The sequence below is a fragment of the Salmo salar genome, chromosome ssa13 (genome assembly GCF_905237065.1).
Source record: "Salmo salar chromosome ssa13, Ssal_v3.1, whole genome shotgun sequence".
In the NCBI taxonomy this organism is placed as follows: Eukaryota; Metazoa; Chordata; class Actinopteri; order Salmoniformes; family Salmonidae; genus Salmo; species Salmo salar.
The window spans coordinates 105516640-106093355 of NC_059454.1; the positions used below are offsets into that span (position 1 = coordinate 105516640).

Genomic DNA, 576716 nt, shown 5'->3' on the forward strand with positions numbered 1-576716 from the left:
TCACCCCTGAAGGGCCCCCGTGTTGAGGATCAGCGTAGCGGATGTGTTGTTTCTTACACTTAAACCCTGGGGGCGGCCTGTCAAAAGGTGTATTGTTGCCACCAACTGGACGGGGTTAAAAAAATTCACACAAAAAAGTACATTCTACTAGAGGGAATGATCTTCATCAGATGACACACCTAGGACATTATGTTATACAATACATGCATGTTTTGTTCAATCAAGTTCATATTTATATCAAAAACCAGCTTTTTACATTAGCATGTGAAGTTAATTAACATTAATCCGCACAAACTATGGCTCCGCCGTGTCTTAATATTCAAAGGAAGCCTGTCCGACCCTAGTGCAGCTGTAAGAAAGTGTCAGATCTGCTGGCTACATGTGCACCTACCTGTGCAGCATGTGTAATATCAACTGTTCTATTATTATTATTATTTCAATTGTATTTTTTATTGTATTCTACACTTTTGGGAAGGGCCTGTAAGAAAGCATTTCGCTGTTAGTCTACACCTGTTGTTTACAAAGCGTGTGACTATTAACATTTGATTTGATTTGAACTCTAACAAGAGATCAAGACCTTTAAGCCTCCGGCACAGGTGATATAACCTACATGCCCCATAACAAAGGGGTCACTGGTCCAAGTCCTGCACTGACTGGTGCACCTAAATTGCTACACTGGTGGCAGCAGTGGGATAATCACTGCAGTCTATTACCTGTCTCTCTTTCTCTGTCTCTGTCTCTCTCTAACAGTATAATAATGATGCTCTTACAGAGAGACAGAGAGACAGGTAATAGACTGCAGTTATTATCCCACTGCTGCCACCAGTCTATTACGTATAGTCTTTGCCGCTATATGATACTGCCATCTACTGTTAAGGATCGGTGACCGCTTATGAGACAAAGAGTGTCTGTGTAAGAGAGTGAGGCAGAGAAACAGACAAGTGGACGGACAGACAGACAGACAGACAGACAGACAGACAGACAGACAGACAGACAGACAGACAGACAGACAGACAGACAGACAGACAGACAGACAGGCGGTGGACAGACAGACATACAGACAGGCGGTGGACAGACAGACAGGCGGTGGACAGACAGACAGACAGACAGACAGACAGACAGACAGACAGACAGACAGACAGACAGACAGACAGACAGACAGACAGTGTGTGTGTGTGTGTGTGTGTGTGTGTGTGTGTGTGTGTGTGTGTGTGTGTGTGTGTTAGATTGACTGTCTGTCTCCTTAGGGTCAAGTAAGGAACCAGGAACTTCAGGGGGTCAGAGGGGCATCTTAAGTGTCTCCTCTACACAAACAAACTATGACATCAGTTTGTACAGACTTCAATTCCTGGATGACAGTTGAGTGTAATTCCCACTTCCATGCCGGATTTCTAAAACAGGGGGGCAGGCTGGCAACTAGACTAGATGACAACACCGGATTGAGGAAATTGACGAGGGCAAACCATGTGGGGAAAAAACAAACTTGTTTTTAAGCCGATATAACCATTCAACCTCGTGTATTAAGTCACTCCATCCAAGCAGCGACGTCGTGAGCCCAGAACAGCTCTTCTGAACATTCAAGTCGCCACTTGCTAAATCTTACCCAAAGATGTATTTTCTCCTTTTCACAGTATTCTCCATATTCATAGTGCGTAATGTTGACGCTTGGGGAGCAAGTGTCAAGTACGCGGTGAACTGCCCTGAGCGGTGCAATGTGGACCTGTGCGGCTTGACGCAGCGCTGCAGACGGACAGTGCTGGATGACTGCGGTTGTTGCCAGGTCTGTGCGGCAGACAGAGGGGAACATTGCTATCGCACTGTGTCTGGGATGCACGGAGTCAAGTGCGGACCGGGATTATTCTGCGAGTTCTACAAAGATGAGGACGACTATGGAGATGAATATGGCATTTGCAAAGGTAGGCTAATATTCACCATGACGCATCAAATGCGCAATTGCGCATCATAAATTGTGTGATTAATCTGTAAATAGTCAATACATATGCCATAACAGGCTAACTACATGTGGTATCTATTTATATTGTGTTACATATTGACTATTACGTCTGTTAATTTCTTCCCAAAACGATTCCAAGGAACCCAGGAAGCTTCATTTCGCTCACGCTTAGCCTGACTGTTTCATTGCTGTTATTCCAAAGTGATCTATAGTTTCTGTGTTCATAGCATTCCTAAAAGTTACCATAATGAAAACGATGCCTACTATGACATGTTTTATTTAGATATGAGTATTTAGTCAAGCTATGCTTAGCTATGACTGTGGCCTTGATGGATGCAAAGTTTTTCGAATTGGAATGTTTACTATTTCTGCTCCTGTTGATAGTGGTGAAGAGAACTGTATCTGTAGGCTTACATCACTATAATGCAGATCTGATAAATTACCAAGAGCAAAGCATCATGGACCTATAGAACAGAACAGAATAGAATAGAAAATACATCTCTGTGGCTCGCTGACATCCCCACTCTGTACTTTTTTTTGTCTAATGGATGATAATTTAATTGCCTACTGTAAGTACATATCAATGCCCATCTCCTGCTACTGCAATAACATTGAATGGTATTCCCTTCCTTACAGATTGCATGTATGGAACCTATGGGGTAGGGTGTGGTAAAACATGCCATTGCAAAGCTGGAGGTATCTGTGACAGAGAGACAGGAGCCTGCCTCACCTTCAAATTCTTCACCAAAATCGCCAGCAAGCTGAAGACACAGCATCCCAATGCAGGTAAGAGATTGAGAAAATATTTCAATGTGAGAGGCACCCTATGGGACACAGATTCTGGACTATGAAGCACTTCCAAAGGAGATTATCCAGTGCTTTTTAATCCAGGTTGAAAGGTCTTGTCTTTGTCTGAGAAACTGTATGCTAGAGTTTAAAAAAAGCAAATACATTTGAGAATGTTTTGGATACACAACATGGAGTAGCACAATTAAAAGTAATCCAGTTTAAAGAAACGCAGCGTGTGTATCTTTGTGAAGTATTTGCAGTGGTCATATCACGTTGAATAGATACTGACCAGGTGATATTTCTCGTTTTCAGGAGGTGAGATTGGTTCAGGAGATGACAGCACCAGTCTGAATGGGGAAAGATCCACTGCTCCAAAGTGGTTAACACCTCGCTGACACTCATTATCAAGACTTAGTTTATTCTGTGTAAATGTAGAAAGCATAGTAGTAAATTAAATGATTGAAGGATATATTTTATTATGTATTATTAAGAAAACACATTTTCTACAAGATGATTGAATGTTTTGAACATCTCTATTGTGCTGTTTCTATTTTATATCAGTGCACCATCATGTCATAAGAGTTGTGTTGTACCAAACAAAGGGAGGTCAAATGTACCAAAGTTAAAATATATGTTTATTCTACTTTTATACAAAGTATGAATACATCTAGAATGTCTTTGATGACCTCTATGGTGAGTTAACGTTTTAGCAATGCTGCATTCACTGCTCCATAATTGAGATTATTTGGTTCAATCAAATTATGTGAAATTGTTGTGCTGATATGATATGACCCCCCCCCCCAGGGATATAAAATAATAAATAATATATTGTCTCATCCTTTTCTTCTACAAGTGTCTACTGTGATCGGCGCTTTTAATTGTTTGTTTGTTTGATTGAGAATCTCTTATTTTTCTTTCACCTGTGACCACATGGAACAATATATATGTCATATGTCATGTCATATCACCTGCTCATGTACAGTATGGTCTTACAAATAAACCAAAGTTGACCTGGAAAAAAATCTGTTTGAAGCCCTCAGTTTATTTACCTCCTATGTTATTAAAGATGTCAGTCTACATAAAGAGAAAGATACATTTAGACAATGCTCTTATCCAGAGCGTCTTACAAGAGCAATTAGGGTTAAGTACCTTGCTCAAGGGCACATAGTCGGCTTGGAGGTTCGATTCGGCGACCTTTCGGTTACTGGCCCGACGCTCTTAACCGCTAGGCTACCTTTTCAAGAAAAACCACAAGGACATTAAATGAATCTGCAAAGCTATGTTTTATCCGACTGCAACATTATTATATTGATATCACGAGGCATTCAATGCCTGACAATGGAAGATGCAAAACTGCAGTTGTCACACTAATTCTTAACAACTGCTAATGATTTCGCTCAAATGGATTACATAAAGTGTATGTTCATAATTTATAGAAACGTTTGTGATCATACGCACATCCATAAAAAAAAATGTAGATTCTGGGGCTAATGAAGTTTACTTGAAAAAACCCCAGAAAGGGTTGAATAGTCTCCTAATTACCACCTTCATTGACATCGTTTCTTCATAACTTATAGCCAAGTCAAAAGCCTATTATTGTCCCTCAATTGAATCACTTTGGAACCTATGGAACTCCTGGACCTCCACTGAGTGGCCTATGTCCACCCTGACTCTGAAAATACCCCGGTCAGGGTTAAAAATAGCCTGTTATTAGCCTAGCCCTCACCTCTGAGAATCAGCACGGTACACAACACAACTGTTTTCCAGCATCAGGCTTGTTTGTTTCCTATTCCTGGGCTTCCTGACACCTGTGCAAATGGTCCCTCTTCCTGTTGTTGTTGTGCCTACCCAGGAATTTAAAAGGCTTGGAATTTGTCAAGTGACACACGTCACTGGTGTGACTGTCGGACCGTCATCCCGGCAGAGCAGGAGACACCGTGCTTCCTCCCTGGCTGCTTGGGTTTATCTGAATTCTTTCCTGAAACAACTTCAAGTCAACACCTAAACACAAACAAGTTCTCACACTCACAGGGAGCAAAGACATGTTGCACGGCGGTGTCTGCAATAACAGTAATGGAATGTTGTGAGAAGGCACATCATAGGATAGAATAGAATAGAATAGAATAGGATAGGATAGGATAGGATAGGATAGGATAGGATAGGATAGGATAGGATAGGGTAGGATAGGATAGGATAGGATAGAATAGGATAGAATAGAATAGAATAGAATAGAATAGAATAGGATAGGATAGGATAGAATAGGATAGGATAGGATAGGATAGCGTAGGATAGGATAGGATAGGATAGGGTAGAAAAGGATAGGATAGGATAGGATAGGATAGGATAGGATAGGATAGAATAGGATAGGGTAGGATAGGATAGAATAGGATAGTATAGGATAGGATAGGGTAGGATAGAATAGAATAGAATAGAATAGGGTAGAATAGGATAGGATAGGATAGGATAGGATAGAGTATGATAGAATAGAATAGAATAGAATAGAATAGGATAGGATATGATAGAATAGAATAGAATAGAATAGAATAGAATAGGATAGGATAGGATATGATAGAATAGAATAGAATAGGATAGGATATGATAGAATAGAATAGAATAGAATAGGATAGAATAGGATAGGATAGGATAGGGTAGAATAGGATAGGATAAGATAGAATAGGATAGGATAGGATAGAATAGGGTAGAATAGGATAGGATAGGATAGAATAGGATAGAGTATGATAGAATAGAATAGAATAGGATAGGATAGGATAGGAGAGGATAGGATAGAATAGGGTAGAATAGAATAGAATAGGATAGGATATGATAGAATGGAATAGAATAGGATAGGATAGGATAGGAGAGGATAGAATAGAATAGGGTAGAATAGAATAGAATATGATAGGATATGATAGAATAGAATCGAATAGGATAGGATAGGATAGGATAGAATAGAATAGGATAGAATAGGATAGAATAAGGTAGGATAGGATAGAATAGAATAGGGTAGGATATAATAGGGTAGGATATAATAGGATAGAATAGAATAGGATAGAATAGGATAGAATAGGATAGGATAGAATAGGATAGAATAGGGTAGGATAGGATAGAATAGAATAGGGTAGGATAGAATAGGATAGAATAGGATAGAATAGAATAGGATAGAATAGGATAGGATAGAATAGGATAGAATAGAATAAGATAGAATAGGGTAGAATAGAATAGAATAGGATAGGATAGAATAGGATAGGATATGATATGATAGAATAGAATAGAATAGAATAGGATCGAATAGAATAGGATAGAATAGAGTAGAATAGGATAGGATAGAATAGAATAGGATAGAATAGAGTAGAATAGGATAGGATAGGGTAGGATAGGATAGGACAGGATAGGATATGATATGATAGGGTAGGATAGGATAGGGTAGGATAGAATAAGATAGAATAGAATAGAATAGAATAGAATAGAATAGGATATGATAGACTAGAATAGGATAGGATAGGATATTATAGAATAAGATAGAATAGAATAGAATAGAATAGAATAGAATAGAATAGGGTAGGATAGGATAGGATAGAATAAGATAGAATATAATAAGATAGAATAGGGTAGAATAGAATAGAATAGGATAGGATATGATAGAATATAATAGAATAGGATAGGATAGGATAGGATAGGATAGGATAGGATATGATATGATAGAATAGAATAGGATAGGATATGATAGAATAGGATCGAATAGAATAGGTTAGAATAGAGTAGAATAGGATAGGATAGAATAGAATAGAATAGGATAGAATAGAATAGGATAGAATATAGTAGAATAGGGTAGAATAGAATAGGATAGGATAGAACAGGATAGAATAGAATAGAATATAGTAGAATAGGGTAGAATAGAATAGGATAGGATAAAACAGGATAGAATAGAATAGGATAGGATAGAACATGATAGAATAGAATAGGATAGGATAGAATATAATAGTAGGGTAGAATAGAATAGGATAGGATAGAACATGATAGAATAGAATAGGATAGAATGTAATAGAATAGAATAGGGTAGAATAGAATAGGATAGGATAGAACAGGATAGAATAGAATAGGATAGAATAGAATATGATAGAATAGGGTAGAATAGAATAGGATAGAATAGGGTAGAATAGAATGAAACAGTATGAAGCACATCAAGATGGCAGAGTATGTAGGCTATCCAAAGTTTTCCAGCTTTTCATGTAGACCTACAAAGCTTTAGAGCTTCTTATGGTCTAAACTCAGCCACCCATGACAAAGATAGCATAGACTTCATTGAATGCTAAGGAGTGGATAGCCTTGACCTGGTCAAGGGCCATGTCAAGGTAAGAGCCAATGAAACAGGACGTGTTGCATGTCAGGATGCAATACCAGAACAACAAGCCTCAAACTGTGACAGCCAGACAGGTCAGGGTTGGAACAGAAAACATTTTAAAAAACATAATTAATCAGAAACGGAAAAACGAGTATTTCTTATTGTACCAGGTAGTCAACTTATTCCCTCCCTGTTTCAGTCAGTTTTTTTTCTCCATTTGGTGCCTAATGAACACAACGCAGGTCTGATAAGAGGCTGATCTGTGAGGGCTATGAGGGGTGTTGATAGTGTTCTGCCTTGCATGTTCCTGTCATTCCCCTGAGAACCAACACACTGAGACTTCACAACCAAACAAAGGGCCATGCAAAATAACAGGAAAGTGTTGGTGAGAAATACCCTTTATCTGACTCCCTGAGCACGTCAGCGCCGCCTCACAGAAACAAAGGTGTGTGAACGCAGCAGTAAAGATCTCTGATTTATGGCCAATGCCCTCCTTTCTATTATTTACAGTGGACTTACTTCAGAAATGGACTGGCAGTAGGGCAATTCAGCCAACTGCCCGGTGGGCTAGTCCATCATTTGGGCTGGTCTCACGGGCTGGTCTCACGGGAGAAAAAAATATTGTTAAAAAGAAAGAGAGAGAGAGAGAGAGAGAGAGAGAGAGAGAGAAAAGATGCGAGCACGAATTAAGCTAAATGGCTGCTGTGCCATTTCACAGACACAGGCCCAGAAAAAAATGATGCATCAGAAATGCCTGGGCTGGTTCCTGGTCCCAGTCCGCCCCTGCCGTTTACTTCAACAGGTTGTTTATTAGCACAGTCAAGTGGATAATAAAAGGCAACATGTCGTGACCTTCTAGGAAATTAACTGATGTCTGGGTCTCCCACTAAATACAACAATGAATCGGACGGATATCTAATTCAGGAATCAAAAGAAAATGTAAACTGATTAGGTGGTTTTGAATTCCAGGGTAGTTGGCTTACACACAACATGCCATTGAACAATTTCCAGTCTAGCTTTGAAGTGACAAGTGGCATTTTTGCACGCAGGCCTAGCCTGACGTGATAATACTCCTATGTTGGATGGCTATGCCTCAACTGTTCTATTAGATTAATGTGTCTGTCCATTGGCTGGTTCCCTCAAGTTTGGTCTCTCTGAGGTCCTCACAGACTCATGGGACACATTCAGCAGGGCACACCATGGAAAATGTTTAAAAACCGTTTGCAACGGAAAACAAAAATGTGCTTTTCTTATTGAAAAGTAGATCCTACTCTGTTTCAGTCAGTTTTCTTCAGTTTGGTGTCTAATGAACACAATCCTGGAGCTCTTCAACAGTTCACTGCTTACTGTCCGAGTTTAATCGGCTGAGGCTGTGACCCATATGACCCACAGATGAACTTTTGACCTTAAAGTCTGAGCACCAATTGGAGCATAGGTACTTTCTAAAATTTCTGACTCGCTAACTACTTGAACGTAGCACATGTAGCCTATAACTACAACCAGTTAGCAAGTCGGAAATTTCAGAGGTCCGACTAGCACGTGAAAGTGGCATTTGTGCGCATCCTGGTTGGAGGTTTTCATATGATAGTGCTCACAGGTTTGATTGTGATTGGTTTGAAATGTAACATTTTCTTACATTTTAAACCAATCGCAATCAATCATGGTCAATAAAGACATACGTTCGTGAGTGCACAGTGCACGCCGGTTGACTGTCAAACCATGAAGCTGCCAGATAGGCTCTTCAAAACGGGGCAATAAGAGCTGCTAAATAGCCTACTTTAGGCTTACATTTGATGGTAGCAAGTTAATTATTAAACATATGCACGGATCAGAAGCCTAATAACTTGTAATTATTAATGCATGATTAGAAAGAGGTTTTGGCACGTTTTACCATAAGCTCTAGGCTATGTTTCTTGTTCGAGGTGATCGTAAAATGCAAATTCCAGAAAATATCGGACATTATACAATCATACATCTCTTTCTCATACAGGTCTATAAACAGTTTATTATTATGTTTTCCTTTGTATAAATTGATCCTTTTTGTGTCAGGGCAGGAACTGAAAAGAATCTATGCCTACGTTTTGGTAAATCTAGCCTAGAGTATATGTCTGCTGTATAGCCATCTCAAGCCATAGCGAGCACAAACAGATCAGGGACCTATAGGGACCAGATCAGGGACCTATACCTTTTTCTTGATTTATTGGAACATATACAGTATATGTCTACATGCCCCGTATATACAAGTAAAACAAGCAAAGGGTCTTGCCCCACCTTGAGGTTCTTGAGAGAGCAGCCAAGGAAGTGCGAGAAAGGAATTTGTCCATTTGAGCAGCAGCAAAGGGATGATAATGTAGACTGAATGATACTGAAGAGGTACATTGACAAACAAGAAAACAAATGTGTACCTGTGTGAAAGTGAGGCTAAAATATAGAGTAGCAGAGGCACACAAGGTCTTATCTGATGACCCTGGGGCCATACTTGCAAACATTATTTAAAAAAAAGTTCAAGTTCAAGCATCCGCCAATTAAAAATCGGCGCTGTAGTGTCACGTGATAGAATGCTACATTGTAGCTGGTCCCATCAGATAACATGGCAGATGTTAGCCCTATGCTAACCTCAGCAGGTGGCAGGGATTATTTCCTGTAACAAATTCCTCATCAGCCTATCACAGATCTTAAACTTTTTCTCCACAAACCAATGCTATTTCTTAAAAATAGGTCAACTTAGCCACCAGAGCATACATGTAAACCTCCACATTAAAGGTTTACATTTATCCCTCTATTTTAAGAAATGTTTATGATAGGTTGATGAGGAATTTGTTACGCTAAACGTGTGCCAGGTGTTGCAGTGATTTCACTTGCTGTGGAAGCTGACGTGTATAGTGTTGAGTCATCAGCATACATAGACGCACAAGATTTACTCAGTGCCAGTGGCAGGTCATTAGTAAAGATTGAAAACAAAAGTAAAGGGCCTAGACAGCTGCCCTGGGGGAATGGCTGACTACCTGGATTATGTTGGAGAGGCTTCCATTAAACAACACCCTCTGTATTCTGTTAGACAGGTAACTCTCCATACACAATATAGCAGGGAGTGTAAAGTCATACTACATCTGTTTTTCCAGCAGCAGATTATGGTCGATAATGTCAAAAGCTGCACTGAAGTCTAACAGAACAGCTCCCACAAGGTTCTTATTATACATTTCTTTCAGCCAATCATCAGTCATTTGTGTAAGAACCGTACAGCCCCACCTATAAACATGCAGAATGTTAGTCCTGAGGCAACACACTTTCCTGTTGGCTTGAAGATTGAAGAGACGGCAAATAGGAGTGGCAATATAATCCACAGTCATTTTTCATCCAAGTTGTCAGACCCAGGTGGCTTGTCATTGTTGCTAGACAACAACAACAAAAAAATGTAACCTATTCCACACTCACTTTACGAAATTCAAAATTACAATGCTTGTCTTTTATAATTTACATTTACATTTTTTACATTTAGCAGACGCTCTTATCCAGAGCGACTTACAGTAGTGAATGCATACATTTCATTTCATACATTTTTTGTTCCCGTACTCGTCCCCCGTGGGAATCGAACCCACAACCCTGGCGTTGCAAACACCATGCTCTACCAACTGAGCCACACACTTATGAATGGATGTGTAGGATCAGGTTCAGAATTTGTTGTTGGAATGTCATGCCTGAATGTCATGCCTGAATTTGCTTATCTTGCCAACGAACAAAATCATTAATAAAGTAGTTGGCAATATCAATGGGTTTTGTGATGAATGAGCCATCTGATTCAATGAAGGATGGAGCTGAGTTTGCCTTTTTTCTTTAAATGTAATTTAATGTAATTTAAGGTGCTCCACAGCTTTTTACTATCATATCATTTATAGTACAGTTTCTTCTTCTTTTTGTTTAGTTTAGTCACATGATTTCTAAATATACAGTACATTTGACGATTAGCTCTGCAGCCAGACTTATTTGCCATTCCTTTTGCCTCATCCTTCTCAACCATAAAATGTTTCAATCGCTCAGCAATCCACAAAAATGTTACTGTTTTTACAGAAATGTTCTTATTGGTTGCACGCTTATTAGTAACCGGAATAAGCATGCGTTAAGAGGAGCGTCTGGTTGCTTCTCAGTACAAACAACAGACTAGAAAATATGAATCACCACAGAACGTCTTGTATTATCTCTATGGTAGACCCAGCCTTTGGAACTTTGGTTTTCCTAGATATGGCTACTAAATTATGATCGCAACATCTGATAGATGCGGATACTGCTTTAGAGCAGATTTCTGCAGCGTTATTAAAGCTGTGATCAATACATGTGGATGATTTCATTTCTGAACCAGGTTGCAGGCACTGAACCAGGTTGCAGGCACTGGTTACAGTTTGAAGCTTTTTCTTGAGTGGACAGCTTGATGAAAGAATACATTTAAGATGTACAGTATACCACACCTCCATTCCGTGAATTACACTTTAACCCACCAGCACCATCACCCTCTGTCACAGGACACCGTCACCCACAGTCACAGGACACCGTCACCCACAGTCACAGGACACCGTCACCCGCTGTCACAGGACACCGTCACCCTCTGTCACAGGACACCGTCACCCTCTGTCACAGGACACCGTCACCCTCTGTCACAGGACACCGTCACCCTCTGTCACAGGACACCGTCACCCTCTGTCACAGGACACCGTCACCCGCTGTCACAGGACACCGTCACCCTCTGTCACAGGACACCGTCACCCTCTGTCACAGGACACCGTCACCCACTGTCACAGGACACCGTCACCCTCTGTCACAGGACACCGTCACCCACTGTCACAGGACACCGTCCCCCACTGTCACAGGACACCGTCCCCCGCTGTCACAGGACACCGTCACCCTCTGTCACAGGACACCGTCACCCACTGTCACAGGACACCGTCACCCTCTGTCACAGGACACCGTCACCCACTTACCCCAAGGCGGCTCAACTTACCCTGTCCCTACGTTCAAATTACCCCATACCCGGGGGAAATTGTGCCAAACCTTTTTTTCAGCACGCTATGTTGTCAAAACTGTAATGTTTACATGAATTCTGATTATTTCCAGGGATACACATCCTGAAAAATACGTAGATATCTTTGTTAGAAACAATATCCCTTGACGTGTGTGTGTGTGTGTGTGTGTGTGTGTGTGTGTGTGTGTGTGTGTGTGTGTGTGTGTGTGTGTGTGTGTGTGTGTGTGGTTAATGCTGCTTACAGTAGTGTCCTTTAGGCCCCTGGCTTTATATTTCGGTCTAATGGGACCACCTAGTGGGGACATGCTGTACATGGGGCGGAATAGAGTAGACCAGAACAGACCTGATCTGGGATCACAGGGTCCACTCCAGGAGAGCCTAATGGATGTCTGCCTGTGAATCAGTGAGGGGAGTGAATAACTACTGCATGTCTGTATCATGATACAGCCTGAGGAGGATGGGCCTCTACTCTGTCTAGTAGTTCCTCCCAAGAATTCTTCATTCTATAGAGATTGTCATTGCCATGAAAGCAAAGAGAGGCCAGTTTTGATAATGAATAGAAGTTCAGTGAGTCACCACCAGGGGGTAGTAGAGAGTACCAGAAAACAGGAGCTGTCCAACAACATCAACTGCAGCTGTAGTTCTGCAGTTACTTCTCCTCATTCCAGATTTGAATAAATTGAACACACCCATAGAAAAGGACATGCCGCTTCACATTTTCCAGTTTATTATTATTTTTCAGATGTAAAATTAATTACTAAACTTAATTTTTGAGCCCAAGTTTTATCATTTTTTATTTGTTTTATTTTATTTAACCTTTATTAAACTAGGTAAGTCAGTTAAGAACAAGTTCGTATTTACAATGACGGCCTACCAAAAGGTAAAAAGTCTCCTGCGGGGACGGGGGCTGGGATTAAAATAAAAATATAGGACAAAACACACATCACAACAAGAGAGACAACACAACACTACATAAAGAGAGACTTAAGACAACAACATAGCATGGCAGCAACACATGACAACACGGCATGGTAGCAACACAACATGAAAATAACATGGTAGCAACACAACACGGTAGCAGCACAACATGGTAGCGGCACAAAACATGGTACAAACATTATTGGGCCCAGACAACAGCACAAAGACATGAAGTGCCATGATGAGCCATCTGAGACAGCAATACATCACGCGAAGCAGCCACAACTGTCAGTAAGAGTGTTCATGATTGAGTCTTTGAATGAAGAGATTGAGATAAAACTGTCCAGTTTGAGTGTTTTTTTACAGCTCGTTCCAGTTGCTAGCTGCAGCGAACTGAAAAGAGGAGCAACACAGGGATGTGTGTGCTTTGGGGACCTTTAACAGAATGTGACTGGCAGAACGGGTGTTGTATGTGGAGGATGAGGGCTGCAGTAGGTGTCTGAGATAGTGGGGGGTGAGGCCTTCGAGTGTTTTATAAATAAGCATCACCCAGTGGGCCTTGCGACGGGTATACAGAGATGACAAGTTCATAGAGGAGTATAGAGTGCAGTGATGTGGTGGCAAATCTGATGGCCAAATGGTAAAGAACATCTAGCTGCTCGAGAGCACCCTTACCTGCCGATCTATAAATTACGTCTCCATAATCTAGCATGGGTAGGATGGTCATCTGAATCGGGGTTAGTTTGGCAGGTGGTGTGAAATAGGAGTGATTATGATAGAGGAAACCAAGTCTAGATTTAACCCTAAGCCTGCAACTTTGATATGTGCTGAGAGAAGGACAGTGTACCATCTAGCCATACTCCATCCTGTGGCGTTCTGCATTAGCATCAAACAGCCCCCGTGATATGCAACTTTTCAGGGAAGTTAGAAACCAATATACACAGGCAGTTAGAAAAGCCAAGGCTAGCTTTTTCAAGCAGAAATTTCCTTCCTGCAACACAAACTCAAAAAAGTTCTGAGACACTGTAAAGTCCATGGAGAATAAGAACACCTCCTCTCAGCTGCCCACTGCACTGAGGATAGGAACCTCTGTCACCTCTGATAAATCCACTATAATTGAGAATTTCAATAAGCATTTTTCTACGGCTGGCCATGCTTTCCACCTGGCTACCCCTAGCGCGGACAACAGCACTGCACCCCCCACAGCTACTCGCCAAAGCCTTCCCCATTTTTCCTTCTCCCAAATCCAGTCAGCTGATGTTCTGAAAGAGCTGCAAAATCTGGACCCCTACAAATCAGCCGGGCTAGACAATCTGGACCCTTTCTTTCAAAAATTATCTGCCAAAATTGTTGCAACCCCTATTACTAGCCTGTTCAACCTCTCTTTCGTGTCGTCTGAGATTCCAAAAGATTGGAAAGCAGCTGCTGTCATCCCCCTCTTCAAAGGAGGGGAGATTCATTTTTTTTTTTTTACATTTTTTAGTCATTTAGCAGACGCTCTTATCCAGAGCGACTTACAGTAGTGAATGCATACATTTCATACATTTTTTTAAATTTATTTTTTCTGTGCTGGCCCCCCGTGGGAATCGAACCCACAACCCTGGTGTTGCAAACACCATGCTCTACCAACTGAGCTACAGGGAAGACCCAAACTGCTACAAACCTATATCTATCTTACCCTGCCTTTCTAAGGTCTTCGAAAGCCAAGTCAACAAACATATTACCGACCATTTCAAATCCCACCGCACCTTCTCCGCTATGCAATCTGGTTTCAGAGCTGGTCATGGGTGCACCTCAGCCACGCTCAAGGTCCTAAACGATATCGTAACCGCCATCGATAAGAAACAGTACTGTGATGCCGTATTCATTGACCTGGCCAAGGCTTTCGACTCTGTCAATCACCACATCCTCATCGGCAGACTCAATAGCCTTGGTTTCTCAAATGATTGCCTCACCTGGTTCACCAACTACTTCTCTGATAGAGTTCAATGTGTCAAATCGGATGGCCTGTTGTCTGGACCTCTGGTAGTCTCTATGGGGGTGCCACAGGGTTCAATTCTTGGGCCAATTATTTTCTCTGTATACATCAATGATGTTGCTCTTGCTGCTGGTGAGTCTCTGATCCACCTCTACGCAGACGACACCATTCTGTATACTTCTGGCCCTTCTTTGGACAATGTGTTAACTATCCTCCAGACGAGCTTCAATGCCATACAACTCTCCTTCCGTGGCCTCCAACTGCTCTTAAATACAAGTAAAACTAAATTCATGCTCTTCAACCGATCGCTGCCTGCACCTGCCCGCCCGTCCAGCATCACTACTCTGGACGGTTCTGACTTAGAATATGTGGACAACTACAAATACCTAGGTGTCTGGTTAGACTGTAAGCTCTCCTTCCAGACTCACATCAAACATCTCCAATCCAAAGTTAAATCTAGAATTGGCTTCCTATTTCACAACAAAGCATCCTTCACTCATGCTGCCAAACATACCCTTGTAAACTGGCGATGTCATTTACAAAATAGCCTCCAATACCCTACTCTATAAACTGGATGCAGTCTATCACAGTGCCATCCGTTTTGTCACCAAAGCCCCATATACTACCCACCACTGCGACCTGTACGCTCTCGTCGCAAAACCCACTGGCTCCAGGTCATCTACAAGACCCTGCTAGGTAAAGTCCCCCCTTATCTCACTGGCCACCATAGCAGCACCCACCTGTAGCACGCGCTCCAGCAGGTATATCTCTCTGGTCACCCCCAAAGCCAATTCCTCCTTTGGCCTTCTCTCCTTCCAGTTCTCTGCTACCAATGACTGGAACGAACTACAAAAATCTCTGAAACTGGAAACACTTATCTCCCTCACTAGCTTTAAGGACCAGCTGTCAGAACAGCTCACAGATCACTGCACCTGTACATAGCCCATCTATAATTTAGCCCAAACAACTACCTCATCCCCTACTGTATTTATTTATTTGATTTATTTTGCTCCTTTGCACCCCATTATTTCTATTTCTACTTTGCACTTTCTTCCACTGCAAATCTACCATTCCAGTGTTTTACTTGCTATATTGTATTTACTTTGCCACCATGGCCTATTTATTGCCTTTACCTCCCTTATTTCACCTCATTTGCTCACATTGTATATAGACTTATTTTTCTACTGTATTATTGACTGTATGTTTGTTTTACTCCAGTGTTTTACTTGCTATATTGTATTTACTTTGCCACCATGGCCTTTTTTGCCTTTACCTCCCTTATCTCACCTCATTTTCTCACATTGTATATAGACTTATTTTTCTACTGTATTATTGACTGTATGTTTGTTTTACTCCATGTGTAACTCTGTGTTGTTGTATGTGTCGAACTGCTTTGCTTTATCTTGGTCAGGTCGCAATTGTAAATGAGAACTTGTTCTCAACTTGCCTACCTGGTTAAATAAAGGTGAAATAAAAAATAAATAAATACTCCCAAGTACTTGTATGAGGTGACTACCTCAAGCTCTAAACCCTCAGAGGTAGTAAATCACACCTGTGGGGAGAGGGGCATTCTTCTTACCAAACCACATTACCTTTGTTTTGGAGGTGTTCAGAACAAGGTTAAGAGCAGAGAATGCTTGTTGGACACTAAAAAGCTTTGTTATAGAGCGTTTAACACAAAATCATAGATATTTCAAAAAAAATATCTGTCAGTGTAAGGGGTGCGTAAATCGATCGACAGGTGCGACCATGGCCGTTTTGGAACGGGTAAGGGTTGTAGTTTACCTCTGGGTAGGTGCCTAGGAGCCTTACACTGGGCGCACACCGAGCAGGAGGAAACATAAACCCTCACGTCCTTAGCCAAAGTGGGCCACAAGGACTTCCCACTCAGACAGCGCACCGTCCGACCGATGCCTGGATGACCAGAGGAGGGTGATGTGTGGGCCCAATAGATCAGCCGGTCACGGACAGCAGACGGAACGTACAGGCGCCCAGCGGGACACTGGAGGGGAGCGGGCTCTGCACGCAACGCCTGCTCAATGTCCGCGTCCAGCTCCCACACTACCTGCGCCACCAGGCAGGAGGCCGGGAGTATGGGAGTGGGATCCATGGGCCGTTCCCCTGTGTCATACAGCCGGGACAGTGAGTCTGCCTTCACGTTCTGGTAACCTGGTCTGTAAGAGAGGGTGAAAACAAAACAGGTGAAAAACATGGCCCACCTTGCCTGGCGAGGGTTCAGTCTCCTCACCGTCCAGATGTACTCCAGATTGTGGTGGTCAGTCCAGATGAGAAAAGGGTGTTTAGCCCCCTCAAGCCAATGTCTCCACGCCTTCAAAGCCTTGACGACAGCCAACAGCTCCCGGTCCCCCACGTCATAGTTTCGCTCCGCCGAGATGAGCTTCCTCGAGAAGAAAGCACAGGGGCGGAGCTTCGGTGGCGTACCCGAGCGCTGAGAGAGTACGGCTCCTATCCCAGCCTCGGACGCATCCACCTCCACTATGAATGCCAAATAGGGATCCGGATGGGCCAGCACGGGAGCCGAGGTAAACAGAGCCCTCAGGTGACCAAAAGCCCCGTTCGCCTCAGCTGACCACTGCAAACATACCGGTCCCCCCTTCAGCAGTGAGGTAATGGGAGCCGCTACCTGACCAAAACCCCAGATAAACCTCCGGTAGTAATTGGCAAACCCTAGAAACCGCTGCACCTCCTCTACCGTGGTGGGAGTCGGCCAATTACGCACGGCTGAAATGCGGTCACTCTCCATCTCCACACCTGAGGTGGAAATGCGGTACCCTAGGAAGGAGACGGACTGTTGGAAGAACAGGCATTTCTCAGCCTTGACGTACAGGTCATGCTCCAACAGTTGACACATGCTCGGCGCGTGTAGCGGAGTATATCAAAATGTCATCGATATACACCACTAGACCCTGCCCGTGCAGGTCCCTGAAAATCTTGTCTACAAAGGCTTGGAAGACTGATGGAGCATTCATCAACCCGTACGGCATGACGAGGTACTCAGAATGGCCTGAGGTAGTACTGAAAGCCGTCTTACACTCGTCTCCCTCTCGGATACGCACCAGGTTGTAAGCACTCCTGAGATCTAGTTTGGTGAAGAAGCGCGCCCCGTGCATTGACTCAATCGCTGTGGCGATTAGAGGTAGTGGGTAACTGTACCTCACAGTGATCTGATTAAGACCTCGATAGTCAATACACGGGCGCAGACCTCCCTCCTTCTTCACGAAAAATAAACTCGAGGAGGCGGGTGAAGTGGAGGACCGAATGTACCCCTGACGCAGAGATTCGGAGACATATGTCCCATAGCCGCCGTCTCCGCCTGTGAAAGGGAATACACGTGACTCCTGGGAAGTGCGGCGTCTACCTGAAGGTTTATCGTACAATCCCCCTGATGATGGGGTGGTAATTGAGTCACCTTATACTTAGAGAAGGCGAGAGCCAAATCGGAATATTCAGGGGGAATACGCACGGTGGAGACCTGGTCTGGACTTTCCACCGTAGTAGCACCAATGGAAACCCCCAAACACCTCCCCAAGCACTCTCGCGACCACCCCGTGAGAGCCCTCCGTTGCCATGAAACAGTGGGGTTATAATAAGCTAACCAGGGTAGGCCTAGCACCATGGGAAACGCAGGAGAGTCAATAAGGAAGAGACTGATTCTCTCCTTGTGACCCCCCTGCGTCACCATGCCCAGAGGAGCGGTGGCCTCCCTAATCAACCCCGACCCTAATGGTCGACTGTCTAAGGCGTGAACTGGGAAGGGCATAGCCACTGGAATGATGGGGATCCCTAAACTATGGGCAAATGATCTGTCTATAAAATTCCTGACGCAGGAGAGCAGAACTGGGTAATAACCGGAGCAGTTTAATGATCAAAACCAACGGCATCCAGAAATACAAAATATGGGTACAAAACCCGTCGCGTACCAATCAAAATGTGCACAAGCACTTACAACAAACAATTTCACACAAAGACATGGGGGGAACAGAGGGTTAAATACAGTAATGAGGGAAATGTAAACCAGGTGTATGGTAATGAGGGAAATGTAAACCAGGTGTATGGGAAAATAAGACAAAACAAACGGAAAATGGAAGGTGGATCGGCGATGGCTAGAAGACCGGTGACGTCGACCGCCGAACGCCGCCCGAACAAGGAGAGGAACCGACTTCAGCGGAAGTCATGACAGTCAGACGTATTTTGTGGAGGGGTGTAACCGATGTGAAATGGCTAGTTAGTTAGCGGTGGTGCGCGCTAATAGCATTTCAATCAGTGACGTCACTCGCTCTGAGACTTGAAGTAGGGTTTCCCCTTGCGTTGCAAGGGCCGCTGCTTTTGTGGCGCAATGGGTAACGATGCTTCGTGGGGTGTCAGTTGTTGATGTGTGCAAGGGTCCCTGGTTCGAGCCCAGGTTGGGGCGAAGAGAGCGACGGAACCTACACTATTACAGGGGCACAGCTCTTTTTACAGTCTATCGGACACATTGACTGGATTAGGCAAGAGTACCCCCCCCCTTTATTCTCCCTAGTTGATGCTTCCTTCCAAAGGTGCGCTACGGAGCAAAGATATGCCAAAGATGGTGGATAAATGAAGACAGCTTACTCAAGTCGTTTACCATTGAAAAATAATTGTCAGTTCTGGTTTACTTAACTGGATGTGTCTCCCATAGACATCAATTTAGTAGCTGCTGGGTCTGCTCTACTTAGTTTATTCACTTTCAATGAACCAGAAACAAACAGCGAATGGGGTGTCGCATCAGTGGAGGAGGAGGAGGAGGAGAGAGTGTCGAGCAGTCGCGTTCTCCTGCTCAGACGTTGCATGCTTCAGCCAATGGTTGTGTGCCACATCATCGACTGCGCCCACATAAAAGAAAATACCGTTTACTATAGAATACTATAGTACTTACTATAGGATTTCATAGTATTCTGTACTACACTGTTAGTAAACTGTAGTATACTGTAGAATATTATACTACACACTGTACTATCCCTTCATCATATGTAGTACTTTCTTAAGAATTGTGTAGTATTCTGTAGAATTCTATACTACACACTGTAGTATCCCCCTCGATCATAGTGTACTTAGTATAATATTTTGTAGTATACTATAGAATTCTATACTACACAATGTAGTATCCCCCTCGATCATAGTGTACTTAGTATAATATTTTGTAGTATACTATAGAATTCTATACTACACAATGTAGTATCCCCCTCGATCATAGTGTACTTAGTATAATATTTTGTGGTATACTATAGAATTCTATACTACACAATGTAGTATCCCCATTGATCATGCACTGCTTACTATAATATTTTATAGTTCTGTAGAATACTATACTAGACACTGCCGTATCCCCCTTGATCGTGTAGTGCTTACTATCGAATTTTGTAGTACACTGTCGAATACTATACTACACACTGTGGTATACCTTGATCACATAGTGCTTACTTTAGAATGTTTAGATCGATTGGACTGCTAGCTAGCTTTACTGCTAGCTTCTAGCTTTGTCAATGCTGTTTTGATTTGAACCTGCTCTCCTTGGGGAGCTCATCCCAGGGATTTCCTTTGAGGTTCCCCCTCGATTTTTATAGTACTATACAATTTAGTACTATAATGCAGAATACTATACTCCACACTGTAGTATCCCAAACATCCAAAATGTTACAGCTAACCCACATGAAAAGATACTATAGTATGCTATAGTCTAAATACTGTAGTATTACTATATTTATATACTAGTATTCACTGTAATGTTTTGCATACTTTACTGTAGTATTCACTGTAGTGTTTTTGTGGACATGACTGTAGTATAGTGTAGTACTTACTGCAGTGTTTTCACGTACATGACTGTAGTATACTGTAGTATATACTGTAGTGTTTTTGCACACATGACTGTAATATACAGTCCATTAGACATTGAAGTACTCCTTGACGAAGGCAATGCAGCCGAAACACGTCAGAGTTTTTAAACGTTGTTTCCATTGAACATGCCATACAAATAAAGGCATTTTAATTAATTAAATGAAGAGTGCCTTGGTCCTCCTTTCTTTTTGATGACCAATTTACCCCTTTTACCAAAGAGCACCTTCTGTCCACCAAAATCTACTTAGCAGCGATTCCCTCCCTCCCTTCTTTTCTACTAGTCATTGAAGTTGTTAGGTTTATGTCCCAACGCACATCCTGATATTACCAGGTTCTGACAACTAGATAGTGCTGGTCCTGCTACTAGGTCATTTTTAAAAGAGATATTTCGTCCAAATTACAAAATGACATGTTGTTTTCCGTTCCCCGTAAGTAGTCTATGGACAGGGTATGACAGCAACCTATGTTAGCATTTTCACACTTCATGTCCAAATCATCCTAAAGTATCTTAAAATGTGTTGTGTAACTCAATGACGTTACTTATAAAATGGAAAGGAAGCACAAAAATGCTAATTGACTTGCGTTGGATTTGTCTTGGATTATCTTGGCAAAGAAGAAATGCTCTGTTTACAGCGAAATTTGTTCACAATATTTGAGAGAATTCATATTTTTGTGCGTATGGAACATTTCTGGGATATTTTATTTCAGCTCATGAAACATGGGGGCAACACTTTACATGTTGTGTTCATTATTTTGCTCAGTTGATTTGACATTTGTATCTTAAAGCATAATTGAGAAAGAATTAATGGAAGTTGGAATATTTGTGACACTTTGGCATATCCCAGGCCTCTTTTAACACAGCATAATGTTTACTTTGTAGGTGCTACAAAGCAGGAAATGTTTTTTTCTTGCATTGTAATATGAGCAGTATTTTTTTTTTTTATGCATTCAAAATGGTCGCCCTTTTCTGGTGATTTGCAAGATGTGCATTGATACAAGTAAAAGGAGGGATGTGATTGGTTATTTTGCCTACTATACCAATATCTTTACAACTAGCAGAGATCCCACTCTGGAATTATGATATGTCCGTAGAGTATATTATGTCCAACAATATATAGAAACATTTGCCAATTTTTTTTTTTGTGTACTTTGAATATTCATGTTTATATATTTTAAATATTCATAAATTAATGTAGGTAATGTTTTATTTAAATACAAACGCTACGAATATTACATAGCAAGCAGTAAAGCATATAACATTCATTCTTCAATTTGTAGCACATCGGCCTGGGTAAGGCCAAATTGTTACTAAACTTCTATTAATTACTTCTAAATTATGCTTTTAAGATACAAATGTCAAAATGTATGTCCTTCAATCCTTCCTCCAAAGGACCCTTCTATGGTCTTGTTTTGATGTAGTTTTATGAGGAATCACCCAATAGGGTGAGAGATATAAATCAGTCCATAGCCTGATAGCCTGATAGGCTGTGTGTGTGTGTGTGTGTGTGTGTGTGTGTGTGTGTGTGTGTGTGTGTGTGTGTGTAAAAAGAAAACAGTAAAATGACAGTGAAAATAACAGTAGCGAGGCGATATACAGGGGGTACCGGTACAGAGTCAATGTGCGGGGGCACCGGTTAGTCGGGCTAATTGAGGTAATATGTACATGAATGTATAGTTAAAGTGACTATACATAGATGATAAACAGAAAGTAGCAGCACCATAAAAGAGGGGGTTGGCGGGACACAATGCAAATAGTCCGGGTAGTTTTACATGTCTGTCTGTCTGTCTGTCTGTCTGTCTGTCTGTCTGTCTGTCTGTCTGTCTGTCTGTCTGTCTGTCTGTGTGAATCTGTCTGTGTGAATCTGTCTGTGTGAATCTGTCTGTCTGTGTGAATCTGTCTGTCTGTGTGAATCTGTCTATCTGTGTGAATCTGTCTGTCTGTCTGTCTGTGTGAATCTGTCTGTCTGTCTGTCTGTGTGAATCTGTCTGTCTGTCTGTCTGTCTGTCTGTCTGTCTGTCTGTCTGTCTGTCTGTCTGTCTGTCTGTCTGTCTGTCTGTCTGTCTGTCTGTCTGTCTGTCTGTCTGTCTGTCTGTCTGTCTGTCTGTCTGTCTGTCTGTCTGTCTGTCTGTGTGAATCTGTCTCCTGTTGTTTGTCTTGAGTGAGAACAAGCAGGCTGTAGTACTCAGAAAGAGTACTGAGCTGGGGACTGGGGTGACACCCAATATGAACATTAGAAGTATACTTTGTGCCACTGCCAACAACAGGAAATGTGTTCATTACTGTCCTTACTGTCCCTAGAATTTCTAAGCAAACAGCTGGAGGCAGAGTTTTCTCCTACAGAGCTCCATTTGTATGGAATTGTCTGCCTATCCATGTGAGAGATGCAGACACGGTCTCAACCTTTAAGTCTTTATTGAAGACTCATCTCTTCAGTAGGTCCTATGATTGAGTGTAGTCTGGCCCAGGGGTGTGAAGGTGAACGGAAAGGCACTGGAGCGACGAATCGCCCTTGCTGTCTCTGCCTGGCCAGTTCCCCTCTCTCCACTGGGATTCTCTGCCTCAAACCCTATTACAGGGGCTGAGTCACTGGCTTACTGGTGCTCTTCCATGCCGTCCCTAGGAGGGGTGCGTCACTTCAGTGGGTTGAGTCACTGACGTGAACTTCCTGTCCGGGTTGGCGCCCCCCTCGGGTTCATGCCGTGGGGGAGGTCTTCGTGGGCTATACTCGGCCTTGTCTCAGGATGGTAAGTTGGTGGTTGAAGGCATCCCTCTAGAGGTGTGGGGGCTGTGCTTTGGCAAAGTGGGTGGGGTTATATCCTGCCTGTTTGGCCCTGTCTGGGGGTATCGTCGGACGGGGCCACAGTGTCTCCCGACCCCTCCTGTCTCAGCCGCCAGTATTTATGCTGCAATAGTTTATGTGTCGGGGGTCAGTCTGATATATCTGGAGTATTTCTCATGTCTTATCTGGTGTCCTGTGTGAATTTAAGTATGCTCCCTCTAATTTTCTCTTTCTCTCTCTCTTCTCTCGGAGGACCTGAGCACTAGGACCATTCCTCAAGACTACCTGGCCTGATGACTCCTTGCTGTCCCCAGTCCACCTGGTTGTGCTGCTGCTCCAGTTAACAGTTCTGCCTGCGGCTATGGAACCCTGGCCTGTTCACCGTACGTGCTACCTTGTCCCGGACATGCTGTTTTGGACTCTCTCTCTCTACCGCACCTGCTGTCTCTAACTCTGAATGATCGGCTATGAAAAGCCAACTGACATTTACTCCTGAGGTGCTGACCTGTTGTACCCTCTACAACCACTGTGATTATTATTATCTGACCCTGCTGGTCATCTATGAACATTTGAACATCTTGGCCATGTTCTGTTATAATCTCCACCCGGCACAGCCAGAAGATGACTGGCCACCCCTCATAGCCTGGTTCCTCTCTAGGTTTCTTCCTAGGTTCTGGCCTTTCTAGGGAGTTTTTCCTAGCCTCCGTGCTTCTACATCTGCATTGCTTGCTGTTTTAGGTTTTAGGCTGGGTTTCTGTACAGCACTTTGTGACATCGGCTGATGTAAGAAGGGCTTCATAAATACATTTGATTGATATAGTTCATACAGTATGTCTCTCCCTCTCTCCCTCTCTCATTCTCTCCCCCTATCTCTTAAGAACATATAGCCAGTATTGCCCTTGAGAAACTGCAATGTTGTGCGTTTTTGTGAGCTGACTTCTCTGTTTAGCAACATATTTCCTGAATGAAAATGTATCAGATTCACTTGCTTTACAGTCACTCTTTCTTCATGTTTCTTTCTCTCTCTCTCTCTCTCTCTCTCTCTCTCTCACTCTCTCTGTCCCCCGTTCCCCCCTCTCTCTCTCTCTCTCTCTCTCTCTCTCTCTCTCTCACTCTCTCTGTCCCCCGTTCCCCCCTCTCTCTCTCTCCCTCCCTCTCTCTCTCTCTCCCTCCCCCTCTCTCTCTCTCTCTCTCTCTCTCTCTCTCTCCCCTTCTCTCCATCCCTGTCTCTCTCTCTCTCCCTCCCTCCCCCTCTCTCTCTCTCTCTCTCTCTCCCCTTCTCTCCATCCCTGTCTCTCTCTCTCTCCCTCCCTCCCCCTCTCTCTCTCTCTCTCTCTCTCCCCTTCTCTCCATCCCTGTCTCTCTCTCTCTCCCTCCCTCCCCCCTCTCGCTGGCTCTGTAGGACAGTAGAGGCCAGTTGAGGTCATGTTGAAATATGTTTGTTTGTGCTTGTTTCCTCCCTCCACTCTTTCAAGGTGCTGGCCTGTCATAGTTTAACTTATCGTTCTCTCTTCATTTCCTTCAGGGAATGTGCCTCAATGTGCCTCCAAGTCAGCAGTGCAAATAGCCTGTAGTCATAATGTTACGCAAGCTCTTCCATACCCTACTGTCTCTTCAACCATTACTGAAATGACTGCAAAACAACATAGCTGTAGATGTGCATGAGTCAGGAAGAAGGTTATTAGACTGTAATCTCCTAGTCGTCCAGTTGGTAAGAGCGTGAAGCTAGCAACACCAAGGTTACGGGTTTAATCCCTGCAAGGATCATAAATATTGTTGTGTCCTCCTGCAGCAGGAAATACTGTATGTCATTAACAATATAAGCTACTATATGATCCCTGTAAACCGACTTCAGGATCAGAATCTGAGTAGGTTTAAGCGAGTTGTAACAGCTGTACAGGTAGTAGCATTCTTCAAGCATGAACCTGTCAGAGTTTAACTCTGATGTAAACATATGAAATATGATCATGTGACTAGATGGGTGGCTGTAACTGTCTGTCAGTGAAATGTGTTCTGTTGCCATGCCCCCCTCCCCCTCTCCCCCCGTTATGTTGCCATGGGCCCCTCCTGTGTTCTGTTGCCATGAGACCTGGACTGAGTCTGAGGAGAAAGTGAGCAAAATGATCGCTGTAAACCTGCAGACGGAGGAAGAGGAAGATTAAGGTGGATCACGCCCACAGGACTGGAAAACCAGTAACCAGCCCAGGTGACAGACCCAGGCTGATAGTGGTCAAGTTCCTAAAGTTGAAGGACAAGATGGCTGTTCTGGAAAGAGCCAAGAACTTGACAGGAACCAACATCTTCCTCAACGAGGACTTCTCTGAAGCTGTGCTCCAGAGGCGGAAATAGTTTATCGCAGCTATGAACGCTGCCAGAGAGTGTTGGGACATCGATTACATCCTCTACGACAAGTCCACCCTCCTTCGCAAAAGCCTGGGAGGAGTGAGAGAGCCAAGCTTTCTGGACACACACACACACACACACACACACACACACACACACACACACACACACACACACACACACACACACACACACACACACACACACACACACACACACACACACACGTACACGTCAGCTGACTCTCACAAGTTCCTGACTCACTCTTTTAGCCAAATAATGTTTTTATTTGACATTTTCCCCTCCATATTACTGTATGTCTATCTCCAATAAGTTGCCTAGGAACGGTCTAAGAATAGCCCATATTAATATATGTAGCCTTAGAAGTAAAATTCATGAAATCAATAACTTGCTGACATCAGATGACATTCATATACTGGTTATCTCTGAAACTCACTTAGATCATTCCTTTGATGATACAGCAGTAGCAATACAAGGATATAACATCTACAGAAGAGACAGGAATGCCTATGAGGGATGTGTTGCTGTATATATTCAGAGCCATATTCCTGGAAAGAGGATCTCATGTCAAATGTTGTTGAAATGTTGTGGTTGCAAGTTCAGCTGCCTCCTCTAATGTCTATTATGTTGGGGTGTTGCTTATAGGCCATCAAGTGCTAGCAGTCAGTGTTTGAATAATTTGTGTGCCAATGCATGATAGTGTGTGTGATGTTAACAGAGAGGTCTATTTTCTGGGTGACCTGAACATTGACTGGTTAGCAACTAGCTGTCTTCTCAAGAGGAAGCTTCTAACTGTGACTAATGCCTGCAATATGACCCATCGCTCAACCAATTAGAGTGCATACCGATAGTGTTGCATCTGTGACATCCACTGTGTATTGATCATATCTTCACTAATGCTGCAGAGATTTCCTCCAAAGCAATATCAGTTCCCATTGGCTGTAGTGACCATAACATTGTGGCAATAACAAGGAAAGCCAAAGTGCCAAAGGTTTGGCCCTAAACTAATTCATAAGAGATCATACAAAATGTTTTCTCAGGACTCTTTTGTTGAAAATGTAAAACATCTATGTTGGTCTGATGTGTATGATGAAGTGAATCAGCACCGGAAGTATTTGTACAATTATTCTTGCCAATTGTTGACAAACATGCACCTGTTAAGAAACTAACTGTTAGGACTGTTAGAGCTCTCTGGATTGATGATGAAGTCAACAATGGTATGATGAAAAAGAGCTGGCAAACAAGTCAGGATGCTCCGCTGATTGGTTGACATACAGTGAATTGAGACATTTTGTGACTATATACTGGTGACTATATACTGGTAATAATATTGCCACCACCACAATTATTTTTTTTATTTTTACTAAAGCCTAATGGAATGTGTGTGTCCAAAGGCATGGAAGGAAGCTAAAGTAATTCCACTGTGTAAAAATATTAAAGTACCCTTTGCTGGCTCTAACAGCCGCCCAATCACTTTGCTGCCTTTTCTTAGTAAACTGATGGAGAGAATTGTGTTTCACCATAAACAATGTTATTTTTCAGAGAACAAGTTAACTGTCTGTCAGCATGCATATACAGTAAAGAAGGGCACTTAACTTGTACTGCACTGACCCAGATGACTGATGATTGGTTAAAATAAAAGGATATCGAAATGATAGTTGGAGCTTCAATTTTATTGAAGAAACTAACTGTCACATCCTGATCTGTTTCACCTGTCTTTGTGCTTGTCTCCACCCCTCTCCAGGTGTGCCCATCTTCTCCATCATCCCCAGTGTATTTATACCTGTGTTTTCTGTTTGTCTCTTGCTAGTTCCTTTTGTTCGTCAAGCCTACCAGCGTTTTCCCCCTTGCTCCTGTCTGTTTCTAGCTCCTGTTTTCTAGTTCTCCCGGTTTTGACCATACTGCCTGCCCTGAGCCTGCTTGCCGTTCTGTACCTTGTCACACCACACTGGATTATTGACCTCTGCCTGCCCTGACCCCGAGACTGCTTGCCATTCTATACCTTTTGGACTCTGATTTGGATTACCGACCTCTGCCTGCCCTTTGACCTGTCGTTTTACCTGCCCCCTGTTCTTGTAAAACACCTTTATTACTTCAATACTGACTGCATGTGTGTCTTCCCTAAAACGTGATACTAACTTGCTATGGCTTTACATCACCTGCCATCACATGGTTGGAGAGTTATTTATCCAATATAATCCAGAGAGTGTTCTTCAATGGAAGCTTCTCTAACATCAGATACTGTATGTACAGTGCGGTGTCCCTCAGGGCACCTGCTTTGGGCCGATACACTTATCTTTTTTCACAAATGATTTTCCACAGGTCTTACACAAAGCTAGAATGACTATGTATGCGGATGATTCCAAACTCTACATGCCAGCACCCAAAGCCAGTGACCTCACAGAGTTACAGTCAGTATCAGAATGGGTGATTAATAATAAACTGGTCTCTACAGTTTTTCTCAGTCGCTTTGGTGCATTTCTTAGATCAAAAGTGCCATTCTTGATAATACTTGTACAAATTCCAAATCAACTAGTCACTTGTGCACATCATTAAAGCAATTTCTTATTCCTTTGAACAAATTGCAATTGCTTTTGTACATATTGCAATTGATAATGTACAAGTGTCAGCTTTTTTCCAAATTTTCAATTGCTCATGTCATGTTGATCAAAATATAGTAGATGGTTCTCTGTTGAATAGTCTTACCCCTCAAAACATCTAGGCATTAGTTCCTTGCATAAGCCATTACATGCGAAATTGTTGAACTATTTGTCATAAACTGTCAAGCATAGTTTTACACATTTCTATTAGACCTTTTGTACAAAAACGTGAATTGATGAATGGTGCAGGTGAAATTGACCCTCACTCATGAAGGAATGTAAAGTGTTAGTTCAACCAACAATCAACCAGTTGTCTAAATTGCTCAAAGGTGCATCTCATGAAGAATCAATTGGCAAGCATATATAGACAGACCACAACACAGAGTTGCAATTTTCCAATAATGGATGGACCAGGAAACGAACAGGGTCAACAGCCAAGAGGAGGAAGAAGAGGAGCAAGGATGCGTGGTGGAAGGCAAAACAGAGGAAGAGGCAGAAGAGGACATAGGCGCATATCTGATGACATAAGGGCCACTATTGTAGACCATGTTGTCAATCATGGCCTTACAATGGCTGAGGCGGGTCGAAGGGTGCAGCCGAATATTGGGAGATCAACCGTGTCCTCAATAGTTCAAACGTTTCGAAGAGAGAACAGGTATGTCTACCAATGTACAGTGCACAGTTACTGTATATAAGCAGTATACTGTATACTTCCTACAATGCTTCATATTACAGTAGTCCACTTGTATTTCACAGCATACAGAAATATACTCTATACAGATACACACTGCACCTTACATGCACCCACCTGTATGTTTTACCGTAAAATGTGTGTTTGCATAGTTTTTGTCTATGTGAAAGTGTGCGATGCATCACTGCATTTTTCCCCACATAGGACTGCAAGATTACCTCAAACCGGTGGCAGAGGACGCCTTTTCACACCTCAACAGGAGGAGGCTATTTGCACCATGGTCCGAGCAAGCAATGTCATGAGACTCAGGGAAATACAAAGGACCATTATAGAAGACAACGATGTCTTTGAAAACATCCATACGGTTAGCATCTCAACCATCGACAGGGTGCTGCATAGAAACCAGATGAGTATGAAACAGCTGTACCGTGTACCATTCCAAAGGAATGAGGACAGAGTTAAGGAGCTACGGTACCAGTATGTACAGGTAAAACATATATCTATGTAACTACTTTACAGCAACATTTTATAGTGATACATAGTACAGTAAGCATAAACTGCACACATTTCCATTGCTGTGGAAGGAACATGCAATATATGTACATTTTATGTCACTCTTCCTTACCAAAACAAATTCAACTGTGTGTTCTGGGATATAGCGTATAATGGAGTTGGAATCAAGTGAACCCTCTCACAACTTTGTATACGTGGATGAGGCTGGCTTCAACCTGACCAGATGCAGAAAGCGGGGTCGGAATATCATCGGTCACAGAGCTACTGTGGATTTGCCAGGCCAACGGGGAGGAAATATCACCATGTGTGCTGCTATTTCAGAGCATGGTGTCCTAACCCATATCCCCCTTATAGGGCCATACAACACCCAGCATCTACTCAACTTGTTAGAGACTCTCTACAGGGCTCTCATCCCTGATGATGAGAGGGGTCTGTTTAGAGAGGATTTGCCAAAGTATGTGGTCATTTGTGATAATGTGATTTTCTATCGATCAAACATCATAAGGCAATGGTTTGTGACCCACCCGAGGATGCTCATAGAATTCCTCCCACCTTATTCACCATTCCTTAACCCAATTGAGGAGTTATTTTCAGCATGGAGGTGGAAGGTGTACGATCGTCAGCCACACACACAGATGACCCTGCTGGCTGCAATGGATGCAGCATGTGAGGACATCACAGTAGACGCCTGCAGAGGATGGATAAGGCATTCCAAAAGATTCTTTCCACGTTGCATTGGAAGGGAAAATATCCGGTGTGATGTGGATGAGAATATGTGGGCCGACAGACAGGAAGGTCTGGATGTGTAGAGACGGCACTAGAACAGCGCTGCGGGCAAAGTTGTGCCTTAGGGGAGGTTTCCTGTGTTTCTTTCTAATTTAGTTTTTTTTTTCTCCCTTTGTGCCCCTTGGGTTGTCCAGTCTCTTTCAATCAATAACCCACATACAGTAATATGTAAATAGTACTGTTGAAATTGATATATGCCATAGAAGTGCAGCCTTGTGCATTTTCAATACAGTAACTGTCATCCAAACTGTAGCCTAAGTTTACATCAGGTAATACTGTCAAAGTACACCGTTCCATTGACAACATGCCTAAACATTTTGACGACCTTGTTCGTGAACAATGACTCAATGACTTATCATTCTGATGACACTGACATGATCATTGGCATGAATATTTACTTTTGAGAGATGCACTAAGGATTTTTAGTGACTGACTAGCTTTAGAAACACATCTATTGTATATTGCAGTTTGTACAAATTGTTCTGAGAAATGCACTTATTATTTTGCACATGTTAGGGATGATGTGAAAAATGCACCAAAGCGACTGAGAAAAACTGTAATACATCTAAAACTAAAAGCATTGTATGTGGTTCAAAACATTCTCGAAGACCTCAACCTCAACTGGAGTTGTGCATAAAGGGTGGGAATATTGAGGAAGTTGAGGAAGCAAAACTCCTAAATATAACATTGGACGGTCAATTATCATGGTCAAGTCATATTGCCAAAGTTGTTGTGAAGATGGGGAGGGGTTAAATGATCTTTGGTGTTTTTGACACAAAAATCTACTTTACTAAGTGTTCAGACTCTGGTCTTGTCCCATCATGATTACTGTCTGGTAACAGGGTCACGTGCAGCAAAGAAAGACCTAGCAAAGCTGCAGCTGGCTCAGAACAGAGCAGCACACCTTGGATTTAATTCTTCAGGATCGGTGTCCCGTCCGTGGGACGGTTAAGCTAACATAGGCTAATGTGATTAGCATGAGGTTGTTAGAAACAAATACAATTCCCTGGACATAGATATGTCTGATATTGGCAGAAAGCTTAAATTCTTGTTAATCTAACTGCACTGTCCAATTTACAGTAGCTATTACAGTGAAATAATACCATGCTATTGTTTGAGGAGAGTGCACAGTTATGAACTTGAACATGTATGAATAAACCAATTAGGCACATTTGGGCAGTCTTGATACAACATTTTTAATAGATATGCAAGATTTCACTGGATCACTCTAAAACTTTGCACATACAGTGCTGCCATCTAGTGGCCAAAGTCTAAATTGCGCCTGGGCTGGAATAATACATTATGCCCTTTCTCATGCAATTCAAAGATGATGGTACATCATCATATTATCTTTTATCAGATCTAATGTGTTACATTCTCCTACATTTCCTTCACATTTCCACAAACTTCAAAGTGTTTCCTTTGAAATGGGATCAAGAATATGCATATCCTTGCTTCAGGGCCTGAGCTACAGGCAGTTAGATTTGGGCATGTCATTTTAGGCGAAATTAAAAAAAAAAATTAAAAAAAGGGGACGGCTCCTTAAGATTTTTAATGTTTACAAGTGCATTTTTGTTATTTCCAATACAGGAAAGTAGCAAGTGACACCACAGAGCAGTACAGTATGCCAAAACACGAGTAAGATCTTTGGTATGTGTCAATGGAGAGCTACAGTCGATATAGATAGGTAGATATATATATATATATATAGGTAGATATAGTCAATAGTAGAACAGCTACAGTCGGGGGAAAAAACGTATTTGATCCCCTGCTGATTTTGTATGTTTGCCCACTGACAAAGAAATGATCAGTCTATCATTTTAATGGTAGGTTTATTTGAACAGTGAGAGACAGAATAACAGAAAAACGCATGTCAAAAATGTTATAAATTGATTTGCATTTTAATGAGGGAAATAAGTATTTGACCCCCTCTCAATAAGAAAGATTTCTGGCTCCCAGGTATCTTTTATACAGGTGACAAGCTGACATTAGGAGCACACACAAAGGGAGTGCTCCTAATCTCAGCTTGTTACCTGTATAAAATACTTTTTTTTTGTTGTTATTCTGTCTCTCACTGTTCAAATAAACCTACCATTAAAATTATAGACTGATCATTTCTTTGTCAGTGGGCAAACGTACAAAATCAGCAGGGGATCAAATACTTTTTTCCCTCACTGTATTACCAAACAAGTAGTGTCTTCTGCTGTCAATGACATTTTTAAACATGTAGGTTTGTGGGGCCTGCAAGAACATCAGACATCTCTTAGACATGATCTCAGGACAAATGTTTCTCAGGCAGCTGTAGTCCACATAACTGTATGAAGTGTATCTCTGATGTCATGTCACTTTGTTTTGCTGTCAGACAGAACAGGACCTCTGGGTTTGGGTCTGTGTGTGGGGTTCATCCTCTTCTTCCTATGACTTAGAGGTTCGCAATATTATGAAAACTGTATGCACTCGCTACTGTAAGTTTCTCTGGATCAGAGTGTCTGCTAAATGACAAATGTGACCCACCACCTGGATTCAATCCTATGTAGCATGCTGTTTAACCTATGGGCTCACTTATGCAATTATTGTTTTCCTCGGGATGTATTTATATGTCAACTTACCCATGTTCTCTCATGTGCTGTTTTTCAGCAATAGTTTTCAACTGGCAGTCTCTGCTTTCCGTGTTGTTCAAGTCATGCCAGACACCGAAATATCCTCTGAGGGAGAGGCCGAGAAGGGTCTAGCACCAGCGGTCCAGCTCCTCACAACTGGCTACAAATGTACTTGGCTTCTCTATACTCTCAGAGAAGAGGTTGCTTCTCCCAGAGGGAAGAAATGGCTCCAGAAATGGCTTCACCAGCGACGGTTTTACTGCAAAACCTACAAAGCATTACATGGACTTGCTCCTTTTCCGATTTGGTCCTGCCGTACATACCTACACGCTACAATTTCTAAGCAGCTGGAGGCAGGGCTTTCTCTTATAGAGCTCCATTTTTATGGAATGGTCTGACTATCCATGTGAGACGCAGTCTCAGTGTCAACCTTTAAGTCTTTACTGAAGACTCATCTCTTCAGTAGGTCCTATGATTGAGTGTAGTCTGGCCCAGGGGTGTGAAGGTGAATGGCAAAGCACTGGAGTGACAACCCCCCCTTGCTGTCTCTGCTTGGCCGGCTCCCCTCTCTCCACTGGGATTCTCTGCCTCCGACCCTATTACAGGGGCTGAGTCACTGGCTTGCTTATGCTCTTACATCCTTCCTGTCCTCGGGGGAGATTTTCCTGGGCTATACTCGGCCTTGTCTCAGGGTAGAAAGTTAGTCGTCTGTTCATATGCCTTTGGTGGTGTGGGGGCTGTGCTTTGGAAAAGTGGGTGGGGTTATTTCTTGCCTGGTTATATCCTGCCTAGTTGGCCCTGGCTTAACTTTGGATGGGGCCACAGTGTGTCGTCCCCCCCCCCCCATCTCAGTCTCTAGCTGCAATAGTCTGTGCCGGGGTCTAGGGTCAGTCTGTCATATCTGGTGTAATTCTCCTGTCTTATCTGGTGTCCTGTGTGATCTTAGGGATGCTTCCTCTAATGTTCCCATCTCTCTCTCTCCTGTCCCGGAGCCATAGGACCATGCCTCAGAACTACCTGGCCTGAAAACTCCTGGCTGTCCCAAGTCCACCTTGTCGTTCTGCTGATCCAGTTTCTGCTGTTGTGAATGCAGCTATGGAACCCTGACCAGCTACCTTGTCCCACACCTGCTGTCTCAACCTCTGAATGCTCAGCTATGAAAAGCCAACTGATACAGTGGCTTGCAAAAGTATTCACGCCCTGGCATTTTTACTATTTTGTTGCCTTACAACCTGGAATTAAAATAGATTTTTTGGGGGTTTGTATCATTTGATTAACACAACATGCCTACCACTTTGAACATGCAAAATATTTTTTCTTGTGAAACAAACAAGAAATAAGACAAAAAAACAGAAAACTTGAGCGTGCATAATTATTCACCCCCCCAAAGTCAATACTTTGTAGAGCCACCTTTTGCAGCAATTACAGCTGCAAGTCTCTTGGGGTATGTCTCTATAAGCTTGGCACATCTAGCCACTGGTATTTCTGCCCATTCTTCAAGGCAAAACAGCTCCAGCTACTTCAAGTTGGATGGGTTCCGCTGGTGTACAGCAATCTTTAAGTCATACCACATTCTCAATTGGATTGAGGTATGGGCTTTGACTAGGCCATTCCAAGACATGGAAATGTTTCCCCTTTAACCACTCGAGTGTTGCTTTAGCAGTTTGCTTAGGGTCATTGTCCTGCTGGAAGGTGAACCTCCGTCTCAGTCTCAAATCTCTGGAAGACTGAAAAAGGTTTCCCTCAAGAATTTCCCTGTATTTAGCGCCATCCATCATTCCTTCAATTCTGACCAGTTTCCCAGTCCCTGCCGATGAAAAACATTCAGTGTGGGGATGGTGTTCTCGGGGTGATGTGAGGTGTTGGGTTTGCACCAGACATAACGTTTTCCTCGATGGCCAAAAAGTTCAATTTTAGTCTCATCTGACCAGAGTACCTTCTTCCATATGTTTGGGGAATCTCCCACATGCCTTTTGGCAAACACCAAACATGTTTGCTTATTTTTTTCTGGCCACTCTTCCGTAAAGCCCAGCTCTGTGGAGCGTACAGCTTAAAGTGGTCCTATGGACAGATACTCCAATCTCCGCTGTGGAGCTTTGCAGCTCCTTCTGGGTTATCTTTGGTCTCTTGTTGCCTCTCTGATTAATGCCCTCCTTGCCTGGTCCATGAGTTTTGGTGGGCAGCCATCTCTTGGCAGGTTTGTTGTGGTGCCATATTCTTTCAATTTTTTATAATGGATTTAATGGTGCTCCGTGGGATGTTCAAAGTTTCTGATATTTTTTTATAACCCAACCCTGATCTGTACTCCTCCAAAAATCTGTCCCTGACCTGTTTGGAGAACTCCTTGGTGGTTTCCCTTGCATAGTGGTGTTGCAGACTGGGGCCTTTCAGAACAGGTATATATATACATATATACTCAGATCATGTGACAGATCATGTGACACTTAGATTGCACATGGGTGGACTTTATTTAACTAATTATGTGACTTCTGAAGGTAATTGGTTGCACCAGATCTTATTTAGGGGCTTCATAGCAAAGAAGGTGAATTCATATGCACGCACCACTTTTCTGTTTTTAATTTTTTATAATTTTTTTAAACAAGTTATTTTTTTTATTTCACTTCACCAATTTGGACTATATTGTGTATGTCCATTACATGAAATCCAAATAAAAATAAATTTAAATTACAGGTTGTAATGCAACAAAATAGGAAAAACGCCAAGGGGGGTGAATACTTTTGCAAGGCGCTGTACCTTTTACATCAGCTGAAATAGAGCTTTTGTTCGAGGCTAACTTCCTTAACTCCATATGCTGGAGGAGGAGGAGGAGAAGGAGGAGGAGGAGGAGGAGATGGAGGAGGAGGAGAAGGAGGAGGAGATGGAGGAGGAGGAGAAGGAGGAGGAGATGGAGGAGAAGGAGGAGGAGGAGGAGAAGTAGGAGGAGGAGGAGGAGGAGGAGGAAGAGGAGGAGGAGGAGAAGAAGAAGGAGGAGGAGGAGGAGGAGGAGGAGGAGGAAGAGGAGGAGGAGAAGAAGAAGAAGGAGGAGGAGGGGGGGAAGAAAATCAGAGGGACATATTTCATATGTTCCAGTGGAGGGTACAGAATCACTGGTGGTGAGGGTGGAGGCTGTGTCGTGGGTTCTAAAGGAGAGGTCTATTTTTCTCATGGTCATTTCTTTGTAGACTTGGTTTAATTCTTGATGGAGACTCTGACTGACATGGCAAGGATTTTCGTCGTCAGAGACAGTTTTAAAAGCATAGAAAATGTGGCAGAAGTCTTTGTCTGAAACTTTATTTCCAAGACCTTTTAGATGGTAATACAGTGCTTAAACCTAAATGCACTTGTGCATTGATAAATAATTTCAAGTTTCAAGTTTTAATGTCATGTGCACAAGAATAGTGAAATCTCTTTCTTGCATGCTCCAAACACAACAATGCAGTAATCAATACCAATGTAGTACTAAAAATAACACAAGGTAGAACAAAAACACAAAATAAGAAATAAGAAGAACAGGAGAAAGTAAGAAGCTGTACACAGGGTCAGTTCCAGTAGCATATTTCCAATGTGCAGAGATACTGGAGTGATAGAGGTAGATAAGTATAGGGGTTAGGTGACTATGCATCAGTATATATGCCTAGACACCTAAACAGAGTAGCAGCAGCATAAAGGCTGATTTTATGTGTGTGTGTGCAGTGGGGTATCTGTACTTTACTTTACTATTTATATTTTTGACTACTTTGACTTTTACTTCACTACATTCCTAAAGAAAATACAGTACTTTTTACTCCATACATTTTCTCTGACACCCAAAAGTTCTCATTACATTTTGAATGCTTAGCAGGACAGGAAGATGGTCCAATTCACACACTTATCAAGAGAACATCTCTGGCATCTCTACTGCCTCTGATCTGATGGACTCACTAAACACAAATGCTTTGTTTGTAAATTATGTCTGAGTGTTGGAGAATGCCCCTGGCTACCCGTAAAAATTTTTTTTTTAAAGAATGGCGCCGTCTGGTTTGCTTATTAATATAAGGAATTTGAAATGATTATACTTTAACTTTAACTTATGATACTTAAGTATATTTTAGCAATTACATTTACCTTTGATACTTAAGTGTATTTAAAATCAAATACATTTAGACTTCTACTCAAGTAGTATTTTACTGGGTGGCTTTCACGTTTACTCGAGCCAGTTTCTATTAAGGTATCTTTACTTTTACTCAAGTATGACAATTGGGTACCTTTTCCACCCCTGTGTGTGTGTAGACTTACTATAGATGTGTGTGTATGTTGTGTGTGTGTTGGAGTGTCAGTGTGTGTGAGTGTGTGGAATCTTGTAGTGTGCATAGAGGCAGTGCAAAAATAAAATACAAGGGTGAGCTCAGATAGTCCGTGTAGCCATTCTGTTAGCTATTTAGCAGTTTTATGGCTTGGAGATAGAAGCTGTTCAGGAGCCTGTTGGTGTGAGACTTGATGCTCCGGTAATGCTGTTTGTGTAACATGGTGCATGAATAAAGCCCTGGGGAGCTTTCCTTTTTTTAGCATATTGAATTGACTATACAGAACCAAACCATTACCCATAGATAGACGATGGAGAGAGGATGGAGTGAGGAAGGAGAGTGTTGGAGAGAGGTTGGAGAGAGGATGGAGAGAGGAAGGGGAGATGTTGGAGAGAGGATGGAGAGAGGAAGGGGAGATGTTGGAGAGAGGAAGGGGAGATGTTGGAGAGAGGTTGGAGAGAGGATGGAGAGAGGAAGGGGAGATGTTGGAGAGAGGTTGGAGAGAGGATGGAGAGAGGAAGGGGAGATGTTGGAGAGAGGATGGAGAGAGGTTGGAGAGAGGTTGGAGGGAGGATGGAGTGAGGAAGGAGAGATGTTGGAGAGCGGTTGGAGAGAGGATGGAGAGGGAAAGGGGAGATGTTGGAGAGAGGATGGAGAGAGGTTGGAGAGAGGTTGGAGAGAGGATGGAGAGAGGATGGAGTGAGGAAGGAGAGATGTTGGAGAGAGGTTGGAGAGAGGATGGAGAGGGAAAGGGGAGATGTTGGAGAGAGGATGGAGTGAGGAAGGAGAGATGTTGGAGAGAGGTTGGAGAGAGGATGGAGAGGGAAAGGGGAGATGTTGGAGAGAGGATGGAGAGAGGTTGGAGAGAGGTTGGAGAGAGGATGGAGAGAGGAAGGGCAGATGTTGGAGAGAGGATGGAGAGAGGAAGGGGAGATGTTGGAGAGAGGTTGGAAAGAGGATGGAGAGATGTTGGAGAGAGGTTGGAGAGAGGATGGAGAGAGGAAGGGGAGATGTTGGAGAGAGGATGGAGAGAGGAAGGGGAGATGTTGGAGAGAGGTTGGAGAGAGGATGGAGAGAGGTTGGAGAGAGGATGGAGAGAGGAAGGGGAGATGTTGGAGAGATGTTGGAGAGAGGTTGGAGAGAGGATGGAGAGAGGATGGAGAGAGGATGGAGAGAGGTTGTGGAAAGAGGAAGGAGAGAGGATGGAGAGGGGATGGAGAGAGGAAGGGGAGATGTTGGAGAGAGGTTGGGGAGAGGATGGAAAGAGGATGGAGAGAGGAAGGAGAGAGGATGGAGAGAGGATGGAGAGGGGATGGAGAGAGGAAGGAAAGATTATGGAGAGAGGTTGTGGAGAGGATGGAGAGAGGAAGGAGAGAGGTTGGAGAGAGGTTAAGAGAGGAAGGAGAGAGGATGGAGAGAGGATGGAGAGAGGAAGGCGAGAGGATGGAGAGAGGAAGGAGAGGTTGGAGAGAGGAAGGAGAGAGGAAGGAGAGAGGTTGGAGAGAGGATGGAGAGAGGATTTTTTGTATTTATTTTTTCAATTCACCTTTATTTAACCAGGTAGGCAAGTTGAGAACAAGTTCTCATTTACAATTGTGACCTGGCGGTTGGAGAGAGGATGGAGAGAGGAAGGAGAGAGGATAGAGAGAGGAAGGAGAGGTTTGAGAGAGGAAGGAGAGAGGATGGAGAGAGGAAGGAGAGAAGATGGAGAGAGGAAGGAGAGTGGTTGGAGAGAGGAAGGAGCGTGGTTGGAGAGAGGATGGAGAGAGGAAGGAGAGAGGATGGAGAGAGGATGGAGAGAGGATGAGAGAGGATGGAGAGAGGTTGGAGAGAGGAAGGAGAGAGGATGGAGAGAGGTTGGAGAGAGGAAGGAGAGAAGATGGAGAGAAGATGGAGAGAGGATGGAGAGAGGTTGAAGGAGAGGTTGGAGAGAGGAAGGAGAGAAGATGGAGAGAGGATGGAGAGAGGATGGAGAGAGGATGGAGAGAGGTTGGAGAGAGGAAGGAAAGAGGATGAAGAGAGGTTGGAGAGAGGAAGGAGAGAATATGGAGAGAGGAAGGAGAGTGGTTGGAGAGAGGAAGGAGAGTGGTTGGAGAGAGGATGGAGAGAGGAAGGAGAGAGGATGGAGAGAGGATGGAGAGAGGATGAGAGCGGATGGAGAGAGGTTGGAGAGAGGATGGAGAGAGGAAGGAGAGAGGAAGGAGAGAGGATGGAGAGAGGATGAGAGCGGATGGAGAGAGGTTGGAGAGAGGATGGAGAGAGGAAGGAGAGAGGAAGGAGAGAGGAAGGAGAGAGGAAGGAGAGTGGTTGGAGAGAGGATGGAGAGAGGAAGGAGAGAGGATGGAGAGAGGATGGAGAGAGGATGAGAGCGGATGGAGAGAGGTTGGAGAGAGGATGGAGAGAGGAAGGAGAGAGGAAGGAGAGAGGAAGGAGAGAGGATGGAGAGAGGAAGGAGAGAAGATGAAGAGAGGAAGGAGAGAGGATGGAGAGAGGAAGGAGAGAGGAAGAAGAGAGGATGAGAGAGGATGGAGAGAGGTTGGAGAGAGGATGGAGAGAGGAAGGAGAGAGGATGGAGAGATGTTGGAGAGAGGAAGGAGAGGTTGGAGAGAGGAAGGAGAGAAGATGGAGAGAGGATGGAGAGAGGATGGAGAGAGGATGGAGAGAGGATGGAGAGAGGTTGGAAAGAGGATGGAGAGAGGATGGAGAGAGGTTGGAGAGAGGAAGGAGAGAGGTTGGAGAGAGCACGGAGAGAAGATGGAGAGAGGATGGAGAGAGGAAGGAGAGAGGTTGGAGACAGGATGGAGAGAGGTTGGAGAGAGGAAGGAGAGGTTGGAGAGAGGAAGGAGAGAGGATGGAGAGAGGTTGGAGAGAGGATGGAGAGAGGTTGGAGAGAGGATGGAGAGAGGAAGGAGAGAGGATGGAGAGAGGATGGAGAGAGGAAGGAGAGAGGTTGGAGACAGGATGGAGAGAGGTTGGAGAGAGGAAGGAGAGGTTGGAGAGAGGATGGAGTGAGGATGGAGAGAGGATGGAGAGAGGAAGGATAGAGGAAGGAGAAAGGTTGGAGAAAGGAAGGAGAGGATGAGAGAGGATGGAGATAGGAAGGAGAGAGGTTGGAGAGAGGATGAGAGAGTGGAGAGAGGATGGAGAGAGGATGGAAAGAGGATGGAGAGAGGTTGGCGAGAGGAAGGAGAGAGGTTGGAGAGAGGAAGGAGAGAAGATGGAGAGAGGATAGAGAGAGGTTGGAGAGAGGATGGAGAGAGGAAGGAGAGAGGATGGAGAGAGGATGGAGAGAGGATGAGAGAGGATGGAGAGAGGTTGGAGAGAGGTTGGAGAGAGGAAGGAGAGAGGATGGAGAGAGGTTGGAGAGAGGAAGGAGAGAAGATGGAGAGAGGATGGAGAGAGGTTGGAGAGAGGATGGAGAGAGGAAGGGGAGATGTTGGAGAGAGGATGGAGAGAGGAAGGGGAGCTGTTGGAGAGAGGTTGGAGAGAGGATGGAGAGAGGAAGGGGAGATGTTGGAGAGATGTTGGAGAGAGGTTGGAGAGAGGATGGAGAGAGGATGGAGAGAGGAAGGAGAGATGTTGGAGAGAGGAAGGAGAGAAGATGGAGAGAGGATGGAGAGAGGTTGGAGAGAGGAAGGAGAGGTTGGAGAGAGGAAGGAGAGAAGATGGAGAGAGGATGGAGAGAGGATGGAGAGAGGTTGGAGAGAGGATGGAAAGAGGATGGAGAGAGGTTGGAGAGAGGAAGGAGAGAATATGGAGAGAGGAAGGAGAGTGGTTGGAGAGAGGAAGGAGAGTGGTTGGAGAGAGGATGGAGAGAGGATGGAGAGAGGATGGAGAGAGGATGGAGAGAGGTTGGAGAGAGGATGGAGAGAGTGGAGAGAGAGGAAGGAGAGAGGATGAGAGAAGGAGAGAAGGAAGGAGAGAGGATGGAGAGGGAGGAGAGAGGATGAGAGAGGATGGAGAGAGGTTGGAGAGAGGATGAAGAGAGGAAGGAGAGAGGATGGAGAGAGGTTGGAGAGAGGAAGGAGAGAGTTGGAGAGAGGAAGGAGAGAGGATGGAGAGAGGTTGGAGAGAGGATGGAGAGAGGAAGGAGAGAGGATGGAGAGAGGATGGAGAGAAGATGGAGAGAGGAAGGAGAGAGGATGGAGAGAGGAAGGAGAGAGGAAGGAGAGAGGATGGAGAGAGGATGGAGAGAGGAAGGAGAGAAGACGGAGAGAGGTTGGAGAGAGGATGGAGAGAGGAGGGAGAGAGGAAGGAGAGAGGATGGAGAGAGGAAGGAGAGAGGATGGAGAGAGGATGGAGAGAGGATGGAGAGAGGAAGGAGAGAGGATGGAGAGAGGATGGAGAGAGGAAGGAGAGAGGTTGAAGAGAGGTTGGAGAGAGGAAGGAGAGATGTTGGAGAGAGGTTGGAGAGAGGAAGGAGAGAGGATGGAGAGAGGTTGGAGAGAGGAAGGAGAGGTTGGAGAGAGGAAGGAGAGAGGTTGGAGAGATGATGAGAGAGGATGGAGAGAGGTTGGAGAGAGGATTGAGAGAGGATGGAGAGAGGTTGGAGAGAGGTTGGAGAGAGGATGGAGAGAGGTTCGAGAGATGATGAGAGAGAATGGAGAGAGGTTGACATGAGTTGCCATGTTCACTAGTAGCAGTGCACTAATGGGAGGTTCATGAAAATAGCCATGTGAACTGTGGAGGTAGTTTCCGCCTTCATCAATATTTTTGTCAGTGCACTTTTCGTTAGGACATGGTTGTAAACTTCACTAATATTACTCATACAACACTGAAGGGTTTATGTAGGCTAAGTAAATCATTTGTGAATGGCAAAGTACTGCGTATAATGTACAACAGAGGGCTCTGGGTCCTGGGCGTAATAATCACCTGTTCAGTGTATTTACACTGTAGGCCAGGTTCATTTTTTTATGTATTTCAACTCCAGAATAAAGACAACTGATGGAATTTACTTACTCTGTAGAATTATATAATAAACCTTATCTTTCCAATGTTGTACTGTACACAGGCATGGTGTTTCTTATATAATACACCTTATCTTTCCAATGTTGTACTGTACACAGGCATGGTGTTATCTTATATAATACACCTTATCTTTCCAATGTTGTACTGTACACAGGCATGGTGTTATCTTATATAATAAACCTTATCTTTCCAATGTTGTACTGTACACAGGCATGGTGTTATCTTATATAATACACCTTATCTTTCCAATGTTGTACTGTACACAGGCATGGTGTTATCTTATATAATACACCTTATCTTTCCAATGTTGTACTGTACACAGGCATGGTGTTGTATTATATAATAACCCTCATCTTTCCCATCTAGTACTAAGGATTGGGGAGTAATGAATTACATGTAATCCATTAGATGTAAAGGATTACAAAAACAGGTAACTGTAATCTGATATGTTACCAGCAAAAATATTGTAATCAGATTACAGATCCCTTTGAAAATCCAGATGATTACTTTAAGGATTACTTTTAAATTCAGAAAGGATGTTTGTGAAAAACTATTTTTGACTCTTCTCTGATTTCTCAATGACAATCAAATCAGCATTGAAGAAAGGAGCAAGCATAAATTTGTTCCACCTGAGCGAGTCCGACCACCAGTCAGAGACCACCATGACGTCAGAGACCACTATGATGTCAGAGACCACTATGATGACAGAGACCACTATGATGACAGAGACCACTATGATGTCAGAGACCACTATGATGTCAGAGACCACTATGATGACAGAGACCACTATGATGACAGAGACCACTATGATGTCAGAGACCACTATGATGTCAGAGACCACTATGATGACAGAGACCACTATGATGTCAGAGACCACTATGATGACACACCAAATGTGTTTAATGGATCGTGGGAAAAGAGCAGGAATAGGCTTTTGTAGGCTAAAAGCCCAAGCTATGTCTTCCAAAGATTATCCAACTTGAATAAACGCTTGGAGGTAAGGATGACAGCAGTGGTGTAGTCTACGGCGATACGGATATCACTTATTATTGATATCTACATAGCACATTGATGTGAATCACACTGCTGCTCTCTCATTTAGCTATTTGTGCTTTACGGATTGTGGTTGTTGTGGATGGCTGTTCATAAATCTAATGTGTATTTGAACCCAATAATGGTTGAATGCAAGAAGTTTAAGCTGCCTATCAATCACTGTTTTTTGAAACCAGTGGACAGCCAGTGAAAAATGCGCTCTTGCAACAGCTGCATAGTGCGGATCCCACCCTATGGAATAAAAGTGGAGCTTTTATTGGTCAAATCTAAATTAATGCTGATTGAATTAGAAACAGACATTTTCTAATGAAACTCATCAGTCTATTCTTGTTCTGAGAAATGAAGGCTATTCCATGCGAGAAATTGCCAAGAAACTGAAGGTCTCGTACAACGCTGTGTACTACTCCCTTCACAGAACAGCGCAAACTGGCTCCAACCAGAATAGAAAGAGGAGTGGGACGCCCCGGTGCACAACTGAGCAAGAGGACAAGTACATTAGAGTGTCTAGTTTGAGAAACAGACGCCTCACAAGTCCTAAACTGGCAGCTTCAATAAATAATACCCGCAAAACACCAATCTCAATGTCAACAATGAAGAGGCGACTCCAGGATGCTGGCCTTCTAGGCAGAGTTCCTCTGTCCAGTGTCTGTGTTCTTTTGCCATCTTAATCTTTTCTTTTTACTGGCCAGTCTCTGATATGGCTTTTTCTTTGCAACTCTGCCAAGAAGACCAGCATCCTGGAGTCGCCTCTTCACTGTTGATGTTGAGACTGTTGTTTCCACCAATCAGCACTCCATCAATCAGGCCTTTTTGGTAGAGTGGCCAGATGGAAGCCACTCCTCAGTAAAAAGGCATATGACAGTTTGCCAAAAAGCACTTAAAGACTATCAGACCATGAGATACAAGATTCTCTGGTCTGATGAAACCAAAAAAATTTTTCGCGTCTGGAGGAATCCTGGCATCATCCCTACGGTGAAGCATGGTGGAGGCAGCCTCATGCTGTAGCGATGTTTTTCAGCGGCAGGGACTGTGAGACTAGTCAAGGTCGAGGGACAGATGAACAGAGTGAAGTATAGAGAGATCCTTGATGGACACCTGCTCCAGAGCACTCAGGACCTCAGACTGGGTGAAGGTTCACCTTCCTACAGGACAACAACCCTAAGCACACAGCCAAGAAAATGCAGGAGTGGCTTCAGGACAAGTCTCTGAATGTCCTTGAATTGCCCAGCCAGAGCCCAGATTTGAACCCACTCAAACATCTCTGGAGAGACCTGAAAATAGCTTTGCAGCAACACTCCACATCCAACCTGACAGAGCTTGAGAGGATCTGCAGAGAAGAATGGGAGAAACTCCCCAAATACAGGTGTATCAAGCTTGTAGTGTCATACCCAAGCAGATTCGATGCTGTAATCACTGCTAAGGGTGCTTCAAGAAAGTATTGAGTAAATGGTCTGAATACTTATGTAAATGTTATATTTCAGTTTTACATTTTTAATAAATTAGCAAAAATTTCAAAAAAACCGTTTTTGCTTCGTCATTATGGGTTATTGTGTGTAGATTGATGAGAAAATAAAATAATTGTATCTATTTTAAAATAAGCCTTTAACGTGACAAAATTTGGAAAAGTCAAAGAGTCTGAATACTTTCCGAACACACTGTATATCAATTGATTGTTGAAGAATTTAACTTATAAATGCCTTATGAGCTCAGTTCAACTGTCACACTCCATCAGAACCCAGAATATAAACTTGTTTTACTCCAATGTTTGTAAACAATGTAAATGTAAAAAAACACTATATAGCCTCATAACATAGTTAAAACTATCATTTTGTTATCATGGATGGTCAGTCCCTGCATCCATAGCTCTGTCTATTAATCTGAGAGTGGTGACATTTCTCCAGGCCCATCAGTCAGCTTTATACCAAAACTGAGGCGGGGCGTCTGTTTTGTTATTGTTTCTGTGGATTTGCCCTTTAATAAACAGCTGCATAATATCAAGATATCAAAGTGTCACCAACAAAAAGGTAAACAATAGACAAGGGTCCCGTGTGGCTCAGTTGGTAGAGCATGGTGTTTGCAATGCCAGGGTTGTGGGTTTGATTCTGACGGTGGGCCAGTACGAAGAAAAAAAAAATTATGAAATGTATGCATTCACTACTGTAAGTTGCTCTGGATAAGAGCATCTGCTAAATGACTCAAATGTAAATGTAATAGGCCTATAGCAAATGCAGCATATGGCATTAACTTTTCACAAGTAAATATCACTTTTCAGTAGTGCTCAATAGTTCAGTAGTTCCCTGTTGTACTGTACACAGGCATGGTGTTACCTTATATAATAACCCTTATCTTTCCAGTGTTGTACTGTACACAGGCATGGTGTTGTCATTATGGCTCACTTTGAGGGCTGCTGTGGAATCTGGCTGGCTACGGTGGTAGCATAGCAGGTATTCATGGCCCCTATTATCTGGCCCTAGGCCTGTGTGTGTGTGTGTGTGTGTGTGTGTGTGTGTGTGTGTGTGTGTGTGTGTGTGTGTGTGTGTGTGTGTGTGTGTGTGTGTGTGTGTGTGTGATGCCTGTTATCTAGCCCTAGGCCCAACGAGGCTAGCTGTTGTTATTAATGTCTCAGATCTAATAGAGGGGGAGAATGTCCAGAGAGTTGACTGTCTGTTTCATCAGTGTGGTTTAACCCGAGAGTTGACTGTCTGTTTCATCAGTGTGGTTTAACCCGAGAGTTGACTGTCTGTTTCATTAGTGTGGTTTGTCTGTCTGTTTGTTGTTTGACTGTCTATTTAATTAAGATAGGGAACACATTTACACAGAAAACTCCACGTCCTCATTACTACTGCTGTACATTGGCCAGATGTATCAAGGGTCATGTTGAACTTCAAATTTAACATTTGGTTTATACTTCAGAGTTATTTTTATGGAAGCTATCTCTGGTTGAGTGTAAGGCTCAAGGGGAAATAATTATGAATTTCTCACCAAATAAATGAGACTAAATGTAGAAGATATTTTTAGAGGTGTTACATCTTACTTTGCCATTAGAGAGACACTGGCTGTCGAGAGACTTCACAGAGGTTCTGTAGCTAAGATCTACAGTAGACTGCGGAAGCGAGACATCGATAATGGCTCCTTGGTGTGAGAGACTTAGTGAACTGTAACAAAAGATGACACATTCATTTTTTCCCCATTTTTTTGTGTATATATATATATATATATATATATATATATATATATATATATATATTTTGTATGTCTGTGTAAGTTTATCGGCTAGAGAGCCATAGAGATGAAAGATAGAGGAGTGTGTGCGGAAATATCAGTGGTGTCACACCCTGACCTGAGAGAGACGTTTCATTTCCTCTATTTTGGTTAGGTCAGGGTGTGATGTGGGGTGGGCATTCTATGTCATGTATTTCTTTGTGTTTGGCCAAGTATGTTTCCTAATCTGAGGCAGCTGTCTATCGTTGTCTCTGATTGGGAATCATACTTAGGCAGCCTTTTCCCCACCTGTATTTGTGGGTAATTATTATTTTCTGTGTGTGTTTTGTGTGCGCGCCTCAGTAGCGTCACGGTCGATTCTGTTTACCTGGTTTTTGTTTTGTTCAGTTTCACTTCAATAAAAGGAATGTGGAATTACCGGCATGCTGCGCCTTGGTTAATTTACGACAGGGAATTTGAAGATAGCGACCGTGACAAGTGGGCCGGATTTGAACCCATGCTGCAGTGATACACATGGTCCTCTGCAGCTCAGTTGGTAGAGAATGGCACCTTTTTTTTAAAACTCAAGATAGGCTGTCAACCATGTCCAATCATCATCTCCATGTCCATGTTTCAAAAGCCAATCATGTATAGCTTCTTCGGGAAAAAGGACACAGCCTATAGGGTCTCACCCTTGCATCTTTTGAAAGATGGATGGGTGTGACACTATTGATAAACTCAGCCAACCACCTGAAAAACAAGAGCGCTGTCCAGACAGTGCACGATCGAGACAGAACTGTAGCTAGCTAGCTAGGCAACCTTCTCCAACTTTTTCCTGAACTATCAGCTTTTCATACCAAATGGTAAGATTAAAAACATGAATGCCACTGCAATGGTAATATTGACCAGAGCCAACTTGCTTTCCAACAGTAGAATATAAATAGCAACCGCTAACTTGTGGCTATCAATAGTTGCTGCTTAGCTGAGCCACAGACAGAAGGGGTAACCTAGACACGTCACAAGGGCTATAAAGCTGAAGCATCTGTTCAGAACGTTTTAGAAAAGTCCAGTCGTGAGTAGTGGGAGAGGATGGAACTAGGTGAAACCGGATCGACTTATTTTCTCATCGATTAAACATCTGACCTCAATACATTTTTCTGTTCCCAAAATTAAATCTGTTATGAGCACAGTGCACTAAGTTTTATAGGCTTGATGCTTTGCCAAAATGTTTTAAAATGAAGTTATTTAGAAGGAGTGTAAGGTCGAATTGAGTTTGTGCACACGGGCCCTTCACAGAGGAGGTGTTCCCTAATGGAATATGCCAATACATGCTACAACGTGCCAATTGGATCTCACTAGCTCATGCTTGGCTTTGCCCACCTCCTTGCTTGTTCTGCCCACTATGCTTCATTTGCTCCCACTGTAAATGACAGAGATTAACTATCTTGGGGTAGTTATACATATATTTGGCTGAGCTGCCTGGCAAGCTAGCTAGCTAGCTAGCTAGCATGGTAACACTACAGTAAAGTTACAATAGCTCTAGCATTCATATTCATAGGTAAGAGAACTGTCAAAATTGGTGAGATCTAAAATATAATGCAATTTTCTAATGTTAACAAGGTTTAGTTATTGCCCATTTTAGTAAATGCTATTCAGCTGGCTAAATTCTATGTAAGTACGGTCACGCATATAATTTGGTAATGTTACAGTAGCATCTGAACACGGATTCAGATAATCCTTTTGACAGGTGACTTGCTTTCCTCCTATGTTCAATGGGACTATTAGGTTTTTCTCTCTCTTTTGCAGTTCAATAAGCAAAGATTTTTGGGGGCACTCATGTGTCTGCAGCAAGACCAAACCTTACCTTTAGCAGGATTCCTTGCCAAGTTAAGTAAAATACAAGCTAACCTGTAGGTGCTGGCTCAGCAGGTCCACTGGTCTACTGGTCTACTGGTCCACTGGTCCACTGGTCTACTGGTCCACTGGTCTACTGGTCCACTGGTCTACTGGTCCACTGGTCTACTGGTCCACTGGTCTACTGGTCTACTGGTCCACTGGTCTACTGGTCTACTGGCAGAGACCTTCTTAAAATATAGGGGGGAAAATACAGACAACGATAGAGTATGGTACACTATATATCCATTTGTACTGCTTTTATAACAGTATACATTTAAATAATCTTAATGAAACTACATATTTTTTTTTACAGACACAACATGCCCGTGACGTTTCACATGTGTCATCAATAAACATGTTTCTATATTTTGTTCAATTATTTTGAATTTTGATTATAGGTCAATCATTCTTCACTTTTAATGACTATAATGTGTGGCTCTCAGAGTAAATTGTCGAACAGTACATCCCACTGGGCACACGCTGGTTTAATCAACGTTGTTTCCATGTCATTTCAATGAAATTACGTTTGAACCTATGTGGAATAGATGTTGAATTGACGTCTGTGGCCAGTGGGATGTATTTTATAATTTACATAAAGTAACAGACAAGAGATAATTAAGTGATAATGCCCGAGGAACTGGTGTTTGGAGGACATATTGGCAGGTTTTTGTTGTTGTTGGCATTTTGGTATTTTATTAGGATCCCCATTAGCTGTTGCAAAAGCAGAAGCTACTCTTCCTGTGGTCCGCAACAAAACATGAAATATGACAGAGTACAGAACCTAAATAGACAAGAACAGCTCAAGAATAGAACTACATCAATTTTTAAAAAGGTTCACAAAAGGCCTACATGTCAATACATACACACAAACTATCTAGGTCAATAAGGGAGAGGCATTGTACCGTGATGTGTTGATTTATCTGTTTTTTTAAACCTGGTTTGCTGTTCATTTCAGTGCCATGCAATAATGGCTCTATGTAATACTGTGCGCTTTCTTGAATTTGTTCTGGATTTGGGGACTGTGAAAAGACCCACGGTGGCATGTCTGTTGGGGTACATTTTTTACATTTTAGTAGACGTTCTTATCCAGAGCAACTTACAGTAGTGAATGCATACATTATTATTATTTTTTATATATATTTTTTTCCCGTACTGGCCCCCCATGGGAATCGAACCCACAACCCTGGCATTGCAAACACCATGCTCTACCAACTGAGCTACAGGGAACATACTGTATTTTTGCAACCTGATGTCAGAGCATTTCCTATTATTCTGTGTGTAAATCCGAAACACTCCATTTAGTATGATATGTTACGTTTGGTATGGTATGTATTAATTTATGAATGTCCATCATCCATTTTGTGCGGATATGTTCCGAATTTGCAAAACATACAATATGTTGCGAATATGCAAAATGTATGATATGTTACAAATTCCAATTTGTTGTGGCTAACGTTAGCTAGGTGGTTAACACTAATTTTAACTAGCTGGCTAATGTTAGCTAGGGTAGGGGGTTAGGGTTAAGGTTAGAGTTAAGGTTAGGAGTTAGGCAAAAAGGTTTATGGTTAGGGGACAGGTTAGCTAAAAGCATTAAGGATAGAGTTAGGTGAAGGGTTAGCTAACATGCTAAGTTGTTGCAAAGTAGCTAAAAAGTAGTAAGTAGCATAAAAGTAGCTAATTAGCTAAAATACTCTGTGATGAGATTGGAACACGCTACCTTTGGGTTGCTAGACATTCACATTATATCCCCACGCATCCACCACTTCTGTAACCAGACCAAACATTACATATCATACTCATTTGAGTGTCCCAGATTTAAATGTACTATGTTACGTCTAGTCTAAGAGACCTTATCCTATATAACTACTGCTGTACAGTCCTTTTCTATTAATATACTGTCTATACTGTCTTCACACACCACTATATGTATATATACACAGTTGAAGTTAGAAGTTTACATACACTTAAGTTGGAGTCATTAAAACTCGTTTTTCAACCACTCCACAAATTTCTTGTTAACAAACTATAGTTTTGGTAAGTCGGTTAGGACATCTACTTTGTGCATCACACAAGTACTTTTTCCAACAATTGTTTACAGACAGATTATTTCACTTATAACTCACTGTATCACAATTCCAGTGGGTCAGAAGTTTACATGCACTAAGTTGACTGTGCCTTTAAAAAATTCCAGAAAATGATGTCATGGCTTTAGAAGCTTCTGATAGGCTAATTGACATAATTTGAGTCAAATGGAGGTGTACCTGTGGATGTATTTCAAGGCATACCTTCAAACTCAGTGCCTGTTTGCTTGACAACATGGGAAAATCTAAAGAAATCAGCCAAGACCTCAGAAAAAAAATTGTAGACCTCCACAATTCTGGTTCATCCTTGGGAGCAATTTCCAAACCCCTGAAGGTACCACTTTCATCTGTACAAACAACTGTATGCAATAGTATGCAAGTATAAACACCATGGGACCACACAGCCGTCATTCTGCCCCTGAACGAGGCTGTTAACCCACTGTTCCTAGGCCGTCATTGAAAATAAGAATTTGTTCTTAACTGACTTACCTAGTAAAATAAAATAATTATAATAAAGCTCAGGAAGGAGACGCGTTCTGTCTCCTAGAGATGAACATACTTTGGTGCGAAAAGTGCAAATCAATCCCAGAACAACAGCAAAGGACCTTGTGAAGATGCTGGAAGAAACAGGTACAAAAGTATCTATATCCACAGTAAAACGAGTCCTATATCAACATAAGCTGAAATGCCGCTCAGCAAGGAAGAAGCCACTGCTCTAAAACCACCATAAAAAAAACTGACTACGGTTTGCAACTGCACACAGGGACAAAGATCGTACTTTTTGAGAAATGTCCTCTGGTCTGATGAAACAAAAATAGAACTGTTCGGCCATAATGACAATCGTTATGATTGGAGGAAAAAGGGGGAGGCTTGCAAGTCGAAGAACACCATCCCAACCGTGAAGCACGGGGGTGGCAGCATCATGTTGTGGGCATGCTTTGCTGCAGGAGGGACTGGTGCACTTCACAAAATAGATGGCATCATGAGGCAGGAAAATTATGTGGATATATTGAAGCAACATCTCAAAACATTAGTCAGGAAGTTAAAGCTTGGTCGCAAATGGGTCTTCCAAATGGACAATGACCCCAAGCATACTTCCAAAGTTGTGGCAAAATGGCTTAAGGACAAGTCAAGGTATTGGAGTGGCCATCACAAGGCCCTGACCTCAATCCTATTGTAACGGCTGTCAGGAGAGAGAGTAGACCAAGGCGCAGCGGAGTTAGTGTTCATCATGATTGTATTTAATGAATGTAAGAACACTATACAAAAACAAGATAACCGACAGCAAAACAGTTCTGTTCGGAAATAATCTAAACAGAAACAATTACCCACAAAACCCCAACGGAAAACAGGCACTTATGTGTGACTCCCAATCAGCAACAACCAACAACAGCTGTGCCTGATTGGAAGCCACACGGCCAAAATCAATGAAACAGACAACATAGAAAATGAACATAGAACAATGTAACATCCTGGCCTAACCAAAATAAAGAACAAAACCCCCTCTCTGTGGCCAAGGCGTTACACCTATAGAACATTTGTGAGCAGAACTGAAAAAGCGTGTGTGATCAAGGAGACCTACAAACCTGACTCAGTAACACCATCTCTGTCAGGAGGAATGGGCCAAAATTCAGCCAACTTATTGTGGGAAGCTTGTGGAAGGCTACCCAAAACGTTTGACCCAAGTTAAACAATTTAAAGGCAATGCTACCCAAATACTAATTGAGTGAATGTAAACTTCTGACCCACTGGGAATGTGATGAAAGAAATAAAAGCTGAAATAAATCATTCTCTCTACTATTATTCTGACATTTCACATTCTTAAAATAAAGTGGTGATCTTAACTGACCTAAAACAGGTAATTTTTACTAGGATTAAATGTCAGGAATTGAGTTTAAATGTATTTGGCTAAGGTGTATGTAAACTTCCAACTTCAACTGTACGTATACTGAACAAAAATATAATCATAACATGCAACATTTTAAAAGATTTTACTGAGTTACTGTTCAAATATGGGAATCATTCAATTTAAATAAAATTCATTAGGCCCTGATCTATGACTTCACATGACTGGGAATACAGATATGCATCTGTTAGTCACAGACACCTTAAGCATAATGGGTCTCATGATCTCCTCACATTATCTCTGTGCATTCACATCGCCACTGATAAAATGCAATTGTGTCCGTTGTCTGTAGCTTATGCCTGCCCATACTATAACCCCACAACGTTGACATCAGCAAACCGCTCGCCCACACGATGTCATACACGGGGTCTGTGGTTGTGAGGCCGGTTGGATGTACTGCCAAATTCTCTAAAACAACGATGGAGGCGGCTTACGGTAGAGAAATTAACGTTCAAATATCTGGCTTCAGCTCTGGTGGATATTCCTGCAGTCAGCATGCCAATTGCACACACACACACAAAACTTGAGACATCTGTGGCATTGTGTTGTGTGACAAAACTGCACATTTTTGAGTGGCCTTTTATTGTCCCAGCACAAGGTGCACCTGTGTAATGATCATGCTGTTTAATCAGCTTTTTGATATGCCCCACCAGTCACGTGGATGGATTATCTTGGCAAAGAAGAAATGCTCACGAACAAGAATGTAAACAAATTTGTGCTCAAAATATTAGAGAAATAAGCTTTTTGTGCGTATCGAACATTTCTGGGATCTTTTATTTCAGTTCATGAAACATGGGACCAACACTTTGTTGCATTTATATTTTTGTTTAGTTTATATATATTAATATTCTGGTCTCAGACGTTGCTCGTTCTCATATTTCTTAATTTATTTATTTTTCTTGATTACATGTGTATTGTTATTGTTGTTGTGTTGCTAGGTATTACTGCTCTGTTGGAGCTAGAAACACAAGCATTTTTGCTGCACCTGTGATAATATTTGTAGATCCGTGTGTGCGACCAATAAACTTTGATTTGATTTTACTAGGGGCAACGGGGAACGTTATTACCATCAAGTAGCTCTGGCTCTGAGGGTCATCTGTTCAATCCCAGTGCTAACCCTTACCTTAACCATTGGAAATGAATACCTAAACTTAACCCTTACCTTAACCATTGGAAATGAATACCTAAAGTTAACCCTTACCTTAACCATTGGAAATGAATACCTAAACTTAACCCTTACCTTAACCATTGGAAATGAATACCTAAACTTAACCCTTACCTTAACCATTGGAAATGAATACCTAAACTTAACCCTTACCTTAACCATTGGAAATGAATACCTAAACTTAACCCTTACCTTAACCATTGGAAATGAATACCTAAACTTAACCCTTACCTTAACCATTGGAAATGAATACCTAAACTTAACCCTTACCTTAACCATTGGAAATGAATACCTAAACTTAACCCTTACCTTAACCATTGGAAATGAATACCTAAACTTAACCCTTACCTTAACCATTGGAAATGAATACCTAAACTTAACCCTTACCTTAACCATTGGAAATGAATACCTAAACTTAACCCTTACCTTAACCATTGGAAATGAATACCTAAACTTAACCCTTACCTTAACCATTGGAAATGAATACCTAAACTTAACCCTTACCTTAACCATTGGAAATGAATACCTAAACTTAACCCTTACCTTAACCATTGGAAATTAATACCTAAACTTAACCCTCAAGTTGTTTCTGTTGTAACCCTATCCCAAACCTTAACCCTTACCTTAACCATTCTTAACCCTATCCCAAACCTTAACCCTATCCCAAACCTTAACCCTTACCTTAACCATTCATAACCTTATCCCAAACCTTAACCCTTACCTTAACCATTCATAACCCTATCCCAAACCTTAACCCTTACCTTAACCATTCATAACCCTATCCCAAACCTTAACCCTAACCTTAACCATTCATTACCCTATCCCAAACCTTAACCCTTACCTTAACCATTCATAACCTTATCCCAAACCTTAACCCTTATCTTAACCATTCATAACCTTATCCCAAACCTTAACCCTTACCTTAACCATCCTGAATGAATGTTTAGACTTAACTGTCAAAATGATGATTTTTATCCACCCTGGACAAACGTTGAATACTGAAGTCAAGCTGTGATAAATTGTTGGGAATACCACCCAGTGTTGTGAATTAACAAACCACACACACACACACACACACACACACACACACACACACACACACACACACACACACACACACACACACACACACACACACACACACACACACACACACACACACACACACACACACACACACACACACACACACACACACACACACACACACACACACACACACACACACACATACATACATACAGCCATGCTTGGTCTTTAGAAAAGCGCTGTGAGATGGACAGAGGCAATCAAAGCAGTAACAGACAAACAAGATGCACTTTCCTTTCTATTGTTGTGTGTACAGCTGGGCTTAAAGAGGTGTGAAGGAGAGAGAGCTCCTGCTGTTTGAACCAGTAGCTGTATATACAGTCATTTGTCTTGTAAAAAACAGATTGTTATCTGGGGCAGCTAGGGGGGGGGGAAACAGCTTTATCCTAAAACTATATATTGTGTACTGTATGAAAACAGAAAGTAAAGTGATATAATGTAACAGAGATACAGACTAATGGTAGTAGTTTCACCCTGTCAGTCAGAGGTGTTTAAAGTGGGAGTCTTGCTGTGTGTGTGTGTGTGTGTGTGTGTGTGTGTGTGTGTGTGTGTGTGTGTGTGTGTGTGTGTGTGTGTGTGTGTGTGTGTGTGTGTGTGTGTGTGTGTGTGTGTGTGTGTGTGTGCGCACGCACCAGGGGGGGAACAGCTGCCAGTTGCTTGTGTGGAATCTGAAACCAAACCCAAGACAAAGTCTGCCTGCCTGCGAGAAAGAGAGAGAGAGAGAGAGAGAGAGAGAGACAGAGAGACAGAGAGAGAGAGAGAGAGAGAGAGAGAGACAGAGAGAGAGAGAGAGAGAGAGAGAGAGAGAGAGAGAGAGAGAGGGGGGGGGGCGGCTCACTGTTCACAGCTTAGTCATACCACTCACCCTTCATCTGCAGACTTCCTCAAACACACTCACACAAACACCCGCACCTCCTGTTCCTCCTCCTTCTCCTCCTCCTTCTCTCTCTCCTTCTGCAGCTCTTCAAGCTGTAGCCTGGAAGGCAGGGTCACTCTGCTGGACTGTGTGCTGCTCTGCTCACAGACAGCTTAGCTCAGTCGGAGACTTAAGTTGAGTTGTGGACAGTGTGTTGACTGGGGAAGACCGTGTTGTGACTCTGATGTACTGCGTGGACTGCACTCCCTGCCTCTGGAGCCCCCATGTGGCTTTAGGCTGCTGCTCTGCTGATCTCGGTTGTGGCTGCCGTTCGTCCGTGCTGTCTTGTCCCCACGGAAACCTACCAAGCAGGCAGATGGTCTGAGCAGTCAAGGGAAAAGTTTATAACAGCAGCTCGTTGGTAAAAGACACGATCACAGAGAACCAGTTTGAGTTCCTCTCTCTTTCTCCAGTCTCCTGTGAGGCAGCTGACCATCTTTATGGAAGTGGCAACAGCAACAGGAGCGCTCTGGCTGAAGAGGTCGAGATTCTCCCCTTCTTTCTCGGGTCTCTCTTTCTGAGTAACTGGACTAACTGTGGATTAGGATCTTTTTTTGGGTCGATTGGAAACTTCACACGTCACAACCTGGATATTACTTTAAAGGCTGATTTCTAGAGTAAAGTAAGTGTTTTGTGTTCTGTTATTGTGTCTCCTGGTGTGCTGTAGGTTCAGTGTTGTGGACGGCTGTGCCCAGCTACACCTGTCTACTGTACAGTGGGCTATGTTGCTTATGTTTTGACAGTCTTTAGAGGTCATATCCTTTTCACATTGATACGAGCTGAGTTCACACAACCATCCAGTCTTTGTCATACCGGCAGACTGACTGTAAGCAGAGTTTATCAATAGCACTGTTTGAGGAGCTGTGAGACTGACTGACTGACTGTCACTCTCTGAGGAGCTGTGGGACTGACTGACTGTCTGTCACTCTCTGAGGAGCTGTGGGACTGACTGACTGTCTGTCACTCTCTGAGGAGCTGTGGGACTGACTGACTGTCTGTCACTCTCTGAGGAGCTGTGGGACTGACTCGTCTGTCACTCTCTGAGGAGCTGTGGGACTGACTGTCGTCTGTCACTCTCTGAGGAGCTGTGGGACTGACTGACTGACTGTCTATCACTCTCTGAGGAGCTGTGGGACTGACTGTCTGTCGTCTGTCACTCTCTGAGGAGCTGTGGGACTGACTGACTGTCGTCTGTCACTCTCTGAGGAGCTGCGGGACTGACTGTCTGTCTGTCACTCTCTGAGGAGCTGCGGGACTGACATCTGTCACTCTGTGAGGAGCTGTGGGACTGACTGACTGACTGTCTGTCACTCTCTGAGGAGCTGTGGGACTGACTGACTGTCATCTGTCACTCTCTGAGGAGCTGTGGGAGTGACTGACTGTCTGTCACTCTCTGAGGAGCTGTGGGACTGACTGTCTGTCACTCTCTGAGGAGCTGTGGGACTGACTGACTGACTGTCTGGCCCTCTCTGCAGCACTGCCTGCAGGTATAATGTAATGCATTGTAACTTGTTATTAGGCATATCAGGCTTATAGTGTTTTTTTGTCTCTATGTTTGAAGATACTATCAATATGACTGCCTGAGGAGTAGCTGTGTAATGTGGTAATATCTGATATATAAATATGTTTTATATATATATAACATTTACATTTTAGTCATTTAGCAGACGCTCTTATCCAGAGCGACTTACAGTAATGAATGCATACATTTCATTTCATTTCATGCATTTTCTTTTTTGTACTGGCCCCCCCATGGGAATCGAACCCACAACCCTGGCGTTGCACACACCATGCTGGCTTTGCAAAACCATGCTCTACCAACTGAGCCACCTGCGACCTGTAATAAGACTATGCAATGAATGGACAAAGTCTATTAACAAGTATATCTGAGGATGAACAGGAATATGCAACCAACACTCTTAATAGAGCTATAGGAAGACACTATCAAGAAAGGTCTGAGAATTGTCTAACAAATTCTGATATTACACGGTACAATGAATGAAATCACATTCAAGACAGAAAGCTCACGTTACAAGGAATTAACAAGCATTACAAGGCATTATTCTAGGCATGATCAGAGAGGGAGAGTGAGAAGACATAGCCTGAAAGGTCTGCCCCAAGAGTACCTGGGGAGGAGAGAGATAAAGGGAGAGAGTGAGATCCTGGGGAGGGGAGAGATAAAGGGAGAGAGTGAGATCCTGGGGAGGGGAGAGATAAAGAGAGAGAGAGAGAGAGTGAGATCCTGGGGAGGGGAGAGATAAAGAGAGAGAGAGAGTGAGATCCTGGGGAGGGGAGAGATAAAGAGAGAGAGTGAGATCCTGGGGAGGGGAGAGATAAAGAGAGAGAAAGAGTGAGATCCTGGGGAGGGGAGAGATAAAGAGAGAGAGAGAGTGAGATCCTGGGGAGGGGAGAGATAAAGAGAGAGAGAGAGTGAGATCCTGGGGAGGGGAGAGATAAAGAGAGAGAGAGAGTGAGATCCTGAGGAGGGGAGCGATAGAGAGAGAGAGTGAGATCCTGGGGAGGGGAGAGATAAAGAGAGAGAGAGAGTGAGATCCTGGGGAGGGGAGAGATTTACATTTACATTACATTTAAGTCATTTAGCAGACGCTCTTATCCAGAGCGACTTACAAAATGGTGCATTCACCTTATGATATCCAGTGGAACAACCACTTTACAATAGTGCATCTAAATCTTTTAGGGGGGGGGGTTAGAAGGATTACTTTATCCTATCCTAGGTATTCCTTAAAGAGGTGGGGTTTCAGGTGTCTCCGGAAGGTGGTGATTGACTCCGCTGTCCTGGCGTCGTGAGGGAGCTTGTTCCACCATTGGGGTGCCAGAGCAGCGAACAGTTTTGACTGGGCTGAGCGGGAACTGTGCTTCCTCAGAGGTAGGGGGCCAGCAGGCCAGTGGTGGATGAACGCAGTGCCCTTGTTTGGGTGTAGGGCCTGATCAGAGCCTGAAGGTATGGAGGTGCCGTTCCCTTCACAGCTCCGTAGGCAATCACCATGGTCTTGTAGCGGATGCGAGCTTCAACTGGAAGCCAGTGGAGGGAGCGGAGGAGCGGGGTGACGTGAGAGAACTTGGGAAGGTTGAACACCAGACGGGCTGCGGCGTTCTGGATGAGTTGTAGGGGTTTAATGGCACAGGCAGGGAGCCCAGCCAACAGCGAGTTGCAGTAATCCAGACGGGAGATGACAAGTGCCTGGATTAGGACCTGCGCCGCTTCCTGTGTGAGGCAGGGTCGTACTCTGCGAATGTTGTAGAGCATGAACCTACAGGATCGGGTCACCGCCTTGATGTTAGTGGAGAACGACAGGGTGTTGTCCAGGATCACGCCAAGGTTCTTAGCACTCTGGGAGGAGGACACAAGGGAGTTGTCAACCGTGATGGCGAGATCATGGAAGGGGCAGTCCTTCCCCGGGAGGAAGAGCAGCTCCGTCTTGCCGAGGTTCAGCTTGAGGTGGTGATCCGTCATCCACACTGATATGTCTGCCAGACATGCAGAGATGCGATTCGCCGCCTGGTTATCAGAAGGGGGAAAGGAGAAAAAGAGATAAAGAGAGAGAGAGAGTGAGATCCTGGGGAGGGGAGAGATAAAGAGAGAGAGAGAGTGAGATCCTGGGGAGGGGAGAGATAAAGAGAGAGAGAGAGTGAGATCCTGGGGAGGGGAGAGATAAAGAGAGAGAGAGAGTGAGATCCTGGGGAGGGGAGAGATAAAGAGAGAGAGAGAGTGAGATCCTGGGGAGGGGAGAGATAAAGAGAGAGAGTGAGATCCTGAGGAGGGGAGAGATAAAGAGAGAGAGAGTGAGATCCTGGGGAGGGGAGAGATAAAGAGAGAGTGCATCTCACCATAGCAGGTCAGGAAAAAAGATATAGAAAGAGAATTAATCTAAGACCCTTTTTTTTTAGCATCTGACTGTTTGGATTCAAAATCTGAGTTGACCAATGGTATAACTGTAAAGTTAACTTCCAATCAGATATCAGACCTACAGGATGTAATAACAACAGAACCTCTGCTACCCAGAGGTGTGACCGAATGGGGGTTGAAGAGATAATGCAGCATTCCTAAGACAATACAGAGAAATTCTTGCATACAGTTGAGAGTTACATCGGAGTTACTTGGGAGGCTGGGCCGCCCTACAGCTGGACTGACTGTCTGGCATCAGAATCCCTATAGAGAATATACATGCTTTGTAACTTGTTATACACACGTATGAACCTTTATAATGCCTTGTTATAAGGCTCATAATATGTTTTGTCTGTATATGTAGGAAGATGTTTTCAGTAAGACTGTCTGAAGGGAGAGTGCTGGACTATCTGTCTGTCACTCACTTTGTCAGTGTACTGCTGAGATACTCTGATTCATGCGTTTCATCGTCGTTCCCATATCATAGGCCAATCGGCATGATGTACTTTATATTTTATACACATGACATGTATTTCCATTGCTCAGGATTTGTTTTTTCTGATGTGACTCTTTGAGTCAGTCAGTTGGTGGTTCTGTCTGTCATATCCTCTATTGATACACTGCACTAGCTAAATATAAACAGATACTCTACCACAGCACAAATGTTCTCAGAATAGTACCTCTCTGTGTCATTCATCTGATGAAACCGTTTCTAAGCTTCTTCTTTCAGATGACACATTTGTTTTACACCTTCAATGAGTAACTTGGATATCTAGAAAAACCTTTGTTTTCTTGAAATGAATTATCAGCGAGAGAGAGCGTGAGAGAGAGCGTGAGAGAGAGAGAGAGAGACAGACAGAGAGAGACGGAGAGAGAGAGAGAGAGAGAGAGAGACGGAGAGAGAGAGAGAGAGAGAAAGAGAGAGAGAGAGAGAGATTGAAAGAAACATGATTTGTTTTCGTCCATAATTGTATCATCACTTGAACACAAACAATGTCTGTTGTACCTCATAATAAATTCCTGATACACTGCTACCCATCAGTTACACTGCTACCCATCAGTTAGTGGCTCATCTCAGCCTGAGTCATCAAGCAGATACATGACAGGGGAGGAGACACCTTGGTGGGTGGGTCTATAGAAATATGAGTTTACCTGTCAAATTACCATAATCAGAGGGGATGTACCCATTTAGAGATTCTAATTCTATGCGCGGGCCTCTGACACTAGAAGAACACTTGGTACTGATGTGGCTACTGCTGGACAGAGCGCATGAAGTGAAGACAAAAAATGGACTGAGTGTTTTTTAGTTTTTATTTTATTTCACCTTTATTTAACCAGGTAGGCCAGTTGAGAACAAGTTCTCATTTACAACTGCGACCTGGCCGAGTGTGAGAGGACACTCCTTCAAATTAGTGGATTCGGCTATTTCAGCCACACCGTTGCTGACAGGTGTATGAAATCGAGCACACAGCCATGCAATCTCCATAGACAAACAGAGCTCAGTGACTTTCAAAGTGGCACAGTCATACGATGCCACCTTTCCAACAAGTCAGTTTCATAAAATTTCTGCCCTGCTAGAGCTGCCCCGGTCAACTGTAAGTGCTGTTATTGTGGAAACGTCTAGGAGCAACAATGGCTCAGCCACGAAGTGGTAGGCCACACCCGCTTACGGAACGGGACTGCGTAGCGCGTAGCACATAAAAATCATCTGTCCTCAATTGCAACACTCACTACCGAGTTCCAAACTGCCTCTGGAAGCAACATAGGCACAAGAACAGTTTGTCGGGAGTTTCATGAAATGGGTTTGAGCAGCCATACACAATGCAAAATGTCAGCTGGAGTGATGTAAAGCTCACCGCCATTGGATTCATTGGAACATTGGAAACGCGTTCACTGGAGTGATGAATTACACTTTACCTTCTGCCAGTCCGACGGACGAATCTGGGATTGGCAGATGCCAGGAAAACGCTGCCTGCCCAAATGCATACTACCAACTGTAAAGTTTGGTGGAGGAGGAATAATGGTCTGAGGCTGTTTTTCATGGTTCGGGATAGCCCCTTTGTTCCAGTGAAGGGAAATCTTCACTACAGCATGCAATTACATTCTAGACGATTTTGTGGTTCCAACTTATTGGCAACAGTTTGGGGAAGGCCCTCTCCTGTTTCAGCATGACAACTCCCTCGTGCACAAAGCGAGGTCCATACAGAAATGGTTTGTCGTGATCGGTGTGGAAGAACTTGACTGGCCTGCACAGAGCCCTGACCTCAACCTCATCGAACAACTTTGGTATAAATTGGACTGCGAGCCAGGCCTAATCGCCTAACATCTGTGCCCTACCTCTCTAATGCTCTTGTGGCCGAATGGAAGTCCCCGCAGCAATGTTCCACCATCTAGTCGAAAGCCTTCCCAGAACAGTTGAAGCTGTTATAGCAGCAAAGAGGGGACCAACTCCATATTAATGCCAATGATTTTGGAATGAGACGTTCGACGAGCAGGTGTCCACATACTTTTGATCATGTGGTGTGTATATACACACACACAGGCATGGACAGACACACACAGAGCAGCAGCAGTAACCACAAACTCAAGCCTGACTGAAGCCTGACATTCCAGTCAGTCCCTGCAGCATGGCGGGCATAGCATTGCACAGGGAGCCACACACACACACACACACACACACACACACACACACACTACACAGCCCCATGGATTTTCACTCACTGATCGAACCAAAATGAGAAATTCCATCATATCTGCAGATGAATGTGTCCTTAAGTAGGGCAGTAGTCTGTGAGATGAACACAACATGACCCCTTACACAGACCCCAGGAGAGGAGAGGAGAGGAGAGGAGAGGAGAGGAGAGGAGAGGAGAGGAGAGGAGAGGAGAGGAGAGGAGAGGAGAGGAGAGGAGAGGAGAGGAGAGGAGAGGAGAGGAGAGGAGAGGAGAGGAGAGGAGATTAAGGTTTGGCTTTGCCATATCTGTTTATCAGGGGAACAGGAGGAAGAGGGTGAGGCATGAGGGGAGGAGGGGAAGAAGAGGAGGAGGAAGAACCGAAAGGAGAAGGTGGAGTGGAGGAAAGCTAAGGAGGTGGGTGCGAGGGAGAAAGAAGGGTTAAAGAAGGAGAGCAGGGAGATCAGCATCTCCTCATCCTCTGTGAATAGGAGAGGGTCAACACATTATTGAGCTCAGGGGAATGAGGTTCAGAGTTCAAAGCCCTGACAGGAAATACAATCGTGAGAATAATGTCTGTGCTTAACTAGTCTTCATTGAGGTCCTTATGGCGTTGTACAGTATAGTTACTGTACACTGTGGTGAATGTTGACACTGGGGAAGGGGTGGATTGGTATGAGTGTGGATATCAGGAAGTTGTTATTGTTGTTGTTGAGTCCACTCATTCTGTTTGTGGGTCCATAGCCAGACTGGCCCCAGATTGATGCCAGTGGTCACTCTGTCATAAGTCAGTGTGTGAGTCCAGTAATCCTAAAATATGAAAATGTTTCATGTCACAGTATGTCAGAGTACAGAGGGGGTATACAGTCTATATATTAAGACATGGTGTGGAGGGGTATACAGTCTATATATTAAGACATGGTGTGGAGGGGGTATACAGTCTATATATTAAGACATGGTGTGGAGGGGTATACAGTCTATAGACATGGTGTGGAGGGGGTATACAGTCGAAATATTAAGACATGGTGTGGAGGGGGGATACAGTCTATATATTAAGACATGGTGTGGAGGGGGATACAGTCTATATATTAAGACATGGTGTGGAGGGGGATACAGTCTATATATTAAGACATGGTGTGGAGGGGTATACAGTCTATATATTAAGACATGGTGTGGAGGGGGATACAGTCTATATATTAAGACATGGTGTGGAGGGGTATACAGTCTATAAATTAAGACAAGGTGTGGAGGGGTATACAGTCTATATATTAAGACATGGTGTGGAGGGGTATACAGTCTATATATTAAGACATGGTGTGGAGGGGTATACAGTCTATATATTAAGACATGGTGTGGAGGGGGTATACAGTCTATAGACATGGTGTGGAGGGGGTATACAGTCTATATATTAAGACATGGTGTGGAGGGGTATACAGTCTATATATTAAGACATGGTGTGGAGGGGGTATACAGTCTATAGACATGGTGTGGAGGGGGTATACAGTCTATATATTAAGACATGGTGTGGAGGGGGTATACAGACATCATAGACATGGTGTGGAGGGGTATACAGTCTATATATTAAGACATGGTGTGGAGGGGGTATACAGACTATAGACATGGTGTGGAGGGGGTACAGTCTATATATTAAGACATGGTGTGGAGGGGGTATACAGTCTATAGACATGGTGTGGAGGGGGTATACAGTCTATATATTAAGACATGGTGTGGAGGGGTATACAGTCTATATATTAAGACATGGTGTGGAGGGGTATACAGTATATATATTAAGACATGGTGTGGAGGGGGGTATACAGTCTATAGACATGGTGTGGAGGGGGTATACAGTCTATATATTAAGACATGGTGTGGAGGGGTATACAGTCTATATATTAAGACATGGTGTGGAGGGGGTATACAGTCTATAGACATGGTGTGGAGGGGGTATACAGTCTATATATTAAGACATGGTGTGGAGGGGGTATACAGACATCATAGACATGGTGTGGAGGGGGTATACAGTCTATATATTAAGACATGGTGTGGAGGGGGTATACAGTCTATAGACATGGTGTGGAGGGGGTATACAGTCTATATATTAAGACATGGTGTGGAGGGGTATACAGTCTATATATTAAGACATGGTGTGGAGGGGTATACAGTCTATATATTAAGACATGGTGTGGAGGTGGTATACAGTCTATATATTAAGACATGGTGTGGAGGGGTATACAGTCTATAGACATGGTGTGGAGGGGGTATACAGTCTATATATTAAGACATGGTGTGGAGGGGTATACAGTCTATAGACATGGTGTGGAGGGGGGATACAGTCTATATATTAAGACATGGTGTGGAGGGGGTACAGTCTATATATTAAGACATGGTGTGGAGGGGGTATACAGTCTATATATTAAGACATGGTGTGGAGGGGGTATACAGTCTATAGACATGGTGTGGAGGGGTATACAGTCTATATATTAAGACATGGTGTGGAGGGGGTATACAGTCTATATATTAAGACATGGTGTGGAGGGGGTATACAGTCTATAGACATGGTGTGGAGGGGGTATACAGTCTATATATTAAGACATGGTGTGGAGGGGGTATATAGTCTGTATAGAACAACAGCAGAATCACATCATATCTGTAAAATTATTCCTTATATCCGCTTCATGTTTTGTTTCCTGTGATGATGATGATGATGATGGTGATGGTGATACTGGTATTGTCCCAGCCCTAGTAATGAATACATTGGAATCCGCTAATTAAGTTCCTCATAGTGAAAAGCGTTATGTGAAACAATAACACAATTGATTGATTTGATTCATTGACAAGGGACAGGTGAAACAGTCTCTCAATTTAAACATGACTGAAACTTGGTACTGAGACGTGAAGCCTCAAGCTGCCAACCCTATCCAGAGCCTCTGGGTGGTGACGTCACAGACAGGAGCTTCCAAAGACAGCTACAGAGGCCACGTTCATGTCGCTGGGACGGACCGGTGCTGGCCTGTGTGTGCGTGTGTGACCATCATCCTCAGTGGTGCCCTCTCCCTGACCCCTAACAAGGGTTATGTCCCAAACGGCATCCTATTCCCTACATAGTGCAGTAGTTTTGACCATAGTCCAATGGACCCTGGTCAAAAGAAGTGCACTAGCATAGCCAAGCACACATTTCCTCAGGAAGACCTTGCTCCTCCTCACACCCAACTGTGGTTTCAGCAGGGGCTCTCCAGAACACATATAGACCTCTATCCTTCAGCAGGGGCTCTCCAGAACACATATAGACCTCTATCCTTCAGCAGGGGCTCACCAGAACACATATAGACATCTATCCTTCAGCAGGGGCTCTCCAGAACACATATAGACCTCTATCCTTCAGCAGGGGCTCTCCAGAACACATATAGACCTCTATCCTTCAGCAGGGGCTCACCAGAACACATATAGACCTCTATCCTTCAGCAGGGGCTCTCCAGAACACATATAGACCTCTATCCCCCAGCAGGGGCTCTCCAGAACACATATAGACCTCTATCCCTCAGCAGGGGCTCTCCAGAACACATATAGACATCTATCCTTCAGCAGGGGCTCTGTCTGTCTGTCTGTCTGTCTGTCTGTCTGTCTGTCTGTCTGTCTGTCTGTCTGTCTGTCTGTCTGTCTGTCTGTCTGTCTGTCTAATGCAGCCGGTGGTAACGGCTGGTTATATTTGTCTTTAGCACTGAGCCTACTGTGAAGGGGGAAGTGTGTGTGTGTGTGTGTGTGTGTGTGTGTGTGTGTGTGTGTGTGTGTGTGTGTGTGTGTGTGTGTGTGTGTGTGTGTGTGTGTGTGTGTGTGTGTGTGTGTGTGTGCGCATGTGTGTGTGTGTGTGTGTGTGTGTGCGTGTGCACGCCTGTGTGCGGACAGATGGCACAGAGGATATTTACAGGCAGTCTGGCACAGATTATATTGTGTAGCATTGCACGCATCTGCTTACTCTACGGGATTCCTGCAATGCCATCTATATATACTGTATATCTATATATTACAGCACAGTTCACTTCAGTCTCAACTAAGCTGGCTGCAATATGAGCACTATCAGATGTTTACACGGCTGCATCCTAAACGGCACCCTATTCCCCGACACAGTGCACTACATTTAACAAAAAAACCTATAGGCCCCGGTCAAAAGTGTTGCACTATAAAGGGGAATAGGGTGCCATTTATGATGCACTCGTTCTCATATCAACATGTGTTTTTTTTGTTTTTTTTGCATTGAAATATTTCCTCTCGTCCATCCCCTGTCGAGTGGATTCATCTGAGCTACCTCTGTAGTGGTTTACCAGATGAGGCTGCTTGCGTCCCAAATGGAACCCTATTCCCTTTATAGTGCACTACATTTGACTAGGACCCAAAAGGGGAATCCCATAAGGGCTCTGGTCAAAAGTAGTGCACTATATAGGGATTAGGGTGCCGTTTGGGACGTAGACCCTGTTCAAAGGTTATGATTGTGGCGACTGCTAGTTGCAAAGCGCTGCCACTATAATGCTGTTTACAATGTGCTTTACAGTGCAGGTTATATTATTCTCTGTAATGCGGCTCATCTATTGTTTATAAGGTTGTATTATAGCTGTAGTCAGTTATGATCCTCAGTGGTACCTTATAGCTGTATTCAGTTAAGATCCTCGGTGGTACCATATAGCTGTGGTCAGTTATGATCTTCAGTGGTACCATGTAGCTGTATTCAGTTATGATCCTCAGTGGTACCATATAGCTGTAGTCAGTTATGATCCTCGGTGGTACCTTATAGTTGTAGTCAGTTATGATCCTCAGTGGTACCATATAGCTGTAGTGAGTTATGATCCTCGGTGGTACCATATAGCTGTAGTCAGTTATGATCCTCGGTGGTACCATATAGCTGTAGTCAGTTATGATCCTCGGTGGTACCATATAGCTGTAGTCAGTTATGATCATCGGTGGTACCATATAGCTGTAGTCAGTTATGATCCTCAGTGGTACCATATAGCTGTAGTCAGTTATGATCCTCAGTGGTACCATATAGCTGTAGTCAGTTATGATCCTCAGTGGTACCTTATAGCTGTAGTCAGTTATGATCCTCAGTGGTACCATATAGCTGTAGTCAGTTATGATCCTCGGTGGTACCATATAGCTGTAGTCAGTTATGATCCTCGGTGGTACCATATAGCTGTAGTCAGTTATGATCCTCGGTGGTACCATATAGCTGTAGTCAGTTATGATCCTCAGTGGTACCATATAGCTGTAGTCAGTTATGATGCTCAGTGGTACCATATAGCTGTAGTCAGTTATGATCCTCAGTGGTACCTTATAGCTGTAGTCAGTTATGATCCTCGGTGGTACCATATAGCTGTAGTCAGTTATGATCCTCAGTGGTACCATATAGCTGTATTCAGTTATGATCCTCAGTGGTACCATATAGCTGTAGTCAGTTATGATCCTCAGTGGTACCTTATAGCTGTAGTCAGTTATGATCCTCAGTGGTACCTTATAGCTGTAGTCAGTTATGATCCTCAGTGGTACCATATAGCTGTATTCAGTTATGATCCTCAGTGGTACCATATAGCTGTAGTCAGTTATGATCCTCGGTGGTACCATATAGCTGTAGTCAGTTATGATCCTCGGTGGTACCATATAGCTGTAGTCAGTTATGATCCTCAGTGGTACCATATAGCTGTAGTCAGTTCACTTTCAACATAATGGAATATATGGAATTCACTGAGCTTTAGTTATGTTAATTAGTTATCACTCACTGAATAGATCCATCATTTCATTGATTTGAGAGATCAAGATAGTGAATATGACGCTCAGGTTCTTAGTTGATCTGTCATGAACTGTCTGAGGCATTATTGATCCAGACTTCTGTAAGAAGGGAAAGGAATGGAAAGTTATTTCAGTTAGAGCTAAAGTCTATCTAATTTTGTCTCACATAATTGAAGGCTCTGTGCAAACTTGTAAAACAGTTGTTAACTTTATTATTTTTAGTTAAAGAAGTGAATTAACGTAAAAAGGCCATCTTGTAGGCATGCAATTAGCAATATGTAATATGCGGGTACCGTTACTTTGGTATTCATTAGGTTTGGAGCAAGTGGATGATTGAATAGGATCAAGGTCTTGTTGCAAAGTTAACCTTTGGAATTTTCATTTGGAGTTGGAACCAAATTATAGTTAAAATTCTAAAGTTAAAGTTCCATGGACATAAAAACAGTACCTGATTAGAATGCAGATCCATTCTCGTGTTCCAGAAGAGAGGATGTTGTCAATAGAAGGGTAATGTCTGTGTGCATCCCAAATTGCACCCTATTCCCTATACTGTATAATGCACTACTTTGATCAGAGCCCTATGGGTCTTGGTCAGAAGTAGTGCACTATATAGGGAATAGGGTGCCATTTGGGATGCACATCAGTCTTTGTTCAGGTGCATTAGCATTGCTCTTGCATGCTTCTGCTGTCAATGTGATTATCATCAGACCTACTCAGGCATTAGCCAGTGATGCTCTCTAGTGTCTCCAGCCAGCTGTTTTAGTGCCTAGTATTTGTCATGGTCATTTGGGCCCTGCATCACCCGAGAGAGACTGGTGGACCTGCATTAGCACTCTGAGTCTAGCGCTGGCCTGGAGCCTTAGAGATGGATAGAGGGAGAACTTTCCAAGAGAGCTTGTTCATGGAAAGTGAATAGTGCATTTTAAAGGCTTCTACTAAAGCGATTAATGACAAAGATAGACTGATGAAGACTTTTCATGACTTGAGAAGTTGTGTTGTTGGGTGTTGCACTAAAGAACAACTATATTTTGTGTGCAGTCTCCTATTTCCTTATCTGTATTGTTTTGTCCATTACTAGTATTCTCACGTTTAGGATGTGCATATCACCCCTCCTGTTCTTCAAAGATGGGAGGTATGCCATCTTTCCATCTCTTTGACTGGAGTACAGTCTGCCTGATGGGTGTAGCAGCTGTGAGGCTGGCTGACTGGCTGACTGGCTGGCTGGCTGACTGACTGGCTGACTGACTGGCTGGTTGGCTGGCTGACTGACTGGCTGACTGGCAGGCTGACTGGCTGACTGGCTGACTGGCTGACTGGCTGGCGGGCTGGCTGGCTGACTGGCTGACTGTTTGACTGGCTGACTGACTGGTTGGCTGGCTGGCTGGCTGGCTGGCTGACTGCTGCTCAGGCCCAGAGACAGACAGATTGTCATGGTAGTGGCTCTGTCTGCTTAGTAAAAAAATCCCTGCGATTCACCAGGGAATCAGAACAGGTTTTCAGTGCAGTTTCAGACCGTAGATTAAGGAGATAATTTTCACTTTGTTTTGATCTTAGATAGAGCTCAGAAACTGTCAATGAGACTCGATACATCTCTGTTTTAAACAGCATTCTTTTGGAAAACAACCTGACTGGGTCTTGTTTCAAATGCTATCACTGCTGGAGTAGAAAAATAGTTTTTTCTCACCATCTGAAAAAAAAGCATTTGTTTTGTGTAATTATTGTATTTTTCCACTGCTGCTTCTGACTAGCTTCCCAAACGGCTAGCTGGTTTAGTAAGACCAGCCCACCCTCTCTCCTCTTCCCTGCAAATGACAGAGTCAAGTCCGTCAGTCCCAACAAAGAAATGTCAAACATTGAGCCTGCCTGGCTTTTTGTGTGCTTTGAGGTCCATCACATTCCAATAGGGAGAGCAAACACTGTGTGTAAGCAATGAAACCAATAGTGTCCTGTCCTGTAGCTGGCTAGCTACTCTATGTCTGTGAGACCAACCCAACAATGTCAATACTATGGGCAATATTATCTTCCCACTCTTCTCAGCTGCCGGAGAGGGTTGTGTGAAAGGGTGCTCAAATTCAAGGAATGAGACAGAGGTCATAGACAGAAACAGTGGCTCTCAGGTCCCAGTGTGAAGTCAAATATGTGTATTTCATGACAAGGTGTCATCTCATTGTAAAATCAGTCTGCTGTAGCACAAGGTTCATAAGGTCATAAGATAATAGGGTCATAAGGTGACCATTTTGTCACTCAGCACTCTCCGTTCGGTGCAACGACAGAGTAACACAGACGACAGACAGTCACAGGAAAGTCTGTCTGGAAGTCTCCTTAATGTTATTATTCCTAATGTTTATTCAGGGACATATTCTGACTTAGATAACTTGGAAATTGGACGGTAGTTATCTTTCGTTTCCAAAGTTTTAGAATCCCTAATCATCTCTCAGCTAAGAACTTTTAAACGTGTCATTCCATTCTTAATGTGCACCAGTCTGGTTTTAGACCTGGACATAAGACTGTTTCAGGTGGTACGTTGGTTCAAGATGATGTGGTACCAGGACAGGACAGAGCATCTCTTCAACACTGATGGACAGTGTCAGGCCAGAACATCTCTTCAACACTGATGGACAGTGACAGGCCAGAACATCTCTTCAACACTGATGGACAGTGTCAGGCCAGAACATCTCTTCAACACTGATGGACAGTGTCAGGCCAGAACATCTCTTCAACACTGATGGACAGTGTCAGGCCATAACATCTCTTCAACACTGATGGACAGTGTCAGGCCAGAACATCTCTTCAACACTGATGGACAGTGTCAGGCCAGAACATCTCTTCAACACTGATGGAGAGTGTCAGGCCAGAACATCTCTTCAACACTGATGGACAGTGACAGGCCAGAACATCTCTTCAACACTGATGGACGGTGTCAGGCCAGAACATCTCTTCAACACTGATGGACAGTGACAGGCCAGAACATCTCTTCAACACTGATGGACAGTGACAGACACAAAGAGAATGGTAATGTCCCACTTTGAGCCAACAGATGGACAGATGGGGAAACGGACAGATGGGCAGACGGACAGATGGACAGACGGGGAGAATCACCAGTTTGATCTCACAGTGTTGATTATAGGGGAGATGAGCACTGGATTTTAACAGTAAAGCTAGCATTATTTTAGATTCACAAGGACACAGAACGCTGTCCAAGACACAGAATAGTGTGGTATCACACTGACAAGACAAGGTGATATGCTTTTAGAAGGCAGACTTACCCTACAGTGCATCTATCTGATAACGGAAATGAGGCAGAACTAAATTGGATCTTAATCAAAGTCATTTCTCTACTAGATTACCATTGAGTTTGTTCCTTTTCAACAAGAGAGAGCTCTAAGGAACCTGTCACTCACATTCTGTTCAGCAAAACAGATGGTTGATGCCAGAAGAGAATGGCTCAGTGGTCAGATCACTGTCTGTCTCTCTAAACGTCAGCCTCTTCTCAGCGCTCACAGACAATACCATAGAAATAGATTCTCAAAACACAAGTTCCTTAGCTGCAGCGTTGCCGTATGTTGTGTAATTAGTACCTTTGAATTAGGATCATGGTTGACAGTAGGGAAGAATATATTTGGATTAAGTTAATACATTTCATGAATTATTTGAAATTCATAACATTCAATATGAGCCCCCATAAAGTCTAGTATTATTCTAATTTGTTTGTTGTTGATTTTCTGCTCTTTCTCTCTGTTTATGATGAGAAACGTCATAAATAATACATAGTGGACCCAATGCTGCTGTGGGTCTTTTATTCATGATCAATAGAGGCTTTTAACAGGCTGGACGTGTGTGTGTGTGTGTGTGTGTGTGTGTGTGTGTGTGTGTGTGTGTGTGTGTGTGTGTGTGTGTGTGTGTGTGTGTGTGTGTGTGTGTGTGTGTGTGTGTGTGTGTGTGTGTGTGTGTGTGTGTGTGTGTGTGTGTGTGTGTGTGTGTGTGTGTGTGTGTGTGTGTGTGTGTGTGTGTGTGTGTGTGTGTGTGTGTGTGTGTGTGTGTGACAGAAGGAACATGCGTGCCACATTAGTCCACACCAGGGCAACACACACAACTTGTTTGTCTCTCCAGTAGAGCCAGTTAAAGTTCATTTTTATTTACATAATATTACATTTCAAACTACTCCCACACTGCTAATCTTTTTCATTTCCTTCTGACATCAGAAACCATGGGATTTCTTTATAATTGTTGGTTAATTTGCAGGTCACCACTGAACAAGGAACATGGTTAATAATTAAAGACTTCTCAAATTGTGCCTCTTGTCACACTTCAAAGATAAAGCCCTGGAGGTTTAGCTAGAGAACTCTGTATCTATAGTATCTCTGGAGATGTACAGTTATCATACCGCATTATGAAGGCTAGCTTTAGCCAGCAGCAGCTAGATAGAACAACTGCCGCGCAACAGATAGGACTGATAAATCACTGTGCTGGAGGTCTGGCACGAGACTGGCAGCACGGTCGCACACACACGCACACACACACACACACACACACACACATACACACACACTCTGGAGGTCTGGCACGGTGACAGGACTATGTCACGAGACTGGCAGCACACACACCAGGGGGTTCCGTCAACAGAAGGAAGGGTGTGTCACCCCTGAGGGCTGGTGTGTGTCTGTGTGTCTGTGTGTGTGTGTCTGTGTGTGTGTGTGTGTGTGTGTGTGTGTGTGTGTGTGTGTGTGTGTGTGTGTGCTCTGAGATAACAGAGTGGTTTCACTCCAAGTTTATCTTTGGGCCCTCAACTTATAGAACAAGTATTCCACTCAGGAGGGACAAGGACACACATAGTCCATCCTCGTCTCTCTCCCTTTGATGACTTGCTTGGCTATGGCTTAAAGTAGTTAAAGCCAGAATCCTTAGTTACTACATACATTTTTGGACTTGTAAATTAATTATATGTTCCCATTGATTGTTGAAGAATTTAACTTATAAATGCCTCATGAGCTCAGTTCAACTGTCACACTCCATCAGAACCCAGAATATAAACTTGTTTTACTCCAATGTTTGTAAACAATGTAAATGTAAAAAAACACTATATAGCCTCATAACATGGTTAAAACTATCATTTTGTTATCATGGATGGTCAGTCCCTGCATCCATAGCTCTGTCTATTAATCTGAGAGTGGTGACATTTCTCCAGGCCCATCAGTCAGCTTTATACCAAAACAGACAAGGTGACTTGCCTAGTTAAATAAAGGTTAAATAAAAATATATTTCTTATAGTTTTGATTAAGGATTGTAGTTTGAATAAATATCGGTCCTATAAACAAGTGAAGTGCACCACTGTGGTAATAAAGCTGTGTAAACACACATAAACATGATAAAGAGAGAAGTAATCTCAACTGAAACCTTAATGGGGACAGACATGCAGGCAGACAGACAGACAGACAGACAGACAGACAGACAGACAGACAGACAGACAGGATATTTGAGGGACCGGTCGTCAAGCTGGTTCTGCTTCATGTACTAATAGGGGGTTAGTGATTGCCTGGGCCCAGATCTGTTTGGTGCTGTCTTGCCAACGCCTATGGTCATTGCCATGCCAGACAGCACAAACGGATCTGGGAACCAGGCTAGGAGTAATGTGGCTGTTTATTAATGTGGAAGTAGTGTGTTGGTAGTGTGGCTGTGACAGGGGATCTTTGTCACCACAGACAGCCCGGGCTGCTGCACTTCCACACATGACTGAACAACATCTGGACGTCATCTGGGCCCAAAGGGAACAAAAACACACTAGGCTCTCTGCTGATGACAACGTGGCAGAGCAATAAGGAGCTGACGGCAGCATCTTTAACAGAGTCAATACAATGACGTTGTCTAGTCAGTGTCTCGCACTTCGAGCCGACCCACACAGTTTCATTAAAATCAGCTTGATAGTTTCAAGTTTCAAGTTTTAATGCCAGAGTGGCCTACCATTCAAAAACAATGGAAAAAAATGCATCCCATAATATTTTAACATGGAAATAGCTGTTCTATCATTCAGCCTACAATGTGTGGTGTTCAATGTAGGCCGACTGTACATTCAATGAGACTTTTGAAAAATAAACATACAGGGTTTGACATGAACCTGTTTATCCACTTGTCCTTCAGACAAGCAGGTGACCACATTTTTGTTGTGTTGTTTGATGCAAGAAACAACTTTACAAAATAAAATGCATTATTATTCCAATACCATTATTACAGAGAATCAGACAAATTATGTTACTGCACCGGGACCGCTTGTCGTGCGGAAGCATTGAGAATAGTCTATAGCTTGGGTGGTTGGAGTCTTTAACGATTTTCCGGGCCTTTCTACCAAACCGCCTGACATAGATGTCCTGGATGGCAGGGAGCTCGGCCCCAGAGATGTACTGAGCTGTCCGCACCACCCTCTGTAGCGCCATGCAATCAAGGGCGGTGATATTGCCATACCAGGCAGTGACGCAGCCAGTCAAGATGCTCTCAATGGTAGAGCTGTTTAACTTTTTAAAGATTTGAGGGCCCGTTCAAAACTTTTTCAACCTCATGAGGGGGATGAGACAATGTGGCGCCCTCTTCAAGACAGTGTGTGTGTGTTTGGACCATTTTAAGTCTTTAGTGATTTGGACACCGAGGAACTTGAAGCTCTCGAAAACAATGTACTGAGCAAATGTCAAATTGGCTTTTTACCAAATTACCTTACGACAGACCACATATTTACCCTGCACACCCTAATTGACAAACAAACAAACCAAAACAAAGGCAAAGTCTTGCTTTGTTGATGCTTTATTGATTTCAAAAAAGCTTTTGACTCAATTTGGAAAGGGGTGTTGGGGGAAAAACATACGACATTATAAAATCCATGTACACATGCAACAAGTATGCGGTTAAAATTGGCAAAAATACACACATTTCTTTCCACAGGGCCGTGGGGTGAGACAGGGATGCAGCTTAAGACCCACCCTCTTCAACATATATATCAATGAATTTTCGAGGGCACTAGAACAGTCTGCAGCACCCGGCCTCACCCTACTAGAATCTGAAGTCAAATGTCTACTGTTAACTCTCTAACTACACCTCCTTCCTCCCACATGGACATTACCTCCCTTCATTCACAACACAGACAAACAGACCTTGTGTCTCTGTGTGTCACACCACAGCAATTATTTGCTTATCTGGAGAAAAAAATCTAAATACTGTACAGGCTGCAGGCTGCAGGCTTACAGGCTTACAGGCTTACAGGCTTACAGGCTGCAGGCTGCAGGCTACAGACTACAGGTTTATAGGATTACAGGCTTACAGGTTTACAGGTTTATAGGCTTCAGGCTGCAGGCTACAGACTACAGGTTTACAGAATTACAGGATTACAGGCTTACAGGCTTACAGGATTACAGGCTACAGACTACAGGCTTACAGGTTTACAGGCTTACAGGCTTACAGGATTACAGGCTGCAGGCTACAGGTTTACAGGCTTGCAGGTTTACAGGCTACAGACTACAGGTTTACAGGCTACAGGCTACAGGCTACAGGCTGCAGGTTGCAGGCTGCAGGCTACAGGCTACAGGCTACAGGATACAGGCTGGGACACTGCATGGAAAGTGAATAGAACAAAACAATAACACGGTAATGTGGTTAGATTTATCAGATCTGACCCTGGATGACCTTCCTGCTTTTCAGGGATGTGGTCACACCATTGATATTTACATATAGGTTAGTCTGTAGTTTGCAGTAATATCTGATATGTGTATATACAGTATATTATATATACATCGCAAGCAACCCATAATGAGACAAAGCAATTAGCCTGTTAAAACGTTTATCTGACTCCATAAAGATAATTAGCAAAATGCAAGAGACTATGGTTGAGTTACAGTAATAGAACACTATAGTTGAGTTACAGTAATAGAACACTATAGTTGAGTTACAGTAATAGAACACTATAGTTGAGTTACAGTAATAGAACACTATAGTTGAGTTACAGTAACAGAACACTATAGTTGAGTTACAGTAATAGAACACTATAGTTGAGTTACAGTAATAGAACACTATAGTTGAGTTACAGTAATAGAACACTATAGTTGAGTTACAGTAACAGAACACTATAGTTGAGTTACAGTAATAGAACACTATAGTTACAGTAACATAACACTATAGTTGAGTTACAGTAATAGAACACTATAGTTGAGTTACAGTAATAGAACACTATAGTTGAGTTACAGTAATAGAACACTATAGTTGAGTTACAGTAACAGAACACTATAGTTGAGTTACAGCAATAGACAATTAATAAATGTCTGAAAATGGAATTCTAAATACAAGTGTATTTAATAACTTTGTAAAATGAATGGACTCACATACAAGGCATAAAGCTTAAGTTACAAGGAAAGAAAGAAAGAAAGAGAGAAAGAGAGAGAGAGAAAAAGAGAGAAAGCAGTTCAGGAACAAGAAAGAGAAAGAACAATGAATCTAAGACCCTTTTATAAGCATCTGAGTTGTTTTGATTAAAAATCTATAAAGTTAACCTCCAATGAGATATCAGACCTACATGACGTGAGACAATGGGGGTTGGCGAGATCAACACAGAGAATGCTGAATTCCTAAGACAACACAGAGGACATTATTGTACACAGTTGATAGGAAAAGTCACTTCGGGAGGTTAGCCCTACATAATCCACCCTTGAACACATCTGATTCTGCATCAGACAGAAGAGGTTAAAATTGGACGGCCAGCACTGTAGTCACTGTAGACAATCTTGTGACCAATAGTTCATGGTGCTAGCTGAAGGTACATTACATCACAGATTAATCCACATTTCAATGAACATAAAATAGTCTGTTTATCTGATTGATAATAGCAACTTCAGATATAGTCTTATCAAAACAGTCAGATGAATACTAAAGATATAAAAGATGACTATCATAAAAAGTATATTTTAAATTAAAATTCTCTAACTCTCCTACCTTTGAGAGAAAATGATATGAGAAAATAAACAAAGAACCAGAATTTGGAAATAATCAAGGACAATTGTTGAAGTTAAATCAAAAGAACTTTCACATATTAAATGTATTAGCATCTCAGTTTACAGCACCCAACATTAGCATACCAATGGTGAAAGTTCTATGGCCATTTTGTGACAAACAAAGCAATGACTTTTCATAGCACTCCCACATCTACACTATACACTCAGCTGGCCATATGCACCACGCGTAGGATAACAAACTATTCTTTGTATCTTACCATGCGCCATTACATTTTATCTAGCACTCTGTATACATCACAGAAAGCCCATTCACAAAAGTAACCCTACTGTACTATATTCATTACAAATGGACATGGAAATGAATGAGTTGCAAAGGAAGAAATGATTAACACATCCTCGTCAAATAATCAACATCCAAAGGTTTAGGAGAACGCTCAAAATCTAGTAGAATTGAGACCAAACCTCAAATCTCAACATTTCTTCATTTTATGACCACTTCTGGGACAAGAGTTACAAAACCTAATTGAATAGTTGTTTCTAGAGAGAAAGAGAGAGAGAGTGAGAGAGAGAGAGAGAGAGAGAGAGAGAGAGAGAGAGGAATCTAAGACCCTTTTATAAGCATCTGAGTTGTTTTGATTAAAAATCTATAAAGTTAACCTCCAATGAGTTATCAGACCTACATGATGTGAGACAATGGGGGTCGGCGAGATCAACACAGAGAATGCTGAATTCCTAAGACAACACAGAGGACATTATTGTACACAGTTGATAGGAAGAGTCACGTTGGGGGCTGCCTTACAAGTCAATTCCTATATCTGCATGATCAGCTGTTCTGTCTACAGCTTCTCTTGACTCGAGGTCATGCCGAAGTAACATTCATTTAGGAGCGTTCTCTGGTAGTAATGCCGTTCAGCTTCACAGATCAATAGATTCTGGCATTATCGGATAACAGAGCAACTTTTAGGGACATTCAGCTCTCCTGTCCTCTATATTAAAGTTGGCTTCAATAACCTTCTGCTCTCTTCTCTGCTGCTAACAGGGCGATCTTCTAGAGCTCTAGTGGGGATCTTCTTGCCTGACCACCACCATGGAAGAGCAGGCGGTGTCCAACAGTAGTCCCCAGCATGGCCTGGGCAGGCGGAACGTCATCAGGTGTGGCTGGCTGAGGAAGCAGGGAGGCTTTGTGAAGACTTGGCACACACGCTGGTTCGTACTTCGAGGGGAACAGCTATACTATTACAAAGACGAGGAGGAGACTAAAGCCCTGGTGAGTTACCGCTGAACCTCGTGCTGTAATGCTCTGTGTCTCTCAGTGTAGTGCTACATGTTTTTTGAAATATTTTTTATAATTATTTTTATTTAACTAGGCAAGTCAGTTAAGAACAAATTCTTAATTACAATGACGGCCTACACCGGCCAACGCTGGGCCAATTGGTGATACATGTGATACATGTGATACAGCCTGTATTCAAACCAGGGTGTCTGTAGTGACGCCTCCTAGCACTGAGATGCAGTGCCTCAGACCACTGCGTCACTCTGGATGACAATATACAGTACAAGTACAGATGTAGAGATATACAATACAAGTTTAAAGTACAATGACGATGCAGATAGCCTGTGAAGTGTGACCTGCCATTCAATATTCACTAACACTTACAATGATTTACAAAGGGGTTTATAAGTAGTTTATCAATTGTTGATTATTATGGGGTATTGTGTGTAGATTGATGAGGAGTTTTTTTTATTTAATCAATTTTGGAATAAGGTTATAACGTAACGAAATGTGGAAAAAGGGCAGGAGTCTGAATACTTTTTGAATGCACTGTATATGTCTAGAATTATGCTTTCTTGGTGTCAGTATTGCTTTGTAACTTAAGCTTTATGCCTTGTTTGTGATTTCATTCATTTTACAAAGTTATTAAATACACTTGTATTTAGAATTCCATTCTCTTGGAAACACAGAATCCACTAGAATGTCAGATGATGAAGCGTGATTCATCACTCCAGAGAACGAGTTTTCACTGCTCCAGAGTCCAATGGCGGTAAGCTTTACACCACTCCAGCCAACGCTTGGCATTGCGTGAGGCTTGTGTACGGCTGCTCAACCATGGAAACCTATTTCATGAAGCTCGCGACAAACAGTTCATGTGCTGACGTTGCTTCCAGTGGGCAGTTTGAAACTCGGTAGTGAGTGTTGCAACCGAGGACAGACCATTTTTACGCGCTTCAGCACTCGGTGAATAACAGCACTTACAGTTGACCGCGGCAGCTCTAGCAGGGCAGAAATTTGACGAACTGACTTGTTGGAAGGTGGCCTCCTATGACGGTGCCACGTTGAAAGTCATTGGGCTCTTCAGTAAGGCCATTCAATTGCTAATGTTTGTCTATGGAGATTGCATGGCTGTGTGCTCGATTTTATACACCTGTCAGCAACGGAAGTGACTCAAATAGCTGAATCCACTACTTTGAAGGGGTGTCCACATACTTTTGTATATTTAGTGTATTTATACTCTTGCAGTATTCGCTACACTTCATTATCATTGATAACGTTGATAAGGAGCTTGCCTACATAATTATGCCATCCCCTTCCTCTGGTTGAAGTGTGTTCTTTGTGTAACGGATTATGTGTGGGAGACATGTGTACTGGCAGGAACATGCAGACAGAAGGATGGCGTGCTGATGGCAAGGCCACACGTCCTAACCCCCCCCCCCCATACTCGATGCCATGACCTCTAACCCCCCCCAGCTCTCATTCCTGACATTCCAGCGGGGCAGATCCCAGACTACATTCCCATAGTACTCCCACTCTATTCTATACCATATCCCCAATGGCCTGCCTCTTCTCTGTCGTAAACATTTGGATGCCTAAGGAGATAATGTGATGAGTGAGCTGTGTGCGTGTGTATACGTGTGCATGCATCTATGACTGTGTAGGAACTTGAATCATGTCTGATGTCACAAACTGGCTCGAAGTTCGTAACAAAAAGGAGACAACGTGGAGATAAAGAATAACAAAATATATTTATTAACTGAAGTAATGTAAATACAATAAACAATGGTGTGTGTGTAGTCAGTAGTGTGTATACATGTGATAATGAGGGGTGTTGAAAGGTGCCAACGCAAACAAACAAAACAGCCACAAAAACGTCACAACCAAAATCTGTCAGTGTGTCTGCATTGAGAGAGTCTCCTCAATGAATGGGGAAGAGGTGCAGTTATCCTGGGACACACCCGAGCCCAGGTATGTCCCATTTCACTGACGACCCTCCCGGCTCCGCCCACCGACATCCTATTAAGGAAAACAAGAGCAAAGAGAGACAGAGTGGGAGGGTCGTCACACTGAGGCAACCAGCATCATGTCCGAGGCAACCAGCATCATGGGGCGGCAGCGTAGCCTAGTGGTTAGAGCGTTGGACTAGTAACCAAAAGGTTGCAAGATTGAATCCCTGACAAATCTGTCGTTCTGCCCCTGAACAAGGCATTTAACCCACTGTTCCTAGGCCGTCATTGAAAATATGAATTTGTTCTTAACTTACTTGCCTAGTAAAAAAAAGTGTTTTTAATTAAGTTGTCTGAGGCAACCAGCCCTTCCTATTATCTTGTTTTCTGTTTTCCTGGGCAACAGAGTCAGGCAGATGCTTGTGGTGCTCCTGTGTCAGACAGCCATTAGGGCTAACGAGGCTAACGAGACATTAGGGCTAACGAGGCTAATGAGACATCACATTCCATGACTGGGATAATTAATACCCATGTTAATGCAGCCTCTTCATCACCCTGTTGTGGCTGACTGGGATAATTAATACCCATGTTAATGCAGCCTCTTCATCACCCTGTTGTGGCTGACTGTTGACCAGAGTCCTATTGGTCCTGGTATATAGCACACTACTGTTGACCAGAGTCCTATTGGTCCTGGTATATAGAACACTACTGTTGACCAGAGTCCTATTGGTCCTGGTATATAGTACACTACTGTTGACCAGAGTCCTATTGGTCCTGGTATATAGTACACTACTGTTGACCAGAGTCCTATTGGCCCTGGTATATTGTACACTACTGTTGACCAGAGTCCTATTGGTCCTGGTATATAGTACACTACTGTTGACCAGAGTCCTATTGGTCCTGGTATATACACTACTGTTGACCAGAGTCCTATTAGTCCTGGTATATAGTACTCTACTGTTGACCAGAGTCCTATTGGCCCTGGTATATAGTACACTACTGTTGACCAGAGTCCTATTGGTCCTGGTATATAGTACACTACTGTTGACCAGAGTCCTATTGGTCCTGGTATATAGTACACTACTGTTGACCAGAGTCCTATTGGTCCTGGTATATACACTACTGTTGACCAGAGTCCTATTAGTCCTGGTATATAGAACACTACTGTTGACCAGAGTCCTATTGGTCCTGGTATATAGTACACTACTGTTGACCAGAGTCCTATTAGTCCTGGTATATACACTACTGTTGACCAGAGTCCTATTGGTCCTGGTATATAGTACACTACTGTTGACCAGAGTCCTATTGGTCCTGGTATATACATTACTGTTGACCAGAGTGCTATTAGTCCTGGTATATAGAACACTACTGTTGACCAGAGCCTATTGGTCCTGGTATATAGTACACTACTGTTGACCAGAGTCCTATTGGTCCTGGTATATAGTACACTACTGTTGACCAGAGTCCTATTGGTCCTGGTATATAGTACACTACTGTTGACCAGAGTCCTATTGGTCCTGGTATATAGTACACTACTGTTGACCAGAGTGCTATTAGTCCTGGTATATAGAACACTACTGTTGACCAGAGCCTATTGGTCCTGGTATATAGTACACTACTGTTGACCAGAGTCCTATTGGTCCAGGTATATAGTACACTACTGTTGACCAGAGTCCTATTGGTCCTGGTATATAGCACACTACTGTTAACCAGAGTCCTATTGGTCCTGGTATATAGTACACTACTGTTGACCAGAGTCCTATTGGTCCTGGTATATACACTACTGTTGACCAGAGCCTATTGGTCCTGGCATATAGAACACTACTGTTGACCAGAGTCCTATTGGTCCTGGTATATACACTACTGTTGACCAGAGTCCTATTAGTCCTGGTATATAGTACACTACTGTTGACCAGAGTCCTATTAGTCCTGGTATATAGTACACTACTGTTGACCAGAGTCCTATTAGTCCTGGTATATAGTACACTACTGTTGACCAGAGTCCTATTGGTCCTGGTATATAGTACACTACTGTTGACCAGAGTCCTATTGGTCCTGGTATATAGTACACTACTGTTGACCAGAGTCCTATTGGCCCTGGTATATAGTGCACTACTGTTGACCAGAGTCCTATTGGTCCTGGTATATAGAACACTACTGTTGACCAGAGTCCTATTGGTCCTGGTATATAGTACACTACTGTTGACCAGAGTCCTATTGGTCCTGGTATATAGAACACTACTGTTGACCAGAGCCTATTGGTCCTGGTATACAGTACACTACTGTTGACCAGAGTCCTTTTGGTCCTGGTGTATAGTACACTACTGTTGACCAGAGTCCTATTGGTCCTGGTATATACACTACTGTTGACCAGAGTCCTATTAGTCCTGGTATATAGTACACTACTGTTGACCAGAGTCCTATTGGTCCTGGTATATAGTACACTACTGTTGACCAGAGTCCTATTGGTCCTGGTATATACAGTACTGTTGACCAGAGTCCTATTAGTCCTGGTATATAGAACACTACTGTTGACCAGAGTCCTATTGGTCCTGGTATATAGTACACTACTGTTGACCAGAGTCCTATTAGTCCTGGTATATACACTACTGTTGACCAGAGTCCTATTGGTCCTGGTATATAGTACACTACTGTTGACCAGAGTCCTATTGGTCCTGGTATATACATTACTGTTGACCAGAGTGCTATTAGTCCTGGTATATAGAACACTACTGTTGACCAGAGTCTATTGGTCCTGGTATATAGTACACTACTGTTGACCAGAGTCCTATTGGTCCTGGTATATAGTACACTACTGTTGACCAGAGTCCTATTGGTCCTGGTATATACACTACTGTTGACCAGAGTCCTATTAGTCCAGGTATATAGTACACTACTGTTGACCAGAGTCCTATTGGTCCTGGTATATACACTACTGTTGACCAGAGTCCTATTGGTCCTGGTATATAGTACACTACTCTTGACCAGAGTCCTATTGGTCCTGGTATATAGTACACTACTGTTGACCAGAGTCCTATTGGTCCTGGTATTTAGTACACTACTGGTAACCAGAGTCCTATTGGTCCTGGTATATAGTACACTACTGTTGACCAGAGTCCTATTGGTCCTGGTATATACATTACTGTTGACCAGAGTCCTATTGGTCCTGGTATATAGTACACTACTATGGACCAGAGTCCTATTGGTCCTGGTATATAGTACACTACTGTTGACCAGAGTCCTATTGGTCCTGGTATATACACTACTGTTGACCAGAGTCCTATTTGTCTGGGTATATAGTACACTACTGTTGACCAGAGTCCTATTGGTCCTGGTATATAGAACACTACTGTTGACCAGAGTCCTATTGGTCCTGGTATATAGTACACTACTGTTGACCAGAGTCCTATTGGTCCTGGTATATAGTACACTACTGTTGACCAGAGTCCTATTGGCCCTGGTATATTGTACACTACTGTTGACCAGAGTCCTATTGGTCCTGGTATATAGTACACTACTGTTGACCAGAGTCCTATTGGTCCTGGTATATACACTACTGTTGACCAGAGTCCTATTAGTCCTGGTATATAGTACTCTACTGTTGACCAGAGTCCTATTGGCCCTGGTATATAGTACACTACTGTTGACCAGAGTCCTATTGGTCCTGGTATATAGTACACTACTGTTGACCAGAGTCCTATTGGTCCTGGTATATAGTACACTACTGTTGACCAGAGTCCTATTGGTCCTGGTATATACACTACTGTTGACCAGAGTCCTATTAGTCCTGGTATATAGAACACTACTGTTGACCAGAGTCCTATTGGTCCTGGTATATAGTACACTACTGTTGACCAGAGTCCTATTAGTCCTGGTATATACACTACTGTTGACCAGAGTCCTATTGGTCCTGGTATATAGTACACTACTGTTGACCAGAGTCCTATTGGTCCTGGTATATACATTACTGTTGACCAGAGTGCTATTAGTCCTGGTATATAGAACACTACTGTTGACCAGAGCCTATTGGTCCTGGTATATAGTACACTACTGTTGACCAGAGTCCTATTGGTCCTGGTATATAGTACACTACTGTTGACCAGAGTCCTATTGGTCCTGGTATATAGTACACTACTGTTGACCAGAGTCCTATTGGTCCTGGTATATAGTACACTACTGTTGACCAGAGTGCTATTAGTCCTGGTATATAGAACACTACTGTTGACCAGAGCCTATTGGTCCTGGTATATAGTACACTACTGTTGACCAGAGTCCTATTGGTCCAGGTATATAGTACACTACTGTTGACCAGAGTCCTATTAGTCCTGGTATATAGTACACTACTGTTGACCAGAGTCCTATTGGTCCTGGTATATACACTACTGTTGACCAGAGTCCTATTGGTCCTGGTATATAGTACACTACTCTTGACCAGAGTCCTATTGGTCCTGGTATATAGTACACTACTGTTGACCAGAGTCCTATTGGTCCTGGTATATAGTACACTACTGTTAACCAGAGTCCTATTGGTCCTGGTATATAGTACACTACTGTTGACCAGAGTCCTATTGGTCCTGGTATATACACTACTGTTGACCAGAGTCCTATTGGTCCTGGTATATAGTACAGTACTATGGACCAGAGTCCTATTGGTCCTGGTATATAGTACACCTCTCTTGACCAGAGTCCTATTAGTCCTGGTATATAGTACACTACTGTTGACCAGAGTCCTATTGATCCTGGTATATAGTACACTACTGTTGACCAGAGTCCTATTGGTCCTGGTATATACACTACTGTTGACCAGAGTCCTATTGGTCCTGGTATATAGTACACTACTCTTGACCAGAGTCCTATTGGTCCTGGTATATAGTACACTACTGTTGACCAGAGTCCTATTGGTCCGGGTATTTAGTACACTACTGGTAACCAGAGTCCTATTGGTCCTGGTATATAGTACACTACTGTTGACCAGAGTCCTATTGGTCCTGGTATATACATTACTGTTGACCAGAGTCCTATTGGTCCTGGTATATAGTACACTACTATGGACCAGAGTCCTATTGGTCCTGGTATATAGTACACTACTGTTGACCAGAGTCCTATTGGTCCTGGTATATACACTACTGTTGACCAGAGTCCTATTTGTCTGGGTATATAGTACACTACTGTTGACCAGAGTCCTATTGGTCCTGGTATATACACTACTGTTGACCAGAGCCTATTGGTCCTGGTATATAGAACACTACTGTTGACCAGAGTCCTATTGGTCCTGGTATATACACTACTGTTGACCAGAGTCCTATTAGTCCTGGTATATAGTACACTACTGTTGACCAGAGTCCTATTAGTCCTGGTATATAGTACACTACTGTTGACCAGAGTCCTATTGGTCCTGGTATATAGTACACTACTGTTGACCAGAGTCCTATTGGTCCTTGTATATAGAACACTACTGTTGACCAGAGTCCTATTGGTCCTGGTATATAGTACACTACTGTTGACCAGAGTCCTATTGGTCCTGGTATATACACTACTGTTGACCAGAGTCCTATTGGTCCTGGTATATAGTACACTACTATGGACCAGAGTCCTATTGGTCCTGGTATATAGTACACTACTGTTGACCAGAGTCTTATTGGTCCTGGTATATACACTACTGTTGACCAGAGTCCTATTTGTCTGGGTATATAGTACACTACTGTTGACCAGAGTCCTATTAGTCCTGGTATATAGTACACTACTGTTGACCAGAGTCCTATTGGTCCTGGTATATAGTACACTACTGTTGACCAGAGTCCTATTGGTCCTGGTATATTGTACACTACTGTTGACCAGAGTCCTATTGGTCCTGGTATATAGAACACTACTGTTGACCAGAGTCCTATTGGTCCTGGTATATACACTACTGTTGACCAGAGTCCTATTAGTCCTGGTATATAGTACACTACTCTTGACCAGAGTCCTATTGGTCCTGGTATATAGTACACTACTGTTGACCAGAGTCCTATTAGTCCTTGTATATAGTACACTACTGTTGACCAGAGTCCTATTGGTCCTGGTATATAGTACACTACTGTTGACCAGAGTCCTATTGGTCCTGGTATATAGTACACTACTGTTGACCAGAGTCCTATTGGTCCTGGTATATAGTACACTACTGTTGACCAGAGTCCTATTAGTCCTGGTATATAGTACACTACTATTCAAATCAAATCAAAGTTTTTTGTCACATGCGACGAATACAACACTTACAGGCTTACTTAAAGGCTCTAACCAATAGTGCAAAAAAAGGTGTTAGGTGAACAATAGGTAGGTAAAGAAATAAAACAACAGTAAAAAGACAGGCTATATACAGTAGCGAGGCTATACTGTTGACCAGAGTCCTAGGTAAAGTTGTGCACTACATAGGGAATAGGGTGCCTTTTGTAACGCAGCCATAGACTCATAGGTCAGAGGACAATAACAGCTCAGTACCCCCTGAGTGAAAGGCGTGAAGTGATGCATTATGGGAGTCTGACCTGCCTGGTCCGTGTCCACATTAAGGGAGAGCTTTAGGCGCCCACTTGGTGTTTTGTCTTCTTTGATTAGAGAAGGTGTGTGTGTGTGTGTGTGTTTGGGTGTGTTGGTGTGTGTGTGGGTGTGCGTGTGTGTGTGAGTTTGTGTGTACTGCTATCTCTGTCGACCAGGGAGATAAACTGCTGGAACAAACTGCTTGGTGTATTAGCCTGGCTGCCCTAGTTACAGTCACGTTTCCCTTCACTGACAAAAAAACAAAGTTGGTTTTGGTGAAAAAGTGTAGAAAATGTATGTTGAGACCATTTGGGTTTTCAAGAAAAGCACTTTTTTGGTCCATTAAAATAACATCAAATTGATCATAAATACAGTGTAGACATTGTTCATGTTGTAAATGACTATTGTAGCTGGAAACGGCTGATTTTTTATGGAATATCTACATAGGTGTACAGAGGCCCATTATCAGCAACCATCACTCCTGTGTTCCAATGGCACGTTGTGTTAGCTAATCCAAGTTTATCATTTTAAAAGGCTAATTGATCATTAGAAAACTATTTTGCAATTATGTTAGCACAGCTGAAAACTGATGTCCTGATTAAAGAAGCAATAAAACTGGCCTTCTTTAGACTAGTTGAGTATCTGGAGCATCAGCATTTGTGGTTTCGAGTACAGGCTCAAAATGTCCAGAAACAAAGGCCTTTCTTATGAAACTCGTCAGTCTATTCTTGTTCTGCGAAATGAAGGCTATTCCATGTGAGAAATTGTCAAGATACTGAAGATCTCGTACAACACTGTGTACTACGCCCTTCACAGAACAGCGCAAACTGGCTCTAACCAGAATAGAAAGAGGAGTGGGAGACCACGGTGCACAACTGAGCAAGAGGACAAGCACATTAGAGTGTCTAGTTTGAGAAACAGATGCCTCACAAGTCCTCAACTGGCAGCTTCATTAAATAGTACCCGCAAAACACTAGTCTCAACAGTGGAGAGGCGACTTCGGGATGCTGGCCTTCTAGGCTGAGTTCCTCTGTCCAGTGTCTGTGTTCTTTTGCCGATCTTAATATTTTCTTTTTATTGGCCAGTCTGAGAAATGTCTTTTTCTTTGCAACTCTGCCTAGAAGGCCAGCATCCCGGAGTCGCCTCTTCACTGTGTCACAACTTCCGCCGAAGTCAGTCCCTCACCTTGTTCGGGCGGCGTTCGGCGGTCGACGTCACCGGCCTTCTAGTCATCACTGATCCATTTTTCATTTTCCATTGGTTTTGTCTTGTCTTCCTTCACACCTGGTTCCAATACCATCAATTACATGTTGTGTATTTAACCCTCTGTTTCCCCTCATGTCCTTGTCGGTGATTGTTTATTGTAAGTGTGTGACGTAGAAGTCCGTCACTGGCCGCGGGCAGCATTTGGTACTTTAACGCACGTACACATTCATCACTCCTCCCTGCTCCATTATCAGATAAGTTAACAATGTGGGTCGACACACAAGTTAGCTTCTCTATCTTAGTACATACATTTCACACTTACTTCAGTAACCAGTTAGGGTATAAAGAAATAAAGACAGGTGTTCATATTTAATATAAGCAATATTTAGTATACTTATCGATGTTATGGATGAGCGCGGTTGTTTGTTCTGTTCCTCTCTCTCTCCATCTCTATAGCTTACGGGTATGCTGGATAAGGACCCGAGCTAAGGGAATTGGGCTTACTTTGTAGTGCCTGTCCGGAATGGCTCATTAATGTAAATGGGCATAATGGAAGACACTGTCAGTAGTGATGTCATTTTGTAAATGTTATATTGTGATGTTGTTCCATAAACGTGTTGCAATGTATATATTTTGGTATGTTTAGATAAATGGAAACTGTAGGTTGAATAGGTAATTGCTTAATTAATTAGTGTTAATTGTTCTGAGGGGAGGGGCTACCCCTACAAAAGGAGCCTCTCTTTCAGTTCATAGAGAGGCATTTTGGATTGAGCTGTGGGTGGGGCAGCTTTGTTTTTAAGCTGTCCCATAAGGTATACGTTTGATGGCAGTACTGTTGTTTTTGTTCCGGAATCACTATGTAAATAAACACCTTTGCACAGAAGAACTTTTGCGGCTCCGCCATCTTTTTATTTTTTATAGAGGTTAGGTTTTCCAGTTTAGCCTTCTGGCCTACTCTACGTGACAAAGTGTATGTGTACGTCTGTACTGGTGTGCGTCGGGTTATGTTACCCATTGATTTTTATTATTATGTTTTCCAGTGGGTTTTTGTAATAGACTGCGCCGTTGGAAACAGTTATTTTTCTCCTGCGTCTGACTTCTCTGCCGCCAGTTAAACACCGTTACACACTGTTGATGTTGAGACTGGTGTTTGCGGGTACTATTTAATGAAGCTGCCAGTTGAGGACTTGTGCAGCGTCTGTTTCTCAAACTAGACACTCTAATGTACTTGTCCTCTTGCTCAGTTCTGCACCGGGGCCTCCCACTCTTCTTTCTATTCTGGTTAGAGCCAGTTTGCGCTGTTCTATTTTCGAGATCTTCAGTTTCTTGGCATAGAATAGCATTAATTTCTCAGAACAAGAATATACTGACGAGTTTCAGAAGAAAGGCCTTTGTTTCTGGCCATTTTGAGCCTGTAATCAAACCCACAAATGCTGATGCTCCAGAAACTCAACTAGTCTAAAAAAAGGCCAGTTTTATTGCTTCTTTCATCAGGACAACAGTTTTCAGCTGTGCTAAAAAAGGGTTTTCTAAGGATCAATTAACCTTTTAAAATTATAAACTTGGATTAGCTAACACAACGTGCCATTGGAATACAGGAGTGATGGTTGCCGATGATGGGCCTCTGTACACCGATGTAGATATTCCATTAAAAATCAGCCGTTTCCAGCTACCATAGTCATTTACAACATTAACGATGTCTACACTGTATTTCTGATCAATTTGATGTTATTTTAATGCACAACATTTTTTATTTTCTTTCAAAAACAAAGACATTTCTAAGTGACCCCAAATTTTTGAACGGTTGTGTGGATTCAAGTTTCAAGTTAAGTTAGTCGTATGTATGGGATACAAATGGTATACCGCCCAAGTTGCATGGCATGAATTCATTACTGAGGAAAAATGATAAATAGACACAACAAAACATAATTGACGGTAGAACAAACGACAGCGAGACATTACAAAGAAATCCTGACTCAACTATGACCATTGCCTCAATTGATTCCAGCTTGGATTTTCACTCCTGGAATTCCATTCAAAGCCAGAGCAAAGAGCAAAGAGCAAAGCAATTTTCTCAAGGGAAGGCAGAGAGCAGCAAAGAACAGTGATCCTATAGATTCCGATCCTTAGGGAACTCTAGCTTTGTCCTGGCATGGCTGGAACAGAGTACTGCTCAATGTTTCAGCTCAGATGGTAAGAGAGTCAGAGAGAGAGAGAGAGAGAGACAGACAGAGAGAGAGAGCTCGTATTCAGCTCAGCAGTGAACTGATTAAAGAGAACAACAGCTTTACTATGGGGTAGTGTTCTCATTGTTCTGTTCTGTTCTCTTCCTCCTGCCTGCCGCCCACCTCGGTGTTTAGACCTGTTTGACCCTACTGTTTGGCCCAGGAGAGGTGTTCTGGGCTGGGCTGGGCTGGCTTCCAGGAAACCAACTCCGCTATGGGTCGTGGGTGGATGAGATTTTTAAGGTTACGTTCGAGGATAAAACATCTACTTCTATGAGTTGGTGGCAATGTTTTCTTCTCTGTTGAAAAGCATCAGAAAGAATATTGACGGATCACCCCAAACCCTGCTGTTTGGCTGTGGGGAGACTTCCACCTTTCCATAACGGAGGTGGCCTGGCTTGTATTCTAAAACGGTCTTGGAGTACTGATCTAGGATCAGATTCCCCTGATTCGTAGAAGGCAATTTGTTATAATTTAAAAGGTGGCTCCTAGTTAAAGACAGGGTGATGAAGGGTACAGAGGGTATCGTCAACTTTCTATTAAACCTGTATGTCATCGACTCTTAACAGCGTATCATTACAGAACTTACATTGTACGTTAAATAGTCTCACGTGGCCAAACCTTCCTAATTAGTTTGTGACAAACCTAGGCTTCCGAGTCGATACTGTAAATAACCTTTATATTTAACCCATATCAAGTGGACAACCTGGTGACATTCATCAACCCCAACCAGATATCATGAGTAGAAAAAAGAGGAATCAAGACAGAATCACTCAAAACCAGAATACGTTTCCTGTGTGGTCCTCTCTGTTGAACTACTGTGGTCACTGGGGGGTGACATGCAACTTCCTGTTGCCAGCGATGTTATGTAAAGACTCTCATTTCTATGCAGAGATATTATTGTGTTTAGAAGATCAACCCCGCTAATCTCAGCCTGCCTGGGTTTCATAAGAAGAAGCTCATATTGTTAACTGGCTTTGAAGCTGATGCTTAAGAGGGGGAAAAATAAAGTTGAAACATTGTGCTGATAGCAAAGCTTGCGGTGATCAAATGTAGAGATATCTACTGCAAAGATGCTTGTGGTGATCAAATGTAGAGATATCTACTGCAAAGATGCTTGTGCAAAACTGAAAGCGCGAACCACTGCTTTTAATCAGGGCAAGGCGACCGGAAACATGACCGAATGCAAACAGCGTAGCTATTCCCTCCGCAAGGCAATCAAACAAGCTAAGCGTCAGTACAGAGACAAAGTGGAGTCGCAATTCAACGGCTCAGACACGAGAGGTATGTGGCAGGGTCCACAGTCAATCACGGACCACAAAAAAAAACAGCCCCGTAGCGGACCACAATGTCTTGCTCCCAGACAAACTAAACAACTTCTTTGCTCACTTTGAGGACAATACAGTGCCAATGACACGGCCCGCTACCAAAACCTGAGGGCTCTTCTTCACTGCAGCCAACGTGAGCCCAGACGGCATCCCTAGCCACGTCCTCAGAGCATGCGCAGACCAGCAGGCTGGTGTGTTTACGAACATATTCAATCAATCCTTATCCCAGTCTGCTGTTCCCACATGCTTCAAAAGGGCCACCATTGTTCCTGTTCCCAAGAAAGCTAAGGTAACTGAGCTAAATGACTATCGCCCCATATAACTCACTTCCGTCGTCATGAAGTGCTTTGACAGACTAGTCAAGGACCATATCACCTCCACCCTACCTGACACCCTAGACCCAGTCCAATTTTCTTACCCCAATAGGTCCACAGACGACGCAATCGGAATCACACTGCGCACTGCCTAACCCATCTGGACAAGAGGAATAGCTATGTAAGAATGCTGTTCATCGACTACAGCTCAGCATTCAACACCATAGTACCCTCCAAACTCATCATTAAGCTCGAGACCCTGGGTCTTGACCCCGCCCTGTGCAACTGGGTCCTGGACTTCCTGACGGGCCGCCCCTAGGTGGTGAGGGTAGGAAACAACATCTCCACCCCGCTGATCCTCAACACTGGGGCCCCACAAGGGTGCGTTCTCAGCCCTCTCCTGTACTCCCTGTTCACCCATGACTGCGTGGCCATGCACGCCTCCAACTCAATCATCAAGTTTGCAGACGACACTACAGTGGTAGGCTTGATTACCAACAACAACGAGACAGCCTACAGGGAGGAGCTGAGGGCCCTCAGAGTGTGGTGTCAGGAAAATAACCTCACACTCAATGTCAACAAAACAAAGGAGATGATCGTGGACTTCAGGAAACAGCAGAGGAAATATCGACAGGACAGTAGTGGAGAAGGTGGAAAGTTTTATGTTCCTCTGCGTACACATCACGGACAAACTGAAATGGTCCACCCACACAGACAGCGTGGTGAAGAAGGCGCAGCAGCGCCTCTTCAACCTCAGGAGGCTGAAGAAATTCGACTTGTCACCAAAAACACTCACAAACTTTTACAGATGCACAATCGAGAGCATCCTGTCGGGCTGTATCACCGCCTGGTATGGCAACTGCAAAGATGCTTGTGGTGATCAAACGTAGAGATATCTACTGCAAAGATGCTTGTGCTGTATTAAGAGTAATGCTAATTTCTGATTATTAGTTTCTAGCCTCACTGAAAGGACCCTGATCAAGCTATTTATTTTTCGTCAACAGTATATGATTACAGCCAAATAAATATATGATTTTCAACATTACAGTGAAGAGTGAATGCATTGAGGCACCTTGATGATGTTACTGTACTGCTGGATGTAACATTTATGAGCAAATGTATGGTCATGGACCTAACGTTAGAGCTATGTAGGGTGCATCACATATCTTAAAATCTCATGGTGGATTAAGGAGACGTGACTCAGGACAGTCCTGTAGTTCTGTAGTTACATTACTGGTTCCCTGAGTGTCTGTAATGACCACATGCATTACCCTCCTTTCTCTCTCTCTCTCTCTCTCTCTCTCGCTCTCTCTCTCGCTCTCGCTCTCGCTCTCTCTCTCTCGTTTGTCTCTCACTTGCTCTCACTTGCTCTCGTTTCTCTCTCTCTCGCTCTCATTTGTCTCTTGTTTGCTCTCGTTTGTCTCTCTCTCTCTCGCTCTCGCTCGCTCATTTGTCTCTCGCTTGCTCTCATTTCTCTCTCTCTCGTTTGTCTCTCATTTGTCTCTCGCTTGCTCTCATTTCTCTCTCTCTCGTTTGTCTCTCATTTGTCTCTTGCTCTCTCTCTCTCTCTTGTTTATCTCTCGTTTGTCTCCCGCTTGCTCTCGTTTCTCTCTCTCGCTCTCTCTCTCTTGCTTGCTCTCGCTTGCTCTCTCTCTCTCTCTCTCTCTCTCTCGCACTCTCGCTCTCTCGCTCTCTCTCTCGTTTGTCTCTCTCTCTCACTCTCTCTCTCTCTCTCTCTCGTTTGTCTCTCTCTCTCGCTCTCTCTCTCTCTCGTTTGTCTCTCTCTCTCTCTCTCTCTCTCTCGTTTGTCTCTCACTTGCTCTCATTTCTCTCGCTCTCGTTTGTCTCTCGTTTGCTCTCGTTTGTCTCTCTCTCTCTCGCTCTCGCTCGCTCATTTGTCTCTCGCTTGCTCTCATTTCTCTCTCTCTCGTTTGTCTCTCATTTGTCTCTCGCTTGCTCTCTCTCTCTCTCTTGTTTATCTCTCGTTTGTCTCCCGCTTGCTCTCGTTTCTCTCTCTCGCTCTCTCTCTCTCTTGCTTGCTCTCGTTTCTCTCTCTCTCTCTCTCTCTCTCTCTCTCTCTCTCTTTCCACAGTATCTGCAGTCACAGGACAAACTGTGCTGCACACAGAAGTGTAACATGGGGAACAGTGAACTACTACTTGTAGAACTACTACTGCAGCAGCAGTAGATTATTGCTTAGCAGTGTGAGAACTATAATCAAGTGTGGAGCTGCAGTGGCTATAGAACCATGTGGAGTTAATGAGTTAGCTACTAAACGTGTCCTCCTATTAAAAACACTTAATAATGCACCAACGCCTTGGCTTCACAATCTGTATTTCATCATGCTTAGTTCTCTCCAGTGAGTCCGATGCCACAACCAATTTACTCAAAGCTGAACGAGTTAAAATTACAGGTGGTTGATTTTGTTGTCCTTTATATCGTTGTTGCATTCTATTTCCCCAGGACTGTTTCCCCAATCTTTATTATATTATGGCCACCCTCCTGGGATTCTGCAGAGACGCATGCAGGGAGTTGATTATTTATTAGGATCTCTGTTAGCCCACAATGGGCTAGTCTTCCAAGGAACTTGTGTTTTCTATTCATCTATTCCCTTTAGTCATCTTGTTAATAAAACGATGGTGTGACACTAAGATTAGAATCAATTAGTCAGCTCATTAGCTCCCAACTCCCACTAATGTAATTTTCCCTCTCTCACATAAATTATCTTGAGTCACTTGCATCTTATCTAGAAATAAAGTCACTGATTGCTTATTTTAATTGGGTCTCATCCTCTCATTTCAATTAGAAATGTTCTCATCATCGTAGATGAGATCAGTGATCTGTCTGTTTATCAATAGTAATGAGTTTATCAGAATTACCAGAGATTATTGATGAATTGGTAGGTGGGGATATGTACCAAATGTATTCAGATCATTTATTTAACTGGGACAGAATAATCAACAATAATACTGAGTTGCATTCAGTGCCAAATTTAGCCAGACAGACATTTTTCATTTGTAATCTTTGAAGATTTCTTATCATTTCAAACATGTTATTTGTGGTGGTTGTTGAAAGACGGTTTGTGGTATTTCACTATGTGTGTTGCGTGCTAGCCCAGATGGGGAAATGAATACTGCTCTGATTGGAGTACTGTGGGCAGCTGTACTGCGGCCTAGATTACTGAAGCCTCTACGGACTCTCTGTAATTCAGGCTGTTGCTAGGGTACTGAAGCCTCTACGGACTATCTGTAAATCAGGCTGTTGCTAGGGTACTGAAGCCTCTACGGACTCTCTGTAAATCAGGCTGTTGCTAGGGTACTGAAGCATCTACGGACTCTCTGTAAATCAGCCTGTTGCTAGGGTACTGAAGCCTCTACGGACTCTCTGTAAATCAGCCTGTTGCTAGGGTACTGAAGCCTCTACGGACTCTCTGTAAATCAGGCTGTTGCTAGGGTACTGAAGCCTCTACGGACTCTCTGTAAATCAGGCTGTTGCTAGGGTACTGAAGCCTCTACGGACTCTCTGTAAATCAGGCTGTTGCTAGGGTACTGAAGCCTCTACGGACTCTCTGTAAATCAGCCTGTTGCTAGGGTACTGAAGCCTCTACGAACTCTCTGTAAATCAGCCTGTTGCTAGGGTACTGAAGCCTCTACGGACTCTCTGTAAATCAGGCTGTTGCTAGGGTACTGAAGCCTCTACGGACTCTCTGTAAATCAGGCTGTTGCTAGGGTACTGAAGCCTCTACGGACTCTCTGTAAATCAGGCTGTTGCTAGGGTACTGAAGCCTCTACGGACTCTCTGTAAATCAGGCTGTTGCTAGGGTACTGAAGCCTCTACGAACTCTCTGTAAATCAGGCTGTTGCTAGGGTACTGAAGCCTCTACGGACTCTCTGTAAATCAGGCTGTTGCTAGGGTACGGAAGCCTCTACGGACTCTCTGTAAATCAGGCTGTTGCTAGGGTACTGAAGCCTCTACGGACTCTCTGTAAATCAGGCTGTTGCTAGGGTACTGAAGCCTCTACGGCCTCTCTGTAAATCAGGCTGTTGCTAGGGTCCTGAGTCAACTGGGCAGATATTTAAAATAATGTCTCTCCATTTTCTGTATACTGTATGGTCACAGCAGTTTCTGTTAAATATAGTAAGGGGTCTATTTTAGTCTGAGCGAAAGCAATTCATTCATTCATTCATTCATTCATTCATTCATTCATTCATTCATTCAATAACAAATAACTAAACGAAGGGTCACCCATACTCCCTCTCCGGCCTCTGGGTCACCAGGCTGCTGTTTTTTACGCACACCAGTCACCATCGTCACGCGCACCAGAGCTTCATGACATGATCCATATCAGGGACTCCATCACCTCCTTGATTACCTTCCCTATATCTGTCTCTCCCCTTGGTTCTTTCCTCTGGTTTTTATTCACTCTGTTCTCTGTCAGTGTGGTGTTTGTGTTTTTCTTGTTTAATGTTCTGTTTATTTATTTAAACACTCACTCCCTGTACTTGCTTCCCGACTCTCAGCGCATTCGTTACATAAAGTCTTTTTAAAAAATATATATTTCAAATGGTAGTTGAACCCATGTCTGTAGGTTATTCTGTTTTCATACTGTAACTCTTATTAAACCAGACAGCAGCACACCGGGATGAGAATACAGAACAAGCAGAATACCTTCTGCTAACTCATATATTATTACTGAGTGGTCATTTGTATGCTTGGGGGGGGAGGAGGGGGAGGGGGAGGGGGAGGGGGGTACAGCCTTATGCGCTTACGGTAACTTTCTCTGCCGCATATGCATATATTTGGAGATCTGAGCGAAGCTGTTCAGTAGATACAGCCGTTCTAGGCTGGTTTCATTAGAAGTGCTGTATGATTAACCTACACACTCACATTGTACTGCATAGCATAGAAACTGAGTGTTTGCAATTGGAAATCTATTAGCTGGTCCTCAACAATAGAATACATGGTGTTTATTTCATTGATCTACTCTTCGCTCAATTAATTCTGTCATTCAGTCAGTCAGTCAATTCAGTCATTCGTTCAGTCACTCAAAGATACTCTTCAATAAACAAGTATATCAGGGAATCTGTTATCTTCAGGGGGAGTCCAATATAATGCAGCCACTCAGACTCAAATTATAGAGGAAATGCCATACAACATAACTAACTAGTCCTCTATTCTTATCTTATAAACAATTTATACTCCTCTATTCTTATCTTATACCCATTTTATACTCCTCTATTCTTATCTATTACCCAATTTATACTCCTCTATTCTTATCTATTACCCATTTTATACTCCTCTATTCTTATCTATTACCCAATTTATCCTCCTCTATTCTTATCTTATACCCATTTTATCCTCCTCTATTCTTATCTTATACCCATTTTATCCTCCTATATTCTTATCTATTACCCAATTTATACTCCTCTATTCTTATCTTATACCCAATTTATACTGCTCTATTCTTATCTTATACCCAATTTATACTCCTCTATTCTTATCTTATACCCATTTTATACTCCTCTATTCTTATCTTATACCCAATTTATACTAGTCTATTCTTATTTTATTAGAAGTACTGTTTGATTAACTCATACACTCACATTGTACTGTAGCATAGAAACTCTTTGTAGGGTGAATCCTAACTTCGACTTAAGTCAAATGTTCACATATTCATGCATTGATGTCATTGGGAGGCCTAAGTAAACATTTGACATTTGACAGGAAGTTAGGATAAGCCCTCCTATGACGGACTCACCTGTAGCATACTACTTGTAATCATAGGCATTCTCAGCAGTTTCCATTCTTAACGCATCGTCAGTCCCATTAGCAGTCAACCAAATACACAGCAGCATCTAAGAAGGAGTCGTCCAATGTTCCATTGTCAGTGTCACGGCAACAGTTCCCGACAGTGAGGAGGACCTTGGTTTTCCATTACCTATTAGTAGTCAACCATACACACAGCAGTGTCTAAGAAATCATCTCTTTCCTGTCAGTGACAGACATGGCAAACTTTCATTTGAAGTTGTGAAAGTGAGGAGGTTAAGGAGGACTAAAGAGTGACTAAACTATCAGTATGCACAAAGAAGATAGCCACCCCATGCTGTGTTCATATTTAGTCTCATTGATCTTAACAGCCGTGTCTGGGGCCAGATGTTGTTGGAAGACGCAGCACAGAAGGATTCCTCAGCCTCTGTCTCAGAAGCCAGATAGTGCATGGCAGTGAATCATTGCTAGGAGTTTTGCTCAGAGTGTCTCTTGTACCAGTTGTTGAAGGTGGACCACATGAGGGTAAAGCACAGGAAGGAGACTGCCTCTCAGGCTCATATCCCAGGTAGGGGAGCCAGTGAATTACAGCCCTTGTAACTATTTTGCATTTTTCCCCACATAGAGATCACATTCAATGTCAAACATCAAAGCTACCTGTATTTCTTTGGAAAGCTTCTTCCTCTTTACCTCTGAGAAGATATTGACCTTCGATGAATATTCGGACGGGAATTGCCAGGGTATTTGCATGTCTTGCTAGCGTGCATTTCCATACAGAATTCATAGTAATTTGTGTGACCCACAGTATCCAAAGGAATAATTCTGCAGAAATTCAGTAGCCCATAACAATTTGACCAGATCCCTGAAGCAAGCTAGTGGTGAAGGGCACCTCACAGTGTTCAGCAGCGGTGAAAGTATTGGACTTCTGCCTGAGATGGACCTTTTATCTGGAAATGTAAGTGGTGGACTTGGGGAGGAATCGAATGAAACAGTCCAGATATATGTAATGGAAAAGTTGAGGTTAATAACATTTATGAACTGCAGCAATCTGGTTCTTGATACAGTATTACTGTTTTACCTGCACATGCCAAAATAATGATAGCATTCCCCAAAACGGTTTCCTTCCAGTTCCAGCATTTACGAGATTACTGAGTAATTGGACTGGGCTTTCTGTAGGACTGACAGAATTGGAGGGGTTTGAGAAATGCAGTGTCTCAATGGTAGTATAACTCTTAATAATAAGATTTAGTTTTGAATAAAAACTTTAGTCTTGTGTTTGGAATGAGTTTCCACAGAAAATGTTCACGTTTTAGTTTTTTTGCTTATTGAAATACATTATCCTTCATGATGTATGTTCCAATGCAGCTTTTCAAATACTTTTACATGAATTAGAATGTCATATGACTTCAGACTGCAGTGGGGGGCCTGGCCTGCAGTGTTGGCTGGGTCAGTGGTGCAGTGGGAGACCTGGCCTGCAGTGTTGGCTGGGTCAGTGGTGCAGTGGGAGACCTGGCCTGCAGTGTTGGCTGGGTCAGTGGTGCAGTGGGAGACCGGGCCTGCAGTGTTGGCTGGGTCAGTGGTGCAGTGGGAGACCTGGCCTGCAGTGTTGGCTGGGTCAGTGGTGCAGTGGGAGACCGGGCCTGCAGTGTTGGCTGGGTCAGTGGTGCAGTGGGAGACCTGGCCTGCAGTGTTGGCTGGGTCAGTGGTGCAGTGGGAGACCTGGCCTGCAGTGTTGGCTGGGTCAGTGGTGCAGTGGGGTCTTTAAGCCAGATATAATCAGAACAACCTTCCTCTCCTCCCAACTGCTGAACACCTTAAAAAAACACACATAGTATTCAAGTAGCCTGGAAAGGTTTATGTAAGTTTACTTTCCTTCACTCCAGATGTAACAGTCGTAGCCTACTTCCTGTTGAGTCCAGGTGTAGTCTACTTTCTGTACAGAAATCAAGATAAGGGCCCAGATTCACAAAACACTTCTTACGCAAAAACTTAAGAAGCTTCTTAAGGAGTTCATAAGATAGCTCGTAAGTGCAATTCCTCAACAATCTCTTAAGATTTAATGATTTTCCTACGAACTTTTCAAATATCTTCTTACGAATCTTCTGAAGATGTTTGTTGCTAGGCAACTGATTTAGCTATCTAGCAATGGCAATCACGTTAGCATATTTCCTACTGAGATTACTGTTCTACAACGTGTTCTTGGGTTTAAAATAATATATTCTGAAACTTTCAGATGAAGTTTGTGAGAGAATTAAACCTGTTCAATTGCTTTCATGAGCTTTTTCTCTCACTGCTCTTAGTTTAAGACAAAGGTTTAGCTATCTTGGAATTAAGAACATTTCCAAAAACTTTATTTTAAAGAGTCTAATTTCTTCTTAACTTTTTGCTTAAGGAGAAACATAAGAAATTGCATAAGAAAATTCCCAATAATTTTTTTGAGGAAAAGCAACTTTTCTTAACTTACTTCTTAAGTCTAAGGTAGGGAAAAATGGCAGTTAAGAATATATTTCTTCTTAAGAATGTTTTGTAAATCTGGGCCGAGGAAAGTAGGACAGAAGCACAGTAATGATTAGATAGTGACCAAACCTTGGTCCAGGTTAATGCACTCTTCATGGGCCTGTTCAGCGAAAGCTCAGCGGTGGCTAAGGCCTAATTGACTCTATCAGGGAAGTGGGCCTAACTAAATCCACCGGGCAGTGGGCCTAATTGACCCCACCGGGGCAGTGGGCCTAATTGACTCCACCAGGACAGTGGGCCTAATTGACTCCACCAGGACAGTGGGCCTAATTGACTCCACCAGAACAGTGGGCCTAATTGACTCCACCAGGGCAGTGGGCCTAATTGACTCCACCAGGGCAGTGGGCCTAATTGACTCCACCAGGACAGTGGGCCTAATTGACTCCACCAGAACAGTGGGCCTAATTGACTCCACCAGGGCAGTGGGCCTAATTGACTCCACCAGGGCAGTGGGCCTAATTGACTCCACCAGGACAGTGGGCCTAATTGACTCCACCAGGGCAGTGGGCCTAATTGACTCCACCAGGACAGTGGGCCTAATTGACTCCACCAGGACAGTGGGCCTAATTGACTCCACCAGGACAGTGGGCCTAATTGACTCCACCAGGACAGTGGGCCTAATTGACTCCACCAGGGCAGTGGGCCTAATTGACTCCACCAGGGCAGTGGGCCTAATTGACTCCACCAGAACAGTGGGCCTAATTGACTCCACCAGGGCAGTGGGCCTAATTGACTCCACCAGGGCAGTGGGCCTAATTGTTATAGAAGAAATGCCATACGACATAACTAACTATACTCCTCTATTCTTATCGTTTACCCAATTTATCCTCCTCTATTCTTATCTATTACCCAATTTATACTCCTCTATTCTTATCTATTACCCAATTTATACTCCTCTATTCTTATCTATTACCCAATTTATCCTCCTCTATTCTTATCTATTACCCAATTTATCCTCCTCTATTCTTATCCTCCTCTATTCTTATCTATTACCCAATTTATCCTCCTCTATTCTTATCTATTACCCAATTTATCCTCCTCTATTCTTATCTATTACCCAATTTATACTCCTCTATTCTTATCTATTACCCAATTTATCCTCCTCTATTCTTATCTATTACCCAATTTATCCTCCTCTATTCTTATCTATTACCCAATTTATCCTCCTCTATTCTTATCTATTATCCAATTTATACTCCTCTATTCTTATCTATTACCCAATTTATACTCCTCTATTCTTATCTATTACCCAATTTATACTCCTCTATTCTTATCTATTACCCAATTTATACTCCTCTATTCTTATCTATTACCCAATTTATACTCCTCTATTCTTATATATTACCCATTTTATACTCCTCTATTCTTATCTATTACCCAATTTATACTCCTCTATTCTTATATATTACCCATTTTATACTCCTCTATTCTTATCTATTACCCAATTTATCCTCCTCTATTCTTTGTTTCTTCTTTTTGGGGGGGGATATCAGCTTTAGTATTGAAGATGGATTGTTGCTTCAGTCGATGTAATTTACAATCCCCAATAAAAACAATGTACACTACCGTTCAAAAGTTTGGGGTCACTTAGAAATGTCCTTGTTTTTGAAAGAAAAGCACATTTTTTGTCCATTAAAATAACATCAAATTGATCAGAAATACAGTGCAGATATTGTTAATGTTGTAAATGACTATTGCACCTGGAAACGGCAGATCTTTATGGAATATCTAAATAGGCGTACAGAGGCCCATTATCAGCAACCATCACTCCTGTGTTCCAATGGCACAATTCCAATTGTGTTAGCTAATCCAAGTTCATCATTTTAAAAGGCTAATTGATCATTAGAAAACCCTTTTGCAATTATGTTAGCACAGCTGAAAACTGTTGTCCTGCTTAAAGAAGCAATAAAACTGGCCATCTTTAGACTAGTTGAGTATCTGGAGCATCAGCATTTGTGGGTTCGATTCCGTGCTCAAAACGGCCAGAAACAAAGGCCTTTCTTCTGTAACTTGTCAGTCTATTCTTGTTCTGAGAAATGAAGGCTATTCCATGCGAGAAATTGCCAAGAAACTGAAGATCTCGTACAACGCTGTGTCCTACTCCCTTCACAGAACAGCGCAAACTGGCTCTAACCAGAATAGAAAGAGGAGTGGGAGGCCCCAATGCACAGGTTACAGATCATGTAGCTAGGTCTAACACCCCTACACTTAGCAAGTGCAACAATATTAGCAGGTTAGAAATTGGTTTCGTAACACTGGCCTTGTTGGTCAGTGGGCCGCTAGCCGGACTGTCGTAGTACGCCTGTATAATGAGAATAAGAATAGAACCTAGGCTGCAGGGGGCAGAGAGGAGCAACGTCATACTGAGATCTGAACTGTAGCTGGGTTATAACTGTATTATTACTGAGTTATTACTGTATTATAACAGTACTATTACTGTATTATTTCTGTTCTAACTTTGTTACTTTACTATTACTGTGTTATAACTGTATTATTACTGTATCTTTACTTTATTATTACTGTATTATTACAGTGTTATAACTGTTATATTACTGTACTATTATTGTGTCATTATTGTGTCTTTACTCTATTATTACTGTATTATAACCGTATTTTAACTGTGATATTACTGTGTTTTTTTGCTCCTTTGCACCCCAGTATCTCTACTTGCACATTCATCTTCTGCACATCTATCACTCCAGTGTTTAAAATTGCTAAATTGCAATTATTTCACCACTATTGGCCTATTTATTGCCTTACCTCCCTAATCTTACTACATTTGTACACACTGTATATAGATTTTTCTATTGTGTTATTGACTGTACGTCTGTTTATCCGATGTCTAACTCTGTGTTGTTTGTGTCGCACTGCTTTGCTTTATCTTGGCCAGGTCGCAGTTGTAAACGAGAACTTGTTCTCAACTGGCCTACCTGGTTAAATAAAGGTGAAATAAAAATACTAATAAATTATAACTGTGCTATTACTGTGTCTTTACTGTATTATTACTGTGTTATTACTGTGTTATTACTGTCTTTACTGTATTATTGTGTTATAACTGTGATATTACCGTATTATAACTGTATTGTTACTGTATTATAACTGTCTTTACTGTATTATTAATATGTTATAACTTACACTATTACTGTGTCTTTACTGTATTATTTCTGTGTTATAACTGTGCTATTACTGTGTTTTACTGTATTATTACTGTGTTTTACTGTATTATTACTGTGTCTTTACTGTGTATTTACTGTATTATTACTGTGTTATTACTGTATTAGTCAGGCGTTGCTACTGTGCTTAACCCATCTGAGCTTTATTAATTTAAAGTTATTTAACCAGGATAGGTAATTACCACTGTATTCCAGGGAGTCCTGGAGCTGGGCTGGATTTGTCTGCGGTGTATATTGTTGCATAGGGCCGGTATACTGTGGTATGTTGTTGCAGCAAACAGCATAGAAGTGGTCATGGTGTCATTATGGAAAGTGTGTCTGAGAGGTGTAGGGGGAATAACAACAGCAGTGATGTGTGGTTTTAGAGTAGCATAGGGCCTACCCTATGGTACAGTCTCAGAGCAACACACACACACACGTCTCTGAGCAGTTCTAGTACCTCAGCAGCCAGTCACTAGGGTGTGTGTTAAGCCCCAGCTTTTTATAGGTTGAAGTCATCCTCTGGGTTTTGTTGTTGTGCTCTGTTAGCCGTATATAATCTCACATACAGGCAAAGCTTGTTGTGATGGAAAAAGGTGGTAACTAATGACCAGGGAGGGAAAGGTTTATACATGTAACCGTTTGATGCCATGTCATTCCACGTTTTTCCTAAGTGCCAGGGGGTTGGGGGGAGGGAGAGAGGGAGAGGGAGAGAGAGAGAGAGAGAGAGAGAGAGAGAGAGAGAGAGAGAGAGGAGAGAGAGAGAGAGAGAGAGAGAGAGAGAGAGAGAGAGAGAGAGAGAGAGAGAGGTCTGTAAATGAAAGACTCTGTTATTTGAGAAGTGGTCGGTTGGTTTGTGTTTCCGTCTGTTTCTCTCTAGATCAGGGGCTGAGTCCTACATGGCACCCTATTACCCTATTCCTCTATATTAGGACACTACTTTTGATGGGCTGTGAATAGGGTGCCATTTTGGGATGAAGCTTAGATGTTGATGCATGGCAGATCCTGGTGAATGACCTCATCAAACACAACGTTCTCCCTCATTCATTACCGGGGCAAGCCCATGCCATCTTTACGAGTGCCATTAATGCTGTTCATATGGGCCTTCAGGTAAAGAGGTAGAGACTGTGTTTCCTGGATGTCACAGTCATGCCTCATTAAAGGGCCTTATCTCAGCAGGAAAGTGGTGTATTACGCACACACACACACACATAAACACGAACGAGCACATACACACACACACACACACACACACACACACACACACACACACACACACACACACACACACACACACACAGGAACCTCTCAGCTTTCAGATCTTGTAAATGTTTATAGGGCTTTAACACAGACACATGCCACCGATACATTAAAACATTTAAACATCCAAGATAGAGGTCGCACTAATGGTGGGCACTCCAGATGGTATTATTACATCCGTTAATAGAGTTAAATAGATTTAAATAGATTTAAATAGAGTTAAATAGAGTTAAATAGAGTTTAATAGAGTTTAATAGTTTAATAGAGCTAAATATAGTTAATTGAGAGAAATACAGTTAAATAGAGTTTAATAGAGTTAATTGAGAGAAATACAGTTAAATAGAGTTAAATATAGTTTAATAGAGTTTAATAGAGTTAATTGAGAGAAATACTGTTAAATAGATTTAAATAGAGTTTAATAGAGATTAATAGAGATTAATAGAGATTAATAGAGATTAATAGAGATTAATAGAGTGTAATAGAGTGTAATAGAGTGTAATAGAGTGTAATAGAGTGTAATAGAGTTTAACAGAGTTTAACAGAGTTTAACAGAGTTAAATACAGTTAATTACAGTTAAATAGAGTTAAATAGAGTGGCACTTGCTTTTCATTAGAAACACTCAGGTACTGGCAGGTTCATCTAGCAGTTTATTTACAATGTTGGTTTTGTAAGGTTCACTCATATAATGTACTGTATGTAATAACACAAGGCAGTTCACCACATTAACAATCTGGTAATGTTTATGTTGGTCAGAGTGACTGAGTGAAAGTCTCCCTCCCACCATCCCTCCCTCCCTCCCACCATCCCCATCCCTCCCTCCCTCCCTCCCTCCCTCCCACTCCCTCCCTCCCTCCCTCCCTCCCTCCCTCCCTCCCTCCCTCCCTCCCACCATCCCTCCCTCCCTCCCCTCCCTCCATCCCACCATCCCACCATCCCTCCCACCCTCCCTCCCTCCCTCCCTCCCTCCCTCCCTCCCTCCCTCCCTCCCACCATCCCACCATCCCTCCCTCCCTCCCTCCCTCCCTCCCTCCCTCCCTCCCTCCCTCCCTCCCTCCCACCATCCCACCATCCCTCCCTCCCTCCCACCATCCCATCCCACCATCCCTCCCTCCCACCCTCCCTCCCTCCCTCCCTCCCTCCCTCCCTCCCTCCCTCCCTCCCTCCCTCCCTCCCTCCCTCCCTCCCTCCCTCCCTCCATCCCACCATCCCTCCCTCCCTCCATCCCACCATCCCTCCCTCCCTCCCACCATCCCTCCCACCCTCCCTCCTCCCTCCCTCCCACCCCTCCATCCCTCCCACCCTCCCACCATCCATCCCTCCCTCCCTCCCACCATCCCTCCCACCATCCCACCATCCCTCCCACCATCCCTCCCTCCCTCCCTCCCACCCTCCCTCCCTCCCTCCCTCCCTCCCTCCCTCCCTCCCTCCCTCCCTCCCTCCCACCATCCCACCATCCATCCCACCATCCCACCATCCCTCCCTCCCTCCCTCCATCCCACCATCCCTCCCTCCCTCCCACCCTCCCTCCCTCCCTCCCTCCCTCCCTCCCTCCATCCCACCATCCCACCATCCCTCCCTCCCTCCCTCCCTCCCTCCCTCCCTCCCTCCCTCCCTCCCTCCCTCCCTCCCACCCTCCCTCCCTCCCACCCTCCCTCCCTCCCTCCCTCCCTCCCTCCCACCTCCCACCATCCCTCCCCTCCCTCCCTCCCTCCCTCCTCCCTCATCCCTCCCTCCCTCATCCCTCCCACCCTCCCTCCCTCCCACCCTCCCTCCCTCCCACCATCTCTCCCTCCCTCCCTCCTCTCCCTCCATCCTTCCACACTGCTTTTTTAAATGTATTTATCTACTATTAGAATTCATTTATTTGACGTCTTACCAACATAAATTATCTCAGTGTACTGGCAGATCATTTTGCTTACTTTAACCTAAAGAAAGGCTTGAAACAAGTCAGAATATCGTAAAACAAGACACGTTATCTTGATGCATTTTCTGGGTTAACTAAATCAACACAAAACAAGTAAATAACATCTTTAACTTCATTGTCTCAATACGATACCAAAAATCTAGGTAACATTTACATTCGTTGCAGTGCAATCCCTCCATCCATCCCAGCTATCTACATTGATAATGTCTCATGTGTTAGACAGCGATATGGGGAAGCTAATTATATCTATCATGCATTATGATGGGTAATCTAATATGCTGGGCATTCTATTAATATATGGGCTCTTTTCAAAGGAGTGACCCAGCAAACCAGGAACATTCCCAGAACATTCCCAATAAGTTCTCTTTGGTGTTTTATCTAACATTAGGATGATAACATCCCAAAAACATTTGAAGAACCAAATGTTTTATAAATTTATTTTAGATTTTTTTATTAAATGAAATATCATTGGAATGTTATCCTAAAGTGAATTAAAATGTTGTGCAAAATATCTGTAACAATCACCACAAAAAATTCCCCAAACATTCTCATTAGGGTTCCAGGTGATTTAATGCTTGTTTAATATGATGTTTTAAATTGCCTGGATCATAAAAAACATTAAACTGCTTTATTTATAGACCTTTCCAAGATAATCCACATCGTTGACCTTTCTCTACTCATTCAAGTCCCCAGCACAAGGTGCGCCTATGTAATGATCATCTTATTGATATGCCACACCTGTCAGGTTGATGGATTATATTGGCAAAGGAGAAATGTTCGAAATGCATGCGATAAGTTGCACATTGTAAATGTGTCTCCTTTTCAGGTGCCACTATCTGTCATTTTAGATGCTAAGAAATGTGTCAAGCTGGCCCATGTGGGGCTCACCAACTACTTACACTTATTCATATACACACAGTACATCACACACTATCAATAGCAGTTACAGTGCAGTCGGAAAGTATTCAGACTCCTTGACTTTTTCCAAATGTTGTTACGTTACAGCCTTATTCTAAAATGTATTAAATAATTTGTTTCCCTCATCAATCTACACACAGTACCCCATAATGACATCACAATACCCCATAATGACATCACAATACCCCATAATGACAAAGCGAAACGTGTTTTTTGATTTTTTTTGAAAACGTATTTAAAATAAACAACTGAAATGTCCCATTTACATAAGTATTCAGACCCTTACTCAAATCAAATCAAATTTGGTGTAGACCTTACAGTGAAATGCTTACTTACGAGCCCCTAACCAGCAGTGCAGTTAATTAAAGAAAATACTGAAAAGAATAAGAGAAAAGTAACAAGTAATTAAAGAGCAGCAGTAAAAAATAACAATATATACAGGGGGGTGCCGGTACAGAGTCAATGTGTGGGGGCACCGGTTAGTTGAGGTAGTATGTACATGTAGGTAGAGTTAATTAAAGTGACTATTCACAGATGACAACAGAGAATGGCAGTGGTGCAGAGAGGGGAGGGGAGGGGAGGGGGGGGGGCAATGTGAATAGTCTGGGTATCCATTTGACTAGATGTTCAGGAGTCTTATGGCTTGGGGGTAGAAGCTGTTTAGAAGCCTCTTGGACCTAGACTTGGCACTCCGGTACCGCTTGCCGTGTGGTAGCAGAGAGAACAGTCTATGACTAGTGAGAATGAATAGCATTCTCACACGTGTTCCTTTTGTCCAGGTGGGAAAGGGCAGTGTGGAGTGCGATAGAGAATGCATCATCTGTGGATCCATTGTGAGAGTATGCAAATTGAAGTGGGTCCAGGGTTTCTGGGATGATGGTGTTGATGTGAGCCATGACCAACCTTTCAAAGCACTGCATGGCTACAGATGTAAGTGCTACGGGTTGGTAGTCATTTAGGCAGGTTACCTTGGTGTTCTTGGGCACAGGGACTATGGTGGTCTGTTTAAAACATGTTGGTATTACAGACTCGTACAGGGAGAAGTTGAAAATGTTAGTGAAGACACTTACTAGTTGGTCAGCGCATGCTCGCAGTACACATCTTGGTAATCCGTCTGGCCCTGCGACCTTGTGAATGTTGACCTGTCTAAAGGTCTTACATCGGCTGCAGAGAGCGTGATCACACAGTCTTCTGGTACAGCAGGTGCTCTCATGCATGTTTCAGTGTTATTTGCCTTGATGCGAGCATAGAATTAGTTTAGCTCATCAGGTAGGCTCGTGTCACTGGGCAGCTCTCGGCTGTGCTTCCCTTTGTAGTCTGTAATGGTTTGCAGGCCCTGCCACATCCGACGAGCGTCAGAGCCGGTGTAGTACGATTCGATCTTAGTCCTGTATTGAAGCTTTGCCTGTTTTATGGTTCGTCAGAGGGTTTAGCGGGATTTCTTATAAGCTTCCAGGTTAGAGTCCCGCTCCTTGAAAGCAGCATCTCAAGCCATTAGCTCAGTGCGGATGCTGCCTGTAATCCATGGCTTCTGGTTGGGGTATGTACATATTTATTGTGGGGACGACGTCATCGATGCACTTATTGATGAAGCCAATGACTCTGTTGAATGTGGAATAAGTCAAGGGGTCGGAATACTTTCCGAAGGCACTGTATATATGTTCTGTTCCAGATCTGCGAGTACTCCCATCTGTTTTCATATTTATACTGCCATTTATAAATGTGGGGATGTGTGCTCTTTGACAGGAGTTGGACAGCTGTGTACACCATTACTAAGAACATTTAGAGCACCTATCCAATGTCAGATCTATAAATATGTTTTCTTAAAGGTTTTTTGTACTAGTCTAATGAGTTTGTATTTTAGAGGTGTTCTTTAAGCAGTCTGTCATTTGTCACAGTGTTTGTATCAGGAGTTACCAACATTGCTATTGACGAGTGACACAATCAGGTGTGGTGGAGCTGAGTTTGAACAAGAAAGCCTTCATATTCCTGTAGCTCTTCAAGAGCAATTGTGGCCATCCTTCAATTGTATGTACAAAGTTTACTACATTTTACATTTACATTTTAGTCATTTAGCAGACGCTCTTATCCAGAGCGACTTACAGTAGTGAATGCATACATTTCATACATTTTTTTTCTGTGCTGGCCCCCCGTGGGAATCGAACCCACAACCCTGGCGTTGCAAACACCATGCTCTACCAACTGAGCTACAGGGAAGGCTAATGCTGATGAATGTACATTTGATTGTAAATTGTATATTTTGTGAAAACTCACTTTTGTTTACAGGTAATGTTGTACTAGGCCTTTCTTCAGTAAACTTTAGAGTACATTTTCATGTAAATATTTAATGGGTACATTATTTTTGTATTTTCCAGGAGCTTTCTCGATTGTCTTGTTAAAGAGATCGGCTTAAATGGGTTTCTGTTGTTTTTCTTCCCTCTGGAAAATCAGCTGTTAATATTAATTAAGTGCTAATAACGGCATTATTTCTGTTACCATTTGTCGTTACTGTGTACTTTTACTTTACTTCTATTCCTTTGTTTTGCTTTATTATAAAGTTGTATTATAAAGTTGTATCATAATAGTTGTATCATAAAGTTGTATTATAAAGTTGTATCATAAAGTTGTATCATAAAGTTGTATTATAAAGTTGTATCATAAAGTTGTATTATAAAGTTGTATCATAAAGTTGTATCATAAAGTTGTATTATAAAGTTGTATCATAAAGTTGTATCATAAAGTTGTATCATAAAGTTGTATAATAATGTTGTATCATAATGTTGTATTATAAAGTTGTATCATAAAGTTGTATCATAAAGTTGTATCATAAAGTTGTATCATAAAGTTGTATCATAAAGTTGTATCATAATGTTGTATCATAATGTTGTATAATAAAGTTGTATCATAAAGTTGTATCATAAAGTTGTATCATAAAGTTGTATCATAAAGTTGTATCATAATGTTGTATCATAATGTTGTATTATAAAGTTGTATCATAAAGTTGTATCATAAAGTTGTATCATAAAGTTGTATCATAAAGTTGTATTATAAAGTTGTATCATAAAGTTGTATCATAAAGTTGTATAATAAAGTTGTATAATAAAGTTGTATAATAAAGTTGTATCATAATGTTGTATCATAAAGTTGTATCATAAAGTTGTATTATAAAGTTGTATCATAAAGTTGTATCATAAAGTTGTATCATAAAGTTGTATCATAAAGTTGTATCATAAAGTTGTATCATAAAGTTGTATTATAAAGTTGTATCATAAAGTTGTATTATAAAGTTGTATCATAAAGTTGTATAATAATGTTGTATAATAATGTTGTATCATAATGTTGTATTATAAAGTTGTATCATAAAGTTGTATCATAAAGTTGTATCATAAAGTTGTATCATAATGTTGTATTATAAAGTTGTATCATAAAGTTGTATCATAAAGTTGTATCATAAAGTTGTATCATAAAGTTGTATCATAAAGTTGTATCATAATGTTGTATCATAATGTTGTATCATAAAGTTGTATCATAAAGTTGTATCATAATGTTGTATCATAAAGTTGTATCATAAAGTTGTATCATAAAGTTGTATCATAATGTTGTATCATAAAGTTGTATCATAAAGTTGTATCATAAAGTTGTATCATAAAGTTGTATCATAAAGTTGTATCATAAAGTTGTATCATAAAGTTGTATCATAAAGTTGTATCATAATGTTGTATCATAATGTTGTATCATAATGTTGTATCATAAAGTTGTATCATAAAGTTGTATCATAATGTTGTATCATAATGTTGTATAATAAAGTTGTATAATAAAGTTGTATAATAAAGTTGTATCATAATGTTGTATCATAAAGTTGTATAATAAAGTTGTATCATAATGTTGTATCATAATGTTGTATAATAAAGTTGTATCATAATGTTGTATAATAGTGTTGTATGATAAAGTTGCATAATGATGTTGTATATTATACAACACACAGCTTTGACCTACTACAGTAGCTATGTTGGTCTATTGTACTGCAAACAATGTGTAGGCAGGTTACTTAGGATTCAGACATGCTCAAACAGCCTAATTCATACTCTTCAGTGGGATAATGAACTTTACAGTGTCCTGCTATTACAGTATCTTGAAATATTCAAACATGTACTGTAAATATCATGGCTTGGAGAAGGTGTATTTTTTGTGTTTTTATAAAAATCTTGTCTATTTGTGTTTTTTGTCATGTGATGAACGGTCAAATGTATTTTTTTAAATTATTTGTTGGAGATGATTCAGAAAGTATTCACACCCCTTGACATTTTTGTTGTGTTACACAGTGGGATTAAAATGTATTTAATTGTCTTTTTTTTTTTACCAATAACATGATGCAGCCACCGCTAGGCTTGAAAATAGGAAGAGTGGTACTCAGTGATGTGTTTTGTTAGATTTGCCTCAAACATAACACTTTGTATCCAGAACTTTGTATCTTTTGCAATATTACTTTAGTTCCTTGTTGCAAACAGGATGCATGTTTTGGAATATTTTTATTCTGTACAGGCTACATTCTTTTCCCTCCACAATACTAACTAGGTTAGTATAGAGTAACTACAATGTTGTTGATCCATCCTCAGTTTTCTCCTATGACAGCCATTAAACTCTTTAAAGTCACCATTGGCCTCATGTTGAAATCCCTGAGAGGTTTTCTTTCTTTCCGACAACTGTTAGGAAGGATGGCTGTATCTTTGTAGTGACTGGGTGTATTGATACACCAAAGTGTAATTAATAACTTCACCATGCTCAAAGGGATATTCAATGTCTGCTTTTTTTTTATTTTTACCCATCTGCCAATAGGTGTCCTTCTTTGCGAGGCATTGGAAAACCTCCCTGGTCTTTGTGGTTGAATCTGTGTTTGAAATTCACTGCTCTACTGAGGGACCTTACAGATAATTATATGTGTGGGGTACAGAGATGAAGTAGACATTCAAAAATCATGTTAAACACTATTATTGCACACAGAGTGAGTCCATGCAACTTATTATGTGGCTTGTTAAGCACATTTTTACTCCTGAACCTTAGGCTTGCCATAACAAAGTGGTTGAATACTTATGGACTCAAGACATTTCAGCTTTTCATTTTTTTTATTAACTTGTTAAAATGTCTAAAAACACAATTCCACTTTGACATTATGGGGTATTGTGTGTAGTAGGCCAGTGACACAAAATGCAGGCTGTGTCACGTCATGACCATAGTAAGTTGTTATTTTCTATGGTAGAGTAAGTCAGGGCGTGACAGGGGGTGTTTGTCTATGTTTTGTATTTCTATGTTCAGTTTCTAGTTTTGTATTTCTATGTTGGTGTTGTTTGGTATGATCTCCAATTAGAGGCAGCTGGTCGTCGTTGTCTCTAATTGGAGGTCATATTTAAGCTGATGTTTGTCCCACCTGTTTTTGTGGGTGATTATCTTTTGAGTCGTGTTTATTTCTCTCTGCGTCACGGTTTGTTGTTTTCTGTTATTCAAGTTATTTGTGTATTGCAACGTTTCACGGAATAAATCAATATGTGGAACTAGAACAATGCTGCACTTTGGTCCGATCCTTTAAACAGCCGTGACAGGCTGTAACACAACAAAATGTGGAAAGAAATCAAGGGGTGTGAAAACTTTCTGATACATTAGGTTGTATATGAACTTTTAGTTACAAGCCTATTGTAAATGTGTATTATTGTAGAGTCATCATCTTTATCTTTATTGTAAAAGGAAATACAACAAATATATAAATAACAAAAATAAATAAATAAGTATGGACAGTGCATGAATAGAAAAGGTGTTTACAGCAGTAGTTATATAGGATGGTGTGTATAGACAGTATAGACAGTAGTTATATAGGATGGTGTGTATAGACAGTAGTTATATAGGATGGTGTGTATAGACAGTAGTTATATAGGATGGTGTGTATAGACAGTAGTTATATAGGATGGTGTGTATCGACAGTAGTTATATAGGATGGTGTGTATAGACAGTATAGACAGTAGTTATATAGGATGGTGTGTATAGACAGTAGTTATATAGGATGGTGTGTATAGACAGTAGTTATATAGGATGGTGTGTATAGACAGTAGTTATATAGGATGGTGTGTATCGACAGTAGTTATATAGGATGGTGTGTATAGACAGTATAGACAGTAGTTATATAGGATGGTGTGTATAGACAGTAGGAGTGTTATATAGGATGGTGTGTATAGTAGGACAGTAGTTATATAGGATGGTGTGTATAGACAGTAGTTATATAGGATGGTGTGTATAGACAGTAGTTATATAGGATGGTGTGTATAGACAGTACGTTATATAGGATGGTGTGTATAGACAGTAGTTATATAGGATGGTGTGTATAGACAGTATAGACAGTAGTTATATAGGATGGTGTGTATAGACAGTAGTTATATAGGATGGTGTGTATAGACAGTATGGACAGTAGTTATATAGGATGGTGTGTATAGACAGTATGGACAGTAGTTATATAGGATGGTGTGTATAGACAGTAGTTATATAGGATGGTGTGTATAGACAGTATGGACAGTAGTTATATAGGATGGTGTGTATAGACAGTATGGACAGTAGTTATATAGGATGGTGTGTATAGACAGTAGTTATATAGGATGGTGTGTATCGACAGTAGTTATATAGGATGGTGTGTATAGACAGTATAGACAGTAGTTATATAGGATGGTGTGTATAGACAGTAGTTATATAGGATGGTGTGTATAGACAGTAGTTATATAGGATGGTGTGTATAGACAGTAGTTATATAGGATGGTGTGTATCGACAGTAGTTATATAGGATGGTGTGTATAGACAGTATAGACAGTAGTTATATAGGATGGTGTGTATAGACAGTATGGACAGTAGTTATATAGGATGGTGTGTATAGTCAGTATGGACAGTAGTTATATAGGATGGTGTGTATAGACAGTAGTTATTAGGATGTGTGTATGACAGTAGTTATATAGGATGGTGTGTATAGACAGTAGTTATATAGGATGGTGTGTATAGACAGTAGTTATATAGGATGGTGTGTATAGACAGTATAGACAGTAGTTATATAGGATGGTGTGTATAGACAGTAGTTATATAGGATGGTGTGTATAGACAGTATACAGTAGTTATATAGGATGGTGTGTATAGACAGTATGTTATATAGGATGGTGTGTATAGACAGTAGTTATATAGGATGGTGTGTATAGACAGTATTTTTGTTTAGACAGTAGTTATATAGGATGGTATGTATAGACAGTATGGACAGTAGTTATATAGGATGGTGTGTATAGACAGTATAGACAGTAGTTATATAGGATGGTGTGTATAGACAGTAGTTATATAGGATGGTGTGTATAGACAGTATTTATATAGGATGGTGTGTATAGACAGTATAACGTTATATAGGATGGTGTGTATAGACAGTAGTTATATAGGATGGTGTGTATAGACAGTAGTTATATAGGATGGTGTGTATAGACAGTATAGACAGTAGTTATATAGGATGGTGTGTATAGACAGTAGTTATATAGGATGGTGTGTATAGACAGTATGGACAGTAGTTATATAGGATGGTGTGTATAGACAGTATGGACAGTAGTTATATAGGATGGTGTGTATAGACAGTAGTTATATAGGATGGTGTGTATAGACAGTAGTTATATAGGATGGTGTGTATAGACAGTAGTTATATAGGATGGTGTGTATAGACAGTAGTTATTATAGGATGGTGTGTATAGACAGTATGGACAGTAGTTATATAGGATGGTGTGTATAGACAGTATAGACAGTAGTTATATAGGATGGTGTGTATAGACAGTAGTTATATAGGATGGTGTGTATAGACAGTATAGACAGTAGTTATATAGGATGGTGTGTATAGACAGTAGTTATATAGGATGGTGTGTATAGACAGTAGTTATATAGGATGGTGTGTATAGACAGTAGTTATATAGGATGGTGTGTATAGACAGTAGTTATATAGGATGGTGTGTATAGTCAGTATGGACAGTAGTTATATAGGATGGTGTGTATAGACAGTAGGACGTTATATAGGATGGTGTGTATAGACAGTAGTTATATAGGATGGTGTGTATAGACAGTAGTTATATAGGATGGTGTGTATAGACAGTATGACAGTAGTTATATAGGATGGTGTGTATAGACAGTAGTTATATAGGATGGTGTGTATAGACAGTAGTTATATAGGATGGTGTGTATAGACAGTAGTTATATAGGATGGTGTGTATAGTCAGTATGGACAGTAGTTATATAGGATGGTGTGTATAGACAGTAGTTATATAGGATGGTGTGTATAGACAGTAGTTATATAGGATGGTGTGTATAGACAGTAGTTATATAGGATGGTGTGTATAGACAGTATGGACAGTAGTTATATAGGATGGTGTGTATAGACAGTAGTTATATAGGATGGTGTGTATAGACAGTAGTTATATAGGATGGTGTGTATAGACAGTAGTTATATAGGATGGTGTGTATAGACAGTAGTTATATAGGATGGTGTGTATAGACAGTATGGACAGTAGTTATATAGGATGGTGTGTATAGACAGTGTAGACAGTAGTTATATAGGATGGTGTGTATAGACAGTAGTTATATAGGATGGTGTGTATAGACAGTAGTTATATAGGATGGTGTGTATAGACAGTATGGCCAGTAGTTATATAGCATGGTGTGTATAGACAGTATAGACAGTATGAATAGAAAATGTGTGTACGGCAGTAGTTATATAGGATGAGTCAGTATATACATCTTAAGTGGGTAAAATAGTATGTAAACATTATTAAAGTGACCAGTGTTGCATGACTATGTACATAGGGCAGCAGTCTCTAAGGTGCAGGGTAGAGTACCGGGTGGTAGCTGGCTAGTAACAGTGACTGAAGTTCAGGGCAGGGTACTGGGTAGTAGCTGGCTAGTAACAGTGACTGAAGTTCAGGGCAGGGTACTGGGTAGTAGCTGGCTAGTAACAGTGACTGAAGTTCAGGGCAGGGTACTGGGTAGTAGCTGGCTAGTAACAGTGACTGAAGTTCAGGGCAGGGTACTGGGTAGTAGCTGGCTAGTAACAGTGACTGAAGTTCAGGGCAGGGTACTGGGTGAAGGCCTGCTAATGGTGACAGTTTAGCAGTCTGATGGTCTGGAGATAGAAGCTGTTAATCAGTCTCTTGGTCCCAGCTTTGATGCACCTATATTGTCTCCCCTTTCTAGATGGTAGCAGGGTGAACAGGCCTTGGCTCGGCGGGGTGAACAGGTCCTTGATGATTTTCTTGGCCTTCCTGTGACACCGGGTGCCTATTGGTAGTCGGGGCCAAAAGTTTTGAGAATGACACAAATATTAATTTCCACAAAGTTTGCTGCTTCAGGGTCTTTAGATATTTTTGTCAGATGTTACTATGGAATACTGAAGTATAATTACAAGCATTTCATAAGTGTCAAAGGCTTTTATTGACAATTACATGAAGTTGATGCAAAGAGTCAATATTTGCAGTGTTGACCCTTCTTTTTCAAGACCTCTGCAATCCGCCCTGGCATGCTGTCAATTAATTTCTGGGCCACATCCTGACTGATGGCAGCCCATTCTTGCATAATCAATGCTTGGAGTTTGTCAGAATTTGTGGGTTTTTGTTTGTGCACCCGCCTCTTGAGGATTGACCACAAGTTCTCAATGGGATTAAGGCCTGGGGAGTTTCCTGGCCATGGACCCAAAATATCGATGTTTTGTTCCCCGAGCCACTTAGTTATCACTTTTGCCTTATGGCAAGGTGCTCCATCATGCTGGAAAAGGCATTGTTCGTCATCAAACTGTTCCTGGATGGTTGGGAGAAGTTGCTCTCTGAGGATGTGTTGGTACCATTCTTTATTCATGGCTATGTTCTTAGGCAAAATTGTGAGTGAGCCCACTCCCTTGGATGCGAAGCAACCCCATACATGAATGGTCTCAGGATGCTTTTTGCTGTTGGCATGACACAGGACTGATGGTAGCGCTCACCTTGTCTTCTCCGGACAAGCTTTTTTCCGGATGCCCCAAACAATCGGAAAGGGGATTCATCAGAGAAAATAACTTTACCCCAGTCCTCAGCAGTCCAATCCCTGTACCTTTTGCAGAATATCAGTCTTTCCCAGATATTTTTCCTGAAGAGAAGTGGCTTCTTTGCTGCCCTTCTTGACACCAGGCCATCCTCCAAAAGTCTTTGCCTGACTGTGCGTGCAGATGCACTCACACCTGCCTGCTGCCATTTCTGAGCAAGCTCTGTACTGGTGGTGCCACGATCCTGTAGCTGAATCAACTTTAGGAGACGGTCTTGGCGTTTGCTGGACTTTCTTGGGTGCCCTGAAGCCTTCTTCACAACAATTGAACCGCTCTCCTTGAAGTTCTTGATGATCCGATAAATGGTTGCTTTAGGTGCAATCTTACTGGCAGCAATATCCTTGCCTGTGAAGCCCTTTTTGTGCAAAGCAATGACGACGACACATGTTTCCTTGCAGGTAACCATGCTTGACAGAGGAAGAACAATGATTCCAAGCACCACCCTCCTTTTGAAGCTTCCAGTCTGTTATTCGAACTCGATCAGCATGACAGAGTGATCTCCAGCCTTGTCCTCGTCAACACTCACACCTGTGTTAATGGTCGAATCACTGACATAATGTCAGCTGGTCCTTTTGTGGCAGGGCTGAAATGCAGTGGAAATGTTTTGGGGGATTCAGTTCATTTGCATGGCAAAGAGGGACTTTGAAATTAATTGCAATTAATCTGATCACTCTTCATAACATTCTGGAGTATATGCAAATTGCCATCATACAAACTGAGGCAGCTGACTTTGTGAAAATTAATATTTGTGTCGTTCTCAAAACTTTTGGCCACGACTGTAGATGTCCTGGAGGGCTAGCATTGTGCATACACACCATACACAGGCCATACATTCACACAAACACATGATCTCTCTCACACAAACACACACACACACACACAAACTCCGTAATACACCAACCACTGCCACTTTCTCAGGTTTAATACCTGTTCAGCTCTTTCATGCAGACCCCCCAGGGAGACACAGAACATTCTCCAGATCGCCAGAGTCGCTGACGACACCGCCTTGACCATAATCCAGGGTAACGACCCAAAAAGCACCCTATTCCCTACATAGTATGAGATCCCTATGGGTTCTGGTCAAAATAGTGCACTACTAGGGTACGATTTGAGACACACACTTTAAGAAATGCTTCAGTGATATAAGATTATTTCTTTATTAATTTAAGCATCCCTGAATAATATTTTTTTACAGTCTTTTGATATAAGCATATTTCTTTATGATAATTATTCTGAAGTCATGCTGAGTCCAGAACTAATGCTCTCACACCAGGGCAGATCATTTGTAAAGTTGCCAGGTTTGCAGTTTGCACAAACATCACTCAACTACTGTATATTGCAGTGCCGACATATATATAGTATCTTTATGGATCACAACAGTACTGATATTTCTATGGATCATTACAGTAGTGATATCTCTATGGATCACTACAGTAGTGATATCGCTATGGATCACTACAGTAGTGATATCGCTATGGATCACTACAGTAGTGATATCTCTATGGATCACTACAGTAGTGATATCTCTATGGATCACTACAGTAGTGATATCTCTATGGATCACTACAGTAGTGATATCTCTACGGATCTGTAACGGTCGTCGTATGTAATGGACCAAGGCACAGCGGGTTGAGTGCTCATTTTAAAGTTTATTAGAACACTAAAAAAACAAAACAAGAAAACGAACGAACGAACGAACACACAGCCATGCAAAAACAACTTCCCACAAAGGACAGGTGAAAACAGGGCTACCTAAGTATGACTCCCAATCAGCAACAACGATGTACAGCTGTTCCTGATTGAGAGCCATACCAGGGCAACACAAAGAAATACACAACATAGACAGAGCATAGCCTCTATTGGCTAGGTGGGACGCTTGCGTCCCACCTACGTAACAGCCACTTGCAGCCTGTGGCGCGATTTTCAAAACCTTAAAAATCCTATTACTTCAATTTCTCAAACATATGACTATTTTACAGCCATTTAAAGACAAGACTCTCGTTAATCTAACCACACTGTCCGATTTCAAAAAGGCTTTACAACGAAAGCAAAACATTAGATTATGTCAGCAGAGTACCAAGCCAGAAATAATCAGACACCCATTTTTCAAGCCAGCATATAATGTCACCAAAACCCAGAAGACAGCTAAATGCAGCACTCACCTTTGATGATCTTCATCAGATGACAACCCTAGGACATTATGTTATACAATACATGCACGTTTTGTTCAATCAAGTTCATATTTATATCAAAAACCAGCTTTTTACATTAGCATGTGACGTTCAGAACTAGCATACCCCCGCAAACTTCCGGGGAATTCGCTAACATTTTACTAAATTACTCACGATAAACGTTCACAAAAAGCACAACAATTATTTTAAGAATTATAGATACAGACCTCCTCTATGCACTCGATATGTCCGATTTTAAAATAGCTTTTTGGTGAAAGCACATTTTGCAATATTCTAAGTACATAGCCCAGGCATCACGGGCTCGCTATTTAGACACCTGGCAAGTTTAGCACTCACCATAATCATATTTACTATTATAAAAGTTTGATTACCTTTTGTTGTCTTCGTCAGAATGCACTGCCAGGACTGCTACTTCAATAACAAATGTTGGTTTGGTCCAAAATAATCCATCGTTATATCCGAATAGCGGCGTTTTGTTCGTGCGTTCCAGACACTATCCGAAATGGTAAAGAAGTGTCGCGCATGGCGCAATTCGTGACAATAAAATTCTAAATATTCCATTACCGTACTTCGAAGCATGTCAACCGCTGTTTAAAATCAATTTTTACGCCATTTTTCTCGTAGAAAAGCGATAATATTCCGACAGGGAATCTCCTTTTCGGCAAACAGAGGAAAAAATCACAAAGGCGGGGGCGGTCAGGTCACGCGCATGAGCCCAGAGTCCCTTGATCGGCCACTTGAGAAAGGCGATAATGTGTTTCAGCCTGGGGCTGGAATGACGACATTCTGTTTTTTCCCGGGCTCTGAGAGCCTATGGAAGACGTGGGAAGTGTCACGTTAGAGCAGAGATCCTTAGTAAAAGATAGAGATGGAAAAGAAGTTCAAGAAATGGTCAGACAGGCCACTTCCTGTAAAGGAATCTCTCAGTTTTTGACCTGCCATTTGAGTTCTGTTATACTCACAGACACCATTCAAACAGTTTTAGAAACTTTAGGGTGTTTTCTATCCATATGTAATAAGTATATGCATATTCTAGTTACTGGGTAGGAGTGGTAACCAGATTAAATCGGGTATGTTTTTTATCCAGCCGTGTCAATACTGCCCCCTAGCCCTAACAGGATAGAAATACAAAACATAGAACATAACCAAAAACCCCGGAATACTCTAAACAAACACCCCTCTACATAAACACATATCCCAACAAACCCCGAACCACATAAAACAAACACCCCCCTGCCACGTCCTGACCAAACTACAATAACAAATAACCCCTTTACTGGTCAGGACGTGACAGTACCCCCCCCCCAAAGGTGCAGACCCGGATGCACCTCACACAAAAATAAACACAAAAATAAACCCCCCAAACTAAAGGGAGGGAAGGGAGGGTGGCTACCGTCACCGACGGTTCCCGTGCTACACCCTCCCTCCCCAATCCTCCTACTGTGGAGGTGGCTCAGGCTCTGGCCTAAGTCCCCCACCTAACCTGTCCACCCCCGCTGTAGACCTCGGGCTGAAGCGCGTCGCTGTAGACTTCGGGCTGAAGCGCTTCGCTGTAGACCTCGGGCTGTAGGGCGACTCTGGGAGCTCCGGACTGTAGGGCGACTCTGGGAGCTCCGGACTGTAGGGCGACTCTGGGAGCTCCGGACTGTAGGGCGACTCTGGGAGCTCCGGACTGTAGGGCGACTCTCTCGGCTCCGGACTGTGGGCCGTCTCTCTCGGTTCCGGACTGTGGGCCGTCTCTCTCAGTTCCGGACTGTGGGCAGTCTCTCTCGGTTCCGGACTGTGGGCCGTCTCTCTCGGTTCCGGTATGTGGGCGGTCTCTCTACGGGGCACTGTCGCCGGAAGCTCTAGACGGGGCACTGTCGCCGGACACTCTGGACGAGGCACTGTTGCCGGACACTCTGGACGAGGCACTGTTGCCGGACACTCTGGACGAGGACTGCGCACTGAAAGCCTGGTGCGTGGTGCTGGCTTTGGAGGTGCCAGTCTGGAAACACGCACCTCAGGGCTAGTGCGAGGAGCAGGAACAGGACAAGTTGGACTGGGCTGATGCACTGGAGGCCTGGTGCGTGGTGCTGGTAGTGGAGGTACCAGACTGGGGACACGCACCCCAAGGCTAGTGCGAGGAGCGGGAACAGGACATCCTGGACTGGGCTGACGCACTGAAGGCCTGGTGCATGGTGCTGGCTTTGGAGACGCCAGACTGGATACACGCACCTCAGGGCTAGTGCGAGCAGCGGGAACAGGATACACTGGGCCGTGAAGGCGCACTGGCGGTCTCGAGCGCAGTACTGGCACCACCCTTACTGGCTGGATGCCCGCTTCCCCCTGGCAAATGCGGGACGCTGGCACCGCGCACACCGGCCTGTGAATGCTCGGCCTCGATGCCGTGCGCATCACCCCATAGCACGGGGCCTGACCAGTAACATGCTGCCTCTGATAAGCACGGGGAGTTGGCTTGGGGCTTAACCCTGGCCCAGCCAAACTACCCGTGTGCCCCCCCCCAAAAAAAAATCTTGGGGCTGCTTTTCAGGCTTCCATGCCAGTCGTGTTCCAATATAACAGTCCCGTTCCTCTCCAGCCTTCCTCCATGGTCCCTCTCCGGCTAAAATCTCCTCCCAAGTCCACGACTCAAAATAATTCCTTTCTAGCTCCTTACCCCGCTGCTTGGTCCATTGGTGGTGGCAAGTTCTGTAACGGTTGACATAATCTAATGTTTTGCTTTCGTTGTAAAGCCTTTTCGAAATCGGACAGTGTGGTTAGATTAACGAGAGTCTTGTCTTTAAAATGGTGTAAAATAGTCATATGTTTGAAAAATTGAAGTTTTTGCATTTTTGAGGAATTTGAATAACGCGCCACGGGATTACACTGGCTGTTGAGGTTAATCTAACCACACTGTCCGATTTCAAAAAGGCTTTACAACGAAAGCAAAACATTAGATTATGTCAGCAGAGTACCCAGCCAAAAATAATCAGACACCCATTTTTCAAGCTAGCATATAATGTCACATAAACCCAAACCACAGCTAAATGTAGCACTAACCTTTGATGATCTTCATCAGATGACAACCCTAGGACAATATGTTATACAATACATGCATGTTTTGTTCAATCAAGTTCATATTTATATCAAAAACCAGCTTTTTACATTAGCATGTGACTAGCATGTGACTAGCATTCCCACCGAACACTGCCGGTGAATTTACTAAATTACTCACGATAAACGTTCACAAAAAGCATAACAATTATTTTAAGAATTATAGATACAGAACTCCTCTATGCACTCGATATGTCCGATTTTAAAATAGCTTTTCGGTGAAAGCACATTTTGCAATATTCTCAGTAGATAGCCCGGCATCACAGGGCTAGCTATTTAGACACCCAGCAAGTTTAGCACTCACCAAAGTCAGATTTACTATAAGAAAAATGTTATTACCTTTGCTGTCTTCGTCAGAATGCACTCCCAGGACTTCTACTTCAATAACAAATGTTGGTTTGGTACCAAATAATCCATCGTTATGTCCAAATAGCGGCGTTTTGTTCGTGCGTTCAAGACACTATCCGAAAGGGTAAATAAGGGTGACGAGCATGGCGCAATTCGTGACAAAAAAATTCTAAATATTCCATTACCGTACTTCGAAGCATGTCAACCGCTGTTTAAAATAAATTTTTATGCCATTTTTCTCATAAAAAAGCGATAATATTCCGACCGGGAATCTGCGTTTAGGTAAACAGACGAAAGAAAATAAAGCATGGGGTCGACTCGGGCACGCGCCTAAGCCCATAGTACTCTGATCGGCCACTTGCCAAAAGCGATAATGTGTTTCAGCCAGAGGCTGCCTCGATATCGTTCAGCTTTTTCCCGGGCTCTGAGAGCCTATGGGAGCCGTAGGAAGTGTCACGTTATAGCAAAGATCCTCAGTCTTCAATAAAAAGAGCCAAGATGAAACACAACTTGTCAGACAGGCCACTTCCTGCATGGAATCTTCTCAGGTTTTGGCCTGCCATATGAGTTCTGTTATACTCACAGACACCATTCAAACAGTTTTAGAAACTTTAGGGGTGTTTTCTATCCAAAGCCAATAATGATATGCATATTCTAGTTACTGGGCAGGAGTCGTAACCAGATTAAATCGGGTACGTTTTTTATCCGGCCGTGTCAATACTGCCCCCTAGCCCTAACAGGTTAACAAGAAGTTTATCTTTAAAATGATGTATAATACTTGTATGTTTGAGAAATTTGAATTATGAGATTTTTGTTGTTTTGAATTTGGCGCCCTGCTATTTCACTGGCTGTTGGAAAGCGTCCCACATACACCAGAGAGGTTTTAAACAACTGTGTGTATTGGGTTAAGTCTGAAGCAACTGTGTGGTGTATTGTGTTAAGTCTTAAACAACTGTGCGTATTGGGTTTAGTCTTAAACAACTGTGTGTATTGGGTTAAGTCTGAAACAACTGTGTGTATTGGGTTTAGTCTTAAACAACTGTGTGTATTGGGTTAAGTCTGAAGCAACTGTGTGGTGTATTGTGTTAAGTCTTAAACAACTGTGTGTATTGGGTTAAGTCTTAAACAACTGTGTGTATTGGGTTAAGTCTTAAACAACTGTGTGTATTGGGTTAAGTCTTAAACAACAGTAGGTATTGGTTGCGTGTTGAAACTCTACCTCTGACTTTCCTCTGTCTTCCTTTTTCTCTCTAGGGGACCATTCTGTTACCTGGAAACAGAGTCACTGAGCATCCCAGCAATGGCGACGAGGGGGGAAAATTCCTGTTTGAGGTCTCTGCAGGTAAGACAAAGAAATAGAGCTGCTTTTTATCTTACGCAAGCCAGAGCAAATCCAGAGGTATTATTCACCGGAAAGACCTTAATTCAAGGGCACCTCGTGATGAAAATGACAATAGGGTGACATTGTGACAGAACCCATTATAATCACACCTCCCAAAAATGTAAGGTGTTTGGGAACACTTGCTGTCACTTGCAGTCACAGCTCAGTAAACACATCTAACACAGGGAACTGTTGTTAGTTTTCTGAGATGGATCTACAGTGTTAGCAACATTCACTCTCGTCATTGTTTTTGTGGGTCTCTGTGGATTATAAACACACTACAAATTCAATCAAATCTGCCCTGCTGGAAAAGTCCAATCTTCCAATTTTATTTTGATCAAATTATTGTTTTGTTAGACATAATACATATTGTGTCAGTAGTCTCTTAATTATTCTGACCTCTAATGTCAGGATCCATTTTCCTCTCCTTGCTAGCAGTATATCTTTCTACCTCTAATGTCAGGATCCATTTTCCTCTCCTTGCTAGCAGTATATCTTTCTACCTCTAATGTCAGGATCCATTTTCCTCTCCTTGCTAGCAGTATATCTTTCTACCTCTAATGTCAGGATCCATTTTCCTCTCCTTGCTAGCAGTATATCTTTCTACCTCTAATGTCAGGATCCATTTTTCTCTCCTTGCTAGCAGTATATCTTTCTACCACATCATAACAACAGCCCTTTGTAGTTTGAAGTGGCACTCAGTGGGAAATGTTTTGATGTTGCACAGCTGGTGAGTCATTGAGTTATGCAGTGACTGGGTTCGTCCCAATTGGGGTTTCGCACCCTATTCCCTACATAGCAGTGGTTGGAACCAGTTCAGGGAACAGAACATTTTTTGAAGAATAGATTTTTTTTAAATGTGGGGGTGTTTTAACATTTTTTTGTCATTTAGCAGACGCTCTTATCCAGAGTGACTTACAGTAGTGAATGCATACATTTCATTATTTTATTTTTTCTTCCGTACTGGTCCACCGTGGGAATACGAACCCACAACCCTGGCGTTGCAAACACCATGCTCTACCAACTGAGCCACCCGGGAAACAGAACTGGGAATGAAACTGATCTATAGTGTTTTCCGGGAAACAGATTTGTTTATTTTCTAATCTTGAGAACTGGTAAAAAAATAAATACTTCTAGATCCAAAAATGTTCCTAAAGTCTAGTATATATTTCTTCAGACCGCTCCATGTCCACCCCTCTCTCTCACTCTCTACACAGCTGTGACATTTCAGATGTATCTTGCCCATGAACTTATCTGACCAATCAAACACTGCTCCAAAGAAAGCTTTTCTATCCGTGCTAATTGGTGGAGTAAATTAATGAGATAAATATAAAAATGCATTGATTTCACAGGTAAAAAAATATATGCGTAAAGGAACTATATGAACTGTTACTTGTTGTTGTTGTTTGAACCGGTTCGGAACATCGGAACGGAACAAAAGAAACAGGGGTTCTCTTCGGGACGGAACGATTGGAAAATCATTTTGGTTCCAACCCCACTACATAGTGCACTAATTTTGAGCAGATCCCTATGAGCCCTGATCAAAGGTAGTGCACTACGTGGGGTATAGTGTTCCATTTGGGAGTCTTTGTTTGAGTACTAGTAGTTTCTTTGATGACCCTTGACATTCTTCCCAGAGCTCAGTGGCTCTTTGAGTGAGAGACACACACACACACACACTGTGGACTTTGACCTTGCAGATCCTGAACCTGCAGTCAGGATGGCCTTGACTAGAGACTAGAGAGTACACAAAGGAAAAGGGAGTCAAGGGAGTCCTGGGAAAAAATGATTTCTAACCACGGTCTGTGTCCCAAATGGCCCCCATTTCCCTACATCATTACACTACTTTTGAACAGGGCCAATATGGCTCTGGTCAACAGTAGTGTACTATATACCAGGACCAATAGGACTCTGGTCAACAGTAGTGTACTATATACCAGGACCAATAGGACTCTGGTCAACAGTAGTGTACTATATACCAGGACCAATAGGACTCTGGTCAACAGTAGTGTACAATATACCAGGACCAATAGGACTCTGGTCAACAGTAGTGTACTATATACCAGGGCCAATTGGACTCTGGTCCACAGTAGTGCACCATCCAGGGAATAGGGTGGTATTTGGGATGAGCCCTCAGCTGGTCTGTGGGGGAATGCGTGACCAACTCCAATCGATCCACCAGAGAGGAATGTGTAGAGGATGTTGTGTACTCACTCATCTTTTCCCTTTCTGGTGTACCCCTCCTTTCTCTCCCTCGCTTCTTTCATTCTGGTGTACCCCTTCTTTCTCTCCCTCGCTTCTTTCATTCTGGTGTACCCCTTCTTTCTCTCCCTCGCTTCTTTCATTCTGGTGTACCCCTCCTTTCTCTCCCTCGCTTCTTTCATTCTGGTGTACCCCTCCTTTCTCTCCCTCGCTTCTTTCATTCTGGTGTACCCCTCCTTTCTCTCCCTCGCTTCTTTCATTCTGGTGTACCCCTCCTTTCTCTCCCTCGCTTCTTTCATTCTGGTGCATCATCCCCCATTGCTTTTATGAAGAAAACAGAATTGTGATCCAAGAGGTTATTGTTCTGTATTCTATTGACTGATCCATGACTGATCTGTATTCCATTCTGTATTCTATTGACTGATCTGTGACTGATCTGTATTCCATTCTGTATTTTATTGACTGATCCGTTACTGATCTGTATACCATTCTGTATTGTATTGACTGATCCGTGACTGATCTGTATTCCATTCTGTATTGTATTGACTGATCTGTGACTGATCTGTATTCCATTCTGTATTGTATTGACTGATCTGTGACTGATCTGTATTCCATTCTATATTGTATTGACTGATCCGTGACTGATCCGTATTCCATTCTGTATTCTATTGACTGATCCGTTACTGATCTGTATTCCTTTGAATACAATCAAGAACCAAGGCTTGTTCTCTCATGGGTTTATGTGACGCTTCTTTATTTCAGTCAATACAACGTGCCCTTGGGTTCTTCTATTTGGGTTATTAAAATGAATAAGTAAAGCTTGTCTGAACAGTGCCTGTACTGCTTTGATTGTGAGTCTGTGTGTCTCAGCCTTTGTTTTTGGGAGAGTTGTGTCCTTGCAGGCTATCTATCTAATGATTTGCACTAGCCGAGGGGTAGACGTATCAGTTCCAGGGTAACTTTGTGAATTTCTTTTTTTGCCTTTGTTACAGTTTTGTAACTTTTTGAATTAGTCCATTCATTGACATTTCCTGTAAGGCATGCATCACCCCTTCCACTCAATGTGGTGGTTCTATTACAGTACATAGTGTGTGTGGCCCACTGGACTAAATATTCCTGGCATCTGGGTTTTCCTCTAATTCATACAGCCAGCCTGTTAACTCGAAAACATTTCATCCTCAAATTGTGAATGCTGCTTCATTCACTAGAAGATGTTGTGCATGTGATTCTCATGCTAGGAACATGGAGAAAGAGATGATTTTCAGTGATTTTGAACCAGTGTATTTTCCTGTCAATCACTTTTTTGTACGTCCCAAATGGTATCCTATTCCCTGTATAGTACACTACTTTAGACCAGTGCACTATGGGCCCTTGTCAAAAGTAGTGCACTACATAGGGAATAGGGTGCCAACACGTTGTGAATAATTGCTTATATTGTTCATGTGGACTCTGTTACATGAGAGAACAAAACATAAGGGTTTAGTTTGGGGATGAGTGATGGCCGAACACATGTCCATACGTCTTTGTGTTTGGCACACACAATAAAGGATATACTGTACGTATTTCAACAGAGAATAGAGCAAATTGTAGGTTTCTAGGTAAAGCACAGACCTACATACTCCTTCCTGAGAGCATCCCTGATAATGACGGTAGATTATATGCAAGGCAAGCTATGTTTTGTCCTACAGCTATAAATCTCTACTTGGTCATGTGGAATAAATGGGCATATTCCATTGAACCTTTTAATTAGATGTATATATCAAAAAAACATCTGACCTGAATGATACATGAACTGATGGCTGAGATATAAACACTAGAGGGGGCATAAATCATGTTTTTAATCAGCAACTATCTTTTCTGTTTTGAAGTGGACTTGCTATTCACAATAAATCATTCCGTCTGTTGCCGTAGACCAGGGATGGGCAACTTTGATGTGGGTGTGGGGCCACAAAATATGAGGGGCCCCAGTGGCTCGCTGGTCTGCGTACCCACACATGCAGTCAATTGATTTGTGCAATCAATCCACTTGTGCAGTTAAATTACTTAACTCTCTTAACTAAATCCATTATACCAGTAGCCAGGGCCAGTTTTCGTCTTTTGGTGGGCCTAAGCACCTTGCGGACAAAACATTTTACTGGCCCCCGTCGTGACGGCGGAGGGAAGAAAGTACGTTTTAAAGTTCATTTCCTGCAATTCTACACATTTTGCCATGGGGCCTAGAGAAAATGTTGTAATTTTAAAAACAAATGTTATGAATTCTGCACATTTTGCCATGGGGCCTAGAGAAAATGTTCTAATTTTATTACAAATGTTATGAATTCTACACATTTTGCCACAGGGCTAGAGAAAATGTTGTAATTTTATAACAAATGTCATGAATTCTGCACATTTTGCCATGGGGCCTAGAGAAAATGTTGTAATTTTATAACAAATGTTATGAATTCTACACATTTTGCCATGGTGCAGAAAGAAGAAGAAAAAAATCTGTTTTACTGCAAATTTCCTGCAGTTCTATCAATTCTATTCAGTTTGCCATGACATATTCCATGTTAATGGTGATATCTGAGTGAAAGTGACTAACAAAATAAATGTGGGGCCTGGGTACGTGATTACTACACATTTAGGTAGCTGAGTAGACTCATTTAATTTTGCTGACATGGCTAATTAAGTGACTGTCAGTGACAGAGATAACAGGAGAAAAACTGCTGAAACACAACCACATTTAGAAATTGCACCTTGTGTATTGCTCCATGGGCCTACAAAATGGAATGTGGTTGCCCATCCCTGCTGTAGATTGTCACAGCCTGTCATAGCCCGAAGTAGACTGATAAAGCATCTATAGTTTGATAAACAAATCAGCTGTCCGAAAGGAGAAATTATTACCCATGTGGCCGGCTGTAGCTGTCCAATATATCACCCATGTTTTATAAACCTTGTGACAGGGTTTTGACAAGGTTAATGCATGACACTTTAATCAATTATATCATTGGTGTTTAACCCTAACCCTTTTGACGAAGGTTTCAATACAGATGGTATGCAATTGTGGTTTATACATGACACGTTAGTCAGTCATATCATTGCAGTTTTTTTGTCATCTGAATGACAATCGATCAAGTTTTGTTGCGTCACATATTCAAAATGGAATAAGGAATGAAGTCGACTTTATTATTAGAACAGGCAAAGCAGCAACCACCAGGGAATTTGAAATGCAAATATTGCTTCCAAGAATAGCTTTACGTCTCTTTTCTTTGTCATAAAAACCTGTAGCGTTGTCCTTGCCTTAGAAAAGAGAGAAGGTTGAGCTGAAAGTGGCATTTCTGGGGAAGCTGTGGGTGAGGGAGAGATGGTTCCTCTTTTAGGGAAACAGTAGGTGAGAGAGATTGTTCCTCTTTAAGGGAAACAGTAGGCTGGGACAGTCATGTGGAAAGAAGAACACCTGCTGTCTGTGTTCCGGTAAACCATAACCATAGAATTGGAGTGTTAGACTGGACCAGTGAAATATATCTGTGATGTGAGTGGCTTTGACCCTTCTTGTAATTCTACGTCTAGGAATCCATCACCCCTCAGACAGACATGGCATGGGTCTGCCTAGCTGGCATTGAGCCCTAAACTCTGGATCCTGGATCATTCCAACGTCCGTAGTGTACTACTTATATCAGAATGCATGTTTAATACAATCCTTCATTCTGAGTGGTACGTAAGTGTGAATATTGGAACGGGAGCCTGGGTCTGCCTAGCAGCAGCCCTAAACTCTGGATCCTGGATCATTCCAACGTCCGTAGTGTACTACTTATATCAGAATGCATGTTTAGTGGTAATATTGGAACGGGAGCCTGGGTCTGCCTAGCAGCAGCCCTGAACTCTGGGTCCTGCTCCTGTCACAGCACCCTGGTAATCGGGGTCTATAATGATAGTTTAATGGGGGTCCTCAGTCTCTGGGGTTGCATCATATTATTCTCACTTTCAATGGGCTCAGTCTATCTCTTTATAGCTGCCTGACACACACACACACACACACACACACACACACACACACACACACACACACACACACACACACACACACACACACACACACACACACACACAGTGTTGAATCATATTATCATCACCTTTGGTTATGGCTTAATTACAGTGAGGCAGGAGGGGGTAGAGGAGGGCTATTCATTATCTCTGTCTCCCCACATACAGAGAGCAGTGTGTGTGTGTGTGTGTGTGTGTGTGTGTGTGTGTGTGTGTGTGTGTGTGTGTGTGTGGGTGTGCGTGTGTGTGTGTGCGTGTGTGTGCGCGTGTGTGTGCACGTGTGCACATGTGTGTGTGTGCGTGTGTGTGTGTGCGTGTGCACGTGTGTGTGGCAGACAGACAGGAGCAGACATGGAGGTCATGTGCTTGAGCGATTTACAGTCTTGCTAATTTTATTTAGGGGGTTAATGTTTGACAAGAAGCTGACAGGGGGGAGGAGGGAGGTAGAGAGGGAGGTGGGGAAGCAGCCAATGTCAACATCAGGGTCATAGCTGTAGTATAGCTGCTCAGCTTCTTAAAGCCACAGGATTTCATGGCAACGATGGCACTGTTTCAGTAGTGTGTCGCCGCTCATACCACACAGGATCCCTATGGATTTAGGAGGGATTTCAGTATGCAGTTTGAGAGCATAGATTATTATTTGTAAAGTAACTGCTTTTTCTTTCAAATAAATGTTGGTTTGTATGCAGCGGGTAATGTTTGTATGCAGCGGGTAATGTTTGTATGCAGCGGGTAATGTTTGTATGCAGCGGGTAATGTTTGTATGCAGCGGGTAATGTTTGTATGCAGCGGGTAATGTTTGTATGCAGCGGGTAATGTTTGTATGCAGCGGGTAATGTAAGTATGCAGCGGGTAATGTTTGTATGCAGCAGGTAATGTTTGTATGTAGCAGGTAATGTTTGGATGCAGCTCTGTAATGTATATCATGTAGTCAATGGCAACAGCATCCTGTAGACCTCCCCCTACATTCCACTTAGTAATGTAATAATGTATTCTGCCAGGCTAGGGCTTTATGTACCAGAACGGTGGGCAATGTGCCTTTTCCTGGCATTGGGCTGGTCATTTATTACTGTGGCTTTGTTCTCTTTCTGTGCCAGGTTGAGGCCATGCATGTGGCATGTGGATGGCCTGCCCATATCCACTCGTGCCTGGGCATCTGGTGTAAGCCCTCAGAGCAGCGTGAAGCACAGGATTCGTTCAGGAGTGTGCACGCACACACAACCTACGCCTCGTAGCCTCATAACTCTTTTGGGGAGGGTGTGCTGATGTTTTTTGTTAAAGAACCGACAGTTTGGTTACTTAGTCTGCAATACCAGCATAGCGTATTGTGAGAGAGTTACAGAATAATAATGAAATGACTGACACTATCAAGCTATGTTCCACAACAGTAGGCAGAAAGCCAGCAATACAGTGGGTCCATATTTCTGCCTGTAAGAGAGGTACTGTTTTGTCCACCTTTCCAGTAGAAAGTTATACAATCCTTATCGGCAGTACTCCTGTGGGAGTTGACTGTATTACCCGAGAGAGAGCAGCAGTAGTCCTGTGGGAGTTGACTGTATTACCTGAGAGAGAGCAGCAGTAGTCCTGTGGGAGTTGACTGTATTACCCGAGAGAGAGCAGCAGTAGTCCTGTGGGGGTTGACTGTATTACCTGAGAGAGAGAGCAGCAGTAGTCCTGTGGGAGTTGACTGTATTACCCGAGAGAGAGCAGCAGTAGTCCTGTGGGAGTTGACTGTATTACCCGAGAGAGAGCAGCAGTAGTCCTGTGGGGGTTGACTGTATTACCTGAGAGAGAGAGCAGCAGTAGTCCTGTGGGATGACGTTGACTCTGTATTACCCGAGAGAGAGCAGCAGTAGTCCTGTGGGAGTTGACTGTATTACCCGAGAGAGAGCAGCAGTAGTCCTGTGGGAGTTGACTGTATTACCTGAGAGAGAGAGAGCAGCAGTAGTCCTGTGGGAGTTGACTGTATTACCTGAGAGAGAGAGCAGCAGTAGTCCTGTGGGGGTTGACTGTATTACCCAAGAGAGAGAGAGCAGCAGTAGTCCTGTGGGAGTTGACTGTATTACCTGAGAGAGAGAGAGCAGCAGTAGTCCTGTGGTAGTTGACTGTATTACCCGAGAGAGAGCAGCAGTAGTCCTGTGGGAGTTGACTGTATTACCTGAGAGAGAGAGAGCAGCAGTAGTCCTGTGGGAGTTGACTGTATTACCTGAGAGAGAGAGAGCAGCAGTAGTCCTGTGGGGGTTGACTGTATTACCCAAGAGAGAGAGAGCAGCAGTAGTCCTGTGGGAGTTGACTGTATTACCCGAGAGAGAGCAGCAGTAGTCCTGTGGGGGTTGACTGTATTACCCGAGAGAGAGAGCAGCAGTGGTCCTGTGGGGGTTGACTGTATTACCCAAGAGAGAGAGAGCAGCAGTAGTCCTGTGGGGGTTGACTGTATTACCCAAGAGAGAGAGAGCAGCAGTAGTCCTGTGGGAGTTGACTGTATTACCCAAGAGAGAGAGAGCAGCAGTAGTCCTGTGGGGGTTGACTGTATTACCCAAGAGAGAGAGCAGCAGTAGTCCTGTGGGAGTTGACTGTATTACCCGAGAGAGAGAGCAGCAGTGGTCCTGTGGGGGTTGACTGTATTACCCAAGAGAGAGAGCAGCAGTAGTCCTGTGGGAGTTGACTGTATTACCTGAGAGAGAGAGAGCAGCAGTAGTCCTGTGGGAGTTGACTGTATTACCCAAGAGAGAGATTGGACCAGAGTGACTCTGAACATATTGGATTCTCTCCACCTGTAATTGTCTGGTGCCATGGAAACTTTATTATCGTACAATATATGAAGCCAAGTCATTTTCCCCCAGAAGTCATATATTTCTCTAAGCTCAATTCACTTTTAATGTTGAGGGATTTTATAGTGACTTCACCATGTCTTCAGTCCGAGGAATATCATATCTATCTATTGGTTATTACCTGAGTATTCTGAAACGACACTGTGAAAATGTATGGAAAACTCAGAAAACGACACTGTGAAAATGTATGGAAAACTCAGAAAACGACACTGTGAAAACATATGGAAAACTCAGAAAACGACACTGTGAAAACGTATGGCAACATCAGAAAACGACACTGTGAAAATGTATGGCAACATCAGAAAACGACACTGTGAAAATGTATGGCAACATCAAAAAACGACACTGTGAAAACGTATGGCAACATCAGAAAACGACACTGAAAACGGATGGCAACATCAGAAAACGACACTGTGAAAATGTATGGCAACATCAGAAAAGGGTATTGCTGATAAACATGCTCTGTAACCATTGAGTGAATTCTAAATCTGTATTCTGAGAGACAAATATCATGACATTGATAAAGAATGTTGTTTGTTGCTTCCCATCCATCTGTAAAGGAAAGTCCAGTAGCACACTGCAGAGAGCTAATCATAAGCTGTTGTTGTTGTTGTTGTGGCTGTGGCTGTGGCTGTGGCTGTGGCTGTGCAGTGCTGACTTGTCCATTGATTTTGTGCTGGCCAGCATACTGCCAGACCCAGGACAGGTACACTGTCATTTTCCAGTCAGTCAGTCACAGAAGCTTGAGCTAGTGGTAACTGCGTGTGTGTGTGTGTGTGTGTGTGTTTGTTTGTTTGTTTGTTTGTTTGTTTGTTTGTTTGTGTTTGTTTGTTTGTGTTTGTTTGTTGCTCCCTGTACACTGCCCTAACTGACTGGAATGTGTGAGCCACAGTGGCCACTAATTATTAGCAAAACACTGACTGACCACCAGGCTACAAGACCTGTCATCCCCACAAATAGGGCCAACTGTCATCAGCGGCAAGCTGAGGAGAGGTCACACACACACACACACACACACACACACACACACACACACACACACACACACACACACACACACACCGGGGAGAAAGTAACACCTGGAAAAGTCAAGCCTGTTAATAAGTGCTTCTGCTCAGGCTTTCAAAAGAAACACTGTAGTAGTGTACAGTCTATAAACACTGTAGTAGTATACAGTCTATAAACACTGTAGTAGTATAGAGTCTATAAACACTGTAGTAGTATACAGTCTATAAACACTGTAGTAGTATACAGTCTATAACCACTGTAGTAGTGTACAGTCTATAAACACTGTAGTAGTGTACAGTCTATAAACACTGTAGTAGTATAGAGTCTATAAACACTGTAGTAGTATACAGTCTATAAACACTGTAGTAGTATACAGTCTATAAACACTGTAGTAGTGTACAGTCTATAAACACTGTAGTAGTATACAGTCTATAAACACTGTAGTAGTGTACAGTCTATAAACACTGTAGTAGTGTACAGTCTATAAACACTGTAGTAGTATACAGTCTATAAACACTGTAGTAGTGTACAGTCTATAAACACTGTAGTAGTGTACAGTCTATAAACACTGTAGCAGTATACAGTCTATAAACACTGTAGCAGTATACAGTCTATAAACACTGTAGTAGTGTAGAGTCTATAAACACTGTAGTAGTGTACAGTCTACAGACACTGTAGTAGTGTACAGTCTATAAACACTGTAGTAGTATACAGTCTATAAACACTGTAGTAGTGTACAGTCTATAAACACTGTAGTACTATACAGTCTATAAACACTGTAGTAGTGTACAGTCTATAAACACTGTAGTAGTATACAGTCTATAAACACTGTAGTAGTATACAGTCTATAAACACTGTAGTAGTGTACAGTCTATAAACACTGTAGTAGTGTACAGTCTACAGACACTGTAGTAGTGTACAGTCTATAAACACTGTAGTAGTATACAGTCTATAAACACTGTAGTAGTGTACAGTCTATAACACTGTATATATACAGTCTATAAACACTGTAGTAGTGTACAGTCTACAGACACTGTAGTAGTGTACAGTCTACAGACACTGTAGTAGTGTACAGTCTACAGACACTGTAGTAGTGTACAGTCTATAAACACTGTAGTAGTGTACAGTCTATAAACACTGTAGTAGTGTACAGTCTATAAACACTGTAGTAGTATACAGTCTATAAACACTGTAGTAGTATACAGTCTATAAACACTGTAGTAGTGTACAGTCTACAAACACTGTAGTAGTATACAGTCTACAGACACTGTAGTAGTGTACAGTCTACAGACACTGTAGTAGTGTACAGTCTACAGACACTGTAGTAGTGTACAGTCTACAGACACTGTAGTAGTGTACAGTCTACAGACACTTTATAGTACTACACTACAGTCTACAGACACTATAGTAGTACACTACAGTTAATAGACACTATAGTAGTACACTACAGTATATATATACTATTTAGTAGTACACTACAGGCCATATATACTATAGAAGTACACTGAAGTCCATATATACCATATAGTAGTACACTGAAGTCCATATATACCATATAGTAGTACACTACAGTATAGAGATGCTATATAGTAGTACACTACAGTCAACAGACACTATAGTGGTACACTACAGTACATAGACACTATAGTAGTACACTCCATTCTATAGATACTATATAGTGGTACACTACAGTCTATAGATACTATAGTAGTACACTACAGTCTATAGATACTACATAGTAGTTCACTACAGTCTATAGACACTATAGTAGTACACTACAGTCTATATATGCTATATAGTTGTACACTACAGTCTATAGATACTATAATAGTACACTACAGTCTATAGATACTATATAGAAGTACACTACAGTATATAGAGACAATAGAAGTACATTACAGTCCATAGATACTATAGTAGTACACTACTGTCTATAGATACTATAGTAGTACACTATAGTATATAGATACTATAGAAGTACACTACAGTCTATAGATACTATAGTAGTACACTACAGTCTATAGATACTATATAGAAGTACACTACAGTATATAGAGACAATAGAAGTACATTACAGTCCATAGATACTATAGTAGTACACTACTGTCTATAGATACTATAGTAGTACACTATAGTATATAGATACTATAGAAGTACACTACAGTCTATAGATACTATAGTAGTACACTACAGTCTATAGATACTCTATAGGGAAAACATTGTAAGGAGTTTTTTTGTCACTCCATTAAACACTGTGGTCACGCTCTCAGTAGCCGATGTGAGCAAGACCTTTAAACAAGTCAACATTCACAAGGCCGCAGGGCCAGACGGATTACCAGGACGTGTACGCAGAGCATTCGCAAACCAACTGGCAAATGTCTTCAATGACATTTTCAAACTCTCCCTGACGGAGTCTTTAAAAAATGTTGTTTACTACATGATTCCATATGTGTTATTTCATAGTTTTGATGTCTTCACTATTATTCTACAATGTAGAAAATAGTAAAAAAAATTAAGAAAAACCCTTGAATGAGTCGGTGTGTCCAAACTTTTGACTGGTACTGTATATGCAATAAAAATGTTATGCTATCAAAAACAAAAGAGCTGATTAAAAAACAACAATTAAAAAACACCTACAAAAATTAGTAATGATGTATACATTTACAGGAGCTCTGTGCTTAGGCTGCTATTAGGACACTATGGCAACTATAGAACTAATGGAACTATAGAACTAATGGCAACTTTAGAACTAATGGCAACTATAGAACTAATGGTACTATAGAACTAATGGCAACTATAGAACTAATGGTACTATAGAACTAATGGTACTATAGAACTAATGGCAACTATAGAACTAATGGAACTATAGAACTAATGGTACTATAGAACTAATGGCAACTATAGAACTAATGGTACTATAGAACTAATGGCACTATAGAACTAATGGTACTATAGAACTAATGGTACTATAGAACTAATGGCACTATAGAACTAATGGCGCTATAGAACTAATGGTACTATAGAACTAATGGCAACTATAGAACTAATGGCACTATAGAACTAATGGTACTATAGAACTAATGGTACTATAGAACTAATGGCACAATAGAACTAATGGTACTATAGAACTAATGGTACTATAGAACTAATGGTACTATAGAACTAATGGCACTATAGAACTAATGGTACTATAGAACTAATGGTACTATAGAACTAATGGTACAATAGAACTAATGGTACTATAGAACTAATGGTACTATAGAACTAATGGTACTATAGAACTAATGGTACTATAGAACTAATGGTACAATAGAACTAATGGCAACTATAGAACTAATGGCACTATAGAACTAATGGTACTATAGAACTAATGGCACTATAGAACTAATGGTACTATAGAACTAATGGCAACTATAGAACTAATGGCACTATAGAACTAATGGTACTATAGAACTAATGGTACTATAGAACTAATGGTACTATAGAACTAATGGCAACTATAGAACTAATGGCACTATAGAACTAATGGCACTATAGAACTAATGGTACTATAGAACTAATGGCACTATAGAACTAATGGCACTATAGAACTAATGGCACTATAGAACTAATGGTACTATAGAACTAATGGCACTATAGAACTAATGGCACTATAGAACTAATGGCACTATAGAACTAATGGCACTATAGAACTAATGGCACTATAGAACTAATGGCACTATAGAACTAATGGCAACTATAGAACTAATGGTACTATAGAACTAATGGTACTATAGAACTAATGGTACCATAGAACTAATGGTACTATAGAACTAATGGTACTATAGAACTAATGGTACCATAGAACTAATGGCACTATAGAACTAATGGTACTATAGAACTAATGGTGCTATAGAACTAATGGTACTATAGAACTAATGGTACTATAGAACTAATGGCAACTATAGAACTAATGGCAACTATAGAACTAATGGTACTATAGAACTAATGGTACCATAGAACTAATGGTACTATAGAACTAATGGTACTATAGAACTAATGGCACTATAGAACTAATGGAACTATAGAACTAATGGTACTATAGAACTAATGGTACTATAGAACTAATGGTACTATAGAACTAATGGCAACTATAGAACTAATGGAACTATAGAACTAATGGAACTATAGAACTAATGGTACTATAGAACTAATGGCAACTATAGAACTAATGGTACTATAGAACTAATGGTACTATAGAACTAATGGTACTATAGAACTAATGGCACTATAGAACTAATGGTACTATAGAACTAATGGTACTATAGAACTAATGGTACTATAGAACTAATGGCACTATAGAACTAATGGTACTATAGAACTAATGGTACTATAGAACTAATGGTGCTATAGAACTAATGGCAACTATAGAACTAATGGTACTATAGAACTAATGGCACTATAGAACTAATGGTGCTATAGAACTAATGGTACTATAGAACTAATGGAACTATAGAACTAATGGTGCTATAGAACTAATGGTACTATAGAACTAATGGCAACTATAGAACTAATGGTACTATAGAACTAATGGGACTATAGAACTAATGGTACTATAGAACTAATGGTACTATAGAACTAATGGTGCTATAGAACTAATGGCAACTATAGAACTAATGGTACTATAGAACTAATGGCACTATAGAACTAATGGTGCTATAGAACTAATGGTACTATAGAACTAATGGTGCTATAGAACTAATGGCACTATAGAACTAATGGTACTATAGAACTAATGGCAACTATAGAACTAATGGTACTATAGAACTAATGGCAACTATAGAACTAATGGTACTATAGAACTAATGGTACTATAGAACTAATGGCAACTATAGAACTAATGGTACTATAGAACTAATGGGACTATAGAACTAATGGTACTATAGAACTAATGGTACTATAGAACTAATGGTGCTATAGAACTAATGGCAACTATAGAACTAATGGTACTATAGAACTAATGGCACTATAGAACTAATGGTGCTATAGAACTAATGGTACTATAGAACTAATGGCACTATAGAACTAATGGTACTATAGAACTAATGGTACTATAGAACTAATGGAACTATAGAACTAATGGTACTATAGAACTAATGGGACTATAGAACTAATGGCACTATAGAACTAATGGTACTATAGAACTAATGGTACTATAGAACTAATGGTACTATAGAACTAATGGTACCATAGAACTAATGGTACTATAGAACTAATGGTACTATAGAACTAATGGTACTATAGAACTAATGGTACTATAGAACTAATGGAACTATAGAACTAATGGTACTATAGAACTAATGGCACTATAGAACTAATGGTACTATAGAACTAATGGCACTATAGAACTAATGGAACTATAGAACTAATGGCACTATAGAACTAATGGTACTGTAGAACTAATGGGACTATAGAACTAATGGGACTATAGAACTAGTGTTACTATAGAACTAATGGCACTATAGAACTAATGGTACTATAGAACTAATGGCAACTGTAGAACTAATGGGACTATAGAACTAATGGTACTATAGAACTAATGGAAACTATAGAACTAATGGTACTATAGAACTAATGGTACTATAGAACTAATGGCACTGTAGAACTAATGGGACTATAGAACTAATGGCACTATAGAACTAATGGTACTGTAGAACTAATGGGACTATAGAACTAATGGTGCTATAGAACTAATGGTACTATAGAACTAATGGTACTATAGAACTAATGGGACTATAGAACTAATGGGACTATAGAACTAGTGTTACTGTAGAACTAATGGCAACTATAGAACTAATGGGACTATAGAACTAATGGTACTATAGAACTAATGGTACTATAGAACTAATGGGACTATAGAACTAATGGTGCTATAGAACTAATGGAACTATAGAACTAATGGCGCTATAGAACTAATGGGACTATAGAACTAATGGGACTATAGAACTAATGGAACTATAGAACTAATGGGACTATAGAACTAGTGTTACTATAGAACTAATGGGACTATAGAACTAATGGGACTATAGAACTAATGGTACTATAGAACTAATGGGACTATAGAACTAATGGGACTATAGAACTAGTGTTACTATAATAGTGGAGAAGAATGTTTCCTACATATTTTCAACAGTCACGAATACAGAAAGTAGGAAAAAGAGCCTGAACTGAAGGGAATGTTTCGGCCATCTTTTCTGAGCCAAAACAATACTGGTCTCTCCTCTCCATGGCATCCGCTTCCAGTTCATTTCAACCAGGGAAAAACAAGGGGACAGCCTTATGAATCGGCTAATAAAGAGCCTACAGAGATCCAGAGAAAGAACGAACGAGAGGAAAACTTAACAAACTAATTCCACTCAGTCTAAATCTGGCCCTGGCTACAGCTAAGTAAAAGGACACAGTGCTGCAAGATTGGAAGGTTACTGTAGGACCATCTGGGTCGGCTTGGACAGAGGAAGAGAGAGAGAGAGGGGGGGGAAGAGAGAGAGAAATAGATTGAGAGAGTGAGAGAGAGAGAAAGAGAGAGAGAGAGAGAGAGAGAGAGAGGACATAACACACAGTTGTCCATTGTCCTGTGAGGCGATGATAGAAGCTGGAGAGAGGCCAGGTATCTGTTGACTACTAGGGGGCAGAGAAGGGGAGAAGGGGTAGAGGATAGAATGAGTAACGGAGAGGGGGAGAGAAGGAGAGAAGAGAAAATAGGGAGTGACAGAGTGAGGAAAAAGGGAGGAGGGTGGCACGGGTGTGAAATACTCAAGGAGACTTTCTCTCTCTCCTTATCCTAAGTCTATAGATGAATACTGTAGCCAGCTATTTTCTACAGTCTAGTCTTTCATTTGTGTAAGTTAGTCGTGTCTGATGCCTATATAGGTGGTGTGATGCCCCAACAACGTTCATTTAACTATACACTGACTGTAGAAAACATTATAAACACCTTCCTAATGAAGAGTTGCACCCCCTTTTGCCCTCAGAACCACCTCAATTCGTTGGGGTACGGAGTCTACAAGGTCTTGAAAGCATTCCACAGAGATGCTGGCCCATATTGACTCTAATGCTTCCCACAGTTGTGTCTAGTTGGCTGGATGTCCTTTGGGTGGTGGACCGTTCTTGATACACATGGGAAACTGTTGAGTGTGAAAAACCCGACAGCGTTGCAGTTTTTGACACAAACCGGTGCTCCTGGCACCTACTACCATACCCCGTTCAGAGGCATTTAAATCATTTGTCTTTCCCATTCACCCTCTGAATGGCGGACATACAAAATCCATGTCTCAATTGTCTCAAGGCTTAAAAATCCTTCTTTAACCTGACTCCTCCCCTTCATCTACATTGATCATAGCTTTCACCTGGATTCACCTGGTCAGTCTATGTCATAGAAAGAGCAGGTGTTCCTAATGTTTTGTGCATTCAGACCACTTGACTTTTTCCACATTCACTCATCAATCTACACACAATACCCATAATGACAACGCAAAAACAGGTTTTAAGAAATGTTAGCAAATTTAATACAAATATAAAACTGAAATATCACAGTAAGGGTCTAAAGTATTCAGACCCTTTACTCAGAACTTTGTTTTAGCACCTTTGGCAGCGATTACAGCCTGAAGTCTTCTTGGGTATGATGCTGCAAGCTTGGCACACCTGTATTTGGGGAGATTCTCCAATTCTTCTCTGTAGATCCTCTCAAGCTCTGTCAGGTTTGATGGGGAGCGTCGCTGCACAGCTATTTTCAGGTCTCTCCAGAGATATTAGATCGGGCTCAAGTCCTGACTCTGGCTGGGCCACTCAAGGACATTCAGAGACTTGTCCCAAAGCCACTCCTGCGTTGTCCTGGCTGAGTGCTTAGGGTCGTTGTCCTGTTGGAAGGTGAAACTTCACCCCAGTCTGAGGTCCTGAGTGCTCTGGAGCAGGTTTTCATTAAGGATCTCTCTGATGCTCGCTTCATCTTTCCCTCGATCCTGACTAGCCTCCCAGTCCCTGCCCCTGAAAAACAACCTCACAGCATGATGCTGCCGCCACCATACTTCACTGTAGGGATGGTGCCAGGATTCCTCCAGACGTGATGCTTGGCATTCAGGCCAAAGAGTTCAATCTTGGTTTCATCAGACCAGAGAATCTTGTTTCTCAGGTTCTTTATTTTTTATTTATTTCACCTTTATTTAACCAGGTAGGCAAGTTGAGAACAAGTTCTCATTTACAACTGCAACCTGGCCAAGATAAAGCAAAGCAGTTTGACACATACAACAACACAGAGTTACACATGGAATAAACAAACATACAGTCAATAATACAGTAGAAAAGGTCTATATACAGTGTGTGCAAATGAGGTAAGACTAGGGAGGTAAGGCAATAAATAGGCCATGGTGGCGTAGTAATATAGCAATTAATCACTGGAGTGATAGATGTGCAAAAGATGAATGTGCAAGTAGTGATACTGGGGTGCAAAGGAGCAAGATAAATAAATAAATACACTATGGGGATGAGGTAGTTGGATGAGCTATTTACAGATGGGCTATGTACAGGTGCAGTGATCTGTGAGCTGCTCTGACAGCTGGTGCTTAAAGTTAGTGCGGGAGATATGAGTCTCCAGCTTCAGTGATTTTTGCAGTTTGTTCCAGTCATTGGCAGCAGAGAACTGGAAGTCGAGGCGGCCAAAGGAGGAATTGGCTTTGGGGGTGACCAGTGAAATATACCTGCTGGAGCGTGTGCTACGGGTGGGTGCTGCTATGGTGAACAGTGAACTGAGATAAGACGGGGCTTTACCTAGCAAAGACTTGTAGATGACCTGGAGCCAGTGGGTTTGGCGACGAGTATGAAGCGAGGGCCAACCAACAAGAGTGTACAGGTCGCAGTAGTGGGTAGTATATTGGGCTTTGGTGAGAAAACGGACGGCATTGTGATAGACAGCATCCAATTTGTTGAGTAGAGTGTTGGAGGCTATTTTGTAAATGACATCGCCGAAGTCGAGGATCGGTAGGATGGTCAGTTTTACGAGGGTATGTTTGGCATCATGAGTGAAGGTTGCTTTGTTGCGAAATAGAAAGCCAATTCTAGATTTAATTTTGGATTGGAGATGCTTAATGTGAGTCTGGAAGTAGAGTTTACAGTCTAACCAGACACCTAGGTATTTGTAGTTGTCCACATATTCTAAGTCAGAACCGTCCAGAGTAGTGATGCTGGACGGGCGGGCAGGTGCAGGCAGCGATTGGTTGAAGAGCATGCATTTAGTTTTACTTGCATTTAAGAGCAGTTGGAGGCCACAGAAGGAGAGTTGTATGGCATTGATGCTCGTCTGGAGGTTAGTTAACACAGTGTCCAAAGAAGGGCCAGAAGTATACAGAATGGTGTCGTCTGCATAGAGGTGGATCAGAGAATCACCAGCAGCAAAAGCGACATCATTGATGTATACAGAGAAGAGTGTCGGTCCGAGGATTGAACCCTGTGGCACCCCCATAGAGACTGCCAGAGGCCCGGACAACAGGCCCTCCGATTTGACACACTGAACTCTATCTGAGAAGTAGTTGGTGAACCAGGCGAGGCAGTCATTTGAGAAACCAAGGCTGTTGAGTCTGCCAATAAGAATGTGGTGATTGACAGAGTCGAAAGCCTTGGCCAGATCGATGAATACGGCTGCACAGTAATGTCTCTTATCGATTGCGGTTATGATATCTTTTAGGACCTTGAGCGTGGCTGAGGTGCACCCATGACCAGCTCTGAAACCAGATTGCATAGCGGAGAAGGTATGGTGGGATTTGAAATGGTCAGTAATCTGTTTGTTAACTTGGCTTTCGAAGACCTTAGAAAGGCAGGGTAGGATAGATGTAGGTCTGTAGCAGTTTGGGTCTAGAGTGTCTCCCCCTTTGAAGAGGGGGAGACACTCTAAAGCTTTCCAATCTTTGGGAATCTCAGACGATACGAAAGAGAGGTTGAACAGGCTGGTAATAGGGGTTGCAACAATTTCAATCCATTTTAGAATAAGGCTGTAACGTAACAAATGTGGATAAAGTCAAGTAGTCTGAATACTTTCCGAATGCACTAGGTCAATATTACCACATAGTCTCTCGTAACAGAGTGTTAAGTAGCTGGTCAGCTTGCAGGCAAGATCTGAACCTCAATATGCCTAACTGTAAAAAAAAACACACCTGCATTGGCCTGTCAGTATAACTCAGCAGTCAGTCAGTCAGTCAGTCAGTCAGTCAGTCAGTCAGTCAGTCAGTCAGTCAGTCAGTCAGTCAGTCAGTCAGTCAGTCAGTCAACTTCTCACCTGCAGCTCTCCACATGGGGCAATGTTGGTGTGGGAACGGCTCTGTCATGTTGGCTGTAGACGTAGGATCTTAATTTGATCACTCTTTTGTTGCTGAGAATTTTCCTGCCCAGTTTGTGTTTATGACATACTACTCCAGGTGAGCAGATGATGAGAGCTTACAGGAGAACTTACAAGCGAAACAAAACCAAGGACACAGATTCCTTAGCATGCTTGAGGAGTTGTCTTGTCCTAACTTAGTAATTGCTGCTATACTTGTTATTGCTGACAGAATGGTGCTATGCACAGAGTTCACCACCTGGTGATTCAGACAAACGGTCTTTGTCATCCCAACAAATCCAACCTTTCTCCTCTTTTTGGGGAATGTGTTGGAAGGTCAAGGAGACATTTAGTTCACTCTTGAGTGCTCTTCTCCAAGCACCTAAACACTAAGAGTTGAACCGTGGGCGATCCTTCCTGATTGATTTCGTTTCTGATATGGTGCTAATAAATTAAAACAGCCGGTGCTTCAGTGCACAGCAAGAGAAAGTCAGAGATCAGAAAATCACTCAATGTTCATCTGATTCCTAACACTCAATTCCGACAAGGAAGTACCCCTGCTGTTTTGAAGAGGGGGAAAGAGTGCCCTCCTGCCTCTCTCCCTCAGTCTGACTTGTTGTGCTTTAGTATGCTCAGCTTGTCGTCACTCTGTTTGCCTGAGGCTGTTCAGCCTTCTCAAAACTCCCCTCTGTTTGCCTAAAGCTGTTCAGCCTTCTCAAAACTCCCCTCTGTTTGCCTGAGGCTGTTCAGCCTCCTTAAAACTCCCCTCTGTTTGCCTGAGGCTGTTCAGCCTTCTTAAAACTCCCCTCTCTTTCTGACGTTTATTGGTAGTGCTGCTGTTTGAAATGATCCTTCCTGCTCCTGACTTCTCCTGTGCAGCAACACAATGGAGATTCAGGGGTTCTACATCCGACATGTCATCTTATTCCACACAGGGCTCTGGTCAAAAGTAGTGCACTATGTAGGGAATATGGTGCCATTTTAGATACTTCAGAGAGCGTTTACTGGCCGAGCCACAGAATGGCACCTTGTATTACAGGAAATGTCTCCATGGCTATAGGCTGCAGAGGCATCCCATAATACTGATAGTCCCCTTCACCATCAAATAAAATAACATTTTATCAGTCACATGCATGTGTTTAGCAGATGTTATTGCGGCTGTAGCGAAATGCTTGTCATGTAACACTAGGCAGGTGGATGGCTTCAGGGCTCAGGCAGAACTGCTGTTGTTAATACAGCTAGGAGTCAGGGGACAGAGGACAGGTGACAGGGGACAGAGAACAGGTGACAGAGAACAGGTGACAGGGGACAGAGGACAGGGGACAGGGGACATAGGACAGGTAACAGGTAACAGGGGACAGAGGACAGGGGACAGGGGACAGAGGACAGGGGGCAGGGGACAGAGGACAGAGGACAGGAAACAGAGGACAGGGGACAGAGGACAGAGGACAGGGGACAGAGGACAGAGGACAAGGGACAGGGGACAGAGGACAGAGAACAGGAAACAGAGGACAGGGGACAGAGGACAGAGGACAAGGGACAGGGGACAGAGGACAAGGGACAGGGGACAGAGAACAGGAAACAGAGGACAGGGGACAGAGGACAGAGGACAGAGGACAGGGGACAGGGGACAGGGGACAGAGGACAGGGGTCAGGGCACATGGGACAGGGGTTAAACACTAAAGTAATTGCTCTGTTATTGAAAAAGGATTTAAGCTCTCATGTAGGTATTTTCTCATCATACAGGGTTGAAACTTGCACAGTATTGTGTGAGCCCCTTGGCGATAAACCACTGCAGCAGTTCTGCATGGAAGAGTTCCTCGCCACCTGTGTGAAAGAATGGCTATAGTGCCCTCATGTGGTTTCATAAATCATTACAGCAAAGGAAAAATGTGCCAAGGTTTCATCTGCTGTCCTGAATAACATTTTGACTGTGTTTTGGCAAGCGCAGGCCATTTTTATACATGTTAGTAAATGTCGACAATAACAATCAACTTCTGTTTGCTTGTGTATTGTCCAGGTTGGTTATGTTCTTGAAGTCCCAACAGAGTCCCACTGCTCACGTTGCCAAGCACTTAAACGTGTATCAGTATCTCATATAAAATATCCACCTCTCCTCTCTGTGAAATTGATATTTACATCCACTCTCTCTCTATGGAAGTACAGTTTTGGGAAACCAAGGGCAGCGGTGGGAGAAACAAGGTCATACCCTCTACATTTTGCACTACTATGAACAGCTGAACAGCTTCAGGCATACGTAGATTGTGTCCCAAATAGGGCTTTGGTCTAAAGTAGTGCACTACATAGGGAAAAGGGTGCTATTTGGGATGCAGACATACCTGTAGCAAGCTTAATGCATCTGTAATGTTACAGATTGATATGAGCTGGTGTGGATAGACGTGTTTGTTTGAAAGCCGAGTGCTCACTGTCCTTTTCATTTAGATTACCAGCCAGGGCAGCACCACACCAGCCTCGGGGGCCTAAGTTAGACCAGCCAGGGCAGCACCCAACCAGCCTCGGGGGCCTAAGTTAGACCAGCCAGGGCAGCACCCAACCAGCCTCGGGGGCCTAAGTTAGACCAGCCAGGGCAGCACCACACCAGCCTCGGGGGCCTAAGTTAGACCAGCCAGGGCAGCCCCAGACCAGCCTCAGGGGCCTAAGTTAGACCAGCCAGGGCAGCCCCAGACCAGCCTCAGGGGCCTAAGTTAAACCAGCCAGGGCAGCCCCAGACCAGCCTCGGGGGCCTAAGTTAGACCAGCCAGGGCAGCACCAGACCAGCCTCAGGGGCCTAAGTTAGACCAGCCAGGGCAGCCCCAGACCAGCCTCGGGGGCCTAAGTTAGACCAACCAGGGCAGCCCCAGACCAGCCTCAGGGGCCTAAGTTAGACCAGCCAGGGCAGCCCCAGACCAGCCTCGGGGGCCTAAGTTAGACCAGCCAGGGCAGCCCCAGACCAGCCTCGGGGGCCTAAGTTAGACCAGCCAGGGCAGCACCAGACCAGCCTCAGGGGCCTAAGTTAGACCAGCCAGGGCAGCACCAGACCAGCCTCGGGGGCCTAAGTTAGACCAGCCAGGGCAGCACCAGACCAGCCTCGGGGGCCTAAGTTAGACCAGCCAGGGCAGCCCCAGACCAGCCTAAGGGGCCTAAGTTAGACCAGCCAGGGCAGCCCCAGACCAGCCTCGGGGGCCTAAGTTAGACCAGCCAGGGCAGCACCAGACCAGCCTCGGGGGCCTAAGTTAGACCAGCCAGGTAGACCTTGAGGAGCAGCAGGGAGGGAAACCACAACCACCTGAACAATTGTCACCTGTCTCTCTGTGTCTGGGAGAAGGACATAAGGGACAACTAAGACAAGGGCATAGGCTACTGAGACAGCTTTACTTTGATTTAGCTACTGAGACAGCTTTACTTTGATTTAGCTACTGAGACAGCTTTACTTTGATTTAGGTACTGAGACAGCTTTACTTTGATTTAGGTACCGAGACAGCTTTACTTTGATTTAGGTACTGAGACAGCTTTACTTTGATTTAGGTACCGAGACAGCTTTACTTTGATTTAGGTACTGAGACAGCTTTACTTTGATTTAGGTACTGAATGCTGATTAGATTCACTGTTTTATTAACAATATTTCTATTGACATTTGCCTTTTATTGCAAAGAAAACAACAACAATCACACATTAATATTTGTTATCACATAATCACCAGGCAAACCATGAATTTGTTAAATGCATCTAGTATCTCCTCTTTCCATGATCACTGCAAACGACTACATGGTCCCATCTGAGGGTTGCAGTCAGAGACTGTAGGGAGGCTGTAACAAAACTACAGTCAGAGACTGTAGGGAGGGCTGTACAAAACTACAGTCAGAGACTGTAGGGAGGCTGTAACAAAACTACAGTCAGAGACTGTAGGGAGGGCTGTAACAAAACTACAGTCAGAGACTGTAGGGAGGGCTGTACAAAACTACAGTCAGAGACTGTAGGGAGGGCTGTACAAAACTACAGTCAGAGACTGTAGGGAGGCTGTACAAAACTACAGTCAGAGACTGTAGGGAGGCTGTACAAAACTACACAGTCAGAGACTGTAGGGAGGGCTGTACAAAACGACACAGTCAGAGACTGTAGGGAGGGCTGTACAAAACTACAGTCAGACTGTAGGGAGGCTGTACAAAACGACACAGTCAGAGACTATAGGGAGGGCTTTACAAAACTACAGTCAGAGACTGTAGGGAGGGCTTTACAAAACTACACAGTCAGACACTGTAGGGAGGGCTTTACAAAACTACAGTCAGAGACTGTAGGGAGGCTGTACAAAACGACACAGTCAGAGACTGTAGGGAGGGCTGTACAAAACTACAGTCAGAGACTGTAGGGAGGGCTGTACAAAATAACTATTTCTGACCCCTAGTCTATAGTTTACATTCTCCATCCCAACAGTCTCAGTGTTCTATCCATCCCTCCCTACAGTCTCAGTGTTCTATCCATCCCTCCCTACAGTCTCAGTGTTCTATCCATCCTTCCCTACAGTCTCAGTGTTCTATCATCCCTCCCTACAGTCTCAGTGTTCTATCCATCCATCCCTCCCTACAGTCTCAGTGTTCTATCCATCCCTCCCTACAGTCTCAGTGTTCTATCCATCCTTCCCTACAGTCTCAGTGTTCTATCATCCCTCCCTACAGTCTCAGTGTTCTATCCATCCCTCCCTACAGTCTCAGTGTTCTATCCATCCCTCCCTACAGTCTCAGTGTTCTATCCATCCCTCCCTACAGTCTCAGTGTTCTATCCATCCTTCCCTACAGTCTCAGTGTTCTATCATCCCTCCCTACAGTCTCAGTGTTCTATCTATCCATCCCTACAGTCTCAGTGTTCTATCCATCCATCCCTCCCTACAGTCTCAGTGTTCTATCCATCCCTCCCTACAGTCTCAGTGTTCTATCCATCCATCCCTCCCTACAGTCTCAGTGTTCTATCCATCCCTCCCTACAGTCTCAGTGTTCTATCCATCCCTCCCTGCAGTCTCAGTGTTCTATCCATCCCTCCCTACAGTCTCAGTGTTCTATCCATCCCTCCCTGCAGTCTCAGTGTTCTATCCATCCCTCCCTACAGTCTCAGTGTTCTATCCATCCATCCCTCGCTACAGTCTCAGTGTTCTATCCATCCCTCCCTACAGTCTCAGTGTTCTATCCATCCCTCCCTGCAGTCTCAGTGTTCTATCCATCCCTCCCCTACAGTCTCAGTGTTCTATCCATCCATCCCTCGCTACAGTCTCAGTGTTCTATCCATCCCTCCCTACAGTCTCAGTGTTCTATCCATCCCTCCCTGCAGTCTCAGTGTTCTATCCATCCATCCCTACAGTCTCAGTGTTCTATCTATCCATCCCTCCCTACAGTCTCAGTGTTCTATCCATCCCTCCCTACAGTCTCAGTGTTCTATCCATCCCTCCCTACAGTCTCAGTGTTCTATCCATCCCTCCCTGCAGTCTCAGTGTTCTATCCATCCATCCCTCCCTACAGTCTCAGTGTTCTATCCATCCCTCCCTACAGTCTCAGTGTTCTATCCATCCCTCCCTACAGTCTCAGTGTTCTATCCATCCCTCCCTACAGTCCCTCCCTATAATGGTGTCTAAAAGGCCCAGGCTTTATTTAATCCCACAAAAGGCATGTTGATGTCCTCACATACTTAGTGACATTCACCAAACAATGAATCTGCCAGTTCAGTTTCACTACAGGCCCAGCTATTGAGCCGAGCGCCCAGGGCAACGCTAAACACTCTACCTAAAGTATAATAAATTATCTTGGGCTTCGGAAAAATAAAAATTCTCACCTGGCCCCTTCACTGTGGATGTGATTCCTGCCTGCCCCCTCTACTGTGGATGTGATTCCTGCCTGCCCCCTCTACTGTGGATGTGATTCCTACCTGCCCCCTTCACTGTGGATGTGATTCCTGCCTGGAACAGACTTGCAATCTGTATGCTGCTGTTATAACATATATCTACAGTGCCTTCAGAAAGTATTCACACCCCTCATTTTGTTGTGATACAGCCTGAATTTAAAACGGATTATTGAGATTGTTTGTCAATGGTCAACAAACAAACAAACAAACAAACAAACTTATGTTTTTCAAAATTGCTACAAATTAGTTCAAAATGATTTAATGTTTTGTTAATTTATTGTTTCTTGTTTATATTTGAGATGAAAGCTCTCAACAGGAGACCATTTTCATTAACCATCAAGGAGAGAGCGGGAAAGAGGGAGGTATGGTATAGAGATGAGGGGTTGAGATATTGCCCTCCATTTTGACAACTAGAGTCAGATCAGACTGTAACCAAACTGTAATTATTCTCTCATGCATGTTCTCTCAATTCAAAGAAATTCATAGCAATGCTTTTAAAAACGGGATTTAATTGAAATGACTTGACGGGTTGCGAGTTTGATGAGAAAAACATCCTGCCAGTATCCAACTGTTATTTCCAGGCCTCTCCCCCTCCATTCTCTTTTTCCTTTGTCTTTCTCTGGTGAAGGCTGTCAGTGTAGCAGTCTCCTTTGTCTTTCTCTGGTGAAGGCTGTCAGTGTAGCAGTCTCCTTTGTCTTTCTCTGGTGAAGGCTGTCAGTGTAGTAGTCTCCTTTGTCTTTCTCTAGTGAAGGCTGTCAGTGTAGCAGTCTCCTTTGTCTTTCTCTGGTGAAGGCTGTCAGTGTAGCAGTCTCCTTTGTCTTTCTCTAGTGAAGGCTGTCAGTGTAGCAGTCTCCTTTGTCTTTCTCTGGTGAAGGCTGTCAGTGTAGTAGTCTCCTTTGTCTTTCTCTAGTGAAGGCTGTCAGTGTAGCAGTCTCCTTTGTCTTTCTCTGGTGAAGGCTGTCAGTGTAGTAGTCTCCTTTGTCTTTCTCTAGTGAAGGCTGTCAGTGTAGCAGTCTCCTTTGTCTTTCTCTGGTGAAGGCTGTCAGTGTAGCAGTCTCCTTTGTCTTTCTCTGGTGAAGGCTGTCAGTGTAGCAGTCTCCTTTGTCTTTCTCTGGTGAAGGCTGTCAGTGTAGCAGTCTCCTTTGTCTTTCTCTGGTGAAGGCTGTCAGTGTAGCAGTCTCCTTTGTCTTTCTCTGGTGCAGGCTGTCAGTGTAGCAGTCTCCTTTGTCTTTCTCTAGTGAAGGCTGTCAGTGTAGCAGTCTCCTTTGTCTTTCTCTGGTGAAGGCTGTCAGTGTAGCAGTCTCCAATTTTCTTTGTGATGTGACATTTTCAAAAAGGTCAAGAGATGAACTTCTCGACAATCTCTTGCCCGTGTGTGTAGTGCGTGTGGGTGGGTGCGTGTGTGGGGGGGGGCGTGTGTGTGTGTGCGTGCATGTGTACGTGCATGTGGGTGTGTGGGGGGGTGCGTGTGGGTGCGTGTGTGTGGGTGTGTGCGTGTGTGCGTGCGTGTGTGTGCGTGTGTGTGTGTGTGTGTGTGTGTGTGTGTGTGTGTGTGTGTGCGTGCGTGTGTGTGTGTGTGTATATGACCGGTCAATAAGATGCTATCTCTGTAACAATACTGTACGTATGGCAGGCTATCCTCCGGGAGAGTGTTTGATCTGAGACGCTGCTGTTGACATTTCTCATATGGAGCCTCTTTCCATTGATTTATCCCACCTCCCTTTATATAGTGCACTACTTTTGACTAGAGCCCATACTGCACTATGAAGGCATGGTTGGGAAGGTTACCTTCTAAACGTAATCCTTTACAATCACTAGTCCATCAATCACATTTGGTTTGTATTTGTATATATTATGGATCCCCATTAGTTCCTGCCAAAGCAGCAGCTACTCTTCCTGGGGTCCAGCAAAATTAAGGCGGTTTCTTTAAAAAAAAATCATACATTACATTACATTCACAACAGATTGTGTCATCATAGTGGTCTCTGACATCATAGTTTCTCTGACATCATAGTAGTCTCTGTCATCATAGTGGTCTCTGACATCATAGTGGTCTCTGACATCATAGTGGTCTCTGTCATCATAGCGGTCTCTGACATCATAGTGGTCTCTGACATCATAGTAGTCTCTGTCGTCATAGTGGTCTCTGACATCATAGTTTTCTCTGACATCATAGTAGTCTCTGTCATCATAGTGGTCTCTGACATCATAGTTTTCTCTGACATCATAGTAGTCTCTGTCATCATAGTGGTCTCTGACATCATAGTTTTCTCTGACATCATAGTGGTCTCAGTCATCATAGTGGTCTCTGACATCATAGTGGTCTCTGACATCATAGTGGTCTCTGTCATCATAGTGGTCTCTGACATCATAGTGGTCTCAGTCATCATAGTGGTCTCAGTCATCATAGTGGTCTCTGACATCATAGTGGTCTCTGACATCATAGTGGTCTCAGTCATCATAGTGGTCTCTGACATCATAGTGGTCTCTGACATCATAGTGGTCTCTGTCATCATAGTGGTCTCTGACATCATAGTGGTCTCTGACATCATAGTGGTCTCTGACATCATAGTTTTCTCTGACATCATAGTGGTCTCTGACATCATAGTGGTCTCTGTCATCATACTGGTCTCTGACATTATAGTGGTCTCTGACATCATAGTGGTATCTGATTGGTGGTCAGACTCGCTCAGGTGGTACGAACTTAAACTTGCGCTAAGCAATCACTTGTTCTCCAATATATTTTGCAGTGACACACAACAAACCTCCATCATACAGTAACTAAGTGGTGTCTAAAACGTTTACCCTCTCTCTCTGTTAATCCCTCCCTCTCTTTAAAATAGAGTGTTACAGAAGTGCATTAGAACAGAGCTAGAGTTTGCAAACACACACACACACACACACACACACACACACACACACACACACACACACACACACACACACACACACACACACACACACACACACACACTGAATGAGGTACTACCAAGGTAATCCATCAGGCCCTGTTCAGCCACACAACCTGTGTGGATGAGATGTCATTCTACATTCCTATAATTGGTATCGAGTCACGGCCACGTCACAGACATTGTCATAATGAAGATGAGATCCCTCTACAGATGTGAAATTGCTTTCAGATTTATCTCATGATGAGGCTGTGCATCATCTATTGCTCTCATTTTCCCCCAAGGAGACATACACATACACACACACACACACGCACACACGCACACACACACACACACACACACACACACACACACACACACACACACACACACACACACACACACACACACACACACACACACACACACACACACACACACACACACAATGCCTCTTTGTGAGATGGCTCTGTAATGGTGTATTTGAATCTAAGAGCTGGGGTCTTTTGAAATCTCTTTTTGAAAAGTGTCTGGCGTCTAGCAGGGGACAACGGCTGGTAATAACTCTAAAGACAGAGAAGCATAGTTGAGATGTGATGGAGTTTGAATGACTATGTTGTCTTTAAAGTAAACACTGGACTGGTCTAACTCTGAGAAGTCCTCGGGTCGCTGAAGTAAGTACTGTAACAATTTCTCAGAATATTCTCTGAGTGTCAGTACGATGTGAGAGATGTTTTTAAATCACACTAATTGATTTCTACCCAGCTAGCAGGGCCTTGTTGTGTGTGAGGTGTCATATTCCCTGGACGTTATTTCTTTGAGCTTTGAGGTGTACAGACAGCTGCCAGCCTGGAGGAGAGGCAACACAGGAAAGGCAACACATGAGATGCTAGAAAGATGCCTGTACCAACGGCCACTGTCTATCCCCTCTGCATTTTACAAATAAACTGCAGATCAGAAAATAAGCACAATCCTGGGTGATTAACTGAAGAAATACAGGTGGGATTGCAGAATTCATAAGACAGGTCCTGGCTATGATGACAATACCAAATAAAATAATGATTTCCCGAGTGCAGACATTCTATGCTGATTCCAGCGATCGTCTGTTTACAGTATGTGACACATTGAGTGTCTATCTATCTATAACAAAACATCTATAGTGTCTTGGTCGTTAAGACAGGACCAAGGTTGCCTCTCCTTTACAACCTAGTGTCCAGTCCTGTTCCGCAGCTCAATAAACTCACATAGCATTAATGATCCATGCCTAGTTAAATAACGGTTAAATACATTTTTATTTTAGATCCATTCATTTTACTGTACATATACATAATGATTCAGTACAATGAGCACATTGCCTTATACTGTATGCCTCAGCATTTAAAACAATATCACTGAATTTCTTATTTCAAACAGCTATGTATATTAATGAGTATGGTATGGCCATCTCAGTAAATGTTAGCCGACATAAAGTGCAAATGGCAGTCATAAAGACTGGGAAGACTCATCACCCCTGAGAGTAAACTCATGACTGAATAACGTTTATTACAGTTTATTGTTTCTTGTAAACTGTTAAATCAGCATTGTTGTGATTATGACCAAATAAATACAATGTCATATCTATGTCTATATAGAGCGAACTGTCATATCTATGTCTATATAGAGCTATCTGTCATATCTATATCTATATCTATATAGAGCTAACTGTCATATCTATATCTATATAGAGCTAACTGTCATATCTATATCTATATCTATATAGAGCTAACTGTCATATCTATGTCTATATAGAGCTAACTGTCATATCTATATCTATATAGAGCTAACTGTCATATCTATGTCTATATAGAGCTAACTGTCATATCTATATCTATATCTATATAGAGCTAACTGTCATATCTATATCTATATAGAGCTAACTGTCATTTCTATATCTATATCTATATAGAGCTAACTGTCATATCTATATCTATATAGAGCTAACTGTCATATCTATATCTATGTCTATATAGAGCGAACTGTCATATTTATGTCTATATAGAGCTAATTGTCATATCTATATCTATATAGAGCTAACTGTCATATCTATATCTATGTCTATATAGAGCTAACTGTCATATCTATATCTATGTCTATATAGAGCTAACTGTCATATCTATATCTATATAGAGCTAACTGTCATATCTATGTCTATATAGAGCTAACTGTCATATCTATATCTATATAGAGCTAACTGTCATATCTATGTCTATATAGAGCTAACTGTCATATCTATGTCTATATAGAGCTAACTCTCATATCTATATCTATGTCTATATAGAGCTAACTGTCATATCTATGTCTATATAGAGCTAACTGTCATATCTATATCTATGTCTATATAGAGCTAACTGTCATATCTATATCTATATCTATATCTATATAGAGCTAACTGTCATATCAATATCTATATCTATATAGAGCTAACTGTCATATCTATGTCTATATAGAGCTAACTGTCATATCTATATCTATATCTATATAGAGCTAACTGTCATATCTATATCTATATAGAGCTAACTGTCATTTCTATATCTATATCTATATAGAGCTAACTGTCATATCTATATCTATATATATAGAGCGAACTGTCATATCTATGTCTATATAGAGCTAACTGTCATATCTATATCTATGTCTATATAGAGCTAACTGTCATATCTATATCTATATCTATATAGAGCTAACTGTCATATCTATGTCTATATAGAGCTAACTGTCATATCTATATCTATATCTATATAGAGCTAACTGTCATATCTATATCTATATAGAGCTAACTGTCATTTCTATATCTATATCTATATAGAGCTAACTGTCATATCTATATCTATATATATAGAGCTAACTGTCATATCTATGTCTATATAGAGCTAACTGTCATATCTATATCTATATAGAGCTAACTGTCATATCTATATCTATATCTATATAGAGCTAACTGTCATATCTATGTCTATATAGAGCTAACTGTCATATCTATATCTATATCTATATAGAGCTAACTGTCATATCTATATCTATATAGAGCTAACTGTCATTTCTATATCTATATCTATATAGAGCTAACTGTCATATCTATATCTATATATAGAGCGAACTGTCATATCTATGTCTATATAGAGCTAACTGTCATATCTATATCTATATAGAGCTAACTGTCATATCTATATCTATATCTATATAGAGCTAACTGTCATATCTATATCTATATAGAGCTAACTGTCAAATCTATATCTATATCTATATAGAGCTAACTGTCATATCTATATCTATATAGAGCTAACTGTCATATCTATATCTATGTCTATATAGAGCTAACTGTCATATCTATATATATATCTATATAGAGCTAACTGTCATATCTATATCTATGTCTATTTAGAGCTAACTGTCATATCTATATCTATGTCTATATAGAGCTAACTGTCATATCTATATCTATATAGAGCTAACTGTCATATCTATATCTATATAGAGCTAACTGTCATATCTATATCTATGTCTATATAGAGCTAACTGTCATATCTATGTCTATATAGAGCTAACTGTCATATCTATATCTATATCTATATAGAGCTAACTGTCATATCTATATCTATGTCTATATAGAGCTAACTATCATATCTATGTCTATATAGAGCTAACTGTCATATCTATATATATATCTATATAGAGCTAACTGTCATATCTATGTCTATATAGAGCTAACTGTCATATCTATATCTATGTCTATATAGAGCTAACTGTCATATCTATATCTATATAGAGCTAACTGTCATATCTATGTCTATATCTATATAGAGCTAACTGTCATATCTATATTTATATAGAGCTAACTGTCATATCTATATCTATATAGAGCTAACTGTCATATCTATATCTATATCTATATCTATATAGAGCTAACTGTCATATCTATATCTATATAGAGCTAACTGTCATATCTATATCTATGTCTATATAGAGCAAACTGTCATATCTATGTCTATATAGAGCTAACTGTCATATCTATATCTATATCTATATAGAGCTAACTGTCATATCTATATCTATGTCTATATAGAGCTAACTATCATATCTATGTCTATATAGAGCTAACTGTCATATCTATATATATATCTATATAGAGCTAACTGTCATATCTATGTCTATATAGAGCTAACTGTCATATCTATGTCTATATAGAGCTAACTGTCATATCTATATCTATATAGAGCTAACTGTCATATCTATGTCTATATCTATATAGAGCTAACTGTCATATCTATATCTATATAGAGCTAACTGTCATATCTATATCTATATAGAGCTAACTGTCATATCTATATCTATATCTATATCTATATAGAGCTAACTGTCATATCTATATCTATATAGAGCTAACTGTAATAGGAACAAATAAACCCATTCAAATAAAGAACACCAATAACTTTGAGGCTGGTGTAATGACTGACTGGTGTATTGACTGATGTGTTGACTGACTGGTGTACTGACTGTTGTTCTGACTGGTGTTCTGACTGGTGTACTGACTGGTGTATTGATTGGTGTTTTGATTGGTGTATTGACTGACTGGTGTATTGACTGATGTGTTGACTGACTGGTGTACTGACTGTTGTTCTGACTGGTGTTCTGACTGGTGTACTGACTGGTGTATTGATTGGTGTTTTGATTGGTGTATTGACTGACTGGTGTATTGACTGATGTGTTGACTGACTGGTGTACTGACTGTTGTTCTGACTGGTGTTCCGACTGGTGTACTGACTGGTGTATTGATTGGTGTTTTGATTGGTGTATTGACTGACTGGTGTATTGACTGATGTGTTGACTGACTGGTGTACTGACTGTTGTTCTGACTGGTGTTCTGACTGGTGTACTGACTGGTGTATTGATTGGTGTTTTGACTGGTGTATTGACTAGTGTATTGACCGACTGGTGTATTGATTGGTGTTTTGATTGGTGTATTGACTGACTGGTGTATTGACTGATGTGTTGACTGACTGGTGTACTGACTGTTGTTCTGACTGGTGTTCTGACTGGTGTACTGACTGGTGTATTGATTGGTGTTTTGATTGGTGTATTGACTGACTGGTGTATTGACTGATGTGTTGACTGACTGGTGTACTGACTGTTGTTCTGACTGGTGTTCTGACTGGTGTACTGACTGGTGTATTGATTGGTGTTTTGACTGGTGTATTGACTAGTGTATTGACCGACTGGTGTATTGACTAGTGTATTGACTGACTGGTGTATTGACTGGTGTACTGACTGACTGGTGTATTGACTGGTGTACTGACTGACTGGTGTATTGACTGACTGGTGTTTTGACTGACTGGTATACTGACTGACTGGTGTATTGACTGGTGTATTGACTGACTGGTGTATTGACTAGTGTATTGACTGGTGTATTGACTGGTGTACTGACTGACTGGTGTATTGACTGACTGGTGTACTGACTGGCTGGTGTATGGACTGGTGTACTGACTGGTGTACTGACTGGTGTACTGACTGACTGGTGTTTTGACTGGTGTACTGACTGGTGTACTGACTGACTGGTGTACTGACTGACTGGTGTATTGACTGACTGGTGTACTGACTGACTGGTGTACTGACTGACTGGTGTATTGACTGGTGTACTGACTGACTGGTGTATTGACTGACTGGTGTACTGACTGACTGGTGTACTGACTGACTGGTGTATTGACTGGTGTACTGACTGACTGGTGTACTGACTGGTGTACTGACTGACTGGTGTATTGACTGACTGGTGTACTGACTGACTGGTGTATTGATAGGTGTTTTGACTGACTGGTGCATTGACTGGTGTACTGACTGACTGGTGTACTGACTGACTGGTGTACTGACTGACTGGTCTATTGACTGACTGGTGTACTGACTGACTGGTGAACTGACTGACTGGTGTATTGACTGGTGTACTGACTGACTGGTGTACTGACTGGTGTACTGACTGACTGGTGTATTGACTGGTGTACTGACTGGCTGGTGTACTGACTGACTGGTGTATTGCCTGACTGGTGTACTGACTTACTGGTGTATTGACTGACTGGTGTATTGACTGACTGGTGTACTGACTGACTGGTGTATTGACTGGTGTGCTGACTGGTGTAGTGACTGGTGTATTGACTGGTGTACTGACTGTTGTATTGACTGGTGTACTGACTGGTGTACTGACTGACTGGTGTATTGACTGGTGTACTGACTGACTGGTGTATTGACTGGTGTACTGACTGGTGTACTGACTGACTGGTGTACTGACTGACTGGTGTATTGACTGACTGGTGTATTGACTGGTGTACTGACTGGTGTACTGACTGGTGTATTGACTGGTGTACTGACTGACTGGTGTACTGACTGACTGGTGTATTGACTGGTGTACTGACTGGTGTACTGACTGAATGGTGTACTGACTGACTGGTGTACTGACTGACTGGTGTACTGACTGGTGTACTGACTGGTGTACTGACTGACTGACTGGTGTATTGACTGGTGTACTGACTGGTGTACTGACTGACTGGTGTACTGACTGACTGGTTTACTGACTGACTGGTGTATTGACTGACTGGTGTACTGACTGACTGGTGTACTGACTGACTGGTGTATTGACTGACTGGTGTATTGACTGACTGGTGTACTGACTGGCTGGTGTATTGACTGGTGTACTGACTGGTGTACTGACTGGTGTACTGACTGACTGGTGTATTGACTGGTGTACTGACTGGTGTACTGACTGACTGGTGTACTGACTGACTGGTGTATTGACTGACTGGTGTACTGACTGACTGGTGTTCTGACTGACTGGTGTATTGACTGGTGTACTGACTGGTGTACTGACTGACTGGTGTACTGACTGACTGGTGTATTGACTGACTGGTGTACTGACTGACTGGTGTACTGACTGACTGGTGTATTGACTGACTGGTGTATTGACTGACTGGTGTACTGACTGTCTGGTGTACTGACTGGCTGGTGTACTGACTGACTGGTGTATTGACTGACTGGTGTATTGACTGACTGGTGTACTGACTGGCTGGTGTACTGACTGGCTGGTGTACTGACTGACTGGTGTACTGACTGGCTGGTGTATTGACTGACTGGTGTACTGACTGGTGTACTGACTGGTGTACTGACTGACTGACTGGTGTATTGACTGGTGTACTGACTGGTGTACTGACTGACTGGTGTACTGACTGACTGGTTTACTGACTGACTGGTGTATTGACTGACTGGTGTACTGACTGACTGGTGTACTGACTGACTGGTGTATTGACTGACTGGTGTATTGACTGACTGGTGTACTGACTGGCTGGTGTATTGACTGGTGTACTGACTGGTGTACTGACTGGTGTACTGACTGACTGGTGTATTGACTGGTGTACTGACTGGTGTACTGACTGACTGGTGTACTGACTGACTGGTGTATTGACTGACTGGTGTACTGACTGACTGGTGTTCTGACTGACTGGTGTATTGACTGGTGTACTGACTGGTGTACTGACTGACTGGTGTACTGACTGACTGGTGTACTGACTGACTGGTGTATTGACTGACTGGTATATTGACTGACTGGTGTACTGACTGACTGGTGTACTGACTGACTGGTGTATTGACTGACTGGTGTATTGACTGACTGGTGTACTGACTGTCTGGTGTACTGACTGGCTGGTGTACTGACTGACTGGTGTACTGACTGACTGGTGTATTGACTGACTGGTGTACTGACTGGCTGGTGTACTGACTGGCTGGTGTACTGACTGACTGGTGTACTGACTGGCTGGTGTATTGACTGACTGGTGTATTGACTGACTGGTGTACTGACTGGCTGGTGTACTGACTGGCTGGTGTATTGACTGACTGGTGTACTGACTGACTGGTGTACTGACTGACTGGTGTATTGACTGACTGGTGTACTGACTGACTGGAGTATTGACTGACTGGTGTACTGACTGACTGGTGTACTGACTGACTGGTGTATTGACTGACTGGTGTACTGACTGACTGGTGTATTGACTGACTGGTGTACTGACTGACTGGTGTACTGACTGGCTGGTGTATTGACTGACTGGTGTACTGACTGACTGGTGTACTGACTGACTGGTGTACTGACTGACTGGAGTATTGACTGACTGCTGTACTGACTGACTGGTGTACTGACTGGCTGGTGTATTGACTGACTGGTGTACTGACTGACTGGTGTATTGACTGACTGGTGTACTGACTGACTGGTGTACTGACTGACTGGTGTACTGACTGACTGGTGTACTGACTGGTGTTCTGGCTTGTTCTTTTTTGGGGCAAAAGTTTTAAAGGCATTTTGTGAAAACAACAGTGAGGAAATTGAACATGGATCCATGCAGCAGCAGGTCCCACTTTTATGTCCATGAAATATTGTCTTTAATTAATACTTACATAACCTTTATATCACCTCTCCTCTCTGTTCTCTGTTCTCCAACTCCCTTTGTTGTGAGGCAGAAGTTTGGCTCAAGTTAGACTATTGCGCCATTGAACTAGTAGAGAGTGAATCGACACACAAAGAGGAGAATGAAGTTTGGGAGGAAAATAACTGGAGGAAAATCAATGCCTATTTTCACTCCAAATGTAATCTTGCCCTCAATGAATTAGTTCAATCACTTTGAACTGAGGCCGTAGTGGATTCTGTTGGGGGGTTTCTTTCAGTTTTCTTTGTTGTTGTAAAGTTGCTTTGAACAAGGCGTGGGGTTGGCTAGGAGGAGTTGTCGTTTGATTAAACTTTTTGACGTTAAATTTTTCCTCCAAAGCTGGGTTTGAGGCGTCTTTAATAAAAAGCGTTTCTCCTGGCCATGCTCCCTGAAATTAAAACATTTGATTTTTATTTCATCTTCGCTCTCTCTTTCTTCTCTTTCTGGGGACACCTGTCTAAACCCTTTATGGGATTTATGAAGTTAAAGTGAACACCAGAGCAGTATACCATAGCAGACATAGGACAGCTCAATATAGTATAATATAATACTGTAGTAGACATAGGACAGCTCAATATAATATAATATAATATAATATAATATAATATAATATAACACAATACTGTAGTAGATATAGGACAGCTCAATATAATATAATACTGTAGCAGACATAGGACAGCTCAATATAATATAATATAATATAATATAATACTGTAGTAGACATAGGACAGCTCAATATAATATAATACTGTAGTAGACATAGGACAGCTCAATATAATATAATATAATATAATATAATATAATATAATATAATACTGTAGTAGACATAGGACAGCTCAATATAATATAATATAATATAATATAATATAATATAATACTGTATTAGACATAGGACAGCTCAATATAATATAATACTGTAGTAGACATAGGACAGCTCAATATAATATAATACTGTAGTAGACATAGGACAGCTCAATATAATATAATATAATATAATATAATATAATATAATATAATATAATACTGTAGTAGACATAGGACAGCTCAACACTACCTGTGTTTCTTAGGAATAGCTAAGGACAACACTGTATGCCTACGTAATGCTTATGAGTGCGTTATGGATGGGTTGTGAATGTGTTAAGAATTCCTTATGCCTGTATGGTGTTACCAAATACACTCACTGTAATTGATCAAGACAGTTTACATCTAAAACAGTCACATTTAATACCGGACACCGTCAAGACATTCAGCAATGATAAATCAAGCCTGTATGTCAAACGAGCATTGACGTTAGTATAGAGACAATTGAGGCGGTGGTTCTTGGTTTTATATACAGTCAATACCCTCAACATTACCTTGGCTCTGGCCCCTTCACCTCTCTTTATGATGAGATTGTGTGTGTGTGTGTGTGTGTGTGTGTGTGTGTGTGTGTGTGTGTGTGTGTGTGTGTGTGTGTGTGTGTGTGTGTGTGTGTGTTAGTGGTGGAAAAAGTACCCAGTTGTCATACTTGAGTGAAAGTAAAGATACCTTAATAGAAAATGACTTAAGTAAAAGTGAAAGTCACCCAGTAAAATACTACTTGGGTAAAATTCGAAACGTATTTGGTTTTAAATATACTTATCATACACCAGTCTCAACATCAACAGTGAAGAGGCGACTCCGGGATGCTGGCCTTCTAGGCAGAGTTGTAAAGAAAAATCCATATCTCAGACTGGCCAATAAAAATAAAAGATTAAGATGGGCAAAAGATTACAGACACTGGACAGAAGAACTCTGCCTAGAAGGCCAGCATCCTGGAGTCGCCTCTTCATTGTTGACGTTGAGACTGGTGTTTTGCGGGTACTATTTAATGAAGCTGCCAGTTGAGGACTTGTGAGGCATCTGTTTCTCAAACTCAAATGTCTACTCTAATGTACTTGTCCTCTTGCTCAGTTGTGCACCGGGGCCTCCCACTCCTCTTTCTATTCTGGTTAGAGCCAGTTCGCGCTGTTCTGTGAAGGGAGTAGTATACAGTGTTGTACGAGATCTTCCGTTTCTTGGCAATTTCTCACATGGAATAACCTTCATTTCTCAGAACAAGAATAGACTGATGAGTTTCAAAAGTGACGAGTATTTGTTTCTGGCTATTTTGAGTCTGTAATCGAACCCACAAATGCTGATGCTCCAGATACTCAATTAGTCTAAAGAAGGACAGTTTTATTGCTTCTTTAATAAGTACAACAGTTTTCAGCCGTGCCAACATAGTTGCAAAAGGGTTTTCTAATAATCAATTAGCCTTTTAAAATTATAAACTTGGATTAGCTAACACAATGTGCCATTGGAACACAGGAGTGATGGTAGCTGATAATGGGCCTCTGTATGCCTATGCAGATATTCCATAAAAAATCAGCCGTTTCCAGCTACAATAGTCATTCACAACATAAACAATGTCTACACTGTATTTCTGATCAATTTGATGCTATTTTAATGTTCTTTCAAGAACAAGGACAGTTCTAAGTGACCCGAAACTTTTGAAAGGTAGTGTAGCATGACTGATATCCTGAGAAATTGAAAAGGCAATGACAATAACAACAAAAACACCAATGACTGTTTGCTGAATGACTGTTTCCTGAATTCCTGTTTCCTGAATAACTGTTTCCTGGATGATTGTTTACTGAATGACTGTTTAAATGACTGTTTGAATGACTTTTTCCAGAATGACTATTTCCTGAACGACTTTGAATGACTGTTTCTTGAATTACTGTTTGAATGACTGTTTCCTGAATAGCTGTCTGAATGATTGTTTCCTGAATGACTGTCTGAATGACTGTTTCTTGAATGACTGTTTCTTGAATGACTGTTTGAATTACTTTTTAAACAACTATTTGAATTACTCTTTCCTGGATGATTGTTTAAATGACTGTTTCCTGAAAGACTGTTTGAATGACTGTTTAAATGACTTGTTTCTAGAATGACTGTTTCCGGGAATGACTGTTTCCTGAATGACTCTTTCCCGAACGACTGTTTTCTGAATGACTGTTTCCTGAATGACTGTTTGAATGACATATCAGAGGATGCGATGTGAAACGCAGACATTACAAAACTGCATGCACGAACGCTCACACACAAACACCCTATGGGCCCTTGGTTAAAAGTAGGGCACTGTAGAAGGAATAGGTTCCATTTGGGACGCAGACTGTATGACAGGCAGAGCAGACCAGAGGGCAGAGTCTGTGAGTGTCACGCCCTGACCATAAAGAGCCCTTGGTTCTCTATGGTGTTTAGGTCAGAGCGTGACTAGGGGGGGTGTTCTAGTCATTGATTTTCTATGTGGCTGGGTTGTATGGTTCCCAATTAGAGGCAGCAGGTAATCGTTGCCTCTAATTGGGGATCATATTTAGGAAGCCCTTTCTCCCACCTGCATTTGTGGGATATTGTTTTGTGTTAGTGTGTTGAGCACTACCATTTCACTGCCGTTATATGTTTGTTGTTGTCTTAGTTTCACTTTAATAAAAAATGTGGAACTCAACTCATGCTGCGCCTTGGTCCGCTCATTTCGACGAACGTGACAGTGAGACCATTCTACTGTTCACACAGACAGTTATAATGAACTACTACATTAACTTAGAAAAGGTAAATGACCTGCCACTGAAACGTAATACTGATGCTCTCCAGGACAGAGGAGAAATTCCAATAGTGTCTAAACAGTGCATACTTAAAGGACACAATACCTTTGGAATGGAAAATTCCAGTGAAAACTACCATTGACCTCTCAGTCTCCCACACCAGACCTGGGTTCAAATAATGTTTGAAATCTTTCAAACACCCTGAGGGTGTTCTCTGTGACTGCCTGCCTCTGGTATGGCTCTGGTACAGCAGACCACCGTGTGACAGAGGTCCCTGTTAGAGCTTACGTAATGGTAGAACTGGCTGGTTCAGAGCGAGACAGAGACTGAGACAGATTATGTGTGAAGCTCTGTACTGTTACTCTTTCCTAGCTGTGTGTCTGGAGGAGTGATTCATGAGTGGCAGTACAGGAAAGGTGGAGTGGAGGAATTGCAGCTGAGGCTAGCAGTCTGGGTCTGGGCTGAGGCTTAGCTAGCTGTCTGGGTCTGGGCTGAGGCTTAGCTAGCTGTCTGGGTCTGGGCTGAGGCTTAGCTAGCTGTCTGAGTCTGGGCTGAGGCCTAGCTAGCTGTCTTGGCTGAGGCGTAGCTAGCTGTCTGGGTCTGGGCTGAGGCCTAGCTAGCTGTCTGGGTCTGGGCTGAGGCCTAGCTAGCTGTCTGGGTCTGGGCCAGTCTAGGAACAGGAAATGCAGACACTTACATAACCAGGGCTGAGGGAAAGGATCGCTATCTGAAATGTCATAGTGTGCATCCCAAATGGCACCCTATTCTCTACATAGTGCACTACTTTTGACAAGGGCTTGGAATGCACACAAACATTGGAGGTCTGCTGGATGTTGTGGATGCTTGACTTGATCGTTTGGAGATGGTATGTAAACTAATTTCAGGTCAGATAAATATTTGAATCTGTCTTTTCCCCATCCTCTCCATTCTCCACTGCCTACAACGAGATAGTCTCGCTAGTGCCGCTGCAGCAGCATTTCATTCAATCTGTGTGTTAGCTACAATTTATTCAGTGGGGCACTTTGACTGTCCCTAAATGGGGGGCTAATGATGTTTGTCTCTAGACTGAATGCTGAATGATGTTAGACTGCCTGCCGTTAAAAAGTTCAAGAGGGACGTTATGAAAGATCTGCCTTACGCTGAAACGGATTTACCCATGAAGAGAGAAGCCCTACCACCACCCTGCAATTACGGCCACTGCTGGTAGGCAACTGTAGCTGGTAAGAAACAATAGCTGGTAGGCAACTGTAGCTGGTAAGAAACAATAGCTGGTAGGCAACTGTAGCTGGTAAGAAACAATAGCTGGTAGGCAACTGTAGCTGGTAAGAAACAATAGCTGGTAAGCAACTGAAGCTGGTAGGAAACAATAGCTGGTAGGAAACAATAGCTGGTAGTCAACTGTAGCTGGTAGGAAACAATAGCTGGTAGGATACAATAGCTGGTAGGAAACAATAGCTGGTAAGCAACTGTAGCTGGTAGGAAACAATAGCTGGTAGGCAACTGTAGCTGGTAGGATACAATAGCTGGTAGGCAACTGTAGCTGGTAGGCAACTGTAGCTGGTAGGAAACAATAGCTGGTAAGCAACTGTAGCTGGTAGGAAACAATAGCTGGTAAGCAACTGTAGCTGGTAGGAAACAATAGCTGGTAGGCAACTGTAGCTGGTAGGAAACAATAGCTGGTAAGCAACTGTAGCTGGTAGGAAACAATAGCTGGTAAGCAACTGTAGCTGGTTGGAAACAATAGCTGGTAGGCAACTGTAGCTGGTAGGAAACAATAGCTGGTAGGCAACTGTAGCTGGTAGGAAACAATAGCTGGTAGGAAACAATAGCTGGTAGGAAACTGTAGCTGGTTGGAAACAATAGCTGGTAGGCAACTGTAGCTGGTAGGAAACAATAGCTGGTAGGCAACTGTAGCTGGTAGGAAACAATAGCTGGTAGGAAACAGTAGCTGGTAGGAAACAATAGCTGGTAGAAGACAATAGCTGGTAGCTGTACTTATAGAGCTCTACAGCAGAGGGGGAGTGCCCGGTCGTTTGACGCCGGTGTTCGATCTTCAGATTTACAGGAGAGAGAGAAGAGAGGAGAACTCCCTGGGGCTCGGTGGGTCGGTGGGTTACAACACTCAGGCTGGTGATTTACAACGGCTCTCTGTCCTGAGACTGCCACTTCCAATACAGACAAAGCACACAGCCCCTCACTGGCCTCCAGGCTCAGCAGCCCAGTCTAACTACCAGCCCCTCACTGGCCTCCAGCCTCAGCAGCCCAGTCTAACTACCCACCCCTCACTGGCCTCCAGTCTCAGCAGCCCAGTCTAACTACCAGCCCCTCACTGGCCTCCAGTCTCAGCAGCCCAGTCTAACTACCAGCCCCTCACTGGCCTCCAGTCTCAGCAGCCCAGTCTAACTACCCACCCCTCACTGGCCTCCAGGCTCAGCAGCCCAGTCTAACTACCAGCCCCTCACTGGCCTCCAGTCTCAGCAGCCCAGTCTAACTACCAGCCCCTCACTGGCCTCCAGGCTCAGCAGGCCAGTCTAACTACCCACCCCTCACTGGCCTCCAGGCTCAGCAGCCCAGTCTAACTACCAGCCCCTCACTGGCCTCCAGTCTCAGCAGCCCAGTCTAACTACCAGCCCCTCACTGGCCTCCAGGCTCAGCAGCCCAGTCTAACTACCAGCCCCTCACTGGCCTCCAGGCTCAGCAGCCCAGTCTAACTACCCACCCCTCACTGGCCTCCAGGCTCAGCAGCCCAGTCTAACTACCAGCCCCTCACTGGCCTCCAGGCTCAGCAGCCCAGTCTAACTACCAGCCCCTCACTGGCCTACAGTCTCAGCAGCCCAGTCTAACTACCAGCCCCTCACTGGCCTACAGTCTCAGCAGCCCAGTCTAACTACCAGACACGACTCTTCTCTGTTGCTTCTGCACTGCCATGTACGTTCCTACTCCCATCATTCCCCCATGGACCAGGACACTGAGGAGGTGGAGGTACACGTAAGGAATCATTATGTTAGCTGTGTTAGCTGTGTTGGTTATGTTAGTTGTGTTAGCGCTGTCGCTGGGTGTCTGATGGACTCTCCTTGTGTTAGCTGTGTTAGCTGTGTTAGCTGTGTTTGCTGTGTTAGGTGTGTTAGCAGTGTTTGTTGTGTTTGTTGTGTTAGATGTATTAGTTGTGTTAGCTGTGTTAGTTATTTTAGTTGTGTTAGCTGTGTTAGCTGTGCTAGTTGTGTTAGCTGTGTTGGCTGTGTTAGCTGTGTTAGTTGTATTAGCTGTGTTGGCTGTGTTAGCTGTGTTGGCTGTGTTGGCTGTGTTAGCTGTGTTGGCTGTATTAGCTGTGTTGGTTGTATTAGCTGTGTTGGCTGTATTAGCTGTGTTAGCAGTGTTGGCTGTATTAGCTGTGTTGGCTGTATTAGCTGTGTTGGCTGTATTAGCTGTGTTAGTTGTATTAGCTGTGTTGGCTGTATTAGCTGTGTTGGCTGTATTAGCTGTGTTGGCTGTATTAGCTGTATTGGCTGTGTTAGCTGTGTTGGCTGTGTTAGTTGTGTTAGCTGTGTTAGCCTTGTTAGCTGTCTCGAGGTCTGCCTCCTTCTTCCCATGGATTTGTACTCTAACCCAGGTGTGTGTATTAACATCAGGACTCTCCTTGTGTTAGCTGTGTTAGTTGTGTTAGTTGTGTTAGGTGTGTTAGCAGTGTTTGTTGTGTTTGTTGTGTTAGATGTATTAGCTGTGTTGGCTGTGTTGGCTGTGTTAGCTGTGTTGGCTGTGTTAGCTGTGTTGGCTGTATTAGCTGTGTTAGCTGTGTTGGCTGTGTTAGCTGTGTTGGCTGTATTAGCTGTGTTGGCTGTATTAGCTGTGTTAGCAGTGTTGGCTGTGTTGGCTGTATTAGCTGTGTTAGTTGTGTTGGCTGTGTTGGCTGTATTAGCTGTGTTGGCTGTATTAGCTGTGTTAGCTGTGTTGGCTGTATTAGCTGTGTTGGCTGTGTTAGCTGTGTTAGTTGTGTTAGCTGTGTTGGCTGTATTAGCTGTGTTGGCTGTATTAGCTGTATCGGCTGTGTTAGCTGTGTTGGCTAGGTATGTTAGCTGTATTAGCTGTGTTAGTTGTGTTAGCTGTGTTGGCTGTATTAGCTGTGTTGGCTGTATTAGCTGTATCGGCTGTGTTAGCTGTGTTGGCTAGGTGTTAGCTGTGTTGGCTGTGTTAGTTGTGTTAGCTGTGTTAGCTGTGTTAGCTGTCTCGAGGTCTGCCTCCTTCTTCCCATGGATTTCTACTCTAACCCAGGTGAGTGTATTAACATCAGGCTTACTGTTGCTGTTAGTTTTCAGTTATGACAATTTAATTATTTTTTATTTCACCTTTATTTAACTAGACAAGTCAGTTAAGAACAAATTCTTATTTACAATGACGGCCTACCGAAAGGCAAAAGGCCTCCTGCGGGGACGGGGGCTGGGATAAAAAATAAAAATAAATAAATAAATATAGGACAAAACACACATCACAACAAGAGAGACAACTCAACACTACATAAAGAGAGACCTAAGACAACATAGCAAGGCAGCAACACTGGGTGGCAGGGTAGCCTAGTGCTTAGAGCGTTGGACTAGTAATCAAAAGGTTGACAGTTTGAATCCCCGAGCTGACAAGGTACATATCTGTCATTCTGCCCCTGAACAAGGCAGTTAACCCACTGTTCCTAGTCCATTATTGAAAATAAGATTTTGTTCTTAACTGACCTGCCTAGTTAAATTAAAAATTAAAATATATTTTTAAAAACATGACAACACAACATAACAACAACATGGTAGCAGCACAAAACATTGTACAAACATTATTGGGCACAGACAACAGCACAAAGGGCAAGAAGGTAGAGACAACAATACATCACACAAAGCAGCCACAACTGTCAGTAAGAGTGTCCATGATTGAGTCTTTGAATGAAGAGATTGAGATAAAACTGTCCAGTTTGAGTGTTTGTTGCAGCTCGTTGTGACTGGCAGAACGGGTGTTGTATGTGGAGGATGAGGGCTGCAGTAGATATCTCAGATGGGGGGAATGAGGCCTAAGAGGGTTTTATAAATAAGCATCAACCAGTGGGTCTTGCGATGGGTATACAGAGATGACCAGTTTATAGAGGAGTATAGAGTGCAGTGATGTGTCCTATAAGGAGCATTGGTGGCAAATCTGATGGCCGAATGGTAAAGAACATCTAGCCACTCTAGAGCACCCTTATCTGCCGATCGCAGACAACGACGAGACAGCCTATAGGGAGGAGGTCAGAGACCTGGCCGTGTGGTGCCAGCATAACAACCTCTCTCTCAACGTAACCAAGACTAAGGAGATGATTGTGGACTACAGGAAAAAGAGGACCGAGCACGCCCCCATTCTCATCAACGGGGCTGCAGTGGAGCAGGTTGAGAGCTTCAAGTTCCTTGGTGTCCACATCACCAACAAACTAACATGGTCCAAACACACCAAGACAGTCGTGAAGAGGGCACGACAAAGCTTATTCCCCCTCAGGAAACTAAAAAGATTTGGCATGGGTCCTGAGATCCTCAAAAGGATCTACAGTTGCAACATCGAGAGCATCCTGACTGGTTGCATCACTGCCTGGTATGGCAATTGCTCGGCCTCTGACCGCAAGGCACTACAGTGGGTAGTGTGTACGGCCCAGTACATCACTGGGGCTAAGCTGCCTGCCATCCAGGACCTCTACACCAGGCGGTGTCAGAGGAAGGCCCTAAAAATTGTCAAAGAACCCAGCCACCCCAGTCATAGACTGTTCTCTCTACTACCGCATGGCAAGCGGTACCAGAGTGCCAAGTCTAGGACAAAAAGGCTTCTCAACAGTTTTTACCCCCAAGCCATAAGACTCCTGAACAGGTAATCAAATGGCTACCCGGACTATTTGCATTGTGTGCCCCCCCAACCCCCCCCAAACCCTCTTTCTACGCCGCAGCTACTCACTGTTTATCATATATGCATAGTCACTTTAACTATACATTCATGTACATACTACCTCAATTGGGCCGACCAACCAGTGCTCCCGCACATTGGCTAACCGGGCTATCTTCATTGTGTCCCACCACCCGTCAACCCCTCTTTTTACGCTACCGCTACTCTCTGTTCATCATATATGCATAGTCACTTTAACCATATCTACATGTACATACTACCTCAATCAGCCTGACTAACCGGTGTCTGTATGTAGCCTTGCTACTGTTATAGCCCAGCTACTGTATATAGCCTGTCTTTTTACTGTTGTTTTATTTCTTTACTTCCCTATTGTTCACCTAATACCTTTTTGCACTATTGGTTAGAGCCTGTAAGTAAGCATTTCACTGTAAGGTCTACACCTGTTGTATTCGGCGCACGTGACAAATAAACTTTGATTTGATTTGGAGGTGTTCAGAACAAGTGTAAGGGTAGAGAAAGCTTGTTGGACACTAAGAAAACGTTGTTGTTTAACACAAAATCCAGGGAGGGGCCAGCTGAGTATAAGACTGTATTATCTGTGTATAAATGGATGAGAGAGCTTCCTACTGACTGAGCTATGTTATTGATGTAAATTGAGAAGAGCGTGGCGCCTAGGATCAAGCCTTGGGGTACTGACAAATACATAAACTGAGCGGAAACCAGATTGCATACCAGAGAGAATTCTATAGACATCATGAAAGCCAGTCAGTTGATTATTGACAAGTTTTTCCAACACTTTTGATAAACAGGGCAAAATAAAAATAGGCCTGTAACAGTTAGGATCAGCTTGATCTCCCCCTTTAAATAAAGAACGAACCGTGGCTGCCTTCCAAGCAATGGGAGCCTCCCCAGAGAGGAGAGACAGGTTAAAAAGGTCGGAGATGATAGGAGGAAAGGGTCTAAACCATCTGACCCAGATGTCTTTTTGGGGTCAAATTTAAGGAGCTCCTTTAGCACCTCAGACTCAGTGACCGCCTGCAGGGAGAAACTTTGTAGCTGGGCAGGGGAAAAAGAGCGAGAAGCATCGGGGAGAGTCGCATTAGAAGGGGTGGGAGATGAGGAAATGTTGGACGGGCAAGGAGGCATAGCTGAGTCAAATAGGAATCCTGACTTAATGAAGTGCTGATTAAAGAGCTCAGCCATGTGCTTCTTGTCAGTAACAGCCTGCACACATTTATAAGGGTATTTTAGTTTATGTCCTTTTTTTGGCATGACAATATTATTCAATGAAGGAGCTGATAAAGTACAGTTTGTAACATTTCATTTTAAGGGGTCCTTATTACAGTGTAATGTAGTTAAGTGTGACAACTAATTTTAAAGCTTCTTGAAGTATAAGTACACATTAATTACAGGTAGGGACCCTTCAAGAGACACTTCATTTTAACTAGTTAAATCCTGTGTAAGATCTAGTAATTACATTGTACTTAGCCATCTACTATATGTGAAACAGTGTGTTTTTTTTTATCACATCCACGAGGGGTCACAACCTTGTTACTGAAATCAGATCCACGAGGGGTCACAACCTTGTTACTGAATTACATCCACGAGGGGTCACAACCTTGTTACTGAATCAGACGCATCTGAGAAGAAACAAAACAGTAAGTTTGTTGAATGTAGTGGAAACCTGCCCATTTGTAACGAGCATGGCAAACAAGCATTCATTGTAATTACAGACCGCAATGACTACCAGTTACGTGTTGTTATTGCATTGTAACTATTGGTTGTTACAGTCAATAAATGTTACATTGTAATTACACAAGTAAAGACACTTAAATTAAGCGTCACCATAGACTTAAGTTCATATGTGTCTGGGTGTGTGTTCACATTTTGCTGGTATTAAGAGATGTCCTCTGCTATACTTCATCAAGCCATTGATTAGTACTTGGTAGCCTAACCAGTTATACAGCAGGTAGCCATATTGAAATGAAAAAGAAACCATATGTAGACTACTCTATTCGGTCATTTCAATATGTTTTTTTTCAACGTTCCATTAAAACAATATGATGTTTTTGTGTAGACAAACAGCTTCCATTTTTGGGGAGGTTAAGAGCAGACGCCGACTGAATGGTCTGATTCGAGGTGAGAGTGGTTTGAAAAGAGCTGAGAACTCTATGTCCAAGGTTAGAAAGTCTAGTCTGATACGTTAAAGGACGTCAGAAGTAGTGTAGAAGAGTGTTCCAAGAAGAGATCATTAGGCCAGGTGTTCTCTCTACATCCCAAATAGCACCCTAGTTCCTATATAGTGCACTACTTTTCACAAAGGCCCGTAGTGCTCTGGTCAAAAGTAGTGCACTACGTAGGGAATAGGGTGCTATTTGGGAAGCAGATGGTATTTCACACAGCTCCTTCAGCTGTCAGATAGGAATGGGATAAGAATGAGTCATCGCTGATGGTCATATCGAAGATGTTCTTAACAGATTGAGACATAATGTCAGACCTGGGTTCTAATAATAGTTGTTGTCTTCAGGTAATGTATCTGTGTTTGATTGGGGTTGCCTGGTGCAATGGAACCAATGGAATAGTCCTAGATTCATATCCCACCCACTACAGGCAGGCCCAAAAACAAGCACCCCAAGTATTTGAAAGATTTCAAATACTACTTGCACCTATGTCTAGGTTAAATGAAGGAGTGTGGTAGGGTCAGGGTTACCATTCAATCCTTCACTCTAGCGTTACCAGTACAAGTGTAGCACAGATATCACACAAGTATTAATTATGTTAAAATATACTGTTTGTAGCATATATCTTAAATATCCAATCCTGTCAGCCAAGGTGAAAACATGATGTACTTTATAAGATTATCCTGGGGGCTGAGGGTCCTTCAGGCAGATGAACAGCCACTGGATTCATAGCCCTGTTTGGTTAGCCTGTGTATCCATGCTACGTAGATGTTCCTTTACATGTAGCCTGGAATCTGAGGCTGGGGGAGGGAAGGAGAGGAGGGAAGGAGAGCAGGGAAGGAGAGGAGGGAAGGAGGTGACACAGGGAGGAGGAAAGGGAAGAGGGGTGTCCCACTACCGACCACGATCACTCTCACTCCACTGTAGAGTAAACTCATCCCCAAATATTGTTTGTGGGTGTATGTGTTTGTGTGTTCCTGTGTGTGTGTGTGTGTGTGTGTGTGTGTGTGTGTGTGTGTGTGTGTGTGTGTGTGTGTGTGTGTGTGTGTGTGTGTGTGTGTGTGTGTGTGTGTGTGTGTGTGTGTGTGTGTGTACGTGTGTGTGTCACCATGAAGAGGTGGTAGGATCCGGGGTCATAGGGTCAGGGAAGACTCCTGGACCATGTCAGAGCCGATCTCAACCACTCTGTCTAATGTGCTTCTCTGTAGTGACGTAATGCAGTTTCCATTAGCCGTATGCATATATGCCACCTAACAGACCTCCATCTGCATCAAGAAGACTATATTAGGCTCTTTACCAAGTCAAGCCAGGCTTGATAGCAGTAGGCAAAATGTCAAACAGCAGCATGGGGGATGGGGGGAGGGGGGCGGGGGGGGATGGGGGTGTTTGGGGGGGGGGGGAGGGGTAGGGGGGTGACATCATTGTGAGTGTCCCATTCATAACATGACCCCCTTGTCAGCATTTTCTGATCCAATTAGATTGTTCCCTACTCCCTCACTCCCTGCCCCCATCCCCTGTCCCTATCCCCCTGTCCTCCATCCCCCTGTCCCCATGTCCCCCTGTCCCCATCCCCCTGTCCCCCATCCCCCCGTCCCTTTCAATGACGCAATCTAAGTTGATCTTTCAATGCTGATGCTCATTGAGCTCTCAGTCACCCAGAGCCAGCAGCAGCTTTGTCAGAGACAACAACGAGAATAAGGTGTGGCAAGGCAGGGAGGGAAAGGGAGGGAGGGAGGGAGGGAGGAGGGAGGGAGGGAGGAGGGAGGGAGGGAGGGAGGGAGGGAGGGAGGGAGGGAGGGAGGGAGGGAGCAAACACCATTCTAAATACAACCCATATTTATGTTTATTTCTTTTCCCTTTTGTACTTTAACTGTTTGCACATCGTTACAACACTGTATATAGACATAATATGGCATTTTAAATGTCTTCATTCTTTTGGAACATTTGTGAGTGTAATGTTTTCTGTACATTTTTATTTCACTTTCGTTTATTATCTACTTCACTTGCTTTGGCAATGTAAACATTGCAGAACATGCCATGCCAATAAAGCCCTAAAATTGAAACTGAATTGAAAGAAAGAGGCAGGCAGGCAGAGAGGGGGAAGAAAGAGTGAGAGGGTTTGATTTAGAGAGCGAGAGACAGCCAGAGAGAGAGGGAGATACAGAGTGAGAGGACTGTTGTGAGCATCAAAGAAAAACACTCTTATCAGGTCCATCACAGAGCAAGCTGCCTGCCGGACGCTGGGCCAGCGACTGTCATAATAATTGGGCTTGTTAGGGACTGTCAGTCAACGGCCCAGACCAGAGTGTTGTTTTATCCTGCAAGCCTCCAGTCAATAGGTCAACACCACTCATCATGCATACGTACTTCCCAACAGGCTCCTTAACTTTGGGCTTTTCTGGTCCCACAATGACAGGGTCTCGCAATGACCAGCAAAATAATCATGCATTTTTCAGACCCCAAGTTGTTCTAAAAGCAGTTGTCTTGTCTATCTGCCAAACCCCAATTGGACTTAGCCATTGTTTTAGCTCCAATATTGTGACTGTTTAAACCTATTTCAGCTTTATAGTGCCCTCAAAGTGCATTTGCTGTGTACGTAGTGCTTTTTGTACACATACAGTACCAGTCAAAAGTTTGGACACACCGACTCATTCAAGGGTTTTTCTTTATTTTGACTATTTTCTACATTGTAGAATAATAATGAAGACATCAAAACTCTTGGCATTCTCTCAACCAGCTTCATGAGGTAGTCACCTGGAATGCAATTCAATAAAAAAAAGTACATTTGTGGAATTTCTTTCCTTCTTCATGCATTTGAGCCAATCAGTTGTGCTGTGACATATACAGAAGATAGCCCTATTTGGTGACCAAGTCCATATAATGGCAAGAACAGCTCATATAATCAAAGAGAAACGACAGTACATCATTACTTTATTAGACATGGTCAGTCAATCCGGAAATTTTCAAAAACCATCAAGTGCTTTGATGAAACTGTCTCTGATGAGGACCGCCACAGGAAAGGAAGACCCAGAGTTACCTCTGCTGCAGAGGATAAGTTCATTAGAGTTAACTGCACCTCAGAAATTGCAGCCTAAATAAATGCTTCACAGAGTTCAAGTAACAGACACATCTCAACATCAACTGTTCAGAGGAGACCACGTGAATCAGGCCTTCATGGTTGAATTGCTGCAAAGAAACCACTACTAAAGGACCCCAATAAGAAGAAGATACCTGCTTGGTCAAATCAAATCAAATCAAAGTTTATTTGTCACGTGCGCCGAATACAACAGGTGTAGACCTTACAGTGAAATGCTTACTTACAGGCTCTAACCAATAGTGCAAATTAGGTGAACAATAGGTAGTAAAGAAATAAAACAACAGTAAAAAGACAGGCTATATACAGTAGCGAGGCTATAAAAGTAGCAAGGCTACATACAGACACCGGTTAGTCAGGCTGATTGAGGTAGTATGTACACGTAGATATGGTTAAAGTGACTATGCATATATGATGAACAGAGAGTAGCAGTAGCGTAAAAGAGGGGGTTGGCGGGTGGTGGGTGGGACACAATGCAGATAGCCCGGCTAGCCAATGTGCGGGAGCACTGGTTGGTCGGCCCAATTGAGGTAGTATGTACATGAATGTATAGTTAAAGTGACTATGCATATATGATAAACAGAGAGTAGCAGCAGCGTAAAAAAGAGGGGTTGGGGGGGGCACACAATGCAAATAGTCCGGGTAGCCATTTGATTACCTGTTCAGGAGTCTTATGGCTTGGTGGTAAAAACTGTTGAGAAGCCTTTTTGTCCTAGACTTGGCACTCCGGTACCGTTTGCCATGCGGTAGTAGAGAAAACAGTCTATGACTGGGGTGGCTGGGGTCTTTGACAATTTTTAGGGCCTTCCTCTGACACCGCCTGGTGTAGAGGTCCTGGATGGCAGGCAGCTTAGCTCCAGTGGTGTACTGGGCCGTACGCACTACCCTCTGTAGTGCCTTGCGGTCAGAGGCCGAGCAATTGCCATACCAGGCAGTGATGCAACCAGTCAGGATGCTCTCGATGTTGCAGCTGTAGAACCTTTAGAGGATCTCAGGACCAATGCCAAATCTTTTTAGTTTCCTGAGGGGGAATAGGCTTTGTCGTGCCCTCTTCACGACTGTCTTGGTGTGTTTTGACCATTCTAGTTTGTTGTTGATGTGGACACCAAGGAACTTGAAGCTCTCAACCTGCTCCACTACAGCCCCGTTGATGAGAATGGGGGCGTGCTCGGTCCTCCTTTTCCTGTAGTCCACAAACATCTCCTTACTCTTGGTTACGTTGAGGGATAGGTTGTTATTCTGGCACCACCCGGCCAGGTCTCTGACCTCTCCAGAAATAAGTGTCCCGCCTGTTATTGACCCCCCTCCACTCCCAGCTGTGCCCTGGACACCATTTGTGAATTGATCGCCCCCCATCTAGCTTCAGAGTTCGTTCTGTTAGGTGACCTAAACTGGGATATGCTGAACACCCCGGCAGTCCTACAATCTAAGCTAGATGCCCTCAGTCTCACACAAATCATCAAGGAACCCACCAGGTACAACCCTAAATCCGTAAACATGGGCACCCTCATAGACATTATCCTGACCAACTTGCACTCCAAATACACCTCTGCTGTTTTCAATCAGGATCTCAGCGATCACTGCCTCATTGCCTGTATCCGCTATGGGTCCGCGGTCAAACGACCACCCCTCATCACTGTCAAACACTCCCTAAAACACTTCTGCGAGCAGGCCTTTCTAATCGACCTGGCCCGGGTATCCTGGAAGGATATTGACCTCATCCCGTCAGTCGAGGATGCCTGGTCGTTCTTTAAAAGTAATTTCCTCACCATCTTAGATAAGCATGCCCCTTTCAGAAAATGCAGAACTAAGAACAGATATAGCCCTTGGTTCACTCCAGACCTGACTGCCCTTGACTAGCACAAAATCATCCTGTGGCGGACTGCAATGGCATCGAATAGTCCCCGCGATATGCAACTGTTCAGGGAAGTCAGGAACCAATACACGCAGTCAGTCAGGAAAGCAAAGGCTAGCTTTTTTAAGCATCCTGTAGCTCTAACTCCAAAAGGTTTTGGGACACTGTTAAGTCCATGGAGAACAAGAGCACCTAATCCCAGCTGCACACTGCACTGAGGCTAGGTAACATGGTCCCCACCGATAAATCCATGATAATCGAACATTTCAATAAGCATTTCGCTACGGCTGGCCATGCCTTCCTCCTGGCTACTCCAACCCCGGCCAACCGCTCCCCCCCCCGCAGCTACTCACCCGAGCCTCCCCAGCTTCTCCTTCACCCAAATCCAGATAGCAGATGTTCTGAAAGAGCTGCAAAACCTGGACCCGTACAAATCAGCTGGGCTAGACAATCTGGACCCTCTCTTTCTAAAACTGTCCGCCGCCATTGTTGCAACCCCTATTACCAACCTTTTCAATCTCTCTTTCGTATCGTCCGAGATCCCTAAAGATTGGAAAGCTGCTGCGGTCATCCCCCTCTTCAAAGGGGGTGACACTCTAGACCCAAACTGCTATAGACCTATATCCATGATAATCGAAAAGCCAAGTTAATCAACAGATCACTGACCATTTAGAATCCCACCGTACCTTCTCCGCTGTTCAATCCGGTTTCCAAGCCGGTCACGGGTGCACCTCAGCCACGCTCAATGTACTAAACGATATCATAACCGCCATCGATAAAAGACAGTACTGTGCAGCCATCTTCAACAACCTGGCCAAGGCTTTTGACTCTGTCAATCACCGTATTCTTATCGGCAGACTCAATAGCCTTGGTTTCTCTAATGACTGCCTTGCCTGGTTCACCAACTACTTTGCAGACAGAGTTCAGTGTGTCAAATCGGAGGGCCTGTTGTCCGGACCTCTGGCAGTCTCTATGCAGGGGCGGAAATCCCGGGGGGGACGGGGGGGGCACGACCCCCCCATCCTGGGAAAAATATGATTTGTCCCCCCCAATATATCACTGAAACATAACTATGTAATTTAAATAATATTAATAATACGCAATGAAAGCAATTGTGCTGATTATAGACACTTAATAGCGCGTTTTTAAGTTTCAAAACATTGCGACCCCCCCCGCCCTTTGCCTCACAATGGTTTGATCCACTGCCAGTTCCTTAGTTTGCACGTAACTGCCGTGAGGTTCATCCAGTCAATCGCGCACACACACACTAGCTGAATATGCAGAGCTAGCGCGCAAATATTAACTATTAAGCTAGCTAGTACCTATTCCATTTATGTGGCGTCGTCAAAGATGGAATCAGCATGCAGATGATGTAAGTTAGTGCTTCAAAGTCCCTGTGATAAGGTTAGCGATAAACTGAAGTCCAAACTGAACAGAACTACACTCTCTTCTACCATTGTCTTAAATATATTTAATGGTCTCGTTGCAAAAGCTAAATTGTCGCAGGGGAACTTTTATTTATTTATTTTATTTCACCTTTATTTAACCCGGGTAGCAAAGATTATAGCAAACACCACTGAAACTGAATTGGTGCTCGCTAGCTTTGCAAATTCAGCTATTGTTGGAAGCCAGCCAATATGAAACAAACTATTAAAATTACAAAAGGTTGCAGCATATGTTGTGTAAATGGTGAACTCATACAGTTGTCAACTCTTGTCATTTTAATCCGTTTCACATTTGCTAGCTACCTTTTAGATCGAAGCCCAAATAGAATGATTGAAGATGATAGAAGCCCATCTCCTACTGTAAATAACCTACACACTGTGCCAGCCAGGTAGAAAAATGTCAGAAAAATAAAAGACGGACATCAGAGTATTTTTCAATACACCAAAACGCATAGTAAGAACCCTAGTAGCCTAATATCTCAAAGACTAGTTGATAAAATGTTCATAAGAAAGAAATGAAATTCTAATGGAAATGTTTCACAATGATGTCATTAGGCAGAGCAGGCAACAGATGGCACACAGACAGCAGAGTTGGGGACAGATATGCAGGGACAGACTGGCAGAGACAGGGGGTCTCAAGTAAGTTTGTTGAGTCTTTGTTTGGCAACATTATGAAAGGTTCTCAATTTTTTTTACTTGTAAAATAGGAACATAATTTGAAAATGCCATGGATACCCCCACTCTCAACTTAAACTGGTGACTGAACTAAGATTTGTTAAAGGCAATGGTATTGCTGTTGTGATTAGTTGTGTAGTTTTGGGTACCGGTAGTTAGGAGTACGGCAAACACCTTATTTCTTTGGTTCCTCAATATACATTTACCATATTACAATGTAGGCTATGTGTTACAGCACTACTTTTGGTGTCCCCCTCAGGAATTGCTCTTGAGAAAATGTCATGTAATTGTCCCCTCCAAAGTGGATATCAGATTTTCGCCCCTGTCTCTATGGGGGTACCACAGGGTTCAATTCTCGGGCTGACTCTTTTCTCTGTATATATCAATGATGTCGCTGTTGCTGCGGGTGATTCCCTGATCCACCTCTACACAGACGACACCTGTATATACATCTGTATATACTTCTGGCCCTTCCTTGGACACTGTGCTAACTAACCTCCAAACGAGCTTCAATGCCATACAACACTCCTTCCGTGGCCTCCAACTGCTCTTAAACGCTAGTAAAACCAAATGCATGCTTTTCAACCGTTCGCTGTCCGCACCTGCCCGCCCGACTAGCATCACCACCCTGGACGGTTCTGGACAACTATAAATACCTAGGTGTCTGGCTAGACTCTAAACTCTCCTTCCAGACTCATATTAAACATCTCCAATCCAAAATCAAATCTAGAATCGACCTGTATGCGACCTGTATGCTCTAGTCGGCTGGCCCTCGCTACATATTCGTCGCCAGACCAACTGGCTTCAGGTCATCTACAAGTTTATGCTAGGTAAAGCTCTGCCTTATCTCAGCTCACTGGTCACGATAACAACACCCACCCATAGCACACATTCCAGCAGGTATATTTCACTGGTCATCCCCAAAGCCAACACCTCATTTGGCTGCCTTTCCTTCCAGTTCTCTGCTGCCAGTGACTGGAACGAATTGCAAAAATCGCTGGAGACTGATATTTCCCTCACCAACTTTAAACATCAGCTATCTGAGCAGCGAACCGATCGCTGCAGCTGTACATAGTCCATCTGTAAATAGCCCACCCAATCTACCTACCTCATCCCCATACTGTTTTTATTTACTTTTCTGCTCTTTGGCACACCAGTATCTCTACTTGCACATCATCATCTGCTCATTTATCACTCCAGTGTTAATCTGCTAAATTGTAATTCTTCGCTACTATGGCCTATTTATTGCCTTACCTCCTCATGCCTTTTGAACACACTGTATAAAGACTTTCTTTTTTTCTACTGTGTCATTGACTTGTTTATTGTGTTATTGGCTTGTTTATTGTTTATTCCATGTTATTCCATGTGTAACTCTGTGTTGTTGTCTGTGTCACACTGCTTTGCTTTATCTTGGCCAGGTCGCAGTTGTAAATGAGAACTTGTTCTCAACTAGCCTACCTGGTTAAATAAAGGTGAAGAAAAAAAATGATGGTATTGGAGTCGTACCTGGCCATGCAGTCGTCGGTGAACAGGGAGTACAGGAGGGACTGAGCACGCACCCCTGGGGAGCTCCAGTGTTGAGGATCAGCGTGGCAGATGTGTTGCTACCTCAAATCAAATCAAATTTTATTTGTCACATACACATGGTTAGCAGATGTTACTGCGAGCGTAGCAAAATGCTTGTGCTTCTAGTTCCGACAATGCAGTAATAACCAACGAGTAATCTAACCTAACAATTTCACAACAACTACCTTATACACACAAGTGTAAAGGAATGAAGAATATGTACATAAAAATATATGAATGAGTGATGGTACAGAACGGCATAGGCAAGATGCAGTAGATGGTACCGAGTACAGTATATACATATGAGATGAGTAATGTAGGGTATGTAAACATTATATGAAGTGGCATTGTTTAAAGTGGCTAGTGATACATTTTTCATCAATTTCTACATTATTATAGTGACTGGAGTTGAGTCAGTATGTTGGCAGCAGCCACTCAATGTTAGTGGTGACTGTTTAACAGTCTGATGGCCTTGAGATAGAAGCTGTTTTTCAGTCTCTCGCTCCCCGCTTTGATGCACCTGCACTGACCTCGCCTTCTGGGTGATAACGAGGTGAACAGGCAGTGCCTCGGGTGGTTGTTGTCCTTGATGATCTTTATGGCCTTCCTGTGACATCGGGTGGTGTAGGTGTCCTGGAGGGCAGGTAGTTTGCACCCGGTGATGCGTTGTGCAGACCTCACTACCCTCTGGAGAGCCTTACGGTTGTGGGCGGAGCAGTTGCCGTACCAGGCGGTGATACAGCCCGGCAGGATGCTCTCGATTGTGCATCTGTAAAAGTTTTTGAGTGCTTTTGGTGACAAGCCGAATTTCTTCAGCCTCCTGAGGTTGAAGAAGCGCTGCTGCGCCTTCTTCACCACGCTGTCTGTGTGGGTGGACCAATTCAGTTTGTCCGTGATGTGTATGCCGAGGAACTTAAAACTGATTACCCTCTCCACTACTGTCCTGTCGATGTGGATAGGGGGGGCTCCCTCTGCTGTTTCCTGAAGTCCACGATCATCTCCTTTGTTTTGTTGACGTTGAGTGTGAGGTTATTTTCCTGACACCACACTCTGTGGGCCCTCACCTCCTCCCTGTATGCCGTCTCGTCGTTGTTGGTAATCAAGCCTACCACTGTAGTGTCATCTGCAAACTTGATGATTGAGTTGGAGGCGTGCATGGCCACGCAGTCGAAGGGTGAACAGGGAGTACAGGAGAGGGCTCAGAACGCCCCCTTGTAGGGCGCCAGTGTTGAGAATCAGCGGGGTGGAGATGTTGTTACCTACCCTCACCACCTGGGGGCGGCCCGTCAGGAAGTCCAGGATCCAGTTGCAGAGGGAGGTGTTTAGTCCCAGGGTTCTTAGCTTAGTGATGAGCTTTGAGGGTACTATGGTGTTGAACGCTGAGCTGTAGTCAATGAATAGTGTGGAGTGCAATAGAGATTGCATCATCTGTGGATCTGTTTGGGCGGTATGCAAATTGGAGTGGGTCTAGGGTTTCTGGGATAATGGTGTTGATGTGAGCCATTACCAACCTTTCAAAGCACTTCATGGCAATGTACGTGAGTGCTACGGGTCTGTAGTCATTTAGGCAGGTTGCCTTTGTGTTCTTGGGCACAGGTACTATGGTGGTGTGCTTGAAACGTGTGCAGCGACATGTTGAAAATGTCAGTGAAGACACCTGCCAGTTGGTCAGCACATGCCCAGAGCACACTTCCTGGTAATCCGTCTGGCCCCGCAGCCTTGTGTATGTTGACCTGTTTAAAAGTCTTACTCATGTCGGCTACGGAGAGCGTGATCACACAGTCGTCTGGAACAGATGATGCTCTCATGCATGCCTCAGTGTTGCTTGCCTCGAAGCGAGCATAGAAGTGATTGAGCTCGTCTGGTAGGCTCGTGTCACTGGGCAGCTCGCGGCTGTGCTTCCCTTTGTAGTCTGTAATAGTTTGCAAGCCCTGCCACATCCGACGAGCGTCGGAGCCGGTGTAGTATGATTCAATCATAGCCCTGTGTTGATGCTTTACCTGTTTGATGGTTCGTCGCAGGGCATAGCAGGATTTCTTGTAAGCTTCCAGGTTAGAGTCCCGCACCTTGAAAGCGGCAGCTCTACCCTTTAGCTCAGTGCGAATGTTGCCTGTAATCCATGGCTTCTGGTTAGGGTATGTACGTACAGTCACTGTGGGGACGACGTCCTCGATGCACTTATTGATAAAGTCAGTGACTGATGTGGTGTACTCCTCAATGCCATCGGAAGAATCCCGGAACATGTTCCAGTCTGTGATAGCAAAACAGTCCTGTAGTTTAGAATCTGCTTCATCTGACCACTTTTTTATAGACCGAGTCACTGGTGCTTCCTGCTTTAATTTTTGCCTGTAAGCAGATATCAGGAGGATAGAGTTGTGGTCGGATTTACCAAATGGAGGGCGAGGGAGAGCTCTGTACGCGTCTCTGCGTGTGGAGTATAGGTGATCTAGAATTTTTTCCCCTCTGGTTGCACATTTAACATGTTGATGGAAATTTGGTAGAACTGATTTAAGTTTCACTGCATTAAAGTCTCCGGCCACTAGGAGCGCCGCCTCTGGGTGAGTGGTTTCCTGTTTGCTTATTTCCTTATAAAGCTGACTGAGTGCGGTCTTAGTGCCAGCATCTGTCTGTGGTGGTAAATAAACAGCCACGAAAAGTATAGCTGAAAACTCTCTAGGCAAGTAGTGTGGATTGGTCTGCTTGTCCTTTGGTCTGATGAGTCCAAATTTTAGCTTTTTGGCTCCAAATGCCACGTCCTTGTGAGACGCAGAGTAGGTGACCGGATGGTCTCCGCATGTGTAGTTCCCACCGTGAAGCATGGAGGAGGAGGTGTAATGGTGTGGGGGTGCTTTGCTGGCGACACTCTGTGATTTATTTAGATTTCAAGGCACACTTAACCGGCATGGCTACCACAGCATTCTGCAGCGATACGCCATCTGTCTGGTTTGCGCTTAGTGGGAGTATCATTTGTTTTTCAACAGGACAATAACTCAACACACCTCCAGGCTGTGTAAGGGCTGTTTGACCAAGAAGGAAAGTGATGGAGTGCTGCATCTGATGAACTGGCCTCCACAATCCCCCGACCTCAACCTAATTGAGATGGTTTAGGTTAAATTGGACCGCAGAGTGAAGGAAAAGCAGCCAACAAGTGCTCAGCATATGTGGGAACTGCTTCAATAGAGTTGCAGAAGCATTCTAAGTGAAGCTGATTCAGAGAATGCCAAGAGTGTGCAAAGCTGTCATCAAGGCAAAGGGTGTCTACTTTGAAGAATCTAAAACATAAAATACATTTTGATTTGTTTAACACTTTTTTGGTTACTACATGATACCATATGTGTTATTTCATAGTTTTGATGTCTTCACTATTATTCTACAATGTAGAAAATAGTAAAAATAAAGAAAAAACCCTTGAATGAGTAGGTGTGTCTAAACCTTTGCTGTATGTCCATCCAACTTTAAACAGTCGATAATCCGTTAACGTGGTTGATATCATTTGACATGTCTCATCACCACTCTGCCCTATTCTTTGATCTACAACAGGTTCAGTATGCATCTGCACTGTAATCTTTCCTGTAATCTGTACTGTCATCTGTACTGTAATCTTTCCTGTAATCTGTACTGTCATCTGTACTGTAATATTTCCTGTAATCTGTACTGTAATCTGTACTGTAATCTTTCCTGTGATCTGTACTGTAATCTGTACTCCTATCTGTACTGTAATCTGTACTGCTATCTGTACAGTAATTTGTACTGTAATATGTAACACTCCAGATCAACTCCCCAGATTGCCTGCTGTAAATTGGTTCTTGCTGACTTCCGAATGAATCCCATACTGAATCACAGAGAGTTTAAAATGTCTTGGGGAGAGGAGCCAAAATAGGGAGCTGGAATTTACCATCTGGCTTCATAGAATGTGTATGGTACAGTATAGAGGCGGGTTGCCGTGGATATTTACAGAGACACGTGCTACAGTGTTACTACGGTGATCTGTCATTACAGCCAGACGCTCATGGCTCTACACCCTCAGAGAGGCAGGGTGTCCCTTAACAACAAGTGACTATACAGTTGTCAGAGAGACTACCCACTGGGCAGAGATGTCAATTCAACATCTAGTTTAGATTTACATTTAATTGAGATGTCAACTAACGTGAATTCAGCATGAAATCGCAAACATTTACATTGATGACATTTTGTAAATCCAATCTGTTTTCCACATTGATATTATATATTTTTTTGTATTACACGGACACAACCTTGATTCAACCAGTTTGTGCCGAGTGGGTTACAGTAATTAGAGGGACTTTCTCCTCAGAGTGCTGACAAAGTGAGGGGCTTTTGGGTGGCTCCCGAGTGGCGCGGAGTTCTAAGGCCCTGCATCTCAGTGCTCAAGGCGTCACTACAGACACCCTGGTTCGATTCCAGGCTGTATCACAACCGGCCGTGATCGGGAGTCCCATATGGCAGCCCACAATTGGCCTAGCGTCGGCGGGGTAGGCCGTCATTGTAAATAAGAATTTGTTCTTAAAACTGACTTGCCTAGTTAAATAAAAATGTGAAGTGCCAAGTTCATCTGTTCTTCTTACATTGGTGCACCTAAAATAAGACAGTGTGTTTAGCCAGGTCAGGCTGCTTTAAATACATCATTATGTAAAGGGATCAATTACATGTTTAGGAAATGGAAACATCACTGCTTAAATTATGCTGCCTGATATTACACTGCTCATATTGCAATGGGGCCTCCCTACAGTCATTTGTAACACCATACTGTAACTTCAATATGCCTCTTAAATTTGTATTCTTGCCTTAATACAGTATACCGACCACAAGCATTACAAACTAAGCTCTTTGAACAATCAGTGTGTCAACTGAGCATAGGACATTAAAGCAACAGTTGAGGGTGAAAAGTTTTGTTGAAATGCCATATACCTTCATAGTGTGAGTGACCTGAAAGACTTCCTAGTCCTTAGTAGTATACTAGAAAGGCATGTGACGGCTTCATCAGCTTCTGAAAGGGGATTTTCGAGTAATTAAAGTGTTACGAGTGTTGAGGTTTTGCCACAACGGCCAGCTGTTGTCACTTGGACACATGCAAGGTTATATCGTGTGTGAGGTCAGTCTGTACGGCTCGACGGACTACTAAGGCTGCTCTTACCAAGGCACAAGGCGAGACCCAGATGCAGACACGAGAGGCAGATGGTTGGAGTCTTACAATGTTTATTAATCCAAAGGGGTAGGCAAGAGAATGGTCGTGGACAGGCAAAAGGTCAAAACCAGATCAGAGTCCAGGAGGTACAGAGTGGCAGACAGGCTCGAGGTCAAGGCAGGCAGAATGGTCAGACAGGTGGGTACAGAGTCTAGAAACAGGCAAGGGTCAAAACCAGGAGGACTAGAAAAAGGAGAATAGCAAAAGGAGTACAGGAAAAACACACTGGTTGACTTGACTAAACATACACTACGAACTGGCACAGAGAGACAGGAAACACAGGGATAAATACAGTGGGGAAGATAAGCGGCACCTGGAGGGGGTGGAGAAAATCACCAGGAACAGGTGAAACAGATCAGGGCGTGACAACTCTGGCCTGGCCTTGACATAATGTAGATTTATAGCTGCTAGATACTGAGGCTTTTTATATCACAGGTCGACAAACTACTAAGACGGCCCTGGACGTGAATGTAGGTTCACTAGGTTGATAACAAGAGTAGTTTTACTTGAGGAAATGGACACTTGGTACAGTGCACTGCTCCAAGAAGGACAGCTAGGTCTCTCACAGGTCAAAGTGCACTAAAACAATTGTATTGTATAACTGTACTATAACTATACTTGGTTATTAATCTCAATGCTACAAACAGCTGAGGAAAGACTACTGAAGTATGCAGGTACTGTATGTCTCAAGAGTCTAGGGACAGACAGCTTGATGTAATTAAGAGTCTAGTGACAGACAGCTTGATGTGATTAAGAGTCTAGTGACAGACAGACGGACGGACGGACGGACGGACGGACAGACTCTTCTCAGCATGGTATCTCAAACAACACCTTATCAACTGTGAACTGAAGACCTTGTTCATCAGCCTGGTCTCATAGACTAGACGTAACATAGTAAATGTAAATTCGGGACACTGAATTTTAGTATGATATGTTACATTTGGTATGTTTACATAACACAGATGGTTATTTATGTTAAAAATGAAAGTACGGTCGGGGTGGATGGGTAGGCAGAGAACATGAAATTCTAGCAACCCAAAGGTTGTGTGTTCGAATTTCATCACAGACAACTTTAACATTTCAGCTAATTTCCAACTTTGCAATGACTTACTTCTTTTTTAGATACTTCACAGCTACTTAGCATGTTAGCCAACCCTTCCCCTAACCCTAACTGTAACCTTCACTCTTTAAGCTAACTCCTAACCCGAACCATAACCTTAACCCTAATCTTAACTCTAACATTAAAGGGGAATGGAAACACTAGGCTTTAGAGCACCAGATAACTGTAACTGTAAATCGCCATATTGGCATTGTTGCATCAGTGGCAGGAGAGTTTTGGAATCTGGAATTTACTGAGACCGTGACCTCTGCGTGCATTAATGAGCATCATTTGCTGGTGTCATAATTTGCTGGAGTGAGTGAGTGAGTGAGTGAGTGAGTGAGTGAGTGAGTGAGTGAGTGAGTGAGTGAGTGAGTCTCCAATGCTTCCCACAGTTGTGTCAAGTTGTCTGGATGTCCTTTGGGTGGTGGACCATTCTTGATACACACGGGAAACTGTTGAGACTGAAAAACCCAGCAGCTTTGCAGTTCTTGACACACTCAAACCGGTGTTGCTGGCACCTACTACCATACCCCGTTCAAAGAAACTTAAATGTTTTGTCTTCCTCATTCACCATCTGAATGGCACACATACAATCCATGTCTCAAGGCTTAAAAATCCTTCTTTAACCTGTCTCCTCCTCTTCATCTACATTGATTGAAGTGGATTTAGTAAGTGAAATCATTATTAAGGGATCATAACTTTCACCTGAATATCACCTGGTATATACATTACGCATACAAAACATTAAGAACACCTGCTCTTTCCATAGCATATCACATATAAAAGATAAACAGGTACCTAGTAAGATATTTAGCTATGTAGTTATATAGCTAGCTACGGTGCTTGACTTGGACTAAAATAGGTGCTGGTTCTCATTTTGGGTGCCAGTACTGTTTATATTTAGGTGCATGAGTTCCACACTTTTTAGCTAATATTCTGTAAGAGGAACAGGAGCTCAAGCAGTAGAACATTTGAGGTGCCTGTATTCAACTCCAATGAGCTCCTGCCCAAGTCAAGCACTGGCTAATAATTATAGCTATGGGGATCATAGCTAGCTAGATAACATTAAAAACCTGTTGAGGACCCCTTCCCGCTCTGATCCCGGTATTGGGATTTATTGACAAGTGACCATGGCGGGAAAAAAAATGTCTCAAACAATCAACTATTTTTCACCATTTGAAAGATAAACATCTCCTAAATCCAACCACATGTCCGATTTCAAAGAGGCTTTACGGCGAAAGCATAAAGTTAGGTTATGTTAGGAGAGTACATTGAAAATAGCTGTGTGTAATGTTTTGTCAATTCAAAGACAGGCGTCACCAAAAGCAGATAACCAGCTAAAATGATGCACTAACCTTTGACAATCTTCATCAGATGACACTCCTAGGACATTATGTTATACAATACATGCATTTTTTGTTCCATCAAGTTCATATTTATATCCAAAAACAGCATTTTACAGTAGCGGTGAAATTCCAAAATATTTTTCTCTCAAATGCTTCCGGTGATTCAGCGTTACAATTTACAAAATTACTATTCGAAAACATTGGTAAATTATAATATTGTCATTCAAAGAATTATAGATTAACATCTCGTAAATGCTACCGCATTGCCAGATTTCAAAATATGGGAAATCACACTTTGCAATAAACGGGGTGCTATGCTAAGAACAATAGGCTAGGATATACAGGTTAGCACCATCTAATATCAATAATACTATTGTAAATAATCCCTTACCTTTGATTATCTTCATCAGAAGGCACTTCCAGGGATCCCAGGTCCACAACAAATGTGGTTTCTTTCGACAAAGTTCATAATTTATGTACAAATAACTCCAAGTTGTTCCATGTTGTTAGGCGTTCAGTAGGCTCCTCAAAATGTAGGGCGGGGGGGGAAAAGTCACAACGAAAATTTAAAAAAATATCTATTTACGTTCGTTCAAACATGTCAAACGTTGTTTAGCATCAATCTTTAGGGCCATTTTTAACATGAAACATAAGTAATATTTCAACCCGACCTCTCCTGTGTCTTGAAAAACATTTTTTTAAAATGTCTCGCCTCACATGCACGCGCAGGTGCGCGCAATAATGAAGTGACGACATCCCAGGGACGTCAACTTCCCTGCATTCTAATTCGGTCTCTGTTCATCATAGACGCTTCAAACAACTTCATAAAGATCGTTGACATCTAGTGGAAGCCGTAGGAAGTGCAAAATGAATCCTTTGTCACTGTGTGATCTATTAGCAATGACTCGAAAATAGTACAGCCACAAAATTCTCATTTCCTGGTTGTATTTTTCTCAGGTTTTTGCCTGCCATATGAGTTTTGTTATACTTACAGACACCATTCAAACAGTTTTAGAAAATTCAGAGTGTTTTCTATCCAAATCTGTTAATAATATGCATATCCTAGCTTCTGAGTTGGTGTAGGAGGCAGTTAAAAATGGGCACATATTTTTTTCAAAATTCTCAATACTGCCCCCTAGCCCGTAGACAAGAGAAGAGCTAAATCAAGTAGCTAGCTACTCGGCTTGTTATCACAAGTTCATTTTACAGACTAATTTTATCAATCGGAAAAAATACTCTAAAATGTAAATGTTATAATTACCAACATAAAAAAATAATTGTATACAGTTGCTTACCTTAATGTTGTTCACATGATCTCAATGACAGCGAGAGCAGTGTCAAAGTTGTGAGAAACCTTTCAGGTCCAGTGGAGGCAAGATTCCTCCCGGTGGAAGGATTCACTTTCAATCCCCACGCCAAAAAACACAATTTGCTCAAACCTGCCTATGACGAATTGGCATCAGTCGTTACTATGGCAATTCAAGATAGCGCTACCCATAACTCTAATAAACGTTCAAGATTTCTGTTCAATTAACATATATATTATTGCTTAGCTTAACTTCCTAAAGTGTTTAAATTCTCCTTTAACCCTAACCTTAACCCTGAATTAATCCCTAACCCTAACCCCTTGCCGAGCTAACATTAGCCACCTAGCTAACGTTAGTGTTAGTCACCTAGCTACCTAGCTAACGTTAGCCACCTAGCTAACGTTAGTGTTAGCCACCTAGCTACCTAGCTAACGTTAGCCAAAACAAATTGGAATTCGTAACATATTGTATGAATTGCCATTTGTTACCTATTGTACGAATTGTAATTCATAACATATCATATGAAATGGATAATGAAAAGGGAAAGGGGGATACCTAGTCAGTTGTACAACTGAATGCCTTCAACGGAAATGTGTCTTCCGCATTTAACCCAACCCTTCTGAATCAGAGAGGTGCTGGGGGATTCCTTAATCGACATCCACGTCTTCGTCGCCCGGGGAACAGTGGGTTAACTGCCTTGCTCAGGGGCAGAACAACATATTTATACCTTGTCAACTCAGGGATTCGATCCAGCAACCTTTCGATTACTGTCCCAAAGGACATCCACAAATTAATACAAACATTACATATCATAGTAATTGGAGTGTCCCAGATTTAAGGTTACTATTTCACGTCTACCCCTGAGTCCAGGTTGGGTTGATGTATACCGTAAATTTGTTATTGAAACTAAGAAGAACTTTAATTAGGAGTGTTACATGTTTGAGATGGATCCATTTCAAACTGTAATTAATGAATGAATCTTGCAGAGCCAAAAGTAGTAGTATGGTAAAGTTTTTTGTTACTAAGTTACCGTGCTGAACAACATGATCATGAGCCTAACGAACTCTTGCTTACACAGGCTGGTCCTTAACCCATTCACCCACGTAACCATACACCCCTACACAGTCTATAGGCCACAGTCTATAGGACACAGTCTATAGGCCACAGTCTATAGGCCACAGTCTATAGGCCACAGTCTATAGGCCATAGTCTCCCTGTTGCAGAGACATGTCGTAACAGGTTTATTAATTAGTGTAGATGAGCGAAAGCAGTGTGGTAAACTTTTTTGTTTGTATTTATTTTGTATTATTATTTATTGAATTGTGGTAAACTGACTTCACTTCCTTCCTGAACCCATTCACCCTGTAACCATACACCGTCTAGTCTGTCACACAGACACCATACATACTCTCCCTGTTACAGAAACACATTGGGTGCATCCCAAATGGCAGAATGTTCCCTATGTAGTGCACTACATTTGACCAGCGCCCATAGGACTCACATAGGGTGTCATTTGGGAAACATAGATGAGTCTCACAGATAGGCCCTACTCTCCCTGATGCAGAGACACATTGTAACAGCCTCAAGAGGTGTCATGTTATTCTGTCAGCACCTAAGAATGTGCTGTGGATCTTGTCATTGTTCTCTTGTTGAGTATAACGATTCCTCTCTTTCTCTTCCTATGGAGGCCCGGGAGGGACAGTAGAGCCAAACAAACCCATGCCCTCTCTGAGCTGACCTTAGCTATTAATTCTGCTTCTCACACACACACACACACACACACACACACACACACACACACACACACACACACACACACACACACACACACACACACACACACACACACACACACACACACACACACACACACACACACACACACACACACACACACACACCTTCTATTTGCAGGGACCAGACCTGTGGTTCAATAGCTGTAGGGGACTCAGGTAGAGACAGACTAAATGGGAGACAGTGATTATAGTATCTCCATGCTGACATATCTCCATGCTGATAGTGTGTGTTGACATGGACCACACACACACACACACACACGGACACCAGGGTGGTCGGACTAGAGTTAACCTGAGCTGTCTACAGTTGGTGGGAGGTTTTTAGGACGCTGGATATTCTGTAGATATAATGACAAGCTAAAGAAAGACAATCTGATATCAGATACAAGCGTCATATACTATCAGCTATCTAGAAGAGGTCATGTCAGCTATTTATGTTGCTCTTCCATTGGAGACTGGGCTCAATCCCCCCTTTAATGCACTCCACTCCAATACTAGCCCAAGGTGTTGACTTATGGATGGATCGTGATAGTGTTATCTAGACAGGGGAATCTAACTGAGACTGCATGGTCTCTCTGGGAAAGTTAAATCAACTTGAATAGGATGAGTGGAATAGAAAGTTATCTCTTCATGTTTTGCTTACTGATGATGTTAAGTCAACACAAGGTAATGGCCTCCCGAGTGGCACAGTGGTCCAAGGCATTGCATTGCAGTGCTAGAGGCGTCACTACAGACCCTGGTTCGTTCCCAGGCTGTGTCAAAACCGGCCATGATCGGGAGTCCCATAGGGCGGCGCACAATTGGCCCAGCGTCGTCCGGGTTAGGGGAGGGTTTGGCCGGGGGGGTAGGCCGTCATTGTAAAGAAGAATTTGTTCTTAACTTACTTGCCTAGTTAAATAAAGGTTAAATAACTTTTTTTTTTTATGTATTGTAAACCTTTAATTCTTTTCATGATTTTTCATTCATAAATCACACATTCTTCTGAGATGTTTAATCCAAACATGGCTGAAAGTTGTTACCAGTTGAGGGATCTGAGTCTATTTGAAGTGCTGTAAAATGTACATGTTGAAGTGTGTAAACTAAACTGAGTGAATACTGGAAGACAAACACAGCAGTGTTTACCTGGATGGATGTTCTTATGGTTGAGAGAGAGTCAGTGTGTGGGAATCCTATAGCTGTCACCGGAAGCCTAGCTGTCACAGGCACCGTGGAGGACAAGGAACGTCAGAACAATGTTCTAAACATTCACAGACACAATTTTTTACCTAAGTCAGCAGACACACAGGCATCTACTCTCTCTCTCTCTCTCTGGCTCTCTCTCTGTCTCTCTCTCTCCCCCTCTCTCTCCCTCTCTCTCTCTCTCTCTGTTCTCTTAATTAGTCCAGTAGCTCTTTCTCTCAGCTTCCCTATTTTCTCTTCACCTCATTTCCTCCGTCCTGTGTATGTATGGGTCACAGCTTGAGTCGCATCCAGCTGGTTAGTTCGTTAAACACTCAGCTAGGAAATAAATGACTTCCCGGAAATACAGTATGTAACTCATATGACTTGCTGTACTTGTAGAAATCCATGGGTGTGGGCCTATTTCTGCTTTGTTCATTCCCTCTGGTGGATAGCTAGATACCCTAGCCTTGGTCATACCTTACTGTTGGCATTGTGTGTTGTAATGTAAATAATGTATCATTACTGTAAATAATATAGCATTACTCTGAATGGGATTCTCTGTTTGTTCATGGGAGCCTGCCTAATTTAAAGGGTGGCTTGTAAAGACTCTGTAAAGAGTTGTTGTGATCTAGTACCCTATTGTTCTCTGAGGACTGCATGCTGGAGAGGAGAGGGTGTAGCCCCCCTTTAACTCCCACCCCCCCATTCCAATCCCAACCCCCCCTGCCTCTCTCAGCTGTGCTCACTGACCGTAGCGGAGGGGCCAGGCCAAAACTAGCTGAGATCCAGGGTGAGAGGGCTATAGTCTCCAGGAGCACCCAGTCAACCAGGACTTGTTGTCCAGCTTAAAGGCCTCTTCTCTGGGATAAATCAGTGAGTGACACGTGGAGGCATGGAGGTGGTCCAACAGACGGTTCATCAGTATGGATCAGATTTACCATCTTCTCCTCACTCAGGTAATAACACCACTTATGTATTTTTGTTTTTCTTGTTGAGGCCAGTCAGTGGCTAAACATTTTAATTTTGGGATTTTTGTGCTTGCCACACAGACTCATATAGTAGAATGTGAGTGTGATTTGTACTTGAGAGTCTCTGCAATGTTCAGTCTTGAATATAGTTGTCTGACTTTGTAGATAGACCCATGTACAGTGCCTTGCAAAAGTATTCACCCCCCTTGGCATTTTTCCTATTTTGTTGCATTACAACCTGTAATTTATATAGATTTTTATCTGGATTTCATGTAATGGACATACACAAAATAGTCCAAATTGGTGAAGCGAAATGAAAAAACAAATACCATGAAGGCCCTAAATACGATCTGGTGCAACCAGTTACCTTCAGAAGTCACATAATTAGTTAAATAAAGTCCACCTGTGTGCAATCTAAGTGTCACATGATCTGTCACATGATCTCAGTATATATACTGAACATCTGTTCTGAAAGGCCCCAGAGTCTGCAACACCACTAAGCGAGGGGCACCACCAAGCAAGCGGTACTATGAAGACCAAGGAGTTCTCCAAACAGGTCAGGGACAAAGTTGTGGAGGAGTACAGATCAGGGTTGGGTTATAAAAAATTACTGAAACTCTGAACATCCCACGGAGCACCATTAAATCCATTATTAAAAAATCGAAAGAATATGGCACCACAACAAACCTGCCAAGAGAGGGCCGCCTACCAAAACTCACGGACCAGGCAAGGAGGGCATTAATCAGAGAGGCAACAAAGAGACCAAAGATAACCCTGAAGGAGCTGCAAAGCTCTACAGCGGAGATTGGAGTATCTGTCCATAGGACCACTTTAAGCTGTACACTCCACAGAGCTGGGCTTTACGGAAGAGTGGCCAGAAAAAAATAAGCAAACATGTTTGGTGTTTGCCAAAAGGCATGTGGGACACTCCCCAAACATATGGAAGAAGGTCCTCTCATTAGATGAGACTAAAATTGAGCTTTTTGGCCATCAAGGAAAACGCTATGTCTGGCGCAAACCCAACATCTCTCATCACCCCGAGAACACCATCCCCACAGTGAAGCATGGTGGTGGCAGCATCATGCTGTGGGGATGTTTTTCATCGGCAGGGACTTGGAAACTGGTCAGAATTGAAGGAATGATGGATGGCGCTAAATACAGGGAAATTCTTGAGGGAAACCTGTTTTAGTCTTCCAGAGATTTGAGACTGGGACGGAGGTTCACCTTCCAGCAGGACAATGACCCTAAGCACACTGCTAAAGCAACACTCGAGTGGTTTAAGGAGAAGCATTTAAATGTCTTGGAATGGCCTAGTCAAAGCCCAGACCTCAATCCAATTGAGAATCTGTGGTATGACTTAAAGATTGCTGTACACCAGCAGAACCCATCCTACTTGAAATGGCTGGAGCTGTTTTGCCTTGAAGAATGGGCAAAAATCCCAGTGGCTACGTGTGCCAAGCTTATAGAGACATACCCCAAGAGACTTGCAGCTGTAATTGCTGCAAAAGGTGGCTCTACAAAGTATTGACTTTGGGGGGGGAATAGTTATGCACGCATGTTTTTTTGTCTTATTTCTTGTTTGTTTCACAAGAAAAAATATTTTGCATCTTCAAAGTGGTAGGCATGTTGTGTAAATCAAACCCCCAGAAATCAAATTTAATTCCAGGTTGTAAGGCAACAAAATTGGAAAAAGGCCAAGGGGGTTGAATATTTTTGCAAGCCACTTAGGTAATATCATCTTAGGTATGGCATTTTGTGTAGAATGTCTTTTAATTAAAAAAAATCGTAACCTTTATTTAACGAGGCAAGTCAGTTGAGAACAAATTCTTACTTACAACGACGGCCTACCCCAGCCAAACCCTAACCCGGACGACACTGGGCCAATTGTGCGCCGGGATCGAACCAGGGTCTGTAGTGACACCTCTAGTACTGAGACGCAGTGCCTTAAACCGCTAAGCCACTAGGTAGCCCTGACATGGAGTTCCAGTTACAGCTGCATTATGACACATTAAGTACATTACTTGAAGAAACTCCATCACTGCAGTCACAGCAACATGAACCTGTCAGTCACAGTAGGTCTACATCTATGGCCCTCAATCACAGGTCAACACCTACAGGCCACAGTGTAGGCTAAGCTACGCTGTGTAAGCTACTCACTGTTATCTAGCTAGCTAAGATTCACTAGACAACTTGGTTAGCAAAAACAAGTAAAATGGACAAATAAAGCTCTGTTTATAGAAGAGGATGTTGGCCTAGCCTCTTCGGTGAGTCACCGGGTAGCCTGGGAATCCTACCAGAGAGAAAGAAAGGAAGACGCCGATGGAGAGGCAGATGTGAAGGGGTTGAGATGCTGGGCAACCCTTTGCAAAGGGTCAAGTCTACAAAACTTAGTCAACTCTGTTCATAACAGATTCTAGTTTTGGGAACAGAAAACTGTACTGAGATCAAATATTTAATTGATGAGAAAATGTGAAGAATGTTGGCCAAAATCCATCTCGCTCCATCTTCTCCCACTGCCAGCCAGTGGGCTTCCTTTTACTACCATATTTGGTAGTAAGTGGAAACGCCAAGCGGATGCATCACATTTACACATCAGTTGAAATATCTGTCTCACTATGTTACCAAAGTTACCTATCCTGTGACCTCGGGGTGACTTCCTGTGCAGCTCTGTGTGACTTCCTGTACAGCTCTGTGTGACTTCCTGTGCAGCTCTGTGTGACTTTCTGTGCAGCTCTGTGAACAGGACAGGTATTTATGTGGGTGAACTGAGACGTTCCCAGACTATCATTAGACATTATATTGAATCTCAACTTGTCCCTGCATGTCATACACAGGGCTCTGCTTTGCCCAAATGAAAGAGTTACACACACCCACCCACACACACACACACACACACACACACACACACACACACACACACACACACACACACACACACACACACACACACACACACACACAGACATAGACACAAACACACACACTCACACACACACTTTATTGATACATCTCGTGTGCGTGATTTGATTTGATTAGATTTTTATTTCATACAAATAACTGTAGCTATGTCTCTAGGACCTAACAGGAGGAAGTATGTCATGTTTTAGTCATTCAGACCAAACAATGCTGAGCTGCTATGTGTCTGAATTGTCTGTTTTCCGCCCAGCAGCTGCCGCTTCCTATGTCTACTTGGCTCTAGGATCATAGCCAGAGAAAAATATGGGCTCATTTAGAAGTAGTCTGTTTTTCCCACAACCTTTTTTTTTTCCATTTGGGGAATCTCTCTGCTACTTTTCACATTGATTGATAATATATCAAAACAATGTCAAATATTTCACATAAGAATTATTGGTTTGTTACTGAAGTCTTAGGTAAAAGTGGACCAAGAATAGGACCTGTGAACTGCATGTCTCAGGACCCCAGGTATTTGCAGTTAACGCAGTGCCAATTGCAGTACAGAGCAGACCTTTGTTGTCGACCACCTGTTAGGGCGCCGTTAGCGTTAGATACTAGATCACTAATTAAGTACTCTGACTGGAACACATAGCAGCTCAAGGAACTACTGCTAAGGCTGAGGGTCCTATTGTGAGCCAGCCAGTCTGACCAACAAAACACATACACACAAGAGAGAAAAGCATTATGGGACAGATGCTCTTATCCAGAGTTATCCACATCCGCTGGAGTTGCTCTCTGGCTGGCATTTGATTGCCTTGAGTTCCTGTTCCTTTAGTGTCTCGCATAAATATAATTATTTGATGTATACATGTAATTCTGTCATTCTATTTCTATGGTGTCCGTGTACTGTTCCTTTCATATCCCTGTCATCATGGCCAGATGGAGCAGGCCTGGAGGTGTTGACCTGTGAATGACGGCCAGAGACGTAGACCTACTCTGAGTGACTGACAGATTCATGTTGCTGTGACTGCAGTGATGGAGTTTCTTCAAGTAATGTACTTACTGTGTCATAATGCAGTGGTAACTGGAACTGCGTGTCAGTATACCTATCAGTCACTAATTATTCTAGATTAAACGTTATCAGGTGCAGGCAATGGCATAGACTTGATAGCTTGGATATCTTACTCAAGTTTCAATTCAACTCTGAATATCTTATAGTTACATTATACAATGTTTTTGTTGCTTCTAAACCAGAGAGAGACAGTATTTGACACAATACCATATATTTTGTTTATGGTCACACTGAGACAGTGTACCTGCACAAAATCAGGCACAGAAAGATATGTTCTCGAGGTACTATGAGACAGTGTACCTGCACAAAATCAGGCACAGAAATATATGTTCTCGAGGTACTATGAGACAGTGTGCCTGCACAAAATCAGGCACAGAAAGATATGTTCTCGAGGTACTATGAGACAGTGTACCTGCACAAAATCAGGCACAGAAATATATGTTCTCGAGGTACTATGAGACAGTGTACCTGCACAAAATCAGGCACAGAAATATATGTTCTCGAGGTACTATGAGACAGTGTACCTGCACAAAATCAGGCACAGAAATATATTTTCTCGAGGTACTATGAGACAGTGTACCTGCACAAAATCAGACACAGAAATATATGTTCTCGAGGTACTATGAGACAGTGTACCTGCACAAAATCAGGCACAGAAATATATTTTCTCAAGGTACTATGAGACAGTGCTGAATATGTTTTATGTGGAGGTGATGAAGGTTTCACTGACTCCTCCTTTGTCTGGAGCCTGAAGCGTGGTGAATTCAGTGGTCACAGCTGTCGCTACAGGTAACCCGGTGGCAAGGGGAAGGCACTGTAGTCATCTCTGGCGGCATACCTCAGCACGACAGGTCTCTTCATGGGACGACGCCACGACGGTCTCCCTGGAGACAAAGACGCCAGCCAGCCCAGCATTAGCAGCTGGAGAGCAAGAGTTGTATAGACTATCCTGAATATCTCACCGTGGGTACTGCTTAGCATTTATCTCTCTTTCTGTGTCTCTCTCTCTCTCTCTCTCTCTCTCTCTCTCTCTCTCTCACACATATTCTCTCTCTCTCTCTCTGTTCAGGGATGTGTGTTTTAGTGAAGGAATGGAAAGAAGCTGCACATTTGTCTTCTTGACATTTCACTTCATTTGTACCCAGAATGATACCTCACTGTGGGTGCAGCTTGGCATCTCTGACATCTCAGGTTTGATTGCTTTCTGCCAGGATGTGTGTTCCAGTCAAGCACATCGTCTAGTCCTTTACAGTGGTCATTGATTGACATTTACCTTGATTTGATGGGTCAAGAGACAATGGTCCCCCTCTATATAAATCACTGATTGCATTGATCTAATCGAGGGCTTTTGTCCAAGATGGCGCCGACAAACATGGTAGCCTCGCCATCGAGCTCCTACAAAACCTTTTCAGGTTTCTACTTTTTCGAGTGTTATTCTTAATTTTCTTACTCAGTTTATTTTGAAGCATTACTTCATACAACTGGGTACAACTATTGGACTATGAACCGCTGGGTACTCACCGTCCACTCGACCCAGCCAAATTCCCGGAGATAGAGGTGCAATGGTCTGGCCTCTTCGGTGAGGCGCCGGGTAGCCTGGGAGTCCTCCCGGAGAGAAGGAAAGGAAGACGCCAACGGAGAGGCAGACGTGGAGGGGTCTTAGTGAGATTGAAATGCCGGGCAACCCGTTCTCCGTTACCGAGCATACTATTTGCCAATTTTCAATCATTAGTAAATAAACTTGAGGAACTCAGAGTGAGGATCTCCTTCCAGAGGGAAATATGATTTTGCAACATACTGTTTTTCTGAGACTTGGCATTCCTCTGACATCCAAATGGATTATATATAACCAGTGGGTTTTCCAGTTCATCTAGTAGATAGGAATGGGTTCTCTCTGGCAAGAGCAAAGGTGATGGGCTCTGCTTTATGACCAACAACACATGGTGCAACGGGGGGAAACGTACAGGAAGTTACGAGTTTCTGCTCTCTCATATTGGAACGCTTGGTCATCAAATGTCGCCCTTATTACCTTCCGAGAGAGTTCTCAGGGATTATCGCCATGGCTGTGTATATCCCGCCCCAAGCCGACGCCAAAAATGCTCTCATTGGACCTTGAACAAACTGGAGATCGTGTACCTGCAGGCAGCTTTCATTGTCGCGGGGGACTTTAACAAAAGTAATTTGACGACCGTGCTCCCGAATTACTATCAACACATCAACACACTACAAACAAAAACTCAAGAGGGATGTTTGGTGGTCAGGTCTTTACAATGCCTGTCTGACCAATCAGAATCCATGCTCCAAGACGTTTTTATCACGTGGACTGGAATATGTTCAGGGGCTCCTCTGGGAATAACATCAAATGAATGGCCGACTCAGTCACCGGATTCATAAAAAAATGCATTAATGATGTGAAACCAATGAGGACAACGAGGGGCTCCATGCTTACAGTCTCCAAGGACGACATATGCAAGTCATTCAAGCGTGTTAAACCTCGCAGGGCTTCCAGACCAGACGAAATCCCTAGCCGCGCCCTCAGATCATGTGCAGACCAGCTAGCTGTTGTATTTTCCGGCATTTTCAATCTCTCCCTAGCTCAGGCCGATATACCCACCTGCTTCAAGATGTCCACTATCATCCCCACATCCAAGAAAGAGAAAGTAACTGAACTGAATGACTACCAACCAGTAGCACTCTCTTCTGTCATCATGAAGTGCTTTAAGAGGCTAGTCGAAGACCATATCACCTCCTCCCACCCTGACACACTCCACACCCTCTCCAACTCGTCTACCGCCCCGACAGATCCACGGACAAGGCAATCGCTATTGCACTGCACACTGCCTTCACCTACCTGGACAAAAGGAATCCATATGGGAGGATGCTGTTCACTGACAACAGCTCGGCCTTCAATACCATAGTGCCTTCTAAGCTTACCACAAAGCTCAAAGCCCTGGGACTGAACTCCTCCCTATGCAACTGGGTCCTGGACTTCCTGATGGGCGTCCTCAGTCCTCTCCTGTATTTCCTGTATACCCACAACTGCGTGGCCTCACACAGTTCCAACTCCATCATCACGTTCGCTGATGACACGACAGTAGTCGGCCTGATTTACCAACAACAACGAGACGGTCTACAGAGAGGAGGTAGGCACCTTGACAGCGTGGTGTCAGGTAAACAACCTCTCTCTCAACAAAACAAAGGAGCTGATTGTGGACTTCAGTAGGAACCAGGTTGGGCACCCCCCCCCCCATCCTCGTCAACGGGGCCGCCATGGAGATGATCAAAAAAGGCTAATTCCTTCGCCGTACACATCCCCGAGGAGCTGAAATGGTCAAACCACACGGACACCGTAGTGAAGAATGCACGACAGTGACTCTTCAACCTCAGGAGGCTGAAGAAATTTGGCCTGTCGCCGAGGGCCCCCACAGTATTTTACAGGAGCACCATCGAGAGCATACTGAACATACTGCATCACAGCCTGATACGGCAACTCCACCGCATCTGACTGCAAGGCTCTACAGAGGGTGATAAGCTCAGCCGAACGCACCATTTGGCACACACTGTCTGCCCTCCAGGACACATACAACACCAGGTGTCTCAGGAAGGCCAAAAAGATCATTAAGGACCTCAGCCACCTGAGCCATGGCCTGTTCTCCCCGCTACCATCCAGAAGCGAGGTCAATACAGGTGCATCAAAGCTGGGACCGAGAGACTGAAAAACAGCTTCTATCTCAAGGTCATTAGACTGTCAAATAGTCACCACTAGCCGGCCTCCGCCTAGTACCCTGCCCTGAACTTTAGTCACTATCACTAGCCGGCTACCACCCGGTTACTTACCCCCACCTACTGCTCCCACTATGGACATTCTACCCCTCACCCCATTTACCCTTCCTCCACCCCCATGGACATTTATTACACTTACAGTTGTAAATATGTACAGTATGTATATAGATTCTAATTTGTATTATTGTTTCATTCACTTCTCACCCACCGCTGCTACAACTCTAAGCCTGGCTAAGAGTTCTTCCATCCACTAGCTATTTTATTAATGTAGTTTACAACCTGTGTTACTGCCCCGCTGTGTTCCATCAGTTCTAGAATATGTCTATGACAGCAATACAGAACATTGGAGGCTATGTGTCATGCTTAACGGCATAGCAGACCTGTTTAGCATTTATTCACAGTATCGCTGTTTAGATAATGGCATACATGTAAAGTATCTATGAGTGATACGGGATTCTCAAAATACTCTTCCATGTGCTTTACAGTTATTGAAATTGTGACTCGATGTCCCTGTAGAGCTGGCCGTAGTAAGCTACAACATCAGTCATTCACATCACATTCATCTAGTAAGTTTTCACTTGTTTGAATCCCGCAAGCACATCCATTGTTCTATGTCCAATAACAGCAGTAAATGTACTAACCAGGTAGTGAGAAACCCTTCTCTTGGGCTGACAGACTGGCTACGGTAGTGTGATTCCTCACATAACCAGGACAAAAAAAAAAACATGTCCATGATTTTTTTATGTTTACGACATTTAATCCATAGAATGGTCCTTTGGAGTAAAGATTGCTGACATACAGTATATATTTGACATTTATATTTAAAAGCGGAATTGAGAAATAATTAACCAAAATTGGCATATTTATGACTTTTTGGCCTTACCCAAGGCTCCTTTAAGACTCAATTATGTTTCATCTGTAAGTGCTACACAGCTAAAATGTGTGTAATATGAAGCTTTACCATTTGCTCTGAAAATGTGTAGTATTTTGATTTCAATAACAAATTTCTTACATGAATTAATCAAAACTGAAATATATAATCATGAATATTGAAAATACACAATTTTTAATTAGGCAATGATTAGGCCATTTTTTAAATATATTGTTGAATGTAATATACTCTACGGCCATATTAATGTATGGCCCATTTTATACAGAGACAAGGCAAGTTAACCAATCACACCTCTCCTTTTACTTGTATCATTGCAGATCCTGCCAATCACCAGCAGAGGGCAACCATTTTGAATCTATTTTCACATTCACTCTGTTGGTAATGCTTAAAGATTGGTTAATAACTCTAAAAGTAGCAGAGATCCCACTCTGGAACTTATATGATATGTCTGTAGAGTATATTATGTTCAACAATAGATTGAAAAATGTGCCTAATTAAAGATTGTATATTTTCAATATTCATGTTTATGTTTTCCAATAATCAGAAATTAATGTAAGATAATATCTATTGAAATCAAAATACTACTCATATTACAGAGCAAGCGGTAAAGCTTCATATGACACCAACATTTTTCTGTAGCACTTACAGATGAAACATTATGGAGTCTTTTAAGGCTGGAACCCTTTTTTTCAATTTTTGCCTAAAATGACATACCAAAATCTAACTGCCTGTAGCTCAGCTCCTGAAGCAAGGATATGCATATTCTTGATACCATTTGAAAGGAAACACTTTGAGGCTTGTGGAAATCTGAAATGAACGTAGGAGAATATAACGCATTAGATCTGGTAAAAGACAATACAAAGAAAAAAACATTCTTTTTTTGTACCATCATCTTTGAAATGCAAGAGAAAGGCCATAGTGTATTATTCCAGCCCAGGCACAATTTAGATTTTGGCCACTCGATGGCAGCAGTGTATGTGCAAAGTTTTAGACTGATCCAATGAACCATTGCATTTCTGTTCAAAATGTTGTATCAAGACTGCCCAAATGTGCCTAATTGGTTTATTAATAACTTTTCAAGTTCATAACTGTGCACTCTCCTCAAACAATAGCATGGTATTCTTTCACCGTAATAGCTACAGTGCAGTTAGATTAACAAGAGTTTAAGCCCACCGATTCTGTAGAGGTTAAAGGAGGCCTGGGTAAGGCCAAAATGCCATAAATACGCCAAATTTGATAAATTATTTCTCAATTTTGCTTTTAGATACCAATGTAAAATAAATGTCAACAATCTATCCTACAAAGGAACATTCTATGGATTAAATGTCGTGAAAATCACCCCAAAATCATGGTATTTTTTGGTCCTGATTTCATGAGGAATCACCCAGTACAGAGTTTACTATAAACAGCCAGTTCCATTCTTTATTACACAGGAGAACTACTCCCCCTCTCCCTCTGTAGACAACAACAAACAGCCATCAAGCTATGTCCCAGTCAAGACAAGGGCTTGGTCCTGCGTCACCTCAACGCTTCAGTACAATGTATGTGTAACAAATGGCACCCTATTCCCTTTTTAGTGCACCCCTTTTTAGCAGGGCCTATAGGTCTCTGGTCAAAGGTAGTACACAGTGCACGGAATAGGGTGCCATTGGGAACGCAGGCAGTACTAATAGTACTGCATCTGTGGACCTTGGCTGTGCATATTCAAACCAGTTTGTTTTTCATTCACATTGCTTCGGAGCTGCTCCTTGTCTCTTCGCTGCCACAATGTCACTATTATTGACTCTCTCTCTGCACCAGATTAGGGCGTTAGAGGACAGACTAATGACCATGGGGCGCCTTTTCATTTTTCTTCTGGAGTCTTTGTTACAACTGAATTGAGAAAGAATCAACATTATTATTGCTGCAGTTTTTTTAGACATCAAGGCATTTGGCAGCCGGTATCCAGACTAACTGTACTGTATTTGGCAGCCGGTATCCAGACTAACTGTACTGTATTTGGCAGCCGGTATCCAGACTAACCGTACTGTATTTGGCAGCCGGTATCCAGACTAACCGTACTGTATTTGGCAGCCGGTATCCAGACTAACTGTACTGTATTTGGCAGCCGGTATCCAGACTAACCGTACTGTATTTGGCAGCCGGTATCCAGACTAACCGTACTGTATTTGGCAGCCGGTATCCAGACTAACCGTACTGTATTTGGCAGCCGGTATCCAGACTAACCGTACTGTATTTGGCAGCCGGTATCCAGACTAACCGTACTGTATTTGGCAGCCGGTATCCAGACTAACCGTACTGTATTTGGCAGCCGGTATCCAGACTAACCGTACTGTATTTGGCAGCCGGTATCCAGACTAACCGTACTGTATTTGGCAGCCGGTATCCAGACTAACCGTACTGTATTTGGCAGCCGGTATCCAGACTAACTGTACTGTATTTGGCAGCCGGTATCCAGACTAACCGTACTGTATTTGCTTCTCTGCCTGTTATTCACCAATTGGACCCTGCTGTCTAAAATGAAACTAGAACAGCAACAGGAAATAGCACAAGGAACTGAACTGGCTTGGTAAAGCAGCTACGGTACACACACACACACACACACACACACACACACACACACACACACACACACACACACACACACACACAGACACACACACACACACACACAGACACAGACACACACACACACACACACACACACACACACACACACACACACACACACACACACACACACACACACACACACACACACACACACACAGACACACAGACACACACGACACAGACACAGACACACACACACACACACACACACACACACACACACAGACACACACAGACACACAGACACACACACACACACACACACACACACACACACACACACACACACACACACACACACACACACACACACACACACACACACACACACACACACACACACACACACACACAGCTTGGTTCAGCAGCTATGGTATCCAGCTGTATATAATCCTGTTTAACATCTTCCAACGTTTAGTGTTTGGTAAAAAGACAGAATACTGGGGCTGCGTCCCAAATGGTACCCTATTCCCTATATAGTGCACTACTTTAGACCAGAGCCCTATGGAACCCTATTCCCTATATAGTGCACTACTTTAGACCAGAGCCCTATGGAACCCTATTCCCTATATAGCGCACTACTTTAGACCAGAGCCGTATAGAACCTGCACTACATTAGACCAGGCCCTATAGAACCCTATTCCTTATATAGTGCACTACTTTAGACCAGGCCTGGGCCCTGGTTAAAAGTAGTAGGGAATGGGGTGTCATTTGGGATGCAGTTGGAAAAAGCAACAGGCCATTTGATTTCAATAAGAACAAAGCAGTCCCAGGACACTGGGACTATCTCAAGACGTTTGCATGACAATCAGTCCTCACAATGCCTAAGAAATGGAGAAATGCCTGAAGAAACAGTCGCATTGGACCAGCTCCCAAATTTGCTCAAGCTCTCTTCACATTACCATGTAGATGACTGGTGACTCTGTTTGGAATGTCAGTGTATGTGTAGTTAACTACACACTATTACTCAACCAGGTGTGACCAATGAAGGTCTTTCTCTCCCTGGGGCATTGTTTATGAAACCTACTAGTGGAATTCAGTGGAATTGTTCAAAATGACTGAAAGTCTATTATTAGTTTGTTGAGTATCTACAGATGGACTATGAAAATAAAGTGTTATCAAATCTTGATTCCTCTCAAGTGTAACGAAGTACGTAACATTTTCAGTCCATTCTGATCCCTGTCCTGTCCAACAGTGTGATTCACAGTTAATGACGTGGCACAATGGTCCATCATCCTAACCATGGTTACTGAGGTTTATAACACCATCAGTTTAAATGATGAGTCACGCCTATGTCTCTTCTACAATCAAATAGAATTTTCTCCTAATGTCTCAGTAATGTCAGTCAGTATGAGTAACCACTGGGAACTTCCCCCAAAAAAGGCTCCGTCAGTGATACAGGACATCCTGGAGAAGATACAGTACGTCCTGTATGGAGGAACTACGTGTAGACAACAGGACATGTAAGGAATGCAGTGAGGGTATACATGGCCAGACAGGGAATCAGAGGCTATGAACCGTCTAAGGTCAACGAGTGTGACAGTGATTGATGTAAACGGCCAGAGAGCTTGAGTCAGACCAGGAAAATAGTGTTCTTTGTGACCAGGGTTACTAATACATTATAGTATAAATCTATTGTAAAAGTGCAAAACCATTTGTTTTTCAGTATACATATCGTAGCCTAATATGAATCCCCTGAAATCGCCAACAAGTATACAAACCTACCATATGCTATACTGCAAAGCGCATCTACTCAGGCAAAGTGAAAATCTTTAGACCTTGTCTCTTTCTCTGGAGTCTGTACTTTTCTCTGCCAAAAATCCCTTCTCTCTCTCTCTCTCTCTCTCTCTCTTTCCCTCTCTCTCTCGCTCTACTCCCGCGATCACCGGCACAGCTCTGGGAGAGCGGAGAGGGTTGGAACGTTTTTAATCCCATTGTCTATCAACCGGTGCGCGAAGCATGTTCCGCGAGGACCCTTCTGGATGTGTTGAAAATCATTCTGAAGTAGGAGCCTTTACAAAATTGGAGTACGGGGCTATTTACCGAACAGCAAACTGTCTTATGTGACAGACATCAGAACTGCATGTTGACGGGTCAGTAACCACGAGTGTATTTTCCTGTGTAGACAAATACTTGTAAGTTTTTTGTGACTTTATTAGACTATTTACCGCAAAGCTGTTGAACACATGCATTTATTTTACAATCCACCAAATGGACTTGTGAAAACTAAATCTTGCCAAGGCAATTGTCGATTGGATTTAATTTAATCAGTAGAAATAGACGGAACTATTATTGTTTTAAAGATATTTACAGGCACCTATATACATGTTACGTATCATTAAATCGATAGCCTACTGAATGAATTAATTTGACATGTTTCTAAACGTTTGGATACTGTACAGCCATGACAGAGCATTGCTCCATGTGATTGTGAAAGAACGCGTGGATAGCCTATAATTAGCTGAAAAATAGCTGATGCAGTGTAGTAGTCTACCTCCGATGACAGATCGTTGGGTAAATGACTCGCGAATGTTTTGGACAGATTCCATCTGCATGCCATGCGTGTTGATGAACAAGAAGACCGTGAGTAACAGGCTACACAAATCGTTCAAATCCTTAACACATTTCTTATACCAACTTGTTACAAATGAAATATTGAATGACGCACATTTTGTACATGTAAATCCTGTGAACAGAAACAGAATGGCGTAGCATAGAAATAGAATATATTGTTCAGTTCTAGTCATTCTATTTGAATGTGCTGTAACACAATACTAAGATTAGAACTTGTTATCATCTGATCTTAAGCCTTTAAATTGACAAAATGATCCATTCTTCTGTGGAGTCCATAATATAATGACAATAAGTATGGGCTTCCCCTGGTCAGCAGGGCCAATCATGGACTTATCAAAGGCAGTTAATGATTCTAAAGAAGATGGTGGTGGCTCTGATGCCACAGTTCGGGACCAATGATGTATATAAACCATGGATTGCTGGTGCTATGTATTGGCCATTGAGAGGCTTTGAAGCCACTGGTTGGCCATATTGGAACTCCCCAGGAACAGTCCTCCATAGGAATTAATGGATTACATTTATTAATGATGAAATTATGAAAAATATGAATAACATTCCACCCATGAGGCTACTAGGTCATTTGACTGCAGGAAATTCTTGAAAATAAAGTTATTGGATTTCTTCTTGGAAATGTTCTTAATTCCAAGATAGCTAAACTATTTTCTTAAACTCTGGGCAGTGAGAGAATAAGCTCATGAAAGCAATTGAACAGGTTTAATTCTCTCACAAACTTCATCTGAAAGTTTCAGTATTGATTATTGGAAACCCAAGAACATGTTGTAGAACAGTAATCTCAGTAGGAAATATGCTAACATGATTTTCATTGCTAGCTAGCTAAATCAGTTGCCTCGTGACAATCATCTTTAAAAAATATTTTTTTATTTTATTTAACTTGGCAAGTCAGTTAAGAACAAATTCTTATTTACAATGATGGCCTACCGGGGAACAGTGGGTTAACTGCCTTGTTCAGGGGCAGAACAACAGATTATTACCTTGTGAGCTTGGGGATTCGATCCAGCAACCTTTCGGTTACTAGCCCAATACTCTAACCGCTAGGCTACCTGCTGCCCCCCACCAAAAAATATTTTAAAAAATAAAAGAATAATAAATAAATATAAATACAAAATTATAAAAAATAAAATATACAAAAATATAATAAGAATAAAACATTTTAATAAAATAAAATGTATAAATAAAATATGAATAAAAATAAAATAAAATTCTATAATTAATAATATTCAAAAAAAAAATCGAATAATCTTACAAACTATCTTATGAACTTCTTATTATTTTTGTTTTGTTTTACTTCTCAAGTTTTTGTGCAAGAAGTGTTTTGTGAATCTGGTCACACTGCCACCAAGGGCACAGCAAACACGCATGTCCTGATTTCGCCAAGTGGGGCATGACACACTGCCACCAAGGGCACAGCAAACACGCATGTCCTGATTTCACCAAGTGGGGCATGACACACTGCCACCAAGGGCACAGCAAACACGCATGTCCTGATTTCACCAAGTGGGGCATGACACACTGCCACCAAGGGCACAGCAAACACGCATGTCCTGATTTCACTAATTGGGACATGGTCCTGGATAATCATTATTTTGTTGTTCCTTGATCTATAGTCCATCAATAATCCATCAGGATACGTATTTCACAATCAGAGCCACTGAAAAACATGAAAACATGGTCTTAATGTGAGGATGCCTGCTGAGCCAGGTAGAGGTAAAGGGAGGGAGAACCAGGTAAAGGAAGGGAGGGAGGGAGGGAGGGAGGGAGGGAGGGACAGGTAAAGGGAGGGAGGGAGGGCCAGGTAAAGGGAGGAAGGGAGAGTCTGGACACCTGCCCTGGCTGCCTGAGATCATTATGCTCATTAAAGGGGAATCAATTATCAGCTTCATCCCACAGCCAGAGCCACAACAGCCGAGTCAATAGGTAAAGTGTCCTCTTCAAGAAACTAGAGTGGGTTGGGAGAGGCTTGATGCTCTGAGCTGTGTGGTTGTTAATTGACTGTTTTAGTTATTGTTTGTCTGGTTTTTCAAGACAGGTTCTCCTCGATGACTGAAAATGAATTTTTATTCCATTTACATTCCATTGAATTTGTTATTGTAGTCTCGTTCACTAGTAATATGTCTTGACTGTCACAGCAAGCCTACATACACTGAGTGTACAAAACATTAAGAACACCTTCCTGGCCTCCCGAGTGGCTCAGTGGTCTAAGGCATTGCACCGCAGTGCTTGAGGCATCACTACCGAGCCGGGTTCGATCCCAGGCTGTGTCGCAGCCGGCTGCAACCGGAAGACCCATGAGGCGGCGCACAATTGGGTTAGGGGAGGGTTTGGCCGGCCTGGATGACCTTGTCCCCGGGCACATGCACGCTGACTTCATTCGCCAGCTGTACGGCGTTTCCTCCGAGACATTGGTGCGGCTGGCTTCCGGGTTAAACGAGCCGTGTGCCAAGATGCAGTGCGGCTTGGCAGGGTCGTGGTTCAGAGGACGCATGGCTCTCAACCTTCGCCTCTCTGTAGTCCGTACGGGAGTTGCAGCGATGGGAAAAGACTGTAACTACCAATATGGGAGAAAAGGGGGTAAAAAGTAAAAAAAGTAAAAAAAGAAAAAAACAACACCTTAATGGCCAATATTGCCCTCAGAACAGCCTCAGTTCGTCTGGGCATGGACTCTACAAGGTGTCAAAAGCATTCTACAGGGATGTTGGCCCATGTTGACTACAATGCTTCCTACAGTTGTGTCAAGTTGGTTGGATGTCCTTGGGGTGGTGGACCATTCTTGATACACACAGGAAACTGCTGAGTGTGAAAAACCCAGCCGCGTTGAAGTTCTTGACACAAACCGGTGTGCCTGGCACCTACTACCATACCCCGTTCAAAGGCACTTACATCTTTTGTCTTGCCCATTCCCCCTTTGAATGGCACACATACAATCCATGTCTCAATTGTATCAAGGATTAAACATCCTTCTTTTAACCTGTCTCCTCCCCTTCATCTACAGTACACTGATTGAAGTGGATTTAACAAGTTATATCAATAAGGGATCAGAGCTTTCACCTGGATTCACCTGGTCAGTCTATGTAATGGAAAGAACAGGCGTTCTTAATGTTTTGTACACTCAGTGTATGTACAGTTGAAGTCGGAAGTTTACATACACTTAGGTTGGAGTCATTAAAACTGGTTTTTCAACTACTCCACAAATTCCTTGTTAACAAACTATAGTTTTGGCAAGTCGGTTAGGACATCTCACTTTGTGCATGACACAAGTCATTTTTCCAACAATTTTTTACAGACAGATTATTTCACTTATAATTCACTGTATCACAATTCAAGTGGGTCAGAAGTTTACATACACTAAGTTGACTGTGCCTTTAAACAGCTTGGAAAATTACAGAAAATGATTTAATGGCTTTAGAAGCTTCTGATAGGCTAATTGACATCATTTGAGTCAATTGGAGGTGTACCTGTGGATGTATTTCAAGGCCTACCTTCAAACTCAGTGCCTCTTTGCTTGACATCATGGGAAAATCAAAAGAAATCAGCCAAGACCTCAGAAAATAAATTGTAGACCTCCGCAAGTCTGGTTCTTCCTTTGGAGAAATCTCCAAACGCCTGAAGGTACCACGTTCATCTGTACAAACAATAGTACGCAAGTATAAACACCATGAGACCACGCAGCCATCATACCTCTCAGGAAGGAGACACATTCTGTTTCCTAGAGATGAACGTACTTTGGTGCGAAAAGTGCAAATCAATCCCAGAACAACAGCAAAGGACCTTGTGAAGATGCTGGAGGAAACAGATACAAAAGTATCTATATCCACAGTAAAATTAGTCCTATATAGACATAACCTGAAAGGCCGCTCAGCAAGGAAGAAGCCCCTACACCCCCCACCAGACCCCTACACCCCCCACCAGACCCCTACACCCCCCACCAGACCCCTACACCCCCACCAGACCCCTACACCCCCAGCCAGACCCCTACACCCCCAGCCAGACCCCTACACCCCCACCAGACCCCTACACCCCCCACCAGACCCCTACACCCCCAGCCAGACCCCTACACCCCCCACCAGACCCCTACACCCCCAGCCAGACCCCTACACCCCCCACCAGACCCCTACACCCCCAGCCAGACCCCTCACCCCAGCCAGACCCCCCCCACCAAACCCCTACACCCCCACCAGACCCCCCCCACCAGCCAGACCCCTACACACCCCACCAGACCCCTACACCCCCCCACCAGACCCCTACACCCCCCACCAGACCCCTACACCCCCAGCCAGACCCCCCCCCACCAGACCCCTACACCCCCCACCAGACCCCTACACCCCCAGCCAGACCCCTACACCCCCAGCCAGACCCCGACACCCCCCACCAGACCCATGCTGACTAAACACATGGGTTAGTTTACAGTCTCATCATGCTGTCTACACACGGGTTAGTTTACAGTCTCATCATGCTGACTACACACACGGGTTAGTTTACAGTCTCATCATGCTGACTACACACACGGGTTAGTTTACAGTCTCATCATGCTGACTACACACACGGGTTAGTTTACAGTCTCATCATCCTGACTACACACACGGGTTAGTTTACAGTCTCATCATGCTGACTACACACACGGGTTAGTTTACAGTCTCATCATGCTGACTAAACACACAGGTTAGTTTACAATCTCATCATCCTGACTAAACACACGGGTTAGTTTACAGTCTCATCATGCTCACTACACACACGGGTTAGTTTACAGTCTCATCATGCTCACTACACACGGGTTAGTTTACAGTCTCATCATGCTGACTACACACACGGGTTAGTTTACAGTCTCATCATGCTGACTACACACACGGGTTAGTTTACAGTCTCATCATCCTGACTAAACACATGGGTTAGTTTACAGTCTCATCATGCTGACTACACACACGGGTTAGTTTACAGTCCCATCATCCTGACTAAACACACGGGTTAGTTTACAGTCTCATCATGCTGACTACACACACGGGTTAGTTTACAGTCTCATCATGCTGACTAAACACACGGGTTAGTTTATAGTCTCATCATGCTGACTACACACACGGGTTAGTTTACAGTCTCATCATGCTGACTACACACACGGGTTAGTTTACAGTCTCATCATGCTGACTACACACACGGGTTAGTTTACAGTCTCATCATGCTGACTACACACACGGGTTAGTTTACAGTCTCATCATGCTGACTACACACACGGGTTAGTTTACAGTCTCATCATCCTGACTACACACACGGGTTAGTTTACAGTCTCATCATGCTGACTACACACACGGGTTAGTTTACAGTCTCATCATGCTGATTACACACATGGGTTAGTTTACAGTCTCATCATCCTGACTAAACACACGGGTTAGTTTACAGTCTCATCATGCTGACTACACACACGGGTTAGTTTACAGTCCCATCATCCTGACTAAACACACGGGTTAGTTTACAGTCTCATCATGCTAACTACACACACGGGTTAGTTTACAGTCTCATCATGCTGACTACACACACGGGTTAGTTTACAGTCTCATCATCCTGACTACACACATGGGTTAGTTTACAGTCTCATCATGCTTACTACACACACGGGTTAGTTTACAGTCTCATCATGCTGACTACACACACGGGTTAGTATTCATGCTGCTGTTCTATAAATACATTGTTAATCGCTGACACAGCGATATCTCCTGCTGATGAAAATCACTGGAGAGAATGGAAGAGCTAGGTCTCTGGGGAAAGTTGCAGACAGCACGAGCCACATTAATAATTTAGTCTGTGCCCAATCATTTCTCTGTTAACTACTAGGCTACATCTCCAACCAGACTTCAACAAGATTCATACAAGATCTCTTATCTGAAGAATGTCATTTGACTGGTCTAGGTTTACAGTAGGCGTTTCCTTGAGGAGTTTATCTGGTACACGGGTCTGGTACTGTTGTCACGGTAATAAGAGTGTTGCATCTGGAAGCTTAAACCCCGTTTTAGTCAAGCCCCTTCAAGCCCTCCAACAGCATGCATCAAATGTCTAAGTGTGTGTTTTAGAGCCGTTTCCCACAGAGAGCCCGATACAGGATACTCAGCCAGTCCTAGGGGGAAAAAAAGGGAGTGTCTCTGGCTATCATATACACTAGATTACGGTAGTATCTTATATACACTGCATTACCGTATTATCTTAGATACACTACATTACGGTAGTATATTATATAGAGTACATTACGGTAGTATATTATATAGACAACATTACGGTAGTATCTTGTATACACTGCATTACGGTAGTATCTTATATACACTACATTACGGTAGTATCTTAAATACACTACATTACGGTAGTTTCTTATATACACTACATTACGGTAAAATCTTATATACGCTACATTATGGTAGTATCTTATTTACACTACATTACGGTAGTATATGATATACACTACATTACGGTAGTATATTATATTGAGTACATTACGGTAGTATCTTATATACACTACATTACGGTAGTATGTTATATACACTACATTATGGTAGTATCTTATATACACTACATTATGGTAGTTTCTTATATACACTACATTACGGTAAAATGTTATATACGCTACATTACGGTAGTATCTTATTTACAATACATTACGGTAGTTTCTTATATACACTACATTACAGTAAAATGTTATATACGCTACATTAAGGTAGTATCTTATTTACACTACATTACGGTAGTCACTTATATACACTACATTACGGTAGTATCTTAAGCTATTAGTGTGGACAGACAGTTAGGCCATAGACAATGTTGGTGTGATTATCAGGCCATAGACAGTGTTGGTGTGATTATCAGGCCATAGACAGTGTTGGTGTGATTATCAGGCCATAGACAGTGTTGGTGTGATTATCAGGCCATAGACAGTGTTGGTGTGATTATCAGGCCATAGACGGTGTTGGTGTGATTATCAGGCCATAGACAGTGTTGGTGTGATTATCAGGCCATAGACAGTGTTAGTGTGATAATCAGGCCATACACAGTGTTGGTGTGATTATCAGGCCATAGACAGTGTTGGTGTGATTATCAGGCCATAGACAGTGTTGGTGTGATTATCAGGCCATAGACAGTGTTGGTGCGATTATCAGGCCATAGACAGTGTTGGTGTGATTATCAGGCCATAGACAGTGTTGGTGTGATTATCAGGCCATAGACAGTGTTGGTGTGATTATCAGGCCATAGACAGTGTTGGTGTGATTATCAGGCCATAGACAGTGTTGGTGTGATTATCAGGCCATAGACAGTGTTAGTGTGATAATCAGGCCATACACAGTGTTGGTGTGATTATCAGGCCATAGACAGTGTTGGTGTGATTATCAGGCCATAGACAGTGTTGGTGTGATTATCAGGCCATAGACAGTGTTGGTGTGATTATCAGGCCATAGACAGTGTTGGTGTGATTATCAGGCCATAGACAGTGTTGGTGTGATTATCAGGCCATAGACAGTGTTAGTGTGATAATCAGGCCATACACAGTGTTGGTGTGATTATCAGGCCATAGACAGTGTTGGTGTGATTATCAGGCCATAGACAGTGTTGGTGTGATTATCAGGCCATAGACAGTGTTGGTGTGATTATCAGGCCATAGACAGTGTTGGTGTGATTATCAGGCCATAGACAGTGTTGGTGTGATTATCAGGCCATAGACAGTGTTAGTGTGATAATCAGGCCATACACAGTGTTGGTGTGATTATCAGGCCATAGACAGTGTTGGTGTGATTATCAGGCCATAGACAGTGTTGGTGTGATAATCAGGCCATAGACAATGTTGGTGTGATTATCAGGCCATAGACAGTGTTGGTGTGATTATCAGGCCATAGACAGTGTTGGTGTGATTATCAGGCCATAGACAGTGTTGGTGTGATTATCAGGCCATAGACAGTGTTGGTATGATTATCAGGCCATAGACAGTGTTGGTGTGATTATCAGGCCATAGACAGTGTTGGTGTGATTATCAGGCCATAGACAGTGTTGGTGTGATTATCAGGCCATAGAGGTAAAAGGTCTCTAAGGTTGTACATCTGGTCTGTCTGGAAGGCTTACTCCTGGTGTGTGAGGCTGAGAGCCCTTGATTTAACAAATACACACACACACACACACACACACACACACACACACACACACACACACACACACACACACACACACACACACACACACACACACACACACTGAGACTGTGAAAGCCCTTGATGTTTGTGTCTGTCCACACCTTGATTTTGTCAGCCTTGGGGCGTCAATGACCCCCTCTAAGTCACACTGTAATTACAGACCATTATAACACCACAGACACAGCCCCACTTCCGACAAGGATCTGTTAGGCTGACACTGTTATTATTGAATAAGTCATTTACTGTGGTGTTGACAATTTACTGTGTTCTTATTATGTTAGTAATGTTATAGCAGATGATAACTGTTATTATCGTACCCTACCATTTAATGTTTTCTAATGATAAAAAAAATAAACTATGCATTCTATGCGTCCATGTCAAAGGAGGTTTGTGGCACCTTAATTTGGGAGGATGGTCTAGTAGAATGGTAAAAAAATAAAACAAAACACATGGTTTCCATGATTTCCATGGTTTCCAGGTGTTTGATGCCATTCCATTCGCTCTGTTTCAGCCGTTATTGTGAGCCGTCCTCCCCTCAGCAGCCTCCACTGTTCCATGTGGTTTATTGGAGACATTTTGACCTCTTCGGTCCTCGTCAAGTCTTCATGTTTTACTCACGCTTTCTTTTCCCTTCTTTCTGCTCTTCCTCCCTTGCAGGAGGAGACAGGGAGCGGATGACAGCGAATCATGAGACATACCTTCTTATGGCCAGCACCCAGAATGACATGGAGGATTGGGTGAAGACCATACGCAGGGTCATATGGGCCCCATTTGGTGGAGGTTAGTACACAGGGTCATAAGGGCCCCATTTGGTGGAGGTCGTACACAGGGTCATATGGGCCCCATTTGGTCGAGGTTAGTACACAGGGTCATATGGGCCCCATTTGGTGGAGGTTAGTACACAGGGTCATATGGGGCCCATTTGGTGGAGGTTAGTACACAGGGTCATATGGGCCCCATTTGGTGGAGGTTAGTACACAGGGTCATATGGGCCCCATTTGGTGGAGGTTAGTACACAGGGTCATATGGGCCCCATTTGGTGGAGGTTAGTACACAGGGTCATATGGGCCCCATTTGGTGGAGGTTAGTACGCAGGGTCATATGGGCCCCATTTGGTGGAGGTTAGTACACAGGGTCATATGGGCCCCATTTGGTGGAGGTTAGTACGCAGGGTCATATGGGCCCCATTTGGTGGAGGTTAGTACACAGGGTCATATGGGCCCCATTTGGTGGAGGTTAGTACACAGGGTCATATGGGCCCCATTTGGTGGAGGTTAGTACGCAGGGTCATATGGGCCCCATTTGGTGGAGGTTAGTACACAGGGTCATATGGGCCCTATTTGGTGGAGGTTAGTACACAGGGTCATATGGGCCCCATTTGGTGGAGGTTAGTACACAGGGTCATATGGGCCCCATTTGGTGGAGGTTAGTACACAGGGTCATATGGGCCCCATTTGGTGGAGGTTAGTTAGTACACCCATGATGCATGAGTTTCAGTCCAAGACCAGACTAGACTAGACTTAGTCTGTGACTGGTTCTATATGTTGTTCTTTAGCAAAATAAATCATTATTATCAGGAGGGCATGTCTCTGTGATTAACACTGTAGTGTCATTATTATCAGTAGGGTATGTCTCTGTGATTAACACTGTAGTGTCATTATTATCAGGAGGGTATGTCTCTGTGATTAACACTGTAGTGTCATTATTATCAGGAGGGCATGTCTCTGTGATTAACACTGTAGTGTCATTATTATCAGTAGGGTATGTCTCTGTGATTAACACTGTAGTGTCATTATTATCAGGAGGGCATGTCTCTGTGATTAACACTGTAGTGTCATTATTATCAGGAGGGCATGTCTCTGTGATTAACACTGTAGTGTCATTATTATCAGTAGGGTATGTCTCTGTTATTAACACTATAGTGTCATTATTATCAGGAGGGTATGTCTCTGTTATTAACACTGTAGTGTCATTATTATCAGTAGGGTATGTCTCTGTGATTAACACTGTAGTGTCATTATTATCAGGAGGGCATGTCTCTGTGATTAACACTGTAGTGTCATTATTATCAGGAGGGCATGTCTCTGTGATTAACACTATAGTGTCATTATTATCAGGAGGGCATGTGTCTGTGATTAACACTGTAGTGTCATTATTATCAGTAGGGCATGTCTCTGTGATTAACACTGTAGTGTCATTATTATCAGTAGGGCATGTCTCTGTGATTAACACTGTAGTGTCATTATCAGGAGGGTATGTCTCTGTGATTAACACTGTAGTGTCATTATTATCAGTAGGGCATGTCTCTGTGATTAACACTGTAGTGTCATTATTATCAGTAGGGCATGTCTCTGTGATTAACACTGTAGTGTCATTATCAGTAGGGTATGTCTCTGTGATTAACACTGTAGTGTCATTATCAGGAGGGCATGTCTCTGTGATTAACACTATAGTGTCATTATCAACAGAAATAATGACTCAAATATTTGTCAAACAGCTATTTTTTTGTAGTAGTTGATGAGACAGTAATTGACAAAATAGACCCAGAAAAAACTATAACTAACAAAAATTATTTTTCATTTCAGTTAACTAAAATGAGACATGACGAAATTATCTCTGTCCAGTGGACTGGACAAGAGTTTTTGGAGAGATTGAGAGCTTTTCAGCGACAATCACAATTAATATTAGCAGCACAAATGCACCGTGCAGTTCTTGATTCTAGTCCTTACCATTCAAAAAATATGACCCATAATACCGTTCAAAAAATGTGACCCATAATACCGTTCAAAAAATATGACCCATAATACCGTTCAAAAAATATGACCCATAATACCGGCACTACGTTTTTCTCCGTTCTATCGTGCATTGGCAGGCCGTAAACAAGGCTACTTGCGGAACAGACCATTAACCATTTGTTTAGGCTACACATTGTTCAGTCACGTTACCTCGTTAGCTAACGATAGCTAACAACCTGGGGCACGTCGTTCAACAGGATGCAACGTAAGGACTTGGGACTCGATTTCGGACTCAAGGTTTAGTGGCTCGACTACATCACCTGGCAAAACAGTCATTAACTCACGTTATACTTTTGGACACCAATGTTGCTGAGGCGTCTGTATAATGTTGATAAGTCAGTGATTTATGTTTACTATAGGTTAATGAGACAATACAAATGTGATGTGATTAAAATGGCCCACAGTTTTTGTCATTTTGACAATATCTATACTAAATCATTATTCAAATGATATTTTACTCAAAATGACTAAGACTAGACAAAAAAAAAATAAAAGACTGGGAAATTTACAACTGCACACACACACACACACACACACACACACACACACACACACACACACACACACACACACACACACACACACACAAAGTAGGAAAACATGCACACACACTCACACACAACACAGCACCCTCAGCACACAGCCTCCTATACAGGAGGGCTTCCTTTGACGTATTGCTGCAGTGGGGGACGACACACACACACACACACACACACACACACACACACACACACACACACACACACACACACACACACACACACACACACACTGAGACTGAGGCTATTGGAGAGATAATACCCTAGAGATGTGATTAAAATTGTGGGTCATGTTCTGTTTGGTCGGCCTGGTACTGTAGAGGCAGGGAGCTCGCTTAAACAAAGGGTTTGGCCAGGGATAGTTGTCTGTAGCTGTTCAGTATCTGTTCCGTAGCTGTTCAGTCGCAGTTCGGTAGCTGTTCAGTAGCAGTTCAGTAGCTGTTTAGTAGCAGTTTAGTAGCTGTCCACCCCCACATCAATCAATCAATCAAATTTATTTATAAAGCCCTTTTTACATCGGCCGATGTCACAAAATGCTGTACAGAAACCCAGTCTAAAACCCCAAACAGCAAGCAATGCAGCTGTAGAAGCACGGTGGCTAGGAAAAACTCCCTAGAAAGGCCAGAACCTAGGAAGAAACCTAGAGTGGAACCAGGCTCTGAGGGGTGGCCAGTCCTCTTCTGGCTGTGCCGGGTGGAGATTAGAACAGAACATGGCCAAGATGTTCAAACGATCGTAGATGACCAGCAGGGTCAGATAATAATAATCACACTGGTTGTAGAGGGTGCAACAGGTCAGCACCTCAGGAGTAAATGTCAGTTGGCTTTTCATAGCCAATCATTCAGAGTTAGAGACAGCAGGTGCGGTAGAGAGAGAGTCCAGAACAGCAGGTCTGGGACAAGGTGGCACGTCCAGTGAACAGGTCAGGGTTCCATAGCCGCAGGCAGAACAGTTGAAACTGGAACAGCAACATGACCAGGTGGACTGGGGACAGCAAGGAGTCATCAGGCCAGGTAGTCCTGAGGCATGGTCCTAGGGCTCAGGTCCTCCGAGAGATAGAGAAAGAGAGAGAGAGAATTAGAGGGAGCATATTTAAATTCACACAGGACACCGCATAAGACAGGAGAAATACTCCAGATATAACAGACTGACCCCCAACACATAAACTATTGCAGCATAAATACTGCATACTGAGAAAGGAGGGGTCGGGAGACACTGTGGCCTTGTCCAATGATACCCCCGGACAGGGCCAAATAGGCAGGATATAACCCCACACCACTAGAGGGATATCTTCAACCACCAACCTACTACCCTGAGACAAGGCCGAGTATAGCCCACGAACATCTCTCCCATGGCACGAACCCGAGGGGGGGCTCCAACCCGGACAGGAAGATCACGTCAGTGACTCAACCCACTCAAGTGACGCACCCCTCCTATGGACGGCATGGAGAGCACCAGTAAGCCAGTGACTCAGCCCCCGTAATAGGGTTAGAGGCAGAGAATCCCAGTGGAGAGAGGGGAACCGGCCAGGCAGAGACAGCAAGGGCGGTTCGTCGCTCCAGTTCCTTTCCGTTCACCTTCACACCCCTGGGCCAGACTACACTCAATCATAGGACCTACTGAAGAGATGAGTCTTCAATAAAGACTCTCACATAGATAGGCCGACCATTCCATAAAAATTGAGCTCTATAGGAGAAAGACCTGCCTCCAGCTGTTTGCTTAGAAATTCTAGGGACAGTAAGGAGGAGTAATATGATCAAATCTTTTGGTTCTAGTCAAGATTCTAGCAGCCACTAGCTGAAGATTATTTAGTGCTTTATCTGGGTAGTCGGAAAGTAGACCATTGCAGTAGTCTAATCTAGAAGTGACAAAAGCATGGATACATTTTTCTGCGTCATTTTTGGGCAGAAAATCTCAGATTTTTGCAATGTTACGAAGATGGAAAAAAGCTGTCTTGAAATATTCTTAATATGTTCGTCAAAAGAGAGATCAGGGTCCAGAGTAACGCCGAGGTCCTTCACAGTTTTATTTAAGATGACTGTACAACCATCAAGATTAATTGTCAGATCCAACAGAAGATCTCTTTGTTTCTTGGGACCTAGAGCTAGCATCTCTGTTTTGTCTGAGTTTAAAAGTAAAACATTTGCCGCCTTCCACTTCCTTATGTCTGAAACACAGGCTTCCAGGGAGGGCAATTCTGGGGCTTCACCATGTTTCATTGAAATGTACAGCTGTGTATCGTCCGTATAGCAGTGAAAGTTAACATTATGTTTCCGAATGACATCACCAAGAGGTAAAATATATAATGAAAACATTAGTGGTCCTAAAATGGAACCTTGAGGAACACCGAAATGTACAGTTGATTTGTCAGAAGACAAACCATCCACAGAGACAAACTGATATCCTTCCGACAGATAAGCTCTAAACCAGGCCAGAACTTGTCCTTGTAGACCAATTTGGGTTTCCAATCTCTCCAAAAGAATGTGGTGATCGATGGAATCAAAAGCAGCACTAAGGTCTAGGAGCCCGAGGACAGATGTAGAGCCTTGGTCTGACGCCATTAAAAGGTAATTTACCACCTTCATAAGTGTAGTCTCAGTGCTATGATGGGGTCTAAAACCAGACTGAAGTGTTTGTATACATTGTTTGTCTTCAGGAAGGCAGTGAGTTGCTGCGCAACAGCCTTTTACATTTATTTTGAGACGAATGGGAGATTCGATATAGGCCGATAGTTTTTTATATTTTCTGGGTCAAGGTTTGGCTTTTTCAAGAGAGGCTTTATTACTGTCACTTTTAGTGAGTTTGGTACACATCCGGTGGATAGAGAGCCATTTATTATGTTCAACATAGGAGGGCCAAGCACAGGAAGCAGCTATTTCAGTAGTTTAGTTGGAATAAGGTCCAGTATGCAGCTTGAAGGTTCAGAGGCCAAGACTATTTTCATCAATGTGTCAAGCGATATAGGATTAAAAAACTTGAGTGTCTCCCTTGATCCTAGGTCCTGGCAGAGTTGTGCAGACTCAAGACAACTGAGCTTTGGAGGAATACCCAGATTTAAAGAGGAGTCTGTAATTTGCTTTCTAATGATCATGATCTTTTCCTCAAAGAATTTCATGAATTTATTACTGCTGAAGTGAAAGCCATCCTCTCTTGGGGAATGCTGCTTTTTAGTTAGCTTTGCAACAGTATCAGAAATACATTTTGGATTGTTCTTATTCTCCTCAATTAGGTTGGAAAAATAGGATGATCGAGCAGCAGTGAGGGCTCTTCGATTCTGCACGGCACTGTCTTTCCAAGCTAGTCGGTAGACTTCCAGTTTGGTGTAGAACCATTTCCATTCCAATCTAGGAATCTTTGGGTTGTCCGAGAATTTATTGCACGGCATTTGATGATCCTTGGTTGGGGTCTGAGCAGATTATTTGTTGCGATTGCAAAGATAATAAAATGGTGGTCTGATAGTCCAGGATCATGAGGAAAAACATTAAGATCCACAACATTTATTCCACGGGACAAAACTAGGTCCAGAGTATGACTGTGGCAGTGAGTAGGTCCGGAGACATGTTGGACAAAACCCACTGAGTCGATGATGGCCCCGAAAGCCTTTTGGAGTGGGTCTGTGGACTTTTCCATGTGAATATTAAAGTCACCAAAAATTAGAATATTATCTGCCATGACTACAAGGTCCGATAGGAATTCAGGGAACTCAGTGAGGAGCGCTGTATACAGCCCAGGAGGCCTGTAAAGTGTAGTCTCAAAAGTGATTGAGTAGGCTGCATAGATTTCATGACTAGAAGCTCAAAAGACAAAATGCTGTCAATTGTTTTTTTTGTCAATTGAAATTTGCTGTTGTAAATGTTAGCAACACCTCCGCCTTTGCGGGATGCACGGGAGATATGGTCACTAGTGTAACCAGGAGGAGATGCCTCATTTAACACAGTAAATTCATCAGGCTTTAGCCGTGTTTCAGTCAGGCCAATCACATCAAGATTATGATCAGTGATTAGTTCATTGACTATAACTGCCTTGGAAGTGAGGGATCTAACATTAAGTAGCCCTATTGTGAGATGTGAGATATCACAATCTCTTTCAATAATGACAGGAATGGAGGAGGTCTTTATTCCAGTGAGATTGCTAAGGCGAACACCGCCATGTTTAGTTTTGCCCAACCTAGATTGAGGCACAGACAAGGAAGGTCTCAATGGGGATTGCTGAGCTGACTACACTGAATATGCTAGTGGCAGACTCTATCTTGGCCTATCTTTCTCTATGCTATCTTTATCTTGGTCTATCTTTCTCTATGCTATCTTTCTCTGTGCTATCTTTATCTTGGTCTATCTTTGTCTGTGCTATCTTTCTCTATGCTATCTTTATCTATGGTATCTTTATCTTGGTCTATCTTTCTTTTGGTCTATCCTTCTCTATGCTATCTTTATCTTGGTCTATCTTTCTCTGTGCTATCTTTATCTTGGTCTATCTTTCTCTGTGCTATCTTTATCTTGGTCTATCTTTGTCTGTGCTATCTTTCTCTTGGTCTATCTTTCTCTATGTTATCTTCTCTTGGTTTAACTTTCTCTATCTGTTGGTGTTTCTATCTTTTCCATTCATCGGCATTGTTCTCTCTGCTGATATCTCTGTCTACAATTAATTCTCTATGTTCAGCTGTAAAGTATAGGGACTTGAATAATTATCTTTAATTTACATTCCTTCGATTTAACTTTAGTCTGAAAAATGGCAAGCCTTTATTATACTTGAAACTAGCGTTATTTTTCATTGTTTGGAATATTTTTTCTAAAGATCTCGACATTTTAGAAAAGGTCCTCTGGTAAAGACGAAATGCGCAATGACTGAATACATTACTATCCTGTGAAATATCTACTGCTGCTGACAGTTCTTCTTCTACCCTCTCTGCTGTGTTTAAATGTGCATGTATATTGCATACCATTTACCAGGCTATTCTGTAGACATACTGTGTGTTGGATAATAGTAACTTTTCTGGATAATGGTCTGTGGATAGAATATGTAGTATATCTGAAGAATACGAAGGATAGAATAGTATATGTACAGCAATAGTTTAATAGGATGAACATGACTAGAACACAGTATATACATATGAAGTGGGTAAAAAAGTATGTAAGCATTACCAAAGTGAATATATATATATATATATATATATATATGTGTGTGTGTGTGATGGGATGTATAGACATTGTGGACAGTATGTGGATAGAATATGTAGTATATCTGAAGAATACGTAGGATAGAATAGTATATGTACAGCAATAGTTTAATAGGATGAACATGACTAGAACACAGTATATATACATATGAAGTGGGTAAAACAGGCTCTGTGAAATGGTAGTCATTTCATGGTGACAATATCCGAGGAATTTCCATTGCACTCTCATCCACAGCCAGGAGAAACGACTGTCTGACTGTCATTTTTAATTTGTATAGTTTATCCTCCGTTAGTCAGTACCTCTTCTAAGAGTGTGTGTTCTTTGATAAGCTCTTGTGGGATCAAAGACTGTGAAGAATATTTGTACAATTACATGATTTACAGACCCACTGGATCCAGTTCCCACAGAGCAGAGAGAGGAGACAATCTAATCAAATCAAATTGCATTGGTCACATACGGATATTTAGCAGATGTTATTCTGGGTGTAGTGAAATGCTTGTTCCTAGCTCCAACAGTGCAGTAACATCTAACAATACACAACAATACACACACATCTAAAAAGGAAAAGAATGGAATTAAGAAATATATAAATATTATGATGAGCAATGTCGGACTCCGGAGTATAAATATATATGTGATGGGATGTATAGACATTATGGACAGTATATATATATAAATATATATATATATATATATATATATATATATATATATATATATTGTGATGGGATGTATAGACATTATGGACAGTGTGTATATATATATATATATATGATGGGATGTATAGACATATACATATATACTCTATACATCCCACCACATATATATATATACTGCTCAAAAAAAGAAAGGGAACACTTAAACAACACAATGTAACTCCAAGTCAATCACACTTCTGTGAAATCAAACTGTCCACTTAGGAAGCAACACTGATTGACAATAAATTTCACATGCTGTTGTGCAAATGGAATAGACAACAGGTGGAAATTATAGGCAATTAGCAAGACACCCCCAATAAAGGAGTGGTTCTGCAGGTGGGGACCACAGACCACTTCTCAGTTCCTATGCTTCCTGGTTGAAGTTTTGGTCACTTTTGAATGCTGGCGGTGCTTTCACTCTAGTGGTAGCATGAGACGGAGTCTACAACCCACACAAGTGGCTCAGGTAGTGCAGCTCATCCAGGATGGCACATCAATGCGAGCTGTGGCAAGAAGGTTTGCTGTGTCTGTCAGCGTAGTGTCCAGAGCATGGAGGCGCTACCAGGAGACAGGCCAGTACATCAGGAGACGTGGAGGAGGCTGTAGGAGGGCAACAACCCAGCAGCAGGACCGCTACCTCCGCCTTTGTGCAAGGAGGAGCAGGAGAAGCACTGCCAGAGCCCTGCAAAATGACCTCCAGCAGGCCACAAATGTGCATGTGTCTGCTCAAACGGTCAGAAACAGACTCCATGAGGGTGGTATGAGGGCCCGACGTCCACCGGTGGGGGTTGTGCTGACAGCCCAACACCGTGCAGGACGTTTGGCATTTGCCAGAGAACACCAAGATTGGCAAATTCGCCACTGGCGCCCTGTGCTCTTCACAGATGAAAGCAGGTTCACACTGAGCACGTGACAGATGTGACAGAGTCTGGAGACGCCGTGGAGAACGTTCTGCTGCCTGCAACATCCTCCAGCATGACCGGTTTGGCGGTGGGTCAGTCATGGTGTGGGGTGGCATTTCTTTGGGGGGCCGCACAGCCCTCCATGTGCTCGCCAGAGGTAGCCTGACTGCCATTAGGTACCGAGATGAGATCCTCAGACCCCTTGTGAGACCATATGCTGGTGCGGTTGGCCCTGGTATCCTCCTAATGCAAGACAATGCTAGACCTCATGTGGCTGGAGTGTGTCAGCTGTTCCTGCAAGAGGAAGGCATTGATGCTATGGACTGGAAGGCATTGATGCCGTTCCCCAGACCTGAATCCAATTGAGCACATCTGGGACATCATGTCTCGCTCCATCCACCAACGCTACGTTGCACCACAGATAATGTCCAGTCCAGGTCTGGGAGGAGATCCCTCAGGAGACCATCCGCCACCTCATCAGGAGCATGCCCAGGCGTTGTAGGGAGGTCATACAGGCACGTGGAGGCCACACACATTACTGAGCCTCATTTTGACTTGTTTTAAGGACATTACATCAAAGTTGGATCAGCCTGTAGTGTGGTTTTCCACTTTAATTTTGAGTGTGACTCCAAATCCAGACCTCCATGGGTTGATAAATTGGATTTCCATTGATTATTTTTGTGTGATTTTGTTGTCAGCACATTCAACTATGTAAAGAAAAAAGTATTTAATAAGATTATTTCTTTCATTCAGATCTAGGATGTGTTGTTTAAGTGTTCCCTTTATTTTTTTGAGCAGTATATATATATATGTATATGTATGTATATGTATATATATATATATATATATATATATATATATATGTATATGTATGTATGTATGTATGTATGTATGTATGTATGTATGTATGTATGTGTATGTATGTGTGATGGGATGTATAGACATTATGGACAGTATGTGGATAGAATATGTAGTATATCTGAAGAATACGTAGGATAGAATAGTATATGTACAGCAATAGTTTAACAGGATAAGCCTTGACTAGAATATAGCATGTACATATGAAGTGGGTAAAACAGTAAACATTATTCAAGTGACCAGTGTTGCATGACTATCCTATGTCAGTCTCTGGGTCCCGGCTTTGATGCACTTCCTTCTGGATGGTAGCGGGGTAAACAGGCCTTGGCTCGGCGGGGTGAACAGTCCTTGATGATCTTCTTGGACTTCCTGTGACACCGGGTGCTGTGCATGTCCTGGAGGCCAGGCAGCGTGCCCTCTGTGATGCGATGTGCAGACCGCACCACCCTCTGGAGAGTTCTGCGATTGCGGGCGGTGCAGTTTCCGTACCAGGCGGTGATACAGCCTGACAGGATGCTCTCAATGGTGCATCTGTAAAAGTTTGTGAGGGTCTTAGGGGCCAAGGCAAGGTTGAAGAGGTGCTGTTGCACCTTCTTCACCACACTGTCTGTGTGGGTGGAGCAGTTTACATTGTCAGTGATGTGTACGCCGAGGAACTTTAAGCTTTTTTCCACCTTCTCCACTGCAGCCCCGTTAATGTGAATAGTTGCGTGCTCCCTCTGCTGTCTCTTGAAGTCCACGATTAGCGCCTTCATTTTGTTGATGTTGAGGGAGAGGTTATTTTCCTGGCACCACTCCGCCAGGGCCCTCACCTCCTCCCTGTTGGCTGTTTCGCAACTGGGAGAATAATGTAATATAAGGCTTTCTATTGTAGAGAGACCACTCAAACACACACCACTCAAACAAATAGCTCCAATATGCTGAGAGAGTGGAGTTATGACCAACTTGAGACTATAGCCCTATGAAATAGTCTAACGGCATTGGGCTCTTGGCTTTAGATGAAAGGAATGGGGTGGACCTTTTTCTGTACCACCAACTGGCTTTTGCTCTGCCTGGAGTACCCCTGGAGTACCCCCTCATGTGCATTTGACCAGTAATCCTATGGTCTTATGAGTCTTCTGCAGTACCCCCTGTGTACCCCGGTATATTTGTAGCAAACAGAGCGAGCAGTGGCGCGAACAAGAGCCACGCTCGTAAATGTTAATGCATTTGGGAATAGAATGTATTTTTCTCACAGTCGTTCGCACCCAGACTTCCACAGCAAGGAGACCAAACTCTTCCTTCTCCTGAGGACTGATACTGTTGAGGACTGATACTCCTGAGGTTTGATACTCCTGAGGATTGATACTCCTGAGGACTGATACTCCTGAGGACTCATACTCCTCTGAGGACTGATACCCCTGAGGATTGATACCGCTGAGGACTGATACTCCTGAGGATTGATACCCCTGAGGACTGATACTCCTGAGGACTGATACTCCTGAGGACTGATACTCCTGAGGACTGATACTCCTGAGGATTGATACCGCTGAGGACTGATACTCCTGAGGATTGATACCGCTGAGGACTGATACTCCTGAGGCTTGATACCGCTGAGGACTGATACTCCTGAGGACTGATACTCCTGAGGACTGATACTCCTGAGGACTGATACTCCTGAGGACTCATACTCCTCTGAGGACTGATACTCCTGAGGACTGATACTCCTGAGGACTGATACTCCTGAGGACACCGAGGAGGGTTTTGGCTCAGTCAAGAGAGCACCATGAGAGAGCACAGTGGAAATGATTAGCACTAGAGTGTGTGTGTGTGTGTGTGTGTGTGTGTGTGTGTGTGTGTGTGTGTGTGTGTGTGTGTGTGTGTGTGTGTGTGTGTGCTGGCGGCCTGTACAGCATTCACCACACGCAGTCAGACAACGGAGGGCAGTGAGAGGGGCCTCTCTCTCTTTCTCTCTCTCCTGATTTCTCTCTCTTTCTCTCTCTCCCTATCTCTCTCTCCGGATCTCTCTCTTTCGCTCTCATTTTCTCTCTCTGTCTGGCTTTACTGGATGTTTGGAGGCAATAGAATGGAGGGTTAGGACGACAAGAGGACTGTGTTGTATGGAGTGAAGAGGGGAGGGGCCAGGAGCACTCAGCTCAGCAGGCAGTAAGCTTGAGGAGAGGAGTTGACCTGGCAGGACCTGAGTGTTGAAGGAGGTTGCTAATTGGCTGTGGTAAAGCTGTCACAGTCTCCACTCCAGACCAGACTAGACTGTCGACCAGCCAGGGAGTCTGTGTAAAAGCCAGACTCTCCTCACCCGGCCTGGCCCGGCCAGCATGTCAGGAGGATTTACGTGGTTAAATCTACAGTAGCCTTCCACCTCTGCTAATACACACACAGATCTACACACACACACACACACACACACACACACACACACACACACACACACACACACACACACACACACACACACACACACACATACACATACACAAACAAACGTACACACACAAACATACACAAACAAACGTACACACACACACACACACACACACACACACACACACACACACACACACACACACACACACACACACACACACACACACACACACACACACATATACACAAACAAACGTACACACACACTCTGAACTGCTACATGTGACCTCTGGATAACACTCTCAGATTCACGGCCTGCGGAATTTCTACTGACATTTCTCATCCTCTTTTCCTTGTATTCCTTTATTGGAGAAAGTAGTCTGGACACTTTGTTCAAGCCTCTCCTTGTGGAGAAAGTAGTCTGGACACTTTGTTCAAGCCTCTCCTTGTGGAGAAAGTAGTCTGGACACTTTGTTCAAGCCTCTCCTTGTGGAGAAAGTAGTCTGGACACTTTGTTCAAGCCTCTCCTTGTGGAGAAAGTAGTCTGGACACTTTGTTCAAGCCTCTCCTTGTGGAGAAAGTAGTCTGGACACTTTGTTCAAGCCTCTCCTTGTGGAGAAAGTAGTCTGGACACTTTGTTCAAGCCTCTCCTTGTGGAGAAAGTAGTCTGGACACTTTGACCACACCACAAACAATGACAAAGTTATGAGACCCATGGGACATGCCTGTCACACCTCTTGTCTTTCTATCTGATCACACAGCTGCTTGAATACCATACTGCTCTTTTCCCTCGTCTCCAACGATGCTGAAGCACAGGACCTTTAAACTGTCTTTCTCCAGTGCTCTGACTTTTACCATAGCTTATTAATTAAAGTTGTGTGAGCTTCAAGAGGGGTGAGGTAAACACATCACGACTCGTCTGGACACAGCCGTGCGTGAAGAGAGGGTCACAGGGTACGTGTTTCATGACTTTACATACCAGAACAGAACCACTTAGGGCTGATTGGAAAACCTATGTGTTTGAGATGACAATGTCATGCTTCTTAATGGGTTTTAGGGTGGAGATATACTGTTGCCAAAGATACTGTATTATAAGTGAGTGTTGCTGAGTGTTTTGTCACTTTGTTAGCTCAATGTTTCAGAATGTCTCTGTATCAACTCTTTGGTAAGATTGGAACAACACACTTTAGGAACATGCAGGATTCTGAACAACAGAATTAGACTATTGCAGTTGCTCATTGTTAACTGTGCCATACCTCATTGTAGCCTACCACATGTTGTGTTCAGGGCCAGGTCTCTGTCTGTGTCTGTGTCTGGAGACCAGAACAGTATGCAGCAGATCCAAAGCTCTCAGGAAGGCAGCCTTAGCAGCTCTAATCCCCTGTTGTACGCCGTCCGCATGAGACCTTTAAATGTGAACCACACTTGGGTTCAAACAATATTTGAAATCGTTCAAATACTTTGAGTGTTTGTGTCAACCAGCCTGGAGTGCCAGATGGCCAATTTTACTATTTTATTAGTCCATAAAGTCAGGCATGCTCAATCAAGTACAGAATACGTTTTTTAAAATGATTTCAGATATTATTTGAAGCCTGGTCACAATTTGTTTCTAATGGATTGACACAGACAAAAGGCCAGAGCAGCAGAGAGTAGAACAGAGAAAAGGAGAGGAGAACCGAACAAAGGAGAGGAGAGGAGAGGAGAGGAAAGGAGAGGAGAGGAGAGGAGAGGAGAGGAGAGGAGAGGAGAGGAGAGGAGAGGAGAGGAGAGGAGAGGAGAGGAGAGGAGAGGAGAGGAGAGGAGGAAGTTTGATTTAATCTCTTGGTTTTGTAGGTGTTTTGTGGGGATTAATAATACATATTCTTTACTACAGTGGGCAGAGTCAGATCTATCGTAGACTGAGAACAGAAAAAAAGATTCCATTGGAATTAATCATATGGTTTAGAATCCACATGTTCTCTTTGATGCTGTTATCTGTGTGGCTTTAGTAACATGCACTAGTTTCTTCCTCTTTGATACATTCAGATTGGTCAGTTTTTTTAATAGCCTTGATGTGATGCTATGGTTTGACAGGATATTTTCCCTTTAATGATCTATAAGGAAATGCTAAAAAATAATCTAGTTGTGAAAATCTTCAAAACATGTCCATTACCAGTTGGTCCACCTTTTTGAAAAATCACTGTTAACTGAACACTAATGCAGTATTCTTCATAGCACACAGTGTTATATTACCTTTGATAACTTTTGCTGTGAGTTGATCGCTGTTTAACATCCTATAGCAAGAATTCCATATGACAATGAGTTGGTACTCATCATGTACAGGATGTCTTTGGAGAAAAAAAACCCCACAGATTTAACCAGAAAGGCACAATATACATCCTAAGTCGTAACATTGAGCTGTGTGTGTTTACATCTCTGCCAGGTATCTTTGGTCAGAAGCTGGAGGAGACGGTGCGGTACGAGAGGCGTTATGGGGGCAGGCAGGCCCCCATGCTGGTGGAGCAGTGTGTGGGCTTTATACGCAAGTGGGGCCTGCGGGAGGAAGGACTGTTCAGACTACCAGGGCAAGCCAACCTGGTCAAAGAGCTGCAGGATGCCTTTGACTGCGGAGAGAAGCCCTCCTTCGACTGGTATGTAAAGATATGTTACGTTTACTGTAAACGAGATGAGAAATGTGTACAAATCTAAATGCACAACTTTCATTTGCATGTGTTTCATACGATTCTGTTCATTCCATTATGAGCCTGTCCTCCTTATCTCTCCCTCCACCAGCCTCCACTGGTGTATATATATATATATACAGTATGTAATTTTTTCATGAAAACCCAGTCTTGGACTGCATGCCAGCAATATACAATATACTGTATATACACTGAGTATACAAAACATTAAGAACACCTGCTCTTTACATTCAGAGGGTGAATGGGCAAGACAAAAAATGTAACTGCCTTTGAACGGGGTATGGTAGTAGGTGCCTGGCGCACCGGTTTGTGTCAAGAACTGCAACGCTGCTGGGTTTTTCACACTCAACAGTTTCCATGTGTGTATCAAGAATGGTCCACCACCCAAAGGATATCCAGCCAACTTGACACAACTGTGGGAAGCATTGGAGTCAACATGGGTCAGCATTCCTGTGGAACGCTTTCGACACCTTGTAAAGTCCATTGCCCGATGTATTGAGGCTGTTCTGATGGAAAAAGGGGAGGTGCAGCTCAATATTAGGATGTGTATGGGAACCCACAGCATCAGCAGTGCTTTAGTCATTCTTATTCACTCTGCAATATATAGAATCTCAAATCAAATTCCACATTTTTAATCCTGTTTCCTGCTAATTCTGTATTGAGGGCTGCCAGGATGTTAAAAGATATTCCCACAGTAATAATCATTCTCAGACTGGGAATGACATGGAATTTAATCCGGGAGTGGAAAGTGGTGACAGACAACTTTTGGCACATCAACCTCATCATGCCTCAGGGCATTATTATGGGATGCTCAGACACCTTACCTGTAATGACTTTTACCATGGTCCTACAGAATACTGACAGCTCTATCTGTAATGACTTTTACCATGGTCCAACAGAATACTGACAACTCTATCTGTAAAGACTTTTACCATGGTCCTACAGAATACTAACAGCTCTGTAATGACTTTTAACATGGTCCTACAGAATACTGACAGCTCTATCTGTAATGACTTTTACCATGGTCCAACAGAATACTGACAGCTCTGTAATGACTTTTACCATGGTCCTACAGAATACTGACAGCTCTGTAATGACTTTTACCATGGTCCTACAGAATACTGACAGCTCTGTAATGACTTTTACCATGGTCCTACAGAATACTGACAGCTCTGTAATGACTTTTACCATGGTCCTACAGAATACTGACAGCTCTGTAATGACTTTTACCATGGTCCTACAGAATACTGACAGCTCTATCTGTAATGACTTTTACCATGGTCCTACAGAATACTGACAGCTCTGTAATGACTTTTACCATGGTCCTACAGAATACTGACAGCTCTGTAAGGACTTTTACCATGGTCCTACATAATGCTGACAGCTCTGTAATGACTTTTACCATGGTCCTACAAAATACTGACAGCTCTATCTGTAATGACTTTTACCATGGTCCTACAGAATACTGACAGCTCTGTAAAGACTTTTACCATGGTCCTACAGAATACTGACAGCTCTGTAATGACTTTTACCATGGTCCTACAGAATACTGACAGCTCTATCTGTAAAGACTTTTACCATGGTCCTACAGAATACTGACAGCTCTGTAATGACTTTTACCATGGTCCTACAGAATACTGACAGCTCTATCTGTAAAGACTTTTACCATGGTCCTACAGAATACTGACAGCTCTGTAATGACTTTTACCATGGTCCTACAGAATACTGACAGCTCTATCTGTAATGACTTTTACCATGGTCCTACAGAATACTGACAGCTCTATCTGTAATGACTTTTACCATGTTCCTACAGAATACTGACAGCTCTGTCTGTAATGACTTTTACCATGTTCCTACAGAATACTGACAGCTCTGTAATGACTTTTACCATGGTCCTACAGAATACTGACAGCTCTGTAATGACTTTTACCATGGTCCTACAGAATACTAACAGCTCTATCTGTAAGGACTTTTACCATGGTCCTACAGAATACTGACAGCTCTATCTGTAATGACTTTTACCATGGTCCTACAGAATACTGACAGCTCTGTAATGACTTTTACCATGGTCCAACAGAATACTGACAGCTCTATCTGTAATGACTTTTACCATGGTCCAACAGAATACTGACAGCTCTGTAATGACTTTTACCATGGTCCTACAGAATACTGACAGCTCTGTAATGACTTTTACCATGGTCCTACAGAATACTGACAGCTCAATCTGTAATGACTTTTACCATGTTCCTACAGAATACTGACAGCTCTGTCTGTAATGACTTTTACCATGTTCCTACAGAATACTGACAGCTCTGTAATGACTTTTACCATGGTCCTACAGAATACTGACAGCTCTGTAATGACTTTTACAATGGTCCAACAGAATACTGACAGCTCTATCTGTAATGACTTTTACCATGGTCCAACAGAATACTGACAGCTCTATCTGTAATGACTTTTACCATGGTCCTACAGAATACTGACAGCTCTATCTGTAAAGACTTTTACCATGGTCCTACAGAATACTTACAGCTCTATCTGTAAAGACTTTTACCATGGTCCTACAGAATACTGACAGCTCTGTAATGACTTTTACCATGGTCCTACAGAATACTGACAGCTCTATCTGTAAAGACTTTTACCATGGTCCTACAGAATACTGACAGCTCTGTAAGGACTTTTACCATGGTCCTACAGAATACTGACAGCTCTATCTGTAATGACTTTTACCATGGTCCTACAGAATACTGACAGCTCTGTCTGTAATGACTTTTACCATGTTCCTACAGAATACTGACAGCTCTGTAATGACTTTTACCATGGTCCTACAGAATACTGACAGCTCTGTAATGACTTTTACCATGGTCCAACAGAATACTGACAGCTCTATCTGTAATGACTTTTACCATGGTCCAACAGAATACTGACAGCTCTGTAATGACTTTTACCATGGTCCTACAGAATACTGACAGCTCTGTAATGACTTTTACCATGGTCCTACAGAATACTGACAGCTCTATCTGTAATGACTTTTACCATGGTCCTACAGAATACTGACAGCTCTGTAATGACTTTTACCATGGTCCTACAGAATACTGACAGCTCTGTAATGACTTTTACCATGGTCCTACAGAATACTGACAGCTCTGTAATGACTTTTACCATGGTCCTACAGAATACTAACAGCTCTATCTGTAATGACTTTTACCATGGTCCAACAGAATACTGACAGCTCTATCTGTAATGACTTTTACCATGGTCCAACAGAATACTGACAGCTCTGTAATGACTTTTACCATGGTCCAACAGAATACTGACAGCTCTATCTGTAATGACTTTTACCATGGTCCAACAGAATACTGACAGCTCTGTAATGACTTTTACCATGGTCCTACAGAATACTGACAGCTCTGTAATGACTTTTACCATGGTCCAACAGAATACTGACAGCTCTATCTGTAATGACTTTTACCATGGTCCTACAGAATACTGACAGCTCTGTAATGACTTTTACCATGGTCCTACAGAATACTGACAGCTCTATCTGTAAAGACTTTTACCATGGTCCTACAGAATACTGACAGCTCTGTAAAGACTTTTACCATGGTCCTACAGAATACTAACAGCTCTATCTGTAAGGACTTTTACCATGGTCCTACAGAATACTGACAGCTCTATCTGTAATGACTTTTACCATGGTCCTACAGAATACTGACAGCTCTGTAATGACTTTTACCATGGTCCAACAGAATACTGACAGCTCTATCTGTAATGACTTTTACCATGGTCCAACAGAATACTGACAGCTCTGTAATGACTTTTACCATGGTCCTACAGAATACTGACAGCTCTGTAATGACTTTTACCATGGTCCAACAGAATACTGACAGCTCTATCTGTAATGACTTTTACCATGGTCCTACAGAATACTGACAGCTCTGTAATGACTTTTACCATGGTCCTACAGAATACTGACAGCTCTGTAATGACTTTTACCATGGTCCTACAGAATACTGACAGCTCTGTAATGACTTTTACCATGGTCCTACAGAATACTAACAGCTCTATCTGTAATGACTTTTACCATGTTCCTACAGAATACTGACAGCTCTGTAATGACTTTTACCATGGTCCTACAGAATACTGACAGCTCTGTAATGACATTTACCATGGTCCAACAGAATACTGACAGCTCTATCTGTAATGACTTTTACCATGGTCCAACAGAATACTGACAGCTCTGTAATGACTTTTACCATGGTCCAACAGAATACTGACAGCTCTATCTGTAATGACTTTTACCATGGTCCAACAGAATACTGACAGCTCTGTAATGACTTTTACCATGGTCCTACAGAATACTGACAGCTCTGTAATGACTTTTACCATGGTCCAACAGAATACTGACAGCTCTATCTGTAATGACTTTTACCATGGTCCTACAGAATACTGACAGCTCTGTAATGACTTTTACCATGGTCCTACAGAATACTGACAGCTCTATCTGTAAAGACTTTTACCATGGTCCTACAGAATACTGACAGCTCTATCTGTAATGACTTTTACCATGGTCCTACAGAATACTGACAGCTCTGTAAAGACTTTTACCATGGTCCTACAGAATACTAACAGCTCTATCTGTAAGGACTTTTACCATGGTCCTACAGAATACTGACAGCTCTATCTGTAATGACTTTTACCATGGTCCTACAGAATACTGACAGCTCTGCAATGACTTTTACCATGGTCCAACAGAATACTGACAACTCTATCTGTAATGACTTTTACCATGGTCCTACAGAATACTGACAGCTCTGTAAGGACTTTTACCATGGTCCTACAGAATACTGACAGCTCTATCTGTAATGACTTTTTCCATGGTCCTACATAATACTGACAGCTCTGTAAGGACTTTTACCATGGTCCTACAGAATACTGACAGCTCTATCTGTAATGACTTTTACCATGGTCCTACAGAATACTGACAGCTCTATCTGTAATGACTTTTACCATGGTCCTACAGAATACTGACAGCTTTGTAATGACTTTTACCATGGTCCTACAGAATACTGACAGCTCTATCTGTAAAGACTTTTACCATGGTCCTACAGAATACTGACAACTCTATCTGTAATGACTTTTACCATGGTCCTACAGAATACTGACAACTCTATCTGTAATGACTTTTACCATGGTTCTACAGAATACTGACAACTCTATCTGTAAAGACTTTTACCATGGTCCTACAGAATACTGACAGCTCTGTAATGACTTTTACCATGGTCCTACAGAATACTGACAGCTCTATCTGTAATGACTTTTACCATGGTCCTACAGAATACTGACAGCTCTGTAATGACTTTTACCATGGTCCTACAGAATACTGACAGCTCTATCTGTAAAGACTTTTACCATGGTCCTACAGAATACTGACAGCTCTATCTGTAAAGACTTTTACCATGGTCCTACAGAATACTTACAGCTCTATCTGTAAAGACTTTTACCATGGTCCTACAGAATACTAACAGCTCTGTCTGTAATGACTTTTACCATGGTCCTACAGAATACTGACAGCTCTATCTGTAATGACTTTTACCATGGTCCTACAGAATACTGACAGCTCTGTAAAGACTTTTACCATGGTCCTACAGAATACTGACAGCTCTATCTGTAAAGACTTTTACCATGGTCCTACAGAATACTGACAGCTCTGTAATCACTTTTACCATGGTCCTACAGAATACTGACAGCTCTGTCTGTAATGACTTTTACCATGGTCCTACAGAATACTGACAGCTCTGTAATGACTTTTACCATGGTCCTACAGAATACTGACAGCTCTATCTGTAAAGACTTTTACCATGGTCCTACAGAATACTGACAGCTCTATCTGTAATGACTTTTACCATGGTCCTACAGAATACTGACAGCTTTGTAATGACTTTTACCATGGTCCTACAGAATACTGACAGCTCTATCTGTATAGACTTTTACCATGGTCCTAGAGAATACTGACAACTCTATCTGTAATGACTTTTACCATGGTCCTACAGAATACTGACAGCTCTATCTGTAATGACTTTTACCATGGTCCAACAGAATACTGACATCTCTGTAATGACTTTTACCATGGTCCAACAGAATACTGACAGCTCTATCTGTAATGACTTTTACCATGGTCCAACAGAATACTGACAGCTCTGTAATGACTTTTACCATGGTCCTACAGAATACTGACAGCTCTGTAATGACTTTTACCATGGTCCTACAGAATACTGACAGCTCTATCTGTAATGACTTTTACCATGGTCCTACAGAATACTGACAGCTCTGTAATGACTTTTACCATGGTCCTACAGAATACTGACAGCTCTATCTGTAAAGACTTTTACCATGGTCCTACAGAATACTGACAGCTCTATCTGTAATGACTTTTACCATGGTCCTACAGAATACTGACAGCTCTGTAATGACTTTTACCATGGTCCTACAGAATACTGACAGCTCTATCTGTAAAGACTTTTACCATGGTCCTACAGAATACTGACAACTCTGTAAAGACTTTTACCATGGTCCTACAGAATACTGACAACTCTGTAATGACTTTTACCATGGTCCTACAGAATACTAACAGCTCTGTCTGTAATGACTTTTACCATGGTCCTACAGAATACTGACAGCTCTATCTGTAATGACTTTTACCATGGTCCTACAGAATACTAACAGCTCTATCTGTAATGACTTTTACCATGGTCCTACAGAATACTAACAGCTCTATCTGTAATGACTTTTACCATGGTCCTACAGAATACTGACAGCTCTGTAAAGACTTTTACCATGGTCCTACAGAATACTGACAGCTCTATCTGTAAAGACTTTTACCATGGTCCCACAGAATACTGACAGCTCTGTAATGACTTTTACCATGGTCCTACAGAATACTGACAGCTCTGTCTGTAATGACTTTTACCATGGTCCTACAGAATACTGACAGCTCTATCTGTAATGACTTTTACCATGGTCCTACAGAATGCTGACAGCTCTGTAATGACTTTTACCATGGTCCTACAGAATACTGACAGCTCTATCTGTAAAGACTTTTACCATGGTCCTACAGAATACTGACAGCTCTATCTGTAATGACTTTTACCATGGTCCTACAGAATACTGACAGCTTTGTAATGACTTTTACCATGGTCCTACAGAATACTGACAGCTCTATCTGTAAAGACTTTTACCATGGTCCTAGAGAATACTGACAGCTCTATCTGTAATGACTTTTACCATGGTCCTACAGAATACTGACAGCTCTGTAATGACTTTTACCATGGTCCTACAGAATACTGACAGCTCTGTCTGTAATGACTTTTACCATGGTGCTACAGAATACTGACAACTCTATCTGTAATGACTTTTACCATGGTCCTACAGAATACTGACAACTCTATCTGTAAAGACTTTTACCATGGTCCTACAGAATACTGACAGCTCTATCTGTAAAGACTTTTACCATGGTCCTACAGAATACTGACAGCTCTATCTGTAATGACTTTTACCATGGTCCTACATAATACTGACAGCTCTATCTGTAATGACTTTTACCATGGTCCTACAGAATACTGACAGCTCTGTAATGACTTTTACCCTGGTCCTACAGAATACTTACAGCTCTATCTGTAATGACTTTTACCATGGTCCTACAGAATACTGACAGCTCTATCTGTAAAGACTTTTACCATGGTCCTAGAGAATACTGACATCTCTATCTGTAATGACTTTTACCATGGTCCTAGAGAATACTGACATCTCTATCTGTAATGACTTTTACCATGGTCCTACAGAATACTGACAGCTCTATCTGTAATGACTTTTACCATGGTCCTACAGAATACTGACAGCTCTATCTGTAATGACTTTTACCATGGTCCTACAGAATACTGACAACTCTATCTGTAATGACTTTTACCATGGTCCTACAGAATACTGACAGCTCTGTAATGACTTTTACCATGGTCCTACAGAATACTAACAGCTCTATCTGTAAAGACTTTTACCATGGTCCTACATAATACTGACAGCTCTGTAAGGACTTTTACCATGGTCCTACAGAATACTGACAGCTCTATCTGTAATGACTTTTACCATGGTCCTACATAATACTGACAGCTCTGTAAGGACTTTTACCATGGTCCTACAGAATACTGACAGCTCTATCTGTAATGACTTTTACCATGGTCCTACAGAATACTGACAGCTCTGTAATGACTTTTACCATGGTCCTACAGAATACTGACAGCTCTGTAATGACTTTTACCATGGTCCTACAGAATACTGACAGCTCTGTAAAGACTTTTACCATGGTCCTACAGAATACTGACAACTCTGTAATGACTTTTACCATGGTCCTACAGAATACTAACAGCTCTGTAATGACTTTTACCATGGTCCTACAGAATACTGACAGCTCTGTAAAGACTTTTACCATGGTCCTACAGAATACTGACAGCTCTGTAATGACTTTTACCATGGTCCTACAGAATACTGACAGCTCTGTAATGACTTTTACCATGGTCCTACAGAATACTGACAGCTCTGTAAAGACTTTTACCATGGTCCTACAGAATACTGACAACTCTGTAATGACTTTTACCATGGTCCTACAGAATACTGACAGCTCTATCTGTAATGACTTTTACCATGGTCCTACAGAATACTAACAGCTCTATCTGTAATGACTTTTACCATGGTCCTACAGAATACTAACAGCTCTGTCTGTAATGACTTTTACCATGGTCCTACAGAATACTGACAGCTCTATCTGTAATGACTTTTACCATGGTCCTACAGAATACTGACAGCTCTGTAAAGACTTTTACCATGGTCCTACAGAATACTTACAGCTCTATCTGTAAAGACTTTTACCATGGGCCTACAGAATACTGACAGCTCTGTAATGACTTTTACCATGGTCCTACAGAATACTGACAACTCTATCTGTAAAGACTTTTACCATGGTCCTACAGAATACTGACAACTCTGTCTGTTGATATGCATTTCAGTCATATTACCTATATGAGTTCTCAGATAGGTTAGCTGTTTAAAACTAAATGAGAAGTCACACCAACAATTTTTTTTCCCAGCATGCTCTACTGCAGGTCGAAATTTTGGAATAGTTTTTAATATCTGTGTTTTTGCATGTACATTGAGTGTACATTGAGTGATTCATTGATCAAAAGTTATGCAAGACAAAGATAACAATTTTTCTTCTAAACTAATCCAATTATTGAATTTTGGCACCCATTACTGAAATGGTTGTTCCAGTTTAAATGGCTTAAGTAGGTTCCTTCCACTGATTTGAATACAGGTTGCAGGTGAATACACATTTCAACTGCTGGATAATCTAATGCTGGCTGGATTCCAATCGGATTACACATCACTTTGCAAGCCAGAGTAATGTGATTCACAGTTAGGGCTGCAAAATTCTGGTAAATTTCCTAGGTTTTCCAGAAGTCCTGTTTGAAAGATTACTGGATATTTTTTTTGGGGGGGGGCAAGTTAATGGAATTCTGCAACTCTACTATCTATACCTTACTCAAAAAAACTGCATTTGTTTTACTCATATGAAGTTAGTGCTGCTCACTTGAGCTATTTAACTTTCTTAACTACATATTCTTTTTAGGAAATCTGTTTCCTCAAAATGTTTGAGTAGCCAGAACTTATCCGGGTTTTACAGTGTAGAGGCCGATTCAGAGTCGAGATAAGTGTGCACAACTCAGACTTCAGTGTAAATCATCCATTGATGTCAGTAGGAAACTTGCAGGAGTATTAAAAATGCAAGAGGGAGAGAGGGAGGGAAAGCGAGGGAGGTAAGAAGGGAGAGAAATAGGTCGAAAGGGTGGAAGGGAAAGAGAGGGATATGGTGTCTCATAGAGTGTGACTGTAAGGTGCTGATTACATTCTGACACTGACAGTCCTCCTGTAGTATTCTAACACAGAATGACATTACATTCTGACACTGACAGTCCTCCTGTAGTATTCTAACTCAGAATGACATTACATTCTGACACTGACAGTCCTCCTGTAGTATTCTAACACAGAATGACATTACATTCTGACACTGACAGTCCTCCTGTAGTATTCTAACACAGAATGACATTACATTCTGACACTGACAGTCCTCCTGTAGTATTCTAACACAGAATGACATTACATTCTGACACTGACAGTCCTCCTGTAGTATTCTAACACAGAATGACATTACATTCTGACACTGACAGTCCTCCTGTAGTATTCTAACTCAGAATGACATTACATTCTGACACTGACAGTCCTCCTGTAGTATTCTAACTCAGAATGACATTACATTCTGACACTGACAGTCCTCCTGTAGTATTCTAACACAGAATGACATTACATTCTGACACTGACAGTCCTCCTGTAGTATTCTAACTCAGAATGACATTACATTCTGACACTGACAGTCCTCCTGTAGTATTCTAACTCAGAATGACATTACATTCTGACACTGACAGTCCTCCTGTAGTATTCTAACTCAGAATGACATTACATTCTGACACTGACAGTCCTCCTGTAGTATTCTAACTCAGAATGACATTACATTCTGACACTGACAGTCCTCCTGTAGTATTCTAACTCAGAATGACATTACATTCTGACACTGACAGTCCCCCTGTAGTATTCTAACTCAGAATGACATTACATTCTGACACTGACAGTCCTCCTGTAGTATTCTAACACAGAATGACATTACATTCTGACACTGACAGTCCTCCTGTAGTATTCTAACACAGAATGACATTACATTCTGACACTGACAGTCCTCCTGTAGTATTCTAACACAGAATGACATTACATTCTGACACTGACAGTCCCCCTGTAGTATTCTAACTCAGAATGACATTACATTCTGACACTGACAGTCCCCCTGTAGTATTCTAACTCAGAATGACATTACATTCTGACACTGACAGTCCTCCTGTAGTATTCTAACTCAGAATGACATTACATTCTGACACTGACAGTCCTCCTGTAGTATTCTAACTCAGAATGACATTACATTCTGACACTGACAGTCCTCCTGTAGTATTCTAACTCAGAATGACATTACATTCTGACACTGACAGTCCTCCTGTAGTATTCTAACTCAGAATTCTTCCATTGCGACTCAGGGCAGGCGAAAAGAGAACACTGGCATAGAGGTGATCATTGGGACTGTTTTAACATGAACTCCTTAACTATAACACTGAGTTAGAACTGCTAATTGGAAACAGCTCCTGTTCTGGTGGGTGAGACCTGGGGGGAGACAGACAGACAGACAGACAGACAGACAGACAGACAGACAGACAGACAGACAGACAGACAGACAGACAGACAGACAGACAGACAGACAGACAGACAGACAGACAGACAAGACAGACAGACAAGACAGACAGACAGACAGACAGACAGACAGACAGACAGACAGACAGACAGACAGACAGACAGACAGACAGACAGACAGACAGACAGACAGACACACAGAGAGAGACACAGAGAGAGAGACAGACACAGAGAGAGACAGACACAGAGAGAGAGAGACACAGAGAGAGAGAGAGAGAGAGAGAGAGAGAGAGAGAGAGAGAGGGAGACAGAGAGAGAGAGAGACAGAGAGAGAGAGACAGAGAGAGAGAGAGAGGTTGTCATAGAACCCCTACTGTGTGGGATGTTGCAGAGAGGGATGTGTGTATCAGGATGGTGACACCTTCCATAACTCAGAGATGATAGAGGCATGTGAGAGATGGTCCCCTCTCCCACCACACACCACCACCCACAGTAACCTGATTTGGGATCAGGTTGCTGTCACACTTTATTTATGCACTACATCGTACAGTGCCCTCCACTTATATTGGCACACTTGATAAATATGAGCAAAACGGTCTGTAAAAAAAATATATCTGCTGTTTATCCTCTTGGTCTTTCATTCTAAATATTCACAAAAATCTAACCTTTAATTGAAGTAAAATGATTGAAAAAAAGAAATGTGAAATAAATATTTTTCTCCAAAACATGTGCCACAATTATTGGCGTCCCTAGAAATTCTTATGAGTAAAATCTAACTGAAGTATATTCCCATTCATATTTTACGTTTTTAAGTTCACCTGAGTGATTTGGAATACTTAAGTGATAAGCCATGACTTCCTGTTTCACTGGAGTCTAATGAGGTGGCACACAGGCCAAGTTCCCATAGTTATCCATCACTATGGGAAAGATCCGAGATTACAGTAATGATGTGCGACAAAACGTTGTTGAACTGCACAAATAAGGAAATGGCTATAAGAAAACAGCTCAACGGTTGAAAATGCCCATTTCCACTATCAGGGCAATAATGAAGAAGTTTAAAGCAACAGGAGATGTTAACAATCAGCCTAGAAGAGGACGTGGGTCTATATTGACCCCACCCACAGTGAGGAGGATGGTTCGAGTGGCCAAAATATCTACAAGGATCACAGATGGAGAATTGTTGAATCTCCAAAACTGCGACCAGATGCCACATACATAACCACAAGTTGTTTGGGAGGGTTGCCTTTGCTGACATCAAACAACAAACTCAAGTAAGTGCCTACAGTTTGCCAAACGTTACTGGAAATTTCAATGGGACTGGGTTCTATGGTCAGATGAGACCAAAATATAGCTTTTTGGAAACAAACACCAGAGGTGGGTTTGGCATAGACAGAAAGATAGATATGCAGAAAAGTACCTCATCCCCACTGTGAAGTATGGTGGTGGTCGTTGATGTTGTGGGGCTGTTTTTCTTCCAAAGGCCCTGGACAACTAGTTAGGATACATAGTATCATGGACTCCATCACGTACCAGCAGATGTTAAATCAAAACCTGACTGCCTCTACTTGGAAGCTTAAACTGGGCCTTGGTTAGATCTTCCAGCAGGACAATGAACCAAAGCACACCTCAAAATCAATACAAAAACTGTTCACTGCCCACAGAATCAAGGTTTTGCCATGGCCATCCCAGTCCCCTTGACCTAAACCCCATAGAAAACCTGTGGGATGAGCTGAAGAGGAGAGTCCACAAGCTAGGACCTGGGAATCTGAAGGAGCTGGAGAGATTCTGTATGGAGGAATGGTCTCAGATCCCTTACCATGTGTTCTCCAACCTCATTATGCATTATAGGAGAGACTCAGAGCTGTTATCTTGGCAAAGGGAGGCACAAATTATTGATATTTTAGAAAAATATTTGTTTTATGTTAAGAATGTATTTTTTTCTTTCAATTATTTTACTTTCATTCAAAGTTAGATTTGTGTGAATATTTTGAAAGAAAGACCAAGAGGATAAACAATAAATATATTATGAGCCTGTTTTGCTCATATTTACCAAGGGTGGCAATATTAGTGGAGGGCACTGTACATCCATCATTCCACCCTCCCGCCATCCCTCTCTCCTTTCACTCCCTCATTGCCTCCTCCATACATTGATCTGTGTTTATGTCTTCTTCGTTTAAAGGTGCTTCATCTTACTCTCTCTACCCCTCTCCCCCCTCTCCTCTCTCTCTCTCTCCCCCCTCCCCCTCTCCTCTCTCTCCCCCCTCCCCCTCTCCTCTCTCTCTACCCCTCTCCCTCCTCTCCTCTCTCTGTCTTCATCTCTGTCCCTCACCCTCTCCTCTCTCTCTCTGCCTCATCTCTGTCCCTCACCCTCACCTCTCCCTCTCTGCCTTCATCTCTGTCCCTCCCCCTCTCCTCTCCCTCTCTGCCTCCATCTTACGCTCGCTATTTCTCTCTATTTCACCCTCTCACTTTCTCCTCTCTCTCATCCCTCTCCTCTCCCTCTCTACCTCTCCTTCCTCTCTCTGCAGTAATACAGATGTTCATACAGTAGCCTCTCTACTAAAGCTGTATCTCAGAGAGCTACCAGAACCAGTCATCCCCTTCTCCAAGTTTGATGAGTTCCTCTCCTGCACCAAACTGCTCAGCAAGGACGAGGAATCTGTAAGTACTTCCTGGGTCTAAGATTTAAGTTGTATCTGAAATGGCTTCCTATTCACTTTACTGCGTAGGGCACTACTTTGGACCAGAGCCTATGGGTCATGTCAAAAGTATTAATAGGGTGCCGTTAACCATTCATATCAGATGAATCTTCTCTCACACTACAAGACTTGCTGCTTTATGGGGGTATCAGTCCTCAACTCCCCTCAGTCACTCTCCAATCCTGTTTGTTTTCATCTTTCATTCAGCAACTTGGTATGTGTCTTAGCTGGGCTGAGCTGTGTGTGTGTGTCTTAGCTGGGCTGAGCTGTGTGTGTGTCTTAGCTGGGCTGAGCTGTGTATGTGTCTTAGCTGGGCTGAGCTGTGTATGTGTCTTAGCTGGGCTGAGCTGTGTGTGTGTGTGTCTTAGCTGGGCTGAGCTGTGTGTGTATGTGTGTTAGCTGGGCTGAGCTGTGTCTGTGTGTCTTAGCTGGGCTGAGCTGTGTCTGTGTGTCTTAGCTGGGCTGAGCTGTGTGTGTGTGTGTCTTAGCTGGGCTGAGCTGTGTGTGTGTGTCTTAGCTGGGCTGAGCTGTGTCTGTGTGTCTTAGCTGGGCTGAGCTGTGTGTGTGTCTTAGCTGGGCTGAGCTGTGTGTGTGTCTTAGCTGGGCTGAGCTGTGTGTGTGTGTCTTAGCTGGGCTGAGCTGTGTGTGTGTGTGTCTTAGCTGGGCTGAGCTGTGTGTGTGTGTCTTAGCTGGGCTGAGCTGTGTATGTGTCTTAGCTGGGCTGAGCTGTGTATGTGTCTTAGCTGGGCTGAGCTGTGTGTGTGTCTTACCTGGGCTGAGCTGTGTATGTGTCTTAGCTGGGCTGAGCTGTGTATGTGTCTTAGCTGGGCTGAGCTGTGTGTGTGTCTTACCTGGGCTGAGCTGTGTATGTGTCTTAGCTGGGCTGAGCTGTGTGTGTGTCTTACCTGGGCTGAGCTGTGTATGTGTCTTAGCTGGGCTGAGCTGTGTGTGTGTCTTACCTGGGCTGAGCTGTGTATGTGTCTTAGCTGGGCTGAGCTGTGTGTGTGTCTTACCTGGGCTGAGCTGTGTATGTGTCTTAGCTGGGCTGAGCTGTGTGTGTGTCTTACCTGGGCTGAGCTGTGTATGTGTCTTAGCTGGGCTGAGCTGTGTGTGTGTCTTACCTGGGCTGAGCTGTGTATGTGTCTTAGCTGGGCTGAGCTGTGTGTGTGTGTCTTACCTGGGCTGAGCTGTGTGTGTGTCTTAGCTGGGCTGAGCTGTGTATGTGTCTTACCTGGGCTGAGCTGTGTGTGTGTCTTAGCTGGGCTGAGCTGTGTATGTGTCTTACCTGGGCTGAGCTGTGTGTGTGTCTTAGCTGGGCTGAGCTGTGTATGTGTCTTACCTGGGCTGAGCTGAGCTGTGTCTGTGTCTTAGCTGGGCTGAGCTGTGTCTGTGTCTTAGCTGGGCTGAGCTGTGTATGTGTCTTACCTGGTCTGAGCTGTGTGTGTGTCTTAGCTGGGCTGAGCTGTGTATGTGTCTTAGCTGGGCTGAGCTGTGTGTGTGTCTTACCTGGGCTGAGCTGTGTGTGTGTCTTACCTGGGCTGAGCTGTGTGTGTGTCTTACCTGGGCTGAGCTGTGTGTGTGTCTTAGCTGGGCTGAGCTGTGTGTGTGTCTTAGCTGGGCTGAGCTGTGTGTGTGTCTTACCTGGGCTGAGCTGTGTGTGTGTCTTACCTGGGCTGAGCTGTGTGTGTGTTTGCGTATGTACGTGCGTGCTTGCATGCCCATTTGTGAATCTAACTCCAGTGTGACCTATAGGCTAGCTATCGTACCTCTTCCCTGTGGCTCAGTTGCTAGAGCATGGTGTTTGCAACGCCAGCATGGTGTGGGTTCGATTCCCACGGGGGGCCAGTACAAAAAAAAATGTATGCATTCATTACTGTAAGTCTCTCTGGATAAGAGTGTCTGCTAAATGACTAAAATGTAAATGTAAAACCCACAGCCAGTCAACCAGTCAACCCATGACCCATAGGTCATTTCACAGCAAACACAATCAAAGTCCTGAGCATGACCAACAGATTGAACTGAAGAAGCAGCACATTTTTCTCATTCTATATCTCATATTCCCACCCTGCTTTTCTTTGAATTGTTTGAAAGAAAAATTTGAAAAAATTAGATCAACTTACAACGAAATCATTTTGTTGAAATATCCAAAAGTTTTTGATGACACAGTGGACATTTTTTGTTGAGTGAGAACAGTGGCAGCCATGGAAAGTGTTGGGAAAATAATTTGGTGACATCTTGTGGTCTTAATGTGAATTACGGGGGGTGGGGGGGGCTGTTACCCCAGGGGGCTACTTACCCCCCTAGTACCCTACTTCTATAGTACATTAGGATGTACATTAGGTACAACTTGTTTATTCTCTCCCCAGGGAATGAAGGAACTGAAAAGACAAGTGGAATGTCTACCTCCAGTCAACTACAATCTGCTGCAGTACATATGCAGGTAGAGTAGTATCACTGCATTATTGTGTATTATTATATTACAGTATCACTGTATTACTGTGAAGACCAGTATAATTTTTCATAGACTGACCTGCAAAGTTTCTAGTGTTGGTGACTTTGTTGTTCCACAGTATTTAACTATCATTAAAAAGCTAACTGGGATGTTAATTGTGTTTCACCTACAGATTTTTAGATGAAGTCCAGTCCTATTCAGGTGTGAATAAAATGAGTGTCCAGAACCTGGCCACGGTCTTTGGTCCAAATATACTACGGCCAAAGATTGAAGACCCCGTAGCAATCATGGAAGGTGAGTTTATTTTCTAGCTCATCTTTATGTCTGTGGCTTTTCAGGTTGCAATTGTAAAAGAGAACCTACCTGGTTAAATAAAGTGCATTTCGATGGAAAAATGTAACTTTTTAAGTGGAAAGAACGGCATACATGATCTCAATAATTAATTAAATATTTAGTCATTTGACACCATTGTCCTTCTAGGCCTACGACACTGTGAGTATACAGTATTCTGATGCGTATGGACCTGTGAAGACATGTAACCTTTCTGGTGTTCTCAGGTACAGTGCTAGTGCAGCAGCTGATGTCTGTTCTGATTGGTCGTCACGACGTGTTGTTCCCTAGAGACGAGGACAGTCCCAAGACACTGGAGCTGGTCAATAACAACAACGAGGTGGGTGGTGTACGAGCTCGTGGGTACGAGCCCAAGCATGGTATTAAAAGCCTGGTACTAGCTAGCTAGCAACACCAAGGTTGTGGGTTCAAACAGTAGTGGAGGGGAATTCGGAATCCCGCTCTAGTGATTAGTAGCCCTGGGACTTGTAAACCCAATTGTCAGCCTTGGCCCATAAGGTTCCTTCTTGGTCTAATGGTTAAGACTTTGGGTTCTTAAGTGAAAGCTGCCCGAATCCCACCTTTTCCATATACTCAAATGTACCCACTGCACTAAGTGTAATATATTATTATCCTGTAGGTCCAGAAGAGGCTGACCCAGATTGTGCCGACGGTACAGACTACAGAACAGAACAACAATACCCAAATACCCCAGCAGAGGGTGAAACAGTGTTCTTGGGAGACCCCCGAGTCGCCTCACCGCCAGCCCCCGGTAACGTTAGACAACAACGGCTCCGGTTCTCCTCGCTCAGCCAGCCCACTTAATGGCCATGTTACCGGGCGCTTTGACCTGGCCCGCAGCCCGCCATTAACCGTTAAGAAGAACCCGGCGGTCTCCAAGGGCAGCGGCGTGGTCACCAACGGCTCGTTTAGTTGTTCCCCCTCTGGAGACGCAGCCAACCAGGAGAAGAGCCAGACTCTGCCCGGTAACACAGGTTACTATCTGCTCTGTTCTGTCAGATTTGAATTGCACTAGGTTTTGATTTGAATTGCACTAGGTTTTGATTTGAATTGCACTAGGTTTTGATTTGAATTGCAGTAGGTTTTGATTTGAATTGCACTAGGTTTTGATTTGAATTGCAGTAGGTTTTGATTTGAATTGCACTAGGTTTTGATTTGAATTGCAGTAGGTTTTGATTTGAATTGCAGTAGGTTTTGATTTGAATTGCAGTAGGTTTTGATTTGAATTGCACTAGGTTTTGATTTGAATTGCACTAGGTTTTGATTTGAATTGCATTGGGTTTTGATTTGAATTGCAGTAGGTTTTGATTTGAATTGCACTAGGTTTTGATTTGAATTGCACTAGGTTTTGATTTGAATTGCATTGGGTTTTGATTTGAATTGCAGTAGGTTTTGATTTGAATTGCACTAGGTTTTGATTTGAATTGCACTAGGTTTTGATTTGAATTGCATTGGGTTTTGATTTGAATTGCACTAGGTTTTGATTTGAATTGCACTAGGTTTTGATTTGAATTGCATTGGGTTTTGATTTGAATTGCACTAGGTTTTGATCTGAATTGCATTGGGTTTTGATTTGAATTGCATTGGGTTTTGATTTGAATTGCACTAGGTTTTGATTTGAATTGCACTAGGTTTTGATTTGAATTGCACTAGGTTCTGATTTTAATTGCACTAGGTTCTGATTTTAATTGCACTAGGTTCTGATTTTAATTGCACTAGGTTCTGATTTTAATTGCACTAAATTTAGATTTTAATTGCACTAGGTTCTGATTTTAATTGCACTAGATTTGGATTTTAATTGCACTAGGTTCTGATTTTAATTGCACTAGGTTTTGATTTTAGTTGTACTTTTATTTGACTGCACTTCCAATGTAAGGTGTCCTTGAGTATATATTATAGGATATACCTTATTGTCCCCATGGGGAAATGTGTCTTGGACAATGACAGTCCTGAAAGACACATAAAATGTATTGTTGTTATTTTTATTAATAGGAGGCATCAGCGGCCTCCAGGTCCGGCGCACCCTGAAGGGATCGGGCACCAAGATGGGCACCAGCGGGGTCCCTAATGGAGGTGTCCGCATGGGCGTGTCAAGTACCGACGTGGTGAACGGTACCCTGAATGGGCGTAATGGTCTGTGGGTGCCCAATGGCTACCCGGTCACCTTACGAGACAGCAAGTCTCGGGACTGTGGGGAGCAGACGGTGGCCCAGAACCGGCTCTCCACCTATGACAACGTCCAGCAACAACAACAACAACAGTTACAGAATCAACAACAGCCGTGTCTCAGCTCTAGCTGTGAGGACAAGCAGAGTGTGGACAGTGCTACCTGGTCCACCTCCTCCTGTGAGATCTCTCTTCCAGACAACTCCACGTCCTGCCGTTCCTCCACCACCACCTGCCCAGAACAGGACTTCTACGGTGGGCTGGGCCACTACCAGGACCCCCTGCTGCTGCTGGATGGACCTAGGGGGCTGTCTTCCCTCGATGAGCAGCCCCAGCCAGGGGGGGACGTGGAGGGGGAGCGGAGGAACGGTGGTGGAGGTAGTGGAGGGAGGGGTAGTGGAGCCACCAGCAGCAGTGATAACAGTGAGACGTTCCCTGTCAATAAAGGACCCAGTAGTCACAGTGCTCTACACAGCCTGGTGGCCAGCCTGAAACAGGAGATGCAGAAGCAGAAGACAGAGTACGAGGCCAGGATAACAAGGTAGCACCACTACCTTCTACTGTGTCATTATAATAAAACTGAGATAGACATTTATTTAATTTGAGGACAGTTCATGCATATCTTAACAAGCTCTTTCTGCAGACAGAGGATCTTTCTTCATTGTTTTTCTCGCCTCTTCTCTTTCATTGCACTGATCTGAAAGAACGGACAAGGTGAAAGCCAGCCAAGTATTTTACAATCAGTGCAGATGAAGGGAATGAGATGAAGAGAAGACTGTTTTAGAGATTTAAGGAAGAGCTTAAAGGTGTCCTCCTGTTGAAAGCGATATCCCAGTATAAATACAGTAAACACACTAAAGAGAAGAAAAAAAATGTTATGAGCAAAATTGTTTTTTTTAGACTGCAAACTTCAACGAGTAGGGCATTCAAGGAATTGGTCTAATGGGAATCCATGATCAAATAAAATACAATGTTATTTGTCACATACTCCGAAATAAAGGACTACACCGAACAGGTGTACTGTAGACCTTACCGTGAAATGCTTACTTACAAGCCCTTAATTAACCAACAATGCTGTTCAAGAAATAGAGTTAAGAAAATATTTACTAAATTAACTAAAGTAAAAAAATAAAAAGAAGTAACACAAGAAAATTACATAACAATAACGAGGTTATATACCGGTACCGAGTCAATATGCGGGGGTACAGGTTAGTCGAGGTAATTTGCAAAGTGACTATGCATAGATAATAAACAGCGAGTAGCAGCAGTGGGTAGGAGGGTCAATGTTAATAGTCCGGGTGGCCATTTGATTAATTGTTCAGCAGTCATCAATCAAATGTATTTATAAAGCCCTTCTTACATCAGCTGATGTCACAAAGTGCTTTACGGAAACCCAGCCTAAAACCCCAAACAGCAAGCAATGCAGGTGTAGAAGCACAGTGGCTAGGAAAAACTCCCTAGAAAGGCCGGAACCTAGGTAGAAACCTAGAGTGGAACCAGGCTATGAGGGGTGGCCAGTCCTCTTCTGGCTGTGCAGGGTTGAGATTATAATATGGCCAAGATGTTCAAATGTTCATAAATGACCAGCAGGGTCAGATAATAATAAGCAGTGGTGGTAGAGGGTGCAACAAGTCAGCACCTCAGCACTAAATGTCAGTTGGCTTTTCATAGCCGATCATTCAGAATATCTCTACCGCTCCTGCTGTCTCTAGACAGTTGAAAACAGCAGGTCTGGGACAGGTAGCACGTCTGGTGAACAGGTCAGGGTTCCATAGCCGCAGGCAGAACAGTTGAAACTGGAACAGCAACATGACCAGGTAGACTGGGGACAGCAAGGAGTCATCAGGCCAGGTAGTCCTGAGGCATGGTCCTAGGGCTCAGGTCCTCTGAGAGAGAGAGAGAGAGAAAGTGAGAGAGAATTAGAGAGAGCATACTTAAATTCACACAGGACACCAGATAAGGCAGGAGAAATACTCCAGATGTGACAGACTGACCCTAGCCCCCCGACACATAAACTACTGCAGCATAAATACTGGAGGCTGAGACAGGAGGGGTCAGGAGACACTGTGGCCCTGTCCGACGATACCCCCGGACAGGGCCAAACAGGCAGGATATAACCCCACCCACTTTGCCAAAGCACAGCCCCCACACCACTAGAGGGATGCCTTCAACCACCAACTTACCATCCTGAGACAAGGCCGAGTATAGCCCACAAAGATCTCCTCCACGGCACAACCCAAGGAGGGGCGCCAACCCAGACAGGAAGACCACGTCAGTGACTCAACCCACTCAAGTGATGCACCCCTCCTAGGGACGGCATGGAAGAGCACCAGTAAGCCAGTGACTCAGCCCCTGTAATAGGGTTTGAGGCAGAGAATCCCAGTGGAGAGAGGGGAACTGGCCAGGCAGAGACAGCAAGGGCGGTTCGTTGCTCCAGTGTCTTTCCGTCATGGCTTGGGGGTAGAAGCTGTTAAGGAGCCTTTTGGTCCTAGACCGCTTGCAGTGCGGTAGCAGAAAGAACAGTCTATGATTTGGGTGACTGGAGCCTTCCTCTGACACCGCCTAGTATATAGGTCCTGGTTGGCAGGAGGCTTGACCCCAGTGTTGTACTGGGCCGTATGCACTACCCTCTGTAGCGCCTTACGGTCAGATGCCGAGCAGTTGTCATACCAGGCGGTGATGCAACCGGTCAGGATGCTCTCGATGGTGCAGCTGTAGAACTGGGGACCCATGCAAAATATTTTCAGTCTCCTGAGGGGGAAAAGGTGTTGTTGTGCCTTCTTCACAATTGCCTTGGTGTGTTTGGACTGGTGTGTTTGGACCATGATAGTTTGTTGGTGAAGTAGACACCAAGGAACTTGAAACTCTCAACCCGCTCCACTTCAGCCCCATCGATGTTAATGGGGGCCTGTTCGGCCCCCCTTTTCCTATAGCCACAATCAGCTCCTTTGTCTTGCTCACATTGAGGGAGAGGTTGTTGTCCTGGCACCACACTGCCAGCTCTCTGACCTCCTCTCTATAGACTGTCTCATCATTGTCGGTGATCAGGCCTACCACTGTTGTGTCGTCAACAAACTTCATGATGGTGTTGGAGTCGTGCTTGGCCACGCAGTTGTGGGTGAACAGAGAGTACAGGAGGGGACTAAGCACGCACTCGTGAGAGGCCCCAGTGTTGAGGATCAGCGTGGCAGTTGTTGCCTACCCTCATTGTTGTTGTTGCCTACCCTTATCACCTGGGGCCGGCCCGTCAGGAAGTCCAGGATCCAGTTGCAGAGGGAGGTGTTTAGTCCCAGGGTCCTTAGCTTAGTGATGAGCTTTGTGAGTACTATGGTGTTGAACGCTGAGCTGTAGTCAATGTACAGCATTTTCACATGGGTGTTCCTTTTGTTCAAGTGGGAAAGGGCAGTGTGGAGTGCGATTGAGGTTGCGTCATCTGTAGAGCTGTTGGGGTGGTATGCGAATTGGAGTGTGTCTAGCGTTTCTGGGCATGATGGTCTTGATGTGAGTCATGACCAGCCTTTCAAAGCACTTTATGGCTACCGACGTGAGTGTTACGGGTGATAATCATTTAGGCAGGTTACCTTCGTTTTCTTGGCCACAGGGACTATGGTGGTCTGTTTGAAACATGTAGGTATTACAGACTCAGTCAGGGAGAGGTTGAAAATGTCAGTGAAGACACTTGACAGTTGGTCCGCGGATGCTTTGAGTGCACGTCCTGGTAATCCGTCTGGCCCCGCGGCTTTGTGAATATTGACCTGTTTAAAGGTCTTGCTCACATCGGGTACAGAGAGCGTGATCACAGAGTCGTCCGGAACAGCTGGTGGTATCCTGCATGCTTAAGTGTTGCTTGCCTTGAAGCGAGCATAAAAGGCAAATCAAAATAAAATAAAATCAAATGTTATTTGTCACATACACATGGTTAGCAGATGTTAATGCGAGTGTAGCGAAATGCTTGTTCTTCTACTTCCAACAGTGCAGTAATATCTAACAAGTAATCTTAACAATTCCCCAACAACTACCTAATACACACAAATCTGAAGGGGTGAATGAGAATATGTACATGTAAGTATAAGGATGAGCGATGACAGAGCGGCATAGGCAAGGTGCAATAGATGGTGTAAAATACAGTATATACATGTGATATGAGTAATGTAAGATATGTAAACATTATTAAAGTGGCATTATTTAGAGTGGCATTGTATAAAGTGACCAGTGATCCATTTATTTAAGTGGCCAGTGATTGGGTCTCAATGTAGGCAGCAGCCTCTCTGAGTTAGTGATGCTGTTTAACAGTCTGATGGCCTTGAGATAGAAGCTGTTTTTCAGCCTCTCGGTCCCAGCTTTGATGCACCTGTACTGACCTCGCCTTCTGGATGATAGCGGGGTGAACAGGCAGTGGCTCGAGTGGTTGATGTCCTTGAGGGTCTTTTTGGCCTTCCTGTGACATCGGGTGGTGTAGGTGTCCTGGAGGGCAGGTAGTTTGCACCCGGTGATGCGTTGTGCAGACTGCACCACCCTCTGGAGAGCCTTGCGGTTGAGGGCAGTGCAGTTGCCGTACCAGGTGGTGATACAGCCCGACAGGATGCTCTCGATTGTGCATCTGTAAAAGTTTGTCAGGGTTTTGGGTGACAAGCCAAATTTCTTCAACCTCCTGAGGCATTGTGTTATGTCATGACTTACCTGGACCACCTATTAAGATGTGCCTTTTGTTAAGTAAATCGGGTGTTAAATGAGGTGAAAAAGAGACTGGATTGCCACTTTAATTAACTTCGTCCTCCTTCTAAACTAACTGCTCTCGTCTCTGCAGCCTGGAGCACAGTAACCTAGAGTTGGAGACTGAGATGGGGACTCTTCACGAGGAGCTGAACCAGGAGAAGAAGAAGGTCACCATGGTGGAGATCAAGTTTCGTAACGCAGAGCGAGCCAAGGATGATGCAGAGAAGAGGAACGAGATGCTGCAGAAAGAGATGGAACAGTTCTTCTCTACCTTCGGAGATCTGACCGACGACCCGCGCCGGCCCAGCCGGGCCAATACCATCTGGATCCAGTGAGGGGTTGTGGCAGTGCAGGGTGGACTGTGCCATTTTAATCGAATGAGAGGGGGTGGGACTTGACAATGACTTGGAGACATATTGAAAGTGACATTACCGTCTGGATCTTGTGAGGGGGGGGTGTGTACCACCTGGGGGGTGAAAGAAAGTGTGAGAATGTACTAAGGTGACACTTTGACAGAGTGTACCACCTGAATCTAGTGCGAGGGAGTGTCACAGTACACGGTGGAATGTGCCATTTTAATCTAGTGAGAGGGGGTGTGGCAGTGCAGAGTGGACTGTGCCATTTTAATCTAGTGAGAGGGGGTGCGGCAGTGCAGAGTGGACTGTACCATTTTAATCTAGTGAGAGGGGGTATGGCAGTGTAGAGTGGACTGTGACATTTTAATCTAGTGAGAGGCGATGGGAGTATGTACTAAGGCAGGGTTTCCCAAACTTGGTCCTTTGGACTCATGTGGCACAGATTTTGGTTTTTGCCCTAGCACTACACAGCTGATTCAAATAATGAACTAATCATCAACTTTTGATGGCAAAAACCAAAACGTGCACGTGTGGTCCCCAGGACTGAGTTTGGGTAACCCTGTACTAAGGAGTAGAAAAAACATTGAGAGAGACAATACCGTCTGAAAGCAAGAGACTTATGGATTCAGTGTGTAGTGGGACAGGGTGCATGCCGCTGGACCTCAACCATGCTGACTGACTGTGGCAATATTACTGAAGACGTCAGGCGGCTGGTTATCTGCCTGACACAGACTATACCCAGTCTATACATGGACTACTGAAAGACTACACTACCCATAAAACCATTCTTCTTCCCCATTTTCCTTCAAGATCCAATCAAGTATATAATCAACCCTGTTCCATATTATCATGTATCTGCTTGTGTATATAAAGGAAAAACAATGCTGAAGAAAAGTTATGTATGTGTAAAAAAAAAAAAAAAAATGTTACAAAAATATTTGTATGTTTGTCTGGTATATTTAAACAACATAACTACGTATCCATTTGTGACATTTCCATTTGATATCAATGCTTTTTGTTGAACATATATTTTATTTTCAACATGGTGGTACTGAATTACTTTATGTACGCAGATTTAGTTTCCTGTGTCTATATTCAAGTTAATATAACTTGTGGCTTTTTGCTACGGAGCCATTTCATTCATCCCAAAGAAGAAGAGACAGAACATGTACATGTTTTTATAGACACTTTGCTTTGTTTGTCTGTTACTGTAGCTTTAAGACATTTTTCAGATAGGAATGTTCTGGCTTCAAATGAATCATATTTTGTAGATTGTATTAAACCTAAATACAAGTCTGGTTAGTAATGGTTTCAACATTGAATGTTCATCTATGGTTGATATTTATCCTAAACTGAAACTGTACACACATTGGTAATAAGACACATCACTTGTTTTAGGATGTTTGATCCAAGACTGAAAAGAAAAAAGAAGAGTACTGTAGTTGTGATGATTCTGTGTATTAATGGGCGCTGTAGATCAGGGGGTTGTGATGATTCTGTGTATTAATGGGCGCTGTAGATCAGGGGTGGTGATGATTCTGTGTATTAATGGGCACTGTAGATCAGGGGTTGTGATGATTCTGTGTATTAATGGGCACTGTAGATCAGGGGTTGTGATGATTCTGTGTATTAATGGGCGCTGTAGATCAGGGGTTGTGATGATTCTGTGTATTAATGGGCACTGTAGATCAGGGGTTGTGATGATTCTGTGTATTAATGGGCGTTGTAGATCAGGGGTTGTGATGATTCTGTGTATTAATGGGTACTGTAGATCAGGGGTTGTGATGATTCTGTGTATTAATGGGCACTGTAGATCAGGGGTTGCTCTACCTACAGTAGTTCTTGGGGAGTATCACAATGTCAAGAGGCTTGTAGAAATAGAGTTTCTCTGTGCTGGTTTCTCAAGCACTCCTGGCATGGGTAGACTGTATAATATGGCCATTTTCAACATTGTATATGAACACATATAACAGAGACTATAACTGTTTATAGTGGTATAGATTCAGTCTACAGCAGCCCTGGACCCTGTGGAGTAGAGACCTGAACCCTGTGGAGTAGAGACCTCATGGTGGGCCTGGACCCTGTGGAGTAGAGACCTCATGGTGGATCTGAACCCTGTGGAGTAGAGACCTCATGGTGGATCTGAACCCTGTGGAGTAGAGACCTCATGGTGGATCTGAACCCTGTGGAGTAGAGACCTCATGGTGGGCCTGGACCCTGTGGAGTAGAGAACTAGACCCTGTGGAGTAGAGACCTCATGGTGGATCTGAACCCTGTGGAGTAGAGACCTCATGGTGGATCTGAACCCTGTGGAGTAGAGACCTCATGGTGGGCCTGGACCCTGTGGAGTAGAGAACTAGACCCTGTGGAGTAGAGACCTCATGGTGGATCTGAACCCTGTGGAGTAGAGACCTCATGCTGGATCTGAACCCTGTGGAGTAGAGACCTCATGGTGGATCTGAACCCTGTGGAGTAGAGACCTCATGGTGGATCTGTACCTTGTGGAGTAGAGACCTCATGGTGGGCCTGGACCCTGTGGAGTAGAGACATCATGGTGGGCCTGGACCCTGTGGAGTAGAGACCTGGACCTTGTGAAGTAGAGACCTGAACCCTGTGGAGTAGAGACCTGAACCCTGTGTAGAGACCTGGACCCTGTGGAGTATAGACCTCATGGTGGGCCTGGACCCTGTGGAGTAGAGACCTCATGGTGGATCTGAACCCTGTGGAGTAGAGACCTCATGCTGGATCTGAACCCTGTGGAGTAGAGACCTCATGGTGGATCTGAACCCTGTGGAGTAGAGACCTCATGGTGGATCTGTACCTTGTGGAGTAGAGACCTCATGGTGGGCCTGGACCCTGTGGAGTAGAGACCTCATGGTGGGCCTGGACCCTGTGGAGTAGAGACCTGGACCTTGTGAAGTAGAGACCTGAACCCTGTGGAGTAGAGACCTGAACCCTGTGTAGAGACCTGGACCCTGTGGAGTATAGACCTCATGGTGGGCCTGGACCCTGTGGAGTAGAGACCTCCTGGTGGATCTGAACCCTGTGGAGTATAGACCTCATGGTGGGCCTGGACCCTGTGGAGTAGAGACCTCATGGGGGATCTGGACCCTGTGGAGTAGAGACCTCATCGTGGATCTGGACCCTGTGGAGTAGAGACCTCATGGTGGGCCTGGACCCTGTGGAGTAGAGACCTCATGGGGGATCTGGACCCTGTGGAGTAGAGACCTCATCGTGGATCTGGACCCTGTGGAGTAGAGACCTCATGGTGGGCCTGGACCCTGTGGAGTAGAGACCTCATGGTGGATCTGGACCTTGTGGATTGGAGACCTCATGGTGGGCCTGGACCCTGTGGCGTGGACCTGGACCCTGTGGAGTAGAGACCTCATGGTGGATCTTGACCCTGTGGAGTAGAGACCTCATGGTGGGCCTGGACCCTGTGGAGTAGAGACCTGAACCCTGTGGAGTAGAGACCTCATGGTGGATCTGGACCCTGTGGAGTAGAGATCTGGACCCTGTGGAGTAGAGACCTCATGGTGGATCTGAACCCTGTGGAGTAGAGAACTGGACCCTGTGGAGTAGAGACCTTATGGTGGGCCTGGACCCTGTGGAGTAGAGACCTCCTGGTGGATCTGAACCCTGTGGAGTAGAGACCTCATGGGGGATCTGGACCCTGTGGAGTAGAGACCTCATGGTGGGCCTGGCCCTGTGGAGTAGAGACCTCCTGGTGGATCTGAACCCTGTGGAGTAGAGACCTCATGGGGGATCTGAACCTTGTGGAGTAGAGATCTCATGCTGTGCCTGGACCCTGTGGAGTAGAGACCTGAACCCTGTGGAGTAGAGACCTTATGGTGGGCCTGGACCCTGTGGAGTAGAGACCTTATGGTGGGCCTGGACCCTGTGGAGTAGAGACCTCATGGTGGATCTGAACCCTGTGGAGTAGAGACCTCGTGGGGGATCTGGACCCTGTGGAGTAGAGACCTCATGGTGGGCCTGGACCCTGTGGAGTGGACCTGGACCCTGTGGAGTAGAGACCTCATGGTGGATCTGGACCCTGTGGAGTAGAGACCTCATAGTGGGCCTGGACCCTGTGGAGTAGAGACCTCCTGGTGGATCTGAACCCTGTGGAGTAGAGATCTCATGGGGGATCTGGACCCTGTGGTGTAGAGACCTCATGGTGGGCCTGGACCCTGTGGAGTGGACCTGGACCCTGCACCATAATGATGGATACTGGCCTGTTGTAAGAGTGTGTGTATATGTAATAGCATTACTGAGAACCAATGGGGTGTGGCTCGCACATTGTGGGGACTTTGGGAAAGTTTACTTTTTTCTGAAGCAGCTTTAAAAATTTAAAAAAAGATTTAGATTGCTACGCTACACAGCTGTGTATGGACCTGTGGGGAATGTAGTGGATACTTGTGTCTCTGTCATACAGCACTCAAAGTTACAAGGACCTGGTGCTGCCTGCCTGCTCTCTGTCAGAGAGGAAGAGGTGAACCAAAGAGGAATAACTGGCCCCGAAATCTGTCTTCTCCACCAGGTGGCGCTGTTTCTGTTTATTTCAATTCAAGGGGCTTTATTGGCATGGGAAACATAAGCTAACATTGCCAAAGCAAGTGAAGTAGATAATATACCAAATTTAAATAAACAATAAAAATTAACAGTAGAAATTACGCTCACAGAAGTTCCAAAAGAATAAAGACATTACAAATGTCATATTATGTATATATACAGTGTTGTAACGATGTGCAAATGGTTAAAAGTACAAAAGGGAAAATAAATAAACATAAATATGGGTTGTATTTACAATGGTGTTTGTTCTTCACTGGTTGCCCTTTTCTTGTGGGTACAGGTCACAAATCTTGCTGCTGTGATGAAACACTGTGGTATTTCACCCAGTAGATATGGGAGTTTATCAAAATCGGGTTTGTTTTCGAATTCTTTGTGGATCTGTGTAGTCTGAGGGAAATATGTGTATCTAATATGGTCATACATTTGGCAGGAGGTTAGGAAGTGCATCTCAGTTTACACCTCATTTTGTGGGCAGTGTGCACATTGCCTGTCTTCTCTTGAGAGCCAGGTCTGTCTACTGCAGCCTTTCTCAATAGCAAGGCTATGCTCACTGAGTCTGTACATAGTCAAAGCTTTCCTTAAGTTTGGGTCAGTCACAGTGGTCAGGTATTCTGCCACTGTGTACTCTCTGTTTATGGCCAAATATCAATCTAGTTTACTCTGTTTTTTTGTTAGTTCTTTCCAATGTGTCAAGTAATTATCTTTTTGTTTTCTCATGATTCGGTTGGGTCTAATTGTGTTGCTGTCCTGGGGCTCTGTGGGGTCTGTTTGTAAACAGAGCCCCAGGACCAGCTTGCTTAAGGGACTCTTCTCCAGGTTAATCTCTCTGTAGGTGATGACTTTGTTATGGAAGGTTTGGGAATCGCTTCCTTTTAGGTGGTTGTAGAATTTAACTGCTCTTTTTTGGATTTTGATAATTAGTGGGTATCGGCCTAATTCTGCTCTGCATGCATTATTTGGTGTTTCATGTTGTACACAGAGGATATTTTTGCAGAATTCTGCATGCAGAGTCTCAATTTGGTGTTGGTCCCATTTTGTGAATTATTGATTGGTGAGCGGACCCCAGACCTCACAACCATAAAATGAAATGGGTTCTATAACTGATTCAAGTATTTTTAGCCAGATCCTAATTGGTATGTTGAATTTTATGTTCCTTTTGATGGCATAGAAGGCCCTTCTTGCCTTGTCTCTCAGATTATTCACAGCTCTGTGGAAGTTACCTATGGCACTGATGTTTAGGCCGAGGTATGCATAGTTTTTTGTGTGCTCTAGGGCAACGGTGTCTAGATGGAATTTGTATTTGTGGTCCTGGCAACTGGACCTTTTTTGGAACTATTTTGGAAATATTTTGGTCTTACTGAGATTTACTGTCAGTGCCCAGGTCTGACAGAATCTGTGCAGAATATCTAGGTGCTGCTGTAGGCCCTCCTTGGTTGGTGACAGAAGCACCACATCATCAGCAAACAGTAGACATTTGACTTCAGATTCTAGTAGGGTGAGGCCGGGTGCTGCAGACTGTTCTAGTGCCCTCGCCAATTTGTTGATATATATGTTGAAGAAGGTGGGGCTTAAGCTGCATCCCTGTCTCACCCCACAGCCCTGTGGGAAGAAATGTGTGTGTTTTTTGCCTATTTTAACCACACACTTGTTGTTTGTGTACATGGATTTTATAATGTCGGATGTTTTTCCCCCAACACCACTTTCCATCAATTTGTATAGCAGACCCTCATGCCAAAATGAGTCAAAGGCTTTTTGGAAATCAACAAGCATGAGAAGACTTTGACTTTGTTTTGGTTTGTTTGTTTGTCAATTAGGGTGTGCAGGGTGAATACGTGGTCTGTCGTACGATAATTTGGTAAAAAGCCAATATGACATTTGCTCAGTACATTGTTTTCACTGAGGAAATGTACGAGTCTGCTGTTAATGATAATGCAGAGGATTCTCCCACGGTTGCTGTTGACGCATATTCCACGGTTGTTATTGGGGTCAAATTTGTCTCCACTTTTGTGGATTGGGGTGATCAGTCCTTGGTTCCAAATATTGGGGAAGATGCCAGAGCTGAGGATGATGTTATAGAGTTTTAGTATAGCCTATTCGAATTTGTTGTTTGTATATTTGATCATTTCATTGAGGATACCATCAACACCACAGGCCTTTTTAGGTTCAAGGTTTTTATTTTGTCCTGTAGTTCATTCAAGGTAATTGGAGAATCCAGTGGGTTATGGTATTCTTTAATAGCTGATTGTAAGATTTGTATTTGATCATGTATATGTTTTTGCTGTTTGTTCTTTGTTATAGAGCCAAAAAGATTGGAGAAGTGGTTTACCCATACATCTCCATTTTGAATAGATAATTCTTCGTGTTGTTGTTTGTTTTGTGTTTTCCAATTTTCCCAGAAGTGGTTAGAGTCTATGGATTCTTCAATTACATTGAGCTGATTTCTGACGTGCTGTTCCTTCTTTTCCCATAGTGTATTTCTGTATTGTTTTAGTGATTCACCATAGTGAAGGCGTAGACTCTGGTCTTCTGGGTCTCTATGTTTTTGGTTGGACAGGTTTCTCAATTTCTTTCTTAGGTTTTTGCATTCTTCATCAAACCATTTGTCATTGTTCATTTTCTGTTTTCTGTTTGACATTTTTAGATTTGATAGGGAAGCTGAGAGGTTAAATATACTGTTAAGATTTTCTACTGACAAGTTTACACCTTCACTATTACAGTGGAACGTTTTGTCTAGGAAGTTGTCTAAAAGGGATTGAATTTGTTGTTGCCTAATTGTTTTTTGGTAGGTTTCCACAGTACTTTCCTAACATCTATAGCATTTCTTAATATTACTCAGTTCCTTTGGCTTTGATGCCTCATGATTGAGTATTGCTCTGTTCAAGTAGACTGTGATTTTGCTGTGATCTGATAGGGGTGTCAGTGGGCTGACTGAACGCTCTGAGAGACTCTGGGTTGAGGTCAGTGATAAAGTAGTCTACAGTACTACTGCCAAGAGATGAGCTATAGGTGTACCTACCATAGGAGTCTCCTCGAAGCCTACCATTGGCTATGTACATATCCAGCGTGCGACAGAGCTGCAGGAGTTGTGACCTGTTTTTGTTGGTTATGTTGTCATAGTTGTGCCTAGGGGCATATGGGGGAGGGAATGCTGTCACCTCCAGGCAGGTGTTTGTCCCCCTGTGTGCTGAGGGTGTCAGGTTATTGTCCGGTTCTGGTCCCTGGGCCTGGAAATTATTGATTCCCCCTCCGGGATGGAGAAGCTATCTTCTTTAAAGTATGGGGATTCTAGTGGGTGAATATACTGTAGGAAGCACACAGGAGGACATTTTTCTCTGTTAAGATCATTTCCTTTTGAATTTCTAGCCAAATGTAAAATGTTCCTGTTTTGATTAATTTAATGGAGTGAGTTAGGTCTGTTCTATAACAAATTAGCATACCCCCTGAGTCCCTTCCCTGTTTCACACCTGGTAGTTTGGTGGATGGGACTACCTGCTCTCTGTAACCTAGAGGGCAACCAGTGGGTCCGTCTCCTCTATACCATGTTAGTTGTAGGATGACAATGTCTGTATTTCCGATTTCTTTGATGAAGTCCAGGTTCCTGCTCTTTAGGTCAAAGGCAGATGACCTCAGGCCGTGGATATTCCAGGATGAGATGAAGGAGTGAAGGATTTGTGTTCCAAAAAGTGTCCAATGTTGTTAGTCGTGTGGTTTGGCCTCAGGCCATTAAGTGTGAGCAGAGCCTGCTGAGCATCTGGTACATGCAATTGGCTTGGGCTAGTGTAAGAGTGGGGGTTGGGCCTGTTTGCCCGCTCACGGCCTGGGTGTATGTGTGACTTCCATGTTGAGGCCCTCTTTGCGGGGGTGGGGTGCATGGGGTGGGCAGGAGGGGCATAGTTCTGATCTGAGGGGGCCTACATGGGGTGTGGGCATGGTTGACTTGAGGGGGTGTTGATTGGTTGGGGTGGGAATGGTTGGGGTGGTGTTGGGGTCTGGATGTCGGTCCTCTCGGCGTGGGTCCTCTATATGGGGGGGTCCCGCAAGTCTGGGAGAGTGTCTCACTGGTCTGGGAGGGTGTCTCACTGGTCTGGGAGAGTGTCTCGCTGGTCTGGGAGAGTGTCTACCTGGTCTGGGAGGGTGTCTCACTGGTCTGGGAGAGTGTCTCGCTGGTCTGGGAGAGTGTCTCACTGGTCTGGGAGAGTGTCTCGCTGGTCTGGGAGAGTGTCTCGCTGGTCTGGGAGAGTGTCTCGCTGGTCTGGGAGAGTGTCTCACTGGTCTGGGAGAGTGTCACACTGGTCTGGGAGGGTGTCTCACTGGTCTGGGAGAGTGTCTCGCTGGTCTGGGAGAGTGTCTCACTGGTCTGGGAGAGTGTCTCACTGGTCTGGCAGAGTGTCTCCCTGGTCTGGGAGAGTGTCTCACTGGTCTGGGCGGGGTGTCTCACTGGTCTGTGAGAGTGTCTCACTGGTCTGGGCGGGGTGTCTCACTGGTCTGGGAGAGTGTCTCGCTGGTCTGGGAGAGTGTCTCACTGGTCTGGGAGAGTGTCTCACTGGTCTGGGAGAGTGTCTCGCTGGTCTGGGAGAGTGTCTCGCTGGTCTGGGCGGGGTGTCTATTGATCTGTTGTTCCTGTGTGAAGTGTTGGGCCTGCGTTTGAGAGCGATGTCCTTTTGGGTCCCGGGCGAAGGTGGGCACTGCTGCCTTGTATAGGTGGACTTGGTCATAAGAGCTGTTCAAGTCCAGGGTGGAGTGCTGGGCCCCATACTTTTATTTCTCTCTCCAAGCAAGGAGTTTACAATTAGAGTGTCAAATTATGTTAGCAAAAAAAAAAAATGAAATGGTTTATTTGCTACATGTGGCTTATTTGATCGAATGGAATTTTGGGAATCCTTAGTTTGTTTCTAGTGAACTGATATAAGTAGGATATGTGACATCCTGGCAACTTTGAGAAAAAACACTTTATATTGGAGTTGTGCCTGGTCGTCACTAGTTACCACAAACACAAAGTCATAAACCCTGCCTATTTCTACAATTTATCTTCTTAAAATGTGATTTTAAACCTAACCACACTGCTAACCATATGCCTAACCCTAACCTTAAATTAAGACCAAAATGCCAATTTTTGTGTTCATGAATTTTTACGATATAGCCCAATTTGACTTTGTGGCTGTGGTAACTAGTGGAAACCATTGTGCCTGTTGGTCACTGCCCTCTCATTGGCTAGAATGATCCCACTTGATCTTGCCTCCTCCCACCTGCCTTCCATTTTTGAAGACATTTATTTTCATTGTTAGAGCACACACTAGAGTGTCTGGTTAATATCATGGATAATCTGTGCATCTGTTTATGAAAAGAACTGAAGGACCCCATATAGGCGTCCCTTAAGGAGCGCCTGTCATCAATCTTATACGAGGGTTTCGTCTCAAATGGAAGTATCCCTGTATAGTGAACTTCCCTATATAGTTCACTACTTTTGCAATACCCATAGTGCACTACCCATAGTTCACTACCCATAGTGCACTGGTAAAAAGTGTATATAGAGAATGGGGTGCCATTTGGTACACAATCCAGACATCTGGAATGTGCAGACGAAAAACTGGCTGAACAACAGAACAAGAGGAGATAGCTGGGATATCTCCTCCTATATCCCCCTCCACCTTTCAGCAGGACATAACAGGCATAAGCCTGGTTGACAGCAGTATTAACTACAACTGTGAATTCCAGACTTACTGAGGTGCAGATTATGGAAGAGAAGAAGAGGGAAGTGGAATATATTCTTGATCTGTCATTCTGCCCCTGAACAAGGTAGTTAACCCACTGTTCCTAGGCCGTCATTGTAAATAAGAATTTGTTCTTAACTGACTTGCCTGGTTAAATAAAGGTTAAATACATTTAAAAAAATACTAAATAAAAAAAAATACAAAGAAGAATACTACTTCAAAAGCTGTCAGAGTTAAAATGTTTGTGTCCTTCTTTGGGAACTCTATTTAGAAGGAAAACACAGCGATCCTTATGAAGTAGTACAGTCAAATATTGTACTATCACAGAGGGACATGTTATAGACCTTATGTCGTCCTTATCTTTTGGTGGGGACTTTTCAGGATATGAGTATATAAAAAAAAAAAGATAATCCATCCACCTGACAGGTGTGGCACATCAAGAAGATGATTAAACAGCAGGATCATTACAGAGGTGCACCTTGTGTTGGGGACAATAAAAGGCCACTCTAAAATGTGCAGTTTTGTCACAATTCAAGTTTTTAGGGAGCGTGCAATTGGCATGCTGACTGCAGGAATGTCCACCAGAGCTGTTGACGGAGAATTGAATGTTCCTTTTTACCATAAGCCGCCTCCGTTATTTTAGAGAATTTGGCAGTACGTCCAAACTGCCTCACAACTGCAGACCACGTGTAACCACGCCAGCCCAGGACCTTCACATCCGGCTTCTTCACCTGCAGGAGAGACCAGCCATCCGAACAGCTGATTAAACTGAGGAGTATTTCTGTCTGTAATAAAACCCTTTTGTGGGGAAAAACTCATTCTGATTGTCTGAGCCTTGCTCCCAAGTGGGTGGGCCTATGCCCTCCCAGGCCCAACCATGGCTGCGCCCCTGCCCAGTCATGTGAAATCCATAGATTAGGGCCTAATGAATTTATTTCAATTGACAGATTTCCTTATATGAACTGTAACTCTGTAAAATCATTGAAATTGTTGCATTTGCGATTATATGTCCAGGGTGTAAATGTAAATGTATATATTTGTTCAGTATTCATTCACATAGGTCCTGATTCAGACTTAAGAAATCTATTCCTTTTTTTACTTGTTTTCATTTAAGCACTTCTCAGTAGTTGGTATTCAGACTTACCTTCTGCAGTGGGTCAAATGCGGAAGATACATTTGAGTTGAATACATTTGCTTGGACAACTGACTAGGTATCCCCCTTTCCCTTTCTTTTCCCAGGTGCATAATGATCTTTGCTGGTGTGGCTCCCTCTCGCAATTTGAATAAATGTAATTCAACCACTGAAAACCCTCCCACTTGCTGTCCAACAGATTTTCTGTTGGAGTTTTCATTCAATAAGGTTGAAAAAGCATGAAACATTGCTCAATATTTCCACAACTGTCCTTCACCAGGGGGTATAGTAACGTATGTAACAAATATGGGTTTCATGCTTTAAATATACAAACCAACAACAAAAAAAAACGATTATTTCATCCCTTTATTGAAATGTAAGGACACTGATCAAATAAGACATTTACAGATACAAAACAAAACCAAACAACTTAGAAGGTATTCTGCTCAGTTGCTAGGTAACTATATAGGTCAGAAAAACTTAGAAGGTATTCTGCTCAGTTGCTAGGTAACTATATAGGTCAGGAAAAACATGTAGATGATGAGTCTTTATCTGCATTTTAACAACAGTCCCAGTGTGTTTAAAAAGTAGGTTCCAATTTCTACATGATGTAGTTAGTCAAAGATGCAACGATACGATGGTGATGGTTGTAGTGTACTTCCTGTAGAGAGGACATGGGTATCGGTCAGTTGTGGTGACTATGTGCAGGTAGGTGCAGTCAGTGACACCATGCGGAAACAGATTGAACAGGACAGGCCAGACACTTAAGGTTTCAACTTTCCCAAACTTCACAGGTTTTCATGAAGTTGAGGATTATAAATTGGAGGATTCCTGGGATCAGGAGGGAATGAAAAGGGAGGGAATCATCCAACTGGGAATCTTCCAACCAGGACCTCTGGAAAACCTGGGAATTCTGGGAAAGTTTCCAGAAATGTTTCAACTCTACCAGACACCAACTTCATTTCAATGCTTGCTGTGTTGTTGTTATTAGTGTATATCTAAGATGAGGAAACTGCATCATTCCAAACAAGGCACTTCCCATTATTCAGGTTCAGTCTATGAAATAATAAATAATCAATAATAAATAAACTTCCAGTTAAAATCCTTATTTTTAACATTACTGGTTTTATAGGTAGTCGGTATATCAGCTGATTCCCTTTTGACAAAATATGGCATTACAGTAAGTAGTAGTCATTACAGTAAGTAGTAGTCATTACAGTAAGTAGTAGGCATTACAGTAAGTAGTAGGCATTACAGTAAGTAAGTAGTAGTCATTACAGTAAGTAGTAGTCATTACAGTAAGTTAGTAGTCATTACAGTAAGTAAGTAGTAGTCATTACAGTAAGTGAGTAGTAGTCATTACAGTAAGTCAGTAGTAGTCATTACAGTAAGTGAGTAGTAGTCATTACAGTAAGTCAGTAGTAGTCATTACAGTAAGTCAGTAGTAGTCATTACAGTAAGTGAGTAGTAGTCATTACAGTAAGTCAGTAGTAGTCATTACAGTAAGTAGTAGTCATTTAAATGTAAATGACAGATGCGATTGAGGAACTAAACTATTCTATGAGGTAACCTCTTGATCCCCCCCCCCCAAAAAGCGTTCTTCAGATAGTAACACAAACATATAAGTCTCCTTCTCTCCTCTTCTTTACTCCACAGTAGTGACACAGAAACAGAGTGAGTGACCACCCTGGTTGGTGGGTAGGTGACATTTGGAATGACAGGCTGTGGGTGGGTGGGCCTGTCCACAGCCGTAGGCGTGGTGCAGTCTGAAGGGATTTTATCATTTCATTTCAACAAAAACACAAAAAATAAACGAGGAACTTAAGGTTCCAGCTCAGCGACAAGTTTGGGGTCAGTCCCATTTACATTCAGGCAATACAGGAAGTCAATTGAAAAATTCAGTTCCAAATTCCAATCTTCCTGAACGTGTTTCAATGATGAAAATATGGAATTAGAATTGGAATTTCAGTTGACTTTCTGAATTGACTGAATTGAAATGGAATTGAACCCCAATCCTACTCAGCGATGACAATGATAGTACTGTACGTCCCAATGGCTTCTCCTGCAGCCAATCACTCCCAGTATGTATGTTAATATATATAGCTAGCCATCATTAACTAGAGCTCCCCCATCCCTGGGTTTCAGCACCACTCCGGTTGAAAAGTTCAATTACTTATGTTATATAAACAAAAGTATCTATAGTCATTTATCATATAATTAGAGTTAGCTTTTGTAATCATGCAGCAGGACTAACAGGCAAGGGGTTAAACTTAGGTGAAAGGTCAAGGGGCAAAGGTTAGGGGGGCAAAGGTCAAGCTGGTGATGTCATGTGGCAAGGTGCGCTATAGAAGAACTTCCAGTACTGGCCATCAGTCCCACTCTGTCTGTCTTGTCTGTGTGCCTAGCTTGCTGCTGTACAGAATTACATATTTACAGAAGACAGGGGGCGCTGTGCTGTGTGGAACACTAGCACTAACCCCTGCAGGAATAATAGTATTCAAACACACCTATCTGTCAACCCCATACAGGAGACAACCCCAGGATCAAGCCTAGAGGTTATCAAAACATACCAGTACCGTCACATAAGGTGTGGGGAAAGTGAATGGAGGTTTATATAGTACAGTGCAGTAATGAACAAAGAGAGAACACCTTGCCACATTGACTGAAGCACAGACGCTTGCAAGGTATTGGGGGAATGAACAGCCAGTTTTAATGACACTTTACAGAAAAATGCCTGTCTAAGCTTTTTGTATTTTTTTATTGATGCCATATAAGGGGGAGATATAAGTAAAGCAACTAGAAGTTAATAAATATATTTCACTTTAGTTCGTTTTAGTTTTTTCGTTATACTTTTGTGATTTCTTTTTGAATGAAAATGCAGGCTTAAATTTTATAATCATGATTCTTATAGTAATTACTTTATGTTTCCTTAATCATCCCATTCATATCATCATTTTTTTCTCTTTTAACCATTTTTGTTCTTTTTCAGGTTTCGGTTGGTAGTGGTTGGTAGGTAGGTTGGTTGGGTTGTTTGGACATTGTGTTTCACCTTCTGAAGAACATGGGGTTGCGCAGGCAGGCTGCTAGTCACCTGCAACAACCCAGGGGTCCTGCAGAGGTCTCCAGGCTGCTGTCGGTGTCTGAGGCCAGGGTCTGGTCGGTGGACATGGAGGAGATATCGTTGACGGAGGGGGAAGGGAGGCTCTCACCACTGCTGTTCACGGCTGCACCTGTGCTGAGGGAATAAACAGGCAGCCGGGATTACAATGAACTAACAGCCCCGCAGACACTAATACGTAGACACAGTCACAGTCAGCTACAACCATTACTGTGACACATACAACCCAACCCAATAGTACACAAGGAACCATACGTATATACAAATCACAGTGACACACTAGACATGAAAGAGGCATGTTAAGGCTGGGGTCCACTGTCTGCTCTCTCCTCAGAGACAGTAACAGAACAAGTTAAGGCTGGGGTCCACTGTTCTCTCTCTCTCCTCAGAGGAAGTAACAGATACAAGTTAAGGCTGGGGTCCACTGTTCTCTCTCTCCTCAGAGGCAGTAACAGATACAAGTTAAGGCTGGGGTCCACTGTTCTCTCTCTCCTCAGAGACAGTAACAGATACAAGTTAAGGCTGGGGTCCACTGTTCTCTCTCTCCTCAGAGACAGTAACAGAACAAGTTAAGGCTGGGGTCCACTGTTCTCTCTCTCCTCAGAGACAGTAACAGATACAAGTTAAGGCTGGGGTCCACTGTTCTCTCTCTCCTCAGAGACAGTAACAGTACAAGTTAAGGCTGGGGTCCACTGTTCTCTCTTTCCTCAGAGGAAGTAACAGATACAAGTTAAGGCTGGGGTCCACTGTTCTGCTCTCTCCTCAGAGACAGTAACAGAACAAGTTAAGGCTGGGGTCCACTGTTCTCTCTCTCCTCAGAGACAGTAACAGAACAAGTTAAGGCTGGGGTCCACTGTTCTCTCTCTCCTCAGAGACAGTAACAGAACAAGTTAAGGCTGGGGTCCACTGTTCTCTCTTTCCTCAGAGGAAGTAACAGATACAAGTTAAGGCTGGGGTCCACTGTTCTCTCTCTCCTCAGAGACAGTAACAGAACAAGTTAAGGCTGGGGTCCACTGTTCTCTCTTTCCTCAGAGGAAGTAACAGATACAAGTTAAGGCTGGGGTCCACTGTCTGCTCTCTCCTCAGAGACAGTAACAGAACAAGTTAAGGCTGGGGTCCACTGTTCTCTCTTTCCTCAGAGGAAGTAACAGATACAAGTTAAGGCTGGGGTCCACTGTTCTCTCTCTCCTCAGAGACAGTAACAGAACAAGTTAAGGCTGGGGTCCACTGTTCTCTCTTTCCTCAGAGGAAGTAACAGATACAAGTTAAGGCTGGGGTCCACTGTTCTCTCTCTCCTCAGAGACAGTAACAGAACAAGTTAAGGCTGGGGTCCACTGTTCTCTCTTTCCTCAGAGGAAGTAACAGATACAAGTTAAGGCTGGGGTCCACTGTTCTCTCTCTCCTCAGAGACAGTAACAGAACAAGTTAAGGCTGGGGTCCACTGTTCTCTCTTTCCTCAGAGGACAGTAACAGATACAAGTTAAGGCTGGGGTCCACTGTTCTCTCTCTCCTCAGAGACAGTAACAGAACAAGTTAAGGCTGGGGTCCACTGTTCTCTCTCTCCTCAGAGACAGTAACAGAACAAGTTAAGGCTGGGGTCCACTGTCTGCTCTCTCCTCAGAGGCAGTAACAGAACAAGTTAAGGCTGGGGTCCACTGTTCTCTCTCTCCTCAGAGACAGTAACAGAACAAGTTAAGGCTGGGGTCCACTGTCTGCTCTCTCCTCAGAGGCAGTAACAGAACAAGTTAAGGCTGGGGTCCACTGTTCTCTCTCTCCTCAGAGACAGTAACAGAACAAGTTAAGGCTGGGGTCCACTGTTCTCTCTTTCCTCAGAGGAAGTAACAGATACAAGTTAAGGCTGGGGTCCACTGTTCTCTCTCTCCTCAGAGACAGTAACAGAACAAGTTAAGGCTGGGGTCCACTGTTCTCTCTTTCCTCAGAGGAAGTAACAGATACAAGTTAAGGCTGGGGTCCACTGTTCTCTCTTTCCTCAGAGACAGTAACAGATACAAGTTAAGGCTGGGGTCCACTGTTCTCTCTTTCCTCAGAGGAAGTAACAGATACAAGTTAAGGCTGGGGTCCACTGTTCTCTCTTTCCTCAGAGGAAGTAACAGATACAAGTTAAGGCTGGGGTCCACTGTTCTCTCTCTCCTCAGAGACAGTAACAGAACAAGTTAAGGCTGGGGTCCACTGTTCTCTCTTTCCTCAGAGACAGTAACAGAACAAGTTAAGGCTGGGGTCCACTGTTCTCTCTCTCCTCAGAGACAGTAACAGAACAAGTTAAGGCTGGGGTCCACTGTTCTCTCTCTCCTCAGAGACAGTAACAGAACAAGTTAAGGCTGGGGTCCACTGTCTGCTCTCTCCTCAGAGGCAGTAACAGAACAAGTTAAGGCTGGGGTCCACTGTTCTCTCTCTCCTCAGAGACAGTAACAGAACAAGTTAAGGCTGGGGTCCACTGTCTGCTCTCTCCTCAGAGGCAGTAACAGAACAAGTTAACCTGTTGGGTCTAGGGGGCAGCATTTGCACGTCTGGATAAAAAAAATGTACCCGATTTAATCTGGTTACTAATCCTACCCAGTAACTAGAATATGCATATACTTATTATATATGGATAGAAAACACTCTAAAGTTTCTAAAACTGTTTGAATGGTGTCTGTGAGTATAACAGAACTCATTTGGCAGGCAAAACCCTGAGACATTTTCTGACAGGAAGTGGATACCTGATGTGTTGTATTGACTTTAAACCTATCCCATTGAAAAACACAGGGGCTTAGGAATATTTTGGCACTTCCTATTGCTTCCACTAGATGTCACCAGCCTTTACAAAGTGTTTTGAGTCTTCTGGAGGGAGATCTGACCGAACAAGAGCCATGGAACGATGATGTCCCATTAGACACCTGGCGCGCGTGTTCATGTTGGGTACCCTCGTTCCAATACGTTATAAAAGAGTATGCATTCGTCCACCTTGAATATTATTCATGTTCTGGTTAAAAAGGCCCTAATGATTTATGCTATACAACGTTTGACATGTTTGAACGAACGGAAATATATTTTTTCCCCTCGTTCATGACGAGAAGTCCGGCTGGCTTACATCATGTGCTAACGAGACGGAGATTTTTGGACATAAATGATGAGCTTTTTTGAACAAAACTACATTCGTTATGGACCTGTGATACCTGGAAGTGACATCTGATGAAGAGAATCAAAGGTAATGGATTATTTACATAGTATTTTCGATTTTAGATCTCCCCAACATGACGTCTAGTCTGTATCGCAACGCCGTATTTTTCTGGGCGCAGTGCTCAGATTATTGCAAAGTGTGATTTCCCAGTAAGGTTATTTTTAAATCTGGCAAGTTGATTGAGTTCAAGAGATGTAAATCTATAATTCTTTAAATGACAATATAATATTTTACCAATGTTTTCTAATTTTAATTATTTAATTTGTGACGCTGACTTGACTGCCGGTTATTGGAGGGAAACGATTTCCTCAACATCAATGCCATAGTAAAACGCTGTTTTTGGATATAAATATGAACTTGATAGAACTAAAAATGCATGCATTGTCTAACATAATGTCCTAGGAGTGTCATCTGATGGAGATTGTAAAAGGTTAGTGCATCATTTTAGCTGGTTTTATGGTTTTGGTGACCCTGTCTTTGACTTGACAAAACATTACACACAACTCTTGTAAATGTACTGTCCTAACATACTCTAAATGTATGCTTTCGCCGTTAAAACCTTTTTGAAATCGTAAAACGTGGTTAGATTAAGGAGATGTTTATCTTTCAAATGGTGTAAAATAGTTGTATTTTTGAAAAAATTGAATTTTGACATTTATTTGGATTCAAATTTGCCGCTCTTGAAATGCACCTGCTGTTGATGGAGTGCACCACGGGTGGCACGCTAGCGTCCCACCTAGCCCCAAGAGGTTAAGGCTGGGGTCCACTGTTCTCTCTCTCCTCAGAGACAGTAACAGAACAAGTTAAGGCTGGGGTCCACTGTCCTCTCTCTCCTCAGAGGCAGTAACAGAACAAGTTAAGGCTGGGGTCCACTGTCCTCTCTCTCCTCAGAGGCAGTAACAGAACAAGTTAAGGCTGGGGTCCACTGTCTGCTCTCTCCTCAGAGGCAGTAACAGAACAAGTTAAGGCTGGGGTCCACTGTCCTCTCTCTCCTCAGAGGCAGTAACAGAACAAGTTAAGGCTGGGGTCCACTGTCTGCTCTCTCCTCAGAGGCAGTAACAGAACAAGTTAAGGCTGGGGTCCACTGTCCTCTCTCTCCTCAGAGACAGTAACAGAACAAGTTAAGGCCGGGGTCCACTGTCCTCTCTCTCCTCAGAGGCAGTAACAGAACAAGTTAAGGCTGGGGTCCACTGTCCTCTCTCTCCTCAGAGGCAGTAACAGAACAAGTTAAGGCTGGGGTCCACTGTCTGCTCTCTCCTCAGAGGCAGTAACAGAACAAGTTAAGGCTGGGGTCCACTGTCCTCTCTCTCCTCAGAGGCAGTAACAGAACAAGTTAAGGCTGGGGTCCACTGTCTGCTCTCTCCTCAGAGACAGTAACAGAACAAGTTAAGGCTGGGGTCCACTGTTCTCTCTCTCCTCAGAGACAGTAACAGAACAAGTTAAGGCTGGGGTCCACTGTCTGCTCTCTCCTCAGAGACAGTAACAGAACAAGTTAAGGCTGGGGTCCACTGTTCTCTCTCTCCTCAGAGGAAGTAACAGATACAAGTTAAGGCTGGGGTCCACTGTCTGCTCTCTCCTCCGAGGAAGTAACAGATACAAGTTAAGGCTGGGGTCCACTGTTCTCTCTCTCCTCAGAGACAGTAGCAGATACAAGTTAAGGCTGGGGTCCACTGTTCTCTCTCTCCTCAGAGACAGTAACAGAACAAGTTAAGGCTGGGGTTCACTGTCTGCTCTCTCCTCAGAGACAGTAACAGATACAAGTTAAGGCTGGGGTCCACTGTCTGCTCTCTCCTCAGAGACAGTAACAGAACAAGTTAAGGCTGGGGTCCACTGTTCTCTCTCTCCTCAGAGACAGTAACAGAACAAGTTAAGGCTGGGGTCCACTGTTCTCTCTCTCCTCAGAGACAGTAACAGAACAAGTTAAGGCTGGGGTCCACTGTTCTCTCTCTCCTCAGAGACAGTAACAGAACAAGTTAAGGCTGGGGTCCACTGTTCTCTCTCTCCTCAGAGACAGTAACAGTACAAGTTAAGGCTGGGGTCCACTGTTCTCTCTCTCCTCAGAGACAGTAACAGATACAAGTTAAGGCTGGGGTCCACTGTTCTCTCTCTCCTCAGAGACAGTAACAGAACAAGTTAAGGCTGGGGTCCACTGTTCTCTCTCTCCTCAGAGGAAGTAACAGATACAAGTTAAGGCTGGGGTCCACTGTCTGCTCTCTCCTCAGAGACAGTAACAGATACAAGTTAAGGCTGGGGTCCACTGTCTGCTCTCTCCTCAGAGGCAGTAACAGATACAAGTTAAGGCTGGGGTCCACTGTTCTCTCTCTCCTCAGAGACAGTAACAGAACAAGTTAAGGCTGGGGTCCACTGTTCTCTCTCTCCTCAGAGACAGTAACAGATACAAGTTAAGGCTGGGGTCCACTGTTCTCTCTCTCCTCAGAGACAGTAACAGAACAAGTTAAGGCTGGGGTTCACTGTCTGCTCTCTCCTCAGAGACAGTAACAGATACAAGTTAAGGCTGGGGTCCACTGTCTGCTCTCTCCTCAGAGACAGTAACAGAACAAGTTAAGGCTGGGGTCCACTGTTCTCTCTCTCCTCAGAGACAGTAACAGATACAAGTTAAGGCTGGGGTCCACTGTTCTCTCTCTCCTCAGAGACAGTAACAGAACAAGTTAAGGCTGGGGTTCACTGTCTGCTCTCTCCTCAGAGACAGTAACAGAACAAGTTAAGGCTGGGGTTCACTGTCTGCTCTCTCCTCAGAGACAGTAACAGAACAAGTTAAGGCTGGGGTCCACTGTTCTCTCTCTCCTCAGAGACAGTAACAGAACAAGTTAAGGCTGGGGTCCACTGTTCTCTCTCTCCTCAGAGACAGTAACAGAACAAGTTAAGGCTGGGGTCCACTGTTCTCTCTCTCCTCAGAGACAGTAACAGAACAAGTTAAGGCTGGGGTCCACTGTCTGCTCTCTCCTCAGAGACAGTAACAGAACAAGTTAAGGCTGGGGTCCACTGTTCTCTCTCTCCTCAGAGGAAGTAACAGATACAAGTTAAGGCTGGGGTCCACTGTCTGCTCTCTCCTCAGAGACAGTAACATAACAAGTTAAGGCTGGGGTCCACTGTCTGCTCTCTCCTCAGAGGAAGTAACAGATACAAGTTAAGGCTGGGGTCCACTGTCTGTTCTCTCTCCTCAGAGACAGTAACAGATACAAGTTAAGGCTGGGGTCCACTGTTCTCTCTCTCCTCAGAGACAGTAACAGAACAAGTTAAGGCTGGGGTCCACTGTTCTCTCTCTCCTCAGAGACAGTAACAGAACAAGTTAAGGCTGGGGTTCACTGTCTGCTCTCTCCTCAGAGACAGTAACAGATACAAGTTAAGGCTGGGGTCCACTGTCTGCTCTCTCCTCAGAGACAGTAACAGAACAAGTTAAGGCTGGGGTCCACTGTTCTCTCTCTCCTCAGAGACAGTAGCAGAACAAGTTAAGGCTGGGGTCCACTGTCTGCTCTCTCCTCAGAGACAGTAACAGAACAAGTTAAGGCTGGGGTCCACTGTTCTCTCTCTCTCTCCTCAGAGGAAGTAACAGATACAAGTTAAGGCTGGGGTCCACTGTCTGCTCTCTCCTCAGAGACAGTAACAGATACAAGTTAAGGCTGGGGTCCACTGTCTGCTCTCTCCTCAGAGGCAGTAACAGATACAAGTTAAGGCTGGGGTCCACTGTTCTCTCTCTCCTCAGAGACAGTAACAGATACAAGTTAAGGCTGGGGTCCACTGTTCTCTCTCTCCTCAGAGACAGTAACAGAACAAGTTAAGGCTGGGGTTCACTGTCTGCTCTCTCCTCAGAGACAGTAACAGATACAAGTTAAGGCTGGGGTCCACTGTCTGCTCTCTCCTCAGAGACAGTAACAGAACAAGTTAAGGCTGGGGTCCACTGTTCTCTCTCTCCTCAGAGACAGTAACAGAACAAGTTAAGGCTGGGGTCCACTGTTCTCTCTCTCCTCAGAGACAGTAACAGAACAAGTTAAGGCTGGGGTCCACTGTCTGCTCTCTCCTCAGAGGAAGTAACAGATACAAGTTAAGGCTGGGGTCCACTGTTCTCTCTCTCCTCAGAGACAGTAGCAGATACAAGTTAAGGCTGGGGTCCACTGTCTGCTCTCTCCTCAGAGACAGTAACAGAACAAGTTAAGGCTGGGGTCCACTGTTCTCTCTCTCCTCAGAGACAGTAACAGAACAAGTTAAGGCTGGGGTCCACTGTTCTCTCTCTCCTCAGAGACAGTAACAGAACAACTTAAGGCTGGGGTCCACTGTTCTCTCTCTCCTCAGAGACACTAATACTAAGATTCTATTTAAAGGTCCCTAAAAGACATATTCATATTCTGTGTGTTCAGTAGTAGCATGTCAAAGTAAAAGAGATGACATGTTTAATAAAAAGGGCAGAGGATGATAATCAGCTCTAAACTGGTCCGGTTTCTTATTATAATATGCAGAAGATGTCGTCCTTCATCTTTCCTTCAGAGGATTCGACAGGGCTATTTCATTTCATTTCACAGCAAATGGCTCCATCTATCATTTTTCTCTTCCCTTTTCTGTCTTTCTTTGGCTTTTAGATTCAAATAAATCTGAATGAGTTGGTTCTGTTTTCCGAGATGGATTCTAGGCTATACCAGAACCGGATATGGTAGACTAAAAGCATTTGCAGGAAACAAATAGATGAGGGAACATCTAGTTAAAGAGTAGAATAGAAAACTGAAGAGAACATTATTTAAGCAGGTAGGAATACAAAAAGTGTTCTCTTATTATCAAATACCTCCCATTGAGAATAGTTTTATCTAGTGCTCGCTCGACTTGGGCAGAAGCTCACCGGAGCCAAGTACCGGAACCTCAAATGTTCTACTGCTTGAGCTCCTGTTCCTCTTATAGAATATTAGCTCAATACTATTGTGGAGCTTCTGAACCTGAATATAAAACAGTACCGGCACCTATTTCAGTCCACTGGTTTTATCTAGACTTATACACTACATGGCTAAATTAGTGGATTCAGCTAGTTCAGCCACACCCGTTGCTGACAGTTGAATGGCCGTTGTTGGCAGTAGAATGGCCTTACTAAAAAGCTCAGTTACTTTCAACGTGACGCCGTCATAGGATGCCACCTTTCCAACAAGACAGTTCATCAAATTTCTGCCCTGCTAGACCTGCCCCGGTCAACTGTAAGTGCTGTTATTGTGAAGTGCAAACGTCTAGGGCCAACAACGGCTCAGCCGCAAAGTGGTAGGTCACACAAGCTCACAGAACTGGATCGCCGAGTGCTGGCAGTCCGTCGGACGAATCTGGGTTTGGCGGATGCCAGGAGAACGCTACCTGCCCGAATGCATAGTGCCAACTGTAAAGTTTGGTGGATGAGGAATAATGGTGTGGGGCTGTTTTTCATGGTTCGGGCTAGGTTCCTTAGTTCCAGTGAAGGGAAATCTTAACGCTACAGAATTCAATGACATTCTAGATGATCTGTGCCTTTCCTGTTTCAGCATGACAACACCGCTGTGCACAAAAAGAGATCCATACAGAAACGGTTTGTCAAGATCGATGTGGAAGAACTTGACTGGCCTGAACAGATCTCTGACCTCAACCCCATCAAAAACCTTTGGAATTAATTGGAACGCCGACTGCAAGCCAGGCCTAATCGGCCAACATCAGTATTTGTATTTGTATATATTATGGATCCCCATATATTGCTGGATCCCCACTCTTCCTGGGGTCCAGCAAAATTAAAAACATTATAATACATTCACAACACACTGTGTGCCCTCAGGCCCCTACTCCACCACTACCACATATCTACAGTACTAAATCCATGTGTATGTATAGTGCGTATGTTATCGTGTGTGTGTGTGTGTGTGTGTGTGTGTGTGTGTGTGTGTGTGTGTGTGTGTATGCATGTGTCTGTGCCAATGTTTGTGTTGCTTCACAGTCCCCGCTGTTCCATAAGGTTTTTTTTTTATCCATTTTTTTAAATCAAATTTTACTGCTTGCGTCAGTGCCTGACCTGACTAATGCTCTTGTGGCTGAATGGAAGCAAGTCCTTGCAGCAATGTTCCAACATCTAGTGGAAAGCCTTCCCAGAAGAGTGGAGGCTGTTATAGCAGCAAAGGGGGGACCAACTCCATATTAATGCCCATGATTTTAGAGTGAGATGTTCGATGAGCAGGTATCCACATACATTCTGCCATGTGTATCACTGCCTCATAATCCACAGTCACTAAGTCTGTAGTGACACATAACGCATGTCCTTTACACGTATACCTTTCATCTACTGGAGAGGAAACAATCCCTCTCGATTCAGAGCATACCAAATGGTGAGGTGATTTGTACAAAAGACATCCACTGTGCAGGCGGACCATAAATCTCCTGTTTATCAGGCGGGTGGTTAAAAAAAGGACAGTGGGAGACATTTCAGCTGACCACCAATAAAACGAGAAGGCTAAATCACAATTTATGGCTGAAACATGGATTGTATCCAACCCCACAGTGGCAGGTTTACTCAGAGACGGAGCAGTAGGAGAAGGGGTCCGGTGCCCACACAGTGGCTTCTACATCAATGTAAGCTAACTTTATTCTTCAAGGAAAAAATAAACTTCTAAAACCATTCTAAGATTTGAGAATCCTGTGTCAAACATGACACATCATCTTTGCAAAATATCAAAGCAATTCTGGATATCTATAAAAAATATATATATATTTTTGGGAGGGAGAAATTCTGAAATAATCTAAGACTACCTAAATGCTTTATTCTACATATATCCTCCCATATAGAAATGCTGCCAAAGAACAGTAACCAACACATAAAACACATTGTATTTGCATTCATCCACAACCAGTATAGTAGATTGTTCACTGTGCTAGCCAAGCGGTCCTCTATTTCCCCTGATTCTACCTGGGTCTGTGTAGAATGACAGGTGGTCTATCACTAAACCCTAAAGTTGGTTCTGCCTCCTGGCTGGCTATGTGATCTATAAAAGCCCTGAGCCAAGTACTGCTGAATGGCAGTGCTCCAGAGCCTGGTACTGCTAATGCTGAGAAATACTGCCGTCTGGGACTCTTCAGCACTGCGTCTGTTCTATGCTCGCCTCAGCACTAGGGCTACCCATCTGCTTAATTGCAGGGAGAGAGAGGGATGGAGAGAGGGAAGGAGAGCGAGGTAGAGGGATAAGGGAGGGAGGGAGAGAGAGAGAGGGAGGGAAAGAGAGAAAGAGTGGGACATAGAGACAGACGGAGGGGGGAGGGAGACAGTGACAGTATCGCACTGCGGATTAAACAACTTCCAGGCCACTATCCCCTTAACAGAGCCCTAACAAGGATGTCTGTAGACACTGCGCAATCCCCAAATACAACTTCCATAGTGAGACTTTGTACAGTATAAAATGCTCTCTGCCAAAAACAGCTGAGGAGAATGACTGAGGCAAGTTGTTTTCCTCTCAGCAGCACTAGACTGGACTAACGCCATCACGACTCCACACTGCCCTCAAGTGGCCATTCAAGGGAATTTACACTACACTTTTTACAGAACATATTTATAGGGTTGAAAATATTTATCACACATCTTAGGACATCTTAGAAGGCAAGCTCAGAACGAGAGGAATTCTACTGTTTCTCTGGAAGAGCAAGGACCAAAGACCCCAGCTTTAATTCATGATATGTTACAGTACAGATGTGAAAGTACACTCTAATAAATATACACTGAGTGTACAAAACATTAAGAACATCTGCTCTTTCCATGACAGACTGACCAGGTGAAAGCTATGATCCCTTATTGATGTCACTTGTTAAATCCACTTCAATCAATGTAGATGAGAAGGAGGAGACAGGTTAAAGAAGGATTTTTAAGTCTTGAGACATGGATTGTGTATGTGTGCCATTCAGAGGGTGAATGGGCAAGACAAAAGATTTAAGTGCCTTTGAACAAGGTATGGTAGTAGGTGCCAGACACACCGGTTTGTGTCAAGAACTGCAACGCTGCTGGGTTTTTCAACAGTTTTCCATGCGTATCAAGAATGGTCCACCACCCCAAGGACATCCAGCTAACTTGACAAAACTGTGGGAAGCATTGGAGTCAACATGGGCCAGCATCTCTGTGGAACACTTTGGACACCTTGTAGAGTCCATTCCCCGATGTATTGAGGCTGTTCTGAGGGGAAAATGTGTTTGTGTGGGGGGGTGACACCCAATAATAGAAAGGTGTTCGTAATATTTTGGACACTCAGTGTATATATATATATATATATGGCCTATATTACCTTTTCCATAGAGTAGGTGGACAGCAACCTTTTTAATCAATGCACATGAATCACTTAGTCCATACAGATATTACTTTTCAATTGCCTAACTGCGTACATTAATACCATTCAAATACAGATTTATCATTGTACATACACAAAACACGTATGGTTGGTCAAAAAAGACCAAATCTACAGTTTAAAATCGGTACTTTTACATACAGATGTAATTACTCATGTACAAATTCTACACTACATGTCTCGGAAAAACAAGATGAGAGACAAAGACGAATGGTGGCCAATGTACGGATGAATTTCTCTGTTACAAAGAAATGTCCAGTGAGTGATTATATTGATAATTCAACTTACAGAGGGGACTAGGTTATGCACTGAGAGTACCTGAGGTAGAGGGCTGTCCCTTCACCACCCCGTTCTTCGTCCTCTCCTCAAAGTTCATCACCTCTTTGTAGATTAGTTCTGGAAAGTGAGATCGAGAGAGAGAGATATAGAGAGAGAGCGAGCGAGCGAGAGAGCGAGGGAGGGAGGAAAAGTTGTGGAGAAAAAAATCTTTCAAATAGCAGCAGAGAAATCAATTCTCCTCTGCTCAACTAGTCCATTCCAGGAGTCGAATTACCATGGCAACACACAAAATGGAAAAGTTATTATACAAACTCAAATAGAAAATGAATGAGTAGACTGTATTGTAGGCCAGCTTCTGACCCTGCGTTTACACAGGCAGCCCAATTCTGATATGATTTTCACTAATTGGTCTTTTGACCAATCAGATCAGCTCTGAAAAAAAACTGATGTGTAACGATCTGATGTGATTGGTCAAAAGACCAATTAGTGGAAAAAAAGATTAGAATTGGGCTGCCTGTGTAAACGCAGCCAATATACACCTCAGATAGAGGCCTCCTTAGCAATATAATTACAACATATCTACAGTTGAAGTCGGAAGTTTACATACACCTCAGCCAAATACATTTAAACTCAGTTTTTCACAATTCCTGACATTTAATCCTACTGTAGTAAAAAATCCCTGTCTTAGGTCAGTTAGGATCACCACTTTATTTTAAGAATGTGAAATGTCAGAATAATAATAGAGAGAATGATTTATTTTAGCTTTCATTTATTTCATCACATTCCCAGTGGGTCAGAAGTTTACATACACTCAATTAGTATTTGGTAGCATTGCCTTTAAATTGTTTAACTTGGGTCAAATGTTTTGGGTAGCCTTCCACAAGCTTCCCACAATAAGTTGGGTGAATTTTGTCCCATTCCTCCTGACAGAGCTGGTGTAACTGAGTCTGGTTTGCAGGCCTCCTTGCTCGCACAAGCTTTTTCAGTTCTCCCCACAAATTTTCTATAGGATTGAGGTTAGGGCTTTGTGATGGCCACTCCAATACCTTGACTTTGTTGTCCTTAAGCCATTTTGCCACAACTTTGGAAGTATGCTTGGGGTCATTGTCCATTTGGAAGACCCATTTGCGACCAAGCTTTAACTTCCTGACTGATGTCTTAAGATGTTGCTTCAATATATCCACATAATTTTCCTCCCTCATGATGCCATCTATTTTGTGAAGTGCACCAGTCCCTCCTGCAGCAAAGCACCCCCACAACATGATGCTGCCACCCCCGTGCTTCACGGCTGGGATGGTGTTCTTCGGCTTGCAAGCCTCCCCATTTTTCCTCCAAACATAACGATGGTCATTATGGCCAAACAATTCTATTTTTGTTTCATCAGACCAGAGGACATTTCGCCAAAAAGTACGATCTTTGTCCCCATGTGCAGTTGCAAACCGTAGTCTGGCTTTTTTATGGCGGTTTTGGAACAGTGGCTTCTTCCTTGCTGAGCGGCCTTTCAGGTTATGTCGATATAGGACTCGTTTTACTGTGGATATAGATACTTTTGTACCTGATTCCTCCAGCATCTTCACAAGGTCCTTTGCTGTTGTTCTGGGATTGATTTGCACTTTTCGCACCAAAGTACGTTATTCTCTAGGAGACAGAATGCATCTCCTTCCTGAGCAGTATGACGGCTGCGTGGTCCCATGGTGTTTATACTTGCGTACTATTGTTTGTACAGATGAACGTGGTACCTTCAGGTGTTTGAAAATTGCTCTCAAGGATGAACCAGACTTGTGGAGGTCTACAATATTTTTTCTGAGGTATTGGCTGATTTCCTTTGATTTTCTCATGATGTCAAGCAAAGAGGCACTGAATTTGAAGGTAGGCCTTGAAATACATCCACAGGTACACCTCCAATTGACTCAAATTATGTCAATTAGCCTATTAGAAGCTTCTAAAGCTGTGAAATCATTTTCTGGAATTTTCCAAGCTGTGAATGTAAACTTCTGACCCACTGGAATTGTGATACAGTGAATTATAAGTGAAATAATCTGTCTGTAAACAATTGTTGGAAAAATGACTTGTGTTATGCACAAAGTAGAGGTCCTAACCTACTTGCCAAAATGATTTACATTTAAGTCATTTAGCAGACGCTCTTATCCAGAGCGACTTACAAATTATAGTTGTTATCAAGAAATTTGTGGATTGGTTGAAAAACGAGTTTTAATGACTCCAACCTAAGTGTATGTAAACTTCCGACTTCAACTGTATCTACTCTAAATATGTGATATGTTTACCTTTCCATTCATCGATGGAGTGTTCTCTCTCATCCAGCTGCTTGTCGTAGATAGCAGGAGGCGGCTGGAGGGAGAAACACAAGGATGATTGATTGTGTCTGCTGAAGCCGGTTTTAGCTACGGCTAAGAGACCAGTGGCACCTAAGCACTGCCAGTATCATGTAAGCATTTAAATAATATCTTAAAAACACTTTGAAGTTTGCACTATACATTAAATGGCACAAGCTTCTAAACATATGCAACACTAGCCATATTTACAAAATATGTCGTGGTACACACACACACACAGAAATATGTTTTATTTATATTTTAACCTTTATTTAACTAGGCAAGTCAGTTAAGAACAAATTCTTATTTACAATGATGGCCTAGCCCGACCAAACCCTCCCCTAACTCGGACGACGCTGGGCCAATTGTGCGCCGCCCTATGGGAATCCCAATCAGGACCCGTTGTGATACAGCCCGGGGTCAAACCAGGGTCTGTAGTGACGCCTCTACCACTGAGATGCAGTGCCTTTAGACAGCTGCGCCACACGTGAGACCTTAAATATGAGTTCAGCAAATTAGCAGCTAGCAGACAGATCATTGATATACCCTCTCTACCAGTGGTCTCAACTACATCCCTCTAGGACCCCCAGCAGAACACATTGTTGTTGTAGCCCCAGATTCAACTCATTGAGGGCCTGATGATTAGTTGAAAAGTTGAATCAGGTGTGCTTGTCTGGGGTATAGGACAGGAGTATAGCATAAGACAGGAGAATGTAGCATAGGACAGGAGTATAGTATAGAACAGGAGTATAGTATAGGACAGGAGTATAGTATAGGACAGGAGTATAGTATAGAACAGGAGTATAGCATAGAACAGGAGTATAGCATAGAACAGGAGTATAGTATAGAACAGGAGTATAGTATAGGACAGGAGTATAGTATAGAACAGGAGTATAGCATAGAACAGGAGTATAGCATAGAACAAGAGTATAGCATAGAACAGGAGTATAGTAACGAACAGAAGTATAGTATAGGACAGGAGTATAGCATAGAAAAGGTGAATAGGACAGGAGTATAGTATAGAACAGGAGTATAGTATAGAACAGGAGTATAGGACAGGAGTATAGCATAGAACAGGAGCACAGTATAGAACAGGAGTATAACATAGAACAGGAGTATAGTATAGGACAGGAGTATAGTATAGGACAGGACTATAGCATAGAACAGGAGTATAGCATAGAACAGGAGCATAGCATAGAACAGGAGTATAGCATAGAACAGTATTATAGAACATGAGGATAGTATAGATCAGGAGCATAGAACATGAGGATAGTATAGAACAACAGCATAGGACAGGAGTATAGCATAGAACATGAGTATAGTATAGAACAGGAGCATAGGACAGGAGAATAGGACAGGAATATAGTATAGAACAGGAGTATAGCATAGAACAGGTGAATAGGACAGGAGTATAGTATAGAACAGTAGCATAGAACATGAGTATAGTATAGAACAGGGGCATAGGACAGGAGAATAGTATAGGACAGGGTAATAGGACATGAGAATAGTATAGGACAGGAGAATATAGCATAGAACAGGAGTATATGACATTAGTATAGTATAGGAAAGGAGTATAGCATATGACATTAGTATAGAATAGGACAGGATTATAGTATAGGACGGGAGTATAGTATAGGACAGGACTATAGGCCATGAGTATGGGCCATAAGTATAGCATAGGACAGGAGTTTCTAGTCATGAAATCTAAGCAGCCTACTCAATCACTTTTTATAGCTACTGTTTACAGGCCTCCTGGGCCGTATACAGCGCTCCTCACTGAGTTCCCTGAATTCCTGTCGGACCTTGTAGTCATGGCAGACAATATTCAAATTTTTGGTGACTTTAATATTCACATGGAAAAGTCCACAGACCCACTCCAAAAGGCTTTCGGAGCCATCATTGACTCAGTGAGTTTTGTCCAACATGTCTCCGGACCTACTCACTGCCACAGTCATACTCTGGACCTAGTTTTGTCCCGTGGAATAAATGTTGTGGATCTTAATGTTTTTCCTCATGATCCTGGACTATCAGACCACCATTTTATTACATTTGCAATTGCAACAAATAATCTGCTCAGACCCCAACCAAGGAGCATCAAAAGTCGTGCTATAAATTCTCGGACAACCCAAGATTCCTAGATGCCCTTCTAGACTCCCTCCACCTACCCATGGACGTCAGAGTACAAAAATCAGTTAACCACCTAACTGAGGAACTGAATTTAACCTTGCGCAATACCCTAGATGCAGTCGCACCACTAAAAACAAAAAACATTTGCCATAAGAAACTAGCTCCCTGGTATACAGAAAATACCCGAGCTCTGAAGCAAGCTTCCAGAAAATTGGAACGGAAATGGCACTACACCAAACTGGAAGTCTACTGACTAGCTTGGAAAGACAGTACCGTACAGTATCGAAGAGCCCTCACTGCTGCTCGATCATCCTATTTTTCCAACTTAATTGAGGAGAATAAGAACAATCCCAAATGTATTTTTGATACTGTTGCAAAGCTAACTAAAAAGCAGCATTCCCTAAGAGAGGATGGCTTTCACTTCAGCAGTGATAAAGTCATGAACTTCTTTGAGGAAAAGATCATGATCATTAGAAAGCAAATTACGGACTCCTCTTTAAATATGTGTATTCCTCCAAAGCTCAGTTGTCCTGAGTCTGCACAACTCTGCCAGGACCTAGGATCAAGGGAGACACTCAAGTTTTTTAATACTAAATCTCTTGACACATTGATGAAAATAATCATGGCCTCTAAAACTTCAACCTGCATTCTGGACCCTATTCCAACTAAACTACTGAAAGAGCTGCTTCCTGTGCTTGGCCCTCCTATGTTGAACATAATAAATGGCTCTCTATCCACCGGATGTGTCCCAAACTCACTAAAAGTGGCAGTAATAAAGCCTCTCTTGAAAAAGCAAAACCTTGACCCAGAAAATATAAAAAACTATCGGCCTATATCGAATCTCCCACTCCTCTCAAAAAGTTAAGAAAAAGCTGTTGCGCAGCAACTCACTGCCTTCCTGAAGACAAACAATCTATACGAAACGCTTCAGTCTGGTTTTAGACCCCATCGTAGCACTGAGACTGCACTTGTGAAGGTGGTAAATGACATTTTAATGGCGTCAGACAGAGGCTCTGCATCTGTCCTCGTGCTCTTAGACCTTAGTGCTGCTTCTGATACCATCGTTCAAGGGCTGATTTCAAGGTTTTACTACTAACCTACAAAGCAATACATGGGCTTGCTCCTACCTATCTTTCCGATTTGGTCCTGCCGTACATACCTAGAAGTACGCTACGGTCACAAGACACAGGCCTCCTTATTGTCCGTAGAATTTCTAAGCAAACAGCTGGAGGCAGGGCTTTCTCCTAAAGAGCTCAATTTTTATGGAATGGTCTGCCTATCCATGTGAGAGACGCAGACTCGGTCTCAACCTTCAAGTCTTTATTGAAGACTCATCTCTTCATTAGGTCCTATGATTGAGTGTAGTCTGGCCCAGGAGTGTGTAGGTGTACGGAAAGGCAATGGAGCAACTAACCACCCTTGCTGTCTCTGCCTGGCCAGTTCCCCTCTCTCCACTGGGATACTCTGCCTCAAACCCTATTACAGGGGCTGCGTCGCTGGCTTACTGGTGCTCTTCCATGCCATCCCTAGGAGGGGTGCGTCACATGAGTGGGTTGTGTGGTCTTCCTGTCCGGGACAGGAGAATAGTATAGGACGGGAGTATAGCATAGGACAGGACTATAGCATAGGACAGGAGTATAGTATAGGACAGGAAAATAGTATAGGACAGGAGTATAGCATAGGACAGGAGAATAGTATAGGACAGGAGTATAGTATAGAACGTGAGTATAGTATAGAATGAGTATAGTATAGAATGGGAGTATAGTATAGAACGTGAGTATAGTATAGAATGGGAGTATAGCATAGGACATGAGTATAGGACGGATGTAGATGACAGGAGTATAGTATAGGACAGGACTATAGCATAGGACAGGAGTATAGCATAGGACAGGAGCATAGGACAGGAGTATAGCATTGGACAGGACTATAGCATAGGACGGGAGTATAGCATAGGACAGGAGAATAGTATAGGACAGGAGTATAGTACAGAACGTGAGTATAGTATAGAATGGGAGTATAGTATAGAACGGGAGTATAGTATAGGACAGGAGTATAGTATAGGACATGAGTATAGTATAGAACGGGAGTATAGTATAGAACGGGAGTATAGTATAGGACATGAGTATAGGACGGATGCAGATGACAGGAGTATAGTCCAGTGCATTCGGAAAATATTCAGACCCCTAGACTTTTTACACATTTTGTTACATTACAGCCTTATTCTGAAATTGATAAAATAGTTATTTTTTGCTCATCAATCTACACACAATATCCCATAATGACAAAGCAAAAAGAGGTTTTTAGACATTTTTGCTATTTTTTTTCTATAAAAAATAAAACAACTGAAATATCATATTTACATTCAGACCCTTTACTCAGTACTTTGGCAGCGATTACAGCATTGAGTCTTCTTGAGTATGATGCTACAAGCTTGGCACACCTGTATTTGGGGAGTTTCTCCCATTCTTCTCTGTAGATCCTCTCAAGCTCTGTCAGGTTGGATGGGGAGCATCGCTGCACAGCTATTTTCAGGTTTCTCCAGAGATGTTCGATCTGGTTCAAGTCCGGGCTCTGGCTGGGTCACTCAAGGACATTCAGAGACTTGTCCTGAAGCCACTCCTGCGTTGTCTTGGCTGTGTCCTTAGGGTCGTTGTCCTGTTGGAAGGTGAACCTTCACCCCAGTCTGAGGTCCTGAGCACTCTGGAGCAGGTTTTCATCAAGGATCTCTCTGTACTTTGCTCTGTTCATCTTTCCATCGATCCTGACTAATCCCCCAGTCCCTGCTCCTGAAAAATATCCCCCCAGCATGATGCTGCCACCACCATGCTTCACCGTAGGGACGGTGCCAGGTTTCCTCCAGGCGTGCCACTTGGCATTCAGGCCAAAGAGTTCAATCGTAGTTTCAACAGACCAGAGAATCATGTTTCTTATGGTCTGAGAATCCTTTAGGGGCCTTTTGGCAAACTCCAAGCGGGCTTTCATGTGCCTTTTCCTGAGGAGTGGCTTCTGTCTGGCCACTCTGCCATAAAGGCCTGATTGATGGAGTGCTGCGGAGATGGTTGTCCTTCTGGAAGGTTCTCCCATCTCCACAAAGGAACTCTGGAGCTCTGGCAGAGTCACCTCCCTGACCAAGAGCTTCTCCCCCGATTGCTCAGTTTGGTCAGGCAGCCAGCTCTAGGAAGAGTCTTGGTGGTTCCAAACTTCTTCCATTTAAGGATGATGGAGGCCACTGTGATCTTGGGGTCCTTCAATGCTGCAGAACATTTTTGGTACCCTTCCCCATAACTGTACCTTGACACAATCCTGTTTCAGAGCTCTACGGACAATTACTTCAACCTCATGGCTTGGTTTTTGCTCCAACGTGCACTGTCAACTGCGGGACCTTATATAGACAGGTGTGTGCCTTTCCAAATCATGTCCAATCAATTGAATTTACTACAGGTGGACTCCAATCAAGTTGTAGAAACATCTCTAGGGTGATCAATGGAAACAGGATGCACCTGAGATCAATTTCCAGTCACATAGCAAAGGGTCTGAATACTTATGTAAATAAGGTATTTCTGTTTTTATTTTTAATAAATGTGCAAAAATGTCTAAAAACCTGTTTTCGCTTTGTCATTATGGGGTATTGTGATGTCATTATGGGGTATTGTGATGTCATTATGGGGTATTGTGATGTCATTATGGGGTATTGTGATGCCATTATGGGGTACTGTGTGTAGATTGATGAGGATTTTTATTTATTTAATCCATTTTAGAATAAGTCTGTAACTGAGAGCCGAGAAGCAGGAGCAGGTGGTACGTTTAATAAAACAACAAACATGGAACGAGACAACATAGCAGAGGCGTCTACTGACTGGGGAAAGAATCTAAGGGAGTGCCAGATATAGGGGAGGTAATAAGTGAGGTAATGGAGTCCAGGTGTGCCTCATGATGAAGCGCAGGTACGCGTAATGATTGGTGCCAGGTGAGCGTAATGATGGTTGCCAGGACCGGTGGATAGTATACCGGCGACGTCAAACGCCGGAGGGGAGGAGCAGGAGTAGACGTGACTTTAACGTAACATTTTTGGGAAAAAGTCAAGGGGTCTGAATACTTTCCAAATGCACTGTATATGACAGGTATAGACGACAGGAGAATAGTATAGGACAGGAGTATAGTATAGGACATCTGACTGTATTGTATGTCAGCCTACCAGTGCTGCAGACATCAACTGACTGACTGACGCCTGTCAATCATTTGTATCTCCTCAGTACTCCTCCAACTGCCCTCAACTCTATCTCTATCGTCTCCTTCCCTATCTGTCTGTCAAACATGAGGAAGATTTTTGACGAGACTTCATGATGTGACCTTGGAAGTGGGTTAATAAAGAGGTCAATGCATACGTACACTACTGGACTACAACATTACAGGCTGCTTCCAAGGACTCAGTATTTGTCACGAGACCGGTAGGTAGTTGTTCAGCAGAGTATCAATCAATCAAAGTGAAAGGGTGAGCCTGAGAAAAAGTTCAGCCGAATCTCGAGGTACTGTACATGCTGCATGTGTACTGTACAGGACTACTGTCCAGATGTTATCATATGTCTACAACACAGAGGATAGTTAGGTGGTGTTACGAACCCATTTATCAAATCTATAGGTTTTTTCATACATTTTAAGATTACAATAAGATAGCATAGACGTTCTGTCTAGATATGACAGAGTACAGTAGGCTACAGCATGGTTTTCTTGCAGTTTCATCAACACATTAACGACTACTTCTACAGTGAAAAATGGCTCCCGTATTCATAGATGCAGCCAGACGGTATATTGCTTCCTGTTAGTGAGGAGAAAGCCACACAGACATGCACAGCACACAGACATCCTGCCACATTCTTCTCTGCATTGAGTTAGTATTCTGTATTTTTCTGTTTATTACAGATCACCACTAGCTGCTGCTACGCTTCCTGGGGTCCATACAGGATGAAGGCAATTACATCAAAAATAAAATAGTACATCACACATTACTACACACTATCTACCACAACATATCTCCAATACAAAATCCATAATACAGCAATATAACAATATTAATGTACATGTGTGTAGAGTGCGTGTGAGCATGTGTGTGCATATACGTGTTTGTGTCTGTCTCCCCACAATCCGCGCTGTTCCATAAGGTGTAGTTTTATCTGTTTTTATTTTAATCTAATTTTACTGCTTGCATGAGTTACTTGATGTGGAATAGAGTTCCATGTAGTCATGGCTCTATGTAGCACTGTGCACCTCCCATAGTCTGTTCTGGACTTGGGGACCGTGAAGAGACCTCTGGTGGCATGTCTTGTTGGGTATGCATGGGTGTCCAAGCTGTGTGCTAGTCGTTTAAACAGATAGCTCGGTGCTTTCAACATGTCAATACCTCCCACAAAGACAAGTACTGACGCAGTCAATCGCTCCACTACTTTGAGCCAGGAGAGATGGACATGCATGTCATTAATGTTAGTTCTCTGTGTAAATTTAAGGGCCAGCCGTGCTGCTCCGTTCTGGGCCAACTGGAATTTGCCTATGTCCCTCTTTGTGGCACTTGACCATATAACAGGGCATTAGTCCAGGTGCGACAAAACTAGGGCCTGTAGGACTTGTTCTCTTGATAGCAATGTCAAGAAAGCAGAGCAGATCTTTATTACAGACAGACTTCTCCCTTAGCTTCTCTCTTAGCTACCGTTACATCAATATGTTATGACCACAACCGTTTACAATCCAGGGTTACTCCAAGCAGTTTAGTCTCCTCAACTTGGTGAATTTCCACATTATTCATTACAAGATTTAGTTGAGGTTTAGGGATTAGTGAATGATTTGTTGCAGCAAATATAATGCTTTTCGTTTTGAAATATTAAGGACTAGTTTATTTCTTGCCACCCATTCTAAAACTGACTGCAGCTCTTTGTTTAAGTATTGCAGTGATTTCACTTGCTGTGGTAGCCGACATGTATAGTGTTGAGTCATCAGCATACATAGACACGGTGGCTTTACTCAAAGCCAGTGGCAGTATGATTAGTAAAGATTGAAAAAAAGTAAGGGGCCTAGCCAGCTGCCCTGGGGAATGCCTGACTCTACCTGGATTATGTTGGAGATGCTTCCATTAAAGAACACCCTCTTTGTTCTGTTAGACAGGTAATCCACAATATAACAGGGGATGTAAAGCCATAACACATTTCTTTTTCCAGCAGCAGATTACGATTGATAATGTCAAAAGCTGCACTGAAGTCTAACAAAACAGCTTCCACAATCTTCTTATTATCAATTTCTCTCAGCCAATCATCAGTCATTTGTGTAAGTGCCGTACATCTTGAGTGCCCTTCCCTATAAGCATGCTAAAGTCTGTTGTGAATTTGTTTACTGTGAAATAGCATTGTATCTTGTCAAACACCATTTTTTCAAAAAATTTACTAAGGGTTGGTAACAGGCTGATTGGTTGGCTGTTTGAGCCAGTAAAGGGTGCTTTGCTATTCTTGTGTAGTGGAATGACTTTGGCTTCCCTCCAGGGCACACACTTTTCTGTAGGCTTAGATTGAAGAGATAGCAAAGGAGTGGCATTATCATCCACTATCATCCTAAGTAATTTTCCATCCAAGTTGTCAGACCCAGGTGGCTTGTCATTGTTGATTGACAACATTATATATTTTTTTGTCTGAGGTATGAGGGTTCCTTAGGATAGTGCAATTTTGGTAATATCTGGTCATATCCTGTTTGTAATGCTCTCCATTCTATACACTCCTAGAACCAAACGTGTTATTCTCCTACAGGGACAGCCGAACAACCCTTTATGGTTCTAGGTAGCACCTTTATTTCTAAGAGTATATATGACACATTTCTCAATTTTGGTCAGTGAAAAAGTTCTGAAGATGGGGTTTTGACTACCTGCCCCCAAATACATGTAGTACAGTTTTGTAAAGCCATATCTGGTCATATGTGGTCATATCTGGTCATATCATGTTTGTAATGCTGTATATGCTGTATAGGAGATATATTTATCTTGATGTAAGTCATTTTTTATTTACCATTGATATTTGGACGAGATCCCTGGCCTTCATCAGCATGAAATGAACAATAAAGAGGGGAGAAAACAGTACATTGGTTTCAGGGAGAATATAATGCCATTGATGGCCAATATAATCTATATATCACATCTATACAACAATATAGAATATCCCATCATCATATAACAGTAAGATGTCACTTCTTGGTAATTTTTGCTTTGATTAAGTAAAATGTATGTTTTCACAAAAGAACGAGACATGCTACAAATGAAATGTACATATTACACAATATCATATAATAATATACTTCAAAATGCATATTCCAACTGTTAAACATAGATATTATAATGAAGGTGTGTGATTTATTGCAAATAACAAAATAAAATAAACTTGATTAAAATCGACTTAATTGATCTTGTTGAGAGTCATTGATACTCTATATTTGTACACATCTTTCATATAAAGTCGTATGTTGAAATCCAAACTAATATGCTAATATACTACAGTTCACTATTGGGAAGAGATTGTATCAGTTTGGGTTCCAGGCTAACAGAGAGGTTACCTTTTCATTCAGCACCCCAGTTCTGTCTGCTTCACTGGGTTCAGAGAAGGCCATGTCACACTGTAGTGCATTATGCATAGGCAGATAGGCCTACTTGGTGTGAATTGCATCTAAAGTCTTCATCAAGTAAAGTAAGAGACGGGCTGCAAATTGCTTTTTCCCAAACTCACTATTATCCCACAGTGATGAAGGTCTTTAAAGGGGAATGACTATACTTCAGTACATAACCAGCACAGCTTAAGCAATGCCTGCTATATGATACAGTATTAACTATCCTTATCACACAGCTCCTGGATGAGAATGAACTATACTGTATTCTCCCAAAGCAGTGAGCAGTGAGACTGTGTTTTTTTATATCTGTGCTCTATTTGAGGAATCAAGCACATTCCAGCAGGTAAAACCATAGAAAAAGAAACCATAGTATATATTTCTATGGGTATAACAACCAGTTGAACCCACTGGGATGTCTCTACAGTACATGATAGTCAGTAACATGTTTCCATGACTACCGAATGTCAGATAAGCTGTGGTGGGTAAAGGGATAGCCATAAAAGGTCAAACCATGAAGAAAAAGCAGGGGATGCAAACTAAACAACAACAACAGAAATGTTTCTCTGGATGGTTCCTATGGTAACCATTATGAGAGGGGAATTTAACATAAAATGAATATATCTACACATCACTAATACAAACACAAGGCAGATGAAAACAGCCCAAACTAAACAAGTACCAAGCTATAGGATTGACCTAGAGCTACTAAGTGATAAGGCTGCCAGAGAGTTCTAGCTACAGACTCCTCCTACTCACCGCCTCCACCTCGGCTGGGTCGTACCAAACGTTGATGTAGGGGTGCTGTAAGGCTTCATCCACTTGTATCCGCTTGGCTGGATCAATAATCAACATCTTACACAACAGGTCTCTGGCCTGGCTGGCTGTGGAGACAGAGAGAAGCAGAGAGAGAGAGAAGCGTCAGAGTCAAGGGAGGAGAGAGGAGACAGAGAGAGTGGGGTCAGAGTCAAGGGAGGAGAGAGGAGACAGAGAGAGTGGGGTCAGAGTCAAGGAAGGAGAGAGGAGACAGAGAGAGTGGGGTCAGAGTCAAGGAAGGAGAGAGGAGACAGAGGGAGTGGGGTCAGAGTCAAGGGAGGAGAGAGGAGACAGAGGGAGTGGGGTCAGAGTCAAGGGAGGAGAGAGGAGACAGAGGGAGTGGGGTCAGAGTCAAGGGAGGAGAGAGGAGACAGAGGGAGTGGGGTCAGAGTCAAGGAAGGAGAGAGGAGACAGAGAGAGTGGGGTCAGAGTCAAGGGAGGAGAGAGGAAACAGAGAGAGTGGGGTCAGAGTCAAGGAAGGAGAGAGGAGACAGAGGGAGTGGGGTCAGAGTCAAGGGAGGAGAGAGGAGACAGAGGGAGTGGGGTCAGAGTCAAGGAAGGAGAGAGGAGACAGAGGGAGTGGGGTCAGAGTCAAGGAAGGAGAGAGGAGACAGAGAGAGTGGGGTCAGAGTCAAGGGAGGAGAGAGGAGACAGAGAGAGTGGGGTCAGAGTCAAGGGAGGAGAGAGGAGACAGAGGGAGTGGGGTCAGAGTCAAGGGAGGAGAGAGGAGACAGAGAGAGTGGGGTCAGAGTCAAGGGAGGAGAGAGGAGACAGAGGGAGTGGGGTCAGAGTCAAGGGAGGAGAGAGGAGACAGAGAGAGTGGGGTCAGAGTCAAGGGAGGAGAGAGGAAACAGAGAGAGTGGGGTCAGAGTAAATGGACAGAATAGAAGGGAGAAACTCAATCAGCAATAAAACACTGTCTATCAAACATTATGTGCATCCAAAACGGCACTCTATCCCATCTGTAGTGCACTACTTTGTCTCATATCATCTCCATGTGAGACAATAGTTTACTGTTCCTTTAAGATTTTCCCTCCTCTGTTTCCATAGCACCACAGTCAAGGCTTAACACTCAGGGAATATTATGGTTCAACACACAGACATTCAATCTCTTTGTCAGAAGAGAGAAGAGAGCTTGCTAGTAACCTACTTGTTTCTCAAGGTTATGAATTACAATACTCTTACAACCATTTGTATTAGCCTTAAATTACAAATGTAATATTTCTTCAGATGCAAATTCACAAAATAAAAAAACATGACCATGATGAATCCATCTGTGCTTCCTGCTCTTGTACTAATATGAACTGTTCAGTTCTGCAATACCAAACTCTTAACCCACCATCCCTCCCACCACCCCATCCCTCCCTACACCCCCATCCCTACACCCCCATCCCTCCCACAACCCCCCATCCCTCCCTACACCCCCATCCCTCCCACAACCCCCATCCCTCCCTACACCCCCATCCCTCCCACCACCCCCATCTCTCCCACAACCCCCCATCCCTCCCATCCCTCCCACCATCCTTCTATCCATCCCTCCCACAACCCCCCATCCCTCCCACCATCCCTCCATCCATCCCTCCCACAACCCCCCATCCCTCCCAGAGCCCCTCCATCCCTCTCACCATCCCTCCCACCATCCTTCCCTCCAACAGCCCCTCCCATCCTTCCCAACATCCCTCCCACAGCCCCTCTATCCCTCCCACAGCCCCTCCATCCATCCCTCCATCCCATCCTTCCCCACCATCCCTGCCACATCCCTCCATCCCTCCCACAGCCCCCCATCCCTCCCACAGCCCCTCCCTCCATCCCATCCTTCCCACCATCCCTGCCACATCCCTCCATCCCTCCCACATCCCCTCTATCCCTCCCACAGGCCCTCCATCCCTCCCACAGCCCTTCCATCCATCCCTCCATCCCATCCCTCCCACCATCCCTGCCACATCCCTCCATCCCTCCCACCATCCTTCTATCCATCCCTCCCAGAGACCCTCCATCCCTCCCACCATCCTTCCATCCACCCCTCCAACAGCCCCTCCCATCCCTCCCACATCCCTCCCACAGCCCCTGTACCCCTCCCACAGCCCCTCCATCCCTCCCACAGCCCCTCCAACCATCCCTCCATCCCTCCCAGAGCCCCTCCATCCCTCTCACCATCTCTCCCACCATCCTTCCATCCATCCCTCCAACAGCACCTCCCATCCCTCCCACAGCCCCTCCATCCCATCCCTCCCACCATCCCTGCCACATCCTTCCATCCATCCATCCACCCCTCTATCCCTCCCACAGCCCCTCCCTCCCTCCCTCCATCCATCCATCCTTCCCACCATCCCTCCCACAGCCCCTCCATCCATCCCTCCCACCATCCCTCCCACAGCCCCTCCATCCATCCCTAACCATCCCTCCATCCCATCCCTCCCACCATCCCTCCCACCATCCATCCATCCTTCCATCCCTCCATCCTCACCCCATCCCTTCATCTCTCCCCATCCCTTCATCCCTCCCCCATCCCTTCATCCTTCCCCCCATCTCTTCATCCCTCCCTCCACCCCTCGTACGGCCCGGACAGTCTGACTCACTATAAATAGTCCATTAGCAGCGGTCAGACGAAATGCACTGTACCTCCCCTCCTCACCATCCCCACACTGTGCTGCATCACCATGCCAGCAGCTATAGGCCAGCCATAGCAATCTCCAAAATGGCGGCTCAGACGCTCCCTCCTCTGAGTCACTCCTTATCTCTAGCATAACAGCTCTCTCAGCATGCAGTGTAACCAAAGACCACGGCTCCACTAGCTTTACTCCTAACAGGATTTCCCAGGCTCCTACCTAGCCTCGAGTACAGCTACGTAAACAGTGCTCTCGTACCCTTTTCACACTATGCCGACCCCAAGCATATACTGTTCCAGATGAAATATTTTATTTTGACATTGTCCTTTCCAGCATGGTTCCAGTAACTAAGGTGGATGCATAGCCAGGCTAGCCCAGTACATCTCTGGTCGGTTTGGCTCGGCTCAGTAATGAATCACTCTAATGCAGTTTCTCTCTAACACAGTCACTGTAACACTACACCTTACCTTCCATCTCTGGCTGTGACTCCATTATGTCCTCTCTAACTCAGTGGGTGTATTCCTCTAGTATATCTGACACAGCCGCTATAACACAGCTCTAAATCAGTGGGTGTATTCCTCTAATATATCTGACACAGCCGCTAAAAAACAGCTCTAAAAAAAGTGGGTGTATTCCTCTAGTATATCTGACACAGCCGCTATAACACAGCTCTAAATCAGTGGGTGTATTCCTCTAGTATATCTGACACAGCCGCTATAACACAGCTCTAAATCAGTGGGTGTATTCGTCTAGTATATCTGACACAGCCGCTATAACACAGCTCTAAATCAGTGGGTGTATTCCTCTAGTATATCAGACACAGCCGCTATAACACAGCTCTAAATCAGTGGGTGTATTCCTCTAGTATATCTGACACAGCCGCTATAACACAGCTCTAAATCAGTGGGTGTATTCCTCTAGCAGCCCCTCTACTCTCCTTCAGTCTGGTTTCTGCAGGGATCAGGCAGTCAGCAGGCAGGAGCTAGGAGGTAGCAGGCAGGAGGTAGCAGGCAGGCCGCAGGAGGCGGGAGACAGGAGACAAGAGACAGGAGGCAACAGGCAGGACACATGAGCCAGCAGGAGACAGGAGGTAGGAGGCAGGAGACAGGTAGCAGCAGGAGGCAGGAGACAGGAGACAGCAGGCAGGAGGTAGCAGGGGACAGGAGACAGCAGGCAGGAGGTAGCAGAAGACAGGAGGCAGGAGGCGGCAGGAGACAGGAGGCGGCAGGGAGGCAGGAGGCGGCAGGAGACAGGAGGCGGCAGGCAGGAGACGGCAGGCACGAGGCGGCAGGAGACAGGAGGCAGGAGACAGGAGGCAGGAGACAGGAGGAGACAGGAGACAGCGCGGCAGGCACGAGGCGGCAGGAGACAGCAGGCAGGAGACAGGAGGCAGGAGGAGGCAGGAGGAGGCAGGCAGGAGACAGGAGGCAGGAGGATGCAGGCAGGAGGCGGCAGGCAGGAGGAGGCAGGAGACAGGAGGCAGGAGACAGGAGGCAGGAGGAGGCAGGCAGGAGGCGGCAGGCACGAGGCGGCAGGAGACAGCAGGCAGGAGACAGGAGGCAGGAGGAGGCAGGCAGGAGACAGGAGGCAGGAGGAGGCAGGCAGGAGACAGCAGGCACGAGGCGGCAGGAGACAGGAGGCGGCAGGCAGGAGGCGGCAGGCACGAGGCGGAAGGAGACAGGAGGCAGGAGACAGGAGGCAGGAGGCGGCAGGAGACAGGAGACAGGAGGCAGGAGGAGGCAGACAAGAGGCAGGAGACAGGAGGCAGCAGGCGGGCTCCTGAGTAATTCCTGTGAATTTCCTTCCCAGACATACTGCATGGCTTTGATGTAGCAGCTGTACCAGGCAGATTCATTATATTTAGGGGAAATCTGTCTTCTTCAGATATAGCCTGGTATCCACCTGGGATTTTGTAAACTATTTTCTCTGGAAGCCTCCTGTAGAAATACTTCCTGGGAATACCATGATATGATGAATATGATTTCTCTGGAAATGTAGATGGAAAGGTAGTGGATGATGTCTTGGTTTAAACCCTCTTCCTCTAAATTAATTTCACTAAAGGGAGTGACTGTCACCCTTGTCATTTCAGCTACAGTATATCACTTCACTTATTCTGCCCCTCGTCAGCCAAAAACCAGTTCAGTTTGATGAGATTACAATCATATAAAATATATATGCCTTTATCACACAGACACATTGACTCTGTGCACAACACACACAGACACATTGACACACTGTACAACACTCACAGACACATTGACACACTGTACAACACTCACAGACACAAACCATCTCCAGTCTCCACACACATGCTGCACAATGCCTTCTTGAAAAGAACAACATAGAACAGAATAGAACAGAATAGAATAAAACAATAGAATTGAATAGAATAGAACCGCCACTTCATTGACTCACCTTTGAGTTTGTTGTGCTCTGAGTCTGCGGGGAAGAGGCAGTCGGGGAAGAGCTTGGGGAAGGTGAGGCCTGCGTATTTGGGCCTGTTCTCTACATAGTTACGGACGGTTGGCTGCAGCTTCTTCATAAACTCTGGTGCAGGTGTGCCCAGCTGCTCAATCACCTTATTCCATTGGTCAATATCTGAGAGGGAGGGGTTAAGGAAAAAACACAACAAACCTGGACAGCAAAGCACCATGGCCTGGCTATGTCACCAAACTGTTACACTGTACATAGGCTTTAAACTGCAACTGCTACTACATAAGAGCGTCTGCTAAATGCCGTAAATGTAAATGTACAACTACTAATGCTACTACTACTACTTACTCCTGCTACTGGTAGGATGTCATTGTAAATAAGAATTTGTTCTTAACTGACTTGCCTAGTTAAATAAAGCTTAAAAAAAATTATATATATATATATACACTCCTACTACTACTACTACTACTACTACTACTGATACTTATATTACTTCTGCTACTACTACTACTACTACTACTGATACTTCTACTACTACTGCTACTAATACTACAACTACTACTACTACTGCTACTACTGATACTTCTACTTCTACTACTGCTACTACTACTGCTACTGCATCTGCTACTACTGCTTCTGCTGCTACTACTACTACTGCTGCTACTACTACTACTACTACTGCTACTACTGCTACTACTACTGCTACTACATCTGCTACTACTGCTACTGCTGCTACTACTACTACTGCTGCTACTACTACTACTACTACTGCTACTACTACTACTACTACTACTGATACTGATAGTACTACTACTGATACTTCTACTTCTACTGCTCCTACAACTACTGACACTACTACAACTGATACTACTACTTCTACTACTACTACTGCAACTACTACTACTACTACTGCTACTACTACTGCTGCTGCTGCTGCTACTACTACTACCACTACTACTTCTGCTACTACCACTGATACTACTACTGCTACTACTAATACTGCAACTACTACTACTACTACTGCTACTACTACTACTACTGCTGCTGCTGCTGCTACTACTACTACTACTACTACTCCTACTGCTACTACTACTACTACTACTTCTGCTGCTACCACTGATACTACTACTACTACTACTGCTGCTACTACTACTACTACTACTACTGCTACTATCACTGATACTACTACTGCTACTAATAATACTGCTACTACTACTACTACTACTGTTGCTACTACTACTGCTATTACTACTACTACTGCTGCTACTACTACTACTACTGCTGCTACTACTGCTACTACTACTACTACTACTACTGTTGCTACTACTACTGCTATTACTACTACTACTGCTGCTACTACTACTACTACTGCTGCTACTACTAATACTGCTGCTGCTGCTACTACTGCTACTACTACTACTACTGCTGCTACAACTACTACTACTGCTGCTACTACTACTGCTGCTGCTACTACTGCTGCTGCTGCTACTACTACTACTGCTGCTACTACTACTGCTGCTGCTACTACTGCTACTACTACTACTGCTGCTGCTACTGCTGCTACTACTGCTACTACTACTGCTGCTACTACTACTACTGCTGCTGCTACTACTACTGCTGCTGCTGCTACTACTGCTGCTGCTACTACTGCTGCTGCTACTACTGCTACTACTACTACTGCTGCTGCTACTACTACTACTGCTGCTGCTACTACTACTGCTGCTGCTGCTACTACTGCTGCTGCTACTACTGCTACTACTACTACTGCTGCTGCTGCTACTACTGCTGCTGCTGCTACTACTGCTGCTGCTACTACTGCTGCTACCACTGATACTACTACTACTACTACTGCTGCTACTACTACTACTACTACTACTACTACCATTGCTACTGCTACTACTACTACTACTACTACTACTGCTGCTACTACTACTACTACTACTACTACTACCATTGCTACTGCTTCTCCTACTGATACTGAAACTGCTACTACTACTCCTATTACTACTACTACTACTCCTACTACTGCTATACTACTATTAATACTACTACTACTCCTACTGCTGCTACTACTACTACTACTACTACTCCTACTGCTAGTCCTACTGATACTACTACTACTACCACGACTGCTATTACTACTGCTACTAATCCTACTGCTACTACTACTATTACTACTGTTGCTATTACCACTACTACTGCTATAACTACTACTACTCTTACTGCTACTACTACTACCACTACTACTACTCCTACTGCTACTACTCCTACTGCCTCTACTACTTATCCTACTGCTACTACTACTACTACTACTGCTGCTACTACTACTACTACTGCTGCTACTAATAATAATAATAATAATACAGTATGCATAAATAAAATGCTTTATCACAAACCCAAAGTGCTAAAGATGGTAACAACGAACAGAACACTAAAGGGACCACTGTACTGTATGTCTAAGACATTAAGATGCAGCATCATCATGTATGCATAGGACTACAGTAGGCCTGCAAGCAGATGTGTTAAGGCCACATTGGGACATATCACTCTCCTAAGCAGACCTAAGGACATGAGCAAACAGTAACAGACAACTACTGTATTATCTGCCATTTCTCAAACAAAATAAAGTTGTCTTTTTCCATATTTAAAGGGAGAATCTGCGATTACTACATATATTTTTGGACTTTTAATGATACATACCCATTAATTCCTGAAGAATATAAACTTAGAAATGCCCCATGAGCTCAGTCCAACTGTCTGACCCTATCAGAACCCAGAATAGAAGCTTGTTTCACTCCTTCGTTTGTAATCAAACACTGTATACTGTAGCCTCAAAACATGGTTCAAGCTATCATGTTGATATCATGGATTGTCAGTCGTGCATCCATAGCTCTGTCTATGAATCTGAGGCTGGTTACATTTCTCCAGCCCCATCCCTCAGCTGTTTACCATAACAGTGTCGTGGTGGCTGCTTTGTTATTGTTTGAATTGCAGATTGACCATTTAATCAACTCAATCACTGTAAACAAACATATCTCTTCCTAGTCTGACAGTCCAAACAGATCACCATTGTACGATATTGTACAGTCAGTGGCCCGTATGGACGGTAAGTGGGTTCACCAACAAACAAGGCCTTGTACACCTATCTATGGATTAACACAGAACAGTGTTAATTTGGTACTAGGACAGCATTTTCCAAACTCAGTCCTGAGGACCCCAAGGGGTGATTATTTCGTTTTTTTACTATAAGACGACACAGCTGATTCAAATAATCAACTCATCATCAAGCTTTGATTATTTGAATCAGCTGTGTAGTGCTAGAGCAAAAACCCATAACGTGCCCCCCCTGGGGTCCCCGGGACCTGGTTTGGGAAACACTGTACTAGGGACTACCGATGGAATGGAGTCAAGTACTGTAGCTAAATCTGCAGCAATACTTGTTGTGCATGGTCCCTAACAAATAAACAAATAAAAGGGGTATTAAAATAGATATTTTCTGGCATTTTGTGGATTATTAAAACTAGTACTACAGTACCTCTTCTATACTGACGCAAGACATGCATGTGTCAGAACGATGCATAGAGAGTCCTGTCTGAGTGTTCTATTGGTCAGAGTGATCTGGGCCGGGGTGAGGAGTTCATTCCTCCCCTCTCCTCATCTCACCTACAATGGTAATTCCACTCCTTTAATCTGCTATAAGAAAGACTCTATTAATACTAAAGCTTTTGTTATTATTGCATCAGCACTCCCCATTCTCCCATATCCTTAATTAAAGAGCTACCTAGGGTTCTATTCAATCTGTTTGGCTGAAGCGTTACAAATTGAGTGTAAACTTCCGGCGCTGACAGAGATGGCCGCCTCGCTTCGCGTTCCTAGGAAACTATGCAGTATTCTGTTTTTTTATGTGTTATTTCTTACATTGGTACCCCAGGTAATCTTAGGTTTTACTACATACAGTCGGGAGGAACTATTGGATATAAGAGCAACGTCAACTCACCAACATTACGAACAGGAATACGACTTTCCCGAAGCGGATCCTCTGTTTGGCCTACCACCCAGGACAATGTGTCGGATCCCAGCAGGCGACCCAAATCAACGGCACCGTAGAAGGGGCAGACGAAGCGGTCTTCTGGTCAGGCTCCGTAGACGGGCACATCGCACACCGCTCCCGAGCATACTACTCGCCAATGTCCAGTCTCTTGACAAGGTAGACAAAATCCGAGCAAGGGCAGCATTCCAGAGAGACATCAGAGACTGTAACGTTCTTTGTTTCACGGAAACATGGCTCACTCGAGACACGCTATCTGAGTCGGTACAGCCACCTGGTTTCTTCACGCATCGCGCCGACAGAAACAAGCATCTCTCTGGTATGATTAACGAGACGTGGTGTGATCATAACAACATACAGGAACTCAAGTCCTTTTGTTCACCTGACTTAGAATTCCTCACAATCAAATGCCGACCGCATTATCTACCAAGAGAATTCTCTTCGATCATAATCACAGTCGTGTATATTCCTCCCCAAGCAGACACATCGCCGGCCCTGAACAAACTTCATTTGACTCTATGTAAACTGGAAACCACATATCCCGAGGCTGCGTTTATTGTTGCCGGGGATTTTAATAAGGCTAATCTGAAAACAAGGCTCCCCAAATTCTATCAGCATATCGGTTGTGCTACCAGGGCTGGCAAAACCCTGGATCATTGTTATTCTAACTTCCGCGACGCATATAAGGCCCTCCCCCGCCCTCCCTTTGGAAAAGCTGACCACGACTCCATTTTGTTGCTCCCAGCCTATAGACAGAGACTAAAACAGGAATCACCCGCGCTCAGGTCTGTTCAATGCTGGTCCGACCAATCGGATTCCACGCTTCAAGATTGCTTCGATCATGTGGACTGGGATATGTTTCGCATTGCGGCGAACAACAACATTGATGAATACGCTGATTCGGTGAGCGAGTTTTATTAGCAAGTGCATCGGTGATGTTGTACCCACAGCGTCTATTAAAACATTCCCCAACCAGAAACCATGGATAGATGGCAGCATTCACGCAAAACTGAACGCGCGAACCACTGCTTTTAATCAGGACAAGGTGACCGGAAACAGTGTAGCTATTCCCTCCGCAAGGCAATCAAACAAGCTAAGCGTCAGTACAGAGACAAAGTGGAGTCGCAATTCAACAGCTCAAACACGAGAGGTATGTGGCAGGGTCTACAGTCAATCACGGACCACAAAAGAAAAACCAGCCCCGTCGCGGATCACGATGTCTTGCTCCCAGACAGACTAAACGACTCTTTTGCTCGCTTTGAGGACAATACAGTGCCACTGACACGGCCCGCTACCAAAACCTGCGGGCTCTCCTTCACTGCAGCCAACGTGAGTAAAACATTTAAACGTGTTAACCCTCGCAAGGCTGCAGGCCCAGACAGCATCCCCGGCCGCGTCCTCAGAGCATGCGCAGACCAGCTGGCTGGTGTGTTTACAGACATATTCAATCAATCCTTATCCCAATCTGCTGTCCCCACATGCTTCAAGAGGGCCACCATTGTTCCTGTTCCCAAGAAAGCTAAGGTAACTGAGCTAAATGACTACCGCCCTGTAGCACTCACTTCTGTCATCCTGAAGTGCTTTGAGAGACTAGTCAAGGACCATATCACCTCCACCCTACCTGTCACCCTAAACCCACTCCAATTTGCTTACCGCCCCAATAGGTCCACAGACGACGCAATCGCCATCACACTGCACAATGCCCTAACCCATCTGGACAAGAGGAATACCTATGTAAGAATGCTGTTCATGGATTACAGCTCAGCATTTAACACCACAGTACCCTCCAAACTCGTCATTAAGCTTGAGAGCCTGGGTCTTGACCCCGCCCTGTGCAACTGGGTCCTGGACTTCCTGACGGGCCGCCCCTAGGTGGTGAGGTTAGGTAACAACATCTCCACCCCGCTGATCCTCAACACTGTGCCCCCACAAGGGTGCGTTCTCAGCCCTCTCCTGTACTCCCTGTTCACCCACGACTGCGTGGCCATGCACGCCTCCAACTTAATCATCAAGTTTGCAGACGACACTACAGTGGTAGGCTTGATTACCAACAATGACGAGACGGCCTACAGGGAGGAGCTGAGGGCCCTCGGAGTGTGGTGTCAGGAAAATAACCTCACACTCAATGTCAACAAAAGAAAGGAGATGATCGTGGACTTCAGGAAACAGCAGAGGGTGCACCCCCCTATCCACATCGACGGGACAGTAGTGGAGAGGGTGGAGAGTTTTAAGTTCCTTGGCGTACACATCACGGACAAACTGAAATGGTCCACCCACACAGACAGCGTGGTGAAGAAGGCGCAGCAGCGCCTCTTCAACCTCACAAACTTTTACAGATGCACAATCGAGAGCATCCTGTCGGGCTGTATCACTGCCTGGTACGGCAACTGCTCCGCCCATAACCGGAAGGCTCTCCAGAGGGTAGTGAGGTCTGCACAACGCATCACCGGGTGCAAACTACCTGCCCTCCAGGACACCTACACCACCCGATGTCACAGGAAGGCCATAAATATCATCAAGGACAACCACCACCCGAGCCACTGCCTGTTCACCCCGCTATCATCCTGAAGCCGAGGTCAGTACAGGTGCATCAAAGCTGGGACCGAGAGACTGAAAAACAGCTTCTATCTCAAGGCCATCAGACTTCTAAACAGCCACCACTAACATTGAGTGGCTTCTGCCAACATACTGCCTCAACTCCAGCCACTTTAATAATGGAAAAATGTATGTAATCAATTTGTCACTAGCCACTTTATATCATGTTTACATACCCTACATTACTCATCTCATATGTATATACTGTACGCTATATCATCTACTGCATCTTACCATCTTGATGTAATGTATCACTAGCCACTTTAAACAATGCCACTTTATATGTTTTCATACACTACATTACTCAACTCATATGTATATACTGTACTCTTAACATCTACTGCATCTTGCCTATGCCGTTCGGCCATCACTCATTCATATATTTTTATGTACATATTCGTATTCATTCCTTTATACTTGTGTGTATAAGGTAGTTGTTGTGGAATTGTTAGGTTATATTTACTTGTTAGATATTACTGCATGGTCGGAACTAGAAGCACAAGCATTTCGCTACACTCGCATTAACACCTGCTAACCATGTGTATGTGACAAATCCATTTGATATGATTTGATATAAATGTAAAGGTAACTTAGCCAACGTATGCAGCGTTTATAGTGAATGTAGTCTCCTCTAACGCGGGAATATTGCCTTTGAATTTCAATTACGCTGTAATGCTGAACTTCAGCGAAACAGATTGAATCGAGCCCTTAATCTCTCAGTGAAGCAGTGTGTATAGCAGTGTGTATTCCAGTGTGTATTCCAAACGGCACCCTTTTCCCTATATAGTGCACTACTTCCCACTTTGGGCCCTGGTCAAAAAGTAGTACACTATAGGGAATACAGTAAGATGCCATTTGGGACACAGACACAGTGGTATAGAACAGAGTCAATGCTTTTCTCCTTGGCTTCCTATCATTTAATTAACTGTTCCCCAGTCCTGGGTTAAAATAAGATGCACGTACACGTGCCCTTAAAGTGGGATTTAAAACCAGCAGATAGCAGGATTGGAACATCCCAAAGTTCTCTCTGGATTGTATAAAATATGCTTTATCAATATGAAGGCAGAAGAAGGGGTACTGTAGAATGTTCCAGAGGTTGGTTGGTGTGATTTTGTGTTAAGATTGCTGTTTTATTTTATTATTATGAGCGCTCTGGTGAGTAAGATTTCCATTTAATTTATTGCAAATGGCAAATAAACTTGAAAGTTGATTTGAATGATGAGCACTATTTTAGGATAGGAACAGAGGGGTAAGGATGGTGTGTGTGTGTGTGTGTATTTGTATGTAGGGGAATAGGAGGTGGCCAAGCTGAGGAAAGGGGGGGGGTGATGGCAGAGATGGCTGAGTCTTTGTTCTCTCCATCTCCCAACGTTCTCAGAGGGGGTAGAGGATGCCTGTCAGCCAGCCAGGACATCCAGAAACACATGAGCTCATCCTGCTGGAACGCTGGCTTCATTTCCTCTTTGTCTACATCACACTTTAGGAATCACATCTACACCATACTGTGAGATGAGAAGCTTGGGGACATTTTCATTCATTCCCTAAAATTATTCTACACGGATGTTTAGCTTGTCTAATTTGATTAAAACAATTTGCTGAAATGTATTCTAAAATCTTTCCATATAGCTACATATCTTAACTTGTGTTTTAAAAGAAAGCATTTACTTTTTTATACTGACAATCCCCCTTAAATATTATCAGTATGCCCCTCATCTTGAATTTACGCTATTTTCAAAATGTTCCGCTTTTATTATGGTGTTCAAACTACTCGTCTCAATGACAGCCCTGATACTGTATGTTGTAGCCTGTAAAGACCGGAACAAAGCCAGAACGAGGTAGGTGTGAAATCGCTAGCTAGTTAGCTGTGGTGCGCTAGCAGCAGATCTATGGAGCTTGTTGTATCATTAGCGCCGTTTATACCTGGCGCTAACATGCATCCTTGGTCCTGATCTGAACCACATTCTGATTGTGCACAGACTTTCAGATATATGTCTACACGTGGTATTAAAATGTGTTTCTTATCCTTCCACTGTGTCTGCATTGTGACCAAATGTCCCTGTCCCTCCCTGTATGCAAATTATTTCACAAAATATTATTGATTTCCTTTAAAACACATATTGATGTCAAAAGTCAATGGCGCCAGCTGTCAATGATTTTAAAAGGCAGAATAATGATGATTTATATGCTTTTACTGTCCAGCTCCGTCTACACCTGTGAGAAATCCAGACGTAATGCGTGTCTGACTAACACCAGAGGTGGTCAGGAAGATCTGATCACAATCAGATCCCAATGTGCCTGACTACGGTCAGGAAGATCTGATCACAATCAGATCCCAATGTGCCTGACTACCACCAGAGGTGGTCAGGAAGATCTGATCACAATCAGATCCCAATGTGTCTTGTGATCATCTACACCCGTCTACAAATGTGGGCACAATCAAGATGTGGACACAATCAGTAAAAAGGAGGCTATTGTGATAATACTAGTTATAGTCTATAGAAGTGAGGCACGGATACGGTCAGTGCCTGAGAACAGCACTGTCCCTTTTATCTAAAGGTTCTATAGGGCATATACTGTATGCCGCTAGCCATTGAACCCTATTTGGTTCTTCACAGGGCCATTTCTTCTAGCAGTGTGCAGTATAGTGTTGATGAATGTTCCAGAAGTGAGGCAAGGATACGGTCGGTGCCTGGGAACAGAACTGTTCCTCTGATCACCTCTCCAAAGATGCAGCCCACAGACCACATGTCCACTGCAGCCAGACACAATCCCATACCAGTCACTCAGCATGTATGACACATGACACACAAACCAGTGGAGGCTGCTGAGGGGAGGATGGCTCATAATAATGGCCGGAACGGAGCAAATGGAATGGCACCAGACACCTGGAAACCATGGAAACCATGTGTTTGATGTATTTGATACCATTCCACTGATCCCGCTCCAGCCATTACCACAAGTCCGTCCTCCTCAAATATGGTGCCACAAACCTCCTGTGATACTAACTCCATCAACCACACACTGCGCCCAGACATACAACATGCCACATGTGTGTTCTAACAGGGCTTTTCTAAAGCACGGTAAAGCCAATCTCTAGTGCATATGAAGAGTTTCATTCCAAAATGCTACATCCATCCATTTTTCACTTTGTTTTTTTTTATTTTTTCATCAGAAATGAATGCTTATGGTTAGATTCATGTGTGTGTAAAAATGTTACTTTTCTCAGATTTTTTAATTAATAGATTATAGATATGTGTTAAAATGGGTTTTGTTTTTGCGAAGTGCTATTATTTCCATTGTTTAGCTGGAATGGAATGTTCGTATAGTCCCAGTCGGTATTAGAACGTCGAGGACCTGCCCGCCTGTGGGGAAAACAATCTGTGGTTACCAGGTTAACCCATTGGCTCACAGCAAAAACTTGACCTTTGTAACGGTCAACGGTTATGAAAATGGGCATGAGGTAAGCCCTACAATTAAGTGTTTCTAAGTAGTGAGAACGCTAGGGAGCAGGCAATGTTGAAAATGAATCTTTATAGACATGTTGTACTTTTATTTATTGTAGTTTTGTAATTGACTAAAACAGGCAGACAACAAGAAAATTGTGTTTGACAAAGGTCAAGATTTTGCTCCATGTGAGTGAGTGAGTGCTAGCTAGCTACCAACCAGAACATTAAGCTAGCCAGGACCAACAACACAAACAAACGGACTATACAGCTACAAGTAGTGAGTGGAGTTATAAACAGACTGTACTAAACATGTTAAATGTCTTACCTGTGATGAAATGTTTTCTACACTCATATCTACGTGTAGCCTGCTACAGGGCTCTTCTCACAGGATGTATTACCCCATGTGTCTATCCTGTGACTGTGATACATGGTGGTCTCACCTAGTGATCTTAAGATGAACGGACTAACTGTAAGTCGCTCTGGATAAAAGCATCTGCAAAATGACTAAAATGTCAAATCGTACTGGTTCATTTTAATTATTGTTTTTTTATATTGATGTCACAATTGCATCATTTTATACAGTTCTTTATTAAAAATGTACTTTTTTGTCACATTTGACTGTGTAAAACTTAGTAGTACTATTTATTTATCTGAGAGTGAGGCGGATATACTGCAGAGTTTCGAAACAAAACATAACTATTTGCATCTCTGAAATTAAAGTGACAGACATCAAACAAATACTTATCTGTCATTGAACAACCCCATGCCATGATTAGGTAGTGAAAAAACACAGCAATCTCTTTCATAAGTTCTTCAAACAATAAAAGCTAATTTACCAACATTTCTGAAAATGAATATATATCATTTTGGAATGAAACTTTTCATATGTTCTAGCTTGGTAAAATCCACTGTAAAAGCAACTTACAGATTTCACTCTGCTGGCATTTTGATTGGCATTGACTACCTTAAAATAATGACCACAATGGCTTTAGAATATATTCTGGATTCCCACAGTGTATACAACACGCACCAGGCAGACACACTCGCCACTAGAAATATATAAATTAAGAAAAGCATAAATATTCTGAGTGAGGAATGTGTCATTCTGCCAGAGGTACCAGAATAAATAGGTTGAATACAGGATGGATCATTTCTTTCTGGGTAAGAACGTACATTAAGCAATTTGTTAATATTACACACAGAACTTTTCAGAGAGGTTAATTCATGTATTAGATGGTGAATTAATAATACAATTATGGAAATATTAGAGTTATTATGAAGTCACAGCCAAGTTAGTTAGAGTCACTAGACCAACAACAGCCCAGTACCTAACAGAGGAGAACAGGTCAGTACCTAACAGAGGAGAACAGGTCAGTACCTAACAGAGGAGAACAGGTCAGTACCTAACAGAGGAGAACAGCCCAGTACCTAACAGAGGAGAACAGCCCAGTACCTAACAGAGGAGAACAGCCCAGTACCTAACAGAGGAGGACAGGTCAGTACCTAACAGAGAAGAACAGGTCAGTACCTAACAGAGGAGGACAGCCCAGTACCTAGGAGAACAGCCCAGTACCTAACAGAGGAGAACAGGTCAGTACCTAACAGAGGAGAACAGGTCAGTACCTAACAGAGGAGAACAGGTCAGTACCTAACAGAGGAGAACAAGTCAGTACCTAACAGAGGAGCCCAGTACCTAACAGAGGAGAACAGGTCAGTACCTAACAGAGGAGAACAGGTCAGTACCTAACAGAGGAGAACAGGTCAGTACCTAACAGAGGAGAACAGGCCAGTACCTAACAGAGGAGAACAGGTCAGTACCTAACAGAGGAGAACAGCCCAGTACCTAACAGAGGAGAACAGGTCAGTACCTAACAGAGGAGAACAGGTCAGTACCTAACAGAGGAGAACAGGTCAGTACCTAACAGAGGAGAACAGGTCAGTACCTAACAGAGGAGAACAGGTCAGTACCTAACAGAGCAGCCCAGTACCTAACAGAGGAGAACAGGTCAGTACCTAACAGAGGAGAACAGGTCAGTACCTAACAGAGGAGAACAGCCCAGTACCTAACAGAGGAGAACAGGTCAGTACCTAACAGAGGAGAACAGCCCAGTACCTAACAGAGGAGAACAGGTCAGTACCTAACAGAGGAGAACAGGTCAGTACCTAACAGAGGAGAACAGCCCAGTACCTAACAGAGGAGAACAGGTCAGTACCTAACAGAGGAGAACAGCCCAGTACCTAACAGAGGAGAACAGCCCAGTACCTAACAGAGGAGAACAGGTCAGTACCTAACAGAGGAGAACAGCCCAGTACCTAACAGAGGAGAACAGGTCAGTACCTAACAGAGGAGAACAGGTCAGTACCTAACAGAGGAGAACAGGTCAGTACCTAACAGAGGAGAACAGGTCAGTACCTAACAGAGGAGAACAGGTCAGTACCTAACAGAGGAGAACAGGTCAGTACCTAACAGAGCAGCCCAGTACCTAACAGAGGAGAACAGGTCAGTACCTAACAGAGGAGAACAGGTCAGTACCTAACAGAGGAGAACAGGTCAGTACCTAACAGAGGAGAACAGCCCAGTACCTAACAGAGGAGAACAGGTCAGTACCTAACAGAGGAGAACAGCCCAGTACCTAACAGAGGAGAACAGGTCAGTACCTAACAGAGGAGAACAGCCCAGTACCTAACAGAGGAGAACAGCCCAGTACCTAACAGAGGAGAACAGGTCAGTACCTAACAGAGAAGAACAGGTCAGTACCTAACAGAGGAGAACAGGTCAGTACCTAACAGAGGAGAACAGGTCAGTACCTAACAGAGCAGCCCAGTACCTAACAGAGGAGAACAGGTCAGTACCTAACAGAGGAGAACAGCCCAGTACCTAACAGAGGAGAACAGGTCAGTACCTAACAGAGGAGAACAGCCCAGTACCTAACAGAGGAGAACAGCCCAGTACCTAACAGAGGAGAACAGGTCAGTACCTAACAGAGGAGAACAGGTCAGTACCTAACAGAGGAGAACAGGTCAGTACCTAACAGAGCAGCCCAGTACCTAACAGAGGAGAACAGGTCAGTACCTAACAGAGGAGAACAGGTCAGTACCTAACAGAGGAGAACAGGTCAGTACCTAACAGAGGAGAACAGCCCAGTACCTAACAGAGGAGAACAGCCCAGTACCTAACAGAGGAGAACAGCCCAGTACCTAACAGAGGAGAACAGGTCAGTACCTAACAGAGGAGAACAGGTCAGTACCTAACAGAGGAGAACAGCCCAGTACCTAACAGAGGAGAACAGGTCAGTACCTAACAGAGGAGGACAGGTCAGTACCTAACAGAGGAGAACAGGTCAGTACCTAACAGAGGAGGACAGGTCAGTACCTAACAGAGGAGAACAGCCCAGTACCTAACAGAGGAGGACAGGTCAGTACCTAACAGAGGAGAACAGGTCAGTACCTAACAGAGGAGAACAGGTCAGTACCTAACAGAGGAGAACAGCCCAGTACCTAACAGAGGAGAACAGGTCAGTACCTAACAGAGGAGAACAGCCCAGTACCTAACAGAGGAGGACAGGTCAGTACCTAACAGAGGAGAACAGCCCAGTACCTAACAGAGGAGAACAGGTCAGTACCTAACAGAGGAGAACAGCCTAGTACCTAACAGAGGAGAACAGGTCAGTACCTAACAGAGGAGAACAGCCCAGTACCTAACAGAGGAGAACAGGTCAGTACCTAACAGAGGAGAACAGGTCAGTACCTAACAGAGGAGAACAGGTCAGTACCTAACAGAGGAGAACAGGTCAGTACCTAACAGAGGAGAACAGGTCAGTACCTAACAGAGGAGAACAGCCCAGTACCTAACAGAGGAGAACAGGTCAGTACCTAACAGAGGAGAACAGCCCAGTACCTAACAGAGGAGAACAGGTCAGTACCTAACAGAGGAGAACAGGTCAGTACCTAACAGAGGAGAACAGGTCAGTACCTAACAGAGGAGAACAGGTCAGTACCTAACAGAGGAGAACAGCCCAGTACCTAACAGAGGAGAACAGCCCAGTACCTAACAGAGGAGAACAGCCCAGTACCTAACAGAGGAGAACAGGTCAGTACCTAACAGAGCAGCCCAGTACCTAACAGAGGAGAACAGGTCAGTACCTAACAGAGGAGGACAGGTCAGTACCTAACAGAGGAGAACAGGTCAGTACCTAACAGAGGAGAACAGCCCAGTACCTAACAGAGGAGAACAGGTCAGTACCTAACAGAGGAGAACAGGTCAGTACCTAACAGAGGAGAACAGGTCAGTACCTAACAGAGGAGAACAGGTCAGTACCTAACAGAGGAGAAAAGGTCAGTACCTAACAGAGGAGAACAGGTCAGTACCTAACAGAGGAGAACAGCCCAGTACCTAACAGAGGAGAACAGGTCAGTACCTAACAGAGGAGAACAGGTCAGTACCTAACAGAGGAGAACAGCCCAGTACCTAACAGAGGAGAACAGCCCAGTACCTAACAGAGGAGAACAGCCCAGTACCTAACAGAGGAGAACAGCCCAGTACCTAACAGAGGAGAACAGCCCAGTACCTAACAGAGGAGAACAGGTCAGTACCTAACAGAGGAGAACAGGTCAGTACCTAACAGAGGAGAACAGGTCAGTACCTAACAGAGGAGAACAGGTCAGTACCTAACAGAGGAGAACAGGTCAGTACCTAACAGAGGAGAACAGGTCAGTACCTAACAGAGGAGAACAGGTCAGTACCTAACAGAGGAGAACAGCCCAGTACCTAACAGAGGAGAACAGCCCAGTACCTAACAGAGGAGAACAGGTCAGTACCTAACAGAGGAGGACAGGTCAGTACCTAACAGAGGAGAACAGGTCAGTACCTAACAGAGGAGAACAGGTCAGTACCTAACAGAGGAGAACAGCCCAGTACCTAACAGAGGAGAACAGGTCAGTACCTAACAGAGGAGAACAGGTCTGTACCTAACAGAGGAGAACAGCCCAGTACCTAACAGAGGAGAACAGGTCAGTACCTAACAGAGGAGAACAGCCCAGTACCTAACAGAGGAGAACAAGTCAGTACCTAACAGAGGAGAACAGGTCAGTACCTAACAGAGGAGGACAGGTCAGTACCTAACAGAGGAGAACAGGTCAGTACCTAACAGAGGAGGACAGGTCAGTACCTAACAGAGGAGAACAGCCCAGTACCTAACAGAGGAGAACAGGTCAGTACCTAACAGAGGAGAACAGGTCAGTACCTAACAGAGGAGGACAGGTCAGTACCTAACAGAGGAGAACAAGTCAGTACCTAACAGAGGAGAACAGGTCAGTACCTAACAGAGGAGAACAGCCCAGTACCTAACAGAGGAGAACAGCCCAGTACCTAACAGAGGAGAACAGGTCAGTACCTAACAGAGGAGAACAGCCCAGTACCTAACAGAGGAGAACAGGTCAGTACCTAACAGAGGAGAACAGCCCAGTACCTAACAGAGGAGAACAGGTCAGTACCTAACAGAGGAGAACAGGTCAGTACCTAACAGAGGAGAACAGGTCAGTACCTAACAGAGGAGAACAGGTCAGTACCTAACAGAGGAGAACAGCCCAGTACCTAACAGAGGAGAACAGGTCAGTACCTAACAGAGGAGAACAGGTCAGTACCTAACAGAGGAGAACAGGTCAGTACCTAACAGAGGAGAACAGCCCAGTACCTAACAGAGGAGGACAGGTCAGTACCTAACAGAGGAGAACAGGTCAGTACCTAACAGATGGCGACAGGAAAGGTATCGATTCACGTTCCGAGAGTCTGAGAAGAATCATTGAAAAATACACGTATAAAGAATTGGGCCAATGGTAGGATTTGATGTACGTACTCTACTTCCTTTAGTTTGATACAAATCACTTATTAAATACCTGTTCATCCAAATTTTACAGGCACAAATCTTAGACCGGGATTCAAAGAATGGCATATTAAAGCACAGTAACAGACTATTATTGGTAATTTACGCTTGCACAGCGTTTACCACGAAAGCGATCTCTGCGAATGTTGGGGGAAATAGCCTTTAAAATATGTTTTGTCAGCAGCATAGTGTCCTGCACTATAGCAGATTGGATTGAATGCTGGCCTTATTCTTTGATCAAGATCAACTGACATTATGTATATTATCTTAGTAAGTAAGGATACAGTCCCGGCCAGGGAACAGAATTTTGTGACGCACCATTTCTCCCATAATGCACCCCACCGACCATATATCCACTGCAGGTACAGAGACAGAGAGTGAGAGATAAGTCAGAGGTTAGCATTAGAAAAGAAAACCGTAGGCTCTTTCTCAGTTCCTCTTTCCCTGCATCCTTTCTCCTCGCCTCTTTATCAAAACGTATTAGTCGTGAAGCTCCAAGGTCCCTAAGTCCCTCCCCTAGGTCCCTCCCCTAGGTCCCTCCCCTCGGAACCCTCCCCTCGGAACCCTCCACTAGGTCCCTCCCCTCGGAACCCTCCACTAGGTCCCTCCCCTCGGAACCCTCCCCTCGGAACCCTCCCCTAGGTCCTTCCCCTCGGAACCCTCCCCTCGGAAACCTTCCCTAGGACCCTCCCCTCAGAACCCTCCACTAGGACCCTCCCCTCAGAACCCTCCACTAGGTCCCTCCACTAGGTCCCTCCCCTCGGAATCCTCCCCTAGGTCCCTACCCTCGGAACCCTCCCCTAGGTCCCTCCCCTCGGAACCCTCCCCTAAGTCCCTCCCATCAGAACCCTCCACTAGGTCCCTCCCCTCGGAACCCTACCCTCGGAACCCTCCACTAGGTCCCTCCCCTCGGAACCCTCCCCTCAGAACCCTCCCCTCGGAATCCTCCCCTAGGTCCCTCCCCTCGGAACCCTCCCCTCGGAACCCTCCCCTCTGAACCCTCCCCTAGGTCCCTCCCCTCGGAACCCTCCCCTCGGAACCCTCCCCTCGGAACCCTCCACTAGGTCCCTCCCCTCGGAACCCTCCCCTCGGAACCCTCCCCTCAGAACCCTCCCCTCAGAACCCTCCCCTCGGAACCCTCCCCTCGGAACCCTCCCCTCAGAACCCTCCCGTCGGAACCCTCCACTAGGTCCCTCCCCTCGGAACCCTCCCCTCAGAACCCTCCCCTCAGAACCCTCCCGTCGGAACCCTCCACTAGGTCCCTCCCCTCGGAACCCTCCCCTCGGAATTCTCCCTAGGTCCCTCCCCTCGGAACCCTCCCCTCGGAACCCTCCCCTCGGAATTCTCCCTAGGTCCCTCCCCTCGGAACCCTCAAGTTCTCCTCCAATGCGTTTTGAGAAGGTGGCAAGGATAGGATACATCAAATATGTGAGAAATCAAGGAAAGAGGAATTGAGAAAGAGATGTTGTTGACAGAGCGTGGGAAACAGAGAGTGATTTGGTTATTCAGACTATAATTAGTAAGAGACGTAGCACGCAGATAAATTACTATTCCATTAATGAAGAGAGAGAGAGAAGAAGAAGCCAGTCTCCTGGGGCTTGGCTGGTGGCAGGAAATCCATGGCCTCACCTCCTGGCCTCTCACCCTACAGGCCTCCGTCTAGTAGTGTATTCATGAGCGTAGAGCCAAGGTTACCCACTCACCACTGCTTGTGGTTTACTTAAGCATGTATTTACTCCATGATGTGGAGAGGCTGTCAGAGGCCCCTGCTGTCTACAGACCACTGACTGTAGACATATTCTGACTTAGAGTCATAAAGAAGAGGTTACACTACCACGCCAGAGGAGTCCGTGGGTTAGTTAAAGAATTAGAACACATCTTAAAGTATTAGAACACATCTTACAGTATTAGAACACATCTTAAAGTATTAGAACACATCTTACAGTATTAGAACACATCTTAAAGTATTAGAACACATCTTAAAGTATTAGAATACATCCCAGCAGTAGCATGTTACAGTGTCAGAACACCAGAACCCCCTCTAGAACCTGTCTTACCGTTCTCTTTGTACCCCATGCCCAGGATGACCTCTGGGGCTCTGTAGTACCTCGTCACCACGTACGGGGTCATCATGAAGCTGGTGCCTGCAGTCCTAGCCAAGCCAAAGTCCAGGATCTTCAGCGTACAATCAGATTTCACCACTATATTGCTAGGTTTCAGGTCCTTTGGGGAAAGCAACAACAAGAGATGAGGGTTACTGAGGTAAAACTTTAACAGGTGGTGCTAGCTACTATAGTATGTTTAAATGTCTACAGATGGCATATCCCAGCAGGCAGAAGCAGTTGCAATGATGTCATTTACATCAGCTTTGCCCACTGGGCTATAAGCAGTGTAATGTTCAGCATGATTAAAGTCCTGTTTCATATCTGAAAAAGGACAGAAATAGAATTACATTCATTTTTCTCCACAATTTCGTGATATCCAATTGGTAGTTACAGTCTTGTCCCATCGCTGCAACTCCCCTACGGACTCGGGAGAGGCGAAGGTTGAGAGCCATGCGTCCTCTGAAACAGGACCCTGCCAAGCCACACAGCATCTTGACACACTGCTCGCTTAACCCGGAAGCCAGCCGCACCAATGTGTTGGAGGAAACAATGTACACCTGGCGACCATGTTAGCGTGCACTGCGCCTGGCCCGCCATAGGAGTCGCTAGTGCGCGATGGGACAAGAACATCCCGTCCGGCCAAACCCTCCCCTAACCCAGACGACCCTGGGCCAATAGTGCGTCGCCCCATGGGTCTACCGGTCGCGGCCGGCTGCGACAGAGCCTGGACTCGAACCAAGATCTCTAGTGCCACAGCTAGCCTTAGACCCCTGCACCACTTGGGAGTCATAGAATTACATTCTATTTATTATATTTCTACAACTGACACCATCTCACCCTGTGAATGATGCCTGCGGAGTGGCGGTGTTTGATGCCACACACACACACACACACACACACACACACACACACACACACACACACACACACACACACACACACACACACACACACACACACACACACACACACAGAGAGAGAGAGAGAGGCCATCTCACCCTGTGAATGATGCCAGCGGAGTGCAGGTGTTTGATGCCACACAGCATCTGGTAGAGCAGGTAAGACATTCTCTCATGGTCCAGCTCCATCTGGATCACCTGGCACAGGTTGGCATCCATCAGCTCCATACACAGGTACCTGACAGAGTGACACTGTTAGTAAGAAGAGACGTGGGATACGTTCGGGCCAGACAGATGTAAAAGTTAGAGCTCCGAAACCGATAAGACATGTTTTCACAACTAGTAGTAAACACCCTGAGTTGGCATTTGAATATGGCGGGAAAAGAAATGATATAATATCCAGAATGAAGAAGAGGTCTGAGAACTAGGCCTACATGACCTGAAGGGAGATCCTTTAAACCCAAGAGGCTCTAGTTGAATCTATCATTCTGCCTCTCATTCCTTTCTCTTCTACTCCTCATCACAATGGACACCCTCTGTGCAGTGCCAGAGCATCAACGGGATTCTGCATAGTCTTTGTATTAAGGCCGGGGCTGCGAATACAGAGTTCCATTCTGGAAATCTTTTTCTTCAAAGCTAAGGATCTCTTTTCTACACACGCGTGTCTTTACTCAGCCTCTTATTTAAATGACCCTTTATTTAACTAGACAAGTCAGTTAACAACAAATTCTTCTTTACAATGACGGCCTACATTTGAGTTAGGGGAGTGGGGGACCCCCCCGGCCAAACCCTCCCCTAACTCAGACGACGCTGGGCCAATTGTGCGCCGCCCTATGGGACTCCTGATCACGGCCAGTTGTGACACAGCCTGTGAACGAACCAGGATCTGTCGTGATGCCTCTAGCACTGCAATGCGGTGTGTTAGACCGCTGCGCCACTCGGGAGACCCTTCTGAACCATGGTGATGTAGCCTGTGTCTCAGCCTCATATTTCTGAACAGCTGAAATAAAAACATTCAAGGCCATTATGAAGGCTAGTACCTTCTCTGTCTGTTGTAATGGATATTGCAGTGGCACAAGCAGAATGCAGTTCCCTACACGTTGCATTGGAGCAAAAACAATCCTGTTTTTTTGTGATGATGCAGGCTAATCTTGATAGTTGCTGCCATATCGTAGCCAGAGCTGCTGAAAAATAACACTACTACTTTGACTGTCTGCCTCCTGCTTAGCAAATGTTTTCAAATGATAATTTAAAAAAAAAACATTTAAATCAATAATTAGGATGCGTTGCGTGTCTGTGTCTTGCTTGTGTTTGATATGCTGCCGAGATATCTGCATGTAACTCCTCAGTGGGTTTTTCATTGGGAGTTTGTATGAACATGTTGATCAGTTCTTCTGTGTACAACAGGAAGTTTGTAGGTTACACCAGACAATGGTGTTCATCGCTGATCAAGGAGGAGGCAGCAGCTACATAAAAAAATCTGACACATGAGCACAAACAACCGTATATTTAGACACGAAAAATCCGGTTTCCGGAAAATCCAGAACCGCAGCCACTCCACTGATTCATGGCCGTCATCGTGTCCGTTACCGTCTTGAGCAGCTTTTCATCTCATCTCAATGTCCTGGTGTAACCGGTGTGAAATGGCTAGCTAGTCAATGTCCTGGTGTAACCGGTGTGAAATGGCTAGCTAGTTAACGGTGCGCGCTCGTAGCGTTTCAAACGGTGACGTCACTCACTCGGAGATCTTGAAGTAGTTGTTTCTCTTCCTCTGATCTCCAAGCTTTTGTGACGCGATAGGTAACGATGCTTCTTGGGAGGCAGTTGTTGATGTGTTCAGAGGGTCCCCTGGTCCAAGCCCAGCTCGGGGTAAGGAGAGGGACGGAAGCAACAGTGTTCCACTGACACACTCAATCGATGGAACTGGAAAGTGCATTTGCCCAGTTTCCAGTATATATATATATATATATATATATATATAAAATGTTTTAGTTTTTACTTTGCAATAAAGTACATATAATTACCTAGAATTGTACATGTATTCATACATTTGAGATTCATAAAATCTATTTGCACATTTTTCAGATTTGAAATTCCTACCAGACTAATAGACAGGAATATAGTGAAGATAAACTTCTTTAGACAAGCATGGTGCATTCCATTACCTGCAGTACCATCAGTCTACAAATTCATTCATCGGTCAGTACAACGACAGACAGAACCGAAGGCTTCACATTACACTTCACTACCACCTTCACAGACTTCAGTCTCACTGCTTCTTTTCTCAAATGAATAAGTCTTGAAGGTACGTAACAATTTAGCTTGTCTGTTGTTAAATCAAAGTAATATGTCACATTAAAAGTCAGATTAAATGAAAATACAGTTTTCCCTGCATGCTCTCTGAGTGATCTCACAATTGTTCATTTTTTCTCTGAACGTTTATTGGTACTTACACATCCTGGAAGTCTTCTAATGATTTCTGTGGTGTGAAAACATTTAATAAACTGATGATCTGAAAGAGATGGATAGAAACAAAACATTTAATAAACTGATGATCTGAAAGAGAGGGACAAACAGAGAGAGAACTGGGGCAACATTCAGACTCAGTTTAATGTTCCAGTCTATGTACAGTAAGCTACAACATTAACAGCTATTTACATTTCAAATGCTTATGACTTTAGCCATATTTTTTTTGTATAGGTTCATAATGATGCAGCGCCACACTGCAGTGACTGGGAGGTTAAAGTAAAAAGGGAATTCCTATGGACAAAGGCAAAATAAAAACAAAGGCAAAAATCCTGACTGGTTGCAAACCTTCCTGGCACGGAAATTGCTCGGCCTCCGACCGCAAGGCACTACAGAGGGTAGTGCGTACGGCCCAGTATATCACTGGGACCAAGCTTCCTGCAATCCAGGACCTCTATACCAGGCAGTGTCAGAGGAAGGCCCTAAAAATTATCAAAGACCCCAGCCACCCCAGTCATAGACTGTTCTCTCTGCTACCGCATGGCAAGCGGTACCGGAGCGCCAAGTCTAGGACAAAAAGGCTTCTCAACAGTTTTTACCCCCAAGCCATAAGACTCCTGAACAGGTAATCAAATGGCTACCCGAACTATTTGCATTGTGTGCCCCCCCAACCCCTCTTTTTTACGCTGCTGCTACTCTCTGTTTATCATATATGCATAGTCACTTTAACTATACATTCATGTACATATTACCTCAATTGGGCCGACCAACCAGTGCTCCCGCACATTGGCTAACCCGGCTATCTGCATTGTGTCCTTCCACCCACCAACCCCTCTTTTACGCTACTGCTACTCTCTGTTCATCATATATGCATAGTCACTTTAACCATATCTACATGTACATACTACCTCAATCAGCCTGACTAACCGGTGTCTGTATGTAGCCTCGCTACTGTTATTTTTCACTTGCTTTTGACTGTTGTTTTATTTCTTTACTTCCCTATTGTTCACCTAAAACCTTTTTTGCACTATTGGTTAGAGCCTGTAAGTAAGCATTTCACTGTAAGGTCTACACCTGTTGTATTCGGCGCACGTGACAAATAAACTTTGATTTGATTTGAATAATACGACCACACACACACAGACACAATCAAGCGCGCGCACACACACACACACACACACACACACACACACACACACACACACACACACACACACACACACACACACACACACATCTTGTTATTTGCTTAAACGAGACATAACATTGTAACTCACGTTTTTGTGATTGACACATTTCATGAGCACCAGTTCCCTGTATGCCCTCTTGGCATGGGTCTGGTTCTGAAAGGGTCTGCTGAGCTTCTTGATGGCCACGTTCCTGTCGAGGACCGCATCGTACCCGGCACTGCAGAGAGCACAGGAGAAAACAGAGATTTACAACTATGTCGTTGTACCAGTCAAACTGCCATGGTCCAAGGGGCTTTGTTTGTTCTACAGTAGTTCTATTTGTATGTGACAAAACAGGTCATCTACAGTAAGAAAATAAGTAATCTACAGTAAGAAAACAAGTAATCTACAGTGACAAAACAGGTATTCTACAGTAAGAAAACAGGTATTCTACAGTAAGAAAACAGGTATTCTACAGTGAGAAAACAGGTATTCTACAGTGAGAAAACAGGTATTCTACAGTGAGAAAACAGGTATTCTACAGTGAGAAAACAGGTAATCTACAGTGAGAAAACAGGTATTCTACAGTGAGAAAACAGGTAATCTACAGTGAGAAAACAGGTAATCTACAGTGAGAAAACAGGTAATCTACAGTAAGAAAACAGGTATTCTACAGTGAGAAAACAGGTAATCTACAGTGAGAAAACAGGCAATCTACAGTAAGAAAACAGGTATTCTACAGTGAGAAAACAGGTAATCTACAGTGAGAAAACAGGTAATCTACAGTAAGAAAACAGGTCATCTACAGTGAGAAAACAGGTAATCTACAGTAAGAAACGAGGTAATCTACAGTGAGAAAACAGGTCATCTAAAGTAAGAAAACAGGTATTCTACAGTGAGAAAACAGGCAATCTACAGCAAGAGGGCCTCCCAAGTGGCACAGCGGTCTAAGGCACTGCATTGCAGTGCTCGCTGTGTCTCTACAGATCCTGGCTCAAATATAAACTGCTGCTAATCACTGCTGCTAATCACTAAATGGCTGATACACTGTGTTCACAAAAGCCCTCAAAGAAATAGAGATTAGCAACATTATTTCAGGATGTTACTCTAATAAAGCGGGCGCCTGTTACTCTAATAAAGCGGGCGCCTGGTGAGATTGGACATTGTCTACCATAACTGCGTTGGGAGGTCACGTGTGGCCTGCACATATAGTAAACAATTACATTTATAGAAGCCATGCAAGTAGCCTAAAGGATGTTTTCAATTAGGAACTGTATTGTTGAGTAAATATGGCAGTCTGCTAGCATTGTGACGACTGGTCTAATGTATGAATGAAGCCAGAGAGTTGATATGTCACACGGGCATTTTGTATTTTTTTTGCATCTGGGCTAATTTACCCTTCTATTTCTCAGCATATCCTCTCACCAGTTGTGATACGGTATGTAGAGGGATTATTAGGGAGGCTGTGGCCTTCTTTTTGATCACTCATCTGTTTGCAATGGCATGGTAGGAGAACCCAACACACACACACACACACACACACACACACACACACACACACACACACACACACACACACACACACACTAAGCGTTGATGATTGATCATGCAGGTAGCAGAGCAGAGAAGGCTGCAGAGAAACCAGATTTAGACATTGAACATCGTTTAACAGTTTCATTTCACGTCACGCTGTTCATAGAAATCATTCATTATAATTTACCGGTTTCTCGCCATTGTCCAGGGAAACGAGAATGGATTTGGGCGGGAAATCTCTGAAATCTCAGTAACCCAGTTCCCGCTATTAATCCCTAATCCAGAACAGAGGAAGATGGTCGACATAGAAAATGGTCTTTTCTCAAACTTGAGGGAAAATGGAGTCGGTAATTTTACAATCATACATTCAGCTGTAACTCACTGTATTATGCATCCCAAATGGTACCCTATTCCCTATACGCGAGTGTACAAAACATTAAGAACACCTGCTCTTTCCATGACATAGACTGACCAGGTGAATCCAGGTCAATTCTATGATCCCTTATTGATGTCACTTGTTAAATCCACTTCAATTAGTGTAAATGAAGAGACAGATTAAAGAAGGATTTTTAAGCCTCGAGACAATTGAGACATGGATTGTGTATGTGTGTCATTCAGAGAGTGAACGGGCAAGACAAAACATTTAAATGCCTTTGAACAGGGTATGGTAGTAGGTGCCAGGCACACCGGTTTAAGTCAAGAACTGCAACGCGGCTGGGTTTTTTACACTCAACAGTTTCCCATGTGTATCAAGAATGGTCCACCACCCAAAGGACATCCAGCCAACTTCACACCAACTGTAGGAAGCATTGGAGTCAACATGGGCCAGCATCCCTGTGGAACGCTTTCGACACCTCATAGAGTCCATTCCCCGATGTATTGAGGCTGTTCTGAGGGGAAAAGGGGAAGTGCAACTCAATATTAGGAAGATGTCCTTAATGTTTTGTACACTTAGTGTATAATGCACTACATTTGACCAGAGCCTTATAAAGTAGTGCACTATACATGCATGCATAAGGTATAGGGTGCCAGTTGGGGGTACAACCATACTGTTCTGAGACAGGCTATTCAGTGGGGGTACAGTCATACTGTTCTGAGACAGGCTGTTCAGTGGGGGTACAGTCATACTGTTCTGAGACAGGCTGTTCAGTGGGGGTACAGTCATACTGTTCTGAGACAGGCTGTTCAGTGGGGGTACAGCCATACTGTTCTGAGACAGGCTGTTCAGTGGGGGTACAGCCATACTGTTCTGAGACAGGCTGTTCAGTGGGGGTACAGTCATACTGTTCTGAGACAGGCTGTTCAGTGGGGGTACAGCCATACTGTTCTGAGACAGGCTGTTCAGTGGGGGTACAGTCATACTGTTCTGAGACAGGCTGTTCAGTGGGGGTACAGCCATACTGTTCTGAGACAGGCTGTTCAGTGGGGGTACAGTCATACTGTTCTGAGACAGGCTGTTCAGTGGGGGTACAGCCATACTGTTCTGAGACAGGCTGTTCAGTGGGGGTACAGCCATACTGTTCTGAGACAGGCTGTTCAGTGGGGGTACAGTCATACTGTTCTGAGACAGGCTGTTCAGTGGGGGTACAGCCATACTGTTCTGAGACAGGCTGTTCAGTGGTGGTACAGCCATACTGTTCTGAGACAGGCTGTTCAGTGGTGGTACAGTCATACTGTTCTGAGACAGGCTGTTCAGCAGTAAACAATTGGCCCATTATAAAAAGCTTACGTTAGCTGGGTATACATTTCTATTACGGACAACTATTGACTTTCACAGCCAGGTGGCATATTGACTTTCACAGCCAGGTGGCATGTTGACTTTCACAGCCAGGTGGCATATTGACTTTCACAGCCAGGTGGCATATTGACTTTCACAGCCAGGTGGCATATTGACTTTCACAGCCAGGTGGCATATTGACTTTCACAGCCAGGTGGCATATTGACTTTCACAGCCAGGTGGCATATTGACTTTCACAGCCAGGTGGCATATTGACTTTCACAGCCAGGTGGCATATTGCGAAAGCACAAGGCATGGCTGAGATCATTTAACACACACTACTAGACCAGGGTAGTGGTGGAAGGACCAGGGTAGTGGTGGAAGGACCAGGGTAGTGGTGGAGACAGCTTTTTCCACTCTTCAGATCCTGTGATTGTTATGATGATGAATGATTCAGATTCACAGTCAACCAGTGTGAACTCTCATCTGGTGTCAACAGTCAGGTTATATCACTGATACGTCAAACAAAGACGTGCTGTTCTCATAGATATACAATAATACATTGTGTTCTCTATTTAATCCTATGAGTGTTATATCATCCATTACTTCCTAGTCATCATTCACAGACAGCTGTTGTCTAGGTGATGACAAGCAAAGAGGAGTTAGAGAGAGTGACGGATCATCTATGTATAGACAGAGAGGATCTGATATCAAAATCAGAGCTCTGGTTTTAAAAGCATCTGTCGAGGGGCAGGAAGACTGCACTGCTATCCTCCCAGTCTATTTTCCTCCCTGTCTGTGTCTCTCCTTACAGTGGTTCTTCCTTTAAAAGTTGCGTTGTACTGCAGCACACCTTGCGGGTAGCCGCAGAATTCTATGGCGCGTTATTTAAGTGTCAGCCATTGTTGCCATTAATGCTAGTTAGTGCTAGTTTGGCCACCAGAGGGCATCTTTGAGAAGCATTTGACTGTTGTTAATATTGGCTGTACTTGAGAATTTAAAACCTTTTTTTGTAAGAACATAGTTTATGGGATTAAGAAATTTTGCTTAATTAATTTGATTAATATTATGGTGTTTCTATCCAAGAAAAAAAAAAACCTCAGGGTTTCCGAAAATATGGCTTTACAACGTGACCGGTGAAGAGCAAAATAATCTTAACATTTCCACACGCTAATTGTAGGCTAACCAATACCAAAACGGAGATTCAGTGAAAATAAAAATCAAGACCAGTCCCCATGCTTGTCTCAGAGCAGCGCAAAATGGTGCTGAAATAGTTGACCACACGCGGGTAACTATTGCTTCAAATCCTATTATAACAATTGAATGACTTTGGGTGTTCTGTTAGGCAACAATTTGTTGCCTTCATTAGCCTACTTTATTCTGAAAAATTCATCCGTAACTCTGCCAAGCCTACAAGCAAAGATGAACAGGTGAAGGCCATCAAGACATTTTGGCTTGAGAAACGGACAAATACATTGATCATCTCAGCAAGGTTTTTACCCGTGGTCATGGAGCTGGGGGGAAGTGCAACTAAAATGTAGCTGAGATGTACTGTACAGTACTTGAAATAAACATCTGCATTTTGAAAGTATTTTTTATTGTTATTTTATGAACGAAAGCATAAAGATGTTGATGAATAGATACTGTGTAAAACTTTAGAGTACTTTTAGCATTGAATACATTGCAAGTTGGGGGGATTTTCACACCTACAGTAGCCGGGCTATTAAACTAATCGTTGGATAACAGATCGGCCCTCGGAACTCATTAAGAGGTGTCTTCTGTCTTCAATATGCTTTAAATGCCACAATGTCACAAATAATCTAACACACACAACAGGAGCAGATTCACTTGGTCAAAACAGAGTCTATTGTCCTGCTGATAGTTGAAATAAACATCTGCATTTTGAAGAGTATTTTTATCATTCTTTTATTAACGAAAGCATAAAGATGTTGATGAAGAAATACTGTACAGTATATGCTTTATCTGACATTTTGCAGTTGCATGATGTTTGTAGTTAGAAATGTAAAACTTTAGAGTACTTAATACATTGCAAGTTGGGGGGATTTTTTTTCACACCTACTCGAGCTATTAGACTATCCTTTTGTAAAGGTGGAAGAGTCTATTGTCAGGCTAATAGCCTGACAATAGATGGAAACGTTGTTTGCACCCATAGGTTTTAGGCCTGCAGTAGGTTATAATTATCCATGCCTTCTGGGAATGTTTAAATGTCCAAAAGTTATGGGTGGAGTTAGAATTTTGGCTGTCAAAAGTATTAAAATCAACCAATGTCAGCCTATAAATGCTTTATTATCCAAATGTTTAAAGTGCGTGTGGGCGACGGAGAGAATGCATTTGACTGTTTTTAATATTAGCGCTTTCAGGAGGAACGGAAAATTGGGTGTCAATTCATAAACCATGTGCCATATTTTCATCAAGGACATGTTGTTTGCAGAGTCCCCAAACAGAAGGTGGAGTTCCAGAGCTCACAGGTTGAGCCTGGCATGGATTGTGACTCCATCTCGTTCCTCGCCCACTCTTCAATGCCTCATTCTCCGCCTGACTCTACGCCAATGCCACCTGACTCTCAGCCAATGACGTGACTCTCAGCCAATACCACCTGGCTCTGGACCAATGCATCGGCTGATTCATTTTACAATCACGGCTAAAGCGATTTAATTAAGGGTTTCAGTTAGGATAATATGGGGCTGTACAACGGGACCGGTCGAGAGAACTGTAAATACAAATCTGATTGATTTATCAAGACCAGTCCCCATGCTCTGTAATTCAGTAATAGTAATAATAATAATCGTTGGATAACAGATCGGATCGTGGAACTCATTAAGAGGTGGCTTCCATCTTCATTATAATCATTAATTCAAAAGGTTAAACCCATAGGTCTAAGGCCTGTAGTAGATTATAATAAACTGAAAATTGCGTGTCAATTCATAAAGCATGTGCCACGGAATCGGTACATCAAAAATCTCTTCCCAACTATTTTGCAATCTATATGGCACAGTTGTCCATTTTATTTGTCCTTAAATGAAACTGGTATATATTTTATTTATCCCAATTTTATTTAACCAATTTTGGTCTTTAACGCAGGGCCGACAGATAAGTTCCTTACTTCTGTCTTTTCTGGTTGATTAAACTGAGGGAGAGAAACCAAAAGCCCACCGTGCCTATTTTTCGAAAATGTCAAGGGAAATTCCCCCTTTGTATTTACCCAAGTTCTCTCTTAACTCCAGGACCACTGACATTTTTTTTTTAAATTGTTGCCTGATGCAGGACTCTAGTGCCAGAGAAGAGAGACTCTCAGACTGAATTAATTGCCATAGTTTAGACTACCGATAGATCAGCGTTCTAACTCCCCCTTGTGATAGTGTTGTGCAATGACAGAATGACACCATCTACCACTAACGGTCGCGGCATAAGTTGTAACTTTTAAAGAAAGAAACACTGTACATTTCTCTCTCTCTCTCTATTTCTCTCGCTTTCTCTCCCTCTCTATCGCTCTCTCTGTCTCGCTTCCTCTCCCTCTCTCGATACCCCCTCTCTTCCTCTGTCTCTCTCTAACCCTCTCTCTCTGTCTCTCTCTCCCCTCCCTATAACCCCCCCCTCTCTCTTTCTTTCTCCCTCTCCCTATAACCCCCCTCTCTCTCTTTCTCTCTCTCTCTCTCTCTCTATATATATATATATATATATATATATATACTGCTCAAAAAAATAAAGGGAACACTTAAACAACACATCCTACATCTGAATGAAAGAAATAATCTTATTAAATACTTTTTTCTTTACATAGTTGAATGTGCTGACAACAAAATCACACAAAAATAATCAATGGAAATCCAATTTATCAACCCATGGAGGTCTGGATTTGGAGTCACACTCAAAATTAAAGTGGAAAACCACACTACAGGCTGATCCAACTTTGATGTAATGTCCTTAAAACAAGTCAAAATGAGGCTCAGTAGTGTGTGTGGCCTCCACGTGCCTGTATGACCTCCCTACAACGCCTGGGCATGCTCCTGATGAGGTGGCGGATGGTCTCCTGAGGGATCTCCTCCCAGACCTGGACTAAAGCATCCGCCAACTCCTGGACAGTCTGTGGTGCAACGTGGCGTTGGTGGATGGAGCGAGACATGATGTCCCAGTGTATATATATATATATATCCCTCTCTCTCCCCTTCTCCCTCTCTCTCTCTCCTTCTCCCTCTCTCTCTCCTCCCTAAACCCCCTCTCTATCCCTATACCGCCTCTTCTCTCTCTCTCTCTACCCCCTCTCCCCCTCTCCCTCTCTCTCTCCCGATACCCCCTCTCTCCCTCTCTCTCCCTATAACCCCCTCTCTCTGTCTCTCTCTCCTTATAACTCCCCCTCTCTCTCTATACCCCCCCCTCTCTCTTCTTCTCCCTCTCCTTCTCTCTCCTTCTCCCTCTCCACTCCCTATACCCCCCTCTCTATCCCTATACCCCCACCCTTCTATCTCTCTCGCTCTCTCTCCTGTCTCTCTCTCCTGTGTCTGGCTCAGCTCAGGAAAACATGTTGTGCTCATTAACAATGCAACAGCAGCAGGCAGCCTCCTGAAATACAGGATTGGAAAGGCTACTGGGACAGATGCTATGCTGTCTGACCGTAAAATGAAAACAATGCTTAGCTAATACAACACAATGATTATCTAATATTATACAATGCTATGCTAATACCACACAATGCTTAGCTAATACAACACAATGGTTATCTAAAATGACACAATGCTATGCTAATACCACACAATCCTTAGCTAATAAAACACAATGCTTAGCTAATACAACACAATGGTTATCTAAAATGACACAATGCTATGCTAATACCACACAATAGTTAGCTAATACAACACAATGGTTATCTAAAACGACACAATGCTATGCTAATACCACACAATGCTTAGCTAATACAACACAATGGTTATCTAAAATGACACAATGCTATGCTAATACCACACAATAGTTAGCTAATAAAACACAATGCTTGGCTAAAACAACACAATGATTCACATGATTATGTTTCATGATGTTCATGAAAACATCTCATAATCTGTCATTTGGTCACTTGAAAAATACAACAGTGCTTTAACAACATATGTTAAAAAGTCATTCAGGATTACAAGGAATTTACCACAATCCTCCATGAAATGCCTCCTGGGTATAGGGAGAAAGCATGATAGTCATACAGACTAACTAGTGTTTTCATGAGACGCTGTCACTACATTTTTAGCCATCGACACACACGCACACACGCACGCACGCACGCACACACACACACACACACACACACACACACACACACACACACACACACACACACACACACACACACACACACACACACACACACACACACACACTGACACACACACACGACGTCAAGTAACCTGTAACCAGTCAGTAACCTGTAACCAGTCAGTAACCTGTAACCAGTCAGTAACCTTTAACCAGTCAGTAACCTGTAACCAGTCAGTAACCTGTAACCAGTCTGTAACCTGTAACCAGTCAGTAACCTGTAACCAGTCAGTAACCTTTAACCAGTCAGTAACCTGTAACGAGTCTGTAACCTGTAACCAGTCAGTAACCTGTAACCAGTCAGTAACCTGTAACCAGTCTGTAACCTGTAACCAGTCAGTAACCCTTAACCAGTCAGTAACCTTTTAGGACCCGTGTCAGTTGTAGTTTCAGTAGCAGTAGTAGATTCCCCTGACTGACCCCAAGGCTCCTGTCAGAACAGCCTCCAGAAACATCATATCAACCATCATACCAACCATCACTCCAACCATCATACCAAACATCACTCCAACCATCATACCAACCATCATACCAACCATCATACCAACCATCTTTCTAACCATCATTCCAACCATCATTCCAACCATCAAACCAACCATCATTCCAACCATCAAACCAACCATCATTCTAACCATCATACCAACCATCATACCAACCATATTTCTAACCATCATTCCAACCATCATTCCAACCATCAAACCAACCATCATTCCAACCATCAAACCAACCATCATTCTAACCATCATACCAACCATCAAACCAACCATCATTCTAACCATCATACCAACCATCATACCAACCATCAAACCAACTTTCATACCAACCATCAATCAGGTCTTACATGTCCTACCCTCTCCCTCCTACCCTCCCTCTGCCCCCCCTCCTCAACCCCCCCACCCCCCCCTCCAGTTCCAGTTAGCGGGCCTTATAGTCTATGTGCTAGAGATAATTCAACTTTAATGGCCTACAGTCACCGTTCCCCTGGGATTATAGGAATATTTGTACCAGGAAGCTATTTGTACGGCGGCTGCTTTGTGTCAACAGTGTGTGTGTGTGTGTGTGTGTGTGTGTGTGTGTGTGTGTGTGTGTGTGTGTGTGTGTGTGTGTGTGTCTCTACACCCTATGCTGACTCAGCACAATCTCATCACAGCAGAATAGAAGCTATTTATCAAACTACCAGGCCCCCAGATGTATGAGGAATATTAGGCTGTTACATTACTATTCAGACACCAGGGCCCCAGACGTACAAATCCTCTACAATGTCAGTGTCTGTCATACGAACCGACAGGGGAACCGACAGGGGAACCGACAGAGGAACCGACAGGGGAACCGACAGGGGAACCGACAGAGGAACCGACAGGGGAACCGACAGAGGAACCGACAGGGGAACGAGAATATTCAGCTACAGCACATCTCAGAATAATCAATATATCGGAATACATTGTAGTCAGCCGAGAGAGCCATGGCCGAGAGAGACATGGCCGAGAGAGCTTTCCTTCATCATTTCTATATTGACATTCAAAACAATATCAAGAAACCTTGTGTTGTAAAAAAAAAAAGACTCTACAATATAAAGAGTAGCGTTTGAACTGGGGAGGTATTCTCTGGGTTACTACATGATTCCATATGTGTTATTTCATAGTTTTGATGTTTTCACTATTATTCTACAATGTAGAAAATAGTCAAAATTAAGAAAAAGCCTTTAATGAGTAGGTGTGTCCAAACCTTTAACTGGTACTGTATGTAAATAAGGTATTTCTGTTTTTTATTTTCAATAAAAATGCACAAATTTATAAAAACCTGTTTATGCTTTGTCATTATGGGGTATTGTGTAGATTGATGAGGGAAAAAATTATTGTATACATTTTAGAATAAGGCTGTAACGTAACAAAATGTGGAAAAAGTCAAAGGGTCTGGATACTTTCCGAATGCACTGTCTTTCTATGAAGACAGAGTGCAGGGTGGACGGAGTGGCCATAGAAACAGCAGTAGAATGTTAATGGAAAGCTTGGAGCCAATAGGGACCTTAGAAAACCATCACTCTGAGGGCCGTGTGATGTCATCACCACTAGCCCAACCTGCTGATGCATCCTAAGGTGGTGTCTCTGTCTGAAAGATCTCTGACCATGGTGTCTCTGTCTGAAAGCTCCCTGACCATGGTGTCTCTGTCTGAAAGCTCTCTGACCATGGTGTCTCTGTCTGAAAGCGCTCTGACCATGGTGTCTCTGACCATGGTGTCTCTGACCATGGTGTCTCTGTCTGAAAGCTCTCTGACCATGGTGTCTCTGAAAGCTCCCTGACCATGGTGTCTCTGACCATGGTATCGCTGTCTGAAAGCTCTCTGACCATGGTGTCTCTGTCTGAAAGCTCCCTGACCATGGTGTCTCTGACCATGGTGTCTCTGACCATGGTGTCTCTGTCTGGAAGCTCTCTGACCATGGTGTCTCTGTCTGAAAGCTCCCTGACCATGGTGTCTCTGTCTGAAAGCTCTCTGACCATGGTGTCTCTGTCTGAAAGCTCTCTGACCATGGTGTCTCTGTCTGAAAGCTCTCTGACCATGGTGTCCCTGTCTGGAAGCTCTCTGACCATGGTGTCTCTGTCTGAAAGCTCTCTGACCATGGTGTCTCTGTCTGAAAGCTCTCTGACCATGGTGTCTCTGACCATGGTGTCTCTGTCTGAAAGCTCTCTGACCATGGTGTCTCTCTGAAAGCTCTCTGACCATGGTGTCTCTGTCTGAAAGATCTCTGACCATGGTGTCTCTGTCTGAAAGCTCTCTGACCATGGTGTCTGAAAGCTCTCTGACCATGGTGTCTCTGTCTGAAAGCTCTCTGACCATGGTGTCTCTGTCTGAAAGCTCTCTGACCATGGTGTCTCTGTCTGAAAGCTCTCTGACCATGGTGTCTCTGTCTGAAAGCTCTCTGACCATGGTGTCTCTGACCATGGTGTCTCTGTCTGAAAGCTCTCTGACCATGGTGTCTCTGTCTGAAAGCTCCCTGACCATGGTGTCTCTGTCTGAAAGCTCTCTGACCATGGTGTCTCTGACCATGGTGTCTCTGTCTGAAAGCTCTCTGACCATGGTGTCTCTGTCTGAAAGCTCCCTGACCATGGTGTCTCTGAAAGCTCTCTGACCATGGTGTCTCTGACCATGGTATCTCTGTCTGAAAGCTCCCTGACCATGGTGTCTCTGACCATGGTATCGCTGTCTGAAAGCTCTCTGACCATGGTGTCTCTGTCTGAAAGCTCTCTGACCATGGTGGCTCTGACCATGGTGTCTCTCTGAAAGCTCTCTGACCATGGTGTCTCTGTCTGAAAGCTCTCTGACCATGGTGTCTCTGTCTGGAAGTTCTCTGACCATGGTGTCTCTGTCTGAAAGCTCTCTGACCATGGTGTCTCTGTCTGAAAGCTCTCTGACCATGGTGTCTCTGTCTGGAAGCTCCCTGACCACGCCACAGGACACAAGAGACAAGATACACAGATCTGAATGACTGGGGAAGAGGACAATCATAGACAGTCTTAACCACACCGTAGTGCAGGGGTCGTGCTGATCTAGGATCAGTTTGCCTTTTAGATCAGAAGAAATACAATTACATTGACAAGGGGGAGCTGATACTAGATCTTTGAATAAAAGACCAGGGCCAGTATTCACAAAGCATCTCAGAGGTACTGATTTAGGATCAGTTAGGATTCCATTTAGAGCACAATGAATACAATTACATTGACAAGGGGGAGCTGATGCTAGATTACTATCCCAACTCTGAGACGCTCTTTGAATACAAGCCCAGGTCTCTCTCTCACAGCGAGAACATTGTCTCAGTGTACAGGGGAACATCTCCTGAATCTGATTATATAACAGATTGCATAATGATGTTGATTTCATGATACGTCTTTCTCTCTGTTGTTTGCAGTCTGACTGGAGGCAGGACAACAACAGTATACTGTATATTCAACAGTATTTATTTGTAGCCTATGCCTGCTTCCCAAATGGTACCCTATATAGTGCACTACTTTTGACCAGAGGTGTATGACCATGGCACCCTATTCCCTATATAGTGCACTACTTTTGACCAGAGGTGTATGACCATGGCACCCTATTCCCTATATAGTGCACTACTTTTGACCAGAGGTGTATGAACATGGCACCCTATTCCCTATATAGTGCACTACTTTTGACCAGAGGTGTATGACCATGGCACCCTATTCCCTATATAGTGCACTACTTTTGACCAGATGTGTATGACCATGGCACCCTATTCCCTATATAGTGCACTACTTTTGACCAGAGCCCTATGACAGCCTTTATTTTTTCTCAGGAGGATTTATCTTTTTGTGGTGTTAATACTGTTGCCGTGGGACACAACTTGAAACACCAAATCGTGTTACTCTGTGAGTGAACCAGATGAACTAGAATTTCCTGTTTACCATCCAAAGAAACAGAATTACTAGAGCAGGAGTGACATAAAAAGGGGATACCCGGTCTAGTAGTTCTATTTCCAACCGTTCTATTAGTTCTATTTCTACGGTTACAGCATTCCTACAACTCACCCATTCCCCTTTTGTAAGTGTACACAATCGCCATGGGAAGGAGGGCACAGGAGAGAACAGGAGGTTACATCCAGTGTCGCCCCCCCCAGCTATAGAACCAGGCTAGGCAGACCCTTCTCAAAGAAGCACAGATCCCCTCTCTTGCCTGATTCCAGGGGAAAGACAGACGGACCAAGGCAGAATGACGTTGACAAAGTGTTGGAATGGAAATCTCCATTCATCTCCCTTTTTCCAAGGAAGAGCACAGCCTTTTCATTCCTGAGCCGCTGGCAGAGCTGCCGTGAGGTGAACGTTAATGACTTCCTGGTTCCTACTGAGCTTCAGAATGTATCAGAGAGCTCATCATGACCAAACCGGTTCTTTCTAGACTAATCACACAATTTGTTATTCTTAAAAACTGCCAGGATTTCCACAAAAGCGTCAATCACTGATACTGCCCAGTGAAATATTTAGTTTATTTACATTTTTTATGCTAAGACCACACAAGTCAATCAAACCAGTCAATATCTGCCAGCACATTATACAGAAACCAAATATGACGTTATGCAGTGGAATATTCTCTTTAACATTTAATTCATTTCACGATAAACAGTCCACAGTCCATATGCACACTGCCATCATACTGAAACCCAATAATACATTCAACAGTTCATTTCATTTTCCTTCACAACAATATAAGGAGTGTAAAAAGCAGCGTTCCAGTACTCACCAGACGATTCCCTGAGCTCCAGAACCGATGGGTTTTAGATTCTGGTAGCGTTTGAGAACTGTGAAGGTGGAATCTCCTACTTCCACGCTGTAGAACTGGTTATCCACTTTGCTTTTAGACATGTTGTAGTGTTTGCAGATATATGACACATCCACTTGTTTACCAAAACCCTGCAGTAGACAGACAAAACAAAAGGTCAGTGATGTCACTTTCACCTCTGTGACTGGCTCTAAAGCCAGTTGCATTGCTCAATGTTCTTTGTTCATTTTATTCATTTAAAATACCATTTAGAACTAGTCCCATTAACAATGCATGTTGACTACAGTACAATATGCCCGCAAAATGAAGGCATACATCACATATCCTGTGTCCGCTGTTATTGGCATGTCTAATTTCCAAACTTCATAATAAGATATTCTTATTCATTCCACTTCCTTCACTCTTAAGTTTTCTTTCACTCTAGTGGTAGCATGAGACGGAGTCTACAACCCACACAAGTGGCTCAGGTAGTGCAGCTCATCCAGGATGGCACATCAATGCGAGCTGTGGCAAGAAGGTTTGCTGTGTCTGTCAGCGTAGTGTCCAGAGCATGGAGGCGCTACCAGGAGACAGGCCAGTACATCAGGAGACGTGGAGGAGGCCGTAGGAGGGCAACAACCCAGCAGCAGGACCGCTACCTCTGCCTTTGTGCAAGGAGGAGCAGGAGGAGCACTGCCAGAGCCCTGCAAAATGACCTCCAGCAGGCCACAAATGTGCATGTGTCTGCTCAAACGGTCAGAAACAGACTCCATGAGGGAGGTATGAGGGCCCGACGTCCACAGGTGGGGATTGTGCTTACAGCCCAACACCGTGCAGGACGTTTGGCATTTGCCAGAGAACACCAAGATTGGCAAATTCGCCACTGGCGCCCTGTGCTCTTCACAGATGAAAGCAGGTTCACACTGAGCACGTGACAGACGTGACAGAGTCTGGAGACACCGTGGAGAACGTTCTGCTGCCTGCAACATCCTCCAGCATGACCGGTTTGGCGGTGGGTCAGTCATGGTGTGGGGTGGCATTTCTTTGGGGGGCCGCACAGCCCTCCATGTGCTCGCCAGAGGTAGCCTGACTGCTATTAGGTACTGAGAGAGATCCTCAGACCCCTTGTGAGACCATATGCTGGTGTGGTTGGCCCTGGGTTCCTCCTAATGCAATGTGGCTGGAGTGTGTCAGCAGTTCCTGCAAGAGGAAGGCATTGATGCTATGGACTGGCCCGCCCGTTCCCCAGACCTGAATCCAATTGAGCACATCTGGGACATCATGTCTCGCTCCATCCACCAACTTGCACCACAGACTGTCCAGGAGTTGGCGGATGCTTTAGTCCAGGTCTGGGAGGAGATCCCTCAGGAGACCATCCGCCACCTCATCAGGAGCATGCCCAGGCGTTGTAGGGAGGTCATACAGGCACGTGGAGGCCACACACACTACTGAGCCTCATTTTGACTTGTTTTAAGGACATTACATCAAAGTTGGATCAGCCTGTAGTGTGGTTTTCCACTTTAATTTTGAGTGTGACTCCAAATCCAGACCTCCATGGGTTGATAAATTGGATTTCCATTGATTATTTTTGTGTGATTTTGTTGTTAGCACTTTCAACTATGTAAAGAAAAAAGTATTTAATAAGATTATTTCATTCATTCAGATCTAGGATGTGTTATTTTAGTGTTCCCTTAATTTTTTTGAGCAGTGTACATGCGTCCCAATAGGCACCCTAATCACTATATAGTGCACTACTTTTGAACAGAGACCTATGGACAGAAGTAGAACACAATATAGGATATAGGCTGCCATTTGGATGCATTTTCTGAAGAGAATAAGACTATAGCAAGAAGATCTGCAGTCAGTCCAGACCAGAGCCTGTTCCTCCTGGAGAGATCTGCAGTCAGTCCAGACCAGAGCCTGTTCCTCCTGGAGAGATCTGCAGCCAGTCCAGACCAGAGCCTGTTCCTCCTGGAGAGGTTGAAGAGCCCTGCTATCTGCAGTAAGTCCAGACCAGAGCCTGTTCCTCCTGGAGAGATCTGCAGCCAGTCCAGACCAGAGCCTGTTCCTCCTGGAGAGATCTGCAGCCAGTCCAGACCAGAGCCTGTTCCTCCTGGAGAGATCTGCAGTCAGTTCAGACCAGAGCCTGTTCCTCCTGGAGAGATCTGCAGTTAGTCCAGACCAGAGCCTGTTCCTCCTGGAGAGGTTGAAGAGCCCTGCTATCTGCAGCCAGTCCAGACCAGAGCCTGTTCCTCCTGGAGAGGTTGAAGAGTCCTGCTATCTGCAGCCAGTCCAGACCAGAGCCTGTTCCTCCTGGAGAGGTTGAAGAGTCATGCTCTAGACTGTCCAGTTCTATCAAGAGGTCTGGTTTTCAACAGCCGACTGACAATTAAACAGACACGGGTCATTTGATCATAATTAACAAAGATTTGCAGCAATTGCAATCGTTTATTGAATTTAGTGGGGTGGTTGTAGACACCTTTTATTAAAGACGGATAACAGCGCCTTCAGAAAGTATTCACACCTCTTGACTTTTTCCACATGTTGTTGTGTTACAGCTGAATTTAAAATGGATTACATTGAGATGTTGTGTCACTGCCTACACACAATACCCAATAACGTCAAAGTGGAATTATGTTTTTAGAAATGTTTTGGAATTAATAAAATTAAAAGCTGAAATGTCTTGAGTCAATAAGTATTCAACCTCTTTGTTATGGCAAGCCTAATTAAGTTCAGGAGTAAAAATTTGCTTAACAAGTCACATAATAAGTTGCAAGGACTCTCTCTGTGTGCAATAATAGTGTTTAACATGATCTTAAATGACTACCTCATCTCTATACCAAATACATACAAATAATTGTAAGTTCCTTCAGTCGAGCAGTGAACTTCAAGCACAGAATCAACCACAAAGACCAGGGAGCTTTTCCAATGCCTCGCAAAGAAGGGCACCTATTGGTAGATGGGTAAAATAAAAAAGCAGACATTAAATATCCCTTTGAGCATGGTGAAGTTATTAATTACACTTTGGATGGTGTATCAATACACCCCGTCACTACAAATATACAGGTGTCCTTCCTAACTCAGTTGCCCGGAGAGGAAGGAAACCATTCAGCGATTTCACCATAAGTCCAATGGTGACTTTACAACAGTTACAGAGTATATTGGCTGTGATAGGAGAAAACTGAGGATGGATCAACAACATTTTAGTTACTCCACAAAACGAACCTAATTGACAGAGCGAAAAGAAGAAAGCCTGTACAGAATAAAACATATTCCAAAATCTGCATCCTGTTTGCAACAAGGCACTAAAGTAAAACTGCAAAACATTTGGCAAAGCAATTCCCATTTTGTCCTGAATACAAAGTGCTATTTTTGGGGCAAATACAACACATTACTGAGTACCACTCTTCATATTTTCAATCATACTGGTGGCTGCATTATGTTATGGGTATGCTTGTATTTGCTATGGACTGGGGAGTTTTTCTAGATAAAAAATTAACGGAATGGAGCTAAGCACAGGCAATACCCTAGAGGAAAACATGGTCCAGTCTGCTTTCTACCAGACACTGGGAGATGAATTCACCTTTCAGCAGGACAATAACCTAAAACGCAACGCCAAATCTACACTGGAGTCGCTTACCAAGACGACATTGAATGTTCCTGAGTGGCGTAGTTACAGATTTGACTTAAATCGGCTTGAAAATCTATGGCTAGACTTGAAAAATGGCTGTCAATGATCAACAACCAACTTGACAGAGCTTGAATTTTTTTGTTTTGTTTTAATAATTAGCAAATATTGTACAATCCAGGTGTGCAAAGCTCTAAGAGACTTACTCAGAAAGACTCACAGCTGTAATCGCTGCCAAAGGTGATTCTAACATGCACTGACGGAGGGGTGTGAATAATTATGTCAATGTGATATTTCTGTATTTCATTTTCAATATATTTGCAAACATTTGTAAAAACATGTTTTCACTTTGTCATTATGGGGTATTGTGTGTAGATGGGTGAGAATATAAATTAATTGAATGAATTTTGAATTCAGGCTGTAAAACAACAACATAGGTTAAGGGGAATGAATACTTTCTGAAGGCACTGTACATTCCAAAGATTTATCCTTCCATCCATCCTTCCATCCTTATGGTTATATCCTGGGGTTATATCCTGCCTGTTTGGCCCTGTCCGGGGGTATCGTCGGATGGGGCCACAGCGTCTCCCAACCCCTCCTGTCTCAGCCTCCAGTATTTATGCTGCAGTAGTTTATGTGTCGGGGGGCTAGTGTCAGTCTGTTATATCTGGAGTATTTCTCCTGTCTTATCCGGTGTCCTGTGTGAATTTAAGTATGCTCTCTCTAATTCTCTCTCTTTCTTTCTTTCTTTCTCTCGGAGGACCTGAGCCCTAGGACAATGCTACAGGACTACCTGGCCTGATGACTCCTTGCTGTCCCCAGTCCACCTGGCCGTGCTGCTACTCCAGTTTCAACTGTTCTGCCTGCGGCTATGGAACCCTGACCTGTTCACCGGACGTGCTACCTGTCCCAGACCTGCTGTTTTCAACTCTCTAGAGACAGCAGGAGCGGTAGAGCTACTCTGAATGATCGGCTATGAAAAGCCAACTGACATTTACTCCTGAGGTGCTGACCTGTTCCACCCTCGACAACCACTGTGATTATTATTATTTGACCATGCTAGTCATCTTATGAACATTTGAACATCTTGGCCATGTTCTGTTATTCTCCTCCCGGCACAGCCAGAAGAGGACTGGCCACCCCTCATAGCCTGGTTCCTCTCTAGGTTTCTTCCTAGGTTCTAGCCTTTCTAGGGAGTTTTTCCTAGCCACCGTGCTTCTACACCTGCATTGCTTGCTGTTTGGGGTTTTAGGCTGGGTTTCTGTACAGCACTTTGAGATATCAGCTGATGTAAGAAGGGCTTTATAAATAAATTTGATATGATTTGATCCTTCCATCATCTATCCATCCATCCATCCATCCATCCATCCATCCATCCATCCATCCTTCCTTCCTTCCTTCCTTCCTTCCTTCCTTCCTTCCTTCCTTCCTTCCTTCCTTCCTTCCTTCCTTCCTTCCTTCCTTCCTTCCTTCCTTCATTCATTCCATCCATCATCCATCCATCCATCGTTCCTTTCTCCCATCCTTCCTTCCTTCCTTCCTTCCTTCCTTCCTTCCTTCCATCCTTCCTTCCTTCCTCCCATCATTCCTTTCTTCCTTCCATCCTTCCTTCCTTCCATCCTTCCTTCCTTCCATCCATCCATCCATCCATCCATCCATCCATCCATCCATCCATCCATCCTTCCATCCATCCATCCATCCATCCATCCATCCATCCATCCATCCATCCATCCATCCTTCCTTCCTTCCATCCTGTCATCCTTCCATCCAACTATCCATCCTTCCATCCTGCCATCCTTCCCTATAATAGACTGGAGCATCTTAGCTCTAATTATAGATGATCTCATTTATATTTTCTTTATATTTTCTTGATCAGGGAGTGATGCTGTAAACAATTAGGCAAAAAAACCTAAAAAACAGTGAGGTGTATTATGTTTACCAAAGGGTCAATATGATTAGTATTTCGCACTGCTGGGAGCAATTTAGGATATGACGCCACAGGTTAGAATCACAAGCACACATAGTTAATCCGGTCATGTGCATTTCTGTTTCTGTCCTTCACTTAGCTGGTTTTGTATTCACAAGCATCATTGAGGAAGCCTTGTCCCATTCTGTAAATGCTGTACCCAACTCAGGGTTGGGTTCATTACCATTTAAATTCAGTCAATTTAAGAAGACATTTGGAATTGGAATGGCAGTTTACTTCCTGAATTGATTAAATGGAAATGGAATTGAGCCCAACCCAGACAAGCTACAACACATAAAGTACAGACCAGGGGCAGGCTACCAGAACGGTCTTCATCTTAGACACAGAACAGACAGAGCTAATGAAGGGGAAATGGAAGTGTATGAATACTGTACCTTATTTTACCTGTAAGGAACACACACCTGACAAAAGGCTATTTTCACATCCAGGACAGGTTCACTGCAGTAATAGAAGAAATCCCTCCTCATAAATACCTGCAAGACACAAACAGAGAGAGGGGAGAGGCTAGAGATTAGAGGCTATAATATAGCTAGAGGTTAGAAAATAGAGTCTAGAGATTAGAGACTAGAATATAGCTAGAGGTTAGAGGCTAGGGGTTAGAGTCTAGAGATTAGAAGTTAGAGGTTAAAGTCTAGAGATTAGAGGTTAGAGTCTAGAGATTAGAGGTTAGAAAATAGAGTCTAGAGATTAGAGGTTAGAGTCTAGAGATTAGAGGTTAGAGTCTAGAGATTAGAGGTTAGAGGATAGAGTCTAGAGATTAGAGATTGGAGATTAGAGGCTAGCTCTCTAGAGGTTAAAGACTAGAGATCGGAGGTTTATTTCTTTATTCACTACTGGGTAGGTTGTCTGAGGACACATTCTTACAGCAAGAACCTGGAACAGAGGTTGCAAGGGAGAGGAGGGCCTTTCTAGAGTCTGAGTATTTAGACAGCTGGTCACAGATCTGTTTTAGCTGTACAGCCATCTACTACAGATAGGTTAGAGTTTAGAGTTTCGAAGCTAGAGATCAGAGGTTTGAGGTCAGAGGTCAGAGGTTAGAGATCAGAGAGTGGTTGCTACCTAAGGTTTCTATGGGAATGTGGTGGAGCTTGTCTGGGTCGTATTGTAGATACTGAGCCTTACAAAAAAGAAAGATTACAGCTACACTCAAGATGACCTCAACAACTTCATATTGACTGTCTGACGTAGCTTACAGCTCAGTCCCTAAACTTTGTGAACATTCATCGATTGATCACCACAATGAACCCTTTAACAGCCCATCAGACCCCCAAGAAATCCAAGCAGCTCCAGACCTGTCCTTGTCCCCAACCCACTACTACACCACCTCCACCAATGGGCAATGAAAATCAAGTGCAGCAGTTCTACACTCATAAACAGGCAGGTTCAATATTTCACACTGTGGTAAATAAATAACTTAAGATCTGAATACATATGAGATGAGCTCTGGCTCAGATGACGAGTACTGAAACATATTGTAGGAACTCTTCAGAAATAAAGACAATGCACAGTATGAAAATATTCAGACAGAAAGACTTAGCCCCAGCAGTTCTAGGGATCTCAAGGGTACAATTTGATGTCTGGTAGCAAGACAAAAAAAATTAATAAATGTCTGGATCACTCCTATGCTTTGATCTAGCATAATGGATCACGACTACTGAACAGGAAACATGAGAGGTCAGAAAACGATCTGAGATGGCCTGATGAAATACAGTTTGAGGGCCTGATGAAATGCCTGATGAAATACAGTTTGAGGGCCTGATGACATACAGTTTGAGGGCCTGATGAAATACAGTTTTGAGGGCCTGATGAAATACAGTTTGAGGGCCTGATGAAATAGTTTTGATTGCCTGATGAAATACAGTTTGAGGGCCTGATGAAATACAGTTTGAGGGCCTGATGAAATACAGTTTGAGGGCCTGATGAAATACAGTTTGAGGGCCTGATGAAATACAGTTTTGATTGCCTGATGAAATACAGTTTGAGGGTCTGATGACATACAGTTTGAGGGCCTGATGAAATACAGTTTTGATTGCCAAATGAAATACAGTTTGAGGGCCTGATGACATACAGTTTGAGGGCCTGATGAAATACAGTTTGAGGGCCTGATGAAATACAGTTTGAGGGTCTGATGACATACAGTTTGAGGGCCTGATGACATACAGTTTGAGGGTCTGATGACATACAGTTTGAGGGCCTGATGAAATACAGTTTGAGGGCCTGATGACATACAGTTTGAGGGCCTGATGAAATATCAAATCAAATCAAATCAAATTTATTTTTATATAGCCCTTCGTACATCAGCTGATATTCTCAAAGTGCTGTACAGAAACCCAGCCTAAAACCCCAAACAGCAAGCAAAGCATGTGAAAGAAGCACGGTTTGAGGGCCTGATGACATACAGTTTGAGGGTCTGATGAAATACAGTTTTGATTGCCTGATGAAATACAGTTTGAGGGCCTGATGACATACAGTTTGAGGGCCTGATGAAATACAGTTTGAGGGCCTGATGACATACAGTTTGAGGGTCTGATGAAATACAGTTTGAGGGCCTGATGAAATACAGTTTTGATTGCCTGATGAAATACAGTTTTGAGGGCCTGATGAAATACAGTTTGAGGGTCTGATGAAATACAGTTTGAGGGCCTGATGAAATACAGTTTGAGGGCCTGATGAAATACAGTTTGAGGGCCTGATAAAATACAGTTTTGATTGCCTGATGAAATACAGTTTGAGGGCCTGATGAAATACAGTTTGAGGGCCTGATGAAATACAGTTTGAGGGTCTGATGACATACAGTTTGAGGGCCTGATGACATACAGTTTGAGGGTCTGATGAAATACAGTTTTGATTGCCTGATGAAATACAGTTTGAGGGCCTGATGACATACAGTTTGAGGGCCTGATGAAATACAGTTTGAGGGCCTGATGACATACAGTTTGAGGGTCTGATGAAATACAGTTTTGATTGCCTGATGAAATACAGTTTGAGGGCCTGATGACATACAGTTTGAGGGCCTGATGAAATACAGTTTTGAGGGCCTGATGAAATACAGTTTGAGGGCCTGATGAAATACAGTTTGAGGGCCTGATGACATACAGTTTGAGGGTCTGATGAAATACAGTTTGAGGGTCTGATGAAATACAGTTTTGATTGCCTGATGAAATACAGTTTGAGGGCCTGATGAAATACAGTTTGAGGGCCTGATGAAATACAGTTTGAGGGCCTGATGACATACAGTTTGCGGGTCTGATGAAATACAGTTTTGATTGCCTGATGACATACAGTTTGAGGGCCTGATGACATACAGTTTGAGGGCCTGATGAAATACAGTTTGAGGGTCTGATGACATACAGTTTGAGGGCCTGATGACATACAGTTTGAGGGTCTGATGAAATACAGTTTTGATTGCCTGATGAAATACAGTTTGAGGGCCTGATGACATACAGTTTGAGGGTCTGATGAAATACAGTTTGAGGGCCTGATGAAATACAGTTTGAGGGCCTGATGAAATACAGTTTGAGGGCCTGATGAAATACAGTTTGAGGGTCTGATGAAATACAGTTTGAGGGCCTGATGAAATACAGTTTGAGGGCCTGATGACATACAGTTTGAGGGTCTGATGAAATACAGTTTGAGGGCCTGATGAAATACAGTTTGAGGGCCTGATGAAATACAGTTTGAGGGCCTGATGACATACAGTTTGCGGGTCTGATGAAATACAGTTTTGATTGCCTGATGACATACAGTTTGAGGGCCTGATGACATACAGTTTGAGGGCCTGATGAAATACAGTTTGAGGGCCTGATGAAATACAGTTTGAGGGCCTGATGAAATACAGTTTGAGGGCCTGATGAAATACAGTTTGAGGGCCTGATGAAATACAGTTTGATTGCCTGATGAAATACAGTTTGAGGGCCTGATGACATACAGTTTGAGGGCCTGATGAAATACAGTTTGAGGGCCTGATGAAATACAGTTTGAGGGCCTGATGAAATACAGTTTGAGGGCCTGATGACATACAGTTTGAGGGCCTGATGAAATACAGTTTGAGGGCCTGATGAAATACAGTTTGAGGGCCTGATGAAATACAGTTTGAGGGCCTGATGAAATACAGTTTGATTGCCTGATGAAATACAGTTTGAGGGCCTGATGAAATACAGTTTGAGGGTCTGATGAAATACAGTTTGAGGGCCTGATGACATACAGTTTGAGGGCCTGATGAAATACAGTTTGAGGGCCTGATGAAATACAGTTTGAGGGCCTGATGAAATACAGTTTGAGGGCCTGATGACATACAGTTTGAGGGCCTGATGAAATACAGTTTGAGGGCCTGATGAAATACAGTTTGAGGGCCTGATGACATACAGTTTGATTGCCTGATGAAATACAGTTTGAGGGCCTGATGACATACAGTTTGAGGGCCTGATGACATACAGTTTGAGGGCCTGATGAAATACAGTTTTAGGGCCTGATGAAATACAGTTTGAGGGTCTGATGACATACAGTTTGAGGGTCTGATGAAATACAGTTTTGAGGGCCTGATGAAATACAGTTTGAGGGTCTGATGACATACAGTTTGAGGGTCTGATGACATACAGTTTGAGGGCCTGATGAAATACAGTTTGAGGGTCTGATGAAATACAGTTTGAGGGTCTGATGACATACAGTTTGAGGGTCTGATGAAATACAGTTTTGAGGGCCTGATGAAATACAGTTTGAGGGTCTGATGAAATACAGTTTGATGGGTAAAGTTTTTTGATCCACAGTGGAATGCAGTGGGATTGAAATGTAATTTCATTTAATACAAAGGGTTCCTCTTCGGAAGAAAAAGCCTTCTAAGAATATCTAGCTGGTGTCATTCAGGAGTCAGACAATATGCTAATATGTTGATTACTTCCTGGTATATGCTGTAGGCATAGTTGTCTCCCCCACCTCACCCCCTGTGGGGAAACCAAGAACTAAGTCCCAAATGGCACCCTATTCACTACATACAGTAGTGCACTACTTTTGACCAGTCCTATGGGCCCTAGTCAAAAGTATTGCACCAGATAGGGAATAGGGTACCATTTGGAACACAGGCGGACAGCGCAAGACATAAAAAAATATATACATTCAGAAAATTATTCCAGAAAAAGTGCTTTATATTTCAGACATTATGAAACATTCAGACAGCACCAACCAATTACCAAAATGGAAGATGTTCGAATATTACTTAGTGGCATTCTCAATAGTGAGGGTTGTCATTCTCTGTAGTGAGGGCTGTCATTCTCTGTAGTGAGGGTTGTCATTCTCTGTAGTAAGGGTTGTCATTCTCTGTAGTGAGGGTTGTCATTCTCTGTAGTGAGGGTTGTCATTCTCTGTAGTGAGGGTTGTCATTCTCAGTAGCAAGGGTTGTCATTCTCAGTAGTGAGGGTTGTCATTCTCTGTAGTGAGGGTTGTCATTCTCTGTAGTGAGGGTTGTCATTCTCTGTAGTGAGGGTTGTCATTCTCAATAGTGAGGGTTGTCATTCTCTGTAGTGAGGGTTGTCATTCTCTGTAGTGAGTGTTGTCATTCTCTGTAGTGAGGGTTGTCATTCTCAGTAGTGAGGGTTGTCATTCTCTGTAGTGAGGGTTGTCATTCTCTGTAGTGAGGGTTGTCATTCTCAGTAGTGAGGGTTGTCATTCTCAGTAGTGAGGGTTGTCATTCTTTGTAGTGAGGGTTGTCATTCTCTGTAGTGAGGGCTGTCATTCTCTGTAGTGAGGGTTGTCATTCTCAGTAGTGAGGGTTGTCATTCTATGTAGTGAGTGTTGTCATTCTCAGTAGTGAGGGTTGTCATTCTCAGTAGTGAGGGTTGTCATTCTCTGTAGTGAGGGTTGTCATTCTCTGTAGTGAGTGTTGTCATTCTCTGTAGTGAGGATTGTCATTCTCAGTAGTGAGGGTTGTCATTCTCTGTAGTGAGGGTTGTCATTCTCTGTAGTGAGGGTTGTCATTCTCTGTAGTGAGGGTTGTCATTCTCTGTAGTCCACAATTGGCTGCATAATGACATTACTTTGTCAGCTATAACCACTGCCATCAAATCCTATACAACCAATATAACCCTCTACGGCAATGCGTGCATCTCAGATGGCACCTTGTTCCCTATACAGTGGTCAAAAGCAGTGCACTTTAAAGGGAATACGGTTTCATTTAGGACGCAGCCTATGTCAAGGCTCTATTCCAGATTCCTGAGATGGCTGCCCTTCAAAACAGAGACAATGAGGCTGTCAAGGAGAGGGGCGGTCGGAGTGGGGAGGGAGGGAGGGAGGAGGACGGTAGAAGGGGAGAGAGAGGGGGAGTTGGGATAGGGGGAGGGGAAGAGAGAGGGGGGTGTCGGAGGGAGAGGGTAAGGGTAAGGGAGATGGGGAGTGGGAGGGATAGAAGGGAGGGGAGGTAAGAATTAAGGAATGAGAAAGGGATGACTCTCCCATGACTCTGTCTCTCTTATACAGTGAGAAAGAGATGACTATGTCTCTGTCTCTCCGATACAGTGTGTGGGTCAGCCTCTGAAAGCCCATGTTCTTTCAGCAGGTGTAACACCATGGAAATGGGTTGACATTTATGAATGAATAGATTACGCAAAGAGAGTCATTCTATGTCTATGTAATCACAAGTAATGAAACAGTTTTCCTGGGCAAGTATTGTTCCACGAAGCGCATCACAACGCACTACAACACAATACTATATAATACATTACAACACAATACAACACAATATAATACACTACAACACAATACAACACAATACTATATAATACACTACAACACAATACAATACACTACAACACAATATAATACAATACAACACAATACAACACAACACAATATAATACACTACAACACAATATAATACACTACAACACAATACAACACAATACTATATAATACACTACAACACAATACAACACAACACAATATAATACAATACAACACAATACAACACAACACAATATAATACAATACAACACAATACAACACAATATAATACAATACAACACAATACAACACAATATAATACACTACAACACAATACAACACAATATAATACAATACAACACAATATAATACAATACAACACAATACAACACAATATAATACACTACAACACAATACAACACAACGCACTACAACACAATACTATATAATACACTACAACACAATACAACACAATATAATACACTACAACACAATACAACACAATATAACACAACACAATACAACACAATAAAATATAATACAGTACAACGCACTACAACACACTACAACACAATATAATACACTACAACACAATACAACACAATACAATATAACACAACACAATATAACACAACACAACACAATATAATACACCGACACAATATAATACACTACAACACAATACAACACAACACAATACAGCACACCACAATAAAACACAATATAATACAACACAACACAATATGATACAACACAATACAACACAATATAATATAATACAATACAATACAACACAACACAACACAACACAATACAACATAGCATAATACAACACAATACAACACAATACAATGCTCTGAATTCCTGTGCTTTGGACACTGGATATCTGTGTTCAGGTGTGGGGAGGAGGACTTGACTATTGTAGTTGTAGATGTGACACAGAGCACACAAGCCATTTCACAACGTGCAGTGAGTTACAAATTGCACATTGACTGCATGAGAGGAATTAAAATGTCCAAACAGTGTATTTAACCTGGCATCCTATTATCACTGAAACAGTATTTGCTTTTAATCTAGGTCTAAACTGACACTGATACACCACAGCACAGGTAGATCTCCAGATGCAAAATCACAGCCATCTGTAGACATAGGATATTACAACTCTGATGGCAATGACTGTCACAATGGTAGTCACAATGACAGTCACAATGACTGTCACAATGACAGTCACAATGACTGTCACAATGACAGTCACAATGAATGACACAATGGTAGTCACAATGACAGTCACAATGGCAGTCACAATGGTAGTCACAATGGCAGTCACAATAACAGTCACAATGACAGTCACAATGACAGTCACAATGGCAGTCACAATGGCAGTCACAATGACAGTCACAATGGCAGTCACAATGACAATCACAATGAGTCACAATGACAATCACAATGACAGTCACAATGACAATCACAATGACAGTCACAATGACAATCACAATGGTAGTCACAATGACAATCACAATGACAGTCACAATGACAGTCACAATGACAGTCACAATGACAGTCACAATGGCAGTCACAATGGTAGTCACAATGGCAGTCACAATAACAGTCACAATGGCAGTCACAATGACAATCATAATGCCAATCACAATGGTAGTCACAATGACAGTCACAATGACTGTCACAATGGTAGTCACAATGACAATCACAATGACAGTCACAATGACAATCACAATGGTAGTCACAATGACAATCACAATGACAGTCACAATGACAGTCACAATGACAGTCACAATGACAGTCACAATGGCAGTCACAATGGTAGTCACAATGGCAGTCACAATAACAGTCACAATGGCAGTCACAATGACAATCATAATGCCAATCACAATGGTAGTCACAATGACAGTCACAATGACTGTCACAATGGTAGTCACAATGACAATCACAATGGTAGTCACAATGACAGTCACAATGACAGTCACAATGACAATCACAATGGCAGTCACAATGACAGTCACAATGGTAGTCACAATGACAGTCACAATGACCGTCACAATGGCAGTCACAATGACAATCACAATGACAGTCACAATGACAATCACAATGACAGTCACAATGACAATCAAAATGACAGTCACAATGACAATCACAATGAGTCACAATGACAATCACAATGACAGTCACAATGACAATCACAATGACAGTCACAATTACAATCACAATGGTAGTCACAATGACAATCACAATGACAGTCACAATGACAGTCACAATGGCAGTCATAATGCCAATCACAATGGCAGTCACAATGACAGTCACAATGCCAGTCACAATGACAATCATAATGCCAATCACAATGGTAGTCACAATGACAGTCACAATGACTGTCACAATGGTAGTCACAATGACAATCACAATGGTAGTCACAATGACAGTCACAATGACAATCACAATGGTAGTCACAATGACAATCACAATGAGTCACAATGACAATCACAATGACAGTCACAATGACAATCACAATGACAGTCACAATGACAATCACAATGGCAGTCATAATGCCAATCACAATGGCAGTCACAATGACAGTCAGAATGACAGTCACGATAGCTAGTGTTTTCCCCACTGGAATATTAGTTTTTCCCAATTGTTAACACATTTGCTGAAACTCATGTCATTAGTATATACTGTATATACTGCATTCTATCCTATTCTACAGTATCTTAGTCTATGCCACTCTGACATTGCTCGTCCAAATAATTATATATTCTTAATTCCATTCCTTTACTTAGATTTGTGTGTATTGTTGTGAATGAAATTATTAGATATTACTTGTTAGATATTACTGCACTGTTGGAGCTAGAAACACAAGCATTTCGCTACACCCGTAATAACATCTGCTAAACATGTGTGTGTGACCAATACAATTTGATTTGAAGGTATTCAAAACTCTAAACACAAAACAGTTAGCCAAACCCCAGACATCTTACAAAATGAAACCCAGCAGTCAAAATCATGTAGTCCCTGCTCAAAATGAAACTCTGGATACAAATGAGACACACATCAAATGAATCTAACTTACTGACAACCGAGATCACACTAATGTGACATATTCAAAACACTACTATCAGAACCTATTTCAGTGTAAAGACTAAGATGTTGTTGTTATGCTGTATATTGTCTGTGTGTACTTAAACAAGAAAGGAACACAAATGCAAAAATGTTAGTTTTATATTTCAACATGACTCAATACATGTCAAACAGCGTACTGTAAGCACACACACAGTAAAAATGCAAACATACAGTAAATATATTTTGCATATGCAAAGGACAGAAAAATAGTACTTTTGTACTGCTGTACTGTATGTGTCACGTCCTGACCATTATGTGCTCTTATTTTCTATGGTAGAGTAGGTCAGGGCGTGACTGGGGGGGTTTATTCTAGTTTAATATTTCTATGTTGTTTGGGTCTAGTTTCTGTTTTTCTATGTTGGGTTTTTTGGATGATCCCCAATTAGAGGCAGCTGGTCATCGTTGTCTCTAATTGGGGATCATATTTAAGTTGTTGTTTTTCCCATCTTTGTTTTGTGGGAGATTATTTTGAGTTAGTGCATGTTGCACCTCTGTCGTCACGGTTTGTTGTATTGTTTATTGTATGTCTTGTATAGTTTCACATTATAATAAAATATGTGGAACGATATTCACGCTGCTCCTTGGTCCGTTTCTACACACATGCGTGACAGTATGTTAGATCAATTGTACAGAATAGATAAAGAATCAGTCAAAATACAGTCAAGAAACAAATACTCCATTGTGAAAACAAAATCAGTCATATCTGTTGTTTTGGTCCAGCCACAGATTTTCATCAACATCACAGGTGATGTTCTCCTTGACCAGACAGCAGAGGAAATATCTTCTGGCATGACGCATTCACCCGACAGGACTGGAATGTCACGACAGCCTCCTCCATTGCCTGGGGAACGGCCATACATTCATGGGGTTTGCGATGATACACCTTCCACTGCCATGCTGAAAAACAGCTCCTCAATGGGGTTGAGAAGTGGAGAATATGGTGGGAGATAGAGAATTGTAAAGCTGGGATGGTCATGGAAACAGTTGCGGACCTGAGCAATGCGATGGAATCTCACGTTGTCCCAAGTTAGAACAAACATTTGCTTCTCAGGATCACCTGACCCTCTCTGCTCTGGCTGGTAAAGATCGACATGTAAGGTGTTCAGGAAATGAAGGAGATGGACAGTGTTGTATGGTCCAAGGGTGGCATGGCGGTGGAGGACCCCATTGTGGCTCATAGCTGCGCATATGGTGACATTTCCCCTGCGCTGGCCAGGTACCTCAATGATGGCACATTGACCAATGATGCTCCTTCCTCTCCTCCTCGTCTTCGCTAAATTGAATCCAGCCTCATCTATGAATATGAGTTCCTGGGGCGATGGGACGTACATCCAACTCCAAGGATTCTCTGAAATGACAGTAAATACTGTAATTGCTGTATAGTAAAGTTCACTGGCAACATCAATGAGTCTCTAATGTTTTAAGAATGTAATACTAGTACATTACTTACTTGCACATATTCATAGTTTATCCTTCACTCTTTGGGAATTCCTTTCAAATATGACTCTGTAGATTTGCTTCATCTGGAGATGGTGTTTCTGAAGGATGCGGGCTATGGTTGATAAACTCACTCTGATGTTATGGAAGATGGCAAGGCTTTCAATAATCTGTTGTTGGATTTTCCGCAGTCTTATGGCATTATTTTCAACTACCATTTGGACAATGGCAGCTTCCTGTTTGTCTGGTAAATAGACGTGTTCTACCACCACATACGTGGTCGTCTTTCAGTTCTACAAAAACTAAATAGCATACAGTACAGTAAACACTACAGTAATACAGTATGCAAGATAAACATGTTACAAAGTAGTATAGCTCCCAATTTCATATATACAGTAATACATGAAACATTTACTTTGTTTCCCCTTGCAGTTTGTATTGAAATCTACACTTTTTATTGTGCTTCATGTTCTACTGTCAAGTAGTAAAAGTAGTAGATTTGCAGTACATGTCTATTCTCATTTTGGAACGTCCGGACAAAGGATGCTACGGTGAAGTGGCTTAGATTGGGCTGCACTCTCTGCCCAGCCTCTCTAAAGGTCAAATCATGGTTGACCACATGGTCCACCATAGTCACTTGAATTTCATCAGAGATTATTATCCTTGTTCTTGGTCCACCTCTACGTCTACCTCACCTCCACCTCCACCTCTCTCTGGCAAGTTTACTTCCACTCACCTGTGCACTCACCTGTGGCCTTTTTATCCATACCAAAGGTTCGATTGCAAAGTGAGCATTATAATTAGTGTTTGAAGATAGAAAGTGATCAATTGGTAATTGATCTTAGCTGAACAGTGGTGCTTTTCATTTGCACACAATACATTTTAGTTGGGAAGGTTGTGCCAAAGTTAGAGAATTGTGTGTTGTGTTTTGCCAAATGTTTGTTATATAATTAAAATCTGAGTGTAAAGCAAGTCATGTGCCAGTAGTATTGCAGATTTGGTGTATAGTTCTACTAAATGTGTTACAGGTTTGGGTCATTGTGCCTCATGGGCCAGTTTTAGCGTGTAAACAATTGGGAAAAACTGTAACTGGAATCATTCAAACAGCTCAAACAACCACCTCTGTCTGAATCATGTTCACACTAATGCTGTACGAGGTAGTCTAGGGAGACATTCACTGGTACCAGAGTCACAATCTTATTGAGATTGAGAGAGAAAAAAAAAGAGGCAGCGAAAGAGAGAGAGAGAGAGAGAGAGAGACAGAGACCTAGAGAGAGAGAGAGAGAGAGAGAGAGAGACAGAGACCTAGAGAGAGAGAGAGAGAGAGAGAGAGAGACAGAGACAGAGAGAGAGAGAGAGACAGAGACCTAGAGAGAGAGAGAGAGAGAGACAGAGACCTAGAGAGAGAGAGAGAGAGAGAGAGAGAGAGAGAGAGAGACAGAGACCTAGAGAGAGAGAGAGAGAGAGAGAGAGAGACAGAGACAGAGGGGGGGGGGCTCTTATCACCCACAGTTCTGATAAAAGCTAAACCGATTGAAAATTTCTCATTGAGAGTCCCACCTTGCGAATGTGCTATTTCTCATCATTGACAGTTATTCAGACAGGATACTTGAACCTATCTACTGTATATACCTTGAATAAAGGTAGCCTGAATCAATGAAAAATATGTGTTCCTGTTACACTAACTACAGTGGCCATCGACATAGTGTACAGACTATGGCACTGTAAACAATACTTATCCATTTCTCAGATTTCATACAGGCCTTCCTGGAACCGGTAGCTAGGCCACTGTGCTTTCCTGGAAACGGTAGCAAGGCCACTGGGCCTTCCTGGAAACGGTAGCTAGGCCACTGGGTCTTCCTGGAAACGGTAGCTAGGCCACTGGGCTTTCCTGGAACCGGTAGCTAGGCCACTGGGCCTTCCTGGAAACGGTAGCTAGGCCACTGGGCCTTCCTGGAAACGGTAGCTAGGCCACTGGGCTTTCCTGGAAACGGTAGCTAGGCCACTGGGCCTTCCTGGAAACGGTAGCTAGGCCACTGGGCCTTCCTGGAAATGGTAGTTAGGCCACTAGGCCTTCCTGGAAACGGTAGCTAGGCCACTGGGCCTTCCTGGAAACGGTAGCTAGGCCACTGGGCTTTCCTGGAAACGGTAGTTAGGCCACTAGGCCTTCCTGCAAACGGTAGCTAGGCCACTGGGCCTTCCTGGAAACGGTAGCTAGGCCACTGGGCCTTCCTGGAAACGGTAGCTAGGCCACTGGGCCTTCCTGGAAATGGTAGCTTGGCCACTGGGCCTTCCTGGAAATGATAGCTAGGCCACTGGGCCTTCCTGGAAACGGTAGCTAGGCCACTGGGCCTTCCTGGAAACGGTAGCTAGGCCACTTTCTTCCTGGAAATGGTAGCTAGGCCACTGGGCCTTCCTGGAAACGGTAGCTAGGCCACTGGGCCTTCCTGGAAATGGTAGCTTGGCCACTGGGCCTTCCTGGAAATGATAGCTAGGCCACTGGGCCTTCCTGGAAACGGTAGCTAGGCCACTGGGCCTTCCTGGAAACGGTAGCTAGGCCACTGGGCCTTCCTGGAACCGGTAGCTAGGCCACTGGGCCTTCCTGGAAATGGTAGTTAGGCCACTGGGCCTTCCTGGAAACGGTAGCTAGGCCACTGGGCCTTCCTGGAAACGGTAGCTATGCCACTGGGCCTTCCTGGAAACGGTAGCTAGGCCACTGGGCCTTCCTGGAAATGGTAGCTTGGCCACTGGGCCTTCCTGCAAACGGTAGTTAGGCCACTGGGCTTTCCTGGACACGGCTAGAGCACTCACTGAACTGGATAAAACTGTGGCATCATAGGTTACGACAAAGCATTGCTAAATGTATCTGCAGTCAGAGATACAAGGTATTGATAGCCAACATGATATGTGAATAAGTGAATGTATGATGTAAACAGAACACACACAAAGAGGTAGAATAGACACAAAAGCAGGAACTGTGGCTGCGGAGAAGACGAGCAAGGGAAGACTGAAGAGAAGGGTAGATGGAGGGACAGATATCCCTGAGTAAGATGGATGACAAGCTGTTCGCCTGCCGCCTCAGCAAAGAAGATAACACACTCAGACCTGGGTTCAACAACTATTTGAAAACATTTAAGATACTGTACTTAATCTGGGCTTGATTAAGCTTGCCTGGCGCAATGGAACATATAGAATAGTCACAAACCCCGCCCATGTGGCACTCCAGGCAGACTTAAGTAAACACTAAAAACATTTGAAAGATTTTAGATATTATTTGAACCCAGGTCATAACACATCACAGTCTCGCTCCGAAGCAGAGACAGGATCCAGAACTAATGTTTCTGTAATAGTGGTGGGGCGTACAGAATCTTGAGGCTTGACTGTGGCTCGGTCCTATATTGATAGAGGTGTCGTCGATGCCCCTGGAGACAAATCATCCTTAATAAAAGATTAACACCCTCTTCTTCTGGTTACTAGGTCTCTGTTAATAAAGGGACGGACACCCTCCTCTTCTGGTTACTAGCAACAGTGAGGTACTAACACATTGGCATAGCAACAGTGAGGTACTAACACATTGGCATAGCAACAGTAAGGTACTAACACATTGGCATAGCAACAGTGAGGTGCTAACACATTGGCATAGCAACAGTGAGGTACTAACACGTTGGCATAGCAACAGTAAGGTACTAACACATTGGTATAGCAACAGTGAGGTACTAACACATTGGTATAGCAACAGTGAGGTAGTAACACATTGGCATAGCAACAGTGAGGTACTAACACATTGGCATAGCAACAGTGAGGTGCTAACACATTGGCATAGCAACAGTGAGGTACTAACACATTGGCATAGCAACAGTAAGGTAGTAACACATTGGTATAGCAACAGTAAGGTACTAACACATTGGCATAGCAACAGTGAGGTGCTAACACATTGGCATAGCAACAGTAAGGTACTAACACATTGGCATAGCAACAGTAAGGTACTAACACATTGGCATAGCAACAGTGAGGTGCTAACACATTGGCATAGCAACAGTAAGGTACTAACACATTGGCATAGCAACAGTGAGGTACTAACACATTGGTATAGCAACAGTAAGGTACTAACACATTGGCATAGCAACAGTGAGGTGCTAACACATTGGCATAGCAACAGTAAGGTACTAACACATTGGCATAGCAACAGTGAGGTACTAACACATTGGCATAGCAACAGTGAGGTACAATAGCCTGAGATTACAACACCACTCTGTGAGAGTGGCAATGGTCCGATTACTTAGCAGCAATTTGCTATCACATTAGAGATAATGATTATAGTAGATAAAGACATTTAACAGATTTTCTCCAATCAGGGACCTTTTCTTGGAATAGTCGACTATAATAGGTGAGGCTGCAGCTCGGCCATATTATATTAAGTGCATGATGAGATGACTCAGGAATCCAAAGTCTTTATCACTGTGTAATGATGACAGAATAATATTACTTCAGTGTATTTTTAAACATATGTTGATCATGACGATCCTGATATTACTCAGATCGAAGAGAAGGAAGCTCATATATCTTGGGGATCTTGGGGATGCTTTGATGTGAGGGAATAAACACTGCTAGAAATGTGAATGTGCTCTATCCATTCATTCATTCCAGCATCAATATCATTTTTTATACGAAGAATGTTTGCTTTAGCAAAAAATAACAACTTATACCAATCATATTTCAACAAGTTCTCTTAATAGTGTGATTTCTGGAAATGGAGATAAAGATGTTCCCTGATTCATCCATGAAAAATATCTAGAGGAGTTCCTCTATATACCCTAGCTAGAGGAGCTCCTCTATATACCCTAGCTAGAGGAGCTCCTCTATATACCCTAGCTAGAGGAGCTCCTCTATATACCCTAGCTAGAGGAGCTCCTCTATATCACCTAGCTAGAGGAGCTCCTCTATATCACCTAGCTAGAGGAGTTCCTCTATATACCCTAGCTAGAGGAGCTCCTCTATATACCCTAGCTAGAGGAGCTCCTCTATATACCCTAGCTAGAGGAGCTCCTCTATATACCCTAGCTAGAGGAGCTCCTCTATATCACCTAGCTAGAGGAGCTCCACTATATCACCTAGCTAGAGGAGTTCCTCTATATACCCTAGCTAGAGGAGCTCCTCTATATACCCTAGCTAGAGGAGCTCCTCTATATACCCTAGCTAGAGGAGCTCCTCTATATACCCTAGCTAGAGGAGCTCCTCTATATCACCTAGCTAGAGGAGCTCCTCTATATCACCTAGCTAGAGGAGTTCCTCTATATACCCTAGCTAGAGGAGCTCCTCTATATACCCTAGCTAGAGGAGCTCCTCTATATACCCTAGCTAGAGGAGCTCCTCTATATACCCTAGCTAGAGGAGCTCCTCTATATCACCTAGCTAGAGGAGCTCCTCTATATCACCTAGCTAGAGGAGTTCCTCTATATACCCTAGCTAGAGGAGCTCCTCTATATACCCTAGCTAGAGGAGCTCCTCTATATACCCTAGCTAGAGGAGCTCCTCTATATACCCTAGCTAGAGGAGCTCCTCTATATCACCTAGCTAGAGGAGCTCCTCTATATACCCTAGCTAGAGGTGCTCCTCTATATCACCTAGCTAGAGGAGTTCCTCTATATACCCTAGCTAGAGGACCTCCTCTATATACCCTAGCTAGAGGAGCTCCTCTATATACCCTAGCTAGAGGAGCTCCTCTATATACCCTAGCTAGAGGAGCTCCTCTATATACCCTAGCTAGAGGAGTTCCTCTATATACCCTAGCTAGAGGAGTTCCTCTATATACCCTAGCTAGAGGAGTTCCTCTATATACCCTAGCTAGAGGAGCTCCTCTATATACCCTAGCTAGAGGAGCTCCCCTATATACCCTAGCTAGAGAAACTCCCCTATATCACCTAGCTAGAGGAACTCCCCTATATACCCTAGCTAGAGGAGCTCCTCTATATACCCTAGCTAGAGGAGCTCCTCTATATACCCTAGCTAGAGGAGCTCCTCTATATACCCTAGCTAGAGGATCTCCCCTATATCACCTAGCTAGAGGAGCTCCTCTATATACCCTAGCTAGAGGAGCTCCTCTTTATACCCTAGCTAGAGGAGCTCCCCTATATCACCTAGCTAGAGGAGCTCCTCTATATCACCTAGCTAGAGGAGCTCCTCTATATACCCTAGCTAGAGGAGCTCCTCTATATACCCTAGCTAGAGGAGTTCCTCTATATACCCTGGCTAGAGGAGCTCCCCTATATCACCTAGCTAGAGGAGCTCCTCTATATACCCTAGCTAGAGAAACTCCCCTATATCACCTAGCTAGAGGAGTTCCTCTATATACCCTAGCTAGAGGAGCTCCTCTATATACCCTAGCTAGAGGAGCTCCTCTATATACCCTAGCTAGAGGAGCTCCTCTATATACCCTAGCTAGAGGAGCTCCTCTATATACCCTAGCTAGAGGGGCTCCTCTATATACCCTAGCTAGAGGAGCGCCTCTATATACCCTAGCTAGAGGAGTTCCCCTATATACACTAGCTAGAAGAACTCAAACAACTCAATTCTCTCACTTATCATCCAAACCCTTCTGGACATGACGTCCCCCCTCCTCCTCCTCCAAAAAACATCTGAAAATGTGGCATGAAATGAAGGAATGGTAATTTGAATAATAACTCTCTCTCTCTCTGGCGGAGGTGTCTGAGGTTTTCGCATTTTTAATCAAAGACAACTTTCTACCTGTCAATCACATATTATAAACACAAGGATCCCCATGTGATCCCTGCATTGTTACTATGCACCTGCTGGGTCATAGCAGCAACAAAACAAAAAAGGTGCAATAAATGAATTAATTTTCACCAATGTGATGTAATTATCCCACCATAATGAAAATTACACACCTCACCTCAGTGTGTGATGAAGATGGGATCAGGAGAGTACTAGGCGAAGACGGAGGATAGAGGGGGTCATCACACATTTAACACTTTTCATTTAGTACACAAAATGTTCATAATGTCTGTCCTCACAACTGTGCATATTTTTTTTACTGTGATAGAGATACAATGGAGGACAACCATTCGCCTTCCACCATACAGGACAAATGTGACTGTAAACTACTGGGGAATACTGCCACCATCCCTGAAAGAGAGAGAGAGAGAGAGAGAGAGAGAGAGAGAGAGAGAGAGATAAAGAGACAGAGATTAGATAAAGAGAGATAGAGATAAAGAGAGACAGAGATTAGAGAGAGAGATTAGAGAGACAGAGATTAGAAAGAGAGATAGAGATAAAGAGAGAGATTAGATAGAGACAGAGATTATAGAAAGAGATTAGAGAGAGAGAGAGAGAGAGAGAGAGAGAGAGAGAGAGGGGTAATTGTTTCAATTACAGACATACAGTACCAGTCAAAAGTTTGGACACACCTACTCATTCAAGGGTGTTTCTTTATTTTTTAGTATTTATCTACATTGTAGAATTATAGTGAAGACATCAAAACTATGGAATAACACATGGAATCATGCAGTAACCAAAAAAGTGTTAAACAAATCAAAATATATTTTATTTTTAAAGTAACCACCCTTTGCCTTGATGACAGCTTTGCACACTCTTGGCATTCTCTCAACCAGCTTCACCTGGAATGCTTTTGCAACCATCTTGAAGGAGTTCCCACATATGCTAAGCACTTATTGGCTGCTTTTCTTTCACTCTGTGGCCCAATTCATCTCAAACCATCTCAATTGGGTTGAAGTCGGTGATTGTGGAAGCCAGGTCAGTTGATGCAGCACTCCATCACTCTCCTTCTTGGTCAAATAGCTCTCATTGTCCTGTTGAAAAACAAATGATAGTCCCACTAAGCGCAAACCAGATGGGATGGCGTATCGCTGCAGAATGCTGTGGTAGCCATGCTGGTTAAGTGTGCCTTGAATTCTAAATAAATTGGGGTGGCAGGTAGCCTAGTGGTTAGAGCATTGGGCCAGTAACCAAAAGGTTGCTAAATCAAATCCTGAGCTGACAAGGTAAACATCTGTTGTTCTGCCCCTGAACAAGGCAGTTAACCCACTGTTCCTAGGCTGTTGTTGTAAATAAGAATTTGTTCTTAACTGACTTGCCGAGTTAAATAAATAAAATAAAACCAGCAAAACACCATCACACCTCCTCCTCCATGCTTCACGGTGGGAACCACACATGTGGAGATCATCTGTTCACAAGGACATGGCAGAACCAGAAATTTGGACTCATCAGACCAAAGGACAGATTTCCACTGGTCTAATATCCATTGCTACTTTTTCTTCGCCCAAGCAAGTCTCTTCTTCTTATTGGTGTCCTTTAGTAGTGGTTTCTTTGCAGCAATTCAACCATGAAGACCTGATTCACACAGTCTCCTCTGAACAGTTGATGTTGAGATGTGTCTGTTACTTGAACTCTGTAAAGCATTTTTTTAGGCTGTAATTTCTGAGGTGCAGTTAACTCTAATGAACTAATCCTCTGCAGCAGAGGATGAGTCTTCCTTTCCTGTGGTGGTCCTCATGAGAGCCCGTTTCATCTTAGCGCTTGATGGTTTTTGCGACTGCACTTGAACAAACTTTCAAAGTTCTTGAAATGTTCTGTATTGACTGGCCTTCATGTCTTAAAGTTATGATGGACTGTCATTATTCTTTGCTTATTTGATCTGTTCTTGCCATAATATGGACTTTGTCTTTAACCAAATAAAGATATCTTTTGTATACCACCCCTACCTTTTCACAACACAACTGAATGGTTCAAACGAATGAAGGAAAGAAATTCCACAAATGTACTTTTAACAAGGCACACCTGTTAATTTAAATTAATTCCACGTGACTACCTCATGAAGCTGGTTGAGAGAATGCCAAGAGCATGCAAAGATGTCATCAAGGCAAAAGGATGCCACTTTGAAGAATCTCAAATATAAAATATATTTTGATGTTTTACACTTTTTTGGTTACTACATGATTCCATGTGTGTTATTTCATAGTTTTGATGTCTACGATGTAGAAATTACTAAAAAAATAAAGAGAAACCCTTGAATGAAAATTGCCTCTTTCATTTCATACTCAGTATGTTATACCTTCTCACCACCCCCCGTTCTTGCAAAGCAAAGCAGTGTGGTCCGTGTGTCAGGGAGCCATCAGGCCCAATGACAGCGCTCCGATTGGTCCACTCTAAGGGATCAGTCAAGTTTTCTAGCCCTGACAGCTGCTATACTAATACACCACAATGCACTGCAGAACGTACTCACACACACATACGCACACGCACACACGCACGCACACACACACACACACACACACACACACACACACACACACACACACACACACACACACACACACACACACACACACACACACACAAACTAGCTAAGACTCTCCCCAGGTCTGTATATTTTCTATAGTAGTTATTACATTAACACATACAGTAGCCTAGTTTAGTTTTTCATCCATTCACCTCAGCATAAAGCTGTCAGTCATGCCAAGTAGCTGTCCAGTGCTGATCTTAATGCTCTCGTCTGACAGGCCAGGGCAGCCAGGGGTTCTGTCTGGCCAATGGGTACAGATGGTACAGTAGGGCTGCAGTGCTCACTCACAGTGCACATGGTCTGAGACAAAGGGCTCAGACCACCTCATGACACTGTGACCCTGTATGACAGCATGTCCACAGATGCTTTATCCCCCCCTCCCCCCATGACCTGAACCCAAACCCAAATAATACCCTTGTCCAACCCAGCTGCTGCTGGTCGTGGCACTGTAGCCTATGTTAAGCAGAGGAGGAGAGCCTGTAGCCTATGTTAAGCAGAGGAGGAGAGCCTGTAGCCTATGTTTAGCAGAGGAGGAGAGCCTGTAGCCTATGTTAAGCAGAGGAGGAGAGCCTGTAGCCTATGTTAAGCAGAGGAGGAGAGCCTGTAGCCTATGTTAAGCAGAGGAGGAGAGCCTGTAGCCTATGTTAAGCAGAGGAGGAGAGCCTGTAGCCTATGTTTAGCATAGGAGGAGAGCCTGTAGCCTATGTTTAGCATAGGAGGAGAGCCTGTAGCCTATGTTAAGCAGAGGAGGAGAGCCTGTAGCCTATGTTTAGCAGAGGAGGAGAGCCTGTAGCCTATGTTAAGCAGAGGAGGAGAGCCTGTAGCCTATGTTTAGCATAGGAGGAGAGCCTGTAGCCTATGTTTAGCAGAGGAGGAGAGCCTGTAGCCTATGTTTAGCATAGGAGGAGAGCCTGTAGCCTATGTTTAGCAGAGGAGGAGAGCCTGTAGCCTATGTTAAGCAGAGGAGGAGAGCCTGTAGCCTATGTTAAGCAGAGGAGGAGAGCCTGTAGCCTATGTTAAGCAGAGGAGAGAGCCTGTAGCCTATGTTTAGCAGAGGAGGAGAGCCTGTAGCCTATGTTAAGCAGAGGAGGAGAGCCTGTAGCCTATGTTAAGCAGAGGAGAGAGCCTGTAGCCTATGTTTAGCAGAGGAGGAGAGCCTGTAGCCTATGTTAAGCAGAGGAGGAGAGCCTGTAGCCTATGTTAAGCAGAGGGGCAGAACCTGTTGTCTATGTTAAGCATTTTTAATTTTTCCTTAATTTAACCTTTATTTAACCAGGCAAGTCAGTTAAGAACAATTTCTTATTTTCAATGACGGCCTAGAAACAGTGGTTAACTACCTTGTTCAGGGGCAAAACGACAGATTTGTACCTTGTCAGCTCGGGATTCGAACTTGCAACCTTTCGGTTACTAGTCCAACACTCTAACCACTAGACTACCCTGCCTGGCTCGCAACACACATTAACTTCAAGTAAAGCTAAACTAAGCAGACTTTCATCTCTTGACCTAATAATAAAGAGTTAATTTGTAAAAACACATTTAGGCTAACTGCTGTTACCTTACCATTCAAATTACATTACCATTCAAATTACATTACCATTCAATTTACATCATCACCATTCAATTTACATCACCATTCAATTTACATCACCATTCAATTTACATCACCATTCAATGTCTCTCCTCTCCTCTCCTCTCCCCTTCCCTCCCCTCCCCTCCCCTCCCCTCCCCTCCCCTCCCCTCCCCTCCCCTCCCCTCTCCTCTCCCCTCCTCTCCTCCTCTCCTCTCCTCTCCAGCAGCTAATTCAGCATGTCTAGAGTCTAAGAATACGTGCCAAACGGCACCCCATTCCCAATGTAGTGCTCTACTTTTGACCAGGGCCTAAGGGCTGAATAGGGAACAGGGTGCCGTTTGGGACACAGACAAACCCAAATGCTCATGACGCTGCTTTAGAAACCCACTTGGCTTGTTTGTCCACTTCACAATCACCTGACAGGGGAAGAATAAGTTCAGGAGATTGTGCTAGTAGCATACTTTCTCAGCACCGGGTGGTCAGACTTTAAAACACCCATTCATCGTCCTGCTACCCACTGCCAACTCACCTTGTGTTTAATCAAGAGTTTCTCAAATGAAAAAGGAGATGTTACTCTGAAACTAGCTGAACCGGTAAGTTTAATGAAGAGGGAGATGCAGTTTAGGGTTAGGGTTGGACAAGAGAGAAAGTACAAAAGGATACTCCATTACGAAGCAACACCACCTAAATCATGCTCATGTGAAAAAGTTCCCACTGCCCAGGCTGATTCTAATGACGTAACTCAGAGAGCCTTATAAAACTCAATGAAGTTTGGCAGACTACCCTTAAAACACATACATTTTTTACAAATTGAATTTTACATGAATAATACAAAAAACAGTTAGTTACTAATGGAAAATGTGCAATCAAATTTGTCAGTATGTCTGTGTAACAGTATAACTTCTATCCCTCTCCTCACCCCTACCTGGGCTCGAATCAGGGACCCTCTGCACACATCAACAACTGCCTCCCACGAAGCATTGTTACCCATCGATCCACAAAAGCCGCGGCCCTTGCAGAACAAGGGGAACAACTACTTCAAAGTCTCAGAGCGAGTGACGTCACCGATTGAAACGTTATTAGCGCGCACCACCGCTAACTAGCTAGCCATTTCACATCGGTTACATCTGCTACATAAGATATATCTAAAAGTGACTATTCTGCACTGTTTTTGTATAATATAACCTATTCTATACACATAATATTTTAAATATAGAACCTAACCATATCCAAAATGATACTACACTTGAAGGATGAGGGGAAACCCCCTATAACATGACCAAAAACAACGGACATCAACCATCAACATCTACCTAGATTAGTTATTTACCATCAACATTTATCTAGAATAGTTATTTACCATCAACATCTATCTAGATTAGTTATTTACCATCAACATCTATCTAGAATAGTCTCTAAAATAGTTATTTACCATCAACATCTATCTAGATTAGTTATTTACCATCAACATCTATCTAGAATAGTTATTTACCATCAACATCTATCTAGATTAGTCTCTAAAATAGTTATTTACCATCAACATCTATCTAGATTAGTTATTTACCATCAACATCTATCTAGAATAGTTATTTACCATCAACATCTATCTAGATTAGTTATTTACCATCAACATCTATCTAGAATAGTTATTTACCATCAACATCTATCTAGATTAGTTATTTACCATCAACATCTATCTAGAATAGTTATTTACCATCAACATTATCTAGAATAGTTACTTACCATCAACATATATCTAGAATAGTTATTTACCATCAACATCTATCTAGAATAGTTATTTACCATCAACATCTATCTAGATTAGTTATTTACCATCAACATCTATCTAGAATAGTTATTTACCATCAACATCTATCTAGAATAGTTATTTACCATCAACATCTATCTAGAATAGTTATTTACCATCAACATCTATCTAGATTAGTTATTTACCATCAACATCTATCTAGAATAGTCTCTAAAATAGTTATTTATCATTCACGTCTCTCTAAAATATTGCATGGACGCTGGCCAGCCGAACACTGAGCAAAGCATGGAAAAGTAGCAGACAATGTTATGAGAGAAAAAAACATAATTTACTTATGGAGGCTGATAAAACCAAAGAAGCCATCAGAGTATCTAATAGCTACAGGTAACTGCCAAAATAAAGGAAACACCAACATTAAGTGTCTTAATACGGCGTTGGGCCACCACGAGCCAGAACAGCTTCAATGCACCTTGGCATAGATTCCACAAGTGTCTGGAACTCTACTGGAGGGATGAGACACCATTCTTCCACCAGAAATTCCATAATTCAGTGTTTTGTTGATGGTGGTGGAAAACACTGTCTCAGGCTCGGCTCCAGAATCTCTCACTAGTGTTACATTGGGTTGAAACCTGGTGACTGAGACACACACACACACACACACACACACACACACAGAAAGACACACACACACACACACACACACACACACACACACACACACACACACACACACACACACACACACACACACACACATACTTTAAACCCCCTATGTTCCTTTGAGACCACTCTATCAAAGTCACTAAAATCTATTTTTTAAGCCATGGTTGGCAAAATAATGGGCATCTGGGGCATTTTTATAAGTAACCCTAAGCATGATGGAATGTTAATTGCTTAATTAACTCAGGAACCACACCTGTGTGGAAGCTTTGTATTTTCTCAGTTACCTGCACATACAATATCCTTAATTTCCACCAGATTACTCTATGATTAAAAAGTCTCCTCTAAATCTAATGTGATCATATTGCTACTCTGTAATGCATGTAACAAACACCATTACATTACACAACAACATCCCAATCCTCCAATCTAACAAACACCATTACATTACACAACAACATCCCAATCCCCCAATCTAACAAACACCATTACATTACACAACAACCTCACAATCCTCCCAACAGAACAGCAGTGGATGGGGGTTCAAGGTGACCGTTTGGGTCACCCACTCACACATACCCACACACATGCACACACACACACACACACACACACACACACACACACACACACACACACACACACACACACACACACACATTATGTAATCTTTAATTCTCTCATCAGATCACGCAGCTCTGTCACGATTTCCACCGACGGTGGCTCCTCTCCCTGTTCGGGTGGTGCTCGGCGGTCGTCGTCGCCGGTCTACTAGCTGCCATCGATCCTTTTTTCTTTTTCGTTTGGTCTTGTCTGTTTTGATTGTGCACCTGTTTCTTGTTGAGGTTAATTAGTGTGGTTATTTATTTTGTTTTGTGCGGGTTTATTTTCGTTTCCCTGTTTCTATGTTGGGCAACGTTATTTTTGTTCAATTATATTCATTCAGGTTTTTCCCTAGATTGTTATTTCTAGTGGTGTTAACAGACTGTGTATTTAGGTCCTGGGCCTGTATGTTTTGGATGGACTCATTAAACACTTTTTGCATCTACTGAGCCTCCTCCTGCACCAGTTGTGGTCGTAGAGGACACACTGCTGACCGGTGCTGGAGGAGCTCGTCAGGGAGTCGAGAGGGCAGGCAGAGCGCTGCTCGAACATCCCAGGTGAGTCCGCACCAGACTCACCCAGAGCTCCCTGTTGGTAATATGTATGTGTATGTTTCCTTTCCTGAATTTTCCCCTCACTCCCAGCATAAGGCGCTAGTAGATTCAGGCGCAGCGGGGAGCTTTATTGATCGTGGGTTCGCTAATAAGTTAGGGATTCCCTTGGTTCAGTTGGACCAACCCTTCTCCATGCACGCCTTAGATAGTCGACCACTAGGGTCAGGGCTGGTCAGGGAGGCCACGGTCCCACTGGACATGGTGACGCGAGGGGGGCATGAGGAGCGGATTAGTCTCTACCTCATTGACTCTCCTGCGTTTCCGGTGGTACTGGGGTTTCCCTGGTTGGCTGATCACAATCCTAAAATTTCGTGGAGACAGGGGGCTCTAGAGGGGTGGTCAGAGGAGTGCTCAGGTAGGTGTTTAGGTGTTTCCATCGGTGCAACGACGGTGGAGAGTCCAGACCAAGTCTCCACCGTGCGCATCCCCCCCGAATATGACGATTTGGCTATCATTTTCTGTAAGAAGAGGGCGACCCAATTACCACCTCATCGTAGTGGGGATTGTGCGATAGACCTCCAGGTTAACGCTGCTCTTCCTAGGAGTCACGTGTATCCCTTGTCACAGGAGGAGACAGTGGCTATGGAGACATATCACTGAATCTCTGAGACAGGGATACATTCGGCCATCCATGTCACCCGTCTCTTCGAGTTTCTTTTTTTTGTGAAGAAGAAGGATGGAGGTCTGCGTCCGTGTATTGACTATCGAGGTCTAAATACCATTACAGTGGGGTTCAGTTACCCACTACCTCTCATCGCCACGGCAGTGGAGTCATTCCACGGAGCACGCTTCTTCACAAAACTGGATCTCAGGAGCGCGTATAATTTGGTGCGTATCCGAGATGGAGATGAGTGGAAAACCACATTTAGTACCACATCTGGCCATTATGTGTACCTGCACGGGCAGGGTGTGGTAGTCTACATCGATGACATTTCGATCTATTCCGCTACACGTGCCGCGCATGTGTCCCTGGTGCACAAGGTACTTGGACGATTGCTGGAGCATGACCTATACGTCAAGGCCGAGAAATGCGTGTTTTCCAAACAAACCTTCTCCTTTCTGGGGTATCGCATTTCCACATCTGGGGTGGTGATGGAATGTGACCGCACTGCTGCCGTGCGTAATTGGCCGACTCCGACCACGGTGAAAGAAGTGCAGCGGTTTTTAGGGTTTGCCAATTACTACCGGAGGTTTATCCTGGGTTTTGGACAGGTGGCTGCTCCCATTACCTCACTGCTAAAGGGGGAGTCGGTGCGTTTGAGGTGGTCGGCGGAGGCGGACAAAGCTTTTAGTCGTCTGAAGGCTCTGTTCACCGATGCACCCGTCTTGGCACATCCGGATCCCTCTTTACCATTCATAGTGGAGGTTGATGCGTCTTAGGCTGGGGTTGGAGCTGTGCTCTCACAGCGCTCGGGCACGCCCCCAAAGCTTCGCCCCTGCGCTTTCTTCTCTAGGAAGCTCAGTCAGGCGGCGCGAAACTATGATGTGGGGGACCGGGAGTTGTTGGCTGTGGCCAGAGCCCTGAAGGTGTGGAGACATTGGCTTGAGGGAGCGAAACACTCTTTTCTCATCTGGACTGACCACCGTAATCTGGAGTACATCCGGGTGGCGAGGAGACTAAATCCCCGTCAGGCTAGGTGGGCGATGTTTTTCACCAGATTCCGCTTCACCATCTCGTATAGACCAGGTTCCCAAAACACTAAGGCTGATGCACTGTCCTGTCTCTATGACACTGAGGAGAGGTCGATCAATCCCACTCCCATACTACCGGCCTCTTGCCTGGTGGCGCCGGTGGTGTGGGAGGTGGATGCGGACATCGAGCGGGCATCACGATCAGACCCCCCTCCACCAGGTTGTCCAGCTGGTCGGAAGTACGTTCCGCTTGGTGTTCGCGATAGATTGATCAGATGGGCTCACACGCTACCCTCTGGTCATCCAGGTATTGATCGGACGGTGCGGGGTCTTAGAGGGAAGTACTGGTGGCCCACTTTAGCTAAGGAGGTGAGGATGTACGTCTCTTCCTGTTCGGTGTGTGCTCAGTGTAAGGCTCCTAGACACCTGCTTAGAGGGGAGTTACAGCCCCTTCCCGTTCCACAGCGACCTTGGTCCCACCTGTTGGTGGATTTTCTCACTGATCTTCCTCTATCACAGGGGAACACTACGATCCTGGTCGTTGTGGATAAGTCCTGTCGTCTCCTCCCTTTGCCCGGTCTGCCTACGGCCCTGCAGACCGCAGAGGCCCTGTTTACACACGTCTTCCGGCACTATGGGGTGCCTGAGGACATAGTTTCTGATCGGGGTCCCCAGTTTACGTCCAGGGTGTGGAGGGTGTTGATGGAGCATCTGGGGGTCTCGATCAGCCTGTCATCTGGTTTTCACCCCAAGAGTAATGGGCAGGTGGAAAGAGTTAATCAGGATGTGGGCAGGTTTTTGCGGTCATATTGCCAGGACCGGCCAGGAGAGTGGGCGAGGTTCGTCCCATGGGCCGAGATAACCCAGAATTCACTCCGCCACTCTTCCATGAACATGTCACCGTTTCAGTGCATGTTGGGCTATCAGCCAGTCCTGGTACCATGGCATCAGGGCCAGACCGAGGTTCCTGCGGTGGAGGATTGGGTGCAGCACTCAAAGGAGACCTGGAGGTCCGTCCAAGAGTCTCTTAAACAGGCTGGGGGACGGCAGAAGGTGAGCGATGACCGCCACCGCAGTAAGGCTCACTAGCTTTAAGCTTTAAGCACCAGCTGTCAGAGCAGCTCACAGATCACTGCACCTGTACATAGCCCATCTATAATTTAGCCCAAACAACTACCTCTTCCCCTACTGTATATATTGATTTTATTTTGCTCCTTTGCACCCCATTATCTCTATTTCTACTTTGCACTTTCTTCTACTACAAATCTACCATTCCAGTGTTTTACTTGCTATATTGCATTTACTTTGCCACCATGGACTTTTTTTGCCTTTACCTCCCTTATCTCACCTCATTTGCTCACATTGTACATAGACGTATTTTTCTACTGTATTATTGACTGTATATTTGTTTTACTCCATGTGTAACTCTGTGTTGTTGTATGTTGTCGAACTGCTTTGCTTTATCTTGGCCAGGTCGCAATTGTAAATGAGAACTTGTTCTCAACTTGCCTACCTGGTTAAATAAAGGTGAAATAAAAAATAAATAAAAAAGGCTCCAGTGTTCACGCCAGGAGACCGGGTCTGACTCTCGACCCGAAACCTGCCCCTCCGCCTGCCCTGCCGGAAGCTGGGCCCACGGTTTGTAGGGCCATTTAAAGTCCTGAGGAGAATAAACGAGGTATGTTATAGGGTACAGCTTCCCCCTTACTATCGTATTAACCCCTCGTTTCATGTGTCTCTCCTCAGGCCGGTGGTAGCTGGTCCACTGCAGGACGCTGAGGTACGGGAGGTCCCTCCGCCCCCCCGGACATCGAGGGGGCACCGGCGTACACTGTACGGTCCATCCTGGACTCTAGGCGCCAGGTGGGGGGCCTGCAGTACCTCGTGTATTGGGAGGGGTTCGGCCCGGAGGAGAGGTGCTGGGTAAGGAGGGGGGACATCTTGGACCCATCATTGCTAAGTGAGTTCCACAGCCGCCGTACGGATCGCCCTGCGCCTCGTCCCCCGGGTCGTCCTCGAGGCCGGTGTCGGCGCGCTACGGGAGCCGCGCGTCGGGGGGGTACTGTCACGAGGACCTGAAATACCTTTACAAACCTTTATCCTGAGGACCTGGTGACCTGAAATACCTTTACAAACCTTTACCCTGAGAACCTGGTGACCTGAAATACCTTTACCCTGAGAACCTGGTGACCTGAAATACCTATACAAACCTTTACCCTGAGGATACGAGTCGATTTCCTAGTGACACACACACACACACAGACGTACACATAAATGCAGGCCTGCACTCTCCCTCTCTCTCTCACACACACACACACACACGGTAGAGGACTAAGAGGTAAGAGTGTTGTGACTCAGGAGGTTGACATTCAGAGTAGGTCCTGGTAGAGGAAGTAAAGACTGGGACCAGGTGGGGAGCGACTTGGAACGCGGACGCTTTGTTACACAACCCATCTGGACACAACTCACAGTGGCTTAAGTTGTGCTCTTTCATTGACCTGAATCAACTCAAGATATTTCTCTGTCCATTCCCACAGTGGCTGGGCAATGGGCTTCTTTATAAGGCCTGAATCAACTCGAGATATTTCTATGTCCATCCCATCTTATCCTTGCCATGAAATCCAACCGTCAAAAGAGGATAGGAGTGTGAGTGATAAGACTTACAGAAGCAGTGACCGTAGCACATCCCAGATACGTGAGAAGACATATGAGCTAAATGACTGTGGTGTTGCCGTGAGCAACAATCAGGGTTCCCAGTCATAAAGAGAACAGTGAATTCATAATCATGCCTCCACAGGCTCTGACTCAATGTTTGAGTCTCAAATGGCACCCTATTCCCTACATAGTGCACTACTTTCAACGAGGGCCCTGATCAAAAGTAGTGCACTATAAAGTGAATAGGGTGCCATTTGGTACTCGACCAATGTGTCTCTTAACAGATCCTCCTCGACCGGTAGAAATGTCTACATCAACTGCCTCTATGAGCAACTAATATGCTTCTTATTTGATCGTGGAGTCACGCTCGCACACACCCCCGCACACACCCCCGCAGCTCGCCTATGGCCACAAAGGGATTTTATAATGAGCACCTTTGCCGAAAATAAGTAGAAACCAACGTTTCCTACCCAAGGCTCCTATGAAGGGTATCCTACGACGAAACCTAAGCCTGTTTGTATGTCCTGAAAATACATTCTCAGATCCGATGAGATAGGATCAGATCAGATGAGATACTGAGTGTTCCATTTTCTTTCTTGTTATTTTCCTGGATATTCCATTAAAGTGTCCTTTCCTGGAACATCCCAAAACCTGATCTGACCAGCTCTGCTTAGATTCTTCCTCTTGGTCTCCCTGTTCTAACTGAGCAGTAAGTGGGTGCACTAGGCTACTTCTGAATGTGTTGTTGTTGATTATGTTTTACTAACTTCTCTTTTATATTGTATAATGTAATTCAGCTCTTAGACGCTGTTGATGCTATTATAATGTAATTCAGGTCTTAGTCACTGTTGATACTATTGTAGTGTAATTGTAAATCCATTGCCCTAATGTACCAGTCTGTTTCCCCACAAATGACAACCTGGTACACAGCAATCAAAACAATCAGTATGAGCTGTAACATAACATGTTGTTGATAGTCTCCTGATAGTCTCCTGATAGTCTCCTGATATTCTCCTGATATTCTCCTGTTATTCTCCTGATATTCTCCTGATATTCTCCTGATATTCTCCTGATAGTCTCCTGATAGTCTCCTGATATTCTCCTGATATTCTCCTGATATTCTCCTGTTATTCTCCTGATATTCTCCTGATATTCTCCTGATAGTCTCCTGATATTCTCCTGATATTCTCCTGATAGTCTCCTGATAGTCTCCTGATATTCTCCTGATAGTCTCCTGATATTCTCCTGATAGTCTCCTGATAGTCTCCTGATAGTCTCCTGATATTCTCCTGATATTCTCCTGATAGTCTCCTGATAGTCTCCTGATATTCTCCTGATATTCTCCTGATATTCTCCTGATATTCTCCTGTTATTCTCCTGATATTCTCCTGATATTCTCCTGATATTCTCCTGATAGTCTCCTGATATTCTCCTGATATTCTCCTGATATTCTCCTGATATTCTCCTGATAGTCTCCTGATAGTCTCCTGATATTCTCCTGATAGTCTCCTGATATTCTCCTGATATTCTCCTGATATTCTCCTGATATTCTCCTGATATTCTCCTGATAGTCTCCTGATATTCTCCTGATAGTCTCCTGATAGTCTCCTGATAGTCTCCTGATATTCTCCTGATATTCTCCTGTTATTCTCCTGATAGTCTCCTGTTATTCTCCTGATATTCTCCTGTTATTCTCCTGATAGTCTCCTGATAGTCTCCTGTTATTCTCCTACTTCTCACAGGAGACCGCCTTTAAGGCAGCTTACACACATCACATGAATATGTCAGTGCTTTTCTCCCTCCATCCTTGCTCCCTCTCTCACTCTCTCTTCCTTTCTGTCTCTTTCGCTCTCTCTCCATCTACAATACTGCAGCACAGAGCCTTTGATTCCTCATTTCCACCCTCCCTCATCCCTCTTTCCTCTCCTCCCTCTGAGTCCTCCCTCCTTTCCTCTCCTCCCTCTATGTCCTCCCTCCTTTCCCCACCCCTCCCTCTGTGTTCCATTGCGACAGCTTCATTCAGCAGCTCCTCCTGCTGCATTCACCCATCCCTCTAGCCGTCCTTCTCTCCATCCCTCCATCCCTCCTTCTCTCCAACCCTGTGTAACGCAGCCTCCTCTCCCTCCATCTGGACTCTGGGGAGGTTTGCAGGCCCAGCCAGAAAAACACACTGCCAGTGAGCATAGTGTAGGTTATGGGAAAGAAGGGCTCTCATTCCCTCCATGTTTCAGAAAGGGTAGCCACATAAGAGACTTCATTCCCCACTAAGCAAGGAGAAAAAGATACACAACCTTCCCCTTGCCACAATACAATATGTACAGTTGAAGTCAGAAGTTTACATACATTTAGGTTGGAGTCATTAAAACTTTTTTTTCAACCACTCCACAAATTTCTTGTTAACAAACTATAGTTTTGGCAAGTCGGTTAGGACATCTACTTGGTGCATGACACAAGTACTTTTTCCAACAATTGTTAACAGACAGATTATTTCACCTATAATTCACTGTATCACAATTCCAGTGGGTCTGAAGTTTACATACACTAAGTTGACTCAGTGCCTCTTTGCTTGACATTATGGGAAAATCAAAAGAAATCAGCCAAGACCTCAGAAAAAAATTGTAGACCTCCACAAGTCTGGTTCATCCTTGGGAGCAATTTCCAAACACCTGAAGGTACCACGTTCATCTGTAGTACGCAAGTATAAACACCATGGGACCACACAGCCGTCATACCGCTCAGGAAGGAGGCGCATTCTGTCTCCAAGAGATGAATGTACTTTGGTGCGAAAAGTGCAAATCAATCCCAGAACAACAGCAAAGGACCTTGTGAAGATGCTGGAGGAAACAGGTAAAAAGGTTTCTATATCCACAGTAAAACAAGTCCTACATCGACATAACCTGAAAGGCGGCTCAACAAGGAAGAAGCCACTGATCCAAAACCGCCATAAAAAAGCCAGACTACGGTTTGCAACTGCACATGCGGACAAAGATCGTACTTTTTGGAGAAATGTCCTATGGTCTGATGAAACAAAAATAGAATTGTTGGCCATAATGACCATCGTTATGTTAAGAGGAAAAAGGGGGAGGCTTGCAAGCCAAAGAACACCATCCCAACCGTGAAGCACGGGGTGGCAGCATCATGTTGTGGGGGTGCTTTGCTGCAGGAGGGACTGGTGCACTTTACAAAATAGATGGCATCATGAGGAAAGGAAAATTATGTGGATATATTGAAGCAACATCTCAAGACATCAGTCAGGAAGTTAAAGCTTAGTCGCAAATGGGTCTTCCAAATGAACAATGACCCCAAGAATACTTCCAAAGCTGTGGCAAAATGGCTTAAGGACAACAAAGTCAAGGTATTGGAGTGGCCATCACAAAGCCCTGATCTCAATCCTATAGAACATTTTTGGGCAGAACTGAAAAAGCGTGTGCGAGCAAGGAGGCCTACAAACCTGACTCAGTTACACCAGCTCTGTCAGGAGGAATGGGCCAAAATTCACCCAACTTATTGTGGGAAGCTAGTGAAAGGCTATCCGAAACGTTTGACCCAAATTAAACAATTTAAAGGCAATGCTACCAAATACTACTTGAGTGTATGTACATTTCTGACCCACTGGGAATGTGATGAAATAAATAAAAGCTGAAATAAATAATTCTCTCTACTATTATTCTGACATTTCACATTCTTAAAATAAAGTTGTTATCCTAACTGACCTAAGACAGGAAGTTTTTAATAGGATTAAATGTCAGGAATTGTTAAAAACTGAGTTTAAATGTATTTGGCTAAGGTGTATGTAAACTTCCGACTTCAACTGTACCTGCTTTTATTCATTCCAAAAATGTTGTCTGTGTGGCAAAGCTTTACTAAAATTAATGCCAACAAGGCTGAATGTAAAACAAACCTGCTCAAAATCCTGTCTAAGGAATTCGGCCTGTTTGAAGCCACAAACAAGAGGTAAAAATACCTGCAGCACCTGTTTGAGGCGCTCGCCACAATCCAGGCCACCTCCGTGAAGGCCGTTAGAGCCTTCTCAGTCTGTGGCCAATGTATGACGAAGATCAGAAGCCGCCTGAGTCTGGGAAGCTTTTTGAGAGCCCACTTCAGCAGAAAAAAAATCTAAGTTAAACAGGTCAGCCTACCAGGTCTATGCAAATGATTTTGTTTGTTCATTTGCTACAGGATAGACCTACCAGGTTGGTTTACATTGTTATAGCCTATAGCCTATAGTTTGTGTAGAAAATGTTATTCTGGGTCTCCCGAGTGGCACAGCGGTCTAAGGCACTGCATCGCAGTGCTTGAGGGGTCACTTCAGACCTGGGCTCGATCCCAGGCTGTGTCAAAACTGTCCGTGATCGGGAGTCCCATAGGGCGGCGCACAATTGGCCCATCGTCAGCTGGATTAGGGGAGGGTTTGGCCGGGGGGGGGCTTTACTTGGCTCATCGCGCTGTGGCCGGCCCGGGCACCTTGTTACAACCTGCAGGCTGATTTCGGTCGTCAGTTGAATGGTGTTTCCTCCGACACATTGGTGCAGCTGGTTTCCGGGTTAAGCAGGCGGGTGTTAAGGAGCGTGATGGTGAGGTGATATAGAGAGCAGCTGTTGCTGTTACACCATCTAAGTGATCGATAGTTGGTATGCCTTATTTACTTTGAAGAACTACTAAAATAGTGATTTTGTCAAGACAGCAGCTCTATAAAGATGAGATGATGACTTGGAATGAAATAATAAAGTCATCAAATAAAAACAGATGTAATATACACAACTGAAATATTTTATTCAAGTAATGTGAATAAATGATGGTTAATAAGTGATGAGCAGTAATGGTCAGTCACTACCATCATGGGACTTTTATTAACTGTTTTAGTCTGTGTTGTTACAGCATTCAACCCCATAATGCACAGTGCTATTAATATTTTAAAAAGTATTGAAACCGAAATCGCAAAAACTGTGATTATTTTGTAATAATCTAAACCGAAACTGAACCGGACGAAAAACGTACTAATCGCTCAGCACTATTAGCTGGTATTATATTCTTTTAAAAACCACTTCTGGTTTGAATGGGAATACCGGGAAGCCCGGTCATTTCTTGCAATTTTCTTGGGAAGGAAAATTGGTGCATTCTCAAGGAAAATATGAAACCCTAATTCAAACGCAGGAAACAGTCAGTTGAGAAATATTATATTGCCTCTACTGTTCTGAACTCTACTGTACATTTCAGCTGTCCCTGCTCGCCAAATATCCTCCACTGTTTGAAAATAAATGCACAACACAATTCAAAGGCCTTGAAGAAGTAAACATTGCAAAAACAAAGCTTGAATAACTGTTATTTTATTCAGACACACGCACTTCACTCTATCTCTCTGTCTTCCAGCTCTCTCTCCCTCCCTCTCTCTCCCTTCCCTCATTCTCTCTACCGCCGTCTCTCTCTCTCGCTCTCTCTCTCGCCCCTCTCTTTCTCCCAATCTCTCTTTCTCTTCCCTCCTTTAGCACGTTCTTAATCAGCCTGAAACATAATCAAGCTGGACACCGAGGCCTGACTGTGGATGTTGAGCCCTTCAGTGAACAAGCAGATCCCTCGCTACACAGTTCTGTACACAGTCTGCAATCAAAAAGCCTCAGCAATAACTATCTTTTTACCGCTGATCATTCTGTTCTTATGTGCAACTTGCTATAATGTTATTATATTATGCGTGTGGTGGTGCATATTAAGATCAGGTCTTTGTAGCTTTCAGTCTGGATTAATGCTGTCTGCTAAATCCTTTGATGGTCCCTGCCTTGCTGTTTGACCCTTGGATTAGTTTTGCTGTTTGACCCTTGGATTAGTTTTGCTGTTTGACCCCTGAAGTAGTTTGTTCCCATTACAGATACTACTGTATGATGCTGTTTATCATGGGAGTGACTGGGCAGAGACTACAGTTGCATCCCAAATGGCATTTTATTCCCTACATAGTGCACTATAGGCCCTTGTCAAAAGTAGTGCACTATATAGGAAATATGGCGTCATTTGGGATGCACACTACTGCCGTATGGCTGACTGGCTTAGCCTTAGTCAGCAGGGAGGGAGGGTGCATAGAGACAACTGAAAAATCCCATGCAGTATTTCCATCAAATTCATTTATGTAACCGACTAACTGTAGCTGTCTACTGGCCAGGGCGTACTGCTAGGGTTGTCGACATACCGTGGCTATCTTTAGTGTATTGTGGCGAGGACATGGTATTGCACAAGTTGTCGCTGAACTCCATTGCTATGCAATTACAGAGCTATTACCAAATGATTATGTAACAGCAATGTTGTTACTGTAATTACAATGTTATTACCAAGGTTTAGGAGTTGAACTCTAAACCTTAGTGGTGATAACACAGTCGGCAGAAGAGATAACTTAGATCTCATAGACTCCCGTGTGGCGCAGCGGTCTAAGGCACATCTCAGTGCAAGAGGCGTCACTGCAGTCCCTGGTTCGAATCCAGGCTGCATCACATCCAGCCGTGATTGGGAGTCCCATAGGGTGGCGCACAATTGGCCCAGCGTCGTCCGGGTTTGGCCGGGGTAGGCCATCATTGTAAATAAGAATTTGTTCTTAACTGACTTGCCTAGTTAAATAAAGGTTACATTTTTTTTATCTGTATTAAATAGCCACAATAACACAGATGAAAGTACAGTGTGCCAGCCAGTGCACAAATACTTTACCTCACCCACATCGTGATCTAGTGGTATGACATTACCCACATCAGGATAAAGTGGTATGACATCATCCACATCAGGAGCCAGTGTTATGCAAACTGTAGTATTCAGACCAGATCCAGGGATCTAGCTGCAGTATTCAGACCAGATCCAGGGAGCTAGCTGCAGTATTCAGACCAGATCCAGAGAGCTAGCTGCAGTATTCAGACCAGATCCAGAGAGCTAGCTGCAGTATTCAGACCAGATCCAGAGAGCTAGCTGCAGTATTCAGACCAGATCCAGAGAGCTAGCTGTAGTATTCAGACCAGATCCAGAGAGCTAGCTGCAGTATTCAGACCAGATCCAGAGAGCTAGCTGCAGTATTCAGACCAGATCCAGAGAGCTAGCTGTAGTATTCAGACCAGATCCAGGGAGCTAGCCGCAGTATTCAGACCAGATCCAGAGAGCTAGCTGCAGTATTCAGACCAGATCCAGAGAGCTAGCTGCAGTATTCAGACCAGATCCAGAGAGCTAGCTGCAGTATTCAGACCAGATCCAGAGAGCTAGCTGCAGTATTCAGACCAGGTCCAGAGAGCTAGCTGCAGTATTCAGACCAGGTCCAGAGAGCTAGCTGCAGTATTCAGACCAGGTCCAGGGAGCTAGCTGCAGTATTCAGACCAGATCCAGGGAGCTAGCTGCAGTATTCAGACCAGATCCAGGGAGCTAGCTGCAGTATTCAGACCAGATCCAGGGAGCTAGCTGCAGTATTCAGACCAGGTCCAGAGAGCTAGCTGCAGTATTCAGACTATATCCAGGGAGCTAGCTGCAGGGGTGGGATGGAAGGGATGGCATCCTGTCTAACAACAGCTTGTGATGTTACCTAGCAGGGTGTCAACCTGGCCTATTTCATAAAGAAAACACATCACTGAAAAGTCCCTCTCCAGTATAGTGATGAGAGCTAAGATGGCATCCTGTCTAGTAACAACAGCTTGTGATGTTACCTAGCAGGGTGTCAACCTGGCCTATTTCATAATGAAAAAATGTCACTGAAACTGTGAAATCCCTCTCCAGTTCAGACTTGTTTACATGATGCTGATACATTTGACTAGCTGAATTGTAGCAGCAAATAATTGTTTTTCATTACTCCCTGTAACCTTGATATACACTTCCTTCCTCTATGATGTGACATGATATTCAAGTATTGATGATCAATGCAAAGACAAGTCTAATCAGAATCGATTCAGACATAACGTTTAGCAGGAAACCTCTCTCTCGCTCCCTCTCTGTCTCTCTATCTCTGTTGGAATGGGACCATCGTTGGCTGAAGAGTTTGCCCTCCATCTCTAATTCCTCAGTGAGGTGACCGTGAATAGTATTATCTCTGATGATGCGATCTAACTCACTGGAGCTCAGTGGAGGATGCCAGCCTGCCAGGCCAGCCATACTTAGTTTAGACATTGGGCTTCCTGCCTCAGGCTTCACTACGATGCCAGCCTGCCAGGCCAGCCATACATAGTTCAGCATTGGGCTTCCTGCCTGAAGTCTTCGCTATGCCACTACTCCCAAAATGCTCATTACCAGGGATATCATGATGTACCTAGTCGCCATAATGAAGGACAAATGGCATCATCCATCATATGGCGGGGCAGAGAGACAGACAAAGAGACATAGACAGACAGACAGACAGACAGACAGACAGACAGACAGACAGACAGACAGTGAGAGAGAGAGAGACAGACAGACAGACAAACAGACAGACAGACAGACAGACAGACAGACAGACAGACAGACAGACAGACAGACAGACAGACAGGAGAGAGAGAGAGACAGACAGACACAAGAAAAAACAACAGACAGACAGAAGAAGACAGACAAAGACAGTGAGAGAGAGAGAGACAGCAAAGACAGACAGACAGACAGACAGACAGACAGACAGACAGACAGACAGACAGACAGACAGACAGACAGACAGACAGACAGACAGACAGACAGACTGTAGGACAGGAATAATGAATAATAGATGATTAGGTGAATGGCGATGCTTTGATAAATGTAACACTGCTGGGAGAGCTATCGATTATTTGCTTCTGGTTCTCACTTTTATTCCTGATATTCTCTGATCTTCTTCAAGTTTCATATTCTTCGGGCTGCTGTCTGTACTGGTAGGCCTAATCCTGAGTCTTCCTTCACATCTCAGCATCCTCTTATATTTCCAGAACATGACTGAAGGATGCGGTCCAGACATTGATCCCAGTACAGGAAGCTATGATATTCCCCAACACTAGATTATATTTGCCTTGAAGTCATTGTTTCAAACCCATGCCTTTTCTGATTATGTTTCCAAACGACTTATCAAAGGAATATTTGCAGTCTGTACGAGCCATCTCTCAGGCCTCTTGAGGTGTCAAATTTACAAAAACAACACATTGTTTAAATAAAATGTAAAAAATATGTTCTTATTTTCGTCACTAAGTGAGCATATTGCACCATTCCATTAGTGACCTACTACAGTTGTCCTGTATCAATAATGTATTGTATTCAATGTCTTTGCTGCATTAGGATGACTACAGCTCTTCTCCCAAATAGAAGCATTTTTGTTTTTCCACAGTCTCCAATCTTTCTATAGGCTTATCGTATACAGTAAGGCACTGCCTTGACACATCTCATGATCACTGTGCAATAATATGTCAGGTGGTCCATTCATTCATCATCTTTCTAGATTCATCAATTTACTCTTCAATACAAATTAGTAAATGTGCACTTTATAATTGAGATGGCTTGATGCAAAGGCATTCTATTGTCCACACATAGGCTATTGCACAAGGTGCAAATGACATCAGAGAATGGGTTGGAATACATGGCCATGTATAAAATGGTGAATGGTCTACCGTTCAAGTTGATACACATCTAATTCAACTTCATTGTAGGTCTTGATCAGATCTAAAGAAGCAATGTCAATCAGTAGAATTATGTGCACCTAGTGTTCCTCTGTCAGGTACACGCATGACATTCTATCAGTGTACTGTAATTCATGTCCACATTACTAGGACAGGTCGAGTGACTTCAATCAGGCACGGTGTATTGACCTACAAAGGTTGTCAAAATAATACTGAATATGATCAAACCACGTAGAAAATATGGCTGAAATAGCCTTCTAAACTCTAAATCATAGACTACCATTCATTCCCCTTTGTATGGCCATATTAATTGATGTTGCAACATTGTTTCCATTATATTATCCATGGCTGATACATAAAGAAAACACATCAAGCATATATGCACTAGCGGAAAACAACATTTTGTCCTGCATCAAAACGATATCCTATCAAATCAACGCATTTTTACCACTTCCATCACACTACTACCCACCGATGTATATAATATAGCTACACAGGACAACAGAGTCAAATCAAAAAGTTTGTTATTGTCGCTATCGCGTTCCAAAGCGGAAAGCATTGGTTAACCTTCGTAGCAGATCAATCAATATTCATCACCCCACCCTTCAGCAGTTCCCGCTGCATTAATATCACTGTTCCACGCATAGCTCCCGCACAGCACCGCGCAGACCTACCATTCCGTGCCAGCTGACGACGATCCGGTGACAGTTCTGTTCAAAACATTCCGACGGGAGACATTTAACGACTTTACATGCACAGAATAATAAACGTGAAGATGGAGATAACTAGAAAGAAAGAAAAAAAACACAGCGATGGATGAAGAATATCTTAGAAAAAAATCGCGATTGCAATGCTGAATCACTCCCCGTTCACCGTATTGCAACCATTGTGTTGCAAGATGCTGGCTGTACAACCATTGTGGACCTACCAGAGAAGAGGAGGGAGAAGAAGAAAAAAAACAAGGGGTTTAGGGAAATAAGTTGCTATGGCAACCGAAAGGAGCAAATGTGACGTCAATGCTCGGAGCACATAGGAGGGCCTGGATGGGAGGGAGGAGAGAAGGCTCTAGCTACCCTCTCTCTCTCTCTCTCTCTCTCTCTCTCTCTCTCTCTCTGTCTCTCTCTCTCTCCCTCTCTCTCTCTCTCTCTCTCTCTCCCCCCTCTCTCTCTCTCTCTCTCTCTCTCTCTCTCTCTGTCTCTCTCTCTCTCCCTCTCTCTCTCTCTCTCCCTCCCTCTCTCTCTCTCTCTCTCTCTCTCTCTCTCTCTCCTTCTCTCTCTCTCTCCTTTCTCTCTGATCCTGCACCTTCCTCCCTCTGAGCATGGCCATATCAGTAGGCCTCACTCATCAGCCCACACACACACACAGCTTTCCTTTTTTGATTCTATAAACATTTAAGAATGCAAACATAGTGTAGGCGACAGATAATGAATGTAAAACACACTCCACAGCTCAAATTCAATGATTGTGCCTGTGCAAACTGAACCGTTTTAATGTATTTTTATATATATCTTGTTTACCTTTATTTAACTAGGCCAGTCAGTTAAGAACTAATTCTTATTTACAATGACTGCCTACCAAAAGGCAAAAGGCCTCCTGCGGGGATGGGGTCTGGGATTAAAATAAATAAATAATAATGTATAAATATAGGACAAAACACATCAAGACATGAGACAACACTACATAAAGAGAGAGCTAAGAAAAACAACATTGCAAGGCAGCAACACATGGCAACACAGCATGGTAGCAACACAACATGTTAGCAGCACAAAACATTGTACAAACATTATTGGGCACAGACAACAGCACAAAGGGCAAGAAGGTAGAAACAACAATACATCACGCAAAGCAGCCACAACTGTCAGTAAGAGTGTCCATGATTAAGTCTTCGAATGAAGAGATTGAGATAAAACTGTCCAGTTTGAGTGTTTGTTGCAGCTTGTTCCAGTCGCTAGCTGCAGCAAACTGAAAAGAGGAGCGACCCAGGTGCTTTAGGGACCTTTAGAATAATGTGACTGGCAGAACGGGTGTTGTATGTGGAGGATGAGGGCTGCAGTAGATATCTCAGATAGTGGGGAGTGAGGCCTAAGAGGGTTTTATAAATAAACATCAACCAGTGGGTCTTGCGATGGGTATACAGAGATGACCAGTTTACAGAGGAGTATAGAGTGCAGTGATGCGTCCTATAAGGAGCATTGGTGGCAAATCTGATGGCCGAATGGTAAAGAACATCTAGCCGCTCAAAAGCACCCTTACTTGCTGATCTATAAATTATTTCTCTGCAATCTAGCATGGGTGGGATGGTCATCTGAATCAGGGTTAGTTTGACAGCTGTGGAGAAAGGGAGCGATTACAATAGAGGAAACCAAGTCTAGATTTAACTTTAGCCTGCAGCTTTGATATGTGCTGAGAGAAGGACAGTGTACCGTCTAGCCATACTCCCAAGTACTTGTATGAGGTGACTACCTCAAGCTCTAAACCCTCAGAGGTAGTAATCACACCTGTGGGGAGAGGGGCATTCTTCTTACCAAACCACAACCTTTGTTTTGGAGGTGTTCAGAACAAGGTTAAGGGTAGAGAAAGCTTGTTGGACACTAAGAAAGCTTTGTTGTAAAGCATTTAACACAAAATCCGGGGAGGGGCCAGCTGAGTATAAGACTGAATCATCTGCATATAAATGGATGAGAGCACTTCCTACTGCCTGAGCTATGTTGTTGATGTAAATTGAGAAGAGCGTGGGGCCTAGGATTGACCCTGGGGTACTCCCTAGGTGACAGGCAGTGGCTGAGACAGCAGATTTTCTGATTTTATACACTGCACTCTTTGAGAGAGGTAGTTAGCAAACCAGGCCAAAGACCCCTCAGAGACATCAATACTCCTTAGCCGGCCCACAAGAATGGAATGGTCTACCGTGCCAAAAGCTTTGGCCAAGTCAATAAAAATAGCAGCACAACATTGCTTAGAATCAAGGGAAATGGTGACATCATTGAGGACCTTTAAGGTTGCAGTGACACATCCATAACCTGAACGGAAACCAGATTGCATACCCGAGAGAATACTATAGACATCAAGAAAGCTGATCAGTTGATTATTGACAAGTTTTTCCAACACAAACAGGGCAAAATAGAAATAGGCCTATAACAGTTAGGATCAGCTTGATCTCCCCCTTTAAATAAAGAACGAACCGTGGCTGCCTTCTAAGCAATGGGAACCTCCCCAGAGAGGAGAGAGAGGTTAAAAAGGTTGGAGATATGCTTGGTGATGATAGGGGCAGTAACCTTAAAGAAGAAAGGGTCTAAACCAGCTGACCCAGATGTTTTTTGGGGTCAAGTTTAAGGAGCTCCTTTAGCACCTCGGACTCAGTGACTGCCTGCAGGGAGAAACTTTGTAGCTGGGCAGGGGAAAAAGAGGGAGAAGCATCGGGGATAGTCGCATTAGAAGGGGTGGGAGATGAGGAAATGTTGGACGGGCAAGGAGGCATGGCTGAGTCAAATAGGAATCCTGACTTAATGAAGTGGTGATTAAAGAGCTCAGCCAACGTTCGTCTCAGTAACAACCACATCATCAACATTAAGGGACATTGGCAGCTGTGAGGAGGAGGGTTTATTCTTCAGGTCTTTAACCGTTTTCCAGAACTTCTTGGGGTTAGACCCACAGAGAGAGAATTGCTCCTTAAAGTAACTAACTTTGGTCTTCCGGATAGCCTGAGTGCACTTATTTCTCATTTGCCTGAATGAGAGCCAGTCAGCCTGAGTATGCGTGTGCTGAGCCTTTCGCTCCATTGAAAATATCAAAATAGAAGGTCCGAGCGTCTTCGACTGAGGGGATCAAGCTGATTCTATAACATTTTATAGAGGCCAGTTCATGAAGGCTTGCTTTTTAACAAGCGTCTATAACAAATCAGGACAGGTCGTTTCACTGAGCAGCCATTACGAACACAGGCTGTAAAACAGTGATCACTAAGGTCATTACAGAAAACACCAGACTGATACCTATCAGGATTATTTGTGAGGATAACATCAAGGAGAGTAGCCTTTTCTGGGTGTTTGGAGTCATGCCTTGTGGGATTGGTAATAATCTGAGAAAGATTTAGGGAGTCCCATTGCTTTAGGACTTGTTCAGGTGGTTTAAGCATGTCCCAGTTTAGGTCACCTAGCAGGACAAATTCAGACGTAGTGTAAGGGGCCAGGAGAGAGCTTAGGGCAGGTAGGGTACAGACCGGTGCTGATGGAGGACAATAGCACACAGCAATATTCAACAAAGAGCTATTTGAAAGTTTAATGCTTAAAACCAGCAAATCAAATTGTTTGGGGACAGACTTGGTGGAGACAACCGAGCACTGAAGGTGTTCCTTGGTAAAGATTACCACTCCCCCACCTTTGGAAGATCTGTCTTGCGTAAAAGGTTATAACCAGAAAAGTTAACATCACTATTCAAAACACTCTTCCTTAACCACGTCTCAGTAATGATCAACCCATCTGGATTGGTTATGGTTACAATACGATGGGAGGCCAAAAGTCTGTGTAACCAATAGAGAGTCAGAGTCCCGAGTGTGGGAACAAACATAGTCTGTCCCACGGTTGGGTAAAGAAAGTTCGTAGTCAACAAAGCATGCAGGAGTCATGAGGCAAATAGCAAAATAACAAAATTAAATATATAACGACTTGGGGTTAGCCATTATAAGTCCAGAGTCACGCGCCCCAACAGTGCGTGAGTGCTGGAGGTACCTGTACCAGACAGGGGGAGACAGGCCAGGGCAGACGGGGAACAGAGAGGGGTGAGTGTGGTGGAGGTACCTGTACCAGACAGGGGGAGACAGGCCAGGGCAGACGGGGAACAGAGAGGGGTGAGGGTGGTGGAGGTACCTGTACCAGACAGGGGGAGACAGGCCAGGGCAGACGGGGAACAGAGAGGGGTGAGTGTGGTGGAGGTACCTGTACCAGACAGGGGGAGACAGGCCAGGGCAGACGGGGAACAGAGAGGGGTGAGTGTGGTGGAGGTACCTGTACCAGACAGGGGGAGACAGGCCAGGGCAGACGGGGAACAGAGAGGGGTGAGTGTGGTGGAGGTACCTGTACCAGACAGGGGGAGACAGGCCAGGAATCCAACAATGTCGACCGCCATATCTTAGAAATGTTCTATAAATCTGTCCTGCAGAGCGTGCTGACCATTGGTCTGATATGCTCCTCCATATATTTATACAATTGAAGTCGGAAGTTTACATACACTTAGGTTGGAGTCATTAAAACTCATTTTTTCAACCACTCCCCAAAATTCTTGTTAACAAACTATAGTTTTGGCAAGTCGGTTAGGACATGTACTTTGTGCATGACACAAGTACTTTTTCCAACAATTGTTTACAGACAGATTATTTCACTTATAATTCTCTTTATCACAATTCCAGTGGGTCTGAAGTTTACATACACTAAGTTGACTGTGCCTTTAAACAGCTTGGACAATTCCAGAAAATGATGTCATGGCTTTAGAAGCTTCTGAAAGGCTAATTGACATAATTTGAGTCAATTGGACGTGTACCTGTGGATGAATTTCAAGGCCTACCTTCAAACTCAGTGCCTCTTTGCTTGACATCATGGGAAAAACAAAAGAAATCAGCCAAGACCTCAGAAACAATTGTAGACCTCCACAAGTCTGGTTAATTTTTGGGAGCAATTTCCAAACGCCTGAAGGTACCATGTTCATCTGTACAAACAATAGTACGCAAGTATAAACACCATGGGACCAGGTACAAAAGTATCTATATCCATAGTAAAACGAGTCCTATATCGACATAACCTGAAAGGCGGCTCAGCAAGGAAGAAGCCACTGCTCCAAAACCGCCATAAAAAAGCCAGACTACGGTTTGCAACTGCACATGGGGACAAAGATTGTACTTTTTGGAGAAATGTCCTCTGGTCTGATGTCCAATGACCCCAAGCATACTTCCAAAGTTGTGGCAAAATGGCTTAAGGACAACAAAGTCAAGGTATTGGAGTGGCCATCACAAAGCCCTGACCTCAATCCTGTAGAAAATTTGTGGGCAGAACTGAAAAAGTGTGTGCGAGCAAGGAGGCCTACAAACCTGACTCCGTTACACCAACTCTGTCAGGAGGAATGGGCCAAAATTCACCCAACTTATTGTGGGATGCTTGTGGAAGGCCACCCAAAATGTTTGACCCAAGTTAAACAATTTAAAGGCAATGCTACCAAATACTAATTGAGTGTATGTGATGAAAGAAATAAAAGCTGAAATAAATCAATCACTCTACTATTATTCTGACATTTCACATTCTTAAAATAAAGTGGTGATCCTAACTGACCTAAGACCGGGAATTTTTTACTAGGATTAAATGTCAGGAATTGTGAAAAACTGAGTTTAAATGTATTTGGCTAAGGTATGTAAACTTCCGACTTCAACTGTATATTCTTAATGCCATTCCATTACTTAGATTTGTATGTATTAGGTATTTGTTGTGAAATTGTTAGATATTACTTGTTAGATATTGCTGCATTGTTGGAACTAGAACCACAAGCATTTTGCTACACCCACAATAACATCTGCTAAACACATGTATGTCAAATTTGATTTGATTGGACTTGATATGCGTGTTTGGAAACATACAAGTGCAAGACCAAGTCAAGCTTCAGCGCGTGATTAAGACGGTGGGAAGGATAATTGGTATAGATCAAGAATCAGCCTCCAACCTGTAAACTCATCCTCCTAAAACATGAAAGCCTTTTACAGGACAGTACTCATCCCCTTCACTCAAAACTCATCCTTCTAATACGTGAAAGCCTTTTACAGGACAGTACTCATCCCCTTCACTCAAAACTCATCCTTCTAAAACATGAAAGCCTTTTACAGGACAGTACTCATCCCCTTCACTCAAAACGCATCCTTCTAAAACGGGAAAGCCTTTTACAGGACAGTACTCATCCCCTTCACTCAAACTTCAGTCGCAGCAGCAGCCAGACAAGGGGAAAGAGACTTCTTCAAAATAAAATGAAAACAGATAGATATGGGGACTCTTTTATTCCAACAGTCATTAGGCTGTATAATAGATATAGTTTGTTGGTCCCTCCAGTACACAGCACATTGCACTTTCACTTTAAATCTGTAGCTATGGCACTTTCAATTCATTACATTGTGTAGTTTCTGTGTTTTCATGTTTTATGTAACGTATTTTTAAGCTCATGACCGAATTAATTTCCCCCTGGTGGGATAATAAAGTAGATCTGAATCTGAAATACATTTAAAAATAACAAATAATGTCATTAACACAAACGACATGACCAAATTCTCAGGAAGGCAGAGCTAACCTGAGAAGTCTTCCACACACACACACACACACACACACACACACACACACACACACACACACACACACACACACACACACACACACACACACACACACACATTACCATGCACGCACACACACACACACACACACACACACACACACACACACACACACACACACACACACACACACACACACACACACACACACACACATTACCATGCACGCAACACACACAATGATGCCATTCTTGATGGATTGATTAGAATGATTCTTTTTACCATTGGTATTGATCCTGCTATCAGACATTTTTACCCCTGTTTACATGTACATTGCTTACTCAAATCACTCTCATAGGGCAGCGCACAATTGGCCCAGCATCGTCCGGGTTTGGCCGGGGTAGGCCGTCATTGTAAAATAAGAATTTGTTCTTGACTGACTTGCCTAGTTAAATAAAAAATTAAATATCAGACCTGTATATTAGACCTGCATATTAGACCTACATATTTAAGCAATAAGGTGTGGCATATGGCCAATATACCCTGGCTAAGGGCTGTTCTTTATGCACAACGCAACGCAGAGTGCCTGGACACAGTCGTTAGCCGTGGTATATTGGGCATGTACCACAAACTCCCAAGGTGCCTTATTGCTATTATAAACTGCTTACCAACTTAATTAAAGCAGTAAAAATACATGTTTTGTCATACCCGTGGTATACGGTCTGATATACCATGGCTATCAGCCAATCAGCATTCAGCACACGAACCACCCAGTTTATAATATACCTTTATATCAGACCTTTATATCAGACCTGCATATCAGACCTGTATATCAGACCTGTATATTAGACCTGTATATCAGACCTGACCTGTATATCAGACCTGTATATCAGACCTGTATATCGGACCTGTATATCAGACCTGTATATCAGACCTGTATATCAGACCTGTATATCAGACCTATATATCAGACCTGACCTGTATATCAGACCTGTATATCAGACCTGTATATCAGACCTGACCTGTATATCAGACCTGTATATCAGACCTGTATATCAGACCTGTATATCAGACCTGACCTGTATATCAGACCTGTATATCAGACCTGTATATCAGACCTGACCTGTATATCAGACCTGTATATTGGACCTGTATATCAGACCTGTATATTAGACCTGTATATCAGACCTGTATATCAGACCTGTATATCAGACCTGTATATTAGACCTGTATATCAGACCTGACCTGCATATCAGACATGTATATCAGACCTGTATATCAGACCTGTATATCAGACCTGACCTGTATATCAGACCTGTATATCGGACCTGTATATCGGACCTGTATATCGGACCTGTATATCAGACCTGTATATCAGACCTGTATATCAGACCTGACCTGTATATCAGACCTGTATATCGGACCTGTATATCAGACCTGTATATCAGACCTGTATATCAGACCTGTATATTAGACCTGTATATCAGACCATTCTCATGTTTTTTTTATTTATTTCTACTCTCACATTTCACATTTCTTTTCTTATCTCTATTCCTACCTTTATTGTTGGGAAAGAGCTCGCAAGTTAAGCATTTCACTGTATTGTTTTACACCTGCTGTATCCTGTACATGTGACAATAAACCTTGAAATATCAAATAAACAAACACACACATTTACAAATCTGATAGTAATAAGTTAATATGAGTTTGTGAGTTTGTACAATTCACACATTCCTGAAAGATATCCCTCCCCAATGGGTGAAGGAAGTTGGCCTCATTGAGCAGAACATGCACTAAATCTGTTATCACATCCTGCTTGCAATGATTTAAAAAACCACTAGATGGCAAATAATGAGCTTAAAATGGCCAGCCCAGTACAAACTGAGGAAGTGCTTGATGCTGAATTACTTCCTGACTGACTGGATGGATGGCATCAGATTTCCAAACAAAACAGTTGATGTGGCAGTGCTCATAGCTGCTATTTTTAACTGCAATGTTAAAAATGTTTCTGTTGTTGTTGATATTTTGATTGACATATAGGGCATATACAGTACATACAATACAATATTGTTTATGCTTCTGACAATATTTTTGAAAGTTTACATTTAAGTTCGTAAAAGTTTTGTGCTACTTCTTGAAATGTATGGCGTCGTCAAAGGATACATCTGTGAATCCCAGATGACCAATTACCCAGGCTGCATCACACCCGGCCGTGATCGGGTGTCCCATAGGGCGGCGCACAATTGGCCCAGCGTCGTCCGGGTTTGGCCCGGTGTAGGTCGTCATTGTAATTAAGAATGTGTTCTTAATTGACTTGCCCAGTTAAACAAAGGTTAAATAACTACAAAAAAAAAAAAGACCAATAGACTGTAACACGATATATTCTCTCCTCCCACTCCTACTCCTGTATTTGCCATCATGCATGTCATTAGGGGGTTTAGTGAGCTTGGTCTATAGGCACTGCTGGCAAATGCTTTCCGTTCAGTCCACAGGTTCTAACAACGAATGGTTTAAAATAGCCTAGCCTGCTTCCATCCCTTTGTGGGTATGATGTTCTCTCATTAAAATACAAAACATGAATCATCATCTATATTGTGGTCAATAGTTACAAATAGTTTACAGTGGAGATAAAGAAAAAGTTAAAGGACAAGTGGATTATGTTGGATTACAGCATAACACAGTACAGTACAGTATTTAATCACTTAGCCTATTTGCTGTGCTCTTGACTTAAATCTTGTGGGGGGGAAAAAATGTCCTGAAACAAACATTTTGTGGTCTGCTTGGAAATAGCTTACTTTCTGCTGCTCTGGATAATGGTTCTGAAAGAGAAATATAGAGGCTTAAGAAAAACAACAGAACCGGAGTCGAGACTATTTCTTCCCTTCATACCCCGCCATTTGTGGTGTGAAACCTCATTCTTCTCTTGTTAGTCATTGAAAGTGGTGAAATGACGTGCTACTTTCCTCACGAGTAACTACGGCCGAAATAGACCCCCCAAAAAAGCACTCGTATTGTGTCAATAGGACTACAACGATTGATAGTTGTTTGTTAAAAAGTGAGAAAACAAGTGAGAGAAAGTGTATGAGCGTGAGAGACAGAGAACAAGAGAGAGAAAAAGAAGTGAGAACATCGTTTGTGTGGAGGAAGGGGGGAGCTTGGATAGATACTGTAAGTATACTGTAACTCATTCCTAGCAGCCTCTGTGGTCGGCTAACTCAAGTATATCCACGCTAGACAGTGGAAAGAGAGAGTTTGAATGCACTATTACTTTACGTTTGTTATTTAGTTGTTTCTATTTGTTGACCTGCCAAAATGCTTGGATTCAAGGGCCCAGCTATTGTTAATTACTCAGACCATAGAATACACAGGCCTACTCCATTGTAGATTTTTGTACAAATATACTGTATACCACTGGCCAATAATACCTACCATGAATGGCTATCTCTAGAAAACCACATATGGAAAACCTTGGAAAGATTTTATACTTGACCAAAAGAGTACTGGTACACCTATATCAACATTAGTAGCCTTAACTTACTGTACAGTATTTTCCTCCCTGTTGAGGGTAACTATAGAGACGTCTCAGATGCTTATATGACGAAGACGGTCCCCCTGCAAAGAGCCAATGAACAGTGTGAATATGGCGTGTGGGTTACTCCCAGTCCGCCACAGCGAGACGGGCGAAGGGAGGGAGGGGACGGGCGAAGGGAGGGAGGGAGGGAGGGGACGGGCGAAGGGAGGGAGGGAGGGGACGGGCGAAGGGAGGGAGGGAGGGAGGGGACGGGGGAAGGGAGGGAGGGGACGGGCGAAGGGAGGGAGGGAGGGGACGGGCGAAGGGAGGGAGGGGACTGGAGAGGAGACGGGCGAAGGGAGGGGACTGGGGAAGGGAGGGAGGGGACTGGAGACTGGGGACTGGGGAAAGAAAACGCTCATAAGCAGTAATGGTTACTGGGCTTCGCCTAACAAACTGGGGATTGACAGGCAAACCCGAAACAAATGTTTAAAAGTATAATTTTTTTCTTCAACGCAGGGTTTTGTTGCTTTTAACCACATGATCTTTAACGGATATTTTGTTGTTGTTGTTGTTGATCGAAGGACATTAACCTGTTGCATCCTTTCCGACAGTCTCGCGGCAGCGGGCAACTTTAAGATGTTCTATTGTGGATGCGATGACGTTCGGTGTCGTCGGTTTGCGCTTCTGTAGGAAAGTCGGACTGCGAACATTTTTCCTTCAAGCTCTTTAGTGTCATACATTGCTCGGTAAGTTGACTAATTGTATTTATTTTCCAAAGGTTGGGCTTTCTTTTATAAAGTTTATTTAGCATAAAAGTTTATGGACGTGCAAAGAGGCTGAGTAGTACTAACCGATCACTCGCTCTACACAACCGACACGGTGCTGGTGTTCTAGCTTTGTTATCATGGGGTTAAAGCCAACCTTCTTTTTTTCACACAGGAATGTGCGGAAACACCCCTTAAAAATATATATATATATATATAATTTAGTCTGTTACTTTTCGTTACTTGTCTTTTAATGGTTACATAGTTGCTGCGTTTTAGTGGAAACTTCACATATGTGGTTTGAACGTAGCGTGGAATGTGTGTTGCAACAACGTTGTAAAGGAAGGTATCGCTCGAGGAGAAATGCTGTAGCACGAGATGCCACAGGATGGAACAAAAAAAAAACCAGTATCAGCACTCTGAAGTAGCCAGCTGAACCTACTGCAACATTACTCTGTGTACATGGTGATACAATGTTTCAACTTGAATCTAAAAGGTCTAATGTATAATATTAATCATCATTCCAAATGAAAGGCTCACAGTTGCATTAGAAGCCAGTGTTGAAATCCACTAAGGTTCATTTGGCGGTTCTGTCAGATTGTAGGTTACATATAAGGCCTGTATCATCTAAAAGCTGTGAAATCATCATGTGGGCTACAGCTAGATCATCTAACACGTGTTCAATTAGATTAATGCATCATGACTCAATATAGAATTTCACTGTTCCTTGAATCTCACTTAACTTTCAGATTTTTAAATAGAGAATCATCCACCTATCTAGTCTTGGTTCCTTGGTTGACAACATTGCATAAAGCCTAATACAGTTCTCCCCTCCCCCTGTCCTTAACTATAAGATGTTTGGAAAGTCAACACTCAATTTTGGGATATTTGTCCCATATAACATATGGGACAACTATGGGGGAAACCAACATGTTGTATGTACATGGTACACATTGTGTGTGTGTGTGTATATATATCATCCAACTAAATGTTTACATCCAGGCTCATTTCTTGACAATGCAACAACAATAAGAAATATGAAAACATAAGAATAGGAACATTGAGTCTTGTGTAAGGTTGCAAAATTCCAAAAACTTTCTGGGAACTTTACCCAGATGTTTCAGAAGTTCCCGTTAAAGTCAGGGATGTCAGAAATCCCAGAATCAGCAGTGAAGGGGGGGAGGGGGGGATGTGAGGTTTAGTAAAAACCATGAGCTGCATGTCACTGTCTCCATGGTAATGCTGTGATGAGCAGGAATGGGCGGATGAGGTGAAGACCAATAGAGTGCTGCGGGGGATGGAGAGGAGGGGGAGAGATGACTGAAGGGCTTAGTAATGATGGTCCTGCTTTATGTCTAGCTGCCTGTCATCAAAACATCAACAACAGGACAGGATGTTTCCCCCCCACATTTAAAGGAGAATGAGTGACAGAGCGAAAGCCGTTGCTCTTTCACTTGACCAGGAAAGCCGTTGCTCTTTCACTTGACCAGGAAAGCCGTTGCTCTTTCACTTGACCAGGAAAGCCGTTGCTCTTTCACTTGACCAGGAAAGCCGTTGCTCTTTCACTTGACCAGGAAAGCCGTTGCTCTTTCACTTGACCAGGAAAGCCGTTGCTCTTTCACTTGACCAGGAAAGCCGTTGCTCTTTCACTTGACCAGGAAAGCCGTTGCTCTTTCACTTGACCAGGAAAGCCGTTGCTCTTTCACTTGACCAGGAAAGCCGTTGCTCTTTCACTTGACCAGGAAAGCCGTTGCTCTTTCACTTGACCAGGAAAGCCGTTGCTCTTTCACTTGACCAGGAAAGCCGTTGCTCTTTCACTTGACCAGGAAAGCCGTTGCTCTTTCACTTGACCAGGAAAGCCGTTGCTCTTTCACTTGACCAGGAAAGCCGTTGCTCTTTCACTTGACCAGGAAAGCCGTTGCTCTTAACACTTGACCAGGAAAGCCGTTGCTCTTAACACTTGACCAGGAAAGCCGTTGCTCTTAACACTTGACCAGGAAAGCCGTTGCTCTTAACACTTGACCAGGAAAGCCGTTGCTCTTAACACTTGACCAGGAAAGCCGTTGCTCTTTCACTTGACCAGGAAAGCCGTTGCTCTTAACACTTGACCAGGAAAGCCGTTGCTCTTAACACTTGACCAGGAAAGCCGTTGCTCTTAACACTTGACCAGGAAAGCCGTTGCTCTTAACACTTGACCAGGAAAGCCGTTGCTCTTAACACTTGACCAGGAAAGCCGTTGCTCTTGCGAGTTTGAGGGATTTCTGGGAAGTTCGTAAAGGAAGGTGTGTGTGTGTGTTTGCTATCTCCTTTTTTTTAATTTTTTTTTATCTCTAGTAGGCCTAAAAAGCAGAGAAAAATGGCAGTAAAATCTGAGGCAACTTATGTTATCTGACTGATTCAGTCTTATTCACCCACTTGAAAATGTAATTTTACAGAGTGGGTTGTTTTTCATGGTGAGTAACTGCATCAGTCAGACCAGCGAGAGGAAAAACACTACAGCACCACAGAATAGGGCTACGTCCCACATGCCAGCCTATTCCTTATGTAGTGCACTACTTTTGACCAGGGTCCATAGCGCTCTTCTCAAAAATAGTGCACTAGTAACTCTACCTACATGTACATATTACCTTGACTAACCTGTGTCCCCGCAGATTGACTCTGTACCTCTACCCTCTGTATAACGCCTCGTCTCTGTTGCTCTTTAATTATTCGTTATTTTTCTATTGTCTGTTTTTATTTTTTCCGTTTATTTTAGTAAATACTTTAATACTTCTTAAAACTGCATTGTTGGTTAAGAGCTTGGAGGTAAGCATTTCACTGTAAAGGTTTACACCTGTTGTATTTGGCGAATGTGACAAATACAATTTGATTTAGGGAATAGGGTGCCATTTGGGACAACCTAAGACTAGGAACTCTTAAGTTAAGATCCTTCTTGTGACTGTTACCGTGTAGACCATAGTAGTCTTGGTTAATATTCTTCTTGTGACTGTTACCGTGTAGACCATAGTAGTCTTAATTAATATTCTTCTTGTGACTGTTACCGTGTAGACCATAGTAGTCTTAATTAATATTCTTCTTGTGACTGTTACCGTGTAGACCATAGTAGTCTTAGTTAATATTCTTCTTGTGACTGTTACCGTGTAGACCATAGTAGTCTTAGTTAATATTCTTCTTGTGACTGTTACCGTGTAGACCATAGTAGTCTTAGTTAATATTCTTCTTGTGACACTAATGATGTTTCCATCCACAGTTTTTATGCGAGTAAAGTCATAACATGTTAACAATAAATCATGACAGCTGTGATGGAAACAGCACAATTTAATAAATGCCGTGACGGTACACGAAGGCAATTTTGGCAGAATAGATGGATGCAGTTCAATGCTTGATTAATATAATTCACCAATACATTTTCTTGGTAGTCAAAAAAATCTTGCTCTCATTGTTTGCTGCCTCCACCCGTTCGGGATGCACTGTTTTATGGGCGACTAAGGCAGGAAATGTCAATACAATCAAACTAGCAAGGGCAATGATCACAAGTCAGTCATAAGGTGGCAAATAGGCTAGCGTCTACCTGTCAAACCCAAAGCCTGTGGGCCGACTAGGACAACCAAGCGAGTCAACAGTTGAGCCAGTTACTTTATGAAATTACATTTACCAATGCCAGCACATCAGGCTTTAACTTCAATTGCTCTGAAATTGATTTGTCCCGTTTACAACGCACAGTGGAGGGGAAAGTGTAGTTCTACAGACACACGCCACAGTCCTAGCTAAGCTACTAAAATGTTGCAGTCTGGCTTTGGTTTTTAAAGCTTCATAATGAATAACCCAAAAAACGAAACCTGCAACAAAACACCATGCAGAGAACGAGCATGTAGGCCTGTTACAGCAACGGTAGAGCATGTAGGCCTGTTACAGCAACGGCAGAGCATGTAGGCCTGTTACAGCAACGGCAGAGCATGTAGGCCTGTTACAGCAACGGCAGAGCATGTAGGCCTGTTACAGCAACGGTAGAGCATGTAGGCCTGTTACAGCAACGGTAGAGCATGTAGGCCTGTTACAGCAACGGTAGAACATGTAGGTCCTGTTACAGCAACGGTAGAACATGTAGGCCTGTTACAGCAACGGTAGAGCATGTAGGCCTGTTACAGCAACGGTAGAGCATGTAGGCCTGTTACAGCAACGGTAGAGCATGTAGGCCTGTTACAGCAACGGTAGAGCATGTAGGCCTGTTACAGCAACGGTAGAGCATGTAGGCCTGTTACAGCAACGGCAGAACATGTAGGCCTGTTACAGCAACGGTAGAGCATGTAGGCCTGTTACAGCAACGGTAGAGCATGTAGGCCTGTTACAGCAACGGCAACATGTAGGCCTGTTACAGCAACGGTAGAGCATGTAGGCCTGTTACAGCAACGGTAGAGCATGTAGGCCTGTTACAGCAACGGCAGAGCATGTAGGCCCGTTACAGCAACGGCAGAACATGTAGGCCCGTTACAGCAACGGCAGAGCATGTAGGCCCGTTACAGCAACGGCAGAACATGTAGGCCCGTTACAGCAACGGCAGAACATGTAGGCCCGTTACAGCAACGGCAGAACATGTAGGCCCGTTACAGCAACGGCAGAACATGTAGGCCCGTTACAGCAACGGCAGAGCATGTAGGCCCGTTACAGCAACGGCAGAGCATGTAGGCCCGTTACAGCAACGGCAGAGCATGTAGGCCCGTTACAGCAACGGCAGAGCATGTAGGCCCGTTACAGCAACGGCAGAGCATGTAGGCCCGTTACAGCAACGGCAGAGCATGTAGGCCCGTTACAGCAACGGCAGAGCATGTAGGCCCGTTACAGCAACGGCAGAGCATGTAGCCTAGGCTGGCTACTTAACTACAGGACATTTTGAGTGCACCGTACAGCAATGCTGCATTCAACTGCACTGGTGATCCATGCTGTGCAAAAACATGTTTGAAGTTTAAATGTTACAACAACTTATAGCTGCATTTTTGATATTTTGAAGTTATTTAATACTTTTTGTTTAGTCGCATATTATGCACATCTGCAAGCATAGCAGCAAAGGCTGAATAAATATAATTTTTTGTTTTAATTTTAAAACGCTATATACAGCATCCTGTGGACATTTATAAAGGGACATGTTTTTTTTGTAATAAAACAATGGCCAGTTTGGGTCGCAGTTGCACATGTAAAATACAATTATTTATTTTTTCACAGATTTATTCCCCTCATTGTTTTTCACTGCTTACAGCTAGAGATGCAGGTGTCATTTGGTTAGCTAGCAAGAAATGTGAATTGCTTTGCTAGCTATTCTGAACATGAATGACTGTTATCCACAATTAGCATATCTGTTGTCAGTCAAATGTATTTGTCAGGCAGGCAAGTTCCCTTTCAGTTGTCAAAACGTGGGTTGGGACAAGCGTGCATTGGCAGGCAAACTGCAGGACGACGAGCAGGCTACTGTTCCCCATCATTTATCAGTGCAGTTGACGGCCAACTAGCTGGAAAAGTTTGATGGCGTTTATCTAGTGTTACCTCGTTAGATTTTAGCGCATCTCACTCTGGCTAGCATTAGTTGTTGATCTTGTTGTTGATGTGCATAGGCTCTGTCCATCAGTTCCCTATCTTTTCATGGTGTTTTATCAATAGGACTGTACATTTCCCAAATTTACATTTACATTTAAGTAATTTAGCAGACGCTCTTATCCAGAGCGACTTACAAATTGTAAGGACTCTCGTGGTATTTGCAGAAATCCATTCAGGTGTGGCTTTTGGCAAGTGAATGATGGCAGGCCCATGCGGCAAATGGTATAGGCCTAATGTAGCTCTGATTGGCTATATATAGCCCACCGGTCTGTGTAGACTCTGGTCCTGGACAAGACAGATGTTTTTATTAGGTTTTATTTACTGCAGTGTCTATTAATTGTCCAAACGAACAGCTGTTTTCCCACTCTATATTGCTACAGAATTTTCACAAATTCCTTAGTATACAGGACCAGTCAAAGGTTTGGACACACCTACTCATTCAAGGTTTTTTCCTTTTTTTTTTTACTATTTTCTACATTGTAGAATAATAGTGAAGACATCAAAACTATGAAATAACACATATGAAATCATGTAGTAACCAAAAAAGTATTAAACAAATCAAAATATACTGCTCAAAAAAATAAAGGGAACACTTAAACAACACATCCTAGATCTGAATGAAAGAAATAATCTTATTAAATACATTTTTCTTTACATAGTTGAATGTGCTGACAACAAAATCACACAAAAATAATCAATGGAAATCCAATTTATCAACCCATGGAGGTCTGGATTTTGAGTCCCACTCAAAATTAAAGTGGAAAATCACACTATAGGCTGATCCAACTTTGATGTAATGTCCTTAAAACAAGTCAAAATGAGGCTCAGTAGTGTGTGTGGCCTCCACGTGCATGTATGACCTCCCTACAACGCCTGGGCATGCTCCTGATGAGGTGGTGGATGGTCTCCTGAGGGATCTCCTCCCAGACCTGGACTAAAGCATCCGCCAACTCCTGGACAGTCTGTGGATGGAGCGAGACATGATGTCCCAGATGTGCTCAATTGGATTCAGGTCTGGGGAACGGGCGGGCCAGTCCATAGAATCAATGCCTTCCTCTTGCAGGAACTGCTGACACACTCCAGCCACATGAGGTCTAGCATTGTCTTGCATTAGGAGGAACCCAGGGCCAACCGCACCAGCATATGGTCTCACAAGGGGTCTAAGGATCTCATCTCGGTACCTAATGGCAGTCAGGCTACCTCTGGCGAGCACATGGAGGGCTGTGCGGCCCCCCAAAGAAATGCCACCCCACACCATGACTGACCCACCGCCAAACCGGTCATGCTGGAGGATGTTGCAGGCAGCAGCACGTTCTCCACGGCGTCTTCAGACTCTGTCACGTGCTCAGTGTGAACCTGCTTTCATCTGTGAAGAGCACAGGGCGCCAGTGGCGAATTTGCTAATCTTGGTGTTCTCTGGCAAATGCCAAACGTCCTGCACGGTGTTGGGCTGTAAGCACAACCCCCACCTGTGGACGTCGGGCCCTCATACCACCCTCATGGAGTCTGTTTCTGACCGTTTGAGCAGACACATGCACATTTGTGGCCTGCTGGAGGTCATTTTGCAGGGCTTTGGCAGTGCTTCTCCTGCTCCTCCTTGCACAAAGGCGGAGGTAGCGGTCCTGCTGCTGTGTTGTTGCCCTCCTACGGCCTCCTCCATGTCTCCTGATGTACTGGCCTGTCTCCTGGTAGCGCCTCCATGCTCTGGACACTACGCTGATAGACACAGCAAACCTTCTTGCCACAGCTCGCATTGATGTGCCATCCTGGATGAGCTGCACTACCTGAGCCACTTGTGTGGGTTGTAGACTCCGTCTCATGCTACCACTAGAGTGAAAGCACCGCCAGCATTCAAAAGTGACCAAAACATCAGCCAGGAAGCATAGGAACTGAGAAGTGGTCTGTGGTCCCCACCTGCATAACCACTCCTTTATTGTGGGTGTCTTGCTAATTGCCTATAATTTCCACCTGTTGTCTATTCAATTTGCACAACAGCATGTGAAATGTATTGTCAATCAGTGTTGCTTCCTAAGTGGACAGTTTGATTTCACAGAAGTGTGATTGACTTGGAGTTACATTGTTGTTTGTGTTCCCTTTATTTTTTTGAGCAGTGTATATTTTTGATTCTTCCAAGTAGCCACCCTTTGCCTTCAAATCAAATTTATTTATAAAGCCCTTCTTGCATCAGCTGATATCTCAAAGTGCTGTACAGAAACCCAGCCTAAAATCTCAAACTGCAAGCAATGCAGGTGTAGAAGCACGGTGGCTAGGAAAAACTCCCTAGAAAGGCCAAAACCTAGGAAGAAACCTAGAGTGGAACCAGGCTATGAGGTGTGGCCAGTCCTCTTCTGGCTGTGCCGGGTGGAGATTATAACAGAACATGGCCAAGATGTTCAAATGTTTATAAGATGACTAGCATGGTCAAATAATAATAATCACAGTGGTTGTCGAGGGTGCAACAGGTCAGCACCTCAGGAGTAAATGTCAGTTGGCTTTCCATAGCCGATCATTGAGAGTATCTCTACCACTCCTGCTGTCTCTAGAGTTGAAAACGGCAGGCCTGGGACAGGTACCACGTCCGGTGAACAGGTCAGGGTTCCATAGCCGGAGTCAGAACAGTTGAAACTGGAGCAGCAGCACGGCCAGGTGGACTGGGGACAGCAAGGAGTCATCATGCCAGGTAGTCCTGAGGCATGGTCCTAGAGCTCAGGTCCTCCTCCGAGAGAGCAAGAAAGAGAGAATTAGAGAGAACATACTTAAATTCACACAGGACACCGGATAAGACAGGAGAAATACTCCAGATATAACAGACTGACCCTAGCCCCCCAACACATAAACTACTGCAGCATAAATACTGGAGGCTGAGACAGGAGGGGTCAGGAGACACTGTGGCCCCATCCGATGATACCCCCGGACAGGGCCAAACAGGCAGGATATATCCCCACCCACTTTGCCAAAGCACAGCCCCCACACCACCAAAAGGAAAACTTCAACCACCAACTTAGCATCCTGAGACAAGGCCGAGTATAGCCCACAAAGATCTCCGCCGGGGCGCCAACCCAGACAGGAAGACCACGTCAGTGACTCAACCCACTCAAGTGACGCACCCCTCCTAGGGACGGCATGGAAGAACACCAATAAGCCAGTGACTCAGCCCCTGTAATAGGGTTAGAGGCAGAGAATCCCAGTGGCGAGAGGGGAACCGGCCAGGCAGAGACAGCAAGGGCGGTTCGTTGCTCCAGAGCCTTTCTGTTCACCTTCACACTCCTGGGCCAGACTACACTCAATCATAGGACCAACTGAAGAGATGAGTCTTCAGTAAAGACTTAAAGGTTGAGACCGAGTCTGCGTCTCTCACATGGGTAGGCAGACCATTCCATAAAAATTGAGCTCTATAGGAGAAAGCCCTGCCTCCAGCTGTTTGCTTAGAAATTCTAGGGACAATTAGGAGGCCTGCGTCTTGTGACCGTAGCGTACGTGTAGGTATGTACGGAAGGACCAAATCGTAAAGATAGGTAGGAGCAAGCCCATGTAATGCTTTGTAAGTTAGCAGTAAAACCTTGAAATCAGCCCTTGCCTTAACAGGAAGCCAGTGTAGGGAGGCTAGCACTGGAGTAATATGATCAAATTTTTTGGTTCTAGTCAGGATTCTAGCAGCCGTATTTAGCGCTAACTGAAGATTATTTAGTGCTTTATCCGGGTAGCCAAAAAGTAGAGCATTGCCGTAGTCCAACCTAGAAGTAACAAAAGCATGGATTACGTTTTCTGCATCATTTTTGGACAGAAAGTTTCTGATTTTTGCAATGTGACGTATATGGAAAAAAGCTGTCTTTGAAACAGTCTTGATATGTTCTTCAAAAGAGAGATCAGGGTCCAGAGTAACGCCGAGGTCCAGTTTTATTTTAGACGACTGTACAACCATCAAGATTAATTGTCAGATTCAACAGAAGATCTCTTTGTTTCTTGGGACCTAGAACAAGCATCTCTGTTTTGTCCGAGTTTAAAAGTAGGAAGTTTGCAGCCATCCACTTCCTTATGTCTGAAACACAGGCTTCTAGCGAGGGCAATTTTGGGGCTTCACCATGTTTCATTGAAGTGTACAGCTGTGTGTCTTCCGCATAGCAGTGAAATTTAACATTATGTTTTCGAGTGACATCCCCAAGAGGTAAAATATATAGTGAAAACAATAGTGGTCCTAAAACGGAACCTTGAGGAACACCGAAATTTACAGTTGATTTGTCAGGAGAAACCATCCACAGAGACAAACTGATATCTTTCCGACAGATAAGATCTAAACCAGGCCAGAACTTGTCCGTGTAGACCAATTTGGGTTTCCAATCTCTCCAAAAGAATGTGGTGATCGATGGTATCAAAAGCAGCACTAAGGTCTAGGAGCACGAGGACAGATGCAGAGCGTCGGTCTGACGTCATTAAAAGGTCATTTACCACCTTCACAAGTGCAGTCTCAGTGCTACGATGGGGTCTAAAACCAGACTGAAGCGTTTCGTATAGATTGTTTGTCTTCAGGAAGGCAGTGAGTTGCTGCGCAACAGCTTTTTCTAAACTTTTTGAGAGGAATGGAAGATTCAATATAGGCCGATTTTAGTTTTTTTTATATTTTCTGGGTCAAGATTTGGCTTTTTCAAGAGAGGCTTTATTACTGGCACTTTTAGTGAGTTTGGTAAACATCCGGTGGATAGAGAGCCGTTTATTATGTTCAACATAGGAGGGCCAAGCACAGGAAGCAGCTCTTTCAGTAGTTTAGTTGGAATAGGGTCCAGTATGCAGCTTCAAGGTTTAGAGGCCATGATTATTTTCATCATTGTGTCAAGAGATACAGTCCAAAAAAACTTTAGTGTCTCCCTTGATCTTAGGTCCTGGCAGAGTTGTGCAGACTCAGGACAATGGAGCTTTGGAGGAATACGCAGATTAAAAGAGGAGTTCGTAATTTGCTTTCTAATGATCATGACCTTTTCCTCAGAATTTCATGAATGTATCACTGCTGAAGTGAAAGCCATCCTCTCTTGGGGAATGCTGCTTTTTAGTTAGCTTTGCGACAGTATCAAAAATAAATTTTGGATTGTTCTTATTTTCCTCAATTAAGTTGGAAAAATAGGATGATCGAGCAGCAGTGAGGGCTCTTCGATACTGCACGGTACTGTCTTTCCAAGCTAGTCGGAAGACTTCCAGTTTGGTGTGTTCTTGACAGCTTTGGCCGGTACTGTACGTCATTCCCAAACATTCTATATGAATTTATAAAAACGTGTAAATGACTGATTGCGCGCTTGTCAGAAATGTAACAAAAAAAGTGTAGTTCATCCTGGGGGTGTATATGACCAGATTTGAATACATTTTCATGTTTCTAAAATGCTGTCCGTTGCACTTTTTAAGCAAAAAGTATGTTTTGTGTGCACTACGTCATCACACACTAATTTTGATCTGCAACAGTTTGGTGGAAACACCACTGGAAACACCACTGGTGGGAAAAGGTGCATATTTTCTTTGTGGATTTTAGAATATACAACCTAGCTTGTGACCATGTATAGCACCTTCTTGTGACTGTGACATAGTAGTCTTAGTTTGTTCCTCTCTAAATGTAGTCTGGGAAATAACTTGGAATAGAACAAACCAACCCCCTTTTGGAAAGAGAAAATGACTCTCACTCACACCCTTTTGCTCTCTTGCTCTCTTCTCATTCTTGTGCTCTTTCTCACTCTCTCGCACTCTTTCTCACTCTCTCGCAGTTTCTTTCTTGCCTTCTCTCTTTTTAATTTCTCTCATGCACTTTCTTTTTCTCTCTCGCCCGCCAGCTCTCTCTCTCTCTCTCTCTCTCCCTCTCTCAGAATAGGGCCTGCCCTCCATAGCAGCCTCTGTCAGGATAAAAACATTCCACTGTTAGGTCTCTGTTGAAATAACAAGAGCGCTAAACAATTGGGCCAAGGTCTTCTCCACGCTACTCACTCTCACCAATTCTGTCGTTTTTTTTTTAATGAGTATCGTTATGGGTTGTAACCCACTTTCCCTTTGGTCCTGGATCCATCCCATTGACCAAAGTAGTTTAACTTGCATTCTTGCATAAATATGTATTACTATCCCTACATGCCTATTCATCAACTCTACCATACTAATCCACTTACCATCCATTAGAATAATTGTGTCCTCATTTGCACCCATTTTGGTTGATTTGTAGATTGTGATGCTGATTCTTTATTTCTGCGGTTGACCATCGTGGATTGTGTTAGATAAGCTTCAGGATTTAGAGGTTTCTGCAAAACCGATCCATCCCTGCATGTAATATTCATGACAGAATCTATGTTTTAGTGCTTTATTTGGGGTTGGTGGTGGTGAGCAGCGACTGACTTCTTCCTGGGGCTTTCATCTATACATATATAGGGGAAACACTACAACCCATAAGTGATGTAGCCCTATTACATCAGCATTACAGCAACAGGCAGTAACCCCACAGACGGTCTGACTCCACATTTCAATTGAAATGTGACGCACACCTATTTAGGTACTAATGGTTTTTGCTTAGTTAAATGTAATCCCTTTAAAACCTGACGCTTTCTATACTTCACTTGCATCACATCGCAATGGGATTCAGAGGATTTAAACCTACTTTATCGCCCCAGCCTTGCAGCTGGGGTTTATCACACTGTGTGCTTCCCAAATGGAACCCTATTCTCTATATAGTGCACTACTTTTGACCAGGGCCCGATGAAACCCTATTCCCTATATAGTGCACTACTTTTGACCATGGCCCTATGGAACCCTATTCCCTATATAGCGCACTACTTTTGACCAGGGCCTATATGGCACTATGGGGATAGGGTGCCGTTGGGGACAGTGACAAAGATGAAATAAGTTTTAGTGGAAAGAAGGCATCAAACAACTATTTCTTTATTAGTGTGACTTGCATTGAGCTGGATGTATAATTTGTAGAAAGTGACTTTTTGGACCTGAATGCCAAAACATTCAAGAGGTAAAGGTGCTGAAAGTTGATCCCCTACCACCATACTGTGAGACATTGATGTTTCTATCACTGGAAAGGATAAACGGGTGAGATGGCTAACATTTTTAAAAGCTTACACACAAGGTTGGCAAACTATTTTTATAATTTCTTAAGTTTTAAAATACAAATGTTGACATTTTTTCACAGCAAAAGAACTCCTACAGATTTTTTTTTAATTTAAAAAAAAGTTTAGTAAATTCCTCAAATACATGTTTATTATGTTGTAGTGTAAACTACTTTACATCTGAGGTGTTTGTTGTGTCCACCATTGGTTGAGTCATAACATTCTTTTGAATACAGCGTGGGTGATATGTTTTGGCTGATTAATGTAATAAAATTGACATTTTTAGCTTTTCAAATGGTACCATAAAGATGGTTGGAGGTCCACACATCAGAGAATAACTTGAATGGGGAAACCTATCTGTTGTAAATTATACTGTAAATTATACGGCGCAATTCCGGAATTGCGTTTAACAAACCATAACTCTATGCACAAGGACTACTTTTAACAATGTACGCTGGACATTTTACAATAACGTTTACTGGAAGAACTGTGCATATGCAAAGTTTGGTAACAAGAATTTCGGTAAAACCTCCCTCCGTTTATATCCACGTTTTCCAAAAACTCTTAAATATCTGCTCTGACTTAAGAGTCAAAGATGTATGCAGAAAGAATGGTTTCAGCTGTGACGTGACACACATCTATTTTGGTTATTGAACTACAGTAAGTGAAGTGGATTTACACCTGGTAACTAAATTTCTCTAACGGAATTTTATCATGGGTCCCTGATGCATAAGAAATGAATTAATATCATTCTCTTCATGGTGATGTAACCTAAATGGGTACACAAAAGGTATACATATGAAATATCCTCCTTTTGCTTATTTGGGTATTATTTTACACACTATTATAGGCTGCTATTTTTTTTTTATGAGCTCTGCCCTCAAACAAGACCAAATTTGGTTGGTCTGGACCGGATCAAGTCTGAACCAATCAAAGATGTCTGTTTCACAAGTTTGGACAGCACAGTAAAGTACAATACAGTATATTGTAGAGTGCTCTACTGTGTACTGAACTCTAGTGTAAGATATACTTCATCGGCCATTTACATAAAACCTTTTTTTTTTTTTTTGTGGCGTCAGCATACAAATACACAACAATATTACATGCTGTACTGAACATGAAAGTCACACATTTACATATTTACATACTGTATTCAAGGCCTGCAGCCTACTGTCCCACCATGGTTCACATACTGTATTCAAAGCCTGCAGCCTACTGTCCCAACATGGTTCACATACTGTATTCAAAGCCTGCAGCCTACTGTCCCACCATGCTTCACATACTGTATTCAAAGCCTGCAGCCTACTGTCCCACCATGGTTCACATACTGTATTCAAAGCCTGCAGCCTACTGTCCCACCATGGTTCACATACTGTATTCAAAGCCTGCAGCCTACTGTCCCACCATGGTTCACATACTGTATTCAAAGCCTGCAGCCTACTGTCCCACCATGGTTCACATACTGTATTCAAGGCCTGCAGCCTACTGTCCCCCATGTTCATCTGTATTCAAAGCCTGCAGCCTACTGTCCCACCTGTACATCTTACATCGCCCACATGGTTCACATACTGTATTCAAAGCCTGCAGCCTACTGTCCCACCATGGTTCACATACTGTATTCAAGGCCTGCAGCCTACTGTCCCACCGTGGTTCACATACTGTATTCAAGGCCTGCAGCCTACTGTCCCACCGTGGTATTGGGCCTGCATCTGTCCCCTGTCCCACTGGTTCAGCAGCTTGATGGCTGATGGAACAACTTACCCTGCTTCTATTCTTAACATTGGGCAAGATTTTGTGTGGGGTCCTCTATGATGCACTTCGCCTTGTCCGTTGCCCGTTAATTATAGAGACAATGAATTCCCCCCACTCCCGCACTGCAAACTCGGCACAAAGTGTTCTCCATTTTGGGAGCAAATTTGTTTTCAGCACTTTTATTTCCATGACTGATCAAAACTAGTTTTTCTCATGGCTCTGTCTTGTCTCTCTGCAGGAGACGTATGGTGAGCAATGTTTGGAACATCAAATCGCAATAAAATCACAGTATTAAATCCCATATATAATGACCAAAAATATAAACGCAACATGTAAAGTGTTGGTTTCATGTACTGCAATAAAAAAATCTCAAATGTTCCATATGCACAAAGCTTATTTCTCTCGAATTGTGTGCACATACACTATATATACTAAAGTATGTAGACGTCCCTTCAAATGAGTGGATTTGTCTATTTCAGCCACATTGCTGACGGGTGTATAAAATAGAGCTCATTGCAATGCAATTTCCATAGACAAACATTGGCAGTAGATTGGCCTTACGGAAGAGCTCAGTGTGACTTTCAACGTGGCACCGTCATAGGATACCACGTTTTCAAGACGTCAGTTCGTCAAATTTCTGCCACGCTAGAGCTGCCGCGGTCAGCTAAGTGCTCTTTATTGTGAAATGGAAACGTCTAGGAGCAACAACTGCTCAGTCGGGAAGTGGTAGGAGGTCTTTAGAATGGGACCATCGAGTGCTGAAGCGCGTAGTGCATTGAAGTCATCTGTCCTTGTTTGCAAAACTCCCCAAGTTCCAAACGTCAGCACAAGAGTTGTTAGTCGGGAGCTTCATGAAATAGGTTTCCATGGCTGAGCAGCCGCACACAAGCCTGAGATAACCGTGCGCAATGCCAAGCGTCGGCTGGAGTGGTGTAAATCTCGCCGCCATTGGAATCTGGAGTGATGAATCGCGCTTCACCATCTGGCAGACAAATCTGGGTTTGGTGGATGCCAAGAGAACACTACCTGCCCAAATGCATAGCACCAACTATAGTTTTGTGGAGGAGGAATAATGGTCTGGGGCTGGTTCATGGTTCGAGCCAGGCTCCTAAGTTCCAGTGAAGGGAAATCTTAATGCTACAGCATACGATGCCATTCTAGACAATTCTGTGCTTCCAACTTTGTGGCAAGAGTTTGGGGAAGGCATTAACCGTTTCAGCATGACAATGTCCCTGTACACAAAACGAAATCTATACAGAAATGGTTTGTCAAGATCGGTGTGGATGAACTTGACTGGCCTGCACAGAGCCCTGACCTCAACCTGACCCATTACACCTTTGGGATGAATTGGAACGCCAACTGTGAGCCAGGCCTAATCGACCAACCTCACTAATGCTCTTGTAGCGTGGAAGGCTGTTATAGCAGCGACGGGGGGACAAACTCTATATTAATGCCCATAATTTTGGAATGAGATGTTCGACAAGCAGCTGTCCACATACTTTTGGTCATGTATTTGTTTACATGCCTGTTAGTGAGCATTTCTGCTTTGCCAATATAATCCATCCACTTGCAGGTGTGGGAAATCAAGATGCTATTTAAACAGCATGATTATTACACAGGTGAACCTTGTGCTTGGGACAACTGTACATTTTCGAGTGGCCTTTTTTGTCACAACACAATGCCACATATGTCTCAAGTTGAGGGAGCCTGCAATTGGCATCCTAACAAAAAACGATCAATCTAGACAATACCCCATAATGACAAAGCAAAAACAGGTTTTTAGATTTTCTAATTTATTAAAAATAAAATCACATTCACAGTTGAAGTCGGAAGTTTACATGCACCTTAACCAAATACATTTAAACTCAGTTTTTCACAATTCCTGACATTTAATCCTAGTAAAAATACCCTGTCTTAGGTCCGTTAGGATCACCACTTTATTTTAAGAATGAAATGTCAGAATAATAGTGATTTTATTTAATTTCATTCATCACATTCCAGTGGGTCAGAAGTTTACATACACTCAATTAGTATTTGGTAGCATTGCCTTCAAATTGTTTAACTTGGGTCAAACGTTTTGTGTAGCCTTCCACAAGCTTCCGACAATAAGTTGGGGGAATTGTGGCCCATTCCTCCTGACAGAGCTGGTGAACTGAGTCAGGTTTGTAGGCCTCCTTGCTCGCACAGGCTTTTTCAGTTCTGCCCACAAATTGTCTATAGGATTGAGGTCAGGGCTTTGATGGCCACTCCAATACCCTGACTTTGTTGTCCTTACGCCATTTTGCCACAACTTTGGAAGTATGCTTGGGGTCATTATCCATTTGGAAGACCCAGTTGCAACCAACTTTAACTTCCTGACTGATGTCTTGAGATGTTGCTTCAATATATCCACATCATTTTCCTCCCTCATGATACCATCTATTTTGTGAAGTGCACCAGTCCCTCCTGCAGCAAAGCACCCCCACAACATGATGCTGCCACCCCCGTGCTTCACGGTTGGGATGGTGTTCTTCGGCTTGCAAGCGTCCCCCTTTTTCCTCCAAACATAACGCTGGTCATTATGGCCAAACAGTTCTATTTTTGTTTCATCAGACCAGAGGACATTTCTCCAAAAAGTACAATCTTTGTCCCCATGTGCAGTTGCAAACCGTAGTCTGGCTTTTTTTATGGTGGTTTTGGAGCAGTGGCTTCTTTCAGGTAATGTTGATATAGGACTCGTTTTACTGTGGATATAGATACTTTGTACCCGTTTCCCCCAGCATCTTCACAAGGTCCTTTGCTGTTCTGGGATTGATTTGCGCTTTTCGCACCAAAGTAAGTTCATCTCTAGGAGACAGAACGCGTCTCCTTCCTGAGCGGTATGATGGCTGCGTGGTCCCATGGTGTTTATACTTGCGTACTATTGTTTGTACAGATGAACGTGGTACCTTCAGGCGTTTGGGATTTCTCCAAAGGAAGAACCAGACTTGTGGAGGTCTTGGCTGATTTTGATTTTCCCATGATGTCAAGCAAAGAGGCACTGAGTCTGAAAGTAGGCCTTGAAATACATCCACAGGTACACCTCCAATTATGTCAATTAGCCTATCAGAAGCTTCTAAAGCCATGACATCATTTTCTGGAATTTTCCAAGCTGTTTAAAGGCACAGTCAATTTAGTATATGTAAACTTCTGACCCACTGCAATTGTGATACAGTGAATTATAAGTGAAATAATCTGTCTGTAAACAATTGTTGGAAAAAGTACTTGTGTCATGCACAAAGCAGTTGTCCTAACCGACTTGCCAAAACTATAGTTTGTTAACAAGAAATTTGTGGTGGAGTGGTGGAAAAACAAGTTTTAATGACTCCAACATAAGTGTATGTAAACTTCTGACTTCAACAGTACATAAGTATTCAAACCCTTTACCCAGTACTTTTGTTGAAGCACCTTTGGCAGCAATTACATACAGCCTCGAGTCTTCTTGGGTAGGAAGCTATAAGCTTGGCACACCTGTATTTTGGGGGGGGAGGGTTCTCCCATTTCTCTCTGCAGATCCCCTCAAGTGCTGTCAGGTTGGGTGGGGAGGGTTGCTGCACAGCTACATTCAGGTCTCTCTAGAGATGTTCAATTCCGGGCTTTGGCTGGGCCAATCGAGGACATTCAGAGACTTGTCCTGACGCGACTCCTGTGTTGTCTTGGCTGTGTGCTTCGGGTTGTTGTCCTGTTGGAAGATGAACCTTCACCCCAGTCTGAGGTCCTGAGCGCTCTGGAGCAGATTTCCATCAAGGATCTCTGTACTTTTCTCTGTTCATCTTTGCCTCGATCTTGACTAGTCTCCCAGTCCCTGCTGCTGAAAAACAACCCCACAGCATCATGCTGCCACCGCCATAGGGATGGTGCCAGGTTTCCTACAGACTTGACGCTTGGCACATCATAAAGTCCATGCCTCGATGATATGAAGCTGATTGAATGTAGACCCTACATTGTCTAGACTTGTTTTCAGGTCTTGCCTCATTTGACTGTATGAAATGAATTCAAATAGGTTTTTCCCAAGCAGAGCTTTAAGCCACGTCTTTAGTGGAACACATTAGTTCTGCAGTTAAACTACTGTAAATGAGGCATGTCTATGAGAGTCCTAATTGACACCCTATTCCCTATTTAGTGCATTACTTATGAGCAATTCCATATTAAGGCCAACCTGCTCATGGAAAAACAAAATCCCTTAATTCCTTATTAAACTACTTAAAGATTTACATTGAATGTGTGTATTTTGAAGTAAAGACTACATTTATGATTTTTTATTTTTTTTACTACAAGATAGGATGGAAAGGCTCTATTTCCAGTCAACCAGAATTCATAGCTTTTGACAATGGGCTCACACAACTTGTTTTGGTACTCCCATCTGTCCCCCTGTGTTTCTGACCCAGTCGGAAGGTTAATGAATCAATAAAGAAATGTTTGTCCATTCCGTGCTATTATAGAAAGAACACTGATTTGGACAGGCAGTGCCACATCCGTAATGTTTTTTTGAGGAGAGGTTGTTATTGTCGACTCATTTCGAGTATGATTGAATGCAAACTTTCTGTGCAAAGTTAACTTTCATCAAGAGCTTGTGTGTGTGTGTGTGTGTGTGTGATTGGTTTCCTTTCTCTCTTTGTCAGTACTCGTTCTAAGCGTAATGGATTTGACCAATATTGGACAAGCTAGCGGGCAATTTTTATCTGTGTGTGATCTATCTATACTCCCGTTCTCATATGAACTGCAATCATGCCTTGTTCTGCTAACTGGAGCATTGCATGTGATCACATGGCATAATAAAGGTCTGATATTTTATTTTTTATCCAGAAACCTTCACTGGTCATACTGAGTTTAACTTCCTGAGTAACTACGGGTACCCCCCAGTGACAATCTTGGTCTGTGTAGTCTGCCCTGTGCATGCTTGTTAACTGCAACTGGCAAGCCTTAGGTGATTTACAATCTGACAACAAATGTATACTAAAATACAAACACTATTCCACTGGTAGGTTATAATGTTTTTTTTTTTTATTTAATTTTTTTTACACCATTTCACATGACACAAATGAAGTTTAACCCTTCATAGGAAAGACATCAACATAATGACATACGCCAATATAGAGAGATGTAGTAGAGATGATCAATGATGAGTGAAGAATGAGTCCATCTAGCTCAAATAAACAAGGGAATGAATTGCGTATCAGTCCCTGAGTCTAGGGTTAGAGGTATACACTCAGTCTACAAAACATTAGGCTCTTTCCATTACAGACTGACCAGGTGAATCCAGGTTAAAGCTACGATCCCTTATTGATGTCACTTGTTAAATCCACTTTAAATCAAATGTAGGCGACGGGGAGGAGACCGGTTAAAGGAGTTTTATGCCTTGAGACGTGGATTGTGTATTCCGTGGTATACTCGGTGTATATACACAGGCAGTTTGTGTGACTGGTAATCGATTTAAGACTGACTCTGATGCTGTTGAGATGCACTTCTTGAGGAGAAACGACCACACAGGATTTGTGTACATCTCGCCAGCCAATGACGACCAGGCCTGGGTGGCTGCAGGTGAAGTTGTTCAGTCTCTGTGTCCTTTTGTGGACAACCAGGAGAGGAGGTACCATTTTCAAATAAGTTTTAATAAAACATCTGTCATTTTTAATAATATAGAATGAAATGACTAAATCGTTGTAAATTTGGAATGCAGTGTCATCATTTGCTTTCTGTCTTTTGGGACCCTGCCATAACGTTTTATCGCTAGTGTTATTATGAAAGTGCAGATAATTATGTAATTGTTGTGGTATGCAGCACTCTAATTCCTAATTCATTTCAAGGAAAGAATTGTAAATACATTTTGTGTATTTATTGTTGGTGAAGAAAGGACCCACAGGTGCATGTTGACAGCCTAACCAATAACTATTCAATAAACTGTGCATTTCTTGGTTCTTTGAGATGCATTTTAGATGACAAAGGTATTATGACTTTTGGTGAAGGAATCTTTAATATACAGTATAAACACTCATTTTACACAGTGTCACATCCATAACAGTAAATGTTCCTCATTTATTTATTGTGTGTGTGTGTGTGGAGAGATATCTATCTATCTATCTGTGGACAGACTCGAGGAGCCAAGATGATTTGGATGGACTCCTGTAGAGCATCTTCTGTTTCCAAAAGGCATCAAACGAATCTATGAAAGTGATTCCAACAGTGCTACAGTGTGGTGTGTGTGTGTGTCCAGATGTGTATTGCCACTAGCCTGCTGAATCTTTCACATCCACAGCTCAACGATGGTACCTTACCTGAGATAATTGGCCACTTAAAAAAAAAATAATCTTTCATTGCTAGAATCAGTTCTTTTAAAATACATTTTCATAAGTTCTGAGCTAGCCCTCCTGATGTCGTTTGACCCCACATTTTTCTTTACATTTTTTTTCTTTCACCTTTATTTAACCAGGTAGGCCAGTTGAGAACAAGTTCTCATTTACAACTGCGACCTGGCCAAGATAAAGCAAAGCAGTGCAACAAAAACAACAGAGTTACACATGGGATAAACAAACATACTGTCAATAACAATAGAAAAATCTGTATACAGTGTGTGCAAATGAAATAAGGAGTTAAGGCAATAAATAGGCCAATAGTGGCGAAGTTATTTCAATTTAGCAATTTACACTGAAGTGATATGTACAGATGAGGATGTGCAAGTAGAAATACTGGTGTGCTAAAGAGCAGAAAAACAAATATGGGGATGAGGTAGGTAGTTGGTTAGATGGGCTATTTACAGATGGGCTGTGTACAGCTGCAGCGATCGGTAAGCTGCTCTGACAGCTGACACTTAATGTTAATGAGGGAGATATGTCTCCAATTTCAGTGATTTTTCTTTTGCAATTCATTCCAGTCATTGACAACAGAGAACTGGAAGGAAAGGCGGCCAAATGAGGTGTTGTCTTTGGGGATGACCAGTGAAATATACCTGCTGGAGCTCGTGCTACGGGTGGGTGTTGCTATGGTGACCAGTGAGCTGAGATAAGGTGGACCCTTACCCAGCAAAGACCCATAGACGACCTGGAGCCAGTGGGTTTGGCAACGAATATGTAGCGAGGACCAGCCAACGAGAGCATACAGGTCGCAGTGGAGGGTAGTATATGGGGCTTTGGGGACAAAATGGATGACACTGTGATAGACTGCATCCAATTTGCTGAGTAGAGTGTTGGAGGCTATTTTGTAATGACAGTTTTACGAGGGTATACTTGGCAGCATGAGTGAAGGAGGCTTTGTTGCGAAATAGGACGCCGATTCTAGATTTAACTTTGGATTGGAGATGCTTAATGCGAGTCTGGAAGGAGAGTTTAGTCTAGCCAGACACCTAGGTATTTATAGTTGTCCACATATTCTAAGTCCGAACCATCCAGAGTAGTGATGCCAGTCGGGCGTGCGGAGCGATCGGTTGAAGAGCATGCATTTCATTTTACTAGCATTTAAGAGCAGTTGGAGGCTTCGGAAGGGGTGTTGTATGGCGTTGAAGCTCGTTTTGGAGGTTAGTTAACAGTGTCCAAAGAAGGGCCAGATGTATGCAGAATGGTGTCGTCTGCGTAGAGGTGGATCAAAGACTCACCAGCAGCAAGAGCGACATTGATATATACAGAAAAGAGAGTTGGCCCGAGAATTGAACCCTGTGGCACCCCCATAGAGACTGCCAGAGGTCCGGACAACAGGCCCTCCGATTTGACACACTGAACTCAATCTGAGAAGTAGTTGGTGAACCAGGCGAGGCGGTCATAAGAGAAACCAAGGCTGTTGAGTCTGCCGATAAGAATACGGTGATTGGCAACAAAAAAAGAAATACTGAATATTTACATGGTACAAAAACAAACACGTCTTACTGCTGCGTCATCTTGGAAACTCTGATTACATGGATTACGACAGCGTCAGTTCCCGGCATCTGTCATAAAACAGTTGGAAGCAGCCTTGTAATGTCCCGTACTCGTGCTCCAGGATAGCACAAGGTTTTTGCCCTGGGAACCAATATGTTTCTTACAATAGAACTGCAGATGACGACAGTTGGTGCAATGGCTGAGGAGGTCCGGCCATTCTTTCACGTTGAGTGATTATCTTTTTTTTGAAACCCCTCGAGGACCGAAGGGCTGCGGGGCCCCCGCCAGCAGTAGTATCCATCGTGGATGATGAATGGACCGGAGTCTGACAGCCTCACGGTCTGAGGGTGGGAGCTCTTGGTTTGCTACTTGTTTGCGAAGAATAGCCACTTTGCCCCTGTAGTCCTCTGCGAGCAACAGTTGCTACATTGAAAGACTGGGCGGTCCACATTGTCCAGGAATAAAGCAAAATAAAGACAGCTCCTGCAGCGTTGAAAACGTACAATGGCGACCTCCGTTTGAGAAAGCTGGCTAGCTGGGCTTCAGTGTCTCTCGCCTTACGCGGAATTCTCAACTAAGTGAACAAAAGAGCTTACACAAATTGCAAAAGCTGAAATGTGCCCTTTTTAAATCCTCACAGTGGTGAACACTAAAGCAGTGTCTTTGCACGTACTGTTGGTAGCAGCATCGGCTAACCATGGTAGCTACACAACGCAGTTCCAGCCAGATCAGATTACAGGGAAAAAAAGCAACAGGCAGCAGGGAATACAGCCACAATTAGCATGGGACACCTTCACGGTCCATAAGGGCTAACCACGCTAGCTTTATACTGATAGCTCCCAGCTAGGATGGTAGCTTGATACTGATAGTCCCATCCATAAGGGCTAACCACGCTAGCTTTATACTGATAGTCCCATCCATAAGGGCTAACCACGTCGCGGACTGTGTTCAAGCTGTTCGTGGGAAACCCTGCTAGCTTGATACTGATAGCTACCAGCTAGGCTAATAGCTAGCTACGGCAAACAACTTCAGGCTTTTTGGTCTGGCAGTATCCCGGGACAGATGGTAGCGGTCACAGGTTCGAAAAGTGTATATAAATCCAACTTTGTAAGGAAACAACTTTACAAAAAAATACAACCGAACGTCTCGTTCAGCATGCTGCCACGTTTTTTTGTCTCTCAATTGCTCTTGTTTACAAATACAGTTTACATGAAAGGGGAGGTTAACTTTGCCCCAGACAATCGATCTGAGATCGACTTCAGTTTCAGTCATGGGATTTTTGTTGTTTTAACCCCTGCTAATGTTTTAATAGATTCAGAGTTTATTTGTCACATGGACAGGATAAAACCGGTGTTAAACAGGGACAGTGACATTCTTAACTTGAAAGTTCTTTCCCTTGCCTGGCTACTCAAACTCCTTGCTCCAGCCAAACGCTATACCACTCATGCAGGGGTATTAGAGTGGTTGATGTGGGTTTATACATATAAAGTGACTGGTAGTAGGATGTACACGGAGTGTACAAAACATTAGGAACATGACAGACTGACCAGATTAAAGCTATGCTCTCTTATTGATGTCACTTGTTAAATCCACTTCAATTAAAGGATTTTCTTTTTTTAAGCCTTGAGATAATTGAGATTAATTTTGTGTGTTCCATTAAAATGAGCAAGACAAAATATTTAAGTGCCTTTGTTTGAACAATGGTAGTAGGTGCTAGGCATGCTGGTTTGTGTCAAGAAGTGTCACGCTGCTGAAATTTTCATGCTTAACAGTTTGTGTATCAAGAATGGTCCACCATCCAAAGAACATCGAGCCAACTTAACACCAACAGTGGGAAGCGTTGGCGTCAACATGGGCCAGCATCCCTGTGGAATGCTTTCGACACCTTGTAGAGTCCATGCCCCCACGAATTGAGGGCAAAATGGAGTGCAACTTAATATTAGGAACCTGATCCTAATGTTTTGTGAAATCAGTTTACATGCAAACAGGGCTGAAAAGTGACTAGTAGAAGGAATATAATAAATACTGACAGGAATATACCAATGGTAATATATAATCTCAGAAAAAAAAGAAACAACCCTTTTTCAGGACCCTGTCTTGCAAAGAATTTATAAAAATCCAAATATCTTCATTGTAAAGGGGTTAAACACCGTTTCCCATGCTTGTTCAATGAACCATAATAAATTAATGAACATGCACCTGTGGAGCAGTCGTTAAGACACTAACAGCTTACAGACGGTAGGCAATTAAGGTCACAGTTAGGAAAACTTCGGACACTAAAGAGGCCTTTCTACTGACTCTGCAAAACACCAAAAGAAAGATGCCCAGGGTCCCTGCTCATCTGCATGAACATGCCTTAGGCATGTTGCAAGGAGGCATGAGGACTGCAGATCTGGCCAGGGCAATAAATTGCCATGTCCGTACTGTGAGACGCCTAAGACAGCGCTACAGGATGGACAGCTGATCGTCCTCGGAGTGGCAGACAACGTGTAACAACACCTGCACAGGATCGGTACATCTGAACATCACACCTGCGGGACAGGTACAGGATGGCAACAACTGTCCAAGTTACACCAGGAACGCACAATCCCTCCATCAGTGCTCAGACTGTCCGCAATAGGCTGAGAGAGGCTGGACTGAGGGCTTGTAGGCCTGTTGTAAGGCAGGTACTCACCAGACATCACTGGCAACAACTTCGCCTATGGGCACAAAGAACTGACAGAACTGGCAAAAAGTGCTCGTCACTGACGAGTTGCGGTTGTCTCACCAGGGGTGATGGTCGGATTCGTGGTTATCGTCGACGGAATCAGCGTTACACTGAGGCCTGTACTCTCAATCTCAATCCCATTGAGCACATCTGGGACCTGTTGGATTGGAGGGTGAGAGCTAGGGCCATTCCCCCCCCAGAAATGTGCGGGAACTTGCAGGTGCCTTGGTGGAAGAGTGGGGTAACATCTCACAGCAAGAACTGGCAAATCTGGTGCAGTCCATGAGGAGGAGTTGCACTGCAGTACTTAATGCAGCTGGCGGCCACACCAGATACTCCAATCAAATTTATTTATATAGCCCTTCTTACATCAGCTGATGTCACAAAGTGCTGTACAGAAACCCAGCCTGAAACCCTGAACAGGTGTAGAAGCACTGACTGTTACTTTTGATTTTGACCCCCCCCGCCCCCCCTTTGTTCAGGGACACATGACATTTCTGTTAGTCACATGTCTGTGGAACTTGTTCAGTTTGTCTGTTGAATCTTATGTTCTTACAAATATTTACACATGTTAAGTTTGCTGAAAATAAACGTACGCATTTACCAGTGAGAGGACGTTTCTGTCTTTTTTCTGAGTTTACATGTAAACAGGAGTAATATTGACTAGTAGTAGAATAAATAACAACTAATGTAATGACACTCAATAATCAATGGACAGCAGGGTAATGGTTATTTAATCAATCATTTTAGCAGCAGCGCAGGTTGTCTGAGTGGGTAGAGACCTGTTGATGGGCACAGTCAGTGTGGCTAGTCTGTAGTAGAGCAGTAGTTATTAACCATTTTAACAGTCTAGAAGCTGTGCGAGTCTGGTCTGAGCCTTGATGCACCGGTACCGCCTGCCAGACTGTAGCATGGGGGACAGTCCAAGTTTCGGGTGGCTGGAGTCTTTGGTACATTTTTGGGTGCTTCTCTTATATAATAGTCTCCTGTGTTCTTAGAGGGAGTTGTTATTCCTCACACTCCCTGGCTTTTATAAGTACGTCAGCGGGCCGCTGCGATACGCCAGCGGGCCGCTGCGATACGCCAGCGGGCGGTTGCGATACGTCAGCTGAGGAGAGCACGATATGATGGGAGAACTAGCCCGTATTACAGTGCTGGTGTTGGGAGTAGTGACACTGCATTCTTTATCCTCTTTCTCTCCTCTCCCTTCGCGGTTTTAAATCTCATGTGGAAGAATGAATCCCATAACATAAGATCTGTTTACAGGAGATCCCCACTCCCTGGAATGACCCCCCCCAATTATAACAAACCGCTAAAGTATGTTTTAAATGTATTAGTTATTTCTGTCCCTCAGGGATGATGCAAATCCATGTTTTTTTTATATTTTTATTTGGTTTTGTTATATAAAGCAATATACTGTAAGCCAATGTCCCCACTTAGCATGTTTTTAATAATGTGTGTGTCTATTTTCTCCTTCCAGGGACGATGCATGTCTCTCTGGCTGAAGCTCTGGAGGTGCGAGGAGGTCCCCTTCAGGAGGAAGAGGTCTGGGCTGTCCTCAGTCAGAGTGCCGAGAGCCTCCAAGAGCTGTTCAGAAGAGGTACGTTGATATAGCAGCCAGAAGAGGACTGGCCACCCCTCAGACAGAGCCTGGTTTCTTCCTAGGTTCTAGCCTTTCAAGGGAGTTTTTCCTAGCCACCGTGCTTCTACACCTGCATTGCTTGCTGTTTTGGGGTTTTAGCCTGGGTTTCTCTACAGCACTTTGAGACATCAGCTGATATAAGAAGTGCTTTATAAATAAATATGTGATTACAGTAATCACAAGATTCATCAAAGTTTCAGTATCCCCTGAGACCAGCCTGTTGAGCATAAAGCGAGTCTGACATTATTCAGTGAAGCTACTGCAGCCGCGACATATCGCTAGGTAACCAGAGTTCACTGTGTATACCTTAGGGAGTGAGACTGCTGAGAGCTCGTTGTCCAGACACTTCTGCCAGTGCACACCAGAGAGATTCAGAGGTGTGTGTGTGTGTGTGTGTGTGTGTGTGTGTGTGTGTGTGTGTGTGTGTGTGTGTGTTTCTTTGCGTCATCCAGTTACCCTGGTTTATCTGGTCTGATCAGATGAGTTGAAGCCTTTTATCTTTCTGTCATTCGCTGTTCTTTTTCTTTCTCTCCCTTCTCAGCATAACCATCCTTGTTATGTTAACTGTTGTGTATCGGTCTCCATTTTGTTTTCCTCACAACAAACACAAAGCCCACAAAATACCCTCTGTTTTCTTTCGCCTCTCTTTCTATCTCTCTAATTTTCATCTCATTTACACATTTCCCAGAAAGTCTATGGTCCTGTTGAGACAGTGACCCAGGATGATGGTTTATTTAAATGACTCATGATTCTTCTCTACTATGTCTCCATGTCTCCATGGCTGTGGTAACTATATATTTTTTTATATGCAGTGCATTCAGAAAGTATTAAGACCTCTTGACTTTTTCTAGAAAAGGACAGAACCTAGGAAGAAACCTAGAGAGGAACCAGGCTATGAGGGGTGGCCAGTCCTCTGCTGGCTGTGCCGGGTTGAGATTATAATATGGCCAAGATGTTCAAACGTTCATAGATGACCAGCAGGGTCAGATAAATATAAGCAGTAGTTGTCGAGGGTACAACAGGTCAGCACCTCAGGAGTAAATGTCAGTTAGCTTTTTCATAGCCGAGCATTCAGTGTTAGAGACAGCAGGTGCGGTAGAGAGAGTCAAAAACCGCAGGTCCGGGACAAGGTAGCATGTCCGGTGAACAGGTCAGGGTTCCAGAGCTGCAGGCAGAACAGTTGAAAGTGGAGCAGCAGCACGACCAGGTGGACTTGATATAACATTTCCATCAGTATTCAGACCTTTTAATCAGTACTTTGTTGAAGCACCTTTGGCAGCAATTACAGCCTAGAGTCTTCTTGGGTATGACGCTACCAGCTTGGTACACCTGTATTGGGAAAGTTTCTCCCATTCTTCTCTGCAGATCCTCTCAAGCTCTGTCAGGTTTGGAAGGGGAGCGTCGCTGCACAGCTATTTTCAGGTCTCTCCAGAGATGTTAGATGGGTTCAAGTCCGGGCTTTGCCTGGGCCACTCAAGGACATTCAGAGACTTGTCCCAAAGCCACTCCTGTGTTGTCTTGGCTGTGTGCTTAGGGTTGTTGTCCCTTTGGAAGGTAAACCTTCACCCCAGTCTGAGGTCCTGAGAGCTTTGGAGCAGGTTTTCATCAAGGATCTCTGTACTTTACTCTGTTCATCTTTCCCTCGATCCGGACTAGTCTCCCAGTGCCTGCCGTTGAAAAACATCCCCACAGCATGATGCTGCCACCACCATGCTTCACTGTAGGGATGGTGCCAGGTTTCATCCATTCGTGACGCTTGGCATTCAGGCCAAAGGGTTCAATCTTGGTTTCGTCAAACCAGACAATCTTGTTTCTCATGGTCTGAGAGTCCTGTAGGTGCCTTTTGGCAAACTCCAAGCGGGCTGTCGTGCCTTTTCCTGAGGAGTAGCTACCGTCTGTACACTCTGCCATAAAGGTCTGATTGGTGGAGTGCTTCAGAGATGGTTGTCCTTATGGAAGGTTCTCCCATCTCCATAGAGAAATTCTGGAGCTTTGTCAGTGACCATCGGGTTCTTGGTCACCTCCCTGACCAAGGCCCTTCTCCCCCGATTACTCAGTTTGGCCGGGTGGCCAGTTCCAGGAGGATTCATGGTGGTTCCAAACTTCCATTTAAGAATGATTGAGGCCACTGTGTTCTTGGGAGTCTTCTATGCTGCAGAAATGTTTTTGTACCGTTCCCCAGATCTGTGCCTCGACACAATCCTGTCTCGGGGCTCTACGGACAACTCCTATGACCTCCTATGACCTCATAGCTTGGTTTTTGCTCTGACATGCACTGTCAACTGTGGGACCCTACATAGACAGGTGTGTGCCTTTCCAAATCATGTCCAATCAATTGAATTTACCACAGGTGGACTCCAATGAAGTTGTAGAAACATCTCAAGGATGATGAATGGAAGCAGGATGCACCTGAGCTCAATTTCGAGTCTCATAGCAAAGAGTCTGAATACTTATGTAAATAAGGTATTTCTGTTATGTTTTCACTTTGTCATTATGGGGTATTGTGTGTAGATTGAGGATTTTTTTAAATGCATTTTGGAAAAAGGCTGCAACTTAACAAAATGGGGGGGAGTCCAGGGGTCTAAATACAATCTGAATGAACTATTACATATGTAAGTACAATTTCATCACAATGCATAATACAATTAATAAATTCACACTCCCCCTTTGTTGCATACACACGTACTCACAAAAAAGCAATGCATACAATCAGACAAACATCAACAATTTTTTTTATTAATAAACATTTCACTCATTACTTTTATTATTATTATTATGATTTGGAAGTGGGAATGCTAGATGTCTCATTTTTGATGTTAAGTAAAATCTTGTCCAAAGGGATCTAGCTTCAATGAACAGAAATATAAACGCAATAATTTCAAAGATTTTTAATGAGTTCATATAAGGAAGTAATTAAATTAATTGGGCCATAAACTATGGATTTCACATGACTGGCAATAAAGATATACATCTGTTGTTCACAGATACCTTAGTAAAAAGGTAGGGGCATGGATCAGAAAATCAGTCAGTATCTTGTGTGACCACCATTTATTTGCCTCATGCAGGGTGACACATCTCCTTCGCATAGAGTTGATCAGGCTGTTGATTTTGGAACGTTGTCCCACTCCTCTTCAATGGCTGTGCGAAGTTGCTGGATATTGGCGGGAACTGATGATGCTGTCATGCATGTCGATCCAGAGCATCCCAAACATGCTCAATGGGTGACATGTCTGGTGAGTATGCAGGCCATGGAAGAACTGGGACATTTTCAGCTTCCAGGAATTGTGTACAGATCCTTGCGACATGGGGCTGTGTATTATCATGCTGAAACATGAGGTGATGGTGGCGTGGATGAATGGCACAACAATGGTCCTCAAGATCTCGTCACGGTATCTCTGTGCATTCAAATCGCCATCAATAAAATGGAATTGTGTTTGTTGTCCGTAGCTTATGCCTGCCCATACCATGACCCCACCGCCATCATGTGGCACTCTCTTCACAACGTTGACATCGGCAAACCGCTTACCCACGCAACGCCATCCCTTGAAGCTGGGATTCATCCTTGAAGAGCACACTTCTCCAGCATGCCAGTGGCCATCGAAGGTCAGCATTTGCCAACTGACGTCGGTTACAACGCCAAACTGCAGTCAGGTCAACACCCTGGTGAGGACGACAAGCACACAGATGAGCTTACCTGAGACAGTTTCTGACAGTTTCATCAGCAGTCCGGGTGGCTGGTCTGACGATCCCGCAGGTGAAGAAGCCGGATGTGGAGGTCCTGGGCTGACGTGGTTACGGTTGTGAGGCCAGTTAGACGTACTGCCAAATTCTCTCAAAACTACGTTGGTGGCTTATGGTAGAGAAGTGAACATTCAAATCTCTGGCTACATCTCTGGTGGACTTTCCTGCAGTCAGCATGCCAATAGCACGCTCCTTCAACTTGAGACGTCTGTGGCATTGTGTTGTGAAAAAACTGCACATTTTAGTGGCATTTTATTGTCCCCCAGCACAAGGTGCGCCTGTGCAATGATCATACTGTTGAATCAGCTTCTTGATATGCCACACCTGTCAGGTGGGTGGATCATCTTGGCAAATGAGAAATGCTCACTAACAGGGATGTAAACAAAAAAAATCACAAAAATTTGAGAGGAATAAGCGTTTTGCACATATAGAACATTTCTGGGATTTTATTTCAGATCATGGGACCAACACTTTACATGTTGCGTTTATATTTTTGTTCAGTGTATACATTTCATTTATCCGGAGTGTTAAAGTAGGGGGGACGATCTGATTTCAAGAATGTTAGACATTTCTTTGCCGCAAGCGGAGACGGATCAATATATTGATTTCATGGATCTAGTCCCAAACAAAAACAAGCTAGGCATGAGGGATATAAATCTGTTAACTTTCTGAAATTGTGTTGATTACTGATTCCCAAAACATTGAATTAAGATTCCATGTCCACAAACGCGATTAATAAGTACCCTTTTTTGCCTCTTACAGCGCCAACAAAGGAAATACGTTTCGGCATTCATTCTCGCTTTCTGCAGCGTTGCATCATGCTTTGATTCCACACACCCCTCTGATCCTGTGTTACTTTGACCACTCCTCTACCATGTCTCTGCTGTCTCCTACTGTCTCTCCTCTCTCGTCTTCTCTGCCGTCTCCTCTTCATTCAGCTTTTCCTGGTTGTCCCCATCTTTCTCCTCTACCATCTGTCCTCTCCTCTATCGTCTCCTACCTCCTCTTCATTCAGCTTTTCCTGGTTGTCCCCATCTTTCTCCTCTACCATCTGTCCTCTCCTCTATCGTCTCCTACCTCCTCTTCATTCAGCTTTTCCTGGTTGTCCCCATCTTTCTCCTCTACCATCTGTCCTCTCCTCTATCGTCTCCTACCTCCTCTTCATTCAGCTTTTCCTGGTTGTCCCTCAGACTCTGAATATCTGTTGCATTTGTTTTTGAAAATGTACCTTTATTTGATAAATAAATAAGCTAAAATACAACAGTTTGGTTGAGAGCCAGCTTAATGCAGAACTGACGAGTGTCAGTAACTGGCTCAGACAACAAGCTGTCTCTTCATTTGGGGAAAACGGGGTCCCCTTTATTTGGCTTTAAGATTAGGCTAGGTAGATCATCAGGTGTTAGTCATGGTTGGTGACACAGCGGTTAGATAGTTAGGATGTGAACAAGACAGGTTCCCGACAGGGGAGTAATTGCCAAGGTCAACCAGAAAGTGAAGTTTCTAGTCAAAAAGGCCACATTTCTAGACAGAAAGGGACCTTGAAAACACTTGCAGCAGTGTTCGTGCAGCCTCACTTTGACTGCATGGTACAGAAGCTCCCATTTGTTCATTTAAGAACAAGCTACAGGCAGCTTAGACTATAATGTCAAGGGTCATTCTGAATCTTCTCCCTCGGGCTCTTGTTGGCCCTTCTCAGCTCAGTGAACTACGGTGGCTATCAGTTGATGAAAGAGTCATTCAGCTGATGCTTGGATTAGACCATGAAATCGTGCTTGGTACAGTCCCCCAGTATCTGAAGAGCTGTCTTACTACTGTTAGGGACTGTCATTCCTACACCACAAGAGGCAGTGCTACAAATCTTGTGCCATGTCGATTCAAGTACGGTACGGGCCAGAACACGTTTTTATATATGGCAGTGGTAGAGTGGAAAAAACTCCATGACTGAGAAACTGTTTCTGCCAGTCTTTTGATTCAAACACTCCTGCAAGGCTTGGTTATTGTTGAGATGGCATCCTAGCCAAGTGTAAAGCCACTCTGCACTAGTGTACATGCATACATACATACATACATACATACATACATACATACATACATACATACATACATACATACATACATACATACATACAGTTGAAGTCGGAAGTTTACATACACCTTACCAAATACATTTAAACTCAGTTTTTCACAATTCCTGACATTTAATCCTAGTTAAAATTCCCTGTCTTAGGTCAGTTAGGATCACCACTTTATTTTAAGAATGTGAAATGTCAGAATAATAGTAGAGTGATTTACTTCAGCTTTTATTTCTTTCATCACATTCCCAGTGGGTCAGAAGTTTACATACACTCAATTAGTATTTGGTAGCATTGCCTTTAAATTGTTTAACTTGGGTCAAACATTTCTGGTAGCCTTCCACAAGCTTCCCACAAGTTGGGTGAATTTTGGCCCATTCCTCCTGACAGAGCTGGTGTAACTGAGTCAGGTTTGTAGGCCTCCTTGCTCGCACATGCTTTTTCAGTGCTGCCCACACATTTGTTTTTGAGGTCAGGGCTTTGTGATGGCCACTCCAATACCTTGACTTTGTTGTCCTTAAGCCATTTTGCCACAACTTTGGAAGTATGCTTGGGGGTCATTGTCCATTTGGAAGACCCATTTGCGACCAAGCTTTAACTTCCTGACTGATGTCTTAAGATGTTGCTACAATATATCCACATAATTTTACTTCCTCATGATGCCATCTATTTTGTGAAGTGCACCAGTCCCTCCTGCAGCAAAGCACCCCCACAAAATGATGCTGCCACCCCTGTGCTTCACGGTTGGGATGGTGTTCTTCAGCTTGCAAGCCTCCCCCTTTTTCCTCCAAATCAAATCAAATGTATTTATATAGCCCTTCTTACATCAGCTGATATCTCAAAGTGCTGTACAGAAACCCAGTCTAAAACCCCAAACAGCAAGCAATGCCGGTGTAGAAGCACAGTGGCTAGGAAAAACTCCCTAGAAAGGCCAAATCCTAGGAAGAAACCTAGAGAGGAACCAGGCTATGAGGGGTGGCCAGTCCTCTTCTGGCTGTGCCGGGTGGAGATTATAACAGCACATGGCCTAGATGTTGAAATGTTCATAAATGACCAGCATGGTCAAATAATAATAATAATAATCAAAACATAATGATGGTCATTATGACCAAACAGTTCTATTTTTGTTTCAACAGACCATAGGACATTTCTCCAAAAAGTACGATCTTTGTCCCCATGTGCAGTTGCAAACTGTAGTCTGGCTTTTTTTATGGCAGTTCTGGAGCAGTGGCTTCTTCCTTGCTGAGCGTCCTTTTAGGTTATGTCGATATAGGACTCGTTTTACTGTGGATATATATACTTTTGTACCCGTTTCCTCCAGCATCTTCACAAGATCCTTTGCTACTGTTCTGGGATTGACTTGCACTTTTCGCACCAAAGTACGTTCATCTCTAGGAGACAGAACGCGTCTTCTTCCTGAGCGGTATGACGGCTGTGTGGTCCCATGGTGTTTATACTTGTGTACTATTGTTTGTACAGATGAACGTGGTACCTTCAGGCGTTTGGAAATTGCTCCCAAGGATGAACTAGACTTGTGGAGGTCTACAATTTTTTTCTGAGTTCTTGGCTGATTTCTTTTGATTTTCCCATGATGTCAAGCAAAGAGCCACTGAGTTTGAAGGTAGGCCTTGAAATACATCCACAGGTACACCTCCAATTGACTCAAATGGCGTCAAGTAGCTTATCAGACGCTTCTAAAGACATGACATCATTTTCTGGAATTTTCCAAGCTGTTTAAAGGCACAGTCAACTTAGTGTATGTAAACTTCTGACCCACTGGAATTGTCATACAGTGAAATAATCTGTCTGTAAACAATTGTTGGAAAAATGACTTGTCATGCACAAAGTAGTTGTCCTAACCGACTTGCCAAAACTATAGTTTGTTAACAAGAAATTTGTGGTCATGACTTTTAATGACTCCAACCTAAGTGTATGTAAACTTCTGACTTCAACTGTGTGTGTGTGTGTGTGTGTGTGTGTGTGTGTGTGTGTGTGTGTGTGTGTGTGTGTGTGTGTGTGTGTGTGTGTGTGTGTGTGTGTGTGTGTGTGTGTGTGTGTGTGTGTGTGTGTGTGTGTGTGTGTGTGTGTGTGTGTGTGTTTATTTTTTTTATTTTATTTTTTTATTTATTTTTTAAAATAATATTTGGACGTTGTGTATGATTGCGTGCATATCCGAGTGCCCATGTCACTTTTGTGTTTCTGCCACTAACCTGCAAAAGAGGACAACAAATGCTGGACAAATGACATGTGTTTCAGTACGTCATGAAGATGCAGTATGTAGCTACCTAAAGGTTTTGTGACTATTCCTTTAACCGATTGGTAGGCTCACGAGTCAAGGGACTTAACCACCTACTCCTCTTAAAACTTGTTTTATTTTATTATTTTTAGTTTTATAATATGTGAGCCAGTAAGCCTACTGTTTGGTGTGAGATAAATCATAGCAGATGTCAAACAGAATATGTCATAGTTCTAATGCCCGGTCAAAATATAAACACACACTTTCTTCCAAACCACAGCGATCCTGCCTCTAGCTAAGTTAGCTCGTTACCTCACTTAATGTGGAAATATTTGTCTTTGGCATTCTAAGCTCTGGATGCATCTCAGTTGGTTCCCCATATAGTGCACTGAGCACTATTGGCCCTGGTCAAAAAGAGTACACTATATAAGGAGTAGGGTGGGATTTTAGACTCTGTTAGCGCTAAGTCTGTTAGCGCTTCCATATGATGGTTTGGCATTCCTAACAATGGAACTGCTCTTGAGCATTTCAGCCTTTTACATTTTTTTTTTTAGTTTAATTGAGTTCTGTGATTTGAGGCTCTCCATCCATTTTTGATTTATGAACATATTTAAAAGTGAATCCATTAAGACTTTACTTACTGGACTTCTTCATATTAGCTGTTAAGGGAGTAAAGTTTCCTCAACATCTCCACTGAACCATGTTTTCTTTACTTCATTCTAGGTGGTTCTCTGCCCTTCTCATCCTTCGTTAGTCCTTCAATGAAAACAATGTAGCCTATATTTTGTAGTGTGATGTTCAAGGAAATGTGTGGCAGATTTGACTTATAGAAATATGATTAATTATATTTTTCTATTGATTGACTAATTTGTCATCTCCAGCAAGTTGCCTATTGAGCTTTGTGAGATGTTCCACAATACAAGCTGCTGGTACCTCAGCCTGCACAACCCCAGTGTTCAACAGATAAGGTTAGGGGGGGTTGTGGTGCTGGCCAACAGACTTTCATACAAAGGATGCTTTATTTTCCACTGCCTGTTGTCTGTATTGACAACATGGAGGTTCAAAGGGCTCTGCTGCCTTTGGTCGGTCTCTCTGGCCGTGGGTCGGTCTCTCTGGCCGTGGGTCGGTCTCTCTGGCCGTGGGTCGGTCTCTCTGGCCGTGGGTCGGTCTCTCGGGCCGTGGGTCGGCCAGCCTTTTTGACCACATACTGGTCATCTATGCAAAGATCCTTGATATCATCATCAGACCGGTCACTGTAGAGACACAGAGATGGGAGACTCTGTGTAGATTGTCTGCGTCACTAGGGTCAGAGGACAATACCCAGCTTCTGTCATATGATCCTCGAAGTAGGGTTGTACAATTCCGGTAACTTTTCCAAACTAAGGTTTTCAAAGAAATCCCAGTTGGAGGATTGTGTTCCTGATTTCCAGGAATCCTCCTACAGGAGACAGACAGTCTCCTTCCTCCCTCTTTGACTCAGGCCTGCCCAGTGTGGTTATTGTGTAATTGGCCTGTACCTTCAGGGTGGTGAGGGGATAGTCGGGCATGCCATTTCAGAATGCTACTGTCCTTCGTTAATGAATGTGAAATGTAGCCTTGGTCTAGGCCCCTCATGCATGGAGAAGTATTTCCCTTATTTTCTCTACTTTTTGCATATTTTAGTCACTGAATGTTATCAGATCTTCAACCAAAACCTATTTTTAAAGGGAACCTGAGTGAACAAATGAGTCCAACATATGGATACTCCCCATGTATTTAGTAAACCGTTATGCAACACCCAATGCCCCTGTGTGAAAAGGGAATTTGTTTCCTTACACTCAATAACTGGTTATGCCACCTTTTAGCTGCAATGACTCCAACCAAACACTTCCTGTAGTTGTTGATCAGTATCTCCCATATAGGGATGGGCATTTGACCTTTTTTGACTGTTCCAAGTACTTGCATGATTTTTTTCCCCCCTGGTACTCAAATAAAAAAAAATAAGCTATTTTTAGAACAAAGGCTGTACTGGGAAAAAAATTGCACATTTAGCCTTAGGCTAACAGTGTGTGTGTGTGTGTGTGTGTGTGTGTCGAACATTTCATTCCAAAATCATGTGCATTAACATGGGGTTGGTCCCCCCTTTGCTGCTCTAACAGCCTCCACTCTTCTGGGAAGGCTTTCTACTAGATGTTGGAACATTGCTGCAGGGACATTCAGCCATGAGCATTAGTGAGATCGGGCCTGATGTTGAGGTCAGAGCTCTGTGCAGGCTAGTCAAGTTCTTCCACACGGATCTTGACAAACCATTTCTGTATGGGCCTTTGTTTTACGGGTGTGGCTGAAATGGCCGATTCGACTCATTTGAAGGAGTGTCCACATACGTACGTGTGTGTGTGCAGTACCAGTCAAAAGTACCAGTACCAGTTTGGTCACAACTACTCATTCAAGCGTTTTTCTTTATTTTTACTATTTTCTACATTGCAGAATAATAGTGAGAACATCAAAACTGTGAAATAACACATATGGAATCATGTAATAACCCAAAAAAAGTCACAGCAAATGTAAATAGTTTTACAGTATTTGAAAAGAAATGTGATTTCTGGTAGAAGATTGAGTTTTGACGTCAGTTTGAGTGGTGGACTACTCATACCTATCTCTACTCTGGATATACTTTGGCCCACTCTTCCATGCAGAACTGGTTTAACTCAGTGACATTTATGGATTTTCCAGCATTAACTTCTTGTTTCAGGTCCTGCCACATCTCAATCGGGTTTAGGTCTAGACTTTGACTAGGCCATTCCAGGACTTTTTTAAAATGTTGCTTTTCAGATGTAGACTTGCTTGTGTCTTTTGGATCATGGTCTTGTTGCATGACCCAGCTGGGCTTTAGCTCACAGACAGATGGCCTGACATTCTCCTTGTATAATTCTCAGATTTTTTTTTTTCTGGGCAGAATTCATGGTTCATTCAATGATGGCATGTTGTCCAGATCCCAAGGCAGCAAAGCATCCCCACACCATGATACTAACACCACCATGCTTGACCATTGATTGGAGGTTCTTACTGCGGAATGCAGTGTTTGGTTTTTGCCAGACATAACAGGACCCATGTCGTCCAAATTGTGACTTCATGTGCATGGTTATAGAATGCTGAGTGAAGGATTTGCAATGAGAACCATATGTAATTGAAGTAACTTCTTACTACACAATGGTCCAGAACATTCCCCTACCACCAAAACGAACAACTATCCGCATTGAGATTGCATGCTCTACTGTGTCCTTGGTTAGTTGATGGGAATGCAATGCAATGTTTATTAGCCAATCGGAATCCTGTGCATGTCAACCATGTCCAAAAAAACCTTCATTTTCTACATGTAATCATACATGAGCATACCAAACATTAGCAACATCTTCCTAATATGGAGTAACACCCCACACCCCCCTGCCCTCAGATTCTGGCCTGCTTCCAACAGTTGTGCCAAGTTGGCTGGATGACCTTCGGGTGGTTGACCATTCTTGATACACACAAAACTGTTACGTGTGAAAAACCCAGCAGTGTTGCAGTTCTTGACACAAACCAGTGCGCCTGGCACCTACTACCATACCCTGTTCAAAGGCACAAATCTTTTGTCTTGCCCAATCACCCTCTTAAAGATCCTTCTTTAACCTGTCTCCTCCCCTTCATCTACACTGAAGTGGATTTAACAAGTGACCTCAATAAGGGATCATGGCTTTCACCTGGATTCACCTGGATTCACCTGGTCAGTCTGTCATGGAAAGGGCGTCCTTTTAATTTTTTGTACGTGCATGTACAGTGCCTTCAGAAAGTATTCATACCCCTTGACTTACTCCACATTTTGTTACAGCCTGAATTAAAAATGGATTAAATTAAAAAAATTACCCATCTACACAATACATAATGACAAAGTGAAAACATTTTTTTTGACAAATGTGTTAAATGAAATACAGAAATATCTAATTTACATAAGTATTCACACCCCTGAGTCAATACTTTTTCTAGAAGCACCTTTGGCAGCAATTACAGCTGTGACACGGAACCCTGACCGGCTGCGCGCGCGTGTGCTATCGTGCATAAATGTATTTTGTCCCCACACCAAACGCGATCACGGCACGCAGGTTAAAGTATCAAAACAAACTCTGAACCAATTATTAGATTAATTTGGGGACAGGTCGAAAAGCATTTTATATATAAATATATATAATATAAACATTTGAGTTATTTTACCTGAAATGCACAAGGTCCTCCACTGACAATTAATCCACACATAAAACGGTCAACCGAATCGTTTCTAGTCATCTCTCCTCCTTTTAGGCTTTTTCTTCTCTGGACTTTATATTGCGATTGGCAACTTTCATAAATTAGGTGCATTACTGCCACTGACCTCGTTCGTCTTTCAGTCACCCACGTGGGTATAACCAATGAGGTGGCACGTGGGTACCTGCTTCTATAAACCAATGAGGAGATTTGAGAGGCAGGACTTGCAGCGCGATCTGTGTCAGAAATAGAACTGATTTTCTATTTTAGCCCTTGGTAACGCAGACGCGTGTTGGTGCAATAATTGAATAACATGGGTTTCTAAATTTATTTTGCAACGCGAGTACACGCAACGCGAGCGGTGTGGTCAGCCTGTAAGTCTCTATGAGCGCTGCACACCTGAATTGTACAACATTTGCCCATTTTGTATTTAAATTCTTCAAGCTCTGTCAAGTTATTTGTTGATCATTGCTAGACAGCTTTTTTCAAGGCTTGCCATCGATCTTTAAGTCAACTGTAATTAAGTCACTAAGGAACATTCAATGTCGTCTTGGTAAGCATCTCCAGTGTAGATTTGGCCTTGTGTTTTACGTGATTGTCCTGCTGAAAGGTGAATTCATCTCCCAGTGTCTGGTGGAAAGCAGACTGGACCAGGTTTTCCTCTAGGATTTTGTGCATATTCCGTCTCTTTTAATCCTAAAAACCTCTAGTCCTTGCGGTTGACGATCATACCCATAACATGATGCAGCCATCACCATGCTTGAAAATATGAAGTGGTACTCATTGATGTATTGGATTTCCCCCAAACATAACACTTTATCAGGACAAGAAGTTAATTTCCTTGCCTCATTCTTTGCAGTATTATTTAAGTGCCTTGTTGCAAACATGATGCATGTTTTGGAGAAGAAAAAAAATTCACTCTGTCATTTATGTTAGTTGGCGTAACTACAATGTTGATCCATCCTCAGTTTTCTCCTATCACAGCCATTAAACTCTGTTTTTTAATGTCACCTCATGGTCAAATCCCTGAGCAGTTTCCTTCCTCACCAGCAACTAAGTGAGGAAGGACACCTGTATCTTTGTCGTGACTGGGTGTATTGATACACCATCCAAAGCCTAATTAATAACTTCACCATGCTCTAAGGGATATTCAGCATCTGTTTTTATTAGTTTTTTTGTTATTTTTCCCCATCTACCAATCGGTGCCCTTTGTAAGGCATTGAAAAACCTCCCTGGTCTTTGTGGTTGAATGTTTGCTTGAAATTCACTGCTCTCCTGAGGGACCTTAGTTATCTGTATGTATGAGGTACAGAGACGGGGTAGTTATTAAACAAATCATGTTAACCACTATTATTGAACATGGAATGAGTTAAGCAAAATTACACTTTGACATTATGGGGTATTTTGTGTGTGTGTGTGTGTGTGTGTGTGTGTGTGTGTGTCGATCTGTGACAATCTTAATTTTAATACATTTTACATTCGGGCTGGTGTAACAACAAAATGTAGAAAAGTGAAGGGGTGTGAATACTTTTTGAAGGGTGTGTTTGACTGCGATTTTTATTTGCTTGTAGTTCTCTGTATTCTTGTATACCAGTGCCCTACTTTTACTAACAGATTCATCAAGTTTTGTTTTTGTGGAAATAAACCAATTGATTGCAGGTGTTACTACCACTAGACTAGAGGGTACAAGTAGAGGCCTTAGTTCAACCCAGCCCCCATATTATTCCTAGTCAGGAATGTGTCCTGCTCTGAGACGAACTAAAGAAATGATACCCACTGTCTATATCCCAAATGGCTCACTATGACGTGCTCTACTTTTGACCAGTCACAATTACCTTTTTTCCAAAGGAAGTGTACTACGTGGGGAACACGGTACCATTCTGTTTACAACCTTAGTGTTGCTCTGTCACAGCCATGTCTGTCCAAACACTAAACCTTCACCTCCAGGGAGGCCATATATAGCCTACTTTGTGTAAAATAGTAGTTTGTTTTATTAGTTACCTACAGATTTTGTTAGCTGCCATGTTTGTGTGAATGAAGTTGTTTAACTAGGTTAAGTAATATGTTGGGTTTTTGTGATTTTAGGTGGCTTTTCTGCTTATCACTTCAATTCTAGACAGTATGATCTAAAAATGAAAAGGTCTTGTGGTGATACCCAGTGCCCTCAAAGCTTGTTTAGTTTGTGCGATTTTTAAAACTGATAGCTGGCTAGCATGATACTGTACAGTTTGCTGCCTGCTGCTATTTTTAGAGAGCGATCTACTCTCTGGCCTGGCCCTCTGCCTCATCATTGATCTGAGTCCCAAACCCTGATAACAAAGCTTCTCTGATGGTGCTGCCTGACTGGAGTAGTTGAAGGCTGCATCCAAAATGGTACACTAACTATATATAGTGCACTTCTTTCAGCCAGGGCCCCTGTGGCTCAGTTGGCTTGCAACATCAGGGTTGTGGGTTCGATTCCCATGGGGGACTAGTGTGAAAATGTATGCACTCACTACCGTAATTTGCTTTGGATAAGAACGTCTGCTAAATGACTAAAATGTCAAGTATATAGGGAATATGGTGTCTTACTGTGGGATCTCCTTCAAGTGCGTTGAGTGTTTGGGTTGTTGGGCTGCCTTTTTTGTCACTTTGTTGAATTTGATCAATTATGAGTGTGGCTTTAACTCAACTGTTTATGATGGTAAGGATAGGGATTGGAGTTGTACATAGATTTTCTTGAGTAAAATTACTTACAATGGCATCCAGCTTTTCCAGTGAGGTCTTTGCAAGACGGTCAAAAATAATTCAACAGGAAACATCCTATTTACTTTGTGGATTCCAGTCTTTGAAAAAATGTTGTACTTCATAACCTTTTTCTTTTTTTTATTCTCTTCCTCTCGGAGGAGCAAAATATCCGTCCGTCAAAGAAAGGAATTTTGCAGTGCAGCTCTAACATTCCTTTGTATATTTATTAAGAGGTTAGTTCAGTGTAACTCCTGAGTGTTGCTTTGTAGGAAAGGAGAATTACTCCATTTCTGTGAGGGACCATTTCTCTCTGTCACACCTTTCAACCCCCCGGGGTCCCAGATCCTTCCCCGGATCAATTTTATGTAGAAGGACTTTCTACTCCAAAATGAATTAAAATAAAATTTAAATAATTTCCACCTCCCAGAAATCAGCCTAATAACATATTGGTAAAATTATGTAAAAAAATAAAGCTTTCAACATATTGGCTATAAATAAATAGGCTGAAGCATGGGGTTGCCGATCTGCATTTACCCTACTGGGCTAATTATTAGCTAGATCCCAAATGTAATCATTTTAACTACTTTGTATTCTATTGATGAATTTTATGCCCCCCAAAAAACCATGCATAAACAGTGAGAATAATGTGGGCCTACCTGTTAGGGTAATTTGGGGTAACATGCTACCTGCCTGTACTTCTCACTTCATGTCACTGTTTTTCCTCCCAACACTTTCCCTGGTTGCCACTACTCTAAAAATGTCATCGGTCTCATCGCAATTTAAGTCACTCCCTCAAAAATAATAGAGTTTTGGTGGCGTGTGACCCTACAATTGACCTGTGTTAGATTTTGCCCCTCTCTCCTCAATGCACTCATGGTGAATTGCTGAGTGGTAATGTGCTTTAACCATGACGCTACTAAAAACTCAGTTTAAAATGGTGCAGTTAGTGCATATTTAGGAATTGACAAATAAAGTAGGAATGGAATGCTGGGAACAACTCTTTTTAACAAAGGGCATTTTAAAACGGCTGTAAGAATTGTTGTGCATTGACTGCTTGTCAGAATGCAGGTTTCCCTCCAGGTTTCCCTCCCTATGGCACTCGTTACTTGAATGCTCCTCGAGAGTAATGTTTCTCTCTGAGGACACAACGAGCAGACTGGGTAAATAGGTTCAACTATTGTACCATGGGGTTATCTGACTTTTCTCTGTACATAACTCATTTTGTTGTCAGAGGAAAAGTAAACGTGGACTGTTCTAGCGTCTTCAAACTGCGCCTTGACAGAAATGTTAAAATCTTTTTGGCATGGCGGCAGTGATTTTGCCTTAGCTCAGTGCCACAGTTGAATGAGTGCAGTGGAAACGCTGACTGTTTTAAAAAAAAATATTTATTTATTATTGACGGTTATTTTGTTTTCATGACTGTCTTCATCCATAACCGTACTAAATCATCATACCTGCAGGCTTTGATTAAAGTCTCAGCTAAAGCAACTGAAGTCCTAACGATTGAGATTCACGATGATGTGCTGTGACTGTTCTATTGAATAAAGATGCTGTGGTCCCCTCTAATCCCATGATGTCTCCCTCCAGACCCCTCTGCCCTGGGCTTCATCATCTCTCCCTGGTCCCTGTTGTTGATGCCCTCAGGCAGCATCTCCTTCACAGACGAGAACGTGACGCAGCAGGACCTGAGGGCCTTCACAGCTCCAGAGGTCCTGGAGGGAGTCACTCTCTCCTCTCTGTCAGATATAGAGAAGGTATTTATGATACTGTATATTATTATGTTAGAAGGTGCAGTGGTCAAACAGGGAAATGGTTCCAATTGTTTTCCACCATTTTTTGTTTTTTCCCCATAGGGGATTTTAGAAACATTTCAAATAAGAGCTGTTTTGTGTAGGCTTATCCTGGTGTGACTTTTTGATAACCGCGTAAATCGCTCTGACAAAGGTGACTTTTATCGATTTTTTTTATTTTTATATTTTACTCTCGGATTTGTAAATGCTAATGAGTGTCAAAGTAGACATCATGTAAACCTTTCCTGTCTCTCTGCCTCTCGCTCTCTGTCGTATCTCTTCGCGCTCTCTCGTTCTCATAGAGAAGATACTGTATTGTTGCAGTAGCAACACATCTGTTTGTGGGGTTGTTGCTTTGTGTATATAAAAAAAACAATCTCAATCAAAAGCATAACAGAGCGTGCTAGGGTTGGGGTCAATTCCATTTGTTTACTTCCTGAATTGACTCCAACATAACTCCGATCTCTGGCCAAGAATCACATACCTCAACACACAGCGCTGTACACAGTCAAAAGTGACTATCCATTAACTGTGTAGGTTAGGCTACAATAAGGTTTCTATTCTCATTTCTAATAGAAATAAATATAAATGATATTACAACGTCCTATGCTTTTCTCTTTTAATTGCACTATAAATTCCATGCTCTGTATACTTACAGAGAGGACATGGCAATTGTGAGGGGTTTGTGAATCACATTAAATAACTCAAGAAATTGTAGTTTTACTCTTTAAGCTGGTGGTGAACTCTGACTGTTCCTAAGACATTCAAGGCTATGATGTTGCATTCCTCTAGTTATTCTTTCCTTCACCAAGCCTAACTCTGTTCCTGGGGAGCTTTCCTGCACAATTGTATGGAATGGAAAAGGTTTGGATCTAGTCGCTTAGTTTCAGAACAGAACAAAGGGTCAGAATATTGTCAGATGAGAGCTAGTTTGTTTTTTTCAACTACAGCTGCTAACTTTTTTTTTGTGTCTAAATGATTGGAACCACTCATTTTTCACAGATGCACATGTACTCCCTTGGAATGACCTTGTTTTGGGGAGCTGACTATGAGGTTCCACAGAGTCAGGTACAGCGGCAACATTCATAATCCATAGATCCATAATCCATAGATGATATATTCACAAGTTACAAACGGATCAACAATCTTGTTTTGTTTTTTCTATTTGCAGAAATGATGTTTTATGTATACTTCTCCTCCCGTGTAAGTGTTCATTAACCCCTCTGTGATGTCTTTCTCAGCCGATGAAGCTGGGTGAGCACCTGAACAGTATTCTCCTCAACATGTGTGACGACACCACCCTGAGCCGTATGTCTGTTCTCACCGTAATGGACGCCTGCAGCACACACATCAGAAATTCTAGCTGCGAACCCTCCTTCACACACATCAGAAAGCTGGTCCGACTGGTGCTGGGCAGCCTCTCCCAGGTAAACAGCTACAACACATCACTGTTGGCTAGTGTTGTAACATTTATAATGGACCTGTGGGTTTAATACCCCTTATTCTTAACAAAATACAGTAGGCTTGGGCGGTATCCAGATTTTCATACCGTTCTGATGGTATTACCTGGATAGCACTCAAGGGGGCGCAAAAAATACAAAATAATTCCTTCCTGTTGGCAGTCTTACCAGAATGCTAACAAAATTAGCAAAAGTAATAGCGACATCAGATGGACGCAGTTAGCTAAATGCTAACGAACATAAACTAATTGCAAGGACAGGCAAATTCGGCTCATAAAGTTATAGAAGCATAGCTAGTAGCTACCGAGTATCAGTTTTGGTGAGTGTGGACATTTTATAGGCGAAAGTGAATGAGAGAAATTGTCCGAATGAACAAAGTTGTGATGCATGTGTTAGTAGTTGATGTTATTCTCGAATAAACCCATTTTCCTCCCCCTGATTTGCTTTGGGGTCTGTGTTATTTAAAGAAGACAAATCATATGGGGAGGTAGATGGTCATTCTCCCCTGTCCTCAGTGATTCTCTCCTGTGTCTCCACAGAACAAAGGGACAGGATATAGTTTTATAACCCAGCCCAAGCCTGTGGTTGACCAATTAGAAGTCCTTGCAGTACAACTGGGCCAATGGCCAAATAACAAGTATCCTATTTCAGGCTCACTGTATAGACAAATTCCTCCCATGTCTCTGACCCATTGATAAATAATTCTCTTACAGAAAAAACACTATTTCCATTGATCGTTAATTTGATTTGACTTCTTGACGTCTCGTACTCGGTCTCTGCGTTGTGTATTTATCTTCAAAAAATTCTTATACATGCTTTTCTGAAGGAAGAGCAGCATGTGTGTACGCGGAGGGGAGAAGCACGGAGGAGCAAGATGGCAAACATTTTAGTAGTGAATTGTATATGTGTAACTTCATCACCTCATGTGCTGCACCACAGAGATTTCTCCTAAAGTATTACACAAGTTGACTGCAGGTATTTTAACTTAAAGTAGCTACAAATATTTCAATGTATTGGGGAAAAACTTAAAAGAACTAATTTTGACGGTATTTATCCCAAATACCCAGGTATTTGGTATATTGCCCAAGCCTAAAACACATTCATTCTCTATGGTCATATTTTGATCTACAATAGATAACTCTTAACTGTTTAGTGAAGCCCATTGCCAAATGGCAAAGCTTGAAACATAACGTTTTGAAGGGACTCTACTTTACCTACTGTGCTCCCCGCTCAGCCCAGTCAAAACTCTTCTCTGTTCTGGCATCCCAATGACAGAACAAGCTTCCCCCTAACGTCAGTACAGCGGAGTCCCAGCCAGACTTCCGAAAACGTCTGAAACCCTACCTCCTTTTAAAGAGTATCTTAAAGAAATACCACTGCGCTTGTCTTTTTCTACTACCACGGACTTTGCTGAAAGCTACTTTGAGGGGAAATGCTACGATTGTGATATGTTGCCTCCTTAGCTCCAGTATCTTAAGATGAATCCACTAACGGAAGTTGCTCTGGATAAGAGCGTCTGCTAAATGACTAAAATGTATGACTCAATCCAATACCGTCTTTCCCTGTGTCACAATCCCTATCTTCTTATTGAAGTGCAAGCAGAGGAAGGTCAACAGGCTTAAAGGCCGTTGTCTGATTTGGTTACAGCACAACGTAACCAATATACCATGTTACTGTTGTGAGGAATGTGGTCCACTTCAACCCCAAGTCATTTTATGACACCTCAGACTATTAATGTCCTCCTCCAGCTCCTTGTGATAACCTCAACCATTGTCTTTTTTGTTTCTTGCTTTCCTTTATTCTCACTCTCTCCTTCCTGCTCACTCTCTCTCATTTGCTCTCTTTCTCATTTTCTTGCGCTCTCTTGCCCATTTGTTCTCTCTCTCTCTCTCTCTCTCTCTCTCTCGCTCCCTCTTTTTCTCTCTTTCTTTCTCCATATCTCCATCAGTTGGATGGCCTGTTGTCCCAGAGTGATAGGGAGTCTATTCCGGAGAGGAGCAAGGAGATTCGGGAGAGGCTTCGGGGCAAAGGCCTTCCCTCAGGTAACATGATCTTCACAATCTCAACCTCCCAACCTCCTGCATAGAGGATTTTAGTAACAATAGAGAACCTTATCCTCTACATCTGTGTACACACACACACACATATACATACTGTGGGGTCTGAAATGATTGACACCCTTGATAAATAATGACTGTATAAAATAAAGAATTCAAATACTGAGCGATATTGTATGTCACATCTTTTTGGGGGTGCATTTTATACTAATACAATTGCTCAGATTTTGTTTTGAATACTTTTTCTCAACAAGGTAGGGGTTCAAATTATTGACACCCCTAAAGATTTTTATAAATCAAGTAGTCCAAGTTTTTAGTATTTTGTCCATATATTTCTAGCACACAATGCCTCAATCAAGCTTCGGACTCCACAAACTTGTTGGAATCATTTGCAGTTGTGCCCAGTAGGCATGAATGATTAAATAATGTATTGTCATTTTTATTGTAAATAAGAATAAAATGTTTCTAAACCCTTTTCTACATTCATGTGGATGCTACCATTTATTATGGATAATCCTGACTGAATCGTGAATAATGATGAGTGAGAAAGTTACAGATGGTCAAAGATAATACCCCCAAAAACATGCAAACCTCTCCTGTTATTGGTAATGGTGAGAGTTTAGCATGTCTTTGGTCCTCTAACTTTCACTCATCATTATTCACGATTCTGTCAGGATTATTTCGTAATCATGGTATCATCCACATTAATGTAGAAGTGTTTAGAAACATATTCTACTGTTATTTTACAGTAAAAGTGACTCCAAAATGACACTTATTTACCTTTCATTTCTTTTGGGCAAAAAAATTATCTGAGACACAACCAAAACAAACTGCAAATACATCCAACAAGTTAGTTACAAGCTTGATGTAATCATTGTGTGCTAGGAAAATAGGACCGAATACTTAACTTTTGGCTAATAATTTCCCTCATTTAAATTTTTTACATTTTTATATTTTTAATTTTATGCAGCCATTATTTCTCATCTTCATCAAGGGTGTCAATCATTTAGGACGCCACTACGGGAAGGCAGGCACCGTGCCTTCAGAAAGTACTCACCTTGACTTTCTCCACTTTCCATTTTGTTGTAACATCCTGAATTTAAAATGGATTCAATTGAGATTTTGTGTCACTGGCCTACACATAATAGCCCATAATGTCAAAGTGTAATTATGTTTTTAGAAATGTTTACAAATTAATTTAAAATAAGAAGCTGAAATGTCTTGAGTCTAATTATTCAACCCCTTTTGTTTTGGTAAGCCTAAATAAGTTCAGGACAAGTCACATTGATTGGACTCACTCTGTGTGCAATAATAGTGTTTAACCTTATTTTTAAATGACTACCTCATCTCTGTACCCCACACATATAATTATCTGTAATGTCCATCCGTCGAGCAGTGTATTTCAAACACAGATTCAACCACAAAGACCAGGGAGGTTTTCTAATGCTTCACAAAGAAGGGCACCTATTGGTAAATGGGTAAAAAAAAACATTGAATATCCCTTTGAGCATTATGAAGTTATTGATTAGGCTTTGGATGGTGTATCAATACACCCAGTCACTACAAAGATACAGGTGTCCTTTCTAACTCAGTTGTCAGAGAGGAAGGAAACTGCTCAGGGATTTTCACCATGAGGCCAATGGTGACTTTAAAACAATTCCAGAGTTTAATGGCGGTGATAGGAGAAAAACCATCCTCAGTTAACATTGTAGTTCCTCCACAATACTAAACTAAATGACTGAGTGAAAAAAGGAAGCCTGTACAGAATTAAAATATTCCAAAACTTGCATCCTGTTGGTAATAACTCAATAAAGTAAAACTGCAAAAAATGTGGCAAAGAAATTAACTTTGTCCTAATACAAAGCATTGTGTTTGGGGCAAATCCAACAACACATCACTGAGTACCACTCTTCATATTTTCAAGCATGGCTGCATCATGTTATGGGTATGCTTGTCATTGGCAAGGACTAGGGAGTTTTAAGATTTTTTTTTTTAGGATGAAACGGAATGGAGCTAAGCACAGGCAGAATCATAGAGATTACACCTGGTTCAGTCTGCTTTTCAACAGACACTGGAGACAAATTCACCTTTCAGCAGGACAATAACATAAAATACATGGTCAAAAATACACTGGAGTTGCTTACCAAGACGACGTTGAATGTTCCTGAGTGGCATAGTTAGTTTTGACTTAATTCGTCTTGAAAATCGATGGCAAGACTTGCAAATGGCTGTCTAGCAATGATCAACAACCAACTTGACAGAGGTTGAAGAATTTAAATATTGTCCAATCCAAAGCTCTTAGAAACTTTAAACAGAAAGCATTGACATTGGTGTGAATACTTATGTAAATTACATTTATGTAGTTCATTTTCAATACATTTACCAAAATTACTAAGAGCATGTTTTCACTTTGTCATTATTGTCTTGTGTGCAGTAGAAGGGTAAGAAAATGAAATAGATTTAATGTTGAGTTCAGAGTGTAACACAACAGTGTGGATAACGTCAAGGGGTGTGAATGCTTTCTGAAGGCACTGTACGTACATACATACTTACGGTTGGCCTACAGTCGATTCACCTGGCTGAATATAGACTGAGTATACACCTGATTGATGAATATCTGATCTAATGGCCTTCTGAGTCATGTCAGTGTTGCTGGGAGGAAGTGATTCACAATTTCAACAGAGAGACGGGCCTTGGTCTGGTTCTAACAGGCTTGGTCTCCTCTAGCTGATGGGAAGAAAAAAAAAAAAGAAAGCCCTGGGGGTGTTACAGTAGGCGGGCTGAACATAACACTGACTATAGAGAGCCTGGTAGGCTGGCATAGACAAGTTGGGACAGTGAACTGAACACTAGTTTTAGTTCATGGATCCTTCTTTTAATGGGTGGCGGTGCATTACCACTGTCCTAATGTTGACTGACTCCCACGCTTCCTGAACCATGGCCAAGAGGGAGGTGCTCAGAAGACAAGTCAGTGGTGAGAGAAAATGGACGGCCTTGAAATGTGCTAGAAGTTAGCTAATAGAATTGGTGTGTGTATACAATAGAAAGTATCAAAAGTGTATATGTGTGGTTTTTAAGTATAATCCAAGGGTTTGAAGTGTTTCTTAAGGTATGAAGATCCAGGGGCTTTCTGTGTTACCCTTTTTAGATTCAACTCCTTCAGTCCCCAAGGCATCTGACTTTCTATTAATACTTTAAAGATGCCTACTTCCTTCGATGAAAAAAATGGGAGGGGAGAGGAGGGTTATGTAACCATTGCATGGTATTGATTATAGTTCCTAAGCTGGTCTGGGTTCAATACTAATTTAAATACTTTAGCTGGACTTGATTGAGCATGCCTGGCACAATGGAACCAATATAAAAGTCTCACAAGACCAACCTCCTCCCACCTGGCACTCCAGGCAGGCTAAAGCAAAACATAGAAGTATTTGAGCGGCATAGACTAAGATACAGTAGGATAGAATACAGTGTATATACATATGAGATGAGTAATGCAAAATATGTAAACATTATTAAAGTGACTAGTGTTCCATTGTTTAAGTGGCCAGTGATTTCAAGTCTATGTATATAGGCACCAGCCTCTGTGCTAGTGATGGCTATTTAACAGTCTGATGGCCTTGAGATAGAAGCTGTTTTTCAGTCTCTTGGTCCCAGCTTTGATGCAACTGTATTGACCTCACCTTCTGGATGATAGCGGGGTGAACAGGCAGTGGCTCGGGTGGTTGGTGTCCTTGATGATCTTTTTGGCCTTGCTGTGACATTGGGTGCTGTAGGTGTCCCCAGGTAGTTTGCCCCGGTGATGCATTTGGCAGACCGCAACAACCTCTGGAGAGCCCTGCGGTTTCGGGCGGCGCAGTTGACGTACCAGGCAGGGATACAGCATGCTCTCAATTGTGCATGTGTAAAAGTTTGAGGGTTTTAGGTGCCAAGCCAAATTTCTTCACCACACTGTGTGGGTGTACCATTTTCAGGTTCATTGATGTGTACGCCGAGGAACTTCATTTTCCACCTTCTCCACAGGGGGGGGGGGGGATTTTGACCGTTCACGTTGTCATGCTGCGTCACGCGTTTGCTAAGCTAATCGTCACGCAATTCCTTCTCAGTCAGTGTACATGTTGAGAAACGTCCATATTTTTCTCAAGTATGTAATGTCACGATTCCAAAGCTGTACGATACTACAGATAGCAAGTTAATTATCTCCCATCTCGGAAAATATTTGTAATGTTCTTCTTGGCGAAATTCGTGCAAATGTTGGGTATTTGAGCTAGCTCCCAAAAGACTTCCCATTCACTCCTTTAAGAAGAGAGCGCCTTGTCCCAGAATGCACCGCGCAGCCCATTGACGTAGCATGGGCAACGTTTCCCATCTCAAAAGTATATCTGGTTGCGACGCGAATGTTACACTTCATTGTGTGAGGCACATCGATCTGCAGGTTAAACATGGTGAGACTGTAGACTAAATTGATAGCTGTAAAAATCACCTAAACAAACTGGACTAACTACCTACGGTACATGCTCATATTGTTTGGCATTATTGTGTGTAGCTACGTTTTCTAGCTAGCCAGCCAGCCCATTGTGGATTTTGTAGTCTACTTGAGATGCAATAGATTTCCACAACAATTTTCCATGTTTCTACCAACCTTTTATTATAATGCCAAAATGAAACATTTGTTCACAAAAAAACATTATTCTCACATATTAGTGTTAGATTATTATAATTTTTTTGGTCCAGTTGGTTTTTCACAATGCTAAATGTGAAACGAACTAAAATGCCTAAACAAAACCACGTGTTCTTGCAAGTTATTTGTTTTTTGGAAAGAAATGCTCACGTTATATCCATCTGTGATTCTCTAGAACATAAAAATTGTAATATAAAACCGTTTCCTTCAATTTTTAGAGGTGACTAATGTTACTGTCCCCATTACAACAAAATACTTAAATATACTGAACAAAAATATAAGTTACAGTTTATATAAGGAAAAACAATTATAATAAATTAGACCCCAATATATGGATTTCACATGACTGGGCAGAGGGGGACAGCCATGGGTGGGCCCACAGCCAATCAAAATGAGTTTTTCCACACAAGTGCTTTATTACAGACAGAAATACTCCTTAGCACCCAGCACTGGTCTCCCCTATCTCCCTCCGATGATGCCGCAGGTGAAGAAGCCAGATATGGAGGTCCTGGGCTGGTGTGGTTACACATGGTCTGCAGTTGGGAGGCCGGTTGGATGTACTGCCAAATTCTCTAAAATTACATTGGAGGTGTGGCTTATGGTAGAGAAATTAACATTCAATTCTCTGGCTACATCTCTGGCAGACATTCCTGCAGTCAGCATGCCAATAGCACGCTCCTTCAACTTGAGACATCTTTGGCATTGTGTTGTGACAAAACTGCACATTTTAGTGGCCTCTTATTTTCCCCAGCACAAGGTGCACCTGTAACAATCATGCTGTTTAATCAGCTTCTTGATATGCAACATGTCAGGTGGATGGATCATCTTGGCAAAGGAGATGATTAAACAGGGATTTAAACAAATTTGTGCACAAAATTTGAGAAAAATATGTTTGTGCTCATGGTAAATTTCTGGGATCTTTTATTTCAGCTCATGAAACATAGGACCAACACTTTACAAATATAAACGCAACATGTCATTTTGTCCTTCAAACATTTAATGGATTCCATTAATTCTTATGGAAGACTGTTCCTACTAAGGGTTCCAATATGGCCGACCGGTGGCGTCAAAGCCTCTCAATGGCCAGTACATAGCATTAGCAATCCAGGGTTTATATACAAAGTTGACTGCACCACGGTATAAATTGAATCTTACCGAGACCACCCTTTTTTGAGTGGTGCGTTGTTTAGTGCACTCTCAAGCACAGATAGTGTTCAGACCATTCCAAACAAACCGAACTAAGGGGGAAAACATGCCAAATTGCAGAAGAAAAAAAAACGCTCCAAATGAATTTGGTGTAAAAATACATGCAGAGAGTCTGTCACTTGTGTCTTTCTTTCTGCAGATCAGACATGTCAGTGGTTAGAGTTAAAGTGACTGTGGAGAAAATGCTGTCATTGCTTTGTTTTTCATGCTGGGCGACGTGATTGTTTTCATTCTGCTTTAGTACCACAGCGCTGACTGTGCTGGGGCAGTTTACCCATGCCCACCACCACTAATAGTTCTAGATAAACCTCCTGGAAACAATTCTCTGAATGTTGTAACAATAATAAAAGGCCAATGGAGCCTCAAAACAAAGCTTCTATTTCCTGTTATTTAGTATTTTTTTCCCCAATCAATCTTGTCCTGGTCTGTCTGCCTCTATAGCAACAGTGTTCCTGGAAAAGTTTCTGTCTGCCCCATAGCTAGTGTTCCTGGAAATAATTCATTCTGTCTTTGATGTTTTACTGTAGAGATGGAGCCATATGCTTTGTAGATTAAAACAAGGCACTACATGTTTTATAGGTCTGAGTCCCCTCCCCCTCTCACCAACATTAGCTACTCCGTCTCTCTCGTTCTTCAGTCGGAAGCGTCCCCAGATCTATTTGTGCAGTTTTGTCAACTCCTTATGGTTGTCACAGAATTGGCAAGATAACACAGATCTGACACCAAGATAGTTATACACTATATACAGTGCCTTGACTTTTTCCACATTTTATGTTGCAGCCTTATTCTAAAATGTATTAAATACAATACAATGACAAAGCAAAAACATGTTTTTTGAAGTTTTTGCAAATGTATTACAAATAAAATAAAAAACTATCATTTTATATAAGTATTCAGACCCTTTACTCAGTACTTTGTTGAAGGACCTTTGGCAGCAATTACAGTATCAAGTCTTCTTGGGTATGACGCTACAAGCTTGGCACACCTGTATTTGGGGAGTTTCTCACATTCTTCTCTGCAGATCCTCTCAAGCTCTGTCAGGTTGGATGGGGAGCATTGCTGCACAGCTATTTTCAGGTCTCTCCAGAGATGTTTGATCGGTTTTAAGTCCGGGCTCTGGCGGGGCCACTCAAGGACATTCAGAGACTTGTCCCGAAGGCACTCCTGTGTTGTCTTGGCTGTGTGCTTAGGGTCGTTGTCCTGTTGGAAGGTGAACCTTCACCCCTATCTAAGGTCCTGAGCATTCTGGAGCAGGTTTTCATCAAGCAGCTCTCTGTACGTTGCTCTGTTCGTCTTTGCCCCGATCCTGACTAGTCTCCCAGTCCCTGCCGCTGAATAACATCCCCACAGCATGATGCTGCCACCACCATGCTTCACTGTAGGGATAGTGGCGGATTTCCTCCGTTCGTGATGCTTGGCATTCAGGCAAAATAGTTCAATCTTGGTTTCATCAGACCTGAGAATCTTGTTTCTCATGGTCTGAGAGTCCTTTAGGTGCCTTTTGGCAAACTCCAAGCGGGCTGTCGTGCCTTTTTCTGAAGAGTAGCTTCCGTCTGGCCACTCTACAATAAAGGCCTGATTTGGTGAAGGGCTGCAGAGATTGTTGTCCTTCTGAAAGGTTCTCCCACCTCCACAGAGGAACTCTGAAGCTCTGTCAGATTGACCGTTGGGTTCTTGGTCACCTCCTTGACCAAGGCCCTTCTCCCCTGATTGCTCAATTTGGCCGGGCGGCCAGCTCTAGGAAGAGTCTTGGCGGTTCCAAATTTCTTCCTTTTAAGAATGATGGAGGCCACTGTGTTCTTGGGTACCTTTTATGCTGCAGACATTTTTTGTGGTGCCCTTTCCCAGATCTGTGCCTATACACGATCCTGTCTGAGCTCTACGGACAATTCCTTCGACCTTATGGCTTGTTTTGGTTTTTGCTCTGACGTGCACGGTCAACTACGGGACCTTATATACAGTGGGGCAAAAAAGTATTTAGTCAGCCACCAATTGTGCAAGTTCTCCCACTTAAAAAGATGAGAGGCCTGTAATTTTCATCATAGGTACACGTCAACTACGACAGACAAAATGAGAAAAAAAAATCCAGAAAATCACATTGTAGGATTTCTTTATGAATTTATTTGCAAATTATGGTGGAAAATAAGTATTTGGTCACCTACAAACAAGCAGGATTTCTGGCTCTCGCAGACCTGTAAGTTCTTCTTTAAGAGGCTCCTCTGTCCTCCACTCGTTACCTGTATTAATGGCACCTGTTTGAACTTGTTATCAGTATAAAAGACACCTGTCCACAACCTCAAACAGTCACACTCCAAACTCCACTATGGCCAAGACCAAAGAGCTGTCAAAGGACACCAGAAACCAAATTGTAGACCTGCACCAGGCTGGGAAAACTGAATCTGCAATAGGTAAGCGGCTTGGTTTGAAGAAATCAACTGTGGGAGCAATTATTAGGAAATGGAAGACATACAAGACCACTAATCTCCCTCGATCTGGGGCTCCACGCAAGATCTCACCCCGTGGGGTCAAAATGATCACAAGAACGGTGAGCAAAAATCCCAGAACCACACAGGGGGACCTAGTGAATGACCTGCAGAGAGCTGGGACCAAAGTAACAAAGCCTACCATCAGTAACACACTACGCCGCCAGGGACTCAAATCCTGCAGTGCCAGACGTGTCCCCCTGCTTAAGCCAGTACATGTCCAGGCCCATCTGAAGTTTGCTAGAGAGCATTTGGATGATCCAGAAGAGGATTGGGAGAATGTCATATGGTCAGATGAAACCAAAATAGAACTTTTTGGTAAAAACTCAACTCGTCGTGTTTGGAGGACAAAGAATGCTGAGTTGCATCCAAAGTACACCATACCTACTGTGAAGCATGGGGGTGGAAACATCATGCTTTGGGGCTGTTTTTCTGCAAAGGGACCAGGACGACTGATCCGTGTAAAGGAAAGAATGAATGGGGCCATGTATCGTGAGATTTTGAGTGAAAACCTCCTTCCATCAGCAAGGGCATTGAAGATGAAACGTGGCTGGGTCTTTCAGCATGACAATGATCCCAAACACACCGCCCGGGCAACAAAGGAGTGGCTTCGTAAGAAGCATTTCAAGGTCCTGGAGTGGCCTAGCCAGTCTCCAGATCTCAACCCCATAGAAAACCTTTGGAGGGAATTGAAAGTCCGTGTTGCCCAGCGACAGCCCCAAAACATCACTGCTCTAGAGGAGATCTGCATGGAGGAATGGGCCAAAATACCAGCAACAGTGTGTGAAAACCTTGTGAAGACTTACAGAAAACGTTTGACCTGTGTCATTGCCAACAAAGGGTATATAACAAAGTATTGAGAGAAACTTTTGTTATTGACCAAATGCTTATTTTCCACCATAATTTGCAAATAAAATCATTAAAAATCCTACAATGTGATTTTCTGGATTTTTCTTTCTCATTTTGTCTGTCACAGTTGAAGTGTACCTATGATGAAAATTACAGGCCTCTCTCATCTTTTTAAGTGGGAGAACTTGCACAATTGGTGGCTGACTAAATACTTTTTTGCCCAACTGTAGGCAGGTGTGTGTGTGCCTTTCCAAATCATGTCCAATCAGTTGAATTTACCACAGGTGGACTGCAATGAAGTAGAAACATCTCAAGGGTGATCAATGGAAACAGGATGCACCTGAGCTCAAATTTGAGTCTCATAGCAAAGGGTCTGAATACTTATGTAAATAAGGTATTTCTGTTTTGTATTTGTAATACATTTGCGGACACTTAAAAAAGTTTTCGCTTTGTTATTATGGGGTATTGTGTGTAGATTGCTGATGGAAAATATTTATTAAGTCCATTGTAGAATAAGTCTGTAACGTAACAAAATGTGGAAAAGATCAAGGGGTCTGAATAGTTTCCCATGACACTGTTTTACGAAAGTATGTGGACACCTTCAAATTAGTGGATTCTGCTGTTTCAGCCACACGCGTTGCTGACAGGTGCATACAATTGAGCACACAGCCATGCAGTCTCCGTAGAAAAACATTGGCAGGAGAATGGCCTTACTGAAGAGCTCAGTGACTTTCAACGTGGCACCGTCATAGGATGCCACCTTTCCAACAAGTCAGTTCGTCAAATTTCTGTCCTGCTAGAGCTGCCCCGGTCTAAGTGCTGTTATTGTGAAGTGAAATGTCTAGGAGCGTCAACAGCTCAGCCGTGAAGTGGTAGGCCACACAAGCGCTACGCTGAAGCACGTAGGGTGCAAAAATCGCCTCTCCGCGGTTGCAACACTCACTACCGAATTGCAAACTGCCTCTGGAAGCAACATCAGCACAGTAACTGTTAGTCGGGAGCTTCATGGAATGGGTTTCCATGGCCGAGCAGCCGCACACAAGCCTAAGATCACCATGTGCAATGCTAAGCGTCATCTGGAGCGGTGTAAATCTGGAGCAGTAGAAACGTGTTCTCTGAAGTGACGAATCCTGCTTCACCATCTGGCAGTCCGACGGACGAATCAGACTTTGGTGGATTCCATCAGAACGCTACCTGCCCCAATGCATAGTGCCAAATGTAAAGTTTGGTGGAGGAGGAATAATGGTCTGGGTCTATTTTTTTTCATGGTTCGAGCTAGGCCCCTTAATTCGAGTGAAGGGTAATCTTAACGCTACAACATACAATGACGTTCTAGATGATTCTGTGCTTCCAAATTTGTGGCAACAGTTTTGAGAACGCCCTTTCCTGTTTAAGTATGACAATGCCCACGTGCACAAAACGAGGTCCATATAGAAATGGTTTGTCGCGATCGTTGTGAAGAACTTGACTGGCCTGCACAGAACCCTGACCTCAACCCCATCAAACACATTTGGGATGAATTGTAACGCCGACTGCGAGCCAGGCCTAATCGCCCAACATTAAGTGTATGTAGTTCTGTCCTTGAGCTGGTCTTGTCTGTTGACGTTCTGTATTATGTCATGTTTTGTGTGGACCCCAGGAAGAGTAGCTGCCGCTTTTGCAACAGCTAATGGGGATCCTAATAACCTCCCCCCCCCTCCGACCTCACTAATTCTTGTGGCTGAATGTCACCGTAGCAATGCTAGTGGAAAGCCTTCCCAGAAGAGTTGAGGTGGTTATAGCAGCAAAGGGGAGACCAACTCCATATTAATACCAATGATCTGGAATGAGATGTTCGACAAAGAGGTGTCCACATACTTTTGGTCATGTAGTGTAACACAAACACCTGTGGTACACTTTCTCATTAGTCCCTATACGGTATGTTATTTCCCTGTTGTCTGATCTACCTTCTGTCTTTCCCCTCAGGGAGGAGTGCAGCCCCGAGGGTACTGGAGCGTTACAAGGCTCGTAGTCAGGAGCAGGCATCTCTGAACCGTGGTCTGAGTCGCTCCATGGGTTCCCTCCCCATCCAGGACCTCCTGAGAGGTGAGGGGGCCCTGCCTGGTCCCTACCCGCCATCGGACTACCATCCTGGGTCCGAGTCCTCCGCAGACCTGGCCCTCTACCTCGAGCCCCAGCAGAGAGGCAGGCCGGTAGAGCTGGACAGGAGGTCCCTGCCCTATAGAGGAGACTCAACAGCCCAACAGAAGAAGAACTGGGCGTCTTCTGTAGACCTGGCCCACATAGACCCGGATATGCTCCGCTTTGGAGCCCTTGAGGATGCCAGGCGGGGTAGCAGTGCCCTCAGTACCCGCTCAGGGGGAAGGCACAAGTCAGCCTCCCGGGTGTACCGAGACAGGGAGAATCGCTACTCAGACTTTGGGGGGTTGGAGACGCCCAGGACGAAGGCCCACCACCACTCACCCCTGTCAAGCAGCTCAGCTCTGACCTCAGCCTATGACCGGATCAAGGAGAAGCAGAGGAAGCTGCAGGTGCTCCGCCAGGCCATGGATGGTGAGACCTTTTTTTTCCCCTGGTTTTAATGGTAGGATAAGGAAGTAGATGAAGAGATTCAAATGTCAGGGGCACAGACAGGAGAGTGACTGAGACAGTGCTTGGACCACTATCTCACGGGGGTATGTGTGGTGTGGAGTCCGCAGCACTGCCATGTAGACCAGACTCCTCTGTGGACCTGCTGCTATGAAATTGATAACTAGTAGTCTATCAGCTGTTGAGACGTTTAGAAAGGTGAAGAATGTGTGAGATAACGTTACCAGAGCAGAGAGGCTGACTGGTTAGTGAGATGTTCTAGATGGCCTGGATGTGGGAAGCTGTGTTGGTCCAGGTGCATCCCAGGTGCATCCCAAATGGCATCCTATTCGCTGTAGTGAACTCATTTTTACCCCAGCTCTATGGACCCTGGTCAAAGTAGTACACTATAAAGGGAATAGGGTACCGTTTGGGATTAACACCCAGAGTGCATGAGACAGAGTGGCTGTGGTTTCCAAATGCCTGCTTTTTAATAAGAGACAGGATAATTCTAGCCCTTTAACCCTCTCTCACTTATAGCCAAGTCTGCCTCTCTCCTGCTCTTCTCTCTGTCTGTGTGTGACACACTGGTGCATGTTTGACACTGCTTGCGTGCTGCAACCAGCCATGACAGCCGTAAGCTACGTGCCATGGCTCTTATTTAATTTCTGAGAAGTGTTACTGATATGAAGTCACATGGGACGTTAATGTTTATGTCCTTCTCTAATGCAGCGGTGTCTGGTGGCCATATGGAGGCTTTAGGGACAGAGGGAGGGAGGGAGGGACGGCTGGATGGATGGATGGATGGAGGGAGGGAGGGAGGGAGGGACGGCTGGATGGATGGATGGAGGGAGGGAGGGAGGGACGGCTGGATGGATGGAGGGAGGGAGGGAGGGAGGGAGGGACGGCTGGATGGATGGATGGAGGGAGGGACGGCTGGATGGATGGAGGGAGGGAGGGACGGCTGGATGGATGGAGGGAGGGAGGGAGGGGCGGATGGATGGAGGGAGGGAGGGAGGGACGGATGAACGAGCTCCTATAATAAACCTCAGGCCTTCCTATCCGGCCTGCCTGCCCCTCCTCTGTTGCATCCCAATTGGCATCATATTCCCTTTTATGTGTACTACTTTTGACCAGGGCCCATACTACTCTGGTCAAAAGTAGCGCATTTTGTATGGAATAGGGTCCCAATTGGGATGGCAGCTTGCTCTGTTTCTTTTCTCCTTCCTCTGTGGTTGTTTTTAAATGATGGCACAGCAGCGGTTAATGCTCTCTGGTTACCTCCATGTACATGGAGTCTTAATCTGTGACTTGCTCCTCTGGCTGCAGTGTACCAGCCTCCTCCTCTTTCCATCCTCCCTCTCCTCTTTAACCTTTCTCACCCCTTACCAACACATGGAGCCTTAAACTGTGGCTTGTTCCTCCGGCTGCAGTTCAACACCACCCTCCTTTCTTCCTCCACCACCCTTCTCTTTCCTCCTCCTCCACCACCCTCTCCCCTCCACCACCCTTCTCTTTCCTCCTCCTCCTCCACCACCCTCTCCCCTCCACCACCCTTCTCTTTCCTCCTCCTCCTCCTCCACCACCCTCTCCCCTCCACCACCCTTCTCTTTCCTCCTCCTCCTCCTCCACCACCCTCTCCCCTCCACCACCCTTCTCTTTCCTCCTCCTCCTCCACCACCTTCTCCCCTCCACCACTCTTCTCTTTACTCCTCCTCCTCCTCCTCCACCACCCTTCTCTTTCCTCCTCCTCCACCACCACCCTCTCCCCTCCACCACCCTTCTCTTTCCTCCTCCTCCACCACCACCCTCTCCCCTCCACCACTCTTCTCTTTCCTCCTCCTCCACCACCACCCTCTCCCCTCCACCACCCTTCTCTTTCCTCCTCCTCCTCCTCCACCACCCTCTCCCCTCCTTCACCCTTCTCTTTCCTCCTCCTCCTCCACCACCTTCTCCCCTCCACCACTCTTCTCTTTACTCCTCCTCCTCCTCCACCACCCTTCTCTTTCCTCTTTCCTCCTCCACCACCACCCTCTCCCCTCCACCACCCTTCTCTTTCCTCCTCCTCCACCACCACCCTCTCTCCTCCACCACTCTTCTCTTTCCTCCTCCTCCACCACCACCCTCTCCCCTCCACCACCCTTCTCTTTCCTCTACCCCCCTTCTCTCCACTTCAGGGCCAAGGTGCTTCAATCAGGACTATAGTTTCCTAGCTTCCCTGAGGTCAGTAATTGGAGTCATGTGTAGCGGATGAGGGGAAATCCAAATGTTATTGGACTTTCCGGTGCTTGGCAGCGTGTCATGTGGCTCTCAAATAGGCTGGGCTGGGTTCTGTAATGGGCGGAGCTGAGCCGTGATTGGCTGGACCGGGCTCTGGAATGGGCTGGGATAGGATTGGCTGGGCTTGAGATGTGATAGGATGGGCTGGGCTCCGGGATGGGATTGGCTAGACTGGGCTAGGATAGGATGGGCTGAGCTCCCGAATGGGTTGGAGAACGAGGGGGAGGGGCCTAACTAAACTAATTACCACAGTTTTTCTAAATCAGTTTTTTTCTGCTTGTTGACTTCAATAGTTGTCGGCTGTCGCAAGACTTAGTTAGGTTAAGTCAAAAGGGAAGGGGAGGGCTTTTTAAGAGGTTGAAGGTTGCTAGGCAATACTTTGGCTCAGAATAATTGTTGTGAATGCAGAAGCAGTAGCTGTTGAATCTAGTAGCTCTTGTATGTACAAGACCATCAAATATTTTTCCTCTGGGTATAGCTAACCACCTTAATACAGTAATACTATGAAACGGTGGTCATTCCATGTATTCAAGAACATGTCTCTCAACCTATGGTGGGTACAACACAATGTAAAATAGGGTCTATGCTACAATATATGCGAATATGAAAAAATCTAGTTTTTAGAATTTACATTTTATGGTAAAAAGAATATACATAAAATAATGGAAACAACTTTGAGCACCTTCATGTCTAAAAAGTCACTTTCTGACCACTTCTACAATGGGCAAATATGAAAGGTTTCATTCAAATCAAAAGGGGTGCTGTCAAAGTGATTGAATTCAAATGGTTTACCCAAAGTCCTCTTGTTTTGTCACTTACTCACCTTGCAGTGTGACCGAGCGTGTGTTTGATTCACAGACCTAGATGATATGGTCGTCTAACGTGATAAGACCCATAGGCTGAAATCTGTGTCAGAGATACCTGGGCTCAGGAGCAGAAACTGGGGCAAACAGTAGCTGCTGAGGATGGCATTGCTTTGCAGGGCAGAGAATATTTATCTAATAAGGGGTAAAACCCCCTGAAAAAAAAACACAATTCTGGAAAATGAACGCTTCTATCACACCAAAAAATGTCTTTCTTTGTATAATGTTTTTGCACTGTAAAACAAACTGCAGTTACCGGAAATTCTAATATCATTATCCAGTTAGCATATGTTCTAGTGGGAGGGAGGCTCTTCTCCGAGTAAGCTATCATTATTCAGTTAGCTTATATTAAAATCAAATCAAATTTGTTTTGTCACATACACATGGTTAGCAGATGTTAATGCGAGTGTAGTGAAATGCTTGTGCTTCTGGTTCCGACAGTGCACTAATATCTAACAGTTCCCCAACAATTATCTCATACACACATCTAAAAGGGCTGAATGAGAATATGTACATGTAAATATATGGATGAGCGATGGCCGAGTGTGCATAGGCAAGGTGCAATAGATGGTATAAAATACAGTATATACATATATGAGTAATGTAAGATATGGACATTATTAAAGTGGCATTATTAAAGTGACTAGTGAGAGGGAGGCTCTTCTCCTAGTAAGCTATCATTATCCAGTTAGCATATGGTCTAGTGGGAGGGAGGCTCTTCTCCTAGTAAACTATCATTATCCAGTTAGCATATGGTCTAGTGGGAGGGAGGCTCTTCTCCTAGTAAACTATCATTATCCAGTTAGCATATGGTCTAGTGGGAGGGAGGCTCTTCTCCTAGTAAGCTATCATTATCCAGTTAGCATATGGTCTAGTGGGAGGGAGGCTCTTCTCCTAGTAAGCTATCATTATCCAGTTAGCATATGGTCTAGTGAGGGGGAGGCTCTTCTCCTAGTAAGCTATCATTATCCAGTTAGCATATGGTCTAGTGGGAGGGAGGCTCTTCTCCTAGTAAGCTATCATTATCCAGTTAGCATATGGTCTAGTGAGAGGGAGGCTCTTCTCCTAGTAAACTATCATTATCCAGTTAGCATATGGTCTAGTGAGAGGGAGGCTCTTCTCCTAGTAAGCTATCATTATCCAGTTAGCATATGGTCTAGTGGGAGGGAGGCTCTTCTCCTAGTAAACTATCATTATCCAGTTAGCATATGGTCTAGTGAGAGGGAGGCTCTTCTCCTAGTAAGCTATCATTATCCAGTTAGCATATGGTCTAGTGAGGGGGAGGCTCTTCTCCTAGTAAGCTATCATTATCCAGTTAGCATATGGTCTAGTGGGAGGGAGGCTCTTCTCCTAGTAAGCTATCATTATCCAGTTAGCATATGGTCTAGTGAGAGGGAGGCTCTTCTCCTAGTAAGCTATCATTATCCAGTTAGCATATGGTCTAGTGAGGGGGAGGCTCTTCTCCTAGTAAACTATCATTATCCAGTTAGCATATGGTCTAGTGGGAGGGAGGCTCTTCTGCTTCCTCCTTGGAGCCTCCAGACTGTAAATAATCTGAGTTGTCCTCTCTTCTTCTCTGTTTGAACATAGCTGAAGGCCATAGCTTCTATGCTGTCACACATTCAACAGCAAGGACTTTCTTCAGAGCTTGTTTTCCAACTCACCTAAGGCCCTATTCCCACTAGGAGATATGAAGGAGAGTCTGAGGAGCAGGGTGGTGAAAGAGAATTCGACTTTGCAAGTCACAACAAAAAGGCAAAGGATGTCATGTGAATTCAAATGTGAAATTCTTTGTCTGCAGCTCAAATTGACCATAAATATCCCAGTAGCCACTAGCCAGTAAGCACAAACTGTTAAAAAATGACAAACAACTCGCAGGGTTTTGGGTCCGGTCGCATGCGTTGAAACGTGTGGTCTTATCGTGGTTTTCTTTTGCAAAATGACGATGAATAAACAGACTTGTTTTCTAAAATTGTCAATTGTAAACACCATATTAAGGTGTGACACATTCATTGTATAACAAGTATCCGAGAGATTGTTTGAGGATTACCTCTGCCTCTTAACTTGCAATTAAAACTGGTAAATGAATCATTCGCATTGCTCCCTTTTTGAAAGTGTATGCCTATTCAACTAAAGTGGAAATTCTGTAGAAGGCAGCCAATGAGACAGAGGTACAACTCCATGACCTGGAAACAGCGTGAGCGCATTTAGAGGGGGAAATCAATCTCTTAATCGAGAAAATAGAATCACCTTAAGTTATTCACTTAAATTCAATGTGGGCATCATAGGAAGTGAAACTGTCGTGGAAACGGGCAACACAACTTCTTTTATGAGCAATCTTTTCTATGAACTGGTCAGACAGGAGAAGCTGGGTCCCATGATGCTAATTAAAACTGCACTGGTCCACTCCGGAATGGGTCTTGCTGTATGATTGTACGAATCCACAGAAGTCAAAGGACAAATTGTTCGCCTTGCAGCGGAATCGGGGAGGGCTCTGACCTAATGTAGAGAAGAAGATGTAGTCCCGTGTAGCTCAGTTGGTAGAGCATGGTGTTTGCAACGCCAGGGTTGTGGGTTCGATTCCCACGGGGGACCAGTAAGGAGAAAAAAATGTATGAAATGTATGTATTCACTACTGTAAGTCGCTCTGGATAAGAGCGTCTGCTAAATGACTAAAATGTAAATGTAAGATCAGCATCTACCCAGAGTACTGACTGCTAAAACAGGGAAACCTACAATGAAGTGAGATCCAAGCTATGTAGGCTAAATCTGAGATAGGACTTCATCCACCCGGCAAAACTCTTCTTCACCTTCCAGAATACAACACACACGTTCTCTTCTGCCAAAGCAGCTCAAGACTTCTTTGAGAATATTATTAATAACATATTTTTTAACAATGTCAACGCTAGCTATTCTCTCTTGGAATTTGAAAGGCCTTAATAGTCCTATTAAACCTTCCAGCTGTCTTTGATATCCTAGCAAGAAACCATATTGATATAGCCATGCTCCAAGAAACACACCTGTTCCAAAAGGATACACATTGAATAGAGAACCATTTGTACAAACTGTCTGCTTTTTCATCAGCCCCAAACAAAACTAAGTGTATTCATAATGATACATAAGAAACTCAATCACCATCTTGAGTAAAGGCGAAGACCAAGAAGGGAGAATCACTTCCCTTAATGTATCCAAAATAGAAAGAAAATGACATTTTATTCGTGTGTGTGTGTGTGTGCTCCAAATTCATAATATCCTATTTGTTTTTCTCTGAACAGCATATCATTAGCATTAACTTAATTCCCATTTGGTTATTGTGACTGACATGAATGTCATTTTGGACATGCGAGACTACAATCCACACACAACCAAAGCTCTCCAGCATATACTCTGATTACAACCTCATTGATGCCCGGTGAGCACATAATCCTAAAGCAGAAGTGTACACTTTCTACTCAAACAGGCATAAGTCATTCTCACAAATTGAATTCAAACTATCTACACAATCTATTGTCTTTTCATTCATAAAAATAAAGTGCCTTCTGAAAGTATTCAGACCACTTGACTTTTTCCGTATTTTGTTAGGTTACAGCCTTATTCTAAAATTGATTTTTTTTTAAATGTTCCTCATCAATCTACACAAAATATCCCAAATGTTTTTTGTTTTTTTAATGAAATACATGTATATAATTATTCAGACCCTTTACTCAGTACTTTGTTGAAGCACTTTTGGCAGCAATTACAGCCTCGAGCCTTCTTAGGTATGACGCTACAAGCTTGGCACACCTGCATTTGGGGAGTTTCTCACATTCTTCTCTGCAAATCCTCTCAAGCTCTGTCAGGTTGGATGGGGAGCGTCTTCAGAGATGTTTGATCAGGTTCAAGTCCGGGCTCTGGCTGGGTTCTTGGTCCTCTCCCTGACCAAGGCCCTTCTCCCCTGATTGCTCAGTTTGGCCGGGTGGCCAGTTTTTTAAGAAGATTCTTGCTGGTTCCAAACTTCTTCCATTTAAGAATGATGGAGGCCACTGTGTTCTTGGACTTTCAATGTTGCAGTAATTTTTGGGTACCCTTCCCCAGATCTGTGCCTCAACACAATCCTGTCTCGGAGCACAACGGAGAATTCCTTCGACCTCATGGCTTGGTTTTTGCTTATATAGATCTTATGTAGACTGGTGTATGCCTTTCCAAATCATGTCCAATCAATTGAATCTACCACAGGTGGACTCCAAGTTGTAGAAACATCTCAAGGATGATCAATGGAAACAAGATGCACCTGAGCTAAATTTTTCGAGTCTAATAGCAAAGGGTCTTAATACTTGTGTAAATGTGCTATTTCATTTTTTAAATTTATTTGTAATACATTTGCAAAAATGTCTAAACCTATTTTCACTTTGTCATTATGGGGTATTGTGTGTAGATTCATGAGGATTTTATTTGTATTTAATCCATTTTAGAATAAGGCTGTAGCATAACAAAATGTGGAAAAATTCAAGGGGTCTGAATAGTTTCCGAAGGCACTGTATGAGCTTGTCTGACCACCATGCAATTTCTAAAAACCGGTTTTGCCAACTTCAAATCTTAGAATGTACTAAAACATCCACAAGATGGCGTTTCAACGTTTCATTACTACAAAATCCTACATTTCTGTGATTTTAAATTTTGAAATAAATTCATAATGATCAATAAAGATTATCCCCCCCAAATGTTTTATTAAAACTAATGCAACTGCATTTGCATCTGGGTTGAATAAATCACAATTAAAGATGTCAGAGTTGGAAATGTTGTTAACTGCGTTAGTGTTCTCAACAAATGCTCGTTCCAGACCAGGTAGCTCTTTCCGAAGTCAAGACAGGACTTAGTTTATTGATAAGACAGAGAGCAGAATTTGCCATCCATCGAGTTAGACTAAAGCCATTTTTTTTCCCATGGTAATTGTTATGGTTGGGCGGGATCCAGATGTTCATATCATCCTACAGTCCTTCTCTCATCCCAGGATTTACAGTATTACCGGCTTAGTACACAAGGGGGTGCCAAAAAACGCAAAAATACCCATTGGCCGTCTACCAGAACGCTAACAAAATTAGCACTTTGTAGAGAATTTCCATGGAGGCTGCTAGCTAAATGCTAATGAGCACAAAGGAAAATAAACAAATTGCAAAGACAGGCAATCCAGCTCATAAAGGTACATATACATATTGAATTTCATTTTTGGTGAGTTTGGACATTTACAAGCGAATGTGAACATTTTGTGGATGACCGATATTGTGCAAGTGAACAAAGTTTTGACTCATGCTTGTATGAAGGAAGAACAGTACAGGCTCTGGAGCAGCATGTGTACACACTGTCTGTGTGGAGTCTGGAGTTGCTAGGGCAACGGGCCGGTCTGCCCGGAAGGAGATGGGGGAGGAGCAGACGGGCTGAGAACGGAGAGGAGAAAAAAACGCAAGGAAATTATCCAAAGAACTCCTCCAAAGAGCTTGGACTTCTCAAACATGGCAGAAAGCCAACACAATATGATGCCTCGTCACCTTATTATACTGAACAAAAATATATATGCAACATGTAAAGTGTTGGTCCTGTGTTTCATGAGCTGAAATAAAAGGTCCCAGAAATGTTCCATACGCACATAAAGCTTTCCTCTCAAATGCACAAATATGTTTACATCCCTGTTAGTGAGCATTTCTCCTTTGCCAAGATAATCCATATCATGCAGCTGATTAAACAGCATGATTATTACACAGGTGCACCTTGTACTGGGGACAATTTAAAGGCCATTCTAAAATGTTCAGTTTTGTCAACACAATGCCACAGATGTCTCAAGTTTTGAGGGAACGTGCAGTTGGCATGCTGACTGCAGGAATGTCCAACAGAACTGTTACCAGAGAATTTAATGTTAATTTCTCTACCATAAGCCGACTCCAACGTCATTTTAGAGAATTTGGCAGTACGTCCATCCGGCCTTAAAACTGCAGACCACGCGCAAATGCCAGCCCAGGACCTCCACATCCGGCTTCTTCACCTGCGGGATCATCTCAGAAGCTCATCTGCGTGCTCGTCATCCTCACCAGGGTCTTGACCTGACTGCAGTTTGGCGTCGTAACTGACTTGTGGGCAAATGCTCACGTTCGATGGCCACTGGTCAGATGGCAGACGTCAACGTTGTTAACAGAGTGCCCCGTGGTGGTGTGGTTAAGGTATGGGCAGGCATAACATACGGACAACAAACATAATTGCATTTTGTCGATGGCAATTTGAATGCACAGAGATACCATGATGAGCTCCTGAGGCCCATTGCCTTGCCATTCAGCCGCCGCCGTCACGTTTCATAATGATAATGCACAGCCCCATGTCGCAAGGATCTGTACACAATTCCGGGAAGTAGAAAATGTCCCAGTTCATCCATGGCCTGCATACTGACCAGACATGTCACCCATTGAGCATGATTTGGATGCTTTGGATTGACGTGTACGACGGTGTGTTCCAGTTACCGCTAATATCCAGCTACTTCGCACAGCCATTGAAGAGGATTGGGACAACATTCCACATGCCACAATCAACAGCCTGATCCACCTAATGTAAAGGAGATGTCGCGCTGCATGAGGCAAATGGTGGTCACACCAGATACTGCCTGGTTTTCTGATCCATGCCTCTACCTTTTCTAAAGGTGTCTGTGACCAACAGATGCATATCTGTATTCCCGGTCATGTGAAATCCATAGATTTCGGGCCGAATTAATTCATTTCAATTGACTGATTTTTCCTTTTAGCAAGTTTTATTGGTTGGATACACATTTGGCTGATGTTATTGCGGGTTAAGCGAAATGCGGGTTAAGCGAAATGCTTGTGAACTATCTCATTAAAATCTTTGGAATTGTTATATACCCTCAGCCATAACAGGCAATCTCTGCTCTGTTCAGAGTCACTAGAAGCAGCAGACAAGGCGATCTAATTTCAACTTCTATTTTATTATCCATTTTATTATCCGATTGGCAATTCGCCAATCGAAGGAAATAATACCAATTTCCCTAAAAATCTACTGATCTCTTCATCTCATATGCAGACAATATTTTACTATAATGCATCTCAATCGCTACCAAACGCTTTGAATATCATAGATGCATTCAGCTTCATCTCAAGTTATTAAATAAATCTAACCAAATCTGTCTTACTGCCTTTCAAGACCCTGATGGAGGACTCCATCTCTACTCATGGAATCACAATCCTTTCCCATTTTAAATGCTTGAGTAGATATATTTCCTTCCTTAGATAAAACCATTGCCAGAAACTTTAACAGAACGCTCAAATAAATTAAATCCGACCTCATTAAATGGAATTATATCCCAGTTGCTTTAACCGGCAGGTACCTATTGTCAAAATGTATACAGTGCCATGGCAGAATTTCTGTAGTTCAATGCTTCCCATGGTTCCCCCTTTTGGCTATTGGGATAAGTAAACAACGTGTTCGTCTGTGAAATGCAGCGCTCTGTTGACGAGAAAGAGCTCGATATAACAGCTAGCAACCATGTTAACTTCACTCAGCTCAGTTGTATTGCGCTAGCATTAGCATAGCATGCTACCTACAGTAATATACCTAGTGTGAATTTGCTTCATCAGCTAAAACCGAGTTTACGGTGAAGTAAACATTGCTGTTAAACCATAATAACTGAATTCGGAAGAGTTTTGTCGTATTTGCATGACAATAAAGAAAGCCAAACATTGTATTTTTTTTTTTGCGAACTACTGTAATGTTAGGCTTTAACGAGCCACAGTTGACGAACTAGCTAACATTTCTTGTATTGTAAGAAACGAAAGTTTACCCCGTGGTTCTCTGTTTACTTGATGGTCAAGTTGTTTGCCGTCATGATGTTGCTGATGTGATGGCATGAATGGATTAGATGGTTAGTATTTAGATATGTCAACATCACGAGTTGACACAGCTGTTGATATAATCGTTTCAAATGTCGTTTGATGTGGGCTAACTATAACGTTTCTTGACTTTGCACTCTTGATCCGTTCTGAGTTAGGTAGTTAACGTTAGCCCAAAGGACTGTCAACAGCTAGCTACAATCTGGGATATTTTTTGCAGTTCAATGGTCACTTCAGTCGCTGACACACCCATTCATACTTGAAGCTTATCGGTTATACTGTTCAATGCCTTATGTGTCAAGTCTAATGAGCCTAGTGCAACTATCAAACCTCCATTTCTAACAAAGTATAGCTAGTTATACAATGGAGTAGCAGCACAACCTTTTTGTGTTGTCATTTGAGTACACTGAACTGTAAGTTATAGCTTCACAATTTGTAGAACATTTATCATGTCATTGTGTTGAACTGTCTGTCAGTCCTGGCATCCAACCACTAGGCTACCTGCCGCCCCATTTATCATGTCATTGTGTTGAACTGTCTTGTCAGTCCTGGCATCCAGAGCTGCATCTATGAATGTGATAGGTTTGATTTCTTCATCAACTGAAATGGCAGAACACACACATTTGGATCTATCCCAACAATAGCACACCTGATTTGACTACTAGTTGTTAACAAACCATCAAGCCCTTGATTTGTCAGGTGTTATGACTATGGGATAGATCAAATATGGGCAACAGTAGCTCAGGGATGGGGGCTGGAGAAATATAACCACTCAAATGTATAGACTAATTTCTTGATGCAATAACTGACAGTCTAAATTTAAAGCTATAAAAACATTTTGTTGTCAAATGACGACAAAACATACAACCAAATATGTGAAACCGATGGAGCTGGTGTTCCCGGGGACTCTAAACCACAGCATTCACTTGTAATTTTTTATCTTCCCTGTGGCTCAGTTGGTTTGCAACGCCAGCATGGTATGTGCAAAGCCAGGGTTGTGGGTTCGATTCCCACGGGGGGCCAGTACAAAAAGAAAATGCATGAAATGAAATGTATGCACTCACTACTGTAAGTCGCTCTGGATAAGAGCGTCTGCTAAATGACTAAAATGTAAAATGTAAAAAATGATAAGATTCCTAGTGTGGATTCAACATGTATATGGCAAGGTTAACGATCCCGGATAAAATAACAAAAATGTACTAAGAGTGAAAGACGTAGAAGGACTATCACGTACCAAACTTTAAATTGTATTTCCAGGCACTAGCGTTTCGCCCCATCCTAAATTGGTTTAGACATGATTCTTCTGCCCCCTGAGTAAAGAGAAATATGGTGTCTCCTATTGCCCTGGAAGAGGTGGTCTTCATTGATATGTCCCTAATATAATATAGGCACTTTAGTATTGCCAGTGTAACAGTATAGCTTCCGTCCCTCTCCTTGCTCCTACCTGGGCTCAAACCAGGAACACATCGACAACAGCCACCCTCGAAGTAGCGTTACCCATGCAGAGCAAGAGGAACAACTACTCCCAAGTCTGAGCGAGTGACGTTTGAAACGCTATTAGCGCGCACCCGGCTAACCAGCTAGCCATTTCACATCGGTTACACCAGCCTAATTTTGGGAGTTGATAGGCTTGAAGTCATAAACAGCGCAATGCTTGAAGAATTGCAAAGGGCTGCTGGCAAAACGCACGAAAGTGCTGTTTGAATGAATGCTTACGAGCCTGCTGGTGCCTACCACCGCTCAGTCAGACTGCTCTATCAAATATCAAATCAAAGACTTAATTATAATATAATAAACACAGAAATACAAGTCTTAGGTCATTAATATGGTTGAATCCGGAAACTATCATCTCGAAAACAAAACTTTTTCTTTTTTCAGTGAAATACGGAACCGTTCAATATTTTATCTAACGGATGGCATCCCTAAGTCTAAATATTCCTGTTACATTGCACAACCTTCAATTTTATGTCATAATTACATAAAATTCTGGCAAATTAGTTCGCAACGAGCCAGGTGGCCCTTTCTGTTGCATGCAATGAACGCAAGAGAACTGACACAATTTCACCTGGTTAATATTGCCTGCTAACCTGGATTTCTTTTCGCTAAATATGCAGGTTTAAAAATATATACTTCTGTGTATTGATTTTAAGAAAGGCATTGATGTTTATGGTTAGGTACAGTCGTGCAACGATTGTGCTTTTTTCGCAAATGCGCTTTTGTTAAATCATCCCCCGTTTGGCGAAGTTGGCTGTCTTTGTTAGGAAGAAATAGTCTTCACACAGTTCGCAATGAGCCAGGTGGCCCAAACTGCTGCATATACCCTGACTGTTGCAGAAGTGACACATTTTCCCTAGTTAAAAGAAATTCATGTTAGCAGGCAATATTAACTAAATATGCAGGTTTAAAAATATATATTTGTGTATTGATTTTAAGAAAGACATTGATGTTTATGGTTAGGTACACGTTGGAGCAACGACAGTCCTTTTTCGCGAATGCACACCGCATCGATTATATGCAACACAGGACAGGCTAGATAAACTAGTAATATCATCAACCATGTGTAGTTAAGTATTGATTATGATTGATTGTTTTTTATAAGATAAGTTTAATGCTAGCTAGCAACTTACCTTGGCTTCTTACTGCATTCGCGTAACAGGCAGGCTCCTCGTGGAGTACAATGTAAAGCAGGTGGTTAGAGCGCTGAACAAGGCAGTTAACCCACCGTTCCTAGGCCGTCATTGAAAATAAGAATGTGTTCTTAACTGACTTGCCTAGTTAAAAAATATATATATATATTTTTTTTAAATCGGCAAATCGGTGGCCAAAAATACTGATTACCGATTGTTATGAGAACTTGAAATCGGCCCTAATTAATCGGCCATTCCGATTAATCGGTCGACCTCTAAACCCAACTACCGAACCCCATCCAATGATGGGATTTATGAGTAAATTATCTGGGCTTCCGAAAGGACTGATCTCTATCCTTTTAATTTTTTTTATTTCACCTTGATTTAACCAGGTAGGCAAGTTGAGAACAAGTTCTCATTTACAATTGCGACCTGGCCAAGATAAAGCAAAGCAGTTTGACACATACAACAACACAGAGTTACACATGGAGTAAAACAAACATACAGTCAATAATATAGTAGAAAAATAAGTCTATATACAAAGTGAGCAAATGAGGCGAGATAAGGAAGGTAAAGGCAAAAAAGGCCATGGTGGCGAAGTAAATACAATATAGCAAGTAAAATATACAGTGCCTTCGGAAAGTACTCAGACCACTTTACTTTTTCCACATTTTGTTACGTTACAGCCTTATTCTAAAATTGATTAAATTAAAATGCTAAATCCTCAGCAATCTACACAAGTATTCAGACCCTTTGCTATGAGACTAAAAATTGAGCTCAGGTGCATCCTGTTTCCATTGATCATCCTTGATGTTTCTACAACTTGATTGGAGTCCACCTGGCCATGATTTGGAAAGGCGCGCATACACCTGTCTATATAAGGTCCCACAGTTGACAGTGCATGTCAGAGCAAAACCCAAGCCATGAGGTCGACGCAATTGTCCGTAAAGCACCGAGACAGGATTTTGTCGAGGCACAGTTCTGGGGAATGGCACCAAAAAATTACTGCAGCATTGAAGGTCCCCAAGAACACAGTGGCCTCCATTCTTAAATGGATGCAGTTTGGAACTACCAAGACTCTTCCTAGAGCTGACCACTCGGCCAAACTGAGCAATCGGGAGAGAAGGGCCTTGATCAGGGAGGTGACCGAGAACCCAATGGTCACTCTGACAGAGCTCCAGAGTTGGGAGAACCTTCCAGAAAGACAACCATCTCTGCAGCACTCCACCAATCAGGCCTTTATGGTAAAGTGGCCAGACAGAAGCTGCTCCTCAGTAAAAGGCACATGACAGCCCGCTTGAAGTTTGCCAAAAGGCACCTAAAGACTCTGACCATGAGAAACAAGATTCTCTGGTCTGATGAAACCATGATTGAACTCTTTGGCCTGAATGCCAAGCATCACATCTGAAGGAAACGTGGCACCATCCCTACGGTGAAGAATGGTGGTGGCAGTATCATGCTGTGGGAAGGTTTTTCTGCAGCAGGGACTGGGAGACTAGTCAGGAGCAAGGAAAATATGAACGGAGCAAAGTAAAGAGATCCTTGATGAAAACCTGCTCTAGAGCAATTGGGACCTCAGACTGGGGTGAAGGTTCACCTTCCAACAGAAGGACCCTAAGCATAGAGCTAAGACGATGCAGGAGTGGCTTCGGGACTAGTCTCTGAATGTCCTTGAGTGTCCCAGCCAAAGCCCGGACTTGAACCCGTTCGAACGTCTCTGAAGAGACCAGCAGGGTCAGATAATAATAATCAGTGGTGGTAGGAGGGTACAACAGGTCAGCACATCAGGAGTAAATGTCAGTTGGCTTTTCATAGCCGATCATTCAGAGTTACAGACAGCAGGTACTGTAGAGAGAGTCCAAAACAGCAGGTCTGGGACAAGGTAGCACGTCCAGTGAACAGGTCATGGTTCCATAGCCGCAGGCAGAACAGTTGAAAGTGGAGCAGCAGCATGACCAGGTGGACTGGGGACAGCAAGGAGTCATCGGGGGGGGGGTTTTAGAACTTTGGTTTTGGCTTCAAGACAAAAGCCTTCAATTGTGGCAAAAGCAAGTTGCGATTGAATGTGGGTATACGTGAATTCACTGCAATTAGCTATTTTATATGGAAGCCCATACCACCACCATTGTATTTATTTTTATTTTTATAAAATGCCTCATGATTTGCCACAGCTGCAGGTAGCCCTTCTGATAACAACCACAGCTGCAGGTAGCCTAGAGCAGCCTACTGATAACAACCACAGCTGCAGGTAGCCTAGAGCAGCCTACTGATAACAACCACAGGTGCAGGTAGCCTAGAGCAGCCTACTGATACCAACCACAGGTGCAGGTAGCCTAGAGCAGCCTACTGATACCAACCACAGGTGCAGGTAGCCTAGAGCAGCCTACTGATACCAACCACAGGTGCAGGTAGCCTAGAGCAGCCTACTGATGACAACCACAGGTAGCCTAGAGCAGCCTACTGATGACAACCACAGGTAGCCTAGAGCAGCCTACTGATGACAACCACAGGTAGCCTAGAGCAGCCTACTGATAACAACCACAGGTAGCCTAGAGCAAACTACTGATGACAACCACAGGTAGCCTAGAGCAGCCTACTGATAACAACCACAGCTGCAGGTAGCCTAGAGCAGCCTACTGATCCCATCTGGTCCAGGGGAAAGCTATGTCTTTATAACCTAAAATAGGCCCATTTTATTTGTCTTCTGAGAAAATGTGACTGATAGAATTTGGTTTATATTCAAACTTCAGGTGGTTAGGCTACCTACACCTTTTTAATCCAAGACGATCAACTGAAATGAATCAATCAATACCATAGTGATGACATACTGTGAGTATTTTTAAATTACAGATGCAAAGGCCTTCACGATGCAACCCTGCATACAGCCAGTTCAGCCCTCTTTTTTTTTGTTTTTGTCCGATCGCAGTTGTCTCATTGTCTGTGTAAAGGGTTTGTTTTGATCGTCCCTAGGGCCAGGAGTTTATTTATAAACCGTATGATCAGATTTAGAAAAGTAATCTGGTTCCATCATAGCCCATATAATGTATTACTACATTATATACTACAGCTGCAGTTAGTTAGGTCAGCCTACTACCTCAGCTCTGGGACCCCAGGAAAACAATCCCCCCCAATCACCACTTTTACTTCCATAGTTTTACGTGGCTCAGTGCAACCAGATGCTACTGCGACAATCTCAGAATGTAACAACAGGCTGTTACTGCAATTTCAGGTAAAAACTCAAAACAAGTGTATACATTCAGCTGTTTCAAAAACATGGCTCTACTATGACCATTTATTCTGTAGCGATGTTGGCTTGATGAGACAATTCTGTTTACACCGCCGTGCTTCCGGGGGGGTGTAACTATCAGCGCGGGTATCGAGCGCTGCCTCTGGAGGTACTGGTTGAGACGTAGCAAGTCCGCTAGTTTACATTCCAGTAATATGTTTAGCAGACAGTATTTTTAGGGAAGGTGTAGTTCCTGTGAAGAGGCTCTAAGAGTGTTCAGAATGTTGAATCATTCTGGCTTGATTGACAGGCTGAGAGGAAAAACAACCAGTTATAATGAATAAAGTCATACCATATATTTGAATCACTACCACTCTGATGGAAACACTGTGGAATCTTTTTGTGTCGATAACATTTATGACACAAATTGCAGTGGAATTTCCCTAGTCTCTTCCCTAGTGTGACATAGATAAACACAGCGAAGCCTTTCCTTCTCTTTCCCCTAGTGTGACTCAGATAAACATAGTGGAGCCTTTCCTTCTCTTTCCCCTAGTGTGACTCAGATTAACATAGTGGGGCCTTTCCTTCTCTTTCCCCTAGTGTGACTCAGATAAACATAGTGGGGCCTTTCCTTCTCTTTCCCCTAGTGTGACTCAGATTAACATAGTGGGGCCTTTCCTTCTCTTTCCCCTAGTGTGACTCAGATAAACATAGTGGGGCCTTTCCTTCTCTTTCCCCTAGTGTGACTCAGATAAACATAGTGGGGCCTTTCCTTCTCTTTCCCCTAGTGTGACTCAGATTAACATAGTGGGGCCTTTCCTTCTCTTTCCCCTAGTGTGACTCAGATAAACATAGTGGGGCCTTTCCTTCTCTTTCCCCTAGTGTGACTCAGATTAACATAGTGGGGCCTTTCCTTCTCTTTCCCCTAGTGTGACTCAGATTAACATAGTGGGGCCTTTCCTTCTCTTTCCCCTAGTGTGACTCAGATAAACATAGTGGGGCCTTTCCTTCTCTTTCCCCTAGTGTGACTCAGATAAACATAGTGGGGCCTTTCCTTCTCTTTCCCCTAGTGTGACTCAGATAAACATAGTGGGGCCTTTCCTTCTCTTTCCCCTAGTGTGACTCAGATAAACATAGTGGGGCCTTTCCTTCTCTTTCCCCTAGTGTGACTCAGATAAACATAGTGGGGCCTTTCCTTCTCTTTCCCCTAGTGTGACATAGATAAACATAGTGGGGCCTTTCCTTCTCTTTCCCCTAGTGTGACTCAGATTAACATAGTGGGGCCTTTCCTTCTCTTTCCCCTAGTGTGACTCAGATTAACATAGTGGGGCCTTTCCTTCTCTTTCCCCTAGTGTGACTCAGATTAACATAGTGGGGCCTTTCCTTCTCTTTCTCCTAGTGATTATTGCCTTGGAAGCAGAAAATCCAAACAGTTATAAAATAGAAAGACAAAAAATTAATGAATCAATTATCAAATGATTCACTGGGAGGATTAGATCTTCAAAGTAAACTATTCATCTTCACACACACACACACACACACACACACACACACACACACACACACACACACACACAGTCTCTCTCTTTCCCACTCTGCCCTGTTCTCCTTCCTCCCTTCCCTCTGCGGAGTGTGTTGGCGTGGGGAATGTGCTGAGATGTTCATTCCAGATTAGCTGGGGGTGTGTCTGTGTGTTTGAGCCTGGCCCTCCTCGGCTCTTTATCCTCTGTCTTGGCCTTGACTGCCACCCTCCCACAGTCTGTGTGACGATGGCTACAGCAGTACAGGGCTGGATGGCCTTACCACGTTACCGTTTCTCTCCCAGAGAAGAGTCAGTGGCTCTGTTTTGATTTGTTGACAGCAGACTGTGAGAGGAGGCAGCAGGAAGCACCTGTGTAGAATACAGATGTGTGTCTTGTACTCTGGGAGTCTTTCTGGCTACTCTGACTGCATGAAGAATCATGTCACCTTTACTGCTGGTCTGCTCCTCTCGCTCTCTCTCAGCAGAGCTGTTAGTCTAATGGTGAAAACAGACTTTTTTGTTGTTGTCTGAATTAAATTCAAGGTTAATGGTTGGTTAAAAGTAATAGAGCTCCCATTTGAAAATCATTATCAGGAGGCCATCCCTTTAAACCACTGTCCACACCCTCTCTTCTTTATAGTTAGATACCGCGGTTGGGCTATATTAGCGCGGTTGGGCTATATTAGCGCGGTTGGGCTATATTAGCGCGGTTGGGCTATATTAGCGCGGCAGGGCTATATTACCGCGGCTGGGCTATATTACCGCGGCTGGGCTATATTACCGCGGCAGGGCTGTATTACCGCGGCAGGGCTGTATTACCGCGGCAGGGCTGTATTACCGCGGCAGGGCTGTATTACCGCGGCAGGGCTGTATTACCGCGGCTGGGCTATATTACCACACAGACGTGTCTAGGCAGATAGCTGAGATCAGGCAAGTAAATGCACGTTTTGCTCTAGTTTAGACTAGGAAACTCAGCTGAATGGGAGGTAAACAGGGTGAAGAGTGTATAGCCTCTGAACTGAAGGTGTATGTCGGACGGCAAAGCATTTCAAATGGCCCGCTCCCACCAGCTCTCAGAACAGAGGTCATAGTGAAGGATTAAAATAACAAAACCATGTACAAGGGTGTATTCAGATGGACGGACGGCACCTTCACAACCTGCGTTACACTGAGTCTGTATGATACAACAAGTTATCTCTTCATCGACGTGATGGAGACTACTAATGATCCCCTTCCCTTTTCAGTACCACAACCGTTAACCTCTCTGGGCTAGGTGGCACCAAATCGTCCCACCTACGTAACAGCCAGTGCAATCCCGTGGCGCGTTATTCAAAAACCTTAGAAATGCAAAACCTTCAATTTTTCAAACATATGACTATTTTACACCATTTTAAAGATAAGACTCTCGTTAATCTAACCACACTGTCCGATTTCAAAAAGGCTTTACAACGAAAGCAAAACATTAGATTATGTCAGCAGCGTACCCAGCCAGAAATAACCAGACACCCATTTTTCAAGCTAGCATATAATGTCACATAAACCCAAACCACAGCTAAATGTAGCACTAACCTTTGATCTTCATCAGATGACAACCCTAGGACATTATGTTATACAATACATACATTCAATCAAGTTCATATTTATATCAAAAACCTGCTTTTACATTAGCATGTGACTAGCATGTGACTAGCATTCCCACCGAACACTGCCGGTGAATTTACTCAATTACTCACGATAAACGTTCACAAAAAGCATAACAATTATTTTAAGAATTATAGATACAGAACTCCTCTATGCACTCGATATGTCCGATTTTAAAATAGCTTTTCGGTGAAAGCACATTTTGCAATATTCTCAGTAGATAGCCCGGCATCACAGGGCTAGCTATTTAGACACCCAGCAAGTTTAGCACTCATCAAAGTCAGATTTACTATAAGAAAAATGTTATTACCTTTGCTGTCTTCGTCAGAATGCACTCCCAGGACTTCTACTTCAATAACAAATGTTGGTTTGGTCCAAAATAATCCATCGTTATATCCAAACAGCGGCGTTTTGTTCGTGCGTTCAAGACACTATCCGAAAGGGTAAATAAGGGTTACGAGCATGGCGCAATTCGTGACAAAAAAATTCTAAATATTCCATTACCGTACTTCGAAGCATGTCAACCGCTGTTTAAAATACATTTTTATGCCATTTTTCTCATAAAAAAGCGATAATATTCCGACCGGGAATCTGCATTTAGGTAAACAGACGAAAAAAAATAAAGCATTCGGTCGACTCGGGCACGCGCCTAAGCCCACAGTACTCTGAGCGGCCACTTGCCAAACGCGATAAAGTGTTTCAGCCAGAGCCTGCCTCGATAACGTTCAGCTTTTTCCTGAGAGCCTATGGGAGCTGTAGGAAGTGTCACGTTACAGCAAAGATCCTCAGTCTTCAATAAAAAGAGCCTAGATGAAACACATCTTGTCAGACAGGCCACTTCCTGCATGGAATCTTCTCAGGTTTTGGCCTGCCATATGAGTTCTGTTATACTCACAGACACCATTCAAACAGTTTTAGAAACTTTAGGGTGTTTTCTATCCAAAGCCAATAATTATATGCATATTCTAGTTACTGGGCAGGAGTAGTAACCAGATTAAATCGGGTACGTTTTTATCCGGCTGTGTCAATACTGCCCCCTAGCCCCAACAGGTTAAGAGAGTGGTCACGGCACTGAACCTTATCAGTGTTGGTGGAGCAACGGGGCCGCAAATAAAGACAAGTCATGTTAAACAGGATGGGGTCAGACGTGTGTTAACAGGATGGGGACAGACGTGTGTTAACAGGATGGGGACAGACGTGTGTTAACGGGATGGGGACAGACGTGTGTTAACGGGATGGGGACAGACGTGTGTTAACGGGATGGGGACAGACGTGTGTTAACGGGATGGGGACAGACGTGTGTTAACGGGATGGGGACAGACGTGTGTTAACGGGATGGGGACAGACGTGTGTAAACGGGATGGGGACAGACGTGTGTAAACGGGATGGGGACAGACGTGTGTAAACGGGATGGGGACAGACGTGTGTAAACGGGATGGGGACAGACGTGTGTAAACGGGATGGGGACAGACGTGTGTAAACGGGATGGGGACAGACGTGTGTAAACGGGATGGGGACAGACGTGTGTAAACGGGATGGGGACAGACGTGTGTAAACGGGATGGGGACAGACGTGTGTAAACGGGATGGGGACAGACGTGTGTAAACGGGATGGGGACAGACGTGTGTAAACGGGATGGGGACAGACGTGTGTAAACGGGATGGGGACAGACGTGTGTAAACGGGATGGGGACAGACGTGTGTAAACGGGATGGGGACAGACGTGTGTAAACGGGATGGGGACAGACGTGTGTAAACGGGATGGGGACAGACGTGTGTAAACGGGATGGGGACAGACGTGTGTAAACGGGATGGGGACAGACGTGTGTAAACGGGATGGGGACAGACGTGTGTAAACGGGATGGGGACAGACGTGTGTAAACGGGATGGGGACAGACGTGTGTAAACGGGATGGGGACAGACGTGTGTAAACGGGATGGGGACAGACGTGTGTAAACGGGATGGGGACAGACGTGTGTAAACGGGATGGGGACAGACGTGTGTAAACGGGATGGGGACAGACGTGTGTAAACGGGATGGGGACAGACGTGTGTAAACGGGATGGGGACAGACGTGTGTAAACGGGATGGGGACAGACGTGTGTAAACGGGATGGGGACAGACGTGTGTAAACGGGATGGGGTCAGACGTGTTGGTACTGCTGTAGACTAAACCAGCCTCACACACACACACACACACACACACACACACACACACACACACACACACACACACACACATCTTTTGATTGAAGTTTCCACTGTCTCATGAGTCATTTGGCTCAGTCAGTGCGTCACTCACTAGGCTATGGCCTCAGAGCTGCTGCTGGTGGGCAGAATGACAATCTCCATTTGACGTACCTTTACTGTCGGAAATGTATGTACGCGCACACACACACACACACACACACACACACACACACACACACACACACACACACACACACACACGCTGAAAATATATTCAGCTTACAATTGTGTCCATGAAAGGGAGATGTCCCTTCAATCATTTGATTGGCTGTAGGCCTACAAAAAACCATCACCACTTGACCCCGCCCTGTAGCATTTAGAAAGGTCTTCACAGCCAATGTCAGATTTATTTACAACTTTTACTTACTTACTTAATCATCTTTATTCCCAATGGGACAGACGTAAGTCAGGGTCAGTGTGAATCTGCTTTATTCTCTGAGATCTGGAGTCGCAGTGGAAGGAACTATTTTTTTCGTCAATAGGTGAACCGGTAGATCGTGGCCTACTCACTCAGCAGCAATATCCCTGTTGCTCTAAGTGTCTTACTGTTCTGCTCTGCTCAGCTCATTGTTTACATAAGACACCAAATAGGCCAGAAACCTACTCGACTGAGAAGTGTTGTTTTTTTTACCCCCACATGAGAAATCTCTGAAGAATGTTGCGTTTTTAAAGTATGTACAGTAGCATGGAGTGAGCAGGACTTTCTGGTTTTGTAAACACTTGAAGGTATGTTGGACTGACGTCATGGGTTTTACCACAGTAGAGAGTTATACAACAAAGCAGGTTCAATCAGTTAGCTAGCTAACTTACCTAAATATTCTGATAGATCTATCTATCTATCTATCAATTTTTTTTTTAAAGATGCGCTTCAAATGACTCAACCAAAAACGCATCTAAGTTTGTTTTTCTGATTGATTAAGAAAGCTAATGGTGATTTCTGGTTCTTTATCAAAGTTAGATGGCTAACTCATTGAACCTGCTTTGTAGCGTACCACTTGGAGGTTAAATATTTTATTAATCAAATATTTATTTGTGTTTATAAAATAGTAATGTTCAAATATATCACAGTCCGCATTTTGGAATGACAGAATGCATTTTAAACTTGTGGTTGTGCATTGATAAGCGCACCAAAGACGGTATTAACATTAAGTAATAAAATAAAGACAGCACTACTAAAAAGCCTCTTTTACACCCGTAGCCTGATGAATTTGCAAGATCACTTTTCTTTCATTTTGATTTTGTCACAAATGGAAAATATGGCACTGACTCACCAATGGATTGATATTTTAGCATTGTCTCATTGAAGAGTTCTGACTCACCCATGGAGTCTAGTCAGATCTCCTCTCACACACCCAGCCAACCCTGCCTCTAATCCATCTAGTCATATCTCCTCTCACACAGCCAGCCAACCCTGCCTCTAATCCATCTAGTCAGATCTCCTCTCACACAGCCAGCCAACCCTGCCTCTAATCCATCTAGTCAGATCTCCTCTCACACAGCCAGCCAACCCTGCCTCTAATCCATCTAGTCAGATCTCCTCTCACACAGCCAGCCAACCCTGCCTCTAATCCATCTAGTCAGATCTCCTCTCACACAGCCAGCCAACCCTGCCTCTAATCCATCTAGTCAGATCTCCTCTCACACAGCCAGCCAACCCTGCCTCTAATCCATCTAGTCAGATCTCCTCTCACACAGCCAGCCAACCCTGCCTCTAATCCATCTAGTCAGAACTCCTCTCACACAGCCAGCCAACCCTGCCTCTAATCCATCTAGTCAGATATCCTCTCACACAGCCAGCCAACCCTGCCTCTAATCCATCTAGTCAGATCTCCTCTCACACAGCCAGCCAACCCTGCCTCTAATCCATCTAGTCAGATCTCCTCTCACACAGCCAGCCAACCCTGCCTCTAATCCATCTAGTCAGATCTCCTCTCACACAGCCAGCCAACCCTGCCTCTAATCAATCTAGTCAGATCTCCTCTCACACAGCCAGCCAACCCTGCCTCTAATCCATCTAGTCAGATCTCCTCTCACACAGCCAGCCAACCCTGCCTCTAATCCATCTAGTCAGATCTCCTCACTCAGCCAGCCAACCCTGCCTCTAATCCATCTAGTCAGATCTCCTCTCGCACAGCCAGCCAACCCTGCCTCTAATCCATCTAGTCAGATCTCCTCTCACACAGCCAGCCAACCCTGCCTCTAATCCATCTAGTCAGATCTCCTCACACAGCCAGCCAACCCTGCCTCTAATCCATCTAGTCAGATCTCCTCACACAGCCAGCCAACCCTGCCTCTAATCCATCTAGTCAGATCTCCTCACACAGCCAGCCAACCCTGCCTCTAATCCATCTAGTCAGATCTCCTCTCACACAGCCAGCCAACCCTGCCTCTAATCCATCTAGTCAGATCTCCTCTCACACAGCCAGCCAACCCTGACTCTAATCCATCTAGTCAGATCTCCTCTCACACAGCCAGCCAACCCTGACTCTAATCCATCTAGTCAGATCTCCTCTCACACAGCCAGCCAACCCTGCCTCTAATCCATCTAGTCAGATCTCCTCACACAGCCAGCCAACCCTGCCTCTAATCCATCTAGTCAGATCTCCTCACACAGCCAGCCAACCCTGCCTCTAATCCATCTAGTCAGATCTCCTCACACAGCCAGCCAACCCTGCCTCTAATCCATCTAGTCAGATCTCCTCTCACACAGCCAGCCAACCCTGCCTCTAATCCATCTAGTCAGATCTCCTCTCACACAGCCAGCCAACCCTGCCTCTAATCCATCTAGGCAGATCTCCTCTCACACAGCCAGCCAACCCTGCCTCTAATCCATCTAGTCAGATCTCCTCTCACACAGCCAGCCAACCCTGCCTCTAATCCATCTAGTCAGATCTCCTCTCACACAGCCAGCCAACCCTGCCTCTAATCCATCTAGTCAGTGCTCCTCACACACAGCCCTGCCTCTTTCCCTGCCTGAGGCTGTTAAAACTAGAGGAATATTCACAACACTTTGCAGCGTAAAGCTAGCTGGCTTCACCTATTATTTATGATATTTTCTATCTGATTATAGAGACTTTTCATGACATCTTTCCATGTTTGTTTACTTGCCTGGCATGAGTTATTTGTATTTCTTACTGTTGTCTCAACAGGTTTAATGTGTTTGTTCACAAACGATTTTGGAGAATCAAATTCCCCCAGCAGTTGAAAAGGAACCGCTGCTCTGAGTTCTCAGGCTGTGTCCCAGATGGAACCCTATTCCCTATATAGTGCACTACTTTAGACCAGAGCCCTATAGAACCCTATTCCCTATATAGTGCACTACTTTAGACCAGAGACCTATAGAACCCTATTCCCTATATATAGTGCACTACTTTAGACCAGAGCCTATAGAACCCTATTCCCTATATAGTGCGCTACTTTAGACCAGAGCCCTATGGAACCCTATTCCATATATAGTGCACTACTTTAGACCAGAGCCCTATGGAAACCTATTCCCTACATAGTGTACTACTTTAGACCAGAGCCCTATGGAAACCTATTCCCTATATAGTGCACTACTTTAGACCAGAGCCCTATAGAACCCTATTCCCTATATAGTGCACTACTTTAGACCAGAGCCCTATGGAACCCTATTCCATATATAGTGCACTACTTTAGACCAGAGCCCTATGGAAACCTATTCCCTACATAGTGTACTACTTTTAACCAGAGCCCTATGGAACCCTATTCCCTACATAGTGTACTACTTTTAACCAGAGCCTCATTCTCACCACCACGTGTGGACTCCATTTCCCCTGAGTTAGAACGTCTTCACTGCTAATCAGTCAAATCCTCTTAAAATTAATTAATTAAAATGTATTTGGTCGTGACATAAAATATGGCATCTTGGATCAAACTAGTTTTTCTGTGTCAAAATGAAAAACCTACTTTGGATGATTGTATAGCCATAACAGTGATGCTGTGTCTACAGATGTGTTGGAGCTGTGAAAGCAAAACTTGACTATGATGCAGTGACTGTTCTCTCATGAAAATTCACTGAGTCTACAAAACATTAGGAACACCACCCTATTTTTGCCCTCAAAACAGCCTTCATTTGTCAGGGCATGGACTCTACAAGTTCTCAAAAGCGTTCTATCAGGAAGCAAATTGACTCCAGTGCTTCCCACAGTTGTCAAATTGGCTGGATGTCCTTTGGGTAGTGGATCATTCTTGATACACTGGAAACTGTTGAGCATGAAAACCCAGCAGCTTTGCAGTTCTTGACACACTCAAACTGGTGCGCCTGGTACCTACTACCATACCCCGTTCAAAGGCACTTTCGGCTTGCCCCATTAAATCTTTTGTCTTGCCCATTCACCCTCTGAATGGCACACATGCACAATCCATGTCTCAATTGTCTCAAGGCTTAAAAATCCTTCTTTAACCTGTCTCTTCATCTACACTGATTTTGAAGTGGATTTAACATGTGCCATCAATAAGGGATCGTAGCTTTCATTATAATAACTCTGATTTTAATGTCTATCTTTCAGATCCTCTCCACTCCCATCGGAGGTACCACAGTGACTACAGCTCGTCCAGTGAGAGCCCCTCTGTTGCATCCTCCGACACTGACTACAGACAAGGTAGCATATCATTCAAGCCAGTCCTTTTTAATCTTTAGAATACAAAAACTGCATGTTCGTTACACACAAGGTGTTTCAAATTCCACAGCGAAAGAGGAAAATGTGCCGTTGAATGTAGATTCGTTATGAGTCATGTATCTTAAAGCCAGAGCTGACTATCCACCAGTGGTGGAAAAAGTACCCAATTGTCTTACTTGAGTGAAAGTAAAGATACCTTTTTAATAGGAAATTACTCAAGTGAAAGTCACCCAGTAAAATACTACTTCAGTAAAAGTCTAAAAGTATTTGGTTTTAAATAGACTTAAGTATCAAAATGAAATGTAATTGCAAAAATGTAAAATGAAAAGTAAATTATTTCAAATTCCTTATATTAAGGAAACCAGATGGTAGAATTGTTTGTGTTTTTACAGTTACAGATCACCACGGGCACACTCCAACATAATTTACAAACCAAGCATTTGTGTTTAGAGTTGCCAGATCAGAGGCAGTAGGGATGACCAGGGATGTTCTCTTGATAAGTGCGTGAATTGAACCATTTTCAGTCCTGCTAAGCATTTAAAATGTGAGAAGTACTTTTGGATGTCAGAGAAAATGTATGGTGTAAAAAGTACATCATTTTCTTTAGGAATGTAGTGAAGTAAATGTTGTCAAAAATATAAATTAAAATACAGATACCCCCAAAAATGACAAAAGTAGTACTTTAAAGTATTTTTACTTCTGTACTGCTATCCACTTCACGTCCCCCTCATCTTGGAAAGGAAATTATATACAGCTTAACTGCACTCCCAGCAACCTCACTGACACACGAAGCTGCTGTTAACCGAATGTGTGATACCTCTGATTCGTCTGTTCCACTTTCACCGTCACTACCCGACCAACTCCCCTCGGAGCCTGCTGCCCCTCGGAGCCTGCTGCCCGTTGGCGCGTGCTGTAGATCATGTGATGTAACTTGATATATTTTATTTCTTCTGTTTCAGTTAAGAAACCAGAGGAAGCGAGACGTTACAGCTCCCAGTTGGCTCTCTCAGACCATCACGGCATGTCTCTCACCAGCCACAACGCACACAGACACAGGTACATCCCTGCTAAGAATTACACCTGAGATGCAGGTATGTCCGTTCCCAGAAGAAGATTCACCTGTGCTTTGTTCATTAGGATACGCAATGGAAGAAAACAGTCCGAAACAGGGAGGTACCATCTGAACATGTCCAATAGCAAAGGCTCCTTTTTCGTTTTTCATTACACAATGTTTAAAACAAAAAAAAAGGTTGTGCTATGGTGTGCCTTAATGAAAACAACCCTTCACCCGACTGCACTCTCTCCCGTCTCACATTCCTAGTGTCCAGTCAAATGTCTGAGTCCTGCTATAGAAACGTGTGTTTGTGTTTGTGTGTGTGCACACCCTGCTCTATAGCATTTAGATTATATATCCAGCAGTATGTGGACACCCCTTCAAATTAGTGGATATGTCTATTTCAGCCACACCTGTTGCTGACAGGTGTATAAAATCGAGCACACAGCCATGTAACCTCCATAGACAAAACATTGGCAGTAGAATGGCCTTACTGAAGAGCTCTGACTTTAAATGTGGCACCGTCATAGGATGCCACCTTTCCAACAAGTCAGTTTATCAAATTTCTGGTCAACTGTAAGTGCTGTTATTGTGAAGTAGAAACATCTAGGAGCAACAACAGCTCAGCCGTGAAGTGGTAGGCCACACAAGCTCACAGAACAGGACCGCCGAGTGCTGAAGCGCATTAAAATCGTCTGTCCTCGGTTGCAACACTCACTACTGTGTTCCAAACTGCCTCTGGAAGCAACGTCAGCACAAGAACTGTTTGTCGGGAGCTTCATGAAATGGGTTTCCATGGCTGAGCTACTGCACACAAGCCTAAGATCACCATGCACAATTTCAAGCGTTGGCTGGAGTGATGAATCACGCTTCACCATCTGGCAGTCCGATGGAGGAATCAGGGTTCGGTTGATGCCAGGAGTACGCTACCTGCCCCAATGCATAGTGTCAACTGTAAAGTTTGGTGGAGGAATAATGGTGTGAGGCTGTTTTTTGTGATTCGGGCCAGGCCCCTTAGTTCCAGTGAAGGAAAATCTTAATGCTACAGCATACAATGACATTGTAGACAATTCTGTGCTTCCAACTTTGTGGCAACTGTTTTGGGGAAGGCCCTTTCCTGTTTTCAGTATGACAATGCCCTGTGCACAAAGCTAGGTCCATACAGAAATGGTTTGTCGATTGGTGTGGAAGAACTTGACTGGCCTGCACAGAGCCCTGACCTCAACCCCATCGAACACCTTTGGGATGAATTGGAACGCCGACTGCGTGCCAGGCCTAATCGCCCAACATCAGTGCCCGACCTCACTAATGCTCTTGTGGCTGGAAGGAAGCAAGTCCTAGTAGCAATGTTCCAACATCTAGTAGAAAGCCTTCCCAGAAGACTGGAGGCTGTTATAACAGCAAAGGGGAGACCAACTCCATATTAATGGCCATGATTTTGGAATGAGATGTTTGACGAGCAGGTGTCCACATACTCCTGGTAGTGTAGTGTATATACCGTGGCCCAGGATACATACCTTTAGCTGAACATTAACAGGTGTCTATCTCAGGGTGCAGCTATTCTCAAACCGCTCACGGTGCACAAGACAGGGGAAACGGAGAGGTATGGAAACACGTCAGTCCGAGTTGAGTTATTTATCAGGATAAAGGTTAAATAAAAATCTGGAAATGTATATCATCCCGTTTTCAGTTATTCACAGCTGTTCCAGGGTAAGGTGTGCCTCCTAAAGGGTCATGTTTTTTTTTTTACTTCCTGAAGCAGTCTTACCCATTAGCTGTATGATGTTTTATCTATGGCCCTCCTGCACCCTCTGCTGGTTAATGTATAACCTGGCTCTATGGTCTAGTCTTTTATTTCAGTTTTTTACCTTGATTTAACTAGGCAAGTCAGTTAAGAACAAATTCTTATTTACAATGACGGCCTACCGGGGAACAGTGGGTTAACTTCCTTGTTCAGGGGCAGAACGACAGATTTTTACCTTGTCGTTACCTTTCGGTTACTGGCCCAACACTATAACCGCTAGGCTACCTAGTCTAGGTGTGTCTCAGGAATGGTACACTTTTCCCTATATAGAGCTCTGGTCCAAAGTAGTGCACAATATAGGGAATAGGGTTCCATAGGACTTTCAACCAGAGCCCTATATAGTGCACTACTTTAGACCAGAGCCCTATGGAACCCTATTCCCTATATAGTGCACTACTTTAGACCAGAGCCCTATCTCTCTGTGTGTGATATCAGTGTGACACACACGGTCGGCTGCAGGCTGGCTGTAGTGTGGTGGGGTGTGGTAGGTTAATCAGTGCCAGTATGATTTCATAATTGATCCTGTGTGTAGGCAGACAGTTTGGGCACAGGGCCATGGAGTGGAACGACACACACTCACCGAACAGCTGTTCTGGCGCTTTAGATTTTAGTGACGCAGTGCATTTGGAAAGTATTCAGAACCCCTGGACTTTTTCCTGATTACTGCCTTATTCTAAAATTGATTAAATAGTTGTTTTTCCTCATCATTCTACAGACAATACCCCATAATGACAAAGCAACCAAAAAAAAGACATTTTTACAAACCTGAAATCACATTTTACATACAGTGCCAGTCAAAAGTTTAGACACACCTACTCATTCAAGGGTTTTTCTTTACTTTTACTATTTTACTACATTGTAGAATAATAAAATAACACATATGGACTCAGAGTAACTAAAAAAGTATTGAACAAATCAAAATATATTTGATATTCTTCAAAGTAGCCACCCTTTGCCTTGATGACAGTTTTGTACACTCTTGGCGTTTTCTCAACCAGCTTTATGAGGAATGCTTTTCCAACAGCTTTGAAGGAGTTCCCACATATGCTGAGCATTTATTGTCTGCTTTTCTTTCACTCTGCGGTCCAACTCATTCCAAACCATCTCAATTGGGTTGCGGTTGGGTGATCCAGGTCATCTGATGCAGCACTCATCACTCTCCTTGGTCAAATAGCCCTTACACAGCCTGGATGTGTGTTGGGTCATTGTCCTGTTGAAAAACAAATGATAGTCTCACTAAGCACAAATCAGATGTGATGGCGTTTTGCTGCAGAATGCTGTGGTAGCCATGCTGGTTAAGTGTGCCTGGAATTCAAAATAAATCACTGACAGTGTCACCAGCAAAGCACCATCACACCTCCTCCTCCATGCTTCACGGTGGGGACCACACGTGCGGAGATCATCCATTCACCTACCCTCTCACAAAAATCTCAAATTTGGACCAAAGGACATATTTCCACTGGTTGAATATCCATTGCTCGTGTTTCTTGGCCCAAGCAAGGATCTTTATTTTATTTTACTCGTGGTTTCCTTACAGCAATTCGACTATGAATGCCTGATTCACGTGGTCTCCTCTGAACAGTTGATGTTGAAATGTGTCTGTTACTTGAACTCTGAAGAATCTGAGATGCAGTTAACTCTAATGAACTTATCCTCTGCAGCAGAGATAACTGGGTCTTCCCTATCCTGTGGTGGTCCTCATGAGAGCCAGTTTCATCATAGCGCTTGATGGTTTTTGCGCCTGCACTTGAAGAAACTTTCAAAGTACTTGACATTTTCCGTATTCACTGACTTAAAGTAAGGATGGACTGTCGCTTCTCTTTGCTTATTTGAGCTGTTCTTGCCATAATATGGACTTGGTCTTTTACCAAATAGGGCTATCTTCTGTATATAATATATTTTGACATGTTTTACACTGTTTTTTGCTTATTACATGATTCCATGTGTTATTTCATAGTTTTGATGTCTTCACTATTATTCTACAATGTAGAAAATAGTAAAAATAAAAACCCTTGAATGAGTAGGTGTGTCCAAACTTTTGAGTGGTAGTGTAAGTATTCAGACCCTTCACTCAGTACTTTGTTGAAGCACCTTTGGCAGTGATTACAGCCTCAAGTATTCTTGGGTATGACGCTACAAGCTTGGCACACCTGTATTTGGGGAGTTTCTCACATTATTCTCTGCAGATCCTCTCAAGCTCTGTCAGGTTGGATGTGGAGTGTTGCTGCACACCTATTTTCAGTTCTCTCCAGAGATGTTCAAGTCCAGTCTCTGGCTGGGCCATTCACGGACATTCAAAGACTTGTCCCAAAGCCACTCCTGCGTTCTCTTGGCTGTGTGCTTAGGGTCGTTGTCCTGTTGGAAGGTGAACCTTCGCCTCAGTCTGAGGTCCTGAGTGCTCTGGAGCAGGTTTTCATCAAGGATCTCTCTGTACTTTGTTCTATTCATCTTTCCCTCGATCCTGACTAGTCCCCTGCCGCTTAAAAACCTCCCCATAGCATGATGTTGCCACCACCATGCTTCACCGTAGGGATGGTGCCAGGTTTCCTCGAGACGTGACGCTTGGCATTCAGGCCAAAGAGTTCAATCTTGGTTTCATCAGACCAAAGAATCTTGTTTCTCATGGTCAAACTCCAAGCGGGCTGTCATGTGCCTTTTTACTGAGAAGTGGCTTCCGTCTGGCCACTCTACCATAAAGGCCTGATTGGTGGAGTGCTGCAAAGGTAGTTGTCCTTCTGGAAGGTTCTCCCATCTCCACAGAGGAACTCTGAAGCTCTGTCAGAGTGACCATAGAGTTCTTTGTCACCTCCCTGACCAAGGCCCTTCTCCCACGATTGCTCAGTTTGGCCGGGCGGCCAGCTCTAGGAAGAGTCTTGGTGGTTCCAAACTTCTTCCATTTAAGAATGATGGAGGCCACTGTTTTCTTGGGGACCTTCAATGCTGCAGACATTTTTTGGTAGCCTTCCCCAGATCTGTGCCTTGACACAATCCTGTCTCGGAGCACTACGGACAATTCCTTCGACCTCATTGCTTGGTTTTTGCTCTGACAACAGTGGGACCTTATGTAGACAGGAGTGTGCCTTTCCAAATCATGTCCAATCAATTGAATTTACCACAAGTGGACTCCAATCAAGTTGTAGAAACATCTCAAGGATGATCAATGGAAATAGGATCCACCTGAGCTCAATGTTGAGTCTCATAGCAAAGGGTCTGAATACTTATGTAAATAAGATGTTTCGGTTTTTTATTTTTAAAACATTTGCAAAAATTAAGGAACGGTTTTCGCTTTGTCAATATGTGTAGATTGCTGAGGATTATTTTTTATTTAATCCATTTCAGAATAAGGCTGTAACGTAACAAAATGTGGAAAAAGTCAAGTGGTCGGAATACTTTCCTGTGTGTGTGTGTTTCATATGTTTCTCTTATCTATCATCTCTAAGACCAGTAACCTAATGTCCATAAAGTTTTTAATGGCGTATGTTAAACTATCCAGTTTTATGTATGTGTGCAGGCAGATTTGCTATGGAAACAAGATGTCTTTTCTCCATGTTTTAGTTGCTTGGGGGATTTTAGAACAACTTTTTAAGTAAACTTTTTGTGGTGGAAGAATGAAAGAAGGTGATACTCGTGGCTAGCGACTGGCTAGCGTGGGAGCTCAGCATGATGATGATGAGAGAAGGTGATACTCGTGGCTAGCGTGGGAGCACAGCGTGATGATGAGAGAAGGTGATACTCGTGACTAGCGACTGGCTAGCGTGGGAGCACAGAGTGATGACTCAATCACCATGCATGGCACTGTTTGAATGACTGACCATCTGTGGGCTAACACAGTGGTCAAACACATCTGATCTGTAGCAATCTCAATGAAGAGACATTCCCACATAAGTCTAGGCTCACTGAAGCCAGGAGAGTTGAACACTGCGGCGCCCGGGGAACACCAGGTGAAAGCTCTGATCCCTTATTGATGTCACTTGTTAAATCCACTTCAATCAGTGTTGATGAAGGCGGGAGGAGACCGGTTAAAGAAGGATTTTTAAGCCCTGAGACAATTGAAACATGGCTTGTGTATGTGTGCCATTCAGAGGGTGAATGGGCAAGACTAAATATTTAGGTGCCTTTGAACGGGGTATGGTAGTAGGTGCCAGGCGCACCGGTTTGTGTCAAGAACTGCAAAGCTGCTGGGTCTTTCACGCTCAACAGTTTCCGTGTGTATCAAATATGGTCCACCACCCAGCATCCCTGTAGAGTCCAGGCCCCGACGAAACAAGGCTATTCGGAAGAGCAACTCAATATCAGGAAGGTGTTCTTAATATTTTTGTACACTCCGCGTATATGCTTGTCTAGTTCATGTAGAGTAAGTAATCATGGCAGTTCTATGTATCTTATTTCTATGTCCTCCCCATGCAGGCTGTATGAAGGGGCTGCGCACATATGAATGTCTGCAATGTATAGTATGGAATCGATCGTGTCCGTTCTGTTGTGCATTTCAATCTGTTTTTCCCCAGGCGGTATGAGGGTGCAGCCGACGAGGGTCTGATGCTCCAGAGACGTGAGGAAGAGGTTCAGAGGCTCCAGGCTCACCTGGCTAACAGGCTGTCCAGGGCCTCCCTCTACCCAGGGGACGACCCCCGAGCCAGCCTCTACACTGGGGATGAGCCCCTGGCACGCACCTCCATGCTGGATCTCCGGGACCCTCTCAATGCAACGCTACCACACCACCGCAGACCTAAGGTAGCCTACCGCATAGCAGACCTAAGGTAGCCTACCGCATAGCAGACCTAAGGTAGCCTACCGCATAGCAGACCTAAGGTAGCCTACCGCATAGCAGACCTAAGGTAGCCTACCGCATAGCAGACCTAAGGTAGCCTACCGCATAGCAGACCTAAGGTAGGCTACCGCATAGCAGACCTAAGGTAGGCTACCGCATAGCAGACCTAAGGTAGGCTACCGCATAGCAGACCTAAGGTAGGCTACCGCATAGCAGACCTAAGGTAGGCTACCGCATAGCAGACCTAAGGTAGGCTACCGCATAGCAGACCTAAGGTAGGCTACCGCATAGCAGACCTAAGGTAGGCTACCGCATAGCAGACCTAAGGTAGCCTACCGCATAGCAGACCTAAGGTAGCCTACCGCATAGCAGACCTAAGGTAGGCTACCGCATAGCAGACCTAAGGTAGGCTACCGCATAGCAGACCTAAGGTAGGCTACCGCATAGCAGACCTAAGGTAGGCTACCGCATAGCAGACCTAAGGTAGGCTACCGCATAGCAGACCTAAGGTAGGCTACCGCATAGCAGACCTAAGGTAGGCTACCGCATAGCAGACCTAAGGTAGGCTACCGCATAGCAGACCTAAGGTAGGCTACCGCATAGCAGACCTAAGGTAGGCTACCGCATAGCAGACCTAAGGTAGGCTACCTACATCTCAGGCCTACAGTAGATCTAAACCAAAGCTGTCTCTTTGTGAAACGGCTGCTGGTGTGATTTTTAGATGGGGAGACCAAGTAGGCCTACATGGTGCAGTCTGTGTGTGTAACCTCTTCTTACTCTGTCTCTCGTCCCTATTGCAGAATTTCTTTGGTCCTGAATTTGTGAAGATGACCAGCGAGCCATGTGTTGCCTTGACGGTTCCCTCTTCAATAATGGTGAGACTCCTCAAGGCGTTTCTGATGGGTCCAAACAGAGCAGACTGATTTCTAGCCCGGTGGTTGTGGGAGTGAGGGTTCTGTCAGTGTAGTGGAATACATCCTAACCTCTCCTTTAGCTCTGGGTTCAAACAGAAGGCTTTCATTTTGAATCATTTATCTCTGCTTGATAGAGCTGGCCTGGCTACAATGGAACCAATGAAACCCTGCCTACCTAGAACCTCCAGGCATGCTCAATCAAACTCTCCCAAACTATAAAAATACAAATAAATATCCTGCTCTGGAGAGGAGAGATCCCAGGTCTGGTGGTCAGTGCAATGTACTGTCCCTCTTCTGGTGCAGGGCAATGTACTGTCCCTCTCCTGGTGCAGGGCAATGTACTGTCCCTCTCCTGGTGCAGGGCAATGTACTGGCCCTCTCCTGGTGCAGGGCAATGTACTGGCCCTCTCCTGGTGCAGGGCAATGTACTGGCCCTCTCCTGGTGCAGGGCAATGTACTGGCCCTCTCCTGGTGCAGGGCAATGTACTGGCCCTCTCCTGGTGCAGGGCAATGTACTGGCCCTCTCCTGGTGCAGGGCAATGTACTGGCCCTCTCCTGGTGCAGGGCAATGTACTGGCCCTCTCCTGGTGCAGGGCAATGTACTGGCCCTCTCCTGGTGCAGGGCAATGTACTGGCCCTCTCCTGGTGCAGGGCAATGTACTGGCCCTCTCCTGGTGCAGGGCAATGTACTGGCCCTCTCCTGGTGCAGGGCAATGTACTGGCCCTCTCCTGGTGCAGGGCAATGTACTGGCCCTCTCCTGGTGCAGGGCAATGTACTGGCCCTCTCCTGGTGCAGGGCAATGTCCTGGCCCTCTCCTGTCCCATATCTCACCCTAAATGATCTCTCTCCTGTCCCGTGTCATCTCTCTCCCCCAGAACAAGCGTGGGAAGCTGGATGAGGTCCAGAGGAAGGTGGGGGTGGTTCTGCTGACCGGCCAGAAGCTGGAGCTGAGCTGTGACATCAAGGCTGTGTGTAAGGATGTGTTGGACATGGTGGTGGCTCACGTTGGACTGGTGGAGCACCACCTCTTCGGCCTGGCCTGCCTCACAGGTATGGTATGGGTGGAGGGTTCATCCTGTGTGTGTGTGTGTGTGTGTGTGTGTGTGTGTGTGTGTGTGTGTGTGTGTGTGTGTGTGTGTGTGTGTGTGTGTGTGTGTGTGTGTGTGTGTGTGTGTGTGTGTGTGTGTGTGTGTGTGTGTGTGTGTGTGTGTGTGTGTGTGTGTGTGTGTGTGTCAGGGGCTGACTCGGACAAGAATTCGGCCATGACATTTTAACCACACCAGCTCACATCCCTGCATGCGGCGGCAACTTTTCCTGCAGTTGCATTTTGAAATGTTATATGATCAGAACGCATTTTTCTCTCGAGCGCATGCGGGGAGAGTAGAGAGGCTCGCTCATTACAGCAGCAGACGAAGGCATGGGCTGGGAAGACACTTTCATTACAGGAATCATGGAGGATAATGCACTTTACTGTTTGAACAAATCGTACTTTTAAGCCCCCCCCCCTCAAAAAAAACTAAGTTTTGAGTGAGATGACAACGTAGAATGGGCTCTTTCTACATTTCTAGGCAACCTTACCGTTTTTCATGATCTTGGCTGTCTAACTGATGAGTCAGAGCAGCTCTCTTTGCTGATTCTGCGTTTGACTTGTGAATGTGAGTTTATGTGGCCGTAGGCTGCGCTATCAGAAAACCGGGCCGGCCCATCTTGGTAGAGGGGTCAGCCAAAGTATCATTATAGATTAGTAGAACCTTTTAGAAATTGCGATTTTGTGCGTATCAATTTCGAACCAGCCCACTCAACATGCCCACTCAATATGACCAATCTGTTCCTGCTGGATGTGTGCTCTCCTGCTGTCCTGCTGGATGTGTGCTCTCCTGCTGTCCTGCTGGATGTGTGCTCTCCTGCTGTCCTGCTGGATGTGTGCTCTCCTGCTGTCCTGCTGGATGTGTGCTCTCCTGCTCTCCTGCTGGATGTGTGCTCTCCTGCTGTCCTGCTGGATGTGTGCTCTCCTGCCCTCCTGCTGTCCTGCTGGATGTGTGCTCTCCTGCTGTCCTGCTGGATGTGTGCTCTCCTGCTGTCCTGCTGGATGTGTGCTCTCCTGCCCTCCTGCTGGATGTGTGCTCTCCTGCTCTCCTGCTGGATGTGTGCTCTCCTGCTCTCCTGCTGGATGTGTGCTCTCTTGCTCTCCTGCTGGATGTGTGCTCTCTTGCTCTCCTGCTGGATGTGTGCTCTCCTGCTGTCCTGCTGGATGTGTGCTCTCCTGCTGTCCTGCTGGATGTGTGCTCTCCTGCTGTCCTGCTGGATGTGTGCTCTCCTGCTCTCCTGCTGGATGTGTGCTCTCCTGCTCTCCTGCTGGATGTGTGCTCTCCTGCTGTCCTGCTGGATGTGTGCTCTCCTGCTGTCCTGCTGGATGTGTGCTCTCCTGCTGTCCTGCTGGATGTGTGCTCTCCTGCTCTCCTGCTGGATGTGTGCTCTCCTGCTGTCCTGCTGGATGTGTGCTCTCCTGCTCTCCTGCTGGATGTGTGCTCTCCTGCTCTCCTGCTGGATGTGTGCTCTCTTGCTCTCCTGCTGGATGTGTGCTCTCTTGCTCTCCTGCTGGATGTGTGCTCTCTTGCTCTCCTGCTGGATGTGTGCTCTCCTGCTCTCCTGCTGGATGTGTGCTCTCCTGCTGGATGTGTGCTCTCCTGCTCTCCTGCTGGATGTGTGCTCTCCTGCTCTCCTGCTGGATGTGTGCTCTCCTGCTGGATGTGTGCTCTCCTGCCCTCCTGCTGGATGTGTGCTCTCCTGCTGTCCTGCTGGATGTGTGCTCTCCTGCTGGATGTGTGCTCTCCTGCTGTCCTGCTGGATGTGTGCTCTCTTGCTCTCCTGCCCTCCTGCTGTCTGTTATAAACCAACATCCAGACACTTGTTGATTTTCCTGCCTACTTTCTGACTGCAAGTTTTCTTAGTTATTTTCAGTGTGTCTGTGTAAGTGTCCAGCTCATGCTGACTTATTCCTATGTTATCGCTCTCTCGCTCTCCCCACTCCTCCTTGCCCCCCTTTCTCCTCTCACCTCCCTCCCTGCTGCATCGCTCCCTCCCTCTACTTCCTCCTCTCCCTCTCTCCTCCCTCCCTGCGCCCTCCCTCCTCCTACTCTCTCCCCTCACCCTCCATCTCCTCCTCCTCTCCATCTCCCTCCTCCTCTCCCTCCCTCCCTCCCTCCCTCCCTCCCTCCCTCCCTCCCTCCCTCCCTCCCTCTGTGTCTCTTTTATCTAGACAATGAGTTCTTCTTCATTGATCCCGATGCCAAGCTGTCCAAAGTTGCTCCTGAGGGGTGGAAGGAAGAACCCAAGAAGAAGAAACCAGACATCCAGTTTAACCTATTCCTACGCATCAAGTTCTTTCTGGATGATGTCAACCTCATTCAGTAAGACCATGGGGCTATTTATCTTCTCAGAGTATGAGTGATGATCTAGGAGCAGTTTGATATTTTAGATAATAATGATTACGAAGACATGGAGAGAAGGGGACCTGATTCCCCACTCTTACTCCGGGACAGGCCCTGTCCTCCGTAAAGGAAGACAATGGAAACATGTCTGCCCACTTCCTGTCAGTGGAGCTCGGGCCCTTATTCATAAAGCATCTCAGAATAGAAATGCTTATCTAGGATCGCTTTTGCCTTTATTGGTCGAGTTGGTAGAGTATGAGGCTTGCGACGTCAGGATAGTGGGTTCGATTCCCGTGAACAACCATATCTAAAATGTTTGCACGCATGACTAATTCGCTTTGGATAAAAGAGCCTGCTAAATGGCACATGTACCAGTCAAAAGTTTGGACACATCTACTCAATTGTTTTCCTTTATTTTTTATTATTTTCTACATTGTGGAATAATAGTGAAGACATCAAAACTATGAAATAACACATATGGAATCATGTAGTAATCAAAAGTGTTAAACAAATCAAAATATATTTGAGATTCTTCAAAGTAGCCACCCTTTGCCTTGATGAGAGCTTTGCACACTCTTGGCATTCGCTCAACCAGCTTCATGAGGTAGTCACCTGGAATGCATTTCAATTAACAGGTGTGCCTTGTTAAAAGTTCATTTGTGGAATTTCATTCCTTCATGCGTTTGAGCCAATCAGTTGTGTTGTGATGCGGTAGGGGTGGTATACGGAAGAAAGCCCTATTTGGTAAAAGACCAAGTCCATATTATGGCAAGAACAGCTCAAATAAGTCATGGACTGTCGTTTCTCTTTGCTTTAAGACCTAAAGGTCAGTCAATCAGTAAAATTTAAAGAACTTTGAAAGTTTCTTCAAGTGCAGTCGGGAAAAACAAATCAAGCGCTGTGATGAAACTGACTCTCATGAGGACCGCCACAGGAAAGGAAGACCCAGAGTTACCTCTGCTGCAGAGGATGAGTTCATTAGAGTTAATGGCACCTCAGATTTCAGCAAAAATAAATGCTTCACAGAGTTCAAGTAACAGACACATCTCAACATCAACTGTTCAGAGGAGAAAGAAACCACTACTAAAGGACACCAATAAGAAGAAGAGACTTGCTTGGGCCAAGAAAAATAAGCAATGGACATTAGACCAGTAGAAATCTTTATTTTGGTCTGAGTCCAAATTTGACATTTTTGGTTCCAACCGCAATGTCTTTGTGAGACGCATAGTAGGTGAACGGATGATGTCTGCATATGTGGTTCCCACCGTGAAGCATGGAGGAGGAAGTGTGATGGTGTGGGGGTGCTTTGCTGGTGACACTGTCAGTGATTTATTTAGAATTCAAGGCACACTTAACCAGCATGGCTACCACAGCATTCTGCAGCAACACGCCATCCCATCTGGTTTGCGCTTAGTGGGACTATCATTTGTTTTTAAACAGGACAATGACCTAACACACATCCAGGCTGTGTAAGGGCTATTTGACCAAGAAGGAGAGTGATGGAGTGCTGCATCAGATGACCTGGCCTCCACAATCACCTGGCCTCAACCCAATTGAGATGGTTTGGGATGAGTTGGACCGCAGAGTGAAGGAAAAGCAGCCAACAAGTGCTCAGCATATGTGGGAACTCCTTCAAGACTGTTGTAAAAGCATTCCAGGAGAAGCTGGTTAAGATAATGCCAAGAGTGTGCAAAGCTGTCAAGGTAAAGGGTGGCTACTTTGAAGAATCTCAAATATAAAATATATTTTGATTTGTTTAAAACTTTTTGGGGGTTACTACATGATGCCATATGTATAGAAAAAATAAAAACCTTTTGAGGAGCTGTGTCCAAACCTTTGACTGGTACTGTATATACAGTACCAGTCAAGTTTGGACACACTTACTCATTCAAGGGTTTTTATTGTTACTATAATAAAGAATGCTGTGGTAGACATGCAGGTTAAGTGTGCCTTGAATTCTAAATAAATCATAATAATATGGACCCTGGTCTCAGATCTGTGCCAAGCATGGCAACAACCAATAGGACTATACAGCACAAACAGATCTGGGACCAGGCTAGTCAGAGCCTTTAGCTGAAGTGAAATAAACCCTTGGTTAAACAACAATAGCCTGCTTCAGAATAAAGTATCCGTACTGTGCTCCACTCCAGACACACCATGACAAAACACCAGTACTACTTGCAGCTGAGGAAGGATATCTTGGAGGAGAGGGTGTGCTGTGACATGGAGAATGCCATGCTCCTGGCATCCCTGGCTCTTCAGGCAGAGTTTGGTGACTACCAGGCAGAGGTAGTAATCCCTCCTCTACAGTAGTAGTATAGTTATTATACAGTGTTTACCACATTGACATAATGGGGTGGTTTCCTAGACCATATTAAGCCCATCCTGGACTAAAAAGCGATTTCAGTTGAGGCTCTCCATTGAACATGCCTTCTTAGTCCAGGAGTCAGCTTAATCTGGAACCAGGAAGCCGACAGACCCTATATGTGAGGGCTACAATTATACCATCTGTTTCTTCTAGCTCCATGGAAAGACGTACTTCAGAATGGAACATTACATGTCTGCCTCTGTGCTGGATAATATTGACCAGAGCTCCATCAAGGAAGAACTGCTCAAACTACACAGCACATACTATGGAGCCACAGAGGCAGAGACAGAGTTTGAGTTTCTCAAGGTAAGTGCCCAGATGGCTAGCCTAGCCTGGTCCCAGATGGCTAGCCAAGCCTGGTCCCAGATGGCTAGCCTAGCCTGGTCCCAGATGGCTAGCCTAGCCTGGTCCCAGATGGCTAGCCTAGCCTGGTCCCAGATGGCTAGCCTAGCCTGGTCCCAGATGGCTAGCCTAGCCTGGTCCCAGATGGCTAGCCTAGCCTGGTCCCAGATGGCTAGCCTAGCCTGGTCCCAGATGGCTAGCCTAGCCTGGTCCCAGATGGCTAGCCTAGCCTGGTCCCAGATCTGTTTGTTCTGTCTTTCCAACTTGATAACAGATCTTCAAGATGGCGTGACTGAACTACTATGTCAAATGACGTAAAGATGCTGTAACGTCACAGGGGTGGAAACGTTATGGTGATTGTAATTATGATTAATCCCTGTTTTTAAAGACTCCTTTTTATCCTGTTTTCTTTCCTGAAGGCGAGCCAGAGACTGACAGAGTACGGGGTTCACTTCCACCGTGTCCTCCCTGAGAAGCGGTCCCAGACAGGTATCATGCTAGGGGTCTTCTCCAAGGGTGTCCTCATCTTTGAGGTCCTGAATGGAAACAGAACCCCAGTCCTAAGGTTCCCCTGGAGAGAAACCAAGAAGATTTCTTTCACAGTAAGTGTATTGCACTCTGAACTCCAAGCAGAGTTCAATTCCATCATTAAATCGTTTTATTTAAATGTTATTTAACCAGGTAAGTCAGTTAAGAACAAATTCTTATTTACAATGACAGCCTATGAACAGTGGGTTAAATGCCTTGTTCAGGGGCAGAATGACAGATTTTTACCTTGTCAGCTCTGGGATTCGATCCAGAAACCTTTCGGTTACTGGCCCAACGCTCTAACCACTAGGCTTCCTGCCGCCCTTTTTAATAAACATTTTGGGTGGGGCCGATGAGGTGATTTTTCATACTTATGTTAAAGGCTTTGAACTACTAGATAGGTGCTCTATAAATCCAATATGTTAATTCATCTCAACATTTCAAAAGACTTAGTCTATAAATGATAAAAGTGAAGCCTCTAGTCTGGTGTACTTGTTTCTCTCACTCATTGCTTTGTAATGTACCCTGTTTCTTTTCTGCATTGCTTTGTAAAATTTCTCCACTCATTGGAATGCAATTATTTTCCTGTTTCCTGTGTATTTCTCTCTCTCACTTTTCGTATCCTTCCGTTTCTCTGCAGAAGAAGAAGATCTGTCTTCAGAACACGTCAGACGGGATCAAACACCTGTTCCAGACAGACAGCAACAAGACCTGTCAGTACCTGCTGTGCCTCTGCTCTGCTCAGCACAAGTTCCACCTCCAGACGAAGGCCCGACAGAACAACCAGGAGCTGCAGGACTTAGGTGAGACAGAGGGAGGTGGTGATCTTAACTACAGCATGTCTACATGAGCTTTGTCACATGTCCTCATCCTAAACAATAGAACAATTTAACTGATTCTGTTAACCTACTTATGGGGTGGAGACATAGTAAACATTTACTTTATTTTACACTTCAGTTATATGAATTATTGTATACGATTTAGCATTTAAGACCCCCTGATAATGTCTTCTCATAATATCCTAGCTGGTACTTCTCCCTGTTCCACAGAGAACTCTCCACTGAACCTCCTGCAGTACTCTCTGGGTCAGGGGGGGGTGGAGGGGATGGGGAGAGCCGTGAGCTCTGCCAGCCTGACCCCTAGCTCCTCAGCCCGCTCCGCACACTCAGACTCAGACCTGAAGAGGATTTCCTACTCAGAGGTAATTGATGTTTTACATCTTTAGAAATCCCTGGTCCAATCCCCAGTCCTCTATGTTCTTTGTGGTGTGTAGTTTTAATTACATCCATTTTTTTTGTGAAAAACAACAAATGTTTTTATCTCAGGTGGCCCTGAACAAGGCCCCTGGCGGCCGGCTCCATGCCCAGGAAGAGGTGCTCTTCCCTGGGTTCAACTCCGGCCTCGGCCCCCATCACCACCACCCTTCCAATGCCCGGCTAATGATGAGCAGATCACACCACAACCTGGGCCAGGTATGATGCCATTTAATCATGCTGTCTTATGGATGTCTATGGCACTTCTTATGGCTCCTGACTTTGTGTTTATTATTTTTGTTGTGTGTGTTTTTATCCACTGCTGTATGACATTTTCCCATCTGAGATTAATAAAGTTCCATCCAAGCAGCTATTAAAATATTTGAATCTATCCATGTATGGTTCTATCCAGGTGCCTGAATCTCCAGAGCACCGTACAGTCTCCTTCAACAGCCAGTCTCAGTCTGCTGTGAACCATGCCCAGCTCCTGGACTCCCACCATCGAGCCAGCTCCGATACAGACTCCATCTCTGTAGCTTACCAGCAGGATAGGTGAGTCGCCTATCCTTTAAGCGCTCACCTAAGCCTCTTCAGTTAAAGGGAGAGACCATCCCATGATATTGATTTAGAAGATGGATTACTGTATAATTTACGATAACAATAAAACATTTTGGAAAATGGTGTGTTTGTGTCTAATAAAATCATCACGTTTTATTAGACACGTGCTTCGTAAACAACAGGTGTAGACTAACAGTGAAATGCTTAGTCAATAACAATACTTTTATTTATTGTATTTAACCTTTATTTAACTAGGCAAGTCAGTTAAGAACAAATTGTTATTTACAATGACGGCCTACCGGGGAACAGTGGGTTAACTGCCTTGTTCAGGGGCAGAACGACAGATTTTTACTTTGTCCGCTCGGAGATTTGATCCAGCAACATTTCGGTTACTGGCCCAACGCTCTAACCACTAGACTACCTGCCAGGCCAATCCCAGCTCTTGTCATGGGTTCTGCTTCATTCTCCAGCCTACTCTTCATTGAAAGCAGAATCTAACTTTGTCAGGCAATGTTTTGGTGCTCCATAGAAACAACCCGAGCTTTTGAATAAAGACGGTTATTATTGCAGCAGACAGCACTGTGTCGTCCTGACTGAGCCGGTGGCCATTTTTAACATGTAAATCTTGGTGGGGCAAACAAACAAATGGGGGGGTGGTGAATGCCAGCAAAGTCACAACACTAAACAATACATTAATTGCACTATAACGGTGACAAACGGTGCCCACATAAAGCTGTTCCAACAGCAGAGTCCCAACAGCAGTACCAACACCTTACCACTGCTACACATGGCTGTCAGCAGAGCCTTGAATGGCAGCGAAACAGTTCATTCAGCCTCATTTACTGCTTTCAAAAAAAAAATAAACATAGCTGAAATGGCTGACTTAAACAAATGTGGTTTCTACTGACAATTGAGATGTACAAACTATGGCATAAGAGGAGGACAAGCGGGTAAGAGGCAATCCGTAATTTCGATTAAGGCACTAATGCGCGAGGATGGACGTAGTCAATAAAACGATTTGTTCAGCACTTTTGAAATGTACAGCGCCAGAATTCAGAACATGGGCAATAGTGTTCTCCCTGTACACTAAGTCAGAAGCATAGGATAAATAAAGGGGTCATATAAGCAGACAATGAAAGCTCTTGCAATATTCAATGATTACATTTCTCTAAAACAGGCTTTAGGCTACATGTGCACCACCAAGTCAGAACAGTAGGCGAAATTAAGAGAGGAAAATAGACCAAATTATTAGGGTGAGGCTACTAACAGCTTACTACACAACATACACTTAGTATTACTTTCTTAGCTACAGTATACATATCTCCCTGGCATATTACATCATTTATGCAGCAGCATGCAATACATTTTTTGACTCGCCTTGTTGTGCTCACTTGAACAGGAAGGTGGTGCGGCGGTCCTTCGCAGGCAAATTTGCTTGCAGATAACCACTGATTCCTTCCAAACCACTCATTGTTGAATTTGTGATTTCGAACTTATTGTATAATGCTTATGGCCGATGTGCACTTCTAATGTAACTCTATGGCAGCACCCAAGGGGCTTGAATTTTCTAGCTCTACCCTTAGATTTGGCAGTGACATAGTGTCCCCATGAGTGACAGAACACTGAGCCAATCACAGTGCAACTAGAGAACATTACCAACCCCTACGCTCAGTATTTCCCGCTGGCTGCCCCACCACCACAGAAAGCACTGAGCTAGGCTGAAACACCTGTATTTTGGAGCTGCCTTACTCAAGAAAGCAAAAAAGAGATCATGTTTGTATGGAGGCTTTATCAACCTTTTATTTATTTTTTTGCATTGTTTGAAAACTGATATGTGACACGTATTAATGCCAAAATAACATGCAAAATAGGCAAAAAAAACGTGGCCCTCAGCCCCACCTGCCCTGAATGATGTGTCGTCACTGGACTGAGCTGACCTTAGAGCAGGGCAGGGGTTGCCTACCTTCAGCGCCACAGCAGACTCTTTACTATGTAATGTCTCTTCATTCTTTTGTCTGTGGATCAGTGAGTGTTCTAGTCTTTGTCTAGTCATGCCTTTAATTAGCCCTCTAGGGGAGGAGAGGAGAGGAGAGGGAGGGCCTTTTTGGTTCAGTGCTGAGTTGACAGTACTTTCTGTCTTCCCTCATATCTTCCTCCCGCCGGATTTTGTTTTGGGGCTTTTTGGAATGGAAGGACGTTCTGCTCTGTTCTTAAAAAGGCGTTTGGTTCTGACCCGTAAACTATAACAGGGCTTCATATTAACATCATGTTAATCGGTGAAGGGGTTTGTTGTATTCAGCCACAGTCTCTCTCTGTTGTTTTTGCTTCCAGACAGATTGTTAACTACCATCTGAATATGGAGTTAGTTCTATCCTAAGACTTTCTCTTTTAATACAGCAGTATAGTTTGGGCTGTCCTAGACCAGTTTGCCACCCCCCTCACCCTGGATTGAATAGTAACAAAAAGACCATGTTCTGTAGAGGCTCTGTAGAAGGGTGTTAATGCTCTTTCTCCTTCCTTCCTCTCTCTTCTCTCTCTCTCCTCAACAGAAGGTTTGGCTCCTCAGCATCGCACGGCAGCACCGCCTGGAGTCTTAAGAGCTTCCAGAAAGAGTCTGACTCCTCCTCCTCCGTGGAAGAGACGGGACATGCTGATGTCGTAGGTCAGGTTCTTTTTCTGGTTGCTATGAGACATGCTGTGCTTGTCTTTCTGTTTTTTGTTGTTTGCTTTGACATTGGCCTTGGCTGTGCCAACACTGTCTGTCTGTGTGAACGTTCTCCAACGCCATGTATTATGACTAGTAACCATGTGAGGATGTTTCTTGTATTCAGGAAGGCATACATACCATACCCGTTTGTTCCCTTTCCAGGTGTGAGCATGCACCTGTCTCTCTCTCTGACTGGCGTCGGCACCTGTCTCTCTGACTGGCGTCAGCGCCTGTCTCTCTCTCTGACTGGCGTCAGCGCCTGTCTCTCTCTCTGACTGGCGTCAGCGCCTGTCTCTCTCTCTGACTGGCGTCAGCGCCTGTCTCTCTCTCTGACTGGCGTCAGCGCCTGTCTCTCTCTCTGACTGGCGTCAGCGCCTGTCTCTCTCTCTGACTGGCGTCAGCGCCTGTCTCTCTCTCTGACTGGCGTCAGCGCTTGTCTCTCTCTCTGACTGGCGTCAGCGCCTGTCTCTCTCTCTGACTGGCGTCAGCGCCTGTCTCTCTCTCTGACTGGCGTCAGCGCCTGTCTCTCTCTCTCTGACGGGCGTCAGCGCCTGTCTCTCTCTCTCTGACGGGCGTCAGCGCCTGTCTCTCTCTCTCTGACGGGCGTCAGCGCCTGTCTCTCTCTCTCTGACGGGCGTCAGCGCCTGTCTCTCTCTCTCTGACGGGCGTCAGCGCCTGTCTCTCTCTCTCTGACGGGCGTCAGCGCCTGTCTCTCTCTCTCTGACGGGCGTCAGCGCCTGTCTCTCTCTCTCTGACGGGCGTCAGCGCCTGTCTCTCTCTCTCTGACGGGCGTCAGCGCCTGTCTCTCTCTCTCTGACGGGCGTCAGCGCCTGTCTCTCTCTCTCTCTGACTGGCGTCAGCGCCTGTCTCTCTCTCTCTCTGACTGGCGTCAGCGCCTGTCTCTCTCTCTCTCTGACAGGCGTCAGCGCCTGTCTCTCTCTCTCTGACGGGCGTCAGCGCCTGTCTCTCTCTCTCTGACGGGCGTCAGCGCCTGTCTCTCTCTCTCTCTCTGACGGGCGTCAGCGCCTGTCTCTCTCTCTCTCTCTGACGGGCGTCAGCGCCTGTCTATCTCTCTCTCTCTGACGGGCGTCAGCGCCTGTCTATCTCTCTCTCTCTGACGGGCGTCAGCGCCTGTCTCTCTCTCTCTCTCTGACGGGCGTCAGCGCCTGTCTCTCTCTCTCTCTCTGACGGGCGTCAGCGCCTGTCTCTCTCTCTCTCTCTGACGGGCGTCAGCGCCTGTCTCTCTCTCTCTCTCTGACGGGCGTCAGCGCCTGTCTCTCTCTCTCTCTCTCTGACGGGCGTCAGCGCCTGTCTCTCTCTCTCTCTCTGACGGGCGTCAGCGCCTTCTCTCTCTCTCTCTCTCTGATGGGCGTCAGCGCCTGTCTCTCTCTCTCTCTCTCTGACGGGCGTCAGCGCCTGTCTCTCTCTCTCTCTCTGACGGGCGTCAGCGCCTGTCTCTCTCTCTCTCTCTCTGACGGGCGTCAGCGCCTGTCTCTCTCTCTCTCTCTCTGACGGGCGTCAGCGCCTGTCTCTCTCTCTCTCTCTGACGGGCGTCAGCGCCTGTCTCTCTCTCTCTCTCTCTGACGGGCGTCAGCGCCTGTCTCTCTCTCTCTCTGACGGGCGTCAGCGCCTGTCTATCTCTCTCTCTCTGACGGGCGTCAGCGCCTGTCTATCTCTCTCTCTCTGACGGGCGTCAGCGCCTGTCTCTCTCTCTCTCTCTGACGGGCGTCAGCGCCTGTCTCTCTCTCTCTCTCTCTGACGGGCGTCAGCGCCTGTCTCTCTCTCTCTCTCTCTGACGGGCGTCAGCGCCTGTCTCTCTGACTAGCGGCAGTAGTAGGTTCTCCTTGGGCTCTGTCTCATTCTCAACAAGCTACTGTTTTCATCCTAAATGGCATCCTATTCCCTTTATAGTGCACTGCTTTATAGTGCATTACTACCCTATTCCCTTTATAGTACACTACTACCCTATTCCCTTTAAAGTGCACTACTTTATAGTGCACTATAAAGGGAATAGGTTGCCATTTGGGACACTGATCAGTCTAGTGAGTGTGGGTTTTTAGCTACATTTAGCCTCAGTTATATAGGGGTAAGTAACTGCAACAACACTAAGTCTCATTGGTAGAGTTCCATAACTCTGGCTTCTGTTCCCCATGTGTGGCCAAAATGGCACCCAATTCCCTCAAAATGGCACCCTGTTCCCTCAAAATGGCACCCTATTCCCGATATAGTGCACTAAATTGGACCAGGGCTCCCCAGTTGAATAGCCTCCTGCTTGGCACCAGAATGTATCGTGACCTTTTACCCTAGCTTACCTTGTGTTAGCTCCCATTAGCCACTGGCCAACACACACACACACACACACACACACACACACACACACACACACACACACACACACACACACACCTGCTTCTGTTGTGCTGGATGACAGTGATATATAGATGTGCTAAAGCTATCAGCCTGTTTAAACCTCTTCACTACGTCATACATACAGGCTGCTCCCAGTTAGAGAGCAGAACAGTGAATTACATCAGTCTCTGTGATAGACCAGAGAGAATGCGTACAGACACACACCCACAGCAGATAATGCTGTCCATTCACACTTAGTTCATGTATTTAATCATGTAGGTCATTTATCTTGCGGAGTGATGTGCTCACCATAGTGTGTTATTAGCTTACCCAGTTTCCTGTAACATGCTTCTTATTATTTAATGTGTTATGGTCAGTGGGACAGGAAATCCTCAGTCAACTTAATTCAACCTTGATGTTTTGACTTGATTGTGGTACTGTTTAAATGTATATCGCGCTCTAGCGACTCCTTGTGGCGGGCCGGGAGCCTGCAGGTTGACCTCGGTCATCAGTTGAACAGTGTTTCCTCAGACACATTGGTGCGGCTGGCTTCCGGGTTAACCGAGCAGGTGTTAAGAAGCGCGGCTTGGTGGGTCATGTTTCAGAGGACGCATGACTTGACTTTCGCCTCTCCCGAGCCCATTGGGGAGTTGCAGCGATGAGACAAGATCGTTATCATGAAAATTGGGGAGAAAAAGAACGGTATTATAATAATAATAATAATAATAATAATAATAATAATAATAATAATAATAATAATATATAGAATAATAAAAACATCAGATTTGTGATGATGACATGCACAAGATCTGTCATTCATTCACAGCTATGATCATTGATCTTCTGAAGAAGATATCCCTCTTCCTTACTTTCTGTGGCCCTGAATGTACTGGTAAAGTTACCAGGTTGTTAGCTAGCTAGTAATGAAGTAACACGACTGAACAAATGGTTAACTATGTCAACGCCAGAGCAGTTTTAGAACATGCGGTCTCGGCGATCTGCTACAGGAAGCTGATGTTGTACCCATAATATGGGTCAGATCTGTTGACCTCATTATTATCTGGGCAATTTTTTTTTCATAGTCACACAGTGCTCCCAAAATAAAACTCCTGGTCACACAGCAAAATATTTAGTCGCATATGTGACCAAATTGGTTGCACTTTAGAGCCATGAGTACCTGTTCATACCAACCTGCTGTCTCTCTGTCTATTACAGGGTTACTACAGATAGTAGAGGAACAGAACTCTGGTCATGTTGATCTGTTCATACTAACCTGCTGTCTCTCTGTCTACTACAGGGTTACTACAGATAGTAGAGGAACAGAACTCTGGTCATGTTGATCTGTTCATACTAACCTGCTGTCTGTCTACTACAGGGTTACTACAGATAGTAGAGGAACAGAACTCTGGTCATGTTGATCTGTTCATACTAACCTGCTGTCTGTCTACTACAGGGTTACTACAGATAGTAGAGGAACAGAACTCTGGTCATGTTGATCTGTTCATACTAACCTGCTGTCTGTCTACTACAGGGTTACTACAGATAGTAGAGGAACAGAACTCTGGTCATGTTGATCTGTTCATACTAACCTGCTGTCTGTCTACTACAGGGTTACTACAGATAGTAGAGGAACAGAACTCTGGTCATGTTGATCTGTTCATACTAACCTGCTGTCTGTCTACTACAGGGTTACTACAGATAGTAGGGGGGCAAAACTCTGGTCATGTTGATCTGTTCATACTAACCTGCTGTCTCTCTGTCTACTACAGGGTTACTACAGATAGTAGGGGGGCAAAACTCTGGTCATGTTGATCTGTTCATACTAACCTGCTGTCTGTCTACTACAGGGTTACTACAGATAGTAGAGGAACAGAACTCTGGTCATGTTGATCTGTTCATACTAACCTGCTGTCTGTCTACTACAGGGTTACTACAGATAGTAGAGGAACAGAACTCTGGTCATGTTGATCTGTTCATACTAACCTGCTGTCTGTCTACTACAGGGTTACTACAGATAGTAGGGGGGCAAAACTCTGGTCATGTTGATCTTGGCACATTCATCAGCTCCATAACTCCTGGGGGTCCTGCTGATGTCAATGGTAGCCTCAAGCCAGGTCAGTGAGAACATCATGTATAATAATAATAATACTGTAGTGTGTAATGTTTGTAATAATGTAGTAATAATAATAATAATAATGCTAATGTAATGTATAATAATGATGTAGTGTATAGTAGTAATAATAATGTAGTGTAATGTTTGTAATGTAGTAATAATAATGTAGTGTAATGTTTGTAATAATAATGTAGTGTGTAGTAGTAATAATGTAGTGTCTAATAATAATTTAGGGTGTAATGTTTGTAATAATGTAGTGTGTAATAATAATGTAATGTTTGTAATAATGTAGTGTGTAATAATAATGTAGTATACTAATGTTGTGTGTAATAATAATATAATGTAGTGTAATAATGTAGTACAATAATGTAGTGTAGTATAATAATAATAATGTAGTGTATTATAATAAGTAAGTGTAATAATGTAGTGTGTAATAATACTACTAATAATAACGTAGTGTGTACTACTGCTAATAATAATAATGTAGTGTGTACTACTGCTAATAATAATAATGTAATGTGTATTATCATAATAATGTATATATTTAATAATAATAATGCATTGTATAATATAATGCATTGTATAATATATTTTATAATATAATGCATTGTATAATAATAAATTGTATAATAATAAATTGTATAATAATATATTGTATAATAATATATTGTATAATATAGCATTATTTAGAAAATGCACTTGATGTCTAACATGTATTGCACCATGTCTTTGAAACCAGCCAAGGGTCTTCTCCTACTTGTGTAATATACACTACATGACCTAAATAACCTGGACACCTTCTCCTACTTGTGTAATATACACTACATGACCTAAATAACCTGGACACCTTCTCCTACTTGTGTAATATACACTACATGACCTAAATAACCTGGACACCTTCTCCTACTTGTGTAATATACACTACATGACCTAAATAACCTGGACACCTTCTCCTACTTGTGTAATATACACTACATGACCTAAAGAATGTGGACACCTGCTTCTACTTGTGTAATATACACTACATGACCAAAATAATGTGGACACCTGTTCGTCCAACATCTCATTCCAAAGTCATGCACATTAATATGGAGTCGGTCCCCCCATTGCTGCTATAACAGCCTCCACTCTTCTGGGAAGGCTTTCCACTAGATGTTGGAACATTGCTGCGGGGATTTGCTTCCATTCAGACATGAGCATTAGTGAGGTCGGGCACTGATGTTGGGCGATTTAGGCCTGGCTCACAGTAGGAGTTCCAATTCATCCCAAAGTTGTACGATGGGGTTGCGGTCAGGGCTCTGTGCAGGCCAGCCAACTTATAGTTGACCGGGGCAGCTCCAGCAGAGCAGAAATCAGATGAACTTACTGTTGGAAAGGTGGCATCCTATGATGGTGCCACGTTGAAAGTCACTGAGCTCTTCAGTAAGGCCATTCTACTGACAATGTTTGTCAAAAAATTTGGACACACCAACTCAAGGTTTTTTCTTTATTTTTACTATTTTTTACATTGTAGAATAATAGTGAAGACAACTATGAAATAACACATGGAACCATGTAGTAACTTAAAAAAAAAAGTGTTGAACAACTCAAAATATATTTGAGATTCAGATGGACTTGGTCCAAATAGGGCTATCTTCTGTATACCACCCCTACCTTCTCACAACACAACCTATTGGCTCAAACGCATTAAGAAGGAAAGAAATTCCACAAATGAACTTTGAAGAAGGCACACCTGTTAATTGAAAAGCATTCCAGGTGACTACCTCATGAAGCTGGTTGAGAGAGTGTCAAGAGTGTACAAAGCTGTCATCAAGGCAAAGGGTGGCTATTTGAAGAATCTCAAATGTAAAATATATTTTGCTTTGTTTAACACTTTTTTTTGGATTACTAGATGATTCCATATGTGTTATTTTATAGGTTTGATGTCTTCACTATTATTCTACAATGTTGAAAATGGCCAAATAAAGAAAAAACGTTAAATGAGTAGGTGTTCTAAAACTTTTCACTGATACTGTTGTGTGTGTATATATATATAGTTGAAGTCATACTCTTAGGTTGGAGTCATTAAAACTTGTTTTTCAACCACTTCACACATTTTTTGTTAACAAACTATAGTTTTGCCAAGTCAGTTAGGACATCTACTTTGTGCATGACACAAGTAATTTTTCCAACAGTTATTAACAGGCAGATTATTTCACTTACAATTCACTGTGTCACAGTTCAAGTGGGTCAGAAGTTTACATACACTAAGTTGACTGTGCCTTTAAACAGCTTGGAAAATTCCAGAAAATGATGTCATAGCTTTAGAAGCTTCTGATAGGCTAATTGACATCATTTGAGTCGATTGGAGGTGTACTTGTGTATGTATTTCAAGGCCTAACTTCAAACTCAGTGCCTCTTTGCTTGACATCATGGGAAAATCAAAAGAAATCAGCCAAGACCTCAGAAAAAAAATTGTAGACCTCCACAAGTCTGGTTCATCCTTGGGAGCAATTTCCAAACGCCTGAAGGTACCACGTTCATCTGTACAAACAATAGTACGCAAGTATAAACACCATGGGACCACGCAGCCGTCATACCACTCAGGAAGGAGATGCGTTCTGTCTACTTGAGATGAACGTACTTTGGTGCGAAAAGTGCAAATCAATCCCAGAACAACAGCAAAGGACTTTGTGAAGATGCTGGAGGAAACCGGTACAAAAGTATCTATATCCACAGTAAAATGATATCGACAAAACCTGAAAGGCCGCTCGGCAAGGAAGAAGCCACTGCTCCAAAACCGCCATAAAAAAGCCAGACTACGGTTTACAACTGCACATGGGGACAAAGATCGTACTTTTTGGAGAAATGTCCTCTGGTCTGATGAAACAAAAATATAATTGTTTGGCAATAATGACCATCGTTATGTTTGGAGGAAAAAGGGGGAGGCTTGCAAGCCGACGAACACCATCCCAACCGTGAAGCATGGGGGTGGCAGCATCATGTTGTGGGGGTGTGTTGCTGCAGGAGGGACTGGTGCACTTCACAAAATAGATGGCATCATGAGGAAGTAAAATGATGTGGATATATTGAAGCAACATCTCAAGACATCAGTCAGGAAGTTAAAACTTGGTCGCAAATGGGTCTTCCAAATGGACAATGACCCCAAGCATGCTTCCAAAGTTGTGGCAAAATGGCTTAAGGACAACAAAGTCAAAGTATTGGAGTGGCCATCACAAAGCGCTGACCTCAATTCCATAGAAAATTTGTGGGCTGAACTGAAAAAGCGTGTGCGAGCAAGGAAGTCTACAAACCTGACTCGGTTACACCAGCTCTGTCAGGAGGAATGGGCCAAAATTCACCCAACTTATTGTGGGAAGCTTGTGGAAGCCCACCCAAAACGTTTAACAATTTAAAGGCAATGCTACCAAATACTAATTCAGTTCTGACCCACTGGGAATGTGATGAAATAAGTAAAAGCTGAAATAAATAATTCTCTCTTCTATTATTCTGTCGTTTCACATTCTTAAAATAAAGTGGTGATTCTAACTGACCATAGACAGGGAATTTTTACTAGGATTAAATGTCAGGAATTGTGAAAGACTGAGTTTAAATGTATTTGGTTTAGGTGTATGTAAACTTCCGATTTCAACTGTATGTGTATAATATATATATATATATATATATATATATATATATATATATATATATATATATATATATATACTGCTCAAAATAATAAAGGGAACACTTAAACAACACAATGTAACTCCAAGTTAATCACACTTCTGTGAAATCAAACTGTCCACTTAGGAAGCAACACTGATTGACAATAAATTTCACATGCTGTTGTGCAAATGGAATAGACAACAGGTGGAAATTATAGGCAATTAACAAGACACCTCCAATAAAGGAGTGGTTCTGCAGGTGGGGACCACAGACCACTTCTCAGTTCCTATGCTTCCTGGCTGATGTTTTGGTCACTTTTGAATGCTGGCGGTGCTTTCACTCTAATGGTAGCATGAGACGGAGTCTACAACCCACACAAGTGGCTCAGGTAGTGCAGTTCATCCAGGATGGCACATCAATGCGAGCTGTGGCAAGAAGGTTTGCTGTGTCTGTCAGCGTAGTGTCCAGAGCATGGAGGCGCTACCAGGAGACAGGCCAGTACATCAGGAGATGTGGAGGAGGCCGTAGGAGGGCAACAACCCAGCAGCAGGACCGCTACCTCCGCCTTTGTGCAAGGAGGAGCAGGAGAAGCACTGCCAGAGCCCTGCAAAATGACCTCCAGCAGGCCACAAATGTGCATGCGTCTGCTCAAACGGTCAGAAACAGACTCCATGAGGGTGGTATGAGGGCCCGACGTCCACAGGTGGGGGTTGTGCTTACAGCCCAACACCGTGCAGGACGTTTGGCATTTGCCAGAGAACACCAAGATTGGCAAATTCGCCACTGGCGCCCTGTGCTCTTCACAGATGAAAGCAGGTTCACACTGAGCACGTGACAGACGTGACAGAGTCTGGAGACGCCGTGGAGAAAGTTCTGCTGCCTGCAACATCCTCCAGCATGACCGGTTTGGCGGTGGGTCAGTCATGGTGTGGGGTGGCATTTCTTTGGGGGGCTGCACAGCCCTCCATGTGTTCGCCAGAGGTAGCCTGACTGCCATTAGGTACTGAGATGAGATCCTCAGACCCCTTGTGAGACCATATGCTGGTGCGGTTGCCCCTGTGTTCCTTCTAATGCAAGACAATGCTAGACCTCATGTGGCTGGAGTGTGTCAGCAGTTCCTGCAAGAGGAAGGCATTGATGCAATGGACTGGCCCGCCCGTTCCCCAGACCTGAATCCAATTGAGCACATCTGGGAAATCATGTCTCGCTCCATCCACCAACGCCACGTTGCACCACAGACTGTCCAGGAGTTGGCGGATGCTTTAGTCCAGGTCTGGGAGGAGATCTCTCAGGAGACCATCCGCCACCTCATCAGGAGCATGCCCAGGCGTTGTAGGGAGGTCATACAGGCACGTGGAGGCCACACACACTACTGAGCCTCATTTTGACTTGTTTTAAGGACATTACATCAAAGTTGGATCAGCCTGTAGTGTGGTTTTCCACTTTAATTTTGAGTGTGACTCCAAATCCAGACCTCCATGGGTTGATAAATTGGATTTCCATTGATTATTTTTGTGTGATTTTTGTTGTCAGCACATTCAACTATGTAAAGAAAAAAGTATTTAATAAGATTATTTCTTTCATTCAGATCTAGGATGTGTTATTTAAGTGTTCCCTTTATTTTTTTGAGCAGTGTATGTGTGTATATATATATATATATATATATATATATAGTGTGTAAGTGGTTCAGAAAGGTGTCTTTTGCATCCATCAGGAAGTCTTACTTTAACTTTCAGAGAGCCATATGTGAATTGTGTGGAATAGATGACTCCAGATTGCTCCAGTATGTGCAGTGTGAGTGACAGTACCAGTGTGTGTTGTGTTCTGCAGGGGACCGTCTGATTTCTGTGAATGAGGTGAACCTAGAGGGCCTTCCACACACCGCTGCCACCGATGATGTCACGCTGGTGGTGTCTCAACCCAGAGAGAGGCTTTATGAAGGTAGTTAGAAACGTTTATGGGCAGTTATTAGCAGCTATGTCGTGCATTATAATGCATTATGTATCGCTCACAGCCCAGAGAAATGCTCTTTGGATGTATTTATGTAGTTATTATAGATGTTTATGAGTAGTTATAAGCACCTCTTGTTGTGCATTATATTCCATTATTAGTGCTGAGAGATTAGTGCTTTAAGGTGATTTAGTTTCAAACAGTTTTAGATTATTTATTTTTAACATTAAATGCGTTATGAAATAATGACTCTCACTCTCTGAGCCGTCTCTGTCTGAGCCGGGAAAAACAGGCGCAATGGATTATGGTCATTATAGTTACCGTAATTTCCGGACTATTAAGCGCACCTGAATATAAGCCGCATCCACTGAATTTAAAAATATATATTATTTTGAACATAAATAAGACACACATGTCTATAAGCCGCAGGTGCCTACCGGTACATTGAAACAAATGAACTTTACACAGGCTTTAACGAAACACGGCTTGTAACAAAAATAAATAGGCTTTAACGAAACACGGCTTGTAACAAAAAATTAGCAGTAAGCTTTACCGGTAGTTGTCTTTTTGCACTGAGTCAATTCCTCACGCTGCTGTTTCCAATGTCTTATCATCGACTCATTAAGACCAAGCTCCCGTGCAGCAGCTCTATTTCCTTTTCCAACAGCCAGATCAATTGCCTTCAACTTGAAAGCTACATCATATGCATTTCTCCGTGTCTTTGCCATGATGAGGGTGACAAAATGACTACCGTAATCAGAATGATGGGAAGTTTGAGAGCGCTCGATTTAATCTAAACAGTAAACAAAAAAGTTGTTTGACCTTAACCCGTTCGGCAATTTCATTGGTCTAATGAAAGTTTCATGCCACCAAAAAACAGAGCACGTCACAGAATGTGTTTTTTTGCGCCAGGTCTGACTGGCTGGGGCTAGCGCCAGGTCTGACTGGCTGGGGCTAGCGCCAGGTCTGACTGGCTGGGGTTAGCGCCAGGTCTGACTGGCTGGGGTTAGCGCCAGGTCTGACTGGCTGGGGTTAGCGGTAGAGCAATCTTGTAACTAGTATCCTTTATGAATGTAGTTATAGATGTTTGAGGCACTATAAGTGCCTATGTCACGCTTTATAATCAGTAGCAGTGCAATCATAACCAGTATTCCTGTCTGTCTCCTCTAGCGCCTCCGTCAGGGTTTGTTTATAAACCCCAGGCTCCTCTGACGGTCTCCGGACAGCGACAACAGGACCTGGACTTTGAGTCTTCAATTGAGGAACAGGAGGCAGGAACAGGATCCCCCAGCCCTCCTCTCCCCACCACCACCTCCTCCTCGTCGTCTGTCTCCACAGTCCCACGCCAGAGCAGCCTCCGCTCACAGGACTCCAGGACCGAGAGCACCAATGCACCCCTCCAGACCCCCGTCAACGGCACCCACCCCCATCGCACCCTGCCCACTGAAGCTGCCTCAGTACCCGTATCCATACTCCATCACCAGGATCGAACCAACAACATCGCCTTGACCTTCGACCCACTCAAAGCGTCTCCACCGGCGTTGCCACCCAAAACCAGGAAAGCTAAGATCCCTGAGGTCCCTAAAGACCCAGACTATTCAGATAGAGGGGACTCTGAAATGGATGAGGAGACGTACTCTAGTAGTCAAGACAAACCAAAGTTTAAAAAGGTAGGTAGGGGCCGGGGTTTTTTCTGACAACTTTAACAAGAGTTCAACAGGTGCCAGCTCTGTTTCAGTTACCTGTAATGGAGAGTTTTTCATTGGTGGTGTTTTGGTGCTTTTGACATGTCTGGAAGTCAGTAGGCTACAAGATCAAATTCAAGAGCAACATGTACGGCGAATAATGTTCAACATCTTGTGAATCACCTGAAAACTACCTGAGAAACAGTCCCAAGTATTTAGTCATATGTTTGTCGGTGTCCTCAAGGTAGACTATACAATACCACTACAAAGATGCATGCAGTTAACAAACAACCTCTCAAATGCTTGACGTTTTTTACAAACTAATTGCATGTTTTGTTTAATCATGTCTGGCTACATGTCATTGCGTTTTAGAATTTTAACAAATGCAATACAGCGTTATAGTATGGCTGCATCTTTTTATCCTTTCCTATGTTATACTTCCTATACCAATTCCTCCCCCTCCTCTAAAACTACTTCCTGTTATTCTCTCTGCATGTCTGTTGCCTGGCAACAACCCCAACGTTCCATTTACTGCCATGTTCTCTGTTTACAGGAGTTAACTCCTCTCCCCAACGGCAGCGTGGGAGGGTTAAGTGGCAATGTCCCAGGGGTCAGTAGTCTCTCTCCTGGAGATCTGTTTGACGTTGAGCTGTCTAAAAAGGACAGCAGCTTGGGCATAAGTGTCACGGTACTGTTCCGGAGTGTCACGGTTCTGTTACTGAGTGTACTGTTTCTGGTACTGTTCTGAAAGGTTCTTTTTGTTTTGTTTTGTTTTTTTTTTCTTTCCTCGTGACTGGTGTATGTGTTTTCCTGTAGCTCTGGTGCCTACCGTCGCTCTGCTGCTTGACTTTCATTGTGGGATTTGTAGATTGCTTTGCGTCTCTGCATGCACATTTTCTCAAACAGACATGTTGTATGGATGAGGATTCAAACATGGTGACACTGCCGCTGTAGGTACAGATTACAGTAGGATCATTTGACCCTGGGATGACCCACCAGTTTAATCGTGGTTTTACTAATGCCTGCTTAGATGTTGTGCCACTGCCTGCATGACCACTTTGATTTGCTGAAGTGACCAGCAGTGTAATTTTCCCTGTGAATAAGTGGTATTATTATTGTTAAAGGTTCTTTCAACTTGAGTCATGTAGTCTATCATGGTGATATGTCATGTTAACAACACGACTTAGATACATCTGATCTGTATAATACAACCCCACTAATAACCCATAGACCGGCAGTCTGTATAATACAACCCCACTAATAACCCCATAGACCGGCAGTCTGTATAATACAACCCCACTAATAACCCCATAGACCGGCAGTCTGTATAATACAACCCCACTAATAACCCATAGACCGGCAGTCTGTATAATACAACCCCACTAATAACCCCATAGACCGGCAGTCTGTATAATACAACCCCACTAATAACCCCATAGACCGGCAGTCTGTATAATACAACCCCACTAATAACCCCATAGACCGGCAGTCTGTATAATACAACCCCACTAATAACCCCATAGACCGGCAGTCTGTATAATACAACCCCACTAATAACCCCATAGACCGGCAGTCTGTATAATACAACCCCACTAATAACCCCATAGACCGGCAGTCTGTATAATACAACCCCACTAATAACCCCATAGACCGGCAGTCTGTATAATACAACCCCACTAATAACCCCATAGACCGGCAGTCTGTATAATACAACCCCACTAATAACCCCATAGACCGGCAGTCTGTATAATACAACCCCACTAATAACCCCATAGACCGGCAGTCTGTATAATACAACCCCACTAATAACCCCATAGACCGGCAGTCTGTGGACGACATGAATACAGCATTATACTCCCTCTGTCTGGCTGACTGTAGTGAATACAGCATTATACTCCCTCTAGGAGTCTGGCTGACTGTAGTGAATACAGCATTATACTCCCTCTGTCTGGCTGACTGTAGTGAATACAGCATTATACTCCCTCTGTCTGGCTGACTGTAGTGAATACAGCATTATACTCCCTCTGGGAGTCTGGTTGACTGTAGTGAATACAGCATTATACTCCCTCTGTCTGGCTGACTGTAGTGAATACAGCATTATACTCCCTCTGTCTGGCTGACTGTAGTGAATACAGCATTATACTCCCTCTGGGAGTCTGGTTGACTGTAGTGAATACAGCATTATACTCCCTCTGTCTGGCTGACTGTAGTGAATACAGCATTATACTCCCTCTGTCTGGCTGACTGTAGTGAATACAGCATTATACTCCCTCTGTCTGGCTGACTGTAGTGAATACAGCATTATACTCCCTCTGTCTGGCTGACTGTAGTGAATACAGCATTATACTCCCTCTGGGAGTCTGGCTGACTGTAGTGAATACAGCATTATACTCCCTCTGGGAGTCTGGTTGACTGTAGTGAATACAGCATTATACTCCCTCTGGGAGTCTGGCTGACTGTAGTGAATACAGCATTATACTCCCTCTGTCTGGCTGACTGTAGTGAATACAGCATTATACTCCCTCTGTCTGGTTGACTGTAGTGAATACAGCATTATACTCCCTCTGTCTGGCTGACTGTAGTGAATACAGCATTATACTCCCTCTGGGAGTCTGGCTGACTGTAGTGAATACAGCATTATACTCCCTCTGGGAGTCTGGTTGACTGTAGTGAATACAGCATTTATACTCCCTCTGGGAGTCTGGCTGACTGTAGTGAATACAGCATTATACTCCCTCTGTCTGGCTGACTGTAGTGAATACAGCATTATACTCCCTCTGTCTGATTGACTGTAGTGAATACAGCATTATACTCCCTCTGTCTGGTTGACTGTAGTGAATACAGCATTATACTCCCTCTAGGAGTCTGGCTGACTGTAGTGATTACAGCATTATACTCCCTCTGTCTGGCTGACTGTAGTGACACGACCTGTTCTCCTCAGGGTGGAGTGAATACCAGTGTGAAGCATGGAGGGGTTTATGTGAAGGCCATCATCCCTAAAGGAGCTGCGGAACTGGACGGAAGGATCCAGAAGGGTAAGCTATAGCACCTAGGTCCTGTTCAGTAAGGCACACCGTAGCAAAACGTTTTAAAACAAAGGTTTCTTATTGGGCATGTCTAGGTAGTTCCCTCTGTGTTGTTCCATTTGGTGCCTGATTAACACATCAGTAGGGAGAAAACATTTAGAAATGGGGAGTACTACCTGAACAATAAGAACACAGATTTACATTTTCCGTAGCAAAACCCTGTGCCATGGTGTACCCTACTGAACATTACCCTGATGGACTGCAGCCAGCATGGAGGATTCCCACCAAACCTGCCGTGGTATCATGTTGTCAGCACCTTAATGCTTGACTGGTGTTTGCTGAGTCAGACTGTTTATTTACACTGAGTCTACAAAACATTAACAACTCTTTCCATGACATAGACTGACCAGGTGAGTCCAGGTGAAAGCTCTGATCTCTTATTTGATGCCGCTTGTTAAATCCACTTCAGTCAGTGTAGATGAAGGCGGGAGACAGATTAAAGAAGGATTTTTAAGCCTTGATACAATTGACACACAGATTGTTTATGTGTGCCATTCAGAGGGTGAGTGGGCAAGAAAAAATATTTAAGGGTCTTTGAACAGGGTATGGTAGTAGGCACCAGGCGCAGCGGGTTGGGTCAAGAACGGCAACGCTGCTGGGTTTTTCCACACTCGTTTCCAGCGTGTATCAAGAATGCTCCACCACCCAAAGGACATGCAGCATTGGAGTCAACATGGGCCAGCATCCCTGTGGAACGCTTTCGACACCTTGTGGAGTCCATACCCCGACGAATTGAGGCTGTTCTGATGGCAAAAGGGGATGCAGCTCAGTATTAGGAAGGTGTTCCTAATGTTTTGTACATTCAGTGTAATACCTGTCTTTATTGTTACTAGGTGACAGGGTGGTGGCTGTCAATGGGAAGAGTCTGGAAGGAACCACTCACAAGCAGGCTGTGGAGACCCTCAGAGATACTGGAAAGGTCAGTACAGTCACTGTTAAAGCGATAGTTCACTTTCATGGAGTTATATCTTATTTCCACTTACCTATGGTGGTGATTGATTGCCTTGCCTACTACGGTATGATTCAACCAGACAGTTTAGCTTGTTTAGCAAGTTCCAGCGTCTACAGTGGAAGTCGGAAGTTTACATACACTTAGGTTGAAGTCATTAAAACTCGTTTTTCAACCACTCCACAAATGTCTTGTCCTAAAACTATAGTTTTAGGACATCTCGGTTAGGACATCTACTTTGTGCATGACACAAGTAATTTTTCCAACAATTATTTACAGACAGATTATTTCACTTATAATTCACTGTATCACAATTCCAGTGGGTCAGAAGTTTACATACACTAAGTTGACTGTGCCTTTAAACAGCTTGGAAAATTACAGAAAATGATTTAATGGCTTTAGAAGCTTCTGATAGGCTAATTGACATAATTTGAGTCAATTGGAGGTGTACCTGTGGATGTATTTCAAGGCCTAACTTCAAACTCAGTGCCTCTTTGCTTGACATCATGGGAAAATCAAAATAAATCAGCCAAGACCTCAGAAAAAAAATTGTAGACCTCCACAATTCTGGTTCATCCTTGGGAGCAATTTCCAAACGCCTGAAGGTACCACGTTCATCTGTACAAATAATAGTACGCAAGTATAAACACAATGGGACCACGTAGCCGTCATACCGCTCAGGAAGGAGGTGCGTTCTGTCTCCTAGAGATTAACGTATTTTGGTGTGAAAAGTGCAAATCAATCCCAGAACAACAGCAAAGGACTTTGTGAAGATGCTGGAGGAAACGGGTACAAAAATATCTATATCCACAGTAAAACTAGTCCTATGTCGACATAACCTGAAGGGCCGCTCAGCAAGCAAGAAGCCACTGCTCCAAAACCGCCATAAAAAAGCCAGACTACGGTTTGCAACTGCACATGGGGACAAAGATCGTACTTTTTGGAGAAATGTCCTCTGGTCTTATGAAACAAAAATAGAACTGTTTGGCCATAATGACCATCGTTATGTTTGGAGGAAAACGGGGGATGCTTGCAAGCTGAAGAACACCATCCCAACCCTGAAGCACAGGGGTGACAGCATCATGTTGTGGAGGTGCTTTGCTGCAGGAGGGACTGGTGCACTTCGCAAAATAGATGGCATCATGAGTAAGGGAAATTATGTGGATATATTGAAGCAACATCTCAAGACATCAGTCAGGAAGATAAAGCTTGGTCGCAAATGGGTCTTCCAAATGGACAATGACCCCAAGCATGCTTCCAAAGTTGTGGCAAAATGGCTTAAGGACAACAAAGTTAAGGTATTGGAGTGGCCATCACAAAGCCCTGACCTCAATCCTATAGAAAATTTGTGGGCAGAACTGAAAAAGCGTGTGTGAGCAAGGCCTATAAACCTGACTCAGTTACACCAGCTCTGTCAGGAGGAATGGGCCAAAATTCACCCAACTTATTCTGGGAAGCTTGTGGAAGGCTACCCAAAACATTTGACTCCAGTTAAACAATTTAAAGACAATGCTACCAAATACTAATTGAGTGTATGCAAACTTCTGACCCACTGGGAATGTGATGAAAGAAATTAAAGCTGAAATAAATAATTCTCTCTACTATTATTCTGACATTTCACATTCTTAAAATAAAGTGGTGATCCTAAAACAGGGAATATTTACTGGGATTAAATGTCAGGAATTGTGAAAAACTGAGTTTAAATATATTTGGCTAAGGTATGTAAACTTCCGACGTCAACTGTATCTACTATATAGGCTTATGGTGTCTTCTCCTATTTGAGACTCCTTGTGCTTTCTGACCAGTGGTGTTACTCTCCACTCCTCCCCTTCTCCTCCGCACCTCACCTTCTGCTCCCCTTCTGCTCCTCTGCTTCTCCTCTTCTGCTCCGCTCCTCCCTTCATCCGTTCTTCAGATGGTCCACTTGCTGTTAGAGAAGGGTCAGCTCCCTGCGGACCGTATCCACGCCCCTCTGACACCTCAGTGCACCCCTCCCAGCGACCAACAGCAACCGGCACAAGAGGCTGCTCCGCCCAAAGCCCAGCCAGAGTACAGCTTCATCACTGATAGTGAGTGTACAGTACACACTCATTCATTCAAACACTCATTTGCTAGTCTTTGATGTATAATGTTTGATTATGACATTGTGCCCTACTGCCGTTGTGCCCTTTGAGCAAGGCACTTAAACTCTAATTTGCTCCAGGGGCGTTACTCTGCAGCTGACCCTGTGCTCCTACCAGTATCTCGGGTGTGTATGATGTCCGAGAGAGTTAGCAGTCAAATACACAAAGTTTTCTTGTCTTCCTGTCCTCAAGACAATGTATTTGAGGTGCCCTTGCTGAAGAATTCATCAGGCCTCGGGTTCAGCTTCAGTAGAGAGGAGATCCTCCCTGACCAGACCACTGGTAACGGCTCCAGCATGGTCCGGGTCAAGAAGCTTTTCCCTGGGCAACCTGCCGCTGAGAGTGGACGCATCAACGTGGGTGATGTCATCCTCCGTGTCAACCAGACGCCCCTCAAAGGACTCTCCCAGCACGTATGTAACCTTTCAATATTGATCAATCAGTCAAACAATAGGTTACATTAGGGGGTGGGGTTTCAAATGGCTTTTTCAGTTGAAGAACTGACTCCCTTGTATGCCAATATTACATGACTTAACCTCTATGGGCAAGCGTCCCACCTACTCAACAGCCAGTGTAATCCCGTGGCGCGTTATTCAAATACCTTAGAAATGCAAAACCTTCAATTTTTCAAAAATATGACTATTTTACACCATTTTAAAGATAAAACTCTCGTTAATCTAACCACACTGTCCGAATTCAAAAAGGCTTTACAACGAAAGCAAAACATTCGATTATGTCAGCAGAGTACCCAGCCAGAAATAATCAGACACCCATTTTTCAAGCTAGCATATAATGTCACATAAACCCAAACCACAGCTAAATGTAGCACTAACCTTTGATGATCTTCATCAGATGACAACCCTAGGACATTATGTTATACAATACATGCATGTTTTGTTCAATCAAGTTCATATTTATATAAAAAAACTGCTTTTTACACTAGCATGTGACTAGCATTCCCACCGAACACTGCCGGTGAATTTACTAAATTACTCACGATAAACGTTCACAAAAAACATAACAATTATTTTAAGAATTATAGATACAGAACTCCTCTATGCACTCGATATGTCCGATTTTAAAATAGCTTTTTGGTGAAAGCACATTTTGCAATATTCTCAGTAGATAGCCCGGCATCACAGGGCTAGCTATTTAGACACCCAGCAAGTTTAGCACTCATCAAAGTCAGATTTACTATAAGAAAAATGTTATTACCTTTGCTGTCTTCGTCAGAATGCACTCCCAGGACTTCTACTTCAATAACAAATGTTGGTTTGGTCCAAAATAATCCATCGTTATATCCAAACAGCGGCGTTTTGTTCGTGCGTTCAAGACACTATCCGAAAGGTTAAATAAGGGTTACGAGCATGGCGCAATTCGTGACAAAAAAATTCTAAATATTCCATTACCGTACTTCGAAGCATGTCAACCGCTGTTTAAAATAAATTTTTATGCCATTTTTCTCATAAAAAAGCAATAATATTCCGACCGGGAATCTGCGTTTAGGTAAACAGACAAAAGAAAAGAAAGCATTCGGTCGACTCGGGCACGCGCCTAAGCCCATAGTACTCTGAGCGGCCACTTGCCAAAAGCGATAAAGTGTTTCAGCCAGAGCCTGCCTCGATATCGTTCAGCTTTTTCCCGGGCTCTGAGAGCCTATGGGAGCCGTAGGAAGTGTCACGTTATTGCAAAGATCCTCAGTCTTCAATAAAAAGAGCCAAGATGAAACACTACTTCTCAGACAGGCCACTTCCTGCATGGAATCTTCTCAGGTTTTGGCCTGCCATATGAGTTCTGTTATACTCACAGACACCATTCAAACAGTTTTAGAAACTTTAGGGTGTTGTCTATCCAAAGCCAATAATTATATGCATATTCTAGTTACTGGGCATGAGTAGTAACCAGATTAAATCGGGTACGTTTTTTATCCGGCTGTGTCAATACTGCCCCCTAGCCCTAATAGGTTAACCATTTTTATATGAAATGTTCTTGTGTTTCTCTGCCCTGCCACTAGGAGGTGATCTCAGCGCTGCGAGGAACCGGTCAGGAGGTCACTCTGCTGCTCTGTAGACCTGACCAGGGTGTCTTACCTGAGATGGATGCCTCTGCTCTGGTGAGGAACGCTACCGGCCAACAGCACCTCTCACGTGGTCCACAAACTGGGCAAAATGTCTGCGCTGCTTTTCTCTTATAGTGATCGCATAGGACCATTTACCACTATAACCATATTCACTATAAGTGGAATGCAGTGTATTTTTGATATTTAGTGAGCTATACACTAATATACTTACTGAGTGTATCTCATTCTCCACTCCCCAGACTCCCATGGCCTCTCCTCGTAAGGAACCAGTAGTCCAGACCCAGCAGCCTGAATCCAGCCTGGCCAGGCCCAGGACAGCCTCTCCTGTAGGGGAAGAAGGGAAGAGGAGCCTGGGTCTAGGACCTGGGCAAATGGAGGAAGCTCTGGACAGACTGCTCATGAAGTCCCCCAGCCGTCGGGACAGCTACAGCGACAGCACGGATGATGAGGAGGTAACGATTTCATTGATAATTAGTAACAATTGATAACAAGAACTACAATAGAAATGGGTCTGTGAAACTTTTGAGTTTTTAATCGTCAATGATTTTTAATGTATGTATTGTTTCACTCGGCTGAGGCAACTGGACATTTGTCAAATTCATGAATGACTAAACAATGGATTATTTATTTATCCATTCATTCATTACTTAATTCATTCAGGTGGAGGAGGCCTTCAGCCCATCTCTGGAGCAGGGCCGACAAGCCTGGGATCGTGGTATCTACCAGACCCCCAGCAGTAACCTCACTCTGGGGAGACTCCACCAGTATGAGACCCCCTGTGAGCTGGATGACACCATCCGCTCTGCCTACTACTCTTCCAACCTGTCACTGTCCAACCTCAGCAGAAGGTAAAGATTATATCCTACTGCTGATATTACTCATGTTAGCCTGATCCCGGAGGGGGGGTGGCCTGATCCCGGAGGGGGGGTGGCCTGATCCCGGAGGGGGGGTGGCCTGATCCCGGATCTAACAAAGAAGGATTCGTGAGTTAGCCAGCTAACCTGCCTAAATATCTGAAAAATACTTTATAGTTTTTAGAAAAATGAGCTTGAAATGGGGATCTAAATAAACATTATTTCCTACCATGGCAGCAGCTGCTCTTCCTGGGGTCCAGCAAAATTAAGGCAGTTTATACAATTTTAAAACATTACAATACATTCACAGATTTCACAACACACTGTGTGCCCTCAGGCCCCTACTCCACCACTACCACATATCTACAGTGCTAAATCCATGTGTACGTGTGTGTATAGTGCGTATGTTATCGCGTGTGTATTCATTCAACATGCCAATACCTCTCATAAATACAAGTAGTGAAGAAGTCAATCTCTCCTCCACTTTGAGCCAGGAGAGATTGACATGCATATTATTAATATTAGCTCTCTGTGTACATCCAAGGGCCAGCCATGCTGCCCTGTTCTGAACCAAATGCAATTTTCCTAAGTCCCTTTGTGGCACCTGACCACCTGACTGAACAGTAGTCCAGGTGAGACAAAACACCTGAAAGCACCTTGTCTCCCGAGTGGCACAGCGTGTCTAAAAGGCACTGCATCTCAGTGCAAGAGGTCATCACTACAGTCCCTGGTTCGAATCCAGGCTGTATCACATCCGGCTGTGATTGGGAGTCCCATACGGCGGCGCACAATTGGCTTAGTGTCGTCCGGGTTTGGCCGGGGTAGGCCGTCATTTGTAAATAAGAATTTGTTCTTAACTGACTTGCCTCGTTAAATAAAAAAACTAGGGCCTGTGGGACCAGCCTTGTTGATAGTGCTGTTAAGAAGGTAGAGCAGCGCTTTATTATGGACAGACTAGAGTAACTAGAGGTTATATAGTGTCCAGGTCATTAGTACCGTAACCAATGAGCGGTGACTCATTGCAGTCAGGTGAAATGTAATGTTTTTTTTATTCTACCTGACAGACAATAATATTGTATGATCTGTTCTACACAAGATATTTCTATGTTAAAGTTATAGACTAAGAATGTCACCTCAGTTTAACACTGTGCTTCAGCTTCTGCTTGCTCTGTGGGGTCTAAACCAGGTTACAGTAAAGAACCTTGTGACAACTGTTGGTGTAAAAATTACTTATTTGATTGATTCCTTCTGTTCTATTTCCGCAGGTGTCCCTCCTCCTCCTCCCCTCGGGTTCCCGACCTAACCACCACCCCTCAACCTATGGTATTATCCCCAGAAGCCCCCAGTCCCGACCCCCTGCCTCTCCCTCGACCACCACACTTCAACCACACCCTGACAGACAACAGACAAGACTTGGACGAGTTTGTACCGGTAAGAGCAAGGGAACACTAGGACCTGTCTGAACGCATAAGTACTTCGACCGTCCTGGTTTCCTCCATTCCTTTCTCTCAAAGCACATTGGAGGAGGAGGAGGTCCAAGTGAACCTCTCATGGGCAGAGGAAGCAAGGATGTAATGTGTATTATCCATGTTATTATGTAACTAAACTCAGCAAAAAAAGAAACGTCCCTTTTTCAGGACCCTGTCTTTCAAAGATAATTCGTAAAAATCCAAATAACTTCACAGATCTTCATTGTAAAGGGTTTAAACACTGTTTCCCATGCTTGTTCAATGAACCATAAACAATGAATGAGCATGAACTGTGGAACGGTTGTTAAGACACTAACAGCTTACAGACGGTAGGCAATTAAGGTCACAGTTATGAAAACTTAGGACACTAAAGAGGCCTTTCTACTGACTCTGAAAAACACCAAAAGAAAGATGCCCAGGGTCCCTGCTCATCTGCGTGAACGTGCTTTAGGCATGCTGCAAGGAGGCATGAGGACTGCAGATGTGGCCAGGGCAGTAAATTGCCATGTCCGTACTGTGAGACGCCTAAGACAGCGCTACAGGGAGACAGGACGGACAGCTGATCATCCTCGCAGTGGCAGACCACGTGAAACAACCCCTGCGCAGGCTCAGTACATCATCTTAATTTATTTTGACCTTTATTTAACTAGGTAAGTCAGTTAAGAACAAATTCTTATTTTCAATGACGGCCTAGAAACAGTGGGTTAATTCTTCACAGACGAGTCGCGGTTTTGCCTCACCAGGGGGGATGGTCAGATTTGCGTTTATCGTCGAAGGAATGAGGCCTGTACTCTGGAGTGGGATCGATTTGGAGGTGGAGGGTCTGTCATGGTCTGGGGCGGTGTGTCACAGCATCATTGGACTGAGCTGGTTGTCATTGCAGGCAATCTCAACGCTGTGCGTTACAGGGAAGACATCCTCCTCCCTCATGTGGTACCCTTCCTGCAGGCTCATCCTGACATGACCCTCCAGCATGACAATGCCACCAGCCATACTGCTCGTTCTGTGCGTGATTTCCTGCCAGACAGGAATGTCAGTGTTCTGCCATGGCCAGCGAAGAGCCCGGATCTCAATCCCATTGAGCACTTCTGGGACTTGTTGGATCGGAGGGTGAGAGCTAGGGCCATTCCCCGCAGAAATGTCCAGGAACTTGCAGGTGCCTTGGTGGAAGAGTTGGGTAACATCTCACAGCAAGAACTGGCAAATCTGGTGCAGTCCATGAGGAGGAGTTGCACTGCAGTACTTAATGCAGCTGGTGACCACACCAGATACTGACTGTTACTTTTGATTTTGACCCCCCCCCCTTTGTTCAGGGACACATTATTCCGTTTCTGTTAGTCACATGTCTGTGGAACTTGTTCAGTTTATGTCTCAGTTGTTGAATCTTGTTATGTTCATTCAAATATTTACACATGTTAAGTTTGCTGAAAGTAAACACAGTTGAGTGAGATGACGTTTCTTTTTTTGCTGAGTTGATGTAGTATTCAGTCTTGTTCATTTTTAGCACAGTTTGATTCCAACAGTGTTTGTTTACCACTGTCTGTTCGTCAGGACGTGGAGCTGAAAGTGTCCCTTGTGAAGTCTGAGAAAGGAAGCCTGGGGTTTACTCTGACCAAAGGGAACGACCTGGGCTGTTACATCCATGACATCATCCAGGACCCTGCCAAGGGAGATGGCAGGCTGCGGCCCGGGGATCGCATGATCATGGTACACATGTGCTGAATGTAGCTACTGAACACTCTCAATCTGATTTTCCTTGATTCCTCACCACTTCCTCCAATGAGTTTTAAGGAGGTGAGGAGAGAGACTTTGGGTCTCCTTCTCCAATGCAGCTTGAGGACACACAGAGAGAGGATACGAGTAATTGAAGACAGACAAATTGATAGTCATGTTTGAACACTCACTCTGTCATGCTGTATCACAAGCATTTAATCTGTAGCTCTTTACTAACGACCCCCCCCTTTCAGGTGAACAACAAAGATGTGTCCAACATGGGTCACACTGAGGTGGTGAACCTGGTGAGAGCGGCCCCCAGGGTGGTCGATCTAGTGGTAGGAAGGGTCCTAGAGGCTCCTAAACCCCCTATAGAGGCACACCTACTGCCGGACATCTCCTTCCAGTGCCCTGACCAAACATTAGGTAAGAGAGATATAGAGATCTATTTAGACTGCCTAAAATTATCTATTTAACTAATGTGTATCATCGCAACTGTTGAAAATATCTGTGTTGGTCATCAGCGATGATGATGATGATGATGATCATTGTAATGAAAACATGTGACATAGACAGGGCTGAAGAAAGCACAATATGTAAGAGTGTTAGATTGCAGTTTGAAAGGAATGTGTGGTGGTTTTTTTGGACTATAAATAAGCTTCCACTGCCTTGATGTGATGTGGTGTTTAAGGTGACAGCTTTTGGTTCAGAAGGTCAGGGTTGTGTTCATTAGGCACCAAACAGAAGAAAATGGACTGAAACAGGTAGGACCTAGCTGGACTTCAGTTTTTCGTTGCAAAACATTATTTTCTCTGCAGGGATGGTGTTGGACGGGGGAAGTGGCTGTGTTTATGGGGTGTTGTTCATAAAGCTTAACGTTGCTGTATCCCTCCCTACAGGTTTAATATTAGACAGGGGAAGTGACTGTGTATATGGGGTAGAGGTCTTCCTGTGTCCGAAAACTTTGATCCGAGGATAATCACACCGAACGGACCTGAGATTTAAAGGGGGACCTGGACCCGAATGGACTTGAGAACAATCAGGCCCGACAACAACCAGATCTAATGGGTCCGGGTCTAGACGAGACCTAATTGGACCCGAGTGACAAATTATTTATCAGCCATATGTTGGCTAGGCCTTCTATAAGTCAATAAATTTACCTTATTAGCGTAGAATAAATATGCTATAGACAAGACCCGAGACCCGACGAGAATCAAACAGGACCCGACCCGGACCCGACGAGAATCAAACAGGACCCGACCCAGACCCGGCGAGAATCAAACAGGACCCGAACCCGGACCCGGCGAGAATCAAACAGGACCCGACCCGGACCCGGCGAGAATCAAACAGGACCCGACCCGAGGGAAATGTTAGAATTTTGGACCAAGACCCTCTCGGGTATTCAGGTTCGGGTGGACCCGTGAAGACCACCTAGTATTGGGCAGTGACAGTGTGTACGGGGTGTTATTCATAAAGCTTAACGTTGCATCTCTCCCTACAGGTCTAGTATTGGACGGGGGCAGTGACAGTGTGTACGGGGTGTTATTCATAAAGCTTAACGTTGCATCTCTTCCTACAGGTCTAGTATTGGACGGGGGCAGTGACAGTGTGTACGGGGTGTTATTCATAAAGCTTAACGTTGCATCTCTCCCTACAGGTCTAGTATTGGACGGGGGCAGTGACAGTGTGTACGGGGTGTTATTCATAAAGCTTAACGTTGCATCTCTTCCTACAGGTCTAGTATTGGACGGGGGCAGTGACAGTGTGTACGGGGTGTTATTCATAAAGCTTAACGTTGCATCTCTTCCTACAGGTCTAGTATTGGACGGGGGCAGTGACCGTGTGTACGGGGTGTTGTTCAGTTGGTAGAGCATGGTGTTTGCAACGCCAGGGTTGTGGGTTCGATTCCCACGGGGGACCAGTACGAAAAATGTATGAAATGTATGCATTCACTACTGTAAGTCGCTCTGTATAAGAGCGTCTGCTAAATGACTAAAATGTAAAATGTAAAAATGTTCATAAGGCTTAACGTTGCATCTCTCCCTACAGGTCTAGTATTGAACGGGGGCAGTGACAGTGTGTACGGGGTGTTATTCATAAAGCTTAACGTTGCATCTCTCCCTACAGGTCTAGTATTGGACGGGGGCAGTGACAGTGTGTACGGGGTGTTATTCATAAAGCTTAACGTTGCATCTCTCCCTACAGGTCTAGTATTGGACGGGGGCAGTGACAGTGTGTACGGGGTGTTATTCATAAAGCTTAACGTTGCATCTCTTCCTACAGGTCTAGTATTGGACGGGGGCAGTGACAGTGTGTACGGGGTGTTATTCATAAAGCTTAACGTTGCATCTCTCCCTACAGGTCTAGTATTGGACGGGGGCAGTGACAGTGTGTACGGGGTGTTATTCATAAAGCTTAACGTTGCATCTCTTCCTACAGGTCTAGTATTGGACGGGGGCAGTGACAGTGTGTACGGGGTGTTATTCATAAAGCTTAACGTTGCATCTCTCCCTACAGGTCTAGTATTGGACGGGGGTAGTGAGAGTGTGTACGGGGTGTTATTCATAAAGGAGGTACTGCCTGGCTCGGCGGCGCTGCTAGAGGGGAGTCTGAGGCCCTTGGACCTGGTACACTTTATCAACGGAGCTCCAACTCTGGACCTGACCCTCAATGAGAGCTGCAGGCTGCTGGAGATCTCCCTCAGGGAGCTCACTATCAAAGCTACAAGGTAAACTTAACCCTCACCCTGAATTCCAAATAGACCCCTAGCCCCTACACACTAGGCACTTTTGGGTTAGGCGTAGACCTGCGAGGGTCCCTCGGGGACCTCACCAGGTAAACACTAGCCTTATGTACCATAAACACATTTTTTTCAGGAAATGTCCTTTACTAGTTAACAGTATCAGTCTATTTCTGTGCAAGGCAGTGCTTGCCAGCTAGTGCCAAAGATGTTTGGAACTGAGAGACTCAACAAATGATTATTTCCTGTAACGCCCTCTTCAGATCCCCATCCAAGAGGTACATGTGTTCATTATCCTTGGCCTAATTGATCTCTCGATCTCCATCCCTCCAGGGATGGGAAACCAGTGTCTCCAGGACAGAAGAGTAGTTCATTTCTCAACAACAACGTCAGCCCTGAAGACTCCACCAGCCTCAACGGTAAGTACTTGTAAAAGCCAATCCATACAAATCATAGATTTTTATCCTTTGAAAGATTTGCTTCATGTGTATAGCATTATGGTACATATACAGTAAGTACATCAGTCAAGTTCTCTTACCTTCTTCACAATCAGGAAGTATACATACCCCCTATAATTTTTCCATATGTTGTTGTTACAGCCTGAATTTTAAATTGAGATTTTGTGTCACTGATCTACACACAATACCCCAAATTATTTTTTTATGACTAGCCAATCTCTGTACCCCAGACATACAATTATCTGTAAGGTCCCTCAATTGTGTAGTGAATTTCAAGCACAGATTCAAGCAAAAAAGACCAATATTTTTTAATGCCTCGCAAAGGATGCCACCGATTGGTAGATGTACAAAAATAAGCAGTTACTGAATATCTCTTTGAGCGTCGTGTGGTGAAGTTATCAATTGGGCTTTTGATTGTCACTACAAAGATACAGGCGTCCTTCCGAACTTAGTTGCCGGAGAGGACGGAAACTTCTCAGGGATTTCACCATGAGGCCACTGGCGTCTTTAAAACAGTTCCAGAGTTTAATGGCTGTGATAGGAGAAAACTGAGGATGGCTCAACATTGTAGTTACTCCACAATACTAACCTAAATGACAGAGTGAAAAGAAGGAAGCCTGTACAGAATAAAATATTCCAAAACATTAATCCTGTTCCCAGTAAGGCACTAAAGTAATACTGCAAAACGTGGCAAAGCAATTCACTTTTTGTCCTGAATACAAAGTGTTATGTTTGGGGCAAATCCAAATACAACACATCAATGAGTACCTCTCTCCATATTTTCAAGCATAGTGGTGGCTGCATCATGTTATGGGTATGCTTGTAATTCTTAAGGACTTTTCAGGATAAAGAAACATAATGGAGCTGAGCACAGGCAAAACCTGGTTCAGTCTGCTTTCCACCAGACACTGGTAGATGAATTCACCTTTCAGCAGGATAATAACCTATAACACAAGGCCAAATGTACACTGGAGTTGCTTACCAATAAGACGTTTAATGTTCCTGAGTGGCCTAGTTACAGTTTTGAAATAAACCAGCTTGAAAATGTATGGCAAAATGGCTGTCTAGCAATGATCAACAACCAACTTGACAGAGCTTGAAGATTTTTTGTAATAATAATGTGCAAATATTGTACAATCCAGGTGTGCAAAGCTCTTAGAGACTTACAGACACACAGCTGAAATTGCTGCCGAAGGTTATTCGAACATGTATTGACTCAGGGGTGTGAATACCTATGTAAATTAGATATTTCTGTATTTCATTTTAAATAAATTTGCAAACACTTCTAAAAACATGTTTTCACTTTGTTATTATGGGGTAGTGTGTGTAATTGGGTGAGATTTAAAAAAATATTTAATCCACTGTAGCTCCTACCTGAGGAGGTCTTGCAGATGTAGGCCTTAGCAGAATTACAATCGGTGTCGTTCCATGTTCCGTGGAAGATAGGGTCTGCATGCATGCTCACACAGCCCAGGTATTGGAAGATAGGGTCTGCATGCATGCTCACACAGCCCAGGTATTGGAAGATAGGGTCTGCATGCATGCTCATACAGCCCAGGTATTGGAAGATAGGGTCTGCATGCATGCTCATACAGCCCAGGTATTGGAAGATAGGGTCTGCATGCATGCTCACACAGCCCAGGTATTGGAAGATAGGGTCTGCATGCATGCTCACACAGCCCAGGTATTGGAAGATAGGGTCTGCATGCATGCTCATACAGCCCAGGTATTGGAAGATAGGGTCTGCATGCATGCTCATACAGCCCAGGTATTGGAAGATAGGGTCTGCATGCATGCTCATACAGCCCAGGTATTGTGTGTAGATGGGTGAGAAAATATATTTAATCAATTTCTTCATTCAGGCTGTAATACCACAACATGCGGAACAAGTCAAGGGGTATGAATACTTTCTGAAGGCGCTGTATGTTATGAATGCTGTCTTTAACATAACGCTGGTATGTTGTTGTGGAGTATGATATGACTGTTCCTTCCCCCGTTACAGATTATGTCTATGGGGCTGATCGTAGAGAAGCAGAGGCCTTCACTACACTATGTCCTCCAGAGGTAATTATACCTGCTTCATTCAGTCTACTACTTTCCTATTATTGGATAGATTGAGAACACTTTGCTTTACATGTGACTATAGTGATATGTAATTGCATTAACTCAGCTATAACGATATGTACAGTTGAAGTCCGAAGTTTACATACACTTAGGTTGGAGTCATTAAAACTCATTTTTCAACCACTCCACAAATGTATTGTTAACAAACTATAGTTTTGGCAAGTCGGTTAGGACATCTACTTTGTGCATGACACAAGTCATTTTTCCAACAATTGTTTATAGACAGATTATTTCACTTATAATTCACTGTATCACAATTCCAGTGGGTCAGAAGTTTACATACACTAAGTTGACTGTGCCTTTAAACAGCTTGGAAAATTCCAGAAAATGATGTCATGGCTTAAGAAGCTTCTGATAGGCTAATTGACATAATTTGAGTCAATTGGAGGTGTACCTGTGGATGTATTTCAAGGCCTACCTTCAAACTCAGTGCCTCTTTGCTTGATATCATGGGAAAATCAAAATAAATCAGCCAAGACCTCCACAATTCTGGTCCAAGGCCTGAAGGTGCCATATTCATCTGTACAAACAATAGTACGCAACTATAAACACCATGGGACCACACAGCCGTCATACCGCTCAGGAAGGAGACACATTCTGTCTCCTAGAGATGAGATGAACGTACTTTGGTGCGAAAAGTGCAAATCAATCCCAGAACAACAGCTAAGGACCTTGTAAAGATGCTTGAGGAAACGGGTACAAAAGTATCTATATCCACAGTAAAACGAGTCCTATATAGACATAACCTGAAAGGCCGCTCAGCAAGGAAGAAGCCACCGCCATAAAAAAGTCGGACTACGGTTTGCAACTGCACATGGGGACAAAGATTGTACATTTTGGAGAAATGTCCTCTGGTCTGATGAAACAAAAATAGAACTGTTTGGCCATAATGACCATTGTTATGTTTTGAGGAAAAAGGGGGATGCTTGCAAGCCGAAGAACACCATCCCAACCGTGAAGCACAGGGGTGGCAGCATCATGTTGTGGGGGTGCTTTGCTGCAGGAAGGACTGGTGCACTTCACAAAATAGATGGCATCATGAGGAAAGGAAAATTATGTGGATATATTGAAGCAACATCTCAAGACATCAGTCAGGAAGTTAAAGCTTGGTCGCAAATGGGTCTTCCAAATGGACAATGACCCCAAGCATACTTCCAAAGTTGTGGCAAAATGGCTTAAGGACAACAAAGTCAAGGTATTGGAGTGGCCATCACAAAGCCCTGACCTCAATCCTATAGAAAATGTGTGGGTAGAACTGAAAAAGCATGTGCGTGCAAGGAGGCCTACAAACCTGACTCAGTTACACCAGCTCTGTCAGGAGGAATGGGCCAAAATTCACCCAACTTATTCTGGGAAGCTTGTGGAAGACCACCTGAAATGTTTGACCCAAGTTAAACAATTTAATGGCAACGCTACCAAATACGAATTGAGTGTATGTAAACTTCTGACCCTCTGGGAATGTGATGAAAAAAATAAAAGCTGAAATAAATCATTCTCTCTACTATTATTCTGACATTTCACATTCTTAAAATAGTGGTGATCCTAACTGACCTAAGACAGGGAGTTTTTACTTGGATTAAATGTCAGGAATTGTGAAAAACTGAGTTTAAATGTATTTGGCTAAGGTGTATGTAAACGTCCGACTTCAACTGTAATTGCGTTAACTCGACTATAACGATATGTAATTGTGTTAATGCAATTACATATCCTTATAGCCGAGTTAACTTGGCTAGAGAGAGTTTATTAGTCACATGCACAGAGTTGTAAATGTTGGGTACAGTGAAAAATCTTGAGCTCCAACAGTACCAAAGGGGGGGAGCAGTTAGGGGACTAGTGGTGACTATTCAGCATGATCAATGTCCATTCGTTGGGGGGGCAGTGTAAATGTCCTAATGGTCTGGGGTTAGAAGCTATTGGCCAGTCTAAGTTTTTGCCATGATGCTCCTATACTTCCCGCATTACCTGCGCCGAATACAACAGGTGTAGACCTTACCATGAAATGCTTACTTACAAGCCCTTAACCAACCATGCAGAGTAAAGTAAAAACATTTTTTTTTTTAAATAACGATACAGGAGGTACTGGTACGGGGCTATGGGTTAGTCCAGGTAATTGAGGTAATTTGTACATGTAGGTAGGGGTAAAGTGACTATGCATAGATAATGGACAGCGAGTAGCAGCAGTGTAAAAAAAAGGGGTCAATGCAAATAGTCCGGGTAGCCATTTGATTAACTGTCCAGCAATCTTATGGTATAAAGGTCCTGGATGGCAGGAAGCTTGGTCCCAGTGATGTACTGGGCCGTATGCAGTATCCTCTGTAGCGCCTTGCGGTCGGATGCCGAACAGTTGCCATACCAGGCAGTGATGCAACCAGTCAGGATGCTCTCGATGGCGCAGCTGTAGAACTTTTTGAGGATCTGATGACCCATGCCAAATCTTTTCAGTCTCCTGAGGGGGAATAGGTGGTGTTGTGCACTCTAGACAACTGTATTGGTGTATTTAGACCATAATAGTTTGATGTGGACACCAAGAAACTTGAAGCTCTCGACCCGTTCCACTACAGCCCTGTCGATGTGAATGGAGGCGTATCAGTGAAGTCACTTGCCAGTTGGTCAGTGCATGCTTGGAGTACACATCCTGGTAATCCATCTGGCCTTGTGAATGTTGACCTGTTTAAAGGTCTTACTCACTGGCTACGGAGAGCGTGATCACACAGTCGTCCAGAACAACTGATGCTCTCGTGCATGCTTCAGTGTTGCTTGCCTCGAAGCGAGCATAGAAGTCATTCAGCTACCGTCACTGGGCAGCTCGTGGCTGGGCTTCCCTTTGTATTTTGCAATAGTTTGCAAGCCCTGCCACATCCAACGAGCCGGTGTAGTAGGATTCAATCTTAGTCCTGTATTGACGGTTCGTCTGAGAGCGTAGCGGGATTTCTTATAAGCGTCCGGATTAGTGTCCCGCTCCTTGAAAGCGGCAGCTCTAGCCTTTCGCTCCGTGCGGAGTGATGGAAGCGGGGACAACAGGGCATGGCTGAGGTCCTTAATGATCTCCTTGGCCTTCCTGAGCCACCTGGTGTTGTAAGTGTCCTGGAGTGCAGGCAGTGTGCACCCAATGGTGCGTTTGGCTGAGCGTACCATCCTCTGAAGAGTGTTGCGGTCCGTGGTGGTGGAGTTGCCATACCAGGCTGTGATGCAACCCGACAGTATGCTCTCGATGGTGCTCCTGTAGAACATTGTGAGGGCCCTAGGGGACAGGCCAAATTTCTTCAGTCTCCAGAGTTTGAAGAGTCGCTGTCATGCCTTCACCAGGGTGTCTGGGGTTTGACCATTTCAGTTCCTTGTAGATGTTTATGGCGAGGAACCTGATGTTTTTGACTTTTTCCCTGTTGATGGCTATAAGGATATGTCCTTTAGTAGTCAATAAAAGGTGTAGACTAAAGCGTTCTGATCTGTTGATGACTCCAACCTGTGTGTGTCTGAGATTTTCGATTGCCCCTGGACATTGGACAGTGAAAGTAATATTCTAATTCTGTTGTGCTTCCAGGAGGAGATCATTCAGTTGGACCTGGACAAGCCTGCAGCAGGAGGCCTAGGCTTCTCTGTTATCGGAGGAGAGAGGGGCATCTTTGTCAAGTCCATCACCCCTGGTGGCATAGCAGATCGTACAGGACGGCTGCAAGTGGGGGATAGACTGCTCAAAGTAAGTCTGATCTACTCTTGAGGTGTTTTCAATGTAATAACAGTTCTTGTCCACTAGGTGGTGATCTTTGACCAGAACTCATCTGAATGCAGGGTTGTACACTAGGGCACATCGTAATAAAACGTTTTACAACAGCAAAACAAAAATATTTGTTCTCATTGGAAAAATTCAGGCATTTACCTCCCTGTTTCACTCCATTTCAAAACGTTTCACCCTACCGTACATGACCCAGCTTTTGAGGTTTCCAGCTGACGGTGTCTCTATCCACCAGGTGAATGAGGAGCTGATGACTGGTGTGTCTCACACTAAAGCTGTCACCACTATCCGAAAGGTCAAAGGACTGGTACACCTCATAATGTCCAGACCGCCTGACCAAAACCCCAACACCTACCTGTCCTACCTCCCCATCAACTCTGACAAGTGCAACGGCAACAGTGACGACATTGGGGTGAAGACTAAGCCATGTAGTCCACCTGATGAGAACAGTAGCCCTCCTGACATACCGCCAATAGGTACATTACTACTCTTTATCCCTACAGATTTGTATGTTGAAAAGTGACATTTTCTGATGCCTGCTCCACACCATGTGCCAGTCTGACGGTCTTCTTCTCTCCTGTGTCCGTCACCCAGACTATGATGTAGGTTCAATGGAGCGGAGGACGAGAGAGGGTGAGGTGGAGAACACTGAGCTGTCTGAAGACACAGACCGTGATGGTTCCTCTCTACCAGAGGACTCTCCTGAGGTGGGTACATACTGTGATGGTTCCTCTCTACCAGAGGACTCTCCTGAGGTGGGTACATACCGTGATGGTTCCTCTCTACCAGAGGACTCTCCTGAGGTGGGTACATACTGTGATGGTTCCTCTCTACCAGAGGACTCTCCTGAGGTGGGTACATACTGTGATGGTCCCTCTCTACCAGAGGACTCTCCTGAGGTGGGTACATACTGTGATGGTTCCTCTCTACCAGGGGACTCTCCTGAGGTGGGTACATACTGTGATGGTTCCTCTCTACCAGAGGACTCTCCTGAGGTGGGTACATACTGTGATGGTTCCTCTCTACCAGAGGACTCTCCTGAGGTGGGTACATATTGTGATGGTTCCTCTCTACCAGAGGACTCTCCTGAGGTGGGTACATACTGTGATGGTCCCTCTCTACCAGAGGACTCTCCTGAGGTGGGTACATACCGTGATGGTTCCTCTCTACCAGAGGACTCTCCTGAGGTGGGTACATACTCTGGGGAGGACCTGCCTCTAAGGCGGGGCATTTCAACTACAGTCCTGGAAGGTCAAAACACCCCCAAAACTATTCTACCTTGTAGTTAACTCCATTCTCATCTGTTTCTGTGTTGTGTGTGGAATTCCAGACCTCCCGGAAAGCCGACTGGAAAGAGGAAAGTGTAGACAACCCACTGAATGAAAGGTAAGGGGGGCTCCAGAATAGGAAAGAGGAAAGTGTAGACAACCCACTGAATGAAAGGTAAGGGGGGCTCCAGAATAGGAAAGAGGAAAGTGTAGACAACCCACTGAATGAAAGGTAAGGGGGGCTCCAGAATAGGAAAGAGGAAAGTGTAGACAACCCACTGAATGAAAGGTAAGGGGGGGCTCCAGAATAGGAAAGAGGAAAGTGTAGACAACCCACTGAATGAAAGGTAAGGGGGGCTCCAGAATAGGAAAGAGGAAAGTGTAGACAACCCACTGAATGAAAGGTAGGGGGGGCTCCAGAATAGTGTGACTGAATGTCACCAGAGGACTTTTTTTTTTTTTATGATGATTTATTTAATTTTTTTAAATCTCATATCGGATGTTCCTTCCCAGCTACCTGCCGATGACGTCAGAGCTTCCAGAAGAGGATGAGATTACCTGGGGGAGTGACGAGCTGCCTATAGAGAACATCAACTCCAAATTCACTGACGGTAAGCCATCTGTAGAGAATATTAACTGGAAATTGACTTTGAGTGTGAACACTGCACCCAACGACTCAACATCACCAATTTCATTGCCTAACCTTGATTGACCTTTTGGATCCACTGATTTGAATATCCTCTTCCAAAACATACAATTGAATGGATTTTCTCGAGTGACTGGTTAGCTGCGTCACTGGTTAGCTGCGTCACTGGTTAGCTGCGTCACTGGTTAGCTGCGTCTCAACATTCTCCTCCCCTCCTCCCCAGATAAGCCCATCATTACAGAGGATGAGCTGACCTCTCTGCCCCTGGTGAAGGTGATCCCTGATGGACAATACACTGGGGCCAAACTCAACACTGTGGTGCGTATGCTGAGGGGTCTGCTCGAACAGAAGATCCCTTTGCAGGAGTTTGAGGTATGACCTGTCTGTCTGATCTGGTGTAGAAACCTCACATCTGGTGTCAAACTCATTCCACGGAGGGCGGAGTGTCTGCGGGTTTTCACTCCTCCCTTGTACTTGATGAATTTAGGTCACTAATTAGTAAGGAACTCCCTTCACCTGGTTGTCTAGGTCTTAATTGAAGGGGGGGGGGCTGCAGACACTAGGATCTCCATGGAATGAGTTTCACATCCCTGCTCTACATTAAACAGCCTCAACTATATCCCCTCTTGGTTTTCTTCCATAGTATGTAGCTCTTAAAGGAATAAGCTTTTTGTGTAGCGTTGATCTCTATTTTTATTACATTAAAAAAACACTTTGACACATAATACAGGACCTTTTTATTTTCTTGAAAATCTGTAAAGTTACTTATTTGTGTCCATGGGACTGAGATTTTAAGGCCAATTTCTACTTCTCTCCAAAAGAATCTGCAGAATCTACAGCCGCTGGACGACTGTCTGATTGGTCAGACGAAGGAAAACAAGAAGAAGAATCGTTATAAGAACATTGTCCCTTGTAAGTGTAGATAGAATGTCACAACGACAACACCACATTATCGCTGTAGATAGAATGTCACAACGACAACACCACATTATCGCTGTAGATAGAATGTCACAACGACAACACCACATTATCGCTGTAGATAGAATGTCACAACGACAACACCACATTATCGCTGTAGATAGAATGTCACAACGACAACACCACATTATCGCTGTAGATAGAATGTCACAACGACAACACCACATTATCGCTGTAGATAGAATGTCACAACGAAAACACCACATTATCGCTGTAGATAGAATGTCACAACGACAACACCACATTATCGCTGTAGATAGAATGTCACAACGAAAACACCACATTATCGCTGTAGATAGAATGTCACAACGACAAAACACCACATTATCGCTGTAGATAGAATGTCACAACGACAAAACACCACATTATCGCTGTAGATAGAATGTCACAACGACAAAACACCACATTATCGCTGTAGATAGAATGTCACAACGACAAAACACCACATTATCGCTGTAGATAGAATGTCACAACGACAAAACACCACATTATCGCTGTAGATAGAATGTCACAACGACAAAACACCACATTATCGCTGTAGATAGAATGTCACAACGACAAAACACCACATTATCGCTGTAGATAGAATGTCACAACGACAAAACACCACATTATCGCTGTAGATAGAATGTCACAACGACAAAACACCACATTATCGCTGTAGATGGAATGTCACCACGACAAAACACCACATTATCGCTGTAGATGGAATGTCACCACGACAAAACACCACATTATCGCTGTAGATGGAATGTCACCACGACAAAACACCACATTATCGCTGTAGATGGAATGTCACCACGACAAAACACCACATTATCGCTGTAGATGGAATGTCACAACGAGAAAACACCACATTATCGCTGAAGTGTTTTACCTGGGGATGGTGCAGATTATAAGTGTCAATATTCCTCTATCTACTTCAATAATAGCTCAGCACAGGAGGTTGGTGGCACCTTAACTGGGGAGGACGAGCTCGTGGTAATGGATGGAGCGGAATGAGTAGAATAGGATCAAATATATAATTTGATACCATTCCGTTCCAGCCATTATTATGAGCCGTCCTCCCCTCAACAGCCTCCACTGAAGCCCAGTGCAGTATATAACAAGCCCAATCAAAGCTTCTCCTGTGTTCTCTTGTTTCTCCAGTCGATACCACCAGAGTGATCCTGGGTAAAAATGGTGGCTACATTAATGCCAACTTTATCAACATGCCAGTGAAAGATGAGAACTTCATGTTCATTGCTTGTCAAGGACCCCTACCCACCACTCTGGGTGACTTCTGGCAGATGATCTGGGAGCAGAAATCCAATGTCATTGCTATGATGACCCAGGAAGTGGAAGGGGGAAAGGTCAAATGTCAACGGTACTGGCCTGACACCCCGCGGACTGCTGAGATGGTGGACGAGAGGCTGCAGATCACCCTGGTCAAAGATCAGCACCTGGACAACTTTGTTATCCGTCTCATTGAGGTCAAAGATATCCAGGTGAGATTAAATGTACAGTAGGTTATAAGGACAGGAGTAATAGCCCCAGAACTGAGCCTTGCAGGACTCCATACTTAACTGTGAAGGGATTTTCTTTTTCTAGAATGTAATAATAAGGTTAAACAAATAGAAACAAAAGCCAGTGCATAATCATTTGGGTACTCTGTATTCAGAGCATCAGAGTGACGATGACAGCCTATCACTCCTGTTCTAGACTGAAGAAATTCAACGCGTCACCCACCTGAACTACACCGGTTGGCCAGACCACGGTACACCCTCGCAGCCTGAGCAGCTGTTGACGTTCATATCCTACATGAGGCACATCCACCAATCAGGACCCATCATCACGCACTGCAGTGCAGGGATTGGCCGATCCGGAACCCTCATCTGCGTAGACGTGGTTCTAGGCCTCATCAGTAAAGATGCTGATGTAAGTATGGTGACAAGACTATAGCTTTTATTATGCTAAACAAAGGTCCAACCACATTTTTTCCTGGTTCTGAGAGATTGCGTTTTAAAACACACTGCTGTTTTTAGTTTGATATTTCAGATGTGGTACGTAGCATGAGGCTGCAGAGACAAGGAATGGTACAAACAGAGGTAACTTATACAAAAGTCATTTCAGTTATACATTTTTATACAACTACAATATGTTGATCCCTTTTAAAGAGTCTGTAATGTACATACTATGCTATTTCTGCATTAATGAGATACATACTCATTGTTTATTCCACACAGGAACAATACATCTTCTGCTATCAAGTCATCTTATACGTGCTCCGATGTCTTCAAGCTGAGGAGAAAATCTCAGGATAGCAACCTATTTATAGTCCCAATGTTGCACACAATGTTCACTCCTGTTGGTGAGAGCAGAACGACGACGACGGAGACTACACACAGCACCTTTAAGACAACCAAGCTGTGGATTTACAAACCACTGCTTAACTAACGCCTTAAAACATTCTGGGATTGTGTCCCGAACACAGATCAAGCCTAGTCTTGGATTTACTGGTACTTTCAATAGAGAATCTCCATTTGACATGGTTTTTAGTCCACGACTAGGCTTGATCTGTGTCTGGGAAAGTAGTCCCTCATTTCATGAAAGTAAATTCTTACAGGAGTCTGTATATTTTTGTTTGCTTGACCTCTACCTCTGTAGCTGCTACCCCTTCTCTTAATGTACACAAGAACAATACGGTTGATGTTCCGTCTTATCTACATGAAAGCAATGCTTTTTTTTTTATATAGATTGGCTTATGAAATATCTGAAAGTTAATAAATTCATATTTTAAAGATTTTGATGCTGGAAGTTGCCTTGACAGAATACGACAGTATTTGCTGCCAGTGTTAAAGGAAATTAGTGTACATATTCATCTTTTGAAAAATTGCAATTTGTAAATAAAAGTGAAATTTACATTTTGGTACTTTATTTAAATGCAGATTTGCCAGTAATAATGCAATTAGCCTTTCCTATGCACTTTTCAGTAGTTAGGCGTGGTGCTCATGCCATTCACCTGGAGTTAAAGGTTAAGAACAAAATTACAATGGCCTTTTAATGTCGGCAGACTAGAATACATCAAGGAGTTCAAAGCCAACTAAATACATAGTCCCTAATCTCATGACTGGGTAGGGGGCACAGCCAATCAGAATACATTTCCCCTCATTCTCAAACAGTGGCTTACAAAGAAATGGCCTCAATTCCCTAAGCTTGGGATGAAAGTCAGTGTGTCTGATGCCAAAATAGGCAGGGAAGTGCAATCCATTTGCTCCAGTCAGAATCTGGGCCTTCTTGATATACTGCAACCTTCCCCTTGGGGTAGGGATGTAAGAATTTTGCAAAAGGCATTAAGTTCTGAAATGTGGGAACCTCTAAGCCCAGAGAGTTTAACTGTCATGTGTCAAAGATTAGCCTTGGTTTCAGCCAAATGTTAAGGAAACAATGTGATCAGGATTTGGGCTCTAATGTGAGACTGACAGTATTTGATCCCCTGCTGATTTTGTACGTTTGCCCACTGACAAAAAAAAAGATCAGTCTATAATTTTAATGGTAGGTTTATTTGAACAGTGAGAGACAGGATAACAACAAAATCCAGAAAAACATAAAATGATTTGCATTTTAATGAGGGAAATAAGTATTTGACCCCTCTGCAAAACATGACTTAGTACTTGGTGGCAATCAGAGGTTTCTTGTAGTTGGCCACATCTCAGGAGGGATTTTGTCCCACTCCTCTTCGCAGATCTTCTCCAAGCCATTAAGGTTTCGAGGCTGACGTTTGGCAACTCGAACCTTCAGCTCTTCTATGGGATTAAGGTCTGGAGACTGGCTAGGCCACTCCAGGACCTTAATGTGCTTCTTCTTGAGCCATTGTCATGCTGGAATACAATTCCCTGGCTGAGGGAAGGAAAGGAGGTTCTCACCCAAGATTTGACGGTACATGGCCCCGTCCATCGTCCCTTTGATGCGGTGAAGGTGTTCTTGGTCATAGGCAGCATTCCTCCAAACATAGCATGTTGAGTTGATGCCAAAGAGCTCCATCTGACCACAACACTTTCACCCAGATGTTCATTGGCAAACTTCAGACGGGCATGTATAGGTGCTATCTTGAGCAGGGGACCTTGCGGGCGCTGCAGGATTTCAGTCCTTCACAGCGTAGTATGTTACCAATAGTTTTCTTGGTGACTATGGTCCCAGTTGCCTTGATCATTGACAAGATCCTCCCATGTAGTTCTGGGCTGATTTCTCATGATCATTGCAACTCCGAGGTGAGATCTTGCATGGAGCCCCAGGCTGAGGGTGATTGACAGTTTCTTCCATTTGTGAATAATCGCACCAAATGTTGTCACCTCACCAAGCTGCTTGGCGATGGTCTACAATCTTGTCCCTGACATCCTTGGAAAGCTCGCGGTCTTGGCCATGGTGTAGCGTTTGGAATCTGATTGCTTCTGTGGGCAAGTGTCTATTATACAGGTAACGAGCTGAGATTAGTGCTCCTAATCTCAGCTCGTTACCTGTATAAAAGACACCTGGGAGACATCTTTCTGATTGAGAGGGGGTCACTTATTTCCCTCATTAAAATGCACATTGACATGCGTTTGTCTCACTGTTCAAATAAACCTACCATTAAAATTATAGACTGGGCAAACGTACAGAATCAGCAGGGGATCAAATACCCCCCCCCGTAAACTGCTGATCTGAAGTCAACCAAATGCAGATTACTGTGGCTGACGAGCATCCCCACACTGAAGAGCATGTTTAGTCTTAAGAGAAGTGTCTGATGCACTTTAGTTGCTTGCAGATGTACCAAAAGTCTGGCTTTCATGTTAACCACAATTAATAAGGAAATTGTTCTAGAGAACATCCTCAAAGCTAGAGTCTGATACTGATACTGTAAACTAGAGTAATACATGAAACGAAGCAAGAATTCAAACACATTTGGTTTTAATAGAAATTTGCTTTGGACAAGGTTTTTTTTTTTTTTAAGAGAACAGGATGAACAGATTTAGTATTCATCTTCCTCATCCTCACAGGCATCCCCAGAGTCTGCTCCCACCTCCTCATAGTCCTTCTCCAGAGCAGCCATATCCTCTCTGGCCTCAGCGAACTCCCCCTCCTCCATGCCCTCACCCACGTACCAGTGCACGAAAGCTCTCTTGGCATACATCAGGTCAAACTTGTGGTCCAGACGACTCCAAGCCTCCGCGATGGCTGTGGTATTACTCAGCATACACACAGCCCTCTGGACCTTGGCCTGGTCTCCTCCAGGAACCACCGTAGGGGGCTGGTAGTTGATCCCCACCTTGAACCCAGTGGGACACCAATCCACAAACTGGATGCTGCGCCGGGTCTTGATGCTGGCGATGGCTGCGTTGACGTCTTTGGGAACCACGTCGCCACGGTACAGCAAGCAGCAGGCCATGTACTTGCCGCGTCTGGGATCACACTTCACCATCTGGTTAGCCGGCTCAAAGCAGGCGTTGGTGATCTCAGGGACAGAGAGCTGCTCGTGGTAGGCCTTTTCTGCTGAGATGATGGGGGCATAGGTGACCAGGGGAAAGTGGATACGGGGGTAAGGCACAAGGTTGGTCTGGAACTCTGTCAGGTCTACGTTGAGAGCTCCATCGAAGCGCAGGGAGGCTGTGATGGAGGAGACAATCTGGGCGATGAGGCGGTTCAGGTTGGTGTAAGACGGCCGCTCCACTCCCAGGTTACGCTTGCAGATGTCAAAGATGGCCTCGTTGTCCACCATGAACGAGCAGTCAGAGTGCTCCAGGGTGGTGTGGGTGGTCAGGATGGAGTTGTAGGGCTCCACCACTGCTGTGGACACCTGGGGAGCAGGGTAGACTGAGAACTCTAGTTTGGACTTCTTGCCGTAATCCACAGACAGGCGTTCCATCAACAAGGAAGTAAAGCCAGAGCCGGTCCCTCCTCCAAAACTATGGAAGATGAGGAACCCTTGTAGTCCAGTGCATTGGTCAGCCTGAAGACAGAAGACATGGGCTCATTAGTAATTCACCCAATGTTGGAACGTTAAGATTTTAAACTAAACATTCAGCAGTAAAACAACCTTATTTTTTGGGGTTATGATATAGTTGAGCCAAGCTAACCAGTCAATGGTAACAATTTAAATGATCTAACAATGGATGGTAAACAGCAGTGGCCCTTCAAACATTCAGCAGCTCACCATTTTGCGCATCCTGTCCATGACAGAGTCCACAATCTCCTTGCCGATGGTGTAATGGCCACGAGCGTAGTTATTGGCAGCGTCTTCCTTGCCACTGATGAGTTGTTCAGGGTGATACAGCTGACGATAGTGACCGTTCCTGATCTCATCTACAACAAAAGCAATTTGTCACATACAACTCGTTTTAAACTGAAACGCTTGCTTATCATTTTGAAAAACAGAAAGCTATTGACAGAGCAACATTACATTCAGGCCACATACTAGGCTCATTGCATAAGTAGAATGAATTGTTTGCCATGTCAGGTGGTCACATAGCCAGGTCTCAGATGGGTTTGTGTGGTCTTACCAACTCCTATGGTCATTCATTGACAACATAGGAGGAATTGGCATGTTCAACTCAAATTGGTAGCAGCAAAACATCTTTAAGTTCAAAAGGGAAAAACCTGCACACACACACTAACATTTAAGTATAGTAGTGTATTTTGAAGCAGAGGTCAGAGCAAACAGTTGTATTTTGGCAACAGCTGTTGTCAGCATTTTTATAGGAATTGGTATAAACAGATCTGGGACCAGGTTAGGGCAGACCACCACTATACATGCAGCTTGCTCTTCCTCACCAACAACAGTAGGCTCCAGATCTAAGAAGATGGCCCTGGGAACATATTTCCCAGCCCCAGTCTCACTGAAGAAGGTGCCAAACGATGAGTCAGTCAATTGAGGAACAGTGTTCTCATGGATAGTCCCATCTGGCTGGAAGCCATGCTCCAGACAATACAACTCCCAGCATGCATTGCCCATCTGGACTCCTGCTTGGCCAATGTGGATGGAAATGCACTCCCTCTGTCGAGATAAATTATTGTTGGACTAAGGAGTGTTTATAGAAGGGGGGGGGGACTGAGCCCAGCAATCATAAATCCTGACAGTTTCTTCTCCTCCCAGCTTTGTGTACTTCGACCTCCAACAAATCTCTCAACTCCTTATCAGTTCTCATTTATCCAAACGTACTTTCTATATTAACAAAATACAGGGAAGCACAACTCCAAAGCAAAAAAAAAAAAAAAGTATTTACACAAATCAGTCATGTTGAATTAAAAATAACTTACCATTTTTCCTGCAGTTATGTGGAATAGATGGCCTTTCTGAGGAATTAATGAACCCTGAAACAGTTTCACCACAAGCATTTACATATCAAATTGATGTAACTAAAGTATCATAGGCTAGGCTACATGTTGAACTCCAAACACACTCACTCACCTTTGAACACAATGTCAGTCTGCTTCATGGGCCCAGTTTATATGGTATCAGGTGGTGGAGTAGGTGTGGCTTATCAAATGACCTTTGACCAAGGGGTAGTGTATGTTTTATGATGATGATCCTGAGGAAAATAGTCAATTTCAAAGTTTATTTTGAATTTTTTTAAAGACAATAAAAATCGAACTACATGTTTCTGAATCTGCACGTCTAACAGTGGTTCATATATTAGTATAAACTGGATGGTTTGAGCCTGAATGCTGATTGACTGAAAGCCGTGGAATGTCAGACCAACAAAATATTTTTTTGTACTGCTCTAATTACGTTGGTAACCAGTTTATAATAGCAATAAGGCACCTCGGGGGGTTGTAATATATGGCCGATATACCACAGGCGAAGGGCTGTGTCTTAGCACTCTGCGTTGCGTTGTGCATAAGAACAGCCCTTAGCCGTTGTATATTGGCCATATACCACACGCCCTCGGGCCTTATTGCTTAAATATAGCATGTTGATTTGTTATTATGCATTCCTGCATCCAGGAGCGCCTACTTACGGGTTTTCCTGCATGCTCAAATGCACTACGAGAGGTAGGATCGCTTTTTCTGTCGTCTTCAGAAAAGTTCCATTCCTTTAAGCACAAAGTCATACACAGTTTTTTGTTCATGAATAATGTTGTCTATTTAGAGTTTACTCATAAGTGGATGGTATTGTCAAGGTGCTATTGGAATTGTACTTTTTAGGATTATATTAACGTCCTGAATTCAACATGTGGTTACTAGCTAGCTAAGGTATTGTGTGTGTGTGAACGATGGCTAGATCCTCCACTGATTCCAGTCCTTTGTATTGTGTGTATGTTTTAGAAAGAGTCGAAGATGTGCAGAACATATTTGTGCTCTACAAATGTTTTGTATTTTCTTTGGGATTCAGGAGAGAGAACTCTCATACCTTAAAACAACCTGGTCTCCGAAATCCACGTTTTTAATCTCAATCACACACATCGCAGAGCTACAGCGGCGCGGTACAGCACCGGTTACATTGGTGCCTTCCAGACCCGGATTCATCGATGATCAACGTCCAATCGATCACCGTGGAGCTGCTGCTCTAGAGACGGTTGACATCATGAGGTACTCCTGTCGCCTTGTGGCAAAAAACGGAACTGCAGTCTATTTTCATTCCTGTAAAAAAATAAAATAAAAAAATAATCTGAAAACGATGTATTTAGAGTGCTGTTTATGGTTAACTAACATAGAAGTGTGTTCACAAACAGACATTTGAACATAGCATTAGTGGTTTAGTGAACAAATTCTTATTTTACAATGACGGCCTACCCCGGCCAAACCCTCCCCGAACCCGGACGATGCTGGGCCAATTGTGCGCCGTCCTATGGGACTTCCGATCACTGCCGGTTGTGATACAGCCTGGGATCGAACCAGAGTCTGTAGTGACGCCTCTAGCACTGAGATGCGGTGCCTTAGACCGCTGCGCCACTCGGGAGCCCTAAAGAATTAGTGTTAGTGGGTTGTGGGGAGGAAGCGTTTCTATGACTTGGAGATGTAAATCTATGGGATTGATGTTAAAGAGCCCACCTTAGTTGTTCCTGGACAGTGTGATGATCTCATCCTGGGATCGAATGTCATTAAACATCTATTGCATGAGATGAAGGACACTGACTGGAAGCTAGTCAACAACATGGATGGCCAGACTCACTCACCAGAGGGTGAGCAGTTTCTACAAGGGACAGGAAGTTGACGGCAAGATTGGGTCCTCGAAGCTGTGACTCTTCTCTTTAACCTGTAGTACTGCTCCACAATGTGGCGCCCACTTGGGTGATACCTCTGCAGCCGCTACAGCGCTAAAAGCTCACCACACATCAGTCCAGAGTAGTAGTCATGCTCACTACACGCTCCATGCCATTTCCACAATGCAGTCAGGTCTCATTGATTAAGAAGCCAGTGCGTGAGATACCCATGTGAACAACAGACACAATGGTTTCCACTAGTTGGCACAAAGTCCACATTTCATAAAAATGTATGAAACACAAATATGCTTTTTTGGTCATAATTTAAGGTTCGACATAAGGTCAGCAGTGTGGTTAAGATTAGGTTTAAAATTACATTTTAAGAGTAGAAATATGTGTGGTTTATGACTTTGTGGCTGTGGTATGTAGTAACGACCAGGTAAAACTGATTAAAAAAAATCCCAAAGTTGCCAGGATGTCAGGTACCCTAATTAAATCAGTACACACATAACAACTTAAGCATTACATAAACCTCACATAGCAAATAAGCCGTTTATTTGTTGTTAACCAAATCCGACACTCATTGACCTCTATACAAAACTCCTAATTTGGTGGGTGGAAAATTGCAAAAATGCCACCTGCTGGAGGGAGAGAATTTTCGCAGAGTTGTGCCTCTCTCCTTCTCTTCCTCTCTGGTAGCTATAGCTCTTCGTGAACAGGAATAATCATGGTTGTCACTAGTTAAGTCACAAAGGGTTTGTTTGTAAATTCACTCTGGCTACCTACTCCAATTTCAGAGCACTCTCGTCTGAGTGTGCCAGAGCGAAGAATAACTGATGAATTTACAAACCCGCACCACCCGTTGAATATGACCGGTGTCAGTAAACGTCAGCAAAAAAAAAACACATTTAAATTGTTGTCAGCAGCACAGTCACCAACGCTCTAGACAACACGAAAACAGCATAACCAGCTCTGCTAGGGTGAATAACTTGGTCACAGTGAACTGTTCTCTCATTTGTATTAGGAAGGAGTTAGCAGCACTCCACCAATCAGGCCTTTGTGATAGTGGTCAGATTGAAGCCACTCAGTAAAAGGCACATGACAGCCGACTTGGAGTTTGCCAATAGGCACCTAAAGGACTCTCAGACCATGAGAAATAAAGATTCTCTGGTCTGATGAAACCAAGATTGAACTCGTTTGCCTGAATACCAAACATTGTGTCTGGAGGAATCCTGGCAGCATGGTGGTGGCAGAATCAAATCAAATTTTATTGGTCACATACACATGGTTAGCAGATGTTATTGCGAGTGTAGCGAAATGCTTGTGCTTCCAGTTCCGACACGTAATCTAACAATTCCACAACAACCACCTAATACACACAAATCTAAGTAAAGGGATGGAATAATATGTACAGTTGAAGTCGGAAGTTTACATACCTTAGCCAAATACATTTAAACTCAGTTTTTCACAATTCCTGACATTTAATCCTAGTAAAAATTCCCTGTCTTAGGTCAGTTAGGATCACCACTTTATTTTAAGAATGTGAAATGTCAGAATAATAGTAGAGAGAATTATTTATTTCAGCTTTTATTTCTTTCATCACATTCCCAGTGGGTCAGAAGTATACATACACTCAATTAGTATTTGGTAGCATTGCCTTTCAATTGTTTAACTTGGGTCAAACATTTTGGGTAGCCTTCCACAAGCTTCCCACAATAAGTTGGGTGAATTTTGGCCCATTCCTCCTGACAGAGCTGGTGTAACTGAGTCAGGTGTGTAGGCCTCCTTGCTCGCACACGCTTTTTCAGTTCTGCCCACACATTTTCTATGGGATTGAGGTCAGGGCTTTGTGATGGCCACTCCAATACCTTGACTTTGTTGTCCTTAAGCCATTTTGCCACAACTTTGGAAGTATGCCTGGGGTCACTGTCCATTTGGAAGACCCATTTGCGACCAAGCTTTAACTTCCTGACTGATGTCTTGAGATGTTGCTTCAATATATCCAAATAATTTCCCTTCCTCGTGAAGCCATCTATTTTGTGAAGTGCACCAGTCCCTCCTGCAGCAACGCACCCCCACAACATGATGCTGCCACCCCAATGCTTCACGGTTGGGATGGTGTTCTTCGGCTTGCAAGCATCCCCCGTTTTCCTCCAAACATAACGATGGTCATTATGGCCAAACAGTTCTATTTTTGTTTCATCAGACCAGAGGACATTTCTCAAAAAGTACGATCTTTGTCCCCATGTGCAGTTGCAAACCGTAGTCTGGCTAATTTATGGTGGTTTTGGAGCAGTGGCTTCTTCCTTGCTGAGCGGCCTTTCAGGTTATGTCGATATAGGACTTGTTTTACTGTGGATATAGATACCTTTGTACTGGTTTCCTCCAGCATCTTCACAAGGTCCTTTGCTACTGTTCTGGGATTGACTTACACTTTTTGCACCAAAGTACGTTCATCTCTAGGAGACAGAACGCGTCTCCTTCCTGAGTGGTATGACGGCTGCGTGGTCCCATGGTGTTTATACTTGCGTACTATTGTTTGTACAGATGAACGTGGTACCTTCAGGCGTTTGGAAATTGCTCCCAAGGATGAACCAGACTTGTGGAGGTCTTGGCTGATTTCTTTTGATTTTCCCATGATGTCAAGCAAAGAGGCACTGAGTTTGAAGGTAGGCCTTAAAATACATACACAGGTACACCTCCAATTGACTCAAATGATGTCAATTAGCCTATCAGAAGCTTCTAAAGGCATGACATCTTTTTCTGGAATTTTCCTAGCTGTTTAAAGGCACAGTCAATTTAGTGTATGTAAACTTCTGACCCACTGGAATTGTGATACAGTGAAATAATCTGAACAATTGTTGGAAAAATTACTTGTGTCAAGCACAAAGTAGATGTCCTTACCGACTTGCCAAAACAATAGTTTGTTAACAAGAAATTTGGGGAGTGGTTGAAAAACGAGTTTTAATGACTCCAACCTAAGTGTATGTAAACTTCCGACTTCAACTGTACATATAAATATATGGATGGGTCATGACTGACCGGCATGGACCATATGCAATAGATGGTTTAAAATATACATACAAGATATGTAAACATCATTAATAAAGTTACTAGTGAACCATTTGTGAGAACGTCTTAGGGCTAGGCCCCTTTTTTCTCAATTTCCGCCTGAATGACATGACCAAAGTAAACTGCCTGTTGCTCAGGCCCAGAAGCCAGGAGATCCTGAAACCGCACCACCCTCTGGAGAGCCCTGCTGTTGCGGGCGGTGCAGTTGCCATACCTGGCGGTGATACAGCCCAAAAGGATGCTCTCAATTGTGCATCTGTAAAAGTTTGTAAGGGTTTATAAGGTGACAAGCCACATTTATTCAGCCTCCTGAGGTTGAAGAGGCACTGTTACACCTTCACCACACTCAGTTTGTCCGTGATGTGTACACTGAGGAACTTAAAACTTTCCACCTTCCCCACTGCTGTCCCGTTTGTGGATAGAGGGGTGCTCCCTCTGCTGTTTCCTGAAGTCCACAATCATCTCCTTTGTTTTGTTGTTTGAGAGTGATAGAATGTTTTGTTAACGTTGAGTGAGAGGTTGTTTTCCTGACACCCCACCGAGTGCCCTCAACTCCTCCCTATAGGCTGTCTCGTCATTGTTGGTAATCAAGCCTACTACTGTTGTGTCATCTGTAAACTTGATGGTTGAGTTGGAGGCATGCATGGCCACACAGTCATGGGTGAACAGGGAGTACAGGAGAGGGCTGAACACTCATCTTTGTGGGGCCCCAGTGTTGAGGATCAGCAAAGTGGAGATGTTGTTTCCTACCTTCACCACCTGGGGGCGGCCCGTCAGGAAGTCCAGGACCCAATCACACAGGTCGGGGTTGAAACCCAGGGCCTCAAGCTTAATGATGAGCTTTAAGGGTACTATGGTCAATGAACAGCATTCTTACATAGGTATTCCTCTTGTCCAGATGGGATAGGGCAGTGTGATGGCAATTGCATCGTCTGTGGACCTATTGGGGCGGTATGCAAATTGCAGTGGGTCTAGGGTGGCCGGTAAGGTGGAGGCGATATGATCCTTGATTAGTCTCTCAAAGCACTTCATGATGACAGAAGTGAGTGCTACGGGGCGATAGTCATTCAGTTCAGTTATCTTTGCCTTCTTGGGTACAGGAACAATGGTGGCCATCTTGAAGCATGTGGGGACAGCAGACTGGGATAGGGAGAGATTGAATATGTCTGTAAACACACCAGCCAGCTGGTCTGCACATGCTCTGAGGACGCGGCTAGGCATGCCGTCTGGGCCGGCAGCCTTGCGAGGGTTGGCACGTTTAAATGTCTTACTCATGTCGGCCATGGAGAAGGAAGGGGGGGGGGGGGGGGCGCAGTCCTTGGTAGCAGGCCACGTTGGTGGCACTGTATTATCCTCAAAGCGGGCGTGCCCGTGACGTGGCTGGTTTTCTTTTTTGTAGTCCGTGATTGCCAGTAGACCCTGCGACATACGTCTCATGTCTGAGCCGTTGAATTGCGACTCCACTTTCTCCCTATACTGATGTTTTGCTTGTTTGATTGCCTTGCGGATTGAATAACTACACTGTTTGTATCTGGCCATATTCCTGGTCGTCTTTCCATGGTTAAATGCGGTGGTTTGCGCTTTCAGTTTTGTGCGAATGTCGGTTTCTGCTTAGGGTAGGTATTAATAGTCACAGTGGGAACAACGTCTCCAATGCGCTCCCTTATAAACTCACTCTCTGAATCAGCGTATAAATCTATATTATTCTCTGAGACTACCCTGAACATGTCCAAGTCCGCATGATCAAAACAATCTTGAAGCGTGGATTCTGATTGGTCAGACCAGCGTTGAATGGTCCTAGTCACGGGTACATCCTGTTTGAGTTTCTGCCTATAGGAGGGGAGAGGCAAAATGGAGTCGTGGTCGGATTTGCCCGAACGGAGGGCTGGGGAGGGCCTTGTATGCGGTGTCCAGTGTTTTGCCAGCCCGGGTACTACAATCGATATGCTGATAGAATTTAGGTAGGGTTGTTCTCAAATTTGCTTTGTTAAAATCCCCAGCTACAATAAATGCAACCTCCGGATATATTTCCAGTTTGCATAGAGACCAGTGGAGTTCCTTGAGGGCCGTCGTGGTGTCGGCTTGGGGGGGGGGGGGATATACACCGCAGTGACAATAACCGACGAGAATTCTCTTGGGAGATAATACAGACGGCATTTGATTGTGAGGAATTCTAGGTCAGGTGAACAGAAGGACTTGAGTTCCTCTATGTTGTTACAATTACACCATGAGTCGTTAATCATGAAACATACACCCCCGCCCTTCTTCTTCCTTGAGAGATGTTTATTCCTGAAACACAAAGAAAGAAAAAGAATGTCCACAGAGAGCCATGTTCCGTGAACAGAGTATGTTACAATCCCGGATGTCTCTCTGGAAAGCAGCCCTAGCCCTAATTTCGTCTACCTTGTTATCTAGAGACTGGCCATTAACATGTGATATACTCCGAAGCGGTGGGTGGTGTGCTCGCCTCCGAAGTCTGACCAGAAGGCCGCTCAGTCTACCTTTCCTGCGGCGACGTTGTTTTGGGTCAGCCTCTGGAAACAGTCCGAATCCCTTGGGTTGTTTGAACAAAGGATCCACTTCGGGAAAGTCGTATTCCTGGTCGTAGTGCTGGTAAATTGACGTCGCTCTGATATCCAATAGTTCTTTCCGGCTGTATATAATAACGCTTAAGATTTTCAGGGCTAACAATGTAAGAAATAATACATTAAAAAAAATACTGCATAGTTTCCTAAGGACTAGAAGCAAGGTGACCCTCTCTGTCGGCACCACCTTGCTGTGGGGATGTTTTTCAGCCGCAGGGACTGGGAGACTAGTCAGGATCGAGTGAAAGATGAACGGAGCAAAGTACAGAGTGATCCTTGATGAAAACCTGCACCAGAACGCTCCAGACCTTAGACTGGGGCAAAGGTTCACCTTCCAACAAGACAACGATCCTAAGGGCAGAGCCAAGACAACGAGGAGTGGCTTCAGGACAAGTCTCTGAATGTCCTTGAGTGGCCTAGCCAGATTCCGGATTTAAACCCGATCTAACATCTCTGGAGAGACCTAAAAATAGCTGGGCAGCGACGCTCCCCATCCAACCGGACAGAGCTTGAGAGGATCTGCAGAGAAGAATGGGAGAAACTCCCGAAATACAGGTGTGCCAAACTTGTAGTGTCATACCCAATTGAAGCAAGGAAAACAACTTTCTGGATGGGGAGCGTCGCTGCACAGCTATTTTTAGGTCTCTCCATAGATGTTAGATGTGCTTCAACAAAGTACTGAGTAAAGGGTCTGAATACTTATGTAAATATGTCTGTTTTTTATTTTGAATACATTTGCAAACATTTCTGAACCTGTTTTTGCTTTGTCATTGTGAGGTATTGTGTGTAGATTGACAAGAAAAAAAACAATTTAATCAATTTTAGAATAAGGCTGTAATGTAACAAGGTGTGACTTGTTTCAGGAAACTAGGCGTATGTCGCAAGTCACGACTTCACAGGAGAGGCATTTCAATGTTTATTTTTGGGGGCAGAAATGCCTTGTGTAACATTTGAACTTTCATGTGCTTTAATAACAAACTTGTCTGCCATCTGTAAATACAAATAAAGTTGTTAAATTACAAGCCTAGTTGGTTTACCCACAGAAAAAGACATGAACCTTCCCGCTCGCCCTGATTGGCTGAGATGATGAATAGGCAGGACATGCCGAGAGATGAGTTTCAGATTGGTCTTCCGTGTAGCATCTTCTATCTATACAATGAGCTACGGGTTATGTGTAGACACTCCTTTCTACTGCAGTTTCTTTCTGGCAACCATGGCATCTTTAACGGTCGGTGTGAACCAGAATGTCTTGACACAACGGGCCAAGCAAGCTGTACAAAACAAAACGGAAACAACACAGGAAGTCTTATTTAATGAAAGGGGTTGCGGTCTGCCGTGAAGCGTTCATCCATGTATATATGGGTAAGAGTCTAGCTACAGTTTCAGATATTATACGTTTCTAATTGTGTCAGAAAGTTGTTTTCATTGCTTCAAGTTGAAGCTTACCGTTAGCTAGCTAGCTGGCTCGCTAGCTAACATTACGTGTATGATCTGTGTAGTAATATTATCTCAGAAAACCATTTGCATTTCTAGTTATAGCCTAATGTTAACTAGCTAACATTGAACCTATTTGGTTAACTTTAGCTAGCTATGACAATCTGTTTGTATTCCTAGTACTCTATGGATTGGGGTTATGGTTCATTGTTTAGCTAGTAGCTAGCTACATGTCTAAACAAAAAAGACTCCACTTAGCCAGATGATTACATGACCCATCAAGTTAGCCAGGTGTGTCTGGCGGGGATTACGGCCGTCTATTGTATAATAATGCTGAAGTATTTGTATCTGGATTTTGTCTTTCAGTATCAGCAGAACACGCCTGACTCTCCTCCACCAGTCATACAAGGAGAATGGTCTGATGGTCCCATCAAAAAGAGAGTTGGCCCAAGCAAGCACAAGTTACACCTGAAGCATGAGGACTTGCAGCGAGTTGTGAACTTCATCAACAACTACGCAGAAGATAATGCAATAGTATTACCAGGACGCCACCCAGGACACAAACACTTTGGTGGAAAGCTGCCGCCATCCCATGTGACAAAAGCAGCAGTGTGGCGTCTCTACAAGGAATCGATGATAACACTTGGTATGTAAAGCATAAACAACACATTTTGATTATTTAATTGACCTCTAACATGATTGGCACTGCTTTTATTGATCTCTCATTATTTCTGTATTTTCCAGAGGTACGTGTAGTTAGACTGTCTTCCTTCAGGAATCTGTGGAGAAAATTGCTGTCCCACATCTCAAGCACTAATCCCAGGACAGACATGTGCTGGCAGTGCCAGAGAACCAACTATCAGGTCTTCAGATCTGCCAATCTGATCGAAGCTGTTAAATCAGCCAAGCTGAAGAAGCAAGAGCAGCATCTCCTGCTTGTTCAGAGTGAGTCTGTCTACCAGAAGATGGTTGCTGACTGCAAGACCACCTGTCAAGACCTGTAGTTGTCTCTGGGGGCCCTTACTGAACCAGCAAGCAAAGACATCAGGATACATTACAGCTTTGATTTTGCTCAACAAGTAAGCAGCATTTCCTCCTTTATACTGATTAAGGACATATAGATAGATACACACACACACACAAATAAATGTATATACAGTACCAATCAAAAGTTTGGACAAACCTACTCATTTAAGTTTTTTTTTTTTTTACTATTTTCTACATTGTAGAATAAGACATCAAAACTATGAAATAACACATGGAATCATGTAGTAACCCAAAAAGTGTTAAACAAATCAAAATATATTTTATATTTTAGAAAGTAGCCACCCTTTGCCTTGATGACAACTGTGCACACTCTTGGCATTCTCTCAACCAGCTTGTTGAGTTTATAGAAATAAAACATGAAAACATAATGAATGTGCAGTGGTTGACTGAACTTTGGATCTGTTTTCCCAGAGTCTGTTTTGAACCGTAGATTTTTTTTAGCATCCCAGAGACAACGGGACACCCTTCATTTTGAGCCCTGGAAGGAATTATTTTATAAAGACATAAAAAATATTTGGTTGTAATTGTAATGTTGCATTATTTTATAAGCTACCACGGGTGGCCAATCTCTCCAGGAGAGCCTTAAAGGGGCAGTGTTTTGTTTTGAGACAGGCTTGAATATACAAAGAAGCCAATATGGCAGAGTGTAGCCTTCATTGTTTCTGATTCTCTATAGTAAAAAAACAAATAGTATTACATTTACATTTACATTTAAGTCATTTAGCAGACGCTCTTATCCAGAGCGACTTACAAAATGGTGCATTCACCTTATGATATCCAGTGGAACAACCACTTTACAATAGTGCATCTAAATCTTTTAAGGGGGGGGGGTTAGAAGGATTACTTTATCCTATCCTAGGTATTCCTTAAAGAGGTGGGGTTTCAGGTGTCTCCGGAAGGTGGTGATTGACTCCGCTGTCCTGGCGTCGTGAGGGAGCTTGTTCCACCATTGGGGTGCCAGAGCAGCGAACAGTTTTGACTGGGCTGAGCGGGAACTGTGCTTCCTCAGAGGTAGGGGGGCCAGCAGGCCAGTGGTGGATGAACGCAGTGCCCTTGTTTGGGTGTAGGGCCTGATCAGAGCCTGAAGGTATGGAGGTGCCGTTCCCTTCACAGCTCCGTAGGCAATCACCATGGTCTTGTAGCGGATGCGAGCTTCAACTGGAAGCCAGTGGAGAGAGCGGAGGAGCGGGGTGACGTGAGAGAACTTGGGAAGGTTGAACACCAGACGGGCTGCGGCGTTCTGGATGAGTTGTAGGGGTTTAATGGCACAGGCAGGGAGCCCAGCCAACAGCGAGTTGCAGTAATCCAGACGGGAGATGACAAGTGCCTGGATTAGGACCTGCGCCGCTTCCTGTGTGAGGCAGGGTCGTACTCTGCGAATGTTGTAGAGCATGAACCTACAGGATCGGGTCACCGCCTTGATGTTAGTGGAGAACGACAGGGTGTTGTCCAGGATCACTCCAAGGTTCTTAGCACTCTGGGAGGAGGACACAAGGGAGTTGTCAACCGTGATGGCGAGATCATGGAACGGGCAGTCCTTCCCCGGGAGGAAGAGCAGCTCCGTCTTGCCGAGGTTCAGCTTGAGCTGGTGATCCGTCATCCACACTGATATGTCTGACAGACATGCAGAGATGCGATTCGCCGCCTGGTTATCAGAAGGGGGAAAGGAGAAGATTAATTGTGTGTCGTCTGCATAGCAATGATAGGAGAGACCATGTGAGGATATGACAGAGCCAAGTGACTTGGTGTATAGCGAGAATAGGAGAGGGCCTAGAACAGAGCCCTGGGGGACACCAGTGGTGAGAGCGCATGGTGCGGAGACAGATTCTCGCCACGCCACCTGGTAGGAGCGACCTGTCAGGTAGGACGCAATCCAAGCGTGGGCCGCGCCGGAGATGCCCAACTCGGAGAGGGTGGAGAGGAGGATCTGATGGTTCACAGTATCAAAGGCAGCAGATAGGTCTAGAAGGATGAGAGCAGAGGAGAGAGAGTTAGCTTTAGCAGTGCGGAGAGCCTCCGTGACACAGAGAAGAGCAGTCTCAGTTGAATGCCCAGTCTTGAAACCTGACTGATTAGGATCAAGAAGGTCATTCTGAGAGAGATAGCAGGAGAGCTGGCCAAGGACGGCACGTTCAAGAGTTTTGGAGAGAAAAGAAAGAAGGGATACTGGTCTGTAGTTGTTGACATCGGAGGGATCGAGTGTAGGTTTTTTCAGAAGGGGTGCAACTCTCGCTCTCTTGAAGACGGAAGGGACGTAGCCAGCGGTCAAGGATGAGTTGATGAGCGAGGTGAGGAAGGGGAGAAGGTCTCCGGAAATGGTCTGGAGAAGAGAGGAGGGGATAGGGTCAAGTGGGCAGGTTGTTGGGCGGCCGGCCGTCACAAGACGCGAGATTTCATCTGGAGAGAGAGGGGAGAAAGAGGTCAAAGCACAGGGTAGGGCAGTGTGAGCAGGACCAGCGGTGTCGTTTGACTTAGCAAACGAGGATCGGATATCGTCAACCTTCTTTTCAAAATGGTTGACGAAGTCATCCGCAGAGAGGGAGGAGGGGGGGAGGGGGAGGAGGATTCAGGAGGGAGGAGAAGGTAGCAAAGAGCTTCCTAGGGTTAGAGGCAGATGCTTGGAATTTAGAGTGGTAGAAAGTGGCTTTAGCAGCAGAGACAGAAGAGGAGAATGTAGAGAGGAGTGAGTGAAAGGATGCCAGGTCCGCAGGGGAGGCGAGTTTTCCTCCATTTCCGCTCGGCTGCCCGGAGCCTTGTTCTGTGAGCTCGTAGTGAGTCGTCGAGCCATGGAGCAGGAGGGGAGGACCGAGCCGGCCTGGAGGATAGGGGACAGAGAAAATCAAAGGATGCAGAAAGGGAGGAGAGGAGGGTTGAGGAGGCAGAATCAGGAGATAGGTTGGAGAAGGTTTGAGCAGAGGGAAGAGATGATAGGATGGAAGAGGAGAGAGTAGCGGGAGAGAGAGAGCGAAGGTTGGGACGGCGCAATACCATCCGAGTAGGGGCAGAGTGAGAAGTGTTGGATGAGAGCAAGAGGGAAAAGGATACAAGGTAGTGGTCGGAGATTTGGAGGGGAGTTGCAATGAGATTAGTGGAAGAACAGCATCTAGTAAAGATGAGGTCAAGCGTATTGCCTGCCTTGTGAGTAGGGGGGGAAGGTGAGAGGGTGAGGTCAAAAGAGGAGAGGAGTGGAAAGAAGGAGGCAGAGAGGAATGAGTCGAAGGTAGACGTGGGGAGGTTAAAGTCACCCAGAACTGTGAGAGGTGAGCCATCCTCAGGAAAGGAACTTATCAAGGCGTCAAGCTCATTGATGAACTCTCCAAGGGAACCTGGAGGGCGATAAATGATAAGGATGTTAAGCTTGAAAGGGCTGGTAACTGTGACAGCATGGAATTCAAATGAGGAGATAGACAGATGGGTCAGGGGAGAAAGAGAGAATGTCCACTTGGGAGAGATGAGGATTCCAGTGCCACCACCCCGCTGGCTCGATGCTCTAGGGGTATGCGAGAACACGTGGGCAGACGAAGAGAGAGCAGTAGGAGTAGCAGTGTTATCTGTGGTAATCCATGTTTCCGTCAGCGCCAGGAAGTCTAGGGACTGGAGGGTAGCATAGGCTGAGATGAACTCAGCCTTGTTGGCTGCAGACCGGCAGTTCCAGAGGCTGCCGGAGACCTGGAACTCCACGTGGGTCGTGCGCGCTGGGACCACCAGGTTAGAGTGGCAGCGGCCACGCGGTGTGAAGCGTTTGTATGGCCTGTGCAGAGGGGAGAGAACAGGGATAGACAGACACATAGTTGACAAGCTACAGAAGTGTTGTTTCTTGTATTATTGTCTCTTGTGTCTTTAGAGAACTGTTTCACTTTGATATCCTTTTTCTTCTGTCCTGATTTTCTCTTTCTTTTCTTCTGTTAACTAGATATTCTTTGTTGTTCTTCGTTAGCTAGCTAGCTTCTTCCAAAAGAGTCCCTAGCAACTGCTTAGCAACTGGTAAACAATTCAGCTTGCTAAGATAACTACAATTTTATGAAAAATAGTTATTTTTCAAAAGCCTATCTTCTTTGTTTGTTGCTTGTTTTTTCTCCTATTCAGTCTTGCAGTTTTCTTTTGCTTTTTTCCGATGTACTTCACTCTAAAAACCATGTAAATTTCAATATTTGTAGGAGCTCATTTTTCAGCTGCTGCTGCTCAAATTGGAGTATTATAGTGATGCATCATAGTGATGCATTTATTTTGTAAAGTGGTTCCTTGCATCATATAATGATGTAAAAATGATGTTACAGACCTTTTTTTGCGGGACAGTGAAAAAACAGTCCTACTTGTCTGAAGACAAGTGAATAAATAAAGTTAATGTCATGCCCTGAATGATATCCTTTACGTTCCCTGAGGGAAAATTTGAATTGGAAAGTTAGAAGTGATTTGTCTGTCTGCTTATACACTACATGACCAAAAGTATGTGGACACCTGCTCGTCGAACTTCTCATTCCAAAATGAAGTTGGTCCCCCCCTTTGCCCTTATAACAGCCTCCACTCTTCTGGGAAGGCTTTCCAATACATGTTGGAACATTGCTGCGGGGACTTGCTTCCATTTAGCCACGAGCATTAGTGAGGTCGGGCACTGATGTTGGCGATTAGGCCTGGCTCGCAGTCGGTGTTACAATTTATCCCAAAGGTGTTCGATGGGTTTGAGGTCAGGGCTCTGTGCAGGCCAGTCAAGTTCTTCCACACCGATCTCGACAAACCATTTCTGTATGGACCTCGCGTTGTGCACAGGGGCATTGTCATGCTGAAACAGGAAGGGGCCTTCCCCAAATTGTTGCCACAAGGTTGGAAGCACATAATCGTCTAGAATGTCATTGTGTGTTGTAGTGTTAAGATTTCCCTTCACTGGAACAAGGGGCCTAGCCCGAACCATGAAAAACAGCCCCAGACCATTATTCCTCCTCCACCAAACTTTACAGTTGGCACTATGTATTGGGGCAGGTAGTGTACTCCTGGCATCCGCTAAATCCAGATTTGTCCGTCGGCCTTCCAGTTGGTGAATTCATCACTCCAGAGAACACGTTTCCACTGCTCCAGATTTACACCACTCCAGCCGACACTTGGCATTTTGATCTTAGGCTTGTGTGCGGCTGCTCAGTCATGGAAACCCATTTCATGAATCTCCCGACTAACAGTTATTGTGCTGTGTTGCTTCCAGAGGCAGTTTGGAACTCAGTACTTAGTGTTACAACCGAGGACAGACGATTTGTTTCTTTCTTTCTTTTATTTTTATTTTTTTACACGCTTCAGCAGTCCCGTTCTGTGAGCTTGTGTAACCTATCACTTCGCGGCTTATCCGTTGTTGCTCCTAAACATTTCCACTTCACAATAACAGCACTTACGGTTGACTGGGCAGCTCTAGCAGGGCAGACATTTGACGAACTGACTTGTTGGAAAGGTGGCATCCTATCACGATGCTACGAGCTCTTCAGTAAGGCCATTCTACTGTCCATGTTTGTCTATGGAGATTGCATGGCGGTGGTGCGATGTATTTTATTTAATTTTTTTGTTTGTATTTTTTTTAGTATTTTTTTAGTATTATTATTTTTTTTTTTGGTATTATTTATTTATTTATTTTTTTTATACGCCTTTTTTATTTTACCAGGTAAGTTGACTGAGAACACATTCTCATTTACAGCAAAGACCTGGGGAGTAGTTACAGGGGAGAGGAGATGAATGAGACAATTGGGGATGATTAGTTGGCCATGATGGTATGACGGCAGCAAGTGTGGCTGAAACAGCCGAATCCACTAATTTGAAGGGGTGTCCACATACTTTTGTGAATATCGTGTATGTGTGTGTGGTCAACCATTAGTGCATCAGTAGTACTGAGTGTCTCTGTTCATATTGGTATAGGTATGCTTAGGCAGTATTGTTGACTGTCTCTGTCCCCCCCTCCTCGGCACCTGAAGCATCAGCAGTCTGAGTCAGCTGACCAGTGTGATCAAGGACCCTGTGGAAGACATCAATCTGATTGGACACGGCTTCCTGGACTGGCTCAGCTGACCCGCCCCGCCCTTTTCACTGTCCGTCTGACCTGGATTCAAATAGTATTTGCTTTCTTTCAAATACTTTGAGCATTTGATTGATCCGGTCTGATGCACGATTGCACTATTTGGGACTATTGGACTGCAGGTAAAGTATTTTAAAAGAAAGGGGATGTTTATTTAAACCAGGTCTGATGCTGATAACCATTATTAAAGGGACATGCCTCTTTGTTGGCAACACATATCTCTCAGTTCAAAGCTCCCATCCATCTGAACTAAGATGTGACTGTTTTGAGTTGTTCAAGATGTTGGTTGATATTCAACAAATAAATACGCTTTAATTGCTTTAGTCATTTGTATATCATAGCGTGAGAATACTGCACAAGCCCAATATGGCTTAGTAATAAGGTTTCATTGAAGAGCCTTTCTCCAGAACTGAGTTTGGATCTCTTTTCTGACCCAAGTGTCACCAGCATCACTGCTAGCTTATCCAAGTGTCACCAGCATCACCATGCTAGCTTATCCAAGTGTCACCAGCATCACCGTGCTAGCTTATCCAAGTGTCACCAGCATCACCGTGCTAGCTTATCCAAGTGTCACCAGCATCACCGTGCTAGCTTATCCAAGTGTCACCAGCATCACCGTGCTAGCTTATCCAAGTGTCACCAGCATCACCGTGCTAGCTTATCCAAGTGTCACCAGCATCACCGTGCTAGCTTATCCAAGTGTCACCAGCATCACCGTGCTAGCTTATCCAAGTGTCACCAGCATCACTGTGCTAGCTTATCCAAGTGTCACCAGCATCACCGTGCTAGCTTATCCAAGTGTCACCAGCATTCACTTCCTCCCTCAACCTGCCTCTGACTGGGCTTGAACCAGTCAAGTCCATGACTGCCTGTTTTGACAACATACAAATCAATTATGCCACTGAAAAAGATTAGATCCAGTGGCACCATTGGAAACATTTTACGCTGTGGGTAAGTTTATCTGGTTCAATCTCAGTCCGTTACACAAGCATAGATACTATGCATACACCTCACTTCTGCACCATTTCTAAAACAAATGCTTTGCAAATCCATGTCCCGTGTCGCTCTCTCGTTCTTGTTATACTGCTTACATAGTGACTAAGCAATGGCTGTGCAGTTTTCATCTATAGAAGCAATATTCCTTTGGTCATAACATTCCTTTGGTCATAACATGCCTTTGGTCATAACATTCCTTTGGTCATAACATGCCTTTGGTCATAACATGCCTTTGGTCATAACATTCCTTTGGTCATAACATGCCTTTGGTCATAACATGCCTTTGGTCATAACATTCCTTTGGTCATAACATTCCTTTGGTCATAACATGCCTTTGGTCATAACATGCCTTTGGTCTTAACATTCCTTTGGTCTTAACATGCCTTTGGTCATAACATGACTTTGGTCTTAACATTCCTTTGGTCTTAACATTCCTTTGGTCAGCTATAGTGGCTATTGTATGAATAGTCAGGTATCCCCTAAAATGCCTTTCCAATGTGTTCCTCTGTCTACTGAGAAAGGATCTCAGGAGTAATTCTGTCCTTTTGGAGATGGCTGGGGCCATTGAGTCGAATGAGTAGATTCCAGTTTATAATAATATATTTCCTCTTGACGTGGTGTATCAGTGGGGGTCATCTCCTTCATGCTGCAGATGGCCTCCTCCCACCAGGCAGAAGGCCTTCATGAACTCATTGATGTCTACTCTGACGTCAATATTGAAGTCTATTCCGACGTCCTTGTTGAAGTCTACGCTGACGTCCTTGTTGAGGTGTTCGCTGCCATTACAGAGAGACCATGCAGCCATTACAGAGAGACCATGCAGCCATTACAGAGAGACCATGCAGCCATTACGGAGAGACCATGCAGCCATTACGGAGAGACCATGCAGCCATTACGGAGAGACCATGCAGCCATTACGGAGAGACCATGCAGCCATTACGGAGAGACCATGCAGCCATTACGGAGAGACCATGCAGCCATTACGGAGAGACCATGCAGCCATTACGGAGAGCCATTACAGCCATTGGTCTCTCCATTACAGCCATTGGTCTCTCCATTACGGAGCCATTACGGAGAGACCACGCAGCCATTACGGAGAGACCACGCAGCCATTACAGAGTGACCATGCAGCAATTACACAGTCAGCCTCATACTGCTACCTTAAAACCCTATAACCCTTACCCAGCGTTTCCAAAACTCGGTCCCGGGGACCCCAAAGGGTGCACATGTTCACCATAGCACTACACAGATGATTCAAATAATCCAAGCTTGATGATGATGAATTGATTGTTTGAATCAGCTGAGTAGCTCTAGGGCAAAGAAACAAAACGTGCACTCCTTGGGCTCCCCAGGACGCTGCCCTAACCCTTCAGGTCAGGCCCAGTTTCAACACAGTCTCCATGGAACTGGCCCAGAGAGATCAGACGTGAGAGAGAGACCAGTCGGACCAGATAGACACCGCACAGCCTGACATTGATAACGCAGACAATCTTTACTGTATAGCGAGAGATCAAGTTTTATCTATATGCTTTACTGAGCCATAAAAACACATAAGAGGCCAGTAAAACATGATTTGATGTTGACACACCATTCAGTGTCCATTGGGAACCTTTACGATTCTAAGAGACTGCAAGGTACTATTTACTGTTGCCATTATAGCCACTAGATGGTGATGAATAGCCAACATGCTATAATGTTTCTAAACTACTGAGGGGCAACAGAGGTTACTGGTAGTTGTGATATGAGTGAAACAGTGAGTGTGGGGCTCATTACCAGCCTTCTCCGAGTCGTCCTCCTGAATGAGGTGAGGTGTTGAAACAGCTGCTCCCTCAAAGCATTTAGAGCTGAAAGCTCAGTCCGCCTAACATTGAAAACACAAGGGCATTAACTGTCATTCTGTATTATGTTTCATGTTTTGTGTGGAACCCCAGAAAGAGTAGCTGCTGCTTTTGCAAAAGCTAATGGGGGATCCTAATAAAATACCAATACCAAACACATCATAGGGCATTAACCACATCCCACACAGTGGATAACGTGTCTGTAGGAGGTATTCATGGAATTCACTGCAGGGGTTTTAGTGGAAGTAGCATATGTGGGAGGTATCAGTTATCAAGCATATCACACAAACAGTAGGACTACTGATCATTTCAGGAGGCCACATACTAATGTGAGAGCTTTTCATAAATCCCCTCCAAACAGATGACACAATGTTACCAGTGTTGAGCAATTGTGTTTCCCGGAGTCATATAAGTATCTCTAGGAATGGCTGGTGTGACGTCTGTTTCATCTCTAGGGATGGCTGGTGTGACGTCTGTTTCATCTCTAGGAATGGCTGGTGTGACGTCTGTTTTATCTCTAGGGATGGCTTGTGTGATGTCTGTTTCATCTCTAGGGATGGCTGGTGTGATGTCTGTTTCATCTCTAGGGATGGCTGGTGTGACGTCTGTTTCATCTCTAGGAATGGCTGGTGTGACGTCTGTTTTATCTCTAGGAATGGCTGGTGTGATGTCTGTTTTATCTCTAGGAATGGCTGGTGTGATGTCTGTTTTATCTCTAGTAATGGCTGGTGTGACGTCTGTTTCATCTCTAGGGATGGCTGGTGTGATGTCTGTTTCATCTCTAGGGATGGCTGGTGTGATGTCTGTTTCATCTCTAGGGATGGCTGGTGTGACTTCTGTTTTATCTCTAGGGATGGCTGGTGTGACGTCTGTTTCATCTCTAGGGATGGCTGGTGTGACTTCTGTTTCATCTCTAGGGATGGCTGGTGTGATGTCTGTTTCATCTCTAGGAATGGCTGGTGTGACGTCTGTTTCATCTCTAGGGATGGCTGGTGTGACGTCTGTTTTATCTCTAGGGATGGCTGGTGTGACGTCTGTTTCATCTCTAGGGATGGCTGGTGTGACGTCTGTTTCATCTCTAGGGATGGCTGGTGTGACGTCTGTTTCATCTCTAGGGATGGCTGGTGTGACTTCTGTTTCATCTCTAGGGATGGCTGGTGTGACTTCTGTTTTATCTCTAGGGATGGCTGGTGTGACGTCTGTTTCATCTCTAGGGATGGCTGGTGTGACGTCTGTTTTATCTCTAGGGATGGCTGGTGTGACGTCTGTTTCATCTCTAGGGATGGCTGGTGTGACTTCTGTTTCATCTCTAGGGATGGCTGGTGTGATGTCTGTTTTATCTCTAGGGATGGCTGGTGTGACTTCTGTTTCATCTCTAGGGATGGCTGGTGTGATGTCTGTTTCATCTCTAGGGATGGCTGGTGTGATGTCTGTTTCATCTCTAGGGATGGCTGGTGTGACGTCTGTTTTATCTCTATGTAAGGTTGGTGTGACCTCTGTTTCCTTTGCCTCATTGTGATCACCCTGGTAGCCCTGTTGGCCTGGTACTGGATGAAGTGAGGCACCCTGGTAGTCCTGTTGGCCTGGTACTGGATGAAGTGAGGCACCCTGGTAGTCCTGTTGGCCTGGTACTGGATGAAGTGAGGCACCCTGGTAGCCCTGTTGGCCTGGTACTGGATGAAGTGAGGCACCCTGGTAGCCCTGTTGGCCTGGTACTGGATGAAGTGAGGCACCCTGGTAGTCCTGTTGGCCTGGTACTGGATGAAGTGAGGCACCCTGGTAGCCCTGTTGGCCTGGTACTGGATGAAGTGAGGCACCCTGGTAGTCCTGTTGGCCTGGTACTGGATGAAGTGAGGCACCCTGGTAGTCCTGTTGGCCTGGTACTGGATGAAGTGAGGCACCCTGGTCGTCCTGTTGGCCTGGTACTGGATGAAGTGAGGCACCCTGGTAGTCCTGTTGGCCTGGTACTGGATGAAGTGAGGCACCCTGGTAGTCCTGTTGGCCTGGTACTGGATGAAGTGAGGCACCCTGGTAGCCCTGTTGGCCTGGTACTGGATGAAGTGAGGCACCCTGGTAGTCCTGTTGGCCTGGTACTGGATGAAGTGAGGCACCCTGGTAGTCCTGTTGGCCTGGTACTGGATGAAGTGAGTTACCCTGGTAGTCCTGTTGGCCTGGTACTGGATGAAGTGAGGCACCCTGGTAGTCCTGTTGGCCTGGTACTGGATGAAGTGAGGCACCCTGGTAGTCCTGTTGGCCTGGTACTGGATGAAGTGAGGCACCCTGGTAGTCCTGTTGGCCTGGTACTGGATGAAGTGAGACACCCTGGTAGTCCTGTTGGCCTGGTACTGGATGAAGTGAGGCACCCTGGTAGCCCTGTTGGCCTGGTACTGGATGAAGTGAGGCACCCTGGTAGTCCTGTTGGCCTGGTACTGGATGAAGTGAGGCACCCTGGTAGCCCTGTTGGCCTGGTACTGGATGAAGTGAGGCACCCTGGTAGTCCTGTTGGCCTGGTACTGGATGAAGTGAGGCACCCTGGTAGTCCTGTTGGCCTGGTACTGGATGAAGTGAGGCACCCTGGTAGCCCTGTTGGCCTGGTACTGGATGAAGTGAGGCACCCTGGTAGTCCTGTTGGCCTGGTACTGGATGAAGTGAGGCACCCTGGTAGCCCTGTTGGCCTGGTACTGGATGAAGTGAGGCACCCTGGTAGTCCTGTTGGCCTGGTACTGGATGAAGTGAGGCACCCTGGTAGCCCTGTTGGCCTGGTACTGGATGAAGTGAGGCACCCTGGTAGCCCTGTTGGCCTGGTACTGGATGAAGTGAGGCACCCTGGTAGTCCTGTTGGCCTGGTACTGGATGAAGTGAGGCACCCTGGTAGTCCTGTTGGCCTGGTACTGGATGAAGTGAGGCACCCTGGTCGTCCTGTTGGCCTGGTACTGGATGAAGTGAGGCACCCTGGTAGTCCTGTTGGCCTGGTACTGGATGAAGTGAGGCACCCTGGTAGTCCTGTTGGCCTGGTACTGGATGAAGTGAGGCACCCTGGTAGTCCTGTTGGCCTGGTACTGGATGAAGTGAGGCACCCTGGTCGTCCTGTTGGCCTGGTACTGGATGAAGTGAGGCACCCTGGTCGTCCTGTTGGCCTGGTACTGGATGAAGTGAGGCACCCTGGTCGTCCTGTTGGCCTGGTACTGGATGAAGTGAGGCACCCTGGTAGTCCTGTTGGCCTGGTACTGGATGAAGTGAGGCACCCTGGTAGTCCTGTTGGCCTGGTACTGGATGAAGTGAGGCACCCTGGTAGTCCTGTTGGCCTGGTACTAGATGAAGTGAGTTACCCTGGTAGCCCTGTTGGCCTGGTACTGGATGAAGTGAGGCACCCTGGTAGTCCTGTTGGCCTGGTACTGGATGAAGTGAGGCACCCTGGTAGTCCTGTTGGCCTGGTACTGGATGAAGTGAGGCACCCTGGTCCTCCTGCTTGTGGCATCTAATGAGCAGCGTGAGGTTGTGTCATTCCAGGACCTCTTCTGTCACGTCTGGGCCCCATCTAATGAGCAGCGTGAGGTTGTGTCATTCCAGGACCTCTTCTGTCACGTCTGGGCCCCATCTAATGAGCAGCGTGAGGTTGTGTCATTCCAGGACCTCTTCTGTCACGTCTGGGCCCCATCTAATGAGCAGCTTGAGGTTGTGTCATTCCAGGACCTCTTCTGTCACGTCTGGGCCCCATCTAATGAGCAGCGTGAGGTTGTGTCATTCCAGGACCTCTTCTGTCACGTCTGGGCCCCATCTAATGAGCAGCTTGAGGTTGTGTCATTCCAGGACCTCTTCTGTCACGTCTGGGCCCCATCTAATGAGCAGCTTGAGGTTGTGTCATTCCAGGACCTCTTCTGTCACGTCTGGGCCCCATCTAATGAGCAGCTTGAGGTTGTGTCATTCCAGGACCTCTTCTGTCACGTCTGGGCCCCATCTAATGAGCAGCTTGAGGTTGTGTCATTCCAGGACCTCTTCTGTCACGTCTGGGCCCCATCTAATGAGCAGCTTGAGGTTGTGTCATTCCAGGACCTCTTCTGTCACGTCTGGGCCCCATCTAATGAGCAGCTTGAGGTTGTGTCATTCCAGGACCTCTTCTGTCACGTCTGGGCCCCAGTAGCAGCCTCCACCTCGCACCTCATTGGGGACACAGCCGTTCTGAGGCATGGGGGTTGCTCCACAGCATGTCCACAATCTGTAGCCCAGACAGACAACACCAGGGTACAATTACTAGTCAGTAGCACCACTAAGGAACGGAGTCATGGTCGCCTTCCACTCTATTCACTGGTCCTTTAGGAAAAATGTCCATCCAAATCCATCCATCCCAGCAATACATGTGGCATAAATCTAAGCATTCCGTCTGATGTCAGTCACCTGTTTTACTCTCTGGTGACAGCTGGTGCATGCAAGATTTACTTCTGAGGACAGATATTACCTGTTTCCAGTCGTCCTGTACTTCTCCAGCAGCTCCCCAGAGTCTCAGTCAGTCTGGGTCAGAGTTAGTCAGGGAGTTACGGAGATCTCCATAGGACTGGCTGAGGTCCACTCTGGAAGGTCTGTGGTGTCCAAGATTCCGCCATGCAGAACCAACACCTTGTGATCAATTAAACAGCTGAAGATCTTCTGAAGAAGCTTTAGAATCTCTTTGCCATGAAGCTGAGGACAAACCAAGCAACAGAATATTGATTATTATGCATAAGTTAAAGCTGCAATATGTAACTTTTTGGGCGACCCGACCAAATTCACATAGAAATGTAGATCTGTTATTCTCATTGAAAGGAAGTCTAAGAAGCTGTAGATCTGTTCTATATCTATGCTTCCCGTTCTTAAGTTTTGTGCGTCTGACACTTTCGGTTTTGTACACCAGCTTCAAACGACTGAAAAAAACTATATTTTTGCTTATGGAAAATATTTCACAGCAGGTTAACATGGCACAATGATTCTCTACACTATACTTGATTGTTTTGTCACAAACTGAAAGTAGGCGAACTATTCAAACTTCAGCAACCAGGAAATCGTGGAGCGATTACAGCATAGTGCATCTTTTAACAGAGATTAAATATGTCAGCGTTTGTGATTACAGTGTCAAGGAGTTGGAAAGTATTCAAACTTTTTCCACATTTTGTTACGTTACAGCCTTATTCTATAATTGATTAAATCGTTTGTTTTCCCTCATCAATCTACACACAATACCCCATAATGACAAAGCAAAAACTGTTTTTTAGAAATCTTTGCTAGTTTTATAGGAAATAAAATGACTGAAATATCACATTTAGATAAGTATTCAGACCCTTTACTCAGTACTTTGTTGGAGCACCTTTGGCGGCGATTACAGCATTGAGTCTTCTTGGGTATGATGCTACAAGCTTGGCACACCTGAATTTGGGGAGTTTCTCCAATTCTTCTCTACAGATCCTCTCAAGATCTGTCAGGTTGGATGGGGAGCATCACTGCACAGCTATTTTCAAGTCTCTCCAGAGATGTTCGATCAGGTTCAAGTCCGGGCTCTGGCTGGGCCACTGAAGGACATTCACTCCTGCGTTGTCTTGGCTGTGTGCTTAGGGTTGTTGTCCTGTTGGAAGGTGAACCTTTGCCCCAGTCTGAGGTCCTGAGTGCTCTGGAGCAGGTTTTCATCAAGGATCTCTCTGTACTTTGCTCCGTTCATCTTTCCTGACTAGTCTCCCAGTCCCTGCTGCAGAAAAACCTCCCCACAGCATGATGCTGCCACCACCATGCTTCACCGTAGGGATGGTGCCAGGTTTCCTCCAGACGTGACGCTTGGCATTCAGGCCAAAGAGTTCAATCTTGGTTTCATCAGACCAGAGAATCTAAAGGTCTGAGAGTCCTTTAGGTGCCTTTTGGCAAACTCCAAGCGGGCTGTCATGTGCTTTTTATTGAGGAGTGGCTTTCATCTGGCCACTCTACCATAAAGGCCTGATTGGTGGAGTGCTGCAGAGATGGTTGTCCTTCTAGAAGGTTCTCTGGAGTTCAGTCAGAGTGATCAACGGGTTCTTGGTCACCTCCTTGACCAAGGCCCTTCTCCCCCGATTGCTCAGTTTGGCCGGGCAGCCAGCTCTAGGAAGAGTCTTGATGGCTCCAAACTTTTTCAATTTAATAATAATGGAGGCCACTGTGTTCTTGGGGACCTTCAATGCTGCAGACATTTTTTGGTACCCTTCCCCAGATCTGTGCCTCGACACAATCCGGTCTCGGAGCTCTACGGACAATTCCTTCAACCTCATGGCCTGGTTTTTGCTCTGACATGCACTGTCAACTGCGGGACCTTATATAGGCAGGTGTGTGCCTTTCCAAATAATGTCCAATCAATTGAATTTACCACAGGTGGACTCCAAACAAGTTGTAGAAACATCTCAAGGATGATGAATGGAAACAGGATGCACCTGAGCTCAAGTTCGAGTCTCATAGGAAAAGGTCTGAATACTAATGTAAATAAGGTATTTCTGTTTAATAAATTAGCAAACATTTCTAAAAACCTGTTTTCGCTTTGTCATTATGGTGTATTGTGTGTAGATTCATGAGGATTTTATTTGTATTTAATCCATTTTAGAATAAGGCTGTAGCATAACAAAATGTGGAAAAATTCAAGGGGTCTGAATAGCTTCTAAAGGCACTGTATGAGCTTGTCTGACCACCATGCAATTTCTAAAAACCGGTTTTCGCTTTGTCATTATAGGGTATTGTGTGTAGATTGATGAGGAAAAAAAGTTATTTAATCAATTTTCGAATAAGGCTGTAACATAACAAAATGTGGAAAAAGTCAAGGGGTCTGAATACTTTCCGAATGCCCTGTATATTGGAAACTCTGGGACCTATTCTGTAACCTGTGTAGTGCTCCCAACCCCTTGGTGTGCTGCATATTTGTTTACTCTATTCATACATAAAACATTTGTATTTAATCAATAACTAAGTGGATGTGTTACCAGCCAACCTGTCACCAATGTAATAATGTAACCCAAAACGAACTGGTCACCCTAACCCTTAATGGGTCAGTGTCCTGGCTATTTACGGCTGGCTCACTGACGGACTGACACACACACACACACACACACAGAGAGAGAGAAGGAGTGAGAGAGATTGTCACACATTTGGCAGAGAGAAAGGTCCTGTAATCTCCCATATTGAAATAGAAATGGACAGACTTGGTAGAAGTGGACTCTGATCATGGGTACACATCGTGCTGGGGAAGATTAGATTATTCTGCTAAACATAATCAACTACCTGTGGTAAAATATATTGGTGTAGCCTGAACATTCTAGTTTATCATACCCTTGGTTTGGGGACATGAAAGACAAACATGTCCAGTCTTTTAGAATGACACAAGGTGAGCCCTGTATTTCCCAAGCACCTGAAAATAACATGTTAAAAGATTGCATGGGTTGAATGATGTTTCCTCTGGGGAGTACCAAAGAAGAAGATATTATACTGTACATACAGTACAGTATGTCTGACAGTACCTGAGGTTAAAATGTGGTCCTCTTTAGATTAGACCAGGAGGAAGGATCATTAGGTTAGACCAGGAGGAAGGATCATTAGGATAGACCAGGAGGAAGGATCATTAGGATAGACCAGGAGGAAGGATCATTAGGATAGACCAGGAGGAAGGATCATTAGGATAGACCAGGAGGAAGGATCATTAGATTAGACCAGGGGGAAGGATCATTAGGATAGACCAGGAGGAAGGATCATTAGAGTAGCCCAGGAGGAAGGATCATTAGGATAGACCAGAGGAAGGAAAACAGGATGTGGAGTGTATGCATGGAATCTTTTCCTCTATCCACAATGTCTCTGTTGAAGACATACGGCTTCTCAGACGATGGCAGGCCATTCTGATCAGGATAGGAAGAGACGTGTAAGGGGGGTGTTGATAAGAAAGTAAAGAGAATGTTGAAGGGCATGCACATGTCAAATGCTTAGAGAAAGCTGAAATTGTTTTGCATCTATTATGAAGAATAACCATGTATTCTTCATACAAAAAAAGACACCATTTTACCCACCTTGTAGAACACCAACAAAAGATCCTCAAGATACCCATGGAAACTCCTGTTGAGAGAGAGGAGCTTTACAAGTGAGTGACAGGCTGGTAAAACATGGCAACAACATAGTGACAGACTGGTAAAAAACATAGTGACAGACTGGTAAAAAACATAGTGACAGACTGGTAAAAAACATAGTGACAGGCTGGTAAAAAGACATAGTGACAGGCTGGTAAAAAGACATAGTGACAGGCTGGTAAAACGACATAGTGACAGGCTGGTAAAACATGGCAACAACATAGTGACAGACTGGTAAAAAACATAGTGACAGACTGGTAAAAAACATAGTGACAGACTGGTAAAAAACATAGTGACAGACTGGTAAAAAACATAGTGACAGGCTGGTAAAAAGACATAGTGACAGGCTGGTAAAAAGACATAGTGACAGGCTGGTAAAAAGACATAGTGACAGGCTGGTAAAACGACATAGTGACAGGCTGGTAAAACGACATAGTGACAGGCTGGTAAAACATAAAAAGAAGCTACTGTATGCAGCTATAAAACCAGGGTATTCTTTGAGGACTGCCACGTTGTTGCCATGTTGTTGCCACGTTGTTGCCATGTTGTTGCCATGTTGTTGCCATGTTGTTGCCACGTTGTTGCCATGTTGTTGCCATGTTGTTGCCATGTTGTTCCCATGTTGTTCCCATGTTGTTGCCATGTTGTTTTACCAGCCTGCCACTACGTTGTTGCCATGTTGTTGCCATGTTGTTGCCATGTTGTTGCCACGTTGTTGCCATGTTGTTGCCATGTTGTTGCCATGTTGTTGCCATGTTGTTGCCACGTTGTTGCCACGTTGTTGCCACGTTGTTGCCATGTTGTTGCCATGTTGTTGCCACGTTGTTCCCATGTTGTTGCCACGTTGTTGCCACGTTGTTGCCACGTTGTTCCCATGTTGTTGCCATGTTGTTGCCATGTTGTTGCCACGTTGTTGCCACGTTGTTGCCACGTTGTTGCCACGTTGTTACCACGTTGTTGCCACGTTGTTGCCACGTTGTTGCCACGTTGTTGCCACGTTGTTGCCATGTTGTTGCCACGTTGTTACCACGTTGTTACCACGTTGTTGCCATGTTGTTGCCACGTTGTTGCCACGTTGTTGCCACGTTGTTGCCATGTTGTTGCCATGTTGTTCCCATGTTGTTCCCATGTTGTTGCCATGTTGTTGCCATGTTGTTTTACCAGCCTGCCACTACGTTGTTGCCATGTTGTTGCCATGTTGTTGCCACGTTGTTGCCACGTTGTTGCCATGTTGTTGCCACGTTGTTGCCACGTTGTTGCCACGTTGTTCCCATGTTGTTGCCATGTTGTTCCCACGTTGTTGCCATGTTGTTCCCATGTTGTTGCCATGTTGTTGCCATGTTGTTGCCATGTTGTTGCCATGTTGTTTTACCAGCCTGTCACTATGTTGTTCCCGTATTGTTCCCATGTTGTTCCCATGTTGTTCCCATGTTGTTCCTACCACCGATGGGGATCTCTTTGCTGTGGCAGGTGGAGATCTGCATGAGGTTGGGCAGGATCCTCAGCAGCCGCCAGGTCTCCCCAAGGAGTTGCAGCCAGGACATAGAGAGAATGAATGGAGCTGCTCCTGGAGGAAACAGACAGGGAAAACAAGAGGGGGAATGTTTGGTCTCCTGGAGGTGTATTAGAATAATGACATTGATTGATGGATGCTGTAGCTAGGCAACAACACTACTGTAGGCATCGTGCTACATTTCTCCAATGCCTGTGGCGTAGTCGGCATGACGGCGTGAAATGGAGCTGCCAATGCCCGCATGTTATATTTGATGCATTTACTTAATATAAAAATTCACAACTCGTATGTTGTGGCCAGAAATGGGGATACCTACTTGTTTGTTCTTGAAGGCCTCCACCAGCTCAGCTGCGTTGGAGAAGGTCATAGGGAAGGTGAGGACCAGAGTATAGCTCTGGTACCTCCATGCTCTTGTAGCAGTAGTCCCTCTCCCACCCTATGTCACGACAGATGTGGTTCTCACGGAAGAGGTATGAGACCAGGCTCCCTAAGAGGAAGATTCAACACAGGCGCTTTGTTCCAATGTCCCTAGCATTGTACTGCTTAGCATGTATGCTAAATATATTGCTTCATTCTAATGAAATCCAAATCAAATCAAGTGGTATGTTAGTGTGGATATATACATGTTTTCCACAAGGGGTAGATTGGTTTTATTGGCTGATAGCAAAGTGAGCTAACGGAAAGAACTAGTAAAGCTAGTCTCCTGCGCCAGACTTTATCCCCTGTAGCCTGGGTTGGGACAAGGTTAGAGGAATGCTCTTACTCTCAGATGCCCTTTTCATTTTCCCAGACATTCTCAGAAAGTTATAAATGTCTTGTAAACAGTTTCACAAAAGGCCAAACCCAGTCCAAGGTTACAAGAGGCAGGCTAGATGCACTATAATTAAAAAAAAAGACAAAGTATGTTTGTTAACAACACAAATGTGGTTCAACGAACCGCCGCCAATCCATTACACATATTTCTTTCACAAACTGAAGGACTTTGTCTGTTGAATCTTTACTCATCACTATGTTTTCAAACACTCCAGGATCGTCATCTATGTAGTTTGCTTTTAGACAACCTGCGACACACCCCCTCAACACAACCTGCGACACACCCCCTCAACACAACCTGCGACACACCCCCTCAACACAACCTGCGACACACCCCTCAACACAACCTGTGACACACCCCCTCAACACAACCTGCGACACACCCCTCAACACAACCTGCGACACACCCCCTCAACACAACCTGCGACACACCCCCTCAACACAACCTGCGACACACCCCCTCAACACAACCTGCGACACACCCCCTCAACACAACCTGCGACACACCCCCTCAACACAACCTGCGACACACAGCCTGTGGAAATAAGTACTTTGTGAGGCATTGATTTCCTCTCCACCAGGGCCTGTACTCCACCTCTCCACCAGGGCCTGTACTCCACCTCTCCACCAGGGCCTGTACTCCACCTCTCCACCAGGGCCTGTACTCCACCAGGGCCTGTACTCCACTTCTCCACCAGGGCCTGTACTCCACTTCTCCACCAGGGCCTGTACTCCACCAGGGCCTGTACTCCACTTCTCCACCAGGGCCTGTACTCCACCAGGGCCTGTACTCCACCAGGGCCTGTACTCCACCTCTCCACCAGGGCCTGTACTCCATCTCTCCACCAGGGCCTGTACTCCACCTCTCCACCAGGGCCTCTACTCCACCAGGGCCTGTACTCCACCTCTCCACCAGGGCCTGTACTCCATCTCTCCACCAGGGCCTCTACTCCACCAGGGCCTGTACTCCATCTCTCCACCAGGGCCTCTACTCCACCAGGGCCTGTACTCCACCTCTCCACCAGGGCCTGTGCTCCACCAGGGCCTGTACTCCATCTCTCCACCAGGGCCTCTACTCCACCAGGGCCTGTACTCCACCTCTCCACCAGGGCCTGTACTCCACCTCTCCACCAGGGCCTGTACTCCATCTCTCCACCAGGGCCTGTACTCCACCAGGGCCTGTACTCCACCTTTCCACCAGGGCCTGTACTCCACCAGGGCCTGTGCTCTATCTCTCCATGACACTCAGTGAGGAGACCGTGGGAAATAGGCCACAGTCAAGGTCTTTATTCATCTTCATGTTCTAACCATAAACAATGCCTTGCTGTGCACCTGCATTGTAACCGCTGCCTACTCTGGACCACGTATCCCCTCTGGCGACAGGGCTTTGATCCCCGGATCAGCCACTTTCCTGCCATGCCTCTCAGACTTACTACTGTCATGTCCAGAAATGTATAAGAATACGAAAGGAGGTCAAAATTCCAAACTATACTGAACAAAAATATAAGCGTAACCATTTAAAAGATTTGAATGAGTTACAGTTCATATAAGAAAACCAGTCAATTGAAATAAATTCATTAGGCCCTAATCTATGGATTTCACATGACTGGGAATACAGATATGCATCTATTGGTCACAGATACAGTACCTTAATAAAAAGTAGGGGTGTGGATCAGAAAACCAGTTAGTATCTGGTGTGACCACCATTTGCCTCATGCAGCGTGACACATCTCCTTCACATAGAGTTGATCAGGCTGTTGATTGTGGCCTGTGGAATGTTGTCCCACTCCTCTTCAATGGCTGTGGAATGTTGTCCCACTCCTCTTCAATGGCTGTGGAATGTTGTCCCACTCCTCTTCAATGGCTGTGCGAAGATGCTGGATGTTGGTGGGAAATGGAACACGCTGCCGTACACATCAATCCAGAGCATCCCAGACATGATCAATGGATGACATGGCTGGTGAGTATGCAGGCCATGGAAGAACTGGGACATTTTTAGCTTCCAGGAATTGTGTACAGATCCTTGCGACATGGGGCTGTGCATTATCATGCTGAAACATGAGGTGATGGCGGTGGATGGCACGACAATGGGCCTCAAGATCTCGTCACGGTATATTTGTGCATTCAAATCGCCATCAATAAAATGCAATTGTGCATTTTTCAAAACCGAAACAATCCCTGTCACCGTCCCCTAAAATGAAAAGTGTGGGTTTAGTCAAGTCTTTGGCTCGTCCGTTGGACCGAGATATTGATTCAGCATTTGAGAAACTGCCGGTTGTGTTTCCTTAACTGGAGAACAAGCTGATCAAAAGCCCATACGAATCTTACGAGACACCGGTGCAGTCAGTAATGGTTACTGATGCTTTACCCTCGTCTCCTGAAACGTATTGAGGCTCGCATGTCATATTACAGGGGATAGAGACAAAAACAGTACCTGTACCATTACACTGGGTCCACTTAGTGTCTAGACTTGGTATCAGGACGTTTCCGTGTTGGTGTAGTGTCTACACTACCAGTAAAAGGAGTCACATTGCTACTAGGGAATGATATCGCCGGTGGTAACATCACTCCTGTGTTAGAGGTAGTAGACAACCCAGAAATCAAAACTACAGATGATAAATTGGTTCAAGCATTTCCCCATGTGTTTCCTGCTTGTGTGTTAACGAGGACACAATCTCGCAAGCTAGGAGATGTGGTGGATTTGTCTAGTTCCATTTTTGAGAATGTTGAGGTAGAAGACAATGCACCGAGTATTCCTTCTGCAATGCTGACAGTTTTTACCCCCGTAAAAACTAAGGCAGGGGAAAGAAAAATCGCGCCCCAATTACATGACATTCTTTTGTCTGTCACCCCCGAGAAGGTGATTGAATGTCAAAAGGGAGACACCAGTCTTCGCAAGTGTTTTGCTTCGGTAATTTCCATTGAGGAAGCTAAAACTAGAGAGACCGCCTACTTTATGGAAGCAGGAGTTTTGATGCATAAATGGGCAGCTCATGACACCGTTAGTGACTGGAGTGAAATGTGTCAGGTGGTTGTTCCTACACCGTTCTGACAGCAGGTGTTGTCACTCGCCCATGACCAGGCGTGGTCCGGACATTTGGGGATCATGAAGACTTATAACCGAGTCCTTCGACATTTTTTCTGGCCAGGTTTGAACTTTGACGTTGTCCAATTTTGTAAAACATGTCACGTATGCCAACTCACTGGGAAAGCGAATCAAACAGTTCTTCGTGCGCCACTCTGCCCGATTCCTGTGGTGGGGGAACCGTTTGACAGAGTGATAATCGATTGTGTAGGTCCATTGCCGAAAAAAACAGGTCAGGTAACCAGTTCTTACTAACAATAATGTGCAGTGCTACTTGATACCCAGAGGCTATCCCTCTCCGTACTATAACAGCTAAGACTGTGGTGAAGGCACTAGTGAAGTTCTTCTCTACGCTTGGACTCCCTAAAGTAATCCAAACTGATCAGGGATCCAACTTTTTGTCAACACTGTTCTCAAATGTGTTAAAGACGCTGTGTATCTCCCATCAGGTCTCCGGTCCGTTTCATCCGGACAGTCAAGGGGCACTCGAACACTGGCATCAGACGCTAAAGGTGATGCTACGCAAGTATGCATGGATACCAGTAC

The 576716-nt window shown here is 43.6% G+C and overlaps 5 protein-coding genes across 26 annotated transcripts; 3 read left to right on the forward strand and 2 right to left on the reverse strand.

Annotated features, from left to right (window-relative positions):
- The first annotated feature begins 1504 nt into the window (after positions 1-1504).
- Positions 1505-3765, forward strand: esm1 (endothelial cell-specific molecule 1). Its single transcript, XM_014138940.2, has 3 exons — positions 1505-1916; positions 2591-2740; positions 3056-3765. Exons 1-3 carry the CDS (start codon positions 1610-1612, stop codon positions 3136-3138), a joined length of 540 nt encoding a protein of 179 aa, XP_013994415.1. The 5' UTR covers positions 1505-1609; the 3' UTR covers positions 3139-3765.
- A 51951-nt stretch (positions 3766-55716) lies between these two features.
- arhgap24 (Rho GTPase activating protein 24) lies at positions 55717-258856 on the forward strand. 6 transcript variants are annotated; one of them, XM_014138900.2, is made up of 12 exons: positions 55717-56386; positions 78142-78369; positions 124456-124543; positions 218122-218244; positions 233220-233427; positions 247347-247479; positions 249884-249957; positions 250142-250263; positions 250527-250639; positions 250940-251294; positions 252313-253027; positions 257294-258856. In XM_014138900.2, exons 2-12 carry the CDS (start codon positions 78190-78192, stop codon positions 257535-257537), a joined length of 2355 nt encoding a protein of 784 aa, XP_013994375.1. In that variant the 5' UTR covers positions 55717-56386; positions 78142-78189; the 3' UTR covers positions 257538-258856. The 6 variants fall into 6 exon arrangements, with proteins under 6 accessions (XP_013994375.1, XP_013994377.1, XP_013994378.1 ...); XM_014138902.2 differs by having other exon boundaries at positions 250940-251285; XM_014138903.2 differs by lacking the exons at positions 55717-56386; positions 78142-78369; positions 124456-124543 and adding an exon at positions 195263-195449.
- Positions 258857-269321: 10465 nt separating this feature from the next.
- mapk10 (mitogen-activated protein kinase 10) lies at positions 269322-384520 on the reverse strand. 12 transcript variants are annotated; one of them, XM_014138907.2, is made up of 14 exons: positions 384230-384519; positions 344299-344370; positions 338265-338434; positions 324553-324682; positions 323263-323321; positions 320909-321047; positions 319863-320028; positions 311158-311229; positions 301817-301999; positions 296736-296860; positions 295388-295414; positions 286173-286236; positions 283927-284004; positions 269322-272203 (listed from the first exon to the last, which is right to left on the reverse strand). In XM_014138907.2, exons 1-14 carry the CDS (start codon positions 384230-384232, stop codon positions 272061-272063), a joined length of 1431 nt encoding a protein of 476 aa, XP_013994382.1. In that variant the 5' UTR covers positions 384233-384519; the 3' UTR covers positions 269322-272060. The 12 variants fall into 12 exon arrangements, with proteins under 12 accessions (XP_013994382.1, XP_013994381.1, XP_045548578.1 ...); XM_014138906.2 differs by lacking the exon at positions 311158-311229 and adding an exon at positions 318090-318161; XM_045692622.1 differs by lacking the exon at positions 311158-311229 and adding an exon at positions 318090-318161 and having other exon boundaries at positions 269322-272208.
- Positions 384521-394753: 10233 nt separating this feature from the next.
- On the forward strand, positions 394754-539388 carry ptpn13 (protein tyrosine phosphatase non-receptor type 13). Of its 6 annotated transcripts, XM_014138917.2 has the most exons (50): positions 394766-394858; positions 394978-395112; positions 421600-421719; positions 438382-438548; positions 439587-439652; positions 439826-440011; positions 441993-442086; positions 453283-453870; positions 480683-480775; positions 481753-481849; positions 488157-488382; positions 489220-489294; positions 490210-490384; positions 492594-492744; positions 494916-495054; positions 495287-495439; positions 495895-496077; positions 496644-496806; positions 497053-497204; positions 497329-497475; positions 497669-497808; positions 500364-500476; positions 504874-504984; positions 510462-510572; positions 511752-512251; positions 512820-512954; positions 515208-515301; positions 516186-516271; positions 518217-518370; positions 518617-518837; positions 520439-520537; positions 520744-520956; positions 521165-521352; positions 522624-522789; positions 524379-524534; positions 524795-524966; positions 527058-527268; positions 527614-527699; positions 529741-529802; positions 533404-533559; positions 533831-534071; positions 534190-534302; positions 534926-534981; positions 535377-535474; positions 535733-535881; positions 536331-536421; positions 537637-537974; positions 538189-538404; positions 538512-538574; positions 538713-539388. In XM_014138917.2, exons 3-50 carry the CDS (start codon positions 421605-421607, stop codon positions 538788-538790), a joined length of 7587 nt encoding a protein of 2528 aa, XP_013994392.2. In that variant the 5' UTR covers positions 394766-394858; positions 394978-395112; positions 421600-421604; the 3' UTR covers positions 538791-539388. The 6 variants fall into 6 exon arrangements, with proteins under 6 accessions (XP_013994391.2, XP_013994392.2, XP_013994393.2 ...); XM_014138916.2 differs by having other exon boundaries at positions 394754-395112; XM_014138918.2 differs by having other exon boundaries at positions 394767-395112; positions 512820-512876.
- A 2008-nt stretch (positions 539389-541396) lies between these two features.
- On the reverse strand, positions 541397-543921 carry LOC106568505 (tubulin alpha-8 chain). The gene is made up of 4 exons (XM_014138921.2): positions 543760-543921; positions 543274-543496; positions 542657-542805; positions 541397-542452 (listed from the first exon to the last, which is right to left on the reverse strand). Exons 1-4 carry the CDS (start codon positions 543835-543837, stop codon positions 541475-541477), a joined length of 1428 nt encoding a protein of 475 aa, XP_013994396.1. The 5' UTR covers positions 543838-543921; the 3' UTR covers positions 541397-541474.
- Positions 543922-576716: the final 32795 nt, after the last annotated feature.

Bases quoted from the DNA above. Each gene is read 5' to 3' on its own strand.
- ptpn13 (XM_014138916.2), top strand. From the start codon at position 421,605: ATGCATGTCTCTCTGGCTGAAGCTCTGGAGGTGCGAGGAGGTCCCCTT. The intron at 512,955-515,207 runs GTACTGTTCCGG...TGTTCTCCTCAG, and splicing joins GCTTGGGCATAAGTGTCACG to GGTGGAGTGAATACCAGTGT. The intron at 534,303-534,925 runs GTGGGTACATAC...GTGGAATTCCAG, and splicing joins TACCAGAGGACTCTCCTGAG to ACCTCCCGGAAAGCCGACTG.
- mapk10 (XM_014138907.2), bottom strand. The intron at 338,435-344,298 runs GTGTGTGTTCCT...TGTCTACTGCAG, and splicing joins TGAAAATAGCCTTTTGTCAG to GGTTTTGGTAAACAAGTGGA. The intron at 284,005-286,172 runs GTAAACATATCA...CTCACTTTCCAG, and splicing joins CTCCATCGATGAATGGAAAG to AACTAATCTACAAAGAGGTG.
- LOC106568505 (XM_014138921.2), bottom strand. From the start codon at position 543,837: ATGCTTGTGGTGAAACTGTTTCAGGGTTCATTAATTCCTCAGAAAGGC. The intron at 543,497-543,759 runs GTAAGTTATTTT...TTATCTCGACAG, and splicing joins ACATAACTGCAGGAAAAATG to AGGGAGTGCATTTCCATCCA. The intron at 542,453-542,656 runs GTGAGCTGCTGA...TTCTGTCTTCAG, and splicing joins TGGACAGGATGCGCAAAATG to GCTGACCAATGCACTGGACT.
- arhgap24 (XM_014138900.2), top strand. From the start codon at position 78,190: ATGGAAGAGCAGGCGGTGTCCAACAGTAGTCCCCAGCATGGCCTGGGC. The intron at 124,544-218,121 runs GTAAGACAAAGA...CCTCCCTTGCAG, and splicing joins CCTGTTTGAGGTCTCTGCAG to GAGGAGACAGGGAGCGGATG. The intron at 251,295-252,312 runs GTTACTATCTGC...TTTTATTAATAG, and splicing joins GACTCTGCCCGGTAACACAG to GAGGCATCAGCGGCCTCCAG.
- esm1 (XM_014138940.2), top strand. From the start codon at position 1,610: ATGTATTTTCTCCTTTTCACAGTATTCTCCATATTCATAGTGCGTAAT. The intron at 1,917-2,590 runs GTAGGCTAATAT...CCTTCCTTACAG, and splicing joins TGAATATGGCATTTGCAAAG to ATTGCATGTATGGAACCTAT. The intron at 2,741-3,055 runs GTAAGAGATTGA...TCTCGTTTTCAG, and splicing joins GACACAGCATCCCAATGCAG to GAGGTGAGATTGGTTCAGGA.